Consider the following 576,716-nt stretch of genomic DNA (forward strand, 5'->3'; position numbering starts at 1 on the left):
TACCTTCATACTTAAACATACTAACAGCCAGATAGCCTACTAAACTAAACTTATGTCAAACCGTTTTAAACGTTCAGGCTACGCTTTCTCAAGCCAACATAAAGTTTGTCTTCAAACTTTACTATCTAGTTCATCAGAGTGGTTTGATTACATCTGTACTTTTGCTGTTAAATGGATTTGTGAGAGAGCACAGTTTCTTTAGACATTTGTTTTTAAATTAAGTTCTAAACATAGGTTCAGGAGGAACATAAGCATTCAGGCCTGTCAATCATCATTATGAGCGTATATAAGGCAGCCTCCAGCCCTTTGCGTCCAACTGCAATTCTTCCAGCATCCCTCCTCCTCCCCATCTCCTGCTTTACTGCTCTCTTTCTTCCTCTGTGCAGTTTTGTTGCATGAGGGGTTGAATTTGGGGCTTGTGCCCCGTCCTCAGGTTAAGAGCTTCCTTCGAGGACAGCAGGCAAATGTCCAGGGGGCCCAGTGAAGCAGAACTCACGTCAGGCTCACGTCACCTTAGTTTGAATTACTGGCACCTGCTGACATCGGCTCATCTCCACAGTATATTCGGACAAACCTCAGATGCACTCACTTATACTATACAACCGTTCTGGTTACACTTTATTTTGATAGTCCACTTTAGACATTCTACTAACTATAAATAACTTTGCAACTACATGTCAACTAACTTTCAATAATTTGCAACTATACGTCAACTAACTGTCATTAGTGTATTAGTAGACTGTAAGGGTTGGGGTTAGGGAAGAGGTTTGGGTTAGTGGAATAAGTTGACATGCACCTGCAAAGACACTAATAGACAGTTGAATGTCTGTTGAGATATCATCCCAATAAAGTGTTAGTAGATATTAAGCAGACAGTCTACTAATTCACTAAAGATTGGTAGTTGATATGTAGTTGCAAAGTTACTTATAATTAGTCAAATGTCTAAAGTGGACTATCGAAATAAAGTGTTACCACAGTTCTTTCTGGTTCTCAAATCTGATTGGCTAAGCTGTGCAATATTCTACTGATAACATAACAGTAACCGCTTCACTGTTTGTATCATTCCACCACCTACTGGTAATTTTAGAATTAGTGAGGGAGGCTTCTTTAAACACATATCTGTGACTGGAAAAAGCTGCCACCAGAGCGGATGGTCACACATCCATGTGCACATTTTCCGTGTTTCTCAATAAGTTCCCCAGCTCTTGAATCAGTCTGTGAATCCCAATTGGAAGTGATTATCCCAAGCACTAATCCCTTCGAAGATCAGAGCTCTTGGATGCAAACTTTCAAGGGATAAGGGGCAATAATGTGACATCGTGTGGACATTTAAAATACATTTGGTGAATAAAGCAATGAAAACAATAATTTTCTCTTTATCTGGAGCATCTGTTTACGTGTCTCTTCTCCTCACTTGATGACTTATTTTCCACTGTCATAACTTTTAAAGGCACAATAGAGGTGCACGCTCCAGTAACTTTACACAGGCGACACATGCGCATATAGTGCATATAACTCCGTCGTAAGTTTCGGTTTGTTTTCCTTGTCCTGCTTTCCTCCTCGAATTTGCACCATGGCAGAGAAGAAACCCAAGGAGGACGCAAAAGAAATACTTTTTTTTTAAGTCGCTAAGAAGAGGAGAAAATTGTCAGAAGAACGTAATCTAACCAAAGTCGTTATTGGAGAAACATTTCAATGCTGGAGAGCAATGAAGGAACAGAGAGGTGTCAAGATAGACGCGCAGTTCGCAAAAATTCTTCAGTGATTATTCTTTCTTTGTGAAATAATTATTGTTGTACTGTTATTTAGGTATATTGATGTTGTTTGTGTACTGTAGTTGTAAGGCCAGTCTGCTACATGTAAGTTGAAATGGGAGTAGCGTCGACTGATCTAACATTACGTCTTATGTGTTTATTATCATATAATTTCACATAATGAATCCACTGATGCAACACAGCATATGCCGGTGGTAAACAAACACTCGTGTTCAAATAACCGTGCATGAGTTTTGGAATGCGTTCCCTAGAAATGAACTGTGAAGGAGGAGGGCCGTTCTTACGCATGCGCTCATTTCAAAAACTCAGTAACAGTCTTTGGATTCTCAGTCGGTGAAAACATCCTTTTTTGCACCTTTAAAACACGTTGTGAGATATAACGACTGATATTTATAAGCAGCATGCAGAAACATCTGTCTGACTTATTAAAAAAAACTGGTTACAATATAAAACACTTAATTATTTTGTTTTATGTAGTCCTGATAGGAACCAAGTCCAGAAATAAAGTGAGTGCTTGTACCGCATTAAGATTAAATGGAAAATCAATAGTATATACTGTAAATCTAGTTTTATTAAATTTTACCTTGTGCCAAAACCATAACAAAAAGACTAAATATAAATATAAGAAATAAGTAGTAACTGCAGAATATTATACATATTATACATATGAAGAGTTTGGTTCCAAAACGCAATAAATCCATTTTGACAAATTTCCGTAAAAACATGTTTTCTATACCAAGAAAACCATGTAAATGAAAAAAAAATGTAAATGAAAACCACTATTTTCTGTTACAAACTTTCACATAGCATCTTTAGGTTATAAAAACATAAAAAAATTAAAATCCATAACTTTTCAAATCCAAAGATTTTAAAAGATGTATTATTTATTTTTTCCACAAAATGCAATAAATCGATGACAAGTTTTTTTCAAAATCCTATAAATCTATTGAATCAATAGCCTATATAATTGTGCATTCATCTTTGCCATTTTATATTCATTTAGTTGACTAGTGTTATACACTGATAAAAAATAAACATTAATGGCATTAATCAAAACACTTACTTTGTCATATTACGTCATTGCTGCGGTTAAACTGCTCGATTTTCGTTGACTTTGAGTAAAATTATGGAAAGTTTTTCATAAGATCCCCAGGGGTCAATGTGTTAGCATGAGAGAGCTTGATGCTGTCGGGAGAACAAGCGATCGTCTCCCGAGTGCCTCTCACGTAAATTATTAGATGTTGATGGCTTACGTTTCTTTCCCGTCACAGAAAACCATCACAGGTTTATCAATGCTATTAAAGTATTATTTCGTTTTTGTTTGTTTGTTGATCACGAAGTACAAAGTAGATGAGGAAAACTAGGAGACTGTGTACTCAACGCGGCGCCATTGTTTGTTTACATAGGGTGGAATGGTGCTCTGTAATTTGTGGAGTGGATTTATTGCATTCTGTGGAAAAGGAGGAGTGGCATTTATCGTGTTTTGGGAAAAACGGGAGAAAAGATGACAGAATAACACGGCAGATATTGGATTTTGCGTAAAATTAAGAATTTACTTTTAAATACTGACATGATATAATACTGATTCTGGCATTAACTAATTTTTTTTCAAAATTGGCGTTTATTGCGTTTTGGAACCAAACCCTTCATATATTCTTACATAAACTAATCTTAAAACTACACTTTGTGACCAAGAAATGTAAATATAGAGGAATGGCTATTCCGTCTATTGAGTTATGACATTCAAGACAAACAGCCGAAAGGGTTACCTGTCATTCTGGCCTTCAAATCCATGGCAGAAAATGTAGTTCCCCAAAAAAGAAGCTTTTAAAATCACTCAGTTGTTGTTTTTAGTTTCCTTTTTCAAACTTGTGCCGTTTAACTATTGTATAAAAACTCTATATATATATAAAGCTACATTACTCTCCTACTCAAGCGATATTACTTAAGGATCTCACTTTAGGTTGTGGACTCAGATATCTGTTGTTGGATTTCAGATATCTTTGATCCTGATATCTACCGTCCTTGTGTCTCCCTTAAAGTCCTAGTACCCTTCTATCATGTCCATGCTCCAGCTTGGTTACCTCCAGACTTGCCAAGTGATCTCCTGTCAGCTGCAACAGGGATGTGTAGTACTGTCCATGGCAAATAACTATTGCTGTCACCGCCTGCAAAGATATGAGACTGTATATTTATCAGTTTCTTATCAGTATTATCTGCTCTACTGCTGTGTGTGTAAGCTTATTGTTTGCCGTTGCTCCTCTGCTACGTATGTAAATAAACTGGTTAACTATCATCTGTGCCTCACATCTCTGCACATACTTATAGTGGCAGCATACTTACCTTGTACATATATGGTAAATATGTTGTACTTACAGACAAATATGTGATACTTACTTTTGAGCATTTACATGGTAATTAAATGGTATCATTACTGTACTTTCCAGTGGTACACACTTGGGTTTAAAGAAGGGGTGTACCGACAAATGCCGATCTCCACTAATAATACGTGGCCAATAACTATTCTGAATGGCACAGCCGATATTATTCAAAGCTATTTCACGTACTACGGCTTCTGATCAGTAAGTCCTTATCGATCTAAAATCACTGTTAGTTTTAGTCGTTTAAAACATGTATTTGAAAAAGCAACACTCGTCAAACATAATAAATACACATATTCTTTATTATCAAGAAAATACCTGAAAAGGTTTAAAAAACAGCAATATAAATATATCCTAAAGCCATTTCCTGGAGCAGCGTGTCATAGCTGTATGTGTATGGTTCGTCGTCTACAGCGCGTATTGAGTTTCTGCATGAGAGCGCCCTCTGGGTTTTGGATGTAGCGTCATTTCACCATAATTCATTGAGAAGCATGGCAAGCATCATCGGCCGATAAAGTGGTGCATCCCTAGTTTAAAGGTGATAATAAAGATACAGAGTACAAAAATGCTACATCATTATTGTTTGTTATTAGTTATCATATACATACACTATATGTGCCTGTCATTAACTTACACTGGCTTGTAAGTACCACACACATACAAAGTATATACAAGTTGTAACTACAGTAGTGTTTATTTTTAGTTATTATATATGTACACTATAAGTACCTGTCATAAACGTACACTGACCTGTATGTACTACACCCTTACCATGTACATACAATTTGTAAGTACAGTAGTGTTTGTTATTAGTGATCATATATGTACACTATAAGTGTCACAAGCCAGGGGCTGGCTGCTAGTGGTTAAGCCACGCCCCTTCTCAATTTCCACCTCGAGGAGGTCCCCAAAACCAACCCAATGACCAAACAACAACGAGGAACAGGTAAGTATAAAAAGTATTCTTTATTTATTTAAATATTTAAAAAGTACTGGGAATTGGGGAAAGGGGAATTAAAACTAATGTCCGGCTCTGCCCTCCAGGGGGGCCACGAGCAAGTGAGTGACAGGGGGTGGGGGTCGCGTCGGGGAACGGGCTCCCGCCTCTGGTTCCCTCTGCCCGTGGCGCGCTCCTCTTCCTTCCTGGAGGCAAGATAGATCAAAATCAGTGTTGGTATAGACTTTTTCTTATCCGTGTACCTGTAGCTAACTCGAGGCGGTTCACCGCCTATCTCACACAGCTCCTTGCTTTGTCGACTCACTCTCCTTCCCTGTTCTCTCTTCCTCCACAGATTACAGCCGGGACACGAGGACACGGTGGATCGACCTCAAAGAGTTCTCTCACCTCTTCACCGACTGCAGCTTTTGGTAAGTATGGGTTTCCTTCCTTGCTCGTTCCTTTAGCACTCACACTGGTTCTCTCTACTCCTCCGCAGATGACTGCTGGAACACAAAGGCACTGTGAATCGGTTTCCAATGGTTTCTCTCACCTCTGCGCTGACTACAGCTTTGGGTAGGTATGGCTCTCTTCACAGTTCGATATCTCAGCGTTCACGCTGGCTCTCTCTCTCCACAGATGACTGCTGGGACACAAAGGCACAATGAATCGGTTTCCAATGGTTCTCTCACCTCTGCGCTGACTACAGCTTTGGGTAGGTATGGCTCTCTTCACAGTTCGATATCTCAGCGTTCACGCTGGCTCTCTCTCTCCACAGATGACTGCTGGGACACAAAGGCACAATGAATCGGTTTCCAATGGTTCTCTCACCTCTGCGCTGACTACAGCTTTGGGTAGGTATGGCTCTCTTCACAGTTCGATATCTCAGCGTTCACGCTGGCTCTCTCTCTCCACAGATGACTGCTGGGACACAAAGGCACAATGAATCGGTTTCCAATGGTTCTCTCACCTCTGCGCTGACTACAGCTTTGGGTAGGTATGGCTCTCTTCACAATTCGATATCTCAGCGTTCACGCTGGCTCTCTCTCTCCACAGATGACTGCTGGGACACAAAGGCACAATGAATCGGTTTCCAATGGTTCTCTCACCTCTGCGCTGACTACAGCTTTGGGTAGGTATGGCTCTCTGCACAGCTCTCACAACACACTCCTCTTCCCTGTTGGTTTAGCAATTTTAACAGGCCGTATTTTATTCAGCAGGGTGGCGGACTTACGATAGCGGCCTACACGTTGCGTCAACTGGACAGTGGTTTCCTCTGTGCCGCCGGGGGCCAAAACCCTCTCGGCGAGCTCGTTGGTCTACAGAGGGGCGAGAACGTCACGCCGGCACACCGGGTCGAGCGCTGCCCTTTCCTCGAGACCCGTTGGTCAATCGAAAACTGGACCGGGGCGCCCTTTCGTCGAGACCTCGGGCCGACGGATCTCCTTCGCCTCAAGCTCTGTGATGATAAAAAGACACAGGTACGGTAGCAATATTATAGGTAATACTCACACGCCGTCAATAGCACAGTTCTTCACCGCCACTCCTAAACTCAAGTCCGCCAAGCGTTTGGCTGGGAAAATACTTCGAGATGCCGCTCCGTGATTTTAAAACTGAAACACACTCACAGCATATTCATGGCTTACTCTAGGACCGTTCTTCCTCTTCGTCGTCTCAGGAACAAGTGACTGGAGGCGGGGGTACGTCAGACAAGACAACAGCAATCTCACTGCAATACACAGCATTACACAGCACCACTTCAAGTGAAAATTTCTATATCCAAGACTCACCCTCCACGCTCAGTGCACACAAATAGACGCCCGTCTTCCTTTACTTCGCCCTGGACAAAAATTTGGAGATGGTAACTCGGCCTAGTGTTTGTTTTCGTCACCGGAGCTGTTTCAGCACAAAAACTCTTCGGCTCGCCCACCGCGCTGGTTCAGGGGTAGGGCCACCCACTCTCTTCCGGAAACACTCAAAGAGATATACAGGTCAAATACATGCACAATACTTCCATAAGGAAACTCCGTTACTCACGACTGCTGCACTTTCTTCGTCCCACGTTCTCCAAGGTTGATCTCACACTGCTAGGACCCCAGATGCATAGACAGGGTGGTTTTTCAGCCACCAACACCACTTTTCCACAACCGTATACTCACAATGGTTCGTCCTTCCTTCCTTCGTTTCTTTCATCCAAGGTCAGTATTCGTTTAATTCTTCTACCTATAAGGTCTTCGGTATCTTCATCAATGTAAGTCTATAATCCAAATGAGAGAGAGAGCAAACACAGCAATCCAAAATAGCGTACCCGGTGAGCCCAACTCAACGCTACAATACACTCCAACAACAGGAATAATAAGCACCAAACTGTGGTTTAAACTGCCCTGAAATACTCTCCTGAGTGTTGCCATCGTCCAATCACCCGGCGCTCCTCTTAATGACTCTCAGCTGTATGTAATTTGGCTGATTACAGCGTTCGCGACGCTACCGGATGTCCGGTGTTTTCTCTTACCAGTCCGGGCGGAAACATCCGGGCGGAACCAAAACTTTCCAAATTTTTGGTTCCGCCTAAAAGATCGTCACTCCTGTGACATCCTCCCCCGCCAATGCATTCTAGTCCCTGGAATGCCTCGGCGTTGTCCACTCACCGTACCGGGCAGGGGGGCGTCCTCGGCTCTCCCGTTGGGAGCGTCTCACGGGTGAATCGGGTTCGACTGGCTCGGGTACTACCTCTGGTTGCATCAGGGCCGCCGGGGGTTCAACCGGCCGGGTGCCAACTCAGGCGGTATCTGGGCCACTGGGGGTTCAGCTGGCTCGGGTGCTATTTCTGGCTGCCTATGGGCCGCCGGGGGTTCAACCGGCTCAGGTGCCAACTCAGGCGGTATCCGGGCCACTGGGGGTTCAGCTGGCTCGGGTGCTAGTTCTGGCTGCCTCTGGGCGGCCGGGGGTAGCGCCGCCACGGGTCGACCTGGTACCACAGCCCATCCTTCCATCCAGGGGGCCACCGGTACTGGCTCTGTGGGCCCCTCTATCACAGCCTCGGGGTAATTTGGACAGGGGCGAAGCATGTTCCGATGTACTACACGTTCGGGGCCAGGTTTTCCCTCAGGCCGGATGGTGTACACCGGCTGTCCCGGTCTCTGCTGCTTGCAAACCACATACGGGATAGCCTCCCAGCGGTCGCTTAGCTTTCCCTTTCCTTGCCGGCGATTATCCCTCGCCAGGACCCTCTCACCTGGTAACAGGGGAGCATCTCGAGCAGTCCGATCATACAATCGTTTGTTCCTTTCTCCTGCCGTCTGTATCTTCTTAGAAACTTGTTCGTACGCAAAGTGTAAGCGCTGGTGATGGCGCCCCACCCACTCCGTCACACTCACTTCTTCCCGGTGTGCTGCTACTCCCAGGACCAGGTCAGTGGGCATCCGTACGTGCCTGCCGAACATCAGGTAAGTAGGGGCATACCCCGTCGTGCTATGAACACTGTTGTTATATGCTTGCAAAAGGTTTGGTAAAGCACTCACCCAATCGCTCTGCTGTCGTTGATCTAAGGTCCCCAATAGCCCCAATAGGGTCTGATTGAACCTCTCACAGCTTCCGTTCCCCTGGGGATGGTACGACGTGGTGTGGGTTTTGGTACATCCATACAACTGGCATAACTCACGGATTACCTTGGATTCAAAATTCGCCCCCTGGTCGGAGTGCAGAAACTCGGGACATCCAAATGTCTGGAACACATTTCGCCATAGAGCTGTGGCGGTGGTGTTGGCTGTCTGATCGAGCGTCGGGACTGCCCAGGCATATTTGGTAAATAGGTCAGTGATTACCAGAATATTTTGATAACGGTCCCGAGGGCGGCCCAGCGTCAGGAAGTCCATTGCCATTATGTGGAGGGGGGCTTTTGCGTGGATGGGTACCATAGGTGCTCGGGCCTCTCGTCTAGATTTAAACAGCATGCACCGGGGGCAAGCTTGAATTAGGTCGTGCACAGACGCCTCCAATCCCGGCCAGTAGAAGAATCTACGCAGTAGGGACACGGTCCTCTCCTGTCCCTGGTGTCCCAACTGGTCATGATAGGCTGAGACCAATGCGTTTACCTGGTTGGCAGGCACCACGATCTGGCACACTTCCTCACCCACTTTTGGATCGCGGGTCTTCCTACAGAGCACCCCCTCCTGTAGCTCCAGCTTCTCCCACTGTCCCAGTAACTTCTTCCCAGTCTCTGTCTGGGCTAGCCTTTCCGCCGGCGTGGGCCGTCGGCCCTGCTCTACCCACGTCTTCACCTGACACACGTCCCGGTCCTGGGCCTGCCTCTCTATCCACCGACGGGGGTCCCACCCCCAATTCCCTGGTGCAGCTTCCTGCTGACCTCCTGGCGCCTCCACGGCCCCGATCATGTAGCCCTCCTCACGGCTATTCTCCCTTTGATACCCCTGGCGTCTGGGGCTCTTTCCCTCGGGCAGTCTTGAGAGGACGTCCGCGTTCGTATGCTCTCGTCCCGGCCGATACTGCAGCTTATAATCAAAGTTGGCCAGCTGAGCCACCCATCGCTGTTCCACGGCCCCCAGCTTCGCCGTCTGTAAATGTACTAGAGGGTTGTTATCGGTGATGACTGTTACCTTAGCTCCCCAAAGGTAGTCCTTGAACTTTTCGCTCAGGGCCCACTTCAGGGCCAGCAGTTCCAGCTTGAAGGAGCTGTAATTTGCGTCGTTCCTCTCTGCCGGATGGAGACTCCGGCTCGCATAAGCGATCACCCGCTCTGTTCCTTCTTGCCGTTGGGCCAATACTGCCCCCAATCCCAGGTTGCTCGCGTCTGTATATAAGACAAAAGGTTCAGAAAAGTCAGCATACGCCAAGATGGGGGCCTGTAACAACTCCTGCTTCAGCCTCTGAAAAGCCATCTCACAATCATTGTCCCAGTTAATAGAGGGCGATCCATGGCCCCGGCTTCGTCCCGTGCCAACCAGCAACTGGTTAAGGGGCTTGGCAATCTTCGAGAAATCCTTAATAAAGCGCCTATAATATCCCACGAACCCCAGAAAGGATCGTACTTGCCTCACAGTCTTAGGCGCGTCCCAATCCTTCACTGCGGAGACTTTCTCGGGGTCCACGGCCACCCCCGCTGCGCTGACCACATGGCCCAGGAACTTCACTTCTCGCCGCAACAGATGGCATTTGTCCGGCTGCAGCTTCAGCCCGTACCTTTCCATGGCTCGGAAGACTTCCTCTAGGTGCCGGAGGCGGGAATCGAAATCTGGGGAATACACAATCACATCATCCAAATATACCAATACTGACTCCATCAACTGACCTCCAAGACAGCGTTGCATCAAGCGTTGGAAGGTGGCTGGAGCGTTGCAGAGCCCGAAGGGCATCCGGTCCCATTCGAATAGTCCGCCTCGGCTACTTGCACCTGCCAATATCCACTGGCCAGATCTAGAGTGGAGTACCAGGCTGACTGCGTGAGGCTAGCAAGGGAGTCTTCGATTCGTGGTAAGGGGAAGGCGTCTTTCTTGGTTACCAGGTTCAGCTTGCGATAGTCCACACAGAACCTCCAGGCTCCCGTCTTCTTTTGTACGAGCACGATGGGGGCCGCCCAGGGACTGCTACTCTCTCGGACAATGCCCCGGCCCAACATGCCCTGTAGGAGTGTACGTACTTCCGCATACAAGGTAGGTGGGATCGGTCGATATCTCTCCCTACTTGGCCCTGCATCCCCAGTGGGGATGTGGTGTTCCACCACCCTGGTGCACCCGTAGTCCTCATCGTGCCTCGCAAACACATGTTGCCACTTCCGAAGGAGTGCCTGCAGTTTCTGTGTCTGGACCTGTCCCAGGTCGTCCCCTTGCAGTGACTCACCCGCTAGGTGTTTTGGCACACCTTTCCCCTGCTTACTCGCCGGGGCATCCATTTGGGTCAGGGCCACCTCGATCACAGTGGGGCACACCTGACGAAAACTGACGTCCCTCTCTTCCCTCACCTGGTGGGGTGTGACCATCGTCAGCCGGGCCAGTCGTTGGTGCCGGTATAACTGTACTGCATAGGGGTGTTCATTTCGTACCCTTACCGGGATTCTCCCCCGGTGGACCGCCGCTAGTCCCCGTGCTACCTCCACTTGTGGGCAATCGGTATGTGGCTCTACCAACACCCACTCCTCTGGGCTTGCTTCCCGAAGGGGCACTCTTGCCCATACGATAGCTTCACTCCTAGGGGGAATAGACAAAGCAAAACGACACATTACTCTTCCCACTTCCTCCCGACCTCTACGCACCTGGTTCATTTGGACCCGACGGCAGTCGGCCACTACACGCTCCCACTTGGGTCTCTCGGTGGGTGAAATCCTTGGACCAGGCCTAGCCTGGAATATCTCCTCCCAGCATTCGGAGAGGACATTCATGCCCAATAGGGCTCGGTGGGCGCCTAAACACCTATCTTCGACGATGATCACCCCTTTTTGGGGGACGACTACCCCATGCACCTCAAGATCCGTCAGGCGATAGCCAATGTAGGGGATTTCTAGGCCGTTAGCGCCCTTCAACGTCAGCCAGGGGGCCTCCGTTCCTTGTACTCCTTCCCGTCCGAATATCTCCTTGGAGAGGCTTTCTGCAAACATCGTTACCTGTGAGCCCGTATCTACCAGGCACTGAATCCACTTGCCACACACTTTTACTTCTGCCACCGGGCTATGCCCGATCATCTGTTGCCTTGAACCGTTCCTTCTTCCCGGGTCTTCTTGAGGGGTCCCGGCCACACGACCCACTGTGGCCGGTCGTCCTAAAAACCCCCCTCAGATGCCCTGCGAGGCCCACACTGACGACTGTAATGCCCGGGCTCACCACAACGATTGCAAATTGGTCGTCCCTGGTCATCCCATTCAAAACAGGGTCGATTATAGCGGCTTGGGCGTCCCGGCGGCTCTCGGCTCCTCTCCGAGTATACTCGCTCTCGGGGTGCCGGCCTCGGCTCCTCCCGCGCCCTACCTTGGCGCAGCTCTCCCAGAAGAGTTTTGGATAATTCTGACATCTGTTCCCGGACATCCTTCAGCAGTTCTACTTTTAGAGCCTGCTTCCAATCCGTGCGCTCTGGTGGTGGTGGCACGCTTTCGGTTACCGCTGCACACACTGGGGTCTCACTCACCTCGACCTCGTCGCCCTCCAAGGCTAGCGCCTCCTTCCTTAGATCTTCAAATGTGAGGTCTGGGTCTCTGCGAAACTGGACCCTCAAACTCTGTCTCACGGGGCCCTCTTTCATCCCCAGAAGGAATTGGTCGCGCAGCAAAGTCTCTCCATCTCCCAATCCATGATCGCGGCGGGCCTGTAGCCGGGTAAACTGCTCTCGCAGTCTCAGGGCAAAAGCTCTAATGGGTTGTCGGGGGCCTTGTTTACTATTGAAGAATTGGGAACGGAGGACGGCTACGGGGGTGTGGTCACCATATTGCTCGGTAAGGAACTGAAATATAGTTTGGGCACTGGCTCGGACAGCTTCCGGGGCGGCCTGTACTTCTCGCCGCGCTTCTCCCTCCAGGGAGTTTAACACGAACTGGAGCCGCTGGGCTACACTAAGGCTTTGCAGGTCGGCTAGATACTCCAACTGGGCCTTCCATTCCGTTAGTCGTACTCCCGACTCTGTCCCTCCATACTTCTGGACCCAAGGGCTACCCATAAAGACAGGCACCGCACGGGGTTGGGCTGCGGGCCCCGCGTTGTCGGTCATTGGGCTAGTCTGGTTACTCAACTCGAGGTGGAGCCCTGCCGACTACGCCAAAATCTGTCACAAGCCAGGGGCTGGCTGCTAGTGGTTAAGCCACGCCCCTTCTCAATTTCCACCTCGAGGAGGTCCCCAAAACCAACCCAATGACCAAACAACAACGAGGAACAGGTAAGTATAAAAAGTATTCTTTATTTATTTAAATATTTAAAAAGTACTGGGAATTGGGGAAAGGGGAATTAAAACTAATGTCCGGCTCTGCCCTCCAGGGGGGCCACGAGCAAGTGAGTGACAGGGGGTGGGGGTCGCGTCGGGGAACGGGCTCCCGCCTCTGGTTCCCTCTGCCCGTGGCGCGCTCCTCTTCCTTCCTGGAGGCAAGATAGATCAAAATCAGTGTTGGTATAGACTTTTTCTTATCCGTGTACCTGTAGCTAACTCGAGGCGGTTCACCGCCTATCTCACACAGCTCCTTGCTTTGTCGACTCACTCTCCTTCCCTGTTCTCTCTTCCTCCACAGATTACAGCCGGGACACGAGGACACGGTGGATCGACCTCAAAGAGTTCTCTCACCTCTTCACCGACTGCAGCTTTTGGTAAGTATGGGTTTCCTTCCTTGCTCGTTCCTTTAGCACTCACACTGGTTCTCTCTACTCCTCCACAGATGACTGCTGGAACACAAAGGCACTGTGAATCGGTTTCCAATGGTTTCTCTCACCTCTGCGCTGACTACAGCTTTGGGTAGGTATGGCTCTCTTCACAGTTCGATATCTCAGCGTTCACGCTGTCTCTCTCTCTCTCCACAGATGACTGCCGGAACACAAAGGCACAACGAATCGGTTTCCAATGGTGCTCTCACCTCTGCGCTGACTACAGCTTTGGGTAGGTATGGCTCTCTTCACAGTTCGATATCTCAGCGTTCACGCTGGCTCTCTCTCTCCACAGATGACTGCTGGGACACAAAGGCACAATGAATCGGTTTCCAATGGTTCTCTCACCTCTGCGCTGACTACAGCTTTGGGTAGGTATGGCTCTCTTCACAGTTCGATATCTCAGCGTTCACGCTGGCTCTCTCTCTCCACAGATGACTGCTGGGACACAAAGGCACAATGAATCGGTTTCCAATGGTTCTCTCACCTCTGCGCTGACTACAGCTTTGGGTAGGTATGGCTCTCTTCACAGTTCGATATCTCAGCGTTCACGCTGGCTCTCTCTCTCCACAGATGACTGCTGGGACACAAAGGCACAATGAATCGGTTTCCAATGGTTCTCTCACCTCTGCGCTGACTACAGCTTTGGGTAGGTATGGCTCTCTTCACAATTCGATATCTCAGCGTTCACGCTGGCTCTCTCTCTCCACAGATGACTGCTGGGACACAAAGGCACAATGAATCGGTTTCCAATGGTTCTCCCACCTCTGCGCTGACTACAGCTTTGGGTAGGTATGGCTCTCTGCACAGCTCTCACAACACACTCCTCTTCCCTGTTGGTTTAGCAATTTTAACAGGCCGTATTTTATTCAGCAGGGTGGCGGACTTACGATAGCGGCCTACACGTTGCGTCAACTGGACAGTGGTTTCCTCTGTGCCGCCGGGGGCCAAAACCCTCTCGGCGAGCTCGTTGGTCTACAGAGGGACGAGAACGTCACGCCGGCACACCGGGTCGAGCGCTGCCCTTTCCTCGAGACCCGTTGGTCAATCGAAAACTGGACCGGGGCGCCCTTTCGTCGAGACCTCGGGCCGACGGATCTCCTTCGCCTCAAGCTCTGTGATGATAAAAAGACACAGGTACGGTAGCAATATTATAGGTAATACTCACACGCCGTCAATAGCACAGTTCTTCACCGCCACTCCTAAACTCAAGTCCGCCAAGCGTTTGGCTGGGAAAGTACTTCGAGATGCCGCTCCGTGATTTTAAAACTGAAACACACTCACAGCATATTCATGGCTTACTCTAGGACCGTTCTTCCTCTTCGTCGTCTCAGGAACAAGTGACTGGAGGCGGGGGTACGTCAGACAAGACAACAGCAATCTCACTGCAATACACAGCATTACACAGCACCACTTCAAGTGAAAATTTCTATATCCAAGACTCACCCTCCACGCTCAGTGCACACAAATAGACGCCCGTCTTCCTTTACTTCGCCCTGGACAAAAATATGGAGATGGTAACTCGGCCTAGTGTTTGTTTTCGTCACCGGAGCTGTTTCAGCACAAAAACTCTTCGGCTCGCCCACCGCGCTGGTTCAGGGGTAGGGCCACCCACTCTCTTCCGGAAACACTCAAAGAGATATACAGGTCAAATACATGCACAATACTTCCATAAGGAAACTCCGTTACTCACGACTGCTGCACTTTCTTCGTCCCACGTTCTCCAAGGTTGATCTCACACTGCTAGGACCCCAGATGCATAGACAGGGTGGTTTTTCAGCCACCAACACCACTTTTCCACAACCGTATACTCACAATGGTTCGTCCTTCCTTCCTTCGTTTCTTTCATCCAAGGTCAGTATTCGTTTAATTCTTCTACCTATAAGGTCTTCGGTATCTTCATCAATGTAAGTCTATAATCCAAATGAGAGAGAGAGCAAACACAGCAATCCAAAATAGCGTACCCGGTGAGCCCAACTCAACGCTACAATACACTCCAACAACAGGAATAATAAGCACCCAAACTGTGGTTTAAACTGCCCTGAAATACTCTCCTGAGTGTTGCCATCGTCCAATCACCCGGCGCTCCTCTTAATGACTCTCAGCTGTATGTAATTTGGCTGATTACAGCGTTCGCGACGCTACCGGATGTCCGGTGTTTTCTCTTACCGGTCCGGGCGGAACCAAAACTTTCCAAATTTTTGGTTCCGCCTAAAAGATCGTCACTCCTGTGACATAAGTATTAACCCACACATCCTTTTAAGTACAAAACACATATATTGTACATTCATTTGTAAGTACAGTAGTTTTTTTTGTTATTTACAGTATACATACACTATAAGTATGTATCCTGGTATTACCAAGTACTTATCTAGAATTACATAATAAGAACTACCAAGTATGTACCACTGGAAAGTACAGTAATGATGATACCATTTAATTACCATGTAGATACTCAAAATTAAGTACCACACATTTGTTTGTAAGTACAACATTTTTACCATATATGTACAAGGTTAGTACACATACTGTAAAATAAAGTGCTACTGATCTTTCTTTCTTAAAGGGATAGTTCACCCAAAAATGAAAAATCTATCATCTTTTTCTCATCTTCATGTTTTTCTAAACCTGTATGAGTTTATTTCTTCTGTTGAACACAAAATAGCCAGGCTTAACCATATAAAACACCTCAAATTTATTTCAAGTTATAAATGTTGTGGTGTTATTAAATCTCTGCTTTTAATGTTGTCTGTCAGTGAGAGTAATATGTGAGATGTGATCATAAGTCAGGATGTAGATAGCAACTATTTATAAATATAGTTATAATACAAACTTGTTGCTCATCCAGCAATATTTTTAAAGCTGAATCAAAACACACAGGTAATTTAAACATGTAACCTTAAAGGCGTTCTAAGCGAATCTGCGACACGTTAGTTATTGTTGACGTTTGAATTGTTTTCAAACAGACGGAGCGTAGCTAACTCCTCCCCCTCCCTTCCGTGCTTTCATGAACGCGCCCAACCCCCACCCCCAAATCCTTCTTGTCGTTTATTGGCTGGAACACTTTGTTATGGTTTCTGTTTGTAGGTTTGTCCACTATGTTGATATTGCCATTTGTGAAGCCTGGGCTACAGTTTGATCAGCGGACAGGCAGCAAGCAGATAGTGAGGAGATGTTTGCTGTATGTAACAAAAAATGTTTTATGGTCTAAAACGCATCAATTCGCTTAGAGCACCTTTAACATGAATATACAGATCAGCAATAACATTATGACCACCTGCCTAATATTGTGTAGGTCCCCCTTTTGCCACCAAAACAGCCCTGACCCATCGAGGCATGGACTCCACTAGACCTTTCTATCAGAACCAGCATTAACTTTTTCAGCAATTTCAGCTACACAACATTAGGCAGGAGGTCATAATGTTATGGTTGATCTGTGTATATTTACATAAAACCTTTTTCACATTTTATTGGTGTGTCTTGTGTAATGATAGCCTACCACTGACCAAAATAAAGTCCTCTGCATTTGTATTTTGATGAATGTTTTATATGTGGATGATATTTAAAGGTGTTAAACTTCAATGATGATTAAATTCCACAATGCAAAAAGTGTAAATGACCTCATCCCACACACAATGTAGCAAATATATCTAAAAATAGGCGTCTCTTTATGCAGAATTTATGAAATCTCTTTTTGGTTTCAGAAATTTCAAAAGGTATTCAAATTAATCAATGCAACAATGATCTAAACCATTTGTCCACATGTAAAACTTGTTCTTTAAATGTTTTTCACACTTAGGAGGTGAATATAAGTGTTTACATAAGTTCACACCTCAACACTCATGCTTCCGTTTTGCTTCTTAGTTTTAACTAGAACTGCAGAGGGGATCCACTTTATACAGATCAACACAAAAACAACCTTCAGCTTTACCAGAGTTAAAATGTTGAATTATAAAGTACAAGAGTTGACTGAGGTTATTTATGAAAGTGTGAGCAGGACTGAGTTTCAGAGAATGAAGAAGGACAGAATGAAGTTGATGCTGGAGATCTGTGATGATGTGAGAGATCAAGACTTCAGGACAACCAGACACCAACCACTGCAGTGTACAGGTAATGACATTAATTTCTAAAACATTATAAATACAGATTAAACTGGTACAATTTGTGTATGTTTCTATCTGTGTTGTATTTAAATAGACAAATATGCACATCTGTCATCTTCCGGAAGTGAGTGTGTTAGGAAGAGAATTTACAGATCATTTAAAGTGTGTTTGGTGCAGTTTCTACATAGGTGAGGTTTAGCGCTAAAAATGGTTCCCCTATGAGACACTTTTAGTGCTATTTAGCACCATTTTGTGTGTAGTGCTGTGTGTCCTAAACGATACAAACACTCATCAGTGCCACATCCAGAGAAAAAACCTCACTGAAGAGAGAGACCAGATACTAGGGCGTTTTCACACTGGGCTTGTTTGCTGTAGTCTCATCCCAAGTGAAGATGTTTCCACAATGTTGGTCTGGTTTCACACTCACTCGATTCTATCAAACCCTGGTTCACTTCCGTAATCTCATGTCATTACCGATGTACAAGAGGACATAAACCCATTGCGACTCATATTTCTTGTTGTTTAATATGTTGATGCACAGCAGAGAGAGCGACAGTTGTGCAAATGTGCATTAAAAAATGTAATTCATCAGTTGTCATGGTAATTTTTTTGTTTTTTATTGCAGAACTAATAAAAACATATAAATGCTATATCATTGATAATCACAATGATAATACAGTTGTCATGGTAATCGTGCATTGTGGAAATAAATGATTGATGTCAGTGGCTAAAAGCATGCGCAGATTACTTTGCTTCCTGAAAGAGTGCACACCTGAATCAGAGGTGTTTTCCCATTCACGTAAACCGAGCCACATTTCTATTGCAACCGTGCTCAGACAACCTCCTTCAGGTAGTCTTAAGGTGCATTCACACCAGCCGCGGTAGAGGTGGCAAAACCAAATCACTTTATACCCGAACCGGACGTGCATAAATATTTTTTTTTAAAGAAAGACCCGACCCAAGACAAACCCAAGAAAATTAGACCCGAGTCCGACTCGAACCAGTGGCATTTTTTTACCCAACTGGCCTCGAATGTAAACGACACTGACGTGTGTGCATTCTACAGACCCACTCGCAGAAGTCAGACAGAAAGAAACCCCGCTGGTCTCTCAACCAATTTGGCCAGCTGCTCCATTTGTTTTACTTTGTTATCTGAAGATGACACCCAGGTAACCGCTTAAATGTACGTTACATTTAAAATTGACTGACATGTCTGTCTCAATGAAAATTAACCTACTGCCAGCCACACAATGTCGCAAGCGCTCCTGGCAAACAGAGGAGAGGTGCAAAAAGGACATTTACGCACAAACACAAAAGAGTTCGGGTTTTGGGGTCCGTTCTGCAAAAACACATTCAATTTAAAAGGGATACTACATCGTTTTGTAATATTAAACTATGTTATTACCTAAACTAAGAAGAGTTGATACATACCTCTATCATCTTAGTGCGTGCACTTAATCGCTGTGGCATGCGGCGACACTTTGATAGCACTGTTCATTCAATGGTACCAAACAGAGATGAAGTTAGGAATGACCAAACACATCAACCTTTTCCCTATTTAAAACGAGTAGTTATACGACCAAGTATGGTGGCACAAAATAAATCTTGGGTTTTCGGATCTAAGGGGACCCGTGAAGACCTCTACATTTGAGACATTCACGTGGAAATTTGCGTCATATGAGGGGCATCTGCGACTCCGCTGAGACTCCGCTTGCTTCCTGTTTTCACGTCACTACTACAGCAAGTTCCTGATTGGTTAACGTGGCGTGGAAATCCCCCGAAGTTCAGATTGTTCAACTTGCGTGTTCCGTGGCATTTTGCGCTGCGCCTAAGGGTGTACCGCGCTGCAGGATGCCTAATCGCATCTTTGCATTGACTTAACATGTAAATTACTCGCGCTTGCTGCCTCTACCGCGTCTGGTGTGAACCCTGCATTAGGTTCAGTACCCCGGTGTTCGACTGCGCATGACGGCTTTCAAATTACGGATTTTTCATGCAATTATAATATTAACCTTAGTTCAAATTATATCTAAAGCATATCAACTATTACAATGAGCAATCGTTACTGTGTAAAATAAATGAATGTTAGTTACAGATCCTTAAATTCTTGCCTGGCTGCCAAACCTCTATTCACACAGCGGTGATCCATGCTCGCCATCTCACCTTGTCTTTAGAAAACCAAGTTTTTTATTTTTTTCAGTTTGACCTCTAGCCTGACCCATAATCAAAAATAGACCGTAAGTTAACGTTGGGTTAATTGCGTAACAATGGCAATGTGAGTGTCTGATGAAAACATCTATAGCTTTCAGTGCTGATAAACATTAGGGTTTTTTTGTTTACACAAGATATTTAGAATGTAAAGGGTCATGGTGCAGATTTTTAATAGCTTAATAATTGTAGTTGAAAAACTGAAGGGACATGGTTACATAAAACGTCTCGGTTACTATCGTAACCTCGGTTCCCTGAGAGAACGTGAACGAGACATTGCGTCAGTTAGCTGACGCTATGGGATTGATCCTTCAATCACGATAACCCTGAAGCCTTATTGCACAACGCCAGTGCAGTTGAAACTCGCGCTGGCCAATGACGCTCAAGACGGCAAAAGAGGGCGTGGCCTTCTCACTATAATAGCAGCCGTCCTGAGCGAATATCTTCAGTAAAAACGACTGAACGAGCGTACAGCCTACGAAGCCGTGAGCACGGCAGCTAACGCAATGTCTCGTTCACGTTCTCTCAGGGAACCGAGGTTACGATAGTAACCGAGACGTTCCCTGTCGAGAACGTTCTCTCGACATTGCGTCAGTTAGCTGACGCTATGGGAGATTGTATAGAACCGCGCCGTGCATACGGCAAGATAGGCCAAGCATAACGAAGCAAACAGCATGCAACAATCTCAATGACCAGCCGATAGCGGCATATCGTACTAATCACCAGCCAAAAACCATAACAGGGCCAGTAGCGTACTAGCGTAACACCACATTAAGCGGGTAAGAAGTAAACGCTAAAGAATTAAACAACATACCTAGCGAGCGGACGGCGTCCGGCGCACAAGTTGTAGAAGTGTTTAGATCATTGGACTAGCGGCGGTGAACACAGCACTCTTGCAGTCACCTGTTGACATCCCCAAACGGCGGACGAGGTCCGGCGTTGAAGTTTGTAGAAAATAATCCACATGCAATATTCATATGACTCAGCATCCAGCGAGCGGGTGATTTCCGGCGTCCGGAATGCAAGTGATAATCCGCAAAAACCAATACATGGTGGTATTCTCGTAGTGAATAAACCGAATACTCAGCGAGCGAGCAGCGTCCGGCGCTAAGGTATTCTCAAGTTGGCGTCGCGGTAGCGCCGCCCCTTACACACGACCTGATAGAAACCATCAGGTATGTCAGGCACTGGAGGTGGGGGGCATGTTTACCGAAAGTACTCGGGAGGCCAATGAGGAGACATCCAGATTATAAAACCTAGCAAAGGTGTTCTGAGACGACCAGCCAGCAGCCAAGCATAAATCCTGAATAGATGCGCCTTTATACCAAGCCCATGACGATGCAATAGCTCTCGTAGAATGGGCTCTAATATTCAAAGGGCATCGCACTCCTTGGCTAGAGTATGCCAGTGAAATAGCATCAACCACCCAGTGCGAAAGTCTTTGCTTGGAAACTGGGCGTCCTTTGGTGCTGCCTCCAAAACAAACAAACAGCTGTTCCGCTGCCCGGAACGGTGCCGAGCGATCAATATAAGCTTTTAGCGCTCTTACCGGGCAAAGCTCCCTCTGGACGATCGCGTTAGTAGTCGCCGCGTCATCCGAGGAGAAGGCGGGGATAGAAATAACCTGCGCTCTAAATGGCGTGGATAGCGATTTAGGCACATAACCCGCTTTGGGTTTCAACGTGACATTACAGTCTCCTGGTCCAAATTGTAAGCATTCAGCGTTCACAGAGAGAGCATGCAGATCTCCTATGCGCTTAGCTGAAGCCAAAGCCAGCAGAAGCACAGTTTTTAGAGAAAGCTCCTTCAAACCTACCGTTAGAATAGGCTCAAACGGAGGAAGAGTTAGTGCTTTCAGGACCAAGGCCAGGTCCCAAGACGGTACGGTGGGAGGGCGAGAAGGTCTGAGGCGCCGTGCACCCCGTAAAAACTTCGTTATGAGCTCGTGTTTGCCCACCGAGCGCCCCCCAATATTAGCATGAAAAGCTGCGATAGCAGCAACATACACTTTAAGGGTGGAGGGCATGCTTCCCGTATCCATTCTGTGCTGTAGAAAGGATAGAATAGCTGACACGGAGCAGTTCACCGGGTCAAACTCTTTTTCTTTGCACCAGGCAGCGAATACCGACCACTTAAGGGCATATAACCGTCTTGTAGCGGGGGCACGCGACTGCATCAGCGTATCGAGCACACTCTGCGGCAGCGCCGCGTCTGTCAGCGGTTCCCACACACCTTCCACGCGTGAAGTTTCCACTTCTCGGGGCTGGGGTGCCAGATTGATCCGTTCGCCTGAGAGAGCAGGTCTCGTCTCAACGGGATCGGCCACGGGGGAGCCGTTGACAGTTCCAACAGCTCGGGAAACCACGGCTGGTTCGGCCAGTACGGGGCGATTAGTGTCACTGTTGCTTTTTCCTCTCTGATCTTGTGTAAAACTGACGGCAGCAGTTTTATGGGGGGAAACGCATATTTGCTGGCTCTCGGCCACGGCAACGACAGCGCTTCTCCGCCCAGAGGAGAGCTCGTCAACGAGAAGAACAGCGGGCAGTGTGTGTTTTCCTCGGACGCAAACAGATCCACTTCTGCTTTCCCGAACTGACTCCAGATCAGCTCGATAGATAGGGGGTTCAATCTCCATTCCCCTTGGGGAATGCCGTTCCTCGACAGCATATCCGCTCCGCAGTTCATGCTGCCCGGTACATGCGTCGCTTTTATTGAAAGGAGATGACGATCCGCCCACAACAGTATCGCTTCTGCCTGTCTGAACAGCGGCCTGGAGCGCACTCCTCCCTGGCGATTTATGTATGAAACCACCGTAGTGTTGTCCGTCCGGACAAGAACATGATGGCCCCCGATCAGCGTCGCAAAGCTCTGCAGTGCTAAAAAGACGGCCTTGAGCTCTAGACGGTTTATATGCCATAACCGCTCCGACTCCGGCCAGGAGCCCGAAGCCGGGACGCCCTCGCACAGGGCTCCCCAGCCCGTTAACGACGCGTCCGTTGTGACTACTTTCCGTCTCGTAACCAGCCCGAGTGGGGCACCCCCGCTGAACAGGTTGGGATCGAACCAGGGTCTCAGCGCTCGCATACATCTGTTCGTAACTGTAATGCGCGCTCGTCCCGATATCCACGCCCTGTTGGGCACTCTGGATCGTAACCATAGCTGCAACGGGCGCATATACAGCAGACCGAGTGGGCAAACCGGTGAGGCTGCCGCCATCAAGCCTAAAAGTCTCTGAAACCGTTTCAGTGGCACAGTGCCTCCGTGGCTGAATACATTCAGAGCAGACGTCAGATCCCGTTTGCGCTCCTCTGATAAGAAAGCCTTCATTGAGACTGAGTCGAGACGCACGCCTAGAAACGCGATCTCCTGCGTTGGAGATAGAGCGCTCTTCTGCAAATTCACACGTAGACCGAGGCTGTCTAAATGCGAAAGTACTGCGTCCCTGTGGCTGATGAGCACCTCTCTGGATTGTGCTAAAATCAGCCAATCGTCCAAATAATTCAGGATGCGAATGCCGCTCGCTCTCAGCGGGGACAGCGCCGCGTCTATACATTTCGTGAATGTGCGCGGGGCGAGCGCCAGACCGAACGGGAGGACCGTGAACTGGTATGCAGCATCCTTGAATGCAAATCTCAGAAAGCGCCTGTGGTGCGGGGCGATCTGAATGTGAAAATAAGCATCCTTTAGGTCCACTGAAATAAACCAGTCCCCGGGCCGAATGTGGGCGAGGATCTGTTTCAGTGTAGTCATTTTGACAGCACGTTTGTGTAATGCTTTGTTGATTTGTCTCAAATCCAAGATCGGTCTGAGACCGCCGTCTTTTTTCGGGACGACAAAGTACCGGCTGTAAAAACCGCTCTCTCTCTCTTGCATCGGAACTGACTCTATCGCTTGTTTGGCGAGGAGATTGCAGATTTCCTGATACAAAATCGACTCGTCCTGAGCCCGGACCGTTGACGCTATCACGCCGTTGAAACGGGGAGGTCTGCGTCGAAACTGTAGAGAATATCCTTTCTGAATAATGTTCAGCATCCATTCCGATATGTTGGGAATGGCACGCCATGCATCTAAGCGCAGTGATAGCGGTTGAATGACAGGATGACCTGACCGCTCGTTGCCACCGAGCGTCTCGTGCGTGACGGGTAGCTCGGTTCTGGGGGGCTGCGCGTTGCTCGTCGGATCGCTGCTCGGGGGCGAGTGACCCAGCGGGACTAATGAAGACCTCTCCGCTCTGTGCAGCGTGTGTGTTACGGGCACAAGAGAGGATGGCCGGGGGGCGGCTGAGACCGCGATAGACAACGGGCTTTTGTGCGGCTCGCTGAGACCGTGCATTAACCCTTCCCGTCCCCGCTTTCTCTGCGACCCGCGCGACGCGGGGGGGTTCGAAAGCAGGGAGGGTGCGCTGTGCGTGTCTATATGAGGGTGGGAGCTGCCCTGGGGCGAGCGACCCGAAACCAGATAAGGAGGAAAACGCTCTTTTTGTGAAAAAGTAACATTTTTTATTGCATTCAACACAAAAACATTTAAAGAGACAGTCTCTGCGTCGCCCGCAACAGCCAGGGGGACGCTTGACGAGACTTTCGTTCTCTTGGCGGCGGGCTCGCCGCTCGGCGTTCTCTCTCTCACACCACTCACGTCAGGAACGCGGCTTTGCTCCGGACTGCGGTCCCCCTGGACCCGGTTTCTTGCGACGCTTCCTGGTGGATTCGTGCCAGGGGCTCTTGTGACGCACCACCGGTTCAGGTCTCACTGTCGGGGGCGTCGCCGCGGGGGGTTGCGCTGCCGGCCGGCGTGGCGCAGACTCGGAGCGGTGTCTCGGCGGCGGCGGTCCCGCCGGCGCATGAGACATAGGGCGGCGAGGAAGAAAGTGACTCATGGCTTTAGAACTCTTCACCGCCTCCGAGAATCGCTCCGTGATGGTACCCACGGCGTCACCGAACAGGCCAGATGGGGAAACGGGAGCGTTAAGCAGCGTCTTCCTGTCGGCCTCCTTGAGATCTGTAAGATTTAACCACAGCTGGCGCTGCATCACCACCATGAAGCCCATGCTGCGTCCGATAGCCTGCGCCGACTTTTTGGTGGCTTTCAGCGCGAAGTCCGTTGCCGCCCTCAGATCCCTGAAGGTATTCAGGTCCGTGCTGCCCTCGTCCAGCGCCTTTAGAGCCCGCGCCTGGAAAATCTGGAGGACCGCCATGGTGTGTAGCAAAGACAGAGCCTCCCCTGACGCGGCGTAGGCTTTATCAGCCAGGTGCGCCGTCATGCGGCACGCCTTAGAGGGTAGTGAAGCCTCACCACCCAAGGAGGAGGACGATGGGCAGAGATGGGCCGCCACGGCTTCTTCGACGGGGGGGATATGCAGGTATCCACGAGCCTCCGCCCCGTCCACTTTAGAAAACAGCTCAGACCCGCCGGCGCGAGCGCGGACGCCCTGGGGGGTCGCCCACGCTTTGGTGACCTCATCGTGCAGGTCTGGGAGGAAAGGGGCACTTTTCCTCGGAGCGGCGGCACGGCGGCCCGAGTCAAAGTACCACGAATCGAGCTTGCTCCTTTGGGGTTCTTGCGGGGAACTCCACTCGATCTCTAAATCCTGCACGGCCTTAGAGAGAATGCGCACCAGCTCTTCGTGAAAGGAGGGGAGGTGGGCGTCAGCCTCCGACGCGGCAGGCGGAGATTGGTCCCAATCTCCGTCAGACGCCGTCAGTGACATCTCATCCTCCTCTGCGGGGACCCCAAAGGAGACAGACTCGGCAGCTCCCGGTTCAGGCGACGAACTGAACCGGAGAGCGACGGGGAGGGGAAGCGCGGCGTTCCGGCACGCGCTCGCTCTCCGTCGGTGGCTGAGCCCCCACCAGCGGCACCTTGGCGGCAGTGGGAGGCTGCAGCGAGGAGCTTTCGAGAGCGATGTTGAGCCGAGTCCTGAGCACCCTCATTGTGAGCTCATCACAATGAGGGCACTCCGACCCAACCAACGCCGTCTCTGCGTGGAGAAGCCCCAGACATACAATACACAGTTTGTGCGAATCGGGCGGGTCGATAGGACCTCCGCACCGTGAGCACATTCGCGACATCTGGATCGCTAAGAGGGACGTCCGTCTTATCCGCGTACTCAACAGATGTCTTCGTTGCAGGGTAAAACTTGCTCGTGAAGGAGAAAATACTGAAGATATTCGCTCAGGACGGCTGCTATTATAGTGAGAAGGCCACGCCCTCTTTTGCCGTCTTGAGCGTCATTGGCCAGCGCGAGTTTCAACTGCACTGGCGTTGTGCAATAAGGCTTCAGGGTTATCGTGATTGAAGGATCAATCCCATAGCGTCAGCTAACTGACGCAATGTCGAGAGAACGTTCTCGACAGGGAACTACAACAGTGAGTTTAAGTGTAAAAGATCATAGAATCTAGTGTCAAAAACTGTATTCAGGATAAAAGTAACTTGGTATCTAATTGTTAGCTTTATACATCATTCTGAAGTTTTGAAAATGTGTCTGTAGATGCTATGTAAATTCAAAAATGAGTAGTCTATACTGTATATACAAGATCACAATCCAAAGACACCTATTGTAGGTGACACTCTCGTTGCCGCTTGAAAAGTTAAGAAATGTTCAACTTCTGCCGCGAGCAACGGCAGTGACGCGGCGCCGACTGATCCACAATTCAGTTCGACAACACTTGACGTCACCCATTAAAAGTGAATGGGAAGCGCCAACAATTACACCCCGTGTGAATGTGCCGTAATGTGGTCAGCACTGAGTCTGAGGGAATGAACAGAGAGACTGGAGATAATGGTGGATATCTATGAATGTGCAGATTCTGTGAGAGATCACGACTTCAGGACAGAAACAAACACACATCAACAACTTCAGCGTACAGGTAATTCAATTCTGTGTTGAAACACACACAAAAAAAACAGTTAAAACATAATTAATATTGTGTCTATTTGTGCTGTAATACATGGGGAAGTAACAATGGAAACTAAATCATATCTTTTCATGTATTCATTTAGTTATAGTGTGTTTGGTGCTGCTGTGTGTTCTTCTACTGACTGCAGTCATAGTGCTGTGTGTCCTGATCAATACAAATCACCACTTTAACATCAAGACCAAAAACATCACAGAAGAGAGAGACCAGCTATTAACTAAGAATCACAACCTCACAGAAGAGAGACATGAATTAATAGACAAGTATAATAATATTACTAAACTAAATGAGCACTTGAATCAAGAGAAATATAAACTGTGGACACAACTTAATGGTAATCTTAAACTACAAATTCATCTAAAATATTCAATATTAAAAGGCTTGCAGTAAATACATGTTGTTAACACTACTGTAAGTTGTGAAATTAAGTGTGGCCAGAAAAAAATTAACAGCTAAACTGGTTGTTTTTAAAGCTGGATGGATTAACTATCAGTCCAGTTTGTACTTCATTTCATCTGAGAAGAAGAGCTGGAGTGAGAGCAGAAGATACTGTAGAGAGAGAGGAGCAGATCTGATCATCATTAACAACAAAGAGGAACAAGTCAGTAAAGTTTTGCCTTCAAAAGTGAGTTAAATCATATATGCGTCTTAATAAAACTTTAGATATGGTTATGCAGTATTGATAATGAATGTTATATAGAAATAACAGTGTCTGCTATGTCCTTATTACAAGTAAACATACACCATGTACTGTATGTGCAGGAGTGAGGTGAATACTTGATGACAAACATTTGTTGTTTTTTCATGTTCTCAGGATTTTATTCAGAAGAATTCTGGTAATGATGGACTCTGGATTGGTCTGACTGACAGTGCTGTAGAGGGCAGATGGAAATGGGTTGATGGCAGCACACCAAACACTAGGTGAGAAATCATTAAATTTAACTGATTATTATTCAATAAATGATTCTCACAGTCAGTATCATATCACACAGAAAACAACACTGAAGATCTAATGATGAGCTTTTTCAGATTCTGGAGGTCTGGAGAACCAAATGGATATGGAAGAGAGAACTGTGTTGTGTCTTCTTCATCAGGGTGGGCTGATTTTCCCTGTACTGATGCTTTTAAATGGATTTGTGAGAGAGCACAGTAGCAACTTTCTTTAGACATTTGTTTTAATGTAGTTCTAAACATAGGTTTAGGAGGAGCCCAAACATTCAGGCCTGTCAATTATCATTATGAGCGTATATAAGGAAGCCTTCAGGCCTCTGCGTCCAGCTGCAATTCTTCCGGCATCTCTCCTCCTCTTCCCCATCTCCTGCTTCACTGCTCTCTTTCCTCCTCTGTTCAGATCTGTTGCATGAGGGGTTAAACCTTGGGCTCAAGCTCCAGCCTTAGGTTCAGAGCTCCTTCAAGGACAGCAGGTTAATGTGCAGGCGAACTAGTGAAGCAACAATTTGTGAAAAACACACGATATGGATTCACCATGTTCCACCTTTGCTCCAACACCACGTTCACTGTCACCTAAGTTTGAATTACTGGCACCTGCCCCTCATCAGCTCATCTCATCTCCACAGTATACACAGACACACCTCAGATGCACTCACTGTCTAACAGTATCTCACTTTGGGTTATGGACTCTGTGCCTGTTGGATTATACTTGCCTTAGTATCTCCCTGAAAGTACTCGTCTATTATGTCCGTGCTCCATCTTGGTTACTCCTGTAAATGGTTACCTCCATACTTGCCAAGTGATCTCCTGTCAGCTGCAATTGGGGTGTGTAGTCCTGTCCATGTCCATTACCATTGTGTCACTGTCTGCAAAGATAAGAGACTGTATATAATATATTATTGTCAGTATTATCTGCTCTACTACTGTCGGTTTGTAAGCTTACTTGTTTGCTTTTGCTCCTCTGCTATGTAAATAAACTTGTTAACTATCACCTGTGCCTCACATCTCTGCACATACTATATTTACAGTGACAACATACAGTACTGTAAAGATCTTTCTCGATAGTTCACACAAAAAAATTAAATTCTCACCTTCATGTTTTTCTAAACCTGTGAGTTTATTTCTTCTATTGAAAACAAAATATATTTTGATAAATGATGTTAACCACACAGTTGATCGTACCCATTCAAATAAATAGTAGAAAAATAAAATGCTATGGAAGTCAATACCATCAACTGTGTGCTCACCATCATCCCTTGCATTAAACAGAATAATGAAACTCATACATTTTAAAAACAAGTAAATTATATAAGGACATTGGTCTATTATAGGAATTTCTAGAACATCTAAAGATTGTCAGATAGGCTCAACCAGTAGCTTAATCATTCTTAAATAAATGAAATATGTAAGCATGTCCTTCTTTAGCCCGGGTTACATTGCACGATTTTTGCCATGCTATCAGAATATTTTTACCCTGTGCAATGTGGAGTGTTTTAACTTTGGTACGACAAGCATGTAGAATGTACGATAATGAAACCTAATGAATCATAGGCTGTGACAACTGCGACTCACGTTAGCGCCATGTTATCAGTTGGTAAACAAATACTGGTTAGGGCTGGGCCGGTTTGGATTTTTTCTTACCGTGGTCGGAAATTAACAAATTTTTGCGATTTGGGGGTTTATTGGCAAAACAACGAGTTAAATAACATGCATGATTTATTTATCTTCAATACAAAACAAGTCAAATTACTTAAGGAACATGTAAAGTGAATATCATTTCCTTCAACGTTTCTTCAATTTTAACATTCATCAACTTGAACAATTAATATTATCAGTTAAAAGAAAATAAATGTTAACGCATTTTGTGTGTCCATTACAGATACCGTCTCGCTTGTTCTGTTTGTCCTGTCGTGTAAGTTTTTTGTCATTGTTTGCCCCCTCGAGGGCTTTTATGTTACAATAAACATCTTTTAGTTACGAGCGGTCTGCGCTGGGGTTCTATCCATCATAACACCATGACAGAATGAACCAGCCATTCAAGAACCCAGCAGACAGTTTATTTTCACGTCTGTTGAGTGTTCCTGTCGTCTGGTGTGACCGTAAGAGCGTGTTCTGCTCAGGGAGCCGTAAGTTCCTGGGCTGTGAGACGCGAGTGCGCGTTTTGGGTCGGTGAGCCACAAGTGCCTGTTCCGGGACAATTGTCATTTGTGCTGGTTCTGGATGGGGAGCAGGGAGGGAGTTCCAGCTTCTCGGACGGTGTGTTGCGAGTGCCGGCTCTGCGGAGGGGGAGTTCCGGGTGCCTGTTCCCGGTCAGCGAGCTCTGCAGGAGTGTTAAATTCCACAGTGCAAATAGTGTAAATGACCTCATCCCACACACAATGTAGCAAAGTCTTTTATTGTTTTCTACTATATCAACATGTATATCTACAAATAGGTGTCTTTATGCAAAATTTATGAAATCTTTTTTGTTTCAGAAATTTCAAAAGGTATTTAAAATAATCAATGCAACAATGATCAATGATCAATGATCAATGAAACCATTTGTGTACATGTAAAACTTGTTCTTTAAAACTTCTGTAAATGTTTCTCACACTTAAAGTAAGAGGTGAATATAAGGGTTTGAGTTCACAGCTCAACACTAATGCTTCCGTTTTGCTTCTTAGTTTTAACTAGAACTAGAAGAGATCCTCTTTATACAGATGAACACAAAAACAACATTCAGCAGAGTTAAAATGTCGGATTATAAACTACGACAGTGGACTGAGGTTACTTATGAAAGTGTGAGCAGGACTGAGATTCAGGGAATAAAGATGGACAAAATGAAGTTGATGCTGGAGATCTGTCACGATGTAAGAGATCAAGACTTCAGGACCGACTCCAATACAACCAGACACCAACCACTGCAGTGTACAGGTAATGACATTCATTTCTAAAACAACATAAGCAAGCAGCTTTTGTCGCCTTAACTAAACTTCCTAATAAGATAGACTTACCTTATTTCAAATCATACCTAAAGCATATCACAATGAGCAATTGTTAATGTGTAAAATGAATGTATACAATATTAGTTACAGATCTTTAAATTCTTGCCTGGCTGCCAAATTCGCACAGCAGTGATCCATGCTCGCCATTTTCCCTTGTCTTTAGGAAATAAAACATTTTTATTTTCGATAAGGTATTTCTAGAGGTCATTTTAGCCACAGCCAGACAAATAAACAGACATAGACCTTAAGTGAACTTTGGGCCAGACGCGTAACAATGGCAATGTGCCTGTCTGATGAAACCATCTATAGTTTTCTGTGCTGATAAACATTCGTTTTTTTCGTTTACACTTGAAGATATTCACAATGTAAAGGGTCATGGTGCAGATTTTTAATAGCTTAATAATGTAGTTGAAAAACTGAAAGGGACATTGTTACGTAAAAATGCAACGGTGCACTTAGTTAAAGTTTAAAAGATCATAGAATCCAGAGTCAAAAACTATTCAGGATAAAAGTAACTTGGTATCTAATTGTTCAACCCTGTATCACGAAATTATGTACCTATAGTCGTGTAAATTTGTTAGTCTTTTCCGTGACACTGACATTGTTTTACTCCATTTTATGTGAACATGTCACGTATTTCTGTTTACGTGTCATTGTCACGTATTTGTAACTCAACTGTTTTGTCCTATTTTCAAATCATTGATGCTTCGGGTTAGGGTTAGATTTGGTGTTTGCGTTAGAAAGTCACTCTAAGTATTGGTTTATACCTTTTTTTTCATGATTGATTTTTTTATATTTTATGATTTTTAAACCATTGTCGACTGGCATTAGGGTTAGAGTTGGGTTTTGGTAAGGTTGTCATTTTATTTAAATCTAACTCTAAACCGAAGCCACAATGGTAAGAAAATGGGTCAAAACAGTTGAGTAACAAATACTTGATAGTGACACGTAAACAGGAATGCGTGACATGTTCACGCAAAAAAGCATGTCACTGTCACGGAAAAGACTCACAAATTTATGTGACTATAGGTACGTAATTTCGTGATACTGGTTTAAATTGTTAGCTTCATACATTGTTTAGAAGTTTTGAAAATGTGTCTGTAGATGCTTTGTAAAAGCAAAAATGAATATACTGTATATCCAAGATCACAATACATATAGCCCCATACTGTAGCATTGTAATACATATTCCAATCAGTAATGCAGTCCACGCATCTTTACTAGAGGAGAGATGAACTATTTGTGGGTCTAAAAAACAGCTTTGAACTTTAAACACTGAATGACACATGATCTTGGACTTCACACATAGGCCTCACTTCCTTTATCATTCTACCGTATGCTAAAACCAGAATCAATATGCAGAAAACACCCCCAAGCTGCCAACCTACACAAGAAGTACATTCAGCATTATCACAGTTCAATAGAAATTAAAAGTTAAGATGGGAGAGATTGTTTATGATAATGATGTCAGCACTGAGTCTGGGGGAATGAACAGAGAGAGAATAGAAATGATGGTGTCATCTAATGTGCAGATTCTGTGAGAGATCACGACTTCAAGACAGAAACAAACACACACCAACAACTTCAGCATACAGGTAAGAAACAGTAAGAAACTGTTTAATCATAAATCATTCTTTTGTCTATCTGTGCTGTAATACATGGGGAGGTAACAATGCAATTAAAGGGAGGTTTTGGATTTCTGAAATTATTGAAGAGAATATCCCTTTGGACCCTAAACTATGTTTATTGCATATATATCCTGAAAATTTCTATAGAGAAGCTTATAGATTTTAGCTTACTAAAGCCAAACGTGTGATTGCACTCGAGTGGAAAAATATTCAAAGACCTGCCCTCTCACAGGACAAAAGATATGACTTATAATCTTGCTGTTGAAAAATTGACATATGCAGCTAGATATAATATAATAAAATTAAAAAATATCTATTAATTTCATCAGTTACAGTTTGTTTGGCGCTGCTGTGTGTTCTTCTACTGACTGCAGTCATAGTGCTGTGTGTCCTCATCAATACAAACAATCACCAGTTTAACATCAAGACCAAAAACATCACAGAAGAGAGAGACCAGCTACTAACCAAATATACCAACATCACTGAAGAGAGATACCAGCTACTAACCAAATATACCAACATCACTGAAGAGAGATACCAGCTACTAACCAAATATACCAACATCACAGAAGAGAGAGATGATGTAATAGCCAAGTATAATAATATTATTAAACAAAATGAGCAGCTGAAGAAGAAAAATACACTTTGGACACTTTATGGTAATCTTTACAAAACATCTCAAATATTCAATATTAAAAGGATGTAGTACATACATTTTGTAAACACTACTGTAAGGTCAGAAAAATTATTTAGTAGCTGAACTGGTTGTTTTTACAGATGGATGGACTTATTATCAATCCAGTTTTTACTTCATTTCATCTGAGAAGAATAACTGGAGTGAGAGCAGAAGATACTGTAGAGAGAGAGGAGCAGATCTGATCATCATTAACAACAAAGAGGAACAAGTGAGTAAAGTTTCGTTTTAAAAGTAAGTTAAATCATATGGATTCTTAAAAAGCAACTATGGTTTGATTCACAATTTTGCATTTCCTTTGGTGTGTAAGTGTGTATTATTACATGTTAAAGATGTGCAAAAGGTACAAACCCCAAAGTAAACGATGACACAAGTTATCGTCTCAAAAGTAACTCTCTTTTCTTGGACTACAACAAACACACGGATTGTAGGCAACAGTTTACTTCCTGGGATTGGTGATGTAGACAAGACCAACATTATCATAATTTTTCCCGCTTTGACTCACAGCCTGTAATTTAACTGTTAGCATTGCATTGTGAGCAAATCTTTAAAACATGGTAAGGAGCGTCACATTTTTTAGCTGACATCAGAGGTATTTAGACCAATCACAATGTACAGATTAGCTTGCCAATCAGGGTCACGGAGCTCTTCTGATCCCTATTTTTGTACATTAGTGCGTTTCAGGAAGAATGTAAAATCTCGAGCTACCAAAATGAACAGTATGTGAAAAATAATGTGTTTTACCATAAACCACACGAACACATTGTATTATACCAAATACACACAAAAAATTTAGCAATGAAATAGGTGCTCTTTAAAATCTCTGTGGATATGGTTAGGCAGTAAAAACAAATGGTGCTATATAGCACAAAAAGTGGTTCTTTGCTCATAATCATTTTTGGTGCCATATAGCACCGGTGTAGCAACAGTGTAGCACCTGTGAAGAACCATATAGGGGCCATATAGCACCACATATGGTCCTACATAGCACTATATGGTTGTACACAGGTGCTTCACTGGCGCTTCACCGGTGCTATATGGCACTAAAAATGGTTCTTCTATGATTACGAGCAAAGAACCACTTTTGGTGCTATATAGCACTGTTTGTTTTAGGATATAGTAGACACTGTTATCTCTCTCTATATATGGAGATAACAGTGTCTGCTATATCCTCATTAGAAGTAAACATACAGCATGTATTGTATGTGGGGTAGTGAAATGAACACTTGATGACATAAATTTGATGTTTTTTAATCTTCTCAGAATTTTATTAAGAAGAAGTGTCGTAATGACGAACTCTGGATTGGTTTGTCTGACAGTGCTGTAGAGGGCAGATGGAAATGGGTTGATGGCAGCACACTGAAAATTGGGTGAGAAATCACAAAATTCAACTGATTATTATCCAATAAATGATTCGCCCAGTCAGTATCATATTACACAGAAAACAACATTGAAGATCTAATGATGATCTGTTGTTTCAGATTCTGGAAGTCTGGAGAACCCAATGGAGATAGAGGAGAGAACTGTGTGTTGTCTTCATCAGGGTGGGCTGATAACCCCTGTACTGCTGCTACTAAATGGATTTGTGAGAGAGCACAGTAGCAACTTTCTTTAGACATTTGTTTTTAATGTAGTTCTAATCATAGGTTCAAGAGAAGCCTACACATTCAGGCCTGTCAATCATCATCAGAGGTGTAAAGTACTTGAGTAATTTTACTTGATTACTGTACTTAAGTATTATTTTGGAGGATTTTTACTTTACTTGAGTATAATTAAAAATCACTAATTTACTTTTACCTGATTACATTTTTAAGAAAATAAGTACTTTTTACTCCTTACAATTTTATTTAAAGTCAAAAAGTACTTTTTTAGACATTACTTCATTTTAGTACTTTTTACTCCTTACAATTTTATTTAATGTCAAAAAGTACTTTTTTAGACATTACTTCATTTTAGTACTTTTTACTCCTTACAATTTTATTTAAAGTCAAAAAGTACTTTTTTAGACATTACTTCATTTTATCTTCCCTTGCTTACCAAACCTTGCTCTTGATGGCCAGTTTAATTTAAATGTTATTTATTCTGAAGCCTTTGGACCACACTAACGATACATTCACACTGGGCGTAAGCGTTAATGCTTCCCATTTCACTTTTAATGGGTGACGTCATGCGTTGCCGAACTGAATTGTGGATCCGTCGGTGCCCGTCACTGCCGTTGCTCGCCAAAGATATGTATAAAGGCTAGATGTGTTACGGCAGAGTCTCTAACGTCATCACCTGGCGGTCATCTTACCACAGGGCGCTCGCTCACTCGTACCATTGTGTTTTAATGATGCATGTACTTTTTAATGACCATAACTTGCTCAATTTTCTACCAATTTTCAAACGGTTTGGTTTCTTACAAACGTTACTAACCTGGCTAAAATTCTGGATACTTTAACATGTTTCATGAAATCTTTTTTTTGTTTAAGTATGCCGTGTCATAGGTACATCTTTGACATTTATAACAAACCAAACTGTTTGAAAATCGGTAGAAAATTAGGCAAGTTATGGTCATTTAAAAGTACATGCATCATTAAAACACAATCCTACGAGTGAGCGAGCACCCTGTGGTAAGATGGCTGCCAAATGCGGACGTTCCACTCAGTTGGCCAGCAGCGTGGTCGAGACATCTAGCCTTTATATATATCCATGTTGCTTGCGGTAGAAGTTGAACATTTCTCAACTTTTCAAGCGGCAACGCATGCGCCAGCCAATCAAATCGCCTTATGCAAATTACCTAGGCAGAGCCGGCCAATTACGTTTATGGAAGACCGTAGCATATGTTGCGGCCATGGTGATTGGCTGTTGGCCATGCTTCAGACAAGCCTTCCGGCAAGCGTTAACGTTTTCGCCCCGTGTGAATGCACCGTAAGGAATTGGCTAACAGTTCATCTAATGATGAAGATTTTTTCGCTGCTTTAAAACCGACAACACATGAAGTGTGTTCCCGTGTGACACGTTCTCTGCTATTTGTAGCTCTCTATCAAGACTAAGACCTTGTTCACACTGTCAGTCCAAATCTGATTTTGGTCCATATTCAATTTGACAGACTCACTGTCCATATTGTGTATCACAACTGTTCCCATCTGATCTGTGCGTCCTGTAGCATTCTGCTGTTTTCCGGATTATCTGCACTCTTTCTTTGGCAATGACGTCGCTCTGGCATGACAATCTGCCTCGGCGTCTGACGTGTTTACATTTTACGTGACACAACAGCATGACCGAAAAGCTACACAAATGCCATCAGGGCGGATTTCTGGAGTTAAATTTGAGGTTTTACAACTTTGAGTACATTTAGGTAGTAGGCTTATAGTTTGATAAATAAATACAATTAAATACAAACAGTTGTAAAGCAGGATAAAACCTTGTATGTGGTTCATTCACTTCATGTTTTTAGAGATGAAAAGCTTAAACAAGAGTCTCTAGTTTTTATTCTTCCTGTTTCTTTTACTTTTTTAATACTCAAGTACAATTTGAATGTGGTACTTTTTTACTTTTACTCAGTATGATTCTGGCCAGATACTTTTACTTTTAATTGAATAAAATTTACACTCAGTACTTGTACTTTCACTTGAGTAACATTTTTGAGTATTTTTTACACCTCTGATCATCATTATGAGCGTATATAGGGCAGTCTCCAGGCCTCTGCATCCAGCTGCAATTATTCCAGCATCCCTCCTTCTCCCCATCTCCTGCTTCACTGCCCCCTTTTTCCTCTGTGCAGTTCTGTTGCATGAGGGGTTGAACTTGGGGCTCAAGCTCCAGCCTCAAGTTCAAAGCTCCCCTTGAGGACAGCAGGCGAATGTGCAGGTGAACTGTATAGTGAAGAAGTAATTTGTGAAGAACACATGTTATGGATTTACCAGGCTCCACCCCTGCTCCAACACCATGTTCATCATCACTTAAGTTTGAATTACTGACACCTGCCCCTCATCAGCTCATCACATCTTCACAGTATACACAGACACACCTCAGATGCACTCACTGTCTTAAAGTATCTCACTTTGGGTTATGGACTCTGTGCCTGTTGGATTACACTTGCCTCCCTGTCTAACAAAAAGTCCTACCGAGTACCTGTCACGGGGTGACGATCTTTCAGGGCGGAACCAAAAGTTGAGGAAGTTTTGGTTCCGCCCGGATGTTTCCGTCCAGACCGGAAAACAGGAACACCGGACATCCGGCAGCTCCGCGAAGGCTGTAATCAGCCGATTGGGCACAGCTGTGCCTAGTTAAAGAGATCGCCGGGCAATTGGACAACTGGAGCACAGAGAAGAGTATAAAAAGCACAGTTAGATCACAGTTGAGTGTTGTAGTGTGTGCTGAGGAACGGAGCTGTGCTCATTGTTAGACGTGGTGGCTGTCTGTATTTCTCTCTCTCTCCCTCTCTCGTTGTAGTTTACGGTGGACCTGCTGGAGTAAACGGAAGATCCTTTGGGTAAAAAGGAACTTTGGTCTAACCAGTACTTTTGTAGGAGTAAAGCAGGAAGAAAATTGATCTTGTTGTACAACATAAACAGAGGCTATTTGCTGTGAGTATACCCTTTTGGTGTGGAGTAACTTGCAAAAATTGACCTGTGTAACCGTTGGAGACCTCCAGGAGAAGGAGGGCGGCCCTATCCCTACAATAGTGTGGTGGGTGAGCCGTTAGAAGGTAAATCCAAACAGCCACAGCAACGAGACTTATTTTGGTCGTATCTTCCATCGCCCCTATCTCAGCCCAAGCGCAGTGGAGGACACCGGGCGCTTCCCTTGTTGTGTTGCACTTATAGTGTGGTGAGTGAGACTTGCAATTAATAAGCTTTTCACGTTTGGAGTGGTGCTGTGTATTTGCTGTGGGTTGCTGTGTGTCTTATTAGACGAAGCCCCGCATCATCCATTTCTTCTACTGGGCAGAGGACGGAGAGGCTAACGACCTCAGAAATTACTGTTACCATACGTAGTGTGCTGTTTCGGAGTACGAAGGAACGCGGACCAAGAGCTGTCAGTGACTGTGAGTAAAACATTGGAAATATTCGTGGTGTAAACTTACCTGTGTCTGTTTTGTCGCAGAGTCAGAGGCAAAAGGGTCCGCCGCCCCCGCGGTCTCTACAAAGGGGCGCCCCTGTCCAGGATTCGATCGGCCTACGGGCAGTGGAGATAGGGCAGCGCTCGACCCGGTGAGGTGGTGTGTGACCTTCGCCCCTCTGCTGACCTACGGAGGAAACCATACCTACCCAGAAAGTTGTAAACAGCAGAGCCGGTGAGAAATACTCGAAGTCTCAGTAACAGTGTCTTTGTGTCCTAGCGGCCACCTGTGGAGAGAGAGAAGAACGAGAGTGAATAATCGAAGAACAGACCGTGAACGTGATACCTACCCAGAAAGCTGTAAACAGCAGAGCCGGTGAGAAATACTCGAAGTCTCAGTAACAGTGTCTTTGTGTCCTAGCGGCCACCTGTGGAGAGAGAGAAGAACGAGAGTGAATAATTGGAGAGCAGACCGTGAACGTGATACCTACCCAGAAAGCTGTAAACAGCAGAGCCGGTGAGAAATACTCGAAGTCTCAGTAACAGTGTCTTTGTGTCCTAGCGGCCACCTGTGGAGAGAGAGGAAACCGAGAGTGAACAATTGGAGAGCAGACTGTGAACGTGATACCTACCCAGAGAGCTGTAAGCAGCGGAGCCGGTGAGAAATACTCGAAGTCCAAGTGACAGTGTCTTTGTGTCTTAGTGGCCGCCTGTGGAGAGAAAGGAAAACGAGAGTGAACAATTGGAGAGCAGACTGTGAACGTGATACCTACCCAGAGAGCTGTAAGCAGCAGAGCCGGTGAGAAATACTCAAAGTCCAAGTGACAGTGTCTTTGTGTCTTAGTGGCCGCCTGTGGGAAGAAAGGAAAACGAGAGTGAACAATTGGAGAGCAGACTGTGAACGTGATACCTACCCAGAGAGCTGTAAGCAGCAGAGCCGGTGAGAAATACTCGAAGTCCAAATAACAGTGTCTTTGTGTCCTAGTGGCCGCCTGTGGAGAGAAAGGAAAATGAGAGTGGACAATTGGAGAACAGACTGTGTAACGTGATACCTACCCAGAGAGCTGTAAGCAGCAGAGCCGGTGAGAAATACTCAAAGTCCAAGCCAACAGTGCTTTTGTGTCGCAGTGACCACCTGTGGGGCACAAGGAGGACGAGGGTGGACGTACGACAGGGAACGTAAAGGTACGCGGGGCGAGGACCCCCTGCCGACCCGAGGAAAGATACACAGACAGTGGACAAATCTCCTTGCCAGACACACTGAAATTATTCTGCCTCCAGGAAGGAAGAAGGAGGGCGCCACGGTTAGCAGGGTCCAGGCCGGAGCCTGACGTTTCCCTCTCTCCCCCGGCTTATGGTGGTTGGCACCCCTGTTACCCTTGCCCTGTCTGCCCGTGGCTGCAGTCTCCCTGGAGGGAGGAGAAGAAACCTATTAGTTTTAATTTTCCCTTTCCCCAATTCCCCAGTTCTTTTAAATATTTAAACTAAATAAAGCTTGTTTTAAATTTTACTTACCTGTTCCCGTGTTTGTCTGGTCATTGGGTTGGCTTTGGGGACCTCCTCGAGGTGGGAGTTGCAAAGGGGCGTGGCTTTAGTCTAACATAGCCAGCCCCTGGTGGTGACAGATTTTGGCGTAGTCGGCAGGGCCCCACCTCGAGTTGAGTAACCAAGGTCACCCAATGACTGACAACGCGGGGCCTGCAGCCCCACCCCGTGCCACGTCCATCATCATGGGAAGCCCATGGATCCAGAAATATGGAGGAGCAGAGTCGGAGGTACGACTGGCTGAATGGAAGGCCCAGTTGGAGTACTTGGCCGACCTACAGGGCCTTAGCGCCGCCCAGCGGCTCCAGTTTGTATTGAACTCCCTAGAGGGAGAAGCACGGCGAGAGGTACAAGCCGCCCCCGAAGCAATTAGAGCCACCGCCCAGACTGTGTTCCAGTTCCTTACCGAGCAATATGGTGACCATACCCCCGTAGCTGTCCTCCGTTCACAATTTTTTAATTGTAAGCAAGGCCCCCGACAACCCATTAGAGCTTTTGCCCTCCAGCTGCGGGAGCAGTTCACTCGCCTGCAGGCCCGACGAGACCATGGGCTAGGAGACGGGGAGGCCTTGTTACGCGACCAGTTCCTCTTGGGGATGAAAGAGGGCCCCGTGAGGCAAAGTCTGAGGGTCCAGTTTCGGAGGGACCCTGGGCTTACGTTTGAAGACCTAAAGAAGGAGGCGCTGGCCCTGGAGGGTGACGAGGTCGAAGTAAGTGAAACCCCCGTATGTGCAGTCGTAAGTGGAAATACAGCAGCACCGCCTGAACACACCGATTGGAAGCAAGCCCTGAAAGTAGAGTTGTTGAAAGACGTCCGAGAACAGATGTCGGAACTATCTAAAACCCTCCTGGGAGAACTTCGCCAAGGTAGGGCGCGAGAGGAACCGAGGCCGGCACCCCGAGAGCGAGTTTACTCTGAGAGGGGCCGAGAGCCACCGGGGCGCCCGAACCGTTTTAACCGGCCCCGCTTCGAATGGGATGACCAGGGGCGGCCAATCTGCAATCGTTGTGGAGAACCAGGGCATTATAGCCGTCAGTGTGGGCCTCGCAGGGCATCGGAAGGGGGTTTTTAGGACGACCGGCCACAGTGGGTCGTGTGGCCGGGACCCCTCGAGAAGACCCGGGAAGGAGTGGCAATTCTAGAGACCAGATGGTGGGGCATAGCCCAATGGCGGAGGTAAAGGTATGTGGCAAGACAGTACAGTGCCTGGTAGATACGGGCTCTCAAGTGACATTGTTTGCAGAAAGTCTCTCGCAGGAAGTATTCGGGAAGCAGAGAGTACAAGGAGGAGAGGCCCCCTGGCTGACGTTGCGGGGCGCCAACGGCCTAGAGATCCCCTACATTGGCTACCGGCTGACGGACTTAGAAGTTCACGGGGTGTTAGTCCCCCAGAAAGGGGTGATCATTGTGGAAGACAGGTGTTTGGGTGTCCATAGAGCCCTATTAGGTATGAACGTTCTCTCCGAGTGTTGGGAGGAGTTATTTCGGGCTAAGCCCGGCCCTAGGATCTCCCCTGTCGAGAGGCCCCTATGGGAGCGAGTAGTCGCCGACTGTCGTCGGGTCCAGATGACCCAGGTCCGTAGAGGCCGGGAAGAGGTAGGAAGAGTAATGTGTCGCTTTGCTTTATCTATCCCCCCTAGGAGTGAGGCCATGGTGTGGGTGAGAGTGGCCCCCCGAGGAGTTGGCCCCGAAGAATGGGTATTGGTTGAACCCCATGCCGATTGCCCCCAAGTGGAAGTAGCACGAGGCCTAGCGGCGGTCCACCGGGGGAGGGTCCCTGTAAAGGTTCGAAATGACCACCCATATCCAGTGCACTTACACCGACACCAGCGGCTGGCCCGACTAACGGGGGTCGCACCCCATCAGGTGAGGGAAGAGAGAGATGTTAGTTTCCGTCAGGTGTGCCCCACCGTCATCGAGGTGGCCCTGACACAGATGGAAGCCCCTTCGAACAACGGAGAGAGGGACGTGCCGAGGCACCTGGCAGGTGAGTCCCTGCAAGGGGAAAAGTTGGAACAGGCGCAGTCACAAAAGCTCCAAGCCCTCCTTCAGAAATGGCAACATGTGTTTGCAAGACACGAGGAGGATTACGGGTGCACTAAGGTGGTGGAACATCACATTCCGACTGGAGATGCAGGGCCAAGTAGGGAGAGGTACCGGCCGATCCCACCCACTTTGTACACAGAGGTACGCTCACTATTGCAGGGCATGCTGGGGCGGGGCATCGTCCGGGAAAGCAGTAGTCCATGGGCAGCCCCTATCGTGCTTGTGCAGAAAAAGTCGGGAGCTTGGAGGTTTTGTGTGGACTACCGTAAGCTCAACCTGGTGACCAAAAAAGACGCTTTTCCCCTACCACGGATCGAAGACTCCCTGGCCGGTCTCACGCGGTCCGCGTGGTACTCCACTTTGGATCTGGCCAGTGGGTATTGGCAGGTGCCGGTGGCCGAGGCCGATAGGGAGAAGACCGCCTTCACGACCCCGTTTGGATTGTTCGAGTGGGAACGGATGCCCTTCGGGCTCTGTAACGCCCCAGCCACGTTCCAACGCCTGATGCAGCGCTGTCTTGGAGGTCAGTTAATGGAGTCAGTCTTGGTATATTTAGATGATGTAATTGTGTACTCCCCAGATTTCGATTCCCACCTCCGACACCTCGAAGAGGTTTTCCAGGCGATGGAGAAATATGGGCTGAAGTTGCAACCCGATAAATGCCATCTGTTGAGGCGAGAAGTCCAGTTCCTGGGTCACGTGGTCAGCGCTGCTGGGGTGGCCGTAGACCCTGGGAAGGTCTCTGCGGTGAGAGATTGGAGTGCACCCAAGACCGTGAGGCAAGTACGGTCATTTCTAGGGTTTGTGGGATACTACAGACGGTTCATAAAAGATTTTTCAAAGATTGCTAAACCACTTAACCAGCTGCTGGTCGGTACAGGGCGGAACCGGGGACGGGGGTCACCCCCTATTGACTGGGATGAGTCCTGTGAGGGGGCGTTTCAGAGATTGAAACAGGAATTGTTACAGGCTCCTATCTTGGCCTATGCAGACTTTACCCAACCATTTCTCTTGTATACAGACGCTAGCAACCTGGGGTTGGGAGCGGTCTTGGCCCAACGACAAGCGGGAACAGAACGGGTGATCGCCTACGCAAGTCGAAGCCTCCACCCAGCTGAGAGGAACGATGCAAACTACAGCTCATTCAAACTGGAACTGCTGGCCCTGAAGTGGGCCCTGAGCGAGAAGTTTAAGGACTACCTCTGGGGTGCTAAGGTAACAGTGATTACGGACAATAATCCTTTGGTGCATTTACAGACAGCGAAGTTGGGAGCTGTGGAGCAGCGCTGGGTGGCACAACTTGCCAATTTCGATTATCAACTACAGTATCGGCCTGGGCGAGAGCACACGAACGCGGATGTCTTGTCCCGATTACCAGAGGTGGACAACCCCGGTTGCCGGGGGGGCCAGGAAGAAGAAAGCCAGAGGGAAGGCTATCTGATAGGGGCCGTGGAGGCACCAGGAGGCCAGCAGGAGGCGGTACCGGGGAACTGGGGCTGGGACCCCTGTCGGTGGAAAGCGAGGCAGGCCCAGGATCAGGATGTGTGCCAGGTGAAGATGTGGGTGGAGCAGGGCCGACGGCCAACGTCGTCTGAGAGGCTGACCCAGACAGAGACGGGAAAAAGACTGCTGGGACAGTGGGCCAAGCTGGAACTACAGGAAGGGGTGCTTTGCCGAAAGGTTAGTGACCCGAAGCTGGACGAGGAGGTGCGCCAGATCGTGGTGCCCGCCGATCAAGCAGCAGCCTTGGTGTCCGCTTACCATGATCAGCTGGGGCACCAGGGACAAGAACGGACAGTATCGCTGCTGCGCAGGTTTTTCTACTGGCCGGGGCTGGAAGCATCAGTACGCAGCTTGGTCCAAGCTTGCCCCAGGTGTATGTTGTTCAAATCTCGACGAGAGGCTCGAGCGCCGATGGTGCCCATACATGCCAAAGCCCCCCTCCACATCATGGCGATGGATTTCCTGACACTGGGCCGGCCACAGGACCGATATCCGAACATCTTAGTAATCACCGACCTGTTTACAAAATACGCATGGGCAGTTCCCACCCTTGATCAGACGGCAAACACCACCGCAACGGCTCTATGGCGGCACGTCTTCCAAACGTTCGGATGTCCAGAGTTCCTGCACTCAGATCAAGGGGCCAATTTCGAATCAAAGGTGATCCGAGAATTATGCCAGCTGTATGGGTGCACGAAGACCCATACGACGTCGTATCACCCTCAAGGAAATGGCTGTTGTGAGAGGTTTAATCAGACCCTGTTGGGGCTCCTAGGGACCCTGGACCAACGGAAGCAGAGCGATTGGGTGAGTGCTCTACCGAACCTTTTGCAAGCTTATAATAACAGCGTTCATAGTACGACGGGGTATGCCCCCACTTATCTGATGTTCGGCAGACATGTGCGGATGCCCACGGACCTGGTCTTGGGAGTGGCCGCTGGCCAAGAGGAAGGGAGCGTGACGGAATGGGTGGGGCGCCACCACCAACGGCTGCACTTTGCTTACGAACAGGTATCCCAGAAGATACGGGCTACAGGGGAAAAGAACAAGTGGTTGTACGACCGGACGGCCCGGGACGCCCCCTTGTTACCAGGAGAGAGAGTCTTGGTACGAGACAATCGGCGGCAAGGCAAAGGAAAGCTGAGTGACCGTTGGGAGACCACCCCGTACGTAGTCTGCAGGCAACAGAGGCCGGGACAGCCGGTGTATACCATCCGGCCGGAAGGAAAGGCCGGCCCTGAACGTGTGGTACACCGAAACATGATTCGCCCTTGCCCAAATTATCCCGAGGTCGCGAAGGAGGTAGTTGCGGAACCGGCACCGACGGCCCCCTGGATGGAAGGATGGGCTGTGGTACCAGGACTACCCGTGGTGGCACCACCCCCGGCCGCCCCAGGAGAGCCAGAGCTAGCACCTGAGCCAGTTGAACCCCCGGCCGCCCAGAGACAACCAGAGCCAGTACCAGAGCTAGCCGAACCCCCGGCCGCCCAAAGACAACCTGAGGTTGTGCCCGAGCCCGCCGAACCTGACTCCCCTGTGAGGCGCTCCCAACGGGAGAATCGAGGCCGACCCCCTTCCCGTTACGGTGAGTGGACTACTCAAAGGCATTCCAGGGACTAGAATGCATTGGCGGGGGAGGATGTCACGGGGTGACGATCTTTCAGGGCGGAACCAAAAGTTGAGGAAGTTTTGGTTCCGCCCGGATGTTTCCGTCCAGACCGGAAAACAGGAACACCGGACATCCGGCAGCTCCGCGAAGGCTGTAATCAGCCGATTGGGCACAGCTGTGCCTAGTTAAAGAGATCGCCGGGCAATTGGACAACTGGAGCACAGAGAAGAGTATAAAAAGCACAGTTAGATCACAGTTGAGTGTTGTAGTGTGTGCTGAGGAACGGAGCTGTGCTCATTGTTAGACGTGGTGGCTGTCTGTATTTCTCTCTCTCTCCCTCTCTCGTTGTAGTTTACGGTGGACCTGCTGGAGTAAACGGAAGATCCTATGGGTAAAAAGGAACTTTGGTCTAACCAGTACTTTTGTAGGAGTAAAGCAGGAAGAAAATTGATCTTGTTGTACAACGTAAACAGAGGCTATTTGCTGTGAGTATACCCTTTTGGTGTGGAGTAACTTGCAAAAATTGACCTGTGTAACCGTTGGAGACCTCCAGGAGAAGGAGGGCGGCCCTACCCCTACAATAGTGTGGTGGGTGAGCCGTTAGAAGGTAAATCCAAACAGCCACAGCAACGAGACTTATTTTGGTCGTATCTTCCATCGCCCCTATCTCAGCCCAAGCGCAGTGGAGGACACCGGGCGCTTCCCTTGTTGTGTTGCACTTATAGTGTGGTGAGTGAGACTTGCAATTAATAAGCTTTTCACGTTTGGAGTGGTGCTGTGTATTTGCTGTGGGTTGCTGTGTGTCTTATTAGACGAAGCCCCGCATCATCCATTTCTTCTACTGGGCAGAGGACGGAGAGGCTAACGACCTCAGAAATTACTGTTACCATACGTAGTGTGCTGTTTCGGAGTACGAAGGAACGCGGACCAAGAGCTGTCAGTGACTGTGAGTAAAACATTGGAAATATTCGTGGTGTAAACTTACCTGTGTCTGTTTTGTCGCAGAGTCAGAGGCAAAAGGGTCCGCCGCCCCCGCGGTCTCTACAAAGGGGCGCCCCTGTCCAGGATTCGATCGGCCTACGGGCAGTGGAGATAGGGCAGCGCTCGACCCGGTGAGGTGGTGTGTGACCTTCGCCCCTCTGCTGACCTACGGAGGAAACCATACCTACCCAGAAAGTTGTAAACAGCAGAGCCGGTGAGAAATACTCGAAGTCTCAGTAACAGTGTCTTTGTGTCCTAGCGGCCACCTGTGGAGAGAGAGAAGAACGAGAGTGAATAATCGAAGAACAGACCGTGAACGTGATACCTACCCAGAAAGCTGTAAACAGCAGAGCCGGTGAGAAATACTCGAAGTCTCAGTAACAGTGTCTTTGTGTCCTAGCGGCCACCTGTGGAGAGAGAGAAGAACGAGAGTGAATAATTGGAGAGCAGACCGTGAACGTGATACCTACCCAGAAAGCTGTAAACAGCAGAGCCGGTGAGAAATACTCGAAGTCTCAGTAACAGTGTCTTTGTGTCCTAGCGGCCACCTGTGGAGAGAGAGGAAACCGAGAGTGAACAATTGGAGAGCAGACTGTGAACGTGATACCTACCCAGAGAGCTGTAAGCAGCGGAGCCGGTGAGAAATACTCGAAGTCCAAGTGACAGTGTCTTTGTGTCTTAGTGGCCGCCTGTGGAGAGAAAGGAAAACGAGAGTGAACAATTGGAGAGCAGACTGTGAACGTGATACCTACCCAGAGAGCTGTAAGCAGCGGAGCCGGTGAGAAATACTCGAAGTCCAAGTGACAGTGTCTTTGTGTCTTAGTGGCCGCCTGTGGAGAGAAAGGAAAACGAGAGTGAACAATTGGAGAGCAGACTGTGAACGTGATACCTACCCAGAGAGCTGTAAGCAGCAGAGCCGGTGAGAAATACTCGAAGTCCAAGTGACAGTGTCTTTGTGTCTTAGTGGCCGCCTGTGGGGAGAAAGGAAAACGAGAGTGAACAATTGGAGAGCAGACTGTGAACGTGATACCTACCCAGAGAGCTGTAAGCAGCAGAGCCGGTGAGAAATACTCGAAGTCCAAATAACAGTGTCTTTGTGTCCTAGTGGCCGCCTGTGGAGAGAAAGGAAAATGAGAGTGGACAATTGGAGAACAGACTGTGTAACGTGATACCTACCCAGAGAGCTGTAAGCAGCAGAGCCGGTGAGAAATACTCAAAGTCCAAGCCAACAGTGCTTTTGTGTCGCAGTGACCACCTGTGGGGCACAAGGAGGACGAGGGTGGACGTACGACAGGGAACGTAAAGGTACGCGGGGCGAGGACCCCCTGCCGACCCGAGGAAAGATACACAGACAGTGGACAAATCTCCTTACCAGACACACTGAAATTATTCTGCCTCCAGGAAGGAAGAAGGAGGGCGCCACGGTTAGCAGGGTCCAGGCCGGAGCCTGACGTTTCCCTCTCTCCCCCGGCTTATGGTGGTTGGCACCCCTGTTACCCTTGCCCTGTCTGCCCGTGGCTGCAGTCTCCCTGGAGGGAGGAGAAGAAACCTATTAGTTTTAATTTTCCCTTTCCCCAATTCCCCAGTTCTTTTAAATATTTAAACTAAATAAAGCTTGTTTTAAATTTTACTTACCTGTTCCCGTGTTTGTCTGGTCATTGGGTTGGCTTTGGGGACCTCCTCGAGGTGGGAGTTGCAAAGGGGCGTGGCTTTAGTCTAACATAGCCAGCCCCTGGTGGTGACATACCTACTCTTCTTTCATGTCTGTGCTCCATTTTGGTTGTGAATTGTTACCTCCATACGTGCCAAGTGATCTCCTGTGAGCCACAACTGGGGTGTGTAGTCGTGTCAATGGCCATTACTATTGCTGTCACTGTCTGAAAAGATAAGAGACTGTATATAATATATTATTGTCAGTATTATCTGCTCTACTACTGTCTGTGCGTGTGCGTGTGTAAGCTTACTTGTTTGCTGTTGCTCCTCTGCAATGTAAATAAATAAAATTTGCAAAATATACTTTTTTATTTATCTTCAGTTCTGAAGGTTTATTTCAAAATACCCAAGAGTCAGACGTCACAGGCACTCATTGAATCTTGGGAAAGCCAAGATTGTGAAGGATACATCTATGGATCCTTGGTTTCAGGGGAAAGACAGACACATTTGGAGGCTTGTATGTGAAGGAGCCTTCGAATTGGGACAGCCTTCGTCGCGACCCGGTGACGTCATTTGCCTTTATCCCCTGAATTGGGATGCACCAAGCCTTGGCTATCCCAAGATGCAACACGTGCCTGTGACGTCTGGGTAATTTGAAATAAACATTAAAATCTGAAGTTAAATAAAAGTGTATATTTTGCAAATGTTGCCGCCTTCAAATATCGAGCCTTGCCTTCAAAGTCTGCGGCCTTAAAAGTCAATAGGTACCATCAACTGTGTGCTCACTATCAGTAACTTCCTTTGCATTCAACAGAATAATTAAACTCATACAGGTTTAGAACCGTCAAGGAATGGCAGAGACAAACCCAGGCGCAGACAGTCTTTAACGAACACAGACTTTATTAATGAACAAGAAACAAAACCCATGAGGGGGCAAAACAAGACAATGACAGGACTAAACTAAAACAAAACAAGAACTTGACAGGACTAATTAACATTAAACTAGACATAGGACCCTAGACTAAGACTTCACAATAAACAAGACAATATACTTGATAATGAACTAGACTAGACTAGACTTGATACAACCTCTCATAAGGAACAGTACAAGGCAAACAAACATAAACAGAACACAAATCACAAGAGGTGTGTTTGACATCGGCTGTGGCTGGATGTAACCGATCGGCGAGATTAGCCGCGTAAAGTCGGATACACCGTGGTTCCCGTAGTTTGCTGCATTTATGTCAGGCATGGCTGATCATGTGGCGTTTGCTTGCTTGATTTGTAAGATGTAAACAACATAAAAAGTGAATTATACTGTTTTGAATGTCCGTGTATGAGCATGAGTGGAACTAAGAGGCTTATAGCATCTGTTTGTACAGGAATAAAGTTAAACATAAACATAATTATTTTATTTTGATGAACATGACACAATATAACATCGCGACTACATGAAAATAGCTTTAACTGTTATAAAAATACAGATTTGTGAGCATTTGTCGAACTGAGGGCGTAAAAATAAACATGAAACACACGTGATTGTTGTCATGTGGTGAATCCGACCAATCGTGAAACAGCTGTGTCGTCATTACAGCCCGTGCAGCTCCTCTTTGCGAACTGTGCTGGCTGACTCAGGCGGCTGATAGCCTGATATTCAGATTTTAAAGGTCACCGTGCAGATTAGTAATATCTTAATAATATAATAATAATAATTTGTTACATTTATATAGCGCTTTTTCTGCAGACCTCAAAACACTTTGCATATGAATGGGGGAATCTCCTCAACCACCACCAATGTGCAACATCCACCTGGATGATGCGACGGCAGCCATATTGCCATAGAACGCCTACCACACACCAGCTTATTAGTGGAGAGGAGACCGAGTTATATAGCCAATCAGTATATATGGGGATGATTAGTAGGCCAATGGGCAAGTTTGGCCAGGATGCCGGGGCACACCCCTACTCTTTTTCGAAGGACATCCTGGGATTCCACAGAGAGTCGGGACCTCGGTTTAACATCTCATCCGAAAGACGGTGCTTTTTGACAGTATAGTGTCCCTGTCACTATACTGGGGTGTTAGGACCCACACAGACCACAGGGTGAGCACCCCCTGCTGGTCTCACTAACACCTCTACCAGCGGCAACCTGGTTTTCCCAGGAGGTCTCCCATCCAAGTACTGACCAGGCTTAACCGTACTTAGCTTCAGTGGGCAAGCTGTCTTGGGCTACAGGGTGATATGGCACCTGGTTTGTAGTTGACAAACACTGAAAAAACATGGTTTCATATGTGGAAGTGAAAAAATGAATTAAATATGCAATGGTGATGCTGAGTTCAAGTGTAAAGATCGTAGAATCCAGAGTTAAAAACTGTATTCAGCATAAAAGTAACTTGGTATAATTGTTAGCTTTATACTTCATTCAGAAGTTTTGAAAGTTTGTCTGTAGACGCTATGTAAATGCAAAAATAAATATACTGCATAATCCAATATCACAATCCAAAGCCATGTATTGTGGGATTGTAATACAAATTTCAATCATTAATGTGGTCCACACATTTACTAGAGATGAGAAGAGATGAACTGTTGTAGGTCAATTATGAATCATAAACAGCTTTTAACTTTAATCACAGAATGTCACATGATACTGGACCTCACACATATACCTCACTTCCCTTTTCATTCTACCCTATACTAAAACCAGTATCAGTATGCAGAAAACACCAAAGAAGCCAACCTAAAACTACACAAGAAGTACATTCAGCGTTAGTACAGTTCAATTAAAATTAAAAGTTAAGATGGGAGAGGTTATTTATGATAATGTGATCAGCACTGAGTCTGAGGGAATGAACAGAGAGAGAAAAGAGAAGATGGTGTCCATCTATGAATGTGCAGATTCTGTTAGAGATCACGACTTCAACACAGAAACAAACACACAGCAAAAACTTCAGCGTACAGGTAAGAAACATTCAATTCTGTGTTAAAAAATTATAAATTAATATTTTATCTGTCTGTGCTGTAATAGATGAGGAAGTAACAATGGAATTAAAAAACATCTTTTCATTTATTAATTCCATCAGTTTCAGTGTGTTTGGCGCTGATGTGTGTTCTTCTACTGACTGCAGTCATAGTGCTGTGTGTCCTCATCAATACAAACAACCAACAGTTTAACATCAAGACCAAAAACATCACAGAAGAGAGAGACCAGCTACTAACCAAATATACCAACATCACAGAAGAGAGAGATGAATTAATAGCCAAGTATAATAATATTACTAAACTAAGTGAGCAGTTGGAGGAGGAGAAATATAAACTGTGGAGACAACTTAATGGTAATCTTAAACTACAAAAACATTTCAAATAATATTAAATAATAAAAGGCTTGCAGTAAATACATTATGTTAACATTACTGTAAGTTGTGTGGTTAAGTGTGGCCAGAAATTTTTTTACAGCTAAACTGGTTGTGTTTACAGATGGATGGATTTACTATCAATCCAGTTTGTACTTCATTTCATCTGAGAAGAAGAACTGGACTGAGAGCAGAAGATACTGTAGAGAGAGAGGAGCAGATCTGATCATCATTAACAACAAAGAGGAACAAGTCAGTAAAGTTTCGTGTTAAAAGTAAATTAAATCATATTCACTTCTTAAAAACGTTATGGATGTGGTTATGGTTAGACTGTAGACAGTATTGATAATGAGTGTTAGTGAGAATAGTGTCTGCTATTCTCATTAGAAGTAAACATACAGCATGTACTTTATGTGCGGGAGTGACAAGAAATTCAAACGAAATGATGACAGTAATTTGTTGTTTTTTAATCTTGTCAGGATTTTATTAAGAAGAATTTTGGTAAAGACGGACTCTGGATTGGTTTGACTGACAGTGCTGTAGAGGGCAGATGGAAATGGGTTGATGGCAGCACACTAAACGCTAGGTGAGAAATCACTAAATTTGACTGATTATTATTATATAAATTATTCTCACAGTCAGTATCATATCACTGAAGATCTAATGATGATCTGTAGTTTCAGATTCTGGGGGTTGGGAGAACCCAATGGTGAAAGAGAAGAGAACTGTGTTTGGTCTTCTTCATCAGGGTGGGCTGATTACCCCTGTACTGATGCTTTTAAATGGATTTGTGAGAAAGAACAGTAGCAAGTTTCTTTGGACAGTTTCTTTGTTTTTAATGTATCTTTGCTCTAACACCACCTAATTTTGAATTACTGGCACCTGCCCCTCATCATCTCAGACACCTCAGATGCACTCACTGTCTTACAGTACCTCGCTTTGGATAATGGACTCTGTGCTTTTTGGATTACACTTATCTTTGGTGATCATGATCTCTGTCGTCCTCTGTGTGTCTCTCAACGTGCTACTTCTCTTCCATCATAACTATGCTTCATCTTGGTTACTCCTGTGAATGGTTACCTTCATACTTTGCCAAGTGATCTCCTGTCAGCCAGAACTTGGGAACTGGGAACTGTGCGTTGATCATGCTGAATTTCTGAAACTGTTGGAGACTATCTTAGGGCGCAAGATCTGAAAGATCTGAAAGAGTTTGAACCTTTCTCACTGTATGACATAGAAACATAGATAAAGAGTCACAATCACAAAAATCGCGATGATTATTTGAAGATGGCAATCTTTCATCTTGGACATCCAAAAATTGTGCAGTGTATCTCGGGCTTAACCGCTAAAACACCTCAAATTTATTTCAAGCTTTATATTTTGTGCTGTGATCAAATGTCTACTTTTAATGTTGTCTGTCAATGAGAGTAATATGTGAGATGTGATCATAAGTCAGGATGTAGCAAGTATTTATACATATAGTTATAATACTATTGTATGGCTCATCCAGCAATATTTTTAAAGCTGAATCAAAACACAGGTAATTTAAACATGTAACCTTAACATGAATACACCGATCAGCCATAACATTATGACCCCCTGCCTAATATTGTATAGGTCCCCCTTTTGCCACCAAAACAGCCCTGACCCATCGAGGCATGGACTCTACTAGAGCTTTCTATTAGAACCAGCATTCACTTATTCAGCAATTTAAGCTACAGTAGCTCATCTGTTGGATCAGACCACACAGGCCAACCTTTGCTCTTAATTTGCATCAATGAACCTTGGCGCACATGACCCTGTTGCTGGATCACCACCTTTTTTTCCTTGAACCACTTTTGATAAGTACTGCACTGCAGACCGAGAACACCCCATAAGAGCTGCAGTTCTAGAGATGCTCTTACCCAATCGTCTAGCCATCACAATTTGGCCCTTGTCAAAGTCGCTCAGATCCTTATGCTTGCCCAATTTTCTGGTTCTAGCACATCAATTTTCTCTAGTTGATTTGTTAGAAGCAGTCCATGCCTCGACGGGTCAGGACTGTTTTGGTGGCAAAGGGGGGTTGTACACAATATTAGGCAGGTGGTCATAATGTTATGGTTGATTGGTGTATATTTACATAAAACCTTTTTTCACATTTTATTGGTGTGTCTCGTGTAATGATAGCTTGCCACTGACCTAAATAAAGTCCTCTGCATTTGCATTTTGATGAATGTTTTATATATGGATGATATTTTAGGTGTTAAACTTCAATGATGACTAAATTTCACAATGCAAATAGTGTAAATGACCTCATCCCACACGATGTAGCAAAATATTTTATTGTTTTCTTCTATATCTACATGTATATCTAAAAACAGCAATCTCTTTATGCAAAATTAATGAAATCTCTTTTTGGTTTCAGAAATTTCAAAATGTTTTGAAATTAATCAATGCAACAATGATCTAAACCATTTGTGCACATGTAAAACTTATGTAAATGTTTCTCACACTTACAGTAAGATGTGGATATAAGTGTTTGAGTTAACAGCTCATCTCTGATGCTTCCGTTCTGCTTCTCTTTAACTAGAACTGCAGAGGGGATCCACTTTATACAGATCACCACAAAAACAACATTCAGCTTTAGCAGAGTTAAAATGTTCGATTATAAAGAACTAGAGTTGACTGAGATTATTTATGAATGTGTGAGCAGGACTGAGTTTCAGGGAATAAAGACGGATGGAATGAAGTTGATGCTGGAGATCTGTCATGATGTGAGAGATCAAGACTCCAATACAACCAGACACCAACCACTGCAGTGTACAGGTAATGACATTCATTTCTAAAAGCATGAGTACAGATTAAACTGGTACAGTTTGTATATGTTTCTATCGGTGTAATTAAAAAGACAAATATGCACATCTGTCATCTTCAGGAAGTGAGTGTGTGAGGAAGAGAAGTTACAGATTAGTTACAGTGTGTTTGGTGCTTCTGTGTGTTCTTCTACTGACTGCAGTCATACACTCTTGAAAAAATGGTGCTAATTAGTACTAAAAACCCGTAATAATAGGGGAACCATTTTTCGCGCTACAGAGCATCTATAGAACCTCTGTAGAACCATAAGTGGTGCTAAGCATGACTTCAGAGTGACATCCTCCGCAAACAAATATTACGTGAAAAGAAGCTTACTCTTGAACTGGCAGTTAGCATTAGCATGCTCCATCAACAGATGGAGAAAAGCTCTAAGGAACTTCATAAGGAAGCTGAAGTGTGCTCAATTCAGAAGGCGCGCTGTGGCAATTGTATTGGCCAACACTCACCTGGCCACAGCAAATGTTTTGCTTTCAATAAGATTTGCAACAACTGTGGAAAACTTAATCACTTTGCTAGATGTTGTCGCTCTGTACCAGCGCAGGCCACAGCTTGCCCCACAGCCCTCACTCCATACAGAAGAAGAGAAATGGGTAAAGTAAATGAATTTACCATTGAACCAGACAATCAAATTGTTGATACTTTTTACTTTGTTGAAACACATTGTTTTCTATGAGTATACGCACACCGGCGCCGCCAGGTGGTGCCTGTCCGCGCGGCCCAGCTGTGACTCAGGAAGTTGGTCAAATCCCTGCCGCGCCACACAGCGCCACTCACATAGTTTAACATTAAATAACATCATATTTGTCCCAAATCATTAACGATTAACATTGGCTGCTAACGTATATTTTGGATTTTGAAGTAGACGCTATCTGATGAAGCTCGCGCTATTTAATGTGCACTTCCGGTTTACAATACCTCCGAGTTGTCCTAGACACGACGCGGCGCGACGCTGAGCTGCGCGGCTGGTGTGCAATTCCCTTAACACTGCATTGTACTGAGGGACAGTTCAAGTTTCATGTGATCAATAGGGATGTAAAACCCACACTGGAACTACAAGACAGTATTGCTATTGGTCTCAAACATCTTGGACCTGATGTCCACATGCTGCAACAAGAAGCTCCAGAAATACTGGAGTACAAAGACCTTTTTGACATCAATGTCATAAGTAAATTGCCTGTAATATATCATATGAGACTAGATGCCACTGTTGCCCCCGCAATATGTGCTCCATTGCCATGAAGGATAAGGTTAAGCCAGAGCTGGACCGAATGACTGCCCTTGGTGTCATTACACCAGAAAACAACGCAACAGACTGGGTGTCTGCCATTGTTGCAGCAAAGAAAAAAGACAGAACAGTGCGACTTTGCATCGACCCAGTGAATCTGAACAGGGCCCTTCTCAGACCCCATCATCCACTCAAATCAATTGACCAAATCAGTGCAGACAAAATATTTAGCATCCTAGATGTCAAATGTTGTTTTTTGGCAAATACCCCTTGTGCGTGCCTCCTCCAAGCTCACCACATTCATGTCACCTCATGGCCTAAGAATGCCATACGGCATATGCACAGGCAGCGAGGTCTTTCAGAACATGAAGGGACAGCTATTTGCTGGACAACCTTGCAAAATCGTGGTTGATGACATGGTCATATGGGGACGTACATTACAAGAACATGATGAACGCCTACACAGGTTTTGAACATGATCCGTGCCATCAACTGTGCCGCTGATGGTGTTAAGCCAGATGAAAAGATCAAAGCTGTCTGCAAGATGAAGAAACCACAGGACAATCAGGCCCTACAGCAGTTTCTGGGCATGACAAACTATCTATCCAAATTAATTTCCCAATACAGTCACATGACTGACCCCCTGAGACAGCTGATACAGTACACCACGACGTGGAGTGGCACTGGCATGATTCCCATTATGCAACGTTCAGCAAACTGAAGCAGGCACTGTCTTATCCTCCTGTGCTGCAATTTTTGACACATCAAAGCCAGTGGTCATATCAGCCGACGCCTCCCAACACTGTCTTGGGGCGGTGTGCCTTCAACACGGGAGGCCTGTGGCATTCGCATCACGTGCCCTCACACCAACTGAGTCCATGTATGCTCAGTTTGAAAAAGAAATGTTAGCACTGGTGTTTGCAGCTCAACAATTTCATGATTTTATCTATGGCCGCCCTTTTACTGCTGAAACGGATCATCAGCGCCTAAAAAACATCCTGAGGAAACTACTGCACACCGCATCATTGGCTCATTTTGGATTTCATGAGAGCTACACGTTCCAAAAAAAGTTGGGACAGGTAGCAATAAGTGGCCAGAAAATTAAAATGTACATATAGGGCCAAACACAGAGCTAGAGAGACTATGTACTGGACATCAATGTGCACAGATATTGAAACAGGGGTCTCTCGTTGTGCTGCATGCAACGCTTTGACAGCACATCACACAAAGGAACCAATGCACCTCCATGACATCCCTGAACTACCATGGTCATTTACTACAGCTGACATATTTGAGTGGTGTGCCAAAATGCATCTAGTCCTGGTGGACTCCTACTCAGGGTGGTTCGAGCTGGACAATGGGATCCAGTTCACTGGAAGGGACTTTGCAGACTTCTCACAAGCATGGGACTTTAAATACATCTGCAGCAGTCCTTATTACCCACAATCTAATGGCCTTGCTGAGCATGCAGTGAGATCCGCTAAGCACCTGGTGGAAAAGTGCCACTGTGATGGCACAGACATCCAAGCAGTCATTCTTCACACTCACAACATTCCCTGTGATGGACTCCCCTCCTCTGCTCAGTGCCTCATGTCCAGGCAGACCATGACCTTCCTGCCAGCAACCACAAACATGCTCTGGCCTGCTATCCAAGTCAACCTGGCTGCTGCCATCACCAAACACAGAATGAGGGGAAAAGTGTATCATGACCGCAATATCTAAAGCAATATCTTATATCTAAAGCATATCAACTATTACAATGAGCAATCGTTACTGTGTAAAATGAATGTATACAATGTTAGATCTTTAAATTTTTGCCTGTCTGCCAAACTTCTATTTGCACAGCGGTGATCCATGCTCACCATCTTCCCTTGTCTTTAGGAAACCAAAACTTTTTTATTTTCGACAAGGTATTTGTTCAGTTTAGCCCCTAGCCAGACCAATAAACAAACATAGACTGGAAGTTAACTTTGGGCCAGGTGTGTAACAATGGCAATGTTACATTAGTTTCATTATTTACACTTAAAGCCAGATATTCAGAATGTAGAGGGTCATGGTGCAGATAAGTAATATCTTAATAATGTAGTTGACAAACACTGAAAGGGACATGGTTACATACTGTATGTGAAAGAGAAAAGACTAATAAAAAATGGAACGGTGCAAAAAAAAGTGTTAAAGTGTAAAAGAGAATCTAGAGTCAAAATAAATGTCACCAGGTGACTATGGTAGGGCGGGAACCAAAAGTGGCGGAGAAAGGTTCCGTTTGAAGATGGTTTCCGCCCGGACCCGATTTTAAACCACCATTTTACTTCCTGGTCTGCCTGACAACGAAATTATGAGGAATGAGCAACAGGTGTGGCGAATCAGTGGAGCAACCCATGATTGGAGGAGGGAGTGAAGACAAGCCACATAAAAAGGTCCAAAGAAGCACAAAGGAGGAGAGTTGTTTTCGGGCGTGAGTCCCTTTATGCCTTGGGCAAACCTAACCACACGCTCCGTCCCTGGAGGAGCCGAAGGGCGCCGTTGATCCGTGAATTACTTATGGTGTAAGGAAAGAGTGCGGCTGCCAAAAGAGGCGAAAAGGACGGGGCTGTGAAAATTAAAGGGACACCACACCGAGGTGCTTTTGGTGTACTTTGTGTGCGCTGTGTTGCTGCTGTGCAGTAGTGGTGGGCAGAGCGAGGCTTCGTGAAACACTGAAACAGTTGAATCAATTGTGCCGTATGTTTCGAGGCTTCGAAACATCAATCCGAAACCGCCTCCACAGTGACACCTAGCGGTCGTTTGCATGTGTTTACATGAAGCAGCCTTGACAAGGTTTTAGACGAGCGCTGACAAATTATATCTCACATGTTGTTTGATTGATACACATGTGATAGAATGGGAGAATGGATAGTGCTCTCGACTCTCATGCGTAGATCTTAGGATCGAACCTGGGAAATGCATGCGCGAAGTCATCATAATAAAAAAAATTTTGTTGTTGTTTTAACATCTGTTTGACAACTACATGAGCTTTTAGGCTCACAATTGTCGATAACTATAGGCTATTCGGGTCTATTTAATGGGGAAAAAAAATAGAATAGAGATATACCATAAATAATAAGAGATTCATAAAATATATCAAGCCATAATATGCCACATTGTTTACATATAAAGATCTTTATTCAAATATATAAATTGTTCTGTGTTGATAAACTCAACCAGCTTCTTTTTTACATATAATTTCTCCAGGCTTTGAAAACATTCTCACACAAGGGACACTTGTTGCTGGCATGCATTTTTTGTAAGTAGCCTAAGTGTTACATACCTATGAGGAAAAATTACTTCTTTTCAGTAATTTATAGTATTTGATCTTGCCTAAAACGCATCTATGAGGTATTGTCAGTTTTGTTTCCTACCCTGTCAGTTTAAGATTCAACGCAGATTCGACAGGTACGCCACCTTTCGAAATACTTGTGAAATGCACCGCTTGGTGTTTCGAATCACTTCATCACGTGACATGGGTGTTTCGAATCACATTTCGGAGCAGGGTTTCGAAACATTTACGCTTCGGGATCTCGACACAGTGTCGAAACGTCAGTTTCGCGGGAGCCATCCCTACTGTGCAGACCCGCTTTATCGACCTACATTGATCCCTTGGGGAAGAAAGAGGTATAAGACGATCGGGCGAAGAGATCATTGGGCGATTTCACATGTGACTGGGCTACTATCGAGTCAGCGAGTGCATTGTTGTAGGATTGTGTTGACAACGAAGAGTGAGTAACAGTTGATGTGTGTTGATGAAGTATTTATAAGAAGAGCTGCTTGGTGTACATTTTAAGTGTGTTGAAGGTCCCTGGCCCCACTGAAGAGAGGAGTGTGGGCGAGCCACGGATCGACCGGAAACACGGGCAAGAAACTCAACTGGGGAAACGTGTGCTGTTTGTTATCTGGCCCTGCGGAGAAAGGAAGCGTGGGTGAGCCGAAGAGGTAACTGTGAACATACAGGGGCTGCATTGATCAAAATTGTGTACTAAACCGTCTTCTCTGTGGAAAGAACAACGCTCAACCCGCCTCACGAGGTAGTCAAAGCCAGGCGGTTCCAGTCCATAAATTCACGAAAAGTGTGTGTGCAGAGTGCTGTGGGTGAGTTGTGATTATCATTTGTGTTTACACTAAAGCTTGCTGTGCTTGTAGCGACCAAAGCTGCCCTGGCCCCGGACGGGTCGTGAGAAGGAGAGAACACGCTGTGGTTTGAGCCCCATGAGAAGAGGAAATTAAACTTTCTTTGTTTTGCCTCCCTGTGTGTTAGCAAGAGTCACACCACTCCAGCCAGCAGGCAGTGGCGAAGCCCGGCGGTACAGTGAGTAGCAGCCAACGTGCACTGTACGGACGGAGGGTCGTAGTTGTGTGTAGATCTATCCAACAGAAACCCCGGGTGTGGGCAGAGCCTCGTCGAGAGTTCGCCCCAGCTCGCGACCCCGGTTACTACAACAGAAGGGGGAGCTAGGGAAGCGTTCCGCTCTGTGCCACACGACTCATCAGTTCCCACGACACCCAGGAAGTTTAGGTGACGGGTGGAGAAATACGGTGTACGGACGCTGCTGCGAAAGCCCACTGCCTGTAAAAGTGAACGAAAAGCCCAAGTCTTGTGAGTAACTTACCATTGTGATGTGTTACCTACCTTTGCTTATAGCAACGTCTTAAGGAGAAACGAACCGTGTCAATAGTGTGAACCACTTACCTGTGTCCCAGTGAGTGCCCCGAAGTGAATGGAAAGCCCAAGTCTTGTGAGTAACCTACCTTTGTGATGTGTCACCTACCGTTGCTTACAGCAACGTCCTAGGGAGGAACGAACCACGTCGATAGTGTGAACCACTTACCTGTGTCCCAGTGAGTGCCCCGAAGTGAATGGAAAGCCCAAGTCTTGTGAGTAACCTACCTTTGTGGTGTATTATCCAGCTGTGCTTCCGGCAACGTCTCAGGGAGGAACGAACTGTGCAAATAGTGTGAAACGCTTACCTGTGTCCCAGTGGATGCCTCGAAGCGAACGAAGAGCCCAAGCCTTGTGAGTGCTTACCTTGGTGGTGTGTAGCCTACCTTGCTCCAGTGAATGCCCCGGAGCGAATGAAGATCCCAAGTCCTGTGGGTAACTTACCTTCAGGGTGTGTAACCTACCTTTGCCCACAGCAATCCCCGAACGAGAAACGAGCCGCCTCCGTAGTGTGAGTATCCACCTCTGGCCACTGGTTCGCACCCGTGGGGCATGAGAGTTCCCCGAGGGACCAGGACGTCCAGCCGAGGAAACCTGTAGGGTAAACGAGAGACCGAAGAAATTAGGCAAGTAGCAACTAAGTACGGAAATAAGCCACTAATAGTGTTCCCCCTGTTCTGCCTCCAGGAAGAAGCGGAGGGCGCCACGAGTCAAAGGACAAAACCAGGAAGGAGTCCCAGCCCCCGTTTCATGGTCCAAACCGCCCTGGAGGCGAGAAGGAGATATTTGTTTTAAACTGCCCTTTCCCCCTTCCCCCTTACTTTTAAATATTTAAATAAAGTTATATTTTAATTATAGTATACTTGTCTGTCTGGTCATTGGGGTGGTCTTGGGAAACTCCTCGAGGTGGCAATTAGAGAGGGGCGTGACCCTTTAGAGATCTCGGGTCCGCTCCGGCCTGTGACATAAAGGTAACTTGGTTTCTAATTGTTAGCTTCATAAATTTTTCAGAAGTTTTGAAAATGTGTCTGTAGATGTAAATGCAAAATATAATATACTGTATATCCAAGATCACAATACAAATCCACATATTGTAGGATTGTAATGCAAAATTCATTTGGTAATCAGGTTCATATCTTAGAGATGAGGAAAGATTAACTGTTTGTTGGTTCTTTATGACTCGCACTTAAACAACTTCGAACTTGAAACACTGAATGTCACATGATCTTGGACTTCACACATCACTTTTTTTTCGTATGCTAAAACCAGCATAAATACAGTATGCAGAAAACACCAAAGCTGACAAGAAGTACATTCAGCATTAGCACAGTTGAACAGAAATTAAAAGTTTAAATGGGAGAGATTATTTATGATAATGTGGTCAGCACTGAGTCTGAGGGAATGAACAGAGAGAGAATAGAGATGATGGTGGACATCTATGATTGTGCAGATTCTGTAAGAGAACCCGACTTCAAGACAGAAACAAACACGCATCAACAACATCAGCGTACGGGTAAGAAACATTCAATTCTTTGTCAGCGTACGGGTAAGAAACATTCAATTCTTTGTTAAAACACACACACAAAAAAAGTTAAATCATAATTCATCTTTTGTCTATCTGTGCTGTAATACATGGGGTAGTAACAATGGAAATTAAAAAATGTTTTTTCATCTATTAATTTTATCAGTTACAGTGTGTTTGGTGTTGCTTTGTGTTCTTCTACTGACTGCAGTCATAGTGCTGTGTGTCCTGATCAATACAAACAATTACCAGTTTAACATCAAGACCAAAAACCTCACAGAAGAGAGAGACCAGCTACTAACCAACAATACCAACCTCACAAAAGAGAGAGATGATTTAATAGCCAAGTATAAAAATATTACTAAACTAAATGAGCATCTGAATCAGGAGAAATGTAAACTGTGGACACAACTTTATGGTAATCTTGAACTACAAATATAGTAGTTTAAACATTATTAGAAGATTTGCAGTAAATACATTTTGTTAACCCTACTGTAAATTGTGTAGAGTGTGGTCAGAAAAAAATCAACAGCCAAACTGGTTGTGTTAACAGATGGATGGATTTACTATCAGTCCAGTTTGTACTTCATTTCATCTGAGCAGAAGACCTGGACTGAGAGCAGAAGTTACTGTAGAGAGAGAGGAGCAGATCTGACCATCATTAACAACAAAGAGGAACAAGTGAGTAAAGTTTTTTCATCAAAAGTAAGTTAAATCATAAACAATTATCAAAAACTTTATGGATATGGTGGTTAGGCAGAATTGATAATGAGTTTTATATAGCAATAACACTGTCTGCTATATCCTCATTGGAAGTAAACATATAGCACTGTATGTGGAGAGTGAGATGAATACTCGATGACATGAATTTGTTGTTTCTTCCTCTTTTCAGGATTTTATTAAGAATAATTATGGTAATGACAAACTCTGGATTGGTCTGACTGACATTGATGAGGAGGGCAGATGGAAATGGGTTGATAACAGCACACTGATCTCCAAGTAAGACATCACTAAATTGAACTGATTAATATTCAATAAATGATTCTCACAGTCAGTATCATATCACACAGAAAACAACACTGAAGATTTAATGATGATCTGTTGTTTCAGATTCTGGGGGCCTGGAGAACCCAATGGTAAAACAGAGGACTGTGTTTTGTCTCATAAATCAGGGTGGGCTGATTACCCCTGTACTTCTCCCTTTAAATGGATTTGTGAGAGAGCACTGTAGCAAGTTTCTTTAGACATTTGTTTTTAATCTAAACATCCGGGCCTGTCAATCATCATTATGAGCGTATATAGCCTCCAGGCCTCTGCATTCAGCAACAATTCTTCCAGCATCCCTCCTCCTCCTCATCTCCTCCTTCTTTGCTCTCTTTCTCTCTTTGCAGTTCTGTTGCATGAGTGGTTGAACTTGGGACTCGAGCCCCAGCCTCAGGTTCAGAGCCCCCTTTGAGGACAGCAGGCGAATGTGCAGGCAAACTGCTGTATAGTGAAGCAGTAATTTGTAAAGAACACACTTTGTGGATTCACCAGGCTCCACCTTTGCTCCAACACCACATTCATGTCACCTTAGTTTGAATTTCTAGCACCTGCCCCTCATCATCTCATCTCCACAGTATACACAGACACACCTCAGATGCACTCACTGTCTAACAGTATCTCGCTTTGGTTCATGGACTCTGTGCCTGTTGGATTACACTTGATCAGTGTCTCCCTAAAAGTCCTACCTAGTACTCTTCTATCATGTCTGTGCTCCATTATGGTTACTCCTGTGAATGGTTATCCAGACGTACCAAGTGATCTAGCAACTGGGGTGTGTAAACCTGTCCATGGCCATTACTATTGCTGTCACCGCCTGCAAAGATAAGAGACTGTATATAATATATTATTTTCAGTATTATCTGCTCTACTACTGTGTGTGTAAGCTTACTTGTTTGCTGTTGCTCCTCTGCTATGTAAATAAAACTGGTTAACTTTAATTTTTGCCTCACATCTCTACACATACTTACAGTTCAAGACGTCCTCTGCTATTGTTTGTATTTTGATAAATGTTTTACATGTGGATGATATTTTAGGTGTTAAACTTCATTAATCATTAAATTACACAATGCAAATAGTTTAAATGACCTCATCCCACACACAATGTAGCAAAAAATAGGATTTGTTGTATATCTAAAAATACTGCCCTACAAAGGCAAAGCGCAGTAACTATGCATTTGGTCAAAATTGAGTTAAGGATTGAAATGGGCTTTGTGAGATCAGATGTGTCTTGTGACAAAGTCTCCTGGTTTAATTTTGTCCCATTTCAGAGAAACGTATGGGCCAGAATTGCAGTAACATGTTTGACTGGCTGGTGTAAAAAACTTAAGTGCATTTTTCTCGGTTTCAGTGTGTGCATAGTTACTGCACTTAGCCTTTGGAGGGCAGAATAGGTGTCTCTATATGCTAAATTTATGAAATCTCTTTTTGGTTTCAGAAATTTCAAAAGGTATGAAAATGAATCAATGCAACAATGATCTAAACCATTTGTGCATATAAAACTTGTTCTTTTAAACTTCTGTAAATGTTTCTCACACTTAAGGGCTGACAAGTCTTTGAGTTCACAGCTCATCTCTGATGCTTCCGTTTTGCTTCTTAGTTTTAATTAGAACTGCCTCTTTATAAAGATCAACACAAAAACAACATTCAGCTTTAGCAGAGTTAAAGAGGACATTTCACAAGACATTTTTAAGATCCCCATAGTACGTATGTGAAGTTCTAGCTCAAAATATTTTATAGATATAGCATGTTAAAATTGTCACTAATACAAATGTATGTGTATGCAAAAATTTGCAGTTTCTGGGTGTGTCCTTTTAAATGCAAATGAGTTAATCTCTGCACTAAATGTGCAGTGCCGTGGTTCGACAGTGCAGATTAAGGAACGGACCCTGGGTTGTTCTTTTTCACATTTTCTAGGTTGGACCCAATTATTCAATTAAATTCAATTTTATTTATATAGCGCTTTTCACAATTGGTGATTGTTTCAAAGCAGCTTTACATTAATAGAAGCAGTAGAAAGCACAGAAAAAAACGACAGATAGCACAACATAATACACGATAGCACAAGCAGCTAAATTTTCTGCGGCTATGAATCAACATTATAATCGTGCGTATTGCTAATGTAACGTAAAGGAGAGGGTGCTAAGTTAAGCCCAAGAAGGCTGCCTCCCCGGGTTGAAAAACACCCTAGGAGGAAAAAACCCCAGGCTTAGCCGGGGAAGTAAAAAAGTCCTAGGAGGGAAAAACCCTTGGGAGATATATTTATATATACATTGAAACGATTAAGGAGATTAGGCGGAGGTTAAGCGGGTTCTGCCGGTGGTCGTTGGTCAGGCATCAGCTGGGCATCACGTTGAAGGTCAGCCGGTGGATCAGAGGTGTGCAGAATTTCACAAATACCGGAACTGGGTCTGTTTGTCTCATTGTCCTCGGGGTCGAGGACGAGACATGAAGAAAGAAAAAGAAAACCCTATCAGCGTAGGGGCCATTCATCTGTATACACATGTAAATATACACAAACATATATATATATATATATATATATATATATATATATATACACACACATACACACACATGTACATAGGGGTATTGAAGATACAACGTCACCCCAGTGACAGACTCTGCACAGTTTGGTTTAGGGAGAACGAGAAAAATGCACGGGACGGCGAATGTTTTTGGAGATGGATGCAGTGATACCCTTTTAAGGACTGAAGTCCCGCCCTCGACTAGTGGGCTTAACACCACAAATCTATACCCACCGAGCTTCATTGAAATCCGGACGAGCAAGGGAGTAAAGGGGAGACGGGGACGAGACTGCTCCAGCCATCTCCCTGATGCCTGTCTGGGCTTCACAGTACTCCCTTACTCGACTCCCTCCTCCTCAGAAACCTCAGGAGGAGGGCCGAGCAAGTGATAACATAATGCCATACATAACTTTCAATCACTCCTCTGCGCTTGGCAATTAATGGCCCGATTCTGGGTTTTATTGGTCTAGTTTTGAAGTTTTGGCCTGGTATTGTGGTTTGTATGTGCACAGAGTAGCGTTTCTTTTCCTTATAATTATTACAATTATAACACTTAAACATGGAAAAAATGTTTTTTCCCATCATGCTTTTCGTCAACGCAGTCTGATGAAAAGCAACTGCGCCCGACTACGCAATCAAATGAGCCTGCCTTGCCGTCACAAGAGTTTTTGCCACACGTCAGCATGACATCAGAGCAAGTCGCACGTATCTCGGACACTTTTGCAGGGCATGCATCTCGCATCGATTCTAGTTCACCTTAAAAGAGCCTTATGCAACTCAACATATTTTTATTTTTTATTATGTTGGTGTTGTCATGCACAGCAAAGAGAGCGACAGGTGTGCAAATGTGCTTTAAAATGCGGGATTCATCAGTTGTCATGGTGTCAATTTTTTGCAGAACTAATAAGTACACATAAATTCAGAAAAATAAAAATGTTGTATCATTGATAATCACAATGATACAGTTGTCACAGTAATCGTGCGTTGTGGAGTAAAGCTTCGAATGACGACTTTCACATTACAAATTTTTCTTGCGGGTCATGTCTGGTTTCACACTAAACTACCAGTGGGAAAACGCTCTCAGAATCAAGTTGAATTAAGAGCAAAGTATAATAATATACCTAAACTAAATGAGCAGTTGAAGGAAAAAAATAACTGTGGACACAAATTTATGGTAATCTAAAACTATAACAACACAAATATTCAATATTAAAAGGCTTCAGTAAATACATTTTATAAACACTATTGTAAGTTGTGCAGTTAAGTGTTTTCAGAAATTTATTATTTAGTAGCTAAACTGGTTGTGTTTACGAATGGATGGATTTACTCTCAATCCAGTTTGTAATTTATTTTATCTGAGCAGATAAAATGCATAAACTTCTCCTACTTTTGTGCTATTACAGCTATGTTTGTTTGACGCATGTGGTTTTATCAGCATAAATGAGCTCTTTACAATGCTCTGATTGATTTGGATTAAAACCTAATATTTATACAGCAAAATATGATGTCTTATGTTTATGTTCTTGTATATAAATCTTTACTGTTAAAGCTAACTTGCTATTGACTGTTTCAGTGTCAACAACATAAACAAGCAGCTTTTGTGGCCCCCAAGTTAACTTCCTGTTGACTTCAAAAAAGAATCAAAAACAACAGAGTCCCTCTAGAGTAGATGATTTCTGATAACATGCTATATAAATAAGTTAATTACGTAACTTGTTGACAAAGCATATCAACTAGTACTTTTAGCTAACGTTACTGTGTAAAATGTATAAATACAAGGTTAGCTACAGATCTTTAACCTCCTGGACATTTGTTGTTGTTGTTGTTGTTACCATAATACTTAATTCTGTGTAACGGGAACCTGTTGTACACAAACATGGACAAATACACTGCTTAATGTTCAAAGAAAATTATTTGTTATTATATTTATTGGTTCTTTCTAACCCCAAATAGCTGAAAGAAATCTAAAAAAAGACAAACCAAAGCTCGGGTCTTGAGGTTAAATTTATGCCTGGCTATCAAACCTTTTGTCACACGGTGATTCATGCTCGCTTTCCTATTCTTGCCTTTAGGAAACCAATTTTTTTTGACAAAGTATTTGTTCAAGTTCAGTTTAGCCACTTTTAGATCAAAAAAACAAACATAGACCAAAAGTTAACTTTGGGCTAGGCACATAACAATTTCAATGTGCATGCGTACAATGAAACTGTCTATTGCTTTCAGTGAGATGAGAAACAGTTTTTTTTTTTTTTTTTTACACTTGAAGATATTTAGAATGTAAAGGGTCGCTGTGTTAACTAGTAATAGCAATGTAGTTAGCTGACAAACACTGAAACACGTAACACGTTATGGATTCAGCAGGCTCAACCCCTGCTCAAACACCACTTTCTCTGTCACCTAAGTTTGAATTACTGGCACCTGCCCCTCATCATTTCATCTCCACAGTATAAACAGACACAGTTCGGATGCACTACAGATAGAAATATCAGTAGATGAATGACAGGGATGGATCATGCAAGAGGATTTTACCCTTGCTGTTTGGCTAGGACCAATATAGCCTGTGATGTGGATGAGATTCTCTGACCTGACCCAGAACAAAGACGGGATTGAGGCGGAATACAGTTTTTTTCGATTGCTAAGACACATTTCTTGAATGCTGCTCTTTTTCTCTAAACTGTGAACACAAAACCCAATTTTCTAGCGACATTTACAAAACCTCAGACTCGTCTTGCAAACCCAAACTTTCACCTCGAAACAGTTCAAGCTGTGCTCAAAACTGAATTATGTTGTCAAATCGTGCCCCGAGTCAATCAAAATTAAAAACACTACAGAACAGTCACTAAACACTACTTAGAAAAATAGAAAACACAATGCTCAGGACATGAAGCTGGAGAAATAAATGTTTATTGTTTACTGTAGGCTAAATGCATGTTGCAAAACAAACAAAAAAACTGTGCATTAAGCACTTGTACAAAAAGACAAAACAGAAATCTTATGCAGATCATGGTCAATCACAGTAGCTCTGGTATCATCAGATATTACTGTTCTTTGTCTTCGCTGACCACCTCGACCTCCTCTCACACAAACTCTTCCACACATTTCTATCCATTGTAGGGCTTCACAAACCAGTGCTCTCTGAACTGGCTTATGTAAATGTTCCCTCACATCATTAGCCACAAGTATGATCAACTTTGGGTTGTTGTGTTCAAGTGGTGACACTTGTGCTTTAATTGTGTTTGACTTTTGTCACCTGTGCTCACCATTATGCAGCACGGGTGCATCACAATGAAAATGTGTTGGCAAGTTGTGTCTAAACAGGTGAAAAGTGCTTATGGTTTTGCCAAAAGAGTGACTGATTCAATCAGTGGGTTCAGGCAACTGAGCAGTTGGTTCAGACAATAGGGTTTAGTGTTTAAGCAAATGAGAAAAACTGTAATAAAAAAAATGTTTTACAGTTGTGCTGTGTAGCACTAGCCTGGCTCCGCCCTCCTACGTGCTTCCGCTTAATTTTCATTTCGCTTCAGCAGTACGTCTGGGATTTCTCTATAGAGTTTCATTTTCTCCTGCAAAAATCTACAGGACCAATCAGCGAACAGATGGGGGTGGCTAAGAACGATGACGTTGAGGTCGTGCGTCAGTTTGAGTTGTAGTTCAGTAATGGCAGCGGAGAAAGACGTGAGAAAAGCTATTCGATCCGTTGTTGCAAAACTGCCGAATATACAGAAGTTAAAGCCGGAGCAAGAACCAGGTTTGCTAAGTTTTGTTTGACTGATTATTCTGACTTGTTGTTTCCGGACGGTTTCGTTGCATGATATACGTCACGACCACACGTTAGCGATTGGCTTTGGCAGATCCTGAGTGACTCTGGTCAGATCCAATAGTTTTAAACTTCAACAATGGACCCTCCTTAACGGAAGTAACGCTTTGCAATGGAGCGTGGCCAGACTCTCTGTACAAATGAAATGAATGTACGAGAGTCTGGTTGGACCAGGCTAGTGTAGCACATGAATGAATAAAAATTTGCTAATGCATACATTGAGTTTGTCTTTTTTGGTCATGTGAAAAGGTTTTTGAGGGGGAGAACCACAAGCAACTTACCTGTTTTGGATATATTGTTTTGAATTTATTGCACCAGTGTGTAATACTATGTTGTAGTGTGTGTGTTTTTGAAAGCTTGTGTGTGTTGTCTGAGGGAAAACGTTGGTTTTTCAGTAATAGTGAATAATTTTGAGTGTAAAGCTTCATTTTGACCTGAAAATAGGATGTTTGGGAAATTGTGTGAGACGTTATGATATTGTGTTTACTGTTTTGAGAATATGAGGCATAGTTTCAAGAAATGTATTTAAGCAACCGAGAAAAACTGTAATAAACCGCTTTGAACTTTAAACACTGAATATCACACGATCTTGGACTGCACACATAGGCCTCATTTCCTTTATCATTCTACCCTATGCTAAAACCAGTATCAGTATGCAGAAAACACCAAAGCTGCCAACCTAAAACTACACAAGAAGTACATTCAGCATTAGCACAGTTCAACAGAAATTAAAAGTTAAGATGGGAGAGGTTATTTATGATAATGTGATTAGCACTGAGTTTGAGCGAATGAACAGAGAGACAACGGAGATGATGGTGGACATCTATGATTGTGCAGATTCTATGAGAGATCACGACTTCAACATAGAAACAAATACACACCAAAAACTTCAGCGTACAGGTAAAAAACATTCAATTCTGTGTTACAAAAAAACAGTTAAATCATAATTCATTCTTTCTCTATCTGTGCTGAAATACATGGATAAGTAACAACTCAGATGAAAAAGTACTTTCTGTCATCTTCAGGTAGTGAGCATGTGAGGATGAGAAGTTACAGATCAGTTACAGTCCCACCAAACATGGAACGTCTGGTAGACATTCAGATCATGTCTGTATAACGTCCGTTAGTTCAGACCCACTTTTAAACGTCTGCTGGACGTGCAATAGAGGGTCAGTGTCTGGACGTCACTCTTGCACCCCTTTTGGATGTCTGTGAACATACCAAAAAGGTTCAGTGTATGAACGTCAGACTATGACTCATTATGGATGTCTGTGGACGTGCAAACAGGGTCAGTGTCTGGACGTCACTCTTGCACCCCTTTTGGATGTCTGTGAACGTACCAAAAAGGTTCAGTGTATGAACGTCAGACTATGACTCCTTATGGATGTCTGTGGACGTGCAAACAGGGTCAGTGTCTGGACGTCACTCTTGCACCCCTCTTGAATGTCTGTGGACGTGCCAAAAAGGTTCAGTGTATGAACGTCAGACTACGACCCCTTATGGATGTCTGTGGACGTCCAAAACAGGGTAATTGTCTGGACGTTACTCTTGCACCCTTCTTGAATGTCTGTGGACGTGCCAAAAAGGTTCAGTGTATGAACGTCAGACTATGACCCCTTATGGATGTCTCTGGACGTGTAAAACAGGGTCAGTGTCTGGACGTCACTCTTGCACCCCTCTTGAATGTCTGTGGACGTGCCAAAAAGGTTCAGTGTATGAACGTCAGACTACGACCCCTTATGGATGTCTGTGGACGTACAAAACAGGGTCATTGTCTGGACGTCACTCTTGCACCCTTCTTGGATGTCTGTGGACGTGCCAAAAAGGTTCAGTGTATGAACGTCAGACTATGACCCCTTATGGATGTCTCTGGACGTGTAAAACAGGGTCAGTGTCTGGACGTCACTCTTGCACCCCTTTTGGATGTCTGTGAACGTACCAAAAAGGTTCCGTGTATGAACGTCAGACTATGACTCCTTATGGATGTCTGTGGACATGCAAACCCACATGGAAAGAACCTATATGAGGATATATGCACATATATGAAACCTGCAGCTTATATGCACATACAGTATATGCTGCATATACATGTAGGCAAAATTGAGGTGCATATATGTGCATATACGGGCCATATTGGTCTCATGTATTGCTTATAAATATCCACATATAAGCCCTATACATACAAGATATGTCTCCTATATTGCTCATGGCAGGATCTGTTCATTTTGTAGCTAATACCTCACATTGGCATCTGTCATACATGATGCCTAGTTCATATTTTCTATTATCAAGGCAATAACGAGGAACTAACTAAAAAATTATGTAAGAACTTATGTATGAGCCAACACGTGAAATTGGTATCACATAATTGGCATGTTATGGAATTTAACCTATGATGTCTACACGTTTTCCTGAAACATGTACAAGGCCAATTCTTTCTTGTATGAAGATAGTAGATGTCTATGGCTGTGCCAAAAATATTAAATATCTGAACATCTGACCAGACACCGATATGAACTCATATGGAATTTTTTTTGTAAATCAAGAATTTATTGTCAGATAGTCTGGAGAACTGCTATTTAAAAACAAGAAATCACATGAAATTGGCACATGTTTATATATATATATATATTTTTTTTTTCTACATTTGTGTCCATATTAGTCCATTGTCTGTTGGCAAGCAAACCTCAGGACTGACATAAACTAACAGCAATGAAAGTATGAGAGCATGACACATGAAACGTGATAAAAATAAGGTTATTCCATCAAGTACAATTGTTCCTAAAATACATCTAAAAACATTGTTTATAAATGAATATGACACCAAACACCAAGGTTTTTTTTTGCTCATCCACTGTATTTTTTCTGCCTGCTTTAGCATAGAGCCTATCTTTAGATTCATATCCTTTCCCTTAAAAATGGCCACTTGTAAAACTGATTTTGGAACCAGTTGTACTTCCCACTACCTGTTGTTGTAGGTGTGGCTCTTATTACACTCAAGTCCAAATATTGCCTCCCAGCTCCCCTTGGAACATCACAGAACATCTTTTAAACGTTAGACAAAGACATTGTGACTACTTCTTTTAGACGTGTTTTTGCTCAGTGGGTTCTCTGGACAAATGCAGATGACATTTCTGACTGCTACAGTCTGTCTGGAAGCTAAAGGGAAACAAAGTATTTTGCCTTCTTTTTTCGTTTCAGTTTTCTGCAAAGACATGTATAGAAAAACATATACTTTTTCTATGTACACAAAAGGCCTATTTCTCATAAATATTGTTCAGAAATCTGTGTAAATCTGTGTAAGTGAGCACTTCTCCTTTGACAAGATAATCCAACTCACAGGTGTGGCACATCCACATGCTGATTAGACAGCATGATTATTGCACAGGTGTGACTTAAGCTGGCCACAATAAAAGCCTTGGCTCTCCAGCATCTTGTTTCCAGCCGGGCTCTGTGTCTGTCTGGTTACATCTCAGGCTCTTCCGCCACCGTCTGCAGCTCTGTGTCCATCAGTCGGCACCCTGGTCTCCTCCATGATGGTTCCTTCCACTCCTCCATGGCTTCTCATGCTCATGTGTCGCCTTGCTCAAGGCCCCATCCTGGACTGCATCTTTCTTCCTCCTCCTGGCAATCCATCTGCCTCCAGACCCTCCTCCTACTCTTCATTGCTCTCCACGGCGCAAGTTTGCAGGGATCGTCTGCTCTCGCTCACTGGACTACATTACCCATAATCATTTGCACCCCCTCAACCCCCATCTTTAATTGTTTTATACACACACATGCTTACCATTGTCTTTATTCATTGTCGGTTCTTGTCTATGTTATGGGTATTTACCCATAGTCTGTCAAATAAAGTTCTGTTTAGTGTTACCTGTCATCGTCCTTCTCCTTCTTACATACTGTGACCCATATTACAAAATGTCTCTGCCCACCAAAAGTTCTTGGATAGGTACATGTCAGCCAAGGGGATGGGTATTTAATATTTTAAAGCAGTAGGTGTGCACACGGTCAACATCCAGTACCTGAAAAAGTGTTAATGTCCAAACCCTGTGTAGCATATTTGGTGATAAGACCATTTTGAACTGTGGCCTTAAGAAGTAAAATTGTACACCTGGTTTAAATGGAGGTCAACAGGGATGTCTGAAATTAAACAATTTAAAATTGTATGAATGTCTTTTAGAGGTCTGCAAAGACATCGAAAAACCCTGTAAGGATGTCACCTGGATTTCAATAATGAACATTTAAAAAACATCCTTTAAAAGATGTCTTTTAAACGTTTAGCAAGCATGTCAGTAGGATGTCTAATTTCAACACAAAAAAGACGTTTAGAAAAGACGTTGCAAAAACTTTCATTCTGGATACTCCATGGACTTCTTTTGAACGTTCAACAAACATGTCAATAGGACGTCTAATTTCAACACAAAAAAGACGTCTAAAAAAGACATTAAATGAACGTTGTCTCTGGCTCCCCACTGGACGTCTTTTAAACATACAACAAGCATGTCAGTAGGACGTCTAATTTCAACACAAAAAAGACGTCTAAAAAAGACGTTGAATGAACGTTGTCTCTGACTCCCCACTGGACTTCTTTTAAATGTTCAACAAGCATGTCAGTAGGACGTCTAATTTCAACACAAAAAAGACGTCTAAAAAAGACGTTGCAAAAACTTTCATTCTGGCTACTCAGTGGACGTCTTTTAAACGGTAGACAAAGACGTTATAATGACGTCTTCTGGACGTGTTTTTGTTTAGTGGGGTGTGTTTGGTGCTGCTGTGTGTTCTTCTACTGACTGCAGTCATAGTGCTGTGTGTCCTCATCAATACAAACAATCAACAGTTTAACATCAAGACCAAAAACCTCACAGAAGAAAGAGACCAGCTACTAACCAAATATACTAACATCACGGAAGAGAGAGAGGAATTAATAGCCAAGTACAATAATATTACTAAACTAAGTGAGCAGTTGAACCAGAAGAAAAATGAACTGTGGAAACTTCTTCGTGGTAAACACAAAACACAAATAAAACACCAATATTCAGTATTAAAAGGATTCAGTAAATAGATTTTGTAAGCACTGCTGTAAGTTGTGTAGTTAAGTGTGGTCAGAAATAAGATTTAATAGCTAAACTGGTTGTGTTTACAGATGGATGGATTTACTATCAGTCCAGTTTGTACTTCATTTCATCTGAGAAGAAGAGCTGGACTGAGAGCAGAAGATACTGTAGAGAGAGAGAAGCAGATCTGATCATCATTAACAACAAAGAGGAACAAGTGAGTAAAGTTTTACGTCAAAAGTAAAATCATACGCATTTTCAAAGCTTGATGGATATGGTTAGGCAGTATTTATAATGAGCATTTTATAGAAATTGTATGCTATATGATATATCCTCATTAGAAGTAAGCATACAGAATGTACTTTATGTGGGGGAGCGAAATGAACAGTTGATGACATGAATTTGTTGTTTTTTTAATCTTCTCAGTATTTTATTCAGAAGAATTATGTTACTTATGACTTACTCTGGATTGGGCTGACTGACAGTGATGTAGAGGGCAGATGGAAATGGGTTGATGGCAGCACCCTAAACACTAGGTAAGAAGTCACTAAGTTTAAATGATTATTTTCCAATAAATGATTCTGACAGTCAGTATCATATCACACAGAAAACAACACTGAAGATCTAATGATGATCTGTTGTTTCAGCTTCTGGGGGTCTGGAGAACCCAATGGAGGTAAAGGAGAGAACTGTGCTTTGTCTTCTTCATCATGGTCGGCTGATTACCCCTGTACTGATGCTTTTAAATGGATTTGTGAGAAAGCACAGTAGCAAGTTTCTTTAGACATTTGTTTTAATGTAGTTCTAAATGTAGGTTCTAAACATTCAGGCCTGACAATCATCATTATGAACATATATAAGGCAGCCTTCAGGCCTCTGCATCCAGTTGCAATTCTTCCGGCATCCTAGTGAAGTGAACCAGTAATTTGTGAAGAACACACGTCATGGATTCTCCAGGCTCCACCTTTGCTCCAACACCACATTCACCATCACTTAATGGCGCTTTTCCATTGCATAGTACCCCAAGGTTTGGTTTAGTTTGGGTCGGGTCAGCTTACTTTTGGGAGCTTTTCCATTGGGTGCAGTACGTAGTACCCGATACTTTTTTTCGTACCACCTCGGTTGGGGTTCCAAGCGACCCGAGCTGATACCAAACGTGACGCGAAAACACCGTAGATCACTGATTGGTCTGAGAGAAGCGTCATCGCTATAATGTAAATATTAGCTTTAGCTTACTGCTAGCTTGCGCTGTCTCAAGCAAACATGTTGTTATCTGTGTTCTGCTATAAGTTTCCAAACACCCTTTTAGTGATGAAAAACATCCACAGGTTGAGAATCCGGGACACCATAACAGTTTTTTCCAGACTTGCAGTTTGTGGCGGCACATTCGCACGTGCACGTCCGCATTATATATGCTTAAATGCAACTTGAATGAGGCTCAGCGGAGCGCCGTCGACTGATGCCACGGGTCGGGTGTTTGAACAGAAACTGTCATGTGAGACAGAGGTAGTTATAAACGCGATGTGCAAACATCAATTTGTGGTGGCCAATTTTAATTTTGTGGCAGTATGGGAATGTACAACAACGCTCTCACGTGTATGATGTCACAACAGTAGGCAGCGTAAATATAACGACATGCCTATAATCCCTCCCACTCCGAAGTGATACTAAACTCGATAGAAAAGCTAACCACGCCAAAGTGAGGTGAGCTGACCCGACCGAAACTAAACTAAACCGTGGGGTACTATGCAATGGAAAAGCACCATTAGTTTGAATGACTGGCACCTTCCCCTCATCAGCTCATCTCATCTCTACCGTATATAAGGACACACCTCAGATGCACTCTTACAGTATCTTGCTTTGGTTCATGGACTCTGTGCCTGTTGGATTACACTTGTCTCCCTGAAAGTCCTACCTAGTACTCGTCTATCATGTCCGTGCTCCATCTTGGTTACTCATTTGAATGGTTACCACCATACTTGCCAAGTGATCTCCTGTCAGCTGCAACTGGGGTGTGTAGTCCTGTCCATTGCCATTACCCTTGCTGTCACTGCCTGCAAAGATAAGAGACTGTATATTATATATTATTGTCAGTATTATCTGCTCTACTGTGCGTGTGTGTGCATGCGTGTGTGTTCAAATGTTTACTTTTAACTCTTTCGCCGCCACTGACGAGATATCTCGTCAATCAAGAGAAAACGCTTCCCTGCCAATGACGAGTATTTCCGGCTTTCAGCAATACCGCAATACCCTTCCGCAACTTTTTAAACCTGGAAGTATTGCCCTATGGCAAGCGGATGCATGTCCGTGTCTGTTTTAAAGATCGCTCTGAATGGGATCTCTATGAAAAGTCCATCACAAAAATGGAATTATCTCTGCTTTTTGCTCAAAATGTGGTGTTTTTGCAGAAACCTACCCATATTCAAAAGCTGATTACAAAAGAACTACTGAAGGTACACTGTTAGATGTCGCTGTAGATTTAGCAGTACATTACTGTAAAAATCCACAGTACTATACTGTATGTGTACATTACAGTACAGTACTGCAGTTCATAATGCATTCTGGGTAAATTTGTTTGAGCGGGAAAATTTTACAGTATATTTTGGTCTTGATGTAACCTTGCTGTAGCCATTGCTGTAATGTGCCAGGTGTACTTGCAATAATCAGAGAAAGTGCGCCAACGTCAAATCACACAGAGGGAGGGAGAGCACAACTCCTGGCTGCAGCTGAAGGAGGACGATTGATTTCTGGCAGTTCGGTAAGTTTGAAATATTTCTGTTTCATGAAAACTTAATTTTTAGTTTAAGAATGTTGTCAATAGTTTGTCACAATATTGTTTTAAACGTGCAATGAGAGAGAAAAACGGTCGCCAACAAAGTTTCAATCTCCCTCAGAAAGTAAGCTTACACACAGATGTCTACCGCTGCTTTAACTCGCTTTACACCTTTTTTTAATGAATATAGGGTTGTTTTAACTAAATTATGAGGGTTTTGGTGAGTTTATATTGTGTTGAAAGTGTGGTGACAATGAAACTATTTTTAACGAAATGGACAAAGACAACCCGCCAGCGCGGTCTTGCGGTCCCAGCATAACGGTCGTTTATCTCGGCGTTTCATCCGTTCAGTTAGCGTCAGAGAAAAGTATTAAGTTCGACTGTTTGGCAAGGCTGACTCGTGGTTGTAAACAGTCAGGACTTGTCACACCGTACACAGCATACTGTAGTACTGAACTCCTCCACAGAAGTGAAAACAAGAAACCTCATAACTGGATACATGCATCGAACTCATCGCAGCTTTAACTTCTACCAAATATCATTCAGACCTGGGCTCATCTTAATATCAGATGAACGAAAGGGATTGCCGCGCGTATTGTTGTTGTTATTATATTACGGTATATCATCAAAAGCAGAGAATATCTTCTCTAAAGCGTTTTACACGTCCAGTAAGTTGTCGAATACATTTTTATGGCATATTGTTTCCACCACTTCAGATGCATTACACGCTGTATATAAGTTTCCAAAACACATCAAATCAATGCACGAAAAGAGAATGGGCTCCGCATTTACGTACCTTTGTCTTCTCGTCTCTGTCATCTGATCCTTCATCTCTGGATGTAAAATACGGTAGTCCATTATAACATCGTGTAGGAAACTGGCATCACCAGGATTGCTCAGATTTAGGCGATCATGTTTATCTTTAAAGTGAGCAGCTAGCTACTTGTTAAAAAACTTTGCGTGAAATAGCGTGTTACACCGCAGCCGGTCCGGGTAAAACATTAAAGGGACAGTCTTTTTACCTTATCACTATAAATCGCTATTTTCTGCACTAAACGAGACATTTTCAGAGATTTTCTGTAGACAAGATGTTATAATTAAAAAAAGACTTATTTAGATATTTATATATTATATATAATATAACAACTAATATATATATATATATATATATATATATATATTTGTTTTACAACTGACTTAACACTTACAGTAATGTTTTATTTGTTAGCATAGCATGATATTAGATTTAAACACTTAATAAATTTTTAAATCAATCACTTTGTCTCTGCACAATGAACATTATCAAATATTATTAATGTTGTAAAATATATTGTTCATTGTTAGTTCATATTAGCTAAGGCATTACCAAATGTTAAGGAATAAACTCTTATAGTAAAGTGTTACTAAATTTTCTTTTACCATTTCCTTCACAATGTCTATTTATTTCTATGGCTAACAGATTTTGTAACATTTGTCTTTTTTACAGTCTTACCATTGCTTGTAAGCTGGATTGGGTAAGATGGATCATCTTTAAAGGCACCAGGCAAGTACATGATGTACAGTTACAAGTCATGTATTTTTTCGACTGCAATATTAAATGCTTTCACGTCACATGCAAAATTACACAGGAATGTGGCTGACTTTTTATTTGTAGTTTACATGAGTGTCCTTGCACTTTTATAGGAGTTAAGGCAGATGTGGAGGCACAACGGGTGATACCAGACACACACCAAGCACATTATGTTCGGTAAGTTTGCACTTTACCACTACAGTTTCTTTAAATACCCATGTATACACTCATTCACAATTCCCACACACAACACTGTAACACGACCATACACAACATGTACACAATTGTCTTAGTTTGCCATGTAGAAATATACAAACAGAAATATTCAGACTTTGGTTATAAGAAATTTAATTTAATAATTGTATTTATTTAGCAGAGGTGTCCCTGGACTTTATTGACAAAAGATTTTGTTTTCAGAATAAAAAGTTGTGTCCAAATCAGTAACAATTGTACTTTCTGTTCAGGACATTCAATCATGACAGGATCCAGGTGGATGCTGTCCATTGAGGAAAGAGTTTGTTCAGCGGTAAGTGAATCTTCTGTATTTTAATGTAATTAGGTGTGGAACAGTAGAATAAGAGCAAAAGGTTTCAGAATAGGAGTAAATTCAAGGCTGAGTTTAATTTTTTAAGAATCTTTTTCTATCTTATATTTGTTGACTTAATGTTTATGATATTTCTAACAGGTTTCTGGATAGAATTAATTCCAAAGATGGGAAAAAGTGCACATCCAGACAAGGAGCAAGCAAAAAGACAAGGAACTTGGTGCAGAGAAAAGCTGTGGCCATTAACCCCTGTGAACAGCTTCATGCAGTCGCTGATTGAGTTCGAATGGACGACTTCAAAGTAAAGGCCACTGTGGTCTGTCTGCCACAGTTTAATTTTTAATTTATTTTTAGTGTTCAATGAAATTCAAGTAGAATATTTAAAACTATGGGCCAGTGTTGTTTTTACCACGGTGAAATGTTACCTTTTAGTCGATGATGGACTTTAAACTGAAAACTTCAAACTATGGAACAGTGTTCTATTTGCCAGAGTTAAATATGTTACAGCAGGGGTCTCCAAACTTGTTTATACTTGTTGATTTTATTTTATGTTACTTGATTATATGTTTATTATTGTTTAAAATCTTGCTTTAAATATGTTTGTTTCAATTAAATGTTTTTTTTAATAAAATTTTGATACAAACATTGCTTGGATTGCCTTTTAATTCATTATGTTTTAATTTAGCATTTTTACCATATTAATAACTATAGATTTAAACCTAAATCTCTAGCTATTTTATATAATATTATTGTATTAACTGTAATAAGTAATAAATAGTATTTATGGGTCAATATAGACATTACAGTAAATTACTGTAAAAATAGACTACTTGTCACGAGTCCGGGATGATCAGTAGTCGGTGTGTGTTTATTTACCTGTTGGTGATGGATCCTCTCGTGTGCACTCACTCCTCCCTCTTGTTTCACTAATTATCCTCCAGCTGTGTCTCGTTTCTGCTTTTCTATTTATAGTCCTTTTGTTCTGTCTTTGTCACGCGCTCATTGTTAGTTGATCTCTGCCACGCTCGCTGTCCATGGTTCCAACGGCTCGATTATATCTGCTTCACCTTTATCTACTCTCGCTCCAGGTTCAGTCACCGGCGTCTGAGGGTTTGTTCCGCGCTGGAGTTTGACATCCTATGTTTCGGCTCTGGACTAGTTTGTATGCACGTTGATCCTGTTCCCCGGTTCTACAGGTTCGCTTCGCCTTCAAGCGGTACACCTGTATTTCCGGTTTCCTGCTATAGACTCCTGTGTTATCCGCGAGTGGATTACGTCGTGGGATTTGCTTCGGTTCTCCAGCTCTTCAGGTTCGCTTCGCCTTTAAGCAGTACACCTGAATTCCGGTTTCCCGGCTGAGACTCTCTTTCCATCTGCGAGAGGATTACGTCGTTGGATTGTTTCCTTTATGTGTGCGTGGACTAGTTGAGATGCCGTGAACTGTGGAGTGATTTTTCTACCTCTCTTCTCCTATTCTAATAAAAGATTGATTCGCAAGAGACTCCGACTTTGTGTTTTCCTGACAAATGAGCGCGTCAGAAATGGAGTCTGCGAGTTCTGAGAGTCTAGATCCGGTGCAGACTGCACTCAGCCAGCAGGGGGCAATAATTGACCAACATTCATCCCTTCTGAGTGCAGCTTCTAGAGACTTTCGTCTTCTCTCTGACCGGCTTACTGAGCTTACAAATCGCCTGGATCAGATCACTCTACCACTAGGTGAACCTCAACTCGCTGGTTCCAGCGGAACATCCTCCAGAGCTGAATCAGAACCTCACGCTGCTACTCCACCTACATTTGACGGCGATCCTAACACCTGCCGGGCTTTCCGTCAGCAATGTTCCCTGGTCTTCGCTCTCCAGCCTCGCAAGTTTTCATCAGCTGTTTCCAAGGTAGCGTTTGTGCTGACGCTGCTTACCGGGAGAGCGAGGGACTGGGGAATGGCTGTTTGGGAGGCCAAAGCTCCGTGCACGGCTTCCTTCGAGACCCTCAAGGAAGAGATGTTAAGACTTTTTGATCGATCTATTCAGGGAGACATGGCAGCCGCGGAGCTGGTGAGATTGCTCCAGCGTGGATCCTCTGTCACGGATTATGCTATTTCGTTCAAGACCCTGGCCGTCACCAGCGGATGGAATGACGCTGCGCTACGCTCTCAATTCCTTGAGGGTCTCAACCCAGACATCCAAGACGAGGTAGCTGCACGGGATCCTCCAACATCTCTGGAAGCCGCTATTGATTTAGCATTAAGGATTGAGAATCGTCAACATCAACGAGACCTTCGGCGGTCGTTTCGCAGAGCTTCACTACTACTGCCTGAGGTTTCGCCTTCGCCACCTTCATCTCTTCAGTCGTCGGAACCAGAGGAACCCATGCAGCTCGGTAAACTCCGCCTTACCGGCAGAGAGAGGCAACGTCGCCTGGTAAATGGATTGTGTCTCTACTGCGGTAAGGCGGGGCATCTTGCCGCTTCGTGTCCGTTAAAAGGGGTTGCCCACCGATAGACCTGGGAGTATCGGTGGGCATTTCATCTTTTAAGTCTCCCGCTAACTGTACCTCTGTTAACCGCACCTTACTGCCTGTTATTGTAAGTTTTAACGCCTCTAACTTCCATTCACAGGCATTGTTGGATTCCGGCGCGGAGGCGAGCTTCTTGGATGCCAGGTTGGCTGAATCTTGGGGTATCCCTGCTCATCCTTTAATTTCCTCTCTCTCGGCCTGGACATTAAAGGGACAGCACATGGCAGAGATCACCCATCGCACACCCCCTGTGAGTTTGTTTGTTTCTGGCAATCATCGTGAGGATATTGAATTTTATTTATTGGAATCATCTCAGACACCCGTCATTTTAGGACATGACTGGTTAATTAAACATAATCCTCACGTTGATTGGCAGAACAACATTGTCTTGTCCTGGAAAGATTCGTGTCATGTTTCTTGTCTCGGTCCTGCTTCTTCTATGTCTGTGTGTTCTACCCTTCAGACTCCTGCTGCTGATCTTTCAGGGGTCCCGACGGAGTATTCCGATCTGCACCGGGTGTTCAGTAAGGCTCGGGCTACCTCCCTACCTCCTCATCGGTCGTATGATTGTGTAATCGATCTCCTTCCAGGTACTTTTCCGCCTAAGGGTCGAGTTTTTTCCCTTTCTAAACCAGAGAGAGAGGCTATGGATAAGTACATTAGTGAAGCGCTTAATGCCGGTCTCATTCGCCGCTCCTCGTCTCCAGCTGGTGCTGGTTTTTTCTTTGTGAAGAAAAAAGACGGGTCGCTTCGTCCGTGCATTGACTATAGAGGGCTTAATGACATTACTGTTAAAAATAAATACCCCTTACCGTTAATGTCTTCGGCTTTCGAGTTATTACAAGGAGCACGGGTTTTTACCAAATTGGATCTGCGTAACGCTTATCATTTGGTACGTATCAAGGAGGGCGATGAGTGGAAGACAGCTTTTAATACACCTTCTGGACACTGGGAATATTGCGTTCTGCCGTTCGGCCTTTGTAACGCTCCAGCTGTCTTTCAAACTATGGTTAATGAGGTGCTGGGAGACATGATTAATAATTTTGTCTTTGTGTATCTCGATGACATCCTCATCTTTTCACCCTCTATGCAGTTACACACCCAGCATGTTCGCCTAGTTTTACAACGGCTTTTAGAGAATCAGCTTTTTGTTAAGGCGGAAAAGTGCGAATTCCACAGAGAGTCAGTTTCGTTTCTGGGTTTCATCATTACCGAGGGAGAGATTCGCCCCGATCCTGCTAAAGTTAAAGCGGTTGCCGAATGGCCAGTGCCCGACACTCGTAAGGAGCTTCAGCGATTTCTGGGTTTCGCCAACTTTTACCGGCGATTCATCAGAAACTTTGGTCAGATCGCTAAACCTCTTACCGCTCTCACTTCCTCTAAAGTACGATTTCGCTGGGATGGAGAGGCACAGGAAGCCTTTGATGAATTAAAGTCCCGTTTCGTTTCTGCTCCTGTTCTCTCTATTCCCGATCCAGCAAATCAATTTATAGTGGAGGTAGATGCATCTGATGTCGGGGTAGGCGCCGTTTTATCTCAGCGGTCGTCTGCTGACGGGAAAGTGCATCCATGCGCTTTTTTCTCTCACCGGTTAAACCCAGCGGAACGAAATTATGACATTGGTAATAGGGAGCTGCTGGCGATCAGACTTGCGCTGGGTGAGTGGCGTCACTGGTTGGAGGGAACCTCTGAGCCCTTTTTGGTCTGGACGGATCATAAGAACTTAGAATATATCCGTTCAGCCAGAAGGTTAACATCTAGACAGGCTCGCTGGGCACTTTTCTTTGACCGTTTTAACTTTACCCTCTCGTACCGGCCTGGTTCAAAGAATATTAAACCGGACGCGCTCTCACGTCTGTTCGATTCCTCTGAATCTGGGCGGACCGAAACCATTCTCCCCAAGGGGAGGGTAATCGGTGCCCTCGTTTGGGGGGTTGAGCAGCAGGTGAGAGAGGCCGGCCGAGAGGGCGAAGTGCCAGAGGGGTGTCCAGCGGGTCGTCTATGGGTTCCTGAGTGTTTACGTTCCGATGTCATCCAGTGGGGTCACGAATCTAGGTTTGTCGGTCATCCAGGAATTCGGAGAACGTTGGCTGCCGTCCGTCAACGTTTTTGGTGGCCTTCGATGGCTACGGACATCAGACAGTTTGTATTAGCCTGTTCAGTCTGTGCTCGTAATAAAGCTTCTAATCAACCTCCCGCTGGTCTGCTTAAATCTTTGCCCATTCCCTCCCGCCCCTGGTCTCATATAGCCCTTGATTTCGTCACCGGCTTACCGGCGTCTGATGGTAACACTGTCGTTCTGACTGTGGTGGATCGTTTCTCTAAAGCGGTTCATTTCATTCCATTACCTAAACTTCCTTCTGCCAAGGAGATGGCTCAGATTCTGATTACTAACGTTTTTCGTTTGCATGGTCTTCCGACTGACGTAGTATCAGATAGGGGTCCTCAGTTCATCTCTCGTTTTTGGCAGGAGTTTTGTAGACAGATCGGCGCTACAGCCAGCTTGTCTTCTGGTTATCATCCGCAGACCAATGGGCAATGTGAACGGGCTAATCAGGATCTCGGTCGAACGCTCCGCTGTCTGTCGTCTCAATATCCTAACTCCTGGTGTCAACAGCTCCCGTGGGTCGAGTACTCTCATAATTCTCTTCCCGTCGCTTCTACTAGATTATCCCCGTTTGAGTTATCGATCGGCTATCAACCCCCGCTTTTCCCATCACAAGAACCCGATGCAGCGGTTCCGTCTGCTTTAGCTTTCGTTCGTAGATGCAAACGCACCTGGAAGAGAGCTAAAACACTTTTATTACAGACCTCCAGACGGACCAAAGCTGCGGCTGACCGCCACCGGCGACCTCCACCTCATTACGTTTGTGGACAGAAAGTATGGCTTTCCACCAAGGATTTGTCTCTCCGTGAGCCTTCTCGTAAGCTGGCTCCGCGTTTCATTGGGCCATACACTATTGTTAAGGTCGTCAGTCCGGTAGCGGTGAAGCTTAAGTTACCACTCAGTCTTGGTCGGGTTCACCCTGTTTTTCATGTATCCAGGGTTAAGCCTGTGATGTTTTCCCATAATAATTGTCCTGCCTCTGTCCCTAAGCCCCCCGCCCCGCGTCTAGTGGACGGTGCTCCTGCTTATACGGTCAAGAGGTTATTAGATGCTCGTCGCAGAGGCAGAGGTTATCAGTATTTAGTGGACTGGGAGGGATACGGCCCTGAGGAGAGGTGTTGGGTTCCGGCTCGGGATATACTGGACCCTGGTCTGATCGAGGATTTCCGTCGGCGACAAGGTGGGTCCCCTCCGAGTCCGTCCGGTGCCGGTCTTGGGGGGGAGGGTACTGTCACGAGTCCGGGATGATCAGTAGTCGGTGTGTGTTTATTTACCTGTTGGTGATGGATCCTCTCGTGTGCACTCACTCCTCCCTCTTGTTTCACTAATTATCCTCCAGCTGTGTCTCGTTTCTGCTTTTCTATTTATAGTCCTTTTGTTCTGTCTTTGTCACGCGCTCATTGTTAGTTGATCTCTGCCACGCTCGCTGTCCATGGTTCCAACGGCTCAATTATATCTGCTTCACCTTTATCTACTCTCGCTCCAGGTTCAGTCACCGGCGTCTGAGGGTTTGTTCCGCGCTGGAGTTTGACATCCTATGTTTCGGCTCTGGACTAGTTTGTATGCACGTTGATCCTGTTCCCCGGTTCTACAGGTTCGCTTCGCCTTCAAGCGGTACACCTGTATTTCCGGTTTCCTGCTATAGACTCCTGTGTTATCCGCGAGTGGATTACGTCGTGGGATTTGCTTCGGTTCTCCAGCTCTTCAGGTTCGCTTCGCCTTTAAGCAGTACACCTGAATTCCGGTTTCCCGGCTGAGACTCTCTTTCCATCTGCGAGAGGATTACGTCGTTGGATTGTTTCCTTTATGTGTGCGTGGACTAGTTGAGATGCCGTGAACTGTGGAGTGATTTTTCTACCTCTCTTCTCCTATTCTAATAAAAGATTGATTCGCAAGAGACTCCGACTTTGTGTTTTCCTGACACTACTGTAATAAAATATTGTAAAATTACAGTACAGTACTGCTTTGTAACTATACAGTACTAGTTTGTGTACTGTAAAATGGAATTACAGTACAGTACTGTAAAACCAAAATACAGTAACTTACTGGCAACCGTGCTGCCAGCATTGAAATGAAGCATTTATTAACACACTGATTAACTTATTACTATACGTCTAAATAATAAGATGTATAAATGAATGTTTAAATAGTTTATTAATAATTTATTTACACTTCCTAAATGATCTTATGAACCACTGGCAACATCTTAAAAACTGGTCTGTAAATAATGTAATACTTATTTTAGAAATGATGAATTGATAATTAATAAAGCATGAAAAGACAATCATTAAACACATTATATATATGCTTATAAATCAAGAATAAAGCATTGATAAACTATTTACTAATGTCTATTAATGTTTAATAAATTATGAATTGACTATTTAATAATGCTTAACTAATGCTTTACTAATGCTTCATAGTGTGAAGTTATTATAAAGTGTTACCCATAAGGCTGTAGGTTGTAGATGGCAACTGTTTATAAACACAGCCCAGTTATAATACGATCGTATGGCTCATCCAACAATATTTTTAAAGCTGTATCAAAACACACAGGTAACAATCATGTAACCATACCCTGAATATATTTACAATTAAATTGGTGTCTGTGTAATTATAGCGTAGCATTGGCCTACAATCAGTCCTCTGCTGTTGTTTATATTATATTTATACCATGGTCTGTTTAAATACTCGATTCTGATTGGCTGGAAGGTGTGCATTAAAACCGTTTAATGCACAGGTAGTTCCAGTCAGTTTGATTACAGTTAGAAATTAATCCGCTTATATAAACATTGGTAACCATAGTAACACAGTTACAATTGCAGAGCGAGCGAGCGAGCGAGAGAGAGAGAGAGAGACTAAGTGCGCCGGTTTTATTTCACACTTTACATAAATAAATGACATGATTAGTTCAAATAAAGATTGCTTTGTCACTGTCAGTGTTGCCTGTCATTCATAAATTATTTTAATAAATCAATTAAAGAATCATTAAGTTAGCTATATGCTTTAGCAGAGGCGTTTCCAGCTTTTAAGGACATTCGGGGCTTAGCCCAGACATATTAAATACAGGGATCACTCAAAGAGTGTATAAAGTGTATAATAAGAATATTAACGTGATCTGTAGCATATCAAAATGTACTCACCTAATCGCGGCGGGTCGCAGGAGTAAAATGTCATAAGAACTTTAGTCTTTCCTCACAAGTAGATTTTTGCACGTGAGTTTTACTCAGACAGGACCTGAATGAGCTGATGTCACAGAACCGCCAAAATTAGATTATTAAACTGCTGCGCCGAAGGAATAACGATCAAGTGATAAATAAACCTACAATACTGTATACCTACTGTATAACCATCTTATTTATGTACCATACAAAACGTCTAAAACATAATATAAACAGAACATCTAAAACTAAATATACGTATTGCTGCTGGAGACTTGCCATTGGCTGTTGTAATTGAATAAATAATGAGGTCAGTGTAAGAATAGATTACAGGAGCTATTTTGGGGATGTTTTTATAAATATCATTTTGTTTCATGGTATTATGTTTTATATTATTACGTTTAATGTTATAATGCGTTATTATAATTATCTGATTTAAATATTAAAGATACTTTTTTCAAGTTACCGTTGTTGAGATCACTGTTTCCTTTCCGGTAGCTAAATAAGATCTCGTTAGCTCCTCCCCTACCTGTTGCATATTCAACAGAGTGGCAGGAACTGAGTAGCCCATAGGCTACCGACAGCAAAGAAACGTATTCTATAGGCTAGATATTTTTTAAGACATAGCCCTATGTCTATTTCTAACAGACTGTATGCAGTAAAGCCAAAGCACAATGAAATAAGACAACTTAATTTAAAAGGTTTACATAGGCTTTTGTCCGGTTTCATATTTGTCAGTCAACTTTTCAAAATACATTCGGAGCAACGAGGGGATAGACTTTAAAAAAAGAGACGCACACAGCCACAGGTAACTCGCGCACGCATCTCTCTCTCTGTCTCTCTCTCTCTCTCTCTCCCTCGGGTCCTCTTTCAGTTCTCTGTCTCCCTCTTTTACTAATGAATTTAAATAAATGTGATAATTCATTTAAATAAAAGCAATACAATGGCACTACTTTATTTAAAGCGGACGGAGTGCGAGCCTTAACTTAAGAAAATGACCGTCATTTTTACCCGTCTGTTAAAAAATTACACTGTAAACATTATTTGCAGCGTTAACTTGGCAAATAACCAAGGTATAAGCGGGATAATCCACGGCTAGCCATGCATTAAAGGGTTTTAATGCACTTCGCAGAGGCAACCACCCTCCGCTACGCGTCGGGTGGTTCTTCGCCTCTACGTCGTGCATTAAAACCCTTTAATGCATGGCTAGCCGTGGATTATCCCTTACATATGCTACGCTATAATTACACAGACACCAACAGCTTTTGCGTTCCCCCGAGAAGCTTTTTGCAAAGTTTCTCGGGGAACGCAAAAGTTTTGCGAGAGAACGCAAAAAGCTTCTCGGGGAACGCAAAAGCTGTTAAAAATATTGTCCACCACCATGTCCTCTGACGGGCTCCGTACTGGATAGCCGAATAAACATAGCCTGGTGAGACAATGACTTTTTACTTCATCGGGGTAAACGTTTCCCCCATGCCGCCAGACGTACGTCTAGGAGTGACAAAATTAAGGCAGGACTGTGCAAACAATGTATATGTCTAGCATTACCATGTCAGTGTCAGGACTCAAGAAAACAGAAGATCCCAATGCAGTTAACAGAAATGTTTATTGAAATGATAATGAGTGTAAAACTGAAAAAAGCACGTCTGGGCTAAAAGCCACACCAAGGCAGACGGCTGGGAGCGGGGAGCACACACAGGCACTGGGGCGAAGAACCACACACGTTCGGGCTCCGGCCAGACAACGAACGGTGGGAGAGAAATCCTGCAACAGGCAGAGAGAGAGAGAGGCGGTCAGAGTCTTCAACAGAGTCCGTGCTGGACAGCGCACAGCGGCAGTCCGAGTCCTACGCAGAATTACGCGCCGGAGCGCACTGCGGCTGGACAGCGCAAGATGGAGACAGGCGCTTGGAGAATCCACGGACAGAGTGTACACAGCGGCTTGAAGGGAGACACACCACTCAGGAGAGACAGACAGCTGGCGAGGAATCTACTGGGGAAAGTCAGCAGAGAGAGCACGTAGAGTAATCCAAAATCCACAGCACAAACTCCCGGATAACAGAGAGCACAGACTGGGGTAGGGAAGATTAAGTCACAAAACTGGAAACAGAGACAGGAACAAAATCCACAGCAAAACTCCCGGGTAGCAGAGAGCACAGACTGGGGTAGGGAAGATTAAGTCACAAAACTGGAAACAGAGACAGGAACAAAATCCACAGCAAAACTCCCGGGTAGCAGAGAGCGCAAACTGGAATGGGGAGAAATTAAATCAATAACTGGAAACAGGGACAGGACAGAACTGGGCACTAGCAGAGCTAGTAATATGGCGAGTACACACAAAGTGACAGACACGTCTAAAGACAAAGTGACAGGCGAGTATCTCAACAAACTATGACAAACGAACTTGCAAGGAACAAACAAACACACAGGGCTTAAATACACAGACATGATGACGGGATAACAAGCAACAGGTGAGGAAGACGAGAGGAGGCAATCACACTGAACAGGAACACCTGTGAGGGAAGCACAAGTGAACCTGTAAAACACATACAAACACAAGACAACCACAGTACCCACAAGACAAAACCATAAATATATTTATATATATAAATATATACAAATATATAAAAACATATACACACATACATACAATATACACATATATACATATAACATCCATATATATATATACATATATACATACATATATACACATATATACATATATATATATATATATATATACATATACATATATATACACACCCATATACACACATACAAATACACAAACATACACCTACATACATCCACATGCACATATACATACATGAAAACAGAACACTAGACTAAACAAGACATAAAAGACAAAGACTGGAAAATGCAAGGGAGCGGGGAAAAATAACACACAATGACAAGAGAATACAAGGGAGCGGGGAAAAGTCACAAGACATGGGAAAAACGTGGTCTGATATGACAATATCAAAACCACGCTCTCCCACACAAAACATTGTACTGTCAGGACCCTGCCATACACAACTAGATATAATTACCAAACCAGATTATGGCAGAGTCCTCACAGGACCCTCCCCTCAAGGGACGCCACCTGGCGGCCCTCAAGGAGAGACACAGGACAAGACAGACTGGACACTGGACAGCACCCACGAAAACATGACAAACACTAACAAGGGAAGACAAGACAGAACAACTAGAGGATTGGGGTGGGACAACAAGAACAACAAACAAGGGAGGGGGGGGCGGGGGAACAACAACGTTCACAGGAGGAGGGATGGGACTGGGTACAGGGCGAGCCTTCTGACCCCGGGGAGTAGCTGAGGGTTGGGTACGTGGAGGCCGGGCAGGCCTTACAGGGTTCCGTGGGGAGGAAACAGCTTGGGGCAAGGCAGGAACAACTAGGTCAGGGTTTACAGGCTGAGGGGAAGCAGGAAACATGACAGGGGGCGCTGTGGCCGGCAGCGGAGACAACTCAGGAACAGTCACAGGAGCCGCTGCAGACGGCAGCGGAGACGAGGCAGGGACAATGACAGGAGGTGCAGCGGGTGACTGCAGAGACGATACAGAGTCTATGACAGGGGGTGCAGCGGACGGCTGCAGAGATGAGACAGGGACCTTGACAGAGGAGGCTGCGGACGGCAGCGGAGACGAGACAGGGACAGTGGCAGGGGCCGCTGCGGACGGCAGCGGAGACGGGACAGAGACAAAGGCTGCTGCGGTTGGCTGCGCAGACGTCAGGGGCTGCAGCGAAGGCTGCGCAGACGTCAGGGGCTGCAGCGGAGGCTGCGCAGACGTCAGGGGCTGCAGCGGAGGCTGCGCAGACGGCAGGGGCTGCAGCGGAGGCTGCGCAGACGGCAGGGGCTGCAGCGGAGGCTGCGCAGACGGCAGGGGCTGCAGCGGAGGCTGCGCAGACGGCAGGGGCTGCAGCGGAGGCTGCGCAGACGGCAGGGGCTGCAGCGGAGGCTGCGCAGACGGCAGGGGCTGCAGCGGAGGCTGCGCAGACGGCAGGGGCTGCAGCGGAGGCTGCGCAGACGGCAGGGGCTGCAGCGGAGCAGACAGAGGCTGCTGCTTCTCAGAGAACTGAGGGGTGGCAGCTGGTTGAAGAGCGGAGGAGTCCTTCTTCCTCTTCTTCCTCCGTCCGGAGACCGGTAATGCAGGATGGAGATCGGGTGTGGGCGTAGGCTCCGGCGCTGGAGAGATGAGAGTCGACCTCCCCAACCTGATCGCCCCGGTCTAAATGCCCCTTCCCCGTATCGCCAGACGACTACCCCGAAGGCTGGCTGGCGGGGCGGAGCTTATGGAGTTTGATGTGGTGGATGCTGAGCTCTCCAGGACCATCCTCCCGACAACGCGGCCCTCTGGGACAGGTGACAGAGGTCTGGACTTGGGTTCGGGCCTGTTCATGACGTAGCTCACCATGTCAACGAAGTCTAAGGGCTTGAGCAACTCCACCTCACTGGATTTGAGAGGCTCATCGAGACAGGCATAGAAGATGACCTTTAGCTCGTTCCCGCTAAGACCGGCAAGACGAGCCTCCTCCAAGAACTTGGAGGCGAAGGACCGGATCTCTGCTCCTCTCTGCCGCATGCCAAAGAGTAAACGGGCATGGTGGTTGCGGTGGGCAGTGAAAGCCGAATCCTCCTCCTGGGCAGTAGTGGAGAGCTGAGCGGTCGCTGAACAGCCAGATTCTGTATCTGCGGGATCCATTTATGGCAAGTTCGTTCTGTCAGGACTCAAGAAAACAGAAGATCCCAATGCAGTTAACAGAAATGTTTATTGAAATGATAATGAGTGTAAAACTGAAAAAAGCACGTCTGGGCTAAAAGCCACACCAAGGCAGACGGCTGGGAGCGGGGAGCACACACAGGCACTGGGGCGAAGAACCACACACGTTCGGGCTCCGGCCAGACAACGAACGGTGGGAGAGAAATCCTGCAACAGGCAGAGAGAGAGAGAGGCGGTCAGAGTCTTCAACAGAGTCCGTGCTGGACAGCGCACAGCGGCAGTCCGAGTCCTACGCAGAATTACGCGCCGGAGCGCACTGCGGCTGGACAGCGCAAGATGGAGACAGGCGCTTGGAGAATCCACGGACAGAGTGTACACAGCGGCTTGAAGGGAGACACACCACTCAGGAGAGACAGACAGCTGGCGAGGAATCTACTGGGGAAAGTCAGCAGAGAGAGCACGTAGAGTAATCCAAAATCCACAGCACAAACTCCCGGATAACAGAGAGCACAGACTGGGGTAGGGAAGATTAAGTCACAAAACTGGAAACAGAGACAGGAACAAAATCCACAGCAAAACTCCCGGGTAGCAGAGAGCACAGACTGGGGTAGGGAAGATTAAGTCACAAAACTGGAAACAGAGACAGGAACAAAATCCACAGCAAAACTCCCGGGTAGCAGAGAGCGCAAACTGGAATGGGGAGAAATTAAATCAATAACTGGAAACAGGGACAGGACAGAACTGGGCACTAGCAGAGCTAGTAATATGGCGAGTACACACAAAGTGACAGACACGTCTAAAGACAAAGTGACAGGCGAGTATCTCAACAAACTATGACAAACGAACTTGCAAGGAACAAACAAACACACAGGGCTTAAATACACAGACATGATGACGGGATAACAAGCAACAGGTGAGGAAGACGAGAGGAGGCAATCACACTGAACAGGAACACCTGTGAGGGAAGCACAAGTGAACCTGTAAAACACATACAAACACAAGACAACCACAGTACCCACAAGACAAAACCATAAATATATTTATATATATAAATATATACAAATATATAAAAACATATACACACATACATACAATATACACATATATACATATAACATCCATATATATATATACATATATACATACATATATACACATATATACATATAACATCCATATATATATATACACATATATACATACATATATACACATATATACATATATATATATATACATATATATACACACCCATATACACACATACAAATACACAAACATACACCTACATACATCCACATGCACATATACATACATGAAAACAGAACACTAGACTAAACAAGACATAAAAGACAAAGACTGGAAAATGCAAGGGAGCGGGGAAAAATAACACACAATGACAAGAGAATACAAGGGAGCGGGGAAAAGTCACAAGACATGGGAAAAACGTGGTCTGATATGACAATATCAAAACCACGCTCTCCCACACAAAACATTGTACTGTCAGGACCCTGCCATACACAACTAGATATAATTACCAAACCAGATTATGGCAGAGTCCTCACAGTCAGTGTATTGATTCATTGTCCCTTCATAGTTTGCAAGAGACATTTAATAAATGTATAATTAATATTTAAGAAACTAAGCATATTTAATAAAATAAGACGTAACTGAGCGTATTCATCTGTCAATATGAAACGCGACTTGACCATTCTAATTAATGATCGGAAGAACGCGTATCGACCACCGTTACTGTAAAATATGCACGTATGTCCATTTAAACAAAATTTTGGTCAAATGTGGATTATATCATTACACTGGCAAGAATATGGTTACATGTAAAGATGCCGTACCAAGTATGACAACCCTACATTCACGGAAATACAGGGTTTTTTCACTTCCTTGAAAGGTAACCATTTTACGTGAGTTTCATCGGGCAGCGACGATATGGATGATATTTTAGGTGTTAAACTTCAATGATGATTAAATTACGCAATGCAAATAGTTTAAATGACCTCATCCCACACACGATGTAGCAAAAAAATAGGATTTGTTGCATATCTACATGTATATCTAAAAATAGGTGTCTCTATATGCACAATTTATGAAATCTCTTTTCGGTTTCAGAAATTTCAAATTAAAATTAATCAATGAAAAAATGATCTAAATAATTTGTGCACATATAAAACTTTTCTTTTAAACATCTGTAAATGTTTCTCACTCTTAAGGGCTGACAAGTCTTTGAGTTCACAGTTTTAATTAGAACTGCCACTTTATGTCATGACTGGGAAACAGGAATCAGGACGCAAGTGCAGGGTTCACCATGAAATAAATAACATTTAATATAAAATGAACAGAAACAAAACACGAGGAGTAAAACAGCAACACAGGAACATCCAATACAGAGAACAACAGGAACAGACGTGGAACGGCGACAATGACAATGATCCGGCGACAGGTGAGAAACAGACAGCAGTATAAGTACACAACACTTAACAGGGAACAGGTGTGATGAATCAGTCCGTGAATGTCCAGGTGACGTAATCGGAGAGACAAACAAAACATGACACGGATCACCGTGACACTTTATAAAGATCAACACATTAACAACATTCAGTTTTAGCAGAGTTAAAGGGGACAATTCACAGAGCTCCCCAGAGTATGTATGTGAAGATTTAGCTCAAAATACCGTATAGATAATTTATTAATTAAATAAATACAGATACAGATTTATTAATTTAATAAATATAGATAATTTAGCTTAAATAAATTGATTGCAACCACTTACCTTAAAAAATTGAGTGAATTGAATGAATCATTTTTTTTCAGTGTGCCATTGACTGTTTCAGCGGCAACAACATAAACCAGAAGCTTTTGTGGCCCCTTTATAACTTCCTGTAGACCTTCTAGAGTAGATTATTTCTGATAACATGCTAAATAAACAAGTCAATTACTAAATTAGTTAATTAAAAAAATAGCTAAAGCATATCAACTCGTACTCTGAGCTAACGTTACTGTGTAAAATAAAATACAAATGTTAGCTACAGACCCTTAAATTTATGCCTGGCTATCAAACCTCTCGTCGCACAACGGTGATCCATGCACACTTTCCTTTTCTTGTCTTTAGGAAACCAACATTTTTTTTGACAAGGTATTTGTTCCATAGTTCAGTTCAGCCACTCTTAGATAAAAAAACAAACATAGACCAGAAGTTAACTTTGAGCTAGGCACATAACAATTTCAATGTGTGTGCGTCTGTTGCTTTAAGTTTTTTTTCATCTACACTTGAAGATATTTAGAATGTAAAGGGTCACTGTGCAGACTAGTAATAGCAATGTAGTTAGTTGACAAACACTGAAAGGGACATGGTTACTGTACATATGAGGAAGTGAAAAAACTAATAAAAAAGCAAAGGTGAGGCTGAGTTCATGTGTAAAAGGTCATCGAATTCCGAGTCAAAAACTGTATTCAGGATAAAAGTAAATTGGTATTTATTTCTATTTTATTTTTTTTCTTTATACATTGTTGAGAAATTTCGAAAATGTGTCTGTAGATGTTATGTAAATCCAAAAATGTATGTACTTTTATATAGTTGCATATTGTAGAATTATAATAAAAATTTTATTCAGTAACCCATTCCCAATGACTCTCCCTTAATCCCTTAATAAACAGCTTTGAACTTTAAACACTGTACAGTATGTCACATGATCCTTTCACATCCTTTTTTATTCTACTGTAAAACCAGTATCAGTATGCAGAGAACACCAAGGAACCCAACCTAAAACTACACAAGAAGTACATCCAGCATTAGCACTGTTAAGATGGGAGAGATTATTTATGATAATGATGTCAGCACTGAGTCTGAGGGAATGAACAGACCGAGAACGGAGATGATGGTGCCAATCTATGAATGTACAGATTCTGTGAGAGATCACGACTTCAGAACAGAAACAAACACACACCAACAACTTCAGCGTACAGGTAAGAAACATACATTTCTGTCTAAACATCTTTTCTTTATCTGTGCTGTAATACATGGAAAAGTCACAATCGAGATGATAACTTCTCTTGTCTTCAGGAAGTGAGTGTGTAATGAACAGAAGATACAGATCAGCTACATGTACAGTGTGTTTGGTGCTGCTGTGTGTTCTTCTACTGACTGCAGTCATAGTGCTGTGTGTCCTGATCAATACAAACAATCAACAGTGTCACATCAAGACCAAAAATATCACAGAAGAGAGAAACCAGCTACTAACCAAATATACCAACATCACAGAAGAGAGAGATGAATTAATAGCCAAGTATAATAATATTACTAAACTAAAGGAGAAGCTGAAGGAGAAAAATAAACTGGGGACACAACTTTATGGTAATATCTTGACGCTACAGGAAAACAACACAAATATTAAAGGATGCAATAAATACATTTTGTAAACACTACTGTAAGTTGTGTAGTTAAGTGTGGTCAGAAAAATTATTTACTGTAGTAGCTAAACTGGTTGTGTTAACAGATGGATGGATTTACTATCAGTCCAGTTTGTACTTCATTTCATCTGAGAAGAAGAACTGGACTGAGAGCAGAAGATACTGTAGAGAGAGAGGAGCAGATCTGATCATCATTAACAACAAAGAGGAACAAGTGAGTAAAGTTTTGCAGAAGTCATACCATACACTTCATAGGTTAAGTTATGATTAAACAGGATTCATATTAAGAATTATATAAAAATAACCGTATGTGGGGGGCTTGCAAAACAAGAAAACCCACTGAAATAACAGCTGATAACAAAATATATTTTTTTCATCTTTTCAGGATTTTATTAAGAATAATTGTGGTAATGACAAACTCTGGATTGGTCTGTCTGACAGTGATGCAGAGGGCAGATGGAAATGGGTTGGTGGAAGCACACAGAGCTACAGGTAAGAAATCACAAAATGTAACTGATTATTATCCAATAAATGATTCTCACAGTCAGTATCATATCACAAAGAAAACAACACTGAAGATCTGATGATGATCTGTTGTTTCAGCTTCTGGGCGTCTGCAGAGCCCAATGGACGTAGAAGAGAGAACTGTGCTGTGTCTCATTCATCAGGGTGGGCTGATTACTCCTGTGTAAACGCTTTTAAATGGATCTGTGAGAAGAGCACACAGCAAGTTTCTTCAGATGTTTGCTTATGCAGTAAATTTTGAACACGCATATAAAGATCATTCTCTCTTAAGGATCTTAAACTACAGTATTTCAAGATATTCTAGTACATTTAAAGATTGTCATGTATTTATTGTATATATTTACTGTCTCCTGTAGTTTACACTGTTACACTGTGCATTTCTATAAAGGGCTTACCCTTAATGCATCTACTATAGCAGTATTCCTTTAAAACACCTTCAGTGCTTCATAATTCTCATCTAGTGCTGACAACTCTTGAGTTTCATCAAGGAAATTCACACTGTGTGACCACCAGTGTTGACTCTTACCACTTTAATTTTTTGTAACTTTTGAATAAAGACACTTTCTGGTACAGTACCATAAACTACTGTATTGTGTGTCATAGTATAGCAATCCCTCCAGATAAACGTGATTATGCGATCGCATTATTCAACGCATAATCAGCCAAAGTCCGCATATCTATGCGGGAGACGCATTTTTTCAAACACGTCACACTTTCGCTGCATAAATTGCAGATTTCCGTGCGCAAAATATGCGGGGCTTGCATGATTTCATTATCACCGCATTTTGGTAGCAAAAATAACATATATCTTAGTAGAAAGTTGAAAAATTGTGCATTTACTTCACACAAGCGCAGCCATGTCTCCTGTTGCCATGGGAACGTTATGAAGTGACGTGATTATGTGACATGAACATCATTGAAGAGCTGTAAAAGCTGCAAACTTGTTTTTGCAAGTTAGCGCAGTTTTTGCAAGTTCCCGCAATTCAATTGCAATAAATCGCATAAATATAACGCATAATCCATTGCATTTTTTAAGAAAATGTGCCGCAAGATCGAGGATTTTTGTATGCAACAATCACAAAAAAACTCGCGTTTTTCTTGAAAGACTGTTATAGTATATGACAACCAATGCTGCATCTGTGGCGCTTCACAACATCTGGACAGATCTATGGCAGGTCCAGTCACATCTCTGACGCTGATGACACAGAAGCTCTGTATTTAAGCTGTAAATGCCTTTTGACATTTTAACATGTACTGTACTTTAACAAGTTCTTACATTCATTTACATTGATCCTTTTATCCAAAACAACTTACAGTACAATACAAGGTATAAATTTTTTTTATTAGCTGTGTTTTCCCTGGGTTCAAACTCATGACCTTTTGCACGGGTAATGCAATGCTCTATTACTGAGGTACTGTAGCAGGAGCATGGCTAAAGGGCGATTTATAGTCGTGCGTAGGTCCTACGGCGTAGCTACGGCGTAGGCTATCCGTAGCCTGTGCGTAGCTCTGCGTAGCCTGACGCGCACCTCACAAAATTTCTAACAGCGCGTCGGCTCTACGCGGACCGTAAGCGCTGTGATTGGTCCACCAGAACCCCTCCCGTCAGGTAAAAAACTGCGTCATAGGTATTTCCGTTTGAGATGGTGAAAACAAAGATGAGCCAAGTTGAGGAGTGATTTAACTAAAACTGAAACATAAGTCGCTGTTTATTTACTACCATCATTGCTGGTCTTCTCAAATTATACACAACAAGTTGCTATTTTTTCTTCGTTTGTGGGTTAACTTGCTTAGCTTCTTCTTCTGTGACGACTTCTGCTGCTTCTGTGGTTATACGCGTGATTACTGCCAACCAGCGGCTTCGCGTGTGTTTGCACGTCGACGCGGACGGCGACGCACAAGTATAAATGAAAACCGACGCGGAACCTACGCCGTCGCTGCTACGCCGTAGGACCTACGCACGACTATAAATCGCCCTTAAGTCTGACACCCAAACCAGGATGCTTTGGTCATGTTAAATGTTATGTGTTGTTGTACAGTTGGCACTCTTACTTTCACATCCCTTCGCTACTCATATTCTTTCTCAACGTTTGGTGTCTCAGTTGTTATTTGATGCTATGTTCGTATTGTCTGTCAAAACTTTAAAAGTTTTTACTTTGTATTATTGTAAAACGCATTGGCTTCAACTTAGTTGAAGTATTGATGAAACATTAATGCATCTTGGGTTATGTTTACCAGTCCAGTGCGAGGACTCGCTCTTCGAAGGATGCAGCCTTTCGAAGTCCATGCTGTGACACAATCGGCACTGGAATGCAGCCTTCGAATTAGGACGCAGCTTCACAAGAAAACTCTGTTGTTTACTCACCCTTACGTTGTTTAAAATACACAAAGTGTTCTGCATGGAACATAGAATGACAAACATTATTTAAAATGTCACTTTTTTAACATTTCAGCTTGGGCAGTCACTAAAAGCTGAAATCAGAAGTGGCTTAACACAGAGGTAAAGAAAAGACAAAGAAATATCTAAACACTTGAAGGTACTTGTATGTGAGAATAACAATAATGAAGGATAAAAGCAACTTTTCAATGAATCAGGGAGGCATTCGAAGAATCTGCACAGGTCATCAAGCCAGTATCCTTTTATATTTCAAGGATACAATTTTCACTTGCTTGAAGTAGTTAAACACTGGATAACAAAGTCATAACGTGCCCATGTGGGGTACAATGCCACCCTTATTCCTCACCCACTGCCACATTTTCAAGTGTCACATTTGGTCACGTACAGGATACAAGGTACAATATGCAATGAAGTTCTTTATAAGATTATAATCCATACTTCACAATAACAATTTGACAGATTAGAAAAGTAGAATGTAGAACAAAAATTGAAGGAATCTATAAAAGAGATAAATTCTACAAAACAATGAACCTAAATTATTAAGAAAACAATAGGACATTTTTAAATGAGCATTTTTATCAGACTCTTTATGGATTCTGCCAACAAAGTGGTATTTCTGAATGGCACGAGGCCAGGATTAAGCGGATTTTAAGTGAAAGTATCTGATGAAGGTATAGTACGTGTCAAGAGCATTCAGTTAATATCATTATCTCATTTTTGGCGGATGTGGCTTTAAAAGGCTTTTGTAGTTGATCCTGTCAGAGCGAGCGTTATACCTCTTCTTGAGTTTAAACTATAAAACATTCAAATTACAATTCTGACAATGTATTCATCACACTGAAATGCACTAAGGTATATATTGTACAGTACATCCACTGACAGATTTAAGATGTTGTTGCTGCCACCAGTAGGATGTAAGTGGTAAAATCTGTTGTTACAACAACTGCACAAGGACAGCCAATGAAATAAACATTTAAAGACAAGTCCAAATCACACAGCATGTAAAAGTATATTATAGATAGTATATTTGGTTTATGTTATACCTGTACATTACTGTTATCATGTTACCTTATCTGTCTGATTTGATTTCACTTATCTGTGTTAGGTCTCACATCATGATAGTAGCCGATTAATCCCGCCTGTCATATCATGAATACACTGAAATCAGTTTGCTCTGCCTATTTTCATCACTGATGCGAGCCACTTTTGATTTTGATTGACTTAAGGGAGCAGTGCCGGTCCTAGATGCTGGGGGGCCCTAAGCAAAGCTTTGTGAGGGGCCCTCTGTCAGTGCATTCAGACCCTTATAGCATAGCACACATACATCTCGGAGACGTCTATTTGATGTCTGCGTTTACATCTGCAAGATGTCTTATTTAAATTGTTTTCTCATCTGCAATACGTCTGTGAGACGTCTCCTAAAAGATGTCATATAGACATATTGAAGATGTCTGCAAGACGTTTTTGATTTAGAATGTATGTAAAGCAGCTCTTTTCCTTTATAAGATGTTTTTACACACCAGATGTATTCCAGATCTCCAGATCTTTACCAGACATCTCACAGACGTACCTGTGCTATCTGGGTAAAACCCAGTCAATGTTGCTGTTAGTTAGTTGTTAACTAACCACATAGTGTATTATCTTATAGCTGTATAATATTCCCATATGCACATTACTTTGAAACCCTGACTGATAAACTTGCTGATTATAACATGAAACATGTATTTGCTGATAAGTTGTTTTGATTTAAAATGTGTTGTGAGAAGCACTACAAAATTTACCTGATCTAAATGAATGTAATGAATCAAATTAAATTACATATAAATACATACTGTTAATACACAGGGGTTAAATTGGGATTTGTTATGTGGGGGGGGGGCTCTGTGGGGAGGGGTACTTCGAGGGGTAACATGTTTAATACTGATGACAGCAAAGCCACTGGTGTGTTTCAATGACATTCTGGACCTCTGATAGGATTTGATAAGTTTCAGCTTTAAAAGAGCATTTCACCCGTAGAAACATTAATCTTTATTGAAAGTGTTATATTTGTAGTCGAAATGTAACATACATTTAGAATTTGGTGCCTATTTGACAGAGAAAAGGGGTGTTTGTAGTCTCATTCCCTCAACAAAGACATTGCACTTCCTTCTTTCAATGATGCAAAATGATGATTTTTACATCATTGAAAGAAGGATGTGCAACACTGAAATCTGTATTTCTCCAGTCTCAGCGGCAACTGAGGAAATGATGCATGACCATTCAAAAACATGACTGGAGTTCTAACTATACAAAGCTTAATGCAAATGGGTGAAGTGTCCCTTTAAAGCTGTCACAGAGGTTGACCCCAAATATTTTAAAAATAGTGTCTGATTTTAAATATTGCAAATCTATGAGTTTGACACCCTATATCCATTTGTTGCACATGTCATTATGCACAACTGATCAAACTTTAAAGGAAGTTAAAAGAATCAATCTCCTTGAATAATTCTAGGCATAAGATGCCCAAAAAGACTCAATTAACAAGATAAGGTACAACACACAGTACTGTATCAGCAACATGTCTTAGAAATTAGCCATAGAGATTCCCTATGCTGGTCAGCAGCTACAATCATATAGTTAGGTTTGATTTGTGTAATCAAAATACATTATTTTATTATCTATACAATGAGTTATATCCAGTGTTATCCAGTTAACATACTGTAATTAAACGAGTGACATATACTTTAATCCTTTACAAATTTCAAGTCTTTTATTAAGTTTTCTCGACGTGGGCACCATTCTTACCTCTCTTTCTCTCTCTCTCTCTCTTTCTCTCTCTCTCTCTCTCTCTTTCTCTCTCTCTCTCTCTGTGCGCATGCGTTGAGTGAGCGTGGAGCGTGCATGGGGAGCGTTTGATCGCGGTGTGAGTGTTTGAAAACTTTTTCTATCTTTATCTCTCTTTTAGTAGTGTTAGCGTTTAAACTGTGTTTTTGTGGTAAAGATAGTAGTAAGAGGTGATTGTTTAAGGGAGTTTTTTCGCTCCCAGTCTGTGCACTGGGAGCATGGCTGCTCCAGGTGCGGAGAGTTTGGAGTATTTAACGAGACGTCATGGAGTGAAAATTGATACTACCGCTAATGTAGAAGAGTGTGTTTTAGCGGTGGCTGCTTTAGTTGGACATGAGAATGTATTATCAGCATCACGGATGAATAGTGCTATTGTCATTTTTCTGAAGACGATTGATTTGGCAAATGTGGTAGTTGAGAGTGGTATTGAGATTGGTGGTATTTTTACATCAGTGCTTCCCCTTTCTACACCTTCAAAGAAAGTCACGCTATCAAATGTGCCGCCGTTTATTAGAAATGACACTTTGGCCGAAATGCTCGCCAGATACGGAAGACTGATATCACCAATAAAGATGATTCCAATAGGAAGCAAGTCTTCTATTTTGAAACATGTTGTGTCTTTCAGGCGATATGTGTATATGGTTTTGAAAGATAATATTGATGAACTTGACTTGACTCTCAACTTTCGTCATGAAGGTTTTAATTATGTCATATACGCCTCAACAAACACAATGAAGTGTTTTGGGTGTGGCGAAAATGGACATCTTATCCGTGCCTGTCCGAGAAAAGTGAATGATGTTGCTTCTGATAATGTGACTGAAGTACAGAATGTTGTTAATGAACGTGACGCTGAAATGCCTGGTCCGAGTATAGCGCCAGTTGCTGTTTTGGAAAATGCACACGCCAGTTCTGAGAGCTTAGAGAATACAAACGTTGTTAAGAATGGAATAATTGCAGAGGGAGCTGAAACAATCAAAGCCCCGTCTGTCGAAAAGGAAACTGAATGCGAGTCTGACGAGTCAGAAAACAGTAATGGCGAAAATAGTGCTATGGTAATTGAACAGGTAAATCTATTAGTTGATACCCCCGTGTTAGAAGATGAAGGATGTTTTTTTAAAACTCCCCAAAAAAGAAAACTGATGACTTGTCATTCTGATAAGCAAGCAAAAAAAACAGATAACCTCAGTGTGAGTCAGACTGACACTGACAGTGAAAGTGACATCTCAGAGTGTAGTTTTAGTGCCAGTCTGCCTCAAGGTGGCTTCTCCAGCCGAACTTACACTGTTGATGATATAAAGGCTTTCTTAAAAGTGACCAAAAATCTGAGGAAGGTGAAAATAGAAGAGTATTTTCCTGATATATTGCAGTTCATTGAAAAAGTAAAGCTTTTTAGAAGTGAAAGCTGCTTTACTGATCAAGAGGGTTATCGGCTAAAGAAAATCCTTACAAAGTTAAACACCCAGTTAAGTGAGCCAGGTGAAAATAACTAGAATGGGTAGTTTGAATAACTCTTATTGGCTTTTTTGCTTTTTTTGCTCTCTTCTTTCCTTTTTGATGGGGGAAATACATTTTGCATCTTTAAATGTTAATGGTGCAAGAGACATCAAGAAGAGAGCTCAAATCTTTGAACAAATGAAAAGTAAAAAGATTGATGTGTTGTTTTTGCAAGAAACTCACAGTGATGTTTTAAATGGTGTAGACTGGGCTAAAGAATTTAACGGATTGGTGATTTTAAGCCATTATACCTCTTTAAGTGGTGGAGTTGCGGTGTTATTTTCAAAGAGTTTTATTCCACACTCTTATAATGTTGAAGAAGTAATTAAAGGAAGGGTGTTGAAAGTTAAAGCTTTATTTGAAAATTGCTCTTTTGTTTTTGTTTGTGTGTATACCCCAACTGTGGCATTGGAAAGAATGCTTTTTTTGAATACACTGGACAATGTTTTAAAGGATTGTAATACTGATGATTTTTTAATATTGGGAGGAGATTTCAATTGCACGGAAAGTGCTTTGGATAGAAATCATGTTGAACCACACATGCAATCAAGAAAGAGGTTAACTCAACTGATTAAGTCTCACAGTATTTTTGATGTTTGGAGGAATTTTCATGACACACAGAGACAATATACATGGGCCCATGTTCATGATGGGCAGGTGTCTTTGGCAAGGCTTGACAGATTTTATGGTTTTAAACATCAATCGAGTATGTTTAGAGAATGTTTAATATTTCCTGTATGTTTTTCTGACCATAATTTGGTAAAATGTGTTATGGCAAAAAACTGTGTCAAATCAAAAAGCGCCTATTGGCATTTTAATAATAGCCTGCTATGTGACTCTCTTTTTAGAGAAGCTTTTAAAGAGTTTTTTTTAAATGCTAAAGCTATGAAATCTTCTTTTTCGACTTTACAGCAGTGGTGGGATTTTGTAAAGTTGCAGATTAAACAGCTGTGTCAACAATACACCCTCAACGCTACAAGAGATATTAAAGGGTCAGTGAGTGTATTAGAAGAAGATTTAATGAAGTTACAAGAACGTGTTGAATTATCAGAAGACGTTAATTTTATGGAACAAGTTAAAGAAAAGAAAAAATTATTGGGTGAAATGTTAGGATTATCAACACAAGGTGCTTTAATTAGATCTAGATTTCAAAGTGCTGAATTAATGGACGCTCCTTCAATGTTTTTTTTCAATTTGGAAAAAAAGAACGGTCAGAAAAAATTTATTCATGGCTTGCGGTCTGACACAGGAGTTTTATTAACTGATGCTTTTGATATTAGAACAAGAGCAGTACAGTTTTATAAGGATTTATATAAGAATGAAATTTCAGAAGTAAAAGATGATAATTTGGGTTTTTTTCAGAATTTACCACATATAACTAAAGATCTTGATAAGGATTTAAGTAAAGCACTGAATTTAAGTGAACTTAAAGATGCCCTTAGTAAAATGGAAAGTGGTAAAACACCTGGTATAGATGGTATCACAATTGAATTTTATAAATCTTTTTGGCCTGAGGTTGGCCCAGAATTACTTACAGTTTTTAATGAGAGTTTAAAAGAAGGGCGTTTGCCACAGAGTTGCCGTAGAGCGATTATTACCTTACTCCCCAAAAAAGGAGATTTAAATGAAATTTCTAACTGGAGACCGATAAGTTTATTATGTAATGATTACAAAATACTTTCTAAAACTTTAGCGGTTAGATTAGGTAAAGCTCTTGAATATATTATCCACCCAGATCAATCATACTGTGTTCCGGGCAGGAAAATTTTTGACAATGTCTCTTTTGTCAGAGATATTTTAGACTGTGGAAAACTGTTTAATTTAGATTTTGGGCTGATATCAATTGACCAGGAAAAAGCCTTTGATAGGGTTGAGCACATGTACTTAGCGTCTTAGAAGCATTTGGTTTTAGTTCAGGTTTTATTTCAATGGTTAAAGTTTTATATTGTGGCGTTGAGAGTGTTTTAAAGATCAATGGTGACTTGTGCTCTCCTTTTGGAGTATATAGAGGTGTCAGACAAGGCTGTGCACTATCAGGAATATTATATACTTTGGCTATAGAACCTCTGTTAAATAAATTAAGAACTGTTGTGTGTGGACTGTGTATACCAAATTGTACCCAAAATTTTAAGTTATCAGCTTATGCTGACGATGTTGTTGTTATAATCAGTGGATCTAATGATGTAAATGTGTTGTCAAAGACCTTAAATGATTTTAATTTTCTTTCATCCGCTAAAGTGAACTGGAAAAAAAGTGAAGCCATATTAGTTGGTAAATGGCTAAGAGGTGAACCAAAGCTTCCCGAAGGCTTAAAGTGGACCAGAGATGGTTTTTAAATAGTTTTTTTGGGGAGTGATGATGTTGTGAAAATGAATTTTGAAGACACTGTTGAAAAAGTAAAAGGGCGACTGGACAAGTGGAGGTTTTTACTTCCTAAAATGTCCTATAAGGGACGTATTTTGATTATTAATAATCTTGTTGCATCTGCCCTTTGGCACCGTTTGGCTTGTATAGACCCCCCAGTTGTCATTTTGACAAAAATCCAGTCAATTTTAATTGACTTTTTTTGGGACAAATTGCACTGGGTGCCGAAAAGTGTGTTGTACCTGTCAAAAGAGGAAGGGGGACTTGGTCTAGTACACTTGCAGAGCAGAACGGCTGCCTTTCGTCTACAGTATGTGCAAAGACTTTTAATGTGTTCCACAGAGTCAAGTTGGATGGGCGTTGCTTGTGCAATTCTTCGGAACATTGAAGGCCTAGGCTTGGACAAAGCTTTGTTTTGGCTGGACTCTCATAGACTAAGACTTTGTGACTCTCCAGTTTTTTATCGCAACTTATTCAAAGTCTGGTCTTTATTTAAGACTAACAAGGACAACAGTGCTCCCTCTCTATTTTGGTTACTCCAAGAACCTTTGGTCTTTGGTTCACGTTTGGACCTAACACATGAAGCATCATTTGCTGTACCTGAAAGAACTTTACTGAATAACAAAGTGACAACAATTGGTCACTTACATCAAATAGCAGGACTTGATTTTAAAGATGTGTACACAGTTGCTGAGCATTTAAAGCTCAAATCATGCCGCATTGTAACAAAAGCACTTGAAAGTTGGAGATCAGCTCTCACTGATGAAGAAAAAGAGTTGTTGGAACAATATTCAAAAGGGTCTAAAAACCCTGATTGTAAAGATCCTTTTCCTGATTTAAGTGTATATCCTGTCATGGGAGAATGTGATGGTATGTTACTTAATTGTGATGATTTGAAGATTGTGAACTCTGAGGTTGCATCAGGGAAAGAATTGTATAAGATTTGTGTTAAAGTGCTTAATAAGAACTTTTTAAATAATAGGTGTGATACACCTTGGAGAGAGGTTCTTAAACTTGATGGTAATGAAAAACCAGAATGGAGAGTCTTATACAAGTCACCATTGATCAAAAAAACGGGTGATTTACAGTGGAGACTGTTGCATGGTGCAGTTGCAGTTAATGCCTTTGTGTCTTTGTTTAATGATGATTGTAATGAAGGTTGTCCCTTTTGTCTACAAAAAGAAACTCTTTTTCATGCATTCATGCACTGTGAAAGGCTAAAACCTTTATTTGACACATTGGAAATGCTTTTTATGTCTTTTAATGTGATGTTTTCAATGAAAATATTTATTTGTGGTTTTAAGTATTTAAGAAGTTGTAAACAAAAATCTCAGTTGTTGAATTTTTTGCTTGGTCAAGCAAAAATGGCAATTTATGCCTCTAGAAAAGAAAAAATTGAGACCAATGTTTTCTGTGACCTAGTAGCTGTTTTTTCAAGACTTGTGAAGGCCAGGATTTTGATTGATTTCCATTATTATAAATTGATGCATGATCTTTCACTGTTTGAATCAATTTGGTGCATTAATGGGACCCTCTGTGAGATTGTTGAAGAAGAGTTGCATTTTTCTTTTTGTTAGGTTGATTTTTTTTCTCTCTCTCCCTTTTCTGGAATAGGTGATGTGTTGTAGTCTGTTCCATTTTATGTAATAAATGTTTTTTGAAAAATCAAAAAATCTCTCTCTCTCTCTCTCTCTCTCTCTCTCTCTCTCTCTCTCTCTCTCTCTCTCTCTCTCTCTCTCTCTCTCGTCAAATTATCCTGCACGAGAGCGCGTTCTTGAAGTTCAAAGGAAAAAGCTCGTGTTTTCGCGGCAATTGTGTCACCCAATTCGCGTCATTTGAATCGCCCCATGCTAAGACGCGTGTCTTTACATTGACTTAATCTGCTCGCGCAAATCCTTTATCTTGTTCCCTTGCTTCACGTTTTTTTCCCTTTATTCTGCTCCAGACGGATAGCTTTGTCTTTGTTTTAAATCAATGGTGGGTATATAATATGCGCAACGTTACCAAATCACTCTTCTGCGTCATGCACGCGGCCGTTTCTAAATTTGAAGGCTGCAACCTCCGGATCATGTCGCATATGCGCGCTGCATACGTCATCAAGCCTGATTTATTTAAGTTAAATAAGCATTTCATTTGCAAGTCATAAGCATAATATAACAATTAACCATTAACTAAGAATAATAGTCAACATTATAATTGTTAATATTCTAAAATACGTTTTTATGACGCATATGCAGCCTACAAATGTGACCTCTGAAGGCTGCAGCCTTCGGATTGAGAAACTGCCTGCATGTTGTCCGAGTACATATCAGTGATTTAAGAAATCATTAAGTATTTTTAAAAACCCGCACAAATTCGGAAGTTTGCAAATTATTTAAATTATAGCGTCTTGTTTTCATTAAACATAATAATAATTTTTCTTTGATATAATGGTTTTAAATAATTCTGAGATCAAGGGGGCCCTCTAGTGGTGCGGGGCCCTATGCAAATTGCGTACTTTGCGTATAGGAAAGACCTGCACTGTAAGGGAGACATTTCACAAGACTTTTTAAGATGTCAAAAATCTTTGGTGTCCCTAGAGTAGGTATGTGAATTTAGCTAAAAAATACCATATAGATAATTTATTATAGCATGTTAAAATTGTCACTTTGTTTTGGGTGTGTCCTTTAAAATGCAAATGAGCTGATCTCTGCACTAAATGGCAGGTTGGATAGTGCAGATTAAGTGGCAGTATTATCCCCTTCTTACATCACCAGGGGAGCCAAATTTCAATTACACATTAGAATTCTTATTCACATTTCCTATGTTGATAAAAGCACTGGGGACCCAATTATAGCACTTAACATGAAAACAAAACAAAAAAAACAAAAATCGGTTATTGAGCAAGTTCCTAGAAAATCATTGTTGAAAACTGTCTCCTTACCTTACCCTGATTCACACGGTAAGCTTAAAGGATAATTTCGGTATTTAACACTTTGAGTCTCATTTCTGGTTTGTTTCGGATGAACTACAGTGATGGACATAGAAATTTTGACAATGGGTCGTGTCTTGAGTTTTACTCAAGACACTTACGTTTGACTCTTTTAAAAGCGTCTCTTGACTGTTTCAGAATGGAAGTCAATGATCATGCACAAACATGCCATTAAAACAACACTTAAGTTCATTTTCAAAACTGTACTACTCACCGAGTGGTTCGTGGTGTTCGTTGATGATTAAAAACAAATATATTGGCGCAATGTATGATTTCAATCCGTGTTATTTGCTGTAGTGGAACAATTTTTTCAGATACCTCACAACCGAGTATATACTTCCGCTCTATTTGAGTCTGAAGCGTTAGCACACTCCCGACCACTTGATGGCGACAACCACTTTGCCATACAAGTACGCTCGGTGTCTAGCGTATAGACAGTCACAATTGAGCTCAACTTCAAACCTAAGGCTGGTCACTGAGCCATCAAATATGGGAAAAATTTATTTAAACCGAGCGAAAAAACTACAACCACATGTAAACAGACCCCTTTTCTGTTTCCAGCGGCGGAGTGATATATCAGCGAGCAATGAGTCTTCCAAGAGAAGTCAATGGAATTTTACAAAATGCCAAATAAAACACGACAGAAACTGTATTTTGCTACACAACTTGTTTTTAATCATCAACGAACACCACGAACCACTCGGTGAGTAGTACAGTTTTGAAAATGAACGTTAAGTGTTGTTTTAATGACATGTTTGTGCATGGTCATTGACTTCCATTCTGAAGCAGTCAAGAGACGCTTCTAAACGAGTCAAAAAGTCAAGACACGACCCATTGTCAAAATTCCAGTGTCCATCACTGTAGTTCATCCAAAACAAACCAGAAATGAGACTCAAAGTGTTAAATACCGGAATTATCCTTTAAGGATTCATAAGCTGAGTTGTCAGGTACGATTTCACATGAAATGTCAGTTCCGTTATTTGACTTCAATCCACACAATTTTTTTTTACGAATGGCAGCTTTAAAATTAATAAAATACATTAAACCTATTGCTATTACAATGTAAGGACACGATAGTGAGCATGCTAAAAACAAAGGTTGTCTGTAAACATAAGAAATATTGCAAAAAAAGATTCACCCAATATGCAGTTACATTAACAGCAAGGACAGAACGTGCAAGCTACATTTTAAGAGTAGGACACATGGAGCCTGGGGACCAAGATGTTGTCTGAGAGTGCCATCCTGCATTGCTTTGCAGTTCACACTGGAATCAGCAAGCCGATTAACAAGTTTAGTGGTTGTCAAGCCTAAGAATTCAACCTTGAAAGGTCAACTATGGTACATTTTCCTGCAAGCAAAGACTATTTGCATTCTTAGCACCAGAAAGTAATGTGCTACAAGATCTACTGAACAAAATGAGCATTGTCTGTAATAATCACACATAGTTATATAAAAGTGAAATGAATAAGAAATGTTTAAGATTCTGCACTAATTCTGTCACAATTTCAAAATACCCCAGTGCTCGTCTCTGATGCCTATAACAAGAGACAGAAGAAAACAGCAAAGACAGAGAGAGTTGGACATTGTACAGGATATGTCGTTGAGTACATGCCCGAAGCCATCTTCTTCTCCCAGTCTTACATTGTTTCTGTCTTTAGCGCCCTTTTCAGTCTCCTCTTAGATGTCTCCTGCCACCCACTTCGCGTTTTAATAATCCCACGCAGCAAAAATTTCCGATCTGTTTTGACAGACACAGCTGTGTTCTCTATAGTTCGTTCCTTTTATGTATTTGTTGGATTATTCCTAAATCCTTGAATGCACAAAATCAGCAGATTTCTGACTTTCCTTTCACGACACTCCCGATTGTCTTCCCCCGCACCTTGTTACGGCGTAGACTTCAATTGAGTTGGCATTTATGAAAAGCGTGTATGTTCACAGAAAGCATATAATCCTGTGCTATTAGGAGTGTACAACAAGTGCCATAGGTGGCAAGACTAATTTGAGACAACTATGGAGAAAATCTCTTCCTATTGAAGATGATTGTCTGGAGGATGCGACTCTGTTATTGAAGTTGTTTTTGAACAGTGAGAAAAAATTATAGTGATGCAAAAATAGTTCCCCTGTATTTTTATGGCCTTCTGCTGTCTGCCATCATATTTCAACTCAAATTTCAAACAAAAAATTCAAATTTAAAAGAATAGCTATGAAGCCGAAAGTACTGCAGATTTGTTGTTTTTGAAATAAGGAAGTCCACTGGAGTTGATCCTAATTTGATTTTTAAGCTTGTAATCGTTCCCATCAAAGCTGTGGAATTTTATCTCAGGCTCATCATTCAGGGATTCAGGACTGCTTTTCCAAGTTTTGTCAGTTAAAAATCTAAATAGTTTCTGACGTGCCCAACGGTGCCGAAACTGACTTGTCATTTCCATTAAACATTTGTCACTCTGTACACATTTCATCTGACAAATCTCTCGGTCTCATGTTTTATCAGATCATATTCCTTTTTGCACTTATTTGTGATCTAACATCTTTGAAAATGTTGTTTAGATTTTTAATATCTGGTGCATCCTTGGACAACACTGCTGGACCATTAACAGTAATACAGATCAAATTCCAAATCTTATCTCCGTGAAATGTAGGTGAGGAATATGTTTGGGATCATCAAAGGCACAAACATGGAGATCAAGTCCAATGAATTTTTCACACAGCCGCTCATCTTCTGGATAATTCTGCTAATCTTTTTCTGCGTCATCACAGATCAGACATATGCCCAGTTCCCTTTCAATACGGTTCACTTCGCATTGCGTCAGTTAGCTGACGCTATGGGGGAAACTCCTGTTTACTCCGTGACTGAAGCCTATTGGTTAACGTCTGTACAAAGTACAGACCAATGACGTTTGAACCCGCGCGCGGGAGGAACGCGTCCCTATATAAGCGCGGTTCAATCGTCAGGAGCTCATTATTTTCTCCTTCAGTGCGAACCTCTCACTGCTCCGAAGAAAAAGAAGAAGCCTTACCTCGCCGTTGACAAAAGCCCTGCAGCGGAGTCCAGGCCTAGCGTCTTCCCCTGCCGTTTTCCGGCTGAGAACCGAAGATAGCAGAGTCCAGGTCTAGCGTCTTCCCCTGCCGCTTTCCGGCCGAGAACCGAAGATAGCCTTCGCTTGCCGTGGTACGAGCCCTGTGCAGCGGACACACGCCTGACGAGGTCTCCCCTGCGGCCGCCCGGTAAGATCAATATTTTTAATATAAAGCTATAAGCTAAAAGAGCAGGCGCTGTTGTAATAGCGTCCAGCACAGCGGCTCGGTGAGCCTCTCTGCTATGAATTTCCTCCGAGCGCGTTACCGGTCTGGCACCTCCCACGCCGGGACCGCGCTTATGCTTTGGTTGTCTTATCCATGTTTCGTGCTCCCCCTGCTGTTCCTCTCTCGCCGGGATGAACACACGGCGAGCCATGAGACTAGATGGATGCATAGACAAGCACACACGGACTAACCCCCCCCTGTGTTCTGTCACACCGCAACCGTTCATGCTTACAGAGTCCCTTCGCTCCTCTCACATTCAGTGGCGAGATCTCTGGCACATATATTAATCCCCCGAGTGCATCGGGTGATACCGTCACGACGCATGGCTGTTCTGTCTGTGTTGCTGCTCCCCTCTGCCGTTCCTCTCTTGTTGAGATGAACAAGCGGGGAACCGTAGACCTGGATAGATGCATACGACAAGCAAACACGGGCGGTCTGCCCCTGTCTCTGTCATAGCACAGCCACTCGTGCTCCACGCTCGCGGAGTCCCTCGCTCCTTTCCCCACAGTGGTGAGGTCTCTTAACGGCTTAGCTAGCACGCGGTATTACGGCTCGCTGCCTCTAAATGCAGCTGTCCAGTGTTCAACGATTACAGAGCTTCATGCCCCTCCCCTCTTGGAGCGGCGCGATCTCATTCGTCTGCTCGATAGGGCGGATTCGCCGCTATTGGAGCACCAAGAACACTCATTATAAGAGAGCTTCATGCCCCTCCCCTCCTGGAGCGGCACGATCTCATTCGTCTGCTCGATAAGGCGGACACGCCTCTATTGGAGCGCTAAAACACTTATTATAGAGCTTTACTGGCCTGAGCCGATCTCACTTCAGATAGCTCATTCTTCGTCTGCCTGGTAATTTCTCTCTGGTTTAGACGGAATCAGAGGCAGAACGAATTTGTTTATAATATACTGAGGCCCGAATACCTCCCTTTATTCAGTCCCGTCCTATATCAGTGCGCTGAATATTGGTACATTCTTATATATATACCCGGTTTTTCTGCCCTTTTAATAAACGGCAAAACCGCGGGCCTCACGGCAGACTTCCTCTCTGCGATGGGTTCAGTCTGACATTAAACCACCTAGACATACTACCCTGCTCCGTGAGCCGTTCGGTCACCGTCACTACTGAGGCTTGTGCACCTGAACGGCTGAGCTCTGGTCTCCGCAGCACAGCTGCATCAACAGAGAACGAAACTGTCTGGGAGAAAAGGGGTTATGTCGCGCCTCGGCTGGACTGCCCTGAAATGTTTTCCGTGTGCTGTTTATCCAAACATACTGTGTAATACTGTCGGCTATGCGACCTCACTATAGTGGCGAACGGTATTTAATTCCTCTAAAAAGAGTAATTTCCGTGCTTACTATACTGTGTATTGACACCCACGGTTGTACGGTGTCTCTAAACACTTTATCGCCTTACTGACAAGCAACCAGTAATACGCACACACGGCCCGCTGTCCATAATTCTATTGACGCTTGCCGAAAAAAACCCCGGTTTGGCCATATACTGTGTATTGACACCCCACGACTGTACGGTGTCTCTAACACCTTTCTGCCAAATTCGCTCGCAGCCCACCTCAGTTTCTCCGCTACGATGCTGATGGCGCAAACGAGCACGGTCTTACGGCTGTTATTCTCTCTTCCTAGAGGAAGGACAGCCTCAGACTTTTGCATGGCTCCAAGCGTTTGAATCGCGCCCTCTCCGGACGGCCACTCAAAGGCTTACAGCCAAGCGGTTTATGACGTTTTTCGGCCATATAGCTGATTTATATTAGCGGATCCGAAGACGCTCACACCTCCGCTCCAATACTCGGAGATATTAAGGGTAATATCAACCTCAAGTGAGCTTGCTACCCGCCACAATAAGTTTCAAAGCTTAAAGCGCGCGCACAGTCAGACGCGCGCGGCATCTCGTTTAAGACGGGCACACGTACCCCTCTAACGAGCCTCAGAAAGCTGAATATCGTGGCATTCTGTTCATAAGTCCACTTCAGTTTGACTAAGCAAAGGTCCCGCCCCGAGCTGACGGCCGGGAAGCTTGCTTAAGTTACACACGGCTGCATGAAGTGCTGTCATTACGAGCTAGCCCAGCATTTGCTGTGAGTTGAACACGCTTTACGACGGCAATCAGCCTTCGGCGCGTGGAACGCTGTTTGTCTTATATAAATCACCTTGTACTGTGAATACGGTACATTAAGAGGATGATTTAGCACTGCAGCACTCTCGACCGTGTTATTGTGATAATGCGGTCGGGCAATCTACGGTGGTTTCATTATTTACCGAACCAGACTGAGATCTCGCCCCCTGAACAAGCTAACGAGTCATCTCCTTTATAAACTCATTGCATCGCTTTATAAGCTATGTTCAATCAGAGTGATACGCATCTCATGCTTAAACTACCAATATTAACCCATTACGATGGGCGTGCGGAGATGGCATCCGTGGGACACGACCTACATTACGTGCCTTATGACACATTGACACAAGCTGCTAGGACCCCTTTCACGAGGCGTCCTTATGCAAAGTCTGATCCATTCTGTCTAGTGACATTTGAAAGTCAAAACCCCCCGCGAATCGCCGGTGGAACACTTTTCTCCTCACTACAGAGGCACGGCGGCTCTCTCCCCTACCTATATCTATGTGGCCGTGATAACAGCGAACCACGCTTTTACGACCGACCATTCATTTAATTCACAAGCCTGTCATCTCTCAGATGCGGACGGCGGCGGTAACAGCGAACCATGCTTTTACGGCTGGCCATTCACTTTATTCATAAGCCTGTCATTTCTCAGATGCGGACGGTGCCCGAGGCACAGCGCTCTGGAACTGTCCAAGGTCCTGTATGACACATACGTCTGACGTACATCAGACGATCAGCTGTTCATCTGCGTCACAGATCACTCACTAGAGCACCTGTCAATACAGGCTATTTATGGATCGTTGACGTTATCACCTCCCGTGACAATTATGCTCACTTGTCTTAGAGCATGGGCATGGTCTTAGAGGTTTCTCATTTGACAATTGTGACACGGCCGGCTAGTCCCCGCCGTCCACGTTGTCAGTTTACAGCTTCGACATCCCTGCTTCGCGCACTACTGAGGTTTGTTGCATTAAAGGTGCGCCCATTAGCTCACCTGTATGCACGATATGGTTTTTAATTATATGCGTCCACCGTGCGCTTAGAGAAGCTCACATGTACACGCTATAACATTTTGGTATACAATAAGATGCGCTTGGGAAGGCTCACCTGTATACACAGTTGTGTTATGCTTTGTGACACATACATTGTTGTTCATCTGTGTACGTTCACGGTGCGTTGGGTGCCCACCGTTACGTTCATCAATCATATCTGTACACATTCACGGCGCGTTCTGTGCACTGATTTATCTATACGCATTCACGGTGCACTGAAGAGTTCACCCGTGTGCGCACAATTTATTATCAGAACACATGACGGCGCGCTCGAGAATCTTGCCGGCCTGTGCATTATAACACTCTGATTCATCTATATGCATTCACGATGTATTCAAGTGTTCACCTGTGCCCATGCAATTTATAGTCAATACACATTTACGGCGCGCTTGGAAAGCTCACCGATCTCTGCACTATAATACTACCTATATGCATCCCGATGCGCTCGAGGGTGCACCTGGGTTCACACTATTGTGGTATCTGTATAATCCCACGCTACGAACCGTTCTGCCGCATATTATAGTCAGATCGGCCGTTCGTGAGCTTCGCAGATCACTCACTACGTATGTCTGTTGCTAACAGTGGTTATTTAGATGGATCGTTGAAACCATCGCACTGGCTCACGCCCCTCTATGAGCTATGTCCTATATAGAGCCCACTCTGTGCGAGTTTGGCTTCTTAATGAACTTGGTCTACAGGGGTATCTATATCTATATTTGATATCTGCTACGCGGCCGGCTGGTCTTCGCCGTCTACGTTGTCAGATTGTACAGCTTAGACGTCCCTGCCCTACGAGCGCAGGTTCTCTCGGCTCAATCATGCACGCTCATGCGTTTTATGTGTACACCACGGTGCGCTCAGCGAGCTCACCAACGTGACTCTGAATTTACTTATCTCGCACAGCCGCGGCGCGCTCGGTACCTCGCCGTCTTGTGCTATGTTATGTGCCCCCGGTGCGTTTAAAACCCCACCGTGTGCGCGTCAACAATTTATATGGTGCTTACACATTTGCTTTTAAAGCTGTGAATATGCCGGGTATAGGGCCACACGCAGTGTCTCTCCGGTAAGGCACTTCAGTACGTTGTGTATGCACGGCGTGATGGGATTACGTTCCCCCATAGCGTCAGCTAACTGACGCAATGCGAAGTGAACCGTATTGAAAGGGAACGCTTAGGTTACTCACGTAACCCCGGTTCCCTGAAATAACGGGAACGAAGCATTGCGTCTCTTGCCGTGCTACAAACGTCTAGGCAGCGAGTGTTATTCGGCTGCGCGCTTCAGTCGAATAAATAATGAGCTCCTGACGATTGAACCGCGCTTATATAGGGACGCGTTCCTCCCGCGCGCGGGTTCAAACGTCATTGGTCTGTACTTTGTACAGACGTTAACCAATAGGCTTCAGTCACGGAGTAAACAGGAGTTTCCCCCATAGCGTCAGCTAACTGACGCAATGCTTCGTTCCCGTTATTTCAGGGAACCGGGGTTACGTGAGTAACCTAAGCGTTATACAATTTATGCCAGATTTTAAGCCTGAATTTATCCTTTCTCAGCCCGCTCCTGTTAGAGCGTATAAAGAGATCCTAAAAGCAGCGCTATTGCACTTTAAATATTTGCTTTACTTTTTGTCTTTATTAAAACTCACTGTCTAATGCAAAATACACCATTGTGCAATCCTGGCACCATCTCATGCCCCACAAGGGAGCCCCTGCCCCCAAGTTTGAGAAGCACTGGTTAAAATACTAGGCAAGATGAGTTTATAAAAAAAGTTTGAACCATTTCATCATTAGTAATCCAAAAATACCTCTGCTTTTTTCTGGCAAAGCTAGTGAAGTATAACAGCCTGGATAATGGATTGACTGTACTGAGACAACAATGACATTTTGTGCGGTATCACATCCCGCGCAGGGGCTGAGCCGCAATACAATAAATTGACTAAGCTAAAAACTTTTATTCCTTAGTTCAAAGACATTTCCATCTGTCAGTGTGGTACACAAAATCCCCATGTTCCTCTGCACATACAGTACACAAGTTACCGAACCATTAAACCACGGCATCAAACACGCAAAGACTTTTACAGGAATCAGCTGAAATGTTGTTTGAAGTTGGAAGTCACCAATATTTCCAAACCCTTTGGAAGCCACGCTCTTTTAAGAGTAGCCATACACATAGTTTCAGCACGGAGTAGAGGGGAGGATAGAGCTGCATCCGCAACAAATAAAACTCTCCATTGCCTTCTTAGCTGTGCGAACCCAAAATCAAAGCAGAGAACAACAGAAAAGGCTTTTGAACCCTGCTAAGAGCGTGCTGACTAATGATAGTTGAGCCGTGTGTGTGTAGCTCTATAAAAAGACATCCTTGGAGCCAGGATGTCTTTCATTAGACTGCCCAGCGCATGGAGTTTTGCCTTCTAAAGGGCATTAACAGGACTGGGCATCAATGCTCCACTGGGTACCATTATGTGCCACCTCAACTTCCATCCACACTTTGATGTATTAGCCAAGTCTTTACTTTGGAAACTAATGGAGGCATAAAAATCATGTGTGTGTGTGCGCGTGCGTGCGTGCGTGTGTGTGTGTGTGTGTAAGCAAAAGCACATTGTGTTCCTGTATCTGACTTGGTGGAGCATTGTGTTAGCCATGCAAAGGCCATGGATACGATTCCTAGGGATACTGAAAAATGTATAGATTCAACGCACTGTAAGTTGCTTTGAATACCAATGTCGAGAGTGACGAGCCACCACTGATTAAACCCAACAGCTGGGTTTGTCCCTTTTTGACCCAAAATTGGGTCGAAAATAACCCAACGTTTTTAAGATACTTACTTTAATGTACTTAAATGTTCCTCAAGAAACTAACATTATTTATGGATTTGTCTTTTGGACATCTAATGTGACCACAAACTATCTAGAAAACTTAAAACCATCAACCTCCTCAAAAAGTATAGTAAATAACCAATAAAAACAAATGTAAAATCCATTATGAAACACTTTTCAGGTTTTTTTCTTTGCAGAATGGATGCTGACAGCCTAAACAAGATCTGAATTAACCAATCGGGATAAATATGCAAATTAGGCCAAAATGGTGTCTGAAAAGGGCAAAAGAGAAAATTTAATTTTCCACCTTCTATAACCAGTTATAATCAAAGGTAACCTTTCAAAAGCATTAACTTTCAGTTTCACACATCATGAGGCCTGTGTGAGGTTAAAGCAACACCTAGAGAGGAGTAAACAAACAAAAAAGATTGAAAAAAATGACAAATTTAGGTAAAATAAAAGGCTAAAATATTAAAGGATTGTAAACAGATACAAATTTGATTCATTTTATTCTACATTGTCAGATGCTGGTTTAGGGAACCGAAAGATTATATTGAGTACTATTTTGAGATATAAATATAATTTTATAATGTCACTGGTGATGCAACCCGGTATCAGGAAATTATGTCACATATTTTTTTTTTATTCTTTTTCGTAACACTGTCACGTTTTTCCGCTTTTTACGTGACCGCATTACGCATTTCTGTTTACGTGTCACTGTCACGTATTGGTTACTCAACTGTTTTGTCCTATTTTCTTAACATTGTCGCTTTGTTTTATGGTTAGATTTACATAAAATGACATCCTTACCCAAACCCAACTTTAATCCTACTGCCAGGCGTCAAATGTTTAAAAATCTGAAAAAAATTTGTGTAAACCAATACTTAAAGTGACATCCTAATGCAAACACCAAATCCAACCCTAAACCGAAGCGACAATGGTTTGAAAATAGGAAAATGCAGTTGAGTAACCAATACACGAGAGTCATACATAAACAGAAATGCGTGATAAGATCAAGGAAAAAACGCAGAAAAACGTGACAATGTCACGGAAAATAATAAAAAATTACATGACTATATCATTTCATGATACAGGGTTGGGTGATGTGATGTGTTTCAAAACATAGAAATCAAAACACAGATCAACCCCAAAGAGTCTAATGACATGTAAACCAACTGGCTGCAGAAGCTCTGTCCACACACATGAGAAAGTTTTTCCCAGTAACTCCCTAGAAAATGTTTGAAAAGGATGTACTGAAGTTTTGAAATAAGCTAATGGTTTTGTTTTCTTCTCCTGTATAAGCTAGGCTGATCTCAGCAGAAGGCAGATCATTTTGTGTCATTATTATGATGCTAAATTATTTTGCCTAATGCTCCAGATGATGTAAAATTGTCTGAGTATATGGCTAACAGTAGCAATAAGAGAATAATCGAACTGAAGCAGATAATAACCGTGTATGTGGGTAAAGCCAAGCACACATTCATATTCCACCTCGTTGCCCTTTGATGTTTTGCAGTACTTCAAAAACTTAAATCTACCTGTGTGTGCACTCTTCAAGTGTGTATACTTTTAAGACATGTTGTATCTAGACTGACGTCAAGTGTGCACACTGGAAAAAGTCTAAACTGATTGTGTTCCTTTAGGTGGTTTTATATTTATTATAGGCAAATGCATATACCGTATTTAATATGTAGATAACAAAGTTCTAGTTTTACGTCAATGAGTTAAAGAATGCTGTGATACAACATAGTGAAACCCCGGATTCACATTAATGATTCACCCAAGCAACAGTGAGTCAGTTTTCACGCTACATGCGTCATACTGGATACATTTTCAATATAATTAAACGATAAAAGCAAGCTGCCTCAAAGGGATTTGTGGGAATGAAGAAAAGCTGTTATTGTACAGCTGTGAATGTTACATTATCTTTAATTAGAAGACATAATATTACAATATAAACCTGACATGAATTGATGAGCAATCATTTTCCACCTGGATCACATTACACTAGAATCCTAGCGACTTATATATATATATATATATATAAGTCTAATCTGCAGTCATTCATGGATTTTATAAAACCCTGGTTAGAATTAAAACTAATTTAAATTTAATTAACACCATCTCTAAAGGATTATTTTAAAGGGAAAGTTCACCCAAAAATGAAAATAATGTCATTAATGACTCACCCTCATGTCGTTCCAAACTTGTAAGACCTCCGTTCATCTTCGGAACACAGTTTAAGATGTTTAAGATTTAGTCCGAGAGCTTGTTGACCCTTCTAAAGACTAAAGTCACGTGACTGCAGTGACGCGTATGATGTACAAACCTTCTTTTACAGTCTAAAGGAGACGCACATCATAAGTTTGAAAAAAAACCCACGTCATTCGCGTCACTGCAGTCACGTGACTTTAGTCTCGTGCATGCGCTTCACAACAGACGTGGAAGAGAAGACAATGCTGAATAAAGTTGTACATTTGTGGACTAAAATGTATTTTCGATGCTTCAGGTCTCGGAGGTCTTACGAGTTTGGAACGACATGAGGGTGAGTCATTAATGACAAGAAACGTTCACAAAAAACACGCAATACACTGATGTGGGCTCATTTTCTCTTGTGAGTGTTTGTGTTTCCTGACTAAGTGACTTTTTTGATCTGTGTTTAATTTTTGACACTCTTGTCCATGGCGGTGTTGGGAAGGCAACTTTTAAACTCTAGCTTATTAGATACATGCTGCTCATAATGTAAACCTCAGTCAAGATGCCTTTTGGAAAAATGAGTTACTCTATAAACTAACAAAAAAATAATTCCTGATTACACAAGGGGGCAACATATTTTTAAATATATTAACCTAGTGATTGATTGAATCTTCCCAACGCCACACATGAGTTCACAGGATGTTCAAAAATTTTTACCATATAAAAGCTATAAACTGTATAAAAATAAAGTTAAAACATTCACAAAACATTTGGGTATTACACATAATAGCTTTTACGGCAAATAATGAAGTCTTTGAAGGGATTATTAGAGCATAAGGCTAATCTCTACAAAATGAAATGCACTGTAGTTATCTCAACGTACAGCAGGTTCAGCCAAATCTTTATCGACAGAGATTTGAGCAGTGAACAGAAACTTACAAGAATAAATATAGTGTGAGACTTCAAACCAATAACTGAAGCTAGCAGGCTAGTGGAGCCAAACAGCTTTGCCTTTTGTTTACATCAAAGCTACAACACAAAACTTATTATTGGAACTAGCATCAAGAGATGCATCAAGAAATAAAAAGTAGAATTGAAGATTTGTAACTATGCAGATCTTTTTGATACTCAAATAGCAAAGAAAGTTGAAAATGCATAATAAATACTACATAGATTTGCAGTGGGCTTTAACACATTCCGTATAGAAAAAATCTGTTTGCATTAAACTCTTTGCGCTATTGTTTATTTTTTACATGCAGAAATGACTGAAAAAGAGAGGATCAAACAAAAAACTGAATCTTTAAAGCACCCTGAATCTGTTTTTGCACATGATGTAGTCTCAGCCTTAGCCTATAACAGGTTACAGACATTTTTTATGACCGTGGTCAGGGGGTTGTACACCAGACACAGCACAAATTCTGCACATTTAAGCTAAAAGTCCGTAATAAAATGAAACAATAGGTGGTTTTCAAACATAAATCAGTAACGCTCTATATCACATTTGGTAAATGTGAAGTGCGCTTGTCGGGGCAAACATGTGGTAATGTAAGTTACATGATAACAATAGATACATGAATACATGAAACAATTTTTGTAACTCATTTGTTGCATATGTGTTGAAATGGAGTAGTCTATGAAAACTTTATCCCATTCTTCCTAAACATCTTGAAGCCTACAATAAAGCATAAATTAAAAACAATTTGAGACAAATATTATATAATTATTATTATATTATATTTAATCATATACGTTTTGTAAATGTGAGTGCAGAACATGTAAAATTGCAAGATTGTCATGGTTCGTATTGTAAATCAATTGCAAATGTGAGTGGCTATTGTGTAAAGTCAACAGCTAAAATGAATATTGCACCACCACAGATTTTTGTGTAACTATTGCGCTGAATGCTTAACTAACTGACGCTATATGCTCATTATCACATTCATGATATCACCGAGATGTATTTGGGATCTGGTTGGTGCTTGCCCCTGTGTGTGTGTGAGACACCTTAATAACTCCCTAGCAACTGTATACCAATGAGCCATGAACCAAAATCAAAATACCTCAGAAATACCCAGCAACAACAACACTAATAGGACCCTAGAATTACTCATTTTAGCAGAGAATGAATGGTTTTGACATTTTTATTTTACACATTTATATAAAGGTAGTATTACCTGTTGTATCGATTTATCTCAGTTCCTCCTGAAAAGTGTTTGTTAATATCCTCTGTGACAGATTCTGCTGATGAAATGTGGTCAGCTATTGCACCAAGCATCAAGTAAGACAACCTAAAATGAAGTTGGGCGAACACAGCTAACTCTTGAATCTTAATAAGGCGCATTCTGAATATTCATGTGAGGCTGAATATTAGATGTAATGCTGTCAAAAGAGATGTGCAAAGTGAGAGAAAATACCTGAATTCATCTATGCAATATATAATGACACAATACACTATGTGTGTCATCATTTGCAAATGATCTAATGCAATCTAATGCAAATCTAATGCACATTACAGCATTTCTCCAATGAGATAAAACATGCTCTTTTATTCAGCCGAATGTAAATCCACCTCTATAGTATAGGAGTATTTGCATGAAGCGTATCAGTAATACATTACCGCTGTGAGTTTGTTAATACTTACATCAGCTAAATGTGCGGAGATAAATGACCCGTCAAAGAAAAGCTCTCCAGTTCCCCTCTTATGGTTCTGACAGCATAGATGCTTTGTGTTCTTTAGTGACTCATCCTTAAGAAAAGCATTACATGGTACAAGTCCCCAAAATCTCTCGCTCATAGAGTCAGAGATCAGTTATGGTGGTTATTAGCCTTGTTGTTGTATCAGAAGGGTTCTCATTCATGTGACAGTGGATTTGCATGCCACACATTTGTAAGGTTATTGGTGTAAAAAAGCCCAAATACACAAACACTTTGGTTCCAGATTGTAGCTGTCCATCAGTGAGAAAATCAATCATTATTCATTAGACATGGATTGAGTCCAATAGCACACAGTGTTTTCCGGGGCTGTTTGAGGTTTATTATGGAGTGTGTTCACTTGGCTCTGTGGGATATTACATGTTTACCGGGAGAGCCACATCAAGTTAAGTGATTTTACCACTTGGGAATGAGAGTGAGAACATTATTACCATGTGTTATTTCTACATTCACACTCATGTTCACACCAACAAACAGGCATGCATACATACTTGCTTTCTTTTCTTTTCTCCTCTTTCTTTCTTATTTCTGTCTTTCTTTCTTTCTTTCTTTCTTTCTTTCTTTCTGTCTTTCTTTCAGTCTTTCTTTCTTGTTTGTCTTTTTTCTGTTTTTTCTGTCTTTCTTTCTGTCTTTCTTTCATGTTTTCTTTCATGTTTTCTTTCTGTCTTTCATGTTTTTCTTTCTTTCTTTCTTTCTTTCTTTCTTTCTTTCTTTCTTTCTTTCTCTCTTGCTTTCTTTCTTTTTTCTATTTTTACTGTCTGTCTGTCTTTCTTTCTTTTTGTCTGTCTTTCTTTCATGTCTTTCTTTCACGTCTTTCTTTCTTTCATGTCTTTCTGTCTTTCGGAATTTCTTTCTGTCTTTCTTTCTTTCTTTCTTTCTTTCTTTCTTTCTTTCTTTCAGTCTTTCTTTCTTTTTTGTCTTTTTTCTGTTTTTTTCTGTCTTTCTTTCTGTCTTTCTTTCATGTCTTTCTTTCTTTCATGTCTTTCTGTCTTTCGGTATTTCTTTCTGTCTTTTCTGTCTTTCTTTCTTTCAGTTTATCTTTTTTCTTTCTTTCTTTCTTTCTTTCTTACAGTCAGTCTGTCTGTCTTTCTTTCTGTCTTTTTCTCTCTTTCTGTCTTTTTTATGCTTTCTGTCTTTTTTCTGTCTTTCTTTCTCTCTGTCTTTTTTCTTCTTTCATGTATTTCTCTCTTTCAGTATTTCTTTCTGACTTTCTTTTTTCTGTCTTTTTTCTTTCTTACTGTCTGTCTGTCTGTCTGTTTGTCTTTCTTTCTGACTTTCTTTGTGTCTTTTTTGGTCTTTCTGTCTTTTTTTCATGCTTTCTGTCTTCTTTCTCTCTTTCTTTCTTTCTTTCTTTCTTTCTTTCATGTCTTTTTCAATTTCAGTATCTGTCTTTCTTTCTTCTTTCATGTCTTTCTTTCTTTCATGTATTTCCCTCTTTCAGTATTTCTTTCTGTCTTTTCTGTCTTTCTTTTTTCTGTCTTTTTTCTTTCTTTCTCACTGTCTGTCTGTCTTTCTTTCTGACTTTCTTTCTGTCTTTTTCTGTCTTTCTGTCTTTTTTCATGCTTTCTGTCTTCTTTATTTCTTTCGTTTTTTTCTGTTTTTCTTCTTTCTGTCTTTCGTTCTCTCTGTCTTTCTTTTTACAAAGTCTTTCTTTCTGCCTTTCTGTTTTTTCTCTTTCTTTCTTTCAATCTTTCTGTCTTTCTTTTAATCTGTCTTTCTTTCATTCTGTCTTTTTTCTTCCTTTCTCTTTTCTAACCCTTTTAATTTAATTTTTTATCCGTCTTTCTTTTTTCTTTTCCATCCCTCGCTGTCTATTTCAGTTTTTTTACAACTTCAAGAATGCTGCGTTGCATTCTTTCTTTTTTTTCTTTCTTTCTTTTTCCTTTCTTTCTTTCTTTCTGAAGCACAGTCACTGTCACCTGTCACACTGGATACTAATTGACATCACGGTGATGTCAGAGGCTTGTGTCTCAGCCCGTCTTTGTCAGGACATGGCTTGTTGTTTAATAGCTTCTGGTACTTTACCACAATAGAGATTTGATCAGTCTTCTTGCTTTTCTTCCTGGGTTTTCCTTTGCTCGGAGAGAAGAACCTTAAAGTTTAGACTTGTGAAGCTACAGCAGCAGCTTGTGAAGAATCTGTACACAAATACATTGAACCAGCAGGCGTCGAAAACGAGTAACAGAGCTCTGAAGTACCCTGTTCAGCTTGTCAGTATAATTTAAAATCATAGTTATCAGCAATAATGTGGTCTGTATTACGTTATAGGAATAGTTCATCTGAAAATGAAAATTCTGTCATTACTTTTCCCCATGTTGTTCCAAAACAGTATTGCTTGCTTCCTTCCACAGAAACAAATGAGACAACTGTTGAAATACATTAAGAGTATAATGATATAAAATGTATGCTGATTGTATAGGTAAAGTTATCTGGTTTGGGGTAAAATTAGAAGAATAGGGAAATCTGAGATCATTCTATTACATTGTTGAGATCTCTTGTGAAGAAACTCTACTGGAGATATATATGAGATTTCCAGGTCTTGTGCACCATCTAAAATTTTTGTCTTACAGATCATTTTTGTATTATACATTTCTCCATGCTGCCTAGTGTCATGATCCTGTCTAGGTCACAGTTTTCTAGTCATCGTGATAGGATCATGGCAGCCCCATGTTTTGTGTGAGAGCACTGGCTTTGTTTTTCCTAGCCATGTGCTTTTTTGTCTCGTCTCCTGACCCCGCCCTCTTGTTTCCTCGTTAATTTTCCCATTATTGTTTGATTCATGTCACCTGTTACCCTCTTGATTTCCTTCCCTATTTAATGCCCTTGTGTTTGCTGTCCTGTGCTCGATCGTCTGTTTATGTGGAGTTTGTATTGTTCCTGTTTAGTCCTAATAGCCAAGTCTAGTTGTTTAGTGTTTGCTCTTGTAATTAACCATGGTTTTACTACTAGTGATGGGCAGTCCGTCTCTTTCCATTGGTTCGGCTCTTTCGGCTCAAGCTCCGGCTCTACATTTTAGTGATGGCAGTCTGGCTCTTTTCATAGATTTGGCTCTTCTGGCTCGGCTCCCTTTGAAGAGCCGGCTCCCCTGCATGCGTCTGAAGATTCGGCTCTGCTCGTTCGCTACAAAGAATCAGCTCTTAGAGCCGGCGTTCGCGAACGACCCATCACTATTTACTACAGTTAAAACCAAAAAACTATGGTTACTGTAGTAAAACCATGGTAACCACAAAATAACCATGGTTTTGACAACCATGGTTTTCAAAAACCATAGTTAAACCATGGTTAGTTTAGGAAAACCATGGTTTTGCTGATAGTAATCAATACACCAAAAAACCATGGTTACTACACTTTTACCACAATAAAACCATGGTTAATTTTTGTAAGGGCTAGCTCATTGTTTACAGTTTAGTCTAGTTTTGCCTTGTTAGTGTTGTGTTTTTGTATTATCTGCACTGAAAAAAATACTTTGCTGCCTTAAAATATTTTGTTGAATCAACTTGGATTTACAAGTCATTTCAACTTACTATTATTTATCTTGACTAGAGATGAGTTGTTATAACTACAGGTGAGTTGTTATAACTTATAAAATTAAGTTGACTTTTCTCAACTATATTTTATAAGTTGTGACAACTCATCTCTGTGGACATGACTTCTAAATCTGAGTTGGTTTAAAAAAATTCATTTTTTACAGTGTGTTAATGTTGTTTTGCCCCCTCATGGGTTTTTGTTTTCCTTGTTTTTATTAAAGTCATCAGTGTTTTTTCCATCTCTGTCTGCGTTTGGGTTCCTTGCCAGCAAATCCTGACACCTAGTGCACTTTAAAGAAGCCAGTTGGGTAAATTACCCCAATAAATGTTTATATTTGACCCAACAAAGGGTTAAAACAACCCAGAATTTTGGGTTAGGTTATATTACAACCCAATGGGCTGGGTTTGTCCCTTTTTGACCCAACACTGAGTTGAAATTAACCCAGTATTTAAGCCTCAAACATGTAGGGTCATTAGATTAATAAAAAACAATCCCTGAAGATCCTTCATGCGAAACAAAGAGGCAGTTCTTTATGATGAGGTCTGTTTGTCCTCGAGCAATGTTGTTGACATGATGTAAGAGACCCTTATGCACATTCATTCTTCCGTAATAAACAATTTCTTTGTAGCCTTTAACGTCCTGAAAAAACTCATATAATTTGTTGTTAAGCAACAGTTAACCAAAAATGATTCCTTCATGTCATTTTAAATCCTTACTGTGGTACACAAAGAGATCTTCAAAAATCAACTTAGTATTATGTGACTCATGCATTGTATTCAAACTGATGATTTTGTGGGGTGAAGAACCGATCGAAAAGTAGTTATACACTTATAATCTTCCTCTCCAGTGATCTCATAACACAAAACCGAATAAGTCTGATTCGTGGTGTCAGATTTATTTAAAGATTTATTGTGGTTTCTCATTGGTCTCGATTATTCAGATCTTTGGTTAAGCCTGTCATTTCACTAGTTTGCATGTGTTTTCAGTATTCAGTATACTTGGCTTGCTGTCCTCAAACGAAGCTCTGAACCTGAGACTTCAGAGAGAGCCAACCAGAGGCAAGGACTCAAGCCCCAAGTTCAACCCCTGGCAACGGAACTGCATGGAGGAAGAATGAGCAATAAAGGAGAAGATAGGGAGAAGGGGGGATGCCTTAAGACTTGCAGCTGGGCACAAAGGCATTATATAAGCCTTATATATACGCCATTAATGATGACTGGCAGGCTGCATATTTAGGCTCCTCCTTAACTTACAGTATGTTTACAGTCCTTGACACAAGAAGGATGGACGTAACTTTTAATAAAGTTGCCAAAATAATCAAAAAGTTATTGTACAGCTGGATAAGCACATCTGCTAAATGAGTCGATATATATACATTATAAAATAGCAGCATGAGATGGGAAGACAGAGGGCATGGTTTGGAAGTTGCGGGAACAGTTTATAACTCTTTTTTTACAATATTTTTTACACCTCAGACCCAAAACCGGGTTTGAAGGCGTCATGGTGCCCAACATTAACTTTCAGGTTACACTTTATTTTGATAGTCCACTTTAGACATTCTACTAACTATAAATAACTTTGCAACTACATGTCAACTAACTTTCAATAATTTGCAACTATACGTCAACTAACTGTCATTAGAGTATTAGTAGACTGTAAGGGTTGGGGTTAGGGAAGAGGTTTGGGTTAGTGGAATAAGTTGACATGCACATGCAAAGATACTTCTAGACAGTTGAATGTCTGTTGAGATATCATCGCAATCAAGTGTTAGTAGATATTAAGCAGACAGTTTACTAATTATCTAAAGATTGGTAGTTGATAAGTAGTTGCAAAGTTTCTTATAATCAGTAAAATGTCTAAAGTGGACTATCAAAATAAAGTGTTACCAACTTTCAATTACAGAAAGTACATAGGAAACAACGCTCAGACCATCAAAGGTTGCATTACACATCTGGTGCTTTGGGGGTGCACTTAATCTCTATAGCGTGCAGAAGGAAGCGTCGGAGGTTTAATTAAAAATGAAATTTCATTTCGAAACTTCTCTTGAATTAACATAGACACTCTTGATTAAATCCTGCATATAAACAACCCAGTTACAGAGAATGAGACATAGCAACCTTAATAACCTAAGAAATCATGCTTTTTAATGCAGTTTTATTTTAATACTATTAAAGGAAGAGTCCACATGGTTATTAAACATCCTCTCTTTATTAACTCACCTTCATGCATTTCTATGGTGCTTTCAGCACATTGAAAGTTCATGGTGACTAAGCTCCAATAATTTCAATGCATTTTTTGGTTCATATGACTCACAGTACATCCAAAGTGCCCTAAAGACATGACCTTACTCAGTCAATATTAAAGATATCAATGATATAGCATCAGGCATCAGCTGCACAATGAGCGTGTCACATCTGAGGGGTAAGCAGTTCAGAGAACGGCCCTGTGATATCTGCACATAATGCTGTATGTTTGATGTAATGAAGTGTGCAGAGATGCATAACAGCTGTTGGGACTCACTGACAGCACAGCAGTTCATCACAGTTGAAAGCTGCTATATACTGCCCCCTACAGATCAACCTTTTTAAAGAAACAAAAACATTTCAGCAGATGATTTATTCATTACATTTTTAGTCTTTTGGGTAACTTAAAGGGGTGTTCATAAGACTCACATGACTCCTTGCATTTTAGGAAGGATTGTTTCTGTGAACCTATAAATCCATTCTAGAGGTGGGAGGTGATACAAGAAACACCCAAAAATTCTCGGGCCAGCATCATATCTCCAAATTTCAGTCAAAACCGTTCTTTTTCATCATAAACAATCTGAAAACAGGGCTTTAAGTGTAAAATACCAAACTTGTCCTTTAACAGACTTGACCAGGTTAAATAGTAAAGTAGTTTTATCTTGGGCTAAAAGTTGACACAAGCAACGTGCAATGCGGATTGTTTCATCAGTGTGTGTGCAGATGCAGTCGAATAACCCAACACATCACATCACTGATTTAACCGAATAACCTTCAGGGTTTAAAGTGCTGATGAAGATCAGAAACGATGGCTCAATTCTACACTCTCATCAGAGTTTTTGCTTGATAATGTCAGCTATGAAGGAGTGGGAAGCAGGCCACCGGGCAGAAGGTCACTGCTGTCTGCATGCTACTTCTGTGACGTTTCATTGATGTGTACAACTCGCCTGCCCTTAAGCAAACCACACATTTCTGCTCCAGATATGCGGCTTATGTTGCATTCTGACCTCTTTTTCTTCAGCCTGCATGCATGTCTTTGTACAGATTAAAGACTAGTGCAAAGAATTTCAATGCAAACCTTTGTGTCTTATTCACTTTCCACCCAGAATTCAGTTTGACCAGGTGCATTACAGAGTGCTGTTGTTTACACAAAGATGGATGGGATGAAAATTGTGTTTAGCTTTAATTTGTATACACATTAATGCAATCTTTCGATTTGTCCAATACGTGACAATGACACGTAAACAGAAATTTGTGATACGGTCACAAAAAACGCGGAAATTCGTGACAGTATCACAAATAAAAATAAAAAATGTATGTGACTAAAGGTACGTAATTTAAGACTGGGTAAGTCGGGCTTACATTGGGCGTTTCTGGCTTAAAAGACGTCAACCTGATTTTCATATCCAACTGAAACTGGACATATTCCCGACATTAGAGCTTGAAGTCAGACCGACATTGGGTTATGACGTCAACCCTGTTTAATTTTCCAGAACATCTGGCAGACGATGTTTTTTTTTATTTCAACCCGACGTTACAGCTTGATGTTAGTCTGACATTGGGTTTTACCGTCAACCCATCGTTACAGCTTGACGTCAGTCCAACATTGGTTTTTGACATCAGTCCGACATTTGGTTTTGATGTCAGGCCGACGTTGATTTTTGACGTCAACCCAATGTTACTTCTGGACATCAGTCCGACGTGAGTTTCTGAAATCTGTTTGATGGTTGTTTTTGATGTCAGGCCAAAGTTGGTTTTTGACGTCAACCAATTTTTACAGCTTGACATAAGTCCGATATTGGTTTTTGACATCAGTCCAACGTTTGTTTTTGATGTCAGGCTGAGGTTGGTTTTTGACGTCAACCAATTTTTACAGCTTAATGTCAGTCAGACGTTTTTTTTATATCAGGCGACGTTGGTGTTTGACGTCAACCCAATGTTACATCTGGACATCAGTCCGACGTTGGTTTTTTGCATCAGTCCAACGTGGGTTTCTGAAATCCATTGGACGTTTGTTTTTGATGTCAGGCCGAAGTTGGTTTTTGATGTCAACCAATTGTTACAGCTTGTCATAAGTCCGACAATGGTTTTTGACATCAGTCCAACGTTTGTTTTTGATGTCAGGCTGAGGTTGGTTAATGACGTCAACCAATTTTTACAGCTTAATGTCAGTCAGACGTTTTTTTTATGTCAGGCCGACGTTGGTTTTTGACATCAACCCAATGTTACATCTGGACATCAGTCCGATGTTGGTTTTTTACATCAGTCCAATGTGGGTTTCTGAAATTCGTTCGACGTTTGTTTTTGATGTCAGGCCGAAGTTGGTTTTTGACGTCAACCAATTTTTACAGCTAGATGTCAGTCAGACGTTTTGTTTATATCAGGCGACGTTGGTGTTTGACGTCAACCCAATGTTACATCTGGACATCAGTCCGACGTTGGTTTTTTGCATCAGTCCAACGTGGGTTTCTGAAATCCATTGGACGTTTGTTTCTGATGTCAGGCCGAAGTTGGTTTTTGATGTCAACCAATTGTTACAGCTTGTCATAAGTCCGACAATGGTTTTTGACATCAGTCCAACGTTTGTTTTTGATGTCAGGCTGAGGTTGGTTAATGACGTCAACCAATTTTTACAGCTTAATGTCAGTCAGACGTTTTTTTTTATGTCAGGCCGACGTTGGTTTTTAACATCAACCCAATGTTACATCTGGACATCAGTCCGATGTTGGTTTTTTACATCAGTCCAATGTGGGTTTCTGAAATTCGTTCGACGTTTGTTTTTGATGTCAGGCCAACGTTGGTTTTTGACGTCAAACTTACGTTACATCTAGAGGTCAATCCAATGTAGGTTTTTGACTTAAACATGAAGTTACAGCTTGACGTCAGTCCGACATTGGTTTTTGACCTCCACCCGACGTTGCAACTTGAAATCAGGCCAACGTTGGATTTGTCCTGTATGCAATGGTTGTTCCATTAACAACTGCAACATGGAAATTGAGTTCAATACTAATTTCTAGGCATGTTCACGCTATTACTCGATTTGCATAAGTTATTTAAATCGGGTGCTAAAGCGATAACACAGACAACACATGCAAAAATATCTCCAGACGTGATACATCGGGAATTTAACCCTTAGCATTTTCATCACCAAACGTGTCACAATATCCTGTGAAAAAAAATGTGTTGTTTGTTCACTAGTGGTGTTCTATGTCTTTAATAACATTATATGCTTGCCATGCTCTTGTTTGAGTTCAGCTTCCATCCTAAGTTCATAATGTGTGGCCTAATAAATAAAAAAAACACCTATTGTTCCTTCTACATCTCCCCAGAATAAACAAACTGGCAAAAGGTCACTCTTCTGCTGATGTCACTAATAGCGATCCCATTAAAGACTGACTGTTATTGGTGTTCTTTGTTCACTGATTGTGTGCCAGATTCAAAAATCAGAGACAGACAATAAAGCGCATACAGTACATAACCATAGCAAAAAAGACATGCTGTAAGTAGCGTGAAATGTAAGGCTTGAGTCACTTATTAGCTGTCATATTAAAGCTAAACATGACCCTCCGAGGGTCACGTTTTCTTGTAAATGAGCGGGGTTTTTTTCAGGCTCCCTATGTTTAGGTTCAGTAATTTTAGTTATTGTCCCTTTAGTCATTTCACTCGTATTTCACTGTAAAACCCCTTAAGTGCACGCAGAACTATTAAAAAGGTAAAAGTCTAAAAAAGCCAGTCAATATTCTAATATATTCTGTAAATCCCCTTGGGTAAAAAACTGTTCATCCATTTTTTTTCTGCGCACTTAGAGGACTTTGCTGAATAGCCTACAGCCTCAGTAAAGGATGGATTTGGTGCATTTGAAGCAAATATTATTTTTTGAAAGCTCTGATGTATTTTTCTCTCTGTTTACAAGCTCCAAGTCATTCTGCCTTTGTGTCACTGCAGATAACAAACCGAAATATTTTGTGCATGACTGCATGATTTACCTGCATTTATCATTTTATTCATCAAATTATTCATTTAACGATTAAGACTGCTGTAATATTATGCGCAACCGAGTGTTTTCCTCACAGACACACATTCATAGAACAAACACAGATTTATATACATGTGGGTGTGCGTGTGTACGGGCTTTACTGTGGTGGGGGTAAGACAATTCTAAGGGACCACAGCGCACTACTGGGCCCCCAAACAGGGACAGAGCCAGACATTGTAGACATTGGGGGCTTAGCCCAAATCTAGGGGTTTCAAAGCATGGTCCCTTGCTAATATTTTTAATCCATTTACGTCAGCTTTACAAAGTAGAATTTTTTATCCTATTACTTTTTTTATCCTATTTTATCCTATTTTTGGATAAGAGAAGCTAAAATGTCATTGTCAAAATTTGATATGTTACAGTTTCAAAATGATAATACCGAGACACAGCAGGGTTTTTTTTATTATCATTCTGAACCTGTAACATAACAAATTTTGACAATGACACTTTAACTTATCCAAAAATAGGCAAAATATGTTTGCTGTAGGCTAATCCAGTAACTATAAAGCTAAATAAGCAAGAATAACAATTTTGACTTCACTAGCAGAACAATTACTCACCTGTTTATGGAAGCATTCTCTCTCTTTCTCTTCTGCCTGTGATCTCTCTCCACCCGTCTCCCTCCCTATTTGCACTAACAATTATCACACATAAGGATATTTTAATGTAAGAGATTGAGGATTCAAATTTTAAAACTGTCTATCAATGTATTTCTGAGGTGAAATCATTGAGAATTTCATATGGAAAAAACCGTAAGCTGCCTAAGTAACTATTCTCACCTTCTTACTTCTGACGTCTTAAAAAAATAAATCGTACATCCATCTAAAAAAAACGGATATGTGCAATGAGCAAGTTTTTTTTTTTTTAGTCTTAATTCACTGTAATTAAATGCACTTTAAAATATAACGTTACCAACGACAGGGTGCAGCAGAGCAGGCAGACTAGATCAGAGCGCTAACATTAGCTGTTAGCCATGCAGATAATATATCAGTTGACGCTATTTAACAGTATTTATATAACATAACTATAAATATACACTTACAGTAATAACGAAGGCACTGTAATAATTAAGACACTTTGAAAATGCTTTTACTGTGGGGAGATTCAAGCCATTTCTCAATATGCGTTCTTGTCTGTACTTGTGTTCTTGTGGACTTGTGAATTGTAATCAGTCGCGGCCCAAGTACTGTTCCAATTCAAAGTTCGCATCAAGCCCAAGTTCACATAAAATCCCCGGATGTGTTCTTGATCCGCCCATTTTATCGAGTATGCATCAGAGGAGACTTGTGTGGACTTATGACAGCGAAGTTTCCCAGAATGCATTTCCCGTCAGGAGTTCGTTCTTCCGAGTCTGAACTTGCAAGTTCGAACTACGAAGGACACAAGTCCGAGTTCGGTGTACTTGGTTTTGAGAAACGGCTTCAGAATATTATTTGCCTTCAACTCGCATCTCTCATTCGTTTTCACTGGAGTGGGGGTCCGGAGAGTTTAAAGCTGAATGCAGCCACCTAGTGTACTGGAGGAATTCATTTTACATATCTGAAAAGATTTGGGGCTTTTGACAAAACATTCTGGGCTTGATCCCTGCGCTGCTATCAGATGCCACATTTGTGAATGTGAAATCTCTTTGGTTCTTTTCCCACTTGCATTCATTCCAACAAATAAGAAAAGAAATTCAAAATTGACCCATTATTTTTATCCCTATTGTGCAGTATTTATTTCTTCATTAAATTTAATGGCCATTTGTTTCATCTGATAATGCAAATGATTGAGTTGCAGACCACAGAGACAGAGAAATAGACACATGATGTGTGATTGTTATCTGGAAAGAAGGCCTGAGACTTCAGACAGAGCTTTCATTGAACTCTTTTAACCCTTCCACGTTCCTGCTGTCAAGCAAAAATGACATTTATAAACTGAATTTGGACTCTCCCCACTATAGTTTACTGTCACATGTAAAGCCCCAAAACTAAAAAACCCTAAAAGAAGTTTATTTGACTCATCTGGTTTTTTCAAGTATTGTAAAGCCATTCAGTTGTGTCGTGTGGGGAACTTAATAGAAATCAAAATGTAAATGGTTATGCACTGATGATTTTCCAACCCAGTGAACTTACAAACCACTGCAGATGAAAGTGTAAACCAGTCATCTGAAAATCTCAAAATGTATCATTATTTTAATGACATATTCGTTCATTTTTTTTTCTTTTCAATTAATTGGTTTATCAATAATTGGATTAAATTATTTGTTTCTGGTTCCGGTTCAACCCACCAATCCAGTCACGATCTACACTAAAGCGGAGGATTATAAGCTAGTACTACAAGTCATACTACATGACTTATGAAAAATTTGCTTCAATTATGTACTACAATATTCCCAAACAGTAACACAGAGCTTGATGTCATCTTGCAGTGCAGAAAATGCCTGTCTGCTGTGTATGTGTGTGTGGGTGCAAGCTCATGTGTGTGTGCACACGTAAGCATGTTTCTAGATGCACGTATGTTTCAGTGAAGGCAACCACAGTTTGTCACATAAATGCATCCTGACAGGAAATTGATGAAGGCCTGACTGTCAACAGCTCGATAAAATAAAGTCACGTAGATCTGCATTAAAGCAAAGCCTTGTGATAAAAAAAACACAAAAACAGCATAAATGAAGTGAATCATTTCAAAATTAAATAAAGTGTGTAAGAGGTTAAAGCGATAAAAAAACCATGTAATTCTGCTTTTGACACTAAAGTGCTCTAAGTAAAAGCATCCTTTGTCTATTCAGATGGGCAAATGCACCACAGCACTGCTGAAGTGAAACTAAATGACTGTTGATACAGACAGGCTATAGAGGTCGGTTTTGTTAGACGATGAAAATAAAACTGTTCCTGTCTCTCTGGTGGTGTAGCTCACTTCCTGCGCTTTGACGCTGTTTAGCACTTTGAGTTCTGACTGACATTGACACAGATATGGATTTTTTTATAACTGTGGCGACTTATAAACTTATTTTAATGTGCATCATACAAGGTAAGTGTGGTTTGATCTTTTTCACAAAGAATATATTCACAAATACTATAATGCTAATAAAAGCATCAGCTTATTTATATTTCATAGAATGATGCTAAATGTGTTTCTTTAGCTCGGCTGATAGAGCATTGTGTTAGCTGTGTAAAAGGTCATGGGTTTGATCCCAGGGAATACACGTGTTGATAAAATGTGTAGCTTGAATGCAATGAAAGTTGCTTTTGGAGAAAATGTTTAGAAATTTTTCCTTATGAAAATGTAAACTTGTTCATTCATTTCTATGGAATGTATTATTGTCAACTTTTTAATTAAGTAATATGTATCACCACTCACTTAATTTTTTTGGTAGGAACAAATGGCCTTATGATACATCATTACATTTCGAGAAATGCTATGAAGGGAGATAACATCAGCCTGCCTTGCATTGTGGATGAGCAAGAAAAGGTCAACATTATACAGACAGAATGGATTAAACAGAAAAGCGGAACTGATCAAAAGATCGCAGTTTTTCATCCTCATTTCCCAATACAATATCATAAAAATGGTTTTGTTGTGGAGGGAATGAACAGTTCACAAACAGGGAAGCTACTGGGCTCTGTCTTGAATCTGATTCACGTAACACCGGATGACAGCGGCAACTATATATGTGAAATGACTTCTTTTCCATATGGCTCGATTAAGAGTATTACAAAGGTGTATGTCACAGGTAAACTTTTCACAGTTATCTATTTTATCTGAATATTTTGTATACAACACAAATAATCATCAATTTGATAATTTCAGAGCCTCCAGTATCATTAGAGATGTCAAGTTCATATGAATTTGTAAAAGAGGGAGACGAAGTAAAAATGAGATGTTCAGCTAGTCCTCGCCCACTCCGTTATGTACTTCAAAGGTCAAAGGTAAGTGACAGGACATTTACAAAGAGATAGTTCACCCAAAAATGTAACATTAACATTTAGCATCATGTTGCATCCAAACCTGTATGATTTCTTTAGAACAGATGTTATGAAGAATTCAGTGATAAGGTTTTAAGGTAAAGCTTGCGCAATCTATCAAAATGATCAAAACACTGAAAATTTGCATATCACAATATGCATATGGCAAAGGTTTGCAATAACTGGACGTATAAATTATTTCAGGGTTACGTAAAGTCTAAGTTTTAGATCGATGCAGATAGCAGAAAGACTGGCATATACATTTTAGGTCCTGTGCCTGTGTGTGCATGACTTCATGTACGTTGGTTATATAAATTTTAGTTTTTACAGTATAGTAAAAAGTATAGTTTAGTTTAATATAATTTAAACAGATTTTTATAAACTGCATTTTTATGAAAAATACGTAACTTTTTTCAGTTAAAAATAAACAAAAATCAGTTGTTCAGTAAATGTATAAAAAATCAGTGTCTTCTGTACCCTGATTTGCAATGGTAAGCTTATAATAATGATTTATAATTTGCTTGGTCAGGTCATTGCAGAAACTATAAGTTAAACTTTTTGAACTTATAGCGTGATTATGTCACAAGAAAGAAGAGGACCCGGCTACTTTAGTCCTAAGTGACGATCATTTGGGGAATTTCACGTGAACGTCAATTTATTATGTCCTTACATCTGGGAAATCATCTGTTGTTAAAACCATAAAAGCTCAAACTGCAAAGAGCTTGTAATAAAACAAGAGTTAATGCTTTCATGTTTCATACATTTTGTAATTATCCTTTTAAGTCGTAGTTACGAGCTTGTTGTGTTCAGGTGCTTTGTTGTCGAAAAGAATGGAGGACACCAGATATACTTGCATGTGTATTAAAGAAATGTTATTTAAACTCAATGGGGTAGTCCCATACAGAGTTTAAATCATGGGCGTTGGAAGCAAAAGTACTTTTATAGCCTAAAACTTTGCTTACCTTGTTGTGCCACGGGAGTACAGTGTGCAAAAGTAGTGAAAACCTGAAATGGAGTTTAATTTATATGGCCTTTAAATGAGCCAAGTGGAATGGATTTGACTGACGGTGCTCTCACAAGTAAACAGACATACATTCACCTAAAGGATTATTAGGAACACCATACTAATACTGTGTTTGACCCCCTTTTGCCTTCAGAACTGCCTTAATTCTACATGGCATTGATTCAACAAGGTGCTGAAAGCATTCTTTAGAAATGTTGGCCCATATTTATAGGATAGCATCTTGCAGTTGATGGAGATTTGTGGGATTCCGTTCCACCACATCCCAAAGATGCTCTATTGGGTTGAGATCTGGTGACTGTAGGGGCCATTTTAGTACAGTGAACTCATTTTCATGTTCAAGAAACCAATTTGAAATGATTCGAGCTTTGTGACATGGTGCATTATCCTGCTGGAAGTAGCCATCAGAGGATGGGTACATGGTGGACATAAAGGGATGGACATGGTCAGAAACAATGCTCAGGTAGGCTGTGGCATTTAACAATGCCCAATTGGCACTAAGGAGCCTGAAGTGTGCCAAGAAAACATCCCCCACACCATTACACCATTGCATTAAAGAGAAATTGAACAAGTGTTCCTAAGGCTATGTTTACATTAATGCGTTTATCCTTTAAAACGCGTTACTTTTGCTACATTTACGCCTTTCATCTACACTACATCACAGTTTTCGACCCTCATAAACGGATTCGTTCGCAAACGCTGAAGACCCCGTTTTAGTTTGAGAACTCAGACGTTGCTCTGAGTGTAAATGAACATAGATGGAGTCTTATGTAAACGAACAGCTGATGTTAACGTGACAGCGCATCATTTTCAAAGTAAAAATTATTTTATTCATGTAAATGTTGGTTTGTTACGGAGGTTTTGCCAAAAATAGTAAACATCTACCAACCAGCTATTATAAACGCTATATCGGATAGTTTTAACATGTATCCTTATAGATAATGTCTGTTTTATATGAATGTTTGAGTATTGTTGGGTTTAATGTGTTTATGTTTTGTTTAAATGTAGTTAGCTTATGAAAGATAGACTGTAATTTTAAATGCCATATAGGCGTTGCAAAGGCCAATATGAAGGGAGAATTGTAATGGGTCAGACATTATTTTCCAGTTTAATGTAAGTTTTGTTTGCTACTTTAAAATGAATTTCGTTTCAGATAATTTGTCTCTTAATTTTAATCGATGTTTTGTTGATAAGTTTTGTGAATATAAATTAATAAAAACAATAAACTCAACGTCATTAATATAATGCTCGTTTAGGCGCTTGGCTTTTAGCTATTTGTGTGTTGCTAGCGGAGGACGTGCACGGACCTCGCACACTTTTAAAAATTAATGCAATAAGCATTTCTGGTAAAGGTTAAAGCAATACTTCACCTCCTACTATGTTTGATTGAAGTTTGAATTTGCTGATTTATTTTTGCTTTAGTTCGCTATACTGTTAAGTACTGTTCACTTGAATGCTTCTTTTTAAATCATAAAGACCTTTCTGTTTAGTTATAAAATAAAAATTAACCTATTAATCATATTAATATGTTGTAGGGGGGAGCTAGAACAGTATAAGTGTTTATGTTTTGTTTAAATTTAGTTAGCTTACGAAAGATAGACTGTAATTTTAAATGCCATATAGGCGTTGTAAAGGCAAATATGAAGGGAGAATTGTAATGGGTCAGAAATTATTTTCCAGTTTAATGTAAGTTTTGTTTGCTACTTTAAAATGAATTTCGTTTCAGATAATTTGTCTCTTAATTTGAATCGATGTTTTGTTGATAAGTTTTGTGAATATAAATTAATAAAAACAATAAACTCATCATCATTAATATATAATGCTCTTTTAGGCGTTGCGCTTTTAGCTTTTTGTGTGTTGCTAGCGGAGGACGTGCACGGACCTCGCACACTTTTAAAAATTAATGCAATAAACATTTCTGGTAGGCTAAAGCAATACTTCACCTCTTACTATGTTTGATTGAAGTTTGCATTTGCTAAAATTTATTTTTTGCTTCAAGTTCGCTACTGTTTAGTACTGTTCACTTGAATGCTTTCTTTTTAAATCATAAAGACCTTTCTGTTTAGTTATAAAATAAAAATTTACCTATTAATCATATTAATATGTTGTAGGGGGTAGAGATAGAACAGTATAAGACTTTCCCAAACACATTTTTATAGGTTAAAAAATAGTGTCTGTTATAGTTGCCAGCAAAGGACCCAGGTATGAATTTTTGTCAATATCGCACACCCCTAGGCTGCGTAAACGTGCAGGTAAGCTATTATTAGAGTAATAAGTTATTTTACACTTTTATGCGCATGCCCAGTTACATGATTGGTCATGTTTCATGCGTTTATGGTGGTGTATAGTGTGGATGAAGATTCTTTTTTAAATGCCAGTATAAACGAGGATCGTTTTCATTTTAAAATGCCGTTTTAAAACGCAAATGCTCTAATGTAAACATGGCCTAATAATCCTTTAGGTGAGTGTATGTGCTAAAGTAGGGAAAAAGTGAGTGGGTCCAATATCATTGATCTTAAATATAATGGTTTTGTCGCCCATGGTTTATATTTACCCAGGACTAGGCCTCAGTTATATAAGGACATTTAAGTATGTTGCCAGTACCGCTCGCTCTTCATCCTCTACAACAGTAGGAAAATTAGACCTTTCCTATCTGAGCATGCTACACAAGTCCTAGTCCAGGCTCTTGTCCTGTCCAGACTGGAATATTGCAATGGTTACTGGCTGGACTCCCAGCCTGCACAACTAAACCCTTACAGATGATCCAGAATGGTGCGGCAAGAGTGGTCTTCAATGAGCCAAAGAGGGCGAACGTTGTGTGTGTGTAATGTTTCTGTGTCTGGGGCGCACCCCAAACGTGTGTGTATGTAGGTCAGTAAAAAGGGTAAAAACATGTGACCTGAAGCTGAGCTGTAATTGGCTGGTTTTGGATCTGCCTTGGGCGCAGGAATGTGCACCCTAAAACCCTCCCACTTATTTTGTAAGTGAATCAATACTGATTTTTATGTCTTTGACCTCATGTGATTGGATTGTTCTTAAAGTCTCAAAACCGTGTTGCAGATTGCCATGGAACTGCTAGATACGGTACTGATCAGTATAAGCAAGTGAAATATCTTGAGATAAAGGAAAATATGATTTTATGCTTACAAAATCACCCTTTGCAAGACATTTATTTGAAGAATAAATAAAGGATTAAGGAGCTTGGACCAGATTTAGCAGCAAGAAAAAATCATGGTCGAGTTTACACTGTCTGCTTTTCCAGGTCTTATGGCAAACGAGGTTGGCTAACGTTAGCAGGATGCTACAGTAAGTCATTATTTTTTTTCGTGTTTGCTGTTTCAAAGTCTGCGTGATAGAGCGCATTAGAGCTGCCTTTGCGTGGACATGATGCTCAGACAATTCTGTATTTTTCGTGGCTTGGTCAACTTCGTTGCAAAGTAGCATACTGGTCTGTGATAAGGAAACTGTACTGTGTGTGTGCGTGTGTGCATGCATGCGTGTGCATACACGCGTGCACGTGCGTGTGTCTCAAATCAGTTAACCAAAGTCTAATAGAAGAGCGCGAGATCAATCTCTAGAAAGATTAATGCAGACTCTTGTCATTAGATTACCTCAGATAGACGGCATCTTGTTACATATATTTGTCGTCTATCTGAGGTAATCTAATGACAAGAGTCTGCATTAATCTGCTTGCGTTTATTACACAAGATGGTTTCAGATACAGTTTCATGAATTTAATTCAATTTAGATTTTTACACGTTTTTTTGCTATATTGATCGCAATCGTATTTTGTGATTTGATCATATTTGCCTGTTCAGCACAAAGTTGACGTGTTTTATCACCTCAGCTGTCTGTCACTGCGAGATCATTCATTAAGCTGCTTCATGTGATGTTAAAATGCAATGCACACTCTCTGTTCATCTGTTCTCTTCACAAATAAGCAAACGTATTTTAACTTGTATGCTGGTCTTGTAAGTTCATGATTAGAAATAAACATGTAAACAAAAACAATTATTATCATCAAAACATGAAATGACGGATAATAATTGATCGCAGAATTTTTACAAGTGAAAAAGTCTAACGCAACCTCTGGTGTGTGAATGATTACCTTGATTAGTTCATTACTGATAATAAACAAATATTATACTTAGATTCATGGTACATGTACGGAAAATCTGCAGAGCACCAGCTGCCGGCTTTTTTGAAAAGCGCTGTGCTTCCATTGGAAACAAATGGAAACATATGCTGGCCACCGTCATAAAAGCTTTGGTGTGCATGCCCCCTTAGAATGTAATATTGTCATGTCAATGTATAATGACAGACCAGCTATGATGCTGTGATCAAAGACATCAGATTCATCCGCACAGAGTAGCAGGGCAAAGCTCAATGAACATAAGCAAAGTTACTCCGCAAATAACTGCAATTTATATTTCAAACAGAGATGGCGATAGAGAGGCAAAAGTTACAAAGTGCAGCTTTAAAGCATTATCATTTCACATATTGTAGTATTTGGCAAATCATTTTATTTTAAGTTATCAGTTAACTAATTTTTCTTTAATATCATGCAGATCTACTTCACAGCTTGAAAAAAAAAAACTTTTACAATAATATATTGCATAGTGATTCTTATGAAGCCACATGATCGCTTTGGAAAAAAGACCTAAATTCTGCTCTTCACACACAGTTATCATAAAGCATTAGCAGACTTGGAGTATAACACATTATGTGGCTATTTTTTGAGGTTTGACAAATTTGGGTCACATTTATTGTATCTGCAAAAATAATAGATCAAAAGGTTCATTCTTAAGGATTTCTTGTTTTTGTTCCAGTTGCTTTTTGGGTGACCTATCTCTTTCATTTCCAGTACACATAATGATTTATCTTTTCTACATTTTTTTTAACCTAATTTAAAGCAAGAATAAGACTTTGATCTCATTTTCCTTATCACAGGACGAATCGTTTTTACTTGAAAGCTCGAGTGGAGAGTTCAATTTACTCAACATCACCAGAAACAACAGTGATCTGTATGTCTGTTTACCTAAATGGAGGTCTTCAGAACAACATCAGCAAGGTTCAAACGACACCATAAGACTGAATGTGAATTGTAAGTGCTCATATTAGGGATGTAAATCAAATATGCAAAGCAAATAGAAATGGTGATAATCACAAATGGATATGTATAATTTTCTGTAGAGCTCAGACTCATTCGTAATATGTGACACAAATCCATGGCTAAAACATCAAAGTTTGATTTTAATCTTTGACCTTACTCATTCAATATTTAAGATATCAACTATATATTTTCATAAAATTATGTAAGATCACTTTGCGTAGAAAACAGTAAATGCTGGGTTTTCAGAAACTGGGTCACAAATAATTCCTGTTTTCTCAAACAGTTCTTGACAGCATTGAGTGCAACACAAGCAGCCCTTTAAGAGTCACTGTTGGTGAAGATGTGGCGATTTCTTGTGAGGCAAAAGCCTCTCAGCCATTGCTGTATCAGTGGATAAAGGTAAGATTGTTGAATCTGAAATTTTAAGAGATTAATATTGCTTGATTTAAATAGAGTATTTGTATTGTGGTAAATGCCAGAACTTGTTTGACACAAATATGTGATGGTTTGCAGGGTAACACAACGGTTGCTCGCTCTGACACTTTGTCTTTGAGTTCCGTGACTTCTGATCATTCAGGAACATACAGACTGACAGCTGCTTTTCGCAACAATCAACTCCAGACACACATAGACCTTTCTATCCATGTTCTCCCAGTGATAAGCGAAGGTATGAAAAGCCAATTTTTTAATGGAGCTATTTTTTAAATATGGTAACTGAATAATAGACCATAAAACCTCAGAATGCCAAAGCAATGCTCATTGCTGAGCCAGAGATGTATATACATAAAAAGTCACTGAATGCCTTGGGAATTAATTAAACACCGTGAAACAGAGAACATTTAATATACATAAATATTCAGTGAATATATGAAAATGCCATACATAAATGTAATAACATTCTTTACTTTTCACTTTTTCCCTTATTCATGTATAAGAATCCACAACTGAGACGACATCATCCACGACGAAAAGCTTCAGCACTTCATATCTCAATCAAACCACCAAATCCTTGAGTAACTTTACTTCTGATTCATGGAGCACTGATTCTAGGGTGACAACATCACAACCCGGTCACTTTCTAACAAGCACAGAACAACCAAATGCTACAATGACCACTGATGACGGACACACCAGTGATAATAGTCCTTTCAATGGCAGCTCTTTTGCTCCCCCTGTTGGCAATGCATCCACATCACATCCATATTTTTTAAACTCGACAAGCACCTCGTATCTAATCAATTCGACAACTACAGATCCAGCTACCACAAGCAGAACAGTTACCTCTGCGGACACCACAGTGACTGTGATAATAGAACAAGGTACAGTGACACATTTATTCCTTTTGAAATTCTGGTTAGGCATTGATGATTTATTTCTGGTGAAAGTAATGCGGACCATACTAACGGCAAATTATAAAAATTTTGAGAAGTTAATGGTACCACTGGGACATTCTGAAGCACTTTCCACAGCCTGGTCAAAAAGTATGAAGGTAAATCAGTAGCAAAACTTGAGAGCTTGTATTTTAATATTGATCGATTCCAAAGGTTATCATTGCTTTGTTAGTTTTACCCACCACAAGGGGGCGATGTGGCTCTTCTGCTAAGTGACGTCATCAAACCCGGCCTCTCGCTCACCTTTGAGTTTACAAATGCATAAGTAAAAATTGTATTATAAGTCAAAAAGCAAAGATTTGACAGTTTTGATTTGAAACAATGTGTATATTTGTGTTTGTTCAGCAAATCTTATTTTTGTAAAATCTTTTTTTTTTTTGTAAATGCTAGTAAACTTATTTGTCTGCAAATTCAAAATGACAAAACAAGTTTGTGATTACTGTCTACGAGGGCAAATCTCAACATTCAACTTTAGATTTTTATTTTGCAAGTTTTCACATTGTGACTGTGATATTAGTGTACAAGTACAAATATTTATTTTTATACAAATATTATATTTAGAAGTTTTGTTATTGGTTTACCTTCATAAAAATCCTCAAAGACTTCTCCACGGTTATTTGTTCTATTAATTACTGAACAAGATGATCTGTTTACCAGCAATAAATTTGTCAACAATAATGTTGCAGGATCTAATCCTGAATAAATAAAATCAAACACCATCATACATATTTTTCCTACTAATTTTTCTGTTTTACATTACATTTTTGGAGTTAAATTGTTTAAGAACGTATTTTTCTATAGACTTTAAGTAGACAAGATTTATAAAAAGTCTCATTAATGTCAGTATAATTAATTCCTAACAATATTATTGGTTGATCATCTCTCTTTCTTCCATTTTCTTCTTGATCAGACTCAAAACGGGTATCATATATCGTTATCCCAATACTTTTGCTGTTGCTGGTGTTGATTCTTCTACTGTACAGAAGACATATCACACAGAAAAAGTAAGAAATACAAAAATTGTCCACTAAACTGTTCTTTATATCCATATTGGTCATTAATTTTCACTTATGTGTCTTTGTTTCAGAATGGATATGCCACCTCCATTCAAGCCTCCTCCTCCACCAGTAAAGTACACATCAGTGAGAGTCAAGGATATCCCCATGACTGATATTTAAGTGGGACTCTTTGTGCATTTTAGCCCCACCCACAGATCACGGGCCAGAGTTACACTGACTGTTATTATACAAGTTTTCAAATACTTTCAACATGCAAATAGAGAGAGAGTCAAATGCATTTAGTTGTGTTTATATGTAATTAGTTTTTTGCACATTTTTAATTTTAGGTCTATATAAAAATGTTATTTTTATAATTCTTTTGTTTTTTCCAATTGTACAATTTTATTAAATTTAATTCTGTGTTTAACAAATTTGCCAATTTACTGTTATATATTTTCAATATATAAGTCAGTCAGTCTTTGCAATTGAAGAGCTCAGATGCAAAAGCGGCCACATGCACCTTCATCAAAAAGGAGATAATGGGCAAATTAAAAACAACATTTTCACTACTGGAATGGGATGGTCGCTCAAGATAAAGTGAAAATGACAATGTATTTTAATCTACCAAAGTATGAGACACATTTGCACACACCTTCTAGAGTTTACACATCAAGAGTTCTGATCTTTAAAGGTAAAGGGCTTAGGGAAAGATGATTTCCGATTGAAATTTGGCCAATGATATTGACCGAAAGCTCTTAGCACTTATTATACGTACATCAAATATCTTCACTTTAAATCCTCTATATGCATAGAAGACTAAGTGGATGAATGATAGCACTCGAAGCGCCCGTGGATCACATTCAAACTCGGACCTGAATCAAACCCGAATGTGGCAGCCACATGAATCACAGCGCACCCTAATGAGTGGATCTGTTTCTTCATTTTTACATTCTGACTTTTATTATTTGTAATGTTTTAGATGCTAGTGTCTTGTCCAAAAAAGGACAGAAGTTGAGGTTTTTGTCTAAAAAGCTTGCATGCACTTAGAGGGTTTTGCAGCGAAAGACAGTCACTGTTAAATTCCAATGAAATGACTAAAGTGACATTATAATTTACTGCCTAATAACCTTTTTATTGCCATTAAGTTAAATTACTTAACATATACACAAAAAATACTAAATACAAAAAACGGGGTGTTTTGCATCTGAACTCTTAAAGAAACAGTATGTAGGATTGTGGCCAAAACTGGTATTGCAATAACAAAACTTGTGGCTAAAACTGGTACTGCAGTTACCCAACTGGTGGCCAATACACAACATGACAACATAAACATCAGTTGAGGGCTGCAACTCCACTTTTTAAATGACAATATCCTGGCCAGACCACTGTTGTGAGTGATATAAGAATTTGAAATGAAAATGATTTCTTAATGTGACATATCAGGGCCATTTTATGATTAATTGATATAAATTTTCCTTTAAATTGTCCTGCATTTTGACACTGTTTTGATATAGCTGCAAATCTAGCATGTGATACATACACATCATCACGGTCCAAGTGCTTTCCTCTGAAACATACTGTACAGGCTACAGTAGCCGCCTGTTTGAATTAACAAACCGAAGGCGACAACAACTTTTTACAGGCTCCATAAAACCTCAGCTACACCTCAGATAGTAAAGACAAACCAACTGCAAAACCACATCAGACAGAGTGACCAACAGACGGTGTTTATCCTCAATCTTATAGAGCAACGCCAAATATGGCCAGGCTATTTTTAGTCCATAGCCCTTCTTTGGTACCCATTTCTTATTACTACTGTAGAAACAACAACACAAAATTTGTAAACATAATATCACTTAGGTTGCAATTTATGCTGCTAATGCAAAATTTTACTTTTAGTTTTCTTTTCTTCTTTTTGTGTAGAGACGTACTGTATAGAGAGAAGATTAATAAGCATATGTGTGCGCAAAACTAGTGCATGTGTTTTAGGAAGAGATAAAGAGATGAGTTTTGTACATTGTGGTTCTTTGCTTGAACAACAGCTTCATTTTCACTCAAGAGGACGTTTCCTGCTCTTGCTTTTGTGGCCGGAAATGGAAAATTCAAAAAGGATTGATTGTGTCAAAGTTGAGATCATCTGTATCCTGTACCACGTCTCCAGTCAATGTTGTACATAATATTGGGTAATTGAATAAATGTAAATACAGTACATTTATTCAATTACCCAATGTATGTGAAACTCAATTATTGTTTAGTAAAAGTTTTTATTTTTTATTTTTTTTATTCATTTTTTGTTATTTGTGTGTTTATATCTTTGCATCATGAATACAGATCAGCTTTGGTCTGTTTAATATGGGCTTGTGTGGTCCTTTTATAAACATTACCTGAACGCAGTGTTACAAGAAATAGTACATTTAATTTTAGAAAATATTGTCTTTAACTACATTTTTATGTATTAAATATTGTGTCATCCTCAGAATCACAATTTCAGTAAGGTTTTATATTTAAAACTTTGCACATGATTGTGAAATTATTTGTTTTATTTTGCATTACATTATACAAGCTGTATTAGCTTAGTTTACATTAGTAGGCTATTTGATTCCTGTATACTTAGTTTTAAATCAGAATTTTACTGATGACCTAAATCAATACAAACTTTCAAAAATTGCTAAATAATAATTAACTTACGAGGAACTCATTTCACAAACTTTACAAAACATGGTAAACAACAACAATAAACTTATAAAACAGAAAGTCTAAAAATATATTTTAATTATATTACATATAATTATATTATAATAAAACATATTTTATTCATTTTCTTACGTTATGAGGAGATCAGTGAGACTGTTTTAATGACACAATGTGATTCGTGTGATGTTTGCAACGAATAAGGTGGCCGCCACATTTCCTGTTTGTAACCGTAAAAGTCTAAAGACGACAAAAATAGCTGCAACACTTGTGCACCTCGTCTTGAACATGCTCGCGCACAGGTGAACGCGTTTTTATCACACAAAGTGTTTATCGGACATCTGACCCTAAAGCAAGATGTCAGGTAAGTGGTAGAGGATGTTTTAGATTTTTTGAATACATGAGAACAATTTTTTCTGTATTTCAGCAAGTTTTTTAATCTCTTTGAGTAGGTGTTTATTGTTATATATTTTTAAGGTCATCCATTTTTGTATTTAAGATATAAGACAGAAAATTAATTCAAATGAATTCAAGCCTCTTTGTAATCCTAGAGTATATTAATGTTTATTGGAACATTTCAATTGATAAAGAAAGTGCATAAATGATTGTTGATAATCATATCTGGGTGATTTTAGAAGCGACTTTTATTATTTGTGCTGCTTACAAAATCGAAGTAATTTAAGTTTGCATTATCTCCATGCCAATAATAATATGTAACAGAAAAGTCCTGTATAAAATCTATTATAAAGGTTTTGTCAAACAAACAAATATATGGATCAGTATAATATATATTGATTTAGATTTAATATCACTGATATTAGTGATTATTTAGAGAGTCCATAATATCCATTAAATCTAACCTGTAATTTAAATCTGTCTGTAGGTGATGCGTGCACAAATTCATATGTGGCTATTGCTCTGATATCTCTTGGACTGGTGATATCTGTTTGTTTAAATGTTACTCTCTATTTATTAAGAAGACAGGATAGATATAAAAGAGGTAAGTGCTATTCAGTAACACTAATGTGAAATTTGAAAGAACGCATTAAGTAATGTTACATTTGATCAAACTGAAACATTTTATCTTTTGATTTTATTTTAGCTAATGAAGACCCTTTTGACTATGGAGAGGAGGAATTTCGTAGAAATTCAATTGACAGGTGACGATCAACACACTGTTTCCAATGAATTTTAAAAAAAATGCTGCAACTTGACAAAAGCAGTTTATTAATTTTATTTTTTTGACATAATCATACTCTTAACCCACAACTCTTTACAATAGATAATTGACAGCTTGGTTATCTGTCATGCAGGTTTGAAGACGATGAAATGGAAAGACAGGAGAATCCAATTTATGGGAATATCTGTTTAGAAGTAGGAGGTGGGTTTATCTCACAAATACACTTTGGGATAATGCTGGGATATTTTCAACACAGCATTGGATCAAAAAGGCACAAGCCCAGCCCATTCGGTTGTAATTTATGCTGGGTTGTTTCAACAAATTGTTGGGTCAAATATAATTTATTTATTTTTTTGTTTAATTTAACCCAATAGCAGGGCTTGTCCCTTTTTGACCCAATGCTGGGTTGAAAATAACCCAGCATTTTAAGAGTGTATTTAATATTTTATTTAATCCAGTCTCTTATTCATGCAATTTTTCAGATGAAACACATCCTAACATGGCACCTAGACAATGACATTACAAATTATTTATTATTTATAGTCACATCTAATAATTCATAAAGGAAGATATTGGTATTTATTCATTCCTCCATCTGATTCTTCTAATCAGGATCTTTCAGAATGCCTGAAGATGTGTGCTATGAACAAATGTCACAGGCAAGCACATCAAAAAAGACTTTAAAGGTATGCTTTTCTCTCGGATGACTTGGAAGTTTGTTTGCATTTGTCACATTTTCCAAATAATGCAAAATATTAATTCTTGATTTCAATGTTCACATTTTTGCTTTCCTAATGTAAACACGAAGATCTCCAAATAACTTAAATAGTAAACATTTCAGGTTTTAAAAACATTTTATCTCAATTACTGCACTGATTTATTATTTATTTATATATATTATTATTTATTAGATGAACGCATCCAATCAGCATTTGGATAGTGTGTCTTTATACGAGTTAATGTATTTTTTAGAAACCATTGCATGGCTTGCAGATATTTTAAATCCTTAAACTTATAAAACAGTTATATACCAAAGTTACAGAACTGCATTTTTAAAATTACTTTATGACATCTGATTTTATCAGTGTTTTTTTTTTAAACATCAGCAGATAGCTATCTGTGAAAGTACACATGAAAACTATTTCAGGCATCCCCTCCCACGTATTTTTATATAGAGCAGGCATGTGTGTACTAGAAACATAGCTTTTAATGAATGCAGCTGTGGTCAGAGATCTCAGACCACTGTGCAAAAGTAAATGCGTCAAAGGCTTCATGCTTATACCACAATAATAACTTGCATGTGAAACATTTAATGTCTATCAGCAAAGATCTTTTGCAAAGAACTAATGGAGTCTTATTTAGTAAAATTTACTTTGACATTGCGGTTTCGATATTTCGAATACTGTTTGCCAGTACGCTTACTGTAGCTCAGGGATGCGAGATATTATATTGTCAGGTTTATGCTGAGAGATACATGTATTGTATACATAAAAAGGCCTTCAAGTAAATGTCACAATCACTTTACGTAAAGTTATTGTGAAATGTACTTGAAGGCCTTTTTTTATGTTGTAATTTGTACATCAATGTAATTCAGGATCAAAATTATAAATAAGTCAATATTTATAAAAACATGGCTGCTATACTTTTCTGTGACACATTTTGACAACTTCAGCTACATCAAACCAGTTATAATAATAATACCAAACGTAAATAATTATTCCACAGGTCCATCAGGGAGATGTGTCCTATGCTTCTCTTGATCTTTCAGCAAATAAAAAGCGTAAGAAGAAACGAAAATTCCAAAAACAGGCTCAGACCCACCAAGCTCAGACACATCCACAACCTGTTTCTCAGCAGAACTGTGAGGACCAGGACATTGACGCAGACATCACCCTCCCATCACGAACCAGCAGTCTCACGGTTTCACGGCATAGTATCTACCTCAACAGCCATCAAGTAGCCCTGGAGGCAGAGGAGAGAGAGAGGGAGAGAGAAAGGGTGAGGGAGTTAGAGAGGGAGAGAAATGAAACTGAAGAGTTTGAGTTAAGAAATTCACATGAAGACTTTGACCACTCACTCGGCAGATCAAGACAAAGTCTGGAAGAGAATAGTTAACAAAACTTTTGCATCCTTAAAGATGAAACATCATACTGTGGGCGGAGCTGTCAACAGCTCAGATATCACAAATAAGAACTCATAGTATAATGCAAAGGTCACAAGGTTTTGGGTGAGAAGTGAGGAAATTGTCACACAATTCTCTGCCTTTGCAAAAGCATAAAAAGGAGACCTTTTATTTTGAGGATGTGTTAATAGAGTTCGCTATAATGATGAACTTTTTTGTTGTTGTTGCATGTGGAAACTTTTAATGTTGGTCTGTTATGCAATTGTACATATATTAAAATGACATGCTAGCACATATTTCTCTATTGTTTAACAGTTAATAATTAATAAAAAATAATGAATGAATTAAAGATTGTGTATACATTCATGATTAAAGGCTTAATTCAATTTAAATTATGGTTATGGTGGATGTGTTTTTGTGCTTTTTTTACTTTAAAGGTCTTAACGTTTAAAAATGAAAAAGCATAATAACCACAGTTCGGAAAAATACTGAAATGAGACACATGCAATTCAATTAAAAGTCATATATACAGACCAAATATCTTAAAGCAACTTTTAGTCTTTACTATAGTAAACTGTAGTACATCGTTATATAATGTAATATACTACATACTATATGTGTATATTACTACACTGTATTAACAATATGAATTGATACTATGAAGTATTACTTTTATATTTAATATAAATTCATAAACACTTTAGTTTCTTCTACATACATTTTTCTACAGTTAGTTTACTACAGTATTTTCATTTAGGATGACAAACAAACATAAGGCGTTTCTCAATCCAAAGGCTGCAACCTCTGTAGCTCGCATTTCTCGGCTCCTTACGTCATAAAGACTGTCTTATTTCAAAATATTAACAATTATAAACTTGACTATTATTTTAGTTAATCGTAAATTGTTGTAATATGCTTATGAATTACGAATTTAATGCTCAGTTAACTTAAATAAAGCTTAATTGCATATACGACCTCCGCAGGCTGCAGTCTTTGGATTGAGAAACGGCCATAAACTAATAGGCTTGTTCGACTTCATGCGGCGCCCCAAGAATCGGCACGCGGATGACGTCAAAGTATCGCGAGAGCAAGACGAAATATGATTTCTTGAATCATTCTCGCGATACTCTGACTCTGCTTTCGGTTCTTGCGGCGCCGCATGAAGTCGAACAAGCCTAATGTAAAAGGACCAACTTCCGCCGAACCTTTATGTGACGTTGTTTGTAGTCACGTGATTGCAAACATGGCCGCGCGCTGCTGAAAGTCATGCGACAGTTTTTGGACATAATTTTGGCTTTGCTTGTCTGTTTGTATTTGTAGTATATTGCAGTATATTTAAACTTAAATATATTGTGAATTCGACGTATACTGTAAGCAATATTACAATGGATCACGATGGACAACTGCGAAACGTGAGTAGATATAGCGCGTGCAGCACTTCTCACGTTTCACCATTTCACAGTCATTACACGACAAATGCTGTATAATGTTATTGTTGTATTTACAGTTGCGGGACTTCCTCCTCGTGTACAATCGCATGACGGAAATCTGCTTCCAGCGGTGCACGAGCAACTTCAACTACAGAAATCTGACAATGGATGAGGTGAATGGTGTCTGATTTACTAAATTAACCATTATGTAATGCAACTGTAATAAGTATATTTTAAATTACTATGAAAAAGCATGCACTAAATGACAGGCAGCTTACTATTACCTTTCATTCTAAATATTATAATATTTTACATCTCCTACATATTATTTAAAAAACAAAAGAAAATATCCATTTATGTAAATGCGTGTGTTAATACAAATTCACATTTTCTTAATTTGTTCCACCCAGGAGCGTTGTGTGGACAGTTGTGCGGGTAAATTAATAAGGACCAATCATCGTTTAATGGGGACGTATGTGCAGCTGATGCCTGCGATGGTGCAGAAACGCATGCAGGAGATGGAGAGCAAGGCTGCAGAAGTAGCAAAAGCTGAAGCTGCAGCACATGGAGGTGCAATAGAAAACCCACCTCCTGTAATGATGGACACACAACCTGTGCCTCCATCCATCCCTGGTATCCCAGCCACAACATCTTCAGTAGAAATCCCCTCAGCCTTCGATCATGCATCATCAGGGCTCACTATGCCATCAAATATGACTCCTCAAATAGCTTCAGCTCATAATCATCCATCAGAAATCATCACATCACCTTTGGTTTTTGAGTCAGCCACACAAGCAACAGAAACAGCCAAGGTGTCTCTCCCATTCATGTCTACCAGTGAAGCATCATTGCCAGCGGTATCTCCTAATGCACAAACTGATCCTTTACAAGGAACCGTAACTGTGTCACCAGTAATATCCACATCTACAAGTTCTAGTGTAGGTTCCCTCTCAAGTGCAGTGGCAGGTATCCCAGTAGAAAAATTAAATCTAAACCCCAGCAGTTTGACAGCTATATCTGCATCTGAAACACGGTCTACAGCCGGAACAGCCCAGATTTCCCCAAAAACATCCTGATGGCATGCAGAAAAAGAAAAAGAGAAGACAGAGATGTTATTTATGCTGCACTGAGCATATGCAGTCTTAACCGACAGGAATCATAGAAGCCTTTTAAAAGTCTTGATCACTTTCAGTTAAATGAACTTTTACAAAACCTATGTATTGCTGGCTTACAAGTGAACTCTGTCTTTTAATTAAAATGAATTGTAAAATCTGAAGATGTTTTGTCCTCCTGCTGTATTTTTAAATCTCTATAGTGTATTTCAAAAGAACTGAGCATATTTAGACAGATTTTGGTGTATTCAAAAATTTGAAGTGACCTTATGTGATTTTTTTTAAGATGCACGTTTGCTTAAATGCTTAAAATGTCCATAGATTTTGTCTGGGCTTTATCACATCATGTTAGTATTATGACTTGTAAGACAAACATCAAAGTTTAAGCCCTAAACGGACAAACTGTTCTTTAGAGTGTGATTCGTCCCTACGTTGTTTTAGATGACAACATGTTTGTCCTGTGCCAGCTATATAGTCCAGGCAAACTAACTCATTTTGGAGCAAAAAATAGAAGTAATTGTAAAAGAATTTTTTTCAGCATAGATCATTTCTATGAGGTGTCCAGAACAACATACTAAAAGTCCTAAGAAATCCTAGTTGAGGAAATATGTTAATTTCTCATCAATCCGAAATGTGTGCCAATAAGGCCAGAATACAATACACCCCAATGGGGCTATTTTTTTCCTTTACTCCTATCAAAATGAAACTTTACACAATGAAAGTACCCATGAAAAGTAAATTTTTTTGTATTACAAGTTGCTTTGAAAATTAAATTTAATATGCATATGAGCTATACACTAATCGAATATGCCCAAAATACACCCAAAAGTAACTTTTTGGTATTACAAGTTTCTTTTGAAATGAATTTGAATATCCACATGAGCTTTACACTTATTTAATATGTCCTAATTTGCATAGGCAGAAACATCATTCATATGTTTGATAAATATATCAGCCCAATGTTCATCCAATCATCCTGCTGCTTTTAGACTGGCCTCTAACCTGAAAACTGCCTGGCTTGGTAAGTCCTGCCAGCTGTATAACCCCCACCGGTATAATCTTCAGGGTCACGGAGTAACACAAGCCTGAACAGAAGGGGAGAGTTGTGTTTTTTGTGTGTGTTTTTGTTATTACATTTTTTTATGTTTTTTATCCAGCCTGGATCCTCAACCCCTTCTGTGTGGCTTTTGGTTCGGGCACCCCCATATCATTTCCTGGTTTGTTCTTTACTTGGTTCTTCCACTCTGGGTTATATTCATCTGATAAAATTGCCTCACTAAAGCAATCTGAATTGCAGCACTAGCAAAATCTGTACAATTTAAATGCATGTTAAGCTAAAAAATAGATCAATACAGTAAATTTATTAACAAAACACAAGAAAGACTGATTCCTTTTTTCTTAAGGTCACTAGTATAACAGCATAAATGTACCTGAGGTTTCCTTGCAGCATTGATATGGGTAAAAAAAATTGCATTACAAAATACATTCATAACAATGCAGTGCAATTGGCCATTTATTTATTTTGTTCACTATTATGAGTCAGTGCTGAAACAATTTATATAAAATCCTCTTATGTTTCAGAATTTAAATGACATTTTTATTAAGAATGTGTAATTGATTGTTTTCCATACTTACATTTTAATTAGGGAACGAAAACCTATACCATATTATAGATTTTTATTTAAAAGCAACTAAATGATTTCAGACTTTTTCCATTCAAGATGACACATTGAGCTCTTCAAACAATCCAACCACAATCATTTTGAGGCTGTAATTCTACATCTCGTCTATTTGGCATAGGAAAGGGATGGCACTGAAAAAAGTAAAGAATGACACGAGCTTTCTCAAACAAGCTAAGGTGTTTAGCCAGTCACAGGAAAATGTGGGAAAAGGCATCATCATTGCAGGTGAAAAAGCTCTAGTATCACTGTATGGGGGCAAAAGGATGAATCACTGGACATGCTGAGATAACAGGCAATTCTTTATTAAAGTAACTCAGAACTCATCTCCAGTGGAAGCTCAATCTCTTCCTCCAACGTCAGCAGCTGCAAAGTTCCATAGTCGTTGGGTCTTTTACCAAATGATGAAGTGGAAAGGGGGAAGTGAACCTATGGACCCAAAACCTTGGGGGTGCCATGTTTTGGATGGGAGATTAATGCCAATAATGACTGATCAGCCAAGCAGCGTAACGAGCCAACACCATGTCAATTTTTTCCCAGGCTGGGAGGACCAGCTTAAACCAGCTACTGCCACCTTAAATCAGCAAAAACCAGTTACCAGCTTATGCTGGTCTTAGCCGAATTTTTGTTAATCACTGCTGTGACTAAACCAATACGCATAGGTCTAAAAGGTACCAAATTGTGAAAAGCGCTATATAAATAAAATTGAATCGAAAAAAATTAAATACATAAATAAGATGCTCACTTACATTTTAGGCTATAGCGTTACATTATAACCACATTATACTTTATAGCGGCATTTTCCAGGCTTCAGATCTGGATGGCATGATGCACACAGCAGCTCTAAACTTCAGCTCAATCATTACATTTGCAGAAAGATTGATCCATACCATTTAAAATCATGTTTACTTACTGCTGCACTTTTGGAGTTGATAGTTACGTCCACTGTAGTTGCAAGAAAGACTGCAGCACAAAGAGATGCACATGCAAAAAACATGGACCCCCTTGCACTAACATTTGTGGAAAATGTTGTGGTAATAGCTGTACAAACTCACAGTTGCCTGATTTATCAGATGAATATGACCCAGAGGGGAAGAACTAAGCAAAGAACAAACCAGGAACTGATATAGGAGGTGCCAGAACCATGAGCCACAGAGAAGGGGTCGAGGATCCAGGCTGGATTTAAAAAAAGATGTAAAAACAAAATCACCAAAAAACAAAAACACGAAAAAGGCCTCCCCTTCTGTTGCTACCTTGTTGTGGTGGGGAGGCTTGTGTTCCTCCGTGACCCTGAAGATTATACCGGTGGGGGTTATACAGCTGGCAGGAACTACCAAGCCAGGCAGTTTTCAGGTTAGAGGCCAGTCTAAAAGCAGCAGGATGATTGGATGAACATTGGGCCGATATATTTATCATATGAATGATGTTTCTGCCTATGCAAATTAGGACATATTAAATAAGTGTAAAGCTCATGTGGATATTCAAATTCATTTCAAAAGAAACTTGTAATACCAAAAAGTTACTTTTGGGTGTATTTTGGGCATATTCGATTAGTGTATAGCTCATTTGCATATTAAATTTAATTTTCAAAGCAACTTGTAATACAAAAAAATTTACTTTTCATGGGTACTTTCATTGTGTAAAGTTTCATTTTGATAGGAGTAAAGGAAAAAAATAGCCCCATTGGGTTGTACTGTAGTATGGCCTTATTGACACACATTTCGGATTGATGAGAAATTAACATATTTCCTCAACTAGGATTTCTTAGGACTTTTAGTATGTTGTTCTGGACACCTCATAGAAATGATCTATGGTGAAAAAAATTATTTTACAATTAGTCTGTCGTAAAACGCTATTTTGCCTGGACTAATATGTGTTTTGAAATTGAGGGGTGAGATGTTGGTTGCTATTCTCAATCTCACCACTAGCTGGCGCAAAAATGTACACATACCACCTAGAAATCAACATAGAAAATATGAAAAAGAACAACCCAGTAACTTAGTTTTGGTAAAACATTCTTTGCAAACATGTAAAAACGGGGGCATTAAAATTGGCTCCCCTTGTGATGTCAAAAGGGGATCACAATTGAGTTTCGATTTTAACAAACCACCATTATGGTGATCAGTGTTTGCATTTAATTTGCATTAAAAAGGACACACCCATAAATGGCACAGCAATTTTAACATGTTATAATAAATTATCAATATGGTATTTTGAGCTTAAACTTCACATACATACTCTGGGGTCACCAAAGATTTATTATATATCTTAAAAAATGTCTTGTGAAATGTCCCCTTTAAGGCATATAATTGATTTAGGGGCACCTTCCCAGGACTAGGCCTTAATTATATTAGGTCATTTAAGAAGTTTTTATAAACATGACAAAACAATGGCACTGATATGTAACAATATGTCAGTGCAAGATGTTTTTAAATAAAGGCAACTCAAACCTGCATTTTAGTCTGGGACTGTGATAAACCCAAGGGGGGGGCGGTTTCCCGGACAGGGTTTATCCTAGTCCCAGGCTAAAATCCTTGTTTAAGATGCCTTAAAGGCGGAGTGCACAATTTCTGAAAAGCTTTGGAAAAGGGAGTTGGGCCGACTACCAAAACACACTTGTAGCCAATCAGCAGTAATGGGCGTGTCTTCTAACTGGCATCTTTGCCTGGGTTGCTTATGTGTGGGGCGGGTCTATCAAAAAAAGGTTCAGATTCTATTGGGGTAGGGGCATTTTGGTTAGGTGATTTCAAATATCAGCACTGGCTTTCAAACATTGTGCACTCCGCCTTTAATTTAAAAACACCTTGTACTGACATATCTTAACATAAATCAATGCCATTGCTTTGTCTCGAGATGCACACCAGTATTGTTTTTTTTTTGTAAGGTATGTTTATAAAAACTTCTTAAATGTCCTAATATAACTAAGGCCTAGTCCTGGATTAATCTAAGGCGTGTAAGGGAAGCTGCCCCTAAATCAATTATATGCCTTAAAGGGGACATTTCACAAGACATTTTTAAGATATATAATACATTTTTGGTGTCCCCAGAGTATGTATGTGAAGTTCTACCATATTTTAACATGTTAAAAATTTTTTGTTGTATGTTGTTTAAAAATAAAATGTATTGTGTCCATTTGAAAAGTTTGTATACGCAGCCATTTGAAAACAACACATTTAAGTGTTGCAATTGCAACACCGTGAAACCATTAATTTTTTTCTTTACTTTATCATATCGCCAAAATCTCATACCGGGCCATGCATAATTGTATGTTATCTAAAACATTCATGGCCACAGGCACTGAAAGAAAAGCATGCCCCGGGGCGCATGTTTTCCCCTCTAGCCGGCAGAGAGCGCTGCAGTGATGCTTCTCTGCGGGGAATGAGTGAGTGTCTGGCGGGGAGGAGATCACACAGTCGGGCAGTAGTAGGGTGTGGACGCAGGAAGAGTGTCGGTCCGGACTATCCCAGTCATTACTGTTGGTCCAGTGCAGCTGAAAGCGGTCATATAAACAGGTAAGTTAATGAATGTTATTATGATCGATAGGGCGCGAGGAAATGTGTTGAGCGTATAACGTTAGTGAATGACGGTGGGCGTATATGACTGCTAACAGAATTAGCGTATTAGCTTCGTGGAGAAAAAACTGTAGCTAGTTCATCATAGACAGAATGTATAGTGTCTAAAACTTTTAGTGTGAATGGGCAAGTTAGTTACGAATCAGACTGTGTTTGTTTTATTTGGTTTTTAAACACTTGGGGGTCTTCTGGTCTCTTTTTTGGCTGGAGTGCCTGTTAGCTGCCTGGCTAATGTCACAATCACTCCTGAGAGAACACACGTACGAGTCTGCCTGTCTGTCAGTTTGAACGTGAATTATATTTGTTTGCCTCTGGCTGGCTGTCTCTCTCATCTGTCTTACTGTATGTCTCTGTCCATCTTTCTGTCTGTCTGCTTGAACATTAACGTTAACTGTCTGTCTCTCTGAACAACTACACGTCTATCTCGTTATCCGTCTGTCTGCTTCAGTATTTATTTGAACAGCTGTCTTTCTCTCTCTTATTTACAAACCTGTCGGTATGCACGTACATCCTATCTCTCCGTTTTGGACATATGAAGACAGACAACTACATGATAAGAGAGATGTATATGTACCTGTCTGTCATTCTTTCAGTCTGTCTAATTTTCCAACTTTGTTTGAACATACCTCTCTCTCTCTCTGTTTGTTTGTTTGTTGGTTGGTCCGACCACCTACCTGTCTGTTTAAACTAACTTTATTACAGCCTTTCTTAATATAGGCCTGTATCTGTTTTATTTTTATTTATGTAAAAAAAAGTTAACTTTTACCGTCTTCATGATTCAGTGCATATTTTACTGAATCAAAATTGGCCACTAACCTGCAACCAGCAAGTTTTTGCCAAGTGAACACATTTGTTTGCCTCTGTGTTTGACTTTTACATCTTCATAATATCAACACAGTAAACTTAGCATTTACCTTTAAAGTTAATCAAATGGATCACTTGCATCAGTGCATACTTTCTATTTTGTTTTTAATGAAAGTAACATTTTGTTTCTTTTATTTCTGTATTAAAACTGTATTTGTGCAGACATGTTAGCGGGAGATTGCTTTCAAGAGCATGACAGGTCTTTGCGAAGACCTTTTTAACTAAAGTCTGATTTGGAGTGATGTCAGGGAGTGTTGAAGAAACACACAGTCATGCCAGAAAGCTGTTTTGGTCTGTGTGTTTTCTGAGGGAGTGTTTTCTCATAATTTCAGGAAAAAAATTTAAATTGTGCATAACAGGCCGAGACCTGTGCCATCGCTTTAGTTATTTAATGCCTATCAGTGATATACCATTTGCACCCTGTTTAAAAGTGTGAAAACTGATGGAATAGTTCACCCAAAAATGAACATTTCATCATCTACTTCCTGTCATGTCAGTCCATCTATGCTAGAGCTGTAATGATTTCCGGCTGAATGGTTACACATGATAAAAATGGCCAACGCTTAGTATTACTGCTATTGATGGGCGATATTCCATTTTTTTCAGATCGTCCTATCGTCGGCCTGTGATATCGCGATACATGATAGCTTGCTAGTTTATTTATTTGTTTGGTGGACAACAAAGATTGGTTGGTGGACAAAAAAGAAGCTTATTTACTATAAGGGCAACACTGTCATTACCGCAACTTTCTTAAAACCATTAATCATTATTAAAGCACAGGCACTCCGAAATTTCCTTTGTGCCAGGGACGGGAAGAACAAACTTGCTCGTTTTAAACCCCTGTGTGCCTAACAACCTTTCTAGTGCAAGAAAATGTCTGAAAAGTGTGCGTGCAAGAAGGAATCCGCGCACGTTACAAGCTATCTCGCACAAAGTGAAGCCCACAAAACCCTATCATGCGAGAAAAGCATGCAATGCACATATCAATGTGAAACTGTGATGATAATAATCTTTCGTCATGAGACCGCCATCGGCCATATATCTGACGATCGTCGATACATGATAGTATCGTTTATCGGCACAACCCTTACCGGATCATTTTTTAAATTAGTGTTTAACCGTGCCACTGGCATGGCTCGAAAATGCCTTTCCAGCATCAACCAATTTAACCAGTAACGTGAGACAAACACATTCATTCATGTCTGCTCCCATGTGTTTGAGATGACCGTGCTTCGCTGACTGAATTTAATAAAAAAATACATTTAGGGAAATCTAGTTGTACCGACACGTGTTTACTAGGAGTAGTCCACTTTAAAGTTGGGGCCCATTGACTTACCACAGTATTTTTCCTAATATGAAAAGTCAATGGACACCTTTTTTTTTAAGTGGACTACTCCTTTAATTTTCTTTAGACAGATCCATCTGTTCTATTAATTTCCCATTAAATGATGTGATCTGATGAGTTTAAAGCTCCTTTGTTCTCTGTTTGTTTTCTTCGGCGACTGCTGTGAGCGCAGGTGTTGTGCAGCTTACTTATGGGTCCTAAAGTACACCCAATTTCTCACAACATACGCAGACAGATGACTTGCTGATTTGTCCGGTTTATATAAAAATCTGATTTACTCAACTTTTGTTTTATCTGAACCTCAAATGTGCCATGATTAATGTTAATGTTGTTTGTTTGATGTTTATGCTAAGAAAAGTGCACTTACATATAAAATCAATTTTAAATTTGGTTTGCATCTTTACTTTTTTTACATTTCTAGAAATTGTTCACAATTTTGGTCATTATAGCCATGATGTTAAATCTTCATAACAATTCATATCTAATTTAAACCTGTATACTGTTGTTTTATCATTATCTGAGTGCATGAGTCATATTGACTAGACTACTTTTTTGGGCACCTCCTTGTCACTATGAACTGTCATTGCAAAGCAGGAACTACATGCATTTAGAAACCGAGTACTTTAGACTTAGTCTACATTCCCTGTTGACTTTAATAGTGTCGAGTCAGTTTCCCTCTGCTTGTCTTTGCAGCACAGACACCAGACGCTTGCCCTGAGGTTGCAAAGAGACTTTCCCGTCGCACCCATCCCTTGGCTGGATGTTCTGTCATCCCGCGATTCCTCTTTCGGGTACATCAGCATCAGACGTCTCTCCCAGGACGCTCCTGGTAGGGGACGAACGACTCCATTAGTTTGAGAAGAGAGAGGGTTCTCAGATGGACGACATCTTCACCCAGTGCCGCGAAGGCAACGCGGTAGCTGTCCGCCTGTGGTTGGACAACACTGAGAATGATCTTAACCAAGGGTGAGGGAATTGTGCACATGTGTGCATCTACATACTTGTCATTTAGCATTGATTTATTCTTTGCTCTTGCTATGGTGATTACTGTGGCTTTTACTATTGTGGTTGTTAAGACTTTCACGGTTGCTTATTTGTGGTTTTGTAGAGTCTTGGTTGAGTAAAGGGCGATTTATAGTCGTGCGTAGGTCCTACGGCGTAGCAGCGACGGCGTAGGTTCCGCGTCGGTTTTCATTTATACTTGTGCGTCGCCGTCCGCGTCGACGTGCAAAGACACGCGAAACCGCTGGTTGGCAGTAATCACGCGTGTAACCACAGTAGCAGCAGAAGTCGTCACAGAAGAAGAAGCTAAGCAAGTTAACCCACAAACGAAAAAAAAATAGCAACTTGTTGTGTATAATTTGAGAAGACCAGCAATGATGTAAGTAAATAAACAGCGACTTATGTTGCAGTTTTAGTTAAATCACTCCTCAACTTGGCTCATCTTTGTTTTCACCGTCTCAACCGGAAATACCTATGACGCAGTTTTTTTTACCTGACGGGAGGGGTTCTGGTGGACCAATCACAGAGCTTGCGGTCCGCGTAGGTCCGACGCGCTGTTAGGAATTTTGTGAGGTGCGCGTCAGGCTACGCAGAGCTACGCACAGGCTACGGATAGCCTACGCCGTAGCTACGGCGTAGCACCTACGCACGACTATAAATCGCCCTTAAGAGTACGGTAAAAGGGCACGTGGTGTTTTGCAATTGTAATTTCATCAGCTTCGACAAATTTCAGGCGCTGCGAAGTGAAGCGTATAGCTGAATTTCTTTTTAAATGCATTTTCTCAATTTGACGTTTGAATCCTTATGGTGTATTTAACAAACTTAGGGTTATTTGCATTTTGCACTCGTTGTATAGAAGAATTGCATTTTCTTAGTTAATTAAATGTTGAAGAAAATTGGATGACCTAAGCAACACTAAAATTTCCTTAAAAATATATTAAAATAGAAAACTGTATTATTTCGTTATTGCAGATTTGTAATGAGTTGTAAAAACTATCTGTCTTATGTCTTTTATATGTGCACATGCATTCTGCTTTGGTTGTGATCCAAATGAATTACTATCTTGGAGACACGCCCCCTCCAAACTTTGGAAAACTCAGATTTTTTTGTTGTTGTGCGATGTCTTGTGCTTTAGTTTACTCATCACCCTTTTATCCGTTTTATAATCTCTGGGCACAGTCGAACATTAACCTGCAGTAAGATGATGAGGGTTGATTTTATCACAGTTCGTCTGTGTTGTGGATTTCATTCAGTTATTTGGCCGTAGCATACAAAGAGTTCAGACAGTTGAGACATGGAGTGCATTTACATGCACAAAATAAGCAGATATTTATAAAAAAATCAACTTTAAGAAACCGGTTTTCATGTGTTTACATGCAAGTCAATAAACCGTCTACACAGAAAACTCAATTTACAAGAGATTTGGAGATGTGTCAGGTTTCCCTCAAGCAGTGACGTTACCACATACAGGGTTCCCACGGGTCCTTGAAATCCTTGAAAGTTTATAAATCTGGGCGGGGGGGATTCAAGGCCCTGGGAAGTTTTTACAAATATACATACATACATATACAGGTCATTGAAAGTGCTTGAATCTTTCCCTTTGTAGTGTTGGATAATATCATAAATTCTAGACTTTAAGCACACGTGCTAAACTGTTCTCTTTAAATGCTTATATCTTCTGTATGCGAATGTTGATTCTTACCAAAATGCTTTTTTTGCAAAGTTGTGTTTCACACATGAAATTGTCTCGGGCTACGTATGTAACTGTTGTTTTCTGAGAAGGGAACGATACGCTGCGTCTCCCTTGCCATACTTCCTGCATCCTTGTAAGGCCGTCTTCGGCAATATATTTTAGATAGCGATACACTTCCGGGCTCCCGCGTCACCCTGTCTTTGTCGTTAAGGCTCATCATTGGTTGAATTTGATATACACATTCAGACGCACTTACCACTGGAGGCGTCCCCAAAGTGTCACAGCAGTGACGTAGCGTGAGTTCCCTAGAAAGGGAACTGTAACAATGTATCTTAAAAGGTAACACGATGTAACCTTGCTCTCACTTGAAATGTGCCCCCCCCATTTAGTTCTTGAATTTGAGGGTATTGGACCTGGAAAGTCCTTAAAAAGTCCTTGAATTTAAAGTTAACTAAGGTGTGGAAACCCTGCACATAGTCAATCAAAAAGCCGGTGGGAAATTTTTTCTCATGTCTGCATAACCTGTAAATGTAACATGATGTTTTAATTTCACAGTTTCTTTCCCCCTTAACTGCTTTGAGAGTCGAGAGCAGACTTTTAAGCATTACTTTACACTTCCTTCCGTTGTGACTTTTTTTCTTTAACACGTAAACTGTGAGAAAGCCGGTTAAGGCGTTTACATGTAACACATGATAGGGGTTATGGACAGAAATCTACTTGTGCCAATCTGATTTTGCTTTAGCTGTTTATGACCTATCCCTTATAACAGAAAAAGTTTTGCTTGTTTTCATGGTCTTACGAGTTATCAATTTCTATATAAATGCTCGTATTAAAGCATTTAATAACCACAGGTATAGACTGTTTCAGGCCTAGTCAGTTACCTTCGTTCATATATCATATCCAGCGTATATCAACTATTACACTGAGTTGTGTATGAATGTATACAATTTTTAGCTACAGGTCCTTAAATTCTTGAATGGCTGCCAAACTTCTCTGCATTGTTGTGATCCATGCTCGTCATCTCCCCTCGTCTTCAGCAAACCAAAACATTTTATTTTCGACGAGGTATTTGTTTCAAAGATCAGTTTAGCCACTAGCCAGACCGATAGATAAATAAATACAGACCATAAGTTCACCCTGGTTCAGGTGCATTACGGGTGCGTCCGATGTAGGGATGCATGACGATTATTCGCATTTAATCTATAGCAGAATAAAAGTTTTTGTTTACATCATATATATGGTGTGAACTGTGTATAATATCTTGTATAGATAAATGCACACACATGCATGTATATATCTAAGAAATGATTACATGTTTGTATATTTAGTTACAATTTATATTATATATAAATATAAATACTTACTTTTTTATGTAAATAAATAAATATATATTTTTCTTAAAATTATACATTCATGTGTGCATATTTATATATACATAATAATTATTCACAATTCACATACATATATGGTGTAAACAAAAACTTTTATTCTGCTATAGATTAATCGTGATTAATCGTTATGCATCCCTAGTCCGGTGAAACGTATATAAGTATTTTAAAGATTTTACATTTTTAATTGCAGGTGATCCAAAGCTTGAATAGGGAAGCTAAAATGTTACGTTTTATCAGCGTATTATCAATTTGCATCTTTTACGACATCAAAAATGTTAGGTTACAGTAAAAGCAAACTGTTGCCCAAGTTCCGCAACGAATCACGACCTGTAACATGTCATCGTCTTTGTCTTGTAAGCATAACAAATAACATTCCATTGTGTCATAAACCAGAACATCAATTGTAGCCCTATATGGTGCAAGAAAAACACAGAGCTGATCCATGCACCCACTTCAAATACCTTTACCTCTGCCAAGCTCCCTCTTTCAAGCAGCCTTGGCCTTGCTTAGCTAATATGTCCCAAAACAGCTGGGAAGTACAAAAACCGATGAGTACTTTTACGGCAGGGGTCTGGAAGGCAAAACTCCAGGATACACAAGTAACCTGATCCAACCCTTTCTCTTGCTGTCAGCCTTGTGAATAATCACATGGAAAGATTGGATGGATGGTGGCGCAGATTCAGCACGAAATCAGCAAATTGCTGGCAGCGAGTAGTTACGTTAACAACTGTCTTTAAACTAGGGAGGCACATCATCACATCCGAAGTAGATCACTATCTAGGCATTTCCTGTGGCTTGAATTTGACTACTGTGCTCAAGTTGACTTGGAAATGATTTGATTTTAGTAGATCACCATACATGGGGTGAAAATAGCACTAAACTTAAAAATATAAAAATTCCATTCATTTTTGTTTTACTAGTACTCACACTGCCTGCTATATGTCACGCAACTACTATAAACAAACAACATTAGACGCTTCACAAAGAAGTGCGTGTGTCTGGGTTGGACTTAACACATGAGATTTATTATGTATGTCTTATTCGTGATTCAGAAAGACTGGAGGAGGGAACGGTCTGGCCCTAAACGAAATGGTTGAGACGAATAGTTTCCATACGATGAGCTCACCAACCAAAGCATGCTGACTTGAGCCATACCAGTTCTGTGACTCTTAATTTTTTTCTCCCGCTCTCTGCTCAACCATTTCAAAGTGTTTTCCTTTTCCCGAAATAGAAAAACTCCAGCTAAGGGATTTGGTTTTCCCTTTGTCTCAGTTTGGCCTGATGTAATAGTTTGCTGCCTTTTTGGTAGTATTTCACATAAATGGCAATTTCAAAGTGTAGTGTGTAGTTTACTTCTTCTATAAGGCCATGTGGAGTTTTAGCATGGCTTTAGATGTCACGACCTTACATGTTTGAGGGAGGAGACAGGAAATAGCAGACATACACGGGTGTTGTTTATGCTGTGTTATAATGAGATGTCAGTTAGGAAACTGGACTTGGTTTAAACACATTAACAGACTTGTATGTATAGATCTAGATATACATTATGTTCTCAATGGAAAGTTATGCATATTTGGGGATTTATATTTTAAGTTTAAATGTTTGATGTATCTGATGTATCTGTAGTCAGTGTAAAATTGACCATATTTGTTTTATAATTTCATGTTACTGGTGTGGTCTGTTGGATGATTCATTAGTGCATAATATTATAAAGGAAAATATAAATCATTGGGACACACGGCTCTGTAAATGATCTTAAGAACAGCCAAACAATACCAGATGTTATTGTCATCATCATTTTTCATTATGCGATTGATTCCTAATGAATATAGATTTTAAGCAGTTTGCTTTGTAGCTTGGTATTTTCTTACACAGACCTTTTTGTCATCCAATTGTGACTCATTAAGGAACTGACACATTTTGTGGTTTTTGTTCTTTTATTCAAAGTCTGGACAGAGTTCAGAATAGCTCATCATAGTAGAATAGCAGAAATGAAAGTAAGCTTAAAGCTCTGTTAATGCTGTGTTTATCTCTGTGTCTTTAAAATAGACATTAAACCTTACAGCTTTACCTTTCTAGAATAGAACTTAAGGATATTAGAAGCAGATTTGCTGTGTTTTGTGTGAGTTAGGGCACGCTCACACTATCCAAACCATGCACGGGCATGTTTGACTAGTGTGATCCCTCTGTACCGTGCCCGGGCATGGTTTGGTTAATCGCGCCCTGGCCGGCTTGCATAGGTGGGCTCGAGCGCAGTTAACTTGGGCTTAGGCGCAGAACGTGCAGTGTGATCGCACCAGAGTGCGGTTCAAAAGAAGAGACCTCACCTTCATTTGCCTTCGTTAAAACATTCTGATGCACGCAGCAGGGTTACGTGAATGTCTAGACTGCACACGCGACAGATCAACTAATCAATATGATAGGCATGTGAGAGGGCTGTGTGTCATCGTGCACTAAACACCTCTCAATTACAAACACAGACTGAACATAACGAGGGGTTCCAGTGTTAAAAGAGCTTTCTGTTTTCTATAAAGCAACACTACAGAGTTTTTGCTCTTTGCTCCCCCTACAGGTTGGAAGCGGAATTGTCCATTACCATTGTTGTAAATCATGTAGCCTACTGCAGCAAAGCTGGCTCTGATTGGATTGTAGGTCTGCCGTAAAGCAAGATTTTGTAGTTTTCACTTGAACTACAGGACCGCGACCAAGCGGTTGGAAACTTCTTTAGTGTGGTTTTGGCCGATAGAGTGCTGCAAAGCGAAAGTGAAAATGCCGTTCACCCTGTTTCGAGTGGATGAATGACTGAAATTTTTTTATGGTAAAAAAACTCTTTGGTGTTGCTTTAAAACTATTGCATCCTAATGATGAAAGCATGCCCGGGCTCGGATTGCGCAAAGTTCAGTGTGAGTGTGTGCTTCTGGGGAATTAGAGAGGGGGGACAATCGCGCCTGGGCACGGTTTGGTTGGGTTAACCCTAATATGAGTGCCCCCTTAGTTGGTTCACTAAAACCAGTTTTGTTTACTTTTTCTTGCTTTACAAATGTAACACTCATGGTTCCTTTTTAACTTGTGGTTTGAATTTTAATTTCATGTCATTTAAAACACATGTTCAGTACCATTAACATCATCACTCAAACAAGATGCTCAAACAAAAAAGTACCCCAGTATTTCACTTTTCTCTGGAAATCAACTTTAGATCTACTTAAAGTTTTATCTGCATACTAAACTAGTGTGAGGAAAAGTTTTTTAAATGTGACACGCTTAGCATTAACACCATCTTTTAATGGCACGCGTCACAACACACAATAAAAGTTATCTTGTCCATGTCACATGCTCCTCCATTTGCCTCATGCTACATACACACCAAACGCGGGGCATCACCTTACTCGCTCTAGATTGCTCGTGGGATTTAACTTCGTGCCATGCAAATTTTTCACTAGAGTTAAATATTTAAAGACACGTTTTAGGCGAATATTGCGCGTTTCCGTAGTAAACGCGCCACCCATATCGCGTCACTCGTATCGACTCACGCGAGGGACACGTCTGATTGCGTCTGTGCATTGACTTTGTATATAATCTACTCGCGCAAATCGTTGAACTCACGTCTAGTGTGATTCCACAGTCATAGCTGCGCTTTTAGGCAAAAAGTAGTTCTCAGAAGTCAAGTTGGGCAGAGAATCACCAATTCCCCCAATGCTGCAACGAGTTTCTCAAAGAAAAATTGCAAAGAGTTTGAAGTTATCATCATCTACAGTGCATAATATCATCCAAAGATTCAGAGAATCTGGCGTATGCCATTTTTGGCTTTTGTGCATAAGTAGACTTTTAGCACAGTTTTATAAATGAGACCCCTGGACTGCAGGCTGGCCATTTCAGTACCTGGATCCGTCTTCTACACACGCTTTATAAATGAGGCCCCAGATCTTTCACCCATAGAAAAAATGCGACAAAGAAGACCTAAGACAGTTGAGCAACAAGAAGCCAGAAATCCTAAAACATTCCTTTTCCCAAACTTGAGCAACTTGTCTCTCCTCAGTTCCCAGACGTTTGCAGACTGTTATAAAAAGAAGAGGGGATGCCACACAGTGGTAAACATGGCCTTGTCCCAACTTTTTTGGAATGTGTAGCTCTCATGAAATCCAAAATGAGCCAATATTTGGCATGACATTTCAAAATGTCTCACTTTCAACATTTGATATGTTATCTTTATTCTATTGTGAATAAAATATAAGCTTATGAGATTTGTAAATTATTCCATTCCTTTTTCTACAGTGTCCCAACTTTTTCTGATTTGGGGTTATATATGTTTAACTCTTTAAGATTCATTTCCTTTTAACATAAGTATTGTTAATGTTATGTCAGCGTGTCCAGCTTTACCAACATTTCCAAACCAAATGTTTTCAGATCATGGTGTTTTGCAGCGATTTATCTCCTTATTCAATATAGTCTTTCATAGGGGTGTCACGGTTCTCCAAATCCTCGATTCGATTACATTTTCGATTCTTATGGCACGGTTCGATTCGATACTCTGGGGGGGTTTGAAAGCGCAAAAAAATGCTATGCCACAGGGTGTCCCGCAGAAAATTTGTTAGTCAAGGTGGTATGGTTGGTCGGGTGGGCAGGGCCAAGGGCGTGGCAATCAAAGGGGCGGGGCATATGCGTCATGATGAAAATTAAAATATTTTAATAAAATAAATAAAATATTTATTTTTAAAACACTCAAATAAAACTTATTTTTGAAGAAACTATGACAAAAAAATGAACATATACTAGATTATTAATGAATTTTAATATTTTTAACAGATACCTGTAATGGGAATAGCTGCATTATGAAGTGAAACTAAAGGGTTAATAAACACAAACTAAAGCAGATGTTGTAGATCATCTCGCGAACGATAATAGATAGCGCAAAAAGGGTAAAAACTGATTATTTCCCACTATTAATAACATTATCTTAAAGGAGTGTAACTGTAGCATGTAAATAATGCACATGAATAAAGTGAGCAAGAGCGCTCAACAATTATATCTAATCAACAGACACGTGAAACCTTAGCAGGTTGCTCAAACAACAAAATCACCAGCTAACTTACTTTAAAAGTAGAAGAACTATAGACTAATACAATAACAGGCTTGAATAACCCCAAAACATAAGTCCACTTACAGTTCTTACGGACACGTGTTTTATCAACTGACTATCCTCCAGACATGACGGAGCAAGTCTTATCTCATTTCGGCCGTGTGGTGCGTGTGCACGCTCGCGGTGTGAAGCACGTCCGCGCTATTCTCCGAGATGTTTTATCAACTGGCTAGTTATCCTCCAGACAGTGACGGTCCGGACCACGTCTTTCTCATTTCGGCCGTGTGGCGCGTCCCCGCATGCGGTGTGATGCGCGAACGCGCTGTTCTCCGAGATGAACTTGACGGCCTTTTGTGCAGCTAATTTTATTTAATTTTTTTTGACAAGTTAGTTAAGGCAGTAGGGTTTTCAAGCTTAGGCGGGCCGCCTTAACTGAAATATGCTGCGGGAAACCCTGTGCCATTTTAGACTAGACTTTTATGAAATATAATATCTGACCTTGAACCCGGAGTTGTCCTGCCAAAAAAATGGTACATGCAAACTAAACTAAACTTCCTGTCAGATGAACATTCCTGTCAGTACTTTGCACCTTAAAATCATGCTTTTATTACCGTCAGATGAGATTGTAAGACTATACCCCAATAAGTCATGTTTAAATGCTGTTTTCTTAACTCTTAAGCAACTGAAATAAGTTGTTGTCACAGATGGTTTTGACCATCCAGAGCACTGGGCATAGGTTGTCCCTGCCAATGACGAGTTTTTACTACAATCGATATTTCCGCTATTATCCACTATAGGTTGTTACCCCACTTATGAAACACTGAAGCATCCACTGATCCAAAAACAGTAACAAGTCCGTGTATGTTTTGATCATCATTCTAAATCTGATCTCTAACAAAAGTCCTTCACAAAATGCAATTATCTCAGCTTCTTCTTAAAAATGTTGTATTTTTGAAGAAACCTACCCATGTTTGAGAGGTGATAAAAAGAGAAATAATGAAGATAGAATGAAACAGGGTTTTTTTTAAGCTGATGGTCTGTTTTTTCATTTGATTTATGTTTAAATGTTTTCTGGAAGGCATTAAACCTTTGTGAAAATCATAAAAAATGCTTTTTTAAACGATGTGAAAGAGTTGATCAGATATTTTCAACTCTTTAATATTAGGGATGCACAATTAATTGAAAAACTAATCGGGAATACAATTACGGGTGAAATTACATAAGCGCCAAAAGCCTCAAATACAACTGTCCATTTGTGCTCACTTTTGTGTGCGTTTCACCAGTATGTTTGAGCAACAAATACAGTGAATCAGAGATTTTAAAATTGATAAGTTGACGTGTCCTTTAGCCATTCGTTTTTTTACTAACAACATAACTCCCATAATTATTTGTGATTACGTAATATTATTTACTTTTGGATGTTTAGAATTTACAATGCAGATGCTTCACAGAAAGTCATAAAACACTTTAAAACGTCAATGTACAATCGCAATTACAATATCAAGGTGAATAATTGCCAACTATGATTTTTGTCATAACCATGCAGCCCTACTTTATTATATGACCACAAACTCAAGAAGTAATCCTTCAACTGTGTGACTCCATTGTCAATGTTTACATTGTCTTGCTTTGTATGTTTGTAAATCTGCACAACGTTTCTTTTCTCTCAGTGCTTCTGTGTATGTGTATGTGTATGCGTTTGTTAACAGTGCGTGCTGCACGCCCATACAAGGAAGAGGAACTAACTCGCTCAAAAAATGGGCTCACTTAAAACAGCCAAGAGGGCCGTGCTGTTAACTGTGGAAGAAAGAGCGTGGAATATCATTTCCTCTCTTTCCAATCTTGTTTCCGTTTTTCAACACATGCTCCTTAATTTTATGATAAAGACTTGTTGTGACGGTTTAAAAATGTATTTTTTGCCAAAGATAGCATTGTTTTTTTTTTCATTCTTTTTTCTTTTCCGTCTTTCGCTTACTTTCACTACAAATTTAATTCTTGAATAAAACATTTCTCTGAACTTTTCCTAAATTCCTGACCTAGTTTTATTTATATATTGTATTTCCTGTTTGGATTATTTTGTACCATAAAGTATGGATGACAATGAGTAGTGTGCGCGTGTGTGTGTGTGTGGTCCGTTCTAGCAGGACCGTGTGAGAAGTTTCAGCAGCTATCCTAAGTTTAGCCTCGCTACTGGCCGGACTATTTACCAAGATGTTTCCTTCTTTATTGCACACACCCAGGCCTGACCGCAGACAAACACTTTCAGACGAATCGCTTTCAGGATGAGCACAGGAGAATCGGCCACAAACGTAAACGTCTTTTATTTATAATAATACACCCACGCCTGGTTGCGCTTTGAGGTCATTAGCAGAAGCAGTGGTTTTGATATTATTAAAACCACATCTGTTTAGGTACTGTGTGGTCTCCATAGCAACACTAATGCGCAATGATTGCTGCGTTGCTGTTACTTTTGTGTTACGGTCGGCCTTAAACAACCGAGTTTAACTGCGGTTTTGAAGAGGAAATGGGGCCTGAGAACGGATCCTGGAGTAAAATAGAAATCAAACGATATAGTTCGGGACAGTGTGTCGCAGAGAGGGGGTGGGAGGATATACATAAACTAAAAGGAAAGGGCTAGTTAACGACAGTTTATATTTAACTGGCTCTAGAGAGCCATAGAGACTGACAGCTGAGAACCGGATCACTAGCCTGACTGGAGACAGTTTACCACCACCAACCACAGAGACAAAAATGCGCCTTCATTTAAAGGGACAGTTCATTCAGAAAATAAACTTTATAACAGCATACTAATGACTTTGTCTCTCTCTCTTTGTTTCTCTTACAGAGATGATCACGGTTTCAGTCCGCTACACTGGGCGTGCCGCGAAGGCCGTTCAGGGGTCGTGGACATGCTCATCATGAGAGGGGCCCGCATCAATGTTATGAACCGCGGGGACGACACACCCTTGCACCTGGCTGCCAGCCACGGCCACCGTGAAATTCTGGGCAAGGTGTGAACACATTGTAACGTATAAACACTCACTTACAAACACACACACACCTGCATCTGAACAACCACAGTGACCACAACGGTCATGGAAGGCGTAAACAAGCACAGCTATAACAACAGCACTTAAAGCTTATTGACACTTTTAAGAAAAGTGAATAAAAAAAATTTTTTTTGGTTGCTAAATTTTGTTTATATGTTGTCCAGCTGATTCAGTTTAAAGCAGATACCAATGCGACTAATGAGCACGGCAACACCCCTCTCCATTACGCCTGCTTCTGGGGCCACGACCTAGTGGCTGAGGTAAGTCCACAGCGCCCTCTGCTGGAAAAATTACGAATTTTGTTCAATTGTTAGTTCATTTTTTACTGTCATTGCGTGGAATAATATATTGTCGTTCTTCTTATTTGCAGGATCTGGTCACTAATGGTGCTCAGGTGAGCATCTGCAACAAGTATGGAGAAACTCCTCTGGACAAGGCCAAGCCACCGCTTGCAGCGAATCTAAAAGGTAAAAACTTTGAAGTTTGAGTCGCTGTTGTTACCAAAAACTGTAAAGTTCAAAAATCTGTTTTTTGTTATGATAGTTTCCAAGTGCGCTAATAATGCTGTGTTTGTGAATCAGAGCTGGCAGAGAAACAGGGGCAGAGCCTGACCAAAGTTCCATTTAAAGACACTTTCTGGAAGGGAACCACCCGAACACGACCACGTAAGCATCTTCCTCCGATCATCTGATTTTAATTTACATAATACTTGTTTGAAAAAGTATCATCATTGGTGTATAAAATAATACTAAATATCCTTAAATATAACTTGGGTTCATTATATTTATTCCTCATTGCTGCAGGTAATGGCACACTAAACAAACATTCTGGCATAGACTATAAGCAGCTCTCCATGTTAGCCAAGGTCAATGAGAACCACTCTGGCGAGGTGAGCTTGTTTTCCACTTTAAAGGATTAGTCCATTTTCTTTAAAAAAATCCAGATCATTTACTCACCACCATTTAATCCAAAATGTTGATGTCTTTCTTTGTTCAGTCGAGAAGTAATTATGTTTTTGAGGAAAACATTCCAGGATTTTTCTTATTTTAATGGACTTTAATGGACTCCAACACTTAACAGTTTTAATGCAGTTTAAAATTAACGTTTTAAAGGACTCTAAACGATCCCAAACGAGGCATAAGGGTCTTATCTAGCGAAACAATTCTCATTTTTGGCAAGAAAAATAAAAAATATGCACTTTTAAACCACAACTTCTCGTCTTCCTCCGGTCCTGTGGCGCGCCAGCGCGACCTCACGTAATTGCGTAATGCCGTGGAAAGGTCACGTGTTACATATATGAAATGCACATTTGTGGACCATTTTAAACAATAAACTGACACAAAGACATTTATTAATATCATTCAACATACAACAACGCCGGACCAGTCCTCTTTCTCCACACTGGTAAACACTGGGGCGTAGTTTCGCATACGTCTTCAGTGACCTCTTGACGTGATGACGTATTACGTAAGGTCGCTCTGTCGTGTCACACACCTGGAGGAATAAGAGAATTTGTGGTTTAAAAGTGCATATTTTTTTATTTTTCTTGCCAAAAATGACAATCATTTCACTAGATAAGACCCTTATGCCTCATTTGGGATCGTTTAGAGTCCTTTTAAACTGCATTAAGTGTTGGGGTCCATTAAAGTCCATTAAAATGAGAAAAATCCTGAAATGTTTTCCTCAAAAAAACATAATTTCTTCTTGACTAAACAAAGAAAGACATCAACATTTTGGATGACATGGTGGTGAGATATTATCTGGATTGTTTTTTTTATCCTTTAACTGTACGAAACTTAGTCTGATTATAGAAACAGTGATGTCTCCTTTCCCTCTGATAGTTGTGGCAGGGTCGTTGGCAGGGAACGGAGATCGTCATCAAGATGCTACAAGTGCGAGACTGGACTACCAGAAAGAGTCGTGACTTCAACGAGGAGTACCCGAAACTGAGGTGTGAAACTGAGTCAACTGGTAGTCTGATCAAATAATGGATGCAGCTACATAAAGTTGTTTCATTTGTGTGTGTGCCCATTGTTGTGTTTCCCCCACTGTAGAATCTTCTCTCATCCAAATGTGTTGCCTGTTTTGGGGGCGTGTCAGGCCCCTCCCGCCCCTCACCCCATTATAATCACACACTGGATGCCCTATGGCTCCCTCTACAATGTGCTTCATGAGGGCACCAGTGAGTAAATCACATTTTATTGTCACAACATGTGTGTTTTCCATGGAGATCTGTCTCTGTTGTCAGTTTTATTCAATGTTTGTTGTTAAAAATAAATGTGCGATGCTGGATATGAAAGGAGTTGCGTATCCTTATATTTTTAAATAAACTTAAAGAGGAAGGTCGAGTTTGGGGACTTTTTTGCATGATATCAACTTGCTAGTTTATTCACAATACTTCTGTCTTTTTTCCTCACTATACTACTGCTTATCCGACCATCCAGACTTTGTTGTGGATCAGACGCAGGCTGTAAAGTTCGGTCTGGATATCGCGTGTGGAATGGCTTTCCTGCACACGCTTGAGCCCATGATTCCTCGTCATTATCTCAACAGCAAGAGCGTCATGGTAAGCAGTACAAAGAAACTTAACGTGCAACTTTTTTTTCATAACCTTTTCTCATAGATACTCATTGGTCAATGTTGACCACAGTACAATTTACATGTTTGTTTGACACGTTTGCTGTCACAGCATGAGAAACCATTGCAGTGTAACTTCCCCTCTACAGATTTCTGTGTTTAACATTATTAGTGAAACTGTGGTGGCCCACCAGAGTATATTTTGTCCCACCATAGTTTCAAAATGAAGTGTTTTTACACATAATAACATAAAGATCCCACAGTCTTACAAAATCATGTGGAAAACGCTGAATTAAAGGGACCGTAAGTAAGATTTTAAGGGTTTTATTCATCAAAATCATTTGATTTGATTTATTCATAAATATGTCCTCATTGGTGTCAAATGACCTCTGGCAATGATCTGACTTTCTTTGTAAGCTTAGAATTTCTTCTCTTTACTTACATTGAACTGGTAAGTCTTAAAGAAGCTTAAAGTAGGCATTGCCTGCTGTCGCCATCTTGGCCATGCATCACCAAAAATAACCAAAAATAGTTAAAGAGGTGGGACGTGGGTAAAGTTGAGGTGACTGGTTGCTGAAACCACGCCCCCCCTCGCTCGATTTTAGTGACAGCAGTGGCTGTTCAGCTGTCAGTCAAGTGGCCACGCCCTTAATTATACATTGATTATTGAATTGACTTCATCAGAAAGTTTGGAAGGTTGCCCCCTTGGGTACAGGCAACAAATCGGAATTGGGCATAAAGACTACCGTTTAAAAGTGCTGCTAAAATAATATGTGTCTGCTCAAAAACAGAAGTTTTTTATTGTGGAGTAAAATTTGTTGGTGATACAAAAAAAGAAACAAAATTTTCAATTGCATTGTTGGAAATACAAGTACATCCAAGTTCATACTACATGACTATAAAAATTACTGTACTGCTAATGCACCAATTTTTGTTTTTGTCAACCTTGCTCGGATATCCTAATAAATGTGTTTTTTTAATTTATGTTAACAGATTGATGAAGACATGACTGCTAGGATAAGCATGGCAGATGTGAAGTTCTCTTTCCAGTGTCCCGGTAGAATGTACTCTCCGGCGTGGATGGCACCTGAAGGTACAAATTTGATTTGTCTTGGTCACTCTTTGTTCCTCTTTTTTCTACTTTCATTTCTAAATCTTAATCTTCTCAGTTCTGTACTTCTCATGAAGGGAAGGGGAAAATCCACATTTCCTATTCAAACTAAGCTTTTGATCCATTGATACCTCAATATCTCTTGTTCTTCGCTCCTTGGTCATCTCAGCCTTGCAGAAGAAGCCAGAAGAGATTAACCGGCGTTCGTCAGACATGTGGAGCTTCGCCGTGTTGCTTTGGGAGCTGGTCACCAGAGAGGTGCCATTCGCTGACCTCTCAAACATGGAGATTGGCATGAAGGTGAGTCGTTTAAGTCTCTTATTCTGCACAGACAAATACAGAAGATGAACTTTATTGGAGTTACTACTTAAGGGATACTTCAGCCAAATATACAAATTACTGCATGATTTACTCACCGTCAAGCAATCCGTTATACATATGTCCATCATCTTTCAGACGAACACATTCGGAGTATTTATATTTCGTCCAAGCTTTATAATGATAGAAAACAGGGATCAGGAAACAACAACTGACTTTAAACCCCAATAAAGTGCATTCATCCTTCACAGAGGTCATCCAAATGGCTCCAAGGGATTAATAAAGGTATTCTGAGGGTAATAAAGGTGAATCACATGAGTCCAAGATGGCGTTGTTACCGGAAGCTAGTTATTATAGTAAATAAATTGTAAAATATATGGATATTGTTCTTATAAAATCGCATCGATTACCCACAAAAGATCTTTATTAACCCCTTGGAGCCTTGTGGATTACTTTTGTGAAGGATGGATGCACTTTTTGGGGTTTTCAAAGTCAGAAGTTGTTCCCTGATCCCTGTTTTCTAATATTATACGCTTAAAAAGCAAGAACATTTACTAAAATAACTGGTGATTTTGATAATTGGCTGCAGTATCGCGTTAACTGCCATTATCAGATTTTTTTGTAATGCAAAAAATTTAATGATAACATCATAGCCAGTTTATAATCAGTAGCAATCTGTACCCAATGCAGAATTACAACCATGAGGCTCACCCTAATTTTCTCCACTAGGTGGCACTAGAGGGACTGCGGCCCACTATCCCACCGGGCATCTCTCCTCACATCTGCAAGCTGATGAAGATCTGCATGAACGAGGATCCTGCCAAGAGGCCTAAATTTGACATGATCGTACCCATCCTAGAGAAGATGCAAGACAAATGAGCAACCCTGCTGAGGCGTCCCCTCCCAAACACTGAGTTCACAGTATTGCCTTAAAAATTCACCACTCACCAAAGTGCTATAAGCCACTGTAGCCCTCTGCTTTATTGAAGCACTGTTGAACATTTTAAAGCCACATTCTCTGTAACTCATATATGGTTATATGCAATGGATAAATGGCGTGTGTTTATGCATTTACGTGTTTATCGGTCTGTCTTTTTCTCATTGTGTTTATGAAACAACGCGCGCCTCTCTCAGAACCTCTTTTCTGTAGCCATTAAACAGAAACAATGGTTGTTGGATGCAGTGAATGTACTGTAAAGTCCGTTTTCAACTAACCATTCCATTTCTGTCATCTTTACTCCTTCATTGAAATCAATTCATTTTGAAGGGCATTGTGGCTTTCATGTGTGTGTCCTACCTAAGGGGCATTTACTATGGAACAAAGAGGGGTTCATATCGCTTTCTGTGTTAGCTGTATGCAAAAAGCATGCAGCATCAGCTGTTAGTATTTATGAGCATGGTGCCATTGTCTAATACCGTGTTTTCCTCTGATCATCCCAGATAGCAAAAGTCTAAAGGTTAAAGACTGAGTTTGCCTGAGGTCTGTATTTTTTCATGGTCTAAAAAAAGCAGTGCAATATTATTAGCTAATGCCAATTTTAAGCCTTATCATATAAACCAAATTCAAAAGTGCCCATTGTATCACCCTCTCAGAGCAGGGAGATACGTGTTATATAAACCAGATGTGTTATAGAAGGTACCATAAGCTAATGGAAAAACCTTTTACAGATCTCACATCAAATGTGAGAACTCTAAAGCCGCAGGTTGACATGCATTAAACGTCATATCACACCCGTCATATCAGCCCTTTTTTTGACACATACACCCACTGTATTTACTTGATAACCTTATAAGTGCATGATTTTACCCTGTGCTCTATCCCCTTTTATGTAACTAACAAGTCCTGCTCATCTATCCTAATTTGCATTGTACATGTTAAGCATGTTAGGTGCTGTAAGGTAATGTCTGAAAGATTTTGATACTGTATACATGTTTTTTTTTTAACATGGGGGAAATACAACGCCCATGATTGACTTTATTTTATTTTGCTTTTCTAAACACTACATCTGTTTACTTCCTCGTTTCTCTTTAACAGTGTTCCTCTTTCAGTTACCCCGTGTGTTATAGGAAGCCAAGCGAAAAGAAATATGTACTTGACATGCATATGTGTTTTTGTTTTTACCTTTTTAAAGCCAACAGCTGTAATAATGCAAGCAAGACTGTTTATCTAACTTATGCTCACTGTTGTTTGAGGTTTTTAATGAAACATTATGTGGCTTTTCTTTGTTATTTTGGAGATTTGGGCTGTTTATATTTTATTATTGTAGCAAACGTTTGCTAAAGTAAAACAAGAACAAATAAAAATGTTTTGGTCATGCAGAATGTGTCTGTATTTAGAAGTTAAACATGCAAATGTGCTATCAAAATATTTAAATATTTACTTAAAATCTAAGGGGTTAAGCTACTTTAAGCTACTTTAAGGACAAGGGGTTCGACTGACAAAGAATATGTATATGTATATATATGATTTTTTTGTGGGGTGCAATACGTAACTTTTAACTTTCTAGATTTGCTTATATATTCACATACTTGGGTTAAAGTCCAGTGACGTCAAACTGACTTTAAAAAAAAAATTGTGCTCTACAGTTAACATTACAATTCATTAAATAAGCTTTATAATTAATTATATTAATTAATTAATATAATTATATATTATATTAAATAAGCTTACAGTTGTGTATCAAGGTAAGGTGGGGGTGATAGCTTTAAACACATTGTTTAACAAAAAGTTACAGATTGCAGTTTTAACATTCTTTAACCTCCTAAGACCTGGTTTATGCTGACATCACATTTTTTGTCGTTTGCACCATAATAATTCTGTGTAACTGAAACATGTTGTACACAAACGTGGACAATTACACTGCTTAATGTTTAAAGAAAATATTTGATTATTTTATTTATTGGTTCTTCCTAACCCCCAAATAGCTGGAAGAATCTAAAAAAAGACAAACCAAAGCTCGGGTCTTAGGAGGTTAAGAATAAAAGATACGACAAAGTTAATACACGCAATATTAATTCATAAAAATATTTTTAGGATTTTTTAAAAATATTTAAATGTGTTTAATATTTAGCATGTTTACATAATCACATGATTTGTCAGAAAGCACGATCGATTTTATGCAACGCTGCGCAGTTCGACAGCACAGATTGTCGTTTGAACTCGCTCTCGCGATACTATGACGTTATAAGTTGCTTAGTCTACCAAGCGCCTTATGAAGTCGACCGCAGAAGTTTCCGAAGACATCCGATCACGTGATTAGTCAGCTGATCCGCTGTATAAATTCGTCAGGTCTCCCGGGAGGGACATAAGGGATGGTATTGTTATTGTTAGAGGACGTAGTTATCAAGTTAGCCATCAAATATCAACATTTACTGTTTACAGGACGAGCTTTGGTGCTGTTCGGCTTTCCGTTTATCCGCACAGATCCAGTAAGATTTATTTCACGGTGTTGGATAAAGGAAAGACACATCGATATTGACTTTGTCCGTAATGTAAGCTGATCGAAAGTGTAAAGAAGTCTGAGAAGTGACACAATGTATTCCAGTGTCCATATATTCAGCATGAAGGGTCCAGCCGTCGGGTTGTCCTTCATCTCCGCTCTTCTCATAGTTTGGACATGTGTTTCAGCACCGTTGGGTTCGGCATACCCTCTCGAAGGAGGGACAGATATCCCACAGTTGAGGTTCGTGGATAGGATCGAAAAGTTTAAGTTCGGAATCAACTGGCACAACGTGTCGTGTACGGTGTGTAAGGTGTTGTTCACCACGGTTGATATTGCGCTTCTGGTGAGACCTTGACCTTATTTTGATTTGAATTTATTTATTTTTTATCTAATTTTCCAAACAATCTTAATGATTTTATCATTGTTATTACACATGCAGTATTTGACTTTATTAACATTACTTAATTTCCAGTGGTTTCTATTACATTTACCATTATGCACCTGCTGTTTACCATTAACACTATTAGATAAAATATTTATTTAGTGTATTTTGGGTCTTATTCCAACAGGATTCAATAAAACCCAACAAATTACCAGTGGAGACCATATAGTTCCCATTATGACCATTAAATCCAATAGTAGTGTTCCAAGATGGTTTGTATTGTTTTCATTAGCTGCATTATTATTGTTGTTAACAGAGTGACACAAACATGGAGCGTGTGGCACATGCTGTGAGAGAAGCTTGCATCCGACTGCATTTCGCCAATCCACATGTGTGCCAAGACATCACTGAGCTCTTCCGAGAAGATTTCATCCGGGCGCTTCAGAAGTCTTACCTCTGGCCCTCTGAGGCCTGCGCCATACTGGTGGGACCCGAGTGTGGTCATTTTGATATTTACGCCCCCTGGAACGTATCACTGCCACGGGTACCCAAACCCCCTGTGACTCCACCAACCGCTCCCCAACAGGGTTCTCCACAAAGCAGGATCCTCTTCCTTACGGATATCCACTGGGATGCAGTGTACGCTGAGGGAAGTGCAACCAATTGTGACGAGCCCCTCTGCTGTCGAAACCAATCTGGAAGGGCCATCTGGAGACACAAGGGTGCCGGATATTGGGGCACCTACAGCAAATGTGACCTCCCTTTGCGCACGATTGAGAACCTTCTAAAAAACGTGGCCAAATCGGGACCCTGGGATTGGGTGTACTGGACGGGTGATATTCCAGCACACAATGTCTGGTCTCAGACCAGAGCTCAACAGCTGAACGAACTCATCACTATCTCTAGACTCATACTCAAATACCTGGGGCCCAATGTAACTGTGTATCCCGCGGTAGGAAATCATGAGAGTACACCGGTAAATGGTTTCCCACCTCCGTTTATACATGGAAACAGGTCTTCTAGCTGGTTGTATGACACCATGGCAAAGGAATGGGGACATTGGTTACCTGCAGAAGCCCTGAAGACTGTACGGTAAATTATCAATGGCAAGAAAGCACATACCCAAGCACATGTAGTACTACTTCCTAGATCAGAAATTGCAGAATCTGGCATATTTGTATCAAAGTGTATTGTAATTTATTTTGTAAATGAAAATACATTAAACTTTCAATATAAAGAAATTAAGCAAACAAAATATTTTCATACATTTTGTTGCATATTATCATAAAAAAATACATTGCACTTTTTATTTTCATTTTTAAAGATGTGTTTTTTTTAATCTCTTGTTATTTTAATTTCTTCTCTAGGCACGCTGGATTCTACACAGTGGAAGTTCAGCCTGGTTTAAGGGTGGTGTCTTTAAATATGAACTTCTGTGCAAGAGAGAACTACTGGCTGATGGTGAACTCTACAGATCCAGCAGATCAACTCCAGTGGCTCGTTCACATACTGCAAGAGTCAGAGAACAAGGGCGAGAAGGTCTGTAAATGATCCATGCTAGACATTTAGGTTGAAATGAAAGTACTTAAAATCACACGCTGAAGATTCTGCATGCTGCAGCAGTGTAAGAAGTTGCAACATAGCTGTTGGTGTTTGTGAATTTGAGGTTGGGTGCCCAGGCTGATCATGAGGCTTGCGTGTAAAAATAGAACGTGTGACTGTTGTTTTTCTCTTTTGTTATTTGTTGTTTTAACAGCTTTGCAAAAAATTGAGGAGCTAAGATTAAATATTCTTCTGAATCTTAACCTGGTTCTGAATCTTCTTCTCAGTCTTTTGAATCTTATACTGAATATTTACTCAATCTTCTACAAAATCTTAAGGAATCTACTTCTGAATCTGGTTCTGAATCGTCAACTTAATATTCTACTGAATTTTCTTCTGAATCTTTTACTGAATTATTTACTGAATCTTCTACTGAATATGTACTCAATCTTCTACAAAATCTTAAGGAATCTACTTCTGAATCTGGTTCTGAATTGTCAACTTAATATTCTACTGAATTTTCTTCTGAATCTTTTACTGAATTATTTACTGAATCTTCTACTGAAAATGTACTGAATCTTCTACAAAATCTTAACAAATCTACTTCTGAATCTGGTTCTGAATCTTCAACTTACAGTTTTTTTCGATTGCTAAACGCCAGTGGGCACAACTGGAGTCACATGTGCAAAACTCTAACTACAGTCTGCACAGCAGCAGTTCATGTGGACCAAACTCTAGTTCGTTTTTCATTGCTTGAACACAGTATTCAAAACTTTACACACTTATTCCATGACTTTAACCACAACCTGCACAACACTGTGGATTTACAGCACTTTGTTCAAATGCTAACACACTGCTGTCAAAACTGTGAATCACACATTCAAAACACAATTGATTTCAGCATTGTGCCTTTCAAACACTGCTGATTGCAATTTCATATCAATATAAATTCCAATTTCATATATATATTTCATTTATATATAATATTACCTTTCATGTACTTTAAGTTTCTACCTTTTTTCTCATTACTGTAATTCCGTAAATTACTACAGACAACTGAAGCAAACTGCTAATTTTCATTTACCCTAAAAAATTATGATGTTCTAAAAAAAATATTGTGATAAATCAATAAATAAATCATTCTTTAAAGAAAACATTACTTGGTGTGACATCACTGAAATTGTTAAAACTGTAAAGATATAAAGTTAGTATTTTGTGTATTGGTGTTTGATGTTAGTGTTTTTCCTCTCAGTGTGTTGTGAGTGACAGTGTGTGTTATCTCAGTGAGGGTTGTGTTTAGTGTTTGGCTGCACGGAGCTGTTTTGAGCCATATGTTAAGAGTTGTGCTCAGGTGACTTTTGGTAGTGCAGACTGTAGTTAGAGTTTTGCACATGTAGCTCCAGTTGTGCCCACTGTCGTTTAGCAATCGAAAAAAACTGTAATATTCTACTGAATTTTCTTATGAAACTTTTACTGATGTTTTTACTGAATCTTCTGATTTTACTACTGAATATGTACTGAATCTTCTACAAAATCTTAATCTACTTCTGAATCTGGTTCTGAATCTTCAACTTAATATTCTACTGATTTTTTTTCTGAATCTTCTACTGAATATGTACTGAATCATCTACAAAATCTTAAGAAATCTACTTATGAATCTCGTTCTGAATCATCAACTTAATATTCTACTAAATTTTCTTCTGAATCTTTTACTGAATTATGTACTGAATCTTCTACAAAATCTTAACGAATCTACTTCTGAATCTGGTTCTGAATCTTCAACTTAATATTCTACTGAATTTACTTCTGAATCTTTTACTGAATTATTTACAGAGTCTTCTGAATCTTCTACTGAATATGTACTTAATCTTCTACAAAATTTTATTGAATCTACTTCTGAATCTGGTTCAGAATCTTCAACTTAATATTCTTCTGAATTTTCTTATGAATCTTTTACTGATTTTTTTACTGAATCTTCTAATTTTACTACTGAATATGTACTGAATCTTCTACAAAATCTTAATTAATCTACTTCTGAATCTGGTTCTGAATCTTCAATTTAATATTCCACTGAATTTTCTTCTGGATCTTTTACTGAATTATTTTCTGAATCTTCTACTGAATATGTACTGAATCTTCTACAAAATCTTATTGAATCTACTTCTGAATCTGGTTCTGAATCTTCAACTTAATATTCCACTGAATTTTCTTATGAATTTTTTACTGAATATTCTGAATTTACTACTGAACATGTACTGAATCTTCTACAAAATCTTATTGAATCTACTTCTGAATCTTCAGTTTAATATTCCACTGAATTTTCTTCTGAATCTTTTACTGAATTATTTACTGAATCTTCTGAATCTTCTACTGAATATGTACTGAATCTTCTACAAAATCTTATTGAATCTACTTCTAAATCTGGTTCTGAATCTTCAACTTAATATTCCACTGAATTTTCTTATGAATTTTTTACTGAATCTTCTGAATTTACTACTGAATATTTACTGAATCTTCTACAAAATCTTAATCTACTTCTGAATCTGGTTCTGAATCTTCAACTTAATATTCTACTGAATATTTTTCTGAATCTTTTACTGAATCTTCTACAAAATCTTATTGAATGTACTTCTGAATCTGGTTCTGAATCTTCAACTTGATATTTAACTAAATGTTCTTCTGAATCTTCTACTGAATTATTTACTGAGTCTTCTGAATCTGCTACTGAATATGTACTGAATCCTCTACAAAATCTTTACGAATGTACTTCTGAATCTTCTACTAAATATCAACATGCTTCCTCGTTTCTTCGCTCCAACCTACAACCCGGAAATCCAGTAAGCTTCGGATTCTTGTAGGATATCTCAATTCTTTAATTGCACTGCAAGGAAAGAGGAGTTAGGAGGGTTTCTATGGATTCTTGAAAAGGATACACAAGTATATTAAGAAGGACCCAATGAATCTTTTCTGAATCTTTTTAATCTTCTACTAAATCTTAATGAATATATTTCTGAATCTTCTGCTTAATTTTCTTCTGAATCTTATTCTCAATCTGTTAGGTCCACATCATTGGACACATTCCTCCTGGACTCTGTCTGAGCAGCTGGAGTTGGAATTACTATCATATAGTCAACAGGTCAGTTAATTCTTTTGTTGACCGTCTTACTGTTCAAACATGGCAAACTTTGATCAGTTGTAACCCTCAACTAAGTCAACATGTCTGCGTGACTTCAGCCTGATGGATTATAACAGTTCCTGTTTTTATCAGTGGACTTTTATGATCCTAAAAGCCATGTTGTTAGCAAAATCGGGTCATATTGACCATAAATGACTGTTTCTATATGCATATTATCAAGACACATGTAAGTCTATAGATTACAGTATTAATGATTCACTTTTACATTTATCAGGTATGAAAGCACCATAACAGGTCAGTTTTTCGGACACACGCATATGGATGAGTTTCAGATGTTCTACGACGAAGAAACACTGACACGTCCCTTGGGTGTGGCTTTTATTGCACCAAGCGTAACCACGTATGTCAACCTGAACCCAGGTACTAAAAAAAAACACACTTGGTTAAGTCACATTTATGCCTATCCCAATGCTTTTTGCTTTAATAATCTTTCCTGACTAGGTTATCGTGTGTATTACGTGGATGGGAACTACCCAAACAGTAGTCGAATGGTGTTGGATCATGAGACCTTCATTCTTAACCTGACACTTGCCAACAACCAATCAAACAGCCCAGGTTTACCCACGAATCCTGACCCTAACCCATCATGGACTCTATTGTACCGTGCTACTAAAGCCTACGGTCTGTCCACCCTCTTCCCGTCAGACTTTGAAAGTTTGATCAAAGAGTTTATAAATGATGATCGTGTCTTCCAGCGGTTCTGGTATCTTCATCATAAAGGCCACGTATCGAAGCCCTGCACGGAGATTTGTAAGACTGGACTTATTTGTTTCCTACGTAGTGGACGAACTGACCTCTTTAAACAATGTGACGTTCCCTCTTTTAGAAAGACTATGTGTTGAGCTGAGACCAGACTAGATGTGTTAACCTGGATTGTGCTATTGGTTTCAAAAATTGAATTTAATACCGAACCAACATCACATACTTAATTTAGCACTTTTCATTTTGTTTAATTTTCAAGTTTGTAGCAAATTTGTTTATTATCTGTCAGTCTGTCCCTGTGCACTTAACCTAAATCTATAGGCCAATGACCGCAGTTGATATTCAAAGCTGTAAAGTACATGGTCAAGGGCGATTGTTCTTGTAAATCTAGCATTTTAAGGTAGTGACCTACAGTTTATTGAACAGGAAAATGTAGTGGTTAAAAACAAAACTAACATCACAACTGAATCATGTGGCGTGTTAGCGCTTAATGTAAAAACCACAGCTGCTTAAACTTAGTCCTATGTTCTCACTTATCTGTGGTTTGAATGTTTTCGTCACTGTGGTCAGTCGCTTTAATGTTTTTTGTTATTTCCTGTGACTTTTGTACACTGGAGCCTGTACAAGGCAGGTTGTATGAGAGTATGGTTTGTTGATTCAGTCCAAATCCCCTATTGACCTTATGAATTAGGTCAAGATAAAAGCTGGCACAGATAACATGTAAAAAAATTGTCATGTGACACTGAAATGTCTTGCAAGTCTTGAAATACACTTGCGATTATGCACGAAACATAGAGACTATGAATGTTAAAATGATTTTGTGATGCAGGGTTTGATTTGCTGCCTAATGAAATATTTTGCAGAGACTATTGTTGTTGCATTGGTTTGTTTTGGGTTTTAAATGTAAGGATTTGTTACACCCAGAGCTGTAATTTTAAAGGGTATTAATTTATTATGAAGGGTAAAATGTCTACAATTTGCTTATCAAGTCTTTACTCAATATACCAACAAACCTTTTGTCTACAAACCATTTTATAGTCAAATGTTCTCCAGATCACATGGATGCAATGCAGGAAATGACCACTAGAGGTCATTACAAAACCTATATTGCAGTAAAGGGAAAATATTGTCATGTACTCACCCTCAAATTGATTTGATGTTCTGCAGTACACAAAGGAAATTTTTTTATAAAAAAAACAGTGACTTCCATAGTAATTTTTCCTATTATGGAGTCAGCGGTGCTCCAAAATCCATTTCCTCGAAATATTTTTGGGTACAGCAGAGCTAATATATTATTAATACAGGTTTATAACAACATGAGGGTGATGGGTAAATGACAAACTTAATTTTTGGGTGAACTATCCCTTTAACATGAATATTGCACCATTTGATACTGAATATTTCCCATTAGAGTGCATTTCTATACATGGAAAAGACAAATGTATATTTGTTTCCTATGTAAAAATGGACACACCTGAAAATATTTCATACGGAGAGAAAGTCCCATTCAGATCTTTGTCATATTTTAGGTTTATTTGGAAAGCTTGACAACAGTACATCAGTGAAACCATCCCTTTTTTATCCTTCAAAGTAGGAAACTACAAAAATATCAGTTTAACAATAACAAGTTATCCATGGCACAGTGAATAGCATTGAACAGAAAAATATTCTCGACTTAAGGGTCTGTGAAAGACAACGTCACACCAAAGTCCTCCTTGTAGATGTCCCAGGTCTTAGATTTGTGTGGATTGTCCAATTCTTCCCTTGAGAGAAAGAGCCTACGATACATCAACATAAAAAAATCTCATTGAGATATACAAAGAAACTATAACTTCATACATCCTTCGAATGTAAAGCACCATGTAAAGGACAACAACTCGCAGGTATCGCAGACTGGATGTGCACATTAAATAGTGCGAGCTTAGTCTGAGTCTACGTAAAGATGCAAAATATGCATTAGCAGGTTATCTTATTCGTTAAGGATTTTGGACTAATATGATGTTATTTAATGTTAAACTATGTAAGTGGCACGGCAGGGATTTGAACCGTCAGACGCCGCCGGTGTGTACATTCATAGAAAATAATGTGTTCGATTTATGGCGCAACGCGGCGCTTTTCAGCCAGTGTGTGACCCTCATATGTCCCATCTGCTTAAAGACCTACCTGTTATTCTCTATAAAAGAGGTATTAAACCAGAAATAGAATGGACAGTCCTCATATCCCTTTGGTAGACCCTAGTCAAGAGAGAAAAAAAGTTCAGTTTAACCTTTCCAGCCAGCAGCATGTGCGTCAATGAGCATCCTATAATAGATACAAGAGGTAAAGTAACTTACAGCACTGGATTCAAACATAACCTTGACATCACCAGTCACAACCGGCCCTTCCTGTAAACTTATGACCACTGCATTGTTGCCAATGTCAGGAAACAACTAAAACACACAACAGCATAACAGCACAATTTGTAAGTAACAAATGTTGCTATAAAATATTGGTTTTGAATCTACTGGTTTGAAAATAGTCCCCTTGTTGACTTTCAATAGCAGGGGACTATTTTCGGGCACTGCGTAATATCATTGCGCCTGCAGCAGCCATGTTACAGCAGCAAAGTCCTTGATTAATACGTCAGAATTAGAGTATAGTTCCTAGCCATATCTGCCTTTAAAATCACAACGTTTAATTTTACGTCAGTCTAAGTACACAATGTAACTACAGAAGAGTCAAGTTCTAAATAGGAAAAATATCGAAACTTTTTGGTTATTTTTGAGCGCAATGCTATTGATTATGCTAAGCTATGCTAAAAGTGGTACCGCCAGACCCGGAGATCAGCTGAATGGATTCCAAAACGGAAAAAATCAAATGTTTAACTCTGGGGGAGCTGGAAAATTAGCCTGTTTAAAAAAAAAGTGGAGTTTCTGTTTAACTAATGTTGAATTGTAAAATGTTATAGGTTTATTTAAATCAATGGTTGTGTTTGTCCACATTTTACATTTATCAGTTTTTTAGTTTGTAAAGAATGGGTACTGAAACAAAACAAGCAACTTTAGTGACACCCACCGTACAGTTCTCATGTTTGGCACAAACACACTGGAAGACAAGTTCTCGCTTTACTATGATCTTCACCTTCAGATCACTCCCATTACTCTTTCCCACACCTGCAGGATGACAACAGCATACATACAAATTACAATTAAATTTTTTTATTAAAATTTCTAAAAAGTAAAATTAACACTCATCTGCTAAATAATAAGGATATTTTTTTGTCCATTTTAGGGCTCCTTAATGATTAGTCACGCCTATTCGTTTGCAAAATAAAAGTTTTTGTTTACATAATTATTATACACAGTACATCAACAAATATTATGTATATATAAATACAAACACATGTATGTATATTTTTAAGGAAAAAACACATTAATATAATAAATATTTATATTTATAAATAATATAAATTATATAAAAATATACAAATGTTTATACACATGCAAATATTTTTTAAATATATACATGCATGTGTGTGCATTTATAAATACATAATTATTATACACATCACACACACATTTAATATGTAAACAAAAACTTTTATTCTGTACACGATTAGTCGTGACGCAAATCTAATTTATTATAAAAGCTAGGTCTGACCTGCAATGGAGTGAATACGAATGCTTTTAATCTTCAGAGTCTTTGGAGGTGGCATCTGACGGTTGTACTGATTCTTCATGATCTCATAATAACCAACGTACCTGCTCTGCAAATGCAATAAAACCCAGACCATTTATTTGCATATGACTTCACCAGTTTAATATCAAATTCACATTCCAGTGCAGTCACTCACCTGAGAGGGAGTTTCAACACCCTGAAATTTTGAGCTCATACTTTTATCAGTTCTTCTTTCCCCAAAGTAGTCCAAACTCTCCTGTAAGAAATAAAATAATAATAATTAAAACACAAGACATGGAGAAACACTATATATAATCTATACTATCTCAATTCTAACAGTGTACCTGTGCGCTCTCAAACTGGTCACTGTCAATAAGCCATGTGCACACCATTGTACCCGTTCGTCCTGTTTATCAGAAACAAAGCATTACGCAGAATTAATTTTAATTTAGGATAAACTCACACTATACCAAGTAAAACCGATCAATCGGTCATTCATAACTTATAGAGGCACAAAAATTAAATATTGTGCCTTTAAGACGAAACAAGTACAGTATGTTAATGAAGATGGAAAGCTAATCTCAAATTCAAACAATTCAGCGCTATTCAATTCATGCCCTTAAAGAAACACCAAACCTTTGCCTCCTTTGCAATGAATGGCGATCACATTCCTTGAGTCCGCAGACATCCAATCCCTGACGCACGCTGTGTATCGCAGCATATCCCTACAGTGTCAAGGACAGACTGATTTCAATAAACTGTACATAATACAAAGCTTCGAGCAGATTAAAACATACGTTTTAAAGATCAGCTGTGAATGATGACAGCAAACTTACTCAAGTGATGGTACATTGTGATCATCTATCATAATGCGCTCCACTCGATAATGAAAAAATTTGGAATCATATCCCTTCTCACCTGCAACAAGAAGTAAGATTAACCATGTGTATATGAAATGTAACTTGATCAGTAGGGAGAGACCGAGGATAGTTGACCATTCTGTCTGTAACTTTATTGCAAAATTTGTTTTTCCTCTCTATAATGTACTGTCTGCACAAGGATCTACTTTCTTATGTGTAGAATAAGGACTGAGCATACGTCAAGTGCACGAGGTGATTTGTAACTTACTCCTGATTGGAGACGCGTGTTACAACCATCCTCGGTCTCCCCTACTATTATGCAGAAAAGCATATTGTCAAAGTCGAAAAAATAAGGAGAACTTCCACTCACTACAGAGATTAAAGACTTTGTAGTGATCCTGATGTTTGGTGTCCAGGAATCTGGCAACCTCCTGCAATGCAAAGTGTCATTTATATTTTCAAGTCAAATTTAGATAATGCTTTTTAGTTCATTTAGTTAATTATAGATTTTTCTTTTATGCCCAAAATCATTAGGATATTAAGTAAATATCATGTTCAATGAAGATATTTTGTACATTTCCTACCATAAATTTATTAAAAATGTATTTTAAGTGGGTGGATGCAGTTGCCAAGGACTTCATTTGGACAACCTTTTTTCAATATTAGGATTTTTTGCACCCTCAGATTCCAGATTTTCAAATATAGGCCAAGTATTGTCCTATCATAACAAGCCATTCATCAATGGAAAGCTTATTTATTCAACTTTCAGATGATGTATAAATCTCAATTTTTAAAAACTGATTCTTGTGGTCCAGTTTATTATAATTAACTTACAATTGTAAATATTAAAATATAAAAAAAAACCTTAGCTGTTATAAAATGCACTGTAACCCCACTGCTTCGCGGGGGTTATTGCTTTTATAAAACGGAAACTGCATATGCATAACGTTAGTGTGATTTTATGAAATAAAACACAAATAAGCTGTAATTATATTAGTACAAAAATTACATATTTTTTTAAAATATGTGTTTACCTTTTTTTTAATCATACAATTCGGTGTTTTGTGTTTTGTCATTAACTTACTCTGATAGGGTTTCTGTAGAGCGCCTGCTTGCCAGAAGATGGAAATGACATGGCAATGACTCTGTCTAGTGATAAAACAACAATATAATGTAATCTTAATAAAATGTTTACAGTGTTTGATGCAAAATAAATGAATATGACAACTAGGCAAAACGTATAAAGCAACCAAACCTGTGACATATGTGAGATCCAAATCAAATCCATCTTTTTGGTACCGCCTTTTGTTCTCAGACACCTGTAAATAGCACAAATGAATACAGCAATCTAAAAAAGATTTGAATAGATATTATCTTGAGATTTAAAACACTCACCATTCTTCTGGTGACCTTTTCAAGCTCCTTCTTCTGAGAGGCCAATCTGAAGATCCGTACCAGTATAAGAATCCTCAGAGATCTCAGGAATGACACCAACCTGCAAAAGTTTTATAATCGGACATTTATAAACTATATGTGATTGATATAAATAATAACAATTTATCAGTAGATCAAATATACAGATATGAATGTTTTATGAAAATTAAAATGAATAATAAAACTTTGTGCTATACCTAGGAATCAAACTGGCTCCTGAGAAATCTGAGAATGTGTAGATCATGGTGACCACCAGGGTAACAACCACGATACAAGCATCTATTATATTCAGTTTTGAGCTGAAGTACACCTTGAATCTGAGAAGCAAGGTTTGAGAAGTTCAGAAAATGCATTTTGTGTACATACATGTACGCTTGCTTAGGACTTTGAAAAATGTTGCGATATAACATTCATAAATAATGCATTATAGTAGCAGATATCTTTCTTGTGTTGTGTATGCTCTAGTCTAGGACAGTGTTTCCCAAATTTTGTTTTGATAAGTAAAAAAATCCAACGGCACACCACTTTCACAATAAGCATTACAGATCTGCACAAACCTGTATTGCAATGCTTAAAGGCGGGGTGCATGATCTCAAAGCCAATGTTGTTATTTGAAATCACCTAAACAAACATACCTCTACCTTTATAAAATCTGGACCTTCTTTTGATAGACCCGCACCACACTAACGCAACCCAGGCAACGATGATGGTTAGTAGACACGCCCCTTACTGCTGATTGGCTACAAGTGTGTTTCGGTACTCGACCCTACCCCCTTCTCCAAATTGTTTTTTTAAAAATCATGCACCCCGCATTTAAATAACTTGTTAAACTGGAAAATTATACTGTATTAAACGTAGTATTCACATTTAATGTGAAACTTGATCCTGTTGGAAACTTGATGATATCCTGGCTGGAATTCATGACATTGACACACGCAGCTGTGACCAACTCAGCAACCTGATAGCTAGCTTTGAGTGCTTTTTCAAACACTGTGGCAGTGTTATTTTTCCACAACACACCAAACAAGTGTTCACGGCACACTACTGTGTCGCGGCACAGTGGTTGGGAAACACTGCTCTAGGAAACGGGTCTATAAAGATAATCCCATTTTGGAAAAGCAGAAACTATAAAGAACCACTGAGTTTAGGGAAAATATGTTTCCTGTAGATCACTTCCTGTAATGAAGGCCACATGCCATTTTTTGTCCTGACTTTAAGCATGTGCAGTTGGAGTGCAGATGGATGTTTATACCAGAGTAACATCAACCGGATAACATGTGCTCACATGTGACAGAAAACCACTGACCATGACTATTAGCGATGTCCTTCCCTCAAAATGACCCTTTATTATTTTTTTAAATGATTGTAAGAAAAAATCCTCAATACAATCTCACGCTGATTAGAATATTACAATTTATGTTTAAGTTTACAAACCCCTCCACAAAGACACGGAGTAGCACGTCGATGAGGAAAAAGAAAGAGATGACCAGAGAAACAGCCTCCAGTGCACTTCCTACATCACGACTCTTGTTTGATAGAGACAAGTCCACTATCACCAGAATAATATCCACAATGATCAGTACCAGACCGAACACACTGGAAATTAGAAAAAAATTTGTCACATTCACAAATGTTTTAGTACATAATATAAACAGCAACTTTATGTCCACACAACACTGCAAGTTATTGTGTCCAAAATTGCAGTGTTTTGACCTTTAAATGTCAATAATAGATCTCCATTGACATGTAGGTTAATACGTTTACAATACTGTAATTTGCGAACAAGAGCATACGTTGAGGACATTTATTATTTCTTATTTTCTACAGGTCATCATTTGCAACAACTGCTAGGATTTTGGCAGAGCAGCTCAGGAACTTGAGACAATTACAATGAAATGATGCCACTCACCGAAATCCAAAGGACATCACAAAAGGAGATATCATTTTCCGGACACGACTACAAAACAAAGAGTTATAGTAAATAGTAAAATTCAAAGCCACATGAAGTTTTAAATCAAGACGTCATGCGTGTTACTTACTGGTACATGGTGTCTGGATCTGCTCTCTCCTCCTTCCCATCATCAATTTGCACTTCAGCCTCTTCTTTAATGTCATTACTAAAACAAATAAAACAAAGAGATTGATTAAAAGAGAGAAACAGACAGGAGCATAGCATAATAAAAACATTTTGATCATTTATGTTTTGTAGTTACCATTTGCATATTTTATTTTATTTTATTTTACAGTGCATACTTTTAAATATTCATTATAGCAAGATTTAGCCAGACCATTCACTGTCATTGATATGTTTCAGATATTTTGGTCTTCGTTTATGATTTTGTAGACAAATCATAATTGTGCCAACACATTTTTTTTTTTATTAGCTACAAAACTAAATAAAAAATAAAATTATGTAAAAAGATATTTTGAAATGGATAACTTGGACTGAATAGTAAAACCACAAATGTGAGGAACTCTCTTAAAGGGGTAGTTCACCCAAAAATGAAAATTCTATCATCATTTCCTCACTCTTATGTTGTTACAACCCACATAAATGTATTTGTTTTGATAAACATGAAGGAAGAAATTTTGAGAAATGTTTGTTACCAAACCGTTCTGGGACCCCATTCACTACCATAGTAGGAAATAAAGAATACTACAGAAGTAAATAGGGTCCACGAAGGGTTTGGTTGCAAACATTTCTCAAAATATCTTCCTTTGTGTTCAGAACAAAGACATTTATACAGGTTTGTAACAACATAGGCTGAGTAAATGATGACAGAATTTTTATTTTTGGGTGAACTATTACTTTAAAATTGTTTTATGAGTTTGCATTCACATGTAATCAATAGGGAATGAGATAAAGCATATTTGGGGTGCTGTCTGAGGGGAGGGCTTAGAGATCGAAATTTTTGCCTGAACCTCTCTTTTACTGGGATAGGTTTACTAGCTGAGAGTGAGGTGATGGGGTGGAGGAGGGATGCTGCAAAAACTGTCCCGGATCAGAGGTAAGGGACAGCTATCTATAGACACCTGTTCATGCTGATTGGTTTGATCACATGTCCATGCTCCTGCCAAACTTAGTTAAATAAACTTTATTTAAATTTGGAAAAAAAACATCAAAATTAGAAAATATTTAAAGCCAAAATGAAACGGAAGCAGTAATTGTCTTATTTTTCCAGTCGTGACTTATATCCAAGTGAAATGGATTCTGAAATGAGTGAAAAGGTAGGGAGGGACTTGAATTCATCAATTGAGAATTGAGTGAACAGTTGAAGTTATTCTGTGTAAGTTATTTTTAGGTTATTTTAAAAATAACCACTCTGCAACATTATCTGAACGTTATTTTATGCTTGAAAAAAATTAAATCTAAAAAGATAATTCTCAGAGCGTTATTATTTGGTTCTCAAAAAATAACCAAAATAAAGAACGTTAGGGGTTAGCGTTTCAGTAAAGATTATGAGAGCACATTCATTTTATATTAAAAAACCCCACAAAATTAAACAAATCAATATCAATTTAATTGTTTCTTTAAAAAGCATTTAAAAAGTTTTAAAAGACCTTAAAAAGACCCCGTTAATTCTAAATAATATTCTGGCAAAAATAAAAATGGATACCGGTAAGCGAACCCTAAACTTTTGAGAGGTATTGTGTTAAAGAATGCAACTAAATTACTCATTTAATATGTAGGGAGTAAAGGTGAAGAGTCTGGTGAAGTGTTAGTAATTGAATTTTAAACACTTACCCATTAACTTCTTTGGAATCGAGCCCAGGGTTGAAATGGACAGATGTCATTTTGAAGGAAAGCTCTGTAAAATGGCAAGAAACAAATCCACATTCCAGGGAAAGTTGAGGATGTGCACAGTTTATCAAAGACAGACACATGCAAATCTCTAAATGTTTGCAATAACCCATAGTCAAAAAAGTATGAATCATAACCACAAACATGAAACAAACAGTACTTACTTTAGATTTATAAATCCTTAAAAGGTTCCAAATCGAAAATTCGTATGTGGATTAAAACATTTTCTGTTTAATATCCCATGAAGTAACTCCAAAAAGTGGACAGACAGAACGTTTCTAACTCTAAGAACTAAACGTGTTTTACACCGTAGTTATTTGGACAACTAAAACAACGCCAAATCATGTATTTGTCCAGTTCTAACCTAGTTGAAGGATTGTCAGCGATGGAAAACTGAGAAAGCAGTCGGCGCATCCGGGAAAACTGGTTTCCTTTGCTTTAGCTTGCAGCTTTTCTGCTATCTGCAGAATTCTTCAAACATTCATTCCTACATGATTCACTTTACGACTAATGACTGTCCCGTGATTTCTCTGGGATAACAAAGGAAGAAGGTTCAAAGGTCGCCTGCAGTTTTCTTATTTCTCCATCCGCGCTTACGGCGCCCTCTTCTCCTGTTGCAGACGTAGCGGTTTCTCGACTCTCAACTTCCTGATGCGCGCTCACGTGAACATGCACATGAACTCGGTATTTGGAGTAACGAAAACAGATGTGCTACCTTTACATTCATTGATCTGCTATACAGCTATGTAGTTTAGTTTCAAGTTGCATTTAGTCATATACATAAAATTGAAAATTAAATTGCTCAGATGCTCTTTCCAGATTTGATGTTAGATGTTGTTTCATTTAAGTATCAACTTATCAGATGTTTCGACCCAGGTAAAAAAAATGATATACTTGAATGCTAAATAAAAGTGTAAAAATACAAATATAGGCTACTAATTTAGTTCTACTTAAGTAATACCTAATTGCACTTGGAAAAGGTTTACTAAATAGCCTACCATTAAACTGATTTTAATTGTATTGAAATAAATGGTGTCTCAAAATAGCACAGTTGAGTACACTTAAATATATTCTTGAGTTTACCTTAAAGGGTTCACCCAAAAATGAAACTTCTATCATTATTCTCATAATTTTCACATGTAGGGAGATATTTTGAGGAATGTTTGTAACCAAACTGATCATGAGCCCCATTCAGTTCCATAGTATTTTATTCTTACTATGAAAGTGAATGGGGCTTATGATTGTGAATATGTATTCATCAAAACAAAAACATTTTGCAGGTTTGTAATAACATGAGTTTGAGAAAACTATGACAGAATTTTAAATATCCCTTTAAAAGGTAGACGCATTTTTTGAATTATCCATATTTGTCCTTAGTTATATTAGGACATTTAAGTAGTTTTTACAAACATACCTTACAAAAAATACTGGTGTGCATCTTGAGATTAAACAATGACACTGATACATTTTAAGATATGTCAAGGTGTTTTTAAATGAATTTTACATGCATTTTAGTCTGGGATTAGGATAAGCCCTGTCCTGGAAACCTCCCCTTAGTGTTAGTGTACTTAAATAAAGTGAATTTTAGTACACTTTTTTTCACCTTGGGTGTCCAAAGCTGTTGAGCTTACTTCTGAAAATCACATGTAGACATTTGTGAGACTCTGGGTCTTTCTCCCAATTTATTTAGAAATAATTGTGATACTAAATAATATACTGTATAGAACTTGCAGCAACACCAGCATTTTCAAGACTTGATTCCAGAGCAAGACCTGCCAGTCTACCAACCACGCTGTTCATTTAAATTTTAAATAAAATGACCTCCAAAATCATGATTTAGCCTATTTGAAGCATGTATTTGTTAATCAACAAACCATAATCCTCAATTTCTCCAAAAACAGAAATTGCACAACTTATAAGCAAAACATTTTTGAAAAAAAAAATGTTTTCGGTAGTACCAGAATTTGTGGAATGGGGAAAGATAAAACGTCATTCTTCATGGAAAAGACTAATGTGGACCATGCGGAACCAACAGAGCCTATAAATATTAGGCTAGTAAAGAAAGTCTGGAGGACATTTCATTGAACAAACCAGCAGACAACCAGCACGACTTCTGTGTGTATAACTTTTTTAAAAATTGTTATTATAATTTCTTAAAACAAACATTCTTTTATTATTAAAGCATTCACATGTTAAGTCTTAAGTACTTAATTTAAAGTATTTTATGCATACAGAATTCCAACAAGATTCTTTTTTTGCTTGTTTTCATGTGAAGAACATGTCCCAGCTCCTGTTTATTTTGATGTTTTATGCTCTTTCTTCGCTTCAGATTTTGGTAAGTTGAGATTTCTGGTAAGTAAAATGTTTGTGTTTCATTATTTAGCATTATACTAATATGAAAAATAAACCATGTTGTCTTTAGTTTATTAAGGCAAAGGAAGAATGCCAGATATCTGAAGTGTTACAGCTCAAAGAAGAAATACGTAAGCTTAATAATAAATTGTTGGTCGGGGAGTGGAAAGTTATGCATCTGCGTGATCACCGTCGATTCAAGTTATTACCACAAGACAGTAAGACATATGAAAACAACACTGAACCATTACCAACTTTAATGAAGACTGGAGGCAACTTACTAGTTCATGACAGAGGTATTATTTTTATGATTAATAACCCCTTATTTGTTAACACTATAAAAAGTGAAAGCTTACTTTAACTGGTAACATTAAAAACTTTTAAAAAAATAACATTTTCTCACTTTACGTAAAATAATTAAGGTGAAAAAACTTTTTAAAAATTACTTCAAAAATGTACTTACATTTTTTACTTAAAGTGGGAAAATTTGAATAAAAGTTGAAAAATGAAAAATGTTTAGGTGTTATAATTGAAGTAAGTTCAAAAAGTTTTACCACAATGGATAAAACAATCTGGAGGGCAACATATTTTATATAGTCTAAATAAAATCTAGATTTTATTTTATTGTATTTGTTAATATGTTTTATCATTGTTTAAAATGTTAACATAAAAGAAGCCAAGATAATTAAAAAATATGTAATAAATAAATATTCAAATTAAGGCTATTAATAGAATATGCATTTGAAGACTACTGGTGTAGAGTCTGATAATCCTTAATCCCCTTTGTATAATTGTATACAATTAATTATAAACAAAATAAAGTTTTATAATAATAAAAAGTTATCAAACAACCTCAGACTTTATTTCAAGAATATGAGGATTAATTTTTTTTTATTTCTGTAATTTATATTCACAACAGATTGCTCTGAGTTATATGATAGACTAAAACCAGAAACTGGATTCTACAGAATTAAGCCCAAATCATCAGTTGAACCGTTCCTTGTGTACTGCGATATGGATGATGGTGGGGGCTGGACTGTGATTCAAAAACGTGTCAATGGTAAAGTTAGTTTTGACAGGTAGGTTTACCACAAATTTATCATCTTCCCTTAAGTTAGTTACATTTAGACACACACCAACAATTTGTTAATGCAAGCATTTGGTTCTACAGAACCTGGGAGGAATACAAGAACGGATTTGGTCACTTCCAGTCGAGTAAAGACGAATTCTGGCTTGGGAATGATCATATTCATGCCTTGCTTAAAGACGGTAGGATTCTGCATTGGTATGAGTTGGTTGTTTGGCAAATGTGTATGAAAATTATTTTTATTTTTAGGTGAGAATGTGATGAAAATCGATTTGATGGATTGGAAAGGACAGAGGTCCTATGCAGTGTATGACAACTTCAGAGTGTCTGCCGAAAAGGTGAGCTGTTTTCGCTGTCTCTTCAACAACAGTGCGGGGTTAAAGTTTTCTCACTTCAATTGCAAAATAAATCTCTCCGCTTACATATTTACACAGGACAAGTACAGGTTGCATTATGGGATGTACAGTGGTCAGGCGGGAGATGCCCTGTCTGGAGGAGCCAATATGGTAGAGCAGTGGTCAGCGTCTCATAATGGCATGCAATTCAGCACTCGTGACCAGGATCACGATCGATACCGGCATGGCAACTGTGCTGTGGAAAACAGAGGAGGATGGTGGTACAACAGGTGAGTCTTACTAATGCTCCGATGATTTCTGTTTATTATGGGTATTTAATTGAACTATCCATCTATTTTCCACTCCTCTTATCACTACAGTACGTAGCCCTGTGATTGCATACCAACAAATAGGTGTCCACCATAATTAATTTAAGGGATAAGTATTTTTTGCACATCAACTCATTGTCTTGTGTTGCTGACATGTTTGTGTAAACGCAGGTGTCATGCTGCCAATCTTAATGGGAGATTTTACAGAGGTGGAGAGTACAAAGCCAAGTATGATAATGGTGTGGTCTGGAGCACCTGGAAAGGGCTGTGGTACTCTCTCAGACACACCACCATGAAGATCCGACCCAGTACCTACATGGATAATCTAGGTAGTGGAGCAGGACCGGCAGAGTAAAAAGGCACACTTAAAATCTTTATACATTTATGTACTTTACAGTGTATTAAAGAAGCTATATGTAGATTTTTGACTGTACAACGTATAAAAAAACCACTATATTTTTTACAGATATGTTTGAAACATGTTAACTTCACATTTCTGTTTCTCAGTGCCTGTTATATACTCTTGAAGGTCCAAATTTGTTTTTGTTTTGGTCTGTGTGATCTTGCCACTGCCAATTTACCCAATAGGGTTTGTTGATAGCTCGGTTCCAGTTATCACATTTACTTAAATGTGACCTCTGGTGGACGCAACCTCCAAAATGAACAGATTGAGGTATAAATAGGCCTTTTTGTAATTTCCAATCAACAAAAACATTGCAAACGTAAAATTGAGCAAATAAACATGTGCTTTCCATAACAGAACTCCTGCAGGTGTCTGGCAACCTGAGAGGTATATTTTGAATTTCGACTGCGATACCAAGTTTAGTGTCAAGAGGTCAATCTTACATACAGCCCCTTTAACTGTGGCCATTATTTACTGTGGTTATATTATAAAAATGCAGCAAAATGTGTGGCAAAAGCCAAGAAGGATTCATTGGGGATGAAGTAACTCATTTTGTGAATTTCCTGTATGTTTTCCCACTAACTAAATAATAAAATGAAAAAAAAAGATCTCTTTCTGCTTAAGCTACATTTTGAATGTAACCTTGGGTGCATGCAGTGTCTTTTTATATATAATACTTCATATATAACTTAATAAAGCATCAAAACATACTGAGGCATCATTTTAAAAGTGAATTTGTTTTTCTTTTTGACTAGTTTTGCGTCTTTGACTAAATAAGCAATGACAGAAACTTAAGAAATGTATAAACATGTTTATGTTTTTCCCAAAAAGCCCTTTCCAGTGTACAAACTATCCAAAACATTTTTGTTGTCCAAAATATGAATGATTCTGTGTCATTTGTGTCACTTTCAGATGTGTAATTTATGTAAAAGAAATATATAATGTTTGTGAATGTAAAACTAAAGGCACATTTTTAAATTGATACTAAAATGCGATGCATGAATCACAATGTAAAAAATATTTTTGCACTTACGTTTGTAAGTTTAATCAACTAGGATTTACCAGTTATTTCAACTATCTTGACAAGTGATGAGTTGTTGTAAATTATTGAATCAATTTGAATGTGCATTAGTTATGTCAACTTAATTTTATAAGTTACAGCAACACATCACTAGTAAATACAGTTAAATGACTTGTAAATCCAAGTTGACTAAACTTAAAGGGGCCATGGCACAATACTTTTTTAAGATGTCAAATAAATCTTTGGTGTCCCCAGAGCACATATTTAAGGTTTTAGATCAAAATACCATATAACTAATTTATTATAGCATGTTAAAATTGCCACTTTGTAGGTGTGTGCAAAAATTTGCCGTTTTGGGGGTGTGTTCTTTAAAATGCAAATGAGCCGATGAAATTCGAACACTGATCACAATGATGGTGGTTTGTTGCAATTGAAACTCAATTGTGCTGTTGAATTTTCTCTCTCTTTATCTCTGCACTAAATGGCAGTGCTGTGGATGAATAGTGCAGATTAAAGGGTGGTGTTATTATAATAAGAGCTCCTTATGACATCATAAGGAGAGCCAAATTTCAACGACCTATTTTTTAATGTGCTTGTAGAGAATGGTTTACCAAAACTAAGTTACTGGGTTGATCTTTTTCACATTATCTAGGTTGATAGAAGCACAGGGGACCCAATTATAGCACTTAAACGTGGAAAAGTCAGATTTTCATGCCATGGACCCTTTAAAAAATTAAAGTGAATAAAGATTTTTTTACAGTGTATATTTCAGTTGTATCAAATTATTGTTCCATTACAAATAGCTCATAAAACTAGGCTGTGATGTGCCCACATGTCCTCAAAACAAAATTAAAATCACAATTATATCACTTTAAAAAAACTTCAGACCCCTCCAACTGAAAATTTTCTAGTCACTTGTTACACAATAGTTTTCTTTAGTAGAGTCAGAGTGTAAGAACCTTCCCAAAACTTTGATTATGTAAGTTTATGAATATTCAGAATTTCTACTCCATCTTCTTCACCCAAGTATCCAGAAATGTCCATTATTCGCTGTTCTGACTCAGTAAGTATATAAGGGGAGTTGCTGTAGTCTGCAGAGAGAGGAAGACTACGACAGCGCCCCCTGCGCTGCTCTGAGGTAGAAAATGTGGAACTGCGTTGCCTTTGACAGGAAGATGAATTCGCTTCTTTTAGCTTCCTGGCTAAGATGTTCCTCTGGATAGGGGAGGGTCCTCTTTTGTTCCAGTTTTGTTCTGCCCTTTCTGCTCTGTCCATTGGGGAAGACGGGCTCCGAGCAATCCTGTGACGATCCATCAAGGGTTCTTTTGTGGGTGTCACTGGAGCTGAATTGGGAACCACTAAGGTATTACCTTTACAGTTTGACTGGGACGGGACTGCGTCTACCCATGGCCGCCTCCTTTGATCACCTGACCTATCAGTTATTTTGGGATTGGGGCAGGACCAGACCTCAAATTCAGGTAGTGTATGCTCCCAGGTTCTGTTTCTACAACTCCCATCTGGAAGCTGTCGAGGAGTCACTTGGGTCATGCTTCTCTCTCTGAAGGGTCGTGATGGAGGCAAATGTTGGTTGTTGTCGTGGAAGCTTGATGTTCTCCTGAAATTTGGATTCTTTGGGTAGTTAACTCTACTGCGCTCTACCATCTCCACCCAATCTGCCGTGCGCTCAAGACGACGGGCGCTGGCACTGAACGCAGACTTTGGTGGACCCAGCAACATGTCTACTTTGTGTTTATCTAACAGAGCTCCTGTGTTTTTCGGAGGCCATGTCGGTTCAAGAAAAGGAGACTTTATTCGGAAGTGACTGCTGCTGGCTTCCTCCGGGCTGTCGACTTCCTGAGGCACTGGAGTTAAACCTGTATGGCTTGAAGGTGTGGCCTCCAGCATGGTGTCATCAACAGGACTCTGAGACACATGGTAGACTTGAGTGGCCTCTTTCAACCCCTTTTTCTTCATCTCCTTCAGCTGCTGTTGAGCCAAGCGGTATCCAAAAATAGGCGGAACGATCTTTTGGCCAGAAGGGGACATCCTCTCAGGGTCTTGAGGGAGGGGAAGAGACATGCTTTGCTGACAGGCCAACACACCTCGGTCTAACGGCTCCTGTTTTGCAGGCAAGGTGAGCCCCTTCTGCGGGGAAGTTGCTTGCAAACTGTCAGAAAAACTAGGTCTTTGCAGGCTGTGACCAAAGATTGAAGCTTCATCGGAGTTCTTCCGGCCACTGGGAGAGTGTGTGGATCCACGCCGCATGGAGCTGCACTTCGGAGCACGGCAGAGTTTTCTCCACACCGTGATAAAGATGGTGGCCAGGATCACAGCCAGGCACAAGGTGATCCCAGCCACTACCACTAGATTCCCAGCAAGGGTGGAACTCACAGCCGGTGGAGGAGTGAGGGATGGAGGGGGAATCTTTTCTAAAAAAATTGAAGATCAATTAGTAGTCAAGAAGACACAAACTATACTATTATTGTTATAAAATTGATGTATTATGAATTGTTCATTAGAAGGTTTGCAAGTTTTGTTTTCAGGATTAATAGGATAATAAAATGCTTACCAGTGCAGCCCTCTAGCCAACAGTGCGACTGCTCCCTAACCATGCCAGTGCATCGCATCCCACCTCCAGATGGCAGCAGACATTCACGAACACGCTCTCGAACCCCTTCCCCACACGTCACACTGCAACCACTCCATGGCTGCCAAGGACCCCACATCGCTTCAGAGCAATAACAAAGAATTAGAAAAGAGAAAGGCGTTTAAAATGATAAATAATATAAAAAGTCTGACAACTTTTCAAAACACTTGCTAGGCTGTTTCTAGGTTGTTTTGGGTGGTTGTTTAAATGTATACTAGATAACTAGATGAGAAATTCTGGTAACTAAATACTGGCTCAGTAAGGTCCAATCTTTAATGTAACTTTGCAGGGTTATGCTATGACCAGATGAATAAAGTTAAAAAAAAGTAAATTGCTTAGAGGCACACCTTTCTCCAACATCCTTAATAATGTTGTATCATCATACATTTTCAGAAATAAAACTACAAGAGAGGTACCCTTTTGAATACTACACCGTTGTACATTAAGGGTACATACTGTATTAGTACCTCAATACTGGTACCTCAAAGGTACATATCTGTACCTAAATGTTACATATTAGGACCTATTATAGGGTACCATCCCAGTGACACCTATTGTACCTTTATTTCTGACACTGTACCACAAACATTTTGGGATGAGTTACATATGCCAAACTTCAATAATCCAGGTCAGGGATTTAAACAAGTATTTAACCATTAGTCAGCACACTGTAAAAATTCCTTGTTGTGCTTAAATGTTTAAGTTGAAACAACTTGAATTAATAAGTAATTTCAACTTTTTTGACTAGTTAGAAGTTGCTATATATTATAAAAAAAAATTTTACCAACTCCTCACTAGTCAAGAACGTTGAAATGACTTGTTAATTCAAGTTTTTTAAACGTACATATTTAAGTGCATCAAGAGTTTTTTTTTAAAATCATCTTTGTTTTTCACTGTAAGTTGCTTAATGTGTAAGGTCTTAAACATGAACAAGCAAGACACAAATCCCAAAAATCCTGACTCACTTGTATGCCGTTGCACAACCACACAGGTTTGTGCTAAACTGGGAGCTTGACTGTAGACCAGCGTGAAATTGAAGCAGTATTTATTCTTGCCGACATCAAAGAGAGAGCAGTTAAATTCAGTCTCATTCTCCACTTGAGTGAGGAAGTTGAAGGCCAGATGAGTGGAATCAGGCTTCTCTTTCCCATCTTCCTTATACAGTAGAACTTTTCCATTAGTAATCATACAAGGAGGAGCAATTCGACGGACAGATACGGTTTCAACGCAACCGCTTTTGTAGATGTCATCCACGAGAAGCTTGTAGGAAAAGATGCTTGACAGGTACAACGAACCAGAGGATGTGATGTCTTGTTGAGTATGTGGTGACTTTATGGAAATCTGAATAAATCCATGTTCTGTCAAAGAGGAAGCACACACCATGTCCACATGCTGAGACTTGACTAATTTGATGTTGTGTCTTATTCGGTTTTGCACCTTGTCAATGGTTTTCCTGCCTATCTGGACTTGCTCCAGGTAGCTGACATCAAGGTCGAGAGAAGAGGCTTTGCCGCTGGGACAAGGGTGGAAGTTGTCATTGGTGTGCACGCCAATCCTAAAGCCATTAGAGCTTTGGTTGTTGTTGGCACGTTCAACAGTCAGGTGAAAGGTTGGCCAGTGCACACGGAGAACCGGGCTCCACCGCAAGATGGCGCTCTGGTTAGACACAGCCTGGTCGTGTTTCTGCTCCAGTCTGAATCTGAAATTACCTGCAAACAGGAAGTAGGAGCAGTCAAACTCCAGTGACCCTTTTGATTGGTTAACAGGAAGTGGTCTGGTGAATACTGTAACATGTTTGTCGATGTCAATCAGCGACAGGGTCAATTTGTAGTCGGTGGAGTTGCCGTCAGCACTGTAATTCACAAACACGCTGGCATTGCTCAAAGCAATGTGCATTGATGGCCAGAGATGGATACCAGCCATTGCTACAAATATAAAACACAAAAAACTATTTGGAAAGAGGTAACATTTGCAGAATTGAGTTAACAGTTTGCATTTATGCCAGTGGCGGCCAGTGACTTCTTTTTTTGAGGGTGCTCGATGCAAAGTTCGTCACAACATGTAGGTAGCCCATCATTAAGTGGTTCGTAATTTCAAAATATGTGTTATGTGCGTCGAGTGATCCTATGTGCATCACGTGTCTTGTCAAAATAAGTGCCTGCTGCAGATGCGTCTAAAGGGTTTATGATAAAAGAGACACTTGTGTTTGCCAGATACATAATCTCATGCATAATCAGAGTTTACTGTTAAGTTAGTGTCTTGCGTGTATTTTGTGAACGTGAGCGTCTCTTTTATCATAAACGGTTTTGGCGCGTGTGCAGCAGACACTTATTTTGACAAAACACGTGATGCACATGGTTCACATGACGCAACAAACACATATTTTGAAAACGCAAGCAACATATATGACACTCCGAACACATATTTTGAATGTGCGCCCCTCGGATGAGCAGTCACGAGCCGCCACTGATTTATGCTATAAACATATTTCATTAAGGCATAAACAGCAAGAAATAATAACGTATAGGTGTTTATAACTACTAGATCTTTACATTTTTTTTAATGTAGTTAAAGTTAAATAAAGTGAAAGGTGTTTGCCTTCGCAAAGCTCTCCATAACTTTGCTAGCTTTTAACTTTGCCAAGTCAGAAGTTAGACCCTCTCTCTAATATCCATCAGGTGCTTACATTTTTTATTCATTTTTGTCTTATTAAAAGTATAATTTTATATTGGTGTTTATTTAAGTCTCCCGTATTGTTTATTAGTGCATTATAAGAACTTAAGGAAGCCATTGTAATTTACTGTGTGTGGGTCACTTCCTGCAGAAAAAACATGCATGCAAGGGAAGAGAATGCACGGAAGAATCAGTGACCCTCCCTTCCCTCTGCCTCTATTTTCCTCTCCGACCGAGACTGATTTACTGTAGTGCACTCCACACCGCCAATCACAGACTTGCATGTTAACCTTCATTTGCATGTAAAACTGGTCATGTAACTATACTGATTTCTGTCTTGATTCCTGTGTACACTGAAATTTTTTTTTCATTCAATTTACTCAATTATTTTAAGGTAAGTGGTCGCATTCAATTTATTTAAGCTACATTTAAAAAAAAAACCATTGAAATACAAAACAAAAAACTTTTGTTTAATTGTAGCTAAAATAAATTGATTGCGACCACTTAATTGAGTAAATTAATGAATCATTTTTTTCAGTGCAGCATGAAGTTAAAACAATTTGGTTTTGCAAGTCAATTTAGCCTACTATTATTAAGTTTTTACCTGTGATAAGTTGACATAACTTAAAAATAGAAGTTGAAATTGTTTCACTTATTTTTTTAAGTTAAAGTAACATAAAAATATATGTTGATATGCATTTTTTACAGTAATAATGGGAATTGAATGGATTCATTACACCTGTTTTTACAAAGTGTTGTTGTAAGTATTTAACTAGTCTTGAACTAGTCTCCATACCAAATCCCATCAGGAAGAGCAGCAGAAATGGGGTCACTGTAGGAAAGCCCTGTGTCATTCCGGCTCCTGCAACCTCTTATCTTTTTTGTCCACATCACTTTACTGCACTACTTTTGACTCTGTCCTGAAAGTCAGATAAACAGGAGAGAGAGAGAGAGAGAGAGAGAGAGAGAGAGAGAGAGAGAGAGAGAGAGAGAGAGAGAGAGAGAGAGAGAGAGAGAGAGAGAAAGAAAGAGACAATAAAGGACAATAATGTACAAATTGTATAGATATACAGCCTAAAAGACATTTAAAAACTTGCCCTATCCTTAAAATTTAGAAAATCAGAAGGAGCTTTATTCGTAGTGTGCAACACACACAAAGGATTTGAGAATTTATATACATAAGAAATAAATACAAATGTATAAAAACAATGTAATAAGAAGAGTTCTTTACATGCATGGTAAAATACTGTATAACTGTGTATCCAACTTTTAATTGCATTTTGTTCACAGTTTTCCATCAAAATCTAACTTCAAAGTCGACTCCTCTCTGAAAGGCTTTTTGTGGTTTTACTGTGTTCACTTTAGCCAACAGCTATTACCAAAATATCTTAGCATAAAAGTGGATGATATAGGATTGAAAATATAGCTTTGAACAAGGAAAACCCAACATACAAAACTACTGCTAGAGAAAATAAATATTTATACAATTGGACTTATAGCTCAAAATCCTATAAAACTTTCCTGTGTGACAACTAGCCCCGGCCTCCACTACAATATAAACACGCCTAATAATAACCTACTGCTGTTTCCTGGACAATCACAAAAAATACATTATAAAACCCTAAATCATTGTGTTGTGTACAGTTACTAACATTTACAAAATTATACCCTCACGCATCATTGTTTCCGAGCTATTCCCAAGTGAACTTGAATGTGGGAATTAAATTGACTAGTAAAAGTACACAGACTATTATGGGTAGCAGAGACAAATAAATAAACTTACATGTGACATCGAGACGCTTGAACAGCCTATTTCCTTTCAATGAATACGTCCTGGTCGGGCTCAAAGGCAAGATGATGTTACCATAAGTTTGTTTCAAGCGTAAATGAATGAAGCGTCACGGAGCGAAAACTGCGCAATGACCGTGAGCGCGCATTCCCTTAACTGTCAGAGAGCCCGATAGTGAGCGCGCATTCCCCTGCTTCCTTTACTATTGTTTGGGAAATAAATTTAGCATGCGATCTGTCCCCGTACATCTCCACCAAAATCTGTTTAGTTTTCAAGTCTAGCCATCGCATTACAATTAAATGCAATGATTCATAGATGGTACGAGCAATTGAAGAGATTATTTGCAGGATTACAGGCAGTTATCAATAGGTGAATCCACCTAAATAAATCTGCACACAATAGGGAGGTCTGTCTAGATGAGGTTAGCATGTCAGACTACCTTAAACATTATTTAATGCATTAGACTATACTATAGGAACATCCCATTTGTGATTTTTGGCTCACAAATTTCTTGGAACAGATCTTGGAAAAACACAATAATTCATCACTAATACTAGTTCATATAGAGACCACCAATGAAAATAATTTACAGTAGAAAGTTTGCAGCAGCTATGCATGAAAAGAAAAACCACATTAAACTCAACGATACAAAATATTTAATAATTTTTACACAACAGTCTGACATGAGTGTGTGGTAATGTATGTTGTCATGAAAAAAACTAACTTTGACTGGCTAAGACATGTAACAATGCTCTCACAAAATATTCAGATGTCAGATTATGTTGGCGAGATTTTAAGTTTTACAGAGTTCTCTGAAATCCAAGAGCATGAGAACACATGATGACGTATAAAGTCTGCTTTAGGCCAAACAGTCCTATGGATTGCAGATAAACACGCAAGTACTTTAACCAACATTTATGAAAGACGCTATTGACATTAAAACAGTAGAAAGTAGGTGCCTCCTATGTCCACAGCAAGCGCTTATCATTTTATCAGCTCTGTTCTGAATGAGATCTGAGTCCGGCAGGAAGAACCCCAGGGTCACGGTTGATAATATATCAGCAGCATGCGTCAGAACAGGTTTGGGTAAAAACGCAGACCTTCCACTGAATCGTCGCGGCATAAGTGACCAATTTTTTCCGCTAATAACAACCTGTGAAAGAAAGATATACTGACATAAATAATATTATACATAAACAATTATTTATTACCTCCATTAGCAATGAGATTTTTGCACATAAACAAACAGTAGCCTACCGCTCTTTAGCAAGAAGAACTGAGAGTCCTAACAACTTGGCAAACTCTTCAGCTGTAAGGGAGCCCTTATCAGTCACCTAGGATACAGAAGCCAAAGTAAACCGCAGTTAAATCAGATGGATGTCCATTATAATCACTGACATGTGCTTCTGGATTATTGCGAGAACTAAAAAGTCACTACACTTGAAAAAATGCAGCTTTTTTGTCAATTTTTTTTGTACATGTTCGTGCCTTGCTATATGAGATTCACCCATTTATTTAGTGAGTAAAGCAATATTTGCTACTCCACACTGAACTCTCAGTAATCTTTGAATGTGTTTGCTCATTTGAACGTTTCTATTTTTTACCACATCTGTCTTGGACTCTTCAGGGATGGAAATTTCTAATCTGACACGCCTCTTGTTCCAGCCTTTTGACCTAAAACACCACTACCACCCCCAACACATCTGCTAACTGTGTCTTGTCCAAGGTAGTTCATTTCATATAATGAAGACTTCGAAGACCAGCGATTAGTTTCTATTAGTACTGTGTCATCTCCTAACAGTAACTATTCAATTGACGGGGAAGAATTGGCTGTACTGTAAGTTTGTGGTCGAAGATCTGCTCCAATTTCCACTCCAGAAACCCACAGTAAAAATGACAAGTTACTGCATGATGTTTGAAGGGCCACAAGTGATTTCACAGATGAGAGGTTTGGATATGATGGCATGACACTCACATTATCTAGAGCTGAGGCAATCATCTCCTCCTCACTGTGGGATTGGAGCTGAACAACCATCACCCCGCTGTCGAATATTCGCAACCTAAAGAGATAGAAAACACTGTTGTTGGTCGCTGAAAGACCCTAAAAGAATTGCAACCAAAATGAAATTTAATAGTAAGCATTGCGGTCGGTGACTCAAACTGTTGCTTTCTATTGAAAGGTGAAAAACTAAGACAGAGGGCGGACATGGATCCTGAAAACAGGAAGTCTGCCAGGAAGTGGCTGACCGATCCCACACTGACCTGCTTTTGCCAACAAAGCCTGATCTACACACATACAAATGTTCATAGCCTTACCGCAGAGGGAGCTTAAGTGATTCAAACATCTTGCAGGCATTGACCAAGTCCTCTGGAGAGAGAAGCTGAGAAGAATATTCAAAGTTTGACTTTTTAAAATTAATCACCAGATATATTTTGCATTACATTATACTCATGTCTCATGTGTTACTGAAGTCTAGCAAGTTTCTCAAATATATTACAAAAAATTTACTTAAACATAGGGTAATGATGACAGAATGATTGTGTCTCTCCAGATGGCTGTCATACTTAATGCCGCTGGACAGGAGATTACTGTAAGATTGGCTTGGATTAACTCAGCACTAACCAGCACTAAACAATGTTACCCTCTGCATGCAGTTCAGAAATCTTCTAAAGGTTATAAAGACGCTGTGATTTATCATGTACGTGTGAAGGTGCATCTTACCTCCATCCCTCGGGCTCTGTTCACCAGACAGTACACCTCAGTAAGGGACATCATACCTCCTTGCTCCTAAGAGTGACCGACGGACAGAGAGCAGTCAACAACACAATATATCACTTCCTAGCAAACAACAGCCGTCATTTCAACGTCTAGATAAACTATAGACCCGTGCTATGAGGAAATTATGTCACGTAAATCAAACACCCTTCAGTATAACAACACACATACCCAAATGAGCATGCATGGCTTCCTGATAAACATGATTGCTGTGCAAGTATATAAAACAGTAAGGTCATTACCTCCAGTGGCGCTTGCAACATGTCCCCGAGCTGTTTGGCGAGCTGAATGTGGTACTGTGTGCCTGAACCGTGTGTTTCTCTGGTCACTGGGTTGGCTATGCCCATGCTTAGCAAATATGACTTGAAGCGTATTGTCTGTCAGGTAGCGGACATAAACAGGCATGAGAAAAATACTTTGCAGTTCAACAATAAACACATCTCCTAAACTTATTTGTAAAAAATATTTTTTAAGTATGGCACATATTCAGCAAATCCAATTAATAAATGCAAAAATGTTATGCATCCATTTCATTATCATGTACATAGTGTGCACCAAATGTGCTCGAACCTAAAAACCAGCCTATTGTATTTTAATTTCCTTATTGTGAAACACCCAAGTGTGTGTTGTAAGCAACCAGGATTGCTGAGCTCAGTGCGGATTATGCTGCTAATGTTTGCCGAGCTTTAAATGTAAAGACACTTGCAGTGGCACAGAACATGACACATAACAGAAATATGCATTGTAAGACAGGAAAGGACTGATATATCTGCTATGAAACATTTTGTGAAGATCAAATAAAACACAAAACAAATAAAACCTTATTAACAGTAACACTGGATAGCCGAATGTTATCTAAAAAGTTAGTTCAAATAAACCAAATCAACTTAAAAAGGATCAACGGATTGACTTTGCATGAAATAGCCTCTTTGAAGGGCAAAGTTGTGACTGGCTAAAATAAATCAAATGTTTCAACAGGTGATATACTGTTTTACTCTTTCTTCCACAGTGGACCACCAACAAGATGTCACAACTTGCAACCACTCCCCAAAGCTCACCTCATCTTCTGTGATGTCACCCTGTTTGTCTTTGATTTTATTGGCAATGGATTTGGAGAGCTCCACCATCTCTTTGGCCTGCGGGGGGAGATAGTGAGTCATAAAACATAGATAAACTTGAATTTGACTGACCTACTGGCCTACTGAAACTGACCTTTTCCATGAGTTTGCTGAGATCCTCAAAGGCCTGACAAAAAGAAGAGAAATAATGAAATTATCACCACATCCTGAACACACCAGTGCCACTCTTTTATTAATACCTTGTATTTTTTCCTACCCCTTATCAGAGGTTGTAATCATTTTTAAATCACTCTGTGTACCCACACCTACAGGATATCCCAATGTACTTTGGGTGCCCTGCTGTCCACTCTCTTTTCATCTCTTATTATAGCTGTGCCAGGAAGCCTAATCAGAGTCATGAGGTCATTTAGCATTAAAAGCAGGGCCCCACTTGTAACATCAGGGTCCAATCAGAAGGGGGGCACAAGTTTCCTGCACATTTATCTCAAGCATACAGTCATGTGGATAATATTTAGTATGCTTATTCTTAATTTCTTTATGTAGGTCTTTCTGAATCTCGCTTACCTCTGAAATATTTTTATCTGTCTCTTTTCTCTTCTCCTCCAGCTTCCGTTCAATACCCACAATTCCAACAGCGCGTGTCTTTCCTGCCTACAGAATGACAAAAAAAAGGTACCTTTCACATTGTTAAACACAAACAAAAACAATCAGTCATAAAACATACATGAAAACAAATAACAAAGGCAAAGGAAGGAAAGGGTTTGCCCAAGACTGACTTACAAGCCACAATCTTTAAGTGCTGCATATGCAATCTATTTGCAATCCATACAAATACTGAAAACTGTCTATCATACTGATATCATAACAGACTGACAAAGCAAAAGTAAGTAAACACCAACCTAATATTTGTATTAACATGTGTAACACAGTATTCTTAAAGTAACCTGGTAGTCAAATGGCAGAGTATATTACAGTGCCACCAAGAGGATACAAATGATACTACATGATTATTTATTCAAAATCATTACAAATGTTTTCAGATATCGATGGCAGGAATTTTGATTGTAATGTCATTTCGTCAATTTATTTTACATTTATATTTTACTTGTGTTATCATGAACTTTATTAATATAAATATTGTTATAACAGACATTTTCAAATTTCTATTACATACAATAATAATAAAAAAGTTATAAAAAATAACAACCATTACCATACAAAATAAAACTCAATATATTCAGGTTTAATTTAGGGCTGCAAAACGATTAATCGCGATTAATCTATTGCAGAATAAAGGTTTTTTGTTTACATCATACATGTGTGTGTACTGTGAATAATAACTTTGTATAAATAATACACACACATGCATGTATATATTTAAGAAATTTATATATATATATATAAATTAATTTATTTATCATTTATATTATATATAAATATAAATACTTAATAATTAAATGTTTTTTTATTAAAATTATACATGCATGTATGCATATTTATATACACATAATTATTATTTACAGTTAACAAACATAGATGATGTAAACGAACACCTTTATTCCGCAATAGATTAATTGTGATTAATTGTTATGCAACCCTAGTCTTAGTCAAGATGACACTACTGAATAATTTGACCTCTGACCTTGGGTCCTGTTCCTGTGGGTATCGGCTGTGATACAGGTGTATTCTCCCATCGTTTCTGAGTCAACTCCTCTGTTAGACGTCTGTAAAACTACATATCAAACAGCACACAGGTTACATGTCATGACTGCAAATTGGATATTGTGCTAACAAATGTATAAGCTCCATATACAATGAAGAAAACCTATATCTAAATTCAAATATTAATGCTTTATAAATTACTGACCTCAATCTGCCCATGTTCCTTGAAAGACAGCTTTATATAAGAGTACTTGCTCAGCTGGTATGGGCCTGGCTCCTTATTTTCGGGGGTCGGATGCAGGTGGATGACAATTTTGGCACTGCAGGGTTTAAAAGCAACAGTTTACACTACACTGAAAGTTATAATACATCAATCACATAATACTATTACAGTCAGTGGAGATTCACCTTTTACCAATGCCTGCTGCTTGCTCTTCAAAGAATATAACCTGTGATAAGGGTATGCACATACAGCATTCCTACAGTAAAAAACAAGTGTCAGTAAGCACATGCTCTCTGGCTTAAATATTGCACTCATTCATTACTGATTCATCAATCAAACTGGGCATGATCAAATTATCAGAAGGGTGAAAGATACTTAAAATGGCATTACATTGTTCTTTTGGTCTCTCCAAAGTAAGCGATGTGTACTGAGAAGAACAATTCCCACATCAAGTTTAGCCTGTCATTGAAGAAACAAATGAGACCTGTAAATTATACAACATTTGCCCTTGCTGTACCATTACCAACTACCCATGGACATTTTTATATATCTTTAAACAGCTTAAATCAAAACGGCAACATATGCATTCATTATCTGCAACAAATTAGCAACATAAGAACTACATAATCTAACATGTTTTTGCAAATTTATGATTCGCTGACAATCTGTCACTCACTTTATAACTTTTTTCTAGGGTTAACAGTCCAAATCATAATTATTATACTTTGATCAAAGTTTTTTTCAAACACATTTTTCCAATTCCAAACCACATCAATCTTAACCACCACTAAATTTGTCATGCATAAATACTGACTTATGGTTATGCCCGCAGTGTATGAACTACTGAAATACCTTGTCTTCCCCATCGTAAAGTCGCACTCCTCTTTGCTGAATTACTAACGTTTCGTTCATCTCAAGAAGTCCATTTGACCAAGAAAATCGGTCCATTTTATCAAAACAATTAAATATTAGTAAATAACCAGAGAACTAGAGCATATGACATATCAAGCTACAACTGTTTACTTCCGCTTAGGTGTCTGATTATGTGCCTGTCTAAAATGTGACGATTCATTGAAAACTTTTTTTCTCTTCTTTTTCTCTATTTAATATGTATTTTATAAATCCATTAACAAGAATGAATAAAAGGTTAATCTTTAAAAATAATTCAACGAAATAATATATTAATGTATTGTTTTTCTTATTTTTAGATTTGTATACATAACTCAGCCTAATGTGTCCACTATTCACGAAAATAAAAAATAAATTTTAAAAATAGATACATACCTAAATACTTTAAAAATAACAGTGTGAAAATACAGTGTTAACTGATCCTAAGGCGTATTTATGAACATTCCCTTTAATGCCGGGGTCCTGACAAATAAAGTCGCACACGACAAGCATCCTTTAGCATCTCTGCTAAACACCAACAGACAGCGAAAATATATCTTACTGAAGGAAATCAACGAAAAAACGATGACCTTGCGCAACAGCGGAAACACTATTAATCGCGCAGATATGATGCAAGACATGCACATATGTGAAAAATTATGCATTTGAAGACTATGTGGATTTAGCATTGGACTATTGTTGTTCCTCATGTCAGTGATGCTTGTCTCTACTTAAAGAGACCACAAACCCTGTTTTACACACTGGGGTTTTCAGATATGCACTAATATTTGCTAAAAGGTAGTATTGGGCCCCAGAAGCTGAATTTTATTTAAAGCTGTGCTGTGGATTATACTAGCAGCCAGGTACTGTATGAAGTTGTCATTGAGATGCTGTAAGAGGTATTGGTAATCGATTGAGTGATCAGATCATCGACAGAGAAGATGGACAAGAAATCTTTTGACATCGTCTTGGACGAAATCAGAAAGGTAACATTTCATTCAAGATTTGTCTTTAAATTATTTTTTTATATAAATAAGATAAACTTTAATGTTGTTGTTTTTTCTTAAGTGTGTTTTGACAGATCAGCGAATCAAAGCTATAGAACAGGTTCATGGGTATTTTTCCAGTGAGCAGGTATGTAAAAATACTAATACAAATCACCTGCATGTTAGTGGTAAAAAACAAAATAATGCAGAACTTTGCATCTCATTACCTGTCAAAACCCACTCTCTCCCTCTCAGGTGATTGACATTCTGAAATACTTCTCATGGGCGGAGCCACAAATTAAAGCAGTCAAAGCCTTGCAACATGTAAGTTCTGCTTCACACTCATTTTAAGTACTTGCATACTTGGACTTTTTTTTATCAAAAATAAAAATACTGATTACCTTTGTTTCCTCCAGAAAATGGTTGCAATTCCAACAACAAAGGTTGCAAACATCCTTAATACTTTCACATTCTCAAAGGACAGACTTGTGGTGCTGGAACTCATAGCTTTGTAAGTTGCACCTTTTGAAATTACAAATTAACAAATATCTGTGCAACTGTTAATACATTAACGGTTGTTTTGTTTTTTGGACAGAAATATTTGTGATGCTCAAAACTACCGTCCGGTGGAGGACGTATTTCGTATTCAACTGTCTGAGAAGAAACGAGCAAGAAGGATCCTAGAGCAGGTAAAACTCAATTTACTTCTTCATGTGAATTTACATTACTCTGGTCAAGTGCAGACTTTTGAATGAATGTGGATTTAAATGAAGTACATTTACAAATGGCACTACTAACATGAGTGAAATTGGAGTTTAAGTGATCAGATCACAAAATGTTTTGGATTCCACTTAAAGGTATGTAAGGTGGGATGTAAAGCTCCAGTAGCTATGATTTCATCCTGCGGGATGATCCCAGGGAACCCTTATCCCAAAGGCAGACCCAGCAAGGTTACTGGAACATTTCCTGTAAGTTTCTCCACCCTCTTATAAGAAAAATAAACATGTTACAGTGTGTATTAAATGCTGATTGCAGATTAATTTCAGGCTGTTTGTTTAAGAGAAGCTCTTCAATGTTATTCTTGTTTTTATTGGACCTTTACAGGGAATTCCTGGCAAAAAGGATGGAGATGATGTTATCCTGGATGGTAAGGGGATTGTATCGCGCATCCTCGGAGCAAGCAAACCGGTATGTTTTACTGAACAGGTGTTTTTTTTTTTAATGCTTATTGTCTTTAATGGCAAAATATGGAAGAGTAGAAACATGTTATATTTTGTTATTAATCATTGTTTTACTCTCTTATCAACAGTCACCATCAACATACAATCCACACAGACCTGTGCCGTACCCTATTCCACCTTGCCGGCCACACGCAACAATCGCCCCAAGTAAGAACTTGTTTCTTTGGATTACACAGGAGGGATTGGGATATTACCAAAAATGTTCAGGTTTAAACTGCATAAAGAATTTTTGCCCACCCCCAAACAAAAATCTTAAAAACAGTAATGCACAAACAATGGAATTTTATGGGCACCAAAAGTACTTGAAAAATACAGCCATGAGACTTAAACATCAAATTTGAGATTAGTTTGATAAAATAACACTATTTTGTATCCGAAACTTACTTTGAATGTGTTGATAAGTCGTGTATGCCTTTATGCACACGCTAATATAAAAGTTTGCAAGGGGCTGGATGTTCTTATTCATCCAACATTACAGAATATTCTTACCCTTTTCCCCGGATGCTGCTCAGGTGCGTACAACAACGCAGGTCTGGTGTCAAGGGGCGGGGTCATCACCGCCAATGTGCCACCCCCACCCTACCGAGCCACTCCCAGTTCGGCAGGTACATCGTGCAGTTGCTGTTGCTAGCGCTGTGTGCTGCCTTTAACAGCTGCATTGACCATGCTGTCTGTAGACGCTATCTCACCGGCGCATGCTCTTAATCTGCCTGCAGTATTGATAACATGAAATTAAAATTCTCTCCAAGGGTCTTTTTCTGATCTAGCTGGGCTGATCTAGTCATTTTTATATATCACGGTAAAGCACTGTATCTACAATGCATATTACAATATACTTGTCTTGCTCACTTAACATCATTTATGATTCTTTTAAATCACAAACAAAAGCGGCTGTTAAAATCTGTATAATAGCGGCATTGTAATATGCATATGCAACAACTCACACAGATGCATTGTGCCATGTATTTTAAAAACTCCATGAAATCAAAAAAAAATAGATTTTTGTGGTTCTTGTGCTAATTTTGATCTTTTCTCAAAATGTGTTCCCCTCTCTCTCTCTCTCTCTCACCACATATGGTTTACTGTCATCTTTCTAATTTTTCTAATAAAGTTTAAAAAAAGTTTTATAAAGTGATGACATCATCATCATTGTTTGTTTGTCTGTGGTTGCTTTAACGTTCATACTCTTTTAATATGTATTTCCATAAATATACGAGACACAGGAAGGAACCACACCCAAAAGCATTTCATGGAATTTTTAAATGAGCGTTTACACAATGAGTGCTTGCTCTGCAGCATTGTGCCTCTTATGGTGCAGCTACAGTGTCGATTTCCGGTGTTCTGTTTTGCTTTTTTTTTCTCTTAATGCATTACTAATAAACTTGAATGCATGTGGTGCGTGTCTTAATTTTGTATAAAAATATAAATATCAATTTCTATTTTTGCCAATTCTATATTTTTAGGTTACAGCCGACCTACCTCTCAGCAAAATCAAACCTCCAACACCTCTGGGACCCCTGCAATCTCTCCTCATAGCACTAATCCAGCAACTCCTGGCACCTCTCAACCTCAGCCTACTACACCAATCACTCCGGTGTTCGCTGGCATGGTCCCATCCCCTGCTCCTGCCCCCTCACCCTCAGTCATCAAAGGCCCTCCTGTCCCAGCTGGTTCCCCCCATGTGGCCTCCAACTCCAGTGGCCACACGGCACCTTCCTCCCCATTTTCTGTCATGCCCCCTTCTGGTAGAAATACCCCTTCTGTCATTAAAACCCCATCTGGAACACCATGTGGTACACCAGGGCCAAGTTCAAGTTTCCCTCCCTCTCCCTTTCAAGGTGGAGCCCGCTCAGAAACACCTTCAGGTGGTCACACACCTACACCCAGGGTGACTGGTGATCCCTCGACGACTCATGGAGCTGCTATGGGTTTACAATCAAAGAAGGGCTACCCAACCTCCTTAGATTCCCAGTCAGCACATTCATTCCCTGGTGGTCCCTCCACCCAGTCGCATTCAGTAATCCGTAGCTACACACCCTCAGGAATGTCCCCTCTTACTCCCGGGCGCTTGACTCCCAGCATGCAAAATGTCAGTGGTTTACCAACAGCCTCTGCTAGTCCCAGTCCCAAGCCCACTTCTATGCTGCCCAACCAACCACCTATGAGTCCTGCCGGGGCATACTTTAGCGAGCAACATGCTCACGCCATGGCGCGTCATGGTGGAGGCAGCGGAAGCAACAGCCCCATTCCTTCCGCTTTCAAAGGACCGTCAAGGTCTGGCACCCCTTCTCTTAGCTCTCTGGTTATGCCTAACTCGGGTGTTCTTTCCCGACCAATGGGCACACCCCACGGCACTGCCTCACCACAGCCCTCTCTACCCAGCAGTGTATCCGGACACCATGGTCTTACCTCAGCTCTTGGCTCCCAGTCTGCTTCACATTTTTCAGCCCTCTCTCCTTTCCCAGGAGCCCAGTCTGGTATTTCTACCCCATCCACCCCTACTCCACCCACCTCATCTGTTTATTCAGGTTTGACTCACTCTAGTGCTCCTACTCCCTCCCCCTTTGGCCTCGGATTGACAACTGCTCAATCCGTGTTTCCGGGTCTTCCTCATGGTCCGAATCCTAGTTTCCCAGGTTTTGGGGGGTCAGGGCCCTCTGCAGCAGGTAGTCCAGTCCTCTCGTCCTTAATGGGGCTTCCAGGAGCCTCTTGCTCAGTGGCCACCGTCGCACCTCTCCAGGCAGCAGCAGTCGCAGCAGCCGCCGCAGCGGGAGTACCTTCCTCCTCCCCTGTGCTTCCTGGCTTCGCCTCCGCATTCAGCTCTAACTTCAACCCTGCACTTGTCGGCCAAGCTGGGTATGTTTTTTTTTCTTTTGATAAGTTGAGAGGTTAGACATTATGTGACCCTGATATCATTATGTTTCCATAACTACAGTCCAAAGTCTAGTTTTTCTTGTTAGTACTTTCAGAGTACTACCTATCCCGAAGATACCTAGACACTGTCAACACTAAAAACAGTAATTTACGCTCATGTCTGTTTGACTTTAGATTTAGATACTGGGTCACTCAGCAACATGAACGTGCACATGATTTATAGCTGTCATGCAGTGTTCTAGTATTCTGCAATTCACATGTTATCTGCTCAAATTGAACTTTTAAGGTTTAAGGGTGTAGTTTATGTGAATAGCAGTGGCTGTAAAGTGACAAAACTTAAGTAATCCTTTTGTCACCATAAGATAATCATTGTTGCGTTAGGAAATCACATGACTATTAGGGGGCATGCACACCAAAGCTTTTATGCCGGGAGCTGGTGGTTTTTTTTCGCGCTGAAAGTCGGCACTTGGTGAAATATTAGACTTTGGGTGAAAAGCTTAGCTCTTCAATGGGGCAGGACCAGTGTTGGAGAAAGTTACCATTACAAGTATTCCATTACAACAGTGCTTCCCAATCCTGGTCCTCGTGCACCCCCTTCCAGAAATTTTCAGACCTTACCTTGTTTAAAACACTTGATTCAACTCATCAGATCGTTAGGGAGACACAATAACCATTCTGGAAGGAGGCTAATGAGATGAATCAGGTGTTTTAAATAAGGTAACATCTAAAACTTTCTGGGAGGTGGTGTGCGAGGACCAGGATTGGAAAGCACTATTGTAATGGAATACTTTTAAAAGTAACTTTCCCAACACTGGGCGGGACAAACAACAACCAACCGGCGCATCGTTCAACGACCAAAAGCGCTCAGCTGAAGAAAGCTGCCAGTCGGCGTCCGCCAGGCATTTTCAGCTGCGTAAAAAAGCTTTGGTGTGCACGCCCCCTTAGCCTCCCTTGTTGTTGTTGTTATTGTTTTATTATTATTATTATTAACTAAATTTTGTTTTTTATCATGCTGACTTTTAGCCTCCAGGCCCCAGGTGGAGGAGCTTTCCCAGGGTTGTTGTCTTTTCCCCCAGGCATGCCTAGCTTCTCCACTGCAGCGTCTCCTGCAGCTCTCTCTGGTTTACACAACCCTGCCATGCAGTCTGCACTTTTGCAGGTAACGCAACCTCACTTTATTGTTTATATCTATTGTGCTTTAAAATGTTAATGTAAAATGTAAAAATGTAAATTCTTAGGTTAGAGGTTGCCAGGACATACACAACATTCAGATGGTTAAAACGGCCAATGCTGATGTTTGCTAAACTTTACTTGTGATCAATAATAGTTGATGTCTTTGTGGTGTATGATTACAGGCTCACTCTGCATCGGCACTTGACAGTTACGCACCCCAGCCGAACGGATTCACAAACTACCCTGCAGCCGCCGGCCCCAGCTTCCAGCTACAGCCAGGCCTGCATCCATCTCTGGGATGGCAGTAACTACTCATGGGGAAAAGACTTTTTGTGTGAGTGTGTTTGTGTAAGAGTAAATGATATTGGAGGAAACTAAGACAAGCGCTGTGAAATATGGTGCTCTAAATGAATGAAAAAAAGTGAATTAAACACAATTATGAAATGACTGCACCATCTATAGTTCCTGTAGAAGTGTATAAAAGAAGATAAAGATGCTTCTGAGGGCTGGAAAGCATTTGCGTGTGTTATGTGAATCATAAAGATGGATACTTATCTCTCTAGTATTATTTTTGTTTGTAGAAGTAATTGGGACCTAACCCTATTTGAACGTCATAGTGATCCTAAAAAACGAACACTGTCGTTTAAAAATGATAAATGAATTTTTAAAAATACACCAGTAGATGAACTGTGAATTGTGTGGGTGTCTAAATTTTACTATACTGTTTTTCATGTATAATGACACTTAGCGAATTAGTTTGACTTTTTTTCAAATACTGTACTCTGTCAATACCCTTTGAGAAGGGTAAAGACAAATGTTTGCGATTTGTACTTTTAGCTGGGTTTTTGTTATTTTCTTCGAAGTAGGCTTTTTGATTTTAATACGTTATGTTTGTTATTTTGCAATTTTAAGTTAAAACTATTGTTACTGATTTTACACAGTTGTGCAATTTTGTTCAGTACCACACAGTCCGCATGTATACTGTATGATGTGCAGACCACTGCTTAGAGTCTGCAGAACTCCATTTGTTTCCACCATTATATATTATATAATATAATATGATAGGATTAGTCTAGTATGTTCTAACAGTATAATGAAATAAAAGACTTTTTCTTCAAAAACTTTTGTTTTCGGGCCTTATTTTTGAATGTCTGGATAATAGTGGATATTTATTCTGTTCAGGACTTTAGAGAACACTGCAAACCCCAAAGAAGAATATTAATGATCCAATGTCAGTACTATCAGGAAAGTCAACTACAATGCAAATGACTTAATTATCGTGAATTTTGCATTAATGTGTGCGTTTCATTATTTTGGTTAACATCAGTAAATGTATTAGCTAACATGAACTTTACCTAATGTTAACATTAAAGAAAAATCAGCCGTGTGATGCGCCAGCATGACCTCACATAATACGTCATCACATCAAAAGTCCACGGATGACCTATGTGAAACTACGCCCCAGTGTTTGCAAGTGTGGAGAAAGAGGACTGTACTGATGTTGTTGTATGTTGAATGATAGTAATTAATGTGTTTGTAACAGTTTATTGTTTAAAATTGTCCACAATTTTGCGTTTAAAGGTATACGTGACCTTTCCACGTGCTTGCGCAATTACGACTGGTGCAAGATGTGGTTTAAAAGTACATATTTTTGATTTTTCTTGCCAAAAATGAAAATCGTTTCGCTAGACAAGACCCTTATGCCTCGTGTGGGATCATTTAGAGACCTTTAAAGCTGGGTTGAAACTGTAAACCGTTTAGGTCTAATAAAGTTTTTTAATAAAAAAAAAATTTCTTCTCAACTAAACAAAGTAAAACATAAACATTTTTAATGACATGGGGGTGAGTAAATTATCAGGATTTTTTTTTAAGAAAATAGAGTAATCCTTTAACAAATAAGGAGTTCAGACGCATAACCAAGTGCACAAAGTTTTCTCGTAAATAAGTATTTTTTTAATGTTTAGGTTCAGTAATTTCTTTCATAGTTTTTTTTTTAACAAATTTGACTGTATTTTGCTGCAAAACCCTTCAAGTACAAACAAGCATTTTTTTTGGCCAAAAATCCACTTTGGACAAAACCGTAAACTGTTGCAAAGATGCTTCTTGAAACTGCAAACAATGAAAGTCAGAATGTAAAAAAACCTGAACCACACATTAGGGGGCGCTGTGATCCATGTGACTGCCAAATTGGAGTTGTATAGGTTATAACATAACTGAGTTAATTTTAAATAGCAAGAATGTAACATTAGTTTATTATGTGTTTTCCACCCAAGACTTTGATCACATTAACAAGCAGCAGCATTTCACAGCTTGTAGGTAAAAGGTAAAGTATGTGTGGTGACAAACTCATTAAAGACTTTGATATAAAACATCTCACCTTTACAAGTACTCTTAACACATCACAGTCATGAGACTTTACAAGTTTCCACTTGACCTATTTACATGTGAATACTAATGGAATATTGTGAAATGTAATGTTATATCTCTATTGTTGTTATCTATATTCATATACAATAAAAAAGAAGTTTCCACTTGACCCTTGATTTACCCTGTGTACCAATCTGAAAAGCTCACCCCTATGCACTAAGCCCTTCAACGATCAAAACCCTTAATGTGTAAACTCAAGAGATGAAGTTGTGCAATTGTGTTTCATAACGTAGCCAAATAAAATACACTTTGCGAACAGAGCAATAAAAAACAACATTATTTTCTATTTAACCGGAGTGACTTTTTATGTGGCGTCCTCTTTCCCGAAGTGCCCTACCGAGGGGGAAATACCCTGTTTGTTTCATTGTATTATGATGACATACAGCAGTCACGGCCAAGCAAGCTCCTCCTATTCCTAGTCACACAAAATGAATCGTAATTACATTATAAATATTTCAAATAAAGCCTTGTAAAGCTAAAAATACACTTATACATGATTAAACTAACCTATTGAACTGTTTATACTCGCTTGTACAATAAAGCTTTAGGTATTTCAATAGGTGCTAGCAACACCATTGTCAATTAAATTCCAGGATATATATATATATATACAGTATATAAAACAAATGGTTTTCAGATTAAAGCATCTATAGGAAGAAAAAATATAAAGTTGTACGGTTTGGTTTATGGCTGATGGTTTATTTGTTTCACAACCTTTATTAAAGGACATCGCAAAATACAATTCCTTTACAAATATTCAGCTGCAGATTGGCTTGACACATGACCATTAAAATACTTAACCGTATAAATATATTAAGAGTAGACTAACAGAGGGTGTCTATTAGAGAAATCGCAATAATCGCAATAATCTCAAACATCATGTGAGGATATTATGGTTGTGTCATAAGACCATTAGTGTCTGTAAATGATCTTCTAATGGTATTGTAGATAAGGCCGCACCCCTCACAGGAAGTACAAATAGATCTCTGCCTTACAGCTCCTCACAAACTCAGTATCACCTTCAGTACCACACGTCCCATAGGTAGCACCACATCATATGGAGATGGAGTCTGAGATAGAACGTGGTCACAGCAAGCAAGATCTAATCAGTAAGACATCTTTTGGCTCTTTCTTAAACATTTAAACTTTCCTGACAAGTGACTTTTAATTTTATTACTGACCTTTGGGTTTATAGAGAGGGACTGTGTTTATCTGTTTTGAAATATTTGTGAAGAAGTGAGTCCTCGCACCTGTTATTTGCCGTACCTGTAAATGGAAAGAGAATAAAAACGGTTGCATCAAGTTACACGGCTATTGTTGGCAGAACTTGTTTCGATGGAGCGTCACGTAATGTCAACACAGCAGACTGGAAAATGTTAATGGATCTCTTGGGAAATTTGACTGTTAGGTGTTTTATGGTATAAACTAGTGTGTTGCAGTCAAACTAAACTATACCAGTAAGCCAAACTGCATCATAAAACATTTAAACCAGTGCTTTTTTGTTGTATCATTCATGCAGTTGCCATGTTACTTTGTTTGAGAGCCTGCATGGTGTATTTTTCAAATCACATGACTGAAAAAGTATGTGGGCAGAAATCCCCAGCCAGCAATTTTGCGTTTAAAAGACATCTAAAAGTTGTCTAAAAAACACAGGCCAGGAATAAAAAAGGCAAATTTTGGACTGCCAGTGAAAATGTATTAGACATCTATAGAGCCATAGTCCAAAAATAATAAATAAATGAAACCAATCACTCTGTAATCACTGTTGACTTTGCTTACACAATGAAATATCATACATCTCTCCAGTTATTTTGGCAAAAACGACATGTAACCAAATTCAAGTTTATTTTGGCTAGAAGTGGGTTAATCTTACTATGTCAGGTTTATAGCTATCATAGACAGTACAATGGTGGTTATTAATGGCAATTATAACCTAAAATTATATTATTTGCTCATATATGATTTTGATTTAAATAACCACATTTAATATTGGAAATGTCATGGATAACATTAGATTTTTTGTTTTTATTAAGACTTTCTTGCTCAGCTGTAAATTGCTTGGATGTTAAAAAACATACCCTGCAAAAAATGACTTTCTTACTTAGTATTTAATTTAAATTAAGATGCTTTTTCTTGATGAGCAAAATGACCTTAGAAAATAAGTCTAGTTTTTAGACAAAAAAATATAAAATTTTAGTGAATTTGTGCTAAAAACAAGCAAAAATATCTTCCAATGTGATGAGAAAAAATTATTTTTTCTAAAACACTTAATTCAAGCTAAATGTTCTCACCCCATTGGCAGATATTTGAGCTCGTTTTAAGCACAAGTTCACTTAAATTGTATATTTTTATGTCTAAAACTTATTTTAGGTCATTTTGCATATCAAGAAAATACATCTTGATATAAGAATTTGTAGATATTTCTACTGAAAACAAGTTAGAAAGTGATTTTCAAGAAAAAAGTTTCTTAGTATTTTTGTCTTGTTTTCAGTAAAAATATCTAAAAATTCTTAAATTAAGATGCTTTTTCTTGATGAGCAAAACGACCCACGAAAAATTTTAAGTGATTTTGTGCATAAAACAAGCAAAAAAAATATTTTCTTAATTTCTTAAACACAAAAATTCAAGAAAACTTTGCTTACCCCATTTGCAGATTTATTTTGCTTGTTTTAAGCACAAAATCACTTAAATTTGATATATTTTTTTTTGTCTAAAAACTACATTTATTTTCTTGGGTCGTTTTGCTCAACAAGAAAAAGCATCTTAATTTAAGAATTTTTTTGATATTTTTACTGAAAACAAGACAAAAAATATTAAGAAATGTTTTTCTTCAAAATCATTTTTTACAGTGTAAACACTAAATACAGCTTATTGGTCTCCATTATGGAGATGACTAAATAACATTGGAATAATTATGTTTTTTTATCATGACTTCCTAGCTCGGCTATACACTGTAGATTTCTTATGTTAAACAAAATGCAGTTCCAGATTCCTCACTAATGTGATTTGTTAATATGAATTTCTAGAAAATATGCAGTAACCTTGTGACGTGCTGATCTTTCTGACACATAATGAATATAAAGGGGCGGGCAAAAGATAAGATACTTTAACTATTGTACATTTATTTCTATTGTCAATAAGTGTGAAGGTGAGTGCAAGAGATAGGCTATAGGTTAGGAAGTAGTTTAAAAAAGTGTTCCTCTTTTATTCACACAGTCTTTTTGTGACCATGATGAAACTTTCTATTTAATTTCCATTAAAGAGTTGTTTGCTGTTTTATTCTTTCAGATGAGAGTAAAGGAGGTCTAGGCTGCTGCGGATGGTTTATTGTGGTGATTTGTTAATATAAATTTCTAGAAAATATGCAGTAACCTTGCAACGTGCTGATCTTTCTGACACATAATGAATATAAAGGGGCGGGCAAAAATAAGATACTTTAACTATTGTACATTTATTTCTGTTGTCAATAAGTGTGAAGGTGAGTGCAAGAGATAGCCTATAGGTTAGGAAGTAGTTTAAAAAAGTGTTCCTCTTTTATTCACGCAGTCTTTTTGTGACCATGATGAAACTTCCTATTTAATTTCCATTAAAGAGTTGTTTGCTGTTTTTATGCTTTCAGATGAGAGCAAAGGAGGTCTAGGCTGCTGCGGATGGTTTATTGTGGTGATCTCTGCCTTTTTCAACATCTTGATATTTCCAATCAGCATTTTCATGAGCATTAAGGTATGAAGCACGATAAGACGATACACAATAGTGCAACCAATATGTGACCCCATCTGTGAAAACCCAGCTAAAGACATTTTGTGATTAACTAAGAGACATTCTGTGAAAATATTATCTTGATATCTTTAATATTGAGTAAGATCATGCCAAAGATTAAACTTTAAGCCTTGGAAGGGTCACATAAGCAACCTAAATAGATAGATGACACCTCATAGTTAATTTAAGATTTAATAATATGAGTGTATATTATGAATGCACTGTAAGTCACTTTAAATAAGAGCATCTTTTTTATTATACATATATATTATATATTTATTTTATATTTTATATTACTATAGGGCTGCATATTACATGTTTGTTGTTAACATTCATATTAGGTGAAGTAATAAGAGGCAGTAATATTATTATTGTTTATTATTATTTATATATATATATATATAATTTTTATTTTATACCACGGGTATGTTGAATGCTGTATTCTGATTGGCTGAGAAATGTTCCGTGGGTATGCATTAATTTCTGATAACCACACACCTAACTTTTCACATTTCTTCAAAATAGGCACCAGAGCAATGTTTGTGGTAACTGTGGTATAAGAGGAATAATTGACCGCGGTCCTTTGAATTATTTGAAAATAATGCACATGTGCATTATTTTCTTATAATTCAATGGCCCGTCGTCAATTATTCCTTACTTATCACTTGCCACAGATAATGTTTTTGTTGTTTTGTTGTGGGAAAGATAAAAAAAATAAAAGCATCTACTATTAGTATGAACTTCCTTCATATCTTTTTATGTTTTACACATGAAGGTTAAAAAAATGCATTTTAACCCCCTTATGTGCTTTGTTAATGTGGTATAGATTGTGAAAGAATATGAACGCGCTGTCATATTTAGACTGGGACGGATAACAGCCAGAAAAGCGAAAGGACCAGGTAAGCAATGCATCCACAGTGTTTCTTAGGTCTTAGATATATCAGAAAAGTATTAGCAGTGGAAAAACATCAGCTTTAATTCACAAACAAATATTGGCTTTTCTCTTGTGCACATGTGACAGTTGTTTGCTAAAGAGATAAATACATGTTCATGTTACAATAGAAGAAGGTTAATAAATTTAAAGTGTCCTCTACATCCTCTCAGCTCTGTTTGTTTGTGAATAATAATAATGACTCATGTAGTACAAACTATTTAAAATATTTCCAAAACATTACCTCCTTCTAGGAATCTTTTTTGTCATTCCTTGCACGGACTCCTTTATCAAAGTCGATCTGAGGACCATCTCATTTGACATTCCTCCGCAAGAGGTAAGATACCTGAATATTTTTATAGTCACTATAAAGTCTTATACTGTATAAAGATGCATCGATATAAAAAATTCACAGATACAGACGGCCAATTATTCAGACTGATTTCTGCCAATACTGATAGTTTGGTGGTTATATTAACCTGCATTAACATTACATTTTCTGAATGGTATTAATTTATCCACTGCCAAAAATTATTTTCAAGAAAAAAATATCAGTATTTTTGTCTGATTTTCAGTAAAAATATCAAAAAATTCTTAAATTAAGATGCTTTTCTTGATGAGCAAAACGACCCAAGAAAATAAGTCTAGTTTTTAAACCAAAAATATCCAATTTAAGTGATTTTGTGCATAAACAAGCAATAACATCTGCCAATGGGGTAAGCAAAAAATCTTGAAAATTATTCTTAGACACTAAATTCAAGAAAATGCAAGAAAAATTTACTCACCCCATTGGCAGATTTTTTTGCTTGTTTTATGCACAAAATCACTTAAATTTGATATTTTTGGTCTAAAAACTAGACTTATTTTCTTGGGTCGTTTTGGCATCAAGAAAAAGCATCTTAATTTAAGAATTTTTATATATTTGTACTGAAAACAAGACAAAAATAGTAAGATTTTTTTTCTTGGAAATTATTTTTTGCAGTGTATAATGACCATTATTATTATACATCTATACACAGAGTTCAAATTCATTGCATTTTCCATTTTTTTTATTGAGAGGATATATCAGCTATGACTATAGGTTATATGACTTATGTTTTTAAAAAGAAAAAGTGTGAAAAAGTGCTTTTATCGAACAATACAGATTATTGACCGATATGTTGGTGCATTTCTTGAAGTAAAGCAATTTTCCAGTGTATGGTAACCCATCCTTGGAATGTGACCTCTGCATTTAACCCATCTAGTGAATACACACTGCAAGTCGTGAACACACACACCCGAAGCAGTGGGTACACTCTCAGAAATAAAGGTACAAAAGTTGTCACTGGGACAGTACCCTTTCAAAAAGCTACACCTTTGTACTCAAAAAGTGCATATTAGTACCTCAAAGGTAAATATTTTAAGTTCATAGATACATATTTGCACCTAAATGGTACATATTAGGACGTTTTTTTAAAGGGTTCTGGCCCAGTGACAGCTTTGTATGTTTATTTTTGACAGTGTAGCTATCACTGCAGCACCCGGGGAACAACTGAGGTTAAGGTGCCTTGGTTAAGGGCACCACAGATGCAACCCGCCAGTCGTAAGCCTCAAACTGGCAACTCTCGGGTTACAAGCCCGACACTCTAATATACTGTGTATATACTTGTACCCCACACAGATAGAATGTACTCTCAATTCATTTCATCTATATGTAGATCTTGACCAAAGACTCAGTGACAGTCTCTGTGGATGGTGTGGTATACTTCCGTGTAAGTGACCCAATTGCATCTGTGGCAAACATTACCAATGCCGATTTCGCAACCCGTCTACTGGCCCAGACCACTTTGAGGAACGTACTGGGCACCAAGAACCTGTCCGAGGTGCTTTCTGATCGAGAGCACATCTCTCAGAGTATGCAGGTAAGTGCTTTAAGTTGTCATAAGGTGATGTTAAGTAAGAAGATAACATACAGCCAGACAGTTGTTGGACCCAAATCTGAATCAGATGGGCTTGTTAATTTGTGTTAACAAACGGCTGGCTGTATGTTACCCCACTTATTACATAGCTACTTGATGTTTGAGTATGAACACAAAATATTGATTTTATATATATTCCATTAGCCCATTTGTAATTTTAAGTTAAAAAAGTTTAAAGTCTAGACAAGATAATCATGCATTTAGTTGAATCATTATTATCAATAAAATCTCATGTTATAAGCAGCACCTGTCAAGATCACTCGCGGATGAGGCTGTGTTATTACACTATGAAGAAAGGGGATGAGCCCAGCCATTGGGTTAAATTAACCCCGAAAATTTTTATATTTGACCCAACAATGATTGAAAAACCCAGCATAGGTTAAATTACAATTATTCAATGGGCTGGGCTTGTCCCTTTTTTACCCAATGCTGGATTGAAAACAACCCAAGGATTTTTAGAGTGTAGTTCCAGGCAGCACTCTGGGAATAACAAACCTTGGAATTTCACCATCGGCAAAACAGACTCAAGCACTGTGCTGTGTGTAATAATGCTGATGCCAGATATCTGTAATGATAGGGATTGTAGATGAGAAGTTTGCCATTATGTCTCTGGTTTCTTCTACAGACGACTCTAGATGAGGCAACAGACTCATGGGGTATTAAAGTGGAGCGAGTGGAGATTAAAGATGTTAAATTGCCCCAGCAGCTGCAGAGAGCCATGGCCGCTGAGGCAGAAGCAAGCCGTGAGGCCAGAGCTAGGGTGAGCGTCATCTATCTATCTATCTATCTATCTATCTATCTATCTATCTATCTATCTATCTATCTATCTATCTATCTATCTATCTATCTATCTATCTATCATGGACACTGTCATTAAAATTGGGGTAGTATCGTATCAAAAAGTAGACCATTGGGCCTGAAGGGTGCATATTAGTACCTCAAAGTTTTATATTGGTACTTCAAATCTGTAGGGTACATATGACAATTCGAGTGACAGCTTTCATAATTTTTTATGAGTGTGGTCTACACTGGTCTACATTGGTGTTGTTAAATGTGGGTAATATATTTTGTTAATGCAGGTTATCGCAGCAGAGGGAGAAGTGAACGCATCCAGGGCTCTGAAGGAGGCGTCTTTGGTGATCGCAGAGTCTCCATCGGCCCTTCAGCTGAGATATCTTCAAACCCTGAGCACCATTGCAGCCGAGAGGAACTCCACCATCATATTCCCTCTGCCCATTGATATGATGAGCCACTTCATGTCAAAGAAGTGATCGCAGGAATGTTTTTATGGATTTATTTACAGATATTTAAAAGAATAATTTATTTCCAAATCTTTAATAATTTTCTAAAATAGCATGTTTTATACAGTATATATTCCATTTTTTCAAGAGTTCATGTTATGTACAACAGGAAAAATTAAGGTTTACAAATGACAAAAATATACCATATAAATATGTTACCGAATGTAATATGCCAAATACATACAAAGTTACATGTAAATGTTTTCTGTGCAAAATAAAATCTAAATCTTATTTTATCTATTTTGAAATGTCCATGGTCACATTTACCTTTAAGAATAAAGTAGTGGTCTTAAATAGATGTTGAATGGTTCTGTAACCATGTTGCACCATTGACTTGAGGTACCAAACAGACAACTTTTACATAAAAAAAATCTGAGTTCATTGTAGTTCTAACCTCTTCATATAGGAAGCTTACACCAGAGATGGAAAATTGTCCAAAGTGTTCATCAGGAATTCTTCAGTTTTCATGTCATGGTGGCAGCTCAAAGATTTCTGTGTTATTATCTTCTATAAGTATGCTGGATTCCTCATATTCATCCAGACGCATACACAGAACAACACTGCGGGAAATGTTTACAGTATGTTACATTAAACTAGATGAAGAAAATGTGAGTTGTGCTCACAATGTCAAAACCCAGTCCACCATATTGAGAGAGAGGGATGAGGGGTGTGAGAGGGTCTTAAAGGACAACACCACCGTTTTGCAATATTTTACTATGTTCTGACCTCAACTTAGATGAATTAATACATCCCTATCTTTTTTAATGCGTGCACTTAATCTTTGGACAGTGTGTCGTGAATGTGTTAGCATTTAGCCTAGCCCCATTCATTCCTTAGGATCCAAAGAGGGATGAATTTAGAAGCCACCAAACACTTCCATGTTTTCTCTATTTAAAGACTGTTACATGAGTAGTTACACAAGTAAGTATGGTGGCACAAAGACAAAACGTTTTAAGCAGATAAAAAATGAGAACTATATTGTATGGCGGAAGAGCACTTAGTTTGCAGCACTTCGCCTTGGTGGCTTCTAATTTCATCCTTGTTTGGATCCTAAGGAATGAATGGGGCTAGGCTAAATGCTAACACATTCACAACGTGCTGCACAAAGATTAAGTGCACACATTGAAAAATGATAGGTATGTATTAATTCATCTAATTTGAGGTAAGAACATACTAAAATATTGAAAAACTATGGTGTTTTACTTCAATAGAATTTAACATGTAGTATTAAATAATTATTTACTAAGATACTTTAAAAAAATAGCATAAAATAAAAATAACATTTTAAATTCAAAATTTTAAGTGTGTTTATTTATTAATATTTTCCCTGGTTTAACAGACAAGGTGTACGGCTAGTCCAATACTAAAACAAATGTTTGAGCTGTCTCAACTGAAAATATCTTGCACAGACAGATAAAGATTAAAATATGCCTGTGCCAATGATTTTTCTCAAGATACACACCACTATATGTCTTTTTCTAAGGCATGTTTATAAAAGTCTTAGTACACGATGTAACTACAGAAGAGTAAAGTTTTAAATAGGAAAAATATTATTATTTTTGAGCGTAATGCTAATGGTCTAATCAGATTCAATGGATTATGCTAAGCTATGCTAAAAGTGGTAGCGCCAGACCCGGAGATCAGCTGAATGGATTTCAAAACGGTAAAAATTTTATGTTTAACTGTAGGGGAGCTGGAAAATGAGAATATTTTCAAAAAAGTGAAATGTCCCTTTAAGTGACAAAAGGAATGAAAAAGACAGTGTTATTTTTCATTTGATTTTATTTCTGTACCTAAATACTACGGTAAGACCTTACTTTATTTGTATATTTGTTCTTTTCTATTTTCATATGCTTAAACAAATTTCATGATTTGTTCTTAATTTATTTTCCACCACCCCCTTTTTTTTTTGCTGATCCGCAAATTATTCAATCCATGACTTAAAAACCGTAATGGAATCCATTTAACCACTACTATATTGTGAAATGATGTTATTGTAGAGTTGGCTTTGAGGTCCACTCTATTTCCCAGTGACAGCTGGGGTACATATTTTGACAATTTTTTGACAGTGTAGGATGTAAGGGTGGGTTACTTACCATATCAGTGTAGCTGGTATAAGACTGAAGCTTGCAGCCAACAGAAAGGAAAACCCAGAAAACCATGACAGTGTGGCTGCGTAAATGCTGCTGAACATTGCAAATGAAACGCCAGCACTCAGAATCTCCACAAAGGCTATACAGGCAAACATGGCACCTGTACACAAAAATGTGAAGGATTCATCAATTATTCAAAGGTTATATTCAAGTAAATAGGGAATATCAGGGATTATTGAGGAATACTGGAATGCATGTTATTAAAATTATTACAAATAATGAATAATTTCAAATGTAATACATTAAAAAAAATTCCTCTGTTAAAGGGACATTCCACTTGTTTTGGGAAAATATGCTTGTTTTCCAGATACCCAAGAGTTAATTCTTATCGTTTTGATCTCGGGGTCTGGCGCTAGCACTTTTAGCATAGCTTAGCACAATCCATTGAATCTGATTAGACCATTAGCATCGCGCTAAAAATAACCAAAGAGTTTCGATACTTATCCTATTAAAAACTTGACTCTTAGTTACATCGTGTACTAAGACCGACAGAAAATTAAAAGTTGCGATTTTCTAGGCAGATATGGTTAGGAACTATACTCTCATTCTGGCGTAATAATCAAGGACTTTGCTGCTGTAACATGGCGGCAGCAGGTGTAGTGATATTACGCAGCAGCCGAAAATAGTCCCCTGCTATTAAGAGTAACCAATATCGAAACTCTTTATCTAGCGCGATGCTAATGGTCTAATCAGATTCAATGGATTGTGCTAAGCTATGCTAAAAGTGCTAGCGCCAGAGCCGGAGATCAGCTGAATGGATTCCAAAACGATAAGAATCAAATGTTTGGAGCTGGAAAATAAGCATATTTTTTAAAAAAGTGGAATGTCCACTTAAAGCTATTCTGTTCTTACCTTGTTCCGATCCAGCCACTATTTTGGACATCTTGGATCGAAGGACAGGTATCGGCATTACAGACAACAGCAAAGGTAGTCGTACTGCAATAAATAAGACAAAATATTCTATCCATTTGTCCATCCATATCCCTAAAAACTCACTATCTAAACTCATTCTTACCAAGGAACATAAGCAGGGTAGTTTTTGCAAACGCTGTCATGATGAGGCCGGCTGCCACAGACACCAGGCCCAACAGGATGATGTAGCCATCACGCAGACAGCGTGATAGCAGCGCCACACCGGCAAAACTGAAAAGGAAGATTGCGGTGGAGAGAGCCGAGCCGTATCCCACCAGCACCTCGCTCCAACACAGAGGAGTGTTTAATTCATACAAGATAAAGATAGACATGCCACCCTGTATGGAGAACTGCGATAAAACAAAAAAATGGCAGTGTCATCTCAGCGCTTTAAATATAATTAATTTCTCATTTGAGCTTCACTTAAAGGGACAGTAAGTAGGGTTTTAAGTGTTTTATTAATCAAAATCAATGTCTTTATTCATAAATATGTCCTCGTTGGTGTCAAATAACATCTGCCAATGATCTGACTTTTCATTGTAAGCTTAGAATTCCTTCTCTTTACTTACATTGAACGGGTAAGTCCAAGTAGGATTCCATGTCGTTCCGCTATGCTAATAAACTATAATAGCAGTGAGGGACACAAAGCACTAGCCTACCAACCCGTTTCCACAATGCGTTTTCATTCAGAACACGTAAACTAGCTGAAACGGATAAGGAGATCAGTGAGTACATAAAGGCTACCGTGGTCGCAACACGCATTTGGAAAAACCAGGCGCTAGAGAGCACTATTCGTTTGAATGCAAAATACAATTTCACCACTAGATGGGGTTAAATCCTACTTATTGTCCCTTTAAAATGAATTTGTTTGGGGGCTTGATGAGGGCTTTTCATTTATTCATACAAATCTTTTAACTAAAGCCAGACTAAAACTCAATTACCTTATAAAACGCAAAAGCGGTAAGCATGAGCAACAGCGCTACGTTCCTTCTCCGCGTGGAAGCCGCAAACAGTAAGTAAACACCCTGCAAGCGAGCGGTCAAAGCTTGAGACCCATGTACCCGAGGAACATCATTGGTTTGTTTGGATGTAGACAAAACCAGGGACTCTTTCAAAACCCCAAGGACGTAGCAGAGGTTCAGAAGATGCATAAGAAATGCAGTGAGGAAGGGCCAGGTGAAGCCTGCTGCTTTAATGTAGAATCCAGTACAAAGAGAAGCTAAGCCAGACAACACACCGAGAATCATGTCCAGACGAGCCATTCGGACAGTCTTACGTCCCTCTGGATCTTCTCCGCAGAGGTCGGCCACATAGGCGAAACATCCTCCGATCAGAGACGTGGGTCCTCCCATCATGCCGGTTAGGAAGGAGGAAGCTAGCAGGTATTTGAGGTTAAAGGAGTACCTGCTGACTATAACATAGCTCAGGGTGAATAAAGCGTCACCCACGAGGGGGGGAATGATGGCCACTTTACGTCCACAGTAGTCACTGTATGAGACCAGGAGCAAAGCAGATATAAGACTGGGGATGAGGAAGAAAAGTTCACATTGGAGAAGAAAAATAGACGTCTCCTTCTGTACTGCCTGGATGAGGGAAGAGAAAAACAAAATTTGTACGTATCCCAAATAATTTATAGTGTTAACCAGAAATTCAAAAACACGTAGGCCTAGTAGTGCAGTCACAAGACATGACAAGTCTCCAACTGTATGCGATTGCAATTCTTAGCCATGCATATAAGATCTGTGTATTTGTGAGAAATACAATGGTAACTCAAATAACCTGACAAGCATTTTTCCAGTTATAAGCTATAATCATATAACTTAATCTCTTAAATGGTCAACAGACATAACCGGTTCTCCACATCTACTGTAGATGTCATCAATGTAAACTTTAGTGACTAAGCAAACTATATCATAACTTTACATGATCTCCATGGTGCCAAGACTTTAGCCAGTACATGAATACAAAACCAAGGCTCTGAAAACACAGCTAAAATCTTATTTGGTGTACCTTTACAGTTTTTCTTAGTCCCTTTGCTACATTTCTCGAATCAAACTCACATTTTGCAAAACAGTAAGTGAATTTCTCAAAACAATTCGTACAAATAGCAAAAAAAACATGGATAACCTGCAAAAGCCAGTCTCTTACTCAAAATCCTTAGTTCATCTCTCAAAAGTAAATATCTGTGAACATGTCATTTCTATCAGAATGACAAGTCATTGTGTCATTGTGTACGGATTAGACAGTCAAATTGTTTAGTCATGTTGTCAATATAACAGTTTACTTTGGAGGGATGTTCTGATGTAAAGTATGGCTAAAGTTTTGATGACAATTATTGTAAATTGTAGGTTTTACCTTAGCGTATGTGGGAGTTTGGTTGTAAGAGACTGGACAAGTTTCACATTTATGCTTTTACTGTTTGTACTGTAATTTGTTGACAGACCATGTCATTGCCATACAGAAAAGAAAAGACAGCTCTGCATAGCACAAAGCAAAAAGTAGAAATGCGAACACAGTACAATCTCCTTAGAAAAATACCTCAATGGGGTTAAGGAGTGAGAGAAACTATATATAGTATACTTGCCAGTTCATGAGAAATTTGTTAGAGAAAGTCAAGATTTACCTGGGACAGATTTTGAAAAAAGTCTAATGGAAATGTATAGAAATATGCTTGACATAATATGACAACTTGTTCAAACATTTTGCATGTAAAGACTTATACTATGAACTGATGCCTAAATGTTGTGGGGGGTGAGACTATTCAACTGAGACCCATTATAATACATTTTGATCAACATGACATAAGCAACTGATAATGTTGGAAAAAGCTGAGAATTGTACATAATCATTTGCATGGATGTACCAAAGCATTTTCAACTTCTTCAAAGAAATGAGAAACTGCTTTTTGATGTGCACAAGTGACACAATGTTGTGAGAATTGAACACGTAGTTTTGAGAATTTTAATTCTGATCTGAGAAATGTACCAAAGCGACTGAGAAAAACAATGTGGGACTTTTAGCGGCATCTAGTGGTACGACTGAGAGAATTGCAACCAATGGCTCAGTCCACAGCTCACCCAGACTGATTTCATGGAAAGTCGTGTTATAGACATGAAATTTTTTATTAATTTATTCGTGTCCATGGCACAAAATTCTGCTTTTTTCCTGCCTTGAGCACGAATGTCATTTTCGTGTCGCTCGCACAAATTTCTATAAATAGTTTTTCGTGTCCGTGGCACGATTTTCTTTTCGTGTCATTTTATGTATTGGTTTCTCATTGTTTTTTTCCTATTTTCTTACCATTGTTGCTTGGGGTTGGGGTTAGAATCACTTTCTGTTACATTTTTAGACATCCTAACCCAAACCCCAACTCTTACCCCAACTCCAGGCGAGAATAGTTTTAAAAGCGGAAGAAAAACATGTAGAAAACAATACATAAAAGTACATCCTAACCCAAACTCCAAATCTAACCCTAAGCGACAAAGATTAAAAAATCCAAAAAAAAAAAATGAGAAAACAATTCATAAAATGACACAAAAAAGAAATTTGTGCCATGGACACAAAAAACTATTTATAGAAATTCATGCTGAGTGACACGAAAAAGACATTCGTGCTCAAGGCACGAAAAAAGCTGAATTTCATGCCATGGACACGAATAAATTCCTCACATTTTCTTGACTTGCCTTGAAATCATGTTGGCTTACCCCTCCCTTTCAAAATGTATTCATGAATATCATGGCATCACACCCTAACCAAGATATTTTTTTAAGTAGCGTTTCTTTTTATGCCAGTCGAGGTGCGAAATGTTGTCTTTCGTAGCCATTTCCCATATCCGTAAAAATCATAGACAGTAAAAGATAAGAAATCCGTAAATCGTAGCAAGCTAGCCAATGCTTGTCAGTACCCTACTGGTACTTGGCAAGTACTTAAGATGACGGCAGGCAACTGGAATGACGTAAAAGGTCACATGACTGATATTCATGAATAAAGAAGCTATGGTAGCCACCACAGGACAAACACGTCATCGTCTGAGACAACGTAGTGACAAAATGCGCTCTGTACAGCAGTTTGTCCGTTTAGGGCTACTATAGAAACATGGTGGCGCGAAATGGCGACTTCCTTGTAAGGGGACCCACTGTGTATGTAGATAAAAACGCCTCATTCTAAGGTAATAAAACAATATAGTTTATTACGTAAGGTCTTTATACACCACAAATAATATAGTTATGTATATTATAAAGATCCTTCTGAAAGTCCCACATAGCACCTTTAATACAAAGCCATAAATAACAATGCATTGTACTAGTTCAGCTTTAACTATTTTAATCACCAGTACTGTATACAGTAAATGACTAGTATATATGACGGTTGTAATGTCTCACCTCATGTATGGACACATTGGTGTGGTTGTTTAAGCAGTGAGACAGACTTTCGGCCGGGTAGGGCGTGCCGCTCAGCTGAAGCCACAGCCTACGGTACACATACTGCTGGAGCAGTGGGTACGTCATAAACACGGTAAATGCATACAAGCCAATCACTGGCTCTATAAGGTGCACACGACCCATCCCACTTCCTGTTCTGGATCAAGAAAAAGGAACTAGAGGAGGGAAATGTTAAGAGATGTGTTTGACACATAGCAATACAGCATTTAATAATACACTGCAAAAAAATGTTCTGTAATTTTGCAGCTGGTTGCCGGTAACTTACTGTAGAAGATAAAGACTGAAAATGTTTCATGTTCGTTTAACTTTGAACAAACTGTTGCCAGTAAATAACATAAATGTAAAATCTACAGTTACTGCAGCTAGTTGCCAGTAATACCCAGTAATTCTGTAATTTCTTCAGCATTTTTTTACAGTGTAATAGATACACATTTTTGTATACTTTGAACTTCTTTTATAATTGTTTGTCTTATAATACTTTACATGTTTTCAACATTGCACTCTTTAAGTAGTATTTGCCGACTCAAATCTATCAATTTACAATTAGCTTACACCAACTTTAGAGATGCCGTCTGGCTTAAACCAGCTAGAGAGTTACATTTATATTTCTGCATTTGGCAGATGTTACCTATAGGTATATATTTTTTTCCCTTGGGATGGAACCCACAACCTTTTGCGTCGCTTATGCAATACTCTACCAACTAAGCTACAGGAAATGTGTTACTTAATAACAAAGAGTTACTTCCATACATAGCTTATTGTAGATTTTGCCCCTGAGCAAGGGAGTTAACCTATAGGACTGTTTAAAGTTCACAATAACAATGTCACGAGGAAAGTTTTTAGAGTTTGACTTGGTTTGCTGTAGATTTGTGAAAGAATATAAACAAATATAAAGTGAGCTGGACCTATGGACTGATGGCTGTTTACTCTTTAACATCTTAGGGTTGAAGATGACTTTAAGGAAATTATCATTAGTAAAACTAAGATAAAGGACATTTAACTTGCTATCCATCTTACAGTAGGAGGTTTAATGATTCTTACCTGAATGTTATGGTGTAATATATATCTCCATATTAAACAGGTGTATCCTTGCCTCTTAAAATCCACTCACGTCCCAGGACACAGACTGAATCATTGCATTTTTTGTTCTACCACTTGCACCATGATGTAGTTATTCGATCTATAGTTCCTGTAAAATGGCATCTTAAACTTCTTACCTAGTCGCTTACTCTCAGTCTTGACAAACAAAGAGTATAATGTCCCCAAAGGAACACACCCTCAGGTAAAACACACCCTCAGGTGAAACAAACTGCTTATTTGTGGCAATGAAAGAACGTCAGAGAAACCAAAGTAAAAGTGAGAATTTGAATAGGTGTCCCCTTTAACAATTTAAATAAAACATATAGCATTTTTACAAATTACCATATTCCCACCATACAAATTTGTCCCCACTGTAAAAAAAGATTTATTTGATAAACTTAAAAAAAAAGGTTACCTGGTTGCCTTAAAATTTTGAGTTAACTTAGTTAAAAAAAATAAGTTTTACTTTTTTTAGTCCACTAATATTTTTTAATTTAAACCTACTTTTTTCAGTGCATAATTTAGTTAAAAAGGTACACACACAAATTTCAAAACTCTATTTCACAGACTGCAAAATTATGTTAACATGCAGAAACTGAATTAAGTGAATAGAAAAATAATCAAAAATATATTTAGTTTCTTTTTTAAAGATGTTTATTCTTCATCCCCGCTCCTCAAAGTGAATACAAATGTGTTATATATAAATTCTTTCCATTCCTTAGTATTATATTCTCTATGCTACAGTAACAGCATCACAAAACATACACAGCAAGGACATAATGGTCTTTCAAGACAAACATGCATTGATTACTGTGCACTACAACACAATAAATACAAGCTTACGAGCGACTGTAAATTCAGTCAAAAAGACATAATAAAGTCAACCGTTAGTAAATAGATGAACGGATAAATTTCATTCAGTACAACTTCAAGCACCCTAATCAGTTTACATTGACTGTGTCAGTATTCATGGATAGATTAACATTCAGTAGTTTACTGTAGAAGATGTCCACGGGACAAAAAGGTCAGTGCAGTCTCACAACCTGATTCATTAACATTTGTGATCCATCCCATAATAATGGTCAACTAGGACCATAACAAGAGCTCCGAACTAAAAACCAAGGAGCTCTCGGGAGTTTTTACATGCAGGAGATATAAATGGTAACTCTTTACTGTAACTGTAGAATTGTTACAATGCCAGTGTACTTTGTTAAAAACCATAGCAAGTGCAGTATTGAAATATCATCCATAAATTGAGGTTGCTGAGGTCTTGGTTGAGAAATAAACATATAAAGAATGCAAGTATTCGAATGCAGAATCCAGCCTGTACGTACATACACTCTAAAAAGTGAAACGTTTGATCAACTTAAAAATAACTTTAATTGGTAACACCAACGTTTTTAGTTTTTTCAACTTATATGTAATTGAAAAACTACTTTTTGAGGTGTTACCAATTGTAGTATATTTTTTAAGTTGATCCAACTTTTCACTTTTTACAGTGTACTCACTGTACTGTAAGTTGGTTCAACTTAAAAAAGTAAGTTACATGGTTTCCTTAAAGGAAAACACCACCGTTTTTCAATATTTTACTATGTTCTTACCTCAACTTAGACGAATTAATACATCCATATCTTTTTTTAATGCGTTTACTTACTCTTTGTAAAGGGTGTCATGAATGTGTTAGCATTTAGCCTAGCCCCATTCATTCCTTACGATCCAAACAGGGATGAATTTAGAAGCCACCAAACACTTCCATGTTTTCCCTTTTTAAAAACTGTTACATGAGTAGTTACACGAGTAAGTATGGTGGCACAAAATAAAACGTGGCAATTATTTAATCGGATAAAAAAGCCAGAGGTCGAAGTGCTGCAAACTAAGTGCTTTTTTCGCCATACAATATAAATCGAAAAAAATGGGCACCGTATTTAAATAAGGAAAAAATGGAAGTGTTTGGTGTCTTCTAAATTCATCCCTGTTTGGATCCTAAGGAATAAATGGGCTAGGCAAAATGCTAATACATTCATGATGGCTGTACAAAGATTAAGTGCACGCATTGAAAAAAGATATAGATGTATTAATTTGTCTAAGTTGAGGTAAGGACATTATTGAACAAATATTGAAAAACGGTGGTGTTTTCCTTTAAATGTCTGAGTTATTTCAACTTAAAAATATTTATACACATTTTTTTAGTCAAGTAGTATTTTTAAGTTGAATGAACTAGAAAATTTTAAGTTTATACCAGGTAACTTACGTTTTAAGTTGAATCAACAAATCTTTATTTAATGTGAAAATAAATAAAGTGTTTTAATTAAAAAAAATTATTGGGTTTTACTCATTCTGAAAAGCGTTCTTAAGATTTAAGATAATAGTTTTATTCTCCTGTAATATTAGAAGCTTTTTTGTATAAGCGCAGTAATTTGATGTGAACCATTTTTGCTACTTTGCACGGAAAGCAAAGACATTTCCTTAAAACAAACCTATAGTTATGTTTTTTAAACTATAAATTCAAGACTAGCAAAAACATTTTAAAAACACTATTGTATGCGAATGTGTGTTTGTTGTTCATTTGAATAAAAGTGTTTAAAAATATTAAAAAAGTTAAGGTGCTTGATTATTTTTATATAATGTTATTGTGCTTTAAACATCCAGAAAACCCTTGTGTGCCAGAGTAGCAAAAATGGACTGATAACACAGATGAACCATTTATATCACAGTGACAGAGCAAAGTAAATGCAAAATGTATTTCGAAAGTAAAGCTACATTATTTAAATAAAAATTAAATGCTTCAAAAATATAAACTTTAAAGTAAAAATTCACAGTAACAATATTGATGAAAAATGTTTCATTCAACAGTTGTGTAGCAAATAACGTAAACTACTTAACATAAATAATGCGTGGACTGCAAACAGCACTTTTCCGTAAATAGCTGGTCTTACATAGCAGATAGTTGTACGATACCCTGTACAAGCACCAACTGATAATACTATAGAAAAAACATCAGTAAAGAGTTTACAAAATTTAGCTTTTAAGATATCTGTATCAAAAGTTTGAAAGGTTGAGCGTTGAAAGATGTATAATTTGTAAAAACAAACACACAAACCAATTTTCCCCAAAAAATAAAAAAAGATCTCTTTGCTTTGAAATATCAAAACCCACATTGCATTAGGAATGACTTTATGCTACACTGTAAATAATTTTCGTTGTTTTCACAGTTTTTTACTGTTTTTCTCGACAGTTTCTTACTGTATAAGTTGTTTACAGTTTGTTACTATAGATTTGTTGTTTCCACAGTATTTTAATGTATTTTCAACAGTTTTTTACTGCATAAGCTTTGTACAGTAGGCTACTGTAGTTTTCCAATGCATTATGGGAAATATTACTCTGAATACAGTATTACCAACCAACTGCAAAACACAATGACAAACGTCTATTTATATCTTAAATGCTTAAATTTTTTTGTGAGATATTTGGTTTAATGTCTGTTTTCACATCAGATGCTCGGTGTGTTCCTTTAACATAAATCAGGTGCCTTTTCTGAGGCTTTAATGAAATCACCAGCCAATTCAATAGACATACCATCAGTTCTTAATATTGTTGCCTCTGGGTCACAAAATGTATTTTTAAGATTAGTTTAGGCGATAATATATATGTATAATCTTCAAATAACAGTCGATTAGTTAAAAAAGCGCTAATTTTAGAATTTGATTAAACAAATGCGGAGGGTTCAGGCGCGAGTCGGTCACGTGATGTGCTCCTCAGTTCTGTCAGTAGGGGGAGTGGGAGAACGCGTGTGTGTCGTCGTATCTGTTCTGCTCATCTAGCGCGTATTTCTTTATTAATATCTGCTGGGTGAATATTAATACGTATATGCTAACATTAATTTTGTGACCACAAAATGACAGCGAGCTATTATACGAGATATTGTGTCGTCGTGTTTGTCTTCACTCACTTCATCATTATCTGGTAAGTGCTATATGCAATATCTGGTATGAGACTTTATTGGCACTAAAGGGTTCTTTCGGCTAAATTTTACTTAATTTCTGTCATAACAGCAAACAACTTCTGCAATTACACAATGATTGTCTGCCTGTGTGCAAAATAAAGCACGTTCACTGTGTAAAACCCCGCGCAGGACATTTTCAAATTAACGGTCAGGGCGAGTCTGAGCTTATCGTGTTGTGTTGACAGAGACTTTGCTGAGGTAAGTAAGAGAAAGAAATTAATGTGTTAAATAAATAACGTTATAAACTTGAATTATGTTGTGCCAGAATACGTTGTTTAATGAATATCTGTGGAATAGGTTTAAAATAATACATTAATGACTGAACGTGAACTTGACTGAACATTATGGCAGCTAGAAGTATTGAAAAGACGTATAATAGATTTAACAATGTTTTATCTTCTTTATTAGTGTATGTAAATCTGGGCTACAGTCCACGACAAATTTTCTACGGTAGTTTTACGCCTGCATGCTGGTCCTTTCGTCTATCGCGGGGATATCATCACTTCAGCGGACATCGCACTGAAGAGATCCTTCCTGTGCTTGCGTGGCGGTGTGTTTGTGTGCTCACTTGGATTGAGACCAGCAGTGCTTTTTTAAACAGTGGGTGAGTACTAACTTATTATTGTGTAGTTTCATAAAAGCCTTACTCTTTTCAGTCACATAACTTTTGTTCATCTGCTAATAATAGGACTATCCATACACAAAGATGTATTGTGGATTTAATTAATATCTGCGAATATTTATGTGAAAATGTAGCCTATTAGTGTTCTGCTGACATGAGATCTGAAAATGTGTTCTAGGACCTGATATGGATTAATCCAATGATCAACGTTTTCCTTTGTATCCCTGTTTTGTATACGCTGCCATTACATGATGGTCTTATGTCCCGGGTGATCGGGAGAAGTCACGTGGTTCAATTATTATTATTTTTTTACGTGGTTCAATTATCTGTTAATAAAAAATTTTTACCATGCATTTAGCATCAGGCAAAGCCTGCAATCAATCTATTAAGACAGAAACAATATCTTACTTATTATTATGTTGTTATGACAATATCATGTGATCATCTGAGTTAGAACAAAATCTATTCATTTTCAGGTATAACTGTGCAAGTGCCCTGAATCATTCTGTTGAAATGTTATGTGTTTAAGATTCTTTATGACATCAAGATGTGGTTTGGGAAGGACCTTCATCTAAATCTGAAGACAGGACATACTGGCTCAAAAAGGTATAATTTTTTTTATACCCAATTTGAAATGTTGAACAATTACTTTACTTTACTTTACTGTACTGGACTGGTCAAGCGTTTGGTCAGGAATTGCCTATACACTTGAAAAATGCACAGAACTGGAACAGCACATCAGTTGGGAGCACATTAACAAGGATGAAATTTATCCAATAATTATTTTAATATTTATAGGTAAGCAACTACTTGCTGAGTGTATTTAATGAGTGTGTATTAATCTCTTACAGCTCCCATACTTAGTACAGTATATTTTAATCAGTGTGGCAATAACTTGTGTTTTATTTTTATGTTTACACAGGTGTTTCTGATATGGAGAAAAACCCTGCACTGCTCATTTTATTTCTTCATCTTGAGAATACAGCAAGTTTACCTTTTGTCTGGAAAATGTAAGTTTTGAGTTTGGCTAACAATAGAGGTTAGATTTTGATGCAATTTATTACTCATCTCTTTAACTTGTATTTTTAGTTACTCAGTACATGTTATTTTCACAGGATTCAGCAAAGCTAACACCAACAACAATTTTTCATGGCACTTTAAACCACCTTGATGTGAGGAGCCAGCATCAGAATGGATGGTGTCAATATCCTGAAAGTGGAGGTAACAGAGGTACTGTATCTCTTTTTTGTCTCCTTCAGTGTAGCATGTCCAAACCCATCATTGCACACTAAACGTTAAACATTTTTGGTGACTACAAAAGACAGTCTATAACACTTCTAAAATTGTACAAACAACGTATTTCTATAAATTGTTTTGCCATAACAAACCTTACTTAGTGGTAATTGGTTCGTATATAGTTTTGTGTAAATTTGTTCATTTAACGTCTTAAGTTTGGAATGGTCTATACGGAATTAGTTTTGTGTTTATTGATAATAATTATTATAGTTAACACATTTATTTATTTCATACACCAGTTATTATTAATGGGTAGGGGTGTGACGGTCATTATATAACCGTGAGACCGACGGTTATAGTTGAACACCGTCATTAGAACTCTATAACCGGCAAAACCGTGTTATTAAAATATTTTTAAAAACATTTTTTATCAAAGAATTTTAAAATACTAATTAAAAACAATTGTTAACAGTCTGTGTTACACGCCCCCTCATGTTCTCACGCAGTGAAAATACAGAGCGGAGCAACACTGACAACGCGCTGACATACAGGACAAACCAGGTTACTTTTCGGTTACTTTTGAGATTAAACATATTAAACAAAGTCTCACCTTTCAAATCATCTCTTCCGTCAGTACACTCCGCTTTTCAAGTTCAAATCCTCCCATGCTAACCTACTAACTCTCCTGAACGCACATTCACTGCTTGCTGTTAATTTTAAAGAAACGTAGAGCAAGTAGCTAATCAGTGTCTAGTTTATTCAAACGCCGGGTGAGCACTGTGCAGCGCGTCTGTGGAGAGCGTTTGCTGCGCGTGGCCATTGTGCTTTTACACCGGTTGCGTTTGCAGCGCATAGTGTGCAGTTTAATAACAATCTGAAGTTCACATTACTTTCTTTTACCTGCATTTATGAGCAAAACCTCTTCAATACGCTTTAAATCCACATTGTTTTTGTGCTGTTCTGTACTGACAGATATATATAGACACAATTACAGACATAAAAAGCCCATGGCACAAATTTGTTTCTCTAAAGATTATTAAGATAGATGATAGATAGAGGATTAATTTATGCTGGGCAGAGAGTGACAGCGCAGTCTTCTTGCAATAGTGTGTTTTTTAAATATTTCATTGCTTTCTGTTAAATTGTTCAACATTATTACTGTTTGAAACACACTTGGCATAACATTCATGATTTTATGGTAAAATGACACTTTCCCGTCAATCCACGAGCATTTAAACGAGCAAAACACACCCCACCGACAGTTATGTTACGAACCGTCACATTTGACTCATGTCATAACCGACATCACCAATTCTGAAACCGGCACACCCCTATTTATGGGTAATATTTGTGTCATGTTTTAGTCACTGAAATGTGTAAAATCGTGCAAAAATATTTAATAGTCTACCTGTGGTCTATTAAATATTATTTATTCAAAATGTAATTCTACTTCGCAGTGGTGGCTGGTGACTTCTCTCCTAAGTGGTGCAAATTCAAAATATGTGTTCAGAGTGTAATGTGTGTTGCTCATCATGTCAAAGTATGAGTTCGTTGTGTCATGTTAACCATGTGCATCTTGCCTTATGTGAAAATACGTGCCTGCTGTAAAAGCGTCAGAAGGGTTTATGATTTTATGACACTCACTTTCACAAAATACTCGCAAGACACTAACTTAACACTAAACTCTGATTACACATGAGATTTAGCGAGATCGTTTATAATAAACCCCTTTGAAGCATCTGCAGCAGACACGCATTTTGACATGATGCGTGATACACATAAGTTTACATGACGCGCTAAATACATGTTGTGACAAGCTTTGCATCGTGCACCCTTGAAAAAGAAGTCACCAACCAGCACTGCGACTGGGTTATTTAAGCTTTCAGTAATGTTATTGTAACATTCTCCGTAATATTTTCTCTGTTCTCTCAAGGTGGATCTCGAGACTTGGCCATGTTCTAGATTATAACTGGTGAGCTCAAAGTACATTATTGCTAAAAACAAGCATTTTAGATGATTAGTTAATTTTTTGACTTATTATTAATTTGTTTTATCATTTGTTACAGGATTATCACAAGTGCTGTCGCCCCTGCTGTATATGACGCCCCCACCACCTACACCAGGTGTAGGAAATGTCGGTCCTGGAGTGCCGTTGTCCTGCAGAGTTTTGCTCCAGCTCTAAACAAACACACCTGAACAACTAGATCTGAAGAGTCACCAGAAAACTACAGGTAGGCGAGGTTTTATCAGGGTTGGAAATGAAATCTGCAGGATTTCGACACTCCAGGACCGACGTTGCCTACTACTGACCTACACCTTCATCCTGCCACCACCACCCATACTACCTACAAAAAACTGTATTGTAATTATGCTTTTCACTGTATTGTATGATGTGGTTTTCTCATTTAGGGTAACTACACTATGGCAACAATTGGATACATTGATTGCTGACTGATTTTGTTATTTTTTCTTTACTTTTTGTTTAAAATCTAATCATTTTTTTGTTATTTTTGTTAATATTGTTACAAATATACAGTTAAAACTGCACAATAAATTTTCTGCTTTTAAAGATATAGTTGTTGTCTTTATATTTAACATCAACCAATAAAATAACAGTATTTAATTTAATCTAAAAAAATACAGTAGTATATATTTTACACTGTAAAATAAATAACAGTAAAATTGAAAAAATACAGTAGTATATATTTTACACTGTAAAATAAATAACAGTAAAATTGGAAAATACAGTAGTATATATTTTATACTGTAAAATAAATAACAGTAACATTTCCAGTATAACAGTAAAATGCTGTATGTTGGATCTTACAAAAAACAGTATAATACTGTACTTCATTTTGCAGTATCCTTTAAACTACTGTCATTCTTTCTACAGTAATTTTACTGTTGTTTGAAATACAGGAACTACTGGATAATTGTTGCCAGTAAGTTACTGTTAATTTGACAATAAACTTTTTACAGTGTATTTCTGCTTTTTCAAATATTTCAGTATTAAGAAAATGAGAACTGCCTTTGAGACAGCGTAAAACAATTTCCCTGAACTTTATCACACATCATTTAAAGAAACAGTTACATTCCTTTCTAGTTTATCTAAAGAGAGAAAACTTTCTCTAGGTTATGCTACACTCCACAGAGGTAATACAAGGGTTAACCAGCATTACTAGAAAGATAGCTTAAATTACTCCAAACCTACATATGTCTACACTATAAAAAATGCTGGGTTCCAGCTCTGGGTCAAAAGGTTTAATTAAAACAACCCATCATATTGTGTTAAACAACCCAGTATTATTTGAAGTGTACTCTATTTTACCTCTGTAAAACCATTTTTCACCTGTAACGCACACTTAACACACCTGGTAAGATTTCTTACAGGTGTAACGTGAGGTGTAGAGTTATGTTTACAGTTATGGGTTAATTTTTTTCCTCAAACATAGAGGCCATCACTCCAAGTATCAACGCTAACATGACAACTATCCCACATTTCACATTAAGAATGGAAGACTTACATCACATGCACATTAAGTAGCAAAATGTTCATTATGATAAATAACAAATAAAAATTTGACAATAATTTACAACATTTCCTGTAGTCGGTACCTTACCAAGTCCTGGATCTCTCTGTTACGGTAGTCATGCACCATGTGAGAGCACTTGCTTTTGTCTGATAGATAAATATAAGTGGCTTGAGTTACATACAGTAGATAAAACAAACAGACTTGATGCTTGATATTTTCGTCTAGCAAAAACTTACAATTTCATCATCAGGGCTTTATCAAAACCACGTCAGCACTTAAAACAAGCAAGAGAATTGCTTAGCTGGGATATTGTGACGCACAGCTGCCAGCTGTATGGTCCTGTTGTAGTAACTGCAGCATGTTTGGACAATATGAAACATTCTGGACTAAACTACAGGAACATTGGGAGAATTAGAATAGAAAGCTAAACCAAATCCACAAAATGCTGGTGCATTTATCTGTAGGAAGAATATTTAGCAGAAACGTAAAGTGCTTTTGTTGTATTCGAGTATTCGAGTTCTCGTGTACGTGCTATACAGTTATATCTAAAGTACTCTCATTCATTCTGAAGCAATGCTTTGAGTTCATAACGAAATTCAATTTCTAAAGACGAAGAGACATTTTTTTGTGGATTGAAGTCAAAGAGATCAGCAAAGTTGTTTCTTCTTTGTCTGGCAGTTGGTAGTCGACGGGAATCTATATAAATATATATATATATATAAAATACGAACCGTAATCATCTCTTAAACAAAGGAGATCATCAACAGTGCACCAAAACGAATACATTGATGAATCACTTTAGCTTATCTGGGTAAAATATTGGCGTTTGGGGTTCGAGCGGGCGAAGAACGTGCTGCTGGAGAACCTCTGAGAGTGGATGTCCCGGTCCCTGGAGACGTCACCCGATGAGTGGGGGTACAGGGGCCGGGGGAACCGGAGTGTGTGGGGGTACCAGGGCTTGAAGAATAAGGGTAGGGGGGGATGTCAGGACCTGGGAAGAAGGCTCTGTGAATCGGGGAAGATGAGGGCGATAGGTGAGGACTCGTCTGGAGAAGCCAGAGAAGCTCGTCGTTGTTGCGGCTTAGCCGCTTCTTCTCGTTGGTCTCCTTCTCCACGTACCCCTGAAGGTTAGCGTTCTCCTCAGACAGTTGTCTGGAAAGACAAGATGACGGGAAAACACAAGACAAGACACAGATGTTTTTTGAGATGCATCAGGTGACACACTGGAGGGGTCGGAAATATAAGTGGACCAGACTGTATGTTGATGCATGCATCTCACATGATATGTCGGTATTTAACTCTTTCCCCGCCACTGAGAAGTTATCTCGTCAATTAAAGGGAAACTATGGTACGATTTACGATTTCCTTTGATGTGTAAGTGTGTATTAGTACATGTTACGATATGCAAAAGGTAGATATGCGAAGGGTAAACGATAACGCGAGTTATCGTTTCAACGTAAATCTCTTCACAACACACAAACGGATTGTAGGCAACAGTTTACTTCCTGGGATTGGTGATGTTGACAATAACGACATTATCATAATTCTTCTCACTTCGACTCACAGCCTGTAAGTTTACTCCTGTTAGCACTGCATTGTGAGTGAATCTTTCAAACATTGTAAGGAGCGTCACATTTCCGGCTGATGTCAGAGGTATTCAGGCTAGTCACAACGTACAGATTAGCTGGTCAACCAGGGACACAGCGCTTTTCAGATCGGTGAGTTTTGTACAAAATCAAAGGGTTAGAGGAAGGCAGGATATCTGGAGCTACAAACATGTACGGTATGTGGAAAATAATGTGTTTTTTGAACCATAAACCATGTAAAAACATTGTATTATACCAAATACACAATGAAATAGGTGCCCTTTAAGAGTAAACGCTTCCATGCAAATGACAAGATTTTAAGGCAATCCATATTTCCGCTATTATCCACTAGGTGGTGCTCTTACACAACTTATAAAACACTAAAGCATCTACGGATTCAAAAACAGTAAATGCTCTGTGTATGTTTTGATCATCGCTTTGAATCTGATTTCTAACAAAAGTCCATTACAAAAATGCAATTATCTTAGCTTTTTGTTCGAATTTTTATATTTTTAAAAACTACACATTTTTGAGAGGTAATAAAAAGAGAACAAAGATAGATAGAATGAGACAGTTTTTTGTTTAAAAGCAGATGGTCTTTTTTATTATTTGATATATCGTATGTTTATATATTTAAAAATATAATTTTCTGGAAGGCATTAAATGTTTATATGACTGGCAACTGTTTCTTAAAAGCTGGCATGGAAAGAGTTAATATACAAAGACAATACAAATCATATATTGTGTATTTGGTCATGTAATAGGTTGGGTCAGGGTGTTACCTTGACACCGCAAGGTGTCGGTCGATGCGGGCCATCAGGTCTTCATTCTGCTGTTGAAGCACCTGGACCCTCTCCTCCAGGTGCAGGTTCTTTTGGGCCTGCTCGAAGGATCAAGACAGAACTCGACATTAAATTCTTATACAAACCTCCCTGGACAACACTGTACTGAAATGGGTTGCGGACCGAACAATAAGAATTCATAAAAGCTTAAAGAGTTAAAGGGGTTTTAAAATGGACGCTGCTGGTCCTATTTCCAAATCATAAATAATATAACATCAATAGTAGGTGAAAGAAATGGAGTTTTAAAAATAGAAACTGATCAATAATGTAGCGTCCCAATCAAACTGACTGCAACTTCAATATTTATTGAATTAGGAAGTGCTTAATATAATCACAAAACAAATAAATATAGTGGCTCCGTAAAAGTACAGCAAACCTGCACACCTTTTCATTTTGAGCTTACCACTTTCTCCAGCTGGCAGATCTTTTTCTCCTGGTCATGAATTTGCTGGTTCTTCATCTCCAGAACCTCCTTCAAACTCTTCAGGTCTTCTTCAATATGCTGATATGGGGCCAGGGCATCCTGTATATATTTATATGCACTATAGTTTCTGTATGTTTTTGTATTATTTTATATATGCATGCACATGTGTGTGTGTTTTAGAGAGATGTACCACAATCTGCTCATCCGTGCTCTTCCTCAAGGCCTCCTCAAAACGCTTGGCTTTGTCCTTCAGGGTTCGGTTCTGAAATGTCAGCGTGTCCACCTGGTCCTAAGAGAGCCATCAGTGTTAGTAATAAAGCCACATGGATGAGTAACAAAACACCTTTCAACACTTTAAAGGGAACATATCATGAAAATCTGGCTTTTTAAAATGTTTAAGTGCTATAATTGTGTCCCCAGTGCTTCTATCAACATAAAAAATGTGAGAAAGATCAACCCAGTAAATTAGTTTTGGTAAACCATTCTCTGCAAGCATGCGAAAAAATAGGTCATTGAAATTGGGCTCTCCTTGTGATGTCAGAAGGGGATAATATCACCCCTTATCTGCACTATCCAACCACGTCACTGCCATTTAGTGCAGAGATCAGCTCATTTGCATTTTAAAGGACACACCTCACACCTACAAAGTGGCAAATTTAACATTTTATAATAAATTAACTATATGATATTTTGAGCTAGAACTTCACATACATAATCTGGGGACACCAAAGATTTATTTGGCATCTTTTAAAAAAAAGTCTTGTGAATATCCCCTTTAATTGATATGGTAAGTCGACAAAAAAATAATAATTCACAAATCACCTGAAGGGAGAGGCGCAGTTCCTCAAAATCCTCTTCTAAACTAGCTTTTTGCTGCTCGTGGGCTTTTCTTAAATCTAAAAAGAAATTAAATAAATAAAAGGTATGTAATTCAAGTTATAGTCCACATCGCTGGATTAGTAGTGATATAAGAAATTAGACTCTTACCTCTCATTGTCCTGGCATGCTCCTCTTGCAGTGTTGCCATGGTGATGTTATGCATGGTCTTTAGATCCTCCAGGGCAGCTTCATGGTTGGCAGTCAACTCCTCGACCTATACACAAATCAGACAAACAAAAAACAGTCTAGAGTTAAAAAGTTGATAAATTTGCATTTCCCATGAATCTTGACCCAGGAGACCCGACCTGTTCCTGGTGCTGGGTGCGAATCTCCTCCACCTCTGACTGATGTTCGGCCTTGAGGTGATCCCTGTCTGACGCGTGACGCGTTCTTAGGTTCTCCTCTAAGGTGGCAAGTTCAGACTCCTGCTGGACCTGCAACTCTCTGAGCTCCCTCTCGAAACACTCCTCCAGATCTATCTTCTCCTTCTGAAGACGCTCCCAGCGAGCCGCGTTAAAAGCTGGGAAATATGGAAAGAGAGCAGAGTTTCACTAACATGAAACTTATGCGAATGAAGACTGGGCACATACAGTATTGAACTCACACGACTCACCCACTTCCTGCTGAATCCTGCTGAGTTCCCAGGACAACTGTTGTTTCTTCTCCTCAGCATCTTCACTCTGAAATAACAACACATACAAATACATATTACTTATTCTCATCCAAGCACTTCATACAAAATAAAATAAATGTAGAATTGTGAAGTGACCGTTACTGCATGTTTAAACACTATGGTAGAGCATAGCTTTAGCAGCGCAAAGGTTTTGGGTTCAATCCCAAAGAAAACACAATATAGGCCTACCTCTCCACGCATAAAACGCACAGTACCTAATAGATCTAATATTATTTATTGCTTTAATTTTATTTTCTTATGTGTATTTATTTTTATCTTATTTAACTGAATTGCAGTGAAAAACAACATGATGCAACAGTGGCAGATGTTGAATGATACACTAAAACCGGCAATTTTTTATAATGAGCAGCAGAGGGCACTGTCTTCCTAAAAGCTTTTCTCATCTTCTGTGAATCTGTTTGCCAACCAAGGGGTCAGGGTTTGGCTGGGTTAGCATAACAGAGTTAACCCCTGCTGGTAGATGTCGTAACTGCACCATCTGGCCACAAAAAGCATCTTGAATGAATAGTTATCACATGTTTTGACACAATACTTTGTGATTGATTGATTATAACTAAGGCTGTGATTTAATAACATGGATCAGATCACAGGATTGGTCTCAGGTAACTGTGTGTATCAGCTGGAGAGTTTCTAGGAAACCCAACTGTTGTCATGCCCTTGAGGAAAGCACCTGACTACAGTCACTCAAGGGAGATTGTCTCTGCAGTAACCTGTGCATCAGGCTATATAGAAAACATCTGCTAATCGAATAACACAATTTACAAAGAGGCACATTTGGGATGTACGTCAAATAAAAGTAAAAATAGAAATAACTAGCTATGTGGGACTTTTAGAAGGATCTCTTGACAGAAATGCAATATAATATACACAACTTTATTATCAGAGGTATAGATGGTTTTATCGGACCCACGTGCGCTGACGCGATTACGCGTCTGGTCCGAACTTTACTTCCGGTTTCATTTTTTTTCCGTCTGACTAGTTGCTAAACTGAACTCTTTAACAAATACCTCGTTGAAAATAACAAATGTTTTGGTTTCTTATGTAATCTACGTGTTGTTTATATTGCTTGTTATATAAATAAACTACTTTAAAAGAACTTTGTTATTATTTATTCTTAGCGGAGTTTACCAGAAGTTACGTGTTGACCACGAAAGTCGCTTGTTTATGTCGTTACTGCTGAAGCCGTCGATATAAACCTTACATAATAATAAACTGTTACATTAGAATGAGCCATTTTTATCTCCATACACCGTGGGTCTCCTTACATGGAAGTTGCCACCATGTTTCTTCAGTAGCCCTAAATGGACAAACTGGCCCTGTCCCAAATGGTACACTGCGGACTTGCGGACTTCCTCAGAGTCCACACTTTGATGACATCATGTTGTGCAAACTTGAGGAACCCTTGACGGGAGTCCACAAGGGTGAATCAGAGTCGTATTTTGGGACAGACTCAAGCGTCACGCCAGAAATAGAAAAAGAAGAAGACTGTTTGGCTAAGCGAGCACGCGCAATTTAAGGCGTCTTTGTTCTGTGGCAGCTACCGTAGCTTCTCTATTGGCGCTTTTCCATTGCATTGTACCCCACGGTTTGGGTCAGGGCAGCTTACTTTTAGGGGCTTTTCCACTGGGTGCAGTTCATAGTACCCGATGCTTTTTTTAGTACCACCTCAGTTGGGGTTAAGCGACCCAAGCTGATACCAAAACGTGACACAAAAACACTGTAGATCACTGAATGGTCTGAAAGAATCGTCACTACCAACGTTATCGCTGTAATGTAAAAGATTAGTTTTACCTTCATGCTAGCTTGCGCTGTCTCAAGCAAACATGTTGTCATCTGTGCTTTGCTGTAAGTTCCTATTCCTAAACTCCCTTTTGGCCATGAAAAACATCCACAGGTTGAGAATCAGGAACACCATAATAATTTTTTCCATACTTGCAGTTTGTGGCGGCACATTGCAGTCGACTGACGCCACGGGTGTTTGTACAGAAACTGTCACGTGAGACAGAGGTAGTGATAAACGCAATGTGCAAACATCTATTTGTGGTGGTCAATTTTATTTAAGTGGCAGAATGAGAAATAAATGAATGTATGGGAATGTACAACAACACTCGCTCTCAGTTGTATGATGTCACAGCAGTAGGCAGCGCAAATAACGACACGCCTATAATCTCTCCCACTCTGAAATGTCACTTAACTCGATGGAAAAGCTAACCAAGCCAAAGTGAGGTGAGCTGACCCGACCTAACCCAAACCGTCAGGTATTATGCAGTGGAAAAGTGCCACATGTGTCTCTATGCTGTTGGTTGCAATTCGCAATCTCACCCCTAGATGCCGCTATAATCCCACACTGGACCTTTAAAAAAATGTTGGCTCAAGTCTAGCGATCTAGGTCTGTAATACAGGGTGAGTTTTAGACCACAGAGATCTGAACTGAATACCTTGTGGCAGAAGTGTTGAGTGCAGATCGCAAAGACCTCCAGACTCTTGTTAGTTTTCTTCAGTTCAGTCTGAAGAGCTTGGAGCTGCCTTGCCTGATCTTCACAGCGGCCCTGCAAAAGCTGCAGTTCCTCATTCCTCTCCACTTTCTCTTTCTCTTGTTCTTTTACGCTCTTCTGCTCTTCTTCTTTATTCTTCTCCGGGCCTGGAGAGGCAGTTCGAGGCAAAATCGGCACGCTCGAACCTCGGACGGCTACTGTCGCTCTCTGTTGCCTCTGAAGAACTAATGTTGTAAATGTGAATGAAAGAGAAAGCGGTAAAAAATCAATTTCATTTCAGTTTACACCACAACAGCCCTCTCTGTAGATAAAATAGCATCTGTAATGCAAAGATACCCCGGGGAGTACTGTGTGCTTAATAACCGTAAACCATTTACATAAAGCTTTACCACTATTTCTATACCAAACTGGTTTACTTACACTGTACAGGGGAAATACCTCAACAAATTGGTTTCAATGAAACGTGAATATGAGAAATATGATCCGAAACGAATGCCAATTTACAATCCTACTTACTGTATACCCTATAACCAGACCATGACAAATTTCACAGTTGAAGTAAAATACACATAATCCACTAACATTTCACACATACGTTAAAGTCAATTACCTTATCTTGAAAAATAAATGGGTTCACTTTATAAACCTTTATACTGTAAAACAGACCATTTGAGTCCTGACTAGTTAATAGTCATGTTTTATTTAAAATAAAGCACAGCTATGACATGTTCACCGAGCTGCTATGTGCATCATCAGGGCTGATCATTAATTATTTTCTCTTCAGAAGAAATCATAAAGAACCAATGTATAGGATTTTGCATTAAAGGGTTACTCAATTTTCAAAAAAAAATTTTTTAAACTGCATTAAAACTGTTAAAATCCATTAAAATTAGAAAAATCCTGCAATGTTTTCCTAAAAAAACATAATTTCTTCTTTACTGAACAATGAAAGACATCAACATTTTGGATGACATGGTGGTGAGTAAATTATCTGGAATTTTTTTAAAGAAAATGGACTAATCCTTTAACAGAATTCTATGTACATGATTGTTTGCATCAAGAAATCAAGAAATATGATCCTGCATTAAATATCAAATTCAATCTATTTACAACTTTGTCATAGTTTAAACATTACACCGATTTATTATAAAGACTATCCAGTCCACACACACAAACACACCGACCCTCACAAAGTGACCTCCTCACCAATCTAGCATAATTCACAGTCTGAGAGTCGGTCTCTATGACAACAAAGAGAAAAATCTGCTTTTTCAGGTATTAAGGTGGGCGAAACTGACGTAAGGAAGTAAATTCTCTGCTTATGAGAAAAACAAAAAACAAACAAGGATGCACTGTGTATTCATATGCCGTTTATCATTTAAAAAGCATACGATTTTATTAAGCAATAACAGAGGTCACGTCTGTAGGGTGTTGTTAGTCAGAACAAATGGTGTAGTGCCTGTAACCAGACTGAATCTTGAGTATTGATTCATTTTGTACATGACAGCTGAACTTGAACCCAGTGGACACATTGATTATGTCACATGAGCTACACTCCAACTCCAATGAAAAGAGAAATGTGAGCACCGGATGACATCTAATGGGAGCACTGCAAGCAAAGGAGCAGGGGTGTGCACTCTGAAATGAAAGCAATATCTTTTGGTTTGTTACCTGGAGATTGCGGTTTCGGAGAGACTACAGCCAATCTCTTAGGGGATGAGAGAGATGAACGAGAGCCATCAGTCGTCTTCTGAAACTCCTTACGGGAAGCTACAGATAAATGAAGAGAGGTAATGGCAATTAAAAGGCACACATAAATTCTAATGGCACACACAGATATATCTATGAATGCATACAGTAACCACCACTCCTTTTTATCTTTCTCTCTCTTTTCTCTTCCATGGAGTTGTAATACAGTCTCAGTGGTCCGTGGATCGATTCCAATAAGAGGCAGCCAACCACAAAATAGCTCAGCTGCCAGGGTCCGATTGCCACACGGGTGGACGGATATGACATTCTGAGAGCCTGCAGTCATGTGTGAAGCAATGCTTGCATACAACATAAAATATATTAGACAATCCATATCGCACTGACCTGTGAGGTCCAGGATAGTGGATGGATAGGAAAGGGTGTTTAAACACCTGAAAGCATTGCACATGAAACGTCATTTAATCTATAAGTCAAATAATGAATCATCTGATTTTGAAAATCTTTAATCATGTACTACAGTAAATGCATACTGGTATCCTAACCCATGTAAATGTCACGCAGAACATAAAACGAAGCAAATATTTTTATTGTAAATCTCTATAGCAGTGTGATTTGCAAAAATGAATGAAACATCCATAAATAAAAATAAAAAGCTAAAGGTATTACAGGAATGATAGAAAGTCTATTTCAAGTCTCACATTGCACAACAAGACAGGCACGTTTTGGGAGACTTGGTGCTTTTGGCTTACTTTCACCAAACACAAACACTACATTGCAACAACGGTCCCAGGGCACCTCATTACTGCCAGCTCATTTCGACATGAAGCAGACAGCCATAGACACCACTCTGGAATCCCAAATGAACTCCCTCCCCTGGACCCCACTTTAACCCCGCCTCCCATGCTGAGACAGCACCTTTAGCAACATAGGTGGGAGGGAATATAACTGAACTGAAAGGTCTTAAAAAGTGTATAATGAACATTATTTCATAAAAGAAAACCCTAATTATAAAAAAATATGATTTACCTTTTTTTTAATCTTTAAAGGTGCACTGTGTAACTTTTAGAAAGATCTTTTGACAGAAATGCAATATAATACACATAACTATATTATCAGTGGTGTTTAAAGACCCTATATAATGACTGTATATGAGCCGTTTTTATTTACATACACAGCGGGCTCGTTACACGGAAGTGGCCATTTTGCACAACTATATTTCTACAGTAGCCCTAACTGGACAAACCAGCCTGACCTGACAAAAATCGTACATATTTTACGAGTTGGCTATTTGGTAACATTCATACAAAGTTAATCGTGCAAAATCGTGTGTGGGATTATAACTGAACAAAAAGGTCTTTAAAAGTGCATAATGAACATTATTTTATAAAACTATGAAAACCAATTTTTTTATGATTTACATTTTTGTAATGTTTAAAGGTGCACTGTGTAACTTTTAGAAGGATCTTTTGACAGAAATGCAATATAATATACATAACTACACCGGGGACTCGTTACACTGAAGTCGCCATTTCACGGCACCATATTTCTACAGTAGCCCTAACCGGACAATCCAGCCTGATCTTACAATTTTTTTTACATATTTTACAAGTTTGTTGGCTTATTCGTAACATTCATACGAAGTTAATCGTGCAAAATCGTACGATTATAATGAAACAACAACAACAACAAAGAAACCGAACCCCTAACCCGGCACCTAATCCCAGTGTCACAGGGGTCAAGGCAAATCATACCAAAACTTATGAATGTGGTCGTATGAATAAATACGAATTAGCCAACTCTTAAATATGTACGAATTCTTGTGAGATAGCGTTGGACAAACTGCTCTATAAAGCATGTTTTGTGACTACGTTGACCATAGATATGTATAATAAAGGTTAGATGTCTGACTGCGGAGTCTCTAACGTCATTACCTGGCGGCCGTAGCAATTTTTCTACTGATTTTCAAACGGTTTGGTTTCTTACAAACGTTAATAACGTGGCGTTAATTCTGGATTCTTTAACATGTTTCATGAAAATTATAATTATTAAGTATGCAGTGCCATAGGTACATCTTAGACATTTATAACAAACCATTTGAACATACCGTTTGAAAATCAGTAGAAAATTTAGCAAGTTATGATCATTTAAAAGTACCTGCACCATTAAAACACAATGCTATGCGGCCGTCGACCTCCATTGGCCAGAAGTGCGGGCAAGACATCTAGCCTTTATTATACATATCTCTGACGTTGACTCAGATGATGATGTGTTTGTCCTGTGGCAGCTACCGTAGCTTAACTATGCGTTTCGAAAGGGAGGGGTGAGCTGTGGACTGAGCTACTGGTTGCAATTCACAATCTCATGGCAAGATGCCGCTAAAAATCACAGAGAGGGTCACAAATAGCTGAAAACAGTTATTTACTGTTCAAGATATTTCAATAAATAATAATTTATCTGATTTTAAATCATTGTAATGCAGGTCTCACATTGCTTTGAACACATAATCCTCAACAGCTTTAAAAGGTTTTTTACCACATAAAGAACGAAACATTTAGTAGTATTTTTAAGTATCAAAGCAATGACATTTGATGTGAGCTGCTACAATATAAGATACACTTATTATTTCTGCATTACAGTGCTAATTTTCCTGACTTTTATGACTGCTACAAGTTATTCTTAGTGTAATTATTTTAATGGTGCTTTTGTTTGTATATATATGTCTCTTAAATCAAAAGATTGCAGGTAGGTCTCCTAAATTGTGAAGGAAAATATTACAATTGCCCCTGGTCTCTGCTACTCCACAATGGGCCAGAAGTCCCGGGCAGCCCATCTGGCCTTCTAGGGCACTAGGGATTTTGTTTGGATGATACAGAGGGAAGCAGCAGGCAAACCACTATAGGCTCTCGGGCATGTGCTTAACAGCACATTTACTACAGAAAATAGGACAGAACTGATAACAAAAACAGCAAGAGAGAAGGGCAAGTTATAAAAAGTAATGTAACCGGTTAAATGGAACAGCAAGAGCTCTGATTGGACAGCAAAGTGTACATTAAACACTGAACTTCATTTTCATTAGACGATTATTTCGTAATGATTGGGCTAATTGTAAATGTGTGTACAGGACATTAAATTGGAAGTCTCTTTCCTGTGAAAGCCTACAGTAAGATGAATGAGTTTGCATCAGGAAGTAGGCCACACTAGTCCACATTTCAGTATTGACTAAACATACTGCAGTCGGTGGCATCAACCCCCTCTCCGAACAGATCTGTGCCATTATTCACACACACACACAGTGGAGATTAATAACACTGTACAGACCGATGACAGGGAGGTGGCGGTTATTTATGCCTGACAAACATGCTCCGGGATTTCAGCGCAGGGCTTCTGTCAAACCTGAGCGGTTCTCTGTATATTTAGCTCGGGTCAGTTATGGCATTGGAGAAAGTTTGTGAACTCTGATCTGAACGACTGCATGGGAAAAAAAATCCAACCTGACACAATGCATTGGACCTTTGCATACTATAGTAGTTGGTATATATTCCAGATGCAGGACATTTGGATTTAAAATTGCATACTTTTTTAGTGGATACCTATTGGCGCCACACTGCATATCAGCTGAAGTTGTCACGGTGATCCGTGTCATGTTTTGTTTGTCTCCCCGATTACGTCACCTGGACATTCACGGACTGATTCATCACACCTGTTCCCTGTTAAGTGTTGTGTATTTATACTGCTGTCTGTTTCTCACCTGTCGCCGGATCATTGTCATTGTCATTACGTTCATGTCTGTTCCTGTGTTCCATGTACTGCGTGTTCCTGTGTTACGGTTTTACTCCTCGTGTTTTGTTTCTGTTCATTTTATATTAAATATTATTTATTTCATGGTGAACCCTGCACTTGCGTCCTGATTCCAGTACCCAGTCGTGACAGAAGTCTATTCTTGTGTAGCACGATGAAACATTTAGGGTGGCACGGCAGTAAAAAAAACAAATCCTTTGCATTTAGTTTATTCTTTTTGAATTCCCCATCACCCTAATGTACAGCAAATGGGGTAAATGTGAAGAAAAAGCAAAAGGTGTGTTTCACTTACCCACAGGGGAACTGCGTGTAGGGGGCAGCAGTGAGCGGCGTGTCAGTGCAGGAGTGTTGGGGGGTTGAGGGGTGCTTCGACAGGGGGCTCTGGGTCCTTCTGCAGGCGGGGATGTAATGACACGGTGTAATGGTGCTTCATCATTTACACTGTTGGGACCTAAAATACAAAAGGCACATTTTTCAGAGCCAACAAAACAGAATGTTCAAATCTTGTCAGTTAATTAAAAATAAGATCTTTATTTAATCATTTAACACATTGCAGGTCATCCTCTTCTCTGGTTCACTGTAAATGTCAACTAGTACAACCATCATGACATCAAACTGTATTCATTATCTTCTTCACACCTTCACTATATCATTTTTCTTCAGCCAGACCACATTATTCATCATCTATAACGTTTATTTAACTGCTCATTAACCCCAAAACTGATCCTGGACGCTCGAGTCGCTCATCCAGCCTCAGGATTGATCAATAGCTGCAGCTCAGCTCGATAAGATGATAAAACGAATGCAATAAAATGAATGAATTACTTGCCGTGTAAAAAACAACTTTACTGAGACATATCCAGTTTTACAATTCATACTAATCTGTTTATGTATTTAATAGGCACTTCATACTGTACATGTAAGGTGACATCATCCTTTAGAGATTTTACAGAAAATAACAGGACACTGTAACAATGCTTCCAAATACCTTATTTTGTAACTGAGGATACAAAGACGAGAATAAGGAGCGACTCTAAAGACAGACGTAAAAAATATAGCCTTTCTATCTCCATTAGACACTATAGAATCACTCATCCTAATCTATGGTAGGATTTTACTGCGGTTAAACTTCCACCGTTGTTGTGTGAGGGTGATCTGATAAGGAAAAGATCTGGGACGAAGTTTTGGCTGCAAACATGAAGCTTCAGAACAGCAGGACGTGCAGCACAGCCCTCCAGCTCGCAGCAGGGGATGTTAAGGTGCAGAACAGCTGTGAGACACATTTGATTGGCTGGTGAAGACTTAATCTCACTGCTCATTGGTGGACTTTGCCCCCAAATCTTTGTGAGAAGCAGTTAACAGCCTACACTTCGTGGAACTGGGTTAGCTGCACAGAGACTCAATCCTTAAGATTTTTCCCAGTTTCATCACTGCTCTGGATTTACATAATCACCAAAATGATGGGAGTATTAAAGTTGTGTGGGCTGGATCGTATTTTGCAAGTAAAAAAATCTACTGTACTGTATGAAGTCTGCTAACCCTGCTGTACAGCATGATATCCCATGCTGGTTTAATGCTGATTAGAACAGTTATTGCTTCAATTTTAGAAGTGTTGTTTGAAGTCTTGCCGTGTAACGTACAGTAGCTGCATAAACAACACACGGCAGCCTATGCTGATCATCATTAGTGTACATTTATTGTTATTTTCATCAAATTTAGCAAAAATCTGTCTACTCTGAACAGTAAACTTATAATAATTTATACACTGATTTGTCAGGTATGATTTTTGGGAAATATTGGGACATAATTTGACTTCAACCACACAAGATTAAAGTGAAATGCAATTTTTTGTTTCAAAAAGTGATGTTATTGAGGGGCAAAAGTAACAGATTATAACCCGTTAACTGGCACTGTCTGTAAGTGGGACAGCCGAGTTTACTTCAATATTTTTCATGTTAATGTTAATCTATCAACAAAGACTATATATTGTTGGAAAGGTCTTAGAATGTAGTTTTAATATTTCAAAACCTTTTAGCAGTAATAATAATAATAATGCAGTGACTGTAATTTATTAATTTGTGACAAGAGTATGCAGCAAACCTCACAGCAAACCAACCTCAGTTTTTTGTTTGATAATTTTATGTATAAAATAATACTATATTGCATTATTTTTATTTATTACAATAAATGTAAACTGCTATAACAATTTTTTCTTATTTTATATTTTCACCTCCAGACACTTCTGTAAAAAACTTTAAAGGTGCAGTGTGTAATTTTTAGAAGGATCTCTTGACAGAAATGCAAAATAATTTACAAAACTATATTATCAGGGGTGTATAAAGACCTTTTAATAATGAACCGTTATGTTTTTATTACCTTATGATCAGACGTTTTTATGTACATGCACAGAGGGTCCCCTTATGTGGAAGTCGCCAGAAGCCCTTAACAGACAAACTTTTTTACTAAGTTGTCTCCGACGATGACATGTTTTTCCGGTGGCGGCTACTGTAGCTTCTCTATGCGTTTTAAAAAGCGAGGGGTGAGCAGTGAATTGAGCTGTTGGTTGCAATTCACAACCTCACCACTAGATGCTGCTAAAATGTACACACTGCACCTTTAAAGTGTCTTCTTTAAAACAAGACCAAAATTAGGCTTCTAGACCAAAAAATTCCAGAGTTACTGTATATAAATTTGATAAAAGGGCTGTCCCAGGTAAAGGGTTAAATTATAAGATTTAATAAATCTACCTTAAAAAACATGTAAACTGTAAACTAACCTAGAGTAAAACATTTGATTCTTACTGTTTTGAAATACATTCAGCTGATCTCCGGGTCTGGCGTTAGCACTTAGCTTAGCACAGTTTAGCATAGCTTAGCAAAATCCATTGAATCTAATTAGACCATTAGCATTGTGCTAAAAAATAACCAAAGAGTTTAAAAGAAATTAAAAGCTGCGATTTTCTAGGCAGAAATGGTTAGGAACTATCCTCTCAAACTGGCGTAATAATCAGTGACATGTAACATGGCTGAAGCAGGCGTAGTGATATTACGCACGGCCCGAAAATAGTCCCCTTAGTTACTTTCAATGGCAGGGGACTATTTTCGGGCAGTGAGTAATATCACTACGTCTCCTGCAGCCATGTTACAAAGTCCTTGATTATTATGCCAGAATGAGAGTATAGTCCTAACCATATCTGCCTAGAAAATCACAACTTTTAATTTTCTGTCGATCTTAGTACACGATATAACTACACAAGAGTCAAGTTTTAAATAGGAAAAATATTGAAACTCTTTGGTTATTTTTTAGCGTGATGCTAATGGTCTAATCAGATTCAATGGATTGTGCTAAGATATGCGAAATGTGGTAGCACCAGACCCGGAGATCAGCTGAAAGGATTCCAAAATGGTAAGAATAAAATGTTTACATCTAGAGGAGCTGGAAAATGAGCATATTTTCAAAAAAAGTGGAATGTCCCTTTAATCCAGTTGTTTCCAGGTATTTATTCCTTTAGAAGATGCTTTAATCCAAATTGAATTACAAATATTGTAAAAAAAGCATTTAACATTTGGTCTAAGGAGCCAACAATAGCAGGTATTTCAGTCACTCAAATACCTGCGGTGCATTGTAGTTACACAGAATTTACAATAGCAAACATAAGATTTACATTTTTATTAATAAATCATAAGGATTAAGCTTTTCTCTCTCTCTCTCTAAGTCTCTTATACGTTCTTATTCACAGATGTCGCTGTCATTTAATTCTGAGCTCCATCATTAAAACAGGCAGGTGCATCTGTATTCATGTGTTGTGTAGCTGCAGTTGTTGACTAATGTCTTTTTAATTATAGGAACTAATGTTGAATTTGATTTAAATGTTTGGTTTGCTTAGAAGTTAGAAGTTCATGGATAAATAGAGAATACATTCTTTAATCTTTCTGAAAAAATAGTAAAAATATTTATTTGGTATCACATATGCATGCACACGCACGCAACCACACAGATCCAAAGTTTTAAATATATTAATGAAGTCACACAAGCTAATAAAAATGCAAAATACATTTTGATTATAATGAAGACAGATACTGTAATATTTGTTATCCTAATGCCTAAAACCAGCAAAAAAAGTAAAATTCAGTTCTGTCTAAATAATACATCATACAACGCACCCGAAGTAAAATGATAAAAACAAAGGCTTATTAATGCTGGTGTGGTGAACATTCATCACTGTTAGACATTTTCAAGGATTTTTACAGTAACCTACTGGCAACACTGTTGCCAGTAGGCTACTGTAAATAAGATTTACAGTTCTAAACTGTATTTCCATTTTACAGTATTTAAATGCTACTGTAAATATGTAATACAGTGTGCTACTGTAAAAAACCCAGGTTTACTGTATATTACTGTATACTATACTACTATTCTTTTTATTTTTTTATACATTCATTTTTATTATATTTAAATTAGCTATAATTTTTAGATAAAATTAATTTTTACATTTTAACCTACAGATATTGCTAACATTTAATTCAAAGAGACAATTTCAAATATTGAAGCCTTTATTTAAAACAATACAAATACTTTAAGAAGTGTGAAATTACATTTAAACCATACACATTTCAAATCATTTGCAGTAATACATTTAAAATAACACAAATTATAAACATACATACGTATAACACTGATTACAGGTTTAGTTAATCCAAAAATTATAATTTTATAATTTAAACAATGATTTTCTTTGGTTTTCCAGTTACAATGGAAGTATTCTGTGACCGCATTATAAAATGGCTCCACATTATATGTGCTATATATTTCAAGTGTCCCAAAGACATACAAAAAGGGGTGATGAAAATATAATCAATTTTGACCCTTCATTTCTCTAAATGAGTAATGCAAGTAAACAGCTTTACCTGATGGATGCTCACAGTCAAGTTTACTGTCAGGTCTGCAACAACCAGGATATACAAACAAAATATCCACATCAGGAAGAATGTGTAGATGCAGTATTTGGAGAGTCTTTGGCATAGGACTTCACACGGAATCATGTCTGCCTTTATACGACTTTAAATTATGTCAAGTTACATGGAGTTATGCTTTAATGATTTGGTGTTATACATTTTGCATTCTACTTTTGAAGCTAGAGAGGTGATCATGATCCACTACCACTGTAACCAGAAAACCCATTACACCACAAAATCAGCATCATAATAGCAAAATAAAAAATTTTGTGACACTTTTATTTAGTCTAGTTAAGTTCTCTTAAAATAGAACTGGTTTAAAATGAAACAATGACTGTCTGTCTTTATATTTATCTTCACATTTACAGAAAAAGGCAAATAACATACAGTGCAATGCAAAGTATAATTTTTTTTATCAGCATGTGCATTCCCTGGTTCGAACCCATGGCATTTTATGACACACACAATGCTCAACCACAGAGAAAGGTTCTAAGAACGTTCCTTGAAAGTTCCCAAAGTTCCCAATAACGTTATGAATGTTTTTGCTTGTAATGATAAAAAACATTACATTCTATTATTTACAAACTGTTGAAAAACATTATTTCTTAATGTTCTGTTAAAATATTGCATATAAACATTCTTATTACACGGCTCTCTGGAATGCTTGATTCTGATTGGTCAGTTGAGACATTTGCAGGTTCGTTCTTTTCAAATAATAACCGCTCCAAAGTAATAACGCATAGCCGGACTACTTGCACGAGTAAAATCGCTCTGCGCCAATAAAGATCAATAAAGATTACTGTTTGGCGCCATCTTGTGACAAACACTGGACAACCACGACAAGACACAGAGAGCTTACTGAGACTGAACTTGACAAAATAGAGCATGACAGCTACGAAGCCAACACACAAAAAAATACAGAAAGGGCATTAAAACTTCTCAAAGACTGGTTAAAAGAGAAAAAAATGGAGACAGACAAGTATGAAGCAGAGGATCTTAATAAGGTATTACGATCATTTTATGCATCTGTGCAAAGTTTCGCGGAAGGATAAAAATGTTAATTTAAAACAAATATGCCAATAAAATTTTTCAAATTCATATTCATGTCCAGTTTTTTTTCTTATGTGGCAAGTAGCCGTGTAATAAGCGGGATAATGTAGAGGCAGCCGGTAGTTATTGGGAAATAAGCCCCTTCAGTGTGATACAAGACTTTTGAAGTAGCTTCAAAAAAATACCATACTTCTGGTATAAGATAATCAGTCTTGTTATAAAATAATCCTGTGAGTCCTGTAAGCAAAAGAAAGATGGTCATAATTATTTTGAACCACAGTTTTTTACAGTACTGTTTGTTACAGCTGCTAGTTAATTGGGGAGACCTAACTAACCCATATATGCAGCACATACTGTATCTTATGAAGAAGTGTCTCACCTAATACAAGTTGTTTCACTCAAACTCTGTGAGGTGGTGAAGAAAGGATGGATATTCTGTTGTCCTCTTCATCCTCACTTGTCTCTCATTCCAGTTCTTGCAGTGTATTTTGTTACATCCTCCTTCATTTATCCTCCCAAAGAATTTTAGACAGCAGAATAAATGCAGGGAAAAAAGGACATATTTAACACATTTAATACATGATGCTAAACACTCATATTTTTCAGTAAATACTGTTTTGAAATGATAACCAGAGTAGATGTACACTACTCGAATCACTGCACATTGCCACAGGTCTGTGTGTTATGACAGTGGGCGTATGCTTAACGTATGCTTAACGAAATTGAATGCTTAACGTAGTTTAACGAAATTGACGAAATTGAAAGATAAAATTTAGTTATACACCTTATTAATAACGCATAATTCATGTAACAGGTAAAGCCAAGCGGATGAGAATATAAACACAACGTGGTTACTTACACATTAAGAGTTTTCCTCCCAGCTTCATGTAATTTAGAGTACTTTTTTAAATATGCTTTTATATTAATAAATTATTCTCTCAGGTAACATTATAAACTAAATCTGATCTTTTCATATCATTTATGTATACATTAGGCTACGTTAAGCATTTCTTCATAATAGTTTTATAAAAGGAAAACAATAGCGTGTAATTTAACGCACCACGCGTGCTCGTAGGCTTGCATACACATAGTATGATTTATTAATAAGGTTTATACTGACTTGGGTAAACTAATATTACCGTTAAACGTTAAGCAACGCGTCCGGTTAACGGTTTTAAAATGTCCCGTTCGGGTAAACAACAACCGCGGGTCTGATAATAAATAACTTATATAGATTATTTTACCTTGCTGGTCTTTTTTCAGTCTCTCCTCTCGTGTATCTTCAACTGAAAAGCGCCGCTGTCCCAGGGAAAGTCTTGTTTGAAAACTCTTTAGTTTATGTGCACACCTGAAATCGGTCCTCCGAACACCTGTGCTGCTACATGGTTCCTTAGCTAAAATAAGTCAACGTGCGTGTGTATACAATTGTCAAAAATGATGATTTTGAGAAAAATAAAATAAGGATTTGTGTGAATAAGGAAAATACCGCCAAAAGACTGTTAGAAAATATACAGTAGCATACAGCAATTTTCAAAAATACAGTAAATTACTGTATATGATGTATGATGTCACAGAAAATTCCCAAAATGCAACTCGAATTACAGTTATGTACTGTATAAATCGTTTACAGTATTATACTGGGTGATATACAGTAAATAACTGTAAAAATTACAGAAATGTCTAACAGTGATTCTAGTTATAAGGCAGGCAAAGCAAAACCATTGGCACTTCTCTATTGTCTCTAAAAATCCACCCTATACTTCAGAAGTAACCGTATTATACAGAAAGAAATTATAGACTATGAGGTAAATAAAAGAGAAACCAGGTGATTTAATCACCACTGACAAGACCACAGAAAGACAACTGAGAGTAAAGATGGCAAAGTCTAAAAGTTGACAGTGTTGTAGTCACAAAGACAAGACTTTGACAGTCAGGACTAGACCAGCTCTCCTCAAATTCATCTGAAAGATCCACATAACCCTAACTCTAAAAAGCCATAATAATCAATAAGGCGCACTTCTTGTTTATTGAACATTTGAATAAATCACGTTTGCTGGCATTTGTAAAAACACCTCTCTTGTGATATTGCTTATATCAGAGGCTACATGAAAAATATTTTTTTGCAATTAAATCTTGAATCGAGACCATGACTGGTCTCAAGTTCTACAACAGCAAGCAAAAGCAGCAATAAACAGCCCCTATAAAAGATGAAATGTGATGATGACAGGGGAAATGTGATGAAGACAGATGTTATTCCAGTGCAAGGCACAGGAGAGGCGATCAGTAACCAGGCCAACTGAACACAGCATTGACATTAAGAGATGCCGCATGCATGCAATGCATTATTAAGCACACAGCATCAGAGGTGCCGATAAGGACATCCGGAAGTAAACAGTATGTAAATCAAACCCTCATTGCTAAACCACAGCCACACACCAGCACGAGAGCCAATTTAACTCTAATAGTATATGGCCATAAGTAATATAAATTAAATAGCAGTCCAGCGAAACTAAATCTACAAATGCCTTGCACTAAAAAATGCTGGGTTATTTTCAATGCTAGTTTGTAATTTAGCCTATCCTGGGTGGTTTTAACCCTTTGTTGGGTCTGAATATTAACATTTAATTGGTTCATTTAACGCAAATGCTTAATTTTTTTCCTTTTTGACCCAACGCTGGGTTGGAAATAACCCAACATTTAGAGTGTGTGTGGTCCTAGTCTTACTAAACCCAGTATATTAATGTAAATTAATGTAAATGTGTGTGCACACGGCATGTATCTGGCATAGTCTTAAATGTCTGGGTTATTTTTAACCCAACGTTTGTGAAATAGGGACGAACCCAACCATTAGGTTACATAAAATAACATACACACTCAATAATGCTGGGATATTTTCAACCCAGTATTAGGTCTAAAAGGGACGAGCCCAGCAGCTGGGTTGAAATTAACCCTGAAAGTGTTTATATTTGACCCAACAATTGGTTAAAACAACCCAGCATTTTGGGTTGAAACAACCCAGCATTTTGGGTTGAAACAACCCAGCATTTTGGGTTGAAACAACCCAGCATTTTGGGTTGAAACAACCCAGCATTTTGGGTTGAAACAACCCAGCATTTTGGGTTGAAACAACCCAGCATTTTGGGTTGAAACAACCCAGCATGGATTAAATAACAACCCAGCAGGCTTGGCTTGTCCCTTTTTTACCCAACGCAGGGTTGAAAATAACCCAGTGTATGATGGGTTGTTTTAACATATGATTGGGTCAAATATGTACATTTTTTGGTTAATTTTAACTCAACGATTGGTTTGTAGTAATGTAGAGTGCAGTGGGCACCATCTAGTATACTAAGTAGTACACTGCGAGCATGCACTACAAATATTTGGAAAGTTGGAATAGATACTGTACATTCACACGGGCGTAAACGTTAACGCTTGACGAAAGGCTTGTCTGAAGCGTGGCCAACAGCCAATCACAGTGCTTGGGTCTTCCATAAACTTAATTCGCTGACTCTGCCTAGGTTATTTGCATAAGGCGATATGATTGGCTGACGCACGCGTTGCCGCTTGAAAAGTTGAGAATTTTAAACTTCTGCCGCAAACAACGGCAGTGGCGCAGTGCCAACGGATCCACAATTCAGTTCGGCAATGCTTGACGTCACCCATTAAAAGCGAATGGGAAGCGTGACCGGTGAATGTACCGTTAGTGTGCTTCCACTAATTCAAGTAATGCATTCAATGCTTAATATCAAATTGACCCTAATACACATTGGAAAGTGTGGATAATATTTTGGATTATATTTCAGAATTGGAAACGCAGGAAAAGCCAAATTGGTCTGGCAGAGGCTGGAGGATCACACTCTCTGTCGCTCTCACTCTGGGAGGCTTAAGGGGATCACAGAAAAGGAAGCCAGTTGAAAGAGAGAGCTGGAAAAGGGTTGGGATTTTGAGGAGGAAAAGCTTGGCTTTTCTCCAGTCAATCAGGCGGTCTGATTGCTCATCTGCAGAAAAATCCTGTGAAAGCTTTTAGGGAAACGGATTAAGTCATGTAGTATTCTGAGCACAACACCAGCAGGTTCATCAGAGGTTATCTTCCAGAGATAGGTGAGTCCGTGCTTGTTCAGGTGAGAATTAATGCGGACCCTCAGCTAGTGCCTAAGCCAATCACAGAGAGGATCAGGTGGGCCAATCAAGGGTAGGATCAGTCTATACTGATAAAGTACTGCTCTTTTAGGTTTTACACAAACTTGCAGACATACCAGGTAGACTCTTTTATACAGGGCGACGTATAGTGCTTTCAAATTACACCAAACGCGGGGCATCGTGTTACTCGCGGGATTTAACTTTGTCATGCAAATTTTTCGCTCAAGTTGAATATTTTCAACTTGGGTAAAGACGCATTTGAGGCAAATAGTGCGTATTTTCGCGCAACATGCGCCGCCCATATCGCGTCATTCGCATCGCCCCACACAAGGACACGTCTGATCGCGTCTTTGCATTAACTTTGTATGTAATCTACTTGCGTAAATCGTTGAACTCGGGTCTAGTGTGAACACACAGTAAGTCAGTGTCAATTTACCCTACTAATGTAATGCCTCAACATACAAATGAAAAGATATAATGTCATTAAATATATTTAAATATGCAATACTGTCGTTATTTAGTGCTTTGGTTGGTCAGGGTACTGTATATAGGCCATATACATCAGAACGAGATTGAACATCCCGTCTGTAGCTTAAAAGCTTCAGTACATATCTTTAAATTTTTACTTTAGTGTTTCACAGAAGACAGCATGGGTAGTCTGGACTGAAGTACTGTACTGTAAATAATGAACAGCAGTTTTTTCCTTCTTCTAATGCTCTGAGAACAAAGGTTAGTATAAGCCAGAGCAGCTTAGCCTCCACAAATACATACAGACAGCTTTGTGTGTAAAAATAGAAAAAGTTCATTAGCATTATTCTGTGCAGAGTCTTGTAAAGTGCAATGATATAGTGAGAGTCTGTGAGTCAGCAGTGAGAGAGAAAAAGAGAGAGAAAGAGAGAGAGAGACAGAGAGAGAACCAATGCAGCAACCAAGGAAACACATATAACACATTCGGTTTGAGATTTACGCAATCTAGAGACAAATCTGTGTGTGACATTGTGTATGACTGTAATCGTATGTGAGACTATGATTGAAAGTGTGCATGTGTGCTGTGGTGTGTTTGTATGTTGAACCATCTGTTCTCAGCGGTGTAGATGAGTCAGAGATGGGCTGCAGCAGTGACATCTGCGCTCCCATCGCTTCTCACGTTCTACAGTACAACACCTTCCTTCTGTCATCTCCATTCCTTTACATCCAGCCAGCATCTATCTACTGTACCTTCTGTCTCCTGTCTCTTCTCCTGTCCTCTTCACTCATTTCACCTCTTTAAATTCTTATGTTCTCTGAAGTGTTTATTACCTAGAGAGTGTACTTTGAAAATACAATAGGACATGTAGTAGTGCTCCAGCATATTAGTTGTGTGCTCCACTTTGGATAAAATTAAGAGTTTGGTTCCAAAACGCGATAAATGGCATAAAAAAAAAAAAAAATGAGTTACCACCAAAATCAGTATTGTATCAGGTCAGTATTAAAAAGTTAATTCTTAATTTTACGCAAAAGCCGATATTCACCGTGTTATTACCAAAACGTAATAAACGCTAGTTCTCCTTTTCTGCAGAATGCAATAAATCCACTCAACAAATTACAGCACCATTCCACACACTGTAAACAACAATGGCGGGCATTGAATACACACAAAATCCTAGTTTTCCTCATCTACTTTGTACTTCGTGATCAACAAACAAACAAAAACAAAATAATACTTTTGATGGCATTGATAAACCTGTGGTGGTTTTCTGTAGCGGGAAAGAAACGTAAGCCACTCGGACAATGGAAAAATGTCGGCTATTGTTTGTTCTCACACGACAGCATCAAGCTTCTGTCATGCTAACACATTGACCCCAGGGGATTTTATTAAAAACTTTCCATTATTTTACTCGAAGTCAACGAAGATCGAACAGGACCAAAACATTTTACAGCTGATCGCTGTTAAAAAAGTTCAGCAACGACGTCCCAAGTATAACCGCAGCAATGACAATGTTCTTAATATGACAAAATAAGAGTTTTGATTAACGCCATTAATGTTTTTTTTTTTAATTGGTGTATAGACCGTTTCAGCAGTAACAACGTAAACATGTGGCTGTCGCGGTCCGCACCTAACTTCCGGTAAACTCCGCTAAGAATAAATAACAACAAAGTTCTTTAAACATAGTTTATTTATATAACAAGCAAAACAACAACACGTAGATTACCTAGGAAACCAAAACATTTGTTATTTTCGAAGAGGCATTTGTTTAAGAGATCAGTTTAGCAACTACTCAGACAATTAAAAAAACGAAACCGGAAGTAAGGTTCGGATCCAGACGTGTATCACGTGCGTCCGATGAAACCGTCTATACCACTAGTCAACTAAATGAATATAACATGACAAAGATGATTGCACATTTACTGTATATATGGATTTAATAGATTTATAGCATTTTGGAAAAAAAGAACTTGTCATGGATTTATTGCATTTTGTGGAAAAAATAATCAGTTTTTATAATAAATCTTTGAAAATGAAATTATGGATTTGATGTTATGTGAAAGTTTGTAATAGAAAATAATGGTTTTCATCTCTTCACTTTCTTGACACGTTTTTACCGAAATTGGTCAAAATGGATTTATTGCGTTTTGGAACCAAACTCTTCAAATATAGTTCATACTATGACACAAATAAAATGTGAAATTAGAATTACTGAATGTATTCAGAAGTATGCCAGAAAATAATATGTCAAATGCTTCAGAATCTGGTAGATTTTCTGTTTCACAAAATATTTTTTCTAGTGGTGAAAAGTTCGTTAAAATTCAATATAACGGTTCTTTTGGGAATCAAAACAGTTCTTCTTCTGTGAAGAACCTTTAGTAATATTTTTATTTTTAAAGGCTAAAGTATAGTCCAAGCGTGTACGTGAACGTATACGCACAGTTGAACGCACAGCCTTGCAAAGTATAGTTTTTTTACTTGGATGTGTACGCAGATGTTCGACGCAAGCGCATTGTGACAAAATGCAATGCATCTCCTGTGCTACATAATACATTCTCTTGTAGGTGCATGCACAACCTAGGCGTACAATGTACAGGGGGTTTCTGATGACGAAAATTGCGTCACGCACTGTACCCTCTTAAAATGGATATGTTAAAAACAACACATTAGTGTTGATTCTGGGACAACACACTAAATGCATTGTCCCAGAATCCACCCATCTCCATGATATTATTGAAACAACACATTTTGTGTTACTTTTAACAAAACTTGTGTTTTATTTTAACACAAAAGCAACAGAAAATGACACATAATGTGTAAAAATTACACATAATGTGTTAAAAGCTTAACACAAAAAGATGTGTAAAAAATTATCACATCCGGACCCTCGTGTAAACGTAAACATTTACAAAAACTCTGCCTTTACAGTGTTGTGTTTGCAATATAAAGCTATTATGTGTTGCACAGTAGGTAGTATACACTACAAAAATTGGAACATTTTAGCATTTGGTCTTCTTCTACCATCTCAACAGCTGTGTAAAAGGTGCGAGTCTCAAGTCTCGGAACAATATTCACATCTGTTCTCCACAGAGATTGTTCTCAATATAGTTAAAGTGGGAACTGATGCTTCATAACTCACCTGAAAACTACACATGTTCAGTTGTAGAACACATTAACAACAGCTTTTGTACAGGCAAGCACCACTCAAATTTTTTATATGTTATGTGAAACAAGCTGAAATACTGTTAGGAACAATCCATGGCCATACCCAATGACTGATCTGATCTGAACACTTTCAAAGAAACAAGAACAAAAGAATGGGTTAAGAGATAATCAATATCTGTACAGAATGACACAATGACCTTAAGACACAAAGGTACAACGGGGCATTAAATGTAACAGAGACAGATTCATATAACTGTAAATCAATTAAAGCAGATTCACCTTGACTGAAGGTCATTTTCTCCTTTATTTGTGTGTGTGGGTTCTTTAAAATGGGTGCTATTTGTGTCCATTATACAGTATATATTTATTTATTTTACAAAATATCAATAAACAGCTGATGCCAGACTTTACTGTGCTTATATATACAAATGTTCAACAACCACAACACAAAATGGATAACTAAAAACAATTAAAGGACCAGTGTGGCATTTTTAGTGGCATCTAGTGGTGAGATTGTGAATTGCAACCAACTTCAATTTCGAAACGCATAGAGAAGCTATGGTAGCTGCCACAGGACAAAGATCTCATCGTCTGAGACAATGTAGGGATGAAACGCACTTTGTAGACCATTTAGGCTACTGTAGGAACATGACTGTGACTTCAATGTAAGGAGACCTGTGTATGTAGTAAAAAAATTAATAATAATAAAACAATAATAAAAAAATACAGTTCCTTATGTAAGGTCTTTATACGCCAGTGATAATATAGTTATGTATATTATTTTGCATTTCTGTCAAGAGATCCTTATAAAAGTCCCACATTGCACCTTTAACTATTCAATCATTTAAAACTTTATTGTAATGGCACCATAATCATTTCTGTAGGGTACTATTTTAAAATGTCTACCCTGCTACTGTTGTTTGAGAAAAAAAACAACAAATAATTAAGAAAAGTGGACATTTTTATAAATATTTCAAAGAACATCTGTATTGTAGCCGGCACATTTGTACTTGCTGTGTAAAGATGTAAAGGTCACATCTGAAATAATCTTGTTGGTCTGTGTGCCACAAATCTAGTCTATTTGAAAACAAATACATCCTGCATGTCACTGCACACTGCAGGATGAAAAGCATTTTACTGGCTTTTGGACAGCGCGACTTCAAACCGTCTTTAATTTCGACGTCTTTATAATTTCACTTGATGAGCAGATCTGAGAGATCTCGGGGACCGTAAGATGAATCGTTTTCAAGACGCGACTGTCACCGAAGACCCACTACAGACAATAAACTAGAGCGGGACCGCTAGAGACCAAAATGGAGAGAAGGAAAAGGAAAAATTAAAAAGTGTTTCTTCCACAAGATGACACGTGAGATCGCAAACATCAATGCTGCGTGCAAGCTGCGAGCTCACACCAAGCGACTGACAGTTAGCAATCTCCAAAGATGAATTACATCCAGATGGACGAAATAAAGCAATGCGAAGTGAGTATGTGATGACTTGAGTGCCTGAGAGAGAGAAGTGAAAAATAATATTTCCACAGATGCTCAAATATTGCATTGTTTTCTCCAGGCTTTAATCTATTTCTCCCTGACTCGGAAAGTGAGGTTGTGTCTGTGATCTCTCTATATAAAGTCGCATTGCTTGGGTATTGGTTAAGGTCAGATGACGCACGGTCCCCTCTGAACCTCACAGTCGGTGGCCGACCGCTTCAAATGGCGAGCGGCAGCAAAAATAAGTCTGCTATTAACTATTCACTCCCCTGCTGAGAGAAAGAAACAGACAGATGGAAGATGGAAACAAGATGGAAACGGCGATGGAAACGCGGAATTTGTTATAACTTACCAATTTTTTTGCGTGGTTTACTTTCATATCATTCTTTAGCAGTACATCAGCACTATGCCAGAGACAATGCTGTTCTTATTTTAAAGGGATAGATCACCCAAAAATGAAAATAATGTCATTAATGACTCCCCCTTAATGTCATTCCAAACGCGTAAGACCTCTGTTCATCTTCGGAACACAGTTTAAGATGTTTTAGATTTAGTCCAAGAGCTTGTTGGCCCTTCATTGAAAATCTATGTACGGTATACTGTCCATGTCCAGAAAGGTAATAAAAACATCATCAAAATAGTCCATGTGACATCAGTGGGTCAGTTAGAATGTGTGGAAGCATCGAACATAAATTTTGGTTGAAAAATAACAAAAATTATGACTTTATTTAGCATTGTCTTCTCTTTACTAAAGTCACATGACTGCAGTGACACGGCTGACGTGTAATCTGGTGCGCCCCAGCTGGTTTTTTTTTGTGCGCCCGGGCTTCGTTTACAGTCCGAGAGAGATGCACACTGTAAGTTTGAAAAAAAAACTTTGCAAACATGTCTGAGGATAACACGTCATCCCCGTCACTGCAGTCATGTGACTTTAGTCTTGCGCATGCGCTTCACAACAGACGAGGAAGAGAAGACAATACTGAATAAAGTCGTAATTTTTGTTATTTTTGGACCAAAATGTATTTTCGATGCTTCGACACATTCTAACTGACCCACTGATGTCACATGGACTACTTTGATGATGTTTTTATTACCTTTCTGGACATGGACAGTATAACGTACATAGATTTTCAATGAAGGGTCAGCTAGCTCTCGGACTAAATATGAAACATCTTAAAATGTGTTCCGAAGATGAACGGAGGTCTTATGAGTTTGAAACCACACGAGGGTCATTAATGACATTATTTTAATTTTTGGGTGAACTATCCCTTTAAGGAAGTATGGTTACTCCAATACAATGTTTTAAAAGTTAAGCTATATATGAACACAGTAAATGAGAGAGAGAGCAAGAAAGAAATCTTCTGAAATCTAGCTTGTTCGTTAATTCATATAATAGTAAATTCAAGATTCTCATAGAGACATTTTTGGGAGAATTATTCCTTTGAAATGTTCCTTAGATATTTTAAACAACATCCAGCAATAATGCAAGACTAACCAAGGCGAAGTGACAGATCTCATCTCCTTAAATGCAACAAACCGCCGTCTGGCCTACGCGCAAGGATGGAAATGAAAGGCAAATATTGACTCTCTGCTCAGCCTATCTGCAGCCGCCCAAGAAACAATGACAGCTTAATAAGTCCAGTTGTATTTGCTGCCATCATTCACACTATTCAAACTGATTTAGCCAATAACAAGAGGACCCGCCTGCACTGGTCAGACCTGAGAAATCGATCAACTGTCAGTGGAGAACGTATCTACAAAATGCCAGGGTCAATATTTCACACTAGTACATTACTAAGCCTAAAGCAACCGAATGTACAGTGCACATATGTTCGACAAATACCCTTGTTTACCTAAGGGAAAGCATGTGGCTCTTTATGGACTTAATACTTTGAAATGCTATTAACACACATAATAATCATTAAAATATGATAATGATGGTTATATAATGGCATAGTCACATTGGTGACAGCCAATACCTAATCATACCTCATTTAGAGCACGGACACTTTGTCCTCCAGGGCCTAGGCATGCACACAGTCAATATGCAATTAAAATAAATCAGATCAACAATGGGTCCACAATTAACAACACTTCAGAGGAGAGAGGGAAACACATTTACACCTGTGACTTAGAGGCTGTTTAACTAAATTAAACAGAAATTGGTTTATTCATTTGGCCGTTCAATTTGCATAACATCAGCATGGCACTGAAAATGACATTGTTATCATTTCAGTACAAATAAGTCTGAGATTTGGAGCATCAAAGTTTGATTTCAATCATTGATTTTAGTTTAATTTCTTGTCTTATTCGGTCAATATTAAAAATATCAAGATTATATTTTCACAGAATGTTCTTTATGTATGAAATGTTATGTAGAAAAAGCTGGGATTTCACAGACTCGGTCACATATATACAGATAAAATGCATGCATATTCTGTATGTCATGGTACTACTGTGATCTATCAGAATATTATACACACCCTACTGGATTGATCATGGTAGTAGGGTCTTAAATATGAAAACTTTATTTTACTATGGAAAGTTCAATAAAGAGCTTTAAAGAGGACATTCACAAGACTTTTTTACAATGTAAAATAAATCTTTGGTGTCTCCAGAGTACATATGTGAAGTTTGAGCTCGAAATACCATATAATTTATTACAACATGTTAAAATTGCCACTTTGTAGATGTAAGAAAATATTTGCCATTTTTGAGTGTGTCCTTTAAAATGCAAATGAGTTGATGAAATTCAAACACTGATCGCCATAATGGTGGTTTGTTGAAATTAAACTCAATTGTGCCATCAATTCCCCCCCCCCCCCCCTCTCTCTCTCTCTCTCTCTCTCTCTCTCTCTCTCTCTCTGTCTCTCTCTCTCTCTGCACTAAATGGCAGTGCTGTGGATGGATAGTGCAGATTAAAGGCGGGGTGCATGATCTCTGAAAGCCAATGTTGACATTTAAAATCACCTAAACAAACACGCCCCTATCCCAATAGAATCTAGACCTTTTTTGATAGACCCGCCCCACACATACGCAACCCAGGCAATGATTAGGTTAGTAGACATGCCCCTTACTGCTGATTGGCTACAAGTGTGTTTTGGTAGTTGGCCCAACTCCTATTTCCAAAGTGTTTTTAAAAAAATTTGCCCCTTTAAGGGGCAGTATTATTGTAATAAAATCCCCTTTTGACATCCCAAGGGGAGCCAAATTTAAATGACCTATTTTTTCATATGCTTGCAGAGAATGGTTTACCAAAACTAAGTTACTGGTTTGATCTTTTTCACATTTTCTAGGTTGATAGAAATACTGGGGACCCAATTATAGCACTTAAACATGGAAAAGTCAGATTTTCATGATGTTCCCTTTAATAAATCCGGATGTGCCATGCTGGTTGGCCGTTGAATATTGTGAGATAAATCGTAAACACATCAGCCTTTAGTTGATAAGCATTTGGAAAAGTTTTTGAATTATTATAGGTCACACTAAAGTCTGAATTTTTTTGCATCAATATCATTTCACTAAATAGTTTTAACTAGTCTTTGTCATTTTTGGTGTATAAGGTTGAAAACTTTAATGTGATCATGTAAAAAGTTATAGTAGTTTTAACAACCAGAAAGTGTCCAACTCCAAACAACAAAGTAACAATGTCATTTTTGTATACTACTTAAAAGTGTGCTTCTGTTAGTCTATCTTAATTTAACGTAAATGCTTTATGGGGCCACAGTACCCAAAATTCTTTTAAAGGGGGCATATCATGAAAATCTGACTTTTTCTGTGTTTAAGTGCTATAATTGGGTACCCAGTGCATCTACCAACCTAGAAAATGTGAAAAAGATCAAACCAGTTACTTAGTTTTGGTAAATCATTCTCTGCAAGCATGTGAAAAAATAGGTCATTAAAATTTGGCTCCCCTTGTGATGTCAGAAGGGGATAAAACTGCCCTTTAATCTGCACTATCCAATCACGGCACTGCCATTTAGTGCAGAGATCAGCTAATTTGCATTTAAAAGGATACACCCAAAACTACACATTTTTGCTCACACCTACAAATTGGCAATTTTAACATGCTATAATAAATTATCCATATGATATTCTTAAGCTAGAACTTCACACTCTGGGGACACCAAAGATGTAAAAGATTTATTTGACATCTTAAAAAAGAGGCCAATGTATACAAAAGACTTCACACTTGCATGTCTGTTTGCCTGATATTCACACATCTGAGTGCTAAGGGATTCCACTTCCCAAGCGATTCCATAAAAGAAGAAGTGATGACATAACTCATCCAGTGACGCGTAAAACTCCAGATGCCTAAATCTGCAGCCACGTCAACTGTTACCGGGAGAAGCTCGGCCAACATCACGTATGTAGGTCACATTAAAAACACATGCAGGCACACACAGATGCCAGCTATCAAAGACGGCCTGTCTTATATAGCAGACTGAAGTTTACTTCAGTAGAACGGAGCAGTCTCTGATCATCCTGAGGATTATTCCTGTTGACTCATGCTGCTAGTTACATAAGAAGCCCATTTGGATCAAATGAAAAGTTTATTTTGTGACTTAAAGCAAAGTCCTTGTGTATAATCATGATAGGAAAAAAACATTAATAGCCTTAACTCCACTTAAATTGTTTTACTTCAGTTGTTTAATGCACTTAATGTTTCCCCTGTTAGCATCTTTAAGAGTGAGTCGGTACGAATATGGTAATGAAGGGGGATTAGGATGCTGTATGTAGGCGGAGTTTAAAAAACGATGCAAACAGTATTATAATTAACTCCAAAGAGTGGAGCATTATGTTTTTGTAAACTGTGCCTCGGGAATCTCGCAGGGAATAAGGAACAAGATAACAATGTACTTAGCTCAAAGCGTGTTAGACACATTTTTGTGTCACCGACTTCACTGATAGAATGAGAATTTATGTGAGATGTCTATTTGGGTATGTAAATTGTGTGTATATACCAGGGGTAGGCAACGTCGGTCCTGGTGTGCCGATGTCCTGCAAAGTTTAGCTCCAGCTCTAATCAAGCACAACTAAAAACAAATAAAGGTCACCTGAAAATACAGGTAGGCGAGGTTTTATCAGGGTTGGAGCTAAAATCTGCGGGACGTCGGCACTTCAGGATCAACTTTACTGTCGAATGTGTGTATTTGTAGTGCGGTACAGGGACTACACAACATGGTTCTAGTACTGTGTTACTGAAAACTCTCACTAAATGTTGCACATTTGCATCAAGGTTTGCACCAACTGCATTTTGTTTATTAAACTGATAGCTCCCAATACAATTATATGGTAACTTACGGTAGGCAGGTCGGCATGGGTCACTTTGTGTGCTTTCCGTCGAGTGGTTGCTGGACACGGAGGAGACACTGGAGCTTCGGACAAACCCAAATGCAGCAAGACGAGCTGGCGGGAGGCGCGAGTAACCAGGAGGACGCAGGCCAGATTGAGCTGGTTTCGGCAAAAGGGACTTTGCAGCCACTGGTCTTCTCTGATCTGAAAGTGAAGAAGACGATGGTTAGCACTAAAACATGCAAAAGAAAGAAAAAAAGAAACTAAGAAAGAAAAAGAAAAAGAAAGATGCCTATTTTACTTTTTTTTGATGCACAAGCCACCATGGGCGTTAGCTATGCATAATATATTCCTGTTACACCGCTGTGACATAATGAGGCATGGAGAACTTTTCTGCAGGGTACAGGATCATGAATGTAGCATCTGAGACAAAGATCATTTAGAAAACACGAGTAACAAAGAAAGAGTTGCGCCCTGAAATAAACTATTTAAAGCACAGACGTACTGTAGCTTATTCCTGTTAAGAACCAGCCACTAAGACTAGTATAGGTGAATGACATGAACACACTGACCAACCACAGTTTGATTTGTTTTGATGTGGCATTTGGAGCAATCTGAAATAACTTCACAATGATAAACCACTGTGAAAAGATTATTGGTGATAAAAATAATGTATTCACAATGTTTGTCCACCCCCCCCCCCCCAAAAAAAACTATAGCTTATTTAACAGATAAAACAAAGCCAATGGATATATTGTGGATCTACAAACTAAACCCTTTTAAGATTTGCTCTAACTAACCTGGAAATCTTCTTCCCTTAAAAGGGCTCATTATCAGTTCAGTACCTTGTTATCATCCTTTGTTACAAGGAGAACTTTACCAGTTTGCAGCCAACTTCAGCCAACTCTTGGTATTTATGTGTGCAATATGCATCAGACAGAGAGAGAAATGACCGTGGGCGGTTGTGTTGTCTGTGGATGAGACTGACTTGGAAGCGAATCACAGTAGGATGTAAAGAGAACAAGAGAGAGATTGCGCTACTGCGTGGCTTCTCTTCAGTGAGAGGTGAAGATCATAAAGAGGTTTGTTGCTGTCTGCCTCCGGTCGTTCATCACCACATATACCTCTGTAATATTCACACAGAGCCCTATTTCTCATTCTGCTTATCTTCCACTCGGGAGACAGTGGCACTATTTGCTAACTAAATGCAAAGCGTTTTGCTTACATGTGTTGGGACTTAATGGACTCATAAACCTCATTTGTTCACAAAAGGCCTTAATATGAAACTGAACAGGTCATCTATCCATCCTACAGAAGCCCCAAAAATGGTTTTGATGTATAAAATACACTAAGGCCTGAATTAACAGACAAGGCTTAGCTAAAGCCAGGACTAGACCTTAAGATGTTTAAGCATCTTTTATAAACATGACGTTACTGGTGTGTATCTTGAAGCAAATCAATGACACGGGCATATTTTAAGATCTGTCAGTACAAGTTATATACTGTACATAAAAAAGAATTGGGAAAAAATGAAAGTCCAGGCACTCAGTAGGATGCAAAAGTTAAAAAGCCTTTATTATTTTCGAGGGCTAAAACATTAAAACATCGGCCCACTGGCCCAATTCTTTTTTATTAATAATTAACCCTTCCAAGAGCACCAGAGGATACAAGGGATACCAGCAGCGCTCTAGCTCCACTTTGCATAAGCTATAAACAGTTGAGACAACTCAAACATGTGTTTTAGTCTAGGACTAGCATTAAATCTTATCTGTGTTAATATGTGTTAATACCGTGTTAATTTTATTGCATCTACAAACAAATTATACATTTTTCTCACCCTTCACTCTCAGAAATGAAGGAAAATCTGTCATTACACTTTGAAAACGTACTACTTCCCGTAAAGGTACTAAATGTATGGTATATTAGGACCTCTTTATAGGGCACCGTTCCAGTGAGAGTTTTTGTACTTTTATTTCTGAGAGAGTTATGAGCCATTTCTGCAATTACTTTATTTAACTGATCTCAAGGTAATTTTCTGTGGATGCATTTGGTCGGTAACTCTGTTTGCATGTGTCCATTTATTATTCAAGAATCTAAACCTAACAAACTTCTATTTGTAAATTATTTAAACATAATTTGCTTGTGCCAAATTTCTTTCTTTAAAGGACCCAAATATAAAGAATTAATATTTTAAACTGATTTAGCGATCAGTATGTAACTTTAAGGGCCCTATTTTAACAATCTAAGCGCATTGTCTAAAGCGTACAGCGCAACGTCTAAATGGGCGAATCCACTTTTGCTAATTTAACGACGGGAAAAATGGTTTGTGCGCCGAGTGCATGGTCAAAAAAGGTTGGTCCTTTTTTTATGAGTAATGGGAGTATTTTGGGCGTAACGTGCAATAAACCAATGAGAGTCTCAGCTCTCATCCCCTTTAAAAGCCAGTTACTCTGGCGCTATGTCTAATCCCTATTTAGATGACGGACTTTGTAAACTGAAAAACTAAGCAGAGGAAAAAGATCCCCAGTTTAAGATTAATGTTAAATAATTGTGTTGTTTTTCACTTTTTTGTGAAATTGTTTTTTTTTTATTAAAACCTTTAAAACCCGTTTTCTTTTAGTCATGGAAGTAAAAAAGCAGGCTTTTAATTGCTTTAAATGTATGGTTATCCAATATCATCAAAAAAATTATTTACAAGTAAGTTTGAAAAAGTTTAAAAATACTTTATTTGTAACAAACAGGAGATAAAGAATTTACAAATGGCTCTCCGCACGTTTCAGCACTTGGACAGCGTCAGTTTTTTTTAAACATTACTTAGAAATGTTTCTCATCTTACCATATCCACAGGTACAGAGTCATCATATACAATAAATCTGTGAGGTAGCATTTAAAAAAAAAAAACATTTAAAAACGGATGCATTTGTTTAAAGGAAAGCATTTATTTACTTACCAGGCTGCAGGTGAAGCAGCTCTTTACGCCTTCTAACGTCTCATAATTAGTCCTCATTTATGTCCAAGAGACTCAATAATAATTCGATCCTTTAATCTTTCATATTTAAAAGCGTTTTTGTGCTGCTGCGCATTCATGTATGTAATAAGCAAACCCGCGTTGTCGTCCCGTTTATAGGCGCATATTACTAATGCGCTCTTTAAATAACAAAAAACATATTGCGAGGTTTCAGTTGGTCAATGGCGTAGTCTATTTTAGTTGCCTCAAAATAGCAACGCACCAACAATGCGCCTGAACAACCCAGTCTCACCCCATTTCGTCAATATTTGACGACACTTGACCATTCGTCATATGTTGACGTGAAGGGTATACCTTTCGCGTCATTTTTTGACGAACTGGGGACTTCAATACTATTACGTCCGTTGCATTCTCTTTCCTATTTTATTACCATTTGCGCGTCGGTTTAGGGTTAGATTTACATAATGACATCCCTACCCAAACCTAACTCTAACCCCAACGCCAGGTGACAACTGTTTCTAACCCCAACGCCAGGTGACAACTGTTTAATTTCGCGTACACTGTTTAATTTCGCGTACACTGTTTAATTTCGCGTAATCTAACCCTAAACCGACGCGCAAATGGTAATAAAATAGGAAAGAGAATGCAACGGACGTAATAGTATTGAAGTCCCCAGTTCGTCAAAAAATGACGCGAAAGGTATACCCTTCACGTCAACATATGACGAATGGTCAAGTGTCGTCAAATATTGACGAAATGGGGTGAGACTGTGTTAGCCTGAACACACCTCGTTTTCAGACCAGAATGCCCATGGGCGCAAAAGGGGGCGCAAATGCATTTGCTATTTAAACAGCGTGGCGCTAAACGTGAAAATGATAATTGCGCAGGGTGGAAACTAGCAAAAGATACTCGCGTCGCGCATTGCGCTGCATTGCGCCGGGTGTAAGATAGAGCCCTAAATCTTAGGATATCTTCGTTTTTGCATGTCTTGTGACTATTTGTTACATGCATTTTTCATCAGAAGACACGCAAGGATCAATGAGATTAAAAGTTGTCGAAATGCTGCAATGCTGATTTGCATTTTTGCAATAATACACATTTTTTACTAAATAAGCTGACAATATTTATTATTTTCTCTCACAAACATATCATATTGCTTCAGAAGACACATTAATCCACTGGAGTGATTTCATTTTTCATATTTAGGTGAAATATAAAAAATGCCACTTTGACTGCTAATGACATATGTAATGCAATAATTTTTATACATATTTAAGTGTTCTGCAAATACAACACATTCTCGGTCTGATCAATGATAAAGTGTGGTGCTTAAAGGGACACTCAACTTTTTTTGAAAATAGGCTCATTTTCCAGCTCCCCTAGAGTTGAACATTTGATTTTTACCGTTTTGGAATCCATTCAGCCGATCTCCGGGTCTGGCGGTCCCACTTTTAGCAAAGCTTAGCATAATCCATTGAATCTGATTAGACCATTAGCATCGCGCTCAAAATGGCCATAGAGTTTCGATATTTTTCCTATTTTAAACTTGACTCTTCTGTAGTGACATTGCACTGTAACAAATTTCTGTAGTTTTCACAGCATTATTACTGTAAAATGAGCAAATGCTTACTGTAGAACTTGTATACAGCAAGTTGCTGTAGATCTGCAAAGCATCATGGTCTTTTTTCAATGGCGGGTAAATTCTACAGTAAAAATATTTTTTCTGTGAATCACAATACAGCAATTTCTAGAGGATTTTTTTCTTCAGCCAAGGAAAGCTACGAAATTCCACACTTTCATCAGAATTTTTACTTCAGAAAGGTAAATTTGCTAATTTAATTCCAAAGTTTACTCTTGTAAAGTCACCTGTTTGTTCAACTTTAAGAGTGCACTGAGAGAGAGGAGTAATGAGCGGCACACTTCCTAGTAAACCCGTCTCTTGTGTGCATTTTGCAATTTTATTACCACAAATATATATTTCTGCATGATTTCGATATATTTTCTAGTCTGGCAACATTTTATAACGTCATTAGTTTAGAGAAGGATAATAATTTAATAATAATAGTAATTGGCCGTGTTTCAATGCGAAGGCTGCAGCCTCCGGAGGTCGCATTTCTCGGCTGCATACGTCATCAAAACTGTCTTGTTTCAGAATATTAACAATTATAAAGTTGACTGTTATTCTAAGTTAATAGTAAATTGTTTAATATGCTTATGACTTGCGAATCTAATGGTCAGTTAACTTAAATAACCCAGGGTTGATGACGTATGGACCCTGCATATGCGAGTGCGACGACCTCCGCAGGCTGAAACCAGTCTCTCGAGCTGAAAGAAAACAGTGCTGAGGAGATATGAGGTAAGACTTATCCGGCAACATTACATTTATAACGTCTTTAATTTAATTATAGCGTTAGCATTGTGAACCAAAATTAATTTAAAAGTGTGTATTTTTGTATTTATTGGCGCGATATTCGTTTAAATCTCTCGTTTTTTCTCTTTCTCGCTTACGTTGCTGCCTGAGGAAACGGACATAAAGTTAAGCGGGCCGATTCGAAAGAAAACACAGTAACACACATTTTTCATAATTTCACGATTTTTCTGAACTTCATTGGAGGTCAAACTGCAGAAACTATAACGTTAGATTGTTAATAGCCTAATTTGAAGTGTTATACCCGACTTTGGGGAGCATATTGTATAAATATTTGTCTTATCTGGCGACATTACATTTATAACGTCTTTTTTATTTGATTAAAGAGTACCTAACGTTAGCATTGCTGAATTCAAAATAGTTTGAAATTGTGTATATATATTATACTATTATAATATTCTCGCACTGTATTAAGATATTTCGAGATCTTACTCGTTCTTTTATTCACCTCTTTTTTTTCCTTTCAGACTGCAGACAAGAGCCATCGACCATCGTTCCAGGTACATAAGTTACATGAACTGGCATGCATGATGATTTTCAAATGCAAGCAATGTTGTTTATTCTATGATTTATATATATATTAATATATCAAACATGTTAAAGTGCACAGAAACCATGCAACAGGAAGAAGCTGTTTTTCTCTTGGTTGATGCAAGTTATTTTTGTACAGTATTGACACACTTTTTCTCTTATGAATATTGTACTTGTGATTTCTAATCGTTTTTATTTGTTTGTTTATTTTGTGTTACAGGAAACTTCCACCTAAACAGATGCTGAGGCCCAGATTTCCCTGCCAAGCACTCCAAGGCTCATCATGCTCGGTAAGATCCCAGCACTCGACATACACAATAGATGTCAATTTTAAGGGTTACTTCATCTATAAAGCATATTTGTATCGAGTCACTGTGTGGTGTGAACAAAGTTTTATGTCATCTTGCACATACATTCCAAAAATCTCTAGTGGTTATTGATCTAATAGGTAGTTATGTAGGGCTAGTGTTTTCAATAAATTTTGCTTATGTAAAATAGTAAACCATATCAGATTGAATACTGTGCAATGGCAACTTTTATTTAATATTTTTTAGGAGAGTCCATTCTGGGGGCAAAAAATTGATGCTTTCCATCGAGGGCAGAGTTCTCCTCCAATTGAGTGACCGTTGTGATTTCACTTCTGCTCTAGCCATGTATGATGCAGCCACTACATTGGAATTTATCCAGAGGTAAGCACTTTTATATATAGTGTTTTTTATATAGTTTTGACTAGGAATGGGAACAAATATTTGAGTAGTCATTCTTTAACCAACTACCCGATAAGTAAAATACTTTTTAAAGTGTTTATTTTTGTTTATCAACTGTTGTGCTATTGTTAAAGATCAAACGTTTAATTTAACTCACCATGCAAATGGTAGAAAAGCAGCACAGCTAGTCTAATGCAGTGGCGGCCGGTGACTTCTTTTTTCGAGGGCGCACGATGCAAAGTTTGTCACAACATGTATGTAGCCCGTCATGTGTGTGGTTCGTCATTTCAAAATATGTGTTTGGCGCGTCGAGTGAAACAATACTTTTCCATTCACAAATCAACAAATATTTACCATAAATTTCACTGTTGTATCACTAACTGTAAACATGGTATTGTGGCAGAAATGTGGGATATTTATGTATAATTTTATAATAGTATTAAAGGCGGAGTGCACAATGTTTGAAAGCCATTGTTGATATTTGAAATCACCTAAACAAACACGCCCCTACCCCAATAGAATCTGGACCTTCTTTTAAAAGACCCGCCTCACACATACGCAACCCAGCAAGGATGTCGGTTAGTAGACATGCTCCTTACTGCTGATTGGCTTTAAGTGTGTTTTGGTAGTCGGCCCGTCTCCTTTTCCAAAGCGTTTTTCAAACATTATGCACTCCGCCTTTAATGTAGACAGTTATTAAATAATAAATATTAGATTTTACTCCACAAACCACCAACAGAGCATATAAAAAATAAAAATTGTTTATTTAAAGGTGCAGTGTGTAAATTTTAGCGGCATCTAGTGGTGAAGTTGTGAATTGCAACCAACTGCTCAGTCCACTGCTCACCTCTTGCTTTTGAAACACATAGAGAAGCTACGGTAGCTGCCACCGGACAAACATGTCATAGTTGGAGACAACTTAGTAAAAAAGTTTGCCGTTAAGGGCTTCTGTAGAAACATGGCTGCACAAAATGGCGGCTTCCATGTAAGGGGACCCTCTGTGTATGTAGTTAAAACGTCTCATTCTAAGGCAATAAACACATAACGGTTCATTATGAAAGGTCTTTATACACCCCTGATAATTAAGTTTTGTATATTATTTTGCATTTCTGTCAAGAGATCCTTCTTGAAATTACACACCGCACCTTTAAAACACTGTGAAGTAAACTTTTATGTATATGTCATCAACCCATCTGTCTTGCTTATAAACTTTTACATTAATAGTCAATTTCTTTCACTACAGGGTAGAGTCCAGCCCAGGAAGTCAACTAGTTCAGGTCCAGTTTTAAAAGAATAATAGTTCTGAAAAAAAAAAACGTCTTGGAGAAAAACAATATTCAGGTTTGAAATCCTGCTGTAAATGTAAATCATTTAATTTTTATGCATTTGTAATTTACCAGAAACATTTTAATACATATTGATTGTTTTGTGTGTTCAGAAAAGTGTTTTTGTATGAAGTGTTGAAATTAAATGAAATATTCACAGAAAAATGTTAACATATTAAAAAAAATTTATGTGTTCAAAATAGTTTTGAGATGTTCACAGAAAAAATTTAACATGTTGAAAAAAATGTATGCTATGCTATTTTTAATTTATGAATTTTTGTAATTTAAAGTGAGAAAATAAATGGCATTTTTGTGACAAACAGTGTCTTCATTTTACAGTACACAAAATAAATGCAGTAATCCCTATTACAGTAGTAGTTATGAAATACAGTACTGTGATTATTACTGTAAAAGAGTTCACAGTAATTTTAATTTTACTGCAGTTACATTTACAGTAAGAATACTGTGAAATGAAATACAGCAACTTACTAGCTAATTGCTGCCAGCAAGTTACTGTATTTTTCACAGTATTCTTTTTACAGTGTGTGTACTAAGACTGACGGAAAATTAAAAGTTGCGATTTATCTTTATAAAAATATCAAAACTCTTTTGGTCATTTTTGAGCGCAATGCTAATGGTCTAATCAGATTCAATGGATTATGCTAAGCTATGCTAAAATTGGTACCGCCAGACCCGGAGATCGGCTGAATGGATTCCAAAAAGGAAAAATCAGTCGTTTAACTTTAGGGAAGCTGGAAAATGAGCATATTTTCAAAAAAAGTGGAGTGTACCTTTAACAGGTTTTATGTTCTCCAAACAAAACATAAGAGGCACCCAGAGTTCTTTCTGTTTTAATTAATCCAGAAAGCAAAACATTAAAGATACCCATAGTGTGCTGAGCTGTGGCCCATTAGCTGCTTTTACAGCAGGCCTGCATGAATCATTTCAATATCAGTACTTAATAAAGCCCTCGGTTTGAAAGGCTAATGGCTTTTCCTTATCCCCGTGTGCTTATTTCTACACCAGTAAAAGTGACAAAAGTTGTTTACATGTAATTAATGAGAATTATTATGAGTATCAGGACTATTGCCTGTCTTTGGACTGTAGGCCTTTAAGATCAAATATCTTTACAACTGATACCACTGGGACTGAGCCAGAGGCTCCAATAAGATCATGTCATTAATATTTTAAAATATACCAAACGATTTTGACAAACACTGGAAGATGAAAAGAGGGATACAGTAAAATACATGTAAAATATGTAAAGCAGCAGTACTTCTTACAAGAGAAACCAAAATGTACTAGTAGCGTATTCGTAGAGAGTGCATAAATACTATAAATATGATCTACCACAGTCACAGAGCGAATTTAGGGACCAACATCAAGGCTCGCTTTGAACTCCCAGACTCCCCCCGGCATGAGACCGTAATTTGGGGCAGGTGGAAAAATTATCCCCTCCTGCGCTTTGAGATAAAGCACCCCTTCTCCCCCTGTTCCCCATGACAGTGTTATTGGAGCAAAGCGCAGTGCATGCTAAATGACAATCCACGTTTTCTCATTTCCCGTTGTGTTCTCAGACATTTATTAGCTGCACTGTCAGCAGAATGCCTGAGAGAGTCATCCTCCACAAATGAACCAAAACGCAAGCACATACACACTCTGCAAACGCACGCACAGCGCACTTGCATTCATTTATCACTATTCAAACGTGTCTCAGCTCCTATGGTACTATCTGCACTCCCCCCACCCCAAACCCGAGCCATCAAGGTCTTTAATGAAATTGCAGGCAGCGTCTCCTCTGCGTGAGGGTCGTGATCATTAGAGATAAACGTGATCCTGTTCTGCCAGGAGGAGTTTTTTATTCTCTATCAATTTTGCACCATTTCTACCTTTTCATCGGATGAGGGGTCATTTAATAAACATTTCATGTTTTACACCATCAGTTTCAATTTTTTACCTCTATTTTATATTATATTATTTAAAGTTTAAAGCCAGAAAAGAGCCATTTCTGCTGTGTTTAGGGAATAAATAAAGTAAATGATCATGAAGTTTGTGCCTATTATGAGTTGATGCTGAGGAATTCAATGATTTCGCACTGTGTTAAAATGCATGAATACATTAGAAGAGCTCTCATATCAAGGCCTCATTGGTGCGAAGATAAACACTTTACAGTTTTATTGAATAAGAAAAATGCAAACAAATTGTTTTTCAAATGAATTAAGCTAAATGTATATTGCATCTATACTGGGCTGAATGCACAAATGACTCTCCTGCTCTCTATTGGCACAAAGCTGTTTTTAATAATGCTATATAATCATTTAACAAAACTATCAGATATATTCTGTTACACTGTCAGAAATAAAATGGTCAAAAAAAATTCCCAAGTCGTCACTGTCACAGTACCCTTATATTTACCATTTATGTACATGAATGTATACATTTGATTATGAAATGTATATTTGAGGTACTAAAATGTACCTTTGAGGTACTAATATGCACTCTGTAGTATATGTAGGATATGTACCCATGAGGTAATAATAAATACAAACTTTTTCGGTAAAATTTTAGCTCCCCAGTGACAGCTAGAGACCATTGTGCAATGTTCGTTAAAGCATTTAAAAAACTTTATTTATAGTGTCTGTTACACAATGTATTACAGTGTTATTAAAGTACTGAGTAATACAAAGCAACAACATGTTCTAAGGGTTAAGTACGCTGTGAAATAAAGTGTTACCAAAATTTAAAGAGCACCTATTTCATTGCTAAGAAACAATGTAATTTTGTGTATTTGTTCGCGTGGTTTATGATTAAAAAACATTATTTTCCACATACCATACTTTTTTGTAGCTCCAGATTTCACTCTCTTCATGAAAGTGTCCCTGATTGGCCAGCTAATCTGTAGGTTGTGATTGGCCTGAATATCGCGGAAATGTGACGCTCCTTACCATGCTTGAAAGATTCGCGCACAATGCAATGCTAATAGGAGTTAACTTACAGGCTGTGAGTCCAAAGCGGGAGGAATTATGATAATGTCGGTCTTGTCTACATCACCAATCCCAGGAAGTAAACTGTTGCCTACAATCTGTGTTTGTTGTAGTCCACGATTTTTTTTCCAGTTTGAGACGAAAACTCGCGTCATCTTTTACTTTGGGGTATGTACCTTTTGCATATCGTTAACATGTACTTATGCACACTTGCACACAAAGGAAATGTAAAAACGTGAATCGGACAATAGGTGCTCTTTAAGAATTTATTTATAAGTGTAATTGAATGTATCACAATTAATTGGGTTAACAATTGTTTATTGTTTGCTCAATTTTATTTCTCTTAGAGAATTTTCGATGAAACATATGAGATCAAATTTATTCCTTAATGATAAGTAACCATGTTCTCTAGATATCTATTTACCTAACATCAGTATCCTTACAACAGCAGAGAACTTATCAGAATGATCATGTTCTAGAAACCACTTGTGACCACGCACAGTCAGGCGCAGATATCGGCATGACTCAAGTGTTAATTGCTTTGCACTTCAAAGCATTGCAAACAGCCAAACAGCAAGAAATCGGCATCAATATGCATTAATGGAGACTGCCATTGCAGTAAGATAACAGCGTGCAGATAGACAGATCCCCTCTGGATAAAACACTGAGGACAATCGACACCAATGCCAGTGAGTTTAAAATGAAATAATTCATATCTTCACCTTGGCAGGCAAAGTTGTCGGAAATTGACTGCGCTTGAGGAACAGTGGGGAATTTTTAAGCTCAAACAGATCCCCCTGATGGCACAAATGAATGTGAATTTTATTTATATTTAAGTGAACACCAGGAGGTAGTGTGTATTTTACGCTGACTAAAGGCTGAGATGAGTTTATCTGTAACAATTACAAATGCATAGCTGACAGGGATGAGACAACTTGCATATTTCGTTCTTTTCCTTGCCTGTGCTTAAATTTATTCATCTCAAAATACCCCAGAGTCACCACTGCCTGTAGGATGAAACCTTGGTGTTTATATCAGTCAAGTACTATTTACTACACAGTTTTGCAAGCTTCTGAACTTCCACTAGGGTGGCATTTGAATCATTCAATTCCACGGCTAAAAATGTGACTGTGAGATTTATTTAAACTATGCAAAGTGAAACACCAATCTCACCTTGAGGTTCCTGAGGGATTTGAGTGGTCGGGTTGACAGCCTGCATTGGTTGGCTGAAAGCCAATGGTGACTTTGGGTGACCTGTCAGGACCATCCTATTTTTGGCAGCTGCAGGAGTCCTGTTTACAGCGCCAACGCCAAGTTGAGGTCTTAGGCCCCGTGGAGAACGATAAAGACTGCCTGTATCCTGTGATGGTACAGTGGATCCTGATGTGTCCTCAGCTCCAGACACCGGAGACCCAAACGCGACAGGAGATCTGCTGACCTATTTAGGCAAAAAAAAACATTAACACTAATTCAGCTGCAGATAAATAAAGCATTTGGTTAAATCTTCCTTACCACTGCAGAGATGGGTTTGTTGACAGTTCCATAGAAGGTATCGGCCCTGGCTGTCATTTTGTGGGGCAAGGTGCTGCTGCTGGGTGGTTTAATCCCAGACACCATTAGTCCAGGCGAGAAGAACCTAACTTTTTGTATCTCTTGACGATATTTGTCATAGAGCAAGTTTGAGGCACTCAGCACAGAGGCATCCCCTTGATCTCCTGTTCTAGGTTTGGATTGAGTCCCACTATAAGTTGTGAGGTTTGTAGATAAGGGCGACACCTCGTAATTTCCGTCAAGGGGCTGAGGTTTCACCTGCGGGGTCTTCCGAATATACGTGATGATTTTGGGGCGAACGCTTTTCGGCTTAACTAAACACTTGGATGGAGGGGAGCTCTCTGTTGGAGCCTGATCTGGAAGAGGTTTATGGATGCTTGTGTTGATTGTAGTTTTGACCGGGGTTCTTAAACCAGAGCTGTACCCCTGTGATACACCGTAACCTAACTGAGGAGCTCGAGAAGGTAAAGTCTTGATGGGTGAAGGCAAAGGTTGTCTTTGAGGTGACACAGTGGTCCTGGGTGACGGAGGAGTCGACGGTCTCGTCGGACTGCTGTAGGTCCGCCGACTAAAGTGAGTCTTCCTCTCCAGGCTCGAAGGACTTGTAGCACGATCTGCTGAGCTCTGCCTCTTTAAACGTTGTGTCTCTCCTTTCAAGGTCTGGTTTGGAAGCATCTCTGAGCACATGCTGGGAGACTTACTATTCAGTTCTGCAGTTTGCTGATGGCTGTGAACCATCTCTGAGGTGTTTGAAGGCTGATGCCCTCCCTGGATGTCTGTGGTGACAAATCCTGAGGTTTCCGATTTTTCTGTATCAGTAGTAAGAGGACGGACTAGTTGCCTACAAGAAGGTAGCACTCTCACCATACCTTTCGTCAATTCGGATGAAGTCCTTTTCCCCTGGTTCTGATCTGCATTCATAGTGAGTTTTTGTACTTTCATACCTCCATGTGAAGGATACCCCACACTTGGAGTGATTAGCTTACTTCTGTCACATTGTGGTTCCTGAGGCAGTGTGGTAGAGTTGTGGTTTTGGTCCAAATCCCTGGGAAGCTCCTTGTTTCTGTCTGAGTGGATGTAGGACTCAGTAGTGGCTGGTTGCTGGTTCTTGCCTTTGACTGAGGTAGACTTGGTAAGCTGGGAAGAGAGAGGTTGTGTGCGACCTGCACTATCCAGAGCGCTGGCTAAACTTCCACTGAGGCTAGTAACTACAGAAAGAGAAGATGAAAACACATTGCTTTCAGAACCACTCCTCGTCTCTCTCAGGGTCCTATATCCCCCAGAACGAGAGCTTGAGGTCCTGAGGTCAAGAGGTTGACTGTTTTCATTTGCACCTCCGTCCGCACTATGATTCTCATTGTGGTCTTTCCAAGCGGATCTAACAGAAGAGCTTATGGTTGAAGATGTCGACGTTCTGTCACAATAGTTCTTTGATACCATCTTGTTCTTCTCACTCTGAACCCCACATTCTTTATCCGGAGTGAGTGTTTCTTGACCCTCCAGAAGTTCAAACTCTTCCAGCTCGGGGTCCTCACTCCGAGAATGTGTTCCCCAGATGATGATCCTCTCCTGGGTATGCTCTCTGCCATTTGAATAAATTTCTTCCTTAGATATTTGGTTAGCATTGGCATCTCCCCCTATTTCTAGAAAAGTCTGCGTATCATTGTCCTTTATTTCTTCTTCTTGGTTGTCTTCAGCAGCTCGTATCCCTCTTTGCCTGCTCATGTTGTATCAGCCAAAGCCTCAGTATCAAAAGCTCCACAGAAGTGCTGGATCCATCAAATGTTTTGTTTCATTCTTTTGTCACTACAGCAGGCCTTTAAAGTTGTCAGTTCGGATGGAGTCTCACATGTCTTCCACTTCTTCTCCAAAATACTACCAAAAGAACAAAGAGCCGTTTTGGTCACTTGTTAAAAGTGCAGTGCGCTTGATGGCATGATATCCACAGTGAGGACCCTAAAATGCCTTGATTATTCACCTGATGCCAACCCTGCATAGAAAAAAGAAATTGTGTTAGCAGTGCAGAGGCTGGTTCAGCAAAAACTATCCCCAAAATCCTAGATAGGCAGCTTAGTTTACAACACAGCATATTAGATCTGCATTTATGTAGATGAAAATGTTGGGTGAAAATTACTAGCTTACACAAAGAAAAATGTCATGCTTATCTGAGATAAGCAACAAAATTCCAGAAGCTTTAAAAATCTGTTTATAAAGCTGTTTAATGTTTCATTGAATATAAAACAGCTTAAGGAAATGCAATACATTCTGTAAACATTTAGACTTGACTGAACAATGTAATATAATGAAGAAAACTTTATTCATTTTACCCAGGAATGATTGCAAAACAAAAAGAAAGAGTATATTTGGCGTAGTTTTCATCTAGAGTTAATATCAGCTAGGAAAAATAAAGGACTATGTTCTCTAGTTTCTTCACCTGGTTGATGGTCTTAAAGGGATAGTTCGGCCAAAAAATATATTAAACCCACGATTTACTCACCCCAAGCTGTCTGAGATGCATATATCCATAGTTTTTCAGACAAACATGTTTTTAGTTATTTTAGAAAATGTTTTAGTTCTTTCAGTTAATCAAATGTAAAGTTACAGGCTCCACGTCCTTCAAGTCCAAAAATATGCATCCATCCTTCACAAAAGAAATCCAAACGGCTTCAAGATGATAAACAAATGCCTTCTGAGGGTAATCTGCACCGTTTTGTTGTCCATATATCCATATTTAAAACATTATAAACGAAAATAACTAGCTTCTGGTAACGCCGCCATCTTAGAGAGAGTATCAGCATAGTGTACGCACTTTTCTTAGTGACGAATGACAAATTCGGAGGGCGGGGGCACAGAGCAGCAGCACAGAACCCTTCATAAACTGCAAACGCTCTCATCTTGAATGCGGACGCGACTAAGATGGCGGCGTAACCAGAAGCTAGTTATTTTCGTTTATAAAGTTTTAAATGGGAATATTTCTACATCAAAACAGAGCGGAATACCCTCAGAAGGCCTTTGTTTATCATCATGGAGCCGTTTGGATTTATTTTGTGAAGAATGGATGCACATTTTTTGGACTTGAAGGACGTGGACCACGTAACTTTACATTTGATTAATTGAAATACCTAAAACATTTTCTAAATAACTGAAAATGTGTTCATCTGAAAAACGATGGACATATGCATCTCGGACAGCTTGGGGGTGAGTAAATCGTTAGTTTAATATCATTTTTGGCCTAACTATCCCTTTAATGTAACATGAAAAGAAACATGTATGTATATATGCATAAACAACCATACAGTCACTATGCCCAACTGTGGGTGGTAAATTTTCTTCACCTTTCTGAGCCACAAATGCATAAGCCTACATAATGAATAGCATGTCTATGGTGACTAACAAAACAGCTTTTGTATTTCTCAGACATCTTTGGCTCACTCTTGTAAAGACAGATGGCAGAACCTCCTCCTCTATAGTAATTAATTTTTCAAATCTCCATTGGTGAGAATTATGTATGGCCAAATCAGGAAACCAATTTGCATAAATGAGGACCGATGTGCGAGGTGAGAAGAGATGTGTGCTGGAATCTCCCTCTGCAGGTTTGCCCAACAAAAAAAAATAAAAATCGAAAAAAGCAAAAAGCGGTAAGGAAGATTGTAAAATGTTCTGTAATTTACAACACCGCTCACCTGGGACAAAAACCTCACAACCGTTAAACAAATGTGCTTTGTTGTTACATCTTTATTAAACACTGACACAAACAACAGCTGCCTGCTTAGTATTATGTTTTGGGCAATGATACAGTTTCTATCCTGTCCCCCTATAGAGAAAAGGTCCGACGCAGAGAAAAGAACAAAGCAAGGTCGGTTTGACATTTTCCCAGTATGGATAAAGGGGGTTGGGGTCCGTCCATGTGCTGACTGGGTAGATCATGTGGGTGGGTTGACAGTGACTTAGGTGGGCTTAAATCAATCTCAAAATGGAGATTTAAGGAAGGGGGTTGGGTTTTTTACAAGACTCGATTCACACATCGACTTTAATGATTTTTGCTTCCGCTCACTGAGTTAACAGGAAGGAGTAACCCTCTGTGGATTCACCGGTGACCACTAAATCACTTCAACCGTCAAGTGTAAGATACAAGTGTGTTTGTGCAGGAAATCAGAATGGGGAGAAGTTATCGCAATCCGTAACACAGCCTATTAAATGGGCAACAATCCGGGAATGAGCATATTGACGTGGTGGCAACAGACTGTCACATAGTTCCACCCACAATACTGCAGACTGATGAAGTGTTAAAATCTCCCACCTACACTCTCACTCGCAAATTAAGACTGATATCAAGGTACACCATGCAGACTGAATCTCATAATAACGCCATACATATATGTACATAAATAAAAGCAATATTGACACAAGGTATCAGCGGGGAGCTAATCTGAAACCCCGGGACAAGCAATCAAGCTTTTATCAGAGAGATGATGTGTTAGTGCTTAGCTTGTGTGGCAATCTGAACAGTGTTGCTAAAATAAAGCCCTGTTTATATTGAACACAGCATCAGCAATGTTATATCTTGAAATATGTTTGTACTTGTACCGTTATTTAGTGTCATTAGCTGTTAATAATGTTTATCTAGGCAGAAAATAATTATTTTTTAATATAAATTGTCCACTCTATATGAGTTTACAATGTACTGCACAGGTGATTTTTGAACATACCATGTACAATGGGAGTTCAATGATTTTCTTTATCACTTTGGAGTATGTAACACAGTTTATATTTCTGTCGTGCAGAGGACCCATACGCCAAAAATAAATTTCTCTGGCCCAAAATATATTTTAAATATATGCTAAATTTTGTAGAAAGTAATGCTCAGTTGAATATATTTTTGAATTTAGAAATATATTTAGTTTTAACCTTCATATATCAGCGTATATTTCAAAATGTATTTCTAATTTTACATCACCATTTTTATGGCAAAAATTTATTATTTACAAAAAATTCTACAAATAAATAAATATATGCTAAATAGAAGTCAATTTTATAAAGTATATTTTTTAAGTTGAAACTTTATTTAATTTTAACCTTTTTAACTCTTTAGCCGCCATTGAAGAGTTATCTCGTCATTCAAGAGAAAACGCTTACCTGCCAATGATGAGTATTTCTGGCTTTCCGTGATACCGCTATTATCTACCAGGTGGCGCTCTTCCGCAACTTATAAAACCCGGAAGTGTTGCCCTTCTCAACCCTGGTCCTCAAGGACCCCCTTACAGAATGTTTTCGATGTCTCCTTAATTAACACACCTGATTTAATTTATTAGCTTGATAGGGAGACATTCTGGAAGGAGGGTGATGAGTTGGTTCAGGTGATTAAAATGAGGAGACATCTAAAACTTTCTGGAAGGGGGTCCTTGGGGACCAGGGTTGAGAAACATTGCCCTAGGGCATTTCCATGTATGTTTTGAGGATCGCTTAGAATCTGATCTCTATCAAAAGTCTTTCACAAAAATAAAATTAGGTGTTTTTGAAGAAACCTACCCATATCTGAGAGGTGATAAAAAGAGAAGTAATGAAGGTAGGATGAAATGTTTTTATTTTTTTGTTTGAACGCAGAGGGTCTGTTCTTTCATTTGATATATTGTATGTTTATGTAGAATATTTAAAGAAAAACATTTTCTGGAAGGTATTAAACTTTTGTGAAAATCATAAAAAAATGCTGGCGCTGGCTGGCAACTTTTTTTAAATGCTGGCGACGAGTTAAAACTGTTTACAGGTTCGTAACAAAAACAATTTTTATCTTTGTTTTTCTTTTGATTATATTTCCTTGGATTAAAATATATAAAGGGCTAAATATATATATATAATACTTTAAAATGTATTTATTTATTTTTATAAAGCAATACTTTATGTACCATGACCCATACAGCAAAAAATATATCTTTGAATATATTTTAAATTATACAAAAAATTGGCAAAAATAAATGGGTGAAAAGTATATTTTTGTAAACATATTACAAAATCTATTTCAGAAAATATATATTTTTTGCTATTTTTTGTATATTTTGAAATATATTTGAAAATATTTTTTTCCTGTATGGGTCATGGTACATAAAGTAATGATATACCAACAGTATCATGTACAGTTTTTGCAAGGGAATACACAACTCTTTAGCTTTGTGTACTTATCATCTGAAAAACCGGGGAATATACAGAATGGCAGATGGGGCAATGCCTCAGGCTGTCTTGACTCTAAGGCCAGGTCAACATGAGCTGGGAATGATAAGTTTACCCTGAAACTCTGTTCTAGTTAAACATACTCAGCCTCCGAGCTGCTAAGAAACTCTTGGGTGCTTGTTTCTCTCTAGTTCACACAAAATGTCCAAACGGTTCAAGCAGAGCTAGCCTGCAGCGGGAGGTTCCTGAAACAAATCACGCACAACATGATTTCCACAAGTAGGGCATATTCCTGGATCAAGATCCTTGTTCAGTCCTAGGCCAACTTTTCTGTCAACCAACCACAGCCTTAACACACCACAGACCAGCTACACACTAAAAATGCTGTTGTTGTATCAAACCCAACTTCTATGTGCACAACAATAATTTATTGGTGCATTGTGTAACTTTTTGACAGAAATGCAATATAATATACATAACTATATTATCAGTGATGTATAAAAACCTTAGAATGAGCTGTTTTTATCAACATACACCGCGGGTCCCCTAACATGGAAGTCGCCATTTCACACCACCACGTCATAGCCTGTTTCCAGAAATATATCAAATCCAGGGGCGGACTTACCATTAGGCAAAGGTCGGCAGTTGCCTTGGGCCCCGCCTTACCAAGGGGCCCCAAAATGCAGGGGTGTACTTGGTGAGCTGCCACTTTTTGCCCCTGCTTATCATCAAGATTCCCAGAAAACTATCATAATTTTGTTTAATTACGAATTCTATTTAAACATCTTTTGTGTTTTTCAGTATATTCCCATAAAAGGTTTGAACGTTATTATTACATCTGCATGAATGCGCCCCCCATTATAGTTTAGAGTGGATCATTCCATGCACTACCGGATATATCGGCGCGTAGCTCAAATCAACAAAGCGAGCAGAGCTGCAGGCAGCAGCGAGTGAGTTTGATACATTAAAGAGCGAAGCTGCAAGGAAATAAACTAAGAGTGAAACGTAGCTACACCAATGGAGCAGAAAAGATGATTCACACAAAAATGTGGCAAAAGTCTCCGCTTTTCTCCACACAAACACTGCCACGGTCTGTGCTGCTTTCAGCAACCTCTTTTCCGTCAGACACAGCTCTCTCTCGGCCACGGACACTGATAGTCTGCCGGTAAGTATGCTCCGCAAATAACACAGGATCTACAGTTTATATAATATTAGCGTGTAATCTCAGGTACAGTAAGCTTTAGTCCGCCGAAATGTCTGCCAAGCACCACTAAAGATTGTAATTCATCCCCAATCTGCACACAAATTCGTGATCGCTTTAGTCTCATTTAAATCTCATATGAAAACGGGAGCATGCTTCGGCTTTGCCCTGCATATCACTAGCGAACATCAAAGTACAAGATGTGTACATAGATGACATCTGTATAGTTCAATAATATAAAAACTGTTTACCTAATGTAATGCAGAAGCAATACATGACACTTTACCATCCATATAGAAAGTCAAATTTCACCCCTTGTTTATCTTATTTCGAGTTCTTAACACCTATGATTGCATTATTTTAAAACCATATTATGTTTCTTCTCATCATATTATGTTCATTTGAATACAAAGTATTTTAATTTAAAATATATTTTGTATGTAATGTGGCATTAAATGAAAATGTATTAAAGAAATTAAGTACACAAAGTAAAATAAAAAGTACATAATTGTTATACACGTCTTTTTTACTATGTAGTACTGCGGTTAGTATAAAATCCAATCATATTATCAAACAGTATTAATCTCAACCTCATTGGGGGCTGAAACTTATGTAACTCAGAGGAAAAAAGAGATAGCGATGAAAAAGAGAAAAATACAGTAAAGGGTGCATAAAGGGTGCATAGTTAGGGCCCCGACAAATGGTTCGCCTTGAGCCCCCAAATCACTAAATCCGCCCCTGATCAAATCCATATGGCTTGCAGCTGGAAAGCTGCTATATAACACCCATAACATGACTGGCATTCTCACCCTTGTCTGTCTGTATTGTCAGATCTGATTAGAGTGTTTTTGATGTTGTTAATTGGCTAGCACAACACCCTTGATCAGAACGTATGTGCAAGGGCGTGAATTCATGTTCGCAAATAAATCAAGCCAACGCTGAGAGCTCAATCTCTAAGTACCAAAGGCAAGAGAAACAAGCTATTATAAATGTCTTGTTATTGTTCTCCAGTCCTGCATGCTCATTAACCATCTGGAGAAATAACTCTACATATTCACTTACTGTACTTCATTTTCTGCTAATGGGGTTTGTTTGTTTAAAAAACATACAATAGCTATGCGACACATTAGCATAGAGAGAAAAGCTTTTTACTAATGAAAGTTTGTTTTGCAATCTTTGACACAAATGCTTAGTAAAATATTTTTTATTCATTAAATGCCATCCTTCCACTGAGTCCCTTTAAAGAAAGACATCCCAATTGGTGGCCATATTTGCAATGCTTTTATGCAGCTTTTCAAGTCCTATCTTCTTGACTGCTTGAAAGCCAATCTGTCCAAAATCACTTGCACTGTAAAATGTTAGATCAAATTTGACATTTTAAGTTGAAAAAAAGTGTTACCAATTGAAAGTAATATTTTAAGTTGTTTCAACTTCTTGCAGTGTGCTTAGGTGACAATAAAAACATATTTACGCTGGACTATAAACTTATATCGACTGTATAGTTTGATTTCTTAAGCTTAAACTGTTTTAAAAAACACTTTTCCAGGTTGTGACACCAACGATTGGCTTTTTCTATTGGCTATTTCTGCGGGAATTCTTTCATTATAGCGGTCATATTGAAAGTTGCTTTTCCCCAATTCATAGTAATAGACCTGTGGTGTCTTTTTAATGCCTATAGTCTTTGAATACATTCCCTGTAAACATCAACATAACATTAGTAATGTTCCATCCAAAGTTGCACATTAAACTTATGCGCATATTTGGAATATCGCATTAAACATTTGCTAATGAAGCATGCGTTTCCATGCAGTGAGCTGAAGAGAGCAAAATTGTCACTTCCTGATAAACTAGTGCTATATGTCTTTAAAAATGCATAAAGCCGCTTTATTCAGTGTTTGAATTAAGGGGGGGCCGGGGTGGTCCCAGACCTCCGATAAGCAATGAGGGACCCCCTATAAAGCACAAAAATATAAACTAGGGAGGTCCTCTGGATTTTATTAAAACTGAAATACTAACATAACATGAATTTACAATTCTCCTGCTGCGCTACCACAAAGAGATACTGTCCATTATTTGTCCCAATTTTGCAATAAACTAATCCAAAAGATTTCTGTCTGAAATAAATGTAAACTCTCAATTGTGCCTCTTGCTGTTTTCTTAATCTTTCTCAAACGATTATTTCACACGTTGAGGGGGAAAATGGTTAGAGTTCGAGTTAAGGAAAATTTGGGGTTTCTTTGATTAAAGAGCACCTATTTCATTGCTAAAAACAATGTTATTTTGTGTATTTGGTATAATAGAATGTGTTTGCGTGGTTTATGTGGTTAAAACACATTATTTTCCACATACCGTACTTTTTTGCAGCTCCATATTTCAATCTCTTCATGAAACAGAGCTCTGTTTGCCTGATTGGCTAGCTAATCTGTATGTCGTGATTGGCCTGAATACCTCTGACGTCAGCCAGAAACGTCATTTCAGAACCGCATTTTAGATGTTGTGCAATGAGTTCTGTAAGATGGTTAGTCCAGTAATGCTGTCCAATGCGCAAAGTTACATGACTTTTTTAATGCGCATCTAGGGATTTATTCTGTTAAAGTGTTTCCATCGTAGTCCAAGTGCATGTTTTCTGATCGGATAAGAAATGTATCCAACTCAATCATGCAAATACGTTTTTATGCACATTTTTAGTTTTTATGCGCATCTTGCCATTCCATCCAGTTTTTTATGCGAATCTCCAAAATGTAAATAATGATCAGCTAATCATTTGATCAAAGATCATTAAGGTCTACAAACTGGTACGTGTGACAGCAGCTCTCTCCTGTACTTTTAAAAGAAAAGCAAAAGGGTTTTGCTTTTAAGAAAGGAATCTTCTAAGCTTAGAGAACTGAATTCACCCCAATATGTGGTTTACACCCTATCCACCTGTGATGAAAGAACGCTGTAATAGCGAATGACAAAGCAAGACTATGCTGAAGCTTTGAAGAGCAGTGTGTATCAACTATTCTGAAGAGGCCTTAAAAACACACCGCACAACATAAATGACATCTTTACTTTCCGGTTTTCACATCATGCAACTTTTACAAGCCTCTCCTTCTCGAACACCTTTTAATACATTGGGAGAAGAACACAAGCCACATTAAAACAAAGACACAGTTGGCTTTTTTGTCTTCTGCCTGGATGCTTTATTTCGTTTTTTTTCTTCTGTAATCAGTGTGTGAAAAGGACCTTTGAGGCACTAATATACACCCTTTAGGTACAAAGGTGGATTGTATTTTCTAAAAGGGTAATGCCCTAAGAACAGCTTTTGTACCTTTATTTTTAAGAGTGCACAATGTGTCCCCTTTTAAGATGAGATCAGCATAAGGGTCACGTTTTATACCTTACTGAATTTTTAGTTCAGTTCTATTTATAGGGGTGAAGAGCAACAGTAATTAACACATTCAGATCCAAGTAATTAAAAAGCTGAGCTTCACAGCAGGTAAATCTGTTGCAGGGACTAGTGTGTTAGCTCATGTTATAGGTTGCTTTGTATCTTTGCTGTGGATACCTGAAGTAACAGCTGAGGAACGTTCTTTAGACAGGCAGATTTCCTAAATGCTTCAGAAAGATCTAGAAACCCTCTGGAGATAATAAACCTTAAGTTAAGTATAGATCTGTTTATTTTTTTTGCATCCACGAGGGTCATCTTACAGTGCGCGTGATGCAAAATTCGTCATCAGAATAGTATGCACACTATTTTTGTAATCGCGTGTACTTTGTACGAATAGGTCACGTATGCCGTAGGTCAGAATGCTGCAAGCGCACCACAGGTCATGTGACAAGAACAAACCAATCAGCTTCCTCACCTTTTCCGTAAATTTGAAACCTCAGCAGAAAAATAAAGAAGCAGCTCATAATTGCGGTCCAACAACAGACGCCTCAGGAGCGCAACTGCCCAAGCGCTTTGGAAGGAAGGAGAAAGCGGGGCGCCTAGTGGTGCACCTAGCGGTTTCCACACATTTTTAGGCGTGACATGTAAACGACTCCTTATTCATCATATTCAAATTTGACAATATATATGGACATGCCAAATTGTTATGTTGTTTGGCGAACACAAACAGCTAGTTAACTCTTTCACCGCCAGCGTTTTTAAAAAAAGTTGCCAGCCAGCGCCAGCGTTTTTCATGATTTTCACCAAAGTTTAATGCCTTCCAGAAAATGTTCTTCTTTAAATATATAAACATACAATATACCAAATGAAAGAACAGACCCTCTGCTTTCAAACAAAAAAAACCGTTTCATTCTACCTTTAGTGGTTCTTTTGCAATCAGCTTTTGAATATGGGTAGGTTTTTGCAAAAACACCATATTTTGAGCAAAAAGCAGAAATAATTCCATTTTTATGACGGACTTTTCATAGAGATCCGATTCAGAGCGATCTTTAAAACAGACACGGACATGCAGCAGCTTGGCATAGGGCAATACTTCCGGTTTTAAAAAGTTGCGGAAGGGCGCCACCTGGTGGATAATAGCGGTATTGCGGAAAGACGGAATATCTCGTCATTGGCGGGGAAGCGTTTTCTCTTAATTGACGAGAAATCTCGTCAATGGCGGGGAAAGAGTTAAAGAGCTATAATTAACAGAGCAAAATTTGATAATTTCACAAATTATTAAGTATGGTAAAATTTAGTAAATTCACTGTGATACATGGTCTTTCATGGCTTACTCTCACAGTATAATACTTATAATAATTGTGTTTTTTTTTTCTTTTGGTTGCCACTGTACATATAGTGGTTTCAACAAGTGCAAGTTGGCACAAATTTCTTTCTCTTTTTTACTTGTGCGGAAGAAATCAATGCATCATGCCGTGTCAGCCCCATTGCTGATGTAATGTGCTCTGTAAGCAGAGAAATCTGCACCAAACAGCACCACGAGGGTCCCTAAGAGAAGCCAATCAAAGCAGAAACAGACGCCTCAGTCAAAGTAAACATGCCAGCCTAAAAAAATTGTTTTTATCAAGTGTAAAACTAGGGCATGATAGAGTATGTCAGGACGTGCACAAGCTCTCCAATCCAACATTTACCTCCTAATGACAGAAAATGAATAGTGAGCATCTTCAAATTACTCAATCGACACAATGAGCTAAAGCGATGGTCTTAATTAAATATCGAAAACACATCGTTTAGGGAATTATTGATGGTTCACCCTAATCATCTGCATATTTCTGCTGGCCCTTGGTCACGGTGGGAGAATTTGGGGGTGGGCCTGAAAAGCGGAACCGAGTGGAGGCACTGGCTTAATTCGGTGAGACTAATGGTATTTGAAAGCCCTTCTTTTCCTGTCATGGACTAAGGATGTGCATGCCAATCAAGGTACAGAGCAAACAGATTTTTATAGATGCAGCCACGACAATGGAGAAAAGAAGACTGTCCAAATCTCTGGCATGTGAGATCATTTATAAGAGCAGATTTGTAAAAGAGTATGCCATTTTTGCATTATTCCACTATGATAAATCAAAATTTTTCTGATCTTTTATTAACAATCATACATGCTGAAGATTCATAACTTGTACAGCTCAAAGGTTTCTCCCTTAAATATGTATTTCAGACCTTGCGAAAAGTGTAGCACTTTCAACTATACTGCACTGTACTGGTCCATTACCAAAACACAAAAGTATTGAGAAATACTTCTGACGTAGAAAGCCCAGGAGAGCACACTTATGGAAAATTCATGTTTTTGATGTCGCACCAGCTAGAAACATTTCATACATTTCCACCGAACGGGATGTAAGACGGCTCTTTCTGTACAGAGGTCGATTGTGCTTCAGTTTATCTGTCAGAAACCTCTTATTTTCCTCTGGGATGAGATTTGACAGCGCCTCAAAACATTGTGACAAGCGAGTGAGATTGTTAGTCATGTTTTGACTACAAACTGAGTTCATTCCAGACACAGATTTCACAGCGGCTGAAAATTTCCCCCAATTCATGCAGCTATCAACAAACTCGACCTCAATACCACAGTCAATGATTTACCTGTCTTACTATAATAATGGCTGCTATTTAGGTGAAATTGGTCCATAAAAGGGGGCTGGAACAAAAACTCAGGGTTACAAACACAGTGTTATTAAGATGATGATGTGCTGAATACAGTATATGAACAGTTATGTCATCACATTGATCCCCAAATTCAGTTATTATTACTTTTCTTGCAATTACAATTCCTAGATCTGCATCTCTAGAAAATTATCCATATAATTCTGCCAAATTAAAACACCTGTACAGATTCATACAATAAGAATCCTGATTATTGTATTTTCCTAATTCTATTAACACATTTTAATTTGTATCAAATCAGTGTGGCAACTGCATTTCACACAATACAGTATTCTGCTTTACAGATGTAAAGTGCATGAGAGATAATTGAAGGTCTTGCAACAAAGGAGTGTAAATATTTGCATGCAGTTTGCTGACTAAATGGATGTATTTGAACCGCATTGATTGCCAAGAGAACCATCTGCCTATACAGCAGCAGAATTTTTTTTCCAGAAATCCTGGAATGTTTGGTCTCGTCTGCAGAGTGAGACACATGAAACAGACAGACAAAGGGCAAGAGAGAGATATAATATATGGCAACAACAACAAACTTGCATTTCCCCCAGACATACGTTCTTCTCCCACACAAAAACAGAATTTTATTCAAAATAGGTATAAATTCAGTGAAATTCCGCGTTAACACTAGATTCCGTGTAAATATGCCAATTCCGCGATTCCGTCTGCGAATCCGTGATCGCAGAAATTATAGGGCCCTATGTGAGAAAAGTACGGGGGAGGTGATAAATAGGAGGAGGGAGGGTTAAAAGTACAGTAGAGCTACTATGGTACAGTATGGTATGGTATGGTAGTAAAATGAATGCACTATGGTATGTACATACAATTATAGATTGTAAATTCAGACTTAACCCTCATAAGCCCCGATTTTCCTGTATACGTTAGAGTTCCGTGGGGGTCAAAATGACCCCAGAAATTGATAGAGTAATTACAAAAATATATACATTTTAATGATACAAATAAGATATCTTTTTTTGTTTACTTCCCATCTATACATTAATGCTGTGTTTTGGGAGATAGGAAGTACTTTTGTACCTGTTTATCACTAAATTCCTGTAAAATATAATAAAAAAAATCACATAAATTATGATTTAAATTGTTTTTAGATATTTATGTGTTGAATTCAGCCATCTGCTGGCTAAAAAAAAACATAAAAGAATTACAGTTTAGGAAATAAATAATATTGACCAGCGAGGCCCATAGAGACCCATTCATTTCACTGGATGTGGCCAACTGCTCCCATCACTACTTTCGTGATACATTTTGTGAATTTATGTATATATAAACATTAGAAAGGACATTAAAAATAAATATTATTTGAAATAGTAGAATCTTTGTAGTTTTTGATGCATTTTGAAATGTCTGTTTTTACAAAATGCCACAGAAATTTGACTGAATGTAAGGATGTGTCTGCGTGTGTACATGTTTGTGTGTGACTTTGTTTTCTATGCGTGTCTTTGCCTTTTGTGTATGTGTGTTTGTGCATGTGTGTGTGTGTGTGTGTATGCGTGCATGTGTGCACACACCTGTGTGAGCATTAGAGGCCACCAATTTATTTAATCTTTGTTTTGCATCTGTGGCTGTTTTTTGCCAAATTCTGTAAAAAATGCTCTTTGTGGCAGTCATACCTTTGTGTGTTTGTGATTGAGCATGTATTTTCTATATTGCATTTATGGTCTACCAGGCCTTCTTTTTTTGTGTTGAAATTCTCAGATTTATTCTGGATGCATAGTTTTTTTTACAAATAAAAAGAAAAGAAAAAAAGGATTTGTTTGCATTTCCCATTCATTTTCAATTGGAGTCATTTTGACCCCAAGGGCCTCTTTTGGTAACATTATTTTTTTACATTTTATCTTTAGAATGACCAAATTAAGCCCAGTTTTTTATATGAATATTGAAAGATAATCTAAGAGTCACAAAATCTTATTCCACCCAGATTAAGGGAACCATTTTTTTTTTAACTAATGAAAAGTGGCTTGGGGTCCAAATGAGTTAAAATGAGATTATTTCACCTCTCTGGGGCCTGAAAGAAGTAGTGATGTCCAATGTCTTATTCATGAGCAATAAATGATTCCAGTGAGTTACTGAAGATTACTCAGTGTGACTTTCACATGTGTGCAGGTTACATGATCTCACTGTATTAATGGGTGACAATATGCTGGTGATGGAGCACAGGTATTAATACGATCACATTAATACAAGTAACGGAGGATGACATTTATGATAAACGAAGATTAAAAAGAATGATTTGTTCACGAATTTTGCTACAAAAACACAAACACTCTAAATTCTGATATTTACACCAAAGCTAGAAGACTAAACGCTTTTGTAAGCTTTAAAAATAATAAAATACTTCAAATGTGCAACAACATGACCGTGAGTAAATGCTCATGTGTGAAAGGTGAACTATTCCTTTAAGTGTTCCTATGTGAATGTGTTTTTATTTTGCATGAGGGTGTCCCATGGGCTCTGACCTCCTCAAGGAGAGATGCTTGTTTAGTGCTTGGAGGATGTGAAATTAACGCAGTGGAAAGATACTAGAAAGAAGACCGTCTACGTCCTATTCTTCAAATTCATCAAAAAAACATCATAAAAGTCAAATATTCACAATTGTAGTACAAGTAAACACTTAAAAAAGTTCCAATGGTAATCATAATTTTCCGAAATGCCATATTTACTGCAGTAAAATTATAATAGCGCTTCACAATAAAGTTTTTTAACATTAATAAATGCATTAGCTAACATGAACCAAGAATAGTAATATAGCTTTTCAGCATTTATTAATCTTTGATAAAGTACATTAATGCTAATACACTTGTTTATGAAAGTTCAAAGTGTATTCTCTGTTAACTGTATGATTTTGTGCTTATCATGGACATGCATTTCGCATAAGTGAACATAAGATCACAAGTGGACAACGAAGGTAAACAGGTGTGAAACGCTTTGAGCTCGTCCACTTTCAACTACATTCAGGGGCAGTCGAAAACACATAAGACCGGATTGGTTTTGTGGTGTAGACGCTCACGTGGTCAAAAGTGTGTGCGCAGCCACAAAAGACCGCCTACTCCCGACTTTTAGATCTAATGTGTAATGTACTGAGCACATCTAGTGTGAAACCACAGTGTTCAGCGCAGTCTTTAGGCTGTCATGATAAAACTAAAGCAGCGCTCTCCGCCTCTTTTTTGTTTTATTTCACTTATAGAAATTAAAAGCCCATAGCACATTTTCCAACTGTTTCTCTAAAGGGTTAAATATATACAAGATAAAGATTTACTCAGTGACTGCCAGAATTATGCAATCCACCATTACCTCCAACAAATAAACAACATATGCATAAAACAAGTAGATTGATCTGAATTTAAATAAGAAATATGTTGATTTATTTCGTACAGGGCGGAGAGTGAAGAACATCTGGCAACAGTGTGGTTTTGAATATTTGCTTTCTTTTAAATTACTGAAAGTCATAGTGACTGTTTAACACACACTTTAAAAGCATCACATTCATAATTTTCTGGTAAAATGTCACTTTTTCGCGTCAATCCACAAGCATTTAAACCATAAACAATGGACTATCACTTTAATTGAGCACGAGCAGAGCAGCAAAAATAGACCCGACATGAAACGATCATGGCACTGCTGCTTCAGCGTCGCTCCTGCTATGCAAGCACGCACTGCTGACCTGTACGTTGTGCATGCCCTAACTTGTTAACATGGGCGCTGAAAAAATATGCGCTGCTCAGGCATGCGGTGTTAAACCACCTTAAGACCATCCCTTCAAAGTAAACAGGACAGAAGAGGACAAAAGTGGACAAAAGAAATGGATTAAAAATACCAGGTGTGAACAGGAATGTGTCTCTCGTCATTTGTGATCTGATCGACCAAAACGCATCTTAAAATGTGCTCTTAATACCAGGTGTAAACAGGGCCTGAAGGGGCCAAAACACCACAGATCCTAACACATGCATGTAAATTGCTTTAACTTTATATGCTTTTCTCATACTTGTTAGATGTCACATGATCTTAGATGTCACACATTGACCTCAGATGGTTTTGTTTTGCTGCACTTAAAGTTTGTAAAAATAAATATTTGTACAAGAACAAAAAGAGCTGAACATTGCAGCCAACTGAAAGAAAACTATAATGCCAGTGTTAAAAAATCTCCTAAAATAAACGCTATGTCAATGATACAAACTCCACACATTATTCACACTACAACCAAAAAAGCTCCCTTAAAATTTATACTGTGTTAAAAAAATCCTATAGAAATATTATAATATTTTTAAACTTTTCATTATGCAGTTTAAAAAATAATATTGCATTATGGAACATCCTAAAATCATAGCTTAGTGTTTATTTTATTACATTAACAAGCTGTCATCTCATTCTACTGCTTCTCTGACGTTTCATTTTTAAAGAAAAATTACTATATAAGGAAGTAATTATTAATGAAAAAAATGGATACACCACATGCTCTTGACCACAGTGGTAAAGTATCATCTATAAGTATAAACTCAAAAGCAGAACTCTTTACAGCAGTGCATCTTTACCTAAACCACTCAAGAACAACTTTCAGTGATATTAACTCCAAAAGATTTAATACGTTAGCAATATGAAGATTCCTGAGATGCAGGTAATAGACACAGAAGATGGCGAGGAGGAGATGAATGTCTATGCCAACACAGAAGAATTAAACATTTATGATGTCTGTATTATGTCCGGAACAGACAACTCAGACACCAAGAGAAAACAAACATCGCAACACACAGGTACAGAGATTCAATTTATTATGAAACAGTGCATCCAGTACTGCAGCTGAAAGTTTATAGACCTTTTTGAAATATTATCTTGTCCAATGTTTATATAAAACAGTTAAATAATGTTTATTTAAAAAGACCAAATATTAGACCTGCCCTTCAAATCAAGCAGAAATGTTTTAAACATTTTGTAAAGCTTCAAAAATATTTAAGCACAACTGTATCTAAAGAAGATTAATCTCTGTCATTTTCAGGAAGTGAGTGTGCGAGGATGATAAGTTACAGATCAGTTTCAGTGTGTTTGGCGTTGATGTGTGTTCTTCTACTGACTGCAGTCATAGTGCTGCGTATCCTGATCAATACAAACAATCAACAGTTTAACATCAAGAACAAAAACCTCACTGAAGAGAGAGACCAGCTACATACCAAATATACCAACATCACAAAAGAGAAAGACCAGCTACTAACCAAATATACCAAAATCACAAAAGAGAAAGACCAGCTACAGACCAAATATACCAACATCAGAGAAGAGAGAGACCAGCTACAGACCAAATATATCAACATCAGAGAAGAGAGAGACCAGCTACAAACCAAATATACCAGCATCACAGAAGAGAGAGACCAGCTACAAACAAAATATACCAACATCACAGAAGAGAGAGACCAGCTACTAACCAAGTATACCAACATCACAGAAGAGAGAGACCAGTTACTTTCAAAGTCCGAAAACTTGACAACAAAAAATGATAGATTATTAACCAACAACAGCATCCTTAATAAAAAAAGAGAGCAGTTAACTCAACAGATAAATACAATGATGGAGATTCTAAATGCAGGTACTCTTAAAATAAATTATACCGTACAAAAATGAATAAAAACCATAATAGACTGCATTATTCATTGTGTGTGAGGTTGGGGGGTTGTTGGGCTAATAGAATTGTTTGTGTTTACAGCTGGATGGATTTACTATCAGTCCAGTTTGTACATCAATTCATCTGAGTGGAAGAGCTGGACTGAGAGCAGAAGATACTGTAGAGAGAGAGGAGCAGATCTGATCATCATTAACAACAGAGAGGAACAAGTGAGTGAAAGAGGTTTTGTTGCAGGTGAAGGGGTCAGTTGTGTGTTATAATGCAAATGTATTATTTCATCTTCTCAGGATTTTATTACGAAGAATTATGGTGAGGATGTACACTGGATTGGTTTGTCTGACAATGATGAGAAGGATGGATTGGTTACTAACAGCCCACTGAACGTTACCATGTGAGAAATCACTAAATTTAACTGATTATTATCCAATAAATGATTTTCACAGTCAGTATCATATCACACAGAAAACAACACTGAAGATTTAATGATGATCTGTTGTTTCAGGTCCTGGGAGTCTAGAGAAACCAGTTACCAAACTAAAGGCTGTGCTTGGTCTGATTATTTAGGGTGGAATCATGGGGTGTCATGTTATAGTGCTCAAAAATTTATTTGTGAAAGAAATATTTTTAATTGAGTTGCTTAATGTGAAAAAATTCAGTAAATTGCAAACACCCACAGGATTTTGTGCATGAACACCAGTGAGACTATCTGAGGAGGGCAAAGATTAAGTGAGTTGAGTCAAACATACACTTATTAGAGGGCTTTTGTAAAACTTTTTAAACACGCATTTTAGTCTTGAACAAAGATAAGCCCTGTCTACAAAACCATCCCTTGATTTTCAAGTTACTGTATGTGAATAACCTTTTGATTGTACATGATACATTCTAATTAATGAAGCTTTTTAGTAAAATTTACTAAATTTACCTAAAATGTGCTTTTAGCTTTTGTGTATTTAGTCAGTGTTTAATGTTGTGGATCAATGTGAATAACATATGTAACCTACAAGATAATGATAATAAAGGTTTTTAAACAAGTTTCAAACATTCCTTTATCTGCCATTAGTCAGATAAACAGATAGCTGCACCCCAAACCATTGGTTAAGGCAATAGTGCTTTTTCACCGTCAGCCCAAATTGTTCTAAGAATTATAAGGAACGGTTACAGTATATGTTTTCACGTGAGCCTGGTTTGGCACAGCATGACTTCAAACCTTTCTCGTCCCAGAATTCTCAGCACGGTTGTAAAGGCAGTGTTTCCCAACCCTGTTCCTGAACGCACTCCAACAGTTTTGGATGTCTCCAACATCTGAGCCCATTATTTCCCACCTTAAAATGAGATTATTTCACCTCTCTGGTGCCTGAGAGGAGTAGTGATGTCCATCTAGTAGTGAGTTAGATTAGTGTTTCCCAATCCTGGTCCTAGGCACCCCCTCCCAGAAAGTTTTAGATGTCTCCTTATTTAAAACACCTGATTCGACTCATCAGCCTCCTTCCAAAATGGTAAACACGTGTCCCTAACAAGCTGATGAGTTAAATCAGGTGTGTTAAATAAGGAAACATCTAAAACTTTCTTGGAGGGGGTGCCCGAGGACCAGGGTTGGGAAACACTGAGTTAAGCACTATTCGGACAGGATTAGTTTTCCAAACAACGTTTGAGTTTCAACGTGTCTCCCAGGACGTCTGTGATTTTATGTACCGATTCGGACGGGATTAAAATGATGCAGGCTATTCCAGTGATGGGAGTGTCTGTTTCTTCATTTGGGAGTTGCAGAAGAGCACGTGCTCTGGATACGCGTGTTTGTAATGTTTAATATTTTGCTTTAAATGTAAAATTATGACAGAACATGTCATATATTAATTTAATTTTAACAAATCAAAAAAATATATACAAATCCTACTAAAGTAACGTTAGCCTACGTGTTTTATATAACTGTCTGCTTATAATAAACCCAAAGAAATGAAGAAATAATGATTAATAACAATTTATTATCTTTATTAATTAACATTAACATTCCGGAGTTGAACAATTTTGAAAGGAGTTTCTTATAACGTTAATGATATTACAGTGGCCAGTCTTAACAGTGTTTGATATTCAGCTTATTTTATTTTGCCGAATGCGAAAAAACATCCATATCTGAATGAATGGGACTCAGGAAATACAATATAGGCGCATTAGTAAGACCTTACGGCAGATCAAGTTGGCCAAAACACGAAATGAACCGCGTTTTCAAAAGATATTGCGGGCAAACACAGACATTTGCATCCGGATGGGTTTAAATTTCTCAGAGGACCTCTGAGTTTGGCGAAAAGCAGTAGGTAAATTGCTCTGGAATTCTTACGGAGGCCGTCAGAGAAAAACACAGACATGGCCGATTCGGACGGGATTAAAAACACAGAGGACCTCTAATGGCGCTTTTCCATTGCATAGTACCCCACGGTTTGGTTTAGTTTGGGTCGGGTCAGCTTACTTTTGGGAGCTTTTCCATTGGGTGCAGTACGTAGTACCCGATACATACCCGATTGCATGTGGGTGTCCCATGGGCTCTGACCTCCTCAATGAGTACGTTTACATGCACAGAATAAGCGGATAACTATTAAAAATCTGCTAATTATAGAAAACTGTTTTCATGCGTTTACATGCAAATCAATAAGCCGGCTATGCAGACAACTGCGTTTACATGGGACTTGCAGAATTATCAGTTTTCTCGCAGGCAGTGACGTCACCACCTATACACAATAGTCGTTCAAAAAGTCAACGGCATATCTGTCTAAAGCTGTACTGTTGTATCTCTTCTCGTGTCTGCTGAACCTGTAAATGTAACATAAGCTTCTATTTTAACAGTTTCTCTGCCAACTGCTTTAGTCCAGCAGAGACTTTAATGCGTTACTTTGCGCTTACTTCCGCGTGTGACGTTTCTCTTTCATACGCGGAGACATGCGCACATGGACAAAACCGTGAGAAAGTGGGTTAAGGTGTTTACATCCCACGCGAAATCGGCGTAATTTGCACAAAACTATCTGTGCCGATCGGTTTTTGCTTTCGCCGTTTATGGGCTTTCCCCGATTCAAGAAAACCGCTTTACGCGTTTACATGACCCAATGTGTTATCAGTTTATTAAGCATAATCGGCGTAAGACTGTGCATGTAAACGCAGTCACTGAGAGATGCTTATTTAGCTTGTTTTGAGACTAACACAATGGAAATATACTAGAAAGAAGACTGTCTACCATCAAATTCTTTTAGCCAATCAAAAAACACCCTAAGGCTGCAGTCACACCAAAAGCGCTTTAAACGCTTGCAAACGCAAGGCGCGACGCACTGCCTTTTTAAAAAAAAGAGCAGTGCGACGCGGCTTTTCATATTGCTAAGCAACCACCGAGTCAGCTGTCTTGTCAATCAAATATTGAAGCGTGAGCACTCTTTTGCTGTTAACTGTCATATCAGCAGAAACTTTAAAAAGAGGACGCTTGCTCTGACCTTGTTTGAGGATGAGAGGTGCACAAACACGCAGGAGAGAGTGAGCGAGTGGAGTCCGGTTCTTCAAAGCAACTGTAAACTTCCCTCACCACAACGTAAGGCCCGCCCTCTCCCCTCTTTTGATTGGACAATGGAAAGACACGAATGACGTCGGGCGCTTCTCCGCTCTCAGCGCTCCTTCAAAAACGTGTGCGCGGCAGGCGGCAAAAAACCGCAAGGCGCTCGGCGCGCATAAACAGCGCGCAAACGCGCCCTGCCCATAGAATATCATTCAAAAAAGGCGCCTGCAACTGCCATAAACGCTATTGGTGTGACTGGCCCCTAAAAATCAAATATTCACAACTGTAGTAAAAGTAAACACTTACGGTGTAAACGGGTGTGAAATGTTTTTTAGCTCCGATATTGATTCTAGTTTTATTACGGGCACGGTCACTTTCTATCTTTGTTTCCTTGGTTGTTTTCTTTTCCTTGGTTGTTCTAGCTCTGGTTGTTAAATGAGGAATTGGAAGTTTGTTAGTGAATGTTTTCTCAGACATCACGCAGCGTTCAATCCAACACACCTGTGAACTTCAGACGGATGCATGTGATATTAGGTGTTTCTCAATGTCAAGGATGCTTCCTTGGCATGACTGTCCTTCCTTCAGAGGCTAGGCGAGGCTCCTCTTTAGCATTCGGACAACACATAAATGGAACAGGCTAGCAAGTGCACGTCATAATGTGAGTGAAAAGGTGTGCTTTCGGCATTGCGCGCATAGGATTGGGGGTGATTTAAGACCGTGAAGACATATGCATCCTTTCCTGTATATGAGATATTTTTCAGGACACAGTTTTTGTTTCTGGCTTCAGTGGATCCTTCCTTGACATTGAGTACACCTATTGTAACTCGGCGGGGGGTTGGGGGGGGTGTTGGCGGTGGATCTGTGGCATTGGCAGGAACTGTGATTGACAGGCAGTATATACAGCCCTGCGCTGATTGGACCAGATGAACCAGGAGCGGTGGATCTCTAGTGGAGCTCTAGATGGAGGTAGAAGCGAGTTTTTTTAACAGTCTAATTTATGTTGTTCTATTGAAGCATAGTGTCAATTTCAGTAAATATAATCAAAAAACTCTTGCCGACTGCAGCTTTAATTGCCCTGAAATATCAGAGAAAGCTCTTACATATACATCTACAAAATGTTGTGCAGCATATTTACTAAAAACACAAGCAACAGTACTCTCTCATAATATTAGTGCTAACTTAAACCCGTCATTTATCCCGCTCGCGCCTAAAAATTTTTTTATATTTTTCCTATTTAAAACTTGACTCTTCTGTAGAGTCAAGTTTTAAATAGAAAATATATCGAAACTCTGTTGTTATTTTTGGTTATTTGTGAGCGCGATGCTAATGGACTAATGAGATTCAATGGATTGTGCTAAGCAATGCCAAAAGTGCTAGCGCCAGACCCGGAGATCCGCTGAATGGATTCCAAAACGGTTAAAATCAAATGTTTAGGGGAGCTGGAAAATGAACATATATTCAAAAAAAGTGGAGTGTCCCTTTAATGCCAGATGTAAAAAGGGCCTAAAATGCACATAATTTTTTGACATAATTTTAGCTTCTCTCATGCTTTTTAAATGTCACACGATCTTATATGTCACACATTGACCTCAGATGGTTTTTTAGCTGCTCATTCAGTTTGTTAAAATGAAATACAAGCAAAAAAAGAACCAAGCAATGCTGTCAACTAAATGAAAACTATAATGCCAGTCAAAACCTCCACACATCATTAACACTACAACCAAAAAAGCTACCTTAAAATGTATACTGTTAAAGAAATAATAATAATAACAATTCATTAGAAATATTTTTTTTAAACATTTTCATTATGCAGTATAAACAAAGTTATATTGCATTATGTAACATAGAAAAATCATAGCTTAGCTCACATAATGTTAATTTTATTACATTAACAAGCTGTCACGTCATTCTGACTGGTTTACTTTTTCTAGAAAAATGACTAAACGTTAAGGCCAGCGGATACCACATGCTCTTTACCACAGTGTTAAAGTATCATCTATAAGTAAAAGCTCAAAGGCAGAACTATTCACAGCAGTGTAGGACATCTTTACATAAACCACTCAAGAAAAACTTTCAGTGATATTAAATCCAACACACTGACAAGAAAATTGGCAATCTGAACATTCCTGAGATGCAGGTAATAGACACAGAAGATGGTGAGGAGGAGATGAATGTCTATGAAAAATTAAAAATAGAAGAATTAAACACTTATGATGTCTGTATGATGTCCGGAACAGACACCAAGAGAAAACAAACATCTCAACACACAGGTACAGAGACTCAATTTATTATGACAAAGTACATTCAGTACTGCAGCTGTAAGTTCATAGACCTTTTATAATGATGTCTAAACATTGTGCCATTTTTAAATAATACAGTTGAACAAAGTCTATTTAAAAAGCACAACTTTATTTAAAGAAGATTAATCTGTATATCTGTCATCTACAGGTAGTGAGAATGTGATGATGATAAGTTACAGATCAGTTACAGTGTGTTTGGTGCTGCTGTGTGTTCTTCTACTGACTGCAGTCATAGTGCTGTGTGTCCTCATCAAAAACCTCACTAAAGAGAGAGACCAGCTACTAACCAAATATACCAACATCACAGAAGAGCGAGACCAGTTAACTCAGTATATACATTTACGGATGAAAATTCTAAAAGCAGGTATTCTTAAAAACACTTTAACCATATAAAAATAAATTAAACTGTACAAAAATGTATAAATTCATAAACTGCATAATTCTATGTGAGTTGGATTGATGAGCAAATAGAATTGTTTGTGTTTACAGATGGATGGAAGGAATATCAATCTAGTTTGTACTTCATGTCATCTGCGGATAAGACCTGGTATGACAGCAGAAGATACTGTAGAGAGAGAGGAGCAGATCTGATCATCATTAACAACAAAGAGGAACAAGTGAGTGAAAGAGGTTTTGTATTTGCTACAGGTGATAGGGGGTCAGTTGTCTGTTATAATTTAAATATGGTACTTCATCTTCTAAGGATTTTATTAAGAAGATATCTGATAGCACAAAATTCTGGATTGGTTTGTCTGACAGTGATGAGGAAGGCACATGGAAATGGGTTGATGGCAGCACACTGAACACTGAGTGAGAAATCACTAAATTGAACTGATTATTATCCAATAAATGAGTCTCACAGTCAACACTGAATATTTAATGATGATCTGTAGTTTCAGCTTCTGGAGGTCTGGAGAACCCAACAGCAAAAACACTGATGAAGACTGTGTTGAGTCTGCTTCATCAGAATGGAATGATCAGTTATGTGATAGTAATCGAAACTGGATTTGTGAGATAAAAAAATAAAAATAGCTGCTTAATGTGAAAAAAATCATTAAATGGTAAGCGCCCAAGAAATTTTACGCAAAAACACCAGGACCTTTAGGTCATTTTAGAGAGACTATCTGAGCAGGTCAAAGTTTAAGTGATTTGAGTCAAACATATACTTTAAGAGGGCTATATCCTTCATAGTAAAACTTCTGTTTAATTGTTTTATGTTTGAGTTATGTGAATAACATTTGGTTGTACATTATACATTCCAAAAAATTAAGCTTTTTAGTAAAAGTGTGTTAAGTTTTGTGTTTTTATGTGTGTTTGATGTTGTGCACCAGTGTAAGTAACATATGGAGTAACTGGTATGTTGTGATCATTGTTGTTTAGGCTTAAGTTTGTACAGTTTAAGTGTATAAAGGAGCAACCACCAGAACAAATAACATGTGTAAATGTGTAACTGTGCTGTGTTACCTGAAAAATAATTATAATAAAGAAATATAATAAATTTCAAATATCTGGGGCTTTTTTACCATGCATTGGGTGCATGTGCTGCTAAAGCAAAGGCCAACAGTGTAGCCAACATAATATAATTATTTTACTATTATGTTTTATTAGTATTAAATACACAGGAAGTTTTATAAAAACCACGTGCATTGACAAACTACAGATGAAATCATCTGTAACTAGCCTAGGTGCCAGCCGATCTTAGCCCCGCCCACAACATTTTGAAAATGGGAAGATCGGTCTGGGGTTTTTCTGTTGAGGAGCTTCTATGCGAAACCCAAAGCTGGTCGACCAATCAAATTGTCAGGGTGGATTCTGACATTGAGTCTGTTCTAAAAGATATCGACAGAGCAACAGAGAAACGTGATCAAGGCATTTGTTGATCTGAAAGATGTTTTTGCCGTCCTTCCTACGGGATTCGGCAAACGTTTCATTTATCAGCTAGCTCCGATGGTCGCTATGAAGACGGGACATGAAAACCCTATTGTCATTGTTGTTTCTCCTTTGGTCGCACTTATGGAGGACCAAGTTAAAGAAGCAACTGAAATGTGTATCACGGCAAAGCAACTTGGCGTGCATAAAGAGATGGATATAATTAGCGGTCGTTGCCAACGTCTTTTCGGAAGCCCGGAATCGTGGCTGCTGAATAGGTGGAGGGACATGCTAGGCTCCGATATTTTTTGAAGCCAACGTAATGGGTATCGTCGTGGATGAATTCACCTAACGTACAAATGGTAAGAGATAGTCTGACTGTATGACTTAATACTTAATGTTGTAATATAAATGAAATGTTGTAAACATAGTAGGTGTTGATCTACGTTCGCTAGTATGATCACAATGTTAGTGTCATTGTAGCAAAATAACTAGCAGTTAGGTCAGGCTGCTAAAGATGCCGTTTCAACATACGTCACACACTCCGTTACTCTGATTGGTCGTAGGTCTATCCAATTGAGTGCAGAGGCATTTTTCGGTTGAGACACGCCTCATAATCATAGCCCAATGGAGCGGTATCAGACTCAAATTCTGTCTAGAATTGAGTATGACAACGTCAGGCTAATCTTTAACTACACTAAAGCTACAAAAGTTAAAAGTATGATACGGACAATTTGGACAAAAGGGTGAAGTCTGAATGCAGCCCCGGTACAGTGATTTTACCAAGTGAGGAACTTTTAGGGCTTTAACTTTGTGTTATATTTAAGAACAACCATTGAACGTAGTAAACTCACAACATTCTGTAGTTTAAATTATATACTTTTCCATAACAATAACAAGATCTCACTTCATTCTACCGCTTTTCTGACTAGTGACTTTTTCTTTAAATAAATAAATAAAATATATACTTTAGTATATATGTAAGGAAGTACTTATTCAACTTTTGTCAAAAAGTTTTTTTTATCAACCAATAATATATCACATGCTCTAGTATCTTCTATAAATAAAAGCAAAAACGGCAGAAAAGGCATCTTTGCAAGGCTTCCAAAGAATCCTAATTTCAAAAAGAGCTTCTTGGCCGAAGCCGAATAAAATGAAAAAACTCAGCTGAAGGCCCAATACAAGCAAAAAAAAATGTTTTTTCTAATTATTTGGCCAATTTTCTCACCATTGCACAAGTTACATTTTTAGAATGTCCTTTTACTACATTTATTTCACATTATTTAACAATTATTTAACATTCTAGCAGTCATTATAGGGCCTTTTTACACCTGGTCACTTCTTTGATCAGATATGTTAAAACTGTTCTAATTACATTTGACCACATTAATATGTCTTGACTAAACGGGTATTAATCCAATCTTCTATTCCAGTGCAAATTGCAAATAATCATTACTCTGCCTTAAGAAACTTGCAGCAACGCTTATATAGCACTGTATGTTGAGCAGCAGACGCGTACATGCGTGCAAGGTCAAGCAGGAGCAGAGAGAAAGAGTGAGATGACGCAAGATTGACAAACATGACAGAAGAAAAGCGTTAATAAACATTTGTTAATAAACATTTTATTGCTCGTGTTAATATATAAGGGTATTTGTCTTTGTAAGACTTCTAGGAAGTTTTTATTACATACTGCAGTTGCTCTTCATCGTTCCTTTTCTTTTTCATGAGATGAAGCACTAAAGTCTCTCATTTTCCGTGCTTGTGCATTCAGCAGACAAATACCCAGGATCGCCGCTGCCGTGTCTTTCTAATACCCTGCATGGTGTTCAGGATGTCTTGATTTTAAATGATAAATGAAACTTGTAGTGTTTTATTTTTTCGAGTCTTTCTTGGAAACAATAAAATGCTTTCACCAACATGTTTGCTGCATTTGCACGTCTCTCACTCTGCGCTGGTTGCGTCATCAAAGACCTTATTTTTCGTTAAAATGTATTCGTCTTTTTCAACGCAAAAATATTTCAGTTGCCGAACATTCGGTGCATGCCTACTGCAAACGCGCAGTTAATATATACATTGTGTGAAACTGGACATAGCAGTTCTGAAACTGCAGAATGTAGCATCTATTTAAATATATATCTATGGTGGACCATAGACACACCTATATCTATGGTCCGGGCTGTGCAATTGAGTGAGGTGTGACTAATTTGTGTTTTCAAAGATCTGTGTTTACTAAATGATGCAAAAGTGTAGAGTTACATTTAAGCTGTTTAAAGCATGAAGAAATTACTGTCAAATAAAAAACTTTTAACATATGCTTTTATGATGCTCAAAGATGAGTTTTTTTAGATCTTCTGTTTATATTGTAGTGACAATTACTGCAGTAACTATGGTATTTTGGCAGACACTGCGGTTAAAGTGATAAAAGGCTTTATTTCTGTGTCTCCTCTTCAGAAGAAACATTCTCCGAGCTGAGTATTATCATTTGTTACAGGGAGGATGTCGAGGAGAATACCAAACAATGAGATTACCTAGTAACACAGTCATTATGAAAATAATTCTTGGGAAACTATAGGTCTAGTCTCGTTACCATGACAACCCCATCTCACAGACTTTCCTTCCTCATTTCCCGGTGTGCTTAAAGGTGAGCTTGAGTGATGGGAAACCTGCCTTAAATCCTTAAAAAGATCTGACTCAATCATTACCATCCTGCTAACTGTTTTCTTTTCTTTTTGCAAGACATTTTACAGACAGAGAAGTAAAAAATGTATCTATACGTAGGCCTAAATGTGACATTAACAGTTATTTTGTCTTTCTGTTTTCTTTCAGAGATCAGATTTTGTCATGGGACATGGGAAGGCAGCATGTAATTGACAGCTGTTTGGGCAGCTCCGCACACTTACACACAGTATGCTCACTAAAGTGTCCTCGGCCAGCACTGTCTATTGGAAATAAGCTTGCCGTTCAAATCTATTCCCAACGCATCACATCCCACTCTGGAGTTATTTATTTATAGTTTCTCTATAAGCTTTCTGCTCTCCAGTTACTACGTATGATTGAAAACTCTATGACTATTTTAAAAATAAGAGATGCCTAAAGATCAGAGACTATACATTTGCAGACTCAAATAAAAATTGCATTTTTTTTACAGAAAAGCCTTCCAAACACAATCTCATGGCAATTTGTACGTATTTTACGAGCCGGCTTTGCTTTCACACCTGTGACGTTGAGTTTGGGGGGCAGGATTTGTACAATTCTATGTACAATTAACTTCGTTCGAAATTCATACGCATTAGCCAACTTGTAAAATACACAGAGATTAAGTTTGCCTTCCAATATGGAAAAAATCTTTAAAAAACTCATATTTTTAAAAAAAATTAATAGTAGATTTTTTACTATGCAAGAGATTGCATGTGCCGCAAAGATGTTTTGGCAATGATAAACATCTAAAAAGATCCTTGTATAATATCTTCAAATGGTTTAGGTTTGTCTTGATAAAATTTAGAGCACATTTTATAATAAATTTCATACTGTACTCTCCCTGACAAGCGGAGGTACAAGGCGTTAGCTTATCTGACCAAACTGTCGCCGAGAATCTGATCGTGTGTTGAATAATAGTCAGTCAAGCCTTTATCTGTGATAAATGACTGTCTCCAGAGCAAACGGCAGAATAAAGCAGCAAACCAGAGGCAATACTCAGAGACAAAGATGAAGTAAGTAGAAGGGAGGAAACAGACGGAGAGGCAGCATGCAGCGTTTAGACTGTCGCAATCACACAGGAATGACAGTGACAACTTACCTACAGCAAACATTTATAAACGACTTAAAGGACTTAATTATTATAATTCATTTTAAAATGATCAAAAAAATATGGACACATGCGACCTACAATAAAGATGTTCACCAAGTTATCTCGTCAATTAAGAGAAAACATTTACATAAAAAAGTGTTCCTAATGAGGTTTTATCTTAATCTGTAATACCGCAATTATCCACTAGATGGCACTTACCCAATTTATAAAAACCTGAAGCAAAAAATTATTTACTAATTTTAAACTCTGTGTATGTTCGATAATCATCATCAATCTCAAATTCCTTCACAAAAATGCAATTATTTCAGCTTGCTATTTTTTTTTTAAGACAAATACCCATATTTAAGAGTTTATAAGCAGAGAAAAAATATAGATATGATGAAATGTTTTTTCTCATTTTGTTTGTTTGTTTATTTGAAAGCAGAGGGTCTGTTCTTTCATTTGATATATTTGTATGTTGTTTATATATTTTTAGAAAAATACATTTTGTGAAACTTTTGTGAAATCACAAAAAAATGCTGACGGGCAACTTTTCAAAAAATTCCTGGCGGGGAATGAGTTAAAGAAGACAAGTATTTAAAAAAGCATCTTGATATATGTTAACTATCTTGGTATATATGACTCCTTTCTTTGTATGGGAAAAAGAGCCAGATATTATGCCTAAAAATTCCTTTTGTGTTTTGCTAAGAAAAAAAATACTGATTTGGAACGACATGGGGTTAATGATGACAAATGATCAATGTTAATGATGCCAAGAGCAATGATGACAGGATTTTCATGTTGGGGTTAACATGGGGTTTTTTTTCAAATGATGAAGGAAAAGCACAGAGGATTTATGAAAAAATATGAAAGCCACTTAGCAATAAGTCAGGTCTGTTCATCACGCATGCAGCCCTCAGAGAAAGAGAACAAACACAGTTTGGGGAGGTGATTGAATTAGGGGCTAGAGAGGAAGAAATCAAGATCTCTTAATGTTCTCTAACTAAATTACTTTGCCAAAAAAGCATTGGTCCACAGGAACCAGAACGTGGGATGTGGAGGCTTATCCTTGCTTGGTAAGAGAGAAATGTTGAGCCAACAATAGCAGATCGGTTTCAAATCCTGACCTACAGAATCGAGGCCTGCTGTGCCTACCCACAATGTTACACTCTACAATTGCATACACACACATGCGCACACATGCACACACATACTAATGTAGCACAGGTCATCAACCGCAAAGATTAGAATCACAAAAGCAAACAAATCAATCTTTAAATGTCTGAAAAAAGGTTTCCAAACATTGAGACATAAATGGCATACAATACACACATTATCTTGCACTTCATCAAACACTGCTGTAATACAAAAGGTCATGGTTGGGCTTTGGTATAGTTTGTACAAGCATTGATATATGCTTGTAGATGCAGAAACTACATCATTATTGGGACGTTGGATGACGATTCAATGCTGTGCATATCTTTTATGCACTTTTCTTTTAACATGTTTTTTTTTTTTTGCAATATGCATTTATATTAAAGTGATAGTTTACCCAAAAATAAAAATCCTGTCATCATTTACTCACTCTCATGTTGTTACAAACATTTAAATATTTATTTGTTCTAATGAACACGAAGGAAGATATTTTGAGAAATGTTTGTAACTATACCGATCATAGACCCCATTGACTTCCATATAGGAAAAAAGAATACTGTGGAAGTCAAGACTGGTTTGGCTACAAATATTCCTCAAAATATCTTCATTTGTGTTTATCAAAAAAAAAAAAATAGAAATGTATACAGGTTTATAAGAACATAAGTGAAGAATTTTCATATTTAACTCTTTCCCCGCCATTGACGAGTTATCTCGTCAATTAAGAGAAAACATTTGCATAAAAAACTTTTGCTATTATTTTAGCTTTTTGCTAAAAAAATTTATTTTTAAAGAAAAATACCCATATTTAAGAGTTTATAAGCAGAGAAAAAAAGGATGAAACGTTTTTTTCCCCGTTTTGTTTGTTTGCTTATTGTTTGTTTGAAAGCAGAGGGTCCGTTCTTTCATTTGATATATTTGTATTTTTATATATTTTAAGAAAAAAAATTTCACAAAAAATGCTGGCAGCAACTTTTCAAAAAGTGGCTGGCGGGGAATGAGTTAAGTGAACTTTCCTTTTAATATTTATTTCAGTATATTTCCACAGACATGCTTTGAAACGCTTTAAAAAGAGCATCTGACATCCCCAGTTCAGGATCTGTATCTGCGGGGGGGGGTTATGACTTTCTACACGTTATCTTTTTTGGCTCCATGGTGTGTAGTCCCATGGCAATAATGGGAAAAATCTGTTAATGGTATTCTAACAGATCGTTCTCTATTATGGACCTCTGGAGTATCATCTCATTTCCCTGTAAAAGGACAAAAATTCTTTCTGGGCTTTAAAAATGTTGAATTATTTTAGCCCATGGTTGGGTAAATATTGGACAGGATATTAAATCAACCTACTGTATTCTGGGTTATTATTACTCAACCATGGGTTGAAACTCAGCATTTGGGTTATAACAACCCACATTTATTACACAGCTCATTGGAATGCTTGATTGTAAATGGCCAGTTGAGACTTTGCAGGTTTGTTATTTCCAGATAACAACCGCTTAAAACTAAGAAGCCGCCAGTGTCCCTACACCAGTGGTTCTCAAACTGGGGGCCGCCAGATGGTGCCAGGGGGGCCCCATTTTTATGGCAATTTATAAAATAAATTAATTTATCATGAATTCAGTGCAATTAAACCCAACAAAATAAGGCTACTAACCAACAGCATTACTTTGTATCATTCAATATGTTTTGTTTAATTAAAAGTTGAGGTTTTTGTCATATATTTTCTTTGGGGGGGGTGCGAAGGAATGCGCCGTACACAAGACGTTTGAGAACCACTGCCCTATACAGCGCTGACATCTTGGATCTTGAGTCTGCGCAGTAGTGGTTTCGGGACAAGTCCTGCGCAGTAGTGAGCAGGAAGTAAAGCCGCAAAATCAAGGCCCGATATATCACAGCTGTCAATCATGACGTGACACCACCATTTTTATAGCAATAAATAACTAACTAAAAACAAACTTATTTTAAAAACAAACACTTGAATTTATATCAGTGTGATAAAAACTATAGTAAATGACAGAAACCAGCTTCGGAAAAAAGATAATTGAAGTGTAATTAAATTGTTAAGATTGAATTACATGGGGGATGCGGGGTATATGACCTATACTAGGACCAGTCACTGGGGGGTGATCGAGATGTTTTGGCATCACTTTTCAGTGCTTGAGCGGCAAGCTTGATAGTATCCCGAATGCTGCAAATCATTTTGACAGGTACAGTTTAATATTACACTAAATTAAATATAAATATGTGTTTTAATAACATAAATCACATTATATTTACAACGATTAAACCAAATAGTGTGTTTGTGACTTAAAACCAAAAGTAAACGGGTTTTCCTCACGGTCTGCATTAGTTAAAAATAAGCAAATAAAATATTTCAAATCAATATTTAATGCTCCTAACTTATGAGGTAAATAGCCATGTAATAAGCGGGATAATGTACAGGCAGCAAGTTGTTATCGTGAAATATTCCCCTTCAGTGTGATTAAAAAATGTAAAACATTTTATTAGGTCACATATTAAACTTGTGGTGAATTTGTTTTTAAGACTTTTTGGTGTGACCCAAAACATGGAAATCACTTTAAAAATGCACTGTAAAAAAAAATTCAGTGTAAAAAAACAGTAAAGTTCTGGCAGCTGGGGTTCCGTAAAAATACCGTAAAATAACGGGCACAATAAATTACAGAAATTTTTTGTAATACAAAAATGCATTTTTTTCTGTACTTTTAGGACAATTTAACCAATAGTTGAGTAAAAATTGAACAATCCAAACCATTGGTTTAAATAAACCTAGAAAATTTTATAATTTGTATTTACACAACCAATCATAGGTTAATTTATACCCAACCATTAGATTTGTCTGTATTTACCCAACCATGAGTTGAAACAACCCAACATTTTTACAGTGCACTGGTTTCTGGTCCAAGCTAGTCATCAGCTGTTTCATTAGCTTACCTCCATTAAAATGCTCAAGCTGACTTTGAAAAAATGCTTTTCAGCTTGGACCATCTAATAGACCATTTACGCAAAAACCGGAAATACGTAAACAACGCGTAAACGCAATTCCGGTATAAGCTTTGTTGTTGGTGGAGAAATGGGAGAAATGGCAGCTAGAGTGTTTCCGACTTTCCTAACTTGTCTACCGAAGTTCACCAGCGCCGATGTGGTGAAGAGTGTGGGTATACACTCGTCCACTAAAGGGAACAGACTGGATAAGGGATATAAATTCTTCCGCGCGGAGTTTATCCACAATTATCAAGGTAAGCTTTAGCTACAAAACCGGCTATAACTCCGTTTACGTTAATTGTAAATCTAGGGGTTGTGAATTTGTAATATAAGATTTAACACATCGCAGTGAATATGTCGTGTGTAAGTTATGTTTAAGTGAGATGACATGAGGTTAACATAACAACCAGTAATTTGGTGTAGCTGCTGTACTAGGTAAATGTTACTAGCAGTCTGCTGCAAAGTTGTGTATTTCTACATGAGATAACATGCAATGTTTCCTTGCTACATGCGGTTTAAGTAACAAATATACTACAGGGACAGGTAGTAGTGAGAGGTAGATGCTTCAGGTCAATGAGAGAGAGTGAGGAGCCTCACAAACTGAGGTTTTAATATAGACAGAATGCCGGTTGGCAAAAGTTTCCCGTTCTTGCGTGTTCACTCTTCTTGCTGCGGAACTTTTTTTCACTTACTGTTACTATTATATACTATTATAAAGGTAGGGCTGTTTCTGGTTGGAAGACGAACAGCCTTGAACACTACAGAAACGGCGACTCGTTGACTCTGCTATTTTTCGTATCTGCCGCTACGATAACAGGAAGTTGCCATACACTTTGTTGACGTATTTCCAGTCGAAAAATGCGGAAGTGCGTAAAAGGTCTATAGTCACTCAGAAACCATCCACTGTGATTTCCAGCAGGGCCAGATGTGAGTCTGTTCATGGCAGGTTTGAGTCTCATTATATCAGCTTTTCTTGTGAATATTCAGCATGGACACTGAGAGAGGTCAGAGATGGAGGGAATCATAGGAGCAAAGCTAAATGCAGCTTCAGCACCTGCAGTGCGGCTGGGAGGACTCATTGATCTGAGAGGAAAGCTAGAGGCTACGTTTCACCCAGGCACAAACAGTATTGGTAAGTCCCCAAGGAAAACAGGTGACCGTGTCTCTATTGTTTTCTTGAAAAGACAGAAATAGGAACAAGGAAATACTGCACAATGTGCATTGAGTCTGACCGTGAAAAAACAGGCTGCCTGAGCGGTGTCGTCTAAATCAGCTCTGAAGTTATATTTTCTAGTTTATCAGTGTGACATCACATTAACGAGAGAATCTAAACAGCATGTCTAATGAGACTGCTTTGGTTTAAACAGAGATTTAAAAAGAAGATGTGGGTGAATTTTTTCATTGTAGGGTTTTTGTATTCACACACTGCCAACACACATTTATGTCCAAACATCTTGTAAATATAGATTTTGCATAATAGATGCCCTTTAAAGCAACACTATGTAGTTTTTTTACCTTTAAATAATGTCTCTAAAATTATTTCAGTGATAGAACAACTTTTAATTGGACAAATTGTACTGTTGCTGCAACCTGAGCAGCCTCCTAGCTGCTACAAGCACAAGCACACTCTGAAAGTGGCGGTGGAGGGTAGGAAACACAGCCCGCCCCTCCCCCTGCCTGCAGAAGAGTGTCTGATACCAGGCACTGTTGCGCTTTTCAACCACATGGGGAAGCTGTAAGTCATTTTTATATGGAAACTACATAGTGTTGCTTTAAGAAATAAATAATCAAATCACTACCTGTGCAATCCCCAAATTAGTTTTTTTTAAGCTGTAGCCTAGTGGTTAGCACATGTACATTGCGTTGTGGTGCTCTTGTGGGAGATACTGGTTCAAATCCAGCTTGTACCATAACTCACCCCTCTCCAATACTTCCTTGTCCTCTCACTAATACAGCAATAAAAAAGAAATACACAGGTGGGACTGAAGAGTTTGAAGAATCATAAAAAGCCCATAAGCAGACATTCGCCTCATTCACGTTACCTATCTCCACAGGTATTTCCAAAACCGAGAAGCACAGCACATCCCACACTCCTTATTAGCCTCTTGTGTTGCTCGGATTTGGGAAACAGTCATATTGCGGTGGCAGAGAAAAACAATCCCTCCCGGTGTCTCTAACAAGATTTCCCTCTTCGGCTTCTAAATGAATCCCGCCTGCTGAGCGGATCTGCCTACTGCGCCCCTGCCACCAAATCCATCCTAATTATGTCACATGTAAATCCATTTGTCAGATGCATAATCTCCTATCCATTTATCAGAGGGTCAAGTTGGTACGAGAGATTGGGAGGAGAATAGACACAGTTATTACTGTGTGACTCTGAAATAAGATTTCCGTGGGATAAACAGATCCCACGGACTGAAAAAGAGCTGTGAATAATGAGAAGATATGCAGAGCGATTACGCGTCCCTGTTCACCCCGACGCCCACAACAACACGATGTCTCTGCTAAAACGCCACCTTTGTCATTTCAGGAAAAGCCAAATGCTGACGGGTTATTTGACACGAGTAAAGTAAATGACCTCAGTGACATGCATTTGACAGTAATGGGCCGTATGAGGTGAGAGGAAAGAGATTTAAAATAAAGTTCAGGAGGTGAGGGTTCATATGCCTGACAATCACAATTATTAAGGGTATACAGAATCACACTCCTTTTTCTTCATGCAGAATATTGCAGAAAAATTAAGATTAAAATATAAAAAATTAATTACAATTGCAAATAGCTACAATTTAAATAAATAAAATGCATTACCATAATTCTTTATAATGAAAAAAAAAACAAAGTTTGACATCATTTTTGGTAGCACATTAGCCTATTCACAATCTTGTTTTACAGGTATACTGTCAACTTACGGTGTAAAGGGCTGGGTATACCTTTTATCCACGTCCGCACAGCTTTCAAAGTATACTCACCGCGGCTATTGCCGGATGACCGTGTGGTCCAGCCATAGCCATGGGGCGTATGCATGACGTCATTTTAAGCGGCATCTAGTGCTGAAATGGTGAATTGCAACCAACCTCAATTTCGAAATGTATAGAGAAGCTACGGTAGCTGCCACAGGACAAATGTGTCGTCGTCTGAGACAACGTAGGGACGAAACGCGCTCTGTAGAACAGTTTGTCCATTTAGGGCTACTGTAGAAACATAACGCTGACTTCCACGTTACGAGACCCGCGGCATATGTGGATAAAAACGGCTTATTCTAAGGTAATAAAAACAATACAATTCATTGTGTAAAGTATCTATACATCACGGATAATATAGTTAAGTATATTATATTGCATTTCTGACCCTTCTAAAAGTTACACATTGCACCTTTAAGTCTCTAACTTTTCTTATACTATCCCTTTAAGACTCTAACTTTATTTTCTTTTGAGAAAAAGGCACTAGCAATCTGACATGTCTGTAAAGTTTAAAAAAACATCTCAGCAATGCCCCAAACTGTGAATAGATCTGTATAACTAACTACTGTTATACAGACAGGAGTTTTTCCAACCCCTAGGGGATCGGCTGACATTGGCTTAACTTAGCACCCTCTTCTATAGGTTATATTTTTACTACACTCTCTAGTGCGGTTTAATATTGGCCGCTCTACTCTGCTGCTTATGTTGTCCATCGATTTTTCTGTGTTTTCTCCTGCATTTACTAATGTAAAGCTGCTTTGAAACAATTAAACAATTGTGAAAAGTGCTATAAATAGAATTGAATTGAATTATTCTTTCAGCACCACAGTGTCTGTGTTATTCCATACACGTTGATTTTATAGCTCTATACTCTCGCTCCATGTGAATGGGCTCATGAAAAGCTCTTGAAGCTTTTTAGATTAAGATACCACAGTTTATAACACATATTAACAAAGAACACAATGGACAGGATCCATACGAAATTTGCGTGATAACAGAAACACAACAATGCTGATTGACAGACCATCAAGTCTCAAGTATTGCTTGACGTAAAACATTCAATATCACTGAAAACTACATAATTATCTTTTCCTACACACGACAAACCTTATACATGAACCTGTAGATCTGTTGGTAAAGCATTGTGCTAGCAGTGCAAAGATTGTATGTTTGATTCTCAGGGAACATCGGAATGAATGCACTGTAAAAAAGATGGTCGCAATTTTAACGCGTACGCTAGGGTCTATATTCCATCGTCGAATTTTTTTAAACACTGCGTACAGGAGTATGTATAGGCCACGAGAGGTATTTTAGCTCTGGTCGCTCACAAAAAAACCCGAAACGCGACGCCGATGGATTTGACTCTCCTTGCAGATGAGAGAAGCCAGTAAATGAATGACTTCCGGTAACTTTGAAAGCTCAAATCAGCCGCGGTGTGAATGTACAGTTAGACTGTGCGCGTACGCTCACAGCTCGCGTATGTGTTAAAAACAGACTATACCCAGGGCTAAGTTGTTTCGGATGAAAACGTTCGCCAAATGCATGAATGTTAATGAGTTACAAACATCACCATAAACTGGGGTCACAGTAAATTTTCACACGCCTTGCAAAGCAGAAAAGCGCTACAAAAAAACTCCTGCTATAACTCGTTTAAAATCCTATAATCATAACACAGCAACATCACTATATATAACAGCATGTAAATGCTTCAAGAGTCAAACATGCATGTTTATGTTTTGGCACTGAGGCAATTACAGATGAAACGCCTGCAGGCTCGATAACACAGATGCGTGCTGAAACACACACGCACGCACGCACGCACGCACGCACGCACGCACGCACGCACGCACGCACGCACGCACGCACGCACACACACACACACACACACACACACACACACACACACACACACACACACACACACACACACACACACTTGCATGTCATTCACACGTCACAGACACACACAAGCTAGGTGTGACTGACATTTGACAGATGAAGACAAGCACACATCCCCACACTTGATTCTCCATCCAGAAATAAAAACATTGACCTCTCAGCCCTACAATTGCCGCCCCTTCACACCTCATAGTGAGAAAATGACACTTACCCTGAGACACGCAACACCTCTCTCTCTCTCTCTCTCTCTCTCTCTCTCTCTCTCTCTCTCTCTCCTCCTGTGACTATATTCACATGCACACACACACACACACACACAAACTATAAAAAGTGTACATCACTGTTGTAAAGTGAAGATTTCACAAGAAACTAGAGATTTTTCTAGCAAGATGTCAGTGTGTTAAAATTTAAAAAAGTTTCCCTCTATTGCCAAAATTTATGCTGCCCAGATAGTTCATAAGGGTCAAAGTTAAACAAATTTGACTTGTTTACTGGCAAATCGTATGTCGTTTAATTAGGCATAAGCTGGAAGAGTATTTGTATGTATCTCCATAAACCAAGCTGTAGAATATTATTTATGACAAAATAATAAATATTACAATTTCAAAGGTTTTTGTGTGGAGGTCAAATTGGTGCATGGCACTTTCAGAGAGACGTGTTGAAGCCCTGAGATGATCTAAATCAATTGAAAACAAATTTTGCCTCCTCCTGGTGTTCGAAAAGAACCCCCTCCTCCTAAAAAGCTGCACCAGCAATTACTCCTGCAATCTCCTCGCAGGACAGGACAGGCTGCCTACACACCACAGGGTTTTCATGAAAAATGAAACAAAGAAAGATTCGAACCCTTCCCCCAACACCCCTCTCTCTACCTCCTTTTCTCCCTCGTTCTCCGCCACCACCTCAACAACTGATTCGCCCAGGACGGCAGACGCATTTTATGACTGCGGCGAGACTCATTCACTCGCAGGGCGAGCGAGGGCAGCTCTTTGTCTAGACTCTGCTTATAGACTTCAGTATGTACACAAAGAAGCATGACTACATCTATGCCACATGTGCTCTGGATCTTTGTCCTGATGCTGGATCCTCTGATCTAACACACGTACACACATCTGTCAGTCAAGGTCCCATGAACACACACACTGCAATGCAACACAGCATCAAACCCCACCAGATGTCTATACAAAGAAAAATACTATAATGCATATTATTCAATTTATAATATTCTGCTAAGGACACATTTACAATGTGAAAAAGTGTCTGAAATCAATTGTTAAGCAAGTTGGTTTCAAATAAGAATGGAACCAGTTTTTCCTGTATTTACCTAGCAATGAACAATCTTTTCTTCCTCTGCAGATGCATTTTTTAAGGATAGACATAAATTATAGGTTCATAATTTAAAATTCTCGATTTCGAGGATATATCAGACTATTCAAAATCCTGAACAAAGGTCTGTGCCCTAGGGGGCTGGGGATAGGTTCATGCCCTCCCCAAACACAAGTGTAATGTAAAGCAGCGTGAAAGGGTTAAAATATTCTGCAGAGCGTCTGGGGAGTCACTGGAGGAAAGCAGGGGGGTGTTAGCAGTTCTGAGCCAATAACTGCACAGATTTATTGAGATTTTTCCTTCGTGATTATGCTGCATGTCCTTCATTTTGGCTTTACATATATTCAGCAAAAAAATCAGGATATTAACCAATAATTGTTCATACTGTGGAACAAACATGCTCATTGTCTATTAATTTGAACAATCCAATCTCATCCTCATATCTGTTTTGGTCTTTCCTTTAAAGGACTTCTTTCTCTTTAAAGGACCCTTTTCTGTATATCAATGACTTTGACTGTGCTTCCCATCGTGCAAAAGTGGTGTAAACAGAAAGGCATGGTTGAATACACACAATGCCTCGTGCAGAGCGGCGTGGAGTGGAAGAGTGACAGCGTACCGCATTGAGACCCCGCCCCACACATACACACACATACACAAATCCTTTCTTAGCTTCTCTATGAACCAGCAACAGTCCTAAAAATACAAAATGACTCATTTACACTTAAGGAATGTGCCACGCTGTTGAATCACTGCTCCACAGATGTGACCGTGACGAAATAAAAAATCACCTCTGTTGATGTTTAACCTTTGAGTTTGACTGTCATCAAATCACAAATGAGCTGTCAGTCAATCCCATAAATCATCCCTCTAGTATCTTATATCCTCATTTCCAGGTTTTCTTTATGTAAAAAATTAAAGCAAGGGTTTAATATCAGCGGTACATGCAAGAGAGAAGGTTTTCCGATGAATGGAAACTGTGGTCAGTGAGTGCTTTATTACTGCTCTCTCTTGGCTCTGACCTCAGCGGCTGTCTGGCCCGAGACGACGGCCGTAACCGTTACAGTGATGTGATTAATTAGATGGAGATATGCCGCTTCCTATCCAGACACAAAGGCAGGGAGACTGTAATTAATGAGAAGGATATGAGGATCTTATGAAAGGAGTAAGGAATAAAGGATGACAGAGAAAGAGAGTGAAAGAAAACAGAAAGAGAGAATTTGAGAAGATAAGAATTGGATGAGCAAGAAATAAAATCTTTATGCACCTCATACCACACTTCAAAAAGTGCTGGGTTCTTTCAACCTATTGGGTAAAATATAGACAAACTTGATTGTCGGGTAAATTGACTTTGAAAATGTCACTAGTAGCCAAGTTGACCGTTGCGTGTTTTCTAATGGAAGGTTGCCATCTCCATAATATAGGCATCTCTGCAGTAAAGGCTTATTGCACTTTTAAAGTTAACAATTATTTGATTGGTTGATTGTTAATTTAAACGATCACAGAATATGGAAAATTGCATAAATTGACACCCCTACTTTGGGGTATGTACCTTTTGCATATCCTTAACATGTATTAATACACACTTACACAGCAAATGAAATATAAAATTGAGAATCGGACGATAGGTGCTTTTTAAACCCAGTGATTGGGTTTGTATTTCACCCAACAGGGGGTTTAAACAAACCAGCATTTCTGAAAGAGAACCTATTATGCAAATCCACTTTTACAAGGTGTTTAGACATAAATGTGTGTTGGCAGTGTGTGAACACAACCACCCTACAATGAAAAAAATCCACCCACTCCTATTTTTTAAACCCAAATTATCCAAAGCAGTCTCATTAGACATGCCGCTTTGATTCTCTTGTTAATGTGATGTCACACTGATAAAGTCCCACCCACAGCCACTGACTGACAGTCCTGCATAACCATAATTTCCACCCTCTGTGAGTTGTACACCTGTCTGCCATATCTCAATAGTGAAATACATTGTATTCACAGGAATCAGGAGTCTCTTTTGGTAAGGGAGTGAGGAGCAGACGCTTATTTGCATTTAAAGGTACAGACGCTAAAACAGCACAAAATGCTTCCACCCAAAAAGGGGCATTTTGGAAATCTTTTAATAAATGATCTGTGGGGTATTTTGACCTGAAACTTCACAGACACATTCTGGTCTCACCTGAGCCTTATATATTACATCTTGTAAAAAAGATTCTTAACTATTACCCAGAAACAAACAGACAGATGACAGATTTTCATTATTTTGATGAACTATCCCTTTAAGGCCATCAGTAATGGTGTGGCTGTCAAAAAAAGAAAGTGAAAAGACTTTAGGGCTTTGGAGAGTGAGAAACCAACAGAGTGATGCCCGTGTGAGGTGAACGAGGGGTAACTTGCTCCACAGGGGGAAAAAATCGCACCATAACCCCAAACTGACCTGCTGTTTTATATAAAAAAACTGATTTAACAGCACCAGCTTTATTCTCCAAGCTGCACATAAAGGACATATGAGGAAAAAAGAGGCAGCAAATTCCACTTGGGCACCAAACAGGGAATAAGATCTGTGGTTGGTTCTGAATCCAAACTTAGTCAGTCACAACATGCAACTCAGCCATCAAGGTCAATTTGAAGGACAGAGCTGTGGCTTCCCATTACCGACGCGCTCTTGGGAAAATACCGGAAGCTTTCAGTCTACACTTATCAGCTAGTTTTTTCAACAGCTAATAACTAAAGTGAGAAATGACATGCTATACCATGCCTAGACTGCAAAATGACATCAATTCAACTCTATGAAAAGGCTTAGACAAGCGAAACACTATGGACATATAGATTATACACAAAGCACCTGTGTAAACACAAACATTTGCAGGCATTATAGTCATCTACGTGGTTTAATCTACAGCAGAAATGCTTGCAAAATGTTACTATCTAACTGACATGGCGCTATACATTAATCAATGAAAAAAAAACCCCACACCATATATCACTTGTAAAAGGTGTTGCAATCCATACTATTGCTCAGTGTATAAAATATATTATGCATTTAAGGTGAGTTTTAAGTGACTCAAGTGTATTTCAAGCAAATTGCACCATTTCTGCCCACTCATGTAGACAGTTTTAGCTTGTGTGCATTACCGAACGTCTCCCCACATGCATAGCTGCCAGCGTTTCATTAAACGAAAGAATATGACGGGCAAGCAAATTGCTTGCTTCTTTACAAATGTTTTATTTTATCTTTAGTCATGATTCGGGAAAATGCAAGCAGGAGCACGCCGTCTGAGAGTCAGTTCTGTAGGAGTCATTTTTCACCATTTCCCAAAATGCAGAGCATTAAAAAAAGTAAAGCGAGATTGTTTTCCTCAAGGCGATGTTATGTATCAAATGCATGATGGAAGTTTATTGCATCTTAGTTTGCTAACCACACCGAGTGTGGTTACATAAAATACAAAACAAAGCTATTACAATATACATAAAACTGAAAGAATAAATCCTCAAGAGGTGTTTTAAGCAGCGCGGTTGCTTGCTTAGATGATCCACATGTTTAAGATTTATTTACTATTTGCTTACCACAGTAACACAGGTCTGAAAGAAAATAAAGCAAGAGTTTGTGGTTTTGATTTATCATTTGCAATTTTTGTACCAAAATAAGTCGCTGTAGACTGTTAGGAGACCAACTCGATTTGAATGAATCAAAATAAATATTACATTTAAGAGAGACTGCATACATTAACAACCCACACACATATGCCAACAGTTCATATTCCACTTCCTCTCAGTCTGAAGGACACAGTCTGTATCATTTTATGCACAGACATCAATAAATTAATCCTAGGAAAGATAGCAAAGCACAGGAATCACACACAATCCAGCAATATTTGATTCCAGCCTTCCTCACTCACTTTGCATGACAAAGGTCGCTGTGTTAAATAAATTAAAAGCAGGGAAGGAGCGAAATGGATGCGCAAAATTACGGGAAGATTGATCCAGACGAAAGATCAGAGGCCATGCGAGCGTCTCAGGGGGAAAAGGGGATGAGAGCTGCCGCAAGAAGATAGGAAAGAAACAGGGCACTTTACAACATATCTCTGCAGGAGAGGAGAGTTTTAACACAGGTAAGTGTGAAAAATACCATGTTCTCCACAGGCAAAATTTCTCCAGCTTTGTGATCTGCATCCTGGGACAGAAGAAGGAGTATTCCTGTGTTGGAGTTGAATTGGTGTTGACAACAGACAGCCAAGCTTTGGAAGTCAGGTCAAGGTTGAAAGACGCTTTAGGGTTAGACGCAAAATACATCAATGATCGCTGAGAAGTAATCGCCTCTTTAAATTCTCATAAGGAGACTTGAGTATCAAAGCGTAAATCCTATTGATTCACAACTGGATCACAAACCTGTACGGAGGCAACGTCTTTCTAAGCCGTATTGGCAATTAGAATCTCTTAAAAACACATCCTTGGATATCTTTATCCATTTGAACTCTCCTCCTAAACCAATTTAACACTTCTAGTCCGTTAGCAACCCCTTGAGAGACAATAGCATTATCGGTTATCTTCATTTCTGTAACTGAAACAGAAGAGAGCATGGGTTCGATTCCCACGAAACGTAGCTTTACGCAATTTAACTAGCTTTAAATAAAAGTGCCTGCCAAATGCATGAGTTAAAAATCAGTTGCATTGGTTTCTGTATTTGTGAAGGTGCTGACAATTGGTCTGTTGAGAACGGAAGAAAAAGAAATGATGGAAAATGGGAGTTTTTATAAAAGATAAAAGTCGAAATAAAAAGATTTAATTATGCAAAAACATTTATTCCCATATCGTTGCTTGGGATGTGTCTATCGTCAAGCTTGTTTCCAGGCTAAGTTAGTCAGTTCAAAGCTATGCCTGAGGCTCCGGATTGTGATATGTCCCATAGAGACTTTGATTCATAAAGAACAGATTTATAGCTTTAGTGAAATGTTTACATCTTTATCTCATGAGATAACAGAAAGGTACAAATATGTGTATGTGAATAAGTTTGGAGTAAGGATTTAGACTGTAGTGTTTATATTTACTATCTATCTATCTATCTATTAGGGGTGGGCGATAAACCGGTAGACAAAATTAACCGGTAGAAATTTGTCAACCGGTAGAGATTTTGGACTATCGTTTCTATCGAGGTTACGTGCCCACGTCACGCTCCTGTGCGTGTGGTCGCGAAAACGTAACGTTTGTACACGTATTTAAGCACTGCAGTTTTAAAACAAGTTATTTTAAGCCATTGAAACACAGACAACAGATCTGTATGCGTGCGTTCTTTCTGTGTGTCAGGAGCGGACAAGTCGCGCAACCGCTGCTCTTTCTGTCTGTGAGGAGCGCGCAAGTCGCGCGACCTCTGCTTATTAAGCTCGTGAGCATTTTTCCCGCTTTATTGGCCTTAAATACACATATGCGTCAAAATTCCCGTCTTTGCAAGCATCATCATAAACACGACCAGTAAGGTCTTAAGAGAAAGTAAACAGCTAAAAGAGAAAGCGCATGTGTAACAGTGTATTGGATCCGGACTTTGGTCTTAAAGGGGAAGTTACCTAATTTTGCTCCTGTCTGTCACTCGTGTTAATCAAACAGCATTGAGAAAAAAATCTCTCACTGCTCCTGATTAAATCACTTTTCTACCTTAAATAAAAATATATATAGGCCTATACATACATGCATAATTATTTATTATCATTCTTATTGACTGTGTATCTTCAGAGAGCTTGAGTTTTGTTTGTTTTTATCTTCTTTCTATGCTTGTATATGTTTTTTGTGAGAATTATGAACATTTCTATGGTATTAAAGATTTAAACCTTATTAAAACATAAAAAACTCTACCGTGATACATATCGTTATCATGATATAAAATTAATCCTATCGTGATAGAAGATTTTGGTCATATCGCCCACCCCTACTATCTATCTATCTACCTATCTATCTATCTATCTATCTATCTATCTATCTATCTATCTATCTATCTATCTATCTATCTATCTATCTATCTATCTATCTATCTATCTATCTATTTGTATGTACGTATGTATTTATGTATCTATCAATCGTTTTGTATATCTATCAGTCTATCAGTCAGTCTGTCTATCACAAGTGTTATTGACAGGTACTGTTTTACAAACCACAATTGTAATACTGTAATGTTCAAATATCCAGGACAACATAAAGAAATTGCTGGAATTAGCCAGAAAAAATAAAGCAGAAGGAAATTTTAAGAAATAATGCATATGGTGCATTTATAACTACAGAAGTTGATTTTATGGAAACCAAACATCAATAAACTGATACTTTCAGAATGCCTTTCTAGCACACCTTTAAAGTACAATACAAATAAAATACAGTCAAAGTAAATTCATATAATTATTGCATTTTTTAACAGTATATAGTTAGTATTGTTTCTCAGTAAATTGTTTTTACAACATCAATATAGGGCTTTTGCAGAGCAAAATAACAGTAGATAAAAATGCATTCACATAACATATACCGAATCATGAAGATATTTCATAACAATTCACTAAAGCTCCTATTTCAGATCAAATTCTCAATAACTCTTAACTAATCAAGTTCATAAACACTTACTTGAAGAAGCACAGACTGTCTCTTCCCTTACCCAACCCGGTCTCTCCCACAGCGGACCGACTGACTGAATGATCACGCTTCAACACGCTGTTTTCAGTGCAGCATCTTTTTCCTGCCCACCTCTCTCTCTCTCTCTCTCTCTCTCTCTCTCTCTCATCCGGGATGCTACCGTGTGAAACACCCACCTTCAGCCTGTGACCCCCCCTGCTGGCCGCTGGGATGAACTGCAATCAGATCCCAGACGCCTATTGTCATGGCAACAAAGAACAAAACAACCACGACAACTCCGATGATGATAAATATTTAATGAAGCAAATTATTAAGTTTCATTTAAGTATGTATGTTTGCTTTAAATATATCTTTAAGCTACTGTGCTCCAAAACATCATCAAAATTCGCATTTGGAAAATATAAAGCGTTTAAAATGAACATCCTTTCACTTATTTCACCAATATGGATCAACGTTTTTATGACGTCATCCCGCACTTAATCTGATGCCAGGCAGTGAGGTAAACACATTTTTTTTGCCTATTTTTACAAGAGGGGAGCCATTTAATATATCATTTGGATTAAACTAATTACAATTAATGTGAAGTGATGTGAAAATAAAACGTAGACAAAAATACATTTCCAAAATGAGTTATTTTTTATTTACAGCAACACATTAAAACAGTAGACAGCCATTTACAATGAAGACATACAGTACACGTTAAACGAGGACTAAATACAATGTACAACAAATGCACCACATTAAATGGTCCAAAATAAGCACATAAAATGACAACAATTATTGTCTAAGTCAAAGTAGGTTTGCAGTTACAGTTTCACATTATGTTAATTCTCATAGCTAACAGAGGCACAAGCCTATGTAATCTATAAGGTTAAATCACATATATATTTTTACTTACAGTTTATTTTGTTTTCACAATCCATGTTATTGCCATCCATTATATAGTTTTCTATCAACAATATGAAGTATTACATATAAGCATAATAAATTCAAGAGCTTTTGTTACACCAGCACAAATATATATTTATTGCAAATGCATTATTCATTTACTGAATATTTATCTGCTTAATAACCATTCACTGTAAAAACTTTTTTTTTCAAGTTACCTGCTTGCCTTAAAATTTTGAGTTAATTCAACTTAAAAAATATTAGTTAACTCAAAAAAAGTAAAATTATCAACTAATATTTTTAAGTTGTATTAACCAGGTAACATTGTAAGTTAAACCAACTTTTTTTACAGTGAAACCCACAGTACATGCCATTAAAAGTATGGCTGCTTTGTGTAATTTATTTTTTGTTTTCAATTTCAAAATGTTTTACCTTCTCAACACATAGATGCTATAACATAAACACACATATGACAACAAAACTTTATATTCAACTTAAAATCAGTGTAACCAAAACATGAACTAGGCCTCTGAACATACATTATTGCTTTCAGCATTGTCAAGAGTATCACTTGCTATTTACAAATCATTTACTGCATGGAATATAAACATAGAACGGCAGACAGAATGTTGGTTGTAGAAGATCATATAATAACATACCTTTGATACTATATTATCCTGAGGTCTGACTTGTAAATGTCATGGGTTTTTTTTGGCAATTTTGTGCATTAGAGGTCAAATGGGATACCTATTTGGTTAGCACAAATGTCAATTATGCTCCAGCGCAAACCAACTGGAATACAGAAAAGTTTTTGGCAGCTAGTGTATCTCACATTTAAAATGTACTGTTCGTTTTTACCTCATAACTGTTTTTAACATAATACTTCGGCCAAATTTCACAGTAGGATGTATTGTCTGATTTATGTAAATCGGGGTTATACTCACCCATGGTCTTACCTTTCTACTTCCCAGACTTCCTTATTAAAAGCATTGATTTATGCTGAACAACTTTTTGAAGTAGCAAGCATATTTGACGAAATAAATTTTTTTTTTTTTGTATTTCCAATGCTGCTCTGATTATGTTTAGCATTCAAATAGTTTTTAAAATATAACTTCACTTAATGTTAGTTGAGTAGACAAGTTTACCTGCATGCAAACATTTTTTATTTTTTATATATATACTTTTTTCTATCGTAGCATCTATAGTTAATTTTGAAGTCTAAAAATATTCAGACAGACAAATGAAGTATATATGAAAAGCATGAAATATATATGCTGTATATTACTTAATATTTTTAACATGGTTTCACTACAAATAAAACCATGGTTACTATAGTTAAACTATGTTTACAACAAATTATCTATGCTTTTGTTACAGTAACCATACCATTTGTTAGAGTACAGTATGGTTTCACAAATGATAATCAATATGCCAAAACACCATGGTTACTAAAACACATTTACTATAGTAAATGGTTAGTATTTATAATAAAAATTTAAATCAAATGGTTAACCATGATCCATTTTCAAAAGGGATGTGCATGATGCAACATGGTGCAAAAAAGTACATTTCCAAAGCACACCAATGTTAGCTGCTCTCCACAGCTTGTCTACATCTGCAAAATTAAGCAACCAAAAAATCTGCACAAAACACAGTAGCCAGCACTGTGACAACGAACACTTGCAATTTCCCTGCCACACCACCAGGTGGTCCTACTACCTAACAGTCTAGTCTGGGTGAACCGGTAAAACCTACATATTCTGGTTAAGGGCAGTTCAAACCAGTAGAAGTTTCCTATGAGGCCTTAAACACACACAACACAGTAATGAAGCAGAAAAGCCAAGCATGATTTGAAAACATTTTTCCCTCTCTTCCTTTTTCTAAGGGTCCACATACATAAAACCCCTAAAGACAGATCAAACTTTTATCAAGAGGAAGAGTGACTCTGATTTTGCTTCTGTTGCAATATTAAGACGAAAGGCACAAGTTCAATTACCGTAGAAAGCGGCTATCACTGTTTGATTTTATGATCATTATCTATAGCCACCCAATGAAAGGTCCTGCGCCTGTTTTGGTTACCTCAAATATGTGAAACAAAATCCTCGAGTGAAATACTGAAAATGTTTTCAACCGTGCCCCCTAAAAGAGCCCCTCAGATTCCATAAGATAGATGCATCAGCCATAGAGCTCCATATGATTACATAATAACGGTTTGTTCTCATCAGAACCTCCTTGTGCTTTAATGTAAAGTTCTAGTAAATAACGTAACACTGTTTCACACTCTTAGAGCTCGCCATCCATATCCATCCTGGATTCGTGTCCATTACTAAGAAAAGCCTCCTTTTCTGGGGTCACAGAGTCCCTGTTTTGACTGGAGACGGGTTTGTACACATTAAGTTCCTCGTCGATACTGGAATGGGCCAGTGTGCCTTCATTACTGTGCCAGATTCCGTAGCCAAAGTATATTACGAAACCTGAGGATAACAGAGGGATAATGACACAAATCATTAATTGCGTATGTGCCAAGTGTTTCTTGATAATTTCTCCCTGGAGCTCATTCATTATTGTCAAATGTGACCCTGGACCACAAAACCAATCTTGTATGTATCAGTGGTACAGCATTGCATTAGCAGCACAAAAGGTCATGAACCTAGGGATACCTTGTAATGCACTGTAAGTTGCTTTGGATAAAAGCGTCTGCCAAATGTGTACATTTACATTACATGCATTACGCATACATTTTATTAGGACCTATGTTTCATGGTGATCAAACACATGACCTTTTACGCAGCTATGCAATGCTCTCCCAGGTGAGCTATAGGGCCACTGTATGTACACTAGTATTTACCTATAGACATCCAGATGGCGAATCGTATCCAGGTGCCTCGATCTAGTTGCATCATCAGGTACACGTTTACAAACATGCTGACCACTGGTAAAAAAGGCAGTAAAGGAACCTAATGGAATAAAGCAAAAATCATTAATATTGGCAATGCAAATATGCAACTTCTCAATTTAGTATGCTGCTTTGCTGCCACACATACAAACTCACTGGTGATCTATTCGCTATAAAATAAATATAATATTTTTTATTTAATTATATTATCGACTCATTACATTGCATTTTAGGATTGGCCTTCAATAAGAAGGATACATGTGATGCTATCTAAAAATTCAGTAACTTAGGAACAAGTGTTATGGTAGGCAACTGATGGAAAAACTGTTTGGCTTTCTGTGTTTAATCATTAATACGCAACATCAGATTAAGCACTGTGGGATTAAATTAAACCAACTATAAATAGTAAATCTACCTCTGAAATGATTGTTTTAATGAGTGCAATTACATCCTGGTACTTTGTTGTATGTGGAGTAACAAGCCCCTGGGGTCTGACCTTAAAAGAGAGCTTGGTTTTACTCTCCGGTTGTCTCCAGATGATAAACGTGAGAATGAGACAGAGACCAAACAGCACACTGAGAGTGATGATATTCCACACTGCTGTTCCACCCAGAACGGCCAACATACTGAAAGTGAGGATCAGCACACCTGGAAAAGACTATTTAGTTACTAATCTCGAAAAAAAAAAATCATCTAACTTAGAGTCTTAGAATGACATAATTTCATACCGAGAAGACTCGCACAGATATTAACCGCGAAACCGGATAGGTTGGAGGGTTCGGTGATGTCGGGGAACAGCAGGGTTTTAAAGCTGAAACGTTCCTCTAAGCCGGGCAGAATTCCCAAGCTTGGGGTACTTATGGACTCGGTCATCTCCATTTCTTCATGTGTATTCGCTATGTGATACGTCTGACTGAAATGTTCAGGCTGATACCTATAAAATAAAAATATATGAGATGTGTTAGATATTGTTTCAGTTTAAGCATTTGGCAGACGCTTTAATCCAAAGTGAATTACATTCAAGATATACATTTTTTTTTGTATGTGTGTTCCCTGGGATCAAACCTATGGCCTTTGCAAGAGAGCTACAGAAACACTTTTGCAATGACTTGAAATGCCAACCTGAGTACTAGAACGCAGGCAGCAACCAGCGTGTACGCCAGAAGTGTTCCTATAGACATCAGATCGACCAGGTCCTTCAGATCAAACAGGAAAGCCATGATAGCTGCATGTGATCAAAACAAAGTATTTATAACTGCTTTACTACCGTAAGCCATTCGAACATTTACAATAACAATATTTATAAGAATAATAAGCCTTGTTTATTGAAGGTATAATATTTTAGGCCAGCGTAACATTTAATTTACAAGCTTATTTCCAGGTAAAGCAAATATAGTACGTACTTAAATGTTCCTACATCCAAAATCTATTTGTGCCTTGTTTTCCTCTTTAAACCATTCATGCAGAACTGAATAATATATATATATAAAATTATAATAAAAAAGTATGTTTTCTTTAAATTTTTTCAATATGCAATTTTCTTTATAATTTATAGTTTATTTCTGACAGTTCCCACAAATCATGGTAAATTTAGACACTAAAAGAACTGCATTTTAATTTAAATACATTTTAATTAATAATTAATATTAACTAATTAATATTAACTAATTAATAATTAATTAATTACAGTTGTTGTAAAACTAGTATTATATTCAAACCATAATATATTAAGTAATGTTTTGCTCCCTGAGGTAAACAACAAACATTATAAATAACATTTAAAACAATAATTGTGACCCTGGACCACAAAACCAGTCACAAGTCGCACAGGTATATTTGAAGAGTTTTGTTGCTAAATGAGATAACTATTTTTTTTTATTTTTCAGAAATCTCAATTTTGGTTGTGCATTCCAATTAATATCAATTCAACTGCAGTTGGTTTGTTTTGATTTAAACCTTCATAACTTAAAAAATACAGCTAAGTAGCACTATAAAACAAAATAATAACATGATAACATAATAATAAACATGTTTTTGACAAAAAAATTTAAAACGGATTTATCTCGTTTTGCAATGAAACTCTTCATTTGTAGCAATAGCCAAAGATATATTGTATAGGTCAAAATTTCTTTATTCCAAACATAATTAGGATATAAGCAAATATCATGTTTCATGAAGATATTATGTAAATTTCCCACCATAAATATATAAAAAATGTATTTATCATTATTAATGTGTTAAAAGGTTAACTTTAAAGGTGGTTTTCACAATATTTATATTTTTCGCACCCTCATATTCTAGATTATAAACTTTTTTTAGCTATTAGATGATATACAGTACTGTGCAAATGTCTTAGGCCACCATGCCAGAATTAAATTTGTTGTTTTTGCAATGTTACAGTGGTCATATATAATTGTTTCTTAGTCTCTTTAATTGAATACATCCAGAAAATACAGGAAATGTATATGTAGTATTAAAAACTGTATAAAATGTAAACTGATGTGTCAAGTTTTTAGGGTAAACTCCCCTTCCACTTGAGCAATAGCAGGAAACTGCAGGATCTCTTAAACCTAAATAATATTAAATCCTAATTTCTAATTTTTTTTTTGCTCAAAAACACTCAAGATGTGTTTAATGCCAAGAGAGGTCACACTAAACACCGACGATGCCTAAAGAAGACATTTAGACCTGACATTTATTTTATTTTATTTTTTCCTGTATTTTCTGTTTGTATCTTAATAAAATAGATTGAAAAAAATATAGATGAGATTAAAACTTCTAAACAACAAGTCTGGTTGTGGTGGCCTGAGACTTTTGCATAGTACTGTATAAATCTTAAAGAATGACTCTTATGACTAGTTTTGTGGATCAGGGTTAAAAATTGTTTTAAAAAAGGTGTATGTTACAAGTGCTTCAAGCCACGTTCTGTATCATATCCTTGAAAAGTGCCAAAACATGAGCAGTTAAATTCTCAAAAATGCATGAAACAGAAAGGCATAAAATATTCGGAAACTAAAGTATAGACAGTGTAAATAAGTCTTTAGTGTGATAACACTGACGTCCTAGTCTCAAATGTCAATGTTGAACAATAAAGCAAATAATTCCAACACAGCTAAGTGTGTCTTACACATTTCTATTCCGAGAAACTACTGGGATCGTTATGAAAAAAAGAAAAACAAACTTTAGTCATTCCAATTACATGTAACTGCTGCATGTTTGTCTTATAAACAGTGAGTTTTAAAGCTCCGCCCTACAGATATGTACAGGCTGATGTTTCTAACAGCAACAAAGAAACCCACTATCATTCGAACCCTTCCTTTCCACAATATTCAAGAAACCTCGGCCTCTTCTCTTACCCGACATGACCCCGGCGGATAGGGTGGACACGATGGGCGTCTTCCTCTCGCTCACCCGTGCCAGAAACGAGAAGAGCAGACCGTCCCGGGACATGGCAAAGATTATACGTGGGAGGGGGAACATGGACCCCAAAAGACTAGTCATGGAATGATGGTTGCGCAATGCAACAAAGAAAGAAAGGAAATGAGCAAACAAGAAAATAGATATAAACACATAAACCAGCTGGACAGTTGCCAGAGACTGTCTCGAAGGCAGACAGGGGTGAATCCGGTTCAGTTACGCAGAAATTGGTTAGGTAAAGCTGCGGAGGGCGGGTCGTGGTACCCGACCTGCCACAGCTAGGTTCCGTGCGGCGAAAATGCATGCATACTCCGGCGAGGCGGACGCACCGTATGTCAGTACATTAATAGCGTTAAGATTCATTCTCACCTGCGATAAAGCCTGCTGTTACAGTGGCAGGTAGAGGTGTTTTGGTTCTCTCGCTGATTCCAGCCATGTATTTGAAGAGCAGGCCATCGGCAGCCATTGCCCAGAGAACACGGGGCATGGGGAACATGGCGCCAAGCAAGCTGCCGCGAAAGGTGAGAAACAAACCATGCCATGCAAAAAACATAGAGACTGCTTTCACACGCTGCAGTAATGTTAAAACAATAAGCTTGATAACATATATATCAATATAGATATAGAGCTATTATAGAGCTATTCAGATTGTAGTCCTACTAAAACCCCAAAATTTGCTTTTCTGAAATGGGTTTTTAAAATGGTGTTTGTGATTTATGAATAATTCAATTAATTTCACATTTATTTGTATAGCGCTTTTCACATTACAGTGCCGAAGGGATGACGTATTTTTAAGGCTAACCCGGATGTTAGCATGGCGCTGGTTCCCTCTCAAAAGAACTAGTGCGGGGCAAAGATTAATCACACACAAAAAAAGTGGTTTTTTTCCGATAATATATGTGTCTGTGCTGTGTGTAATAATTATGTATATTTAAACACAGACACATACTTATGTAAATTTCAGAATTTTGTATTATATATCTATTTTTTGTTTATATATATATATATATATATATATATATATATATATAAAATATAGAATATATAAAAAATATATATATATATAATAAAAAATTCTGAAATTTACATATATATATATGTTTCTTAAATACATACATGAATGTGTGTGTGTGTGTGTGTGTGTGTGTGTGTGTGTGTGTATTTATATATACATTTGAATAATTACACACAGCACACACTTATATCTTATGCAAAAAAAATCACTTTTATTTTGTATGTGATTAATCGCAATTAATCTTTGCCCAACATTTAAAAAAAAAATTTTTTTCTCATAAACATTTGGAATATTGCAAAAAATACGAAACAAAAGTCATGTTTTGTCTAACAAGTTAATCTTCAGAGATAAATACAAATTTAAATATAAATTTCAAAATATAAATGCGTTTACTAGAAATATCAAAAATCTATGGAGCCCCTAAGGGGACATGGAAATTTTTTTTAATAAAGTTTAGTTTTGCGCGCGCACGTGAAACTATCGCGTGCGCACGTAAAACTATCGCGTTTAGTTTTGCGAGCAAAAGTTTTATGTGAGCACGCAAACGTTTCACGTAAGCACGCAAACGTTTCACGTGAGCACATGAAACTAAACGTAATTTTTTTTACTCCAATGTACGTAAAAGCGAAAGTGTTATGTGTGCACGCGAAAGGTTCACGTGCACAAGCAAAACTAAACTTTTCAAAAAAATCTGCACGTGAAGGTTTCGCGTGAGCACATGAAAGTTTAACGTGAGCATGCGAAAGTTTACGTGAGCACGCAAACGTTTCACGTGAGCACTTGAAACTAAACTTAAGATTTTTTTACTCCAATGTCACCTTAGAGGCTCTGTAAAAATCAAAATATGAATCAAAATTCATAAAAGTTGTGTTCATCTGTGAGGACTAAAACCTGTGTCGTAAACTTTTATTAAACACATTATTTTATTTGCAATAACCTAAAAGTCTTTGGGACTCCTGCTAATATGTCTGCATAAAACAATGCCTGTGGTTAAATTCACAATAAAATACTTTTCCATTTTAAAAACCCATTAGGTTTCCCAGACCCTTGTTTAATTATCTTTTCAGGCTATAGCCTTCATTTTAATTGACGTCATTTCTGAACAGCTCTATACGGTTAAAGGCGCCCACATACCACAAACAGTCCACTCCATTAACCAGAAGTTAGATCAGACCACCCAGGAGAAGAAGACAAGAAATACTGATCTGATTTGCAAGAGCATAAGAATCAATCTCTTGGTATTGCAAGCGAATGATTGTGAAATTTTGAATCAGACGATTTCACAGATGATTTCTAAGGTGAAGGGTGTAATTTCTGCAGCAATTATTAACTTTTCAATTGAAATGGCAAATATAATCAAGCAGTTTTTCCAAACACGTCTACCACCCCATTTTCTCTTACACGTCGAGCGCCTTAGTACATACTGCACAGAAAATGCTTTCATTAGCTGGTGTTACGCAACTTCTAGAAGTCAAAAGGTATCCACGTGGAATTTGTGTTAGGTACCGAGTTGCTAAAATGACTGATTCAAATGTGCACACAGTACTTTAGTTCAAGACATTGCGAAATCCACTATAATTCATGCGTCTTATAGATGTCTGGCTAATATGTAAGTCTAACTTATAAACAGCCTACTCCTGGTTTTTTCTACGTATTAAACTGTGATGGGAGAAAAAATGCATAAAGCATAAAAAGAAATGACACGCTTCACCTTTAAATAGATTACAGAAGAGACAAAAATTGACAAATGTTAAAACAGCTGGAAACCAAAAATAAAAATGTCATATATCTACTTCAGCTTTACAATTACAGACATTTTTATTAGTAACTTAGAAATTAAGTAGGCTGTTGGAAGGGGGAGAATATTAGGATTTCACAGATCATGCAAAAAACAAAACTTGGTTATTGTTATTTTTTCAGAAAACATTTGACATAGCACTTCATACTAAACAGATTTCAGGATCTACTACATATGCATTTTTATAGCACTCATTGCTTCTTAATGACTTTTATGGTAAGAATTATCTGCCATGGGGCCTTATTTCCACTCATGGCTTAAAGTGAGAAACAAGATTCATAAGCACACAGCCCACCAAACTTCCCTTCATATTTTTAGCATGAGGCTCATATGAACAGATAAATATACACACACACCATCATGCACTCCTTCACAAGCACTGGTTCCAGTCCCAGATTTCAACCTGTCGACCTCCCTGGGGTTGTTCAGGTTCGGCAAAACCGAACGATCGAGTCAAAGTTAAATTCCTAAAGGTTGTGTTATGAAAATGACTGTAAAGTCTTGTCAACTGTAACCAGGTGTGCGGGTAATTACATACAATATGTTCAGTTCAAGAACACAGGTAATATTTCATGTCAAGTATAATTTACCCTGCAGGGAAAGACGAGGAGTGGATTAATTCAGGACTGGATCGTAGCGCATGTTACAAAATAAGTGACAGCCCAGGCCTATCGGATTGGTGCCTACCTGGTGGAAAGAGCACATAGAGAGCCGACCGCCACGGCGTAAGTGGCTCCCTCCCAGCCGACGTACTTGAAGGCCGCAGGCAGGGGGCTGTTTTTATCAAGCATGTAATACGGCATCATCATGGTGAGGGCGGCGGACACACCAAAATACGCCACAAAACAGATAAGAAGGGAAGAGACGATCCCGATAGGAATGGCGCGCTGGGGGTTCTTAACCTCCTCACCTGTGAAAGGGGAAAACATGATATTAGTACTGAACGAAATGGGAAGTAAGCAAAAGAATGTGACAGAACCTGGATACGAACATGCATTTTCCATATGAGCATTAAAGGGATAGTTCACCCAAAAATAAAAATTGTTTAATCATTTACTCACTCTCATGTTGTTAGAAAGCCGTATACATTTCTTTGTTCTGATGAACACGAAGTAAATGGGGCCCCCGAATAGATTGTTTACAAACATTTCTCAAAATATCTTTCTTTGCGTTCATCAGAACAAAGAATATTTATACAGGTTTGTAACAACATGAGAGTGAGTAATCGATGACATATTTTTTATTTTTGGGTGAACTATCCCTTTAAAGGAACATGCCCAGATTTTCGGAATTTAGCTTATTCACCGTATCCCCCAGAGTTAGATAAGTCCATACATACCTTTCTCATCTCCGTGCGTCCCGTAACTCTGTCTGACGCAGCCCCCGCTAGCTTAGCTTAGCACAAAGTCTGGAAGTGAATAGCACCAGCTAGCACACTGCTCCCAATAAGTGACAAAATAATGCAAACATTTTCCTATTTATATGTTGTGACTTGTATAGTCACGCCGTGTACAAATAACAAGATGATATGAGACACAGCAATCTTTAACAGTATACATACTGGGAACTATATTCTCAGAAGACGAAGCACTGCTACGTGGGCGGAGTGATTCGCTCGCAGCACCCGAGAAGCCCCTGGTGAGGAGCAGAGAGTTCGGTTAGAGTTGTGCAAATCACTTCGCCCATGTAGCAGTGCTTCGTCTTCTGAGAATATAGTTCCCAGTATGTATAGTGTTAAAAGATTGCTGTGTCTCATATCATCTTGTTATTTGTACACGGTGTGACTATACAAGTCACAACACATAAATAGGAAAATGTTCGTGTTATTTTGTCACTTATTGGGAAGCAGTTTGCAAGCTGGAGCCATTCACTTCCAGACTTTGTGCTAAGCTAAGCTAGCGGGGGCTGCGTCAGACAGAGTTACGGGACGCACGGAGATGAGAAAGGTATGAATGGACTTATCTAACTCTGGGGGATACGGTGAATAAGCTAAATTCCCAAAATCTGGGCGTGTTCCTTTAATGCTCAATATGTAAGTAGCATGTGTAGTAACTGCTGCCCCATAGTATCAATAACATCTTTTACCAGACAATCGACTGTAGCTCTTAAATAGTTTTTTTTTTTTTTTAAGAACAAATAATGTAACAAGAAACCGTTTTATTTTCAGCTCTATACATTATTGATAAGTAATGGGAAATTTCATCTTGTACCTTCCTATTATATTACAATTTGAAAACAGTTAGGTGGTTGTTTATGTTTAAGTTGCTGGCTCTAGAAATATGTAAACAAGTACACAATTTAACATTTTGTCAGTTTTCTCTATAATTAAAGCCAATTGAAATGCTTACGATGACATCACACATTTAAAACTAACCCTTTGCATTAATTATTGAGGCAAAAGATGCAGGTTGGCTGGAAATATTTTATTTTTCAATTTTGTGTTCTCCAAAGGAACTTGGGGAGGGACATATATCCGGGATAGCCCCTTTGCTTAAAGGGACACTCTATTTTTTGAAAATATGGTAATTTTCCAGCTCCTCTAGAGTTAAACATTTGATTTTTATAGTTTTGGAATCCATTCAGCTGATCTCCGGGTCTGGTGCTAGCACTTTTAGCATAGCTTAGCATAATCCATTGAATCTGATTAGACCATTAGCCTCGCGCTAAAAAATAACCAAAGAGTTTCAATGTTTTTCCTATTTAAAACTTGACTCCTCAAGATCTGTCTGTGCAAGTTATTTTTAGTTGAGACAGCTCAAATATGTGTTAGTGTAGGACAGACTTATAAATATATACATAATAACTAAACAACTAACACTAACAAATCCAATGTATTTGAATTCCCCCCAAAGTTTTATGGCTACATAGAAATGCAAGATCTGTGATCAGATCTGTCCAATTACATTTCAGCACAACATCAAATTAGAATTTGAAGTGCAACATGAATGTGAAAGCCACAGTTGTACTACTACTGCGTGTTACATTGTACAGCAATCTGGCTGAAACAGAGGGATAGTTTGTTCCTATCAGCAGTGCCAATGAGAACACAGGCACGTGTGGAAACTACCAGCTCTGGTCGGTATGTACGAGAGGAGGGGTTTATGGTTTATGGGGGGCTTATATGCTCTTTCGAGCCACAGCTGGAGGGAGGGAAACGTGCCAGGACAAACCCTGCAACATACCAGCCAATCAAACGTGAGGAATAGTGGGGGAGTGACCCACCATGAAAAAGGGGGGTGGGGGCAAGTTGTAAACCTTTAGCAAGAGTTGCATTGAGAAACTGGAATAACCTTGATCAAAAGTGACGTCAACAACGAGCAGGTAACATAATAGTCGTACTAATAAAGTAGCCTGTGACTTATTAGATGCAATTTAACGTCATTACCAGTGTTTGTGGTCCCGCATCATATATTTGACCTTGCTGCCAACACAATTTCATAAGAAATACCTGTGTGTACTAAAGATTAAACGTGAGATTTGAGACCACTGACGTTCATAACATTTTTATCACCTGTGGTGGCGATGCAGTCGAAGCCGACAAAGGCGTAAAAGCAGGTAGCCGCCCCTGACAAGACCCCTGTGAAGCCGAAAGGCATAAATCCACCATCACCAAGAACCTCTTTTGTTGGCAAAGGCACTGTGGAACTATTTAAAGAGAGTAACAAGATTTTTAATATGGCACCTGAGTTTAAAGGGACAAGCATATTTTAATGTATATTTTTTGGCATGTTTTTAATGAAAATTAAAAAAAATATATATAATATCATATGCTTTATTTTATTATTGTTAATGGAGCATTAGGATAATTTTATACTAATGAGGAATTACTGTTACAACCCATAGGGCTGAGATTGTCCCTTTTTGACCCAACATTTTTGTTTAAACTTGCAAAACACTTATCTTAGAATAGATTTCCTAAAAAACTCTAGAAAAGTAACTCACTTTAGAGTGGAATTGGTGCCATTGAGAATCTCCTCAGGATTCAGATTCCAGTTCTTCAGTGTTCCTTTGACAAATCCAGATACCACCATGAAAAGCAGTACCAGAACGTTGATGCAGGTGAACACTTTATTCACCATGGCCGACTCCTTTACCCCGAAGGCCAGCAGGCCTACAGCAAACAAAACGTAGTTCAAAACACTACGGAGGCAAGGACAAATGACTGCTAAATATTTACCTTCAACACCTTTCATTTTCAGTATGAATACGTGCAATTTAATATCACTTTGTTTATACAATAATCATTTAAAGGAAAACCCCACCGTTTTTCAATATTTTACTATGTTTTTACCTCAACTTAGACAAGTTAATACATACCTATCTTTATTTAATGCGTGCACTTAATCTTTGTACAGCGCGTCGTAAATGTGTTAGCATTTAGCCTAGCCCCATTAATTTATTAGGATCCAAAAAGGGATGAATTTAGAAGCCACCAAACACTTCCATGTATTCCATATTAAAAGACAGTGGCGATTATTTTAAGCAGATAAAAAATGAGAACTATATTGTATGGCGGAAGAGCACTTAGTTTGCAGCACTTCGACCTTGGGCGCAGTAATATTGACAGAAGTTTGAGCGAGAGGGGAGTAGTCAGGAGTTCTTCTGCAATACAACATAGTTCTCCTTTTTTATCGCCACGTTTTATTTTATGACACCATTCTTATTCGTGTAACATCTCATGTAAAAGTCTTTAAATAGGAAAAACATGGAAGTGTTTGGTGGCTTCTAAATTCATCCCTGTTTGGATCCTAAGGAATGAATGGGGCTAGGCTAAATGCTAACACATTCACGACACGCTGTGCAAATGTGAAGTGAACACATTGAAAAAAAGATAGGTATGTATTGATTTATCTGAGTTGAGGTAAAAACATAGTAAAATATTGAAAAATGGTGGTGTTTTCCTTTAAACTCTGTTTTAGAAATGCTTTTCTTGCTAAAGCAGCGCCATAAGAGTTTTATAGAGTGCCGCAGGGATGACGTTGGTTTCCTCTGAAAAAGCCCATTCATTTTTCCCATAGACACTTGGATTATCGCAAAAAAATGTTTAGCAAACACAGTTTATGACACTTAGACATTTTGTCCATCAAGTCCTTCACAGATAAATACAAATTTTATGGATTTTAAAATATAAATGCGTTTACTAGAAATATAAAAAGCAGAATTTTGACTTCAAAATTCATAAAAGCTGTTCATCTATGAAAACTAACTTGTTTGACAAAACCTGTAATTGTCTTAAACTTATGAGCATATTTTTTGTGATTATCCAACAATAAAAGGGCTTTGAGGGAACCAACTTCCGGTTTAGCCTACAAAAAGACGTCATCCCTGCGGCACTCTATAGTATAGAGCCACTGTCCTGTAGGGTTACGCATTCCTAATATATAAAAAAGCTAATGAACGTCTTCAGGATTACTTGAAACAGAAAGGTGTATTTGCTTAGATTAGGACCACCATGACCTCTCTGCCATAAAACTCTTATTTTTTTATATACATAACCATATTACAACACTTTCTGGAATACTCAATTCTGATTGGTCAGTTGCTGCATCCATGTACAACATCCCTTACCTGTATTTTTGACAATTTAAAGGGTGCGCAATGGAGATCTACATTTCCATAGAGTTCATAAAAGGCTGGAACCTAAGTGAAGGTTAATCTCCAAAAGTAACCCTACGTACTGACCCATGCAGCTTAAGTCATGCTTTACCTGTGAGAGTGAGGATGATAACAACAGCAAACATATCTGGGTACTCGGCCAGAAGACCTGGAGCGTTCATGGTCATGTGCTGACGGCAGAAATGCTCAATGTGTTTTCCGATCAGTTCATCAAACGTAGCACTCCAAGCTCGGGCAACGCTTGAAGTACCTAAAACGGTATAACATTACAGTACTTAGAAGTCTAATCTATACAAAAATTGGTTGCACTTTTTACAGCATGTACACTTATTGTGCATGCTGTTACAGTGTACTTATACAACAAAATACTGGTACCTTAATGTACAAAAGGTACAAAAAAAGTAATTACACATTGTAACTAGAACTGTAAAATAAAGTGCTACCTAGTTTATAAATTATACACAAACACCACCCATATGTATAAAATCATTGCATAAAGTCTGTTATCTTACCTATAACATATGAAAGTATCAGGTTCCAGCCAGTAATAAAGGCCCATAATTCCCCTACAGTCACGTAGCTGTACAGGTACGCCGAGCCCGTTTTGGGCACTCTCGCCCCAAACTCTGCATAACACAGCCCAGCGAGCACCGAAGCCAGAGCCGCGATGAGAAACGACAGCACGATGGCCGGTCCGGCGTTTTCCCGGGCTACTGCCCCGGCGAGGACGTACACCCCGGCCCCTAGGGTGCTGCCCACGCCTAGGGCTACCAGATCAAAGGTGTTCAGACATCGGGACAGTCTCGATTCCTCCGAATTGCAGTCCACGACCTTCACTCTCAGCAGCTGCTTACCGAAACTCAGTAGCTTCTTCAAAACCATGTTCGGCTTAGCTTACAAGAGGCTGTTTTTATGCCTCTATTTGTCTGCTTTTCTCTCTCTCTCAATTTTTCTCCGTCGCACACAAACCTGGAGGATTCACAGCGGTTTGAATGTTGGTCGGAAATGTGGTTTATCTGGAAAAGAAGAAAACACAAAGTATTCCTCTAGTAATGAAAGCCCAGGCAGGCTGTTTATACATTGCGGATGATGTCAGATGACATGGAAACAGCAGAGAATTAAAAAATGGATCACATACAAATTAAAATCACATCATTTAATCACACTTTATTGAAGCTTTACAGTCATTTATATTTAATTAATTGTCTTTTTTTAAATAAAAAAGACCGTTTAGAAGTGCACAAGGGTCAGTTGCAAAAACATAGGGTGATTCTCACGAAATCCAGATTTAGAAGGTGTCCAGCATGAGAATTTTTAAAAAGCCCTTGAGTAAGGTCTACACTTACTATAAAAGTTATTTTTAGAGGATTTAAAAAATATTTCCTATAGAATTATTTAAATTTTTTAGATTATCATTATAAAAAATTAGCATTACCGCAACATGATATTACATTAAATATATGCATTTACAAACTTATGTTTCGGTAATGAGAACTAAAAAGTTTCAACTTTTATCTGGAGGGAAAAAATACCGCTTTCCTGGTAGCCATCTTGAGTGTCACAGTCAATTACGTCCCTTCCAACATTTTTTTTTTTTAAATGTTGGTTCCTTGAGGGCTTAAACAATGATTGAAAATTGTTGCGGAGGATGAGAAAATTGGTCTTGGACACATTTATATTCCTTATTATTGTCACTACATTTACCAACGATCACCAAATACCACATGTTTCTTTACTGTAAATGTTTATAGTATAACATGCACTGAAGCTTTTTATTTAAAAAAAAAAATGTATTATAAATTTTCCATGTCAAAGAACCCAAATCCAGTCATGGACACGTTGCGGTAATGAAAATGTTCCACTTAAATGTGTAAAAACAACAAAATTGGTTTGTATGATGTCATCTGAAATCATGTGCAAAAAAGCTGAAAAGATGTTTGTAACTGTATGCTTCTTATTTTGATACTCTTACTTTGCATTTACTTTTTTTTATAAAAATGTTTCATGACACCTCATAAGTCTAATTTCGTGAGAATCACCCAGCCGGTAAGTTCAGATTGTGTTTTGAGAACTAATCTGACCAACTAGCAATTAGCTTTGGCTAATCAGTCTTAGGGTACATTCACATTATAAGCGATTTTGTCGTTGTGTGTAGTACATCTCTTTCAAAAGAGGCGTTTCTAAATCTGGTTGTTATAACCAAATGAGTACCGTCCACTCCAGTAACTGACGAGAGACGGATGACGTGAATTCCACTGCTTTGTTCTCATTGGAAGTGACTCCCGAAAGTCGCTCATAATTTGCATAAAATTAAACATTTATCAACTTTGTCGAGCAACTGGACACCCCCCCCCCACATCCAGTCGTCAACAGTCACTGTCGCTCGTGTCGCCGGAAGTTTCTAAGCCTTTATCTTTTCACATCCCTGAAGTCATATGGAATTTGGCTGTGACTACATTAAAGCACTATCAATGCAAAATTATTGCATAACATTCAAATAATATTGGATTGTGTCCAAATGTTTAGTCCTATAGCATTTAAATGCATAACCCAAAATTTTTAAATCTGCCAACTTTTACTCATCCTCATGTTGTTTAAAACCTGTATGAGTTTCTTTATTCTGTTGAAAAGACGACAGTTTGATAAATGATGGTAAGCACACAGTTGGCGGTACCACTTGACTTCCATAGTATTTGTTTTCCTACTGTACTATGGAAGTAATGGGTAGCATTCATTGTATGGTTTCCATCATTAATCAAAATATCTTCGCAGAATAAAGAAACTCATACAGGTTTAAATTAAACTATATTTTTGACTGAACTATCCCTATTTTATTGATTTATGCACAAAACTGCACTCTGTAGGACTAGTCATATTGCGGTTTACAGTTCAAACCCTCTCTACATTTGATTTTTTAAGAATTACAAACATCGTGTTCTTACACACCAGGACATAAACCAGCATATTTGTTGGGAGGACACCAGCTGTCCTGTGTTTATAAGCAAAGACCTACAGTAATAGTATCTATTAAATGGGAGCGCAGGAGAAAACTAGGCTGCGTTTTAAACCTAAGCCAGACCACTTTTGAATGAAAACCACATTGTGATTCCCAAAGGACGAGACTGAAAACAGTCCTTGTTCTCAACTGTATGTACAAATGGGCGGCAGTAATCAACAACTTCCCAGGCAGTGAATCGGTCTCCAGTGCTGCTTTTTAACATTGGAGTCTTTTCCCAAGTATTGAGCAACATGAACCGAAATCCATGAAGTGTGACTGGTGGCAGAATGGGAGAGGCCCACCAGGGGCCAATTTATCATGCTCACATACGCACAAATGCACACAGACACACACTTAACTAAGAACTGACGTGTGTTACGTAACAACTAGCAGAACTTAATGACGAAAATACATGCAACTGTAAGAGTGACTGGGTTTGCATGCACTGTGAGAACACTATGTATTCAAATGCTGCCAGCAAAGTTGATTTATGCATTTGGCAGATGCTTTTGTCCGAAGCAACTCACAGTGCATTCAAGGAATATATGTTTTATCAAGATGTGTGTTCCTGGGATGAAACCCATGACCTATGTGTTGCAATTGTCTAAAGGGATGAATCAAGATAATTTTTTTAAGATACTGCATAAAGCTGGGCATAAAACCACCTGCGATTCTCATGCGTATCTCATCAGTAAATCGCCATCACCTGCTTTCAAATGGAGAGGCATTTACTACACAGAGCCGTATTTCACAGAGAAGCTATCGCGTTCATAATCGTGGGAAATTTCTGTGAAATACGGCTTTGTGTAGTAAATGGCGCTATATCTGAAAGCAGGTGATACGAAGCGGAGTCAAATTAAGTCAAAGTGATAATTCCCACAAAATCGAACACGACAGCTCAAACTATAAATTAATTTATAAGCTCATTACTGTGGATGGGGGTAAGGTAAGGAGACCGTTTTGAATACTGATTTGTGTTTTTAACCCAACCAAGGTATGGATTGCATCATTAACTATTTGCAATAGTAACTCTGCTGTAGCTGAACTTTTATGCCTAACGTGTCGGTTTGGAAGCAAGACATTTATTGTAGCTTCTCCAACACGGAGTACAAATCCATAAATTAGTCTTCTGTAATTCATGACCCGGTTTACTTTCGTTGGAGCACCATCTAAACAGCAAAGGGGACACACTTCCTGACGCGCCGCGCTTAAGTTGTACAGACGGCAAGATGACCTTTCCTTTTCTCGCAGAGTGCACTGGGGGATATCAGATGTCTACGTTGATCACACAACACAGAGTACACACATGGAAGCACTGTATCTTTAACTGTTGACATCTAAATTACGCAGGCATAGCATGAGGGCCTAACTGGAATAAGCCTGTTGCTGAAAATGCAAACATAAGCTTTGGACATATATATGAAATGACATTACTAAGGCTTCATTATGTGGTTTAAAGCTGTGTACAAGACAGAAACAGTAACCTTCAGTAGCAAAAATGTAAATACTGGCCGGGACACTGTCATATGCTGTAAAAAGTGATAAGTTGGATCAACTTAAAAGATTTCTTCAATTGGAAACACCTAAAAAATATATGTTCTTTATCTTAAAATTCTCACAAGGTATTTTTCACTTTAAAAAAAAGTTGTAATTTTTTTAAGTTGATCCAACTTTTTACAGTGTATGCGACTGGTATGGTCTCATTTTTCAAGAGAACTCACAGATAGCAGATGTGTGATAATATACAGAAATAAAAAAAATGCTGTTTAAAATAGTTTTATATGAATGTGTTTCTGTAGCTCAACTGGGTTCTCAGGAAAGCTGTATTCCTGGAATACTTTGAATATTTGCAAAAATAATGAACAGACATTAAAGATGTCTACATATCCTTCTCACAGGGGTTTGTAAGGCACTCACTGTTCTTTTGTGAAATGATTTGTGTTATGCTATAAGTGCTATAACTTGAATTTAATTTGGATCTGAAACATTCTGGAAAGCAAAGATATGTATGGTGACAAAAATGGAACAGGGCACATTCACAGAGTAAAGCCCGATTTATAGTCGTTCGTAGGTTCATCCATAGCCTGTGCGTAGCTCTGAGTAGCCTGACGTGCACCTCACAAAAATTTTAACAGCGCGTCAGATCTACGCGGACCGCAAGCGCTGTGATTGGTCCACCAGAACCCCTCTCATCAGGTAAAAAAACTGCGTCAAGGGTATTTCCGTTTGTGACGGTGAAAACAAAGATGAGCCAAGTCGAGGAGTGATTTAACTCAAACTGCATCAAAAGTCGCTGTTTATTTACTTCCATCATTGCTGGTCTTCTCAAATTATACACAACAAGTTGCTGTTTCTTCTTTGTTTGTGGGTTAACTTGCTAAGCTTTTTCTTCTTTGACGTTTGCGCTGCTACTGTGGTTACACGCGTGATTACTGCCTACCAGCGGTCTGAGCGTGTGTTTGCACATCGATGCGGATGAAGACGCAAAAGTATAAATTAAAACCGACGCGGAACCTACGTCGTAGGACCTACGCACGACTATAACGAGCCTTTAAGATGAAACTGTCTTTTAACCTGAAAATAGATCTATTAAATTAAATCTATGAAATAGATCTATTAATAATCTATTAAAGGAATAGTTTACTGAAAAATTAACAATTACCCCTTAATTTACTCACCTTAATGCCATCCTAGGTGTTTATGACTTCCCTTTCATAGCTGAACACATTTAGAGGTATATAAAATAATATCCATTCCTGGCTCTTCCTAGCTTTGTATTGGCATTGAATACTATCCATTTTTTCAACACTGTAGATGTGTTTACATTTAAACTCGACTTATTGATCGCTAAATATACTCAAAATTGTCCTTTTTTATGTGACCCTGAACCACAAAAGCAGTCTTAAGTCGCACGAGTATATTTGTAGAAATAGCCAAAAATACATTTTATGGGTCAAAATTATAAAAAAAATTAGACCAAAAATGATAATACATGGAGATATTTTGTTAATTTCCTACCATAAATATATTTTTAAGGCGATTTTTTTTTCATTATTTAAATTTTTTGTACCCTGTGACTTTCACACCAGACGTGGAAAAGGAGGCAAGTGTGAGTGATTTACATCTTAAGTCAATGCAAAGACGCGAATAGGCATCCTGCGGCACGGTACGCACGAATGACGCGGTGCGAATGACGCAGAATGCGCAGGGCGGATGACACGTTCTGCGCGAATTGAGGGTTGCCGCGTGAAACACGCGAGTTAAATAATCAAAACTTTGACGTATATTCACGCCACATTAACCAATCAGGAGCTTGCTCTAGTATTGACATGATTACAGGGAGCGAGCGGAGTCGCGAATGACTAGGTGCGAATGAAGCGAGTAAACACAAAATGTATAAGCGTCCAACTACGCGTGAATAGCACGTTTTTGCCGTCTTTACCGCGGCTGGTGTGAACACACAGTTAGATTCCAGATTTTCAAATAGTTGTATAAAATGCTCATTAAATCAGCTCTGGTGATATATAAATCGCAATTTTAAAACATGGGGGCCAGATTTCAATTAGCTATTTTTTCACATGCTTGCAGAGAATGGTTTAACAAAACTAAGTTACTGGGTTGGTTTTTTATTTTCTAGGTTGATAGAAGCACTTTTTTTAAACATGGAAAATCAGATTTTCATGATATGTCCCTATTAAAATAACTCTAAATGTGATTGTCAAATAGTCATATACATCTAAGATGGCATTAAAGTCATGAAATCATGGGGTCATTTTAAATTTTTTTTTTTTTTTTTTTTGGTGAACTATTCCTTTAAAAACTATTTCCATCTATGGCTTATGCCCAAAAGGTTAATCAAAGTCAGATGTAATCTAAGCACAAGCTCTTTCTGCGGTTGGATCTCATTCAGATATCCCAGCATTCCCTAAGTTATGAGTGGTCAGTAAGCTGGTCTAAACCGCTCTACTGAAGTGACATAAGACGTGTTGAAAGCCGTCTGTCTCTCTGCCATGCTGTGGTAATACTACAAGACCACAAATGGCATTAAGATTCACGTGTAACAGTAAAATGTAATTGTAATATCAAAACCATATCTATTAAAGTTCACCTATTTCATTGCTAAAAAACAACGTTATTTGTGTATTTGGTGTAATAGAATGTGTTCGCGTGGTTTATGGTTATTTTCCACATACCGTACATTTTTGTAGCTCCTGATATTCCTGATAAACGCACAGATTTTGTACAAAGCTCTTCAACCAAAAAAACTCTGTGTCCCTGATTGGGCAGCTAATCTGTATGTTGTGATTGGTTTGAATACTTCTGACGTCAGGAAATGTGACGCTCCTTACCATGTTTGGAAAGATTCGCTCACAATGCAATGCTAACAGGAGTTAACTTACAGGCTGTGAGTCCGAAGTGGGAGAAATTATGATGTCGGTCTTGTCTACGTCAACCGGCCCAGGAAGAAAACTGTTGCCTTCGATCTATATGTTTGTTGTAGTCCAAAAAAAGAGATTTACATTGGAGACAATAACTCGCGTCTTTAATTACTGTGGGATATGTACCTTTTGCATATCGTTAACATGTATTAATACACACCAAAGGTAAAATCACGAATCGGAAAATATGTGCTCTTTAAGATCCTGATCATTTCTATATAAAGATCTCAACATCACATGGCATGTGAAGAATTGATGAGACAGTCTGCAATCAAAGAAAGTCGATATTAAAACTGCTATCAAGTTTACCGGGCCATTAAAGAGTAACATATGAGCAATGAACCTTCCTCTCGGGTGACATCACACAAACGCCAGCTATGTACTTGTGGAAAAATCGCATATAAATAATTCCCGATAGCTTCTGCCAGCATGGCTAAGCAAGGTTAAGGTTGCCATCACTTTTAAGTCCCAGATCAGTCAGGACAGGTGACCATAAACACACAAATGCAGTTTATATCTGGCTAAATAAAGCAGGTGAGTCGAGTGGGGGTGTGGTTCCAGGAACCAATCATTGTGCAACTTTCCATTATAATATTTAATGTGCCGTGGCATAAAGATTTAGCGTAGAGATGCTTGGGAGTTTACATTGTGCTTTTAATAACAAACCAACACTATCACCACCACTACTATCAATATGGGCTTTCGTACTGACGTCACAGCGTTTAGTGTATCATAACAACTGCATGACAAGATGCTTCGAGAAACAACAAGTGTTCAAATAGGAAACAGGGTCAAGGACACGGTGTCTATCCAGAAAGAAAACAGACACGTTTTGTTGACAAGTTTTTTCCAACGTCTGTTCAAGCACATGAGCGTGTTTAGAGTGGGCACAATGTACCTGGCACTGTTAGTCTACCCTTAAATCGGAAACTCGTGACTGTTGTTTTATTTTGTAACATGTAAGTGACAAACATTGTTTGGTTTTGGTATTTGAGAGAAATGTAGAAGTAAAAACTCACTTAGTACGTGTTTAAATTGGTGGTGACCACTCTCCGTAGATATCATGAAACTGTAAACAAGACAGCAAAAACAAGTTATGAACAAAACCACAAGCATGTTAAGGTATCACAAGTTTCATTCAGTCTTTCCAAGAAAATTAACCTCTTATAGACCCCATGAAATTAAATTTAAAGTTTTGGGTCCAATTTTAGTTAGTGCACCCCCAAGAAAAAAACAACTTTTACACACAAACAAACTAAAAATATTAATAATTAATCTTTCACCTCACAGATTTTCATCCTTGCAAATACTTTACAAATGACATCAAAAAATATTATCTGAAACTATCTGCAAGTAGCAAATCCTAGTTCATGGGTTACTAAAGGCCCGAACTTACAGATAAAAGATAACCAGATAAAAGAAACTGCTTGTTTTTGTAAAGTTTTCAATTTAAAGGGACACTCACGCTCATTTCCCAGCTCCCCTAGAGTTAAACATTTGAGTTTTACTGTTTTGGATCCATTAAACCGATTTCCAGATCTGGCGATACCACTTTTAGCTAGGGCTGAACGATACATTGAATTTTCATTGTCATCGCGATGTGAACTCACGCGATGAACACGCCGCAACAGAAGGGAAAACGGTAAGCGCATGTAATAAACGTTTGACCTGTCACGTTTAGTCCTGCAGACATGCCCTGCGTCCCAAACCGCATAGTTCCATACTATATAGTAGGCAAAAAGCACTACTTCTCGTACTCTTTGCATACTATATAGTATGGAAGTAGGCAGTTTGGGACGCACGGATTGTTTGCGTGTCATGCTATTAGGCCAATCAGGGGAACCCCCAAGTCAGCTACGCTCAGATTGATTTGTGAGGTGTCAGTTGCGACGCTGTGCCTGTTAGCAAAAACGATGGTGGAGAAAGGAGAGAAGAGTGAGGAAAATGTGTTGTCAGACGAAGACCTTGTGGTGAAAAGGAACAGCACTTCAGCTATATCATGGAATTATTTTGGATTTAGGAGAGATGACGCCGCAAACACAGGTACTGTGGAAGCGGTGATTCACATATTGCATCTATTGCGTGCTCAAGTTCATTATTTCAAATGTAGGCGTGCAGTATGTGCACTCTGGAAGCACCGCGGTCGCGACTCGCACGCGGTGCGACGCGCTTGTTTTTCCAGGCTTTTCAAAAACATTTTAACTTTTCATAATGACACAAGTGCAGGTCATATGACAATAACCTACGTGTCTAGCGTTTTCCATGCGTTTTAGGCGCGACATGTGAATGGCCCCTAAAACATGAAAAATATAAAATATTTATCGCAACTCACATCGGCATCGCAACATTAAACAATGTCATCGCACATCGCAACTTTTCCTCACATCGTGCAGCCCTACTTTTAGCATAGCTTAGCATAATCCATTGAATTTGATTAGACCATTAGCATCACATTTAAAAATGACCAAAAAGTTTCAATATTTTACCTAATTCCTATTTAAAATTTGACTCTTGTTACATTGTGTACTAAGAACGAAGAACCATGGCTGCAGGCACAATGATAATTGGGCACTGCGTAATATCATTGCGCCTGCTGCAGCCATGTTAAGGCATCAAAGTCCTTGATTATTACGCCAGAATGAGAGTATAGTTCCTAGCCACATCTGCCTAGAAAATCGCAACTTTTAATTTAAATAGGAAAAATATTGAAACTCTTTGGTCATTTTTGAGTGTGATGCTAATGGTCTAATCAGATTCAATGGATTATGCTAAGCTATGCTAAAAGTAGTACCGGCAGACACTGAGATTGGCTAAATTGATTCCAAAATGGTAAAAATCAAATGTTTAACTCTAGGGCAGCTGGAAAATTAGCATATTTTCAAAAAAGTGGAGTGTCCCTTTAAAAAGAACAAAAGTGTCTTTCAATGGCATTGTAGGTATAGGGCTACGGGACACATTTTTGTTGTCAATAGGAGAGAACCTCAAAATTGTACCATTTTTGTACAGATATATAACTTTGAGGTACCAGAACAGCACTATGTACCTGGCTATAAGGTACCAATGTGTATCTTTGAGTTACCAATATACACCTATTAGTTACAAAAGTAAAGGTACCACCGGAATGACCAACGTTTGTACATTCTTGTACCTTCATTTCTGAGATTGCAGGAAGTACATTCAGCCGTTTTACGACTTTTCGTTTTACGGTTGATTCAACTTTCAACATCTTTACGCAAAGTATTTAATTGGCCGAAACCTGTAGGGGTTTACTCAATGTTGCTGCCTACAGATAAAGAACCACCACAGTACAGAAAGAAGACAGAAAAGTCACAGCTGTCTTTTGTTTTGAGTCAGGCCACTTTCACACCTGTGATCACGCCATTGACCTTCCCACAAAACATTCAAGCTGGTTGGTTGAAATGAATCCTGAACTATGTGACTTATTTGTACACAAACAATTAAAAATGAATCTACATACAGAGAGAGGAAGAAAGCCGGTATAAATGATATTACTTGTCGCAATAATAAACCAATAGTCAAGGAGAAAAATTTGTAAACGTGAATGTAATAGTTTTTTACAAGCGCTAATTCTAGTTTCCAAACCTTGTAATAGATTTAAAGTTACACACCAAATGATGGAAACCCAAACTGGCTGGTGCCAGGTAACATTGTATTCACTCAATAGGTCCAAACATAGGATGCATGTGACCCAATTTTGAGAAAACTATAAATCACTTCTTTACACTGTAAACAAGTTTTGTGCTTCAACTTACCTGGTTGCCATAATATTTCGAGTTCATTCAACTTTAATACATTAGTTGACTCAAAAAAGTTAGGTAAAATTGTTGTGTTAGCTAATATTTTTAAGTTATAATTAAGGCAACCAAGTAAATAGCTTTTTAAAGTTGAATCAACAAATCTTTTTTTACACTGTACATAAATAACGGTAGAAAACTTAAAGGGCGATGAGGCGAGTTCCAAATCACAACAGATAGACAAGCAAATAACCAAAACACTTCTTCCCACTTGAGGTTTTAAAAAGATTACTGTGTTTGCTCTGTGTTGCTCTGTTTTTCTCACTATTTTGGGCTTGATGTAAATAAATGTATAATTGTAGTATAGGTGGTAAACCACAAAAACCACCAGCGTCAAATAAAGGGCAATAACAAGGTCTTTACAGGACTATAATAATATTATCACAAAGACGAAAATAAGTATTGTGGAATTCATTCAACAAACACACACCCACATGTATAAATATTTTAGTATGGCATCTCTAAATCAGGAGGCAAATGAAAAACATAACATAAACAATGTAGGATCATCATCAGACCTGTTCTGAAACCAGTGACTGTGATCGATGCAATGTGGAAACATTCAAGTGTCCTTCAAACAGGTTCACCTAAAAAACATTAAACATATGTAATGATAAATAATTAGTTTGACCTTAAAGCAGCAGCCTATCAGAGGATCGACCAAAACAATCGAGGGCATTAAATGATCTTTTTGTTACAGAACGCATCAGGTGGTGATGTCACGAAGAAACCTCACATACATGATTGAACGGTGCTTACGACAGACCCCGTACTTGCCACGTTCAACAGAAAACCTTTACCTGCTGGTAAAGCATCTGCATTGCTTACATGTAAATACAGCTATAGTATTGTCAGGGTGTGTGCATTTTTAAAAAGTCAGTCAGTGTTTATGGTACAGGCCTTCGCATTGAAAAATCAAGCTGAGGTTAAAATAATAAATGATCAGGCAAATGAAACAAGACTATAAAATACCTCAGGCTTCAGTATTGCCTGGAAAGAAAATCGTTCGACAGTAATAAATGCCTTAGGAGCCTCTCCAGCTCTTATAACTTGAGGTGACCCGTCTCTCTCTCTCTCTCTCTTATAGATCAAAATACTCTTAATGGGAGAGAGAGAGAGAGAGAGAGAGAGAGAGAGAGAGAGAGAGAGAGAGAGAGAGAGAGAGAGAGAGAGAGAGAGAGAGAGAGAGAGAGAGAGAGAGAGAGAGAGAGAGAGAGAGAGAGAGAGAGAGAGAGAGAGAGAGAGAGAGAGAGAGAGAGAGAGAGACACTCGCATATAAATAGAAAAGATTTATATGCAAAAGTATTAATCAATCTGATGCTTCTTTGGGCTACTAAAAAGACCCTAAAAGCTCAAAGAATAACAAAGGTCACAGTGTTTAAAGATAAAAGTTCAAACAATTACTGTTAATAATAATAAACAAATACTTAGACGTAAAATTTCTAGATGCTCTATTGTTTTTCATTACCACAGTAAATTTTAAAGTATAGGCTAAGTTACTAAAGTAGTTACATTATAATTATCATTTCACTATATAGTTAATACTACAGAAAACCATAGCATGCTTTAACAAAGTGTGACATTAGTGTTATACTACAGCAGTGGGGAACCTTCAGGGCCTTCTACGCCTTCAGAGAAGGCCTAAAAAATTAATAAAAAGATTTTTTATTATAATAATACAAATAAATAATATTCAATAAAAATATGTTTTTACATTTTTAAATTTCTATTTAATTCAATTTAATACAATACATGTAATATATTTTCTCTCATCTATGTTCTAACGTTAAGTTTACTGTCAGGTTCATGTCATGAAAACATCTAATCCAATCAGAATCGTCTGTCTCTATTAAGGCCCGGTTAGCTGGCTCATTCATTGGTTAGGACTTCATGAATCCCAGGGAAGGCCAAGCTATGTGTTTTGGTGTGGAGAGTGACGGGCAAATCGACCAATCACGTTTTGATTTCAAGTGGGCGGGCAAAAAACAATACATTGTAAGCCTTCATGAAGTCCTAATCATGCAACAAACTGGATGCGAGCTGCCGTAAAACACCAAAGACGAAGATCATAGACCGTTAATATTAATACAGTCTAATGGCCCGAATCTCTGCGGTGAGAGTGGTTGAGGTAAATGGCGGAAAACGTGATTGACGTTGTAGCTATTTTGATAGGGCTGAGGTAAAAACGAAATTACTTAAGCGCGTGAAGAGCACAGCTGGGAGAAGCGCGTGCAGAGGAGCCTGTGCATATGACGCGAACACGAGAAAAATAATGGGTTTAATTATACTTTTACTTCCTGACAGTTTCACTTGTTACGTGAGGATAGTAATGACTGACAGATGACGCCGAATTACATACAATATAATTTCCTAACTAAATCTGAGAGAATGCGAAAACATTCAAATATTTTTTACCTCGCTATACCCGATGGGCAGGGCGGAGACACATTTTGGTAGCCCGACAAGAATTCCCAATAGCCCCGGGACCTCGGGGCTCGGGCTAGAGATTTTGCGAGCCCTGGATATCTTATGACAACAGTTATAAGCCACAAGGAGGTGCACTGAGAACGCAGGGTGCTATTCCCCTTATGAAAAAGATTAACAAGGTATCCTACAGCTAAATATATATTTCCAAAAAATAAAAAACAAATTAAAGAACATAATTTAAGATGGTTAAATGCAAATTTACAGAGCCCCTGTCATTACAGAGCAGCAGAATCTGTATTTGTGTTTATCAGTTAGATTAAAGTAATTTTAAACTTTAAAACTGCATTTAAAGGCATACAATGCCCATTCTGTAATTCAACTTTGCGTGATCAGAATTTTTACACATTCACTGTATGATTTAACGAAATACGAATAGCCTAGTATTATGGATGGAGAGGCATTTGCACTTCATTGCATATTTTGAAGGCCCAGCTGAAGTACCCACGGTTCGCCACTGTACTACAGCCATAATTTTGTTATAAAATATTTGTATTATAATACTTTGTTTGCTCTGATTAATAGCTGACTGTTTTTTACGCCTATAATAAAAAGCCAAAAAGCAGTCATAACCCAAGGGTCATGTACAGCAAGCAGAAGTGGTCAAAATAAAACAAGAGACCCTCTGCCCATAACACCCCGTTACTGCACGCGCTCAATGCGGCGCAACTTAAACATGACTAAAACTTTTTGTACTGCGATACAGTCACTGTTCACAGCTTTATAAAACGACATTTTCATTAACATCAAGGATCTTTTAATGCATCTATGTGAATGATAAATCCGCGACCACCACACTTTTGAGGAAGGGGAGACCCCGTGCGCCCCGTCCTTCGTTTGCCCGGAGCAAGAGCCCCACACGTGCAACTCTCGCGCGCTGTCGGATTTATGTGCAAATCTAAACGTTAAAACATAGTTGTGTGTGTTTAATAAATAAATACACTTTTTGATGCGATTGTCAGTAAGGACTTGGCATTTTGGGAAAGATAGGAATGGAGTTGTTAGTCTTACCTTGTAGCTGGTCTCTGTGAGCTCGATTCAGTTACTTAGATCCAATGATACTCGTGTTGTAGGAAACTTCTCTCTTATTGTGTCCACACACACTGAGCTTTTGGGTGGTTATGTGGGTTGTGTCTCCTGACAGGTGGTGTAAATTTGTGTATGTGTGTGTAAGTTATGATGTGCAAGGTAGGTGGATCGGGTTTCATTGCGGTTTGTAACGCTCCGCCCGAATTTACTGTTCGCTAACTAGGGTCACATCCTGAGGGAAATTGTGCTGGGTAAAATGCAGCTAAATTGCGGGTTATAATTCGGGATTTCATATATGAACATGTTGAAAATGTACAATTAAGTGCTAAAGTGGATTTTTGTGATAGAATAAACATCGGAAAAATCATTTCTAAAATATTTCACTTACCGTTGATCAAGATAAATCCAAAAGTTTAACATACAAATAATTTAACGAAAAGACAATTTCGTTACATTTTCGGATTAATAAAATACCTGGAGTATTTTATATGCAAATTTCACATAAACAAAATTATTTAATTATTTAAATTTTAAAAATGCAACACGAAGTTAAAACAACTTGTCAATTCAACCTATTATTTTAAGTTTTGAAATAAGTTGACATAACATTTAAAAAAAGTTGAAATTGTTTAACTTGATGTTAAGTTAAACTAACAAAAAAATATATTGATTTGATATGTTGTACAGTGTGTAGGCTAAATGCATTGTGCATTTACAGTAATGTAAGTGCACTTTATATAGTTTAACGCATTTTAATGTTTTCATATTTTATGTCCGATTTATTACGTGATTTTGACCTTGCTTTTTTCGTTAAAACAATACGAAGTTTACTCATACCAAATGTTTTGAGCATAAAGATTTGAATTAAAAACTGCTGCAAATTTTACACAAGTTAAATTAGTAAAAATAGACTACAAAATAGTGCAGTTTTTTATTTTAAATCCAATAAAAAAAAAAAAAATGTATGTATCCCAGATTAAATTCTGGAACCAACAATAAAAAAATAAGAAAATAATAACAACTACTTGAATATCCATTAACACTTTATTTATGCAATGATCCATTTCAAAAACAATAAAAATAGTCATTTTACTGGATTTTTTTTTTTAAAGCAAAATGCAAATTCGTTTAGAGGTCAGGTTGACACATCAAAGGTGGTGCGTTTTTGCAAAAAAGGACTTTTGTTAAGAGTTCAGATTCAGAGCGACTAGAAAAACATACACAGAGTTTTTGCTGTTTTTGGATCAGTGGGTGCTTTAGTGTTTAATAAATTGGATAAGGGCACCACCTAGTGGATAACAGCAGAAATATGGACTGCAATAAAAAACTTGTCATTGGCAAGTCAGCGTTTTCTCTTAATTGATGAGATAACAAGATAACTTAAAGGTCCAGATGACTAACAAAATCTTATTTCATGGTACGTATATTTAATTATCAATATAGTCTCAGACTTTTGGAACCCACAAGAATAAAATGTGAAGATTAAAACAACTACTTGAATATCCATTAACACTTTATTTATGCAATGACACATTTCAGGGTTCAAAAAACAAAAATATTAAAGTTACACATTTTTACTGGATTTCTTAAGCAGCATGAAAATTCGTTTAGAGATCAGGTTGGCACGTCAAAAGTCGTTTAACATGAACATGGATGCTGGCTCATTCCCAAGGCTGTTTGCTCTTAAAGAACTTAAGTCAATCTGTAAGTAATGCAGGTAACGGATGTCACAATTTAAAAGATCTATTAGAGGACCTTGTCTGTTAAAAAAATTAAGTAAAAAGTGGAGATGTCTCTACCGGAAGGGGGACACAGAAGTTTTAAACACACCACAGGGTACAAACCCAGGGCAAACACACTGTGCTGGGACACCAGTGGCAGTTTCCCTGGATTACGAGTCTTGTGTGCAATTCCTACACGAGACTCCCTCATCTTCAAAATGAAGGAAAAATCTTCAGCCACACACAAAATGTACAATATTCACAATATTTACAAGGTAAGGTTAATCAAAAAACCAGTATGTTGGTCAGCTCCCATGCCCTGTTGGTCATTTGGTCTCAAGGAGAGTTTTTATATCTTTAATGCCATGTTCTGACGCAACTGTAATCACATGATCTAAAGCGTTCAGTCGTCCCAGTAGCCTAATCACCTCCTTTATGTGTTCCCTGTAAAAGACATAAATGAAAGTGAATGACAGATAATAACACTGTATAAGTCGAATTGCATGTTAAAAATATAGTATGATACTTCATTAATATATAACTTATTTTAATTTTAGATTCTTGTGGGGTGTTATGTCCTTTCAAAAGTATTTAAAACCACTTTACCTGGCTTTTCTTTTCTCCACATCTGATCCAGCCACACAGCTGCGGTAAACAGAGCTGGCAACGTGTTTCATGTATCTGCAGAAGTTCTCCAGCTGAGGAAGAGTCTGTTGACCCTTCAGACTGCTAAACCACTGAATGGGAAAACACTCCACCACCTGGGGCAACAGACCAGAAACGGTTAAAGGTGCAGACGACGACGACTAAAATCTTATTTCATGGTATGTGTATTTTTACAATATACGCAAACAATTCATCTCCATAAAGGTAATTAAGTAAGGAATAACTGACAACGGGCCGTTGAATTATAAGAAAATAATGCACACGCAAAGTGGTAATGCACCGCGGGTGTGCATTATTTTCGAATGAATCAAAGGACCGGAGTGAATTAATCCGCTTATACCACGGTTAAAAACAAATATTGCTCTGGTGCCTATTTTTAAGACATTTTAAAGGTTAGGTGTGCAGTAATTGAAAAATAATCAACACCCATGGAACATTTCTCAGCCAATCAGAATCAAGCATTCAGTAGACCCGTGGTATAAATGTTTATAACTCATATCTGAATTGATAGTTTAAAAATATAGTGTTTTTAATGGTACCCTGCGGCATTTCTCCACACATTCCTCTCTGACATCAATGGATTGTAGGGCTGAGAGGATGTATCTGTTCAGTGTGCTGTCCACGGCCAGCTCCTTCAGCACCAACTGGGACAGGATCCCATCCCACATAAGGATATTCCCCAGTAACTGAGCATATGAGAGAAAGAGACAGAGAGATGCACACAATAATTACATAAGCATACTTGTGCATTGCAACTAATTTTATAATATAAACATCATAATGTCAAGTGCAAAACAAAACAAAAGCCATACCTTCACGCAAGACCAAAACTGCCTCTGGAAGAAGAGGTATGGAGCAGAGTTCTTGTTCTCCATAACACTGAACAATTGAAGTTGAAAGATGTGCAAGCATTACATATATAATATAATATAATAATTACACTGGATTATATACATTATATGTATCAGCATATTTTGCATCTTGCCCATGTCTTTTTATTAACATCAAGATTTCTGTTACCATTCACATGAATGTATTAAAGGCAGGGTGCATGATTTCTGAAAAACACTTTGGAAAAGGGAGGCGGGCCGAGTACCAAAACACACTTGCAGCTAATCAGCAGTAAGGGGCGTGTCTACTAACCAACATCGTTGTCTGGGTTGCGTATGTGTGGGGGAAGGTCTATCAAAAGATAGTCCAGATTCTATTGGGTTAGGGGCGTGTTTGTTTGGGTAATGTCAAATATCAACATTGGCTTTCAGAGATCATGCACCCCGCCTTTAAGTAACAGTGTGTAATGTAGGTGCTAAATGTGTAATGAGAGGCAACAGGCATGACTTTCAAACTCACTTTTTGGGAAACAGAGGTAAGAAAATGTCATCATCGAGGGACCGTTGTATTCGTATGAGTATGGTCTTCAGAAGCTCCTAATAAAATAAAAAAGCAGGAGATGAGTTGTTGTCTTTAAAGTTAAAACTCTGAATTATTAATTTGTTGGTTGCTTTCCCCAAACACTGGCACCATCCAAACACTGCTTCGATTAAGCATTCTGACCAATTAAAAACAGCAACAAATGCTCAACCAATAGCATGAGTTTGGGGGTGTGACTTTAACACACAAAAGTTAACTGACCTGCGTGTTGCGGTTGTCGCCATGCAGCACAGTAGGATAGTCTTTGATCAGCCTTCGCATGAAAGCCACCAGTCTGGATGTCTGACTGCTAGAAAGGGGGTCCCATACTTGATCTGTCAACACTGAGACACAAACAGGAAGGGAAGAAATTTTTAAGGTTATGTGCTATTATAAAAATTTATAAAGGTTAAATAAATAGATAAACTGAAGCATGTGAACCTACTGACCCGCCAGTTTGGGAAGGATAACTCTTTCGACGATAGCAGGGAGCAAGCCGTTATCAACATCATCCTCTTGCTTCACGGCAATCTGCTCGTCACAGCCATAAAACAGCAAAGACTCGAACCATAGCATGTACTCGAAGTTTGGACAATCCACCTGCACAGATAGATTCAAACATTGTCATTCAAGCAATTACAGAGTAAAACATTAGTCAGGGTTGCCAGGTTTACACCGCAAAACCCACCCAAGTGTTACTTAAAACTAGCCAATCAGGTTTTGAAAGGGGTATCTCTTTTTAAAAACATGTTACAGGGGTAAAATCTGGATTTTTAGCAAGGTTCATCTGCTAAAATTCACATTCCCAGCTCTGAATTTAACATCGCTTCAACCCACAGACATGAGCCTGAAGAATTAAAAGGGGCTTTTCAATGATGCGAAATAAATCTTTGGTGTCCCCAGAGTACGTATGTTAAGTTTTAGCTTATAACACCATATAGATAATTTATTATAACATGTTAAAATCACCACTTTGTAGGTAAAAAAAATGTGTCCTTTTAAACACAAATGAGTTGATATCTGATTCTGCACTAAATGGCAGTGCCATGGTTGGATAGTGCAGATTAGGGGGTGGTATTATCCCCTTCTGACATCACAAGGGGAGCCAAATCTCAATGAGCTATTTTTGAACATGCTTGCAGAGAATGGTTAACCAAAACTAAGTTACTGAGTTGATCTTTGTTACATTTTATAGGTTGATCAAAGCACTGGGGACACAATTATAAAACTTAAACATGAAAAAGTCAGATTTTCATGAAATGTCCCCTTTGGGGTTGTGTACACCAAAACTTTTAAACGCGGCTGAAAACGCCTTGAGGACGCCGAATGCCAGCTGTTTTTCAGCTGAGTGCCAGCTTTCTTCAGCTGAGCGCTTTGATAGCTGTGACACTTCAGCTGCGAGCCGGTTGGTTGCTGTGGTAATGTCCCGCCCCTCCTCCACTGTGATTGGGCGGCCGTGTGAGAACTGACATTGACGAGCGGAGCTTTTCTCCCAAAGTTGAATCTCTTTCAACTCTAGACCAGGGTACCCCCAGGATTGTCAAACCTAAATTCAAGGCTTTTTAAGACCTTTTTAATACCACTTCAAATGAAATTTAATACCTGCATCGCATTCAGTCGGGTAGAATAAATAATTTTAAATAACGTAATATACCCCAAACGGCCTAACCCTTATCTTTACCCAACAATCAAAACCAACAATCAAATAGATCTAAATGTACACTTATTAAAATTTGAAAATCCCTAAATCAGGGATGGGCAACTGGAGGGCCAGGGGCCACATGCGGCCCTCCTCTTTATCTTGTGCAGCCCGCCACGTTTTAATATGACCATTATGTCGGATAAGGTAATTTATGTTAAAACAATAGCCTTGTTTGATCCATGAAATAAGCCAAACAATAACACCAATTTTAAGGTATTAATTTTTTTGCTGTTTAATATAGTTAAGATAATAACAACATCTAATAACACTCATCACTAATGCTCTGAACCAGAACAATACTGACAAACAAAATTAACCATATTATGGCAAATGAAACAAAACCCCCTCAAACAAAACAACAAATTAAAATGTAATGCTATTTTGACCCTAAAAAGACAAGAGATCTGTTTACTGCACCAAACAAAAAACTGGACACAAGCTCATATATAGATATATTTATGTTAATCTTTATACAGGACCATACGAAAGTTTTCTAATGCTAACTTAGTGTGACAATGTAAATATGTAGCCTATAGTATGTATTGCAAGTTGACATCTAATTAAACAGTAAACAAAATATATAATAGCTTTCAAATTTGCGTTATTGTTGCAGCTTATTATTGCATGGATCACACAAGACTATTGTTTAACATATAAATGACCTTCTCCGACATAATGATCATATTAAAACGTGTCTTCTCTACCTAAATTTACTAGAGACAGATTGTGGAACAGAAGATTGTGTGTGTCACTGATTAAATCAAACAACCGATCACAGGTGAGAGGACACCCGTCATTGTCCCGCCCCACAGTCCCAAAGTCAACTTGAACGAGCAAGTGCGTGTTGTGCAGCTCCGAGCGCATAGAGAAAGTCGAGCGAGCGCTCATCCCAGCCTTTACTTTATCATCCCAGCTTTTTTACTTAACTTTTTACTTTGCTCGCGTGACTGTGTTTGTGCGCTTTGAACAGAGGTGCGCTCCCGGGAGGACGTTTTTCTGCGCGCGAATAGTGTTCTGTGAACACGCGAGAATGCTTTCCCGCGCGTGGATAGTGTTCTGCGCGCTTGCTAAGATGCTTTTCCAAACATGGATAGTGTTCTCCGCTCGTATCTGTCGCTCGCGCATGGTTTTTGTGCACGCGAGTTTTGTGTCTGAATTAACAGCATATAAATCTATTGATCATTTGAAAAATTAAGACCTTCGTGAAAAATTCAAGACTTTGAGGTGAAATTCAATACCTTTTAAGGCCTTAATATGGGAAAATGAAATTCAATACTTTTTCAAGACTTTTAAGACTCCGCGGGTACCCTGCAGACTCTCAGCGCCGGGCGCGTGAAAACCGCCGAGCGCCGGTTTTCAGCGCGGAAAAAACCCGCTAGCTGCTGGCTTATTTGAAAAACGCCGAGCTGCCATTGGAAACAATTGAAAACATGCGCCGGCCGCGGGCGTAAAAGTTTTGGTGTACACAACCCCTTTAAACTAGCCCAATTCTTCTGGAAAACCGCAGACTTGGCAACCCTAATTATAGTGTAAATATAGCTGAAAAAATGGTTGATCGTGCAGTTCTGCAAGCATTTTCCAAATCCAGTAATGTAAATATTAAGGTAACGCAAGACCAATTTAATTTTAAAGGCATCATCCTCACCTCTAGCGGAGACCATGAGATAAGCTGCAGTCGAATAAGTGGGTTGAAAAGTTTGGGCAGACAGAGATTGATATAAGCGTCCCTGTAACTGGTAAAATAGAGCTTCCTCCAGGTCTCAAAGTGAGATTTCATGCTGTTCAGAGAGTGGAAATCCTCCACCACATCTTCAAAAACCTTCTTCGATTCTATGAAAATTCGATCTGGAAATCGGGAAACAATACAAGGAAACAATATTATCCCTGTCATCTTAAATCAGATCAGATATTTTATATCCTAAAAAACATCATCTCACCTCTCTCTAGGTTGAAGCTGTTGATGTCAGTAGACGTCTCCTCGTCGTCACTGGACAGCCCCTCCTTATGCTCGGCTCTCTTGCCGTTCTGCTCCCGCGCTTGCCTGCGTCGAGTTCTGTCCGGAAACAAATAAAACAACAATATATAATTTAACCAGACATGACAAAAATGATTTAAATCAATGTTTATATACCATAAGAACGTAATATAACAGCAAACATGAACGCACTTACCGCCTGGCTTCTCTTTCAGCTATCCTTCTCTGCTTGGCGAGTTCTTGATAAGCTGCACGATCACGTCCAAATGAATCCAGGTTAGGGGCCATAACAGCCTTATCTAAAACAGAAAGAACTGATGTTAAAATCTAAAAATGAACTTTGTGCCATTATTCAACATTTACATTTGTAAAACACCCATTCATTGATGTACTACAGTACATACATTAAATCAAACTTAAAGGAAAACACCACCGGTTTTTAATATTTTACTATGTTCTTACCTCAATTTAGACAAATTAATACATACCTATCTTTTTTCAATGCGTATACTTAATCTTTGTACAGCGTGTTGTGAATGTGTAAGCATTTAGCCTAGCCCCATTCATTCCTTAGGATCCAAACAGGGATGAATTTAGAACCAACCAAATACTTCCATGTTTTCCCTATTTTCAGACTGTTACATGAGTAGTTACACGAGTAAGTATGGTGGCACAAAACGTGGCGATTATTTAAGCAGATAAAAATGAGAACTATATTGTATGGCAGAAGAGCACTTAGTTTGCAGCACTTCGACCTTGGGCGCAGTAATATTGACGGAAGTTTGAGCGAGAAGGGAGTTGTCAGAAGTGATGATGTTACTGCACGCCGAGGTTGAAGTGCTGCAAACTAAGTGCTCTTCCACCATACAATATAGTTCTAATTTTTTATCTGATTAAAAAAAATTGCCACTTTTTATTTTGTGCCACCATATTTACTCGTGAAACTACTCATGTCTTTAAATAGGATCCAAACGGGGATGAATTTAGAAGCCAGCAAACACTTCCATGTTTTCCCTAAGGAATGAATGGGGCTAAGCTAAATGCTAACACATCCATGACGTATTGAAAAAAGATAGGCATCTATTCAGTCGTCTAAGTTGACGTAAGAACATAGTAAAATATTGAAAAACGGTAGTGTTTTCCTTTAAACTAGTAAGAAATGTACACATGTCTGATTTGGAAATGTCTGGTTCCTTTTTACAGTCCTTCCAGAAAAAAGTAGCATTTTTTTGTGGTTGTTGTGGGCAAAATTACTCGATCTTGCGGCACGTTTTCTTAAAAAAAGCAATAAAATATGCTGTATATTTATTCAATTTCATGCAATGAAAAAACTGTTTGCAGCTTTTCATTGATTTTCACGTCGCGTAATTACGTCACTTCCTAACGTTTCCATGACAACAGGGGACATGGCTACGCTTGTGTAAAGTACATGCAATATTTTTTTTACCTTCTGCTAACATATATATATCAGTTTTTGCTACGAAAATGCAGGGATTATGAAATCATACAATATTTTGCGAGCAGAAATCTGCAATTTAGGAGGCAAAAGTGTGGCGTATTTTAAAAAAATGCGGCCCCCGCATAAATATGCAGACTTTGGCTGATTATGCATAGAATCATGCCATCGCATAATCTTGTTTTTCTGGAGGGACTGTTTTTAGAAAATCTATGTGGCAAGATGGAAATACTCCATCCAACTTACCGGTTCAGCATCTTAGCAATGTTTAGATTCAGTGAACACAGGTCATTGTTTAAGGAGTCAGCTTTACCATTCGAAAGCCACATACACTTTAATTTGTGCATACTTATATGCAACTAGTTTCTGTGACTGTATTGTTTACAGTGACTGTTAAAGGAAGGGGGGGGGGGGGTTGGAAATCAATGAGACCATTCAAATAAAAAATAAAAACCTTCAAGATGGACTGACTTGAAAGGCTGGAAAACTCCGATGATTCATCTTTAATATCATCCTGTCTTCTCTGGACCAGACGAGACGCCTGTTGCCGTAGTAACTGATGCATGGCGGCCTCTAGCTCCAGAATAGCAGGCACCTGAAAGATATGATGGCTTTTGTGACAGCTGAAAGACAGACAGGTGGCCGGAAACCAAAACGGGGAAGGGGTGTTCTGCTGTGGCATGGGGGACATCTTTGATCAAACATGGTCATAGACTGGCATGCCCTCTTTTTACATTAGCTTCTTCCCACCTTATCAAAGTAAGAACAGGTCGTCAGTGTGAAACCAAATGCCTGTATGCCTATCAAACGAGATTAATAACCAGAGACCTTAACTACTAAGGCTAGCTTTATGTTACTTCCCCATGCCCCACCAAAGACACCATGATGTGTGTACATAGCACCTCTTTATCTGAAAGAAATGAAGCCATTAGGGCGTATAACGCATAAAATGCATGTGACCATTGGTCAGACTTAGACAGAAAGCCCACCATGATGCTAAAGTTTTCATCAGCTGAGAAAAAATATAAAGGAACATACCACAACCAATGTAACTGAAATAATCTCTTTGTCGTGAAAATGCCAAGTAAAAAAAAAAACTTTACTTTTTAAATCAAACAAACTACACAATAACAACAAAAGCAATATCAGATGACCTTTAAAGCCGAATCACAGTGAAATTTACATCAACAAGAAAAAAAAACCCAAATCAAACTAAAAAAAGCATAAGCACGAATCATAAGTTCATTCTCACCTTTTCACTGAAACACTCAAGCAAGTCTCCAACATACCCTCGCATTTCTTGCAAGAATTTATATTTGTCTGCAGCCTCCTGCGAGGAGCCCTCCAGGAGCTGGATGGTCTTTTTAGAGGCCTCCAGCTCCTCCTGGATCTGCTCAAAGCGCCGGGCATTGGAACTGTGACCCTGACGCATGAAGTTTAGCCTGGTGCACAGGAGAGTCAAAAAGAAATTCATTATTAGTGAATTTTGGGGGAGTCACTGAGGTTGCACAACTCCTGACAGCAGATTGTGACTCCCTTATACACAACCGATCAGAATGAAGAATATTATGTGTTTCGTAAGCGGAATAATACACTCCATAAGTACAAATAAATCCACTTTATCCAACATACAAGACAAACAGCCTTAACTAAAAGATTTGTAAGGTGCTTAGATGTGGCGTTGCATCGTCACACTGTATGTCCACAATGCAGTTCACCCCCATTGTGCGAATAGTGCGTGAGACGTATCAGGACATTCTAAGGCAGTTTAAACCCAACAAACTTCAATACCTATATTAAGGAATTATCCTTTCATTTGACGGGAATATGGTGATATTCCCTAGGATTATCAACTGAACTGGGAGATTTAGGGGTTACAGTAACCACCGGTAAGAGGGCAGCTTAGACCGTACCTGTCTTTGAGACGTTTCTTTACCAGATCTGTGGTTATTGGGGTCAGGTCACTAGAGGGAATAGGATAGGGGACTGAGGCCTCCGCTTTTAATGAAATGTTGCTGTCTGTTCCAACAGTCGTGGCTGCGTAGGCAAAAGGCATGGCGTAGGAAGCTCCATAAGGCTGTGTGTCATAACCTCCTTGATAATACATGGTTGTGTCCTCTTGGGTGGCTTGGACCTAAATTACCAACACAGGAAACACCATCACCATCAATTTCCCGTAACACAGAGTTTCTATTGAAAACATTACTATAATCTAATATAAAAATGTAATAAAAAGGTTTAAAATGTCCTGCAGTAGCATTCAGAACAATAAGCACTAAAGTCAACACACACAGGTGCCAAACTTTAAATGTTTATGTGGATATTTGCATGCATACAGGCTTGTATCTTATGGTGTAACAAATACTGGCTATTATTGCTGTGATATAACAATTAGTAGTAAAATTTGAAATATTGGTATTGTGAGAAACTTAGTACCCTGACTCACCTGAGGGATGCTAATGCCTTTTCTGATCTGTTCCTGCTCCCAGCGTCTCACTTCTTCATCTTGTCCCTCATCTAGAGCTTCGTCATCACTTCCTTCAATACCTGAATGACACGAGCACACAAAAAACCCACAAAGGTCAGATCTTGTTTCAAAAAACACCTTTTCCTAGTACTCACACATATTTACATCTACTTTGCTTTCTTGTGTAATTGGAACTGACTTTCCTATATTTATATATGTTACTACTACTTGTTCATGGGCACAAGGTTCCCACACCTTGGTTAACTTCAAATTCAAGGACCTAATTGTGGGGACACGTTTCAAGTGAGAGCAAGGTTACATTGTGTTACCTTAAAAGATACATTGTTACAGTTCCCTTTCGAGGGAACTCGGGCTGTGTCACTGCGGTGACACTTTGGGGACGCCTCCAGGGGTAAGTACGTCTGAATGTGTATATCAAATTCAACCAATGGTGAGGCTTAACGACAAAGACAAGGTGACGGGGTAGCTATGTAGTATATCGCTATCTGAAATATTGCCAAAGATGGCATACAGGGACGTCGGAAGTATGGCATGGGAGACGCAGCGCCTCGTTCCCTTCTCAGGGAAAACAGTTGCATAAATAACCCAAGACTTGTGTCAAACACAACTATGCAAAAAGCATTTTGGTATGAATCAACATTCGCATACAAAAGAAATAAGCATTTAAACCAAACAGTTTAGCACGTGTGCTTAAAAAGTCTAGAATTTTTATGAATGTATCCTACACTACACTACTAATATGGATTTTTTTCCATAAAACTTCTTGCATAAAATAGATTCAAGTACTTTCAATGACCTGTATCTATGTATGTGTAACTTTCCAGAGCCTTGTATTTTTCCCCCATATTCACAAACTTTCAAGGACCCGTGGGAACCCTGCACATTATGCGTTTCACACTGACCAATCTCCTCAGCTATTTTCTGCCTCTGACTCTTCTGCTTGACGCCACTGAAGACAATTCTCTTCTCATCGTCGTCGTCACTGCCGCCCTGCTCATCCTCGTGAACAAGGCGCTTGTTGGTCGCTTCAGGCTCCACCATTGGGGCTTCACCTCCAAGCTCTCGAGCCATCTGCCTGCGCTTACGTGCAGCGTGGATGAATGCGGCATCTGGGATCTCGCCTGCGGGAAAAATTTAAACATATTATTAGTGTAAACATTGAATGACTGGGCATTTTCACATGAACCACAGTTTCATAAGAAATATCCAGTTCTTTAACTGATCAAAGTGATCTTTGTTTGTAGATATAAAAATGCAGATTGGAGATTGCATGAAGTGTTTGACAACATTCAATGTTTGTACACAAAGTCCATGATGTGAATGACAGTCCCTGATGTCGCTAAACATCAAAAACAGCCTAATCATGCTGACTGCGACTGTGACTTGCTCTACGTTACTTGCCTTGAGATGGAGATGATGGTGCTTACCTGGCCTGAGGGAGCTGAGGGCGGACAGATTCTGGCTGAATGCTCCACTTCTAACCCCACCCTTCTGATCATTTTCCTCGTCCTGTTCCTCATTGCTGTCCACCTCCATTTCCTCTTCTCCCTGCTCACTGCTGGCTCTGCTGCCCTCTAAGGGCTCTTCTTTAATTGCCATCTTCTGTGCAGGTCCACCTAGAAAAAATAAACCAATGGGCAACATCACAAACAAGTGTCTGTTAAAATCGTAGATACTGTTAATACAATTGGGGGCTCGTCCGGGATATAATATTTACAATACCATTTACAAAAATCTATTCAGTTTGTATATGTACACCACCACGTATTGTGAATGATATAGCCTATATGATATTATAAACAAAACCTTATACCATCAAGTCGTGTGCTTTGGTCCTGTACGAAACTGCCGGTCTTTTCCAAATCATCCTTGTATTCTTTCTTCAGCTGCTTTACAATCTTTTTGCTGTGGTTGGATTTCTTCACACGAAACACTTCAGTGTCGTCCACTAGTTAGATACATAAAAATACATGAAAGTCTGACATTTGCAATGACTCAAAATCCTTGAACCAAGTAAATAAACTGACACTTTGAATAAGATACAGGGTTCCCACGCCTTCGTTAACTTCAAATTCAAGGACCTTTCAATGACTTTCCAGGTCCAATACCCTCAATTCAAGGACTAAATGTAGGGACACATTTCAAGTGAGAGCAAAGTTACATCGTGTTACCTTTTAAGATACATTGTAACAGTTCCCTTTTGAGGGAACTCGCGCTGCGTCACTGCTGTGACACTTTGGGGACGCCTCCAGGGGTAAGTGCGTCTGAATGTGACAGTGTATATCAAATTCAACCAATGGTGAGGCTTAATGACAAAGATAGGGTTACGCGGGAGCCAGGAAGTATATCGCTATCTGAAATATTGCCAAAGATGCCGTTACAGGGATGCAGGAATTATGGCAAGGGAGATGCAGCATCTCGTTCCCTTCTCAGGGAACAACAGTTACATACATAACCCGAGACATTTTCATGTGTCAAACACAACTATGCAAAAAAACATTTTGGCATGAATCAACATTCGCATACAGAAGATATAAGCATTTTAAGCCAACGGTTTATCACGTGTGCTTAAAAAGTCTAGAATTTGTATGATATTATTCTACACTACACAGGGAATAATATGCATTATAAAACGGGCAGTTCTGGTTCTTCATTCTGATTGGTTGAAACGCGTTCTAAGCCGTGATAAAATACACCGGTAACCTCACGGTTCAGACCACATTACATAAGTATCACTGCGCCACTGACTGCGTATTGATTTATGAAAATAAACACCACAGTCTTAAATCATATTTTTAATTTGTCTACAATTGCACTATTAATGGCGATATCCAGATGAATGTCAATAAATATTGTTGAGTCATCTCGTCGATAAAGAGAAAACGTTGTTTGAGGATTTTATAACTCAAGTTCACACGTCCGCTATTATCCACTGGGTGGCGATCTTACCCAACTTAAACACTGACGCATTCACTGAAAACACCGTGTAGTACTGTTCATGGCTCCGTCTGAATCTGATCTCTTACTAAAGTTCTTCACAAAAATGGAATTATCTTCGCTTTTAATAAAAAAATTTGAGAGGTGATAAGAGATCAAATGAAGGTAGGATGAAATGTTTTTTTGTTTGTTTTTGTTTCAAAGCGGATGGTCTGTTCTTTCATTTGATATTTTATGTTTATATAAAGAAGAGAATTTTTTGGAAGGCATTAAACTATGGCAACTTAAAAAAAAAAAAAACGCTGACGGGGAAAGAGTTCAGCATGCTTCCAAGCATATTTGATCATCACTTCAACAGTTGCACGATATAAATGTTAATGTATAAATTAGATGAATGGTGATTTATAAAATAAACACCACAGTCTTAAATCATATTTTCATTGTGTCTTTGCTGTGTCTGTGTTGGTTGGGAACTGCGCTCTGTTTCAGTCACACTTGATTCTGAGGAACTACTTTGTTTGGCGGAAGAGTAATATTTGTACTAATATAATTACAACTTTTTTGGGGTTTATTTGATAAAATCCCCCTAACGTTATGCATATGAAGTAACCGTTTTATAAACGCAATAAACCCCTCGAAGCGTTGGGTTACCAGTGCATTTTATAACAGCTAAGGGGGTAACAACGCCCCTTAGCTGTTATAAAATGCACTGGTAACCCACTGCTTCTCGGGGTTTATTGCTTTATTTTCTTCCAGAAAACTTCTTGCATAAAATAGATTCAAGCACTTTCAGTAACCTGTATCTATGTATGTATATTTTCAAAAACTTCCCAGGGCATTGAATTTTTCCCCAGATTCACAAACTTTTAAGGATTTCAAGGACCCGTTTGAACCCTGAAGATATCAATGGCAAGTTCTACACAGAAACTCGAATAGAAACCAATACAAGGGATTCTGCCCCACCAGTCACTAAAGCTGCCATGTGTTAACACTGAAATAAAAAAACATGATACATCATCTAATATTGCTTTTAAAAGCAGTTTTATTCAAAACTTCAACTTGTATATGCGATGTTTTTTTTTTTTTACATAAACTTAGTCATAAAAATGATAATGAAGTGATGGTCTTCGACAACTTTGATAATAAAGGACATCAAAAATTAGATGACGTCGGCAAGCACAACACAAACTTCATCTGATAACGAATATTTTTGGTGTGCACGTTAAGTTACTTTAATCGTGCGACATCTGCAATAGCTCAAAACAAGTTACCTTCATCATCTTGAAAGCTCAGCAGACTCGCTTTCGGTTCCTCTCGGTTCTCCCGTTTCTTCTTCTCTTTGTTGAGTTTGATCTCACGGGACTGAAACCCGTTACCGTGATTGTTTAGCACGTTAGGAGCGGAGCAGGTGGAGGGCTCGCTAGATTTCGCCGAGGCTTCAGCTGCAGGCCCTCCGGACTGATGAGCCTCTTTCTCCTCATCCTCAGAGTCATTGCGACGCCTAAAATTGCACCTTTTAGCTTTCTTAAACATACTGATGTAATATGAAGCGCATTTACAAATGTGTTAACAGCCTGGTGTGGATATTTTCACAGAGCGCCAAAAATAATGACAAGTCCACCATTTTGCCGTTGCCGGAAGAGTTTATGTACATCTGCGCGTTCTTTGTAGTTGGAGAGTGACAGCTAAAACGCGTTCCTGACACCTAGAGGTGCCGCCTTGAATAGCAACTTATTTGTTTAAAGTAGTTGCTACATTTAAGTGTTACTTTAGTCATCCCCTTCATATGGTTTAAGAAAATGTTAAAATCTGTCATTTCCTTTATGCATTTATGTAATTATGATGACAGTGGTCGCAAATGCTTTATTGTAGTAGTAGAATTATTTTTGGTGTGTGGTTACTGTTTTATTACTATGGGTTGACATTGGCATTAAATATATAACATGTGTAAAACATACATAAACATCCATAAAAACACATTCTTAAGTCTTTTTAGAGTGTTTGAATTTTATTTGATGTTAATTATGAGGAGAATCAATAATAAGCCATTAAAGAATCTGGACATGTAATTAAGACATATAAGCATATAAGATGAGAAGTAAAGGAGAAATACATTACTTTACATAAAATCAAAGCGACTGCAATTATTGAAAAAAGAAAATTAGGCTAAGGTATTTTTTTGACAAGGACAGATACAGATGCAGAGAACCTAACTGACTTTTGATATCAGACACAATGTGATATTACCTCAAGCTAACATTGCCAACTTTTCCACTTTTACAAAACAACTATTATTAGACAAAAAATGCCAATGATTTTACTTTGGTAATATCTGTTAATTTAATATCTAAATGAAAAAAAAAATTATAGACTCACTGTTTATCAGCTTAAAGCTGAGATATAATAATAGTTACAGAATCTCTCTATTATCTACACTGTTAGATCACACAGTTTCAATGTTGTTTTTTCATTAACCCTAAACCCAGGATAGAGAGGCTGAGTGAATGTGGTCTGGACTTTGTGAATGAGAGTCATTGTGTCAGAAATACTGTAGAAGGACAAAGTTCCTGCACTGTGGTCCACATACACTCCTATCTTAGAGGAGGAGACTACAGGGCAGATCGTTTTTTTGCCATTGTGCCAGAATCGAGAAGTTTCTGAGGCACAACATAACAATCTCCAGGATTGATTATTATCTCCAAAAATACATTCGTTACCATTTCCCTTCCTGCTAATGCTCTTATATGCTACTGATACGGACACCCAATTATCTGCACTCGCACTCCACTCAACCTCCCAGTAAGAGCGTCCACAGACTTTCTCTCTACAAAGCACCTGAGGACGAAAGCTAAATCTGTCTGGATGATCAGGGTACTCCTGGTTTGTGCCAGTGTAAGTTATGAAAGTGTTTTCCATAGAAAGACAGAGGTTTTTAGAGGTTGTGTTTGTATCCAGGCTGAGCTGACGTTTATCTACAAGAAACAAAGAATTTGTTATCAAGAATTAAACATTAAAATATATTTTATTATTAGATTAGTTCATGTTAGCTAATGCATTTAAGTGTAAATACATACTTAAGCCATCCTAAGAGCACAGACAAACACAGAAGCAACAAAGCCAAAATAATTAACTTCTGTTCACTAAAGAATAAAGTATACACTCAGGATGAAGGTGAGTAAAGTCTTCCAATTTACTCGTCCTTTAACAAACAGAACCTTACTGTAAAGTGTTAACAAGAAATAATGTTACATTTTTTAAAATAACTTCTGATATTTTAGATTTTTGTTGGTGTGCCTGCATGACTGTGTATATGTGTGTAAACTGACTTACTTAATGTTGGGAACATATTTTAAATTTGTTATTGCTATTTTATTTTTTATTGGATGTTAGATATACAGTATTTTATACATCTGTACAACTTACATTTCAAGAACTCCTTCCTGGTTTTGGGTTCAGGGATGGGTACAATTTCTACGTATGTCACTAGAAGTGTGATGTTTTAATTCAAAGGAAAAAATTAATGTAATGTAAAAAACAATTTACTCAACACAAATTTAAAAGTATACCTTTGAGTTATAACACTTCAATATTTTACCTCGTTCAGATATACTTTCTATCTCCTCTTTGCAAACATCTTCAAGTTGTCCTCTTAGCAGAGAGATAGCTTTTGTCACATCATCAAGAGACAAAAAAGAACTGACAGTGATGTCAGCTAAGTTTGTGGATTCAGGAAGGACAGTGAGAGACTGGAAACTCTACAGACACACAAAGAAACACAATATTACAAAATTATATTTTGCTCAAATGGCAAATATAACAAAGTTTGTGTAACACTGATATACAGTAGTTCAACTAAAAATGAAATAATTTACGAACACTCATGTCTAATAAAACCTGTATAACATTATTTATACATGCAACAAACAATAAGATATTAACAGAAGAAAGTCCAATCTGTTCTTTTATCAATCATCAAGCAAAGCTATCAAAAGATACCAGACCTAAATACAGTGCTTGAGTCATAATAAACATCTAATAAAAATGTTATTCTAATCATGGAACATAACTGCCCATTTTTAATGCACTATTAGAGACCTGACTAGCTGTGACATTCTGCTAAACATCTCCTTGAAAATGCCATATGGGTTTAGTACCACACTAAATGAGAATTGTATTTTTGGGAGAACTATCCCATTAGAGTCAACTGTAACAACAAGCTTTTCTAGAGCTGTTACCTGAAGAAAATAGATGTCATCATTTGTAAACGGAAGCTGCTCCAGCTCAGCATTTCTTCTCCGCAGATCATCTATGTCATGCTTCAGTTGCTTCATAAATCCTTCAGCTCGACTAACTGCAGCCTTTTCCTGATCTCTGATCAGCTGTGTCACTTCACTGCGGCGTTTCTCAATGGAATTAATAAGTTCAGTAAAAATTGTCTCACAGTTCTCCACTGCTGCCTGGGCAAAGCACTGTTAGGACACACAAAAAGAGACTTCTTATCAGGTTATCAGGTTATGGTATCTCAGACAGCCTATAACAAGAAGTGGGCATTAAGGCACTTGTATGGTATATAGTGGTAACAATAGTGGATTAAGATTAATCACATTTTAACACAAGCAACACACACATCTCTGCTACAAATGAACACTTAAACTATTTTAGAATTGACCATTCTCATACACCAAAAGTGCTGAGATGCAAATGTTGCACCTTATGGGTGAGGTTATAGGGATAGTTCACCCAAAGATTCTGTCATAATCATGTTGCTGAAAATTTACTGGAAATGCTTAAGCTGGAATATCGAGAAGCAGGAAGTAACCATGGATAGTCAATTAACTGAGCTGTTGGTTGTAATTCGCAATCTCACCGCTAGATGCCGCTTAAATCTACACACAGCACTTTTAAACTTGACATTTGAGTCTGCCTGTGAAAACTCTACTTATTTTTGTGATTAAATGTTTTCTTCATTATCTCACCTTGTGTGACTCCACAGCATCTGTCAGCTCCTGAAGTTTCTCCTCTCTTTGCTGGATTTTCTCCTTAAATTGTCTCTGTTTCTCATCCAGCTGTTTCTGTTGAACAACGACGTTAAAGCAAACATTAAAATGTTCTTTAATTTATTTGTTAAAGTAGCCAATTGGTTGAGCATTTAGTTAGCAGTGCAAAGTCATGAAGCTTGTTCGACTTCATGCAACGCTGCAAGAACTGATAAGCGGATGACGTCAAAGTACCGCGAGAGCGATTCGAAAGCAGCATACTCCGTTTGATTTCTCGAATCGCTCTCGCGTACTTTGACGTCATTCGCCTGTTGGTTCTTGCAGCTCCAAATGAAGCCGAACACACCTGTTTTCACATACCTGTTTAATTCCCCTCTCTTCCAAAGCTTTTTCGGTGTCATGGTTTTTGTGTTTGTCCATCACACACATCAAGCAAATGCATAGCTTGTCAGTGCGACAGAAAACCTCGAGCGGTCTGTCATGCTCATTACAGATCAGCTCATCCAGTCGTCTTGTAGCATCTATCAAATAGTGCTTCTTGTCTTTAAAGAAATGTTCGTGTTGTTCCAGATGATTTTGACAGTAAGAGTTTAGACACACCAAGCAGGACTTTACGGCTTTGTATTTTCTTTCAGTACAGACGTTGCACTTCACATCTTCTTCACGATCAGCATAACACTGAGCAGGAACAGAGGACTGAGGCGGCTGCTGGATTTTAGTCTTCTTCAGTTTCTCCACCACTTCAGCCAACATTGCGTTTTTGTTTAAATTAGGTCTTGGAGTAAAGGCCTGTCTGCACTGAGGGCAGCTGTAGACTCCCTTACCATCGTCCTGATCCCAACAACCTGTTATACAGATCATACAGTAACTGTGTCCACAGGGAATGGCCACTGGATCCTTCAGTAAATCCAGACAGATCGGACAACAAAATTGGTCTTCTGAAAAACTCGCTTCTGCCATTTCACTGCATGTACATACAGACGCACGGTCAACAACTGGGTTCACTTTCAGGATAAATTTCCTGGTTTCGTTTTTGAAAAACAAAAACCGGAACGTACCTGTAAGAATGACTCCGCCAGTAGAGGGCGTACAAACGTTACAGTTCTTATATTATACCAACTTGCGTTTATTCCAACTACTAGCATAATGAAAAAATATAAAAAATAGAGAAATTATAGATATTTAAATTAAAATATAAATAATTTTATTTAAAATAAAGTTGTGACGTATCCACTTTTGTCAAATTGCATCTACGATAGCTTACTGGAATTTGGTGTGTGGTTACTGTGTTTTATTTCTATAGGTTGACAAAGGCATTAAACATATAACATGTACAAACTAATCACACTCTGATGCAATTGGGCACATTGTTGGAAAACTTTATTATAGTTTAAAAACACACTTTCTTAAGTATTTCTTGCGTCCTTTAATTTTATTTGATGGGTCAATTATGAAAAGAATCAATAACAATGTATTAAAGAATTTTGACATGTAATTAAGACATGTAAGCATATGGTATGAGAGGAAAAGGGGAAGCATAAGTTCACATAAATTCAAAACAAAGCAATTATTTAAAAATAATAAGGCAAGATATATATACAGAATGTAATGTATCGGAACGTTTTACAATGACAGCTACAGATGCAGAAAACCTGACGGACTTTGATATCAGAACGAATGAGATTGCCTCAAGCTGTATCTAACATATGTTTCTAAACTTTTACAAAACAATGATTATTAGACAAAGAATGCTCATGATTTATTTTCAGTTATATCTGTCAAATTATTGAGTTCTAAATTAAAAAAATGGAGACTAGCTATATTGTCTCACTGTTATTTATCATGCAGCTTAAAACTGAGATATAATAATAGTTATACAGTAGAATCTCTCTATTATCTACATTGTTAGATCACACAGTTTCATTGTTGTTTTTTTCAAGAACTCTAAATCCAGGATAGAGAGGCTGTGTGAATGTGGTCTGGACTTTGTGAATGAGAGTCATTGTGTCAGAAATACTGTAGAAGGCCAAAGTTCCTGCACTGTAGTCCACATACACTCCTATCTTAGAGGAAACTACAGGGCAGATAGTTTTTTTGCTATTGTGCAAAAATTGAGACTTTTCTGAGGCACAGCATAACAATCTCCAGGACTGATTATTATTTCCAAAAATACATTCGTTACCAATTCCCTTCCTGCTGATGCTCTTATATGCTACTGATATGGACACCCAATTTTCCGCACTCGTACTCCACTCAACCTCCCAGTAAGAGCGTCCACAGACTTTCTCTCTACACAGCACCTGAGCATAAGAGCTGAATCTGTTGGGATGATCAGGATACTCCTGCTTTGTGCCAGTGTTAGTAATGACAGTGTTCCCCTTAGAAAAACAGAGGTTTTTATAGGCTGTGTTTGGATCCAGGCTGAGCTGATGTTTATCTATAAGAAAGAAAGAATTTTTTATAAAAAATGTTACATTAAAATAAAAATTGTATTGGATTAGTTCATGTTAGCTAATGGGTTTAAGTTTAAATCCATCCTAAGAGCACAGACGAACAGAGAAACAACAAAACCAAAATAATTAACTTCTGTTCGCAAAAAAAATAAAGTCATATACACTCAGGATGAGGGTGAGTAAAATCTTCCAATTTACTCGTCCTTTAACAAACAGAACACTACTGTAAAGTGTTAACAAAAAAATAATGTTTAATTTTGGAAAAGAATTGTATTATATTTATTGTATTTTAGATTTTTGTTGGTGTGACTGCATGACTGTGTATACAGTATATGTGTGTAAACTGAATGTTGGGAAAATATTTTAATTTGTTATTGCTATTTTATTTCATTGGTTGTTAGATATACAGTATTTTATACATTTGTAACACTTACATTGCAAGAACTCCTTCCTGGTTTTGGGTTCAGGGATGGGGACAATTTCTACGTATTTCACTGGAAATGTGATGTTTTAATGCAAAGAAAAAAATAAATGTAATATAAAAAACAATTTACTTAACACAAATTTTAAAGTATACCTTTTGAGTTATAAAACTTCAGTATTTTACCTCGTTCAGATATAATTTCTATCTCCTCTTTGCAAACATCTTCAATTTGTCCTCTATGCAGAGAGATAGCTTTTGTCACATCATCAAAAGACAAAAAAGCACTGACAGTGATGTCAGCTAAGTTTGTGGATTCAGGAAGGACAGTGAGAGACTGGAAACTCTACAGACACACAAAGAAACACAAATTTACAAAATTATATTTTGCTCAAATGGAAAATATAACAAAGTTTATGTAACACTGATATACAGTAGTTCAACTAAAAATGAAATAATTTACGTACACTCATGTCTAATAAAACCTGTATAACATTATTTATACATGCAACAAACAATAAGATATTTACAGAAGAAAGTCCAATCTGTTCTTTTATCAATCATCAAGCAAAGCTATCAAAAGATACCAGACCTAAATACAGTGCTTGAGTCATAATAAACATTTCATAAAAATGTTATTCTAATCATGGAACATAACTGCCCATTTTTAATGCACTATTAGAGACCTGACCAGCTGTGACATTCTGCTAAACATCTCCTTGAAAATGCCATATGGGTTTAGTACCACACTAAATGATATCAGAATTGTATTTTTGGGAGAACTATCACATTAAAGTCAACTGTAACAACAAGCTTTTCTAGAGCTGTTACCTGAAGAAAATAGATGTCATCAGTTGTAAACGGAAGCTGCTCCAGCTCAGCATTTCTTCTCCGCAGATCATCTATGTCATGCTTCAGTTGCTTCATAAATCCTTCAGCTCGACTAACTGCAGCCTTTTCCTGATCTCTGATCAGCTGTGTCACTTCACTGCGGCGTTTCTCAATGGAATTAATAAGTTCAGTAAAGATTGTCTCACAGTTCTCCACTGCTGCCTGGGCAAAGCGCTGTTAGGACACACAAAGAGACTTCTCATCAGGTTATGGTATCTCAGACAGCCTATAACAAGAGGTGGGCATTTAGGCACTTGTATGGTATATAGTGGTAACAATAGTGGATTAAGATTAATCACATTTTAACACAAGCAACACACACATCTCTGCTACACTTTTTTAGAACTTACCATTCTCATACAACAAAAGTGCTGAGATGCAAATGTTGCACCTTATGGGTGAGGTTATAGGGATAGTTCACCCAAAGATTCTGTCATAATAATGTTGCTGACAATTTACTGGAAATGCTTAAGCTGGAATATCGAGAAGCAGGAAGTAACCATGCACAGTCAATTAACTGAGCTGTTGGTTTTAATTCGCAATCTCCCGCTAAAAATAGATGCCGCTAAAATCTACACACACCACTTTTAAACTTGACATTTGTGGATGCCTGTGAAAACTCTACTTATTTTTGTGATTAAATGTTTTCTTCATTAACTCACCTTGTGTGACTCCACAGCATCTGTCAGCTCCTGAAGTTTCTCCTCTCTTTGCTGGATTTTCTCCTTAAATTGTCTCTGTTTCTCATCCAGCTGTTTCTGTTGAACAACGAAGTTAAAGCAAACTTTAAAATGTTCTTTAATTTATTTGTTAAAGTAGCCAATTGGTTGAGCATTTAGTTAGCAGCGCAAAGTCATGAAGCTTGTTCGACTTCATGCAACGCTGATAAGCGGATGACGTCAAATTACCGCGAGAGCGTTTCGAAAGCAGCATACTCCGTTTGATTTCTGAATCGCTCTCGCAGTACTTTGACGTCATTCGCCTGTTGGTTCTTGCAGCGCCAAATGAAGTCGAACACACCTGTTTTCACATACCTGTTTAATTCTCCTCTCTTCCGAAGCTTTTTCGGTGTCATGCTTTTTGTGTTTGTCCATCACACACATCAAGCAAATGCATAGCTTGTCAGTGCGACAGAAAACCTCGAGCGGTCTGTCATGCTCATTACAGATCAGCTCATCCAGTCGTCCTGTAGCATCTATCAAATAGTGCTTCTTGTCTTTAAAGAAATGTTCGTGTTGTTCCAGATGATTTTGACAGTATGAGTTTAGACACACCAAGCAGGACTTGACGGCTTTGTATTTTCTTCCAGTACAGACGTTGCACTTCACATCTTCTTCACGATCAGCATAACACTGAGCAGGAACAGGTGACTGAGGCGGCTGCTGGATTTTAGTCTTCTTCAGTTTCTCCACCACTTCAGCCAACATTGCGTTTTTGTTTAAATCAGGTCTTGGAGTGAAGGCCTTTCTGCACTGAGGGCAGCTGTAGACTCCCTTATCATCGTCCTGATCCCAACAACCTGTTATACAGCTCATACAGTAACTGTGTCCACGGGGAATGGCCACTGGATCCTTCAGTAAATCCAAACAGATCGGACAACAAAATTGGTCTTCTGAAAAACTCGCTTCTGCCATTTCACTGCATGTACATACAGACGCGCGGTCAACAACTGGGTTCACTTTCAGGATAAATTTCCTGGTTTCGTTTTTGAAAAACAAAATGACTCCGCCAGTAGAGGGCGTACAAACGTTACAGTAATTTCTTATATGTTGCGTTTTTTCTAAGTCCAACTAGCATAATTAAAAAGTATTTAAATAGAGAAATTATAGATATTTAAATTAAATAATTTTATCATTTAAAATAAAGTTGTGACAAAACATGTCCACTTTTGTCAGATTGCATCTATGATAGCTCAATGTAATTATTATTATAGCCACACATACATGTAAAAATCTGAATTTCAGTCTTTTTTGTGTTTGTTTTGTATAATCTGAGCAGAAATTTGACCTGGCTCTTATAAGCACACTGTCAGGGCCTCTGCTTCTAATCCTGAGACTATCATGCCAATAGAGAAGCTAGAAACAAACATTTATCCATTTACATCTATGTGTTTTGCAGATGCTTTTGTCCAAAGCAACTTACAGCATATTCTAGCATTTAATCAGTATTGTGTTCCCTATAAATCAAACCCACAACCTTTGAAACTGATGTTGTAATGCTCTACCAGTTAAGCTACAGAAACACCAGCCAGACCGACACACAAACCAGACAACACTGTTCTTAACCTCTCGTCTATGTATACAAAAGCACCTACTGCACTTCAAAGATTCATAATACTCAAAAATAGTGTGTTTTAATTATTTCTGAAAAAAAGACATTGAGTCAAACTTTTGAGGGTCATTTTGGGGTGGTTTCCCAGACATGGTTTAGATTAATCCAGGACTCTGCCTTAATTATGTTGGGATATTTAAGTAGTTTTACTAAAAGCCTTTCAAAAAATACAGATGTGCATCTTGACACAAAACAATGGCACTGATACAAGGTTGCATTTTAGTCTGAGACTAGGATAAGCCCTGTCTGGGAAACTGCCCCTATAGTGTTTGTGTTCAGAATGTGACTGAAGAAAATGTGACAAAGTACCAACAGGAGGATCTGGGATGCAGGATCCAAGGGTTTACTGGACAATGGCAGACATATATGTCATCCAGTTGTACTCCAGTAACTTGGAATCTTTAAAGAGAGATAAGCCAAGACTAGCTACAGTATTGATGGGGTTGAAACTGAAAATAGAAAAAACACAGACCTTAACTTCTCTTTCTGAATAAATGTCACATCATGCATAGTTTTATACATGATGAAGGATTAACAAAACCCTTACTTATTCATTTTTTATATTTTATTACTTGTTTATTATATACTTTTTCTTATTTATTTTTATATTTACTACTTATTCTTCAAACAATTCTTTTATGGCATTTTGTGTGGACAGCATGGAAAGATTTTTATTGTGCAAACATGTCTTGTGTATTGTGCATATGAAAAAAACCCCACTTTGAACTTTAATTGGTCCCAGAGAAAATAAATATAACCTAATATTACTTTTGTTACTCCTATACTTATATTTCTACTTTTTATATTTTTAAGTGCAGGTTGTACATGCTTAATGTTAACGTTGTGTAAATGCTTTTATCCTTTTTTAATCTGGTTTTAGATACTTCAACTATTAACAGTTAAATACCTTTAATTGGCAAAAGAATACTATTCAGTCAGCACCCAGGTCAAAGATATATTAATGAGCATTTCCTTTCAATTTTAGTTGAAGGTCTTACAGTAAAAATCTATTTTACTAGAGTTGTGAAAAAATTCCTGCATTTCACAATGCTTGGTCAGAACAATTTGGATCACAGTGAGCAGTGTTTAAAGTGAAAAACAAGTGTGAGCTGGTTGGAGCTTATGTAATTGGATGAGCAGTTGTTTTTGTTCCTCTTGGTTCATGTGCAAATGAATAAATTCAGTCTCATATGAATAGTTCATTGCAGTAATGAAATAAGGATTTTGATGAAAATAAGTGAACATTACCAGTAAAGATTTGACTTTACAATACTTATTTCTCTTGGAAACAAGACAACATCTACCGTTCCTTTTCAGATCTTATTTGTGTGTGGGATTTTTCAAAGATAAAAGGCTTGATCAAGTGTTTACTCTTCACAGTGAGCTAGGCTAAAACATTGATCACAGGCCATCAGCTTATTACAGGAAAGAATGCATAGCTTATTCAAATAAACAAGATCATTGATCATAATGTTTTGACGATTTCAGCGAAAACTGTTTCCTTTTCACTAATCGTTTGGTTTCCTAAACAAGTGATTCATTTGCATTTCACTTCAACAGAATTAACATTATTTACTGTTAAATATTAGGCTACAATGTACACATTTAGCAAAAAATGATGATTGAAATGATAAACTCATTTTGTGTAGGCTATGACAGCTATCAGTTCAGGTTGATAGTGATATGCATGATAGCACGTCTTGCTGATTACGTGATCAATACAAATGTGTTACGCAATAATTTAATCGCAAGATCAAGCCACTAAACAACATGGACAAAAGTGCATGAAGTAATTATGTCTGGTGGTTTTTAAAAATAGAAATGTGACGTTTAATATTTTGTACAAAGAAGAAACTTTTTGGGTAAAGTTTCCTCTCCCACTGCTGTGCGCACGTTGAAGCGCGCTTTCCAAGAATGCGCATGCGCAAAGCCTATTCTATTCTAGATCAGAATAACTATATTATACATGCTACAACTTCTATTGTACTAGGTGACCAGTGTCCGATATGCCTTAGTTATTCGTTTAAAAAAGTTTAGCATGGAAATTTATTTTGCAAGAGAAACAATCTCGTGAGGTCACACATCCCACTCCGTCACCTTTTCAGACACTTCGAGCTGTTTTTGTTGACTTGTGAAGATGACACACGTACTTCAGGCTTAAGCTTTTTTTGTCTTATCTACATTTTGCAACTTGCAGCCTATTAGTTAACCTCTTTACACACTACAACAAAAAACAAGTTACCAAGTGTTTTTTTTGCTCTTCTTTCCGTGGTTTACAAATGAAACTTGACAGTGTAATGCTTGGTTAAAAGCAAAATCTAAATGTAATGTAAATCAAACTAGGTATAGCGTGTGTTTCTTTGAAAGATCCAATCTATGGTGTTGAGAAATACCTATAATCAATAAATCCAGTCAAAAAAAGGACCTGGGCGTATTTAAAGAGACGACAGATGTTACACATTTCCTGTTCTCCACCAAATCTCATTCAAACGCTCTTTAAAAAGAGATAAATATCTGGGCATTGAGACATATTCAGTGAAAAATACCAAGTTTGTGAGAAGCGAATCACCCACCTGTTGAGAGCCCGTGATTTTTCAGCGCGTAATGTAGCCTCCTGTTCGCTGATTTGCTGACCGGCATACTCAGCTTCTCAAATTATCCAATAGAAACGCGTTGATACATTCGCATATGAAATCGCTATAAATGAGACACTCGCCCCTGAAATATTTCTCAGTAAGTGCCAGTAACTGCAAGGGTGAGAGAGAGAGAAAGATAGGGGGGAGAGAGAGAAGTTGGCAAGACATCAGGGGAGAGACAACTTGGCACTTGAAAACCATAAGGCAGAGCTTATCTGTCACTCAAAGGTAAGAATGAATTATATATACACATGTAAAATACACATATGTTCACGTTATAAATATGTAATGTGTTTATCATTATTTTAATTTCTATTATTACTAATAATTACTAAAAAGTTAATTCATATAACTAATACTATAATAAACTTTAATGAAGAAAGTGTTAGTAAAGTTTTTATATATATAATTGTCTTATAATAGCATATTGTGATCCACAAGCAAATATTTTATCTAGTTATATAGCTTTCTCTTCCTTTCAAAGCTTAAAGTGAAATGTTCTCCCTTGAACCGAATTACAAAAGAGCCAGAATGACTTTGAAAAAAGAGTCAAAGTGATATACATAACAAAGGTGTTAATCTATAAAGCCCCTTTTTTTTGAAGCTATTATTAGTGGTTAACTCACACATTTACATTTGCCCTTGTAATGCTACTAGTTGAGCTACAAGGTACATTTCTATGTAAATTTATTTATAAACAACATACGTTTGAACTTTATTTTAATATAATGAATAAACCCCATCTCTTTCATCAACAGATTTAAGGTTTCCCATCCACATCACCCTCTCGTCTTTCTACTTTCCTGAGCCTTGCAGTCATGGCACCGACTTTGGCCACAGCGTTTGCCCGTCGATGGTGGATGGCGGTGACGGCCATTATTGAAAATCTGCTCTTTTCTGCTGTTCTTCTGGGCTGGGGCTCCTTACTGATCATGCTGAAGTCTGAGGGCTTCTATTCGTACCTCTGCACAGATCCAGGTGAGAATTACAACAAAAAATGCTTTTATATGTCAACAGATTACTTTTTAAATTACACAAATTTAAATTTAGAAAACCATTTATGTACGGTTGCTTTAAAGAACCCAGAAACCAGTATTCTTTTCTGAAGGACAAAAATATAGCACTAAAATCTCCAAATAGCTGAAACTTTACAAAACCTGTTTATCATAGATTAATTAAAGAAATGGAAATGATGCTGCTTTTAAACTCGAGTGTTTTGTAATCTATCACAGACAGTACTGTTTATATGGTGTAACTGATATAGAGCGAAACACTTTTGTGTTCACCTTCTCTAAGGAGGAGGAATCTTCCCTCAGGACCACAGGAACTTCCAATAAATCAGTTGTTAATCACAGTGCCATGGTTTTGTTAAACACTGGAATGTAAATGGGCATTCCCAGGGTCTTTAACCTAATCAAATTGAGCCTTAAACTGAGAACTCTATAGTGATGGTTTAATATAAATTAACATGTTTATGATAATGCTTTTATCAGATAAGCCACACACATACTGATTTCAGAATTGATTAACAGTCCGTTAGCAGTGTGTCACAATAAAGGGCACATTTGTCTTAATGTGGCTGGTGATGCCCTTTAATCACTATCTCGCTTTCTCTTGGGCAATACGTCTTGATTTAAAAGAACATTCAGGCCTATTTAATCACAAAAGCCGGTTTGACGTTCCCATGCAGACAACAAGAAGGAGGGGTAGAGGAGGGTCAGATGAGAAAAGAAGTTGTTTGTGAGAGAAACTGTAGGAGTTGTATCATTTGGAAAGATCTAGGACTACCACTTCAGACATGAAGTCTGTCTACAAAAACATTTTTGCATAGGAAAGTGCATGAAAGGTCATTTTTTAGCTGTCGTAGTTCCTGGTTTCGACATGCACAGCTGATTGCTGGGTTTTTTGGTCTGTCACATGACGTAATACATCTGTCTCAGCAAAAACTGTTGGTGCACGAGACGACCGCAGAAAAGCTGAAGTATGCAACAGTTAGGATGTGTCATCTTAAAGTCCACAGATAAGAATCAAAGGTCCAGGACAGTCAGCATTTATACTGTGCATTGGGCCTGATCTCCCGTCATGAACATAGAGCTTTATCAGCAATGTTTAATGAAAAACTTACTACAAATCTTGAATCATGTAAATCAACTTGAATCATGTTACAGTAGGAACACATTGTACACTGTACAAAGAAAAAAGGTACATGAAGGTTTAAAGGTTGTCACTTGGGCGGTAGCTTTTGATAAAGTACATTTTTGTATCTAAAAGGTACATATTGGTACCTTTAAGGTACATGCTGGTACCTTTTAGAGGTACATACAACAATAGTGTATAACAAATATAACTAGTGTATTGTGAGTGTTTTTCATTTACAGCTTTTTAAATTTTTTCAGAGCTCTCCAACAACATAATGGCTGTAAATGTGATCAACCATTCTTTGTTTTAATGCATTAACAGTTGTTAAAAATGAATTTTTTTCTAGGAATGTGTTTTAAGTTTCACTGGGTTTCACTTAAGTTTCACTATCCTGTCCGTACGAAGGTCTTTATGTTTATGTGGCCTTCAGAAATGCAACTCCTATCAGTTAAACATAGTTGAGCAATTATATAAAAGCAATATTAATTATATAGCTAACAATGTGTTACAGGGTAGACATTTTATTGTGGTAAAGTTAACTAATAAACTTCTCAAATGATTGGCCACCAGGTTAAGTCAGTTCATCTATGTTCTTCACAGAAAAAAAATAATTTCTTACGTAGTATTTGTGTCAGAAAAATATCAGAAAAATTCTTAAATTAATATGCATTTTCTTGATGAGCAAAATTACCTTAGAAAAAAGTCTAGTTTTTACAAAAAAATAAATACAAAAATAAGTAAAGAAATCTTTTTCTGAAACACTTAATTCATGAAAAATTCAAGAAAAAAATTCCTGCACCGCTGGTAGATTTTTGTCCTTGTTTTAAGCACAAATTCAATTAAATTGTAATATTTGTTTGTAAAAAAAAACATAGACTTATTTTCTTAGGTAATTTTGCTCATCAAGAAAACACATCTGGGTTTAAGAATTTTTAGATATTTGTACTGAAAACAAGACAAAGTCATTTTTTGCAGTGTTTTATGTTCTTCAAAAATTACTGCAAAAATGATTTTCAAGAAAAAAATTCTTAGTTTTTTTTACTTGTTTTCAGTAAAAATATCAAAAAATTCTTAAATTAAGATGCTTTTTCTTGAAGAGCAAAACAACCCAAGAAAATAAGTCTAGTTTTTAGACCAAAAATATACAATTTAAGTGATTTTGTGGATAGTAAAAAAACAAGCAAAAAATCTGTCAATGGGGTAGATTTTTCTTGATTTTTTCTTGATTTAAGTGTTTAAGAAAAATTTTCCAGATTTTTTTGCTTACCCTATTGGCAGATTTTTTTGCTTGTTTTATGCACAAAATCACTTGATATTTTTTGTCTAAAAACTAGACTTATTTTCTTGGGTTGTTTTGCTCATCAAGAAAATCTTAATTTAAGAATTTTTTGATATTTTTACCGAAAACAAGACAAAAATACTAAGAATGTTTTTTCTTGAAAATAAGTTTTTGCAGTGTAGCACAATATTTATATCAAAAGCACACACATGCACACATCCCAACATGTTTTTCGCCGAAAGCAGGACATTGGTATCTGTCAGGGCGTGTTCTGCAATAGCGACTGTTTTAATCAATGTTATTATGTAGACCTGACATTCATTAGCACATCTAAGTAGACAACCCCACTGGGGGATCTCGGACACCCCCTTTTTATTTGAGATGCATTTACGGTGGCCAAATGGGAACATTCTCGCTTAGCTTCGGAAAGCCAGCAAATCACTGAGATTGACAGCCCCTTATGTGCGGTGTGAGAGAAAGTTCACAACCGGGTCTAAAACACGTCAGGACATTCCACACTTTGTGGCTCAGGAAAGAATACACGTGTTTAATCAGAATGAGATTAGCTTTATCTAGTGAATGTGGTCATAAACAACCTCCCCAAAAAACCCCACCAATAAACAATATACAACACTTATCAAGCATAGTGGTGCTTTTTGCATTTTTTCAAGAAGGGTTTATATTAAAAACCATACAGATCAAATAAGATTAACTAGTTCATAAATGCCAGCTGTTATTAATGCAATTCGCTGTCACCTGGCTTTATATGTGTGTGCATAGTGAGATAATATAAAACATGTTTGTACAATAGTCCAAAAGGACGATTATAAATTGCGTTCCCACAGATTAACAAGATAAAGGAACAGCAAATGCATGCTTATTGTATCATTCCCAGCGCTTATCTCTTGTCTTCAATGAGGCCACATATTGGTGATTCCTCACTCAAGTATTTTACTGCTGGGTGAAGGTCTGTTTCAGACACTTTGTACAATAGCTGCAATCTGAGGAAACCAGTTTAATCCAGAGTTAATTCCATGCAAATCCAGCTGGTTTGTGCTGGGTGTTGATGTAACAGCATAGCCATGCAACACTAGTGCTAAAGTCCTACTGTACCACCCTGTACAGAAGGGCTAAAAGCAAATTGATGAGATTTTTAGTTTGTTTTAAAGAATAAACATTCTGTATTTTTTTTAAAAAGCTCAATTTATTTCTATATACAAACAGTGATGTAGCAAAGTGCTCTTACCTGCTGTAACCTTTATCTTTCATCCTATGACTGTTTCACCCATGCTGGTAGAGTGTGTTTCAAGAAATCCCAGTTGTGAGCTTCATGGAATTATCAGGAGGTATGGAAGTGTAGAGATGTAGCGTATGTGTGATTCGAGAGCAACCAGAGATATGTATGTGTCAAGTATGTAATGCTTGGTCACCATGTGACCTATACGTCCAGCATCACTATGGGCCTTTTCCAAATGGCATTTACAGTATGCACTCTTTAAAAGCCCTTCACGAAGGGGACACCCCATAAACAGTTGCTCCAGAAAAAGTAAAATGATGTTTTTTTCATTTCTCTGTAGTATATGTAGTCTCAAGTATATTTTAATTGGCCACAGTATGAGACACAATTGCACAACTCCCTCTAGAGTTTACACATCAAGAGTTCTGATCTTCAAAGGGATTGGAAAATGCCTTATCTCTCTTTCCACTCCTTCAGTTTTTACACCAACATTTGAGTTTTCTCACTTTCTATATCCTTGCCTTGATTTCGCAGACATGGTAACCGAGTAGTACAACTTTCATGCATGAGATATTTGTGAGTTTTACAGATACATCCTACTGTAAGATCTACTGTAAGTTAAACTGCCATCGTTGCAAAACAGAAAAGATTGTCATTAGCTTAGATCTTCTACTTTTAATGGAAATATTTGTGAGATTTCTGTTTCTTTTTCTAAGGCGAGCCATCAGATTGCAGGAGCCGTAAAGGGACATTCCACTTCTTTGAAAATAGGCTTATTTTTCAGCTCCCCTAGAGTTAAACATTTGAGTTTTACCATTTTGGAACCCATTCAGCTGTTCTCCGCACTTTTAGCATAACTTTGCATAATTCATTGAATTTGATTAGACCATTTGCACCACGCTCAAAAAAACCCAAAGAGTTTTGATATTTTTCCTATTTAAAACTTGACTCTTCTGTAGTTATTATTCTTTCGGTATGGAGCTTAAATAGAGAATTCAAAACTACATGCTGATCTCTTTCTATTTGTCTTTCTTTACCAAAGGCAACAGTTCGACGACAAACCTTTCCTCGTCAGCTGTGCATTCATCGAAATCTGATGATCCCGACTATGAATATGGCGATTTCCACAGTAATGACGGGGTGGAGATGGTCCCTCTGAACCATCCTGAGGACCACATGAGGATGAACGGCTGGCTGATCTGTAAGGAACAGGACGAGATGCTCAATCTGGCATTCACCGTGGGATCCTTCCTTCTTAGCGCCATCACGCTTCCACTCGGAATTGTGATGGACAAATACGGCCCGCGTAAACTCCGTCTGCTTGGCAGGTACAAGACCTTGTTGACTTGTATTTAAAGCAGTGGTAAATGTGCATGTAGTGTTGACCTCTGAGGAATGTGTTTTCTTTTTCAGTGCCTGCTTTGCTCTCTCTTGCCTCATGATCGCTTATGGTGCCAGCAATCCAAATGGTAAGACCATCATATATTCTAATTTCACATTATTTCAATCTTTGACATTACCATACTCAGTCAATATTAAATATCAAGGTTATTTTTCACAGAATGTTTTTTACATGTAGGAGGAGTTTATGTAGAAAACAGTAAATCACAGGGTTTTCACAGGCATGTCTTTGCCCATATGAGTTAGTTTTTTGCTTAAAATGAGACACATTTGTCTCTCTTTTGACTCTTTTCTAGATCTATCCGTCCTCATCTTCATTGCTTTGACCTTCAATGGCTTCGGAGGAATGTGTATGACCTTCACTTCACTTACAGTAAGTTTGTTTTTGTACTTTTGAATGCACCCTTTCCACTTGTATTTGGTCTTTCCTGTTTCCCTGTGATCGTTGTTTCTCATTTTCTTCTCAGTCTGTCTTCTCACTTCTCTCTCGCCCATCGCCTCTCAAGTGCAATACAGCGGGTTAATCATTAGACCCATCTGTCGCAGGATTTTGTTGACTTGCTACTGTCGCTGTACAGGCACCGTGCATTAACTCCTGATGGTGTACAATCCAGTGTAGTGAACCAGTAAGAACAGCCTCCGGTTATCATGTGCTCAGCGTGATCTGAGGAAATATATGACCTTACTGAACTCTCAACGCTCGCACCCAAGGTCTAAGAGCAACCTTTTGCCACACCCGCTAATCACGAATGAGTTTTCCAAGTATTCATATTTCTTAGAATTTTTTTTATTTTTTGTCAAATGTATGATTTATATTTTTGTCCTTATGACAAATGGCTTGTTTAGCGGTCTGTAAGACATTTTGTCTAATGTATGATATTTTTATTTCACTTAAATAATAATAATCTAATTATTTTACACTTTTAGAAAAAAATGTCAAATATGTACCCCATCTAAACTGTAAAAAATGAAGCCAGTAGCTAACTGTAGATATAAATTTATGTTATTTAATGGCAAATGTTTGTTCAAAGTTAAATGAAAAGTCTTTGCCTTTACAGAATAAAAAGTATATAGTTTTTTTCTCCCTTTAGATTAGGGTTCTTTGCATGAGGCTGTTATTTTAGTTTTATTCTGTAAAGATAAACACTTAATTTAAATCTACAGTAAGTTACTGGCAACAGTGTACTGGTGCAGTCCCACACGGCAAAAAATGACTTTCCTTCTCAGTATTTTTGTCTTGTTTTTTAGTACAAATAAACATTCTTAAATCAAGATGAATTTTCTTGATGAGCAAAATGACCTAAGAAAATAATTGAAGTTTTTAAACAAAAAATATCAAATTTAAGTGAATTTTTGCTTAAAACAAGCAAAAATATGCCAATGGGGTAAGAAAAAAAAAATAATAATAATTTTACGTTTTTCTTAAACGCTAAATTCAAGAAAAAAAATTCTCACCGCATTTGCAGATTTTTTTGCTTGTTTTAAGCACAAATTCACTTACATTTTTATATTTTTTGTCTAAATACTAGACTTATTTTCTTAGGTAATTTTGCTCAAGAAAATTCATCTTGATTTAAGAATTTTTAGATATTTCTACTAAAAACAAGACAAAATACGAAGTAAGAAAGTCATTTTTTGCAGTGCATTTAAAAAATACGTAATATGTACCTAATGGGGCGGTTTCCCAGACAGGGATTAGACTAGTCCTAGACTAAAATAAATGTAAGAGCTGTCCAAAGTCCAAACTGAAAACAACTTGCACTGAAATATCTTAAAATACATCAGTGCCCTTTGTTTTGCCTCAAAATGCACACAAGTAATGTATTTAGTAAGTGACGGTTGTTAAAACCAGTTATATTTTCTAATTAAACTAAGGCCTAGTCCTGGTTTAAGCTAATCCCTGTCTGGGAAACCACCCCTAGATGTACCATTAGGTCCAGATATGTATACATGATATAGTACCAATATGATACCTAATAGATATGAATACTGTATATACACTGTAAAAAGTAACACCTAAAGAAATGTAAATTTGTTCAACTTTAAATTTTCACCTAAAGTTAAACTAAAGTGATTTTTTAAATTGTTGAATAAACGTAATTTTTTTTAAGGTGTTACCAACTGAAGTATTTTTTTTTAAGTTGATCCAACTTTTCACGTTTTACAGTGTACCAGGTACTTATATAAGCAAAGTATACTTTCTGAAAGGGTACTGCTTGGGGTACATATTTTAAAACATTTTTTTTCTGACAGTGTTGTTTGACTTCATATCATATTGCACCTTGTGTCATTTATTCACCAAAGCCAAATGCATTATGTTTGGTGATTCCAAAGCTTTGTTTATTTAGTGGAAGTGTTCCAGTATGCAGTAGATGTTGACCACTTTTTTTTTGACAAGGAGACTTTTTTCACGCCAGTTTTAACAAAAAATCCTACCGTGTCACAGCTCTTTTGTTAGGAACATTCTTACGTAATAGACACTTGCTGACACTCATCCGGTCTGAGCTTAAATCAAAATCATAAAAGCGAATCGGTTGTAGCTGGTTTAGACTGGACAGGTCAAACCTCAGTTTCTACTGTCCCAGTTACATCCTCTTTTTATGACATATTGTGAAAGAAAACAAGGAAGAAAGAAAGAAAGAAAAAAAAGCATGATTTATTAGGAAATTCCACAGTGAAATATTTTTTTTTCTCCACATTTTCACATTTGTCCAATAAGTACCCAAATACTTGTAGTCTTTTACCAATGTAGTCTTTTACTTGTGTAGTCCTCTGTCACATCTTTCCCCTTTCTTCTCTCTCATCCCCCACACGCTCTTTCTTTCAGTCAATGGCTCTGAACTGAACAGCCTTTCACTGCTGATTTACTGGGATTTCATCAGCACATAATTGTTGGCCGTCTCTCCTCGATACTGCTGTATTTACAGAATGACTATAGATCATTTGTCTTTGGTCTTGCTAGTGCTGTGTCCTCTACAAAATGATTTGAACCGCCACAGTGCACAAACCTTTTTTCTGAATCTTTCCAGTATTTTTGTCATCATCCTAAACATATCTAATCTTACTTACAAAAGTATGTTTACAATCTGAAATATAATACATCATAAATATATTAAAATCTAAAATATTACAATATAAATTGTATAATTGTGAACTGTAATTGGATTTCTGTATTTTTCTGTAAATTCTGCTGTGGTTGTAAATGATGACATATTGTTTTCAAAGCAGTTTTACATCAAAATTGAGCTGTTTTCTTCATATTTTCTTTCAGTTGCCCAACATGTTTGGTGACCTGCGTTCCACATTCATCGCTCTCATGATTGGCTCATATGCTTCATCAGCTGTGACGTTTCCTGGGGTCAAGGTTCGATAGATTAAACTGACAAATACCAATTAATAATGCAACGTTGTTTTCCCAAGACAATGATGAATAACAGTCAGTACTGTGTGTTATTTTTTCTCTCTAGGTGATCTACGACCTTGGTATTACCTTCATCATGATTCTGGTGGTCTGGGCCGCCTGTGCAGGTCTTGTCTTTCTAAACTGCTTCTTCAACTGGCCTCTTGAGCCTTTCCCTGGACCCGAGGACATGGACTACACGTAAGTGTACACACAAGCACATCTCCTACACCAGTGGTTCTCAAACTTTTTTGGCGTGCGGCCCCCCTTGTGTACAGTGCATCGCTTCGTGGCCCCCAGAAGAAAATATATGACATGAAACATTCTAAAACTTTAATTTGAATTAAACAAAATACATTAAATTATACAATGTAGTGCTGTTAGTTAGTAGTCTTATTTTTCTGAGGTTTCATTACACAGAAATTATGTAAAATTAATGTATTTTATAAAATGTCATAAAACTGGGGCCCCCTGGCACCATCTCGCGGACCCCCAGGGGGCCACGGCCCCCAGTTTGAGAACCACTGTCCTACACGTCATAATTCTGCAATATCTAACATTAGGACAGTGTTCATATACTACCAGTACCACCAAGGTCAGGGGTTTAAAGGCGGGGTGCATGATTTTTGAAATACACGGGGAGAGTACCAAAACACACTTGTAGCCAATCAGCAGTAAGGGGCGTGTCTACTAACCAACATCGTTGCCTGGGTTGCGTATGTTTGGGGCGGGTCTATCAAAAGAAGGTCCAGTTTCTATTAGGGTAGGGGTGTGTTTGTTTAGGTTATTTCAGATATCAACATTGGCTTTCAGAGATCATGTACCCCACCTTTAATTATCAGGGAGTAAATGATAAAAAATATGCATTCAATGTGATGTCACTTTGAATTAAAGCATCTGCTATGCATACTTTTTAATGTAATTCTGACTTTTTCCCCAGTATCAAGATCAAGTTCAGTTGGTTGGGCTTTGACCACAAGATCACCGGAAAGCAGTTTTACCACCAGGTGACGACAGTCGGCAAGCGTCTGAGCGTGGACAACACTCAGAAACAGAAAGAGCTGCAGGCCAAGGAAGCAAACAAACTCTGCCTGTCCACCATGGACCTTGAACTGAAGTGTGATACCCAAGAGGAATGTAAGTGACTATTGCTGATACAATAAATAGTTTTTAGGATGGAAGTCCATATGGAATAGGGAGTTAAAGGGATATTCCACTTTTTTGAAAAAATGCTAAATTTCCAGCTCCCCCAAGAGTTTAACATTTGATTTTTACCGTTTTGGAATCCATTCAGCTGAACTCCGGGTCTGGCGCTAGCACTTTTAGCATAGCTTAGCACAATCCATTGAATCTGATTAGACCATTAGCATCGCGCAAAAGAGTTTCAATATTTTTTCTATTTAAAACTTGACTCTTCTGTAGTGACATCGTGTACAAAGACAGACGGAAAATTTAACGTTGCAATTTTCTAGGCAGATATGGCTAGGAACTATACTCTCAAACTGCGTAATAATCAAGGACTTTGCTGATGTAACATGGCGGCAGCAGGCGTAGTGATATTACACAGCAGCTGAAAATAGTCCCCTTGGTTAATTTGAATAGCAAGGGACTATTTTTGGGCACTAAATAATATCACTACGCCTGCTGCTGCCATGTTAAACATAATACAATGTTGTACCTTTTTGGGAACATTACTGTACCTTAAGGACCTATTGTGCATATTTAAAGGTACAGTTAAACGTTTTGTACCCCTAAAATTGTTCCTTACGGTACACAATATGTCCAAAGGGTAATATTGTACCCCAAAAGGTTCACCATTTCAATGTGTTGTATACATATAAGGTACAAAATAAACAGTGTGCCCTGTTATTACTTAGCTAGCTGACTACTAACATCAAAGAAAATTAATATGTGTGGCACAGTAGTCTTTAAACTGTTGCTTTAGCATAAGGTCCTCTCGATGACCACAGCTGTTTTGCGTTCATGTATTTCTTGTTGAACCAGGGTTGGGACATAGAAGGGTTAATTTTTTGTCTTTGTTTTTTTTTTTTTTCGCAGCTCAGTCATTTATGAAGAGCATAACCAGTCCACTCTTCATTTTGAGTCTTGTGACGATGTGTGTGACTCAGCTACGTCTCATCTTCTACATGGGAGCCATGAACAACATCTTGGAGTCTCTCAGTGGCGGAGATTTCCACACAGGTGTGTGTAGATGTATAGAAGTAGTTGGATACAGTATGTCAATTTAAATGCATCATATGGCACTTTCTTTGTTAGTTTTGGTCCTCTATTTATAACACAGCAAATAATTTATATTACAGACCGCAGATGACCCCGGGCCGGATCCACACCGGAACCGTGCCAAAGTCATCAGCTGTGGTGCGGATTCGGCCCGGGGTCATCTGCTGTCTCGGATAATGTTTTATTTTGCTGTCGTTACCAACAAAGCTGCACTTTTTATTTATGAAATGAAACCTTAATACACTTACTAATAAAGGTGCTTCACGATGCCATAGTTTAGAAGAACCACTTTTTCATTATAAAAAGAAAGAAATAGTTCTTTTAAAAACCTTTGACTGACTGGTTCCAAAAATCTTTCTTCTATGGTCCCTTTTAAGCACCTTTATTGTTTTATACAGGGTTAAAAGTGCTTTACAGTTTCAGAATAAGATTTTTTTAAAGATTTTTGGCTGGTTTTGATGTTATTTTCTTCTAAATCTCTGCTTTTTGACTGTTTTTGCAGCTGTTGAAAAAATTGAATTTGGTAAGAAGCTATCGCAAAGCAGTAAAATAGCAGTAGAAACCAGTAGAGCATGTGTTCCTAAAGCTTGTTAATCTACCATTTAACCTTCTCCTGAAAAGTCTGTCCCCTCACCTCTGAGTCTCTAGGGTACATTAAACTCAACCATTAAACAGAATAGTTATTAACCAACCTCAGGTGTTATCCATTAAACAGTGTTAGAGTAGTCTCTCACTTTCTTTCTCTCTTTCAGTGAGTCTCTATACATCAATTTTCGGCGTAATGCAGCTCTTGTGTTTGATGACGACGCCGGTCATCGGTCAGATCATGGACTGGAAGCTGAAGGAGTGTGATGATGGAGAAGTCAATGAGAAAGATCACAACAAGTAGGTTGCAAACTGTGAAAATGATGTAAATAATCATTATTAGAATGGAAATCAAGTTTTTCTGATGTTTAATCAAGTGTCTCATTATTTTTCCAGAGATGAACCTCAGCCCAAACGCAGAGACAGGCAGATCCAGAAAGTGACCAATGCCACGCGAGCTTTCATCTTTACAAACATCCTCCTTGTCGGCTTTGGCGTCACCTGTCTGATTCCTAACTTACCTCTCCAGGTGTGTGTCTGTGTGTATAAGATTACATCACATTCAGGATAGATACTAGCAATGCCACAATACAAGTACTAGTGCTACTTCAACTTTTTAGTCTAAAAGTAAACTTCGCATTCATTTTTAGTTCTTAAAGGCGGGGTGCATGATCTCTGAAAGCCAATGTTGATATTTGAAATCACCTAAACAAACACGCCCCTACCCCAATAGAATCTGGGCCTTTTTTTAGACCCGCCCCACACATACGCAACGATGTCGGTTAGTAGACATGCCCCTTACTGCTGATTGGCTACAAGTTTGTTTTGTGACTTGGCCCGACTCCCTTTTCCAAAGTGTTTTTCAAAAATCACGCACCCCGCCTTTAACAAATTTTCATTCATGAAATTCCTCCTATTTCCCACAATGCAGTGCAGGTAATTTGATTTGCATTTAAGTTTAATGACTGAACCGAGCATAATACCAAACTTTAAAAAGTCTCTTTCAGACTACCTAAGTAAACACCCCAATTGTAAATTTATTAGGGCATGCTTAGTTTTACAGTGTCTCCCTCTAGTGGGCCAGTTATGAAACTGCTTTTCAGCCATGCCACTGAATAAATTTGAGTAAAATTATAATACATTTCTATTCCATTATAACATATTAAGTCTTTTTTTTCGTTATTGTCTCTCTTCAGATGCTCTCCTTTGTTCTTCACACTATCGTCAGAGGCTTCATCCACTCAGCTGTCGGTGGACTTTACGCTGCTGTGTGAGTTTATCGGCGTTATCACAAACACATGATTACTTTCTGCATGTGATCATCACATTTGTCTGTAATCATCAGTCTGTGATGACTAGATTATAGATTAAGCATATAAATAATAAGACTGGGAACATGCTGGGAATCTGTGTACTTTTAGGATCATTATAAATGTTAGCACATTTATAGCTCCTTAAGAAACAATGATAATAAATGTTAATAAGTCAAAGATTTTAAAGAGATTGATCTCTCTTTAACGTGTAAATGTATATTTGTGTGTTTGCAGGTACCCATCATCTCAGTTTGGCAGTCTGACTGGAATGCAGTCTTTGGTTAGCGCTGTGTTCGCTCTGCTGCAGCAGCCTTTGTTCATGGCCATGATGGGACCTTTAAATGGAGACCCACTCTGGGTAAAGACACACACACACACATACTACATATGAGAGACCTTGAGTGATATTAAATGGATTAAATGCCTGTTAGGCATTTTCTGATCTCACGTCCAATTTTGGGTCTCTTTCTCTGGTATAGGTGAACGTGGGTCTGCTGGGCGTCAGCATGCTGGGGTTCCTATTACCACTTTACCTGCTGTTCTTCAGGAAGACTCTGCACAAAAAGAGAAAAGACAGAGAAAACTTGGCTAAAATCTATTTGAAAATCAACGGCAGTGATGTTCCAGAGGCATTTGTGTAAAAAAAGTAAATGAAGGTGTGGACAGAACCGAGAGGCAAAGACATTGAAGATGATGATGGTTACACATTATTGTGCCTCTCTTAACAGGCTTAGTAACTCAGTGGTTAAAAACAGGATGGAGAAATGCAAGAGCAAAAAGCAACATGGGAAAAATTGTGTTTTGTTTTGGGGCATTTTATTTGAATTATAAACTATAATTTATACATACACATGGCAACATTTTAACCCTGAATGTCTCTTTTAAACCTAAAGGGGAAGACATTTCAGTATCTTGCATATTAGTATATTGAATTTATTTTTGCTGTTGCAAGATTTCATACACTCTCTATGCCTGCATGTATGTTTGAGAGGACAGCTAAAGCAGGCCTGGTGCCAGTAAGCTGTCTTTCACATGAATACATTAATTTATTCTTCTGACCATCATAAGGGATTATAAAATACATCCAAATATAGTGTGAAAAGCCCCGATTTTGGTTCATCAGGTAAAGGCCAAGCTATGCTTTGGAATGGCACACACCTAATTTTAAAGTATTATGAGTAATACTTGTTTTAAAGAATTACATACCGTGTAAGTATAATCTTTATGATTGTGCGAAATGACACAAATAATAATATATAATTCATTAATGTAATGCAATTGCTTTCACTAAACACAACATTTCCCCTTCATAATAATTCAGAGAAAGGCTTTCAACATATTTATTTTAAGAGAAATGCGGATGCATATTACAATCTGATCAGTTTTGATCAAAAGTAGTTTAGGAAAGCCACATTTTATGCATGTCACTTTGTATATATTTTTTTTACAAACATAGACGCGTAAATGAAGGAGGTTTGACTAAACTAGTTTGATCTGCGAGGTGATGGCTAAAAGCCAAGGCCCAAATATCAGGGGAACAACAGCACTTTTAACACACATATCCCATAAACCCCTCATGACCAATAATTCCCTTTTGTTTGTCTTTCTTGTGCTTGTATACTGTAATAACCTACTGTGTTGGCTTTGGATTGTATGTCAGTGATCATACAAACAAGTTCCCATAAACATTTGAAGCACAGCATAACTCATGAGTTTGCTTTTTGTAAAGACATTTTGTGTCGTTTACAGTGTGGTTAACAAAATTGGCGTTTGACAGGAGAGCTGTAGCTATAAATACGATGAAAGTGTTTTTATCGTTTTATCGTTTTGTTTGTATTTATTTTTTTTCCTTTATGTTTCTGAATCTAACAGACATGGAAAATTCAACCTCAGTGTTGCAGTAACTGTTTGCTTTCAGTTTTTATTTCAATTTTTTTTTCATTTATTGTCTGTATGGAATATACTATTCAATAAAATGTGATTTTAAATTTTGCTTCCATTTTTCTCGAGTGTGAAAATATGATGTGTGTCTGTTAGATTACCACAGACTTTAAAGGTCCACTGTGTAGACTTTTAGCGGCATCTAGTGATGAGATTGTAAGTTGCAACCAACAGCTTAGTCAACAGCTCACCCCTCCTTTTCAAAACGCATAGAGAAGCAACGAATAGAGATAATTACATGCAACTAATCCTAAACCAAACCCTAATCCTAACCCCAACCCTACAGTAAGTACATTTTGTTGATGATTATTACTTAGTACTTAAATATATAATTACAATTTAACAGTGACGCCTTAAAATGAAGTCTAACCTAATATAGTTATGTATATTATATAGCTTTTTTGCCAAGAGATCCTTTAATGTACTCTTAAAGGTGGTGTGTGTAGCCAACTAGTGATGGTCGCTTTCAAAGCACTGCTTCTGAGGCTTCGAAACTTTTACGAATCTTTTGTTTGAATCAATTGGTTCAGAGCATGTTTCAAACTGGCCAAGTCACTGATTTTAGCAAACGAGGCTTCATTACGTCATAACTGTTTCAAAACGTTTCGAAATTCTGATGATTCACCACTTAGTGGAGTTGATCACAAATGACCAGTGTTAAATATGGTTAGGTGAACTCGGGTCAGTTCATAAAACATGCATCCTTCTGACTTATATAGCTACAATTTTGTCTACTTTTTGTTTAAAGACAGATTTAATGACAAAATTGTGCATATTTTAAAGGGAAGTTAGTTTTAATGATTTGTTTGCCCTAAATAAAACTAAAAACAAATAATACACTTTTAATTATGTCTTATTTAACTTAAATACATTTTTTTAAACATATTTTAATACAAATCTTGCTATTATTTTGTAAAAAGAAGTGTAAAATGTTTGGAAAGATCTACTTTTACACTATTTTGACCAGCAGGTATCGGCAGCATAAGTGGTGTTTCGAATGCTTCGAAAAACTGAATAAATTTTCGCAGCAATTGGTTCAATTGATTCCAAGCTTCGAAAAGTTTTGTTTCTCCCATTACTAGTGTGTACATTTTAGCAGCATCTAGTGGCGAGATTGCGAATTGCAACCAACAGCTCACCCCTCAATTTCAAAACGCATATGGTAGCCGCAACAGAACAAACATGTTGTCTTCTTAGACAATGTAGAGACAAAATGGACATTTAAAGCATAAATCTAATGTTTAAAGGGATACTCAACTTTTTTTTAAATATGCTCATTTTCCAGCTCCCCTAGAGTTTAACATTTGATTTTTACCGTTTTGGAATCCATTCAGTTGATGCCTTAGATTACAGTGCCCGAAAATAGTCCTCTGCTGTTGAAAGTTACCCAGGGGACTATTTTCAGGCGCTGCGTAATATCATTGCGCCTCCTGCAGTCATGTTACGGCAACAAAGTCCTTGATTATTACACCAGAATGAGAGTATAGTTCTGTATTGGCCTAAAAAATCGCAACTTTTAATTTTCGGTCAGTCTTAGTACACAATGTAACTACAGAAGAGTCAAGTTTTAAATAGGAAAAATATTGAAACTCTTTGGTTATTTTTGAGCGCGATGCTAAATGGTCTAATCAGATTCAATGGATTGTGCTAAGCTATGCTAAAAGTGGTACTGCCAGTCACGAAGATCAGCTGAATGGATTCCAAAACTGTAAACTGTAAAAATCAAATGTTTAACTCTAGAAGAGCTGGAAAATGAGCACATTTTAATAAAAAGTGGAGTGTCCCTTTAACAGTGAAAGCTATAGATTTTGGTGTAACACTGCAATATGATTGTTTTTGGTATAACATTAGTTAATAGATTAGCTAACATAGACAAACATTGAACATTATTCAACAGCATTTATTAATTTTCACTACATTATTAAAATCAAAAGTAACTGTTGACATAAGTTAATGCACAATGAACTAAAATTACAATTTGTTTTGGCATATAACATGCTGAACAACTATATTGTTAGTTTGTGTTAGCTTATGCATTAATGTAAGATAATATGTAAAACATTTTTTTGTGTGCATCTATATATTAATTAGAATAGAAATAAAATGACACAATCTATAAAGCATCAAATAAATAAAATCAGGCATATTGCACTGTCATGAAGTCTGACACAGAGAGTAGAAAAGTCCAATGTGCTTACTGGACAAAAACAAAGATGTTTGAGTTAGCTTTGAGTTTGCAACTGGATTTAGCAAGATGAATTATCACACAGAGCCCCTGTGCTTAGTTGTGCAATGTGTGCTTTGAGAAAAGCCATGGCTTGGGTAGATCAGAATGCAACTAGAGGAAAATAATCGGATGGTGGGATCTGACAACAGATGCGCTATAAATAGACTGCACCGGTTTATTGTTACATAATTTCTATCAGATTGTCTCAGAAGATGAAATCTGATTTATAATAACAGACCTGTGCACATCCTGAGGTCAACGATCAATGATACCACCACCACCTGCTGATACATAACAAAGGGGAGCACATACCTCGTACGGTCGTCCCCGGTTTTTTAAAGAGATTAAAAAGCAGCACAGGATCCACCCCCAGTGACGTCAGTACTGTATGTCACGGCACCCGGTTTGTCGTCGTCAACGCCTCCCTCGGCCCTGATCAGGAAGTGAATGTGTGGGAAATAGAAAAGCGCTCCCTAGAATGACATAGAAGCGGGTGAGGTGGGGTACAACGAGACCGTGGGACTAACGGAGGACTTGACACCTATTTGCATCCATCCAGGTGCAAAGCAGCGGTATTTTGGGAAGGCGCGGAGCACCGGAGAAAATGCTTATTAAAGAATTGTAAGTGCAGCCGTTATATTATTGATCTGATTGTGATGCGAGCATCCTCCATCTGTCCGTGCAGCGCGGGTACCACGACCGCATCCCACCGCCAGAGGCCATGGCGACATTGTAAACTTGACTTTATGTCACTTCACACGTTGATCTGTAATTATTCTTGGTGAATTTAATAAATATAGCATTGGTGAGTATCATTTCCCAAATCGGCCAAAATGCACTTTATTTGTGTATAAAAATACGCACATGTTGGTGCTATTATAATATCTCATCAGTCGCGTCTATGTTTCAATTGAATTTTTTAGCACCAGTCGAGTCTCTTCGTGGTGTTATTGATACGCTCGTGAAGGTGAAACGGAGCGACTTCAGCACACTGCGTTCCGATATTAAATGGCGCTCGTGTATCTATTCAAACACTTTTATAAAGATCCACATTTTGATCAAGTCACCCGCTTTTTCGCAACAACCGGATCCGTTCACCTTGCGCGTGTAATACGAGCGTCTGTTTCATTGAACCGAGCGACTAACTATAACTTGATCATATACCCTAAACCTCCCCTGTCTTTCACCTCTGAAATATTAATAACCTTTACACACAAGCCAAATGTCATTGCTGAAACCATCTGAGGCTTTCCAAGTTGAAACATTCATATGCATCTGGATTTTATCAAAGCTTATTTGAGTGCAATGAAACATTTGATCAATATTCTACCTCCTTCATGTGTGTTTCCTGGGATCGAACCCACGACTTTTACGTTGCTAACGCAATGCTCTACCAGTTGCGCTAACATAATGTTTTTTTTTAGCTTTATCTGATATAGGCCTATACTTTTACAGTATATGGCTGGCTGATTTTGCACTCAGGCATAAAGCAGTTTGCGTTTTATAGCTTATATTTGCCCATATTGACTATTTTTCTTGAATCCCACGCAAACGCTACACATGTGCTGTATCGCGCAGAAATGCTCACTCACGAGTCTTCCGAGTGACTCAGACGCGCCATGAATAACGCGACGCTCGCAGCAAGGACGCCAGCGCATCATCATCATCACCGCGCATCCACTCATCGTCACGGGCATCTCTCTGACGTCATTTTCAACGACGTCATGCAGATTCTGAGGACCGTTCTGTTAAATTAACCTCTATATGCATTTGTATAAGTTGTATGCATTATGACTAGCCTATGCATATGTATGTATTATATTTTTAATTTATTTTTTGTGTGTAAATGCTTATACAGGATCAGGATAGGGCACAATTAATATATCGTTTTTATATCAGCAGCAAACAATTTCCACGACTCCTCCAGTCTTTTATGCTTATACACGTGCTGTTTTCTGTGAGGTCCCTCGAGGTTTGCTGTCTGCACTTGGTGCTTTCATTAACGGACTAAAAATAACCTTCGACACTAAAAATACTCTCAGGTGAAGAATTTATTCTTACTGGAATTGATGTAGGATTTGAATTTTAATTCTGATCAAGTGTAGCCTATCCTAGGCAATAATTTGCATTTTTTTGTCACATTGCACCATTATATAAAATTAAAGCATTGATTTTTTTTCAATACTGTACGTGCTCTGGTGTTACTGTACATGGCATGAAAAACATTTGAGGAGTATCCTGTGCTATGGCATACATGCTCTATCAAAAACTATTTTGCAATTATTATGGCCATTTATGAAACATTTAATTTATTTAGAGACTATTATCACGTAATAGGATGAATTACAATAGTGAGAACTAGTGAGAGTAAAAATAAATTCAAGAATAATATAAAAATATAGATAGATAGATACATGACTTCAAATGTAGCCTACATGTGTTCTTAAATATTTATATACATTTTATATAAAGCCTTGATGTTGATGTTTAAATGTTCAAAAAACTAAACATGCATTAACTACCAAATCATGCATTAACTTAAAAAATACACAAAAGGATTTTTATGCTTTCGTTAGACATTGAAGTCACTGTGAAATCAAATTTTTGGCTTTTAATATAATTATGTTAACTTTAAGTTAAGTAAATATCTACTGTACTGACAAAATGTGGCAAATGACAAAATTCAAATTAAAAAGATGCAAGCATTTTAAACTTACAGTCTCCCATTTCCACCATTATGGATCAATCATTTTTTTATGACATCTTTATGCACTTTAGCTTCTTATCAGATACCAAGCTGTGAGGTAAACGAAACTATTTTGGCTATTTCAAAAAATGAGGAGTCACAGAATATGTCCCGTCCCAACTTCCTGTTTTGGTGGAAATTACATTACAACGTATCGAACAAAGCTGCACATTTCAATTTTTATTTTAGTGGGTCTTTAATACTCTAATTATCTGTAAATATAATCTGTCTATTTGAGCTAAAGCACTTGTGCCCTTGTTCTCAGGTGTTACTCACTTTTTGTGACCCAGTTCCCCTCCAGAATGCAGACAATGTGTCTGCTTAGTCCAGACACCTCTAGTTTACCCTATAACAATGCTTTATATACCACAAGTGCTTATTAATAAAGTCCTCTCTGCCCCAATATCAGATTTCTCTTACCTGTGTGTATGTCCTGTGCAGTAATATAAAAAAATTGAGGATGCAACACATCGTGATTGATTGAATTGAATCGAACCGTTAATAACCGTAATCGAATTGAATCGCGAGACCAGTGATGAATCACACCCCTATTTCCTTATTAAACCTCAATATGACATCATTCATTATGTGTTCATCCCCGAAAACATGCAGTTTGTTTAATATACAGTATTTAATAAAGGAGACGCTGACCTTTTAATTTGTATTGAATTTCAGAATCACTTTGTAAACTAGATTGTCTTGTTACCGAAACAATAAGTAAAGCCTTTCCTGTACAAAGAAATCCAGCCATGCGGTCAAAGACATTTATAATGTAGAAAGTAGGTGTCATGGAGGCAGAGATGAGACACAAAATCCACAGCGGTGACCGATAGGCCCTATTCAGGGCACGGGCAGTGTTCAGGAGGGCAAGGTGACTCCCGCTATTAGCAGCAGCTAAGAACAGATAGTAAAACACACCTGGGTTACCATAATGTGATATATGGTGAGGTGACCCATGGAGTGTACAGGGCATTTGATATGTGTGAGGTTCCCGTAGGCTGTGAGCATCACTGAAGTTTATTTAGTTTTTTTTTTCATAATGGATTGGGTAAAGCAGGTGCTGAGTGGTTTTCCAAATCCCCGTAACTTTGTAACTAAACACATTACATTTCAAAAATGGAAAGCAAATGGAGCCTTTCGTCTCAGTCTGATATTTCTCTAGAGAAAAACTCTTAACATGTGGCTCTTTTAGCATTGCAATTAAGATCTCAGCAGTGCCTGAAATGGTGCACAGCTTTTCCAAGATGCAAAGGCCTGAAATGAAATATATTTTTTATCAATTCTTTTGATAAAAAAAAATAAAAATGCTACAGGCAATGCTTTCCATATTACTTTTATATCTCATTTCTCTTATAAGAAACATAAATGAAATATCCATAGAGATCCTTTAAGCTGCAAAGAAACAAGCTTGAAGTAATAAAATTTTCTTATGCAAATGAAAGAAAATTAAAACCTGGTCATCGGAGAACTTAGCGCATCCCTTCACAGAAGTCACATGAAGAGGACATTCCAGAAATGCACTCCCGACATACAACAGATGACTTTAGCGCTTAGCTGGAATGGAGAGAGGCGGCGGTGTTGACTTACTCCTGAGAAGTATTGATTATATATGCAGACTGCACAGCGCTTGATATGTTGCCAACTACCATTTAGAAACAGTACACAGATATCGGAGATGCTCGTGACAAAGAATAGCTTTAATAAGCTTGCTACTTTGAGCAGATTCATTACAATATATTGTACACACTCCACTTTAAAAAAAAAAATAGAATCATTTTCCATCTCCCCTAAACATTTGATTTTTACCATTTTGGAATCTATTCAGCCGATCTCTGGGTCTTGCGGTATCACTTTTAACATAGCTTAGCATAATCCATTGAATCTGCTTAGACCATTAGCATTGTGCTCAAAAAAACCAAAGTGCCCCATTACGCAGGCCCGAAAATAGTCCCCTGCTATTGAAAGTCACCAAGGGGACTATTTTCGGGCGCTGCATAATATCATTGCGCCTGCTGCAGCCATGGTACGGCATCAAATTCCTTGATTATTACGCCGGAATGAGAGTATAGTTCCTAGCCACAAAAACACAACTTTTAATATTCTGTCGGTGTCAGTACACGATGTAACTACAGAAGAGTCAAGTTTTAAATATGAAAAATATTGAAACTCTTCGGTTATTTTTGAGCACGATGCTAATGGTCTTACCAGATTCAACGGATTATGCTAAGCTATGCTAAAAGTAGTACCGCCAGACCCGGAGATTGGCTGAATGGATTACAAAACGGGAAAAATCAAATGTTTAACTCCACGGGAGCTGGAAAATGAGCCTATTTTACAAAAGTGGAGTGTCCCTTTTAAAGACTATATAAAACATTTGTCATAGAAAGAAAGCCATGGAAGCATTAAAGGGGACATATTATGCAAAGTCTACTTTTTAAAGTTGGTTTGACATAAATGTGTGTTGGCAATATGTGAACACAACAACTCTATGATGAAAAAAATCCACCCTCATATTTTTTTATCCTCATTTAACCAAAGCAGTCTCATGCTGTTTAGAATTTTTTGTTAATGTGAGGTCACACACACAAATAGGGGCATTTTGGACATGCTATAAACAATTATTTGTGAGGTATTTTTCAGACACATTCTAGACAGCCATGAAACTTATCTTGTTAAAATTGGCATAATATGTGCCATGTAATGCAGACTAAAATGCATGTTATAGTTTCTGCAATATTGTTTTAAGCCGTGAAATAGCCTTAAATAATTTTTTTATGGTTTTTGAACTATAATAGACATTCCAAAATAATTTTGTTAAAATGCTTTAAATGTCCTAAAGGAAAGCACCACCATTTTAAAATATTTTACTATGTTCTTACCTTAACTTAAGCCCTATTCGGACGGGATTCGTTTTACAGGGGGACCTCTGAGAAAATCGTGCTTCTCAGAGGTCCTCTGTGTTTTTAAACCCGTCCGAATCGGCCATGTCTGTGTTTTTGTCTGACGACCTCCGTAAGAATTCCAGAGCAATTTACCTACTGTTTTTCGCCGAACTCAGAGGTCCTCTGAGAAATTTAATCCCATCCGGATGCAAATGTCTGTGTTTGCCCGCAATATCTTTTGAAAACGCGGTTCATTTCGTGTTTTGGCCAACGTGAATTGCCGTAAGGTCTTACTAATGCGCGTATATTGAGTCCTCTTCATTTAGATATGGATGTTTTTACGCATTCTGCAAAATAAAATAATTAAATCAAGACGAGCTGAATATCAAACACTGTTAAGACTGGCCACTTTAATATCATTAACGTTATAAGAAACTCTGTTCAAAGTTGTTCAACTCCGGAACGTTAATGTTAATTAATAAAGATAATAAATTGTTATTAATCATTATTTTTTCATTTATTTGGGTTTATTATAAGCAGACAGTTTTATAAAACACGTAGGCTAACGTAACTTTAGTAGGATTTATATATTTTATTTTGATTTGTTAAAATTAAATTAATAAATTACATTCTGTCATAATTTTACATTTAAAGCAAAATATTAAACGTTACAAACACGCGTATTCAGAGCATGTGCTCTTCTGCAACGCCCAAATGCATGAAACAGACACTCCCATCTCTGGAATAGCCTGCATCATTTTAATCCCATCCGAATCGGTACATAAAATCACAGACGTCCTGGGGGACACGTTGAAACTCAAACGTTGTTTGGACAACTAATCCCGTCCGAATAGTGCTTTAGATGAATTTCAATGCGTGCACTTTTAATCTTTCTACAGCGCTTCTTGAATGTGTTACCATTTAGTTTTTTTTTTTTTTTAAAGTTTTACTTTGTGCCACCATACTTACTTATGTATCTACCCATGTAACAGTCTTTAAATAGGGAAAACATGAAAGTGTTTGGTGGCTTCTAAATTCATCCCTGTTTGGAGCCATAGGAATGAATGGGGCTAGGCTAGATGCTAACACATTCACGATATGCTGTACAAAGATTAAAAGTCCACGCATTAAATAAAGAAAGGTATGTATTAATTAGTCTAAGTTGAGGTAAGAACATAGTAAAATGTTGAAAAACGGTGGTGTTTTCCTTTAAAATAGAGATTACTATTGCCTGATATATACTTCTAGTCACCCTCTTCCTTTAAACTTTGATGCTCATAATCTTAAAATTTGATTTTACCGACGGGGTCACACATTTTATTATGAATTTTCAAGCTGTATAAGTCTATGCATATGCATCACCATGTGGCCAAAATGGTGAATAAATTAAAACGGTTAATATTTGGGGCACGTTCATTATGATACTTCTACTTAGCTCTTGAATAATTAGTTACTGTCTGTTTGCTCTTTTGCAGTCGAGTGATCCTACCAATTTCTGTGGAGGAGGTAAGTGCAAACTGAGTGTCGTGTGTCTTTGTGTAAGTGTTTGGGTACAGCATGCTATATGCAATCTAGTAATGACACTGATTTCTAACATTGTTTTCATATGCATGCACGTGGTGCCAGTCATCAATGTACATTTGTTGAGTGTGGATGACTCAGTCTTGGCACATTTTGACAGCAGTCACGACATCAGTGTTGTGATTCTGTCTGTGTGCGGCGAGCCACAGATCAGTAATAACGAAACGGACGCTGCTATGCCACTCAGTCAGTTATGAGTCAGTTATCACAGCAAGAGGACGAATCGTTCTTCTGTCATGCTGTCTAATCCCAGTACGGATCGTGCCGAATCACTAATGCATCACTCCTCCGGGGGTCCGTCTGTATTAATAGCTTGTGGTTTTAGTCAAGTCAGCAATTCCCACTTTCTTGCATATTTTCAGCCTATTCTGCCATATTCAGAATGATTTCCCCCTGCATACTCTGTTAGATTAGATTAGATTACTTTATTTGTCCCGAAGGAAATTTGTCTTGGACAAAAGGCTGCCACAAGACATACAATTATAGTACAATAACAACAACAACAAGAGAAAAAAAAGAAACAAATACAATACAATACAGACACTACTATTCAATTCAATTCAATTGTTATGTGTTTTAATGTCTCCAAATTTCCAATGAAAGGCGGTCTGATCCTGAACTTCGAAATGAGTCACCTAATACCACCTGCTTTCTTTTTCTCTCTCTCTTTCTTGCTTTCCTTGAAGTCTAGTCTGCGTTCATATTTGCGTAATCATCTGTCTTTGTTATTCTGGTCTTCCGTAAAAATGATAGATTATTATATTTCAGTATTGTGTTAGGGGTGGGAAAACCGTGCCTGAGAGGCCGTGTCTAAAATTCCATATATGTCACAAATAGGTTCTCAGACGTCTTAATAATAGATGTACATACATAGTAGTTGCTTGAAAGGTGATTGTTGAATGTCTCGTGCATAACAGATAGAAAACAAGCTGTCTGTAAACAATTTCTTTATTAATCACACTGCAAAAAATGATTTTCAAGAAAAAAAAATCTTAGTATTTTTGTCTTGTTTTCACTAAAAATCTCTAAAAATTCTTAAACAAAGATGCTTTTTCTTGATGAGCAAAATGACCCAAGAAAATAATTCTAGTTTTTAGACCAAAAATGTAAAATTTAAGTGATTTTGTGCATAAAACAAGCAAAAAAAAAAAAAAAAAAAAAATAGAAAATAGCAATTTTTTCTTTAATTTAGTTTTTAAGAAAAATTTTCAAAAAATTTTTGCTTACCCCATTGGCAGATTTTTTTTTGCTTGTTTTTACACAAAATCACTTAAATTTAATATGTTTGGTCTAAAAACTAGACTTATTTTCTTGGGTCGTTTGCACATCAAGAAAATACATCTTAATTAAAAAAAAATTGATATTTCTACTGAAAACAAGACAAAAATACTAAGTAAGAAAGTCATTTTTTGCAGTGAACAGAGAAACATGCATACAAAAAGCCTTTATGCAAAGAAGTAAGTTAATATCAGCCAATCAGATAAGTGCTTACTATCAATATGCTATCTAAAGTTCATATAAGGCATGATAGTCAGGGTGTTACTACTGGCTACTGGCACAAGAAAAACATACTGCACCTTTAAAGGTCACATATTAAGCCAAATCCACTTTTATGAGGTGTTTAGACATAAACACCCCTACCCTACAACGCATCCACCAATTTCCTTCTTTTTTAATCCCTGTTAAACCAAAGCAGTCTCGTTAGGAATGTTGTTTTGATTCTTTTGTTAATGTGATGTCACAAAAACAAAGCCCCGCCCACAGCCACTGACTGACTGGTTAAATTGACCCAAAAGCTTTTCTAAAGACTTTATTGTCTCAGACTTGTAATACAAGAATCAGATGTCTGTTGGTAAGGGAGTGAGAAGCTGTAGCTCATTTGCATTTAAAGTTTTTTTCGCTTTCACCTATCATGGACATGCTATAATAAATTATCTGTGGGGTATTTTGAGCTGAAACTTTACAGACACTAGACACCCCTGAGACCTGGGCATAATATGTACCATTTCATTTTGGTGGCATGTGTTTATGTCGCTTCCATAATGTCTACTGAATCTTGTTGTAAATCCGGTCCTGTTATTGCATGAGACATTTGGATCAGGATTTATGGGACAAACCCCCTCTCCAAGCTGGATTATGCTAATTAAATGCCTGCTTCCAACTCGTGATCTCAATTTCCATCCATACTGGTTTTAACATACCTCAGCATATTTTTCTCAACAGGACACTCAGCCAAGTTCAATTTGGATAATAGGGAAATCTGTTACCTCGCATAAGTTTAGTATAATACATTTTTGTTTATGCCCTTGCTGTCAGATGAAATACTTCTTTCAAAACCCAAGAAGACTTTTGCACAAATAAACTGATGTTCAGTATGTTAGAGGTCAATTGGGTTGGATGAACTCTGATGCCGGTTAACATATCAAGTTCTCATGTTTATTTTTACTGCATTATCGATCAGGGAAATTAAGCATTTGATATATCGCTGTCATTGGTGTATAGGCAGATTCCCATTTTGGAACATTACTGGTTATGGGAAGCTAACGCATTTATATCACTTAATTAATAATACATAAGGGTTTACTTTGTAAGTTTTTGCACAGTGTGCAGTATTTGTAAAAGTATACAGTATTTGTAAAAACACTAGACATTATCCCCCAGTTTCACAGGCGAGGTTTAAGGCTAGTTCGAGATTAAGACACTTATTTGAGTTGCCTCAACTGAAAATAACTTAATTTCACAAAGCCATTTCACAAGTCTTTTTAAAAATGTAAAATAAATCTTTGGTGTCCCCAGAGTACGTGTTTGAAGTTTTATCTCAAAATACCATATAGATCATTTATTATAGCATGTTAAAGGAAAACACCACAGTTTTTCAATATTTTACCATGTTCTTACCTCAACTTAGTCAAATTAATACATGCCTATTTTTTTTCAATGCGTGCACTTAATCTTTGTACAGCGGGTTATGAATGTGTTAGCATTTAGCCTAGTCACATTCATTCCTTAGGATGCAAACTGAAGGTTGCACAACGGACGAGAAGCACAGCGCCGCGCCATGAATCTAAATACAGAATACATTATTTTCTATGAATGTACACACCGGTGGCACCTGTCGGCGACTGTCCGCTGTGACTCAGGACACTGATCAAATCCCTGTCGCGCCACAGAGGGCCACTCACATAGTTTAACATACATGACATCATATTTGTCCCAAATCGTTAGCGATTAACTTTGGCTGCTAATGTATATTTAGCATTTTGAAGTAGACGCTATCTGACTAAGCTCACGCTATTTAATGTGCACTTCCGGTGTACGGTACCTCCGAGTTGTCCTAGATGTGACGCAGCGCTTCTCGTCCGGTGTGCAACCCCCTGAAGTGCTCTTCAGTGCAAATTTTCCTCCAAAAAGTTACCGGGTTGTTTCGTTTTAATATTTTCTAGGTTGATAGAGGCACTGGAGACCCAATTAAAGCACTTAGCACAAAAGTCAGATTTTCATGATATGTCCCCTTTAAAATATGCTAGTGCCATTGATTTGTCTCAAGATACACACCAGTAACGTCTTTTTCTAAGGCATGTTTATAAAACATCTTAATTTAATTAAGCCCTAGTCCTGGCTTTAGCTAAGCCTTGTCTGTAAAATCGGGCCTAAACACCACAAATATTAAAACTATATTTTTTCACGTCTATTGTAACTCTAAGTCAAGCACTGTTTTTCCGGTAATGTTATGATAATGGAAGTTTAATTTGGTGTTAAACTGCTGAAGAGAATTAAATGAGAAATATTTGTATTCCCTAATTCATGATTACCAATGAGAAAGAATGGCCGTCATATTGTTCTTAGCGTTGATAGCTGAGGGCAGATGATTTAAACCTTTATCCCTCATCTGCTTTCGGGAGCCTTAAAGATGCATTTTATTCATCTGATGTTGTTTAAAGCGAGAGTGCAAAGTGCTTTTCTTGGATATCATTCATTCAGGAATGATGGATTAAGAAAGCTTACTTACTTAAGGGGACAGCTGGGCAGTTTATGCCCCCTTGTGACACTCTCTGATTTATTTTCTCCTGCCCTTAAGCTTTATATGAGCTTTTGGTCATTTTTACAGTCAGACACATACTGTACAGTACACTAAAGCCTGTCTGTCTCTGTCAGCCGGTTAGTGTGTGAGGCATCTCTCTCTTGTCTGTTCGAAAGCGGTTCAATCTGTCAATTAGTATGTTAGTTTGAAGTCCACATCTTTTAGCCTGTCCGTCACCCATCTATAATCGGGGCTTAACCATATTCGCACGCGAACACATCATTCAAAAAGATTACAGTTTTATGCAATGCCAGTTTAAACATAGATAGATAACACATGTACACAAAATAGCACATCTGTCGCGAACGAATCCCTGCCCGGTGATGTGTGTGTGGTCGGGAGAGAGAGGGATGATAACGTGTGATGTATGTTGGATTTTCATACAGTGCTGCAAAGTGACGTATTCTGCTGCTGGCTTCTGATTGGCTGAGAGGAAAGACGATGCCTCTGGTTGGCAAAATAGATACAGCATTCACACTACAGTACATGTAAAGACACACATACTGTACAAAGAAGCACACACACATGGCATGGGTCTGTCTGATATATAAACTCTCCTTCCTTTCTTTCATTCTGTCTTTTTATGTTTAGGGATTGATACTCAAATTTATACAGTCAGTCAGAGCTATTTCAGGGTTAGATTCTGGAGGTGTTTCTCCTTGAACATCTCAGTTTAGACTCTTAAATAGATTCTGCTGACACTGAACAGAGCAAATCACTTGAACTCATTTTTCCTCATAATGGATTCGTTTAACACTAAACAATAGCTGCAGGATCTCTCTCTCTCTCTGTTTAGTGTCAGTGTGCCATGTTGGATGACAAAAAACTGCACACTTGTGTTGTGGATGCAGTGCAAAGCAAAATAAATACTAAATAAAAGTACCAGGCGAATAGATACTGTATTTATGCGTTTCCAAACATATTGAAATATATTCTCAATATTTATCTCATTTGCCTGTGCAGGTCTCTGTTTGCACATTAATATTGTATTTATATATACTAAACCAAATTCTTCACATGATTAGAGGTGATTACAGTATGAAGGAGGTCATTGTTTGTGACTACTTTATTCAACATAGATTAAAAAGTGGGAGGGCTATGCTGAAAACAAAACAGCTTAAAGCCAGGCCACCGTGGTTTGTTGATCTCAACTGGTTTAAGCTGGTGTTCCAGTTTGGCCAAGCTTAAACAGTTTACAACAAAAAATTCTCTAAAACCAACAAATCAGACAATATTAAACAGCTTGGTCAACTTGCATACTAGCTAAACCTGTGTTTAAAATACATGTATATTAAAGGGGACATTTCACAAGACTTTTTTAAGATGTCAAATAAAACTTTGGTGTCCCCAGCCAAGCGTACATATGTGAAGCTTTATCTCATAATACCATATAGATAATTTATTATAGCAAAAACTGACACTTTGTGTGAGCAAAAATTTGCAGTTTTTGAGTGTGTCCTTCTAAATGCAAATGAGCTGATCTCTGCACTAAATGGCAGTGCTGTGGTTGTCACGACTGGCTTTTACACAGAAGAGGGAGAACCCAAACGCAGACGAGATGAATAATTAACTGAAGGTTTATTAAAATAATAAACAAAAAGACCCACGTGGGGGTAAAACTGATGATAACAAAACACGTGATGGAACACGAAACACAGGAACAAAACACTGAAACCAAAATAACACTGAAGCAAAAAGTCAGGAACACCGAAGACATGAACACACTGACTTGAGACAACTTTAGACAACGAACGCGCACACGACAGAGAACGAGAGGGCAATATAAAGACACGACATCAATGGGGAACAGGTGAACATAATTAATTACGTAAGACACGAGCACATAAGGGAGTAGGGTAAAAGTGACGAGACATTGGGAACACGTGACACAAATACATAATGTGAAAACACGTGTCCCCACACAAAACACAATGCTGCCATGACCTTGCCCTCTGAAACAGGACCTGAATCATATATCAAGGTCAGGCAAGACCATGACAGCGACAAGACAGTGGGAACACGTGGAAGCCACATACACAATATGACTCCACGTGTCCCCACACAGAACATAATACTGTCATGGTCCTGTCAGATGTACTCAGATCTCAATCTAGCGCGGAAGGTCTGACAAGACCATGACAGTGGTTGGATAGTGCAGATTAAGGGGTGGTATTATCCCCTTCTGACATCATAAGGGGAGCCAAATTTTAATGACCTATTTTTTCACATGCTTACAGAGAATGGTTTACCAAAACTAAGTTACTGGGTCACATTTTCTAGGTTGATAGAAGCACTGGGGACCCAATTATAGCACTTAAACATGGAAAAAGTCATATGCCCCCTTTAAAATAAATACTCATGAGTTAGCACATTTCTCAATATGTGACTACACTTTCAGACAAAAAGGTCCCAAAAAGTACAGTTTTGTACCTAACAGCATAGGTGTCATTTACACTGGGGACGCTGGGGACCTGTCCCCACAATTTTTTGAAATGGCTGATTTTGACCCCACCACTTTTTGAAAGCATTTGGTTAAAATGTTCTGAAAAATCAAACAATACCTGTGCGACTTACACTGCAAAAATGACTTTCTTACTTAGTATTTTTGTCTTGTCTTCAGTAGAAATATCAAAAAATTCTTAAATCAAGATGCTTTTTCTTGATGAGCAAAATTCCCTAAGAAAATAAGTCTAGTTTTTAGACAAAAATTATACAATTTAGGTGAATTTGTGATTAAAAAAAGCAAAAATATCTGCCAATGGAGTGAGAAAATAATCTGAAAATAAGATTTTTTTTTCATAAACGCTTAATTTAAGCAAAATTTTCCCACCCTTTTGGCAGATATTTTTGCTTGTTTTAAGCACAAATTCACTTAAATTGTATAGTTTTTGTCTAAAAACTAGACTTATTTTCTTATGTTGTTTTGCTCATCAAGAAAATACATCTTGATGTAAGAATTTTTAGATATTTCTACTGAAAACAAGACAAAAATACTAAGAAAGAAAGTCAGATTTTCAAGAAAAAATTCTTAGTATTTTTGAAAATCATTTTTTGCAGTGTACGACGTTTTGTGGTCCATATGTGACATATGTTGCATTGTGTGCCTATAGTGTGTTTTCTTTTACATATATAATGAATTTCATTGTAATCATTGACTTAACATGCTGCTGTTTTCTACAGTATGGTGCTTTGGCACTGTTCGGTTGAGCTGGTGTTGCAGGGACTGTTACATGTGCAGTCGACATTTTTGAGGGTTTTATGCTGAGTATTTTTGTGTTGTTGACCGGCCTACATTATGCCCATTTTTGATGCGCCGTTATTCTATATTTTTCCCGTCCTGCTGTAATGTTTTTTCATCTGATCTTTTGTCCTCACCACTTTTCAACACAAACTGATGCCCCTGCCTAACATGTGCATATTGGCACCGCAAAGGTACACATTGGTACCTGAGAGGTACGTGTTCCTCAAAGGTACATGTCTGTATGAAAATGGTACATTTAAGGACCTTTTTGAAAGAAACCGGATCATCCCAGTGACAACTTTTGTACCGTTCTCTGAGAGTTTGTGATAACCTAGCAAATGGTCGAGAATGACATCCACACAATCATTACAACAACCAACTAAATGTTTTGAAATGAATCGATATGTTAAACGATCATCTTTAAGTATTTTAGTTATATACAACCCAATCTCACGTCAAGTCACTGGGGTTAGAATGACTTTGTGTTACATTTCAGACATCCTAAACCAAACCCCAAATCTAACCCCAAATTCAAGCGAAAATGATTTAAAAATAGGAAAAACAATGAGGAAAACAATACATAAAATGACGAAAAAGAAAGTTGTGCCACGAACACGAAAAACTATTTATAGAAATTCATGTTGACTGACACGAAAAAGACATTCGTGCTCAATGGCACGAAAAAAAGGGAAAATCGTGTCCATGAACACGAATAAATTAATCAAATATTTCATGACTATAACACGACTTGCTGTGAGATTGTGTTGTAAACTGAAACACAAAGGAAATCTGGACCAGTGTTTTTATCTACAGTAGCAAAAATTATGTATAATCTTGATATCCTTAATGAGGTCATGTCAAAGATTGAAATCAATGTAAAAATCTATGAGTGAAATCAAACTTTGATTGATAATTAGATCAGGAGACTTTAGCCTGGATTTCACAGGCATGGTCACATACTTTTGTGTGTGTCTTACAGTATCAGGTAGGGCAGCTGTACTCAGTAGCAGAGGCCAGTAAGAATGAGACAGGTGGAGGAGAAGGTGTGGAGGTGCTAAAGAATGAACCCTATGAGAAGGATGGAGAGAAGGGCCAGTACACACACAAAATCTACCACCTGCAAAGGTAAATACACCTACACAAAACCCATAGACTGTGTTAGATAAGGGTACAACACACACAGAAACCCCATGTTTAACCAAATCTACTTTCTTTCTTACACTAATGAATTTTTCCTGGTTGTTTTCTTTAATGCCATGAAAGTGAATAGACTTCAAAATGTCAAAGTGAAAAGATTGATCATGGAAGTAAAGAAGTTTCTTATATGACTATTATGGTAAATAACAACAGCTGGATAAAGCTAAATGATAATTTAGTTTAACACAATTTTGCAATGCACAAGTTGAATGGTTGAACTTTAAAATGTAATGGCGGGTTGAAATTGTTACAAGTTAAAGACAACAAATCCCATCATTCCACGCTGCTTCAGAGCGTCATTAATCTACGTCATTGTTTTTGTTTTGATCGTGCGCCCTCTATCGGCGGATTCTACAATTTGTAATGGAATGTGCAGCATTATTTGATGTGGTGAAGTCAGTTTAACTACTTAAAATAACCAATAGCTTTTCATGTATGGCACAGAATGCTTATGTCTTATGTATGAGAATTTACCAGTTTAGATTCATTTTTAAGCTTAACGTATTTTGACTAAAAGGGAAAAAGTTACATTTTTATTTCACGGGGGCTTTAAGATTTACAATATATTTTCTGTTATTATTCTCATTGCGTTTTTTGCTTTTTCAGTAAAGTCCCCTCATTTGTGCGAATGCTTGCACCAGCGTCAGCCCTGAACATTCATGAGAAAGCTTGGAATGCCTACCCATACTGCCGCACAGGTAACACGCACATGCACGCACACATAATGTGTACACAGACACGCACACATTCTCTGATAAATATGTAAGACATGTTCTCAGTTTAACTGCTTCTTATGGCCTGTTGCCTGTTTCATGTTGTTTTCTTGTCATAATTTTTACTGTTTCTCTTTCATCTTCTTTGCTCTGTTGCTGCATTTGAGGGCACTGAATAACATTTACATATGCATTTACAAACACTTTTATCTAAAGCGACTTATAGTACATTCAGTCCATGCATTAATTTATCTGTAAGTGTGAGCCCTTGGGATCGAACCCTTGACCTTTATGCTTCTAATGCAATGCTCTACCACAGAGCTAAAGAAACACTGAATAATTAACTGCAGGAGAGTTACAGCACCGTAAACTCAGATTATACCAACACTTTCATATTGATTCTACTGTAAATGCTTCAGGTCCTAAAATAGACACTGGCACCAAATGAAAGTAAAAATCATCACTGGCGAGTATAAGTAACGGTGTCAATCGCCAGTAATTTTTTATTATTCTAGGCACAGCACTAATGGATGTTTTCGACTTAATGCAGCGCTGAACAGACCCATCGGTAGAGAACAGGGTTTATGAATTGCTCTTGTGGTACTTCGACATCACAATCCGGTCGCTCTGTGCAGTGCCAGAGGAACTTGAACTCCACCAAAATGGAAACATGATGCACAAACATAACAAACTCACGACAGGGCTCGCTGTTTCAGTGAGGAAAAAAGAAAGACTGGCGTGTATGTGAGACACGTGAGGAGGGTGAGGTGAAATGGAAATGGGTGTAAAAAGATAGTTACTGAAAGCCATCATTCTAGGTAGTATGAATTTGCAAAAAACTATATATTTTTACAGCATTTGTCTGTTCTTTCATTTGATATATTGTATGTTTTTATATTTAAAGAAGAACATTTTCTGTAAGGCATTAAACTTTTGTGAAAAAGTTTAAAAAAAATGTAACGCTGGGGGGGGGAAGAGTTAATGTTAGTTGACATAAATGTTAGTTGATCAAGTTAGTTTATGGGCATCAAAGGTGAAAATTTTTATGTTAAAGTTAACATGTACTAAGATTAATAAATCCTGTAGAAGTATGTTTTATTGTCAGTTCAGGTAAACTAATGTAGCTAACTAATGTAAATACATTGCAAAGTGCAACTTAAACAATGAAAAAATTATTCATTTAATTTACTCAATTTTTTAAGGTTGCAATCAATTTATTTAAGCTACATTTAAACCAAAGTTTTTTGTTTTGTTTTGCCTTTCTATTTTTTGTTTGTTTAAATGTAGCTTAAATAAATTGATTGCAACCACTTACCTTAAAAAATGGAGTAAATTGAATGAATTGTTTTTTTCAGTGAATGTTTAGTTAGTGCAGATGTTGTTTGAAAAAAAAAAAAAACGTTTCATGGCCAGTACATTTTCTCAAGTCACCAGCCATTGGCAGGTGTGGAAACAAGTTAGTTTTAGGCCCTGGATAACTCACAAAGTCGGTTTGTTATGATACTTATATTTCAGGCATTAGTCACAAATAAAATGCTTATAGCACCACAAATGTGGCAAATATGAATTTGAGTTAATTTTACAAAAATATAAGTATAAATCCTCAAAGGTGTCTTTTAGCTGTTTAGAGGTACCGTAACATACTGTAACAGTACCGTATTACATCATGACTGTAAACTTTTTTAATATTTGAAAAAAAAATTAATCCCAAATAGATTATCCAGTATATCCTATAAAATCTCAATATATTTATTCAAATATAAAACTGTTAATATGTCCCAAACTTCTAGTTACAGACACTGTAACTTTAAACAGAGATGCAATTTTTCTTAAAATTTATATTTTGTGTGGTATCTAATCTTAATTTTTTTTGTCTTTTTGCTTGTCTCACATCACCCTTCAGTAATCACTGTAAGTATGCACTATTTACAAATACTATTTTACACACAAACGCACGCACACACACTCACACACACACTCTGTTTGAATGTAAGAGGAGACAGTAAATTTACCCACAGTTAAATGAGAGAGGACAAACATACGTACAGTACACAGAATGTGTCTGCTGCTCCCTGTCTGTTGATTGATTATTATGGTTTATCGGTTTGTCTGATTGACATCTGTGTTTTAGAATGAATACATGAAAGAAAACTTTCTTATCAAGATTGAGACGTGGCATAAGCCTGACATGGGACAGCAGGATAATGTAAGTCGATGTGTGATGTTTGTGTGTATGGTGAGTGAGTGTGATGTGTGTGTATGGTGATGTGTATATATGAGAAGTTCACATGCAAAATCCACTAAACTCCACCTCTGCCTAAAATGATATTAACTGAACACTCTCTGCGTGTTATACTTTCACTTTCGAAACTGAGTTTTTCTGAACTAAGGCAATTCAGAAGTAACAGTTTGTTGGCAGAAACCATTAAGGGTCGAATAAAAAATGCACTTGTGTGTTTTATTATTTCCTAATGTTATTTTTAATTCTCTACTTTTTTATTTGTAACTACAAAAACAATTTACAGTAAGTCAAAATCTAATTTAAACTTGACCGAAATTAATAATATTTTATGACGCAAATGTAAAAATTCAAGGTCAGTATGGAAACATAACAACATTTGGGAAAATGGCCATTGTAACTATGTAAATGTCAGATTTATTTTTAGACATGATGCTGATATAATATGAATTTTCAGCAAAATAAAAGCACTCGATCTCTAGACATATTGTGTACCTGTTTAACATTGTTTTCCTGTTGTTTTCATTTTTACAGGTTCATGGTTTAGACCCAGACACCTGGAAAAAGGTAGATGTTGTGTACATAGACATTGCAGATCGGAGTCAGGTGGAGCCAAAGGTGAGAACTTCAACAAACCTCACAGAAATCACACCACACCTCCCAGGTTTAGATATTTTTGGTTAATGTATGAATCTGATCAGGGTTTTCTCTCTACAGGACTACAAACCAGAAGAAGACCCCACTAAGTTTAAGTCTGTGAAGACTGGGAGAGGGCCACTCGGACCTGACTGGAAGGTGGGAGATGCACCAATTATTTCAAAAGCATTGTTATTGTGTAGTAATACAGACTTTTTACTGCAGGCTTGCTATAAGTGAACTTGAATTGCAGTAATAATGAGACATACCTGTATTCAAATGCTTAATAGTTTTGGATCTGTGTGTGTAGAAAGAGCTTCCCAGAAAGACAGACTGTCCACACATGTGTGCCTACAAACTGGTTACTGTCAAGTTTAAGTGGTGGGGCCTGCAAAACAAAGTGGAAAACTTTATTCAAAAGGTATCTGTAACTTTATAAAAAAATATACTTAAAGTAAGCATGGAAGGGTAGTAAAAGCTCTACCATGCATTTTTACATATCATATTACTAAGGTCTTTTGTCATCTACTGTAGTAGCACTGTGGCATTTTGTGGACATAATGCAAAACTATGAAAATCTGAATTTTTCTTGATTCTTTTGTATCATGTTTCTCTCTCCTAACAGCAAGAGAAGCGCTTGTTCACTAACTTCCACCGACAGCTATTCTGCTGGATTGATAGATGGATTGAGCTGAACATGGAGGACATCCGCAGAATGGAAGAGCAGACCAGGAAGGAGCTTGATGAGGTCTTATACTCTTATTGCTTACTATAAATCTTCCCTCATCAATATACCAACTTTTTTGGTGGTTATATGTAATGTATTGGCTAATATCGCTGATCTAATTTGAGTTATTGATCACGAGTCTTACCATGCGTTCACACCAGATGCGGTAGAGGCGGCAAAAACTTGCTATTTGCGCTTAGTTGGATGCTTGAACATTTTGAGTGTACTCGCTTAGGGTGACCATACATGCCATTCTTCCCGGATGCATCCCGTCCAGGATTTCTGGGGCGTCTTCTGGAAGTCGTATTTGTTGACCGCAAACGCCATTCAGTTAAAAACATAAGATATACAATCGTAGTTTCATTCTCACCTTAAAATGTAACGGTTGCTTTTCTGTAATAATAATAATAATCCTCTATGACGTATGCGGTCGACAAATACGACTTCCGGAAGTCAAACAGAAAAATCCTGGACGGGATGCGTCCGGGAAGAATGGCACGTATGGTCACCCTATACTCGCTTCATTCACTTGTAAAACCCGCGCGTGAAATTCTAGTCATGGAGACATTCACACAGAAATTAACATCATGGGAGGGGCTTCTGTGACTCCGCTCACATCCTATAATCACGTTACTACTAGAGAAAGCTCCTGATTTGTTAACACAGCGCATTTTTTCGCCAAAGTTTAGATTTTTCAACTTACGCGTTTCCCGTGGCAATGCTCAATTCACATCATTTGTGCTAAACGTCTCATTCTTGCCGCGATACCTCCAGTCTTTACATTGATTTAACATTGCGCTTGATGCCTCAACCACGGCTGGTGCGAACGCAGCATTAAGCTACTTAAACATCAAATGCAGGGCATCGCGTTACTCGCTCTGCAAATTTTTTGCTCTAGTTAAATATTTTCAACTTGGCCGAAGACGCGTTTGAGGCGGATAGCGCGTGTTTTTTGCGGCAAACGTGCCGCCCATATCGCGTCATTCGCAGCGTCATTCGCATCGCCCCACGCAAGCACGCGTCTAATCGTGTCTTTGCGTTGACTCTATATGTAATCTAATCACGCAAAACCCATCTGAACTCGCATCTGGTGTGAACCCACAGTTACAGTACTTGTCAGGATAATTGTTTTCCTGTATGTGATATACAGTCCCATATCTAAAGTCTCATAATCCAATTATGTGTTTATGAGCATCAAAGTTTGACTTCAGTCATTGATTTCACATTGATTTCAATCTTTGACACAACCTTATTCAGACAATATTAAATATTATCAGGGTTTCCCATAGAAAATGTGTTAGTTTAGGTGGTAGGGTTGTGCCAGTGGGCGGGCCGGGGGCGTGGCAATCAAAGGGGCGTACGCGTCATGATGAAAATATTTTTATTTAAAACACCCAAATTAAACTCAATTTTGAAGAAACTATGACAGAAAATGAACACATACTAGATTATTAATGAATTAAATGTTCTATCAACAGACTAGTTATCCTCCAGACAGTGACGGACCATGTCTTTCTCTCATTTCGGCCATGTGGCGCGTGCCCGCTCGCGGTGTGAAGCGGCCATGCTATTCTCCGAGATGCACTTGACAGCCTTTTGTGCAGCAAATTTTTTTTTTGGACGACCTAGTTAAGGTGGTAGGGTATCCCAGCTTAGGTGGGCCGCCCGAACTGAAAAGTGCTGCGGGAAACCCTGATTATTTACATGTAGGATGGTTTTATGCCACAAAAAAAAAAAACACAGATTTCGTATATTGCTTTATTTTTCTAGAGTCATTTACCAGATACAACAGATAGTTGTATTTGAATTCAGTTGATGAGAGCCATTGTTTATATTGTGTTGTTAAGCATGTAAAGGGTACGTCACCTTCTGGCAGTATTTTCCCACCGCACATTTATGCTCAATGAGGCAGATGAATAATTGAATGTAGTTTATAATGAGGTATGTGAACAAAAGGGGCAGCGGAGCAGAGCGGGTCACGGTCTGCTTTTCTCAGGTGATGCCCGGGGACTAAATGATGTCATAACATCTTGGCAGCATCCCAAGATTTATAGACTTTCCTGTGAACATCAAATAATGATTATCAGATGGACATCAGTGTCCCCGGACTTCCATAAGACGTTATAAAAACAATGCATTGTTGATTATTGCTTGATTTCAATTAGTTTATAGATAAATATTTTCAGTTTTAGTTTTGTTTTACAGTTATGCGGTTTAACTGGTAATCTATTGAATTAACAATGCAAATTCATGGGTTCGACTCCCAGGAAAGACACATATTGATAGAGGACATGTATAGATTTGAATGTACTGTAAGCCAAATGCATACAACTTTATTGCATCAGTTTTAAAGTATCCACCTGTGATTTATGCAGTTATTTTTACATTTAGCTGATATTTTTCCTGAGGGAAGCCTCTTCACACATTTTTATAATATGACTGCATTGGGGTGATTCAATAATTCAGTCTTGCTTTTATTTTTTGTGCTTTTTTTAGATGAGAGTGAAGGATCCAGTGAAAGGGATGGTGGCACTCGAAGACTGATGTTGCTCGGTGGTGCTAGATGCTGCCATTCATAATGGTAATTCACAAACTTTGGCGCCATCTAATGTCATTCATTGAAAACAGCATGCATTGAGATCTGATAAAGCATTTATATTAGCCTACCTTACAGTACATTCACACGCGGAGTAAGCGTTAACGCTTCTCACTTACTGTTAATGGGTGACGTCATGCGTTGCCAAACTGATTCGTCTACAGTATGTCGCGTTACTGCCGTTGCTCTCTTGCAGAACTTGAAGCGCCAACGCGTGCATCAGCCAATCAGATCGCTTCATGCATATAACCTAGTACAAGCCAGCCAATTACGTTTATGCAAGACCGGAGCATGTATTGCGGCCACTGTGATTGGCTGTTTGCAACGCTTCAGACAAGCCTACCTTCAAGCGTTAACGCTATCGCCCCATGTGAATGTACCATTATAAACTCTCTCTCTTTCTCTCTCTCTCTCTCTCTCCACCATCACTATCTCTCTCAGATCAGACCTGAACTTCTGGAGGACCAGCAGCATCATACCCCCTAAAGTCTTTTTAATGTAGTCCTTCATCCAACTCTTCGTTCTAAGCATTCCTCCTTTCCAATGGAGCACATTGACTTAAACAGGCTGTCATCCCCGTTCAAAAGTTATGCCCGATTTGTGAAGTCTACCTGCGTAACCAGCACAGGGATGTTCAGCCAGAGCTCTTTGTCAGATCGCTACATTATTGTCTGGCACTCAACAAAGTTGTTTAAAGATGTTCAATTCTATGTAAAGCAGAAAATATTTGTGTGTACATAATTATATTCAGAATATATATTGGCAGTTATTGTGACAGGTGTACAAACAGGGTTTCTAAGTGATTGGCTGCGTCCGAAACCGCATACTTTCCTACTATACAGTATGTGACAAAAGAAATATGTCCGAATTAACAGTATAAGTACACGGATGACCTACTACTTCCGGATAGATTCTGAAGTGTGCTTTCGATGGACACTTTTTTCCCATAAGGACATGGGAGAGGATTTGTGATGGAGATGACGTGACGCAACTGACTTAACAATGACAATATGGCGAATGTAGTATGTCAGAAAGTCCACACATTCATCCTATTTACTGATTCAAATGTGTACCTACTCAAATATGCGATTTCGAACACAGCCATTGTTCTTCAAAGTTTTTCAGTGAAAAAAGTTGTTTATATTTTTTGTTTTAATCTTAGTGATTTGTTTTTGTTGCTGTATGGTTTCAGTTCATTCTACTTTTATAATTTACGTATTTTCAACCTATCAGCCTTTTAGGTGTGTCTCTGAATCTTTACCATAGTATAGTAGGGTACCATACCGTGACCCTGCCCTGTAACATTCATTATGAACTCATCTTGACTAGAAGCTGCTCGGTCATGTTTAAGCGAAGATCAGGTTAAACCGTCAGATTGAATAGAGAGATCAAAAGCTTATTCTGGTCATCTCAGCTCTATTGAACAGTATCAGACACATGTCCATGAAATAAGCTGACATTTAAAGTATTAATTGTTTGTTAACTGATCGGTTATGTGTGCATCAGTATTAATGATGCAGGTTTTCATCGTCTTGTGTTTCTGTTTTCTGTTGTGTGTGACAATTTACGTTGGTCAAAATAATTTTGGTTGTGTGTTTTAGAGGACAGGTGTAGCTGCCCCTCACCCTTTTTAATTGGTTACATCAAAAATCAAGCCCCACCCTCTTTTTTACTTATTGTACCATAGGTTAAGCTGAGGCAACACCTTGTCATTTACAAAAAAGTTTAAGTTAGATTTTTTGTCGTTGTCAGTCACACATTTGGAACCCAATGGGAAAATCAAACCTGTTTTGTTGAATGATTATTCATCTTAAAACCCTTTTATAACTTGTCCTGAGGATAAACAAAAACATTTATCCAGATATTAGCAATAATACTTACCTTCCATTTCACCAACTTCTCAAAACACTATTGTTTAACTCCAAGTTCTCTGAATGTTACATTAGGACTTCCGATTATTCCTAGTTTTATTAATATTGAATTGGAGGCAAAGAAAAGGGTTGAGTGTAGATTTTTAAGTCTTTTTCCTGTCACGTGATTTGCGTATGGATGTGCGTGCGTGTTTAAAGTTCTCAGTGTTTGTTGTTTCGGCGTGAGAGAGACATCCGACATGTAAGAAATTGGAGGTTTACACCCCTGTATTTCTTTTCAGCAATGCTTGGGACCCATGATATGCAGGCAAATATTCACCTAAATCCACTTAGAGGGAGTTAAATTTCCTCATGTTGCCCAATGTCATGGGGTTAAATTGAATTCTTGAGAAGTGAATGTATAGGTGGTGCAGATTGAGTTGTGTTAATCTTCTTCCTTAACATCATTGCCCTAACACATCCTTTAGCAATACACCAGAACTGCATTGGTCCTGAGTTTAATCTTGATAAGGTATGGATGTATTGAATTGTATATAGTATATAAATAAATGTAGATGAATACACACATATAATATATATAAACTATATTCCTATAGTTTAAATTCTCCTGCCAGGCTATCAGCACAGCCTTCCATTACATTTAGTGGTTAGCAATGGCTGGATATTGCCTGAGGGTGAGGTTACTGTATTTTCATATGACTTTATTTGATCTTGTCCTTTGAAAATGCAGTGTTTGGTTCATTATACGTACAAGTAAATGATGGTTTAAGGAATTTCTGCTGCCTCCTCTCGATTACAAATAAGACCTGAAGTGATGTTAATGAACCCTCAGATAATCTCCACCCATTACTGTCGCAGGCTCCGCCCCTCATTCAATGACCCCCTTTCTTTGGCAGGATGGTGTCTAAATGCAATGTTTTCATTCAATGATTGTTGTTGTATTTTGCTGTGAGCTGTAGAAATCTGTCACTTTTAAAATCCCTTCAAACATGACACTGTGAACAAAGCCACGTTTATGATTTTTTCAAAGGCGCATTAAACCAGCACAAGCTGGTGTTTGATTTAAAGATGACATTTACTATCTAGATAAAATGGTCATTACAGTTTGTATTACATTACATGAGGCAGATCACAGTAAAACTTTGTCATAAATATGATGTTGTTAGATTTCACAGTTTGTTGTCAGAAATAAAACCATGTGATTCCAAAAATCCCAAAAATAAACAATATTTATGAATTCATGATTTCCTTCACCCCACCCTCTGTCATGTCATCTGTTTCTTTATTTTGTTTAAGGTGAATTGGTGCCTTTGGCCATCTTTTCTTCCAATAAAACAACTTTTGGAGATGTGGAAAAAAGAAATAAACTTTGAAAAAAGTTTTTTAGTCTTTTTTATATATATAATATAAAAAATAAATAAATAATCAGGTTTGTTCAGCCAGGAGAAAACAGTACTAGTTAAAGCATTGCATGAGCAGGGCAAAAGATCATTCAAATCCCAGTTAACACACATACTGATGAAATGTACCTATAATGCACTGTAAGTTGCTTTGGATGAAATCATCTGCCAAATGCATTCATTTAAACATGCATCATGCACTGAATGGATATATACTTTCCCTTTACTCTCTTTTAACCCATTCGAACCTGATTTTTCAGGTGTTTAATCAGCGTGCCTTATTCTTTTGATTGGTTGATTAGGATTTGATCATAAAACTCAGTCAGGACACAATCCTGAAACACTCTCATCCATACACAATTTGTGATGCTGTGCAGATTGAGCAATCAAAAGAATTGGTGGAGGGGGGTACCACATACCCCTTTCAATTAAATCTTCAGTCTAATCAGGATTAAACAGATTTAATTAAAACAGATTAAGCAAAACCCTGCTTATGAGGCCTTCAGAGAGGGTGATGTGTTTGGTTCAAATATTTGGAGTTGAATTTTATTAATGGGAATGTCACTTATTTATTAATTCATTATAATCAATCAAAGCCAACAAGGGTAATATTAATTAATTAATTACAATTACAATTAATAACAATTCTTTAAAAAGTGTGTTTTGGGGGTTAGGTACACCAAAATGGGATGTTTGAAAAGTCAAATTTACTCTCAACATGGTTTCTATAAGTCCTCATTAAGATCAGCTTTGAAAGAAATGCGACTATCCAAGGTTTGAGGAAATCCTCAAGGCAGGATTATTTTTTATTTATGAATTACTAAACCATGGTATTACCATCACACAGTATGCTAGTGTCCTTGACGTGAGAATGATGTTAATGGCTTATCCATGGTATGAGTATTTAAAAAAATAAACTCTTGGAAAACAACTTACAACAGTGTAGTAGTATATACTGATGTAATGCACATTGTATAGCTACATACTGCTTATATTGAACAAAACTAAAACTAGCTTTAAGTAAGAATTAATAGAAAGAATATGATTTATTCACGTAGTATTTAACGATGAGTAAGGACAAAACCGAATCTATAAAACCTTTACGTCGTTTAAAAGAAGCACTGTGTCTTTAAGAGCTATCTGTGGAGAGTAAAAGCGAGTATGCGAGTACGCGAGAGGGAGTTAACACTAAACTTTAACACAATGAGGAATAAAGGATTTAAGACATCTCCTGAAACGACGGAAACTACTGAAGGTAAAAAATTTTGTCGATTGTTTATTTGTTTGTGACTACAATTATTTGCTTTAAGTGACTTTAAAGATGGGTTGATTTTGCCAGGCATATTTTGAGCCGCAAATAATCATCTTTCGTTTTAGTATTTTCAGAAAATTGTTTATATTATCGTTTATGGGTTGATAATGGGTGAATTTATCGCGCCTTTATAACGCACGAGACCTGCGCTATCATTACCAGGTCTAGGTTGAATAAAAACTCATCATGTTAAAATGTTTTGGATGGGATGAGGCAGGATCAACAGTGTTTGTCTACATGTAAATGTTGTACTATGTGTTTGCCCGCAGGTTCGAGTATGAGCTCGCTAAATGATGGACGCAGACACGGACATCAAACTCACAGGTAACATCAACATCAGCATCACATTCAACACAACACAAAATAACCCGTCAGGAGATTGAGATATGAGAAAGTAAATAAATATTTGTTGTGTCCCCAGAGTATGTGAAGTTTTAGCTCAAAATATCATAGATAATTTATTATAACATGTTAAAATTGCCACTTTGTAGGGGTGAGCAGAAATGTGCCGTTTTTGGATGTGTCCTTTAAAATGCAAATGAGCTGATCTCTGCACTAAATGATAATGCCTTGTTTGGATAGTGCAGATTAAGGGGTGGTATTATCCCCTTCTGACATCACAAGTGGAGCCAAATTTCAATGACTTATTTTTTCACATGCTTGCAGAGAATGGTTTACCAAAACTAAGTTACTGGGTTTTTTGTTACATTTTCTAGGTTGATAGAAGCACTAGGGACCCAATTATAGCACTTAAACATGGAAAAAGTCAGATTTTCATGATATGTCCCCTTTAAAGCTGATGAGAGAGGTATAAAATGTACCCTATTCTGGTTAAAAAATATAACAGTTATGCCAACCAGGACAATAATACACATTTCAAATTTACATTTATGCAAAAGATGCCACCCACATAATAATACTATAGTAAGCTTTAATATTAACTGTAATAAACTATTGTAACATTTTAGATACGTTAGTGTTGTCGAACCTTAAATACTAAACTATATTCAGTACTTAAAGTACTGCAGTTCATCAGTTCACTATGCTACAAACGCTTTAGTATACAGTAGGCCTACATTAACAAAGTGTAGTAATTACTGTTAGTATATTACAAATATCTACAGTTTACTATAGTCATTTTAAAATTTACTACAGTATTTTTTCATGTGGGGTTTTTCTAAAGTGACTTATGCTACATTAAAATTAAGATACATTTTATCAGTATGTGTATTCCGTGGGAATTGAACCCATGACCTTTATGTTGCTACTGTAACACTTTAACAATTGATCTACAAAATTGGTGAAGTGCTTTTGTTAGAAGTAGTTTAAAAAGATTAAATCGTTATTCAGTAAAACAATATTACACCTATGAGTATCAATATTAATGTTCGCAAATCTGTTTCACTTGAATGATTGACATTTTTTCTAAAGACTTTCACTTACACCCTAAGTGATTTTGATATTATGGTTAAAGTGCTTAAGGTAGCACTGATGTGTTCACATCAAAAATGAGAAAAATTTTAGTCTCTGCAAGAATCTCAGGAGAGTCACAAGATCAATTGTTTTTTTGACATCTCTTTCTTTCTTTACTGCTGAATGCTTCCTTGCCTCTTAAGAATTTACATGTGACTGTATTACAGAGTATTCGGGTAGATAAATATCTTGCAAGTATTCTACTTAGTACTTAGATTTAAAGGGGACATATCATAAAAATCTCAAAAATATCCTGACTTCTTCCATGTTTAAGTGCTATAATTGGGTCCCCAGTGCTTCTATCAACCTAGAAAATGTGAAAAGGATCAACCCAGTAAAGTTTTGGTAAACCATTCTCTGCAAGCATGTACAAAAATTTGTCTCCCCTTGTGATGTCAGAAGGGGATAATACCACCCCCTTAATCTGCACTATCCAACCACGGCACTGCCATTTAGTGCAGATATCAGCTCATTTGCATTTAAAAAGACACACCCAAAATGGCACATTTTTGCTCACACATACAAATTGGCAATTTTAACATGCTATAATAAATTATCTATATGGTTTTTTGAGCTAGAAGTTCACATACGTACTCTGGGGACAACAAAGATTTATCTAAAACTCCTTATGTAAATTATGACTTCATGACAATACTGTGGGTCAGACAGATGACCTGTTTGGACAATTATGTTGGTGTATGTTTCATAAGATGCTGAAGATTTACAACAGCTTATTCACAAATCTGATTAATGATAATAACTGCGTTGTATAACTTTATGGCAAGCTATAGCATTGTTTTCAAAAACCGCAAAAAATGACCAAAGATCGCTTTATCCTTTTCATACGTAGACATTTCCCCAAATCTTTGGAAAAACAAGTTTTTGTAAGGTGAAATAAATAATCACATTGTTAAGGCCAATGCTTCCAGAAACCAGATTAGTATCTGTCGAAATTCAGTTTTGTCACTCAAGCCCTGTAACAATAAACACAGTGATTTACAGATTAGACCTGTTAGCCGTTTCTGCATTTGTACCCCTGACCTGTTTCACGTGACTGCAGGTTAGTCTCTAATCCCCAAAACTCTCCAAATCTCATGTCTTTATTCCAGAACATCCATTTTGTTACTTACAGCGCTCAAAGAAAAAGGCACACAATGAGAACAGACAATAAATCAAAATAAAGGATTGCGAACTACTGAAATCTACGGATTTCCAGGACTAATTTTTTTTTTTAAAGGACAAAGAAGACAAAATAAACATTTTCTGGACAAATCTGGGATATCTTGGAAATTGCTTAAGCAATGAAAGCTGATTTGGAAAAGAACAGCGAACGGCTATTTTAGGTAGGAAATAAAAGAGTCTACTAAACCTAAACCAGCTCTTCGATCTTTGTACTTTTACTGGATATCTGAACATTCCTGTCTCATTTGGCACAACAGGAGTACAAAATACCTCTAAGAAATTTTTTTTTAGTACAGTGTGATAGTGAATCTATCTACCAACTTCAGCTGAACGCTTGGTTATCATAAATCGTCTCTCAGTCCGTCAGTTGTATAGTGGAAAAACATTAGTAAGATGTGTGACATGTTGGACATCCCGCGTGCTCGCTCAGACAGCACATCCAGCACCGCATCGCAGTCTACTTCAGGACGACTGATACTGCGCCAGCGGATCGCCCAGCTGCTCACCTGTTTGGAAGATCTCAGCTCAGACGATGAGGCAAATGAGGAAGTGTCCCGGACGCTGGACGAAGCCTTTCATCTCTGTGGAAAATACATCAACAGAGAGTCATTCAGGTGTCTGAATTCACAGACGTAAACATCTTCAGCATTTCATTTCCCTGCTCTCATCAATCCTGTATACTTTGTGTGTTTATTGTGAGCATTATTAATTTTTTAAATCAAGACAGTGACCTCTAGGTTGTCTAATGTTTAAATGTGTCTTTGTTATTTTAAATATTTTGCATTATTTACTGTGCAGTTTGTATAATAGGGTTAACAATGCACTCATGATTTAAGGAGGCAGATCTTAACCTTAATTAAAAAAATGTTACGCCGAAAGTGTATAAGAGTAATAAAAACTCTGGCCTGCCAGCAGTTCTTGCTAAACTGTTTTTAACCCATTTTCTTTCCCAAAACTATGTCTCTATGGAATATATTTATAAATTCCCAGTTGATTTACTTTGATTTACTCATGCATGCTGGTTTGTTTCTATTCTCTTGTTTAGGCTGCACATGGTCACATGGAATGTCGGCACAGCGGAGCCGCCAGCTGATGTGAGGTCATTACTGCAGCTCGACTCGAACCCGTCCACTGACCTCTATGTGATTGGGTGAGTAACTGCCATCTGAAACAAAGGATATTGGCAATCACTGCATGTATTCATACTTTAATAAACATAAATAAAAATTCAATGATTTAAAAGATCCACTAACGTGCCCTGAAATGTGGATTTTATTGAAATACTTTCCAGTGAAACAGGAAGTTAGGGCAGGACATACGGAGTGGCCCCTCCCTGCTTTTGAAATAGCCAATAGGGTTTAATTTTCCTCAGCCTGGAATTTGACAAGAAGCTAAAGTGCAGAACTAAATCATAAAAATCATTGATCATTGACAAAATTTGTATGCATTCCAGAATATAGATTTTTAAATATTTTCTTTAAATATCTAAACATACAATATTACCTCTGTTTAAAAAAATATATATATACTTTTAGCCTACCTTCATTTGTCCTTTTTTTGTCACCTCTCAAATATGGGTTTGTTTCTTAAAAAATACAAAATTTTGAGAAGCTAAGATAATTGCATTTTTGCTGCACTTAGAGATAAAAGACTGATAGAGATCAGATTCAGAGTTTGAACTGTTTGACCTAAAGGGTTGCTTTCTGGTTTTATATGTCTGCCCAGTTGGGTAAGAGCGCCACCTGGTGGGTAATAGCAGAATCATGGATTGCCGGAAAAACTTGTCATTGGCATAGAACCGTTTTCTTTTAATTGACGAGTTTGTCAATGGCGCGGAAAGAGTTAAGGTTAACATAGTCATACTAAAAGACAAAAAACTTCAATTTTAATTTTATTGAGACTTTAACTCCAATTTACTTCAAAACACTAAAACATTTTCATGACCCCAAATCTAATAAAATTGCAACCAACCTCAATTTCGAAATGCAAAGAGAAGCTACAACAGCTGCCACAGGACAAACATGTCATCGTCCGAGACAACGTAGGCACGAAACAAGCACTGTAGAAACAGGCCTGCCAAAAAAACACGATTATGCGGTCGCATGGTTCAAAGCATAATCAGCCAAAGTCCTCATATTTATGAGGGGGGGGGCATTTTTCAAATATTATATAGCAATTCTGTCAAGAGATCCTTCTAAAAGTCCCACATTGCACCTTAAAAAAAAAAATTATATATGTAAATTTTTTTAGCATGCCTTTATTACTAAAATCTGACTAACAACACTTAATAAAACTGTTTTAGTAAAATGGCAGTGGAAGCGCGCAAAACTAAACTAAACTGAAGGGACAAATTAAAATAAAATGGAAATAAAACAAACATTGAATTCACAATTTATGTTTTGAAGACCTGTGACCCAATATAAGCAGATGTGTTTGTGTTGCAGGCTGCAGGAAGTGAATGCCGCTCCAGTAAAATATATCACTGATCTCGTCAATGAAGACTCGTGGTGTCATCTACTCATGGACACATTAGCACCAAATGGTTACGTCAAGGTATATGTATATAGATATAGTTATATATATCGAAATAAACTCCGTTTGGAGAGTGAGAAACTGCAACATTAGAATAGAGAAACAGAGATCAGGATGATCTTCTCATTAAGCCTCCATCATTGTTTAGTCCAGGCAAAGGAAAACACTAGAGGCTTTGTTTCGCACCACACTTTTGATCCAAGCCCCCTATTTTTCTATTCATAACTAATGCGCTCTGATTTTAAAAACATTCAAGGAATTTCTGGTAGCAATCTACTCACACCCCAGGTTAAAAATACACAATATTGTTCTCTAAAAAAAATCTGGGTTATTTTCAACCATCCAAACGGGACGAACCTAATCCTTTGGGTTGTAATTTAGCCTATGTTAAATTATGTAAAATGTAAAAAAATAACTTAACCCAACGGCTTGGTTTGTCATTTTATTTTGACCCAACCATATGTGGACAAAAAACAGTATTGTTTTAGTGTGTATTTGATTGTGAAAATATTTTGATTTCAAGAACAATAGACAATTGTGCTATTTGGTTTAAAAATTCACAGTAGTAACATAATCATAATACAATGCACAATTTATCTTCACTGTTTTTAGGTGACATCAATGAGGATGCAAGGTTTGCTGTTACTATTGTTTGCAAAGCAGATCCACCTTCCCTTCATCAGAGACATTCAAGGCACATACACCCGCACAGGGCTGTTTGGATACTGGGTATGAGACAGTGTTACTCTTCTAAAACTCTTGAAATTAATTCATAAAAAAATAATAATAATCTGATATCCATGTTTGCCATTTTTCATGTTGAATTTGGAATAATTAACTCCTGAGCATGTCTAACATTTTTTTTTATTATGAGAAGAGTGGCACAGTGGATAGCATAACACACAGTACTAACAATACAGTATATAATACCACCTACCCATGTATGATTTTTGCATTAAAATATCCAAAGATCACTGTGTTATATATTTTATTCACATGTTCCCGGCTTTCATCAAGTTTTTGATGAAAATTACATATTGTTCATTTAATATTTTTATTTATTCTCTCCAGGGTAATAAAGGTGCGGTGTCTGTGCGTTTCTCTTTCTACGGTCACATGCTGTGTTTTATGAACTGTCACTTGGCGGCTCATATGAACTACGCTCTGCAACGCTTGGATGAGTTTGAATACATACTGGACACACAAGATTTTGACATTTACAACACGCCCCATGTGCTTGACCACAAGTCAGTACATCGCATACGTTTATGCATAAAATATGGTTCTTATATTCTTAAGAAGAACGTACTTTTGTACCATCTTCTAGGGTGGTTTTCTGGTTTGGTGATCTGAACTTTCGTATTGCTGACCACGGCATGCACTTTGTTCGCTCCTCGATCAACAACGGCCGCTTTAACCTGCTGTGGGGAAAAGATCAGGTTAGACAAACAAACATTAGAAATTGACCCTCAAACACCTCTAAAGACACTGAAACCATATAGGATGACCATCTAGACAGCATCTAAAGGGCATCTAGACAAAGCAATTTCACAATGCATTGAGATGCATTTGCAATTAAGATATGGTCAGTTTTTAGATGTTTTAGCACATCTATTTTAAGGAGACTAATTAAAATTAGAAATTAGGATTTCATTTAGGTTTAAGAGAATCTGCAAGTTCCTGCTATTGCTCAAGTGTAAGGGGAGCTCACACCAAATACATCATACTTTAGCTTATAATTTTATTCTGTTTTAATTTTGCATGCACATTTCCTGTATTTTCTGGTTGTATACTAATAAAGAGACTGAGAAATAATAATAAATAGTCACTAAACCATTGCAAAAACAAAACATTTAATAGTGGCACGGTGGCCTAAGGCTTTTCCCAAGCTGTATATGTTTATCTTCTATTGTTTTCTATCTATTCTGTCTCTTACTGTAGTTGACCATGATGAAAAAGAATGAACCTATTCTTCAAGAGTTTGAAGAAGGACCTTTGTGCTTCAAACCAACATATAAATTTGACCGCTTTTCGGAGACCTACGATACAAGGTACCTTCACACACCTCTTAAAAGGAGAGAAGTACACTCATCTTAGCTCATTTCATATCACCAATTTATAACAATTTATACATTCTTTAGGGTGAAATTCACAACCATTCTTTCTTCACACAGAGCGCCGAAGACGTGGTTTGGCTTTACGTAAGATTTGACATGAAAAATTAGTGTTTGTTGCATGGTTCTTTTGTCTGCCTTAACAATACTACCATGCACCTCACATAAAATCCCAGCATACCCTGCCATCCGTAGTAAATGTATTTATACAAATGTAATGTTGTGATTGGGATTGGTTGTAGTTTTCTTGGTACGGCAAGATACATAACCCATCCACGACAGTCATTTGTATGTTGTAGCATGTCTACTTTGTTGAGGTTTACAGTCAGGCTATGTAATTTTCCATCAACATAAATGCCTGAACAGATGAGGTCTTCTGCATCGCTGAGCATTTAAACAAGTGCCAAATCTGTGTCTATACAGAAAAGAGAAAAATAGGCATCTCATTTAGCTGTCAAAATTATTATACAGTGCTGTATGTACCGTGAAACACGTTTAAGCTGTTTGATAAATTACAACGTATGAACGTTGCTTTAATTCAGGATTTATTTTAATAGAGCAGCGACAAAAATATGTTGATTTTCATAGTGTAGACTGTTCATTCTTTTTCCCGTTTCTCTCATCTTTCAGACCCTTCACCTTTAGCATGTCCACACACACAGTCTCAAGAGTAGCTTGATAACACAAAAGCTGTCAGTGTGTCAGTGGCTGACTTTGAGATCTGTCACACAGCATGTTACTCATCAAACTGCATGTCACTGTGTGCTTTAATGTGTGTAGAGTGCATGTCTCTCTCTCTCTCTCTCTCTCTCTCTCTCTTTCTGATGTATTTGCATATTGTTTTCCATTTCAGTGTTGGATCAAATAATATTGACATACCTTAATCTATATATCCAAGCATACGTGACATATAACGATTAAAATTAATAGTGATAATAGTGATATATTACATCTGCATACAATATGACCCTGGACCACAAAACCATAAATAGCACGTCTATATTTATAGCAATAAGCAAAAATACAATGGGTCTCATTTACTAATAATTGCATAAGTTTTTTTGTATTTATAATCACAATTGAACATCTTGCGAAAACTTTCCGCCTAATTCACAAAACGTGCGCACGCACATGGGTGATTCTCACGAAATCCAGATTTAGAAGGTCTCCAGCATCAGAATTTATAAAAAGCCCTTGAAGCGTATTTTTTTGCTCATATAAGATTGAGGTCTGAACTTACTGTAATCATTATTTTTAGAGGATTTTTAAAATATTTTCTATAGAATTATTTAATTATTTTAGATTATCATTATCAAAAATTATCATTACCGCAACATTACATTAAATATATGCATTTACAAATTCATGTTTCGTTAATGAGAACTAAAAAGTTGTCTAGGTACTATGACAAACAAAATTTCAACTTTTATCTGGAGAGAAAAAATAAGAACTGCTTACCTGGTAGCCATCTTGAGTGTCACAGTCAATTATGTCCCTTCCAACAATTTATTTTTAATAATGTTAGTTCCTCGAGAGCTTAAAGACTGATTGAAAATTGTTGCGGAGGATGAGAAACTTGGTTTTGGACACATTTATATTCCTTATTTTGTCTCTACATTTACCATATAGATGATGTAAAAAAAAATACTCTTATGACTGGTTTTGTGGTCCAAGGTCACATATAAGCACACTGTAAAAATTCTAAGTATTTATATGACACCAATGTGAAACATACTATTTCCAAAAATGTCAGGCTGTATGCAAAATGCACAGCACAGTCCATAGTAAGCAGTAAATTAGTTTTCTGTTTCAAATAGTATTGAATAAGGCTTAACTATTTTTTTGTTTCATCGCAACGTTCAGTGGGAAGAAGCGGAAACCGGCCTGGACAGATCGGATCTTATGGCGAATAAAGCCCAAATCAGGTGAGAGTGATGATGAGAGCAGATCAACAGCTGATGATGATGATGATGATGATGAATACACAGTTAAGGTGATTCAGGATATGTACACCTGTGATGTCTCATATGGGGTCAGTGACCACAAACCAGTCATTGGGACCTTCCGCATGGAGGTAAGAAATGTGTACTTATCATACGGGTGTGTTGTACAGTAGGGTGCTTAAAGCGTTTCGTTCATAATAAAAGTTACGAATGATCATTTACATAGATGAGAAAAAAAGTGGACACACCTCTGGTCACCCTGACCGCAGAGGGAATCTGGAGTGCAGATGAAGACGCCACGCTCACCTACACCATCCTGGAAACCTTTGAAGCCTCAACATGCGACTGGATTGGACTTTACAAGGTGAGAAAGACAGGGTGAGATAGTGATGGATGATCGAAACCATTAAAGTAGACAAAAAGGAGATCGGTATCATGAAGCAGGTCACTAACTAGAGTTGATTTATATCTCTGCGTGCAGATCGGCTTCAGAAGTGCCTCCGATTACATCACTTTCGCCTGGGTCAAAGATGATGAAGTGGCTGCCAATGGCGAAGTCGTGACGGTATGGTGGATTAATACTGTATTTTCTGTGTCAAGCGGGCATGCGCTGATAAAGTGTTGTTGATGATATTACTGACGTTAATAAAGACGATAAAGGGTTTATATTGATGAGGTATACATAGACTGTTATGGAGGCCTGGAATTTTCAGGAACTGTAAAGTTGTGATTTTTAGACCTGGTAAATGAATGAAAATCAAACAAATCTAAATGTTTACTTTGTGAATAAAAATTGTATAATGATGTTTTCTCTCAAAGGTCACTGTTAGTAAAGATGAGCTCCCCCTGCTGGCAGGGGACTACGTGCTTGGCTACTACAGCAGCAACATGCAAACACTTATTGCCTTAAGTCCGACTTTCCAGGTAGGTTTCACCTCCATCCATCCCTAAACACACACACACATCTGTTTCTGAGAATTAGGCTGCACATCTCAACTCACCTGCCTTGTCCTTTCTTGGTTAAGATTCTCGAGTCCATACGAGCTGTGATGGACGGTCTGATTCCTGAAAACATCAATGGATATGAGAAATAACTGAAAACATATGTTGCCCTTTCGGACATATGCTCACAGTATTACGAGACATCTGGTTTTAAAACCTGTAACTGATTCAGAAACAGCTTTAATCTCAGGGTTAAAATGATTCAAATGCCAGTTTAGTCAGTGAAAACCCTGATATGTCTTCTCAACTGTTCTCAAGTCATTAAGGTAAATCTGTAGCTCATATTATTGGTACATACTGTACAGTATTAAACCATACTTTTAGAATTTATAATACAAATAGTTATAAAAATGCACTTGCCACTAGATGGCAATAAAGAAATTACATAGTGAATAACTGAGGAGCTCAGATGCAAAAGAGATGAAATTAAACGAATGCTCACGACACGTATTATACATTTATCAAATATTTTCGCTCCAAATCTGCTTAATCCCATACTCAGGCCATTCAGAAATACCGGTGTGTTGTCAGAGTCTAATAAAAATGCTAATTTACAAAAAAACATGTCAGATACACTTTTGCATCCGAGCTTTTGTATTGTATAGTGTTTCTTTCTATAATAATGGGCTTTATTCTAAGGCTGTAATGCTGGTTATGAATAAAGAGGGGCTGTAGGAAAATCCAATAATGCTATATAATACATTCATATATATTATAATATACTAATAAATTAGAAGTACAGTTTATCATTTTGATGGTTAAATACATTTCTGAATAATAAATTCAACTTTTATAAAATTGCTTAAATGCATTCTTTTTTAATACCATACCTCAATCCATGAGTTTTATAGTTTAACAAGCCATGATTTCAGCTTTTTCTGGTAATTGTTATATTTAGTGTAACTGCAACTATTTGATTTATAAATTATGTCACATTGTAAACAATGTTTCTAAAGCAATTAAACACAGTTTTGTAATCTCTGAATGTATTGCTGTTCATTTTTTCCCTAATATTCGGAACAGTGAACATAAAAGGGCAACAGAGTATATATCAAAAAAATGTTAAATACAATGATAAACAGATATAAAAATTTAAATACAATAAAAAATAAAGAAATTCACATTAAAATAGGTATAAATTATTAAAAATTTAGTCAAATGACAGATTTAAAGTATAAGTCCATTTTCTTAAAAAAAAATCCAGATAATTTACTCCCACCATGTCATCCATAATGTTGATGTCTTTCTTTGTTCAGTCGAGAAGAAACTATGTTTAATTAGGGATTAGACTAGTCCTAGACTAAAATAAATGTAAGAGCTGTCCAAACTGAAAACAACTTGCACACTACACAGTAGTGCACACATCTTAAAATACATCAGTGCCCAATTTTTTGCTTCCAAATAAGTAAGGCATGTTTGTTAAAACTAGTTATATTTCCTAATTAAACTAATGCATAGTCCTGGCTTAAACTAGTTCCTTCCTGGAAACCAACCCTAAATGTGTACAGGTAGTTGCTGTCCATTTTTTGCCTGTAATTTTCTTCAAATGTTCCTGTAATTTACCCCAGGGGGCGCTGTTTACTCGCTTATTTGCTGGTAACCCATGACTTTCAATCGTTTGAAATTTGCACACAGAATATTACACTACATATCCGTGTGTGCTACATGGGTTATATTGTGTGGTTTTACCTCTAGGCTCATTTTTGTGGATAATCATAGCTATAAATCAGTCAGGAGAGCTCTTCACCATGCCTAAACAAGAACTAAGAGCTCTCCAAAACACAATGCTATCAGAGCCTGTGATCGTGAGCTATTAAACAATGACACTGACACTGTTTACTCTTGTGCAGACAGTAAAGCTATACTTCAGGATAGTAAACCTAGAAAAACACTGTAAAAAGTAAAAAGTTCAATCAATTTTAAAAAGTTTTTTCAACTTAAAATTTAAAGGTGCATTTTATGTGTTTCCAAGTATTTCTTTTTTTCACAGTTCAGTCTCAATAAAGGGTTTATTATCAATGTTAAATGTTAAAATGGGAGTTAAATTATGACTAAAAAATATTACAAAATAAATAAAAACTTGTTATATTTTATCATCTTAAGTGTAAGATCTTGCCTAGGATTTCTCTACTGTTATTAATTTAATTAGTTTCTTTTAAACAGTATTGAAGTTTACAGCTTATTGGCTTATTTTTCTACATATATATATATATATATATATATATATATATATATATTAGGGATGCACCGATAGGATTTTTTGGGCCGATACCGATTTAAACAGACAACTTCTGGCCGATACCGATATTAAACACTTGTATACAATACTATACAGTTGTTCTATTAGCTAGTTTATCGGCCTTTCTCATGCTATTGCCGATGTGCCGATGGTTTCAAATTCCGATACATCGGTGCATCACTACAGTATGTTTTTTTTTTTTTATAAAATATTAGTTTTGTAATGAAAGTAACTTGTGTTTGCACATTTATATTTTTATCTAAAAATCTAATTTTAGATATTAACAGTAATGATAAGCCTTCAGATCAAAAGGAAAAAGCTCACTTTTTATCAAAAAGCACCCAGTCACATTGTTTTAAAAATAACATTTTACAATTACTGCGAAGCATGGCTGACTGATTTTTTTTTTTTTTTTACAGATTTTCCAATGTATTGTACTGCTATTTACTTTGTTGTATTTTGTTCTGGCTTTCATTGTCTTAGCTGATTCACACCTGAATGTACACATGCCCACATCTCTCAGCTATAATGTTTATTTGACCGCCTGTACTGCTGTTCGTGGGAGGCTGTAAGCCCCACTATAAGGATATGAATGTCTTCAATATTGATATACTGTTTTATTAGTGTTTAAAAGCATGGGCTGAGAGCTCCGACGAAATTAAAGTGCTGCGATAGATTAAACCGAAGCAATTTAATTAAATGCATTAAAGAAAAAAAAAACAGGCGATAATTAGAGTAATTAGGCGCGAATTTCGTCTCCAGTTGTGTCATAGCAGCCACTAAGGAGGAAATTTCTCCCAAGAGAGGACACTAAGACATTACAGGCCTGAAAGATTCATACTCCTTAACACATCCAACTGACCTATGATGTCACCGGGACTGTAAAACTTTTTAATGGACCACTAAATCAGAAGCATAGATTGGAGGCATTTAAGGCTGAAGTGAAGATACGACAAAGCCAAATGAATAGAGATACGGAGAGAGAGAAAGAGAGAGAATGTGAAATGACCTTGATGATGTCAGAAGACATAATAACAGTTAATCATTGAAGTGCATGATTGTTGTGGATCTATACAATAGCACATTATAAGCTCTCCATACTTTTGCAATGCATTAACATCCAGAAAAATAGGATGAAATTTAGCGTGTACCAAAACATTAATTGTTTTGCCCTACAACATTAATTTTGCATAAAGAACCTTTTGTAATTTGAACAATATTACCTTGAGGTGGGACACAGCAAACCAACGCCAATGAAGTATCACTGTGAGGTTGGCAGTAGTAGGTATTCATTACTCATAATGAGAAACTGGAAGACCTGGAATTTGCCTACTATGTCTTAAAAATATGTACTGTTTTTTTGTAATGGGAAAGTATATACATTTAAAGGCGCTGTATGTAGTTTACAGCGGCCTCTAGCTCTGATGTTTCAGATTGCAACCAATAAGTTTACAAGCGCGTGCTCGAACTCATGAGCGAAGGCCAGACTGAGATGTAACACACCGGAGAGAGCATCACACAACATGCTGGAAACTCAGGTAAACTCCCACTGCAAAGTTTAATTGACTGCATTTAGCCTATGTAATGTGGTGTTACGTAGGTAAATTTCCGGTAAGATAACGAAAACGATTAGTGAACTACACTGAACAATTTCAGTAAAACAGTAAAGCCTGGTATATACTGTGCTATTTTAAATAGTCCTTGAGGGTTGTTGCTTGCCACACTGCGCGATCAATATCGTAGTTAAGTCCATGTCACACTGTATAATCTCAGTTTCCATCAATGTCAGACTGTACGAGTTTAAAGACTTTTAAAAGCAGACGCACGCAAACAAACGCGTCCGCAGTTTTACGTCATCGATCGACGACGGCTGGGCATACACACTAAAGCGAAGGCTAGCAAACCGAAACAACATCTAAAAAACTAAAGCACATAATCGAAATATAATTGACATGCTTTGTAGTAATGTTAGCTTACCTGTCCAAGAGGATGAAAGCCAACTCCGGATCCGTTTTTATACCCAAAACAAAGCGGAGGTTTCTCAATAATTCAAATGCCCTGCCAATGTGTTAATCCGTGTTTTTGTCCGAAGTTGATCCGATTCACGTTTGGCCTTACGAGCTTCAGCAGATAACTTTTTTTCTTCACAATATGTGGAGTTTGTGTTGGAGTTAGGGTGGCCATTCGTGCCAGTTCCGCCGGACACGTCCCGAACATGTTTTTGGGTTCCTTCTCCAGAAGTCGCGTTGGTCGACCGCATACGTCATCAAGGTTTAATATTCGGGGTTTAATTTCAGAAAAGCAACCTTTACATTTCAAGGTAAGAATGAAACTACAATGATTTTATGTCTTAAAAGAAATAAATCTTAATTTTCTAATGTATTTTAACTGAAATGTGAGAACCTCGATGACGTATGCGGTCGAGCAATGCGACTTCCGGAGAACGAACCCGAAAACATGTTCAGGACGTGTCCGGCGGAACTGGCACGAATGGCCACCCTAGTTGGAGTCTGTGTTGTGCTGGGAGCAGGTCGTTTCAGTCTGTTATCAGACAGTGTCGTCGCTGTTGAGCGCAAAGTCAGTAGACGAGGCGAGAGGCTCGGGAGTGCGCATGCAGGTGACGTCACTGGTTTTCGCGCCAAATCCGGCCCGGTACTTTCACATAAAAATAATTTAAAAAAAATTTCAGAGGTAATAGCAAAACCCGCAAAGTGGCTCATTTTAATGTGAGATTACAACCACTTCACACAAAGGCAATTGAAAAGGGATTAGTTTAAGTAGAAACACTGCGGACAGCTCATTTAAATTTGATATTTTTGGTCTAAAAACTTGACTTATTTTCTTGGGTCGTTTTATTCATCAAGAAAAAGCATCTTAATTTAAGAATTTTTAGTTTTTTAATGAAAATAAAAATACAAATTTTTTTTATCTTGAAAATCATTTTTTTTGCAGTGTAGCGGATGGTGTGACTGTTGGTTTGATGTGTACCTAGCTTTAGATAAGAAAAAAAAACAACACATCTCATGGCAATGCGTACCGATTTTGCGAGGGGGCTAATGTGAACTCGCACGTTCTGGTTTCGGCCTGTGATGTTGTTGTTGGGGCAGGCTTTGAATCAGTCATTATTTTGTATAATCATGTTTTTGCATGATTCCGATCATAAGAACGCATGAATTTGCCACAACGTAAGACAGGTACATTTTCCCATGAGGTCAGTTTGACAAAACGATATAGAGCAGTATTCAAAGCCAGTACCAGTGTCACACGGTGTTCAGTTTCTGTAATTAAAAGCAGAGTAGTTTTTAACTCTTTCACCGCCATTGATGAGATATCTCATCAATTAAGAGAAAACGCTTCCCCGCCAATGACGAGATTTTTCGTCTTTCCGCAATACCGCTATTATCCACCAGGTGGCGCCCTTCCGCAACTTTTTAAACCCGGAAGTATTGCCCTATGGCAAGCGGCTGCATGTCTGTGTCTGTTTTAAAGATCGCTCTGAATGGGATCTCTATGAAAAGTCTGTCACAAAAACGGAATTATCTCTGCTTTTTGCTCAAAATGTGGTGTTTTTGCAGAAACCTACCCATATTCAAAAGCTGATTACAAAAGAACCATTGAAGGTAGGATGAAAGTTTTTTTTTTTTGTTTGTTTGAAAGCAGCGGGTCTGTTCTTTCATTTGGTATATTGTTTATTTATATATTTAAAGAAGAACATTTTCTGGAAGGCATTAAACTTTGGTGAAAATCATGAAAAACGCTGGCGCTGGTTGGCAACTTTTTAAAAAAACGCTGGTGGTGAAAGAGTTAAAGGGATGTACAATCAAAATAAAGCTATTTCATGTCAAAACGTGAAAAAGTGAAAAGCATTTTTCTTCTAAGAAATGACATGTAACACATATTTCAGATGCACTTCTTATCACCTAGAGATGATTTATGGTCACAAATAAATGTCTAGTCCTTCTTTAGTCCAAGTTTCGACTAAACCAGTTCTTAAAATGTTAAAGTCAACCAGTCATATTAAAAAAAATCACCTGGCCGTATATCTACGTGAGCTTAAAAAAAGGTCCAACTATATTTCTCCTGGGAGAAAAGCTTGAGAGCAGGTTATTACACTCTTGAAAAGGATCTCTAATCTGCTGAGTGAAAACAATTCCTCATGTAACCTGGGACTAACACGCAATAGCGTTTTTATTAGTTAAATCACTGTTCTTTGACCTCCGTCACTACAGCAGGACATAAGCCTACAGGTCTGAGATCAGTCCACGGGGAGCCGAAAAGTGATTGGGTCCGGTAGCCTACACACGGACAAGAAAGACTTGTTCCTCTCACAGGAAAAGAGAATATATCTAGCGAACGTTCTCATGAATAAAACATTGGAAGGAGAGGAAGCCGAGTCATTCTTGTAGGCTGGGTTCTGGTTGATTTCCATGGGGAGCAGATGTGAGGTTTATTAACTGGGCCTGTTCTCACCTGCTGAAACTGGACCTGGACGCCCAGCATGATGTTGAGAAGCGGCTTACAGACGCTGCTGTGACTACAAACAAACAATCATTGTCTTGACCCACGAACCTTCAGTGTGTTACCATAGGAGCCTGGGAAAATGAGATCTAAGGGTCTCTGAGTGTGTGCATGTGTATCTGATTCTAGTATAAGACTAGGCTTGTAGCTGTAAACTGAGCATCATTTGAATAAAAAAATTAGGATTCTGTAGTACAGTCAGAGAAATGGTAAAAAATGGTCCCTAGCTGTCACTGGGGCAGTACCCTTTAAAAGGCACCTATTTTATTGCTAAAAACAATGTTATTTTGTGTATTTGGTATAATACAATGTGTTTGCGTGGTTTATAGTTAAACAACACATTACTTTCCACACACCGTACATATTTGTAGCTCCAGTTTTCACTCTCTGCCTGGAACGCACTGATTTTTTACAAAACTCATCGATTGGCCAGTTAATCTGTACATTGTGATTGGCCTGAATACCTCTGACGTCAGCTGGAAATGTGATGCTCCTTACCATGTTTGAAAGATTTGCTCACAATGCAATGCTAACTGGAGTTAACTTACAGGCTGTGAGTCTGAAACGGGATTAATTATGATAATGTCGGTCTTGTTTACATCACAAATCTCAGGAAGTAAACTGTAGCCTACAATCCGTGTGTTTGTTGTAGTCCAAGAAAAGAGATTTACGTTGGAGACGATAACTCGCATCATCGTTTACTTTGGGGTTTGTACCTTTTGCATATGGTTAACATGTACTAATACACACTTACCCACCAAAGAAAATGTAAAATCGTGAATCGGACCGTAGGTGCCCTTTTAAAAAGCAAACCTATGCACCTTAAGAAGAGTTCATATCTCAGAGGTACACATTAATATCAAAGAGTGCATATAGTACCCCCAAAGATACATATTGGTATAAAAACTACATATGGTACATTTTTAAAGGGTCCTGCCCCAGTGACAGCCAGCTAGGGACCATTTTCCCCATGTCTTCTGGCAGGTTCTTATGAAGGCACTTGCTTTAATCACAGCATGGACATAAGTGGGTCATGTACTAAACAAGTTGCCAAGGAAATGTTTAAAGGTGCCGTACAATGTAAAACTGTATTTACCTAGACATAGATGAACAATAGGAGTTTTGTACACGATAATGACATACTGTGAGCCTCAAACACGATTGTTTCCTCATTCTTATGTAAACCAACTGCATACAAAGACTACTGAAAAAAACAGGCCAATCTCAACATATAGCTATGTAGACATAGCAACCGTGCGCAATGAACATTCTGTCTCAACAATTTGTTCCAAAGTGCATGGTATTGTTAAAATGTGTGTTATGCAATATCCATTCCTCGTGGCCTAGTGGGAATATGTTTTTCCTGAATACGACCGTAACTACATCGAGAACAACCCCCGGAATCGTTAGACATTTCAGGCTTTCAGCCCTGAGGTGTTTTCAGTTCACAGCAACTGTCTGAAGATTTGAGTGACTTTCAACCGGTCGGTGGGCTTCGTCCAAACTCTGGACACTAATGTAATGTAGGTGGACATGAATAAATACCTTTTTCTTGACGAAATTTCATTGAAATCCATGGTGAAGAAGGTATTTAAATAAATCATGGACATTTGGTAGTCCCATTTGTAGTGGTAGATAAGCGAATGTCCTGTCAGAACGCCCACTGCAGGCATAGTTATAAAGACTCAAAAAAAGAACTAACAAAATTCTACCTTCTGTTCAAATTTCATGGAAATATCTGATAAAATGAGAAAGTTACAAGCAAAAACGTGAATAATAACCATTTTCGGTCACATACCTCCTATTGTGAGCATAACATTTTAGAATAATCCTTAAATAGAAATTTTCTGATCAGTTTTGAGCTTTGGGGTGTTTGAAAAAGTGCGACGTCACAGTTGAGATGTACGTCCCAACATTAAATTAAATACAATGTTGTTAAAATGCTAAAAACAAAGTTGTGACTGCTGCTGATTTAGCGCTTTATGCTAGTTAATGCTATATACTAGTGTTTAGGTTGAAGTTCTACTCTTGACATTACAGTTTTGCATACTGAAAAAAAACACAAACTTACAAAAAAAATCGATTATTCCTCAAATTCTGTATCTCTGACTGACCCCGGCGCAAACATAAGGTCTGTTTACAAAAACACACAGAGAGCTACTCTAAAGAGCTGCTCGGAGAAACAGCCAATCAGAGCAGACCAGAGCTCAACATTATTATTCATGACCCTTTCAAATAGACCATTTCATTCTAAAGGCAAATCCTACACTGTAAAAAAATTGCTGTAATTATGCAGCTTGTTGCCAGTAACTTACTGTAGAAGATAAAGACTTAAAATGTTTCATGTTCATTTACCTTTGAACAAACTGTTGCCGGTAAATAACATAAATGTAAAATCTACAGTAAGTTACATTCTACAGAAATCTTTTACAGTGTAGGGTTATAAATGGACATGTAAACCCATCTCTGGATAATTTTTACACTTAATAAAGTTACATACCTTCTATGTAGATATCAGAGAACAATTGAACATATTATTTCAATGCATTCTTTGGCACCTTTAAGCTTGATGATCTTGATCTTAATATATCAAAGTCATATTTTCACAGAATGCTCTTTACATTATCCAGGATGATTTTAAGTAGTAAACATTAAACCACACACACACACGCACGCACGCACGCACGCACGCACGCACGCACGCACGCACGCACGCACGCACACACACACACACACACACACACACACACACACAAAAGAGTTTAGCTGGGTTTTCACATGCAGACAGGGACACATTTCTGTAACCATCTGCTGTGGAGACATCCAGTATCAAGCCTATCTAACTTCTAAGATCTACATCAAATTCCATTATTTAACAGGGAATACACATGAACTGTTGATTTATAAATCACTAAATGTAATACCACTCCAGCTTCTTGTACTGTCATCAGGTGTAGTTTTCCACCAGAACACTAGATGTCACTGCTGGAGTTTGAAAACCAGCAACATTTTCTTAAAGGTGTGGGGGTTTTCAGCAAGTGCTTTTGTTGAGATAAACATTAAACTCTGCTGGCAACTTCATCTCTTCTTATATATACTGAATTAGTAAGAGTGTGCTCTTGAATCTTTCCACAAATGGACTCTAACTTTAAAGTATTTTGTTTTTGTAAATGTCCCTAAGCTAAATTGGAGTGCGTTGAATAGAAATACAATCCTAATGAGCCAAATGAAATCAACAGATTCAATTACTTTCAAAAGTAAGAAGTGATTCGAGATGATCAGAATATGAATGTCTACGTTTATGCGGTTGCAAAAGGGAAAAGATAACATTGTTTTGTAGAAAGTTTCAGTGCTGATGTTAGGATCGAAAAGTATTACACTTATTTGGCAAAAAAACTGATCCAAAGTGGCAGAAGTTGCACACACAATGTCAAGAAAACACATGGACTGATACACCTTTAGAAATAAAGGTACAAAAGTTGTACCTTTTTGTCACTGGGACGGTAGGTACAGATATGTACATTTTTGGTACCAGTTTGTACCAGCGTGTACCTTAGAGGTACCAATATGTACCTATACGGTACAAAAGTGTCCTTTTGAAAAGGTAGTGCCCCAGTGACAACATTTGTATCTTCATGCACCTTTTTTTCTGAAAGGTCCAGATCTGGACGTGCGCATTTATTCCAAATTCTCACTTTTTTAAGACCACAGTCTGAGTTACGTCAGTGTTAATATCTCGCTCAATTAAAATGCCTGCTGTGATTAGCCGGATCCCTTAAAAGGCACTTTGAGCCAAAACGGTATTAGCAGGCTCATTGATTCCTGGCATAACCATCTTTCAGTTGGCTCATCAACGGCCGTAATCACGCAACTCAGGCCATTACAAACTACACGGCCGCCACTGACCCCTGACCAGCTGGATAATCCATCACTGACATTTTAAACAATAAAGCCATCGTCAGGTACTGTACAGCTACACTGAAGGAAGTAGGGCACGGTGTGGGATAGCAGTCAGGTTCTGCTCCAGAAACATGAACTAACTAAACTAATAATGAGCCATTATTGCTAATTGAAGGAGGAACTAGCATGTTAGATTGATCATAAATGCTTTTTTTTGCTCTTTAACATCAAGAATGGCGGAAGGGTGTGGTTTTACGGTTAAGCAAGAAATTTCTCCCTTTATTTCTTTTCCTTCATTCCTTAAGAAATAGATGAATGTATTGATTTTCATATCTTCATTGGTCCCAAAGGCTGGAACGGCAGAAATGCATAGCGAGGGAATGTTAATGCTGGAACCGTTAAGCTGGAGATGTAACTCATTACAGGCTGCTGAGTCAGGACTAATATAGGACACACAACAGGACAATGATGAGCTACTTCAGCAGATTTCTCATAGCCTGCTTAAAGACCTAAAACAACAGCTGCCAAACAAATTCAAATGAATGTTAAATAATTTTACTTATTAAACAAGACTTCAAATGAGAAAAACATGAAGAGCAGAACTTGATTTTATATATCTGGATATTGAAATGCTGAAGATAGTTGAAAGGGAATGGTTGCTGACATAAGCCAAAAATCACAGTTATTTCAGAGGCGGTGCAAGTTATTATATTGGATGAAAGATTACAAGGCATTTTTTCAACAATGTGCAAAAAGAAATATTTCAGCCTGATCTCATGGGTATATATTTACATTCGGCAGACTCAGGTATTCACGAGTATTTCACAAGATGGCTAATACGTATGAATTCATGTATAGTGAATCAAACAAAAACGTATGATTATTATAAAACAAAACAGCATTGATGAAGCCCCGCCCCTAATCCCAACATCACTGGGGTGAAAGCAGATCATACTAAAATGAATAAATGAAAGGACATTATTTATTTATTTATTTATTTTTACGCCATATTCCCGCATCTATGGCTATATTCATGGCGAGAAACTGGTTAACTCTTTCACCGCCATTGACGAGATATCTCGTCAATTAAGAGAAAACGCTTCCCCGCCAATGACGAGATTTTCCGTCTTTCCGCAACACCGCTATTATCCACCAGGTGGCGCCCTTCCGCAACTTTTTAAACCCGGAAGTATTGCCTTATGGCAAGCGGCTGCATGTCCGTGTCTGTTTTAAAGATCGCTCTGAAAAGTCTGTCACAAAAATGGAATTATCTCTGCTTTTTGCTCAAAATGTGGTGTTTTTGCAGAAACCTACCCATATTCAAAAGTTGATAACAAAAGAACCACTGAAGGTAGGATGAAACAGGTTTTTTTTTGTTTGAAAGCAGAGGGTCTGTTCTTTCATTTGATATATTGTATGTTTATATATTTAAAGAAGAACGCTGAATGATAAACGCTGGCTGGCAACTTTTTTTAAAAACGCTGGCGGTGAAAGAGTTAATCCAAACACAAGCTGGGGGAGGGACAATTTGGCATCTCCAATTTGCCTAACTTGCATATTTTTTGGCCTGTGGGAGGAAACCGGAGGACCTGAGTAAACCCACGCTGACACAGGGAGAACATGCAAACTCCACACACAAAAAGGCCACCCGACCTCGAACCGGGGACCTTCTTGCTGTGAGGCAACAGTGCTGGACATCATTTCAATAGACACCGCACATAGTTACAAATTCCCATGGGATTGTGTTATACAATAGGAACACCTTTTAGAAAAAAGATACATTTTGAATATTTCCAATTTGCGACTGGAGCAGATTGAGACGCACTGCGCATTAATATAACATAATCGGTTCAACCAAGAAGTCGATCCGGACTTTACCTAGAATAGGCTTTATGCCCAGCTGCACCACTTCCTGAACTTCAGCCAGCTCCTTGTTTCCTGTCTGCCATTATTGGACAAACTGATTAATCCAGGTGTGCCTGACCTCAGTAGTCACAACAACAATAATCAGACACAGGTGGATTAATCAGTTTGTCCAATAATGGCAGACAGGAAAAAAGGAAATGGCTGAAGTTCCGGAAGTAGTGCAGCTGGGCATAAAGCCTATTGTCATAAGATCGGCCCAAATTCAGCCTTATTATCTTTTGGTGTGTGCCAGGCTTTATGTTAGTTAGTGGTCGGGGCCTGGCTGATGGACTTGTTCACCAACCAAACTTATCTTAGCCGTGCAGTCAGCATGGTCTTTCTTACGAAGCTGACTGTCCACGGTAGTCTTTGTTGTTAAGCTAGATTACCAGCCAGGTGGATTCAAAGCCACACGCCAGCATCCCACGCTGGGTACCAGCACCTCAAACGCAACATTAGCTGAGCTTGAGTCTTTTAAACAGCAACCGTCGGTGACATACAGATGAGGAGAATAAGAACATGACGAGAGGTGAAGTGTATAAGGCATCAGTTTTTGATTGAAGAGCGACACTCAACAGCAAGATCTGTGGGTGTACTGATAACACAATGAACTTCCTGCCGTTTGCTCCAGCTGTTTTACATTGTAGCAAACCCAGTCTTGACTTCAAACAAATTGGGGCCCTACACTCATCCGTGCCGAATGGTAATTGCAGACAGGTAAGACTTATGGATGTTTTAATGTGTGCCTTCAACCAAATGTGGGATGGTGATCACATTTGGCACCGGTTTTGATGTTCTTGTTTGTCTTAATGCACACTTTATCCTTTCTGCTGACAGTAATCACTTATACAAGCACTCTGTTACTACTGCTAATATTAAGGAATAGATGTTTGTTCGATTTTCCATGGTGGACAAAGACATTGTCATCACTTACTTTAAAAATCATATTAAGGGAATAGAATCTCATGGAGATGAATGAATGGACTCTTTGGGGGCATACTGTAGCAACCACCCGAACTTCAAAATACACTTCACCCATAACCATCAAAAAACAGTTATGAATGTTGTCACTGAGGTGGTAGCTTTTTTAAAAAGGACATTGTTGTACCTAAAGACTGCATATAAATACCTCAAATGTACAGATTGGTACCATTTGGTCCTAGATACAGTAACATGGTACCGTAAGCAGACCTTGTAGGACCTAATATGCTTATAAATATGAATTGTTCTTAAAGGGACATTCTACTTATTTTTAAAATATGCTAATTTTCCAGCTCCCCTAGAGTTAAACATTTGATTCTTACCGTTTTGGAATCCCTTCTGCTGATCTCCGGGTCTGGTGGTACCCCTTTTAGCATAGCTTAGCACAATCCATTGAATCTGATTAGACCATTAGCATCGCGCAAAAAAATAACCAAAGATTTTCGATATTTTTCCTATTTAAAACTTGACTCTTCTGTAGTTACATTACACATGTGTACTAAGACCGAAAGAAAATTAAAAGTTGCGATATTCTAGGCAGATATGGCAAGGAACTATACTCTCATTCTGGCGTAATAATCAAGGACTTTGCTGAGGTACCATGGCTGTAGCAGGCGCAATAATATTACACAGCGCCCAAAAATAGTCCCCTTACTAACTTTTAATGGCAGGGGACTATTTTTGAGCAGTGCGTAATATCACTACACCTGTTGCAGCCATGGTACACCAACAAAGTCCTTGATTACTATAGTTATTTTCGTTAATAACGTTTTAAATATGGATATTTCTACAACAACACCACGCAGATTACCCTCAGAAGATCTTTGTTTATCTTCCTGGAGCCGTTTGGATTTATTTTGTGAAGGATGGACGCACTTTTTTTGGACTTGAAGGTCGTGGACCCCTTAACTTCATATTTCATTAACTGAAAGATCTAAAATATTTTCTAAAATATCTGAAAATGTGTTTGTCTGAAAAACGATGGACATATATGCAACTCGGACAGCTTGGGGGTGAGTAAATCATGGGTTTAATATAATTTTTGGCCAAACTATCCCTTTAATTGTCTGTCGGTCTTATGTAACTACAGAAAGTCAAGTTTTAAATAAGAAAAATAGCAAAACTCTTTGTTTATTTTTTAACGCAATGCTTATGGTCTAATTAGATTCAATGGATTGTGCTAAGCTATAAAAGTGCTAGCGCCAGACCCATAGATCAGCTGAACGGATTCCAAAATGGTAAAAATCAAATGTTTAACTCTAGGGGAGCTGTAAAGTGAGCATATTTTCAAAAAAAAGTGGAATGTCCCTTTAATGCAAAACCATACGTACAGATTTGCCAGCCCCCAGATTGAAGGGAAAGTAGTTTTTGTTTTTTGCAAAATGGAAGAACAAAGACGTCAAGTGATTACATGCTCATCAGGCATTCCTTACACGTTCAACGCTCCTACCGCCCACAGTGAAACTTTATGCGAGTCTCTTTCAAAAGGTGAGCAATGCCTTTGGGTGGATAATATATTTAAACGCTCTGATCAACATTTTACAAGCATATAAAGCAGACACCCTCGAGGCCCTTAGACTATTCCCAAAGGATCCTGATCTTTCTGGTCACCTTGTTTTTGATATATCTTTCCCATAGTTCAGTTCGTCCTGCTAATGAAGGCCATTTGCTCGCACGGGATGAGAGGTTACTAAGTCACAGCACCCATAAAAAACACGATCACCTGTAGAGCAAGTCACACGGCCATTATGAAAAAATACCTTTCCAATAACAAAGTGTCCTTCCCAGCGCTGTGACTCACTCACTCAGTTTGGTCACTTGTACTCTGAATGTGGGTCAGAGGGAAAGGCTATAAATTAGTATGAAAACTCCAATAGTTTTTTCCCATTAGGCTTCCTTATTATCCGTACAGTGTGGGTGAATGTCAAGGATTCATATTGCTTTAGACATATAGTAAAATGAAAGGAAGCCTTTTTTGGCCCTTTGATCACAGAGCTTCAGTCTTGTGTATCTTCACTCTGTTCTTTTCTCCGGGAATCGTCAGAAGATCCGAGTGGCCCGTTTTGAGCTGCGAGGATCTCATCAAGAAAACATCTAAGGGCTGTAATTATTCAATCCTGCTGCTCATTAAGAAATCTTCAATTGAACATTCTTCACAGAGAGAGAGACAAAGACGAATATAGAGAGCCAGAAAGTGGAAACGGGAAAAATGAGTGATAAGAAAGTCACTGTAAGGGGGCGCTTACATTTTTAACCAAAAACGGGATGCTTTTCATGCATTTCCACTGTTCATTTACACAACAAGGGCATTTTGGGGCCTAGAAAATGCAAACTATTGTCAGGGCAAGTAAGAGTTTGAACCACTTGATTGACCAGGCCAGCTGAAAAACCATTTGCATTAAGCTTTGCCCCACAAATATTTAATATTAGTATAAGATCAAAGTAATCCATCACTGAATTACAGGGCTACCATTGGTGCCCAACTTCATGATCTTGCCTCTCTCCACAACCCCACGAGCCTGCCCTGGATGCACATCTTGTCAATAAAACATAACAAAAACTAGAATAACATCACAAGCTGCGTGAAATAATACAGAAAGCAAATTGATTCAAATAAATTTTACTTACTTTATACTGCAGCCATAACATACACCTTTTTACACAATAAACATATTAAATGCACATTACATATATACTGCCCTGCTTGGAAAACACATCACAAATGCTAAAAGAGAGCTGAACAACTCCGTGGTAATTTAAAACAGTGAGTAAAGTCAAAGGTATGATCAAATAAAGGTACATAAATTGTTATGCGTTCCAGGCATTATCAATCCCTGGTCTTTTTTTCAACTGTGTGGAAAAGATAGATTATAAGCGTCCTTTTATACTGTACGAAAGAAAATTTACCAGACGTGAGAGCTCAGTTTTTAATTTCAACCAAAACGGAATGTCTCCCCTATGTTGTGTTATGATGTCAGTCACAAGATCACAATGTCGGGTCCGACGTTGGGGTTTGACGTCTACTTGACGTCAGGTTTTGACATCAATCTGATGACTGGATTTGACGTTAAACCAACATAGGGGCTTAACATCAGTCTGACTTAGGATTTTGATGTCGGGTTTTGACGTCAGTCAAACATCCCAATGTCGAATCCGATGTTGGGGTTTGACATCTACTTGACGTCAGGATTTGACATCAATCTGATGACTAGATTTGACGTTAAACCAACATTGGGGCTTAACATCAGTCTGACTTTGGATTTTGATGTCAGGTTTTGACGTCAGTCAAACATCCCAATTTCGAATCCAACGTTGGGGTTTGGGTCTATTTGACGTCAGTTTTTGACATCAATCTGATGACTAGATTAGACGTTAAACCAACATTGGGGTTTAACGTCAGTTTGACTTCGGATTTTGATGTCAGGTTTTGACATCAGTCAAACATCCCAATGTCGGATCCGACGTTGGGGTTTGACATCTACTTGACGTCAGGTTTTGATACCAATCTGATAACTGGATTTGACGTTAAACCAACATTGGGGTTTAACGTCAGTTTGACTTCGGATTTTGATGTCGGGTTTTGACGTCAGTCAAACATCCCAATGTCGGATCCGACGTTGGGGTTTGACGTCTACTTGACGTCAGGTTTGACACCAATCTGATAACTGGATTTGACGTTAAACCAACATTAGGGTTTAACGTCAGTTTGACTTCGGATTTTGATGTCGGATTTTGACATCAGTCAAACATCCCAATATCGAATCTGATGTTGGCGTTTGACATCTACTTGACATCAGGATTTGACATCAATCTGATGACTGGATTTGACGTTAAACCAACACTTGGTCTAACGTCAGTCTGACTTCGGATTTTGATGTCAGGTTTTGACGTCAGTCAAACATCCCAATATTGAATCCGACGTTGGGGTTTGGGTCTATTTGACGTCAGGTTTTGAAATCAATCTGATGACTAGATTTGACAATAAACCAACATTAGGGTTTAACGTCAGTTTGACTTCGGATTTGGATGTCGTATTTTGCTGTCAGTCAAACATCCCAATGTCGAATCCGACGTTGGGGTTTGACGTCTACTTGACGTCAGGTTTTGACACCAATCTGATGACTGGATTTGACGTTAAACCAACACTAGGTTTAACGTCAGTCTGACTTCGGATTTTGATGTCAGGTTTTGACGTCAGTCAAACATACCAATATTGAATCCGACGTTGGGGTTTGGGTCTATTTGACGTCAGGGTTTTGACGTCAGTCAAACATCCCAATGTCGGATCCGACGTTGGGGTTTGACGTCTACTTGATGTCAGGATTTGACATCAATCTGATGAGTGGATTTGATGTTAAACCAACATTTTGAAACACTGAAACACTGATCTGCAAATCCACATTCTTAAAGCGCTGCAACACAGACAGTTCTGTGCGTTCATATCACACGCTAAAATTTATTTTCGGCTATTCTTGTCTTTAAGTTGTGCTGGCATTAGTATTTGTTCCAAAATGTTTAGGCTTAGACTTTATTATTCATCATATCATAATGCATCATATAGCTCAGTATTCATAATGGTATATACAATTATATATAAAAAATATATATGTATGTATGTATGTATATGTATATGTATAATAAATGATTCATATGTATGTATATGTATAATAAATGAATAACTTATGGCCTTTGACAAAATGACTGATTGAGCAATAAATCAGCGCTGAATATATTCAGCCAAAAAACTGCCCTGAAACAAAAGTTTCTCTGTTATCAGGCTCAGCCTGGAGAAGAATAAAAACCTGTTTCTCAATATAAATTGGAGCTCTTTGCCAACTCTGCAGCTTATAAAGTGCTGTTTTCGGACCAAACTGCAAACTTCGAGGGATAAACTGAGTAATTCATGCAGGACGCCCATGGAAGAGATGTTCAGGATAACGGCTGATCCTTCCCATGAGTGGCTCTGATCGAAACCAGCATGATGTTTATTCAAGTGCTGCGGTTTCCATGTGAAACCTGCAATATTGAATGTGCGCCGTGGCTATTCCTGCCAGGCTCATCTTTTCAAACTGATAGCTGTCAGGACAGAAACACATTCAGGGTCTAAATGTTAGTTTGTCTTTGAGAAAGCGAAAAGAACGAGTGTGATAACAACAGAACAGGTGTGAGATAAGGTGAAGAGAATGAGTAGATGGGTCCTGTTAAGGAGAAAAAGCGAAAAAAGACTAACTTTAAACTGACTTTGAAGCAACAGTCTTTTAAATAAATCATGGTGCGAGTCTGCCAAAATGGAGGTTGTAAACGGCACTTGCGTCTCGCTTTAAAAATTCATTACCTGTCACTATCAAACATTCCTTTAAGTGTGTGCGTTTGTTTGTGTGTGTCTGAGACGAAGGGAAGGTATTTTTCTTTAAAACACGAGTATTGGGACAGAGAGAAAAATGCTTTAAGTTCAGTAAGTATTCAGTAAGTGTCTCTAATGCTTTCAAGTGAAAAGAGAAATTATTCAGTGTATCTCCTTTAAAGCTCCAATCTGAAATGTTTGCCTCTATACTGCCACCTCTGTTTGAAACATACAATTGCAGGTTACTTTACATGTTACTCCCATTCTTTGTATCTTTGTAGGGGTGTATCCAAATATTTGTCCAATCAAATGTTGTTTAAAATTAGAACATACTCTGAGTAGCCAATCATTGTCCACCGCTGTAATGTCATCAAAAGATAAACAAAAAGCTCTTTGATATGTATTGCATGACAAAGAAAATCTCTAAGCTCAGCTCTTCAAAGCAATTCATGCGCTCTTTTAAAAAAAAGACAATAAAAAGACCGAAATTAACTACCAACTACATTCACATAACAATCTTCCGAAACATTTATTAATCTCTTCGAACAGTCTAAGGATCTAATTAGCCGTCGAATGTGTGATTACATTCCGAATGCCTGTTTGTTTTTTCACCCACCTATTCATTTATTATTTTTATTACACCCTTAACAACCTGCCTCTGCAGTCGGCCCTGAAATAAAATGCCACCTAGACCATAAAGGATATTATTTGGAAGACGTCAAAAAGCTAACAGGCTAAATGTCTACCCTATAGCAGAGGAAACAAATGATACATTTAGGTTTTATAAATATGGGACGCAAAGATCAATAGCAATATGAAACTGAGGTACTGGGTTTATGGACCTGCCCCGAGAGGGTGTGCGGGAGAGGGAGAGCTAAACAGAAAGCTTTTATTATGAAGAGAAAGTTAGCCTGTCTTTCACAGGCTAACTGATTGGAGACGGCTCTTTCAACTGTTCGTTACAGGCCTGCCTCATTCCAGGCCCCTGCGCTTCATCTGAAAACAGCCTGGGGAGATGACTGAATGGGCAGTAACAGGAGGAGAGGGAGAGAAAGAGAGAAAGATAGAGACAGATTGGGAACTCTGAAAATAAATCAAGTATGAGGGACATTATGAACTTCAGCCTAAAGCCTCCCTCAGGCCTCACCTCCATCTCCAGAGTCGCACTTGTATCATGGGCAGAGCAGCGCACTATTAGGACTCATTCAATACCTTGGACGTTTAACACATTCATTACGCAACACAAAAGTCTACAAATGACATGCAAACACAAACGAAAACAAACTATTGGATGCCTACATGCATATTTTTACATTGCATAACCACCTCTTTGGAGAACATTAAAGGGTTAATTTGTGCTAAAAAATAACTTTTTGTCATTATTTAATCACCCCCATGTTGTTCAAACCCTGATGGCTTTTTTGTTTTTCAGAACCATATTTTTAAAGGGGACATATCATGACTATTATTACAAGATGTAATGTGTGCCTAGAATGTGTATGTGAAGTTTTAGCTAAAAATACCCCACAGATAATTTGTTATAGCATGTCCAAAATGCCCCTATTTGGGTTGAAGAAAAAACCCAAATCGTGTATGTAACTTTAAATGCAAATGAGCCACTGCTCCCTACTACCTACCAAAAGACCGTGAACTCTTTGCGTTAAAAATAAATCTGATTCTTGTGAATAGAGTCTGAGACAATAGTATCGTTAGCCACATTAGCACTACAATTTTTAATTAATTAATTATTTAAATTGGCCGTGGGTGGAGCTTTGTTCGTGTGATGTAACATTAACAAGAGAATCAAAATAGCATGTCTAATGAGACTGCTTTGGCTTAATGAAGAAGGATCGTTTTTTATTGTAGGGTCTTGTGTCTGCACACTGCCAACACACATTTATGTCCAAACACCTTAGGAACACCTGTTCAATTTCTCATTAATGCAATTATCTAATCAACCAATCACATGGCAGTTGCTTCAATGGATTTAGGGGTGTGGTCCTAGTCAAGACAATCTCTTGAACTCCAAACTGAATGTCAGAATGGGAAAGAAAGGTGATTTAAGTAATTTTAAGCATGGCATGGTTGTTGGTGCCAGACTGGCAGGTCTGAGTATTTCACAATCTGCTTAGTTACTGGAATTTTCACGCACAACAATTTCTAGGGTTTACAAAGAATGGTGTGAAAAGGGAAAAACATCCAGTATGCGGCAGTCCTGTGGGAAAAAATGCCCCCCCCCAAAAAAAACGTTTGGCCCCTTAGTGCCAATTAGGCATCGTTTAAATGCCACAGACTACTTGAGCATTGTTTCTGACTATGTCCATCCCTTTATGACCACCATGTACCCATCCTCTGATGGTTACTTCCAGCAGGATAATGCACCATGTCACAAAGCTCAAATCATTACAAATTGGTTTCTTAAACATGACAATGAGTTCACTGTACTAAAATGGCCCCCACAGTCACCAGATCTCAACCCAATAGAGCATTTTTGGGATGTGGTGGAAAGGGAGCTTCGTGCCCTGGATGTGCATCCCACAAATCTCATTTTAATGGAAGCTTGGTGACTTCCAAGAACACGAGCGACAGTGACCATTGTCGACAGGAATTGGGCATGTTCAGCGCATAGTTGAGAACAGAAATTTATGCAAATTACGACTTTTGGGAGCGACTACCATTGAGAGTGAAGCAGTGGAGTTCACGTCAAACGTCTTTCATCATTTACTGAGAGGACGGTTAATAATTTGATCGTGCTGTAGTTGTTACTAGGACTACCAGAATTGGGAACACACCCCAGCGACCTCATTTAAAAAAGAGACGGGTGACAGACAGCGAAAAAAAATCGCTGGCAGTGAGCATGCAGCATTTGTTCTGGATGCTCTGCTAGAAATTAAATCTTAAAAGACTTAATTTGATTTATGGAAACTCACCTTTACTCACCTTGGCTTAACAGACTATATAAAGGGGATTGCCATAAAATTCAATGAGCTGTAATGAGGCAGAAATGAGATCGTGATTTATTCAATCACTGTTCTACTTTAAAGCTGTATTTTTCAATAAATGGCACACCCTAACTGCTCAGTACTGCATAATGAAATACCTCCGGTGTGCTGTTCTCTTTAAGAAAAGTGCAGTTTTAAGCCGGGGCAGGTAAAGCATTTTTATACAGGTACTGTAATAGTATTTTTACAGTGTCTAAGCCAAGGTTATGTTTACAGCACATCAAATTCAAAGCTCTGGACACAAGAGACCACAAAGATCTACTTTGTAGCTCTCATAGACGCACACACTAACCTTGAAATACCAGATAGCAAAAGTCATTTACTGTAAGTAAAACTGAGCAAATGTGTTTTAGCTCATTGCTCAAACTAGCACATAACTTACACTAAGTTACTCATGGGAACAGTTAGCAATGCATAACAAAGGCCATGGGTTCAAATACTAGCAAACCCACATACTGATTAACATATTGTGAGTTGTTTCAGATAAAAACATGTGCCAAATGCATGAATGTAATGCGTGATTGAGATGGAGTTTACAAAAAACTGTGTTTAAATGAGTCTCACGTGACCCCCAAACTGCAGCCTGTACGAGTTCAGTTTGATTTTATATCTGATCCAAAACGTGATCAATGAACTCTCTTTGGCCTTGTGACATTTATCTCTCTGCTGCAAACAGAAGCTCAGGAACAGATGCTTGGTCTGATAATGATCAGAACAGATGTGATGGATGGCCCCAGTGTAACAGCAGAGGACAAGATGGAAGCCAGCAGACTGATGAAAGAAAAGACATTCATCTGTATCTACATTTCTAGGAGACCCGTGAGGCTGATATGTACAGGTTTATTGGTCCGTTTATTAAAGCAACACTAAAGACTTATTGCTCTTTGCTCCCCCTACAGGTTAGAAGCGTAATTGTTCATTAGCACTGTCGTAAATACTGCAGCATAGCTGGCTCTGATTGGATTGTAGGTCTGCCGTAAAGCAAGTTTTTGTAGTTTTCACTCGAACTACAGGACCACTACCCGACGGTTGGAAACTTCTTTAGTGCGGTTTTGGCCCATAGAGGGCTGCAAAGCGAATGTGAAAGTGCCATTCACCCTGTTTTGAGTGGATGAACCACTGAAACTTTTTTGGAAACGTTATTTTAAGGTAAAAAAAAACTCTTTGGTGTTGCTTTAATCAGAGGAGCCTTCATATCTTTAGACATTTGAGTTGCATTAACTTTATTTTTCATATATGATAAACAGATTTTTAGGGAGGCTTATTGTTACCCTTAGGAAAAATTTTATTGCTCAGAGGTTGTGTTTTTATACTGAAGCTTCAGGGATTTCATTTAAGTGTTTCATTTAAGTATTAACTTACTGTGATGTTTCCCCTAAAAGTGCTTAACTCTTTTTTTAAGTTATATTTTTTGGCAAGTTTTTGCCTTTATTACAGTTTTTCTCAGTTGCTTTGGTACATTTCTCGAATCATACTCACAATTTGCAAAACAGTAAGTGCATTTCTCAAAACAATTCGTACAAATAGCAAAACACCATGGATAACCTGCAAAAGCCACTCTTTTACTCAAAATCTTTAGTTCATCTCTCAAAATTAATATCTGTGTCAATGAACATGTCAGTGCCATCAGAATAACAAGTCCTTGTGTCATTGTGTATGGATAAGACAGTCAAATTGTTTAGTCATGTTGTCATTATAACAGTTTACTCTGGAGGGATGTTCTGATGTAAACTATGGCTAAAGATTTGATGACAATATTGTAAATTGTAAGTTATACCTTAGTCTAAGTTATGTGGGAGTTTGACTGCAAGAGACTTGACAAAATTTACATTTACGCTTTTACTGTTTGTACTGTAATTGGTTGACAGACCATGTCATAATGATACAGAAAGGAAAAGACAGCACTGCATAACATAAAAAAAAGTAGAAATGTGAACATGGGACAATATCTTTAGGGAAAACTCTTCCAGCTCCTGACCCAGCAAGCATGTTTGGCTAAAACAAGGCTAAATTTTGGCTGCCAGTAAAAGTCTAATAGACGTCTAACCATGACCCAAGAATAGACAATGTGTATACTTGTAAAAGAAATGAAAGCAAACACCTTGAACACTTGTTGACTTTGCTTACATGTTGGAATATCATACATCTTCAAGTTATTTTGGCAAAAATGGCATGTAACCAAATTCAAGGTTATTTAGGGTAGAAGTGGGTTACTATTGGGTCTATAGCCATCATTTCAACGTCTCGGTTTTTGCTTGCTGGGGGACGTTTCTGTCTGTTAGAGAAAGTCAAGATTCACCTGCGAGCAATTTACCAATTCAGGACAGATTTAGAAAAAAACGTCTAATGGAAATGTATGGAAATATGTTTGACCAAACCCTGTATTATGAGAACTTGTTCAACCATTTTGCAAGTAAAGACTTATACTATGAACCAATGCCTAAATGTTGTGTGGAGTGAGACTATTCAACAGAGACCCATTATAATACATTTTGATCAACATGACATAAGCAACTGATAATGTAGGAAAAAGCAGAGAATTGTACATAATCATTTGCATGGATGTACCAAAGCATTTGCAACTTGTTCAAAGAAATGAGAAACTGCTTTTTTGATGTGCACAAGTGACACAATGCTGTGAGAATTGAACAAGCAGTTTTGAGAATTTCAATTCTGATCTGAGAATTGTACCAAAGCGACTGAGAAAAACTGTAAACATTGAGGTTAGGAGAGGACAGGAAAGTACAGGGAGGAGAGGGGCTATGGGATCGGCAAATGACCATGAGCCGGGAATCAAACTCGGGTCGCCGAAAGTGCGAAAGCACCACATGTCGGAGCACTGCCTACAACACTATCGGCTCTGCAAAAAAACTAATGTTGTGCAAAAAGCTGAGATAATTGCATTTTTGTGAAGACTTTTGATAGAGATCAGATTCAGAGCGATGATCAAAACATACACAGAGGTTGAACTGTTTGACGTAAGAGGTTGCTTCTGGGTTTTATAAGTTGGGTAAGAACACCACCTGGTGGATAATAGCGGAAATATGGATTGCTGGAAAAAGTTGCATTGGCAGGGAAGTGTTTTCTCTGAATTGATGAGTTAATATACGAGTTAACTCGTAAATGGCGGGGAAGGAGCTAAGAGATATAATGTTTTAACCAGTTTGCTTGCTAATATGCATAACTCAGATGTCTAAAGTTAAACAAGGAAACTGAGAAGGGAATGAGATGTTGTGTCATAGTGGTGACGCTGCTGAAAAAAGGAGAAACGCAACCTCTAAGATATAAATCAAACTACTCCGAGTTGTTTTAACCCAAAATGCTGGGTTGTTTCGGATCAAATATACACAATTTCTGGGTTAAAGTCACAATGAAGTGGAAGTAGCAATTGTCTTACTTTCCCCGTCGTGACGTATATCCGAGCGAAACAGCTACTGAAATGAGAATAAAAGGTAGGCCTGGACTTGAATTCGTTTATCGAGAATTTATTGGATCGTTGGATGTTGGTTCATGTTGCTATTTGCTAATCGCTGCATTCTTTTCCCGGGCCTCGCCCTCCCTCCATTCCTCGTGACCCAATCATGGGTTAAAAATAACCCTGCATTTTTAGACTGTAGAGGATGGAGTAATGCTGTGATTTTGGCAAGTAGTTATGTGTCAAGAAGACTTATAATTATAATGGCTAATATATTTGAGTCTTAAAAGTGAACTCTTGACTAAAAGAAAATATTTCACCATTTCTTTCCTGTGGAGCCCCTAAAGCAATCCTCAACGTCCCCTGCTAATTGTAATCATTAGCTACAATATCATTTACCCCCTGCATGCACACTGTTACTTTTCGAGTGAGACCACTGAACAGGCACTACACATAGAGGAATGGAGCCAAGGAGACCTTTCTCTAAACTCTGTCCTAAAGGGAAGAGAAAATCAAGTTAAATACCGTACAGGTTAATGTGGTTCTCAATATTGAATGTTGTAAAAGTATGTCACACAATTACAGTTTGTCCCTTTAGTACTTTTCTCAGATCAAATTTGAAATTCTCAAAACTACCTGTCTAATCTTCACGTCATTGTGTCACACAAAAAAGCAGTTTTTCATTTCTTTGAACAAGTTGCAAATGCTTTGGTATATCCATGCAAATGATTCTGTAGAATTCTCAGCTTTTTCATATATTATCAATTGCTTATGTCATGTTGATCAAAATGTAATATAATAGGTCTCTGTTGAATAGTCTCACCCCCCACGACATTTAGGCATTAGTTCATAGTATAAGTCTTTACATGCAAAACGGTTGAACACATGAGTTATCATAATACAAGGTTTTCCATTAGACATTTTTTTTCTAAATCTGTCCTGAATTGGTAAATTGCTCCAAGGTGAATCTTGACTTTCTATAACTGGAACGTCCCCAGCAAGCAAAAACTGAGATGTTGAAATGAAGGCTAACTATATACCCATAGTCCAGCTATGAGTAACCCACTTCTACCCTAAATAACCTTGACTTTGGTTACATGTCATTTTTGTCAAAATAACTTGAAGATGTATGATATTCCAAGATAGATAGATAGATAGATAGATACTGCAGATAGATACTGCAGATAGACAGATGGATGAATAGATGGATGGATGGATGGATAAATACATTCTGTACAGTAGATAGATAGATAGATAGATAGATAGATAGATAGATAGATAGATAGATAGATAGATAGATAGATAGATAGATAGATAGATAGATAGATAGATGCGATTGGCTGACATATTGCCAATTCATAAATTACCATGATATTGTGTTGGTATATACATATATACAATACACCAGAGTCAGTGATGGAAAATGCCGTCAGGCTGTTCAAACTATTTTTTGATAGCATCAAGGTAGTGGAAACATAGATCTTAATTTTTAGAGTTTCATATGACAACGCTTGTAAAAGCTGCCAGCTGCTGTCGAGAATAAAGGAAGTCAAATGTGTTTTGTGATTGCGAGTTGGATAAGAATGGCAGGTGGCAAACTTTCTCATTAAATCAAGAGCTCACTACTTCAAGAAACGATGGATCCAATCCATACTCGCCCCCCCCCCCTAGAAGTGCTGTATATTCCCATCCTCCGTCAACAAATACACACTCAAAAACCTTAGGGAGAGAAAAAAAGGAAAGCGCATCATTTTGGAGAGAGATTACATCCGCTGACTGCAGCTATAGTTTTAAAATCGGCAATAAAAACATCACGGCTTGGTGTAAAATTGAGGATTTGCGATGGATTGTGGTTAAATCTAGTAAACAGAGAACAATGCTCTGTGTGTACGAGCTGAATCTCATCCTCCCTGAAAGCCCCACAGCCCTGCTGCTGGCGTTTCACAGAAATTTTGCATCTTTGGGGAGGTTGGTGGGCAAACAATCTTTCAACTGTTTTGATTTCAGACTTCTTTTCCTCCGTGCTGTCATGCATTTTCAAATCCCTTCTCGCTCTATTTGTTTCCCTATTTTCTTCTTTACCCCCCGGATGTTTGGAAGGAGGCTGATTTCTGTGCGAGCTCCACATCGCCGGCTCTTGCAGACAGTATCAGAGGGAGGTCTGAGTAGAGATGGTTTCCACTGGGCTCATCCACCATCCAAGGACTGAACAACAGCTGGGAGACTCCTGGGGTATAAATCGGGTCTCCAGACTACATGAAGATCTACGGGAATGAAACAGCCATGGGCTATTCACCTAAACTCATTGAACTCTCTCAAATCTAATATCGAAGAATCTAAAATCTATATCTTCGTGACCTTTTCTCCCCAACCCAATTTCTCTCCGCTTTGAAAGTTTTCTGTTCCCTGCTCGATTCTTTCATTTCAAACGCGCCTTATCGCACAATTCTTCTTTTGCTACTAAAAGCTTTTCCTTTATTTAATTCTAGTCTTTCAGGCGAGTCTTTCAGATCACCTTTTTTGAAAGTGCAATGTGTAACTTTTTTAAAGGGTCTCTTGACAGAAATGCAATATAATGTACATAACTATACTGTATTACCAGTGGTGTATATATATATATATGTAACTGTAGTTTATTTCTGATAACAATGGAAATAAATATAAACTACATTACCATAGTTCAAACCATAGCTAAAGTGTATCAACAACTACACTGCTAACATTACTGTGTAAAATTTATGTATACAACGTTAACTACAGATCGGCTGCCAAACCTCCCTTCACATGATAGCGTCTCCCCTCGTTTTTTTGGAAACCAAAACATTTGTTATTTTCGACTAGGCATTTGTTCCAGAGTCAAGTTTAGCCACTAGCCACACCATTAAACAAAAAAAGACAGAAAGTTAAAAAAGTGACCAAAGTTCCATCTAGAACCATAAACACGACAACACGCGTGCATCTGATGAAACTGTCTTTAAAGACCTTACATAATGAAATGTATTGTTTATATTACCTTAAAATGAACCATTTCAGCCTGATCTCACAAGAATTTGTACATATTTTACGAGTTGGCTAATTCGTATGAATTCATACGAAATTAATCGTGCAAAAACGTATGACTTTCTTGAAAAAACAACAACAACAAACTGAACCCCTAATCTCGCACATAACCCCAACGTCACAGGGGTCAAGGCAAATCATACCAAAATTTACAAATGTGGTCGTATGAATTAATACGAATTAGCCAACTCGTAGAATATGTACGAATTCTTGTGAGATAGCATTGGTCATTTTTATCTACATAGTTTAACTCAATTTTTAATTTTTTTTACTAATTTATTTTTTACTAAGTCACTTGATTGATGGACAAAAAAGAAACAAGGGCAACACTGCCATGACCGCAACCTTCTTAAATTGACATTCCACTTTAATGCTTACTTTCCATCTCCTCTAGAGTTAAACATCTAATTACAGTTTTGGAATCCCTTCAGCTGATCTCCGGGTCTGGCGCTAGCACTTTTAGCATAGCTTTAGCATAGCTACTTTTAGCATAGTGATATTACGCACTGCCCGAAAATAGTCCCTTGGTTATTTTCAATAGCAGGGGACTACTTTCAGGCAGTGCGTAATATCACTACGCCTGCTGCAGCCATGTTACAGCAGCAAAGTCACTGATTATTACGCTAGTTTGAGAGTATACATCCATATCTGCCTAGAAAATCGTAACTTTTAATTTTCTGTCGGTCTTAGTAGACGATGTAACTTCAGAAGAGTCAAGATTTAAATAGGAAAAATATTGAAACTCTTTGGTTATTTTTTTTGTGCGATTGGTGGTTAAAAATTTCCTGCGTGCCAGGGAGCGGGAAAAAACACTCTCTGATTGTAACCCTCTGCGCTAACAACCTCTCTAGTATAAAGAAATGTCAGAGCCGCGCGTATTACAAGCTCATGTGCTCATGCGCATTACAGAAGGAGTCCATGCCGCGCACATTCAGGTCTGAGCAAAAGTCCAAGACGCGCGCATTAAGTCCAGGTGCGTTACAAGCTCTCTCACACAAAGTGAAACCCACAAACCCTCTCATTTGAGGAAAAGCACGCAATACGCATGTTAACGTGAAACTATGATGATAATAATAATAACCATCGCCAATTATCGTTATGAAAGCCTGCTGTTAGCGATATGTCTGACGATCAGCCATACACGATACCCTAGTTTGTTACAATTCGCAATCTCACCACCAGATGCTGCTAAAAACCCATGCTTTACCATTAAGGTGGTGTTAAAAGGATGGAAATGTCCAATAAATAAGACAGGAAAAACAGTTAAGACTTAACTCCCCATTATATGATTTATGCTAGGTTACATCCTGGTTGTTAATGGTTCTGTCATCACATTTAAAAAATAAGCTGAAGGTCGATGCATTGTGTTGTGTTGTCCAATGTATGCTTTGGAACATAAGAAGTTATTCAGAGAATTTGCAAACTTGCACAGTGCACATACTTTACAATACAGAATACAATTTTTTATGAAATTAGGAGTATCAAAGTTTGATTTCAATCACTGATTTCACATTGATTTCAATTGTTGACATTTCGCAGTCAATATTAAAAAATCAATGTATTATTTTCCTAGAATGTTTTTACATTATGTAGGATAATTTTAGGTATTTTCACTTGCAGGTTCACATATATACAGGTGTCTATTGTGCTATTTTGAACACACTGGGGATTTGGACATAGAGATTACGGCACTAAAGACAATGGTTTACATTATGTACAATATTTCTGACACTAATTATTGTAATTGCCATGGTTCACCGCCTGTGAACTTGTTTGAGTGGCAGTTCTCTTAAAAGTCACAATAAAATCCCCGCAAATAGGTGACATTATACAATCCGTTGCCTTTCACATCAACCCGTGCATTAGTCTTCATGAATAATGCAGGGAAAAGTTTCCCAAGTCCTGCTGTCCTGGATATACAGCAGCTGGGAAACTCAGCTCAAGACGGTCCTTTCTCTCAGCGCCACGATCGATCTGAAGATAACTCGCCCCTGGACACGTTTTAACTGGGGAACACTTAAGGCTGATATAGACCTGACTGCACTTTCTGCACTCCTGTCTGTACGGAAAAAAGACTGTTTGCTTTTATAAGCGTGAAATGAAAGTAGTATGAGAGTTGGCGAGTCATGGCTTACGAACAAAGAGACAACAAAACTATGGAAATTATAGACATAAAGATAAAACAGGACTATAGGATACCTGGTGAGAGAGTGGGAAAGGAAATAAATATTTAAATAAATGGTCAACATTAGCTCAACCAATAAAAAGAGTTGTGGGCGGGACTGCCTGGCAGATGCCATGGTTTGCGCATTTGCGTTTGATGGCACTAGCGAAGAAAAATACGATTAAGAAATGATAACATACTATTCTCTTGGATTTCTAAATAACTTCTTAAATCTATCTTAAGGAAAACACACTCCCATTTTAAGCCTCCATTCCCACATACACTTGGTCTTTTTGGACTGTCTCTTGAGTACATTTACCCATTCTGCATTCGAAAGCTTGGGTGTGATAACCTATCAGAGACCGGCGTGAGCCAGCCACGTTCCTATCGACCCGTCCGATTGGCTGAAAGCTCCCTCTGCACTTCATGGCCCTAAAGACCGGAAGGGTCGATATCTCCTGCAAGGAGAAATGATTGATCCTTCTCCAAGACCCCAGCATTAACCTCCCATGCCAACCCTTAAACAAAACACTCAAGTAGAGGAGAAATCTGGCATAATGATCAGTTTAAAGTGATTAGCAAGCACAGCTGTGGGAATATGAATAAATATAAAAGTGTGAATATGAACTTATATAATGTGTGCATGTATTAGGCATATACTGTAAATGAGGACGTGATTCACAAATGCATTTTCTCTAGACTGGTCAGCTATAACAGACAGTTACATACTGATGTCCACTATGTGGGGTTGTTTCAACCTGGTTGGTTATATACAGACAAAATTCGATATATTGTAGGTATTCTAGGTTCATTAAAATCAACAGTTGGGTTTGTCCATATTTTACCCAACTATGGGTTAAAACAACCTAGAAGTGTGGCCTTCTCCGACTCCGTCCGTTTCAACGTTGTTGTATGTGGATTCTTTGTGACATTAATTCGGTCTGCATTCGTAAACAATGAGCAAATTTACTATTTAAAATCAACATTTTATGTCCCTTGCCTTACTTATGAGGTAAATAGCCATGTAATAAGGCAGCTGGTTGTTATCGCAAAATAAGCCTTGGCATCGTGTCCTAATCACACGGTCGGGGCTTATTACTGTGACAACAACCGGCTGCCTATACATTATCCCCTACATTAACTTACATCTATCTACACCGATATTCAGTTAAGTACAGGCAGTTTACGACCAAATAGTATAAATCTGCAGACAGGCTAAAAAAGCAAAACAGCACTTGAATATCAAAATATTATAAGCGCTGTCTCAAGCCAAGCATTTAAGTTTAGAGCTTCGGGGTGGAAACGAAGGAAATAGCTTTATCACTTTTAAAATGCAAACCACAAGTTCTGGTTAAAGGCAACGTTTTAATGAGAAGAATACAGCGTCATAACACAAAACGATTAGGTGCTCGGGGAGGCCGACGGGGGCTTTATTTCCCGTCCTATCTGCCAGTTTTAAACGGGACCCCGCTCTTTAGAACCCATCTCTCATCTTCAAAGCACGGCAGTTGGTGGCATAGAAAGAGGGCTCCCCCCCAAAGTGCAAGACACAGAAAGGGCACCGGCAGGAGCTGGTGGAAGCCTTAGTGGCCTTGGCTGAAGGGTGTCTTTGTTCCCCGCCACGCACGCTCGCTGCCTGGGCCGTGATTAAATAGAGGCCCTGGTGGGAGGCCTTCAGCTGGCGGAGCTCATCTCCGGCTGCTCACCACAGCTCCGGTTCTCTGAAGAGGAGGGCAGGGGGTACGATGGGAGCTGCTGGGTGGGTGAGGGTCTCTACTCTGGGTCTGCTATAATGAGGGCCGCCCGCTCAAGTCCAGAGCAGTGCATTAGCGACTTGGTTCAAACTGGCCGTTCAGCGCATGGGGCGCCTGGCAAAGGTGATTATATGACTTGACAGTAGGGGCATTTATAATAAGATGTTTCTAAGAAAAATGAGAGATTGCTGGAACAGTATCAGTATCTCATCGTCCTGTGAAAATATCCAAACATCCTTTAAAAGATGATACATTTACAGCGTATACATTTTTATCAGTATGTGTGTTCGCTGGGTTTGAACGCACAACCTTTTGAACTGTATATGCAATGCTCTACCACTGAGCCATATAAACTAATCACTTCAAGCAACACATATAAACCTTGCAATGAACAGAAATGCTTATTTGTCTTTTTATATATTCATCAAATCGTTGTTTGGCAAAGTGCGCCTCCTACTGTTAGCAATCGTTGACCATCACAGTCGAATAGTATCCTATTCTGCTTTCCCTGACTATGAATACATGCAAACCAGAAGAGAGAAAACACTGAAAGGAGGAAAGCGTTCAGAAGAAACGTCTGGAGATACAGTATGCCTCCACAGAGATCTCCACTACAGCGCATTATTGATCGAATTCTCTTTCCCCAGAAGCATCAAGGCTGTGAAAACCCCCAGGAAGAAATCTCCCCAACACAGCTCTGATCTTGGGGGTAAAATAAATAGATCCCACCCCATCAGAAGTTGTGCCCCGGTCTTTTTGCATCACCCGTTGCTGTTTTATTGATCTGTGGAGCTTCCATTCCACTGGGCACACAAACAAGACTAATGCTTCTGGGAAGTACAGAATCACAAGAAGATATACAAATAACTGCATATAAATGCATAACATAAAGATAACTTCGCATATAGAGGCACAAACTGTATTTTAAAGCTTAAAACATTAGATTTTTTCATAAACAAACTTTATTGGTAAAATTATTTTTAGTCATCTGGTGCTTTGGAGATTTGGTGTAGGGGTAACGCGGGTTTAGTTGTAACACGGACTGTTTACATTGTTGCACAAGGTTGAGCGTTTTGTCATTCCAGTATATATCAAAAGACAATCTCCTGCAAATTATTGGAAATGTATAATGTTTTTCCAGAGAGTTATTGATGAGCGGGGTTAATTGTAACGCTGTGTTACAACTAACACTTCAGAACTTACGATATGAAGACCGCTAACGTTAGCGTAATTCTTGCCGTTGTTTTAAATAGGCTACACATGAATGATTGCTGGCTGCCAACAAAATAAATGTGCCTGTCTTATCCAAAATCGTGTGTCAAATTTTTGTTTTGTTTATATCTTTAATATTGATTGAATAAGTAGTATGGTTATTACAGACTGGGTCTCATATGAAAATTTTTTTTGTCATAATTGTGCTGCTTTTTCTCTCATATTTAGACATTTGTATAAATTTATAATTGAAGTATTGTTAGAAAAGGGCTGGATCAATGAATACAGTGTGGATGCCTGTCTATTATATACATATAGATATATTAACAATATCCACTTCAAGTATATAGACAAAATAGTATTGAAATATGTGCCTGCAAACATAATTTTTAGCAAGTGTTACAACTAACCCCCTGCCTGTTACAATTAACCCCACCTATGGGGTAAGTTGTTACGTTTGCACTTCTGTCACGTTTGGTGTAATTGTCCAAGAATGGTAAGCACTAGAAACAAACTTCAAATGTTCATTTTTTTATCAGAGATGTGTGTGTTGCTTGTGTAAAAATATAATTAATCAAACTCATATATTTTTTTGAATGATTTACAAGTTACAGCTGGTTCAAAATGCCGCCGCAAGAGTGCTTACTCGATCAAAAAAGTATGACCACTTAAGTCCAATTCTTGCATAATACAATCCATCACGTACACTGCGATCACAAAATTCTGGGCACTTAATTATCCCTAGAATATCAAAAGTGTCTAAAGGTGGTAGATCCTTCTCCTACTTAGCCCCTAAGCTCTGGAATGATTTACCATATACTGTTCGAGTATCAGACACAGTCGATCAATTTAAAACTAAACTTAAGACATTCTTCTTTAACAAAGAATTCACATAAAATGTCCAGTAAATATACTTATCCCGCAATAGTTAGTTTGTCTAGAATAAAGCACTAACATACCTCATATTGGGTAATATACTTATGCCGCAATAGTTAGCCTGTCTGGAACTGAGCTGACTTAAACCACTGTACTGTATGACACTTGCATTACATGTGAACAGCCCCTACACTAATAGGATTATGTTTCTCTCTCCCTGTCTCGTCCTCGACCCTGAGGACAATGAGACAAACAGACCCAGTTCCTGCAACCGTGAAGGTCATCACACCGTTGATCTACTGACCGTCCTTCTATGAGATGCCCAGCCGTTGCCTGACCAGCGACCACCGGCGGAACCAGTTTAATTCACTTACCCATTCACATACCCCGATAGTATTTACATATATATGTATCTCTCTCAAGGGTTTTTTTACTCGTAGGAGTTTTCCCCCTAGACTAGCCAGGAGGGTTTTTCTCCTAGGGGTTTTTTTCATCCCCTGGAGAGTCCACCACCTTTGGCTTAACTTACTACTTTACTGTATACGTTACATTATTACTATGCTCGTTTTTCTATGCTTTCATACATCTATTAATGTAAAGCTGCTTTGAAACAATAAACTATTGTGAAAAGTGCTATATAAATAAAATTGAATTGAAATTGAACTGAAAAAAAATGATTGAGCCAAAACCATTGGTTTGGTTGTGCTCCGTTATGTATACACTATGGATAACATTTTGGACATCTATTGTTTCATTTATGCTTCTTTTAATGAAACGTTTCTTTGCGCTTTATTAAAAAAGACACTTTGATGTTTTTTTTTTTTATGTGGCGTCATACTTTGTGGCCACAGAATATATAAATACTTATGAGTTACCGCCTAAAACGTCTTTCAGGCAAAAACAGCACAAAAGTGTTTGCATTGGTAGATCTGACCGGGCTAAGCCCTTGCACACGAGGCTATTTGTGTGGGTAAATATATGCAAGTGGTGGTGATGTTAGATCGGCATAGATTTTTTTCATAAGTGTTTTTTCCATAGGCTATCCTTCAGCTCATCTCCTAATTGGAGTCTCCGTACAAATGCAAAGTCCCATCGGTACAACCCCGGAACGCCCCATCGCCGCATCGCGTGCCCACTCCCCCGCACAAACACGCAAACAGAAGCGCATGTCGTGTGATGACAGTCACCTCTAGCATCTCTGCAGCCAATTAAATGTGTTTTCAAGACTTGTCAGATTGCTTCCCATCCCACTGCCTCCCTGGTGTACGAGTCTGTCTTTACACATCAATGGAAATGTGATACGGCCAATGGCGGACAGGCATCTAAACAACCAAGAAGGCTGAATAACACACAGGATCTGGACATGTCCATCTAGTTAGCTCTCGTCACTGACATTACTGTACATTATAAAACGTCAACCTTGGTCCTGAAAGAGAAATAAAAATGCAAATTCCTGGAATTTATACAATCTCTTCATTACACTTGTATAGTATAGACTGGTATTGTACATGTTAATGCATTTAAATCATTCACCTGACCTTTCTCCTACAAACCTCCTGTGTGTTTGCACATATACAGTACACATTCACACACATAACAACCTACATAACCTCACACCTACACAAACTGTATAAGCACACCACATTGTAGAGATGTGCTACTATTCAGGAGCTCTGAGGTGAAAGGATATTTCCCAGAATGACATAAAGTAATGTAAATGCTGCTGGGGATAAAAAGCAACTTTGGCCATTTAAATGCGTTTGCCCTTTCAGCTTGATTTGAAAGTCGTGATCACTAAATGGACAGATATGAATAAGCACTAATGTATGTAAAGTTGGTCAAATTAAATGCAAAATACAACTGCAAGCAGCATTTACAGGTCAAGTATGTTTTTAACCTATCACATTTATCATGATTAAAGGTAGATGCTGATTTTTTGCAAATCAACTGGTAAAGTGAAACGCTAGCAAACACCAAGGCCATTTTTATATTGAGAACAGTTTGCAGAATACAGTATATCTTAGCAAAAACATATTGGGTGAAAAATTAACTTAGCATGTCTTAAGGAATTAGAGAGGTTTTTTTTGTTGTTTATTTAATTTAAGTGTTTGTCGTTTGTTTTATTGAAACGAACTCCAAAATACATCAGATTGATGTTCAGATCCTTCCTAATCAGCATGCCAATTAAGTTTCACAATATGAATTTCCACCTTATAGTCTAAAAAATAACTAGCATTTACATTTACAAAAATTGTTGGTTCAAACTAAAAAAGTTGGTTGCCTTAAAAATGTTGAGTTCATTCAACTTAAAAATATTAGTTGACTCAAAAAAGTTGTGTAAAAATTAATTCAAATTTTAAGGCCATCAGGTAACTTACTTTTTAAAGTTGAGCCCAAAATCGATCTTCTTCAGCATCAATGGAAAACCTTTTCTACATTCATAAACATTAAAATAGTCTCAGAGGAAATTTACTAAATCAGATCTTACTGTTGGGATTTAGAGATATGACTTTAATTTCAGCTCAGCAGGCGATAAGCAAAGTCTTTATTTACATCCTCACTAATCTCTAGGAGAAAAAAAAACTGAAATACATTCTGCATTTTTTCCACGCAAGTAATAATCATTATTTTTATTTTATTTTAGAAATGCCTATGTACACTGATAGATTACATACAGTTGACAAGAACTGTGTGACTTTGTGATTAGATAGAGTTATAAACGGTTAAATATAGGGGAATATGATTTCTGGCACATACAGTACACAGCCTGCTATGGAAAGTCAAGGCTGATGAATTATGTAATTTTATCATCATATGAACTATGTATCTCACAGAGGAGATAAACAGCTCCCTACAGGTTAACAGATGCTATGAACAGATCCACATTACACTGGGTTTACACAGCACTGAAAAAATATGCAGCATAAAGTTAAAACAACTTGGTTTTGCGAGTTTTGACCTAATATACTTATTATATAAAAGTTATAAACATAACTTATAAAATCAGGTTTAAAATTGTTTAACTTTTTTTAAGTTAAAGTAACATAAAATATATGTTGATTTGACAAAAGGGTCAGAGACAAAAACGGCTTGGCAAGATGAGAAATTTAAAAACTTTTAAAAACTTGTTTTAAAGGATGCAGCAGGTATATTTTAATGCAAATAGTTTATTTATGTTGATTTTATTACATTTGCATAATTTTTATAAAAGTTAAGACTGAATGGAGCTGAAAATGTCAAATGCGCTGAAGAATGAGAAATATTAAAGATTTTATCCACCTTGATGGCATGTAATATAAAAAAAATTCATCATAAAATTTTTAAAAAAAATAATCATTTGACAAATATCACACAAAAATACATTTTATTAGTTATTACTAAATGTAAATTTGTATGCGTTTTTGTAATATTTGTCCGGACAAATGATGTAAAAATGTATGTAAAAAAATCATATTACACTAAACTAGATGATTATATTTTATTCCACATTTTTTAATGAATATTTTTATATTTTCATAAAAAAAAAATAGTTACACCAACTGACATAGACCGTTTACACCACATTGACATTTGTTTGCAATTATCCCCCAAATATTCTTTCAAAATGAAATAAAACCAGAAATTTTAGACATGGTCTAAAAAAAGAAAGAAAAAGAAATGTGTGCAAGTGATCTGCAAATTTATTTTGAAATTTTAACCCTTTTACATTAAATGAACCATACGGACACAAAATAATTAACGTCATGTCATTGACCCAAAAATGCAGTTTATTTTAATAGGTTTTTCAATAGGTTACAAACAAAAATCTTGACTTCCTTCCTTCCTTTCTACACTTTATAAACTTGTTGGTAAAATGGACATACCCAACTGTTGGGTTAAATTAACCTAGGAAATTTGCATTTTTGAACCAACAATGGGTTAAAACACCCCAGTATATATTGTAAAAATTCCTTGTTGCACCTAAATTTTGAGGATTAATCCATTTGAAAGTACAGTTAACTCTAACTTTCCTGACTGGTAAGGAGTTGATCAATTATTAAAACAAAAGTTGAAATAACTTAAACATTATTTTCACAACATATACACTCTAAAAAATACTGGGTTATTTTCAACCCGACGTTGGGTTAAAAAAGGACGAGCCCAGCAGCTAGGTTGAAATTAACCCAGAAATGTTTATTTGACCCAACAATGGGTTAAAACAACCCAACATTTTGGGTTAAAATACAACCCAGTGGGCTGACCCAATGCTGGGTTGAAAATGACTTAAGGGTCAGTAATTGACAATTTTGATTTATGGGTGAATCATTCATTTCAAACCAGTCTAAGGAATAAAAAAATTGAAAAGATGGACATGTTAATCTCACTGTTCAGCAGCCAGCAAGCCGGTTTGATCTAGTCAGATTCAGTAACTGTTGAAAGTGGATACAGTAGTTGATAGTATCACATATGCTCAATGTCCACAAGGTTGAGCTGTCAGTGGTTATAACAGCAGCCCTCTTTGTTTAACTTCCAGGGAAGACAAGCCGTTCCGATGGCAAACCAGTTACCTAGGGAAAGTAAAGTTTGAAAAAAAAATTAGATTGCAAAAGTTGGTAAAAGCATGGAAATATACCTCAGAGCATGCCAAGGTAATTTGGTGTGTTATGAGAACATTATAACTTACATTCCCCACAGGTCTATTTCACAAGTCAGTCCCACACTGTGTTGGTAACTAAATAAGATTTATTTTTAATTATACCAGCATTACCATGAATGTCTGGCCACCGACTGCTAGAAAATCAGCCACATCTTAAACATCTACAGGCCAAATACTAAAATGATTCATCTTTTTAAAAACTCCTACTTATGGATTTTTGGCTTTGGTGCAGAGCAGAAGTTTAATGCAAATGCCAGATGGAAGTTACAAATTATTTTGGAGGAATAAAAATGTATGAACTGTAATAATAAAATAATAATAATAGAAAGAAAAAAAGCATCCTTAATTTGGAAGAGATTATTTAAAACAAAATAAACATCCTCTATCTCCAGTCAATATTACAGTTCCCTGCTCAATTAAAGCATCAAACTAACTTTACACTAATGAGTCATTAAACAAAGACATCACTGATTAAAAAAGATGAAGAAAGAACTCTTCAGAGCTATGAAAATACTGAAGGGTTCATGACAAGAAGATGAATGAGGGAGAAATAAATAAAAAAATGGGGGCAAAAAGAGGGAGGGTATCAGAACGATCAAATCCCCCAGCTTCCACTTGAACTTTACTTAATGTGTACGGGGACCTTCTGCAGCGAATAATTTCGATAGTCATATCATGTGTCAGCCATAGAGAGACAGTGCATGGGCTAGCAATGTGCAATGCGTCGGACGTTCGCACAAAGCCCAGTGACAGCTTGGACTATTAAACGTTGGGAGTGGAGATGACAAGACACTTTGTCTCTCTTCTGACCCCGTGACTTCCGTCATACGGCTTAAACCGCCGCCCCATGCGAGGAATACAGACACATCGATAAGGGACATCCGCTACTCTCCATCCGCACATATATTAAGATAATCTTAAATTATTCACTCTGTATCACTGGAAGTTATGGGAGTGCATTGAAAAGAGGGGTTTGGCTGCGTCGATTTGCTGTTTGCAGCTCTCCTGAGTGAAAGTTTGACCCGAGGAAATTATGGGGGTCTCTTTGTGAAGATACTATAGATCCGGTGCTTGTGTTGTGCATAATCCCGTTGTTGTATGCATGAGGTTTTTTGAGAGGCATTTGGAGTATACTTCACACCAGTAGTGGTTGATTGACAGGTAAAGGGGTCAGACCGTATCTTTCCAAGGTTAGATCAATATAAGCCACGTGACTGCTGAGCTATTACTCGGCTCCATACGGGGGAGATTTTATTAAAGCCAGAATGACTGATGCTTTCCGGGCATCTTCACGGGAACAATTTCACCTGTATACCTTGCGGTTTAGTGGCAGATGGTATTTTTATCACATTTTGGAGTCTCAAAATATAATATTTTTAATAGGATGCCATTAGATTCATCAAATCAACACATATTCACAACAGAATTACATTTTTTTTAAAGAAAAATAAGTCATAGTCATGCAAAATTTGCTATAGAGTTTGAACAAAGATAGGCTATAGGTGATTGCAAGGATCATTTTGTATTATTTTTTTTATTATTATTTAAGGATAGCCCCTTGAAATGCATCATCTCTTTTTCAAGGGGGTCCTAAACTTAACTACCCTAAATTCAAACTGTACATACAGGTGCTAGTCATATAATTAGAAAATTATCAAAAAGTTGATTTATTTCACTAATTCTATTCAAAAAGTTAAACTTCTATATTATATTCATTCATTACACACAGACTGATATATTTCAAATGTTTATTTCTTTACATTTTCATGATTATAACTGACAACTAAAATTCCAAATTCAGTGTCTCAGAAAATTTGAATATTGTGTAAAGGTTCAATTTTGAAGACATTTGTTGCCACACTCTAATCAGCTAATTAGCTAAAAACACCTGCAAAGAGTCTCTCAGTCTAGTTCTTTAGGCTACGCAATCATGGGGAAGACTGCGGACTTGACATTTGTCAAAAGGCGACCATTGACACCTTGCCCAAGGAGGGCAAGACACAAAAGGTCATTGCAAAAGAGACTTTGTGTCCAAGCACATTATTAGAGAGGCGAAGGGAAGGAAAAGATGTGCTAGAAAAAAGTGTACAAGCAATAGGGATAACCGCACCCTGGAGAGGATTGTGAAACAAAACCCATTAAAAAATGTGGGGGAAATTCATAAAGAGTGAACTGCAGCTAAAGTCAGTGCTTAAAAAAACACTACGCACAGACGTATGTAAGACCAGGGTTTCAGCTGTTGCATTCCTTGTGTCAAGCCACTCTTGAACAACAGACAACGTCAGAAGCATCTCAAAGACAAAAATGACTGGACTACTGCTGAGTGGTCCAAAGTTATGTTCTTTAATGAAAATAAATTTTGCATTTCCTTTGGAAATCAGGGTCTCAGAGTCTGGAGGGAGAGTGGAGAAGCACACAATCCACGTTGCTTGATGTCCAGTTTAAAGTTTCCAGAGTCAGTGATGGTTTGGTGTACCATGTTATCTGCTGGTGTTGGTCCACTGTGTTTTCTGAGGTCCAAGGTCAACGCAGCCGTATACCAGGAAGTTTTAGAGCACTTCATGGTTCCTGCTGCTGATCAACCTTTAGTAGCCGATTATTAAGTAAAGTAACGTTTTTAGGGGCCAGCAGCTTATTACAACCTGTGATTACGTTTCAAGGTTGTTGCACCCCTAAATATGGAAATTGTATCATATGTTTACCGTATACACAAAGTCATATTAGTTTATGACACTCCCATGAACAAATTAAGATCACAAGTGTAAGATCAAAAGCATTCTGTGGTTTCCCTGCTGAGACTTTACTAAAAAGATGGAATAAGACTTGTCAATTAACATAACGATACTACTTTCATTTCGGATCAAGCCGTCTGACCTCAAATAAACAGAAGAGTATGCATACACATGCATACACAAACGCACATACAGTATCTACATATGCCTCCCTTTTAAGATTTCACTAAGCCCATAATCTGATCTGACGCGTAGTGATGTTTGAAGTCAAGTTTCTCTTTGGTTACTATAGCGTGAGGCCAAAGATCCTGGTGAGCTGCAATAGGATTTAAATAGTTTGCATGAAAAGCCCTCCAAATGAACCCATAAATAAGAAATGGACTTCTTTTTAGCTCTCCGTCTCTTTCATGTGTAACAAGCTGCAAGGTGGAGATTAGATGGAGATTTGAGTTCGGTGTCAATTGGAAGTCAAAGAAAGAAGCTCTTGCCTCCACTGGTAAAGATACTGGGACTTAAACTCGGTCTCTGTAAATCCATATTAGCAGATACGACTCAATCTGGATTACAGGGAAAAAGCGCTCAAAGAATACAAAACAACACAATTTTAGCACAAAACAATACCACTTACTTGCTGAGGAGGATCTGGCTTTTTTAAACTATGGTAGGTGAGGATTTTTGCAAGAATAAATGAAGTGTGAGGAACAATATTTTTGGGTTGGAACGTAATTAACCTAATACAAAGCAACCTGCTACGTTTGAATTACCTCTCCAACAACAGGTAATTAAATCCATGTTTCCAACTTTCTTCACACATTTAATTGGCTTCGTAGCACACTATGATCAGTCAAGTGTATCTGCAAACCAAATTCATTAAATTTTATTTATTCCAAAAAGATATGAGTCATCCCAATTTCAAACTCTTGGAATAATATCTTTGTTTACAAAAGCAAAAAAATACAGACTTTTGTTCAATGCATCATTACCAAAAACTATTTAATTTGTCACAACAACATTTCCTAAATGTTAAGCGCATGCAGATTTCTCCTCCACTAGCATCACTAAACTCAACTGCAGAAATAATACAGTTGTAAGTATGCACTTTCTATGCCGTTTCTGGTAGATTGCTATGGTTTTGCTTACTAGCCCAAGTCAGAAAGAGCACATTTCCTTCCCGAAGTCTCCCCTAACACCACTACATATGCAAATTGTATCACTTTGGACAAAAACAAAATGCTTGTATAACAACAAGTCACATTTGCCGTTTGTTAATGACAGTCATAAGAATGTATAAAGGCAAGAAAAACGGTCAGTATTTTGCTTCAGGCCACGACCTTGCGGTTTCCTGCTGAGACTTTTAAGACCACTGCCAAAGCAACGCACCAGACTTGTGTCTTAATAACCCTGAGCCAACTCTTGTTGGATGCCTCTAATGGATGTCTGTGTGTTTGGCTGCTTTAGTTTAGTGTGCAATTTTATCTGTTGTCTCTTTCTCTTCCTGTCTTAATTAAAGGGAATGGGAGTGTGTCTAATGGGAGAAAAAACTTCCTCTCTGCTTCTGTAAGAGCAAACATATGCCTTTACTTCAGCACAGACTAATAACATCCACACACACACACACACACACACACACACACACACACACACACACACACACACACACACACACACACACACACACACACACACACACACACACACACACACACACACACACACACACACACACACACACACACACACACACACACACACACACACACACACACACACACACACACACACACTGTAGATGTAACTTATGTCTAACTCATAAAAAGTACACTGTCGTTCAAAAGTTTAAAACATTGTAAATATGGATATTTGCTTTACAAAATCACATTGATTGTCTCACAAGGCCTTTATTAACCCCATGGTGCCGTAGTGATTACTTCTGTGAAAGATTGATGCACTTTTTGGGGCTTCAGTAGCACCACTATAATAATAAAGCTTGGAAAAGCCAGGACATCTTCTAATATAAACCTTATTGTGTTCATGTGAAAAATGATAATCATATACATCTTGGATAGCTTGAGAGTGAGTACATCATGGGATAAATTTCATTTTTGGGTGAACTGTCCCTTTAAAAATTGCTCCTCAGCAAGGTCCTATCTTTGCTTTACTGTTGCAAGCAAAAATGCATACTGTATGAGGAAATGCAACACACAATTTGAATGTCTTCTGCTGTTGTAGCCCATCCGCCTCAAGGTTGTGCGTGTTGTGGCTTCACAAATGCTTTGCTGCATACCTCGGTTGTAACCAGTGGTTATTTCAATCAAAGTTGTTCTTCTATCAGCTTAAATCAGTCGGGCTATTCTCCTCTGACCTCTAGCATCAACAAGGCATTTTCACCCACAGGACTGCCGCATACTGGATGTTTTTTCCCTTTTCACACCAATCTTTGTAAACCCTAGAAATGGTTGTGCGTGAAAATCCCAGTAACTGAGCAGAATGTGAAATACTCAGATCGACCCATCTGGCACCAACAACCATGCCATGCTCCAAATTGCTTAAATCAGCTTTCTTTCCCATTTTGACATTCAGTTTGGAGTTCAGATTGTCTTGACCAGGACCACACCCCTAAATGCATTAAAGCAACTGCCATGTGATTGGTTGATTAAATAAGTGCATTAATGAGAAATTGAACAGGTGTTCCTAATAATCCTTTAGGTGAGTGTATGTTTCATCCTACATTCATTTGTTCTCTTTTATAACCTCTCAAATATGGGCAGGTTTCTTCAAAAATGAAACATTTTGAGCAAAAAAGCTGATATAATTTTTGTGAAGGACTTTTGATAGAGATCAGATTCATGATCAAAACATACACGGCGTTTGAACTGTTTGCCCTAAGGGAAAACTTCCGGGGTTTTCTAACTTGGGACCACCACCTGGTGGATAACAGCGGAAATACAGATTGCTGGAAAAACTTGTCATTGGCAGGGAAAGAGTTAACTGTCCAGGAACTACAGACATTACTTATAAGTCAAAATACATTGAAACTTGTGACAGAACCATAAGAACCAACTTTTAATGAGTGAAGTTAACTTGAGTTACGCAGCTTGTTAGCACGTCTAGCCACACTTTTCCCAAAATGTCTCTCTTTTGTCACATTAGACTCTGTGTTCCAATAGCAAAAGCACACTGGTTATATAGTGAATCAGCAGGGACAGGACAGAATGTCCCTTTAACTAATGGACAAGCGCCAGACCAGGAAACTTAACAACAGATATTTTAAAACAAACAGAAGTAGATGGTGGGGATAATAAATCATTCTTTGTTCCCTGATTTCCAGCCCGAACCTTCCCCTCTCTGTTGGAGACGTCTGAAGAGGTTTTTAAAAAGACGAATACATAAATAAATACAGGCCAACACTTTCCGCCCACAAACGAAACTCTTTCGCTGCGTGGAGAAAATGGCACCCCTTTCAAATTCAATTAAAGCCTCTTCAGGCACACAGCCTTCCTGTGAGTCTTCAGCTTCTCACTGGCATCCTCCTCGCTGTCAGCCTAATGCTGCTCTGATCTCCCGCTGCAATTTCTATTAATCAGGACTGGTGTCTTCCTGCTTTCGGTTCCACGTACACCAGCGACAGCTTGATTTCTACGCGTTTTTATTTAACCTTCTTTTTACTTCAAACTTTCATTCTTCTTATTTCTCCCACGCTTACTCCGAATGCTTGGATGTGCGCAGATAGAGAAATTGGTGGATTATTTGCTTTCCTGGCATGCTGGAAATGAGGAACGTTTTCCAAAATAATAAATGCCAAAATAATATTGTATTTTTAAATTTAAGGTTAAAATATTAATGTTTTCTATCGCTGTATTGGACTTGAATGTAGTGCTTGTATAAATATTGTTGACATAAATCATGGTTTAAACTACTGCGCAAATACACGCTCTTTCTCTCTAAAATTTCATAAAATACTACTAAGATATTCATGGAATAGTTCATCCACTGAATTTCTACATTTTGTACTCGCAGTGATGTTTTCCATATGCTGTTGCTTTTTCCATTAATCACAAAAGAGGTATTTTAAAGAGCCATCTTCACCACAGCTTTTCCTATACAACTACAGTTTATATTACAATATGTGTTACATATAACAAATCTATCAAACTCAAAAACATAGAAAACATCAGTGTAATAAGTAAATAAATGAATGACACCAGAATTTAATTTTGTCATCAACTATTTCTTAATGCACACTGTCAGAAATAAAGGTACAAGAGCTATCACCAAGACGGTAGGGGAGAGCTGGGCACAACCTAACGCTTTTTGGTTTTGGCTCAATCATTAAAAAATATTTAAAGTTTGTTTCTATTACTTACCATTCTTGGACAATACACCAAACATGACAGAAGTGCAAACGCTACAACTTACCCCATAGGTAGGGTTAATTGTAACAGGCAGGGGTTAGTTGTAACACTTGCTAAAAATTAAGTTTGCAGGCAAATATTTCAATACTATTTTGTCTATATACTTGAAGTGGATATTGTTTATATATCTGTATATTATAGACAGGCAAGGGCGTAACTTTGGGTCTACCATTGGGGGGGTTAAACTCGCGGCATATTTATTTACATGGTTCAGCCTCTGCTGTGTCATAGTTGTGCGTAACCTGGGGGCTGTTTACACTTAGATGTGTTTTCATCAATCAGATCACAAGTGGACGAGAGAAACACATCACTTTTACTGTACACCTGGTATTTAAATCCGTCTCTTTTGTCCACTTTCGACCGCTTCTGTCCTGAATACTGTGAGGGGGTGGTCTGTCGAGACGGGTTGGCGAGTCTCTCTGCTGTCATTCAAACGCGAGCAGGAGTAATTATGAGTTTATATGGACGCAAACTAATATTATATCAGAGTCCACTACTTGTTTAGCAAGTAAACATGCTCCACCGTGTTTTTTACGTGTATATGTTAGAGCTTTCTCTGAATTTTCAGCGCAATTGATGAAATAGGATCGCGCAACTTTCACACCCTTTCAAAATGAAACTACGGAGATCAGACGCTTTAGTTTTATCAATGAAAGGCTAAAAATAGCGCTTTTCATGGTGTGTTCGCGCCAGAAAAATGAATTTCGACACACAATTTTTGATAAGACAGGCACATTTATTTGTTGGCAGCCAGCAATCATTTGTGTGTAGCCCATTTAAAACAACGGCGAGAATTACGCTAACGTAAGCGTTTTTGTGCTGAGGGGTTAGTTGTAACACAGCGTTACAACTAACCCCGCTGGGTGAAATAATTTTCAAGCCCACCAAAAAAAGTTGCTAAGAGCTGCAGACATATTTCAAACTTACATGCGACCAAAACACTCGTTCATCAATAACTCTATGGAAAAACATTATAACGTTTAAATTTGCATGAGACCACTTTTTGTCAGAATGAAAACATTACAGGATAAACAAATCGTTCAACCCTGTGCAACAATGTGTACAGTCCCGTGTTACAACTAACACCATGTTAGTTGTGGGGATGTGAGCAGAGAAAAAGGCAGGACACACTGCTTGCCATCACAAAAAAGGGAATTTTATTGTCTCCCTGAAAATTAACTGGGATCCTCCTCACGGAGAGACCTCAGTACAACATCCAAACCAAAAGAAACAACTGACTTAACCAAGGAGGAGGAACCCTATATAACTAAGGGTTAAACCAATATACACACACATAGGGAAAATAGAAATGATATACATAAATACTCAAGCAACATACATTTAACACCTAAGTTCAAAATTAATCTTAACATAAATAAACAATCCCCAAACAAACAAAAAAAAAACAAAATACAAAAATAACCACAATACATTTCCAAAAATAATATTCCAAACAGACACAAAACAATGACCTCCTCTGCTCACTCATATTGGATGGACTATGCCTACATTACCCATAATCCTCCAGGATAGCAAATAATCAGGAACAGGAAGGCCGCGCATCCTCTAACTTTACTCCCGGATAGCATGCTGCAGTCATGCACCCCGAAAAACAAAAAGGTAAGAGATACATCAAACTTTAAATAAAATAAAATGAAAACTTTGTGTCCTTTCTTTGGTCTAATGTGCACCCTTAGACCAGAAAGTAACCAAAAATTATTTTTAAACAACCAAACAAAAGTAAAGCATAACCATGTATTCAAACAGTAAACCAAACAATTTATGAAACACAAAGACAATTTATGACATCCTCACATTAGTTTTTGCCCCGTGCACCCCTACCCTTTAAAAAAGGTCCTAATACCATTTATGTATGTACCAATAGCTTTGTGGTACCAGTATGTACCTTTGAGGTATCAAGCACCCTTTAGGTACAAATGTTTTTTTTTTTTTAAAGGGTACCACCCCAGTGACAGCTTTTGTACCTTACTTTCTGAGAATGCAATGTGACATTAACTAATATGAATTAAATGTGATTTTAATGTGAACCGATGGTGAGTTTCTATTACTCGATTTTCTCTATAATCTCTATTTCATCTCTAAAGTTTTTAGAGCTTTCAAGTTTAACATTCCAGTAGCTTAGTTTCAATCCTTTAGCTCAATTGGTAAGAGAATTGCGATAACAGCGCAAAGGTCATGAGTTTGATCTACGGGGAACAAAATCAGCTTCGATAATGCGCTTTAAGTCGTTTTGGATAAAAGCGTCTGCCAAATTATAAATATCTAATAAATATACCGTAACATTGTAAACAAACTCGAAGACCTCATGCAAAAATTAGGTTTAAATACGCATTTTAGATACATATTATGCCACCTAAATAACAGCAACCAGCAATGAGGGTTGCAAAAACAAACAGCAAAGGCAGACAGGCGTAACGATTTTTGATCAGTTCTCCGGTTCCCTCGGCGAGGAGCCAAAGTCAATGGAAGAGAACTACTAATCAGAAGAGGAACACTGCTAACATCAATGTCCAATAGCACAATGATCCACAGAAAAGAGGTCAGAGAGGTGTAGATGTGTACTACAACCATCACATGTACGGGTGGATGTTAATCTTCCAAGCCTGAAGCAGCTCTCGCAGTTCAAACATCGACCTCTGAAAGGAGTTGGAATATTTACAGAGCCGTGCTAGCGTGTCGGCTGGCGCGGGAGATGATGTAGCCATGGCATGCTAATTAACAGCGTTAGCGGGGAGAGAGAGAGAGAGAGAGAGAGAGAATGAGATCGATGTGTTTGTGTGGATGGATTTAAGAAAAAGAGAACATTGATTTGAGAAGAAGCGCAGATTACTCATATCTAGTCAGCCTATTTTGTGGGACAGTGCAAGTTCACTTTGGCTAAGTACTGTATAGGAATTGAAGAATTCTTTATACTAGTTAGTCCTTTATTAAAAACTGTTAGAAGAGCTGACCCAACATTCAGCATTCTACAAATGCCCTTAAGTTCACTAAAGCTGAGATAAATGAGTCGAGTATCATCCGCAAGAGAGACTATTAGTGAGACACTTGCAATTATAATTGTGTAAGAATATTACATTAATATTCATTCAAATGCATGCATGTTTGCTTTGATTCCTGCTGTAAAATCAGCACCTAAAACATTTTCTAATTAGTATTTTTCTTTTTCCGATTAACAATTGCTAAACATTCCTAAACAAGATAATTATACATGAGAAGTATAACAAGATATTAAGACTAAATCCTAAATAAAGCTTGTTTTTCTCAAAGGACACCACCGTTTTTCTTTTTTTATAAGTCCTCAACAAATTAATATATACATATCTTTTTAATGTGTTCACTTAATCTTTGTACAGCGTGTCGTGAATGTGTTAGCATTTAGCCTAGCCCCATTCATTCCTTAGGATCCAAACAGTGATGAATTTAGAAGCCACCAAACACTTCCACATTTTCCGCATTTAAAGACTGTTACATTAATAGTTACACAAGTAAGTATGGTGGCACAAAATTAAAAAGTTTACATTTTTAAAGGGATACAAACTATAAAGAGAACTATGTTGTATGGCGGAAGAGCACCTAGCTTGGAGTTAATGTGGCTAGGCTAAATGCTAACACATTCACGAAGCGCTGTGCAAGGATGAAGTGCACGCATTGAAAAAAGATAGGTATGTATTCATTCGTTGAAGTTGAGGTAAGAACATAAAATATTGAAAAACTAGTGATGTTTTCCTTTAACTAGTCACAAAAGATAAAAACAGTCACTGATTGTTGTATTAAATTGTTTCAATTTAAGAAATACACCGATTCTGACTCCTCCAGAAAAGAGCAAAGTTTTGATGCAATTATACAATTGCCTCTTTATCTCACCTCTCATGTTCACCCAATGTTTTTTCTTACAGTTTTGGCTCCTGTCTTCACTTCTAGCTAAGAGGAATTTTTTGAGGATGAGGAGCTTTAGGCTTGACACGTCAGATTGATTCTTTTGCTCGAACAATTTGTTCTCGCTCAACACGGGCTAAACGACTCTCTCACCATCGATCCAATGGTGCCTGCGTTTGCTGTCTGGCCTTGACTTTTTCAAGTCTCAGGAATATTTTCTTTATTTCTTTCTGAATGTTTTTGGCTCTGCGGCAAAAAAAAAAAAAAAAAAAAAAACGTTCCAATTACACCAAAGTGCCTTTACTCACTGTTCGCTGATGTACAGACACACAGATATGGTGACCTTTGGACATATTACTGTTTTTAGTCCTTTGTCACACAGATATGGATGAGTAGACAAAGTGAAATGCTTTTATGTGTTTGATAGAGGGGAGAGCGCTTGTAATGAAAGACATCTTTACTCATCCAGACAGCAATCTTTTACCGCCTCAGGCTCGGCACAGCTGAGTGTGGGTTCTTCTACTGCAGATGAGGTGGATGTGTTGTGTTTACAAAGTACTGCCTTTGCTTTCATTAAAAGTTGTGTTTAATTGTATAACTAAAACGTGCAATTGGTCTTTGCACATGCCTTGCAAAAAACAAGTCAAGACCCGACGTGGAACTGATGTCATAACCCGGTATTAAAATGATGTCATAACCCGATGTCAACCTGATGTCATAAGTAGACGTAAAAAACTGATGTCATGATCAGCGTTAAAATGATGTCATAATCCAACGTCAACCCAATGTCATAATTAGAAGTCAAACTGACGACATAAGCCAATGCCAAACTGATGTCAAAACCCAAAGTCGAACTCAAGTCAAAACCCAACGCTGATGTCATAACTGACATCAAAACACGACATAGTATTGTCTTTAAACCCTGACATCGTTTTGACGCAAAACCCAACTTTGGAATGACCTCAAAACCCAATGTTAAGCAACAACACTACACTGAAAAAAATATATTTTCTTACTTAGTTTTTTTTTTCGTTCTTTCAGTAGAAATATCTAAAAATTCTAAAATTAAGATGCTTTTTCTTGATGAGCAAAATGACGAAAATAAGTCTAGTTTATAGACAACAAATATACAATTCAAGTACATTTAAACTTATAACAAGCAAAAATATCTGCCAATTGGGGTGAGAAAAAATCTAAAAATAAGTTTTCTTTTTTTACGCAAAATTTTCTCACCCCATTGGCAGATAATTTAGCTTGTTTTAAGCACAAATTCGCTTAAATTGTATAGTTTTTGTCTAAAAACTAGACTTATTTTCTTAGAGCATTTTTCAATAAAGTACATCTTGATTTATGATTTTTTTATATTTCTACTAAAAACAAGACGAAAATACTAAGTAAGAAAGTCATTTTTTTGCAGTGTATCAGCATCCAATACCCAAACTATCAATTTCATAAAAGAAAGAAAACAATTTAGTAGTACTGGCCAAAGATTAATCGCGATTAACCACATACAAAATAAAAGTGATTTTTTGCCTAATATGTGTGTGTGTGTGTGTACTCTGTGTAATTATTATGTATATTTAACCAAACACACATACATATATTCATTTCAGAATTGTTTTATTTATATATTCTTTTAAATGTATATATCATATAGAATAAAAAATATCAAAAAATATATATACACATGTAAATGTTTCTAAAATACATACATGAATGTGTATTTATTTTACACACAGCACACATTCATATATTATGCAAAACTTTTATTTTGTATGCGATTAATCTTTGCCCAGCACTACAATTTACCTAATGAGTTCATGTACTGTATGAGTGCATTATTTAGTAAACAAGAAAACATATGTTGAAATCCAACACTCATTTCTTTCCTCTGCTTACTCAATAATGGAGTAAACATTTTTGTACAAATTAGAAATTTTAAACTCATCTCTAAAGCGTGTTTTACTGTGGTTTAATGAAATTCTGCTTTCCTCTAAAGTGCTTAAACTATCCTTTCACATCAACATTGGGTACTAACCATTTCAAATCCACAGAATAATTCTCAAAGTACAACATATGATCCAGACTTATGCAATCTGCCTAAGCATTTCTAACTTTTACAGCATAACTTAGTTTATTCTTGTCAAAACAACAACACATCTAACTTTCACAGTACTAGGACAGTTCCCAAGCAGACTTAGCCATGAAGTTGCTGTGAGTGAGAAGATCGATGAATTTGTGTAGATGGGTGCAGCGGTTCATAACCATTGTCAACACTTTAGTATAGGGACCAATTTTCACTTTTAACTAGTTTCTTATTAGCTTACATATTGGCTGTTTATTAGTGCTTATAAAGGGTATATTAATGCCTTGTTTTGCATGACCATATTTTACATCCCTCAACCCAATCCAATACCAAAACCTAACTGCTACAACAACTACCTTATTAGCAATAAATAAGCAGTAAGTTGGGAGTTAACTGAGGCAAAAGTAATAGTTAATAATCAATAAGTGTTCCCCATACTAAAGTGTTACTGTGGAGCCCTTCGTCCATCAACCAGAAGGACCAAAACTGGTGTTCAACCAACATCTTACAACATAGTAAAGATAACCAACATCTAACAACATAGTAAAGATATAAGTTGGTTGACCGAAACATTCTTACTTAAAGGAACAGTATGTAGCATTGTGGCCAAAACTGGTACTGCAATCACACAACTGGTGGCCAGTACACAAAATGACAACATAAACATCAGTTGAGGGCCGCAACTTTACTTTTTAAATGGCAATATCCTGGCCAGACAACTGTTGTCAGTTGTATAAGTTGGTATAAGTATTTGAAATTAAATGATTTCTTAATGTCTAGTGACATATCAGGGCCATTTTATGATTCATTCATATAAATTTCTTACATACTGTTCTTTTAACCTAGTTAAGAATTGTACAAGAGGAACATTTTATATCTCAGTAGTTGCTCTTTTATAATTCATAAAACTCATAAGTGTTTTATTTATCAACTTTTACCTTTAAAGTTTCCCCTAAAACTCTATCATTGACAGATATCAATGTGACAAATGTTATATAAGAATGTGAATATCATATCTTAGAAATGTTGGAAGAAGTTTACATTGAAATTATTGTTCTTTCTTATAGACAGTGAGAGAACATATTAATGGCATTGTCAGCAGAGATAATATGGAGTTTTATAAACCCTCTGTTCTTTTAAAATAAAATGACAGACATTTATAAAAATTTAAATTACAAATCTGATGGCAGCTCCCATAAATCAAACAAGCCTCTTCTAACTTCCTTTTGCATCCTTTATCGACAATTGAGCAACAAAAGTATAAGTACAAGTGTAAAGACTGCTACACTAACAAAAAGTACCAAAGTATTACCATGTTTTTACTAAATATATTTCTAGACATTTACAAATGTACATGTTTTACAGTAGTAGTTTTTTTTAAAGACAAAGTAGTTTTGCAATGCCATGTTAATAAACTTATTTAGGTAATTATTCAGGAACATAGTGTATGTTTCAAAAAATGTCACTGTAGTACAGAGACAATTATTTGGTATGTTATATGGTACTGCATATGCATGTGTAACTTTAACAAAATAAACACTCTCAAAAATAGTCAAACAAATCGTAATTGGAGCGGTACCCTTTATAAAGGTCCTAATATGTACCATTTTGGCACGTAATGTATACATTTGGAACCAATATGTACCTTTAAGGTACAAATGCACTCTTTGGTACCAATATGTACATCTGAGGTACTATTATCTGAGGTAACCTCATTAGGTGCAAAGGCATCATTTTTGAAAGAGTACCGCCCCAGTGACAGCCACTGTACGGACCATTTTTTTGACAGTGTACTTAACAGAATAACAATAACACTCGACTTTAAGAATACTGAATTACTCAGAATCCGGTTTTAAGTTATCCCAAATCCTTGTTCACACTCTGTTACGTGAAAACATCCACTGTGAGCCTGTTACAAACTGAATCGGATAAGGTGAGATACATGACTCTTTGAATAGGATATGACAGGCAGACCGCTCGGGCAGCTAGACTTTTTGCTGCAGTGTCAAGCTGAGGTCAGAGCCGCATTTGAGAGTCAACTCAGGACAAAACTCAATATAGCAAGCTCAACGGCCCGAAAGTCCTCCATAGTCCAGGTGTGGGATTGCCCATGTGTGAAATCCCAGATCGCTCCTCTGCATTCGGATGCCCCCACGCTGCCCCCCCTTCGCCCTGTGATTTGTGATGGAACAGCCATCTTGAAGTGGAATACTGGCTCATTGACCACACTAACGGCAAGAGCCGGTGAAGCCCACTGACTTTGCCAATACGGACGGCAGTTGTGGGTCGGTGGGTTGGTCGATGGCTGTGTTTGGACTCAGCGGAGCAGCGTTCAGGTCACTGGACGGATCAGCGGTCCGTGTTGTCCTCCAATGACTTATTTGAGAACGAGCTTGCACTCTGTAAGAGTCGAAACGAAGGATGAAGTTTGCGTTTGCACAAGGTGACCTATAAAGGTTTCTCGCTACAAGTGCTCCATGTTGATCAGACACGGTTTGAGCGTTCAAGGGTCAATGAGTACAGCTGGATAACAGAGTGAGTCTGGCACCCTGTGTGTCAGAACACGGGATTAGTCTTCGTTCCGCTGAAACACCTGCTCGCTGTGAGACACCTGTTTCTGATTATGAGTATTTACCTCTGGATGTTTTTTCCCCCGGTGAGCATATTCATTTGGCACATCAGTTCATTTCATAAACATTTCAGAGCACACTGATAACTAGTTCAGAAAGCTTGTGTTTGTTTAGAGTTTGTTTGGGAGTGCAGGGTGAAGAGGAAAAGAGAGAGAGAGAGAGAGAGAGAGAGAGAGCGTGGGGAAGAAAATTATGTGGTTAGGATATATTTAATTCATTACAACAAACTTGATTTTTAGACTGTCTGAGGAAAATTTGAGTACTGTTTGCATGTTAAACTCAAAACTTAATACAGCAGTGATAGGTTGCCAGGTTGATGCAGTAGGGTTGCTGTGGTGTTGCTAGGTTGTTGCTCTGGGGTTGAAAAGGTTTAATGGGTAGTTGCCCAGCTGTTCATATATGGGGATGCTAAGATGTTTTTAATGTTCGCCAAGTTGTTACTATGGGGTTGCCAATGTGTTCTGAGTGGTTGCAAGATTGTTGCTATGGGGTTGCTAAGGTGTTCTGAGTGATTGCCAGGTTGTTGCTATGGGGTTGCTAAGGTGTTCTGAATGGTTTCTATGTTGTTGCTAAGGTGTTCTGAGTGGTTGCCAAGTTGTTGCTTTAGTGATGACAAGGTGTGGTCATATATGGGGTTGCTAAGTTGTTTTAAGTGTTCACCAAGTTGTTACTATGGGTTTGCCAATGTGTTTTGAGTGGTTGCCAGGTTGTTGCTATGGGGTTACTAAGGTGTTCTGAGTGGTTGCCAAGATGTTGCTTTAGAGATGATAAGGTGTGGTGTTCTGATTGGTTGCCAGGTTGTTGCTATGGGTTCCTAAGGTGTTCTGGGTGGTTGTCAGGTTGTTGATCTAAGTGTAATGGGTGGCTGGGTGTCTTTTGATATGGGATTGCTAATATGTTCTGAGTGGTTGCACGATTGTTATTTTGTGTTTGCTACAGTTTTCTAAGTGGTTGAACAATTATTGCTCTGGGGTTATAAAGGTTTAATGAGTAGTTGCCAGGCTGTTCATATATGGGGTTGCTAAGATGTTTTAAGTGTTTGCCAAGTTGTTGCAATGGGGTTGCCAGTGTGTTCTGAGTGGTTGCCAGGTTGTTGCTATAGGTGTGCTAAGGTGTTCTAAGTGGTTGGCGGGTTGTTACTATGGGGTTGCTATGGTGTTCTGAGTGGTTTCCAAGATATTGCTTTAGGGATGATTAAGGTGTGGTGTTCTGAGTGGTTGCCAGGTTGTTGCTCTAGGAATGATAATGTGTGGTGTTCTGAGTGGTTGCCAGGTTGTTGCTCTAAGGATGGCTAAAGTTTAATGGGTGGTTACCAGGCTTTTGATATGGGATTGCTAATATGTTATGAGTGGTTGCACGACTGTTGCTATGGGTTGCTAAAGTGTTCTGAGTGGTTGTCAAGTTGTGCTTTTTGATTGCTAAGGTGTTTTGAGGAATTGCTTGCACTGGTTGTAGCATTGGGGTTGCCCAAGTGTAATGAGTGGTTGTCAGGTTGTTATTCAATGGTTGCCATGATGTTCTGAGTGGTTGCAAGGTTGTTGTTATGGGGTTGCTAAGATGTTCTAAGTGGTTGCTAAGTTGTGGCTTAGAGGTTGCTAAGGTGTTCTGAGTGATTGCTTGCATTAGTTGCGGCATTGGGGTTGCCCAGGTGTAATGGTAGTAGGTATAATGTAATGTAATGATAATAGGTGGTTTTCAAGTTGTTGGTAAAGTTGCCAGGTTGTTGCTGTGGGGTTGCTATGATGTTCTAAGTGGTTTCCATGTTGTTGTTGTTCTGGAATTACTAAGGTGTAATAGGGGTTGTTTACTGGCTCAAGTGAAAATCAATTTTGCTTCAACTTCTTTTATTTAAGTCTATGGATGTTTTCCCATCTTCATTATGCACCAAGCAATAGTTATCCTAAGACACTTCCTATCAAAAAGCACATTTGAAGCATTATCGATGTTAGTGTAATTTCCAAACACATAAAGCCAGACTTAGATGATTTTCTAATACTTCCTGGTCTACCCAGCCTGTTTTTTTATTTGGTCACTTACCTGCTTGTCAGTCTAGGAGACCAGCTGGACCTGTAGCTACATGCCAGCTTGACCAAGTAGAAATAGAAGCTAAACCACCGCAAACCAGCTTAAGTCCAGCAAACTGGAGTCAGATTTAAGCCGGAAACAGTTCATGTTCCAATGCACCACAAACACAATTAGGATGCATTTCAGTCATTAGCACTATAACCAGTCACTAATGGCGCATATGTAAAACTAACAGGATGTTCCAACTGCAGCCTAGGGAATTACTCCTGGAAGCAAATAGACAGAAGTAAGTGACTCTGACAGCCCATCTCTCCCTCTCTTCTTCCCGTGCTCCTCCTCTCCCGCTCACCATCATTAGAGCAGAAGGGTGACGGACAGATAAAAGAAACCTTTTAATAACACTGCAACCTTTTAAGAGGGGGCACAATCGACAGAGCCCACAGGCAAGATGGAGCCAATCAATGTGGCTGTGCACTGCCATCCACTCTTCCTCAAAGCCTCCCACCATCTATCCCCTCTCTCGATCGCTTTCGCTCTCTCGGTCTGTCAGCAGAAGGGGAGACATCTTCCACCCACATTTTCACAATCGCTATTCTGAAACTTCTCAGTTTAAGCAGTACTTTTCCAGGCCTTATTAGTAACGCTCCCGCACTGCCTGATGGGATGGCATCTCACTTTGTCATTAGCAGCAATTTGTTTTTATAGACAGAGGACAGAGCCGGTGAAAGGATCGGGCTTCTGTGAGAGAGAAATGCATTGACGTTGTGGTGACTTTTTAAAAGCTGGTTGTTTTTAGCTGTCTTTCTCCTCACATCCTTGTTGTTGTTGCTTTTTTTTAGTTTTCCCTGAGATTAGAGGAATCTCCTCCCACACAGAGTCTCGCCTGGGGCTTAGCTGGAGAATAAACTGTCCTATACTCTAGTTTCCTTTCTCTGCATCTCTTCATGTAGCTCTTGCTCTTTATACATGCTTCATTTATAAAATGCCTAATTAAAAATACTCATTTCTAAAAGAGAAATATTTTAAAATATTCCAGTGTCTCCTGAGATCGATTATACCTGTTCAAGTTGGCCACCGAATGAAACGTTTGAGAACTGTATTGTTTTTATTTCCTTAAAATGAGCCATTTTTATCTACATACATCGTGGGTCCCCTTACATACAAGTCGCGTCACGTTTCTACAGTAGCCCTAATTGGACAAACAGCTCTAAAGAGGGCGTTTCACCCCTACATTGTCTCAGAAGATGACATGTTTGTCCTGTGACAGCTACCATAGCTTCTCATTGTATTTCGAAATTAAGGTTGGATGCAATTTGTAATATTTCCGCTAAAATCCCATACTGTACCCTTAAATGTTAAAGCAATAACATCATATAACTAGACATTTGAGAAAAGGTTTCCACTGGGATACATTAGGATCAGTAGCGGCCGGTGACTTTTTTTTCGAGGGCGCTCGATGCGAGGTTGGTCACGACATGTATGTAGCCCGTCATGTGTGTGGTTCGTAATTTCAAAATTTGTGTTCTGCGCGTCAAGTGAACCTATGTGCCTTGTCAAAATAAGTGCCTGCTGCAGACGCGTCTAAAAGGTTTATGATAAAAAAAGACGCTCGCGTTTGCCAGATACTCACATAATCTCATGCATATTCAGAATTTACTGTTAAGGGATTGTCTTGCGTGTATTTTGTGAATGTGAGCGTCTCTTTTATCATAAACGGTTTTGACGCGTGTGCAGCAGGCACTTATTTTGACAAAACACGTGATGCACACGGTTCACATGACGCAACAAACACATATTTTGAAGACACAAGCAACACACATGACACTCATATTTTGAATTTGTGCCCCTCGGATGAGCAGTCACGAGCCGCCACTGATTAGGATGTTCTAAAAGGTTCCCCCAAAAGTGGCTCCACATACACTGCAGTCCCTAATATTTTCTTATTGAATACCCTATCTCACATGAAAACACAGTACAGAATATTTTTTTTTATTAAATTTTTGTGCAAAATAGGGATAACTACTATGTGTTCCTGTAGCTTGGTAGAGCATTGTGTTAACAGGGCAAAAGGTTATGGGTTCGATTCCCAGGGAACCTGCATGCTGGTGATAAAAAATGTATTGCCTGAATGCACTTTGGGTCACTTTGGATAAAAATGTATTTTGTGACATGAATTATATTATTATGAAACCCAATAAGAAGTAATCTCTGTCTGAGACATAATAAATGTACATCCAACATTGTTTTATACAACATGAATACCATTGCACAGACTGCTTCACTCCACCAGTACTCCACAGACCGCTGTACACTCATCAGTATTTGGTAATGAGCTGTAAATCTTTGCAATCGATCTTGATGTTAAGAACAGCTACAGAAAAGGGATCATATAAAACAGCATTAATCATGAGCTGGAAAGAGAGGGCGCATTCATTAACCATTTTACTGCCTTGTTGCCCTTGTGCTTTAATGATAAAGGAAGGCTGACCACCAGACATGGAAAACTAAAGATGAATTATATTCACATAATCTTACAGTCACTTTCGGATTTGCATTCAGTATCAAAATGATTTACACAACCGCAGTCTAGACAGATGTGTTTATATTGTATGTTTAATTCAGGCTTCTGTTATTGGTTGTGGTTCATGATTTCCTCTTTTAACAAACATGATTATTCATTCATGCATACATATACAGCAGAAGTCACAGGGGATATGAAACATTTTAATGTGTTTCATTTTAATGTGTTAATACTTATAAATGCATCGAGGTTTAAACACAAAACTTGTTCATACATAAAAACTAAATAAAAAATGTATACATGTTGACATTTATGTAGCTTTTATATATATATATATATATATATATATATATATATATATATATATATATATAAATTATTCATGTTTAATAAGGGTCTTAGTAAGTGTGGCAATATCGAACCAGTTTAGTTTATTTACATCTATTTATTGGACAGAATCATTAAAATAAATTACTTGAGGGCAAGAAAGTTTAAGACAGCATGTTTGATTATTGGCTTGGTTTGCTGTAAACCTGTGTTAACAATACAATGAAACAGAATTGGAGCCTTTTTGGTATATGATTACAAGGACAATTTTACACTGTTTGTGCTTAACAATCTGAAAATGGCCCTGATTTACAGTACAAAGGCCGCATAAAAGGGCATTCATTTACTTGTGAAATTTATCAAAGAATGGGTTTTTCGCAACCATTTTATGGGTGATTTTTTAAATGTAAATTGTGCAAAAGGATGGCGTGTGGTACTGGCATGTTGCGCACTACACACAACTGCATCTCAAAAGTATGATTTTAAGCATCAACATCTTTATAATGAAACTGTGTTTAACAAGCAAAGCACAAAATTGCTCAATTTCCAATCACAATGAGAAAATGCACTACTATTTACAATATTTAACATCACAAATGTATTTCTCTCTAAAGTGTGGTTTTATCATGTTGACCTTATGCTGTTGTGCATGGAAAAACATCTGATGTTAAACTAAACAACTGCAAATATGGTTTTCTTACATTGCTGGGGTTTAAAGAGCTGATTAATGAGTTTTGATAATTAGCAATTTTTGTATAAACCTTGCTTTTTTTGATTATCATTAACAAAATTTATCATTACCGCAATAAGATAGTAAATTAAATATATGCATTTACAAACTCATGTTTCGGTGATGAGAACTAAAAAGTTGTCTTGGTACTATGACAAACAAAATTTCAACTTTTATTTGGACAGAAAAAATAAAAACTGCTTACCTGGTAGCCATCTTGAGTGTCACAGTCAATTATGTTCCTTCCAACAATTTTTTTTTAAAATGTTAGTTCCTTGAGGGCTTAAACAATGATTGAAAATTGTTGCGGAGGATGAGAAAATTGGTCTTGGACACATTTATGTTCTTTATTATTGTCTCTAGATTTACCAATGATCACCAAATACCACATGTTTCTTTACTGTAAATGTTTATAGTATAACATGCACTTTTTATTTTTTAGATGTTTTAATTATAAATATTTCCATGTCAAAGAACCCAAATCAAGCCATGTACACGTTGCGGTGATGAATTTTTTTCCCATAAATGTGAAAACATCAACAAAATTGGTTTGTATGATGTCATTTGAAATCACGAGCAAAATAGTACACAAAGAGATGTTTGTAAATGTATGCTTCTTATTCTGATACTCTTACTTTGCATTTACTTTTTTATCAAAATGTTTCATGACACCTCATAAGTCTAATTTTGCGAGAATCACCCATATACATTGTGCAAGCGTGGACTTTAACCCGTCATTTCTCCTGCTGTTGTTTTAACAACACTCCCATAGACCATCATCGAATTTCTTGTGAAGAGAGTGCATCAGGCCAATGTCGGCACGCTTTCGTCTTTCCAGCCGAAATATGCTACAGTCTGACTCCTTTGTAATGTTTGCTGGATAATTTATTACAGTTCACTGAATGCGACAAGAATTTAAGCCCACGTTTCCTTTTAATATGAGCTACACAGAAATGATGAAAAAGTGTTGGGGTCTGACGCAGAATTTAAAAACGCTCCCCATCCTGTGAGGGAATGTGCAGTAAAGCCTAAAACTGGAAGACCTAGATAAGCAACATGAAATGCAAAGAACAGAAATAGAGAGGTATTCCACATATATTACGAAACAACAGCGATCTCTAAACCCATGTGATTTGATGGGGTTTTGTATTTAGATGAGGTTAGTATGCAAATGCAAAGGCACCTAAAGGAGATAGGAGGCAGAAACCACAAACCGCTTTTGGAAACTCAATGTGTTCGCACCCGTGGGCCTTTAAAAGGAGAATCATTATATACAGCCTTCAATTCCACCCTGAACAGTGCTGGAAGCTGCTGTACGCCTGTGCCTTTGAGCCACTGAAACAGAAACATGAGTCTCCACAGAAAGACTTTAATATGAGGTGGAAATAGCATTGGGAGTCTGAAATGATTGTGAAATGAGGTTGAAATCAAATCGTAATCGGTCTTAAAAATGGATATCAGCTTTCATTTAGCAGTTTATTTACTCTAAAGAATAATTTGTGGTTTTTGTCATGATTTATAAACTACACTTGTACACAGTGCATAACACAGCATAGATTTACATTTATGCATTTGGCAGACACTTTATACAAAGAGACATCCAGTGCACTCAACGTATACAGTATTTTTACCAGTGTGTGTTTCTTGGGATTTGAACCTATGACCTTGTTGTTGCTACAGTAAGGCCGTACTCTTCCAGTAGAGCTTCAGTATAGTATAGCAAGGCATTATCGCAATGTTTATTCACATAACAAAACATAAACTCAAACTCTTATATAATCATGGTTTAGCAAAAAAAGTTAATCCAACAATGTCATCAAAGACTTTGCATGAGTTTAAATAAAGTTTATCATTATTAAACCGTCTGTCCTATTTAAATTTGTAATAGCATATTAAAATGCAGCAGATGTTGTGTCTGTGTTTATGAGAAGAGGAGGAACATAAATAGATGAATCAATAGATGGTAAGCTGCTGTGCCATCTCTAAAGGGAATGGCCATCTCCCAGATGTCAAACAGGTCAGCATCCACACACGGAGACGCACTATAAAGTCTAATTTAATCAATATTACCAGTTTCTGACTTTACCGACTTTCACACGCTAAACTTTTCCAGTTTAGTCAATGTGAGTTACAAAGAAAGAATAACAGGAAACGTTCATTATGAGCAAATTTAAGTGAATAACATTACAAATGATAATGTGGAGTGATCAGTACACGTAAAGTTGCAGGATAAAGGGTAACACTTTACTTGAAGGGGTGTTCATAAGACTGACATGACACCTTCATAATCATGCCATAAACATTAAGGAGATGTTATGCATGTTTATGACTGTCATTAAGTGTCATTTGTTCAATTATGTCCTTTTTAATGCAAAGATGTTTGCATTGTTTGAGATGTCTTCACATTCACCAATACATTATAACTTATTATGACAACTTGACATTACCAATACAACTGACCACTTTTTGACAGTAATACAAATTGAATTTGTCATTAAAATGTCATTAAGCGGGTGTGCACACCAAAACTTTTAAACTCGGCTAAAAACACCTGGAGGACGGCGAATGTCAGCTGTTTTTTCAGCTGAGTGCCAGCTTTCTTCAGTGCCAGCGCTTTGGTAGCTGTGATACTTCAGCTGTGAGCCGGTTGGTTGCTGTGGTAATGTCCCTCCCTCCTCCACTGTGATTGGACGGCCGTGTGTGAACTGACATTGACGAGCGGAGCTTTTCACCCAAAGTTGAATATTTTTCAACTCTCGACCCTCAACGTTGAGCGCGGAAAAACTGTTGAGTGCCAGTTTTCAGCGCAGAGGAAAACCGCTAGCTGCTGGCTTATTTGAAAAACGCAGAGCTTCCATTGAAAACAATTGAAAACATGCGCTGCCAAGGGCGTAAAAGCTTTGGTGTACACGCCCCCTAAGTGTTAATACTCTGTCAAATTGTTCTATAACAGCGTCATGAATATTTTTCTTGACCTCAACTGCAGTGGTACAAATATAATATGTCATTTTAATGTCATTAAGTGTTAACACTCTTACAAATTGTTTTATAACAGCGTCATGAATATTCTTCAGTTCATAATGTTTTTTTTAGTTTCTTTCATGTGTTTAACCCCTTCAAACCCTTCAGACATTCAGTATTTTTATTAGTTTTGAACCACAAAACATGAGATGTCCATTCCAGTGGATGCAGGGTCTGAAGGGGTCAAAAATAAAATAAATCATCCAATAGTCTAATAATAATAATAATAATAATAATAATTAAAATTGATACAATTACATTTTATTGCATTTGAAGACGATTCACCCAAAATTATTTTTTTATGTATTGTGCACATACATAAAGTTAAGTATAATGTTTTGACATGTCTGATGCATTTTGTTAATGTATTTAAAATTATTTGACAGAGTATTTCCACTTAATGACATTTAAATGACAGTTTAATGTAATGTTCAACCACAAAGTTGGGTAGTTTCTTAAGTGATATTCTGCTCTGTCATGTTTCTGACAGATTTATGTTATTTATGTTACAAGTTATGATGTATTGGTTTATGTTGTCATAACACAGACATCTCAAACAATGTCATTTTTGCATTAAAATGACATAATTGAACAAATTACATTTAATGACAGTGGATAAAATCTTTTTCATGTCATGATTATGAATGTGTCATGTCAGTCTTATGAACAACCCTTCATGTAAAGTGTTACCGCATAAAGTTAAAACAATTTAAAACGAGCAAGTCAATTCATCCTACTATTTAAAATTTTGACCTGTGTTAAGTTGACATAACTTATAAAAAAGCTAAAATTGTTTAACTTAATTTGTCAAGTAAAATGCTGTTAATATTTAAAACGCTGCTACAGTCTCATAATCTTATTTTTAGGAGCATCAGAGGTTGATTTCAGTCTTTGGGATGACCTTACTCAGTCAAAATTAGAGACACCTGTAATTACTCAGCCGTCCAGCAGAGGGAAGAAGGAGTACAGACACCTGCTGTCCGTTCGACTATTGAATACCTAAGGTTTCCACAGAAACACTGTATGAGATTAAGAAAACTGACAATATATTTAAGCAACCGAGACATATAGACATTCAGAAAACAGTGGTCTTCTAGCATGTAAAAAACCTGGCATGACTAAAACAGCTGATCTTGATTCAAAGCATCAATGATGACAGTTGACTCAACTTACTGCGGTCCATGTGTCCAATGTCTGAAAGCATATTAAGATCTGATTATTATTCAAAGAACAGCTTATTAGTCCCCATTGTTATGCAGCCTCTTCTTTCTCTCTCTCATTGTACATTAGCAATAATTCGAATGTCATGAATCTGCAGCTAACCCAATAAACAGGGAACGGCAAGTGTACGCTTTACACGACCAAACCGTTGACTTAATTATGGCAAACATTGCTCCCCCGCAATCTTACAAAATCACAGTTGTTCAGTCTCACAGAAAGAAAGAGAAAGCTGCCTTTCCATTCTTTCTCTCTCTCTCTCTCTCTCTCTCTCTCTCTCTCTCTCTCTCTCCCTCCTTCTCAGACCACAGTAAATGAAAAGTATATCGATACATAATTCATCCACCGGAGGCCCCAACTAAAGCCCCAATGTTCTCTAATGAGGAAGCAGAAATCATACAGACTTCCCATCCCAATTATGCATTATGAGCTTTAATTGTTCCTCTCGAGATAAGATGGGCAGAAGGGTGGGGTGTTGACGTGAGGGGTGGGGGTAATGGAGAAGCATTCGATAATTCCAGTTAATTTGCTTAAGCAAATTAATCAAATCAACTGCCACATGGAGCTCAGCACCAGGATATGAATTAAACAAATAAGGGTGGGGGAAAGCTTTGTAGCTAGATAGGACAGACGGATATTAATCCGTTTTCTAGTTGCACTACTGGTAATTACAGACAATGGGTTTATTTGCCATAATTTCTTGCAGAGAAAACAGAAAAATAGATCTTTAACTCATACATACGCACACCCACACACAGATTTTTATTTTTGGGTAAACTATTTCTTTATGTATAACAATACACAAACTTAAGCATGAAGTATAGTTCAGTTTTTATGCGTATGGGAGGGTCAGTGTACAGTCATGCGATATTTAACCATGCATACTTTGTATGTTTAGTTTTATGCATGTGTGTACAGTAATATGTAGTATGTAGGCCAGAAGAGGAATTACATTTTGTCGCAATGTGCATGCGTGGAACGTCTGTGTACATGTATGAGTTAAAGCAACACTCCACCTTTTTTGAAAATATGAGAATTTCCAGCTCCCCTAGAGTTAAACATTTGATTTTTACCATTTTGGAATCAATTCAGCTGATCTCTGGGTCTGGCGCTACCACTTTTAGCATAGCTTAGCATAATCCATTGAATCTGATAAGACCATTAGCATCTTGCTAAAAATAACCAAATAGTTTTTATATTTTTTCTATTTAAAACCCGACTAGTTACATTAAGACCGACGGAAAATTAAAAGTTGAGATTATTTAGGACAATATGACTTTCAATAGCAGGGGACTATTTTCAGGCACTGCGTTATATCATTGCGCCTCCTGCAGCAATGTTACGGCAGCAAAGTTCAGAATGAGAGTATAGTTCCTATATCTGCCTAGAAATCGCAACCTTTCATTTTCCGTCTGTCTTAGTACACAATGTAACTACAGAAGGGTCAAGTTTTAAATAGGAAAAAAATCGAAACTCTTTGGTTATTTTTAGCGCGATGCTAATGGTCTAATCAGATTAAATAGATTATGCTAAGCTATGCTAAAAATGCTAGTGCCAGACCAGGAGATTAGCTGAATGGATTCCAAAATGGTAAAAATCAAATATTAAACTCTAGGGGAGCTGGAAAACTAGCATTTTTACAAAAAAGTGGAGTGTCCCTTTAAATACTTTGCAAGGCTGTGCATTCAACCTATACTCCAGGCTTTCCTCCAGTATATCTTTTAGTTAAATCTGACCCATTCCACACGACAGTAAGCAGTAGACATTACTGTATAACTGTGTTATCGGCCAACAGAAACTCAGTCACCTCCTCATCTAATCGGCCTTTTAGTTATTCATTCATCTCCAATTCCATTTCTCTTCAGCAGGAAGTATGACTGAGCTTTCGCTCTGCTCTCCGGCTCACCAATCAAACAGCATCCCTAATAAAACTATTGATTCCACACATTAATGTATTCATCAGTGAATACAGTGTGTGAGAGAGAACATCTGCTCTCTTTCTGAAATCTTTAATGATTTCATTAGGTTTTGGGAAGGTTTCATTATGGCCAGTAGATATCTTCTCTCCCTGCCTCTCACCAGTCTGTTCATCATCTGCATTATCGATTCAGAGTGCGGACATTTTAATTTCACCAGCAAGCCACGCTCAGCCGACCTCCGTCACAGCGGGCCGCGCAGCTGAGGAGCCCTAATGCTGCTTGTGACATGGAGGAGAAGAACAGACAGAGAAAGAGAAATGATGGGAAAGAGAGAGAGAGAAGGGGGGAAAGGTTGGAAGTAAATTATGAGACAGTTAACTCTTTTTAACATTTTAACTTATTGTGATCAAGAGAGTTACATGGCCCAGGGAAGTACAGTTTGCATATAATTCTTGGTTCAATGGATTTGCAGATAGATGGCCACTTTTGTTTGTTGAGAAATAATTATTTTAGCCAAAAATGAAAATCTGTCCTCAGTCAACACTTGTAATCCAAACCAGGTAATATTCATCAGATTCAGTAATCCGAATATAGATAAATATATCTTTTCCTATAGCTCAACTGGCAGGACAGTGTTAGCAACACAAAGGCAAATGCATTCAATCTCAGGAAACGCATAAGGAGCTCAGATGCAAAAGCCACTAAACGGTCCCTTTCGTCAAAAATAAGTGCGTTTACATGCACAGAATAAGCAGATAACTATAAAAAATCAGCTTATTATAGAAAACTGTTTTCATGCGTTTACATGGATAATAGTCGCTCAAAAAGCAGACGACAAATCTGTCTTAAGCTATACTGTTTTATCTCTTCTCGTGTCTGCAAAACCTGTAAATGTAACATGAGCTTATTCTCGCAGTTTCTCTGCCAACTGCTTTAGTCGAGCGGAGACTTTTATGCGTTACTTTGTGCTTACTTCCGCATAGTGATGTAGTACTCGAGTCCGGTCATGGACTCGAGACCGTTCTGGAGATCGAGTTCTGCTCTCTCAGACTCGTCTCGGACTTGTTCCTTCAAAGACTGCCTTAACTCGGTCGCAGACCACAGAACGACTCACAACTTCAGTGGCCGGTTGCATAAACACAGCCGTGACGTTAAGACTGCGTCTTAAGAATGATTCTGACTAACTAGCAATTAGTTAGGGCTAATCAGTCTTATTATTTGGATTTAAATTAGACCAGTCTACCTTTCTATGTAACATGCTTAAAACAGTTATGATCAGTCTCGAAGAAAAAACTATAAGAACTATAGTCTTAAAGTTTTATGCAACCGGCCACAGATCGAGTCCTCGAGACCAACACATTTTTTATGTTCATATAAAAAAAACACACAACACATAACAATAATAATAAAATGCAATGTTGATGGGCATTATTTGAAAATGACATCCCATGGTGCAGTGCAAGATACTGCCATCAGAGCCGTTTATTTATCTCTAGAAAAATAGGCAGAAGATGATGCATGTTGTTGGGATTTTTTTTAATGATAGTATAAGCATAGTCCATATTAAGATGTGAAGACTGCTCCTCTAAACAATTCCCAATCTAGCTTAGTCTGTAGGCCTAACTGTTGATTATTAACTGGGGTGATATTAAATCATGAATATGAAAACTGACGTTTTTATGGTCTTGGTCTCGACTCGGTCTCGACTCCTAAAGGACTCGTCTTGACTCGGACTAAACATGTGTTTGAAAACCAATAGACTCGGTCTCAACTCGATCTCGACCCTTCAAAGACTCGTTCTTGACTCGGACTCAGCATAAGCGGTCTTGTCCCCATCACTACATCCTCCTGTAATGTTTATCTTTTACATGCGGAGACATGCGCACATGAAGAAAACCGCAAGAAAGCTGGTTAAGGTGTTTACATGCCACACGAAATTGGGGTAGTGAGAAAAAAACTACCTGTGACGATCGTTTTTTGCTTACGCCGTTTATAGGCTTTTTACCTATTTTACGTGTTTACACGACCCCACATGTTATCAGTTTATTAAGCATAATCAGCGTAAGATGAATTGGATGAGGACGACAGCGTGCAAAACCACAATCGATCACATTTAAACTTGAGTCCCTTGTGACTACTTGGACCTGAATACAACCACAATGTGGCAGTGGCATGGATCACAGCGCCCCCTAATGTGTGGTTCAGTTTCTTCATTTTTACATTCTGACGTTCATAATATGAAATGTTTCTAGTTGCATCTTTAACGATTTTGCAACTGTTTACTTCGTCTTGTCCAAAGAAGTTACAATTTTTTTAGAAGTAGAGGTTTTTGCCATAAATGTTTGCATGCACTTAGAGGGTTTTGCAGCGAAATACCAATGAATGACTAAAATGAAATTTGTGAAAATAAGCAATTTCAAGTATTGACTAGTAACCTTTTTTAATGCCATTAAGTGAAATTTTCTGAACCAAAACATACGAGCCTGATAAAAAAATGCCTTACGCATTTGAATCCTTTCATACTGATAAAATTTACATTGAATGCCACGAAAAATGCTTCGGATAAAAGCAGCTGCCAAATGCATAACTGTAAGTGTAAATCTGAAGTTATGGGATAACTTTGTGAAAGGATATTTTTATTCTAAGTTTTTGTTTGTTCAGTACTAATGCTGATAGTTTTGGGAACAAAGCTGGGGAAAGTGGCTTGACACTCCAACTTTGAATATGAACAACACAAATGAGGTTTGGGACCTAGTGTGAACTACGCCTTTAAGATTGTAAACCACGGTTACAGTTAATATTCTGTGCTCAGCTAAAATGCAATTTTGCAAGGCATTTTTATATGATTAAATATGATTTGTTTCACTTGTTTTCAATTATTTTTCAGGGTTGCGTTCTGGTTCAGCGCCAAGCATGTAATTTTAGATTTTCCTATGCAAGACTTGAAAGTCATTGGACTTTTGTAAGTCATATTGAATAGGCTTTCAGCGAGAGGAAGAGGTGTATGTGTGTGCGTGTACATGTGTGTGTGAGAGAGAGGTAGCAAACATACACTTGCATAAACGCCAAGGCTTATTATAATAGCTAGACACAGACAAGAATATCAATACGCAAACCTTTTAATGGCCTTCAAAATCCAGCCAAAGGATGAATGAAAGACGAAAATGAAAATGAAAGCCCACAGAAACAAAAGGAATGCTATCTAAACACAGTGCACCAGATCTGGAAGTCAGATTATAACCTGAACTCACACAGCAAACTCAATCAATAGTCTTCCTTTTGTCATTTTAAAAGGCACAAGCTATGCAAAAACCTGGACTGAATTGAAGCGGCTCGTGCGCGGATACATCCGAGCCAGCGGGGAATTTGGATGCGAGACAGACGCTGAAGAAAGACACATCCGCAGCTACATAAAGAGGGATGACCCCAAAACGGTGAACTTCAAACATCAAACAACATCATTTGCACAGAACCAAACACAAAGGACGAACATCTGTGTGGAGAGAGACAAATCACATGAGATGGAAGCTCACCTGGATCCATTTGTCCGGCATGGCCAGGTCATAATCAAAGCCCATTCCTCCCTCGTCCATGGATCTGCACAGGCCTGGCATCCCTGATACATCCCACACAAACGTCTACAAGGAAACACGCTGAGAGAAAAAGAGGAAAGAAAGTGGGAGATTTAGGCGAAACTCCAGACGAAGACAGAAATGCTTAGACAAGGCTTTGTACAGACAGACGGTACTTTCAATTCCAATCTGTTTAGTTGCAGTATGAACCGCAAATAAACACATAAATGCACTTGTATGTATGATTTTAATTTAGTTTGTTTTGTAAATTACCTATAAACATTCTTATGACGTGATGAATTTACTTGAAAAGCCAAACTGGGTAAGAAAATATGACTTTTCTGAGAAAATATTTATTCTATGAATTCAATTAGTTTTCTTAACCCAAGTGCAATTTTCTTACAGTTTAAAGAAAAAAAAAACAATCATTGTAAGATTTAAGCCTATTATTTAAAAAAGATAAAACTCTTTTGCAAATTGGGAAAGAAACACAAACATCACGATACATCTGGAAGATAATGAACAGCCTCATCTGCTCCTGTAAGATAATATTTTTTAATAAAACTTTTTACTTTTATTTTTATATTATGATTTTTTTAAATCCAGCAAATCTCTGCCTTTTTGCCAAAAAGAATCCCTATAGACATCCATAGTAGGAGAAAAGAATACCATGGAAGTCAATGGGGCATCTGATTGATTTACTAAATATCTTCATTTGCATTTATCAGAACAAAGAAATTTATACAGATTTATAATAACATGAAAGTGAATAAATGATGACAGATTTTTCATTTATGGATGAACTATCCCTTTAAATACAACTTACATTTATATAAGCATATTGTATAAGCATGTGCAACCAGCGTCTCATTTGGCTTGGAAAGACATTAAAGCCCAAATAATCATTATTTTTAAGTCCTAGACTCTTAAACCCTCCAAACTTGTCACTGAAAGTATGTTGCTATGGTTGCTGTAACTTATAAGATGCACATTCTGTCCGACCCTTCAGATGTACAGCCGTACTTTTCCACTTTTCCCAAATCATTTCGTGCTTTTGATTAATCGCATTGGCAGATGGGCAAATTAAAGCAATTTGAAAAATGCCTGCTTCTATTACAACCTTCCTGCAGGTCATATGAGACCAGGGAAGAAGGGTTTTGAGAGCAAGAGAAGGAAAGAGGTTTTGGCACAGATCCATAAGGTACCTGCCTCTGAAAATCTCCCCTGTTCTTTTTGTGAATCTTTTGGACTAAATCACCCAATTATAACCCTGATCCATTAGCCACGCTCAGCTCCCGCCTCTCTGGATCTCAGCTTTAAATAAACGCACCGCACCGAGTGAAAGAACAGAATAGAATAAAATGAAATTTCTACTCTGGACTGAGTAAAAAAAAGGTAATGGGAGCTGTAATTGGTCAGAAAAAGAAAACGAGCAAGAACCAAAAATTATACCTCTTGACAAAAAAAAGGCAATGGTAATGAAGTGGAGGAAGGCTATCACTTTTGCTACAGTGATGCATTGTGGGTAAAGCCCAAGCAGATATATGACTGGCCAGTGGCCAGCATCAGACACACACATATCTTAATCCACATGCATGCTAATGATTTCTGAGTACAGAAATTGCTACAATCAAAAAAAAAAAGAGGTTGGATGAAAGAACACAAAAATATAACTCCTAAAATAAACCCCAATTATTTCAGTTGTGAATTAATATCACTGTGTATGTATTATGTAAAGTAGCCATGGTATCTCATTATTTATGATAATGATATAGGAGGACTTTGGAAAATGTATTCATGTCTCCTTCATATATGCAGTCATTCATCTTATTAATATAAAAGAAATGACATAGTTTGCATGCTTCAGGCCTACTGTGCATGCTCTTGCATCAAAGACCCAGATGTGGTGAGATATTTATTGTCATTCTAGATTGATCCAAGCAAGGTGATTTTATAAATTAGAATTTTTTCTTATTTAAAAAATTAAGATTATGACATAAAACTGGATGTACTATACATGCAAAGCACGTTATAGTGCTGGGCAAAGATTAATTGCGAAGTGTGTATACAAGTTATATATTATACATGTGTGTGTCTATATATTTATCTATATTTTTATATATTCTATATTATACATTTTTAAAAATTTACACAGCACACACACATACTGTATATAATGCGATAATTTACTTTTATTTTGTATGCGAATAATCGCCATTGATATTTCCCCAGCACTAGTTTGTTATCAGTGTTTCATCATATTTTTCAGTAATACATACAAAGCTTATACATTTTTGTATACATTTTATAATGTAAAGATCAGCGTAGGTTGGAGAAAAAGAATAACACCACCTCCCAGCTGAGAGAGAGAGAGAATCTTCCTATTCATCCATATTAAAGCAAAACCAATCAATGAGAACCGCAATAAAAAGTTTGATCTACAGTTTCATTCTTTGATTACAACATATAGGTGTTTGATTCAGTCCAAAAAGATAGATGAAGAATGAGAAGAAAGAGGGAGAGAAACAGAAACAGACAGCATGACAGCAGGCTGGGCGGCTGATGGTGCCGATTCCCTGAGGAGAACCCTGAACACTGTGTGAATGAGGGGGAGATGAAACTAATCCAAGACTGAAACCACTTCATCCTACACTTTGACAAAACAACCTCATGTTAGGCATTACGTGTTTGTCTTCTAAATTCTTAAAGGAAAACACCACCGTAATATTTAACTATGTTCTTACCTCAACTTAGATGAATTAACACATAGCCTACCTATCTTTTAATGTTTGCTCCAAACAAAAGTTATTTTTTGTGCCACCATACCTACTCATGTAACTACTCATGTAACAGTCTTTAAATACGGAAAACATGGAAGTGTTTGGTGGCTTCTACATTCTGAATGGGGCTAGGCTAAATGCTAAAACATTCACGACATACCAATTAATACAAATTAGACACCTCATAAAATGCGTACAAATTACCATGAGATAGCATTGGATTCAAATCTAAATAAAAAAAATGCTGCAGTATTTTTTAACCCAGTGTGGGACAAAAAAGGACGAACCCAACCTGTTGTGTTGTCATTTAGCCTATGCTGGGTTGTTTCCTAACAAAAAAACTAAAGTAAAACTCAATGTTGATGAGTCAAATATAAACACTTTCTGGGTTAATTTAACCCAATGGGTTGGATTAGTCGCTTACCGACCCAAAGTTGGGCTCAAAATAACCCAGCATTTTTTCAGAGTGTATGATATTGAAAGCAGAAAATGAAATTACATTTAAATAAATTTCACACAGACTTACTTTGAAGAAGGTACCAGGGGCTTTTTTGAGCTATAGGAAATACATTAAAAATAATTTTTAACATTGCAAAGCAGGTCGATCCACCACAGTCATTAAAACGCAATAACAACAATAACTTCTAGCACCAAAAAAAACATGCCGTAGCATTTACATGATCAAAGTATGCTAAACTACACAACATGTCCTTACAGTACATAAAAAACACCACACTAACAAGTAAATCACATCTCATCTATAAATAATATCAACTATAGCTCTTTCCCAGAATGCACTTCATCCATACATCCAGAGATGCGCTTGGAGACATGCTCCATTTGCGATGCATGAATACAGATGATAGCACACGTCTACAGCAAAACATCACAGCACGCCTTCAAGTCTTCAGGGGCGGGTAAAAGGAATTTCGCCTTGGCTCTGTGGAAACTCTGGAGTCAGTTAGAACTGAAAACCTACAATTTTTGATATATAACATTTGGAAGGACCCCAGGAGTTTACAGTTGTGAACCTACAGAGCCAAAGCTCCTACAGAAGACAGACAATACCACCAATAAACATCATCATTCATTTAAAATGAGGGAATCTACCGGGGTCTTATGAAGGACACAGCCCAGAGATAAGTTTCCCAATGTTTTAAAAACACTTTATGCCTGAAACTGAAGTCCATACGTGAAACCTTTTGAGCAGAATCGACCAAGCTGAAACAGTGAAATGTTTAAGACTGACTTTGACCCAAACCTGTATTTGCAAAATTTTTCTTCGAGAAAATAGACGTATTGTATTTCAATGAAGTATACACAAATGAATGGATTCAGCACAAGAGTAATTTCAAGTAAATTGAGTTTTGTGAATAAGATACAATTCGTAACGAGTCTATTTTAGGCAGGAATGAGATATGGTTGTGCAAAAAAAAAAAAAATTACAGATAGTCGTATTGCAAAGACTTCAACTGACCAAACCCCCAACCCAACATTTAGGTATTTCTCTAGCACACATACACTAATATATTCACAAATACACAAATTCCTATGGATCTCCAAATACATGAATGCCCATTATAACAATTCAATTTCAGAAAATACACCCAGTGGCATAACCTTCCCTTTCCACACACGCACACACACTTTCAAAGAGATTTCACAGAGATTCTTGCCACACACTGATAAAACGCTATGCATATTACCCCAGATATGAAGCTTTCATAAACAGAGGCAGATTGCATTTGTGCATCTGTGGAATCTAACGGGAAGCTGCTCTGATATGATAAGGTTACAGAACCCACAGACCTGCCTCCACCCGCATCATAAACAGATTATGACCATCACCTAAAACTGACAAGACAGAGAAAGCGAGTGAGAGAGAGAGAGAGAGAGATAGAGGGAGAGAGAGAGAGAGAGAGAGAGAGAGAGAGAGAGAGAGAGAGGGTGGGAAGCACAATAAGATTTTCCACAGAGGACAGATGGAGATGAGTGATGAATAGTTGTGATATTCTGAAGTGAAGGATTATAGAGGTTTCATATATTTTCAAACAAATCAGCACTTTCAACCTCAAAAAGTGCACCGTTTTACACTTTGGTAAAGTAGAGCACTGCTGATCTGTGATAATATTAAACACTTTCATATCATATTGTATTTCTATTTTCTTTTTACACTTGGTTGTTACACTGTAATAACCTTATGGATGGCAGCAGTTGAGGGTTGATGGGTTAAAACACAAAGGTGGGGTGAATAAAATTGTCATGGTCTTCGGAGCTCTTAGTATTTGGAGAAAACAATTGTGGTAAGTGCTTTGTATTTTCAATTTTTGAGAATAACCCCATTCTCAGTCTCTCTCTCTCTCTCTCTCTCTCTCTCTCTCTCTCTCTGTGTGTCAGTCAGTTTCCAAGCTTAAACATTGGAAGGTTTGCTGAATTCATATCTGCAGATAAGCTATAATTGTATTCTGCTTGGAGTCAAAATGAAAATGTACTTAAAGATTCAGTTCTTAAGTTTGTAATTAATTAATGTTGGGCTTTTATTTTGTTTTCAAATACTTGCAAAGTATTGCAGATACAAAGAGCAGCATGTTTATATTGTTAAATTAGCATAAAGTTGCAAGCAACTTACGCAAAAATGTAAAATAAATTCAGTTTAGTCCAGGAGCGTTGGACAACATAAAAGGATTTTCGTGTTGATTTTATGATTTGTATAACAAAAATGCAAACAAAACATTTGCAAGAACATCTGAACAAATACACTTCAAAAACAATAACAGCATCATCTTTCAAATTCTCTTTGTAAACACATCCAACATCTAAAAATTCATGTTTTGGTCTGAGACAAAAAGGGTCATGAAAGGTACAACGCATGCTTTGAAATTCAGTAGTAAGTGTTCTGCTCTCTTCTTCAGAGAAGTTTGATGTGTGAACATGAAGTGATGTTTGATATAAATAACAATGAAGTATTTTTGAGGAAAATAAAGATGATATTTTTATATAGCAGCAGCTATTTACACGAAGTGCAAATAGTTCCTCTTTACACCAAGTTCAAACAGCATATATAGTGCCAAATAGTGATATATTATATTTACACTTAGTGCCAAAAGCAACATTTTCTTAGCTATATTATTTGAAAATTACAGTAGGCAATATATCATATTTACACCATGTAAAAGTAGCAGTTCATTGCAATAAGAGTAATTAAATGCTACATATATTTTATATTAAGAAATACTATTTGCATCCCAGTATTTTTGTACATTAACAGGAAGCAATACTAACTTAGAGTACAAATGAATATTTTTGGTTCCAAAATGGGATAACTCTTTTTTCATTTTCAAAAATCTCATTCCAATTAATATCAATCAAACTGCAGTTGGTTTGTTTTGATTTAAGCCTTCACAATTAAAAAGTACAGCTAAGTAGCACAGCAATAACACAATAAGACATAATAACATAATAATAAACATGTTTTGACAAAATTCTCATTTTGGAACTAAACATAAAATTATTAAATGGTTGCTGCATTATTGGAAGAATAAAAGCCCTCCCTACAACAACCCCTAACTCAACCCAATAAATACTTTTATTTTGGGCACTTTAATTTCACTTTTCGAAACATTGTCTAAATTTTATTAAAACTAAATATCTTTTCGATTTTAAATATTACAGAAAAGAGAGAAAAGCAAGTTTTACAAAGACAGATTCAAACAAGGGACACCTACAAGCCTTATCAGTACTGCTGACTAGGCATGGGCTGGTAGGAGATTTTGGCGGTATAATAACCTTAAGCAAAAATACCACGGTTTCACAGTGTTGCAGTTTTGCCATTGCGACACTAAAATGTGTTATTTTCAGACGTATACAAACAACAACTTTTGAACTGGACACAATAAAATGTAATTTTTACGCAAAATACAACATGTATGTTGGGTGAAAATAAAGCTTTTAAATTATAATTTTCTTTCAAAAAATATTTTTGTAATATATATTAAATGTTAATGATTTAATAAATTGTGTATAAACCCAGCTCATACCTTGCAAACAATATTACAGAAAATGTTAGTAGTTTTGAAACTTTGACTCTTTATAACCTCGGTATACTGCACCTTGAAACTGGTAACCCGCCCATGCCTACTGCTGACACTACTGAAGATGTTGAGTTTTGCACGTCTTTTTTAAACTGCAGCTGTCCAATCATTTATTGGTGGGTGGAGCTAGTATAAACAGGATTTGCCATCAAGGGACGCTAGTTGCATTCTCAAAGTGTGGGGCAGGGCCCATTGGTGGGGAATAGGCTCATTAAATGTGGGGCATGACAAATGGAGGAAAGTTCCATGTCTATTAATTCCTTGAAACTTTCGCTTTCACGTGCGCGCACGATAGTTTCACGTGAGCACACGATAGTTTCACGTGCTCCCGCGATAGTTTATGAGCATGTGAAACTAAACTTTCAATAAAAAATTCTGCACATGAAGGTTTCGCGTGAGCACATGAAAGTTTCACGTGAACACATGAAAGTTTCACTTGAGCACATGAAACTAAACTTTATTTAATTTTTTGCTCCATGTCCCCTTAGGGGCTCCATACTTACCCTACAGTGGCCTTGATATATATTTTGACCATTGATCCATACAGGATGGAAGACTTTCTATTGTCAAACTTAGTAAAAAATGTCTATAGTTATAATCTAGAAATAAGAAACTGATTTCAAACATGCCCTAAAAATGACCTCCTGTTTAAAACTGCGAAAAGTTTTAAAACACAGATATCTCAGCATTTGGTGTCCACACAACAACATCTTTGCCATTTATGCAAAGCAAATCCACGACATACATGAAATGCTTCCATCCAATCCCTCGAAACTAAAATGCCTGTCCTCAGCCATTACATCAACAAAACCTGCTGTAGGCCGAGCCATCCGCTGACTGAAAGGCAGGCGGCGCGGAAGCTGTTTGTCGTATGTGTGCAGTGACTAATGACCAGAGCCATTTCAGATACAGACAGACACACACTGGCAGCTCATCTACGCACTGTCTTTCTGCCAAACGCTAAATGCGGGAAAGACTGAATGCTGAATATGGGCTCATTATGTTTCGGTTCAAAAAAGATTTTTCTGCTCACAAACAATCCTGCTTCACTACCATCTGTTGCCGTGGGAGATTGGAAGAGGCTGTGTCTCCCAACAGAGTGAATGAAAGTAGCGAAACAGGCCTGCTGATTAAAAATGGGCAGCGCTAACGTGGATAATCAATAGCGGGAAATGCAGTCAAGGTCAGACTTGTGCTTGTTTACAGTGTAATGGAAGACAATAATAAAAGTATTTTGCAGATTTTTTTGCGCACTTTGTACAGGTCGCCCATCATAAATAAAATCTATGCGGATGTGCATTGCTTATCGAGTCATAAGGTGGCGAGATTTGTACCCTTTACATCAGATTATCGAACAGGGCATGATGGTGACAATCATTCAGCACTTTTTTTATGAGTCACACACTGGGTCAGGCCCGAAGGCTTAAAAAAGCACAGCAAATTTAATTGCAAAATGCAAATGTGGGACGAGGTGAAAGGTCTAGAGACCGCTTAGATTTTCTTAAACTCTGTGCATGGAACAAAACAAAAGCAGAGGATTCACTAAATCGATGCCACACTGAGGAGCACAACGTTTCTTATCAATGTTAAAATATGTGTCTTATTCGCCAACCACTCACAAATCAAATAAACCAAGCTGTAAATGCAATGAATTTGACTTATAGACATAAACTCGGTGCTTGGTGCTATTAATATGTAATGGTTGAATGGTGCATGGTTGGATTACAGAGAAACGCTTACATTTTCAGTTGATCACAGTCGAAATGTATCAAATAGTGAGCAAAGTTGGCCTTTTTTCTTTTCTGCGAATTTCCTCAAAATGCAACACTTGCACAACATTAAAGTTGAAAGATATGTAAAGTAAAACATATTATACAAATGTATATTAGCAAGAGTTTTTGTTATTTCCCTATGGCATTTGAGATAGGTTGGAAGCGGTGCATTACGTCAGACTTAAAGCAACCCCGAAGAGTTTTTTTTTACCTTAAAATAACGTTTCCAAAAAAGTTTCAGTTGTTCATCCACTCGAAACAGACTGAATGGCACTTTCACATTCGCTTTGCAGCCCTCAATTGGCCAAAACCGCACTAAAGAATTTTCCAACCGTCGGGTCGTGGTCCTGTAGTTTGAGCGAAAACTACAAAAACTTGCTTTACGGCAGACCTACAATCCAATCAGAGCTATATGCTGCAGTATTTACGACAGTGGTAATGGACAATTACGCTTCAAACCTGTAGGGGGAGCAAAGAGCAATTCCTGCTTTAAGAAGCGGATTGAAAGAGACGTGCGACGTACAGCAACAAAATAGCTGGTAGTGTGCACGCAGCATAACTATGATGGAAACTTGTTTGACAACAATGCCAAGACATTTACATGAAACATTTACTGGTAATTATTTAATATTTTTATTACTATCATTAATGTGTAAAAGCATTTTGAGAATTAAAAACCGTACCACAATTACAATAAAAGCACTTCTGTATTAAACCTAATTGAACTGAATGAAATTAAGCAGAACTGAACCCAATCAAATTGATTATAAAGTGCCTCTCAATGGAGAACAAAATAAATCCGCCCTGAGAATTATGAAGAAGAATCTCATAAAGAGCGACTCTGAGCTTTGATATCCAATGCGCTACGTTAAGATGACCTGTGGAGCATTAGGCAGCTCTCAAAAAGTAAACCGCACAATCCCTTTAATTAGTCGTGGATCTCAGGCTGGGCCGCGAGCCGCCGTTGATTGTTTTGGTGTCAGTGTTGGCTGTGAGATTTGATAGGACTCACAGGAGAGGCTCAATTAATCCGACTGTCAGCTCAGAGAGCAGCCAGTCAGCAAACACACAACAATGTAACACTCCAATAAACCACTAACAAAGGGAAAAAAAGGAGACGTTGATTAAGGGAAGGGATTAAAGACACAAACACATGTCGTGTGGACATACACTTGAAATTTGTTGACCATCCTATGAAGGCCAAAACAAGGGGCACTGGAGTAGATGATAGACTAGTAGTTTACTAGTTGATTCTGACTGAACATGAGAGGAAAATAAATAAAGGGATTAAAACGCTCAGTTATTTTTCTACAAGTGTCTTTCGTTGTCCCATACTATTGAGCAGGACCTTTTCGCATCTGTATCTTAACACGTACAGTAAATTACCTCTGTAACGATAGTTTTGCGGATAGTTTTGCCGAACCCTCACCCGTGTGAGCTTAACAGTTGACTATGACCGATAGTCTGTGATTTTAAGTGACCAAAAGTGCTGGGGGTGAAAAAGGTTATTATATTTGAATAAAGTTATCATTAACTTCACAGCGATCGAATAACGTATAACATTTTTTCTTCTGTAGGATAGCTAATGAGAAGTTTCACAGAGCATCATCATAACATCACAAGTTATCCAGGTAACTCATTCATATTTTGCGTGTTGCATCAATGCATTGGATCTTTGATCTATACATCAATCCATATAGCTGTATTGTTGCACACACCAGGCATTACACATATTGAATAGTGAAGCCAAAACATTTTGATCGCCCCCTGTTGGCTGGCTGAAGACTCAGTCATAAACCCCACCCTCTCTATGTAAACAAATGAGACACATATAAATACATTTTTTTTCTCAACAATGTTTGTTATTTCAGTAATTTTTTATCATGTTGGTGTACTTTTAACTCTTTTCCCGCCATTGAGGAGTTAATTCGTCAATTATGAAAAAACGCTTCCCTGCCAATGAAGAGTCAATCTGCAATACCGCTATTATCCATCAGGTGGGGTATTCCACAACTTATACAACCCGGAAGCAATGCCTCATGTGAAAGATCAGATTCAGAACGATCCTCAAAACTCTAACTCTATTAAAAGTCCTGAAAATATCTCAGCTTTTTGCTCAAAATTTTGTGTTTTTGTAGAAACCTACCCATATTTGAGAGGTGATAAGAAGAAAACTACTCAAGGGTGGATGAAACCTTTTTTGTTTGAAAGCAGAGGGTCTGATCTTTCATTTGAAATATTGTACGTTTATATATTTAAAGAAGAACATTTTCTGGAAGGCATTAAACTTTTATGAAAATCACGAAAAATGCTGCCGCTGACTGGCAACGTTTTTAAAAAACGCTGGCGGGGAAAGAGTTAAGTGTTTGTTTTTCTAATAAGTTTAGTTTAAGGTGGTTATAAGATGCCATTAAAAAGGTCTGTGCCGACTTGATTCACGTGTTTGTGCTAGAGTCAAACAAGAAAATGGGCGGAGCCTTGATACCGCAGCTCCACCTCATGATCACGACTGTGCAGACTCTGGCTCCAAATAACATCATCAGCGTAAGATGTCAGCGGGCAATTTTTTTATATTTTGGCTTTTTTTTTTTTACAATGGAAGTCAACAGAGACACGTCTTCCATCTTTATTATAGTCAATGTTACACACCTACTTTTTAAAGAGTTTTTTATCTTTATTCCTGACAGTGTGTCAGGAATGCCTGTCAACTAAAATGTTTAGTTAAAGTGTTTTATTTCAATGGAGCAAAAATTGAAAAAAGTTTCCATGAAACAGATTCAAATCTCATTTCACTGTGTGTGTGTGTGTGTGTGTGTGTGTGTGTGTGTGTGTATCTTAGCCATCACAGTGGCTTCTTGTAGTACATCCCTCTCTGCCCCTTAAATGCACAAGTACTGTCACGCGAGTCATTCTGTACACCTGTTTGAGTACAAAGTACCTCCCAAAGACAGCTTTATTTCTCTCATCAATAATTGATTAAAGACAAAACCCTGGCACGCTGCCCTTGATGAAAGATGAGGTGGTGGAGTGTTAGTGCAGAGAGTGAGGGGGTGACAGAACCAACGCTTTCCTCCTGCGATGCTCCCCGGGCATCGAAGACATTGAGTAAAAGCCCTTGGAGTGATAAGTAAACCCCAAAGCGATGTCGATCAACTCCTACAGTCTCTTAAGCTCACAGCCAGAACTGCTCTGTCATACTGTTAACACCTTCTGTCATCTTAGGGAATCAATAGACTTGACAGAAAAGTGACTCAGAAACACAACCTCTTTAAGCCATCTACATTTTTGGCATCAAATGTGTTGTTGCCTTAAAGATATGTTAACAATGTGTGTTCAAATTCAAATTGAAAAGTGTTAAATGGTGTTCCTGTGACGTTTGATCATACTCTGCATGGCACTGCAAGTCGTTTTAGATAAAAGTTAGATACCAAAAAGGTAAGAATCAAATGTTTAACTCTAGTTGAGCTGGAAAATGAGCATACTTTCAAAAAAAGTGGAATGTCCCTTTAAAAATGTCAATTGAGCATCTTGACATCCTAAAAAAAGATGACAATTTATCCACTAGTAGTTAACAACATCACATGCAAGTCTACTCATAAACATTTCACTTGCAATGTCGACACCCGCCGTGATATTTATCACACATCATTTACTTGGTCTACTTCCAGGCATTCCTAAAAGACTGGCACCCATTTCAGTTAAGGACTAGACTGGATCAGTACATCATCGCCGTCAAAAGATCTCTCTCGCTCTCTGTAGTTGCCTCGGACCACACCGTGGATTTCGGTTTCATAAAAGCTTCTTTGATGAGCAGCGGAAAAACACAAGAGCTGTCTTTCTCATCCAAATGTTTTTTTTTTTTTGAACGATTTCACAGGCTGAGCTGGACCCTTTGGGATTAAATTATAGCTAGTTAAGTGAGATCTGCTGGACTGCGACGTAACGTCTAATGATTTGAACTCCACAACATCAAAATAGCTTCCAATTAGATTTCATAAGTAAGAAGCACAAACTCACTGGAGTCTGCAAATTAGAGACAATGCACAGATACACAGACACAGTCTGCGGGAATGAAGCCTCAGCTGGAAAACATTTATGCAAAAGCAATTCCGAATCCAAACCAAAGCTCCTTAACAACTCATAAACGTCAAAGGGAGTTGTTTCAAAAATGAAAATTCTGTCATAATTTACTCACTCTCATGCTGCTACAAACCAGTATAAATTTCTTTGTTTCGATCAGTATTGGGGGTAACGCATTACAAGTAATATGCATTAGTAATAATATTATTTTTCTGAAGTAACGAGTAAAGTAATGCATTACTTTTTAAATGTACACATTAATATTTGAGTTACTTTTTAAAATAAGGAATGCAAGTTACTTTTTTAGTTTAAATAATTAGATAAAAAATGTACTGAATTAAACTAAACCTAGGTACATTATGCACTCTATGCGTATATGCCTGTGTGTGAACAGTTTGAGTCAGAAACTGAGATGGCAGGCCATAGCTTGACATTTTTGTGATGAAATATGCAAATTCTGAATGCAGAACTTTCAGTCATAAAAAACACCTGCAAGGCCTGAAAGAGATCAAGCCTCAGCTAAGAAAAAGTAACGCAAATGTAACTAAAAAGTAACGCAGGCATTACTTTCCATGAAAAGTAACTAAGTTATGCAATAAGTTACTTTTTTGGGAGTAACTTAATATTGTAATGCATTAAAAGTAACTTTCCCCAACACTGGTTCTGATGAACCCGAAAGAAGATATTTTAAGGAATGTTCCTAATCAAACCGTTCATGAGCCCCATTCACTTCCACAGTACTCTTTTTTCCTACTATGGGGCTCAAGAATGGTTTGGTTACCATTTATGTATATTTTAATAAGTGACATAAACCTTATCATACATTTTATCAGCTTTGTATGCAGGTGCCAGGCAAACAAACCCACAGTCCTGATGTTGCAAAAGCCAACAGAGTTTGAATATACTGTACTGTACATCACTGATTGACATTTATTGTAATTGAATTAGACATTTATATACACAGCTTAAACCGTTCCGCTAAGGATCAAATCCATGTTTTCAGTCCTAGCATATACGTTTTGAGTGAGTGTACCATAAATGCTTTGCCAAATGCACTGTTTGAACTAATGTGCTTTTGTTCGCTAACACTCCTGGAGAGGCCAGGTCCCCCGGGGGCCGATGTGGACTACTATAAGTCTGTTCTGTTTCTTTGTGTTGAGTAAGCCTGCTAAGCTCCGTCAGCGTTTTTTCAATTTGTAGCGAAACTTTTAATGGGTCCGGTGAGTGTTTATGTTTTGATTTAGCTGCCGCTTATCCTCCCTTCAAAACCAATATGATACTGATCTCTCACTTTCTCACTGGATTTCTGAGAATACCTCATGTAGATGATAACATATTTAAAAGTCCATCTGCTGGGCTGTCCTATTAATAAAGCATTAAGACAATGACAATGGAGCGATAGGGAATGGGATGCAGAAAACTGATTTAAAATGAGTACAGAATGAGTTTATTATACGTTATTATTATTTAAAGGAATGGAATAAATTCTCTCACACTTGTGCCAAAACATTGTTTTGCCCCAATGATGGATGGATGTTGTTTTTAGAGCCATATTAAGTCCCAAATAAGTTAACATAATGGCATTTTAATATAAAATCTATAATGTTTGTTTAATAAAGTTTTCAGTAGATGACGAATAAACGTCAAATATCAAGGATGATTGACGCATCACAACATTATTTCCTTCCTCACAAAGTTTCTTAGCAGGTTATTGGCCTTTATTATACTGCTACAATGGCAATTAAAATTTCATCAATACAAGCCATTGTGACACCATGCCCTGTGGTATTCTTTCAGATCTCAAAAATTAAATTTGAAGGAAGCGACATCTGGCAAGAAACAGCCAATCCTTCTGTATTTCAAACCTAATGAGGCCTATTTACATTAGAGCACTCACTTTCTATCTCAACATACACCCGTGATGCCAAAAGGCTGCGTTCAAGTGAACTGTAAATTATATAGATAATAGCTGTACTTTCATACAGCATGTATTGATTTCCTCCATTAGTTTTGCCTCTAGATGGTCCGTGTTCTGTTCTTTGTATTTTTGCACTTGCAGTTTACCTAATGACGCTTCACCCCTGCACATTAAAGGAACTGGCAAGGTCTATCCCCTTTTAATTTTATAGGATGAGATACATTTGAGAAAACCTCCAAAGGTTATAACTAATTCATATCCACAGAATGCTGAGTACAATCATTCTAAATAAATAATAAGTTTTCAGTTTGACTGGAAGCTGTGTTAAATCACTACAGAAGACACAGATACTGTGGCATCTTCACGACCATCACTGAGTTTTTCATTGGATTAGAAACAGAGCTCATCAAACATCTAATTACAATACAAACAACTCCAGACACAGTATTCATTACAGACCAAAATCTACTGCAGGACAACTGCTAATACCGGTGACGGACAGCCAGTACAAACAAAGCTGCTGTCTGAGATGAAACACATTCACAAAGTGTTTTACAGCATCTACTGTACTGTGGTTACTTTAAAGGAGACATTTCACAAGTCTTTTCTAAGATGTCAAATACATTTTTGGTGTCCCCAGAATTATTTGAAGTGTCCTGCTCAAAATATCATATAGATAATTTATTATAGGTGTGAACAAAAATGTGCCGTTTTAGGTGTGTCCTTTAAAATGCAAATGAGTTGATGAAATGCAAAGACTAATCACCATAATGGTGGTTTGTTGAAATTGAAACTCAAATGTGCTGTCAATTATTATTTATCTCTCTCTTTCTGCATTAAATGGCAGTGCAGTGGCTGGATAGTGCAGATTAAGGGGGTTATTATCCCCTTCTGACATCATAAGGGGAGCCAAATTTCAATGACCTATTTTTTACCTGCTTGCAGAGAATGGCTTACCAAAGCTAAGTTACTGGGTTGTTATTTATTACATTTTCTAGGTTGATAGAAGCACTGGTGACCCAATAAGCACTTAAACATGGAAAAGTCACATTTTCATGATATGTCCCCTTTAAGATTGCCCTCTTAAAGGGATAGTTTACCCAAATATTCTTTCATCACTTACTCATGCATATGTTCTTCTAAACATGTTTAAATTTCTTTGTTATGTTGAACACAAAGGAAGATATTTTTATTTAAGCTGGAAACAGAAGCACCATTCACTTCCATGGTAGAAAAATATACTACTATGGAAATCAATAGTGCTTAAAAACAGTTTGATTACAAACTTTGTATTCATCAGAACAAAGACATTTATACAGGTTTGTAGCAACATGAGAGTGAGTAAATGATGACAACATTTTCATTTTTGGGTGAACTATTCCTTTAAGGATTTTTATATCAGGAAAGTAAATTTGGAGGATTTTACAATTCACATTGATGTATTTGGTGGATGCCTTTTTTTTCAAACTGACTTAGTTTCAAGATATACAGTATGTTTGTACCATAGGGATCGAACCAATGACCTTTACTAATTCAATTATGAAGCCATCTGTATGTTGTGTACTTGTTATGGTGCATTCACACCAGACGCGGAAGAGGCAGCAAGCGCAAATGATTTTCATGTTAAGTCAATGCAAAGATGTGAATAGGCATCCTGTGGTGCGGAAGCGCGAATGGCATGGAACAGAGTTGAAAAATCTGAACTTTCCCGGATTTTCACGCCGCGTTAACCAATCAGGAGTAATTACAGTAATTACAGGAAGCGAGCAGAGGCAGAAAAACAAAACAACAATGGAGGACAATCATTATCGCTACAAGAGACATCTTAGTACTTTAACAGGAATTAAAAGGATCTTGTTTGGAAGAAAGTGAGTAGGTCGAACATTCTGGTAAGTTTACTCAATTTGAGCTATATAAGCCCCTCCCATGATGTGAATTTATGCGTGAATCTTTTGAATGACTGGTATTTCACGCGTGAATGAAGTAAGTAAACTCAAAATGTTCAAACGTCCAACTATGCGCGAATAGCGAATTTTTGCCGCCTCTTCCGCGTCTGGTGTGAACGCACAATAAAAGTTGACTAAACTTTAACATTAATATGCATTTATCTCAGTCTTTCTCTTCTGACAGACTAGTGAAAAACAGACCAAAAATATTAATAAATGTGATCCAGTCTGTAAACCCAGCTAAATTAATTTGTTTTTTTGTGTTTTACTGTTTTCTACATAAAATCACCCAAGGACATTCTGTGAAAATATAACATTGATATCTTTAATATTAACTGAGTAAGATCATATCAAAGATTGAAATCAATGTGAAATAAAACTTTGATGCCCCAAATCTCAAAATTAGATTTTGAGACTTAAACCTGGACTTCACAGGCGGGGTTGCAAATATTAAATATGTTATTATATGAAGTGTTGGCACATTCTAGTCATTGACTGACTAGGCAGCGAGGAAGCACAGGCGTGTGTACAACACTGTCAACATCACAGACGTTTATAGGTCCACAAAAGTGAGTCATGTCTCCTCTGATTGGTTTTTAACGTAAATGAGGGTTAGATGGTCACCCTGTTTGTGACGGGGCGTGTCAAATCAATAAAGATAGTGGCAGGATGTGAAGTCGACTTGTCGCCACAGTTATCATTTCCAATCATGTTCAAAAACCGTAAACGGAGGCCAGAATCAAGGTTCACTTTCCTGGTGTCTCACTTCTGCTGTATCAGGCACTTCATTCTCAAGCGCGCTGAATTTATGCATGATGAAGGGATATGAAGAAAGAGAGCAAGATTGTTAGATGGAATTGACAGGGGTAAGGTTACAGTAGATGAGACTGGCTCATTTACAACACAGAGACGGCAACAACCGCGGCAGGCCACAGATGAAAGACTTTCAAGAAGAATCAATATATTACTGCCACTCTACCAATCCGCCATCAGTATCAAAAATAATTGGTGGTGGACAAACAGCCAAAGAAAAACAACATCAAAGCCTTCAAACAACAGAATAGCAGATTAACAAATAAAACAGAATAAATAAATAAATTAATCCAGACACAATGCTTTGAAACGGTATCGTCTGTTGTCCTTTTATTTTAGCGCTAAATTATCCTCTTAAAAATGTGTCTGTGTAAACAAGCAAAGAAAGAAATATTAACTTTGAAGGTGGAATTAAAATAATACATCCCACATTTATAATTTCTTTTTACAGATCACAGAAAAAGAGATAAATTAATAATGTTTGCAACATGACACTGGTGATGCAAGCTTAGTTGATATCATTACAAAAGACAAACTATTTTCAAAACCGAGTTTAAGTTTGTGTAAACCTTAAATCAACTTCATTCAATGGTTTCAAATGCATAAATAGTATAAATAGAAAAATCAGTTAACTCATGACTGACTTATTGAAGTAAATATATGTGATGTCTGAAGGCTAATTCTCTATTACAGACCTGCAGTTGTCTTTCTCTTTCATAATTCAGCAAAACACTGAATGTATGCTTGGGGTTACATATTTCACAATATACCCTAAGTTTTTAAGCATAAACCCTTTGAAAAATTGCACAAGAATGATCATCTGAAATGTAGAAGCAAGCTTACCCATAAAATGTATCGGTTACAACATCTTTAGCATTTTCACTTTAGCTTGAACCTCTGTGATGTTAAAACCTGAATTTGCAAACACTATCTGAAAAAAGTATGAGCTGTCATTGGGACATCCAGTAATATCCTTCAAAAAACTTCTAATATGTACCATTCAGGTACATGTGACGTACCAAATTGTGTTTGTAAGATTACACGAATAGGCAGTGGCGGCCGGTGACTTCTTTTTTCGAGGGCGCACGATGCGACGTTTGTCACAACATGGATGTTGCCCGTCATGTGTGTGGTTCGTCATTTCAAAATATGAACCTATGTGCATCACGTGTTTTGTCAAAATACCCAAACCCAACCCTAACCCTAACATCAGGCGACAATTGGTTAAAGTTTAGAAAATATAAAAGAATAAGTCTTGTATCTTTTTTTTATAAACCAATAATTAAAGTGACATACTAACGCAAGCACCAAATCTTACCCTAAACCAAAGCGACAATGGTTTGAAAATAGGACCAAAAAGTTGAGTAACCAATACGTGATGCTCATGCTCAAATGCGGCAAAACGTGACATTGTCACGTTGGTCCATACGTGCCTATATGTACATAATTTCGTGATATAGGGTTGCAAAATAAGTCCCTGCTGCAGATGTTTACAGGGTTTATGATAAAAGAGATGCTCGCGTTTGCCAGATACTTGCATAATCAGAGTTTACTGTTAAGGGAGTGTCTTGCGTGTATTTTGTGAACGTGAACATCTCTTTTATCATAAACAGTTTTGACGCGTGTGCAGCAGGCACTTATTTTGACAAAACACGTGATGCACATGGGTCACATGACGCAACAAACACATATTTTGAATTTGCGCACCTTAGAAGAGCAGTCACGAGCTGCCACCGGAATATAAAGTTGTGTAATTTAAGCAATAAACTCACTTTGTGTGCACATCTACAAAATGCTGCCTCTTAAGTTTCATAGCAGAGCAGTGTATTGCAGTGTCACGCATTCTTTCAGCTCTGACAAATAGCGATGTGCAAACCCGATTGCTGGCCGGTCCTTGCACAAAGAGCTGATATTCCATCCCGTCTGTGCAGAGCTATGTCAAAACAAAATATCGTCACTAGCGGGCATAGACCCGTAAGAAAAACAGAAAAGCCAAAAGGGGACAAAAGGCATACGGCCAGAATCAATACCAAAGGTATGACCAAAAAAAAAATCAATGTTCATTCGGAGAGGTAACCGCCAGACAGGACTATCATTTTGGCGGGTGAGGCATGACCCTTCAGATTCAAACAACAGTGATCCCATTAGGGAAGAGGGCAATGGAGGGCAGCTCTGAGACTTCTAATGGCTCGGCTCTGAAAGGTGGCGTAAAAGAGCCTGTCATCTCAAAGACATAGAGGTAGAAGGATTTCTTAAGGGGTGTTTCTTAAGGCTCTTGTGGCGAGTAAGGGGACACGCGTTGAAGATTTACCAAGAAGCGGCTGGTTGCAAGCTGTGAAGTGTAGGGTGTGGCGCGCCTACCCGGTAATCATAGTGAATAACAGGTGAATGGCTGTGACGCTTCAGGAAACACCTTAGTGCCTCTTATACACGATTTTAAGATGCCATTAAGATCCATTAGTGCACCATTAGCATTTGAATGCCTGCGGAGAACTCAAGGGCTGTTTGATATGCACAAATCAGAACTCATTTTAGAGCCAGTAGAGCACAATGTATTCTGGGAAAGACAACATATGTTCTGCATACCTATGAATATACAGCATTATAGGAAATGTCCATACTGTACAGTATAAGTTACATACTACAGAACCTTCATCCTGAGATTGAGGGAGAAATTGAATTCTTGACTGCTTCGCAGGGCATGAAGCCACCTTCAAAGAGTCAACAACATCAAAGTAGTTCAACCAGCTTTGTTGCTGGAGGTGGGACTGTGGGCCACATCTTGTAGATGTCCATAGAGTCTACAACTAAGGTCCTCAAGCAAGCTTGGGGAAAAAAGAGATTGAATTTTGCAGATGGACAGAATGATCATAGTAAAAATCACATAACCAAGAATTCCCTGCTTTTCTGGGATCTGAGACCAAGAACAAGGAAAGTGAAAACAGAGCTAACGATATTCCCAGTCACCTCCCACCCTCCGCCCGGCAGAAAGAGGAATAGGTCTTAAACGTGCATGAGTGGTCGATCATGAGTGAAATTACTCTGTATACATTGCACTTTATCTAGACTGGTCCACCAGTGCCGGGCGCCTCTGCCAGCCAAAGCCAAATAAAGATTCCCAATGACTATGTCAAATCTTATTAGGCTGAGGGAGTTGCTCACTCCCCACATCCAAAGATGCAATTTTCTTTCATGAGAGTTTATTTATTTTGTAAACCCAATTCTATTTTTACTATTGTTATTTATCAGGCCTTTCTTCTATTCAGGGATTAACAGCAAATGTGTTTACAGTAAGATTACCGCCCTTGACAGAGGACCTCATCCTGATTTAAAGACTAAAATTGCACTGCACGGACCGAAAGACAACCCGGCCAAACTCCGAGCTCTGATGGAAAATGAAAAGCGTTTAGATGCTGTCACAGGCTCAGTCGCTAATAAATAAAATGTGACTAGCGCACGGCATGCTAATGTATATTTGGTTCTTTCCACATTTATAAAATCTAGCCCTGAAACCTTGGGATGAAAAGAATCTCTTACTGGATTTAACCTTGGTTGTTAAAAACTTTCTTGATACTTTTTTTTAGCTTTTTTTATTTAGCTGATGGCAATACTTTATACTTAGTACAGAGAGATGACTATTTGTAACTTGGATGGTACAAAGAAGTTAGTGACTTGATATTTAAAGCTTGTACCGAAGGCAGGCTTCATTATTGCTAACCTGAGATGAAAATACAATCATAAAAGCATTTCAGCTTAATACAAAAGTCCGATATGCTATGAACATACTTCTAAGGCATCATCTTTAAGTAGTACTTATATCCAAACTGGAAAATGTTAATTAATTATAACATAATTTACATGAAATCATTCAAAGCATGGGTTTAAATGTCAACTCCAGCACCCATTTGAATCTTCAATAACTAACTGATAGCATGACAAATTAGAATTAAATTAATTTATTTTACACTAAAAAAAAAAAATTTTAGGTCTGTGATATAGGCAGTGTTTAGCAGAAAATGTCTAACAGTGTTCTTTAGTAAATGTAAAGGCCACACTGATACAAAAAAACCAAAATGTGTTTGTTGGAGTATGTTGGGTCAGTATGTATTCCCTTTTGGCAGTTGTTGGATCAAAGCAAATGAGACTTTAGTATGTTGGGGTTTGTAGGAGTTGGTTGTTGTTGGATCAGTAAATTCTTATTTTTTACATCTTTAGCAGATAACCGAAGAGGTTAAACAGTCATTATATGAAAACACCTTTTTTCAATATTTTACTATGTACTTATCTTAACTTAGACAAATTAATACATAACTATATTTTTTCAATGCGTGCACTTTTAATCTTTGTACAGTGCCTCGTGAATGTGTTAGCATTTAGCATAGCCCCATTCATTCCTTGGGATCCAAACAGGGATGAATTTAGAAGCCACCAAATACTTCCATGTTTTCCCTATTTAAAGACTGTTACATGAGTAGTTACCAGGTAAGTATGGTGGCACAAAATAAAACGTGCCGATTTTTTAAGCGGATAAAAAATGAGTTTGGAAAAAACTGGTATGGTGTTCCTGATTCTCAACCTGTGGATGTTTTTAATCACTAAAGGGAGTTTGGGAACGCACAGATGACAACAGATTTACTTGAGACAACGCAAGCTAGCACGAAGGTAAAGCTAATCTTTTACATTATAGCGATGACACTGGTAATGGCGATTCTCTTAGACCAATCAGTGATCTATAGTGTTTTCGTGTCACATTCTGGTATCAGCTCGGTTCGCTTGGAACCCAAACCGAGGTGGTACTAAAAAAAGTATCGGGTACTACGTACTGCACCGAGTGGAAATGCCCCCAAAAGTAAGCTGACCCGACCCAAATCGTGGTGTAGGCCTACTATGAAAAAGCGCCATAAATGCTCTTCTGCCATACAATATAGTTCTCATTTATTTTCTGCTTAAAAATCCCCACATTTTATTTTGTGCCACCATACTTACCCGTGTAACTACTCATGTAACAGTCTTTAAATAGGGAAAACATGGAAGTGTTTTGTGGCTTCTAAATCATCCCTGTTTGGATCCTAAGGAATGAATGGGGCTAGGCTAAATGCTAACAAAATCTTGACACGCTGTACAAAGATTAAGTGCACGGTTTGAAAAAAGATATGTATGTATGAATAAGTCTAATTTAAGGTAAGAACAGTAAAATATTGAAAATATTGTTTTCCTTTAAAGTAAACTAGTTCCCCTCACATCATTTCAGTTCAATTAATTAATATGGCATCCACAGCATTCCCAATAACATCATATCACACTGCTTAATTACTGTACTATCAAATGTAATCGAATCAAACCCAGGTGATTTTAGCTCTTTATAAGTGAACATTTCCATGGTGCCTCTGGACTGTCGACATGACAATGCCTCCATTTAATAATTTATGCATGATGTGCTCATTATAACCAACCAAAAATCCAATATTTCCATAAAACATGTCCACAACTTTTAACTAAACTATAGGCTGACAAGAATCCTCAGTATTCATTACTTTACATTACATTGATGCATGTGGCAGATACCAAATGGCATAGATAGATAGATAGATAGATAGATAGATAGATAGATAGATAGATAGATAGATAGATAGATAGATAGATAGATAGATAGATAGATAGATAGATAGATAGATAGATAGATAGATAGATAGATAGATAGATGTGCCAGTAAAATAAATTTACTTTTTAATATTAATAGATATTCCTTTTAGCATAGAGTTCATAAGCAACACTTTTCTTTCTTTGTGCTTTTGTTACTTTTGTTCATCAGTCAAAATCTTTTTGTATTGGCTCTTTTTTTGTATGGATGTTGATTAAATCTCCGAACAAAGCCTGCTTTTGTGCACCACTTGTCTGGAGTCAGTCTTTCCTATTATGCAAAATCTGTTAACAGTGGATTTAAAACTCAGACCTGTCATGCAAAAAAAAACTTGATAAAGGCAAAGAAAGGCCATACATACATACAATATAACCTCATTTGTTTTAACTTCATCTTTTTTTAAATGTCCCTTTTCTTTTAAATGTGTTTTCTTTTAATGGCAAATTTCTCAGATTTAGACAAAACGTAAGGTATTGTGCCTTAAAACATTTGAATACATGTGAATATGAAATGTCAAGATGACAAGAATTATCTAAGAACAAAAAGTACACCTGCATTTCTATACCTACAGTGCAAAAGCAAAGTAAATGTGATTGCAGACCCCTGGGAAAAAAGCGATCATTTTAAGCCTGTAACAATCCACAATGAGTCACTATTTTAAACACCCATTTGAGAGATGAAAAATAATTTAACGCCTTCTCTTAGAAACAGATTTATTTGCTGCAGGCAAAGGTTACGGTTTCAACCCCTGAGAGAACAAACAGCAGAAGGTGATGTTTTATGGATCAGACCGATGCAATAAACACTGATGTTTAAGGTATCCCACAGCTCAGAAAAACTCATCTCTGACATAGTAATTGTACTGTAGGCTGATTTCCTCTCACCCTTCCATGTCAGAAGCTCTGTTAGGGAACAATCATGGAAAACGGCTTTCCGTGCATTAATTGATTCACTTGAGGCAGCAGCTGTTCTCACATCTGCTAACTAAACTTACCATTTCCACTTGCTACACTTAGCGAGATATTCCATGTGGACCTACTTGTTATTGTGCTATGCTGTTTTCACAATGCTCTGTACCATCATTACATATACAAGTGAAGGTTTTCAGATCTAAATCCAAACTAGTACATGTACTGTATCTAGATCTGAATCCAAACTGGTTTAAAGAACTCAAGATCTGAATGCAATTGAAGGAGCTGTATCAATTCCGATTTTAAACTGGTATAAAATGCATCGGTATCTAAATCCAAACTGGTTAACCAAGTGAATCAAGATCTGAACTGCTTAAAGGTGTATCAAGATTTAAAGATCTGTACCAGGATCTGAATCAAGATTTAAAGAAATGTAGTAAGATCTGAATTCAAACTGGTTAAAAGAAGTGTATAAAGATATGAATTCAAACCAGTTGAAAGAAGTGTATCAAGCTCTGAATCAAAACCGGTTAAAAGTATATAAAATCCTGAATCCACAACAGCTGAAAGATGTGTATCAAAATCTAAAGTCAAACCAGTTTCAAGAAGTGTATCAAGACCTGAATGCAAAGACTGTAAGATGAAGGAGCTGAATCAATTTTTGATTCCAAACTAGTTTAAAGTGCATCAAAATCCAAAATGGTTTTAAGATGTGTGTCAAGATCTTAATCCAAAACCAGTAATCAAAGGCACGGCCATAGCCAGCTATGAGGTCATGGAGGTCCGGACCTCTGTGAATTTTTCATATTAAAAAAAATAATTTGAAGTTCTCTGAATGACTAATTAGTTTTTCAAAACAAATCCGCATGTATAATTAAGTTTGGACAGTTTACTGTATATTTTAGTGTAAAATTATGAAGATTGGCTTAAGCTGTGACACGGGTACAGAATTTGCAGTGTTGCCAGATCCCATTGTTAGAAATCCTCTTTAGACGTAGTGTTTTAGCAATTAATGTGACAGTTTAACACTATCTATAAAGTGATTGTTAGGTGTAGGTAAGTATCAGCGATTTCTGAACTTTGTTCTTCAAGGCCAATTATTTTTGCTTGTTTTAAGTACTTATATCTGGCAACACGGAAACTGAAAGTTATCAAATAATAATCATCATTTAGCGCCAGCAGGTTATTGCTAACAGGATACTACATTTGGTAAGACAAAAACGGTAATCATCATAACTGTGTCTGTAAGAGTATCAACAGTATCAACACTATCGAAAAACAGAAAATAACACTGCAAGATCTAGAAGAATTGGGTTTGCCAAATATGTAAACACCCCTAGCGCGAAATAGTAAAGCTAGCGCGAAATGGTAAAGCTAATCTCAACAAAACATAAGCATTAAAAATTCTGTTATTTAATTTAATTTAGAAGTAAACCTTTACTTTTGTTGTTGTGGAAAATTTAATAAATAAATCATAAAAAAAAAGAAGTTAACCTTTAACAAAGTCACGCTAAGTTCTTGTTTAGTATCTTGTAACGTTTTTGTTATATAATATTACTTATTAAAATGATTACAAAAATAAACATTGTTGCATATAAAAGTAATAAATAATCCACTCTTAGTCAGCAGTCCCAGTCCATCCCCCCAAAAAGAGAGTGTGTACCCAAAGTGTAAAAAGGTTAAGGCAGAATATATTAGATCCCAGGTAAAAATAAAGTATGCTTCAATGTACTTAGACCACTTAAATACTAGCAAGTACATTTGTAAGTTATGTAAAGTTATGCTACAAATATACTCTGTATAAAAGTAAAGTCTACTTAAGCAGTACTTTACAGTACCAGTAACACTTAACTAGATTTTTATTTAAATAAATGATGTCTCAAAATAAAACGTATGTGTTACTTAATTTAAAGAAGTACTAAAGACAAATGTGATATATCAGCCACAAAATGAGTGCCCGAAACTATTACATTTACTAAGTGTACTTAAAAAAGTGTATTTTATTTAAGTGCACTTTTTCACCTGGGATAGCATTTGTTAACTCTTAACAGCCCACCCTGGACCTCACAAAATTTTAAACCCCGGCTACAGCCATGATCAAAGGGGAATGAGATCTGAAGGCAAACCGGAAAATGTGTATCAATGTGCATCAAAATGCATCAAAATCTAAATCCAAACCAGTTTAACGATCAAAGACTCTTATTTTGACGTCATTCAACTGGGAAGTAGAGGGCTCTAGTCCAAACCGGCCGTTCACTGTAGGCTTTGAAAGGAAAATGTATCGCTTGGCAGTGAACTTTGAGCTTTATCATTTTGCAGGTATTATTTATGCTCTAACAGCAACATTACACACTAACTAAAGTTTGAAAAATGGGATCAGGAAAAACGAGACCTTTAAGAACACTATCACTGAGCTATGAACAATCACTTTTTTGGCCAAGAGCAAGGTACCAAACCTATACTGTAAGATATTGCATCAGCCCTGGTACTGTGTCGATAAAGAAAAAACAAAGAAAAATGCCCCCACAGTATGTAAAACAATGAAAAATACACAATTGGTACTTCGTTTCATGTCAGTTGTACCAAAAGCACCTCATACAGGTTCTTTGATAAATTGTAAGTTTTTCTCCGAAAAGACCAAAGATCAATTTCTTCTGCCTGCTGAGCAAAGGGGTTAGCGATTGCCCCTCAGAGACAGGTTTGTTCTGTTCTGCTCAGCTCGTATCATTTCAACATGATTCGCAAGTGTGTTTTACTGTGTTTCGGTAGATTTCATCACTCACCCGGATGCCTAATGCGAGGAAACATATTTTGGGTGAGAAATTTTGCTGGAAGGTTCTACTGAACATCTGGGTTACCACAAAGATCCTGATGCAACACAAATCAAATATTTATCTTGATTGAACGCTCGGGGAATACAATGGAGACAAAGTTCTGAGCCTAAACCAAGAGTCTGGATCTTGAACATTTAGGGAATACAATATAATTTTAATAAAACAATTTTAATATTGCAATATTTCCTCTTTCATTTCCAGAGAGAATAATGGCAAATATAGACATACGGAAACATAGACACAGAAGTGAAATAAAAAAAGTTAAAACATTGTTATCTCACCAAAAATAGTATAATTTCTAAAATGCAAAAGTAATCATTCCTGCCTTTAATCATTCAGCAACCGCCAATACAGTAAATGTCAGACGCCATTGTGACGGCAATTCATCTCTTCAAAAACTTGATTATCAGCATGATGTCATTGACCATGGCCGTGAACAGATATCAAAGCAAAGTACGTGTCATTGTCAGCGTACGAGGACTGTCCCATATCAAAGCCGGTTTCAAACGGTCCTTCAGCAAAACGAAGACATCAAGAGGGCGAAGCAATTGTTGAATCGCCTCAGATTAAATTGGCTGTTTAATGTGGCGGGCCACTTTAGAGGAGACGGTTTTCGAGTGTCATTACCAACGCGGAAGAGGGGTCGCCATAAGCGCGGGATGCTTCAGAGATGCTAATGGCTACAGATAATAAACAGTTGAGAGCCACGGAAAGGCCACGTGCTTGTCTGAGCCGCTGTCGGCCATGCAAATATTCCCTCATGCTTTAACTTGTACTGCGTACTACCTCCTACGCAAAAGAGAAACTTTTTATACGTTAACGGTTAACCTCTGAAAAAGATAAATGTAAGGTACATTTGACAATAAAAGATGTGTTCATTTTTCTAAGTAAAGGGCTACATTTTGACCGGAGGATAGTGATGTGCAAACATAATAGAGGATCAAGAGCTTGAACATCACAGTATTCTGTAAGTGTGTAGGTGTGATGACTAAGATAATATGCAATTAACCAGTGCATAAAATGATACATGAAAATATATATTTGTACATGTTTATAAGTAAATCCCTAAAAGACTTAGAATTCAGTGGGGCATTCTTATCATGCACATACCCAAACAACGACCTTCATATCCTAAAAACAACAACTGAAAAATCCCTAGCAAAGCAATGCAACTTTTTTCGCTTGGATGCACCGATGGAATATCTGAACGGGGGTGCACACGTCTATGAGCCGAGCATTGGATATATCAATCTTTTTAGATAAAAAGATCAGGAGACAGATGCACCTGTGCGTGTGTGTGTTAGTGTGTATTAAAAGTGGAAACTCAGTCAGTGGTTGTTGGAAACAGCTATCAGTCGATGATGACTGGTGTGATGTATGATTCTCCGCTGACCCTCTACAGGGTAAAACCGGCTCTTATAGGTAACACATGCCAGGGTCCATTACTCAACCCTCTCTCTCTCTGACAGCTCAAAAACATCCACCCTAACTGATTTAACACAAACAGGGAGCTTTGCTTTTGCAAGAATGTTTTTTTTTACTTTCTAGTAAACACGCAGGTTTATGGCTGATGTTGTCTTGACATATGTGTTATGATGGAGCACTCTTTATAAACTACATTGGGACAAGGCATGCACCGCTGTAACAATTTACTTTAAATCTTTCTGCATTTTAAAGGTGAAATATGCGGGGATGATCAGTCACAGTTCTTTGTCAAAAGTTTTTCCAGCTTCAACACCAGCGTTGGGGAAAGTTACTTTTAAAAGTAATGCATTACAATATTAAGTAACTCCCCAAAAAAGTAACTAATTGCGTTACTTAGTTACTTTTCATAGAAAGTATACTAACGTTACTTTTACTTTGCGCTACTTTTTTATTTGGCTGAGGCTTGATCTCTTTAGGCATTGCTGGTGTTTTTTATGACTGAGAACATCTGCATTTAAAAATATTAAATAAATAGAAATTATTAAAAAATGTCAAAATCACAAAAATGTCAAGCTCTGGCCTGCCATTCTCGGCATAGAGTGCATAACTCTACATGACTATGTTTAGTTTAATTCAGTACATTATTTTTTAATATAATAAATTAAACTGAAAAGTAACTTGTTTGACTTATTTTAAAAAGTAACTCAAATATTAATGTGTACATATATAAAGTAATGCGTTAATTTACTCGTTACTTCAGAAAAGTAATTTTTATTACGTAAGGCACGATAATTGCAATGCGTTACCCCAACACTGTTAAATACTAGCACACAACATATACCTAAAAACTACTACAAACAATGAATGAAAACCAAATTTGTTCTAGCTGCAGTGCAGGCTGGGAGCACACATCCCTTTACAAATCAAGATTTATTATAAAGCTCTCTGAGGATAGTTGGGGCGAGCCAATTAAATTTACACTAACTAAAATGTGACAACTACAAACCATAACATACTTCACAGTAAATCATGAACATAACTATCCGTGACTTACCAAATTTACCGGATTAATTTCTATAGAGGAAAAACAATCCGGAAGAAAGGTCAATGAAACAGATAGCAAAAAGGCAAAATAACAAAACTAATTAACACAATTAGGAAAAGAAACAAGACTGCTTTAAAGACTAAGAACTTCAAAATAAAAGCACAAATAAAATTTCAAAATAAGAAACAAATTTATATTTATGTATTTGGCATGGCAGATCTTTTTATCACCTGTGTTTATCACCTTGGGTACCAAACTCATGACCTTGGTGTAAATGAGGAACACAGGAATACAAGGCAAAATTGGCATGGGGGAGTTCCCAGATAGGCCTTAATACCTTGTTTACACTATTAAGGGGATCGCACACCAGCCGCGCAGCTCAGCGTCGTGCCGCGTCGCGTCTAGGACAACTCGGAGGTATTGTAAACCGGAAGTGCACATTATATAGTGCAAGCTTCGTCAGATAGCGTCTACTTCAAAATGCAAAATATTTGTTGGCAGCCAATGTTAATGATTTGGGACAAATATGATGTTATTTAATGTTAAACTATGTGAGTGGTGCGACAGGGATTTGAGCAACTTCCTGAGTCACAGCTGGGCGGCGCGGACCGGTGCCACCTGGCGGCGCCTGTGTGCGTATACTCATAGAAAACAATGTGTTCGATTTTTTTAGAACGGCGCGGCGCTGCACGGAGCTGAGCGGTGCGGCCAGTGTGCAATCCCCTTTAGTCCAAATCTGATTTTGATGCATATCCGATTGGAATCCACTCACATTTAGAACATGTGAACGGCCAAAATGAAATCCATTTTATTCTATTCAATTTCTGGTTACATCCAGAGAAGGTTTGAAATGCTTTTCAAATCACATTTCCGGAAATCCAATTCAGTCTGATCGCTCTGTTCGCATTTGTGTAGCTTTTACTGTTATGCCATGCTGTCACGTTACATAAAACGTAAACACGCCAGATGTAGCTGATTGTCATGCAAGCGTGACGTCATAGAAACAGCACAGATAATCCGAAAAACAGCAGAACGCTACAGGACGCACAGATCAGATCTGAAAAATTGTGATACACAATATGGACAGTGAGTTTGTCAAATCGGATATGCACCAAAATCGGATTTTGGACTGACAGTGTGAACAAGGTATAAGTCTATTCCAAGACTAAAATGCTTATTTGTGCTTTCCTAAGCAATTTGCACTGACAAATCTTAAAATATAGTGACATTATTTTGTCTCAAAATGCACACATTAATGTTTTTGCAAGGTATGTTTTTAAAACTACTTAAATAATTATTAAGGTGTGTATAATTAGTCCAGGTTTAAATTACAAGATATTACCAGGTTTAAATTAATCCAGGACTAGTCCTTAATTATATTAGGACATTTAAGTAGTTTTTACAAACAAACCTTACAAAAAAACGATACTGGTGTGCATCTTGAGACAAAACAATGACACTGATATATGTTAAGATATGGTGTTTTTAAATTAAGGCAGCTCAAACAAAATTAATGCATTTTAGTCTGGGACTAGGATAAACCCTGTCTGGGGAAACCGCCCCCTTAATCGAAATCCTGTCCTTCACTTATCTAAGCTATAGTAAAATTGTTTCTTATGATTATTTATTTTTTGTGTTAATTTGAGCAAGGAACGGGAATTGAAATAAAAAAAATGAAATCAATTGTACGGTAGTCTTTTGTTTAAATCCCTATTTGTTAGGATGTACACATTTTTAATGGAACCCTTTAATTGGCAAGCTCCAAACGATCCCTTCCCTTAACAGCCGAATGTATTTAAAGATTCTTCACTCTATACATACCCACCTAACACACACACACCAGGTGGACAGGTGTTTGGTGATGAGATCTGACAGATAGTGGGAAAGAAGCAGAAGAAAACAAAGCACTTTAAGAAGCTCCATCATTGCTTTCAATCTCTCGGGGGGCACCTCGGAGATTGTCACAGATCGATAGCTGCTCTGGAGAGACATCAGGGCGGGACGATACATCCTTAAGTTGTTCTGCTCAGCTTTGCACAGACTATTACCAAGCTAAGAACATACCAGAGATTTACTGACAGGAGAAATAACACCGTGACACTGAGAAAGACCAAGAGAGAAATAAGATTGGAAAAAGTGACTGACTTACTGACTGATTGTGAAGAGCAGGAGAAAAACAGTTTAACAGTGAGGGTTCAGGAAGTAGAGCATCATAGTGAAACTGATCTTTAGCGATGAGCTCGGAGATGATTAAACCATGATATACGGAAGAGTCAAGCAGGAGGTTTTATATTTTGTGAAGGTACAATTTCACACACTGAATGCCTTTATGAGTTTATTAAGTGCATTAGTCACATGGCATTTAGGTTAAGCTAATTAGCTCAAAACAAACGCAGAAGATGCAGTTACCATGGAAACGGGAATTACAGCAATCCCCACTGCAAAAGCTAGCTAGGTCATGTTAGCTAACTTTCCACACAACATGAAACTTTTGAAACTTACATTACACGTGTTTTCTGATAAAAAAACAAACATTGAAACGGCGCAAAGCTGCAGAGCTTAATTGAACAGACTGGGTACAGACAGGGTACTTTATTTATTTTTAAATAGCTCAAATATTGTTTGCTTTTATAATCTTGTGACTCATGTCGTAGCTGTTTTAATTGGAATGAATAATTTTCTGAACTGCTTAGTAAATAGATAATAAATATACTTCAGAAGCCCAGATGGTCAAAAACTCTTATGCTCCATACAGAGTTAATGTATTTGTGCCTGTGTGTGTTCGCCACTGTGTCGTATAATTACAGAAGCTACATGTGGCAGGAACACATAGAGTATGCCAGACAGAGCCGTTTATGGATTAGCATGAGTTTAATTTAGAGTGAACGAACAATCTCGTCTCTATTTAGTGAGGGAGTAAAGTTCAGATAGACACGTTTCATCTTGGACGTGGCATCAAAGCTTTAATTATATTTTATTCCTATCAAAGCTCTCCTGCCGCGGATCTGCCCTAACACCTTCTGTCTGAGCTCAGCCAGTCACATCTTATGTGACAAAAAGAGTAAACGACCCTGATGATGGTCACACTACAGTGTCCTCATATGCCTGTGTGTAAAACATGAACTTGTCTGTGAAAACGCAACTAAGGTCATTTTTTTGGCAATTTACTGATTTTGGACACCACTAAAAATGGATGTTCCCTCAAATAGTGCACTATTTAAGGGTGTGGGTATCTATTTCGGACACAGCTATAATAAATCACATTAAAAAGTGTACTTTAACTTCACCTGAAACTGGGAAAGGCAGCCTTTTAATAGGTTGACCCAGAGCTCCCGGCTATACATCTGGAAATGTGTGTGTAGACCATATATATGAAGGGTTTAAGTTGTTTAGATTTCACCCACTCTGTACACACACACACACATCTTTCTTTTCCCACACACCTTCAGTGTGAAAAGGACCCTAGAAATCTTGATGTTTCTCCTCGCTTCCTTCAGACTCCAGTTAACAGTTTTTTGATTTCCCCCGAGATGAAGAATATACCCCTGAACCAGCTGTCTGCAGCCACTGAGGTATCTCTCAACAAACAGAAGCACACACAAAAAAATGAACGTATCCACACAGAGAATTAAACACGGCCTTGCTGGAGAGCTTGCTTGGAGATCTGTGGGTCACCCGGGAATCGGTATTGATCATGTTTGACTGCTAAAAGTCTTTGAGCATCTAGTGTTCCTGATGTTTTTAAAATGCAATATCACTACACAGGGCGCTAAAATATTCATGTCTGAATAAATGAGATTCAGGGTTGTTGGTCTTAGTGGAAAAACACAGAGTTGATTTTGACTAATGTTTATAGGGGGGTTTTAATATACAGTATTTGCAACCGAACAGAAGGTGGGCTTTGGGAAATCCATTGGCAACATTGATTACAAAGACCATGAAAGAGAATCTCATGAAACATTGAAAGTGTACGCTTGCACCCATGAGCGTGTGCATATGTATGTGCTCAATAGTGCTGACGTACTGTATGCTGATCTCTTGTTTAGCCACCTGTTTGGAGTTATGGACTAAATCAGGTCTATCGAGACACGTACTGATTGTCAATGAGATGCTGAGATGAATTCATGGTAATTTACATTTTTTTCTTCCATATTGCATCTTAAAGCTATGAGGGTGTTTCAAGAAATAACATGCTTTAACAAGGCTTCTTGTGTGAGTGCATTTGCATATTTAAATCTGTGATAAAATCCTACACTCTTTAATGCTAAATAGCACTAAAAGTGGTTCCCTGGCTCAAAATCATAGGGGAACCATTTTAAGTGCCATATAGAACCATATCTGGTGCTATATCACCCCCAGATGGTTCTACATACTGTAGGTGCTTTATACGTGCTATATAGCACTATAAATGCTTCCCCTAAGATCACGAGCTTTTAGTGATAATTATCATAATTTTTTTTTGGAGGGTACCTGATTGGATTAAATACAAGTAAATGAAGTTTAAACAGATGTGAAAAAGGTTGATCTTACAGGAATTTATCTTTTATGAGTTAGCTAATTCGTATGAACTTGTAGATAAGTTAATCATGCAAAAATGTACGTTTATCATAAACAATAACGAAACCCCACCCCTAAACTTAACGTCACTGGGGCAAAGGGAAATCGTAAAATTAATACAAATGGTAATTAAAACAAAAATTAGCCACCTCATAAAATATGTACAAACAGGGCTTGACATTAACTTTTTTGCTCACCAGCCAAAGTGGCTAGTTGTTTTCCAAAGATACTAGCCACTCAGTATTTTCACTGGCCACAATTTTGTCTGGTAAAATACATTTATATGATTAAACTTGACTCCTAAAATGACTTTAATTTGAGTAATTTTACTCGATTTAGCTAAATTAGATGCAGATTGCTTTCAAATGCAGATTGATAAAAAACGTGGCGCTTTGGTCTGCAACGCGAGCCTCCACTGATCGCGCACTTCTTAACAAATGGTCTCAGTACGTTGCGTTGGGTGCAGGGAGTGCTCATGGGAGTTGTAGTTTCCTAGTGAGCATTCTGCATTGTTTATTTTTTTTTTAAAGAAAACTACATAAAAAAATATTCAACCTGCCAAAGTGGCTAGTGGACTTGGCTGTCTTGCCCGCCACAGCCGAAATCTACCCGCATTTGGCGCATTTAGCAACATTTGCCCAAACCCAAATAATAATTTTTTTAAAACACCCTATGTGAATTTATATTCATAATGCATGTTTACTTAATTGAGTGATAACGTTGTGACGTTGCGATTAAACAAAAGCATATTTGCCAATTTAACCCATCCAGTGAGTAGTGAACACACACACACACACACTACAAGTTGTGAACACACACACACCAGGAGCAGTGGGTAGCTATCACTGCAGCCCCCTGGGGAGCAATTGGGGTTAAGGTGTTCCCTTTCAATACGGTTCACTTCGCATTGCGTCAGTTTGCTGACGCTATGGGGGGAAACTCCTGTTTACTCCGTGATTGAAGCCTATTGGTTAACGTCTGTAGAAAATACAGACCAATGACGTTTGAGCCCGCGCGGGGGCGTGGCACACGTCCCTATATAAGCCGGTGAAATACGTCAAGAGCTCATTACTTTTCTCCTTCAGCGCGAACCTTCTCGCTGCTCCGAAGAAGAAGCCCTTACTCGCCGTCAATCCAAGCACTGCAGCGGACTACAACACACCAGCGTGTTCCCCTGCCGCTTTCCGGTGAGCCTGAAAGAGAGTTTTCTAAAAGAGCAGAAGCGCGTTGAGATAATGTCGCTTCGGCATTGCGGCTCCTGCCGAGCCCCTTTGCCTGTGGAGGATTTCCACAAGGAGTGCGTCATCTGTCTGGGTCCTGCCCACGCCGAGGCCGTACTCGCCGAGGCGGGCTGCGCCCACTGCGAGCTCCTTCCTATCGCGGTGCTGCGCTCCCGCCTCGAGATCTTTAAACGGAAGGCTTCCCGTGCTCTCCCGCCTAAACAGCAGCGGAGCCGTGAAGCTGGAAGACGCCCTGAGACCGAGTCCACGCCGGCTCATCCCCCGCGTGCTCTGTCTCCCCGCCGTCACCCTGTCACCTTCGCCCATGAGGACCTGCGCCCCCTGCCGAGTGCTAGCGGCATGGTTTCCTTTGGGTCCGGTGACAACTTGGAAGTGATGTCATCCTCTGAGGAGTTAGAGGATTGGGCGGCTTCGGATGACGACGCCCACGCAGCCGCCGCTGATGAACCTACCGAGTCGCGTCCTCATGACTCTGAGCTCATCCGCATCTTGACGCAAGCTACGGCGGAGCTCAACATCAAGTGGTCGCCACCGTCAGAGCCTCAACTCAGCCGGTTGGACGAGTGGTTTCTGCAGCCCGGGCGCCGTCAATCGTCCCGCCAACGGCAGGCGCCGTTTTTCCCTGAGGTTCACCAGGAGCTCACCAAATCTTGGCGTGCTCCCCACTCCACCCGAGCTCAGAGCGCCGTCTCCCACGTCCTCTCCGTAGTGGACGGCGCCGACGAACACGGCTACTCCAAGATGCCGCCGCTCGAGGAAACTGTCGCCGCCCATCTCTGCCCGTCTTCAGCCGGCGGATGGAGGGCGAAGTTGAACCACCCGTCAAAGCCCTGTCGCCTGACATCGACCCTGGCGTCGAAATCCTACGCCGCCGACGGCCACGCTGCATCCGCTCTCCATACGATGGCGGTGCTGCAGGTATACCAGGCAAAACTCCTCCGTGACATGGACGAGGCAGGTCCGGACCCGTCGACCTTTCAGAACCTGCGCAGCGCGACTGATCTGGCCCTTCGCGCCACTAAAGTCGCCACTCAGGCTGTAGGAAGAGCCATGGCCAGCCTGGTTGTTCTGGAGAGACATCTGTGGCTGAACTTGACGGAGATAAAGGACACGGATCGGGTTGCCCTTCTTGACTCGCCCGTGTCACCGTCGGGGCTCTTCGGCTCCGCTGTGGAGGGGTTCACCCAGCGCTTCACTGAGGCACAGAAATCGTCGCAGGCTATGCGGCATTTTCTACCAAAACGATCTGCCTCAGCGTCTGAGACCGGCCGCCCAAAACCGCCGCCAGCTCAACGCCCTAAGCCAGCACCAGCTCAGCCCCAGCAGAGAGCTGAACCGGAGGTCAAGCGCCAGCGTCCTGCACGACCGGCTGGCCCGCCTCGACGCCGCGGTCCCCGTCCTCGGATTACGCTGGACCCGACGCCGGCGCCGCCTCCCTGAAGAGAGTCTGAGGAGGAAAAGAGGCTCTGGTCCCGCTTCGGCCGGCCCGCCCTCGAAAGTTCTGCGTGTTTCAGTCCCCTCGGGCGCTGGACACACCCTCGCTGTAACAGCGAAACAAAAATTTTTACCTTTTCACAAAAAGAGCAAATTTCCTCCTCTGTACACACAAACACACACACACGGCTTAACGTCCATAAGCATATCGACGCTCGCCGTCAAATTTCACGTTTGGCAATCCACCCCCGGTATGCCGGGCTGGATTCTAAACGTAATCCAACACGGTTATTCACTTCAATTCGCCCGGAGACCACCCCGGTTTCGCGGCGTTCTCTACACCACTGTCCCAGACGATCGTGTACAGATCCTCAGGGAAGAGGTGCGTTCTTTATTACTAAAAGACGCGATAGAGACGGTCCCGGCGGATCAAAGCGAATCAGGCTTTTACAGCCGTTATTTTCTCGTTCCAAAGAAAGACGGCGGCCTCAGACCGATATTGGATCTACGCGTTTTGAATCGCGCTCTTGCCAAACGGCCGTTCAAAATGCTTACAGCCAGACGAATCATGGCGTTAATTCGACCGGGCGATTGGTTCATATCAGTGGATCTGAAAGACGCTTACTTTCACATTCCGATAGCACCACGTCACAGGCCGTTCCTAAGATTCGCGTTCGACGGGACAGCATACCAGTACAAAGTTCTGCCCTTCGGATTATCTCTGGCACCACGCACATTTACCAAATGTGCGGATGCGGCTCTCGCCCCTCTCAGACAGAGCGGCATCCGCATATTGAATTACCTCGACGATTGGCTTATTCTAGCACAGTCAGAGAGGGAAATTACTGCGCACAAGACCATTGTACTCCAGCATTTGGAGAATTTGGGGTTCAAAATCAACCTCCAGAAGAGTTTGCTCACCCCCACGCAGCGAATCGCGTTCTTAGGCACGACGCTCGACTCATTAAAGATGCGGGCATGGCTTACACAGGAACGCGCGCTCACGGTCAGACGCGAGGCGGCATCGTTCAAAGCGGGTTCACATCTCCCTCTCAAACGATTCCAAAAAATGCTGGGTCTGATGGCAGCAGCATCCCCACTAATACCGTTGGGAATGCTGTTCATGAGGCCGCTTCAGTTTTGGTTGAAAGCGAAAGTTCCGCCCCGTGCTTGGTTGTCGGGCCGCTTATTAATCAAAATCACGTACAGCTGCGTGAAAGCGCTTTCGATATGGACATCCCCTCACCTTTTCCTCTCGGGCACGGAGCTCGGCTCCGTGAGCAGGAGGAAAGTGGTGACTACGGATGCGTCTGCGACGGGTTGGGGCGCTCACTGCGACGGCGAGCTCGCCTTCGGTGCGTGGAACAACCAGTTGTCTCAGCTACATATCAACCACCTCGAGATGTGGGCGGTTATCTTGGCGCTACGACACTTTCGACCGAAACTCCAACATCAACACGTTCTAGTGCGGTCGGACAGTATGACGGTGGTTTCGTTCATAAACCACCAAGGAGGGCTGAGATCTCGCTCCCTATCCAGGCTGGCGAAACGGCTTTTATTATGGGCTCACGCGAACGTACGTTCGTTAAAGGCGACTCACGTACCGGGTGTAGCCAATACGGGTGCAGACATTCTCTCGCGCAACGGTCCGCCGCCGGGAGAATGGAGACTGCATCCTCAGACGGTCGAGAGAATATGGACCGTCTTCGGCCGGGCGGAGATCGATCTGTTTGCATCAGACGAGAACGCGCATTGCCCGATCTTCTTCTCGAGACATCACGATGCCCTGTCGCAAGCATGGCCGGCGTGTCTTCTGTATGCTTTTCCTCCGGTGGCTCTGTTACCACAGGTCCTTCAGAGGATAAGAGAGACGAAATGCGCGATAATTCTGGTCGCCCCGTTTTGGCACAATCAACCTATGGCAGCTGAAAACATCAGCACCATGGCCAGTACCGCTGAGGAAAGACCTCCTATCTCAGGCGAGAGGGACGATATGGCATCCACAGCCGGAGCTATGGAATCTACACGTTTGGTCTCTGAACGGCAACCATCACGCCTTTCAGGACGAGTGTTAAATACTCTAACTGAAGCTAGGGCCCCATCTACCAGGCGCCTTTACGCTCAAAAGTGGTCTATTTTTTCTGGCTGGTGCACGACGAAAGACTTAAACCCAAACACCTGTGAAGTGGAGCATATTCTCTCCTTTCTGCAGGAAATGCTGGACAGCGGTCGCGCGCCCTCGACGCTTAAAGTGTATGTGGCGGCGATAACGGCGAATCACGCCCTTATCGCCGGTCGCACCGTGGGAAAACATGATCTCATCATTAAATTCCTCAGAGGCGCTCGCAGACTAAACCCACCGCGACCTAACACGGTCCCGTCTTGGGATCTGTCCACGGTCCTGAAAGCGCTGCGCGGTCCCCCTTTCGAGCCCCTCGAACAGGCTGACCTGCGCGCTCTCTCGTTTAAAACCGCTCTCCTCCTGGCGTTGGCATCGGTTAAACGAGTGGGCGATTTACACGCGTTTTCAATTGACCCATCGTGTCTGGAATTCGGTCCTAACGATAGCAAAGTGATCCTTAGACCGAGAGCGGGATACATTCCTAAAGTTTTGACCACGCCATTTAGAGTTCAGGTGGTTTCACTTCTCGCCCTTCCGACGGCGGACGGCGAACAAACCCCGAACACGCTCTGCCCCGTCAGAGCGTTAAGAATATACACGGACCGTTCTGCCTCATACCGCAAGTCAGATCAGCTGTTCGTAAGCTTCGCGCAACATTCCTTAGGTATGCCGCTCACTAAACAGAGGCTATCTAAATGGATCGTCGAAGCCATTGCTTTGGCTTACGCCTCCCTGAATGAACATTGTCCAGTTGGTTTAAAAGCTCACTCCACGAGGGGTATGACTTCATCTTGGGCTTGGTCTACGGGGATTTCTATCGTTGACATTTGTAACGCGGCCGGCTGGTCCTCGCCGTCTACGTTTGTCAGATTTTATAGCCTGGATGTCCCTGCCTTACAAGCACAGGTCTTACCGGCTTAATGATTCACGCGACTGCGTTTCTGTATGCCTTCACGGTGCGTTGTTAGCTCACCGTCATGGCTACCTATTAATAATTCATGCACAGCTCGTGGCGCGCTCAGAGAACCCGCCGTCTTGTGCTCTATTGTATATGCATCATGGTGCGTTTAGAAACTTCACTGTATGCGTATTACTGTCTCATATATGGTGCTTACACTTGCGCTCGCTAGAGCTATGTATATGCTGGGTTAGGGCCACATGCAGTGTCTCTCCGGTAAGGGCACCTCAGTCCGTTGTGTATGCACGGCGGGATGGGATTACGTTCCCCCATAGCGTCAGCAAACTGACGAAATGCGAAGTGAACCGTATTGAAAGGGAATGCTTAGGTTACTCACGTAACCCCGGTTCCCTGAAATAACGGGAACGAAGCATTGCGTCGCTGGCCGTGCTACAAACGTCTACGCAGCGAGTGTTATTCGGCTGCGCGCTTCAGTCGAATAATAATGAGCTCTTGACGTATTTCACCGGCTTATATAGGGACGTGTGCCACGCCCCCGCGCAGGCTCAAACGTCATTGGTCTGTATTTTCTACAGACGTTAACCAATAGGCTTCAATCACGGAGTAAACAGGAGTTTCCCCCCATAGCGTCAGCAAACTGACGCAATGCTTCGTTCCCGTTATTTCAGGGAACCGGGGTTACGTGAGTAACCTAAGTGCTTTGCTCAAGGGCACTACAGTCGCAACCCGCCAGTCTTGAGCCTCAAACCAGCAACTCTCGGGTTATAAGTCCAAGACACTAGGCTACAACTGCCCTATGAATTAGCCACCTCGTAAAATATGTACGAATTGTCATGAGATAGCATTGGAAAAAGCACAACTATATTCTAACTGTAACTACAGCTAAAACAACGCACAAACAGTGCATAAATAACATTAAACTGTAAATGAAAAAGGCAATTTTCTATAGTGAGTACAGTATATAAATTGCCCATCCAATCAAGTTCCTGAGCTCACTTCTCTATTGTACTTCCAGCACCCATGTTACAGTCCAGCATATTATTTTTAAGAAAGAGACTTAGACAAGAGCCCAACACACACAGATTACACAACTCCACCTTGCCTACGGGAGAATGTGAGAATCGAGAAAATTACACTGTGAGAGATACAGTAGAATCTACAACAGAATATTCTGCAGGAAGGCGAGAGAAAAATGGACTTTTGGCTGAAGTTCAACACCATCAGTTTCCATATGTTAAACCTAGCCGCTCACCCTCCCCATTAAAATCCCTCTCTGGATCCCCTCTGCAGGCTTAAAAGAGATTCGTATGGCAGCCAATTACCGTATAGACACCTCCAACCAGACCTAGAGCTCCATCTGTCCACCTGATACCAGGAGAAAACGTAGACACTGACCGCTTGTTTGGACATGAACTCCCTCATTGCCTAACCAAAATACTCTCTTTACCTCAGCCCAGTAATGGCCATTCAAACATCTCTTGTTTTATAGTCAACCCAAAAAAGCACCAAACGGAAAAAGGACAAACTGTTAAACTTGAAAAAACTTAGTTAGGTGTAGGATATTGCAGGAGGCAGAAGTCATAGCAGTAACTTGGTGGAAATCACTGCTTTAGGTAAAGCTTCTTGACAATAGTCTCTCAGAGAGACCAACTAAAGGTTAAAGTAAAGGGGATCTGGTGCAGGTTTTTTTCCGTCAAATTATGGAAACCATGTTCTCACTGGGTAGACACCAAGTTAAGCACATAATGTATTAACAAATGCAAGCAATTTTCATTGTGTGAACTGATAGTTGATAACCATAAACAAAGTTTAATTTTACAGTACAACTGAAATGACAAATATCTAAATTAGTTTTGGACAGTTTGATCTTAAAAGTATCGTCTGATGCTCTTAAACATACTACTGTACACTTATATACTGTGCTATTTTAAATAACCCTAAGTTATATTTTAGGAACTGTAGTCAATGTTAAATCCAAGCAATAGGCAACATGTTGTAAAGGTTCAAAGGTAAAAAATGAACTGAGATCAGCTGATGCTGCACTAATGTGATGCAATCAACCTCCGGTGTCCAGTGGAGTCAGGGTGCTTCAAAACCTGTAGCATGATGTTGCGTCTAACTGTGCAGGACATGCAAACCCCCGCCAACTCTGGCAAACGGGAACTTGTTGGGCACTCAATGTCCCCATCTGCTCCCTCTTCCCATCAACCTCGGATTAACCCTAAGAGCCAAGTCAAGCAGCTTTGCCCCACAAATGCCACCCAAACCTGCCAACAGCCATCGGCCATCATGGACAGAAAGAGCCAAGAGCCCGTTCTGCCTTAGTAGAGCGTCTAACAGCTCCAAATCGGGCTACGGAGACACACAACCTTTGACTAATCCAAATGTTACCTCACAAGTTGACAATGAAAAGTGCAGCCAATGGCAATGCTAAGTTAAAAAAGCAACTTTAAATTAATGCAGGATTTGTATACTGTATCAACTGACATACAAACTAAAAACTTTAGCAAGGCACTGAATGTTCTGCTGTAGAAAGTAACTTTAGACCAACCCATGAAGGTTAGTGCTGATAAAGTTGGCTGACTCATGTTCTGGTTAGAACATAGGTACACAAGCATCTCGTCCGATAGACAGCCTACATGTACTGGTCTCTTTAGCAGGTCATTCATACGGCATTTAAAACCAGCACTGTTCACCCAGAGCTTTAGCAGGCGAATGTATTCGTAGGCAGAAACGTGTGCAAGTATCAGAACCGAATACCTCAGTCTGTTTTTTTAAATTGCTGGAAAAGAGACGGTCTCTCAAAGCACAGGATGAGAGATATACATTTGTTGTGGATAATTTCGGTCATTCTGCCCTGTATACCTGTGTATCTCTTTTTGCATTACAAACTCTAATGGCAGAGAGAGAAGGAATATAAATATATAAATCAATACAAAAGCAGTGTAATATGCCTACCCACCTGCAACAGCATGGCACAGATCAAGACAGACTCTCCTAGCCCTAACTCTCTCTCTCTCTCTCTCTCTCTCTCTCTCCTCATTCCCAGTGTGAAATTGAAACCATATAATATGAGCCATGTCAAAATGCAATCTCACGCCAAATTGGAAGTTGGGATTTCCTATGACACCGCCTCTGGGTCTCAGAGAGAGATAATTACAAAAAGGCAGAGGGATAAATAGAAAAGGAAAGGATGTGATATAGGAGGCAGGTGGGGGATCAGGGGGTGAGTCGACAGAGGGGCTGCTGGTCATACGGATATAAGTAGTGTCAATAGAGTCGAGACAACATTTTGCTGGGGTCTACAACTCTAGTAAACAGCCTCTTTTTCACAGAAAGAACGATGTGCCATTTTAACTGTCAGTATGGTTTCACTAACTAGGAGAAAACAGGTGTACATACTGATAGAAAACACAAGCACGCACGCACGCACGCACGCACACACACAAGCACGTTGGCATATGTGGTTTACGCAATGCATTTTATACTGTACAAATTGTAAATTCTATTCCCCTAACCTAGCCCAGTCCCTAAACCCAACCATTACACAAACCTTTTGGCAGTCTTTAATCTATGACTTCCTGTGTCCCAGTAAACCATGTTTATAGCATATTAAACATATCATTATACACTATTCATGTCCCTGAAAACCACACACACACATTGTGTGGCTGGTGATGGATTAGTGGCTAGTGGATATCTACTGAAGTTAAGCAAAGTTGAGTCAAGTCAGAACCTGGATGATTTTTCTGGGATTTTTTAGTGCTATAGTATATAAATTATGCACATAGCACATCTTTAGTAATAGTGTTGTAGTTCTCGACCGGTCTCAAGACCAATTTTTAAAGGTCTTGATCTAGTCTTGGAATTGACCACATTTTTACTCCGTCTCGGTCTCATACAAAGAGGACTCTGAATTTTATTTCAAGACCAGTCAAGACCACAACTGATGGCACATCACAAATTCATTTTTTATCATTCATTTTATGCAGTTTGTTCAGGTTTATGATGTTGGCATTGTTTAAACATTGTTTAAGTTTCTCCCGATGACAATTTTTCTAATTTTATTACTAAAAACACCTGCATTGTGTTAAGTGGATGGCAAGCCATGGAAAGACAGTTCAGATTAAATGGTTAAGTTGATTTCAGCTCTTTAGTGTTTATTCACTTATATTTGCTAATAGACAAAGATAAATTCCCATATATCTGCAATGCCTTTGATTATTTTATCAACTTCTCTGATGGCATACACACAAACACGCGCACGCACACACACAGACAAGAAGTGCCTAATCATATACATTTTCCACATTTTATCATAAGTGTTTTAATGCAGTGACTTGCACTGGTCTTGGTCTTGACCTGGTCTCGGTCAGTCTTGGTCTTGGTCTTGACTTGGTCTCAACCCTTTAAAGTCTTGGTCTTGTCTCGGTCTCGGCCTGTCTTGGTCTTGGTCATGACTTGGTCTTGGTTTAGATGGTCTTGACTACAACACTATTTAGTAAACATGTTAAGATGAAGTGTTTTGCATTGCAAAGCTTTTTTATACATTTTAAATTGAATTTTTTTTCCTGACCTTGTCTTTCTCAAATTGACTTTTGACCAGTCTGAAATGACCTTATTTTAACCATCAATTAATCTACTATAGAGTTTGTGCTTTTAACAGCAAATGTTAAATCTTGTTTGACTAAAACAGTGCTGACGTATATAATGTATATCAAATACTCAAATGTTTCAATAACACCAGCTTAATGATATGCTTTGAAACATATGTGGCACTGGTAGACTGAAGAACCTTAGGCCAGCTATTAACTCCCTCCTTATCAACAATTATCATATTAAAAGGTGCTTCGGGGACCACAGGTCAATATTCCTCCCTAGGCAAGCAGTGTATTAAAAGGATGCGAATGAGTTCTACGTCAATATGAATTATGTCTTCCAGATATAATCAATAAATGCTGAAATAGCAAAAGTTGTGCTCTAAGGAATTACCTTTATTTTGAAGATGAACTACAGTATATAAGTTTGTGACAGTGCCATCCATTATTAAAGACATTGGCTATGTTCTCATTCAAAGATTATTCAAGTAATTCATGTTTTTGAAATAGTATGGGCTACATAAGGTTCCCCAAATCTTACCCTGGAGGGCCGGAGCACTGCAGAGTTTAGCTCCAACCCTGATCAAACACATCTGAGCAAGCTAATCAAGGTCTTCATGATAACTAGAAAATCACAGGTGGGTAAGTTTGATTAGGGTTGGACCTAAACTATAGCCGTTTCTCAATATGCGTTCTTGTCTGTACTTGTGTTCTTGTGGACTTGTGAAACGTCATCAGTCGCGGCCCAAGTACTGTTCTAATTCAAAGTTCGCATCAAGCCCAAGTTCAAATAAAATCCCCGGATGTGTTCTTGATCCGCCCATTTTATCGAGGATGCATCAGAGGAGACTTGTGTGGACTTATGACAGCGAAGTTTCCCAGAATGCATTTTGCGTCAGGAGTTCGTTCTTCTGAGTCTGAACTTGCAAGTTCGAACTACGAAGGACACAAGTCCGAGTTCGGCGTACTTGGTTTTGAGAAACGGCTTATGTCTTTACTCCAGGGTAACTGTCAGAAAAAAAATGGTCAAAAAATTTTCCCAACCTGTCATGGGACAGTACCCCTTAAAAGGTCCCAATATGTACCATTTGACACCATTATGAACCTTTGGTGTACTAATATGCACTCGTTGTTCCCAAAATGTACCTCCGAGGTCCTACTATGCACTCTATAGGTGCAAAATTTTACTTTTGAAAGGGTACCAACCCGATGACATTGTTTTTTTTTACAGTGATCTGACTAGAAACCAGCTGTCATGTTTAAAAACACAGTAACCAAGGCAAGGCAAGTTTATGTGTATAGTACATTTCATACACAGAGGTCATTCAATGTGCTTTACATAGAACCAGCTTAAAAAAACATAAAATATAGTACAGTTTGATATGGCATCCTATACCGGTGACCAAGTTAAGACATTCAGCCTGCAAAGGCAGCAACACAATAAAGTAAAAAGAAAGTGTATGTTTTCAAACAGAAGGTCCCACTCACGGGTCTCTGTTTCCCCACACAGCCTTCGAATCACAGCACATGGCATCTCCAGCGAGCTCTCAGTTAGAAGAAAGTTCATGCTGGCCAGAGGCAGTTCAGCTGCTTTCTACTAAGACATCTGGTGCGTTTGTCTAGCTGAGTTTGTTTAACTCCCAGAGGAATTCTGAATGAAATGTAAGCAACAGGGTTGTGAGAGAAGCAGTTGTAGGAGACAAGAACGAAAATGGGAATGTGGCCACTGAAGCTCCTTCGTGTTTCTGCAACTTCATCTGGTGGTCTTGAACCATGAACTGCTAACGAGGCCTGGGGGTGGGTCTAATGTACTCATCATCTAAAATTTGTAATAATTCTGCGATGCAACATGCATCATGTTCCTCTGGCACGAGAACCAACACCTTTTCAGTTGAAAAGCAGTGTGATGCTATAGTTTTATCACTAACTTTTTATGTTTGTGTCTGTGTGTGAAGTGTAGCGTAAAAAGGACATTCTGGCTTTTCTCTCATTGAGGATATACTCACTGTCATGCCTCTCTGTCAGCCGAATGAGGTGAGAGGGTCGTAGAGAAGCACCAGACAGCACGACAGACACAGAGCAGAACTTTGAGATCCCTTCCGACTTTTCCTGACAACATAAACTGACACAAAGCGGTCCCTTTCCTGTTGGCCGTCTCATCGCAGGGACTCCACTGACAGAAGACGCGATCCGTGAGATATCAGGCATTCCCTCTTCTCCGTTTGACAGCTTAAAGCTTCACTCCGAAATATAAGGACAGCAATGGGTCAAAGCAGGTGGAGTCGAACGAAAAAGAACAAAAAAACAACTTCAAATCAAAGTTTTCAACAACAACTTCCCTCTCCGAGGAGGAACGGCGCTCTGAGGCAGACAGCGAGCGGATTGGTTGAAATGTTTCGCTTGCGAGGAACGGAGGCGCACAAGCGAGGTGAATGCAAACATTAAAGGTAAAAGAGATGCCCTAAACACAAGGAGAATAAAATATTAAATGTCAAAAAGCGAGAATCACGACAAAAAAACAGGCAGTGCAGGGTCTTTGCCGTTTGTAGATGCTGCATCAAGATACAAATAGGAAAGAACGAAGCAACCAACCCCAAGATTTTTGCACAGAACTGTTTATTATACCAGAAAAATAGACCAGTGGGACAGTTAATGCTTGCGATTTTCGAAAGATTGTACAAAAAACATGTACGTACATGTATAAAAATGGTACAGAAGCTGTCACTGAGACAGTCACGGCCCCCCTTATAAGGTCCAAATATGTACAATTTAGGTCCATTTATGTACTTTTAAGGTAACTAATATACCCTATTTAGTAACAAATGTGTACTTTTGAAAGGGAACCGCTTTTGTGCCTTTATTCTGAGAATGTAAATAAAGCAGAAAATATGTAGAGATGCTTAATATCATACATTGCAGTACAGTCTGGTAGATGGTTAGGTTAATAAACTGACTAAGTATATAACTAAGGACCGTAATTAAAGAGTTATGCAAAACAACCCTAAGTGCGTCTGACATGTTTTCTTGTAAATGAGCATTTTTATCAGGCTCTTATGTTTAGGCTCAGTAATTTCTCTTAATGGCAATTAAAAAGGTTAGTCAGTAATTGAAATGCCTTATTTTCACCGATGTCACTTTAGTCGTTTCATTGTTTTTAACAAAATAGACTAATAGTCTTTTACTGCAAAACCCTTTAAGTGCGTGTGAGTTTGAATGCGATATGCCTTTTCTGAATGACTTGAGGCCGGGATGAAGCAGAGACAAAGTGATAATATTTGATAAATATGCTTTTGGATGAGTGCTTTGGATAAATATCACTATCTCTTGTTTGGCATTTAGCGGTTTTTGCATCTAAACTCTTCAATTATTTCTATGAAGATAATACATAACATTGTTACTACCGTGGTCGTTCTGAGCAGCCCGCCAACAGTGTCTCTGCCTTGACTTTCTTTTTGCCAGCAATACTTGAAACACCAGCTGTCATTTTAACCATGAAGTTGGCAGTAATTTCCTGCATGGATTGTTTGTATATGAAAGAGTGCATGAAATTCATTAACATGGCCAATCAATCGATCTCTATCTCACTTAATCACAACAGGGCATCAGTTCAATTTTCAGACGAAGCCGTTTGGCAGCTGAGACAACGCGAACTGCAGGAAGCATTTCTGTTATTTCAAGATTAGAGGGAATTTATCTTGACGCCTGGCACTAACAGACTCTAAATCGGCTTTTAATGGAGTAAAACTTACCAATAGAACATCAGTCCAACTCGCGCTGTCTCTCAACGTCTCGAAAAGAACAATGCTGTCAAACTACTTGTAAACAATCCAGACAAGCACACAATTGGTGATGCACATCATTACGGCTTAATAAATCATTCGCAGCAAACCCCGCAGATTTCTCGCCCTGCCAACACGAAGTGCATTTCAAACATAAGCAGCCTAGAATTAAAGACTGTTTCCTTGGCAACAATAATTGCTTGTACTTTGATTTACAGATCTATAGAATAAAGAGCTTGCATTTGGATGTGACAGGCAGGGATACGATTGAGTCTGGAATCCCTAAGGAGTGGACCACTGTCGGATCGGTGCTGAATTTGGCAGTTTTGATACAGTAGCTTTACATGAACCGATGCAAAAGTTTTCTTCTGCAACCTCCAGCTGTGCCAAGCGCTACACAAACCGTTTGTATCTGAAGATCCAACACAAATAAAAGAGAAGGAAAAAGACAGATTGGTATCAACAAATATAACTAGATATAAAAGTTTGAGGACAAACTTTATGTTGGCTTGACAAAGCGTAGACTGAACGTTTAAAACGGTTTGACAGAAGATTAGTTTTGTAGGCTATCTGGCTGTTAGTATGTTTGAGTATGAAGCTAACATGATTTAACATGAAACCATCATGATTTAACATGATGTTAGCATGATTAGCCTGAAGCTAGCATGATTAGCATGGAGCTAGCATGATGTTAGCATGATTAGCATGATGTTAGCACGAAGTTAGCATGATTAGCATGATGCTAGCACGATCAGCATGATGCTAACATGAATTAGCATGAAGCTAGCATGATGCTAACATGAATTAGCATGAAGCTAGCATGATGCTAACATGAATTAGCATGATGCTAACATGATTTAGCATGAAGTTAGCATGATGCTAACATGAATTAGCATGAAGGTAGCATGATGCTAACATGAATTAGCATGATGCTAACATGAATTAGCATGATGCTAGCATGATGCTAACATGAATTAGCATGAAGCTAGCATGATGCTAACATGAATTAACATGAAGCTAGCATGATGCTAACATGAATTAGCATGAAGATAGCATGATGCTAACATGAATTAGCATGAAGCTAGCATGATGTTAACATGAATTAGCATGAAGCTAGCATGATGTTAACATGAATTAGCATGAAGCTAGCATGATGCTAACATGAATTAGCATGAAGCTAGCATGATGCTAACATGAATTAGCATGAAGCTAGCATGATGCTGACATGAATTAGCATGAAGCTAGCATGATGCTAACATGAATTAGCATGAAGCTAGCATTAAGCTAACATGAATTAACATGAAGCTAACATGAATTAGCATGAAGCTAGCATGAAGCTAACATGAATTAGCATGAAGCTAGCATGAAGCTAACATGAATTAGCATGAAGCTAGCATGATGCTAACATGAATTAGCATGAAGCTAGCATGATGCTAACATGAATTAGCATGAAGCTAGCATGATGCTAACATGAATTAGCATGAAGCTAAAATGATGCTAACATGAATTAGCATGAAGCTAGCATGATGTTAACATGATTTAACGTGAAGCTAACATGATGCTAACATGATTTAGCATGAAGTTAGACAGATTTATTATGAAATTAGCATAAAGCTAGCATGAAACTAGCATGAAGCTAGTATGACTTAGCATGAAGCTAGCATGAAGCTAACATGAATTAGCATGAAGCTAGCATGAAGCTAACATGAAGCTAACATGAATTAGCATGAAGCTAGCATGAAGCTAACATGAATTAGCATGAAGCTAGCATGATGCTAACATGAATTAGCATGAAGCTAGCATGATGCTAACATGAATTAGCATGAAGCTAGCATGATGCTAACATGAATTAGCATGAAGCTAGCATGAATTAGCATGAAGCTAGCATGATGCTAACATGAATTAGCATGAAGATAGCATGATGTTAACATGATTTAACGTGAAGCTAGCATGATGCTAACATGATTTAGCATGAAGTTGGACAGATTTATTATGAAATTAGCATAAAGCTAGCATGAAACTAGCATGAAGCTAGTATGACTTAGCATGAAGCTAGCATGAAGCTAACACAACCAAAAGACCCAACCCCCATGTCTCTATGATTTTCGGATCCAGAGATATAAGGCTTTGTTTATTATGTTGCTAGGGTGCTTATATTTGGTTGCTAGGGGCGTGGCTTAATACCTCGATAAGAATCCTCAGAGACTGATTGGATGCCTGAGTAAAATGAGCCCACCCCCATATCTCTATGACACTCTAAAGTGAAGATATTCCATCTGGGACACTTTTATTCCCTTATATGGGCATGTTTCCTGCCCCATTATAAGTCAATGGGGAAATTTGGGTGCCTCTTACACCCCAGGGGTACAGCTTACACCCCATTGTGATGTATGTTCTTACAGAGCCTGCCAGCCTCTTCAAATGTGGTAACCCACAAGTTTCTACAAATTTCTCGCTTGCAGCTATGACCCGTCAAAGTTTGTCGCAATGTTAAGTCAATGGAAAATTTGGGGTGTTTGAGCGCCCCGTTTAGGAATTCGGTAAGTCCCATCAGTTAGAAAAGTCATAGCAACAATCTACGTACCAGTCTTAAAAGT

The 576,716-nt window shown here is 38.5% G+C and overlaps 25 protein-coding genes, 4 long non-coding RNA genes and 1 pseudogene across 45 annotated transcripts; 20 read left to right on the top strand and 10 right to left on the bottom strand.

Moving 5' to 3' along the window:
* Positions 1-17,194: 17,194 nt before the first annotated feature.
* LOC135779800 (uncharacterized) lies at positions 17,195-28,495 on the top strand. 2 transcript variants are annotated; one of them, XM_073816037.1, is made up of 6 exons: positions 17,195-17,554; positions 26,559-26,621; positions 26,755-27,003; positions 27,143-27,294; positions 27,484-27,590; positions 27,699-28,495. In XM_073816037.1, exons 1-6 carry the CDS (start codon positions 17,287-17,289, stop codon positions 27,820-27,822), a joined length of 963 nt encoding a protein of 320 aa, XP_073672138.1. In that variant the 5' UTR covers positions 17,195-17,286; the 3' UTR covers positions 27,823-28,495. The 2 variants fall into 2 exon arrangements, with proteins under 2 accessions (XP_073672138.1, XP_065146780.1); XM_065290708.1 differs by having other exon boundaries at positions 27,143-27,270.
* Positions 28,496-30,315: 1,820 nt separating this feature from the next.
* Positions 30,316-33,111, top strand: LOC135779801 (uncharacterized). Its single transcript, XR_010544864.1, has 4 exons — positions 30,316-30,533; positions 32,137-32,199; positions 32,562-32,891; positions 33,010-33,111. It is a non-coding gene; the product is annotated as an uncharacterized lncRNA (long non-coding RNA).
* A 17,648-nt stretch (positions 33,112-50,759) lies between these two features.
* LOC135779889 (CD209 antigen-like protein C) lies at positions 50,760-53,410 on the top strand (the record flags this gene model as incomplete). Its single annotated transcript, XM_065290791.2, has 3 exons — positions 50,760-50,912; positions 51,140-51,246; positions 51,338-53,410. Coding segments are annotated over 3 exons (390 nt in total), but the record flags the coding sequence as incomplete, so codon positions are not given.
* Positions 53,411-60,716: 7,306 nt separating this feature from the next.
* Positions 60,717-62,916, top strand: LOC135779885 (C-type lectin domain family 4 member C-like). 2 transcript variants are annotated; one of them, XM_065290788.1, is made up of 5 exons: positions 60,717-60,944; positions 61,120-61,371; positions 61,507-61,634; positions 61,846-61,952; positions 62,064-62,916. In XM_065290788.1, the coding sequence occupies exons 1-5, from the start codon at positions 60,785-60,787 to the stop codon at positions 62,182-62,184; spliced, it is 768 nt and encodes a 255-aa protein (XP_065146860.1). In that variant the 5' UTR covers positions 60,717-60,784; the 3' UTR covers positions 62,185-62,916. The 2 variants fall into 2 exon arrangements, with proteins under 2 accessions (XP_065146860.1, XP_065146861.1); XM_065290789.1 differs by having other exon boundaries at positions 61,165-61,371.
* A 6,163-nt stretch (positions 62,917-69,079) lies between these two features.
* On the top strand, positions 69,080-75,826 carry LOC141282881 (uncharacterized; annotated as a pseudogene).
* An 8-nt stretch (positions 75,827-75,834) lies between these two features.
* LOC135779798 (uncharacterized) lies at positions 75,835-78,839 on the top strand. 2 transcript variants are annotated; one of them, XR_010544863.2, is made up of 5 exons: positions 75,835-76,151; positions 77,653-77,709; positions 77,850-77,913; positions 78,201-78,262; positions 78,422-78,839. It is a non-coding gene; the product is annotated as an uncharacterized lncRNA (long non-coding RNA). The 2 variants fall into 2 exon arrangements; XR_010544862.2 differs by lacking the exon at positions 75,835-76,151 and having other exon boundaries at positions 77,426-77,709.
* A 15,488-nt stretch (positions 78,840-94,327) lies between these two features.
* On the top strand, positions 94,328-96,311 carry LOC135779797 (uncharacterized). The gene is made up of 5 exons (XM_065290707.1): positions 94,328-94,782; positions 94,880-95,215; positions 95,289-95,440; positions 95,612-95,718; positions 95,830-96,311. The coding sequence occupies exons 1-5, from the start codon at positions 94,623-94,625 to the stop codon at positions 95,990-95,992; spliced, it is 918 nt and encodes a 305-aa protein (XP_065146779.1). The 5' UTR covers positions 94,328-94,622; the 3' UTR covers positions 95,993-96,311.
* A 38,362-nt stretch (positions 96,312-134,673) lies between these two features.
* On the top strand, positions 134,674-144,717 carry LOC135779796 (nectin 1a). Its single transcript, XM_065290706.2, has 9 exons — positions 134,674-134,828; positions 135,175-135,531; positions 135,609-135,727; positions 141,735-141,888; positions 142,181-142,296; positions 142,411-142,564; positions 142,833-143,216; positions 144,199-144,292; positions 144,376-144,717. The coding sequence occupies exons 1-9, from the start codon at positions 134,771-134,773 to the stop codon at positions 144,464-144,466; spliced, it is 1,527 nt and encodes a 508-aa protein (XP_065146778.1). The 5' UTR covers positions 134,674-134,770; the 3' UTR covers positions 144,467-144,717.
* A 2,499-nt stretch (positions 144,718-147,216) lies between these two features.
* LOC135779884 (uncharacterized) lies at positions 147,217-150,668 on the top strand. The gene is made up of 6 exons (XM_065290787.2): positions 147,217-147,341; positions 147,861-147,977; positions 148,080-148,137; positions 148,291-148,358; positions 148,770-148,843; positions 149,883-150,668. Exons 1-6 carry the CDS (start codon positions 147,335-147,337, stop codon positions 150,270-150,272), a joined length of 714 nt encoding a protein of 237 aa, XP_065146859.1. The 5' UTR covers positions 147,217-147,334; the 3' UTR covers positions 150,273-150,668.
* An 836-nt stretch (positions 150,669-151,504) lies between these two features.
* On the top strand, positions 151,505-152,985 carry timm10b (translocase of inner mitochondrial membrane 10 homolog B (yeast)). The gene is made up of 3 exons (XM_065290705.1): positions 151,505-151,691; positions 151,787-151,882; positions 152,120-152,985. The coding sequence occupies exons 1-3, from the start codon at positions 151,665-151,667 to the stop codon at positions 152,783-152,785; spliced, it is 789 nt and encodes a 262-aa protein (XP_065146777.1). The 5' UTR covers positions 151,505-151,664; the 3' UTR covers positions 152,786-152,985.
* Positions 152,986-157,854: 4,869 nt separating this feature from the next.
* On the top strand, positions 157,855-178,822 carry ilk (integrin-linked kinase). Its single transcript, XM_065290704.1, has 13 exons — positions 157,855-158,012; positions 160,975-161,247; positions 172,290-172,455; positions 172,659-172,754; positions 172,865-172,961; positions 173,076-173,159; positions 173,298-173,383; positions 174,336-174,445; positions 174,549-174,676; positions 174,939-175,060; positions 176,065-176,164; positions 176,352-176,482; positions 177,230-178,822. Exons 2-13 carry the CDS (start codon positions 161,159-161,161, stop codon positions 177,377-177,379), a joined length of 1,359 nt encoding a protein of 452 aa, XP_065146776.1. The 5' UTR covers positions 157,855-158,012; positions 160,975-161,158; the 3' UTR covers positions 177,380-178,822.
* A 946-nt stretch (positions 178,823-179,768) lies between these two features.
* On the top strand, positions 179,769-186,632 carry smpd1 (sphingomyelin phosphodiesterase 1). Its single transcript, XM_065290703.2, has 6 exons — positions 179,769-180,286; positions 180,642-181,417; positions 181,693-181,864; positions 184,927-185,003; positions 185,278-185,423; positions 185,505-186,632. Exons 1-6 carry the CDS (start codon positions 180,035-180,037, stop codon positions 185,903-185,905), a joined length of 1,824 nt encoding a protein of 607 aa, XP_065146775.1. The 5' UTR covers positions 179,769-180,034; the 3' UTR covers positions 185,906-186,632.
* Positions 186,633-187,285: 653 nt separating this feature from the next.
* tpte (transmembrane phosphatase with tensin homology) lies at positions 187,286-196,160 on the bottom strand. 2 transcript variants are annotated; one of them, XM_065290702.2, is made up of 19 exons: positions 195,883-196,160; positions 195,462-195,525; positions 193,756-193,833; positions 193,626-193,673; positions 193,151-193,312; positions 191,914-192,033; positions 191,678-191,777; positions 191,538-191,601; positions 191,367-191,431; positions 190,653-190,713; positions 190,259-190,340; positions 190,059-190,147; positions 189,767-189,828; positions 189,598-189,678; positions 189,405-189,510; positions 188,820-188,917; positions 188,099-188,194; positions 187,929-187,999; positions 187,286-187,543 (listed from the first exon to the last, which is right to left on the bottom strand). In XM_065290702.2, exons 2-19 carry the CDS (start codon positions 195,509-195,511, stop codon positions 187,441-187,443), a joined length of 1,536 nt encoding a protein of 511 aa, XP_065146774.1. In that variant the 5' UTR covers positions 195,512-195,525; positions 195,883-196,160; the 3' UTR covers positions 187,286-187,440. The 2 variants fall into 2 exon arrangements, with proteins under 2 accessions (XP_065146774.1, XP_065146773.1); XM_065290701.2 differs by having other exon boundaries at positions 195,683-196,159.
* A 1,342-nt stretch (positions 196,161-197,502) lies between these two features.
* On the top strand, positions 197,503-200,745 carry fgl1b (fibrinogen like 1B). The gene is made up of 8 exons (XM_065290699.2): positions 197,503-197,633; positions 197,794-197,853; positions 197,941-198,166; positions 198,790-198,949; positions 199,042-199,139; positions 199,207-199,295; positions 199,392-199,582; positions 199,793-200,745. Exons 2-8 carry the CDS (start codon positions 197,797-197,799, stop codon positions 199,974-199,976), a joined length of 1,005 nt encoding a protein of 334 aa, XP_065146771.1. The 5' UTR covers positions 197,503-197,633; positions 197,794-197,796; the 3' UTR covers positions 199,977-200,745.
* Positions 200,746-200,885: 140 nt separating this feature from the next.
* Positions 200,886-208,619, bottom strand: thsd1 (thrombospondin, type I, domain containing 1). Its single transcript, XM_065290697.2, has 5 exons — positions 208,149-208,619; positions 207,162-207,285; positions 204,658-205,617; positions 203,615-203,773; positions 200,886-203,474 (listed from the first exon to the last, which is right to left on the bottom strand). Exons 2-5 carry the CDS (start codon positions 207,217-207,219, stop codon positions 202,021-202,023), a joined length of 2,631 nt encoding a protein of 876 aa, XP_065146769.1. The 5' UTR covers positions 207,220-207,285; positions 208,149-208,619; the 3' UTR covers positions 200,886-202,020.
* A 174-nt stretch (positions 208,620-208,793) lies between these two features.
* Positions 208,794-214,946, bottom strand: vps36 (vacuolar protein sorting 36 homolog). Its single transcript, XM_065290698.2, has 14 exons — positions 214,747-214,946; positions 214,285-214,353; positions 214,080-214,150; positions 213,877-213,991; positions 213,652-213,741; positions 212,574-212,660; positions 212,143-212,175; positions 211,989-212,066; positions 211,173-211,307; positions 210,877-210,942; positions 210,471-210,535; positions 210,130-210,214; positions 209,412-209,488; positions 208,794-209,307 (listed from the first exon to the last, which is right to left on the bottom strand). The coding sequence occupies exons 1-14, from the start codon at positions 214,840-214,842 to the stop codon at positions 209,226-209,228; spliced, it is 1,149 nt and encodes a 382-aa protein (XP_065146770.1). The 5' UTR covers positions 214,843-214,946; the 3' UTR covers positions 208,794-209,225.
* A 297-nt stretch (positions 214,947-215,243) lies between these two features.
* proser1 (proline and serine rich 1) lies at positions 215,244-222,154 on the top strand. 2 transcript variants are annotated; one of them, XM_065290695.2, is made up of 12 exons: positions 215,244-215,768; positions 215,851-215,916; positions 216,024-216,092; positions 216,185-216,279; positions 216,364-216,457; positions 216,626-216,736; positions 216,873-216,956; positions 217,078-217,156; positions 217,522-217,614; positions 218,473-219,865; positions 220,907-221,042; positions 221,239-222,154. In XM_065290695.2, exons 1-12 carry the CDS (start codon positions 215,724-215,726, stop codon positions 221,362-221,364), a joined length of 2,391 nt encoding a protein of 796 aa, XP_065146767.1. In that variant the 5' UTR covers positions 215,244-215,723; the 3' UTR covers positions 221,365-222,154. The 2 variants fall into 2 exon arrangements, with proteins under 2 accessions (XP_065146767.1, XP_065146768.1); XM_065290696.2 differs by lacking the exon at positions 217,522-217,614.
* A 1,852-nt stretch (positions 222,155-224,006) lies between these two features.
* stoml3b (stomatin (EPB72)-like 3b) lies at positions 224,007-231,418 on the top strand. Of its 2 annotated transcripts, XM_065290694.2 has the most exons (8): positions 224,007-224,592; positions 226,772-226,786; positions 227,118-227,206; positions 228,069-228,141; positions 228,428-228,510; positions 229,871-230,074; positions 230,757-230,891; positions 231,211-231,418. In XM_065290694.2, the coding sequence occupies exons 1-8, from the start codon at positions 224,541-224,543 to the stop codon at positions 231,400-231,402; spliced, it is 843 nt and encodes a 280-aa protein (XP_065146766.1). In that variant the 5' UTR covers positions 224,007-224,540; the 3' UTR covers positions 231,403-231,418. The 2 variants fall into 2 exon arrangements, with proteins under 2 accessions (XP_065146766.1, XP_065146765.1); XM_065290693.2 differs by lacking the exon at positions 226,772-226,786 and having other exon boundaries at positions 224,008-224,592; positions 227,103-227,206.
* Positions 231,419-231,855: 437 nt separating this feature from the next.
* On the bottom strand, positions 231,856-240,159 carry slc46a3 (solute carrier family 46 member 3). Its single transcript, XM_065290691.2, has 7 exons — positions 239,981-240,159; positions 238,880-239,094; positions 235,439-236,080; positions 234,601-234,847; positions 234,438-234,521; positions 233,529-233,685; positions 231,856-231,992 (listed from the first exon to the last, which is right to left on the bottom strand). The coding sequence occupies exons 2-7, from the start codon at positions 239,060-239,062 to the stop codon at positions 231,902-231,904; spliced, it is 1,404 nt and encodes a 467-aa protein (XP_065146763.1). The 5' UTR covers positions 239,063-239,094; positions 239,981-240,159; the 3' UTR covers positions 231,856-231,901.
* A 1,573-nt stretch (positions 240,160-241,732) lies between these two features.
* Positions 241,733-248,161, top strand: LOC135779785 (uncharacterized). Of its 5 annotated transcripts, none has more exons than XR_010544859.2 (7): positions 241,733-244,220; positions 244,431-244,626; positions 245,174-245,250; positions 245,567-245,654; positions 245,760-245,874; positions 247,814-247,852; positions 247,947-248,161. It is a non-coding gene; the product is annotated as an uncharacterized lncRNA (long non-coding RNA). The 5 variants fall into 5 exon arrangements; XR_012337781.1 differs by having other exon boundaries at positions 241,733-243,982; positions 244,072-244,626; XR_010544861.2 differs by having other exon boundaries at positions 241,733-243,982.
* Positions 248,162-248,562: 401 nt separating this feature from the next.
* Positions 248,563-342,480, bottom strand: mtus2a (microtubule associated tumor suppressor candidate 2a). 2 transcript variants are annotated; one of them, XM_065290686.2, is made up of 15 exons: positions 342,399-342,480; positions 294,858-296,886; positions 294,519-294,783; positions 282,412-282,606; positions 262,134-262,292; positions 258,005-258,103; positions 256,277-256,557; positions 253,758-253,824; positions 253,450-253,664; positions 253,253-253,358; positions 253,088-253,161; positions 252,456-252,554; positions 252,245-252,364; positions 251,782-251,879; positions 248,563-250,565 (listed from the first exon to the last, which is right to left on the bottom strand). In XM_065290686.2, the coding sequence occupies exons 2-15, from the start codon at positions 296,619-296,621 to the stop codon at positions 250,217-250,219; spliced, it is 3,891 nt and encodes a 1,296-aa protein (XP_065146758.1). In that variant the 5' UTR covers positions 296,622-296,886; positions 342,399-342,480; the 3' UTR covers positions 248,563-250,216. The 2 variants fall into 2 exon arrangements, with proteins under 2 accessions (XP_065146758.1, XP_065146757.1); XM_065290685.2 differs by having other exon boundaries at positions 251,782-251,882.
* Positions 266,413-269,396, bottom strand: LOC135779784 (uncharacterized). The gene is made up of 3 exons (XR_010544857.2): positions 269,091-269,396; positions 268,226-268,347; positions 266,413-268,083 (listed from the first exon to the last, which is right to left on the bottom strand). It is a non-coding gene; the product is annotated as an uncharacterized lncRNA (long non-coding RNA).
* LOC135779477 (uncharacterized) lies at positions 312,957-320,342 on the top strand. Its single transcript, XM_073815983.1, has 5 exons — positions 312,957-313,113; positions 313,437-313,940; positions 314,058-314,210; positions 314,479-314,526; positions 319,957-320,342. The coding sequence occupies exons 1-5, from the start codon at positions 312,957-312,959 to the stop codon at positions 320,199-320,201; spliced, it is 1,107 nt and encodes a 368-aa protein (XP_073672084.1). The 3' UTR covers positions 320,202-320,342.
* A 550-nt stretch (positions 342,481-343,030) lies between the features above and the next one.
* On the bottom strand, positions 343,031-372,958 carry slc7a1a (solute carrier family 7 member 1a). Of its 3 annotated transcripts, none has more exons than XM_065290687.2 (14): positions 372,785-372,958; positions 369,808-369,876; positions 366,494-366,543; positions 358,550-359,053; positions 358,129-358,287; positions 356,364-356,532; positions 355,933-356,066; positions 353,109-353,331; positions 349,978-350,117; positions 347,314-347,416; positions 346,920-347,125; positions 346,688-346,839; positions 346,144-346,252; positions 343,031-345,769 (listed from the first exon to the last, which is right to left on the bottom strand). In XM_065290687.2, the coding sequence occupies exons 4-14, from the start codon at positions 358,917-358,919 to the stop codon at positions 345,579-345,581; spliced, it is 1,956 nt and encodes a 651-aa protein (XP_065146759.1). In that variant the 5' UTR covers positions 358,920-359,053; positions 366,494-366,543; positions 369,808-369,876; positions 372,785-372,958; the 3' UTR covers positions 343,031-345,578. The 3 variants fall into 3 exon arrangements, with proteins under 3 accessions (XP_065146759.1, XP_065146761.1, XP_065146760.1); XM_065290689.2 differs by lacking the exon at positions 349,978-350,117 and adding an exon at positions 349,548-349,684 and having other exon boundaries at positions 372,785-372,955; XM_065290688.2 differs by lacking the exons at positions 366,494-366,543; positions 369,808-369,876.
* Positions 372,959-373,974: 1,016 nt separating this feature from the next.
* On the bottom strand, positions 373,975-388,811 carry paxbp1 (PAX3 and PAX7 binding protein 1). The gene is made up of 18 exons (XM_065290684.2): positions 388,429-388,811; positions 386,034-386,168; positions 385,648-385,836; positions 385,123-385,341; positions 384,179-384,279; positions 383,646-383,866; positions 382,985-383,174; positions 382,204-382,327; positions 380,473-380,575; positions 380,239-380,354; positions 379,947-380,146; positions 377,049-377,199; positions 376,822-376,943; positions 376,540-376,616; positions 376,002-376,068; positions 375,729-375,875; positions 375,130-375,284; positions 373,975-374,967 (listed from the first exon to the last, which is right to left on the bottom strand). Exons 1-18 carry the CDS (start codon positions 388,688-388,690, stop codon positions 374,850-374,852), a joined length of 2,697 nt encoding a protein of 898 aa, XP_065146756.1. The 5' UTR covers positions 388,691-388,811; the 3' UTR covers positions 373,975-374,849.
* A 343-nt stretch (positions 388,812-389,154) lies between these two features.
* LOC141279788 (E3 ubiquitin/ISG15 ligase TRIM25-like) lies at positions 389,155-393,411 on the bottom strand. The gene is made up of 6 exons (XM_065290682.2): positions 392,515-393,411; positions 392,134-392,229; positions 391,393-391,626; positions 390,753-390,912; positions 390,581-390,640; positions 389,155-390,129 (listed from the first exon to the last, which is right to left on the bottom strand). The coding sequence occupies exons 1-6, from the start codon at positions 393,112-393,114 to the stop codon at positions 389,588-389,590; spliced, it is 1,692 nt and encodes a 563-aa protein (XP_065146754.1). The 5' UTR covers positions 393,115-393,411; the 3' UTR covers positions 389,155-389,587.
* Positions 393,412-393,564: 153 nt separating this feature from the next.
* Positions 393,565-397,623, bottom strand: LOC135779778 (E3 ubiquitin/ISG15 ligase TRIM25-like). The gene is made up of 6 exons (XM_065290683.2): positions 396,954-397,623; positions 396,582-396,677; positions 395,860-396,093; positions 395,215-395,374; positions 395,042-395,101; positions 393,565-394,591 (listed from the first exon to the last, which is right to left on the bottom strand). The coding sequence occupies exons 1-6, from the start codon at positions 397,551-397,553 to the stop codon at positions 394,065-394,067; spliced, it is 1,677 nt and encodes a 558-aa protein (XP_065146755.1). The 5' UTR covers positions 397,554-397,623; the 3' UTR covers positions 393,565-394,064.
* Positions 397,624-400,960: 3,337 nt separating this feature from the next.
* On the top strand, positions 400,961-416,469 carry slc43a2b (solute carrier family 43 member 2b). 2 transcript variants are annotated; one of them, XM_065290679.1, is made up of 15 exons: positions 400,961-401,114; positions 401,645-401,864; positions 406,584-406,869; positions 406,955-407,010; positions 407,239-407,315; positions 410,214-410,306; positions 410,410-410,543; positions 411,283-411,479; positions 412,401-412,544; positions 413,086-413,106; positions 413,336-413,468; positions 413,565-413,697; positions 414,365-414,438; positions 414,716-414,839; positions 414,961-416,469. In XM_065290679.1, the coding sequence occupies exons 2-15, from the start codon at positions 401,705-401,707 to the stop codon at positions 415,120-415,122; spliced, it is 1,794 nt and encodes a 597-aa protein (XP_065146751.1). In that variant the 5' UTR covers positions 400,961-401,114; positions 401,645-401,704; the 3' UTR covers positions 415,123-416,469. The 2 variants fall into 2 exon arrangements, with proteins under 2 accessions (XP_065146751.1, XP_065146752.1); XM_065290680.1 differs by lacking the exon at positions 413,086-413,106.
* Positions 416,470-419,053: 2,584 nt separating this feature from the next.
* Positions 419,054-444,417, top strand: pitpnab (phosphatidylinositol transfer protein, alpha b). Its single transcript, XM_065290678.2, has 12 exons — positions 419,054-419,270; positions 425,753-425,783; positions 434,160-434,305; positions 434,984-435,075; positions 436,994-437,001; positions 437,222-437,296; positions 437,864-437,947; positions 438,047-438,124; positions 438,276-438,386; positions 438,591-438,713; positions 441,189-441,273; positions 441,730-444,417. Exons 1-11 carry the CDS (start codon positions 419,254-419,256, stop codon positions 441,234-441,236), a joined length of 813 nt encoding a protein of 270 aa, XP_065146750.1. The 5' UTR covers positions 419,054-419,253; the 3' UTR covers positions 441,237-441,273; positions 441,730-444,417.
* A 1,180-nt stretch (positions 444,418-445,597) lies between these two features.
* Positions 445,598-457,057, top strand: inpp5kb (inositol polyphosphate-5-phosphatase Kb). Of its 3 annotated transcripts, XM_065290786.2 has the most exons (14): positions 445,598-445,814; positions 446,141-446,195; positions 449,572-449,676; positions 450,971-451,079; positions 451,671-451,787; positions 452,130-452,305; positions 452,386-452,497; positions 453,000-453,109; positions 453,233-453,259; positions 455,036-455,246; positions 455,342-455,479; positions 455,597-455,680; positions 455,935-456,039; positions 456,141-457,055. In XM_065290786.2, exons 1-14 carry the CDS (start codon positions 445,721-445,723, stop codon positions 456,207-456,209), a joined length of 1,512 nt encoding a protein of 503 aa, XP_065146858.1. In that variant the 5' UTR covers positions 445,598-445,720; the 3' UTR covers positions 456,210-457,055. The 3 variants fall into 3 exon arrangements, with proteins under 3 accessions (XP_065146858.1, XP_065146856.1, XP_065146857.1); XM_065290784.2 differs by lacking the exons at positions 445,598-445,814; positions 446,141-446,195 and adding an exon at positions 448,476-449,140 and having other exon boundaries at positions 456,141-457,056; XM_065290785.2 differs by lacking the exons at positions 445,598-445,814; positions 446,141-446,195; positions 453,233-453,259 and adding an exon at positions 448,476-449,140 and having other exon boundaries at positions 456,141-457,057.
* Positions 457,058-576,716: the final 119,659 nt, after the last annotated feature.

The sequence above is a fragment of the Paramisgurnus dabryanus genome, chromosome 10, assembly GCF_030506205.2.
Source record: "Paramisgurnus dabryanus chromosome 10, PD_genome_1.1, whole genome shotgun sequence".
NCBI classification, from domain to species: domain Eukaryota; kingdom Metazoa; phylum Chordata; class Actinopteri; order Cypriniformes; family Cobitidae; genus Paramisgurnus; species Paramisgurnus dabryanus.

Coding starts and splice junctions, on each gene's coding strand:
- stoml3b (XM_065290694.2), top strand. CDS start 224,541: ATGGAGATGGAGTCTGAGATAGAACGTGGTCACAGCAAGCAAGATCTA. Junction 227,207..228,068: donor GCATTTTCATGAGCATTAAG/GTATGAAGCACG, acceptor AATGTGGTATAG/ATTGTGAAAGAATATGAACG. Junction 228,511..229,870: donor TTGACATTCCTCCGCAAGAG/GTAAGATACCTG, acceptor ATCTATATGTAG/ATCTTGACCAAAGACTCAGT.
- vps36 (XM_065290698.2), bottom strand. CDS start 214,842: ATGGACCGATTTTCTTGGTCAAATGGACTTCTTGAGATGAACGAAACG. Junction 212,661..213,651: donor CCACAGGAACAGGACCCAAG/GTCAGAGGTCAA, acceptor GTCATTCTGTAG/GCAGGAAAGACACGCGCTGT. Junction 210,943..211,172: donor TGTTGCAAGCGCCACTGGAG/GTAATGACCTTA, acceptor GGTCACTCTTAG/GAGCAAGGAGGTATGATGTC.
- proser1 (XM_065290695.2), top strand. CDS start 215,724: ATGGACAAGAAATCTTTTGACATCGTCTTGGACGAAATCAGAAAG. Junction 217,157..217,521: donor ACACGCAACAATCGCCCCAA/GTAAGAACTTGT, acceptor GATGCTGCTCAG/GTGCGTACAACAACGCAGGT. Junction 219,866..220,906: donor GCACTTGTCGGCCAAGCTGG/GTATGTTTTTTT, acceptor GCTGACTTTTAG/CCTCCAGGCCCCAGGTGGAG.
- slc46a3 (XM_065290691.2), bottom strand. CDS start 239,062: ATGGGTCGTGTGCACCTTATAGAGCCAGTGATTGGCTTGTATGCATTT. Junction 236,081..238,879: donor CCAATGTGTCCATACATGAG/GTGAGACATTAC, acceptor TCCCTCATCCAG/GCAGTACAGAAGGAGACGTC. Junction 233,686..234,437: donor AGTGGCTGGATCGGAACAAG/GTAAGAACAGAA, acceptor TTTTGTGTACAG/GTGCCATGTTTGCCTGTATA.
- LOC135779884 (XM_065290787.2), top strand. Junction 147,978..148,079: donor ACAGGATAGATATAAAAGAG/GTAAGTGCTATT, acceptor ATTTTATTTTAG/CTAATGAAGACCCTTTTGAC. Junction 148,844..149,882: donor CATCAAAAAAGACTTTAAAG/GTATGCTTTTCT, acceptor ATTATTCCACAG/GTCCATCAGGGAGATGTGTC.
- inpp5kb (XM_065290784.2), top strand. CDS start 448,920: ATGTGTGACATGTTGGACATCCCGCGTGCTCGCTCAGACAGCACATCC. Junction 449,141..449,571: donor ATCAACAGAGAGTCATTCAG/GTGTCTGAATTC, acceptor TCTCTTGTTTAG/GCTGCACATGGTCACATGGA. Junction 455,247..455,341: donor TTGGGACCTTCCGCATGGAG/GTAAGAAATGTG, acceptor TCATTTACATAG/ATGAGAAAAAAAGTGGACAC.
- smpd1 (XM_065290703.2), top strand. CDS start 180,035: ATGTATTCCAGTGTCCATATATTCAGCATGAAGGGTCCAGCCGTCGGG. Junction 181,418..181,692: donor GAAGCCCTGAAGACTGTACG/GTAAATTATCAA, acceptor TTTCTTCTCTAG/GCACGCTGGATTCTACACAG. Junction 185,004..185,277: donor TACTATCATATAGTCAACAG/GTCAGTTAATTC, acceptor TACATTTATCAG/GTATGAAAGCACCATAACAG.
- LOC135779477 (XM_073815983.1), top strand. CDS start 312,957: ATGAAGATTCCTGAGATGCAGGTAATAGACACAGAAGATGGCGAGGAG. Junction 313,941..314,057: donor GATGGAGATTCTAAATGCAG/GTACTCTTAAAA, acceptor TTGTGTTTACAG/CTGGATGGATTTACTATCAG. Junction 314,211..314,478: donor TGAAAGAGGTTTTGTTGCAG/GTGAAGGGGTCA, acceptor CTGTTGTTTCAG/GTCCTGGGAGTCTAGAGAAA.
- paxbp1 (XM_065290684.2), bottom strand. CDS start 388,690: ATGTTTAAGAAAGCTAAAAGGTGCAATTTTAGGCGTCGCAATGACTCT. Junction 380,147..380,238: donor CAGCTTCAACCTAGAGAGAG/GTGAGATGATGT, acceptor CCCGATTTCCAG/ATCGAATTTTCATAGAATCG. Junction 375,876..376,001: donor AGTTTTGGTCTTGCGTGAAG/GTATGGCTTTTG, acceptor TCATATGCTCAG/TTACTGGGGAATATCCTTAT.
- fgl1b (XM_065290699.2), top strand. CDS start 197,797: ATGTCCCAGCTCCTGTTTATTTTGATGTTTTATGCTCTTTCTTCGCTT. Junction 198,167..198,789: donor CTTACTAGTTCATGACAGAG/GTATTATTTTTA, acceptor TATTCACAACAG/ATTGCTCTGAGTTATATGAT. Junction 199,140..199,206: donor TCATGCCTTGCTTAAAGACG/GTAGGATTCTGC, acceptor TTTTATTTTTAG/GTGAGAATGTGATGAAAATC.
- tpte (XM_065290702.2), bottom strand. CDS start 195,511: ATGACATCTGTCCATTTCAACCCTGGGCTCGATTCCAAAGAAGTTAAT. Junction 191,602..191,677: donor AAAAGGTCACCAGAAGAATG/GTGAGTGTTTTA, acceptor TGCTATTTACAG/GTGTCTGAGAACAAAAGGCG. Junction 188,918..189,404: donor TCGTATTCACTCCATTGCAG/GTCAGACCTAGC, acceptor GTCATCCTGCAG/GTGTGGGAAAGAGTAATGGG.
- LOC135779885 (XM_065290788.1), top strand. CDS start 60,785: ATGGGAGAGATTATTTATGATAATGTGGTCAGCACTGAGTCTGAGGGA. Junction 61,372..61,506: donor ACTGTGGACACAACTTTATG/GTAATCTTGAAC, acceptor TTGTGTTAACAG/ATGGATGGATTTACTATCAG. Junction 61,953..62,063: donor AACAGCACACTGATCTCCAA/GTAAGACATCAC, acceptor CTGTTGTTTCAG/ATTCTGGGGGCCTGGAGAAC.
- LOC135779796 (XM_065290706.2), top strand. CDS start 134,771: ATGGATTTTTTTATAACTGTGGCGACTTATAAACTTATTTTAATGTGC. Junction 142,297..142,410: donor TGCTGTATCAGTGGATAAAG/GTAAGATTGTTG, acceptor GATGGTTTGCAG/GGTAACACAACGGTTGCTCG. Junction 143,217..144,198: donor GACTGTGATAATAGAACAAG/GTACAGTGACAC, acceptor CTTCTTGATCAG/ACTCAAAACGGGTATCATAT.
- mtus2a (XM_065290685.2), bottom strand. CDS start 296,621: ATGAGCAGGCAAAGAGGGATACGAGCTGCTGAAGACAACCAAGAAGAA. Junction 258,104..262,133: donor TACACGCAGTTCCCCTGTGG/GTAAGTGAAACA, acceptor ATTTATCTGTAG/CTTCCCGTAAGGAGTTTCAG. Junction 253,162..253,252: donor GCATGCCAGGACAATGAGAG/GTAAGAGTCTAA, acceptor ATTTCTTTTTAG/ATTTAAGAAAAGCCCACGAG.
- pitpnab (XM_065290678.2), top strand. Junction 425,784..434,159: donor TACCAATTTCTGTGGAGGAG/GTAAGTGCAAAC, acceptor TGTGTCTTACAG/TATCAGGTAGGGCAGCTGTA. Junction 438,387..438,590: donor TGGAAAACTTTATTCAAAAG/GTATCTGTAACT, acceptor CTCTCCTAACAG/CAAGAGAAGCGCTTGTTCAC.
- slc7a1a (XM_065290688.2), bottom strand. CDS start 358,919: ATGGTTTTGAAGAAGCTACTGAGTTTCGGTAAGCAGCTGCTGAGAGTG. Junction 346,840..346,919: donor TATCTGTGCGAGTCTTCTCG/GTATGAAATTAT, acceptor AGTCTTTTCCAG/GTGTGCTGATCCTCACTTTC. Junction 345,770..346,143: donor CGCCATCTGGATGTCTATAG/GTAAATACTAGT, acceptor TGTTATCCTCAG/GTTTCGTAATATACTTTGGC.
- LOC135779797 (XM_065290707.1), top strand. CDS start 94,623: ATGGGAGAGATTATTTATGATAATGATGTCAGCACTGAGTCTGAGGGA. Junction 95,216..95,288: donor CAACACAAATATTAAAGGAT/GCAATAAATACA, acceptor TATTTACTGTAG/TAGCTAAACTGGTTGTGTTA. Junction 95,719..95,829: donor GGAAGCACACAGAGCTACAG/GTAAGAAATCAC, acceptor CTGTTGTTTCAG/CTTCTGGGCGTCTGCAGAGC.
- slc43a2b (XM_065290679.1), top strand. CDS start 401,705: ATGGCACCGACTTTGGCCACAGCGTTTGCCCGTCGATGGTGGATGGCG. Junction 412,545..413,085: donor TGGCGGAGATTTCCACACAG/GTGTGTGTAGAT, acceptor CTGTTTTTGCAG/CTGTTGAAAAAATTGAATTT. Junction 413,698..414,364: donor TTCCTAACTTACCTCTCCAG/GTGTGTGTCTGT, acceptor GTCTCTCTTCAG/ATGCTCTCCTTTGTTCTTCA.
- LOC135779778 (XM_065290683.2), bottom strand. CDS start 397,553: ATGGCAGAAGCGAGTTTTTCAGAAGACCAATTTTGTTGTCCGATCTGT. Junction 396,094..396,581: donor ATGCTGTGGAGTCACACAAG/GTGAGTTAATGA, acceptor GTGTCCTAACAG/CGCTTTGCCCAGGCAGCAGT. Junction 394,592..395,041: donor CAGGAAGGAGTTCTTGCAAT/GTAAGTGTTACA, acceptor TCTTTCTTATAG/ATAAACATCAGCTCAGCCTG.
- timm10b (XM_065290705.1), top strand. CDS start 151,665: ATGGATCACGATGGACAACTGCGAAAC. Junction 151,692..151,786: donor ACGATGGACAACTGCGAAAC/GTGAGTAGATAT, acceptor TTGTATTTACAG/TTGCGGGACTTCCTCCTCGT. Junction 151,883..152,119: donor GAAATCTGACAATGGATGAG/GTGAATGGTGTC, acceptor TGTTCCACCCAG/GAGCGTTGTGTGGACAGTTG.
- ilk (XM_065290704.1), top strand. CDS start 161,159: ATGGACGACATCTTCACCCAGTGCCGCGAAGGCAACGCGGTAGCTGTC. Junction 161,248..172,289: donor GAGAATGATCTTAACCAAGG/GTGAGGGAATTG, acceptor TTTCTCTTACAG/AGATGATCACGGTTTCAGTC. Junction 174,677..174,938: donor TGTGCTTCATGAGGGCACCA/GTGAGTAAATCA, acceptor CCGACCATCCAG/ACTTTGTTGTGGATCAGACG.
- LOC135779800 (XM_073816037.1), top strand. CDS start 17,287: ATGCTTCCGTTTTGCTTCTTAGTTTTAACTAGAACTGCAGAGGGGATC. Junction 27,295..27,483: donor GTAAAGTTTTGCCTTCAAAA/GTGAGTTAAATC, acceptor TCATGTTCTCAG/GATTTTATTCAGAAGAATTC. Junction 27,591..27,698: donor GGCAGCACACCAAACACTAG/GTGAGAAATCAT, acceptor GAGCTTTTTCAG/ATTCTGGAGGTCTGGAGAAC.
- thsd1 (XM_065290697.2), bottom strand. CDS start 207,219: ATGACACAGGGCTTTCCTACAGTGACCCCATTTCTGCTGCTCTTCCTG. Junction 205,618..207,161: donor GCTCTTCCTGATGGGATTTG/GTATGGAGACTA, acceptor TTATATTTGTAG/CAATGGCTGGTATCCATCTC. Junction 203,774..204,657: donor GGTTGTGCAACGGCATACAA/GTGAGTCAGGAT, acceptor ATTGCTCTGAAG/CGATGTGGGGTCCTTGGCAG.
- LOC141279788 (XM_065290682.2), bottom strand. CDS start 393,114: ATGGCAGAAGCGAGTTTTTCAGAAGACCAATTTTGTTGTCCGATCTGT. Junction 391,627..392,133: donor ATGCTGTGGAGTCACACAAG/GTGAGATAATGA, acceptor GTGTCCTAACAG/TGCTTTGCCCAGGCAGCAGT. Junction 390,641..390,752: donor AGAAAGTATATCTGAACGAG/GTAAAATATTGA, acceptor TCACACTTCTAG/TGACATACGTAGAAATTGTA.